The sequence below is a fragment of the Bos taurus genome, chromosome 10 (genome assembly GCF_002263795.3).
Source record: "Bos taurus isolate L1 Dominette 01449 registration number 42190680 breed Hereford chromosome 10, ARS-UCD2.0, whole genome shotgun sequence".
Classification (NCBI taxonomy): Eukaryota; Metazoa; Chordata; class Mammalia; order Artiodactyla; family Bovidae; genus Bos; species Bos taurus.
This window is the reverse complement of record NC_037337.1, coordinates 18,653,531-19,203,789: the sequence shown is the minus strand read 5'-3', so window position 1 is coordinate 19,203,789 and position 550,259 is coordinate 18,653,531. Positions and strand designations below refer to the sequence as shown.

Genomic DNA, 550,259 nt, shown 5'->3' with positions numbered 1-550,259 from the left:
AAAGGGCACTGGGTGGGTCATGGGATTGGCAAGTAGGACATGCAAGTTTGAAAAATACCTGAGAGCAATTGGAGGCCAGTCCACAAGAGCAAAAGCCGAAACAGATGCCAGACCAACCCAGTGAGAATATTGCCACTTCATCACCACTGGCACTGGATGCCATCACCACCCAAACCCACACCGCTACCACCCCCAAGCACAGGACAGAGTACGGTGGCCACTGCCACCAGGATGCATTCTCCATGGTTCTATTTCTTGGAATCATATATTGCAGAAGCGATTTTCCTGGGACCTATTTGGCCAAGCTTAGGTTACATGCCTCTGTCTTAGTTGCCAAAGATCTGGGAAAACAAAGACCCAATCTTTTCAGTGTCTGTCGTGGAAGGTGGGCTCTAGTTACCTCCAAGACTTGTAACACAGGAAGGGTAATGAGATTCTGCAAAGCCCTAGACGATCAGGGTCTGCTTCAGGTGGATGCTATTGAGGTCACTGGAAAGAGTGATGAAATGAGAAGTGGGTGTTGACTGAACTGTATTTTTTATATTATTATTTAAATGGTGAATGAGGATGAGATGGTTAGATAGCACCACCAATTCAATGGACATGAGTTTGAGCAAACTCTGGGAGATAGTGAAAGACAGGGAAGCCTGGCATACAGCAGCCCATGGAGTCACAAAGAGTCAGACATGACTTAGCAACTGAACAACAACAAGTGGTAAATGACAGAAAAGAAACCTGTTAAAGTAGTCATGAAGGAGCCATGTGAAATGTGGTAAGAAACTGGAAGAACACAGCCCATAGGAGCCAATAGAGGGAAAGGATGCAGGGACTGCTAATCATGGATGTCAGCTGACATCAGGGGTCAAATTATTGTTGAGCCTGAAATTTTCCAATGGGTTTCGAAGCTCAGAAGTCATCTGTAACTTTGGTGAATGTTTTCAGTAGAGGTTTGGGGGAGGGGAAGATGACACTAGATGGAGAGTGTAAACTACTTAGAGATTTGCTTGAAGACAAGAAAAAGGGTGGTGTAATGATCAGTAGTGTGTGGGATTAAAATTGGAAATTTTTTTAGGTTGGGCTATTTGATCAGGTTTATATGCTGAGATCAGAGAGTAGGAGAGAGGCAAAGCTGACTATCCATGAAAGAGGAATATAAATAAAGGAGCAAAGTTCCCAAAGACACAAAAGGAAGTGAAAAATTATAAGGATTTTTAAGAGAAAGGATTAGCTTGGATTTGAAGAGAGACTTCACTACTTCTGAGAAAGAGTAGAGGTGATTCAAATGTTTGGAGGGGGCTGAACATTAAGCCAGATTCCTCCATGTTGATTTAATTTTCTCTGTGAAGCAGAATGGGGGGTGGTGGAACAAGCTGATGTGTAGAAGGACTATACACTCAGGGCATAGCTGAGGAGACAGTGAATTTGTTTTAGCTCTATATTGTGTCCAGGATAAGTTTCCTTATATGATTTATTCTAGATAAAGGTGACTCATAGATTCCAAGGTCAGAGGGCCTTAGAAAGGGGTTGGGAGGACTTCTCTGGTGGTCCAGTGATTATGAATCTGCCTGCCAATACAGGAGACATGGGTACAATCCCTGGTCTGGGAAGATTCCACATGCCACGGGGCAACTAAACCTGCACACCATAACTACTGAGCCTGTGCTCTAGAGCCTGTGCTCTGCAACGAGAGAAGCTACCACAATGAGAAGCTGGCACACCATGACTAGAGAAAGCCAATGAGCAGCAACAAAGACCCAGCACAGCCAAAAAGAAAGAAAGGAAGGAAGGAAGGAAGAAAAAGGGCTTGGGACATTTTCAGGAACCAAAGAGCTGTCTCATGATTTCTGGTCTCTGCCTCTCCAGTCTTCATTATCTCTCTGAGATAGCCTTTCTCCATTCCTCATAACATTGGGTTGGCAAAAAAATTTCTTCAGGTTTTTCTGTAAGATGGTATGGCAAAACCCACACGAACATTTTGGCCAACCCAATAGTTGGGATGGTGGATGACTCATGAGTTCATATTTCTTCTGCTCAAGAAACCAGTTCAGTTGGAATCATAGTCTCTCAGCCTTAATCCAAATTTCCTAGGAGAGAACATTGGCTTAGCTCAATTTGGATTAGGAATCCACTCACAGTTTGATAAACTGCAGCTGGGATGCCAGAGGTCACAGAAGACAAGCCTGTTCTAGGGACTGCAGATCTGAAGAATCAGTATGGAAATTTTAATTCCCAAAGAATAGGGCTCATGGGCTGGATTAACACAAAACAGTGTCCACTCACAAGCTCAGTGCTGCAGAACTGGGTGATTTCCTTTATCCGGTTTTATGACAGGAGAATAGAGAAGGCAGATGGCTGCTTGTGATGTTAAAGGGCAAGCATATTAGCAAAAATGTGGTTAAAGTAACTGACCACAGGATCTAGACTGGTTGGGAAAAGAAAACAGGAAAAGACTAATCAAGTATGAGCCAGCTGAGATTCACGTGATTCATAATGAGTAGATCTAGTGGAAGGTTATGGAATACTGGATTTTGACATTTCACTCATGGGGACAGACCTTCCATGCTTACCCAAAGTGCTTCTATTCAAACACTCCCACAAATACTTGGCTCTCCAAAGCTGTTCCGGGGCCTTTGCTGGTGAGTTGTTTGAGGGAGCAGAAGTAACTCCTTCCCCAGCAACTCTGAACTTCTACACTCTGTGACTAAGGCTCCAAGTCCTGTTATTTTACATCCCTCACTTTTTTCAGTTATTATACACAATGGGTGTAACAAACTAATACGAAGACAGTGTTGGAGCACAAGCTGAGAGGCCAGGTGAGAAGAGGAGGGGCATCAAAAGGCAGAAGGAATGAGAAGGGAGATGCCAAGGATATTCAAATGTAAAAAACGTCACTGGGAACATTATGACTGAAGTCAGCTCAGGAGGGGTAGATATGTCATGTGTCCACATCACTCAGGGCCAAAGCCTTCCTTGTGTGTGCTTGCTGTTGTTCAATTGATAAGTCCTGTCCAACTCTCTGTGACCCCATGGACTGCAGCACACCAGGCTCTCCTGTCCTCCACTGTCTCCCAGAGTTTGCTCAAACTTATATCCATTGAGTCATGATGCTATTTAACCATCTCATCCTCTGTCGCCCCCTTCTCCTTTTGCCTTCAATCTTTCCCAGCATCAGGGTCTTTTCCAATGAGTTGGCTCTTCACATCAGGTGGCCAAAGTATTGGAGTTTCAGCTTCAGCATCAGTCCTTCCAATGAGTATTCAGGGTTGATTTCCTTCAGGATTGACTGATTTTATCTCCTTGCAATCCAAGGGACTCTCAAGAGTCATCTCCAGCACCACAGTTAGAAAGCATCAATTCTTTGGCACTCAGCCTTGTTGGAGAAGACTCTTGAGAGTCCCTTGGACTGCAAGGAGATCCAACCAGTCCATTCTAAAGATCAGTCCTGGGTGTTCTTTGGAAGGAACGATGCTAAAGCTGAAACTCCAGTACTTTGGCCACCTCATGTGAAGAGTTGACTCATTGGAAAAGACTCTGATGCTGGGAGGGATTGGGGGCAGGAGGAAAAGGGGGGATGACAGAGGATTAGATGGCTGGATGGCATCACTGACTTGATGGACATGAGTTTGAGTGAACTCCGGGAGTTGGTGATGGACACGGAGGCCTGGTGTGCTGTGATTCGTGGGGTCGCAAAGAGTCGGACACGACTGAGCGACTGAACTGAACTGAACAGCCTTCTTTATGGTCCAACTCTCACGTCTGTCCATGACTACAGGAAGAACCATAGCTTTGACTATACAGACCTTTGTTGGCAAAGTGATGTCTCTGCTTTTTAATACGCTCTTTGGGTTTGTTATAGCTTTGTCAAGGTTTGTCACACTTTGTCATAGTTTTGTCAAGGGCCAAAATGGCTTTTAATTTCATGGCTGCTAAAAAAGAGAATGAGGAAGGTAAGTAGATAAAAGATAAACCTTTCCCTATTAGTGCTGATGGAAAAGAGGGATATGTGGGGAGCCCCAAGACACCCAATTCTGATTAAAGAGGAAGGGAGGTATGGCCATGTCTGAGGTCAACAATCATAATAACCACATCTAACAGCTTCCATTTATGAAATACATCCTAGTTCCAGGTATTCTGCTGGTTACTTTAAATGTGTTCAGTTCAGTCGCTCAGTCATGTCGACTCTTTGCAAACTCATGGACCGTAGCACGCCAGGCCTCCCTGTCCATCACCAACTCCCAGAGTTTACTCAAATTCATGTCCATTGAGTCGGTGATGCCTTCCAAACACTTCATCCTCTGTCATGCCCTTCTCTTCCCGCCTTCAATCTTTCCCAGCATGAGGATTTTTTCTAATGAGTCAGTTCTTCGCATCAGGTGACCAAAATATTGGAGCTTCAGCTGCAGCATCAGTCCTTCCAGTGAATATTCAGGACTGATTTCCTTTAGAATGGACTGGTTGGATCTCCTTGCTATCCAAGGAGATGTAAATGTAAAAAAAGCATCAGTTCTTCTGTACTCAGCTTTCTTTATAGTCCAACTCTCACATCCATACGCGACTACTGGAAAAACCACAGCTTTGACTATATGGACCTTTGTTGGCAAAGTAATGTCTCTGCTTTTTTAACATGCTGTCAAGGTTGGTCATAACTTTTCTTCCAAGGAGCAAGTGTCTTTTAATTTCATGGCTGCAATCACCATCTGCAGTGATTTTGGAGCCCAAGAAAATAAAGTCTGTCACTGTTTCCCCATCTATTTGCTATGACGTGATGGGACCAGATGCCATGATCTTAGTTTTCTGAATGTTGAGTTTTAAGCCAACTTTTCCACTCTCCTCTTTCACTTTCATCAAGAGGCTCTTTAGTTCTTTTTCTCTTTCTTCCATAAGTATGGTGTCATCTGCATATCTGAGGTTATTGATATTTCTCCCAGCAATCTTGATTCCAGCTTGTACTTCATCCAGTCCAGCATTTCTCATGATGTACTCTGCATATAAGTTATATGTGTTAGGCTGAACCATATGAAATTTCTGTTTTGTAAGATATAATGGGTCAAATACTTTGCACATTCATATGGTTGGACACACCATCACATTTCATCCTCATCACAACATCCCCATTAAAAAGATACCATTGTCTCCACTTCACAGATGAGAAAACTAAGATTCAGAAAGTAAAAGTCTTGGTACAAGCCTGAGCAATCAGTACGTGCTGAAACCAAGCTTTGAATCCAGATTGTCTAAATCTGGATTAAAAACCAGATTTAACCTTTCATTAAAAATCGAATTGGTCTCTTATCTCCAATGGGTCTCCCTACCAATTAATTCTATACACTATGCCTGAATCATCAGTCTTTCTAAAGCGTTGACATAGCCATTAATGGCTCCCCATTTCCTCCAGTATAAGTTCTAGACTTTACACCTGGAAATCAGTTTATCAGCACCTAACTTCTAATAATCTTCCTCCAATTTTCATCTGCATCGCTCTTCCAGAGTACTTTCAGAGGGCCAGAGTACTTTCCAGTCTATCACAGCTACCAGGGGAGCAAAAGAGTTAAGCTTAAGAATGGTGTTACAAACTAGAGATTCTTGGAGTCAGCTGAGTCTCAGGGGAACCTTCTCAATCTGTATCCGCGGCGCTGGCTCCAAGGAAGAGCCGGGATTGCCTTCCTTCCTCCGTCCTCCCAACCACAGGAGGCGCCAAACACTTAAAGTCTTGTTTAGAGGACCCTCCGCGGACCCGTGGGGCGCCTCTTGTTTCTGCTGGCACCGGTCCCGACCCACAGCGCAGGCGCCATCGTCCGCTCCGCACCCCCTCCCAACCAGCGGCCATTGAGCAGGCGCACCAAGCTTGGAGTCCGGGGCGGGGGCGCGTCCAGAGGTAGGCCGCTAGGCAGTTGGTTCCGAGCGGGCCACGTGACCACAGTGCCGCCGCGCGAGCGTGCGCAAAGTGGCTCAGCGCCGCCGTGACGGAACGACGAGGCGTTGGGGCGCGCGACCTCGCCCGCCCGGCCCGGCTCCCGCCCCTTGGCCTGCCGCTCCGCCCCCGCGGGGCGTCCCGGGCCGCTCGTCTCCTCGGCGGCGGCCGCGCGCGGCCCGGGGTCGCCGTGAGTACTCGCGAGGCCGGCCTGTGGGGCGGCTGCCACCGGGACCCGGCGGGGCGGCCGGGCCGCGGAAAGGGTGCGGGGCCCGCCTCTCCTCGGCCGGGGTGGATGAAGTGAGGGGCTTGGACCGGGTGGCTCTGAGGTGCCCTCCTGGCCTTGACAGGCGTCGCTCAAGGCCGGGTCGCTAGCGACACAGATCGGGCACAAAGCTTCTTTCCCGGGAGGCAGGTGTTGGGGGTCTCCAGAGGAAAACGGAGAAGAGGTCTAACAGCTCCCCCCAAGGGAGGCCTCACGGCCTGTTCTGGAAGCGCGGGTGGCAGCCAGTGTTCGGGGGCTCACCCCGGCCCGGCCCTCCGCCGCGTACCCGGGATAGCGTTAGGTCCAGGAGTTCGCCGCCGCGCTCTTTGTTCCATGCCCTAGGCTTTCCGGGTGGAGCACTTGCTGTAGAGCGGAGTAGCCTCCTTGCCCAGGACCATAAAGGTGGGAGTCAAATCCAGAGTTTAAACGTTGAGATCGGAGGCTTCTTTGACTGGGTGTAAAGTTGTCACACCGAGAAGCGCTCGTGGACGTCGACCACGACTTTTGTGGTCCGGGCTTGAGGCTTAATTACATATGGCCAGTTCCCGTGCAAATTCCCTGTTTCTGCTGTCGTCCGAAGTACTGACCGACAGACACCGTTCTCTGGGCTCTTCACACAGTCTATATTTGGCCTTGGTTTTCTTGAAAGGTTCCCTTCTTTACCTCATTTAGATAAGTTGGATAGGTCTTTCTTGCTTAATTCATTAGCACCTCCCTTTATTACTTGTGACCATATCACAGGAAGAGTGGATGTGAGTGGAACCTATCAAATGTGCTTAAGTCCCAGTTCCACTTGCCTGAACCTAAGCAAGTTACTTGACCTCTCTACCCCTGATTTTTTTTTTTATAGGTAACGTGAAAGCTTTGAAAAAGACTATCTTTCCAGCTTATTCCTGTTTAAAATGTAATTCTGTGAATTAGATAACTTCCCACTATTCCCCTTTTGCCACTCTTCGTCATTTAAACCCTTTCTCCATCTCAGAGGAATGAGCTTTGAGAGTTGAAGGTGGGACTCCCTTTCACTGAAGCAGCCTGGGTTGAAAAAGATGGTAGTCTCTGAATTGTCTTTTCCCTGGACAGGAAAAATACCCTCTGAATTATCTTTTTCTCCTTATGATAACAGCAGAAAGCAAGCAGCAACAACCCTTGGAGAGAGACTAAGTTTTCTTGACTTCTACAGTGACAGAGAGCTTGTGAAAGTTGGTATTTCTGGCCTACGCTGCCATCATTCTACCACCCAGCCGAAGACGCCCCAGGCTGGACATTAGTGCCTCCCTCTTTATTTCTCTGTGATCATCCAGATCAGCACCTGACTGTTTATTTTCAAATCTCACAAACCCAGCCCCCAGATCTTCATGTTCTGGTTCTCAGCTACTATTGAAGGTGAATGGAGTCTTGCTCTTTAAAATTATTTTTGTATGACTTTTGTCTATGTAGTTGTGTTTAAGTTCTTGTATGTATCTCCCCTTTGGCTTAGGTCTCCAGCAGACAGTTCATTCATTCAGTAAATATGTGTTGAGGGACTGACAATATAGACAATGAAAAGAGTCAGAGCCTCTGCCACCATAGAGCTTACATTCTGGTGGGAGATAAATACAACAAACAAACATTTTGTACATCAGAGTGTGGTAAGTGCTATGGAAAAAATTAAAGCAAGGAAGGGGGATGGAGAGTGCTACTGTATTGTATGTTGGGGTTTTGCTGTTTTATATGGGATAGTCAAGGTGACCTTCAAGCAGAGATCTGAAAGAGTAAAGTAGTAAACCATGTGGATATCTGGGTGAATAGCATCCCAAGGAGGGTGACCAGCAGGGACAAAGGCTCCGAGGTGGGAATATGCTTGATATGTTTGAAGAACAGCAAAGAGGCATTTATGGAGTCTTAGTGATAATCTTCCTGTTCTTATTTAGAGTTAACTTTTTAGGGAGAGCCCTTACAAGGGTAGTCTCTGATTTTTTTTTTTTTTTTAATGAAAATCTCCAACTATACCCAAAAGTAGTATAAGAAATGCTTATGTGCTCATTCATCACTTAGCTTCATCAGTAGTCATCACTTTGCCATTTTTTTTCACCTGTTGCCCACCCCAATGCCCCTTCTGCCTTTTGTGCTTGAGTTGTATTTTAAAGCAAGTCTCAGATATCAAGCCATTTCTTCTCTAAGAACTTTAGTTGCAATTTGCTTTTACGTATTGTTTTTGATGGGTCAGGCAGCCCTGCCAGCTGAAGGACTACTGTGATCTTTTCCCTGGCATTGTGCTTTATGTCACCATACTGGGTTAGTTACAGGTTTACGTTGGTGTCTGAGGAACAGACCACAGGCCCTTGGAATGCACAAGAATTTAGAACAGTGGTTCTCAGCGTAACTCTGAGGGGTTGTTGAAACAGATTGCTAGACCTTTGGAGTTTCTAATTCAGTAGGTCTCAATGGGGGATCTTAGAATTTACATTTTAAACAAGTTCCCAGGTCATATTGATGCTGCCAGTTCACAGACCTTACTTGAGAGCCGCTGATCTAGATACTTAAGATGCAAGAGAACCATGCTGAAGATCAAGAACACCTCTGTTTAAGGTTGGAGTGGATGAAACTGATAAATACAAAGCCAGGAAGCAGTGGTTTTTAATTTTGCACAAGGGCTAGAAGTTAGTGTTTTTCTGAGCATTTCTTCAGATCATTATTACATTTTGGGGAGAGTAGGTTCCAAGAGGAGTCCAGGGCATTATTTTGGCTATGACAACTCAGACTGTCTATCAGAAAATGGTCAGAGTTGTTGAGACTTTTAAACTTAGCTATGATTGTTATAGAAAGGCTTCTAAGGATACTGGTTTAAAATAAGAGATAAACATTCAATTTGGAGAAATAACTGGGGATAAAGATTTTTTAAAAAGTGTCTGCTTCTGATTTTGGTTGACTCTATGAAGAACATTCTAAAATGAACTGACTTGACTGAGTAGCATAGCCTCTGGTCCTGGCATCATCATTTTGGCTTCAGGAGTTGATACAATGTTATGAACTAGAGCAGGGACTTTCTTCAGTCACAGCTCTCCAGCTGGAGGACAGTAGTGTCTTATGTTTATGTAGTACTTTCATGGTTCATTCTCTTTAAAGAACTGTGTGCAAGTGTGTCTACATGCATGCAAGTATGTTTCTGTGTACCAGTATCTGTACATATGTATAATAAAAGTGTACCCATAAATGTGTGCTTTTGTACATGCCACCCAGCTGTTAAGTGATGATGAGATCAATCGTCTACTTTCTGCAGGACAGTGACTTGTTACCACCACAACAGCAGATCCTGCCTTCCTCAGCTGATCTCCAGTCAGCCCCTGATATCGCCACCCCCCTCCCAACCCTTGTCTCCTCTTTTGGCCTCCTAAATGCCCATCTCGTTGGCCTGGGTTCAACTGGTGGTATGGAGGGGTGCTGCCTAGCACTGACCTAGGAGTGTGTGTTACCCACTGACCCAATGGTGAGAATTCACTGCCCACCTTTCTGATTGTCCAGGGGGTAGATGAAACAGATTGCAGACCTCACCTTCCCCCCTCTGCTCCCTTTTGGAAGATAGGGTGGCTACTTGAAGTTAAAGGAAGGAGATGGGGCATGGAAACAGTATTACTTGGTGTGTGTTTAGGGAGTTTTCTTGGGAAGGAAGGCGAGAGTTAAATACTTGAAGGGATAGAAAGGGAGTTAGGAGACAAAAGAGCGAGGTGTGCTTGAGAGCTGCCTTGGGTAATGATCCAGAAGAGGCCAGCTTGTAATGGAACGTAGATATGCCTGAGAATCAACCTTGATATTGAAGCCTTCTGCATACCTACCCCACTGGCTACTAGAGCTTCAGTCATCATACCCAATACCTAAGAAGGCTAAAATTCCCTATTGTTTTCCTCTGTGCCAGCAAGTCAGTGCTAGACCATGGATATGACCGGATTCGGGAAAAGACTGAGATGTCCCCAGAGGGTCAGGGGAAAGCAGCAAAGGGACTGGGGCCTCAGTTATTCTATCCCAAGGGACCTCTCATTTGTGAAAATCTGTTTCCTGTCTTAACCCCACTCTGTTCCATGAGATACCAGCCACCCTTATTTCTTGTTTTTCATCATCAGGACATCAAAGGCCAGTTCTGGAATGATGATGATTCGGAGGGAGACAATGAATCAGAGGAATTTCTCTATGGAGTTCAGGTGAGATTACAGCCCCTAAACCCATGTTGGATGGTCTAAATGTATACTTTCCTCTGGATACGTCAGGAGTGAAAGAGATTATTTTGGAGCAGAGATGAAGATACAGTGTCAGTGTAATCTGAGGATTATCTGGTCAGAGCTGATCTCATATTTTTGCTCTTGCCTGGAACTCTCATCTTTTCCAGTATAAACTACACCCTCTGTGCATGGAGTTTAGCCATAGGTTCTTAGTTGGAAACAGTTGTTTTCTGATTGTTCCCTCACTAGCCAGCAGGGGTCATTTCATTCATTAGGGTCAAATTTTTTAAGATTCTTCTAGCAGTGTTTGTTCAGTGCTGTCACTGCCCAGGGCATGATCCTGAGCAGAAATGTTGGACGCTGCAGACAGAACCAATCTGAGTTAAATTCTGTACTCTTCAGCCTGTTCTGAGTTCTCGTAGGAGGGATACCTAAAGAGTCCTGGTCAAGGTTGAGAGAAGCTGAAACTTAAGGATGTGAACTCCTTAAGCAGAACCTGCAGTTAGTCTACTGAAACCTCCTAGAGTGCTTATGGGGGGTGACTTGTCTGTCAGTGAAATCCCTAACTAGGGCCACCACCAAGAACTCCTTCATAAAGCAGCTTTTGCTTGTATGTGTTGCTATAGTTTGATTTCCCTGTTCCTGATGTTTCTTCATATTCTGTTTTCCTCTTTCTCTTCCCTCCTCCACCATTTTTGCTGCTGACTCAGGGAAGCTGTGCAGCTGACCTATATCGGCACCCACAGCTGGATGCAGACATTGAAGCTGTGAAGGAAATCTACAGTGAGAACTCTGTATCCATCAGGTGGGGCTCTACTTCAGGGATGGTAGGGGGCTCAGCCACTTCTTTGTGAGTTGCTAAAAGGGTAGAGGTTTTTCTTTACGGTGTGATGCTGGGGTCTGTGGACTTTCATAAGTTTTGAGCCTAATGATGGTGAGAGTTGCTCAGAATATTTAAGGTAGGCTGACAGGAGCAATTAGGAAGGTATAACTACTTTTCTTAGAAGTTCCCTCTTATCCTAGATCCTCTAGACTGAAGTTTCACCTTGGGGGTAAGAAGGGCTTGTGGCCTGGCAAAGGCTTTGATTGTAAAAGTGGCTGTAGCTAACTACAGAGCCTCCTTCCACCCTTCCCTCTCCCTTATCCCCAGGCTCACTTCTCTTTCCACTTCAATTTCTGTTCCCTTCTTTCTCCCTTAATGAGTCTCACATGTGATCACCTGTATCTCTATAGAGAATATGGAACTATCGATGACGTGGACATTGACCTCCACATCAACATCAGCTTCCTGGATGTAAGTGATGCTAGTACCTGCCAGCAGCAGGTCTAGTTGAGCTTGTGGGTTTTGCCACATAGGCCTGGAGTCTTGTTCCCAATGCTATATTTGAAGCACGTATACTTTGTGCCTATCTCTAGACCATCAGCAGATAGTACTGCGTGCATGTGTGTGTCTTGTAGTGAACACTTCAAAGGCCATTTCTCTCTGATGCTGAACTAGAAACCATTCCCCTTACTCTTGTAGGAGGAAGTTTCTACAGCCTGGAAGGTCCTCCGGACAGAACCTATTGTGTTGAGGCTGCGATTTTCTCTCTCCCAGTACCTTGATGGACCGGGTAAAGGCAGTGACTTTGTGCATCTGCGTGCTCTGACTAGTCTAATACAACATTCTAAGTTAACTGAGATAGAGAAAAACTAGGAACAAAGCCTTTTGGTGTAATCTGAAGGCCATTGATAGGAGATTTTCAGTCTTCTCTCATTGTTATCTTCATTCCCTATCACCTAATGTTACTGCTAAGTCACTTCAGTCATGTCCGACTCTGTGCGACCCCATGGACGGCAGCCCACCAGGCTCCCCTGTCCCTGGGATTCTCCAGGCAAGAACACTGGAGTGGGTTGCCATTTCCTTCTCCAATGCATGAAAGTGAAAAGTGAAAGTGAAGTCGCTCAGTCATGTCTGACTCCCAGCGACCCCATGGACTGCAGCCTACCAGGCTCCTCCGTCCATGGGATTTTCCAGGCAAGAGTATTGGAGTGGGGTGCCGTTGCCTTCTCCCTATCACCTAATAGTCATGCCTTAAAGACTTTCTTGGTTAATGAAATTGTTTTCTCTAGTTCCTTGATATTATTTATTCTTCCCCTTCTCCTCAGCTTCCTTAATAGAAGTTGAGGATGTTTGAAATTGGTCAGACAGTTCCCAGAATCTACCTTCTGCCTCAGAGGTTTTCGTTTTCCACCATTATTGTTTAGAGTATTCTTGAAATCTGAGGAAGCTAATCCACTGAACTGGGGCTTTGGACTCCCAGGAGGATAGACATGTATATGTAGTAGGAGCTTTTTCTTCTCTTTGCAGAACCATCAATTGAGGTTTTCCAGCCATCAAATAAGGAAGGATTTGGGCTGGGTCTTCAGTTGAAAAAGTAAGAACTTTGATCTTTCTGGTTATGAATGTTTGAGGGAAAGAGAGATAGGACAGGCAGACTCTTGAATGTTTCTTTCCAAAAGTGTATTTCTGACATGTGCCCAAGAAAGACTAAAATAAATTTGGGGAGTCCAGTTTATGGTTAGGTGGGGGAGCTTGTGTTTTTGGTGTATGTGCCCTTGAGGCTTCCTGGAGGTGAGAGCATTACTAGCATTTACGTAGCATTTAAAGGAAAACACAACCCTGGAATTAGAGTTATGCTCATCACACTTCCTCATAGTGGAGCCCTAGGATTTTGGACCGTTTTAGTTTACTAAATGTGTTGAGCACCTTGCTAAATAAGTATTTGGTATATAAAGAGAAGTGAACTCAGTCAAGTTCTAAATATAGTCCAGTGTATACTTGTTCTAATACAATTGAAAATGTAAAGTTTAGAAAGAACACAGAGTAAGGTGTAAGTCAGTCTGGTGGCAGTTAGATGAATGAAATATGAAAGGGAGATGATTAATGGATTTTAGGGATGGATAAGAATTGTCCATGTAGACAGACTCTGAGAATAAATAACATTTGCAAGGGCAGTCACATGAGGCAATGTGCGTAGGAACTGTAAAATCAGAAAGGATCTTCTGCTTTTATTTTGTAGGCAGTGGGAACTTTGAAAGGTTTTAGGCAAAGAAAGGGTATGGTCAGATTTAATTATTAAAAAAAACATTCTGGTAGCATTGTGCAGCATAGATAGAAGGAGTATTACAAGAGACCAGAACTATTTTAGTAAGAGCCATTTGTAGAAGTTCATACGTGAGATGATGAGCCAAAGTATGACTGTAGATATGAGTACAAACAAGAGATAGACTAGAAAGATTTGCAATGTTTAAAGTCAGACTCGAAGACTAATTTGGTTATGTTGTATATGATAAGAGCCAAGGAATAGAGGAATATTACTCTTAGGTTTCCAACCTAGATGTCTGGGTAAATTGTAATACTGCTCATTTAAATAGGAATTTAAGAAGAGGAACAAGTTTGTGGGATGAAGATAGATAGTTCCATTTTAAATATGTTATTTAAAGGTAACTTTGGGATATTCAGTGGAGCTGCTCAATAGAGATGTAGATTTGATACTTACCGGAGAGGTACAGGTTGAAGATAGATTGCAGTGTCCAGGTGAGAGTTACATCCAGTGTAGAATATGAGAATGTCAAAGGAGAGTTAGATAGAATGAGAAGAAAATGAAGTCAAGGGCAGAACACTCTTTAAGCCAGAAAAAAATGCCAAGAATAGGTAGAGAAAGAAGAAACACTGAAGGTAGGTTAGAGAGCTTGGAGGAGGATGGGAAGAGAACAGTGTGAGAGAAGGCAAGGAGGAACATTTCTACAAGGAGGGCCAAATGCCAGAAAGGATGAGTAAGAAGAGAACTAGGAGTTTCGGTTGGATTTACCATCAAGGTAAGAGCAGTTGTAGTGAAATGGTGAAGGTAGAAACCAGAATATAGTAAGTATTCTGGAGAAGTGAGTGATTGGCCACAAAGTAAAAACAGTGAAATATGGACTAAGAAATTTGGATGAGGATTAGAGGGTAGCTAGGTTGAAATAAAGAAACTTGGAACTTTTTGTAGATACGGGGAAAGGAACTGACAGGAAAAGGGAATAATTGCCAGATCAAAGTCCCTGCAGAGGGGCTGAGATCTAGAGTACAGCTAGAGCAATTGATCTTAAGATCAGGATCAGCTTGTCTCCAGAGGATGGAGGGATCAAAGTGAGGCTGGAAATGGAAATAGATATTGTAGTAAGGTTGTCAAATCATGGACGATGATATCTGAAGGCTTCAGTTTTCTCTGTTGAGAAGAAAGATTATCAGTTGTAGGTAAAGTTAGGAGCTTAAAGAAGATGATAAGGATTTAGAATAATAGAGTAATACTAGAGAGAACTGATCAAGGACAGGTGAAAGAACTGACGAGACTAGTCAAGTTGGAAACCATAAATTTGAGGTTGTAATGTTTTGCCTAACAGTATCAGTACCCTTCAGGTTCCTTGTCCTTTTCTTCACTATTCACAAGGCCAAGGGTAGTACTCACCTCTATTCCACCACTTCTGTTTCACTTTCGGTATAGCTCTTCTTGGCAGTAAATTGCCAGGTTCACAGCCTTTGAAGACTCATGTTTGAGATCTTCCTGTAAAGGCAAAGCATCTAAGAATTTTTCTGGTCCATTAGACTACGTAAGGGAGTGGGGATTTACCCACTAAGGTCAAGAGGTAGTTTAGAACAGTACATATCCATGTGTTAAGATTATATCAGAGGGATCTTGAGACACACACAGTTCCCTAAACCAACTAGCTTTGCAGTCTCCAAGCCTGAATTTTAGATTAGTTGCCTTTCATAGTCCTATTTCTTGACCTGGGATTCCCCTGCTTGAGCTTTCTAAGTCTCTTCCTCTGTGATTCTTTAGAATCCTGGGTATGTTTACATCCCAACAATGGAAACATCTCAGCAACGATTTCTTAAAGACCCAGCAGGAGAAGAGGCACAGCTGGTTCAAGACAAGCGGTACCATCAAGAAGTTCCGAGCTGGCCTCAGTATCTTCTCACCCATCCCCAAGTAAGTGTTTCTCCATGAGCTTGTTGTCTCTAATCACATTGATCTCTTCTAAGCCCCCACCCCACCTTCTTGATTATGTAAACTTTTCTGTCCTCTCCCTAGGCCCTCTGAATTCTGTACCTTTAACTACTAATACTACCCACATGATCTTGTCCCCTGTGTGTCTTTACCCTTCTACTCCTGACCCAGTAGTCATACCTTGTCCTTTATGTAAAATATAGTACATAGTGCATGGGGTCTGTTTGGAGAAATATATACTCACTTCTTCATCTTTCCTTTCTTTGACCCTCACCCTTATTCCCTATCCTAAGGAGACAGAAGCAGAGCTAATTAGGCCCCAGCCCCTTGCTCTTATGAAAGGGCACATTGATTTATTACCTGGGTTCTGGAAACAAGCATTGCTCCATTCTTTGATCCCAGACTTTTATTCCCTGCTTCCCCACTCTCTGTGCCTTCTGATCTTGCCAAAGGCAAATACAAACCCAGATTTGTAGTTTTCCAGGTACCAGTATTGATAGACAGTCAGACATTAGGCTCTTTGGGGTCCACCTGTTTCTTACCTAGTAGTTTAATCACATATATATTAATACAGACAACACACACACACACATTGAGCAAGTGAAACAGGTATCCTTTCCAAGGTATCATTCCTTAGCTGGCCTGGATGCTGTAGAGAATGACCTAGGCTTTAATGACATAAAACCTGACGTGTAGTGATCTATTTGTTTTGACAGTTTGATCCAATGAAACTTTCCTTGGATAGTTTGGGTTTTTTTTTTGACCTCGCTGTGTGGTATGGCATATGGAATGTTAATTCCCTGACCAGGGATTGAATGCAGGGCCCCCTGCAGAGTCTTAACCGGTGGACCACCAGGGAAAACCCTCCAGGCTTCTAGGGCTCATACCGAATCCTCAGTTTCATCACTTCTCTTTGCTCTCTGTTCAGGTCTCCCAGTTTCCCTATCATACAGGACTCCATGCTGAAAGGCAAACTGGGTGTACCAGACCTTCGAGTTGGACGCCTCATGAACCGTTCCATCTCCTGCACCATGAAGAACCCCAAAGTGGAGGTGTTTGGCTACCCTCCCAGCCCCCAGGCAGGTCTCCTGTGTCCCCAGCACGTGGGCCTCCCTCCCCCAACACGGACCTCTCCTTTGGTACATGGCTGAGGAGGGTTTGACTTGGTGTCAGAGGGTGGGAGGGGAAGTGAGGGAATACAGCTTCTCAAAATGGAGCGGGAGTCTGGTTGTCCAGACGTCATAAACCAAATCTGGGCATGAATCATGAATCAGTAGAATGGAACACATATTTTAATAGTTGTGAATTTATACCTACATAGTCTAGCAAGCTTCTCTGATAGTATATCAAGGAGCAGAGTCTGGGGTTGGGCATCCCAGGGAGATGTTGTGTTTAATTTTGTTAGCTTGTGGTTAGGACTTGGTAGTCAGCTACTTTACAAACGTCTTACATCTACCTTGAAAAGGGTTAAGGACAGGTGAGCCTGTTTGAAGAGCCTTTGCCAAAAATGTCTAAAGGTCTTTTCTGCAGCTTGGGGATTATTTAGACTGATCAGAGTTAGGGCTTAGCTACTTCAAGATAATTTTAGGTAATGGGCATGAATGAGGTGTTTCTAGTTACCAGCTTCCTAGGAGATTCATGAAGCCTTATTTTTTTTTTTTTTTTTACTCTCATCAGGTCAGTGGTCACTGCAAGAACATCCCCACTCTGGAATATGGATTCCTTGTCCAGGTAATCAAGTCCAAAGCTTCATTCCAAAGCCTTTCCACTATTTTCTGACCCATCTGATCCCTTAACATCTCCCAACTCTTCAGTCAATTAGCAAGCATTTCCTTAATTGCTCTGCTTCCAGAACTATACTGAGTGTTCTGTGAATAGGAGAAAAGGCCTAGTTCCCACCATTAAGAAGCCTATAGCATTACTGGGCAGAGAAGGCAATGTCACCCCACTCCAGTACTCTTGCCTGGAAAATCCCATGGACAGAGGAGCCTGGTAGGCTGCAGTCCATGGGGTCGCTAAGAGTCGGACACAACTGAGCGACTTCACTTTCACTTTTCACTTTCATGCATTGGAGAAGGAAATGGCAACCCACTCCAGTGTTCTTGCCTGGAGGATCCCAGGGACGGGGGAGCCTGGTGGGCTGCCATCTATAGGGTCGCACAGAGTCGGACACGACTGAAGCGACTTAGCAGCAGCAGCAGCAGCATTATTGGGAAGACAACGCTTATATACCACTCACGATCAAGTGCCAAATGATGCACTGCAAATTTTAAGTGCACTGATGCCAAGATAAGAGAAGAATTGACACTGATTTTCTTATAATCCTCCACATCCTTGCTCAAGTGGGCTTCACTTTTCCTCACAAACTTGCAGTGCTTAGCTGCTACTGGTCATTTGCTTCTTTTTAAAACCTCTTTATTTTCCTGACATGGTTTCACTTTTGCATCTCCAATATCTTTGTTCATGTCATTCCCTCTACTGGCATTCCTCACTGTATCTGCCTATTGTAATCAATGCCAACTTTTTCATAAAATCTTCTCTATTACTTGAAATGTATTAGATGGAAGTGTGTTGCCTCTCACTGAATTCTTTTGATACTTTTTCTTTTATATAGCACTAATGGGTCAGGTACCATATGCTCTCTTGAATTGTAATTAATGTATATACATACCACATCTCCCCTGTTGGACTATAGGGTCTGAGAGGATAGTCTTTTATGTTATTGAATAACAAAGGATACTTTTCAGTGAGCTAGGGATGTAGTAGGCATTCAACACATCTGTATTAAATGAATGAACAAAAGCCCTTGCATGTCCATTTATGATTTCAATAGTTTGTGAAATGGGAACAATTTGATTTATACAGGCAGTATATGTGATTGTGAAAGCCTTTTAAGACAGATTGTGTAAAAAATACTTCAAGATATTGCTGCTTGTGCTCTGAATTTGTGCTTTCTTCCCATCAGAGTTTTGTTTGTGGTCTTGATCATCTTACAGGCTGATTGTCCTAGGTAGTTAAACATGGCTTCTCAGCACCACCCCCACCCCACCTCCCACCCCCACCGCCATCTGATCATGGACTGAATACTCAACTCACTTGTCAGATGGGGGCAATCTAATTACTGCAAATAATATTAATAGTTTGATTAGTATTTCTTACTATTATAAAATACTCTTACAGAAATCATCTTTTTAATTTCAGTACTTCTGTAAAGTGAGTAATGTCCATTTTGTAAATGAAGAAACCAAGGCTCAAGTTAACTTGCCCCAACTTATATATGGTATTAAGTAGTAGAAGGGAGAATCTTAACCCAGTTCTTCTACCATGGCTGGTCTTTTTTCCATCATAATATATAGTCTTCCAGAGTTAGGCCATTGATTTAATCAAGTGCATGACCCAAGAATAGAGTCTACCTTAGGCACAGGGCTGGGAGGTAGGAGAGTAAGAGAAAGGAAATTCAGATTGTTTCCTATATCTGGGTCTTGACTTCCAAAAAAAGACTTAATAGAATCTCCTCTCTCCCCAGATCATGAAATATGCAGAGCAGAGAATCCCAACATTGAATGAGTACTGTGTTGTATGTGATGAGCAGCATGTCTTCCAGAATGGGTCCATGCTCAAGGTATACACCTCTATTTTGTGACCCTTTCTTACACCCTTAGCTAAGTCCCATTAGTTCCTCATCTTTCCATTTTTCCTTTCTTCTTGGATCTGTGGTAAAGGTAGAATTCTGTCCATACTCCCTGAGACTCTGGAAATAATAGTTTTTCTCCGAAAACAAGTCTCAGCAGTCCTGTTAGGAAAGATGAGGATATGTGAATATCAGTCTAGAGTTGTCCGAGGTCAGAAATGTCCCTCTTGCCCTATGACACCTTCTTATTGCACACCTCCTGCCACCACCATCTCTTTAATATGTCCATTCAGCCAGCCGTCTGTACTCGTGAACTGTGCGTTTTCTCCTTCTACACGTTGGGAGTCATGTCCGGAGCTGCAGAGGAGGTGGCCACTGGAGCAGAGGTATGGGGGATGGAAGAGCTGCTGGGGAATTGGGATCATTTATGTCTGGGAATCCCAGCAGTTTTACTGCTTGGAATTTAATCTCCAGAAATGCTTTCCTATGTAAGAATGTTCACTGTAGTGGTTTTTTTCTTTAATATTTTATTTAAGTTTTGGCCACACCACATGGCTTGTGGGATTTTAGTTCCCGACCAGGGATCAAACTCATGCCCTAAGCAGTGAAAGCTCAGAGTCCTCTAATTGCTGGACTGCCCGGGAATTCCCTAGTATTGTTTATAATAGTTGAAAAAAGAAAAAATAGATACAAGCCCATTTGTACAGGGTCCAGTTAAAGAAATGATGGTTTTATTAATTACAGTAGAAATACTGTAATTAATTAATACTGTTTTATTAATTACAGTAGAAATACTATATAGCTATTATTTATGGATAGAGAATTATAACATATATAAATAAAATATAACAGTGTGTATAATTATTTAAAATTTGCCCATATGATAAAATAACAATTTCTTTAGGAAAAATATCTGGAAAAATATACATCAAACTTTGCAGTAGTTAATGTGAAGAATGAGATTTGGGGGCAAGGGGATGGTTTTTATCTTCTTTTAATCATTCTTTTAAACATTGTTCTTGAATTTTTATGATAAGCTTGTATTTTCTAATAAAAAAACAAAACATTTGTGGTTTTTAAAATTTATTGAAATATAGTTGACTTTATAATGTGTTCATTTCTGCTACACAGCAAAGTGATTCTGTTATATATGTACATTCGTTTTCATATTCTTTTCCATTATGGTTTATCACAGGATATTGAGTATAGTTCCTTGTACTATACAGTAAGACCTAGTTATTTATTCATTTTATACATAATAGCTCACATCTGCTAATCCAAAACTCCCAGTCTGTCCCTCATATTTGCTTTTAAAAAGAGAAATACCAAGTGCTTCCAGAAGGTAGACCTATGCTGGATACTGTGCAACTCCCAGCCCCGTGAAATCATTTAGCTTTTGTCCCCTTTCTTTCCTTTCTCCTAAGGTGGTGGATCTGCTGGTGGCCATGTGTAGGGCAGCTTTGGAGTCCCCTAGAAAGAGCATCATCTTTGAGCCTTATCCCTCTGTGGTGGACCCCACTGATCCCAAGACTCTGGCCTTTAACCCTAAGGTATAGTTGCTTGGGAAGAAAGTCAGGACTAAGGAACAGAAATGGTGAAAGACAATGGGAGACTACAGGCTGTCATTCTAGTGTTCACAACAGCTGGGAATAAGGGGACAGAAGAAATGGCACACTTGTTTCTTGGCTCTTGAACCCTCAGATTTAACTCTTTAGTGAACAAGTAACTAAACATAACTAATAGTATAAGGGTAACTTCTGAGTTTCTGAGAAGACAGGGAGACAAATTAACATTAGTTATGTTGGAATAATACAGACTTCGAAGCCAGACAGACCTTGATTCCATTTGAGGTTCTGCTGCTCCCTAGCTGAATGGTGTTAGGCAGATCACTTAACCTTTCCGAACCTCAATTTCTTTATCTGTAAAAAGTGGATAATATCTATTATAAAAATGAGACATAATGTATATAAAATATTGTAATAGTTAGTGTTCTCCAGAGAAATAGAACAATAGGAGATGTATAGAGAAAGAAATGTACTGTAAGGAGTTGGCTTCTGTGATTATGAAGGCTGAGAAGTACCAGGCTGAGTAGTGGGTAAGCTGGAAACTCAGGAGAGCTGATGTTGTAAGTTCCAGTCCAAAACCCAGCAGACTCAAGATTTGAAGAGCTGATTTTTTCAGTTCTAGTCTGAATGCAGGAAAAGACCAATGTCCCAGCACTCAGGCCAGAGGAGTTCCCTCTTACTCAGCTATTTTGTTCTATTCAGGCCGTCAACTGATTAGACGAGCCACCTGAATAGGGATGGCAGTCTCTTTTACTCAGTCTGCCATTCAAAGGTTAATTTCATCTAGAAATACCTTCACATACATACCTAGAATAATGTTCAATTAAATGTCTGGCACTTCATTTCCCAAAGGACACAGTTGACAGGTGTTGAAATAACCATTACATGTACCCAGGACAGTGCTTCACAGTTGCTCATTTCTGTGTGTCAGGCACTGTATCAGATTCTTTACATGTTATTTAATCTTCAGTTTAAATAACTAACCCTATGAGGGTAGTAAGGATTTTTTATCTTTACTTATATACATGGATCCTGAGGTTCTGAGAGGTTAAGGAACTTACCCCTACTACTCTCAGCTGGTAAAAGAACTGGCACATGATTCTAGAACTTCTTGGCATTAAGTCTGTGTTCTTTGCATGACATACTATGCTGTTTCCCTGGGGCCTAGATTTCTTTTGTACATGTGGCCCTCTTTTTCATCAGATCTTACTCTCTCCCACTTTTCTTTACCTGGTTCTTCTTTCCCTGTTGATTCCCCACAGAAGAAGAATTATGAGCGACTGCAGAAAGCTCTGGATAGTGTGATGTCCATCCGGGAGATGACCCAGGTATTCTGTCCTCTGCCTGTCCCCTGCCTGCCCACTCAAGTGCCCTGTTCTGTTTGAAATTCATTGGATTGGAGTGAAGATTTAGAGATGCTATTCAAATTCCTCACAGTATTCTCTTTAGTTCTCCCTCTTTAGCTTTCCTAGTCTTTGTTCTCTGGTTTGTTAGCTCTGTTACTCCTATTTCTCACTCCTTATGTCTCTCTCAACCTTTACCTTTGCTGCTAATTCCTTCACAAGTTGTTCCTATTTAATGTTTTTTTTTTTTTTTTAATAATTCTTAGGGCACTAGAGAAGTTAGGGAAGGACTTCTGTCCAGGGTTGGGAGGGTAAGGAGGGGGGCTTGGAGGTAAGGAACTAGACCCAGGGGCCTGCATCTTCTATCCTTCTAGGGGTGGGGCAGCCACATGGAGCAGTGACCATCCTTTGACTCAAGGCTGTCCCTCACCAGACTTCCCCACCCCTCGTCTGCAATCTCTGCATGAATAGACATTCATTTGTACTCACATTTACAGGTGGGCCTCTTCTCAGCAAATCCTATATATCACAGTTCAGATGAACACATAACATACACCTAGGAGGGATGATTTACTTGTCAGAAGAACTCTGTGTTTTATGTAGTTTTACCACAGGATTCCTTAGCCTGATCTTTCTGGGACATTGATTTTATTTACTTATTTATTTTTTTTGATTTATAATCAACTTTTTAGGGCTGTAGGAATTGCATAAAATGAGGGAGACCCACCTGCATGTTGTTTTGTAAGCATCTTCAGTCATTTTCATATTTATTTATGAGTCTTCCCAGCCTGATGGGTCCTTGAGGGTGGGAACCCCATCTCCTCTTGGTTTGGTGTGGTCTTCAGTTCCTGCCTTGCCCTGGGCCCTGATAATCTGTGGAAAGTGGGAGGGCTCCCACCTCTTCTGGGAGATAACCTTACGGCCTTTGTCTTACAGGGCTCGTATCTGGAAATCAAGAAGCAGATGGACAAGCTGGATCCCCTGGCCCATCCTCTCCTGCAGTGGTATGAGTAGAATGGTTTATCCTTCAGCATTTGGGGGAATGGAACATAGTATCAGACTGGAGCCTATACCTTCTCTTAGAGGTGGTTTCAGCATCGTTCCTAAGATCATAGATATTATGGCAGCTTTTTCTTGGGGTTTTATTGATACACCTGGCTTGGCTAGGAACTGGGAGCCAACAAAGAAGCCGCAAGTTCTAAGACTATGTTTCAAGTTCTCTTTAGTGTTTCTTGTTTCCCAGTAGGTTTTTGAGTGCTGCTTGCCTATAGGAATTAACACTTCATTTCAATTAGATTTTCTATGCGTGCAGAGAGGTCCCTCTCTTTGTACTCCCTTTCTCTGTCTCAAGCCCTTCCCTATCGATGTTAACTGTCCAGAGGCTTGGAGCACTGTTACTACTCCCTTCTCTGAGCAAAGGTTCTGACCTTGTATTTCCTTTCTACTTCCCTTCACCCTCTGCTCTCCCTTCCTGACCTTGATTTCTGTTCTCTCTTCCTGGAATAGCTTTCCCTTTCTAGCCTGTTTTGCTCTGTCAGGTCAGCCTTTGATGTTAGTACTTTTTCAGTGCACCATGCTCCCTCTTAGCATGAGGAATGACCAGGCATAGACCGTTCAGAATGGCATTACAGGTACATGAGTGAAGCATACAAACAACCATAACCACTATAAGAGATAATGCCCCCTTGCTGAGTCCTCAGTGGCTTATGCCTTTGTTCTCTCCTGTCTTCTTGAGTTCAGCCTACATACAGGCCAGTATGTCCCTGAATTCTCAGGAAGTTCGTTCTAGTTTCCTCTGTTTTTTTCCTGCAGTTCAGACAATAACTGTCCATTCCCCCCATCTCTGAGAGCCTTCAGCCTTCCTCTGGGCTCAGATAGGATAGCTCCTGAGCCCCTGTGCTAAGTTTCTAAATCCCAAATGTAAGTTGTCACCATCCTAACACAGACCCACCTCTCTAATTTTCTTTGGTAGCTGACCTCTTATGCTCTTCTTTTTGTTCTTTACTTTTCTCTCCCTGGATGTAGCAGCCCACCTCCCACCCCTCTCTTTCTTTCATCTGTTGTTTACCCAGTAACTAGCTGGTCTCCGGTCAGTAACTTCTTTTACATTTTTATACACAAACGTTACCACCCACAGGAATATCCAGTAGTGTCCTGGGTTCACAGTTAAAACAACCCTGGAATCCTTGCTTATTCTCCAAGGGGCAGAGCAAGGCTGCTGCTTTGTTTAGGATGGCCTAACCACATGTTTATTCTGTCCTTTTTGTTTTTTTCTCTGTTTTATCCTAGGATCATCTCTAGCAACAGGTCGCACATTGTCAAACTACCTCTCAGCAGGGTAAGTGACCATTCTCCTTCTAAGCTCTGAATTTCTAGTGAGGGGCAAGGAGGGGCTCCAAACCAGCTAGTCACATTGGTCCTAGACCTGCCTGGTTAGACTTGTCCATCAACAGTAGTCTTTGGGCCAATGCATATTTCCTTTATTGGGGGTTGTACAAGCCTAATTTGCTCCCTATCCCTAGCCTTTCCCTCCCTGATCTCCCATTTCTGCTCTGTTTTCCTGACCCCACCCCCACCCTGGGCAGCAGCTGAAGTTCATGCACACCTCACACCAGTTCCTCCTGCTGAGCAGCCCTCCTGCCAAGGAGGCTCGGTTCCGGACCGCCAAGAAGCTCTATGGCAGCACCTTTGCCTTCCAGTGAGGAGTGGGGCAGGGCTGGGGCTGGGTGCTGGATAAGGCAAAAAAAATGGGGGGATGGCGGCAAGTTCACTTGAGGAATAGGAGTTTGTATGACCTATGTCCATCAATGTATTAAATGCTATTGTGGTAGGTGCTGTAGAGGATAAAGATATGATATGGTCTTTAATCTTAAGCTACTTAGGATGTAGTTGAGGAGAAATGACATTTACATATAAAAAGATGTGGTTGAAGGTAGATTGGCAGGGATAGATTTGAAAACTGCTTTGAAGAAAATCAGCAATTTATGCCTGATTTTGAGAGAAGAGAGGAAAAAATAGATTAAGAGTAACTTAAAAGAGATGTGAAGTCATGATTGAAAGCCATACTTGGGATCAGTGATAAACTCATTGAGTTTGAGATGAATTTGTTTAATTTGAAATATCAGGATGATAGGCAAATGAAAATATTGAACCAGCAGTTGAGGATTAGGATGGGATTGTTTGAAGCGTGGAAGAGAAGATAGGCCTAGATATTAAGATGTAAGGGTTAGCCATACACACACACATCTTGCATGCCTGTAACTATATCCGTGTGCACGTTCATCGCTAGCTTTATCTGTGTCCATCTTCATGTCCTGTGTGTGTGAGAATGGGTGGGAATGGCAGCCTTGGAATTTTCTTGGGAACTTCATTCCATGAGGAAACATGTATTCTATACTGCCTTACAGTGGGTCCCACATTGAGAACTGGCATTCGATCCTGCGCAATGGGCTGGTCAATGCATCCTACACCAAACTGCAGGTGAGCCTGTGCTCCTTTTCTCTTTCTCTCCACCTTCTCCCTGCCCCACTCATGTCGGGGAAGTCTGCTCTAAAGTACTCAACTGTGTTTGCCTCAGCATCCTCAAACCTAGCCTCCTGTGGGGCTTTCCTAGGGAGGAAGTTGAAACTATATGTATAGAATGAATATGGTGGTTGTATTTTGACCTGAGGCTTTGTTTTTAGGAATGGGAATATAGCTTTAGGCACAAATAGAAATTGCTGATTGCAATCACTGTGATCAATGAACCTGTTAGAGCTTTTCAATATATGTGACTATTCAGAGAGTTAATATAGGAGACTTATTTCTTTGTCCTGCAAGACTCCAAGGAATGATTATTATTCCTCCTCCTGCCTGCCTGTTCTGTATTCATTTCTAGAGGGCAGGGATCTGCATATTACCAAGGCCTATGGCAGGAGCATGGATTCTGAGCGATTGACTCAGTGGCTTTGCCACTCGTCACTCGCCAAGGCATCAGTATCTAGTATTTTGTAGGCAAAGGGGTTAACCTGCATCCACTTTTCAGCTAATCAGCTTTTCAAGAGTAGGTGCCTAAAGTTATCTGAATGAGTGAGAAGATTAAATGGAGGGACAGAGGGCTGGATAAGCCTTGTGGCTGCCTAATACACAGCCATGGGAGGGCCCAGGCTCATATTGCTCATCCTGGTGTTTCCCTGCAAGCTGCATGGAGCAGCCTATGGCAAAGGCATCTACCTGAGCCCCATCTCCAGTATTTCCTTTGGATACTCAGGTAAGAAATAATCTTTGGCCACATTGACTTTATTTACATTGCATCCATTTTGTGAATACATAAACCTATGCTGTCTCCTCTTCCATCATGGACACTTGGTCTGTGTCAGCTCTCTCCCCAATCATGGATACGTAATCTTTCTGTTTTTTTCTTTCGTTAGGAATTTAGATTATTTGTATGGTGAGGCCAATTATCTCCCTTTCTCGTAGGTATTCTCTTCTCCATGAATAAAACCATTCATTGTGGGACCTTAGCCCTAGAAATGGGTTAAGGAATTACTGGGGGATGACTCCAGGCTCTCTGGAGAACACATTTTTGGTGCTGACAGTAGCCTGTCAGACTGTATATGTGCACACGTGGATGCGAGTTGATAGATGAATGCACTTGAAGTCTTGAGTCCCTTCCACTGGCTTACATTTCTGGAGACATGGTTCTCCTCCCTGTCAACCACCTTTTAAAATTTAAACTGTCTGTAATTATACACTATTGTATTAGTAACATTGAATGCAAGAGGAAGCATTTTATTCCAAAGATAAGGTATGAGCAATATCCAGATTCTAGTTAGGAGATGAGTCCCACTTTGTCCAGCTCAGAAAAGAAATCTGACTTAGCTTTCTCATTGTTTCAAGTTTATATCTGAGTTCTTCTCAGTCTTTTTTAGTTCGGGTTCTGTATAGTCTTTGTATAAGAGAAAGCCACCAGATAGTCACATGTCTACCGTATGAAGGGGCCAGTGCTAGATTCTTTATAGATTTAGTATTCTCCATTAATGTAACTGTTACAAAAATAAGAACACTTAGCTCCAGAATAACAGAACTATAATAGAAAGGTCTCTAATGACACAATAAACCAAACAAAGAAGAAGAAAGGAGATAATATAAATAAGAAGCAAAATTAATGACATAAGAACAGATACAATAGACAAAAAATCAAAAGATGGTTCTTTTAAAGAACTAACAAAACAGATAGACCTGGGTAGATTGATTAAGAAGAAAAAGAGCAGCATTAAATGTGAATAAAAAAGGAACATAACTATAGATATAGCAAAGTTTTATTTATTTTTACTTTTTATTACTATTATTTTTTTGGCTGCACCACAACGGCATGTGGAATCTTAGTTCTCTGACCAGGGATCAAGCCTGCATTTCCAGCATTGGAAGCCCAGAGTCTTAACCACTGAACTGACAGGGAAGTCCCAAAATTTTAAAAGCTAATAGAATTCTGTCAACTTTATGCAAATGATTTGAAAACTTTGTCAAGATGGATAAATCCCTAGAAAAATATAACTTAACAAAACTGATTCAAGAAGATATAGAAAACCTGAACAGCTCTAACATAAAAGACATTGAAATAGTAGCTTAAAATTTTTCACAATAAAACAAAAACCTTGCCAAATCCAGGTAATTTTACAAGTGGATCTTAAGTCAAACTTTCAAATAACAAATTATCCCAATTTTAAACAGAATCATCCAGAGAATACAAAAAGATGGAATTACAAATCATAAAAGATTGGTAAGTTTGATTTTATTAAAATTATAAGCTTCTGTTCATCAGAAGACACCTTAAAATAAAAAGGCAGCTTACAAACTAGGAGAAGACATTGCAACACATATAACTACAAAAGATTAGTAATAAAAGTGCATTATAAATTCTTGCAAATAAGAAGACAACCCAATTAAAAAAATAGGCAAATAACACAGGCAGGTCACTGAAGAAATGACCAAAAATATGAGCAGCTACTCAGCCTCTATTAATCAAGGAAGTAAAGGCAAGACCAAAATGACATACCATTTAGCACCTATGTGGATTGGCAAGAATTTAAAAATCCGGTAATACCTCTGATTGTACCAGGGGTTGTAGATCAGCAGGATCTCTTTTATTGCTTGTGGAATATAAATGGGTATAACCACTTTGGAAAACATTTTGGTGTTACATTTCATAAAGCTTGAGAAATATCCCTGCAACCAAGCATTTTCATTTCTGAATATGTGCACCCAAAGGTGTATAGTATTGTTTGCAACAACAAATCTTAGAAAAAAACTCATCATCAGGAGAATGGGTAAATACATCATAATCTATTCTGAAAATAGATTATTATTCAGCAATGACAGTGAACCAACAGTGGCATTCAGCAACGTGGAAAAAATGTTAAGTAAATAATGGTTGAATTGAAAAAAGAAAAAAAAGGCAAGGCAAAGGACTGCCTTTTTTTATATTGCTCAAAAGTAAACAAAATTAAAATTATTTAGCTACGTGTGTGTGTGATAAAATTAAAGGAAAAAGAAGAAAAATAACAACCTAAATTTCAGAATAGTGGATATCTCCCAAGTGGAGGCAGATAGTGGGATAGGGTTAGGAGCACTTAGATGTAAGTCACTGATAGTATTTTAGTTCTTGGATTTAGTTCTAGTCTGTTCTTAGTTCATTGTCCTGTTAAACAAATGATAGTATGTCTATGAGTAATCCACAAAGGATGGGTGCCCAGTGAATATTTATTGAATGTGTGAATGAATCTTACTCTGTGTGCCTGGAGTCCAAAGTGGGAGTGGGATTGGGGTAGTCTTTTGGCTTTGTCTAGATACCACAATTTTTATCTTTGTGCCAGCCTAAAGCTTCTCTCAAATTAATTCCTTATTCTAAATAGTGAGTCTCCTGGCTTCTGGTGGCCACGAAATTCTTTTTTGTTGTCTGTTTTCTCCCTGTTCTCCTCTCCCACTGGTCTTTGTTTACTACTGAGTCCCTGAATACCTTTAGTTATCAGATGGAGCTAGGAATCTCTATTGACGTCTTAACTTTATTTACTGATTATGTAAAAATGTCATATGGCACCATCCTTCTCCCTCCAAAGGTTGATTTGATTATAGATACAAAATACCATGTTTTTCTATTGTGGCTATAGGTCATTTTGTTCAATCTCTTACTACTTTTCAGATAAAATAGATAGAAAGAAAAGTCAAATGACTTTCTTGGGTCACATGGATCTAACTAGCAGAGTTAGGACTGGAATCCAGTTCTCCTGACTTGTAGGCCAGTGTTCTTATCATTATTTTGGACTGACAGGGCAGGCTTTGCTCGAAGAACTGATTTTCTGAGGGCCCCATGGATATGTGAGAGTCTCTAACTCTGGATGGGATGTGGGTAAATGTCTGACTTATTTTAGTTACTCTAGCATATAACTAACTCTGTCCTCTTTGTATGTTTCCTTCTACCCTTTTCTGCTCTAGTTTTCTATATTTTTCCTCAGGGTATCCAAGTGCCTTCTGAGGGGTCATTGTAAATAGAGAGCATCCATTTGACTAGCGGAGCCTCTAAAGACTTGGCCATAGTGTGCAGGTTAAAGTGAGGGAGAGTGGGAAAGGAGATGGTAAGCTCCATCTGTTTGTTTAGTCATGTTTAGAAACTTGTCCAAGTATATACTCTGCACACCAAGCAACCAGGGAGTATTCTGGCCTCTAGGTTCTCAGTGTGTCTGGTCTCAGGGAACTGAGAGAAGATGATTGGGGTTATTACAGTCAGGACAGTGCACAACAGGATTGGGATGGAACAAGATTTGAATTCTATCATAAGGGCCATCTCTAAGACCAGCCATAGAAATCAGATTGTTCTCTCAACCTCTGAGGTAGAACCTAAATGGGAATTTTACTCAGAACCATGCACTGAAATACCCAGGCTGAGAAGATTATCAGGTTTGGATGCAGAGCTAAACCTAGTTAAAGCTAATGAAGAAGTTGGAAACAGGATGGTGGGGATTCCTGTAGGAGAAAGAAATAGGCAGTTCAAATCTTGAGGTTCTCGTTGCCTTGACTTTTATTCAAGCCATAATCTGTCATGGGGCTTCACTGTGAGTACATGATGAATTAACAGCCTTAGTAGTGAAGAATGTCATTCTAGTGGTTATCATCCCTGCTTCTAGACCATGGTTACCACAAAAGCAAGACTTGCAGCAGAGTGGAGTTAGTCGTAATAGAAAGTGCCGGGTGGACTGATGAGATAAGGGCCCCTGCTCCTGGTCTGCAGTGATAGCATCATTTCCCATCTTCATCTCCCTCTCTGGTCTCATGGTCTCATACACACATACACACTCACTCCTTCCTGGGATAAGGCTGGGCCTGTGATAAAGCCGAATACAGAGACTGGAGTCCTAATCATGGGACAGAAAGAGTTGGGAATAGGGGCCCACAAGCACTGTTTCATATCTAAATAGGAAGAGTCCAGAGTGAGTCTCTAAATGTTATAAACAGGGCTATTCAATGAGGGTTAAGGATGGTGGAGGATTTATGGATTTAGATAAGATGAAAGCAAGTAAATTGGCTCCTCTTCCTCAAGTCTGGGAAGACTTTCTGAAGGAAGCAGGACTCTTCAGGGTAGTTGCCATTTTGGTTACCTGTGGAAACTTATTCATCAGCTACCTGTTCTGTACTCCCTTTAGTCTGAATGACTCTGGTCAGAGGTTTTTATGTAGCTTTGAAACTGGAGCAGATCTGACTTGCTCTGCTTGCTTGCTTTCCACTCATTTTACTCAGCCTGGCATCGGACCTGAAATGTTGATGTCACCATCTTCCTAGGCCCCTCATTCCTTGCTCATTTCACCTCTTGCTCCCTATCTTAGAGTCCGTCAGTGATTCCCTGATGTTCTCAGGATAAACTCCGGTTGCCTTACATGGCCTACAAGGCCTGCTTGATCTTATCCTAGCTTACCTGTTCCCCATCATCTCTCATCACTTCTCTGCCATTGACTATGCTCCATACAAAGTAAGGTACACTACTGTGTCTTTCTTCCAGGCCTTTCGTATCCTCTTATCTCGGCCTAGAACACTTCCTTCCTCTTCGTTTAGCTACCTCTTCCTAATTCTATAGTTCTTAGCCTAGCTGTCACCAGGAAGCCCTCTTCAAACCTGTGAGCTAGGCTAGTTCCCCTCCTCTGGCTCACTCAGTGCTCTGTATTTTCCCCATCATAACCCCTCCCATGCTGTGTCATGACTATTTGTTCCTTTCCTGTAATCTCCATCAGGCTAAATTCTGTGAGGGCAGATACACTGTTTGCTTTATTCACTTCTGTGTCACCAAGTGTCTCTAGCTCCAGTGCCTGGCACATAGTAGGTACTTCAGTAAATATTTGATGAAGGAATGGGTGAATGAACTGGTTTGTTTTTCTGTGACAGGAATGGGAAAAGGACAGCATAGGATGCCCTCCAAAGATGAGCTCGTCCAGAGATACAACAGAATGAATACCATCCCCCAGGTATTATTAGTTGCCTTTGTTCGACTGAGGCAGGACACTTCCTCTTGGATAAGTTTAGGCTACAGAGATGGATGGGGAAACATTGGTAGTGATGGGGGTGGGTGGCTTATAGATCATTTCAAGCAATCAGATACATTCTAAGAGGAACCCATTTCCAGGGTCATTTGTGGCTTCAGTCATGAGTATGAGAACAGAAACTGAGTTTATTAAATCTAATGACATGAAAATGTAAAGATGGAAGCTTGGACTCATCCAGACTGATTATGAAAATCAGAAATTTGGGGAGGTGGCTGGAAGCCCAGGATATCCCAATCCTTACCCCCCTAACTACTACCAGTTAACTCACCTCTCTAGGGAAAGCTGTAACCATCTACCTGGCTCTCTTCTCTTCTAGACCCGATCCATTCAGTCAAGGTTCCTGCAGAGTCGGAATCTAAACTGTATAGCACTTTGTGAAGGTAGGTAGCTCACCCAGTCCCTGTTTTTGTGGGTGCCCAACCTTCATTTCTGGTGCCACTTTAGCACATGATCCAGCCAAGGGTGATGTTGAAGCATCTTACCTTCCCCTCCCTGCCTGGACTCTCTGACCCAAGCATTATACCTATAACTTCTGGCCCCTCTCTTCCCAGTGATTACATCCAAGGACCTCCAGAAGCATGGGAACATCTGGGTGTGCCCTGTGTCCGACCATGTCTGCACACGGTTCTTCTTTGTGTAAGTCTAGGAGGGTACCTTGGGAATTACTTGGAGAAGTGAGGGGGAGAGCACAATAATACGGACTGCTGGGAAAGTCTGTTTCTGTTATTGGAGACTTGTCCCTGGCTACCTGAGTAGGGCCGGAACTGGGACTTTCCCCTTGGAGGATGAGGATGGGTATAAATCAAGGGCTGTTTAGAGGAAACCAGATAAACTCTTCTACTGTAAAGAGTAGAAAGAAAGTTTTTTGATTCTGGGATGGGATGGCCACACCCCTAAATGCAGGTCCATGGGTTGACATTATTCTGGGATTGGTCTCCCTCTTATGCTCACGCTTGCATTATCTTTGGCAGATATGAGGATGGTCAGGTGGGCGATGCCAACATTAATACTCAGGACCCCAAGATACAGAAGGAAATCATGCGTGTGATCGGAACTCAGGTTTACACAAACTGAGGGGGCCCCAGCCCTCGTACCACCCCTGTTCCCCCAGGATCCATCTGCCCTCATAAAAGGGCTCAGGAGCAGCAGACAAGTCTGCCCTGAGGAATCAAGGGGCCATTACTAAGGGGCAGGAAAAAGATAGACGAGGCGGCCTTCATGGTGGAGATTGACCCAGGAACCACTCCACATTTGGATGGCCCAGACTGACTCCTTACCCCGATTTTCCCAGTTGACTTCACCCTGTTTGTAAATAAAACAATAAAATGGAAGGTGCTGTGGACTGGATATGATCACTGTGGTCTGACTAGCCTTGGCCCAGCACCTGCTGCCCCAAGCCCCCAAATGGGGGTAGGGGTGGGGAGAGTGGAACATCATGGGGGCTGGGACTGTTTATGTTGGATGGAGTCAAAGCTCAGTCCATCTAGTATAGTATCCTAAAGATCTGTCAACATTTTATTCAACGGATTAGATAAGGGAAACCTATGCATATGACACAAACTGAGAAGGATACAGAATACCACTGGTGACTCTTCCTCGAGATTTAAAAGGACCATTGAGGCCACAGTAGCTCAGATTTCCTACCTTTAGGACCTTTGTTTTCTGCACAAAACCTGTCCTCTCCTTTGCTCTATATCTTGGTGGTTGGGCCCTACTCTCTACCTCCTCCTCCTCCCAGCTATTTCTTTGGGATAAGGGAGGTGGAGGGAGAGCTGACAGCTCTCTAACTTGAAATCTGTAAAGAGATCATAAGGAAATACAGTTTCCTTTAATGAAACAAAATCCAGATTCTTCAAAGTCAGCAATGTGAGAGAAGACAGCTGTTTCTCTGAATATCTAATTGTTTCAGTGAAAGCCATCTCCTTGTTGAAATTCTCACTGCCAGCCTTCTGGCTTTCAGGCTGTGCTCCATGTACCTAAAACCCTAAAGTTCTAAGAGACAAGTTGGATATTGCCAGTTTTACAAACTGTTAATGAAGAAAAACAGGAATATAAGCACAGAGACTACAAAAAACTTTAAACAAGCCTGACTTTCAAGTATAGGCTTTTAAAAAGTTGTTAGAGCTTCTTGATTTATATGGCCTGAACTAGACAGACTACATGTTGGCTTTCATTATGTGTGTGTGCTTAGTCATTGGTTGTGTCCGACTCCTTGTGACTCCATGGACTGTAGCCCTTCAGGCTTCTCTGTCCATGGTGTTTTCCAGACAAGAATACTGGAATAGGTTGCCATTTCCTACTCCAGGGGATCTTCCTGACCCAGAAATCAAACCCACATCTTGTGTGTTAACAGGTGGAGTCTTTACCCCTGAGCCATCTGGAAATCCCCCATTAGGCAGTCCATCCTAGCTGAAATTCCAGCTTCTTGAAGGACCCTTGCAGCTCATCTGTATAGTATCAGAGATAGTTAACATTTTTCAGTTCTTATTAGGTAGGCGCTGGGCATTATGCTAAGCACTTTAATACTTTGCTAATACCTTGGCTTACTATGTTCTTGGTATTGTTGTAAGCATTGTACACATGCAGACTAAAATAATTCTGTAAACAAGCCTATGAAGTAGATGCCATTATTCCCATTTTGTAGATGAGAAAGCAGACACAAAGGATAAGCAGTATGTCCATATTCCACAGCTAGCGACAGGCAGCCTGCCTCCAGAACTGCTCTTCTGTTTCTATGCTGTGTAGCCTTTCAAACTTTATTTTTTTATTTAAACTTGACAACAAAGACGGAAGATAGGTTTTTTTTTAGGGATCTTAAATAACGTGGGTAACGTCTCCCAACTGGTTAGTGGCCATGCTGGGTTTTTAACCAGAGTTGCTCAACTCCAGGACCTGAGCTCTTAACTCTTACTTCTGCAGGGATTCTCAAACTGTTCCCACTAGTGTTCCAGCAATTGAATCTAGGTGCTAGGCTAGACAGCATTTTTGCTCAATTTTCAGAAATTGTTGATAGGTTTTTTTTCTCATTTGTAATCATTTCTTAAGAGTTGTTATCAGTGGCATCTAATAAAACAAGTACTAGCAGATGATGGAATGATACGTAATAGACAGACAGTGTGTGTTACCAGAAAAACTCAAAAAACCTGAGGTGGCCTAGGGAATCACTTTCTTAATAGTATATGCGTAATAGTCTCTTAATGCCAATAAAACTAATGAAATTAAGTATATCATTTTATAGTGTTCTACATAATAGCAACAGGACTTTTTGAATCTGAGAAGTTTGAAAGCCATATAACCTTATCTGAAAAAATTCAAAATATGTACACTGTAAAACAAGCCTGATAAAAAACCCGCAGCATTCCTTTAACAAGAATGCTTTTATTGCAGGGGAAATTGCATGGGGCCCTGAGTTTCTGGAGGGGAATCCTCCTACAGCCTGGAGTGGGAGTTGAAGGATTGCCCCTTTCTCCCACCCAGGCAGAGTGGGGATGGCGGAGCCTGTGAAAGCCAGGTCTGAGCAGGAGATCCTCTTTCACCAAAGCCAGTACAGACACTATACACAGAGGTTGATGGTTGCCTCCTACTTTCCACATAGTCCTGGACTCAAGCAGCCTTATTCGGTTAGACCTGGACATGCTGTGTTAGGGCTAGGGTTGTGTAAACAACTATTTTCCTCAATTAGTTCCAGGAGGAGAGTAGATGGCTGTGATTTCTGGATTGAAAATGTAAAACTCTTAAGAGTTTAACCTTCCTCTTCCCTCTCAGTAATTTTCCATTTTCTAGGCAGGGTGTGGCCATGACTCAGTTTGTGGTGAGAATGTGGCCATACACAGGGGAGGAGCCTTCTGGATTCTGCCTTTCATTCTGGCCAGTGGGGAGAGGAAGGGAAGAGTCTGGTGCTGAGTCATAACTGGGTTACTTACCAGCATCTCACAGAAAGGATTCTGAGATGGAGGTTTGGGTAGTGATGTCTCAGCTTCTGGGATCATTTTGGGAGTGGCGGGGAGGAAGCTTCAGGGGTCATGTAATTCCTTCAGAGCCCTTCTCCTCCAGAAGAGGGGTAGGGGAAAATAAAGCAATTCATTTGAAGGGGCAGCAGTTTTCTCTGGAATATAGAATTTTCCACAACTATTTCAGAGTCACCCTTTAAGTTAAAGCATTGCCTACAAAAATTATTTTATCTAGGAGAGAGACCGAAGTCGTCTTTGTCCTAGCTATCCTTCCAAGGATAAGTGGGTCTGGTTAGCTGGTAGCCAGCGAGCATGGAGGTGGAGACTAAAATACCATGCCAAGGAAAATGTGGATTATGATGGCACTGCAGCAGGAGGACTTCCTGGGGAGGGGGCATTTGATCTGTTGTTTGCTGATGCCTTTCTTTTTTTTGGCAAGACTTCTCTATTCTATGTTATTTTTTGGCCACAACAAGGAGCATGCAGGAGCCTTAGTTCCCCAGTCAGGAGTTGAACCCATGCTGCCTGCAGTGGAAGGGCAGACTCTTAACCACCGGACCTTCATAGAATTCCCACTGATGCCTTTCTTGGTCTTCTAAATCTTGATTACTTTGGGGGACTGGGGTCTGCTTACCGCTCCACTTGCGTCATAAGGAACCTGATCTCTGGTTACGCTTGTAGGGGAAAAAGAGAGAGCCCAGGCCTCCATGGCTTGGTGGATAGGACTAACCCACCCTAAGGAGCTTTGTCCTGTGATTAGTAACAGTTCTGGGCTAGAGAAAAACTGCTGGAGGTCCTGTTGGCTGAGGCAGTCGAATGACCTGGAATGAACAAGGACTCCTCAGGAGTCTCCCTTTTCTTAGTGCTGATAAGGCATTTCCTCAGGAGGGGGAACCTTAGATACACAGTTGCATTCAGAAAACATTTGTTTACTGTTCCTTTCCCCTGGAATGGCCTTCCCAGTGCCCATCTCTATGGTAACCAGCCCTCCCAAGTCTCCTCCTCCATGAATCTCTTCCTTTCCCCAAGAGACAACCTGTTTTCTCTTTATCCCTTAACTCCAAAAGGTCAACCTTGTCTTCCAGGATTTGTCTGGGGGAAACTCAGAAATTAAGGTTTTCTGCCACCCTGGTGGGCCTGAAGAGATCTTGGGAATTGGAAGGAAGGCACTGAAGAAATTAAAAAGTCTACTTAATCTGGCTCTGGAAAGGGTATATGAAGTCCAAAGTGGTAAGCACTTCTAAATGTGACATCCAGGCCAGTGGGCTGCCCTGGAAACCTGTGTTTGCCTGAGAGAAGTAACATTGCTGTTTTAGGCAGAGGCCAAGAGGTCACTTAATGGTAAAACCTGTAACCTTACCCTCTTCACCAGGGCCAAAGCTTGTCTTTAGGCTCCAAAGTTTTGTTCGGGGATTGTTTGCTGACACACATACCTTGCAAGGGAGTCCAAATGACCACCAAGAGTTAAATTCCAGATTCTGTGATTCTGTGGCCAAAAATCCAAACAGGTAACAAACAGCAGTCAACACCCTCACTCACACCTCAGTCCAGTGAACCTAGCAGCACCTCCTCCTGTCCTGCTAGCCCGTGGGCACAGTGGAACGGCAGGAAGCAGAGCCTAACTTAAGGGGGTGGTCTGTATCCCCCCTCAGCCTCCCCAGTTTCCTGTAGCTCTGGGGTCACTTGTTGCTGGGTCAGAGGAATAAAGGTTCATTTCAGGAGGATGGCTCAGAGAAGGGCAAACCTAGTTAATTGGATTGAGACAGATGTTCTGGCACTAGTCACAAGGAAAAACCTCCAGAACTAGTGAGTTCTCAAAGAGGACGCCTGTTGAGCCCTGTGCTATACTTTGATAGTTCACATACATCAACTATCAAACCCCACCAGATGGAGCTAGAATTGTCTGCAGTTTACTTTTAAGGAACTGGACTTACACTAAATTACAGATATGATTATAGGGCTAGTGAGTGGAATTGGAACTAAATGTGATGGAACCCATGCTTGCTTCTATACTAAGCTGCTTCTCAGCACAGTAATGACAATCACCTTAAACTGACAGATTTTCACTATGCATCTAATATGAGCAAAAATATAACCTGTTGGTTCCTGTGAAAGTTTCATTAACATATATTTTTTAACTATTAGAGTTTTAATTTTGGATTGGGGTACAGCCAGTTAACAGTGCTGTGATAGTTTTAGGTGAACAGCAAAGGGACTCAGCCATACATATACATCTGTTCATTCCCTCCCAAACTTCCCTCCCATCCAGGCTGCCACATAATATTGGGCAGAGTTCCATGTGCTATACAGTAGGTCCTTGTTGGTTATTAATGGACAGCATTTTTATAACAGTTGGAAGACCAAAATCTGTAACCGAAGTGCAATAGTTTGCCATCAGCTCTCCAGTTTAATACATGTGCTTTTCAATCACAGGACTATATCTAGATATAGATCTTTAAAATGCAACATAGTCCAGCACTGGCCACAACATTGCCCCTTTAGTGTTGTTCAACCCTGTACTTTGTTCATCTTTAGCTGATGGGCCAATATGGCCACTTAAGCCACCCTCTTTCTCTGGATAGAGAAGAATCTGATTCCCTCTGGTAAAGCATGATTTTTTTTTCCCTCTCAGCAACTTCATGAGCTCTTACCACCTCAATAACGCAGCATTCATTCCCTCTCTGCAACTGAGGGAACCAGAAACAGCTTATAGAAGAGATTAAAATATTTTATCTTAATGTTGTTACTTTTTGTCAGCTTATCTGAGCTAACAGGAAAGCATAATGAAGGCCTGTGATTCAGCTGCAGGCAGGGTGTCTGGCTGAGCGGGTCACACCCATTGGTCTCTTTTCCAGGAAAAGGAAAGAACCTAATAGTATTCACGATTTTTAACATTGTATCTGCTCTCAAAATTTGCCTGAAAGAAGGCAAGAGTTAACAGTTGCTTCGTCGGTAACTGCTGTGATCACTAGGAAATCAGAAAATGCCTTAAGGAAAAATACAAGAAAAGCTCCAACAATACTGATTAAAATACACAAGGTTGAAAACAGAAATTCTTACTTTGGCAGAGATTATGAGATCTAACGTTGTGACATTTCCTGATGTGGTTAGTTCTGCACTAATATTAATAACTTCTATTCACTTTCTACTCTCAGGCACTCGCTCCGCAGGACTCCAGTCCCTACTAAAGTCTTCACATGGCCTCTACTTGTCCTTCTTTGTTCTAAACCCTAAGAACAAAAGAGCCTCACGCTCCCGCTCCTAACACACTCCGCCCTCCCGCGTTCTCCCCGCCCTCCCGCGTTCTCTCCCCGTTCCTGTGTCGGAGCCCCTCCTATGGCGGCCAGGACCTCCAACCATCCCATGAGTCTACATCCCCCACCCCACCTCTGACTGTTCGGTTCAGTCTTCGGGGCGTGCGCTGGGGCGGGCACCCGGGCCAGGGGATTGCTGCCCGGGGACCCATAAATCTGGGCACTATCTGGGTAGGCCAGGGCCACTTAGCTGGGATGGACTGGGCCAAGGGTCAAGAGAAGACCTGGTCCAGCATTCCAAGTTGGCCGCAACAGGTGGCCCGGGCGTCCGGGGGTCTGGGAGGGAGGGCTCCAGAGCTCCGAGGGCGGGTCCTCCCGTCTCGCCGCTTCCCCATTGGGCCCTAAAGTGCCTCAATGCTGCGAGTTTTATTTTTCGTGTCCTTCCGCCACGGAATGTAGTCCTCCCTCAAAGGGCAACCTGATTCCCCCGTTCCGCCTCCGCGGCACTTCCTACTGAAGGTGACTGTGCCCGGCGAGGACGCGGAGGGGCGGGGCCCCGAGAGCCGGGAGCCAGGATTGGATGGGAGGCGGGGCGGCGGAGGGATTGCGGCGACCCACAGTCGGGATAACCTTGAGGCTAAGGCAGCGGATCCCCGCATTGGAGCGACGCGTCGCGAGCCCCAGGACCTGTGTGCAGTAGCCGCGCATCCCGAGCCGGACCACGTCGGAGGTGAGCGTGGGGAGAGACTGGGCCATCCGTCCCCACCGGGGCTCCGTCTCCCGGGGCAGTGCGGAATGCTGGCCCGCCTGCGCACTCAGGATGGCGCAGGATCCGCGGCATCGTGGGCTCACCCGGTTGGGATCAGAAAAGAGGAGAAAGGCTGCTTGTGCCTAGGGTCTCCTTCAAATCCCCCAGCTCCCGCTTCTTCCGAAGGCAGATGGGTCAGCCAGCCCCTTTCTTTCCCCAGTCCCTGATCTCCCATCCCCATTCTGGTCCCATTCTCACCTCCCTATTCCTCCCTCCTCTATCTGGTCTCGCTCTCGTCTTCCTCCCTTTATTCTCCTAATTTGATAGTTTCCTTTCATGCGTCAGTCTCCCCCATTTCCACTCTGCTCCTATGCCCGTCCCTTTCCCATCATCCTTAATACTCGCTTCTTGTTTTCAACCTGTCCATGTCCCCCTCATTCTGATGCTTTCTGTAACTTCTCCTTGAAAGTCCCCAAGCTCCGCTCCCCTGTTTCTCCTCCATTCAGCTGCTGTCCCCTTCTTGTACCTACCCTCATTCACGCCCTGGCTCCCGCCCCTCCCCCGCCTCTCTGGTCACGTCGCTCCAGCGCATCCCTCTCCTGCGCACCTTCCTTCGCGCCACCAGCCTCCTCGCCCCTCCCCTTCTGTTCTAGTCACGTCCGCCTGCACTCACGTCCCCGCCCCTCGGCCTCGCATCTCCTGCCCCCCTTCTCCATCATAGTTCCCCAGCCCTGGGCTGGAGTTCCGGGGTCAGCTCCCGAAGTGCAGCGGTCTGCGGATGGGCAGGCTGGCTCCCAGGCGACCCGGAGATGGATGCAGTGGCGGCCGGAGGAGCAGTTAGGTTACATAACCCTTGATCTAACCCAATGCAAAGGAAGAAAGGGTGGCTGCCCAGTGGCGCGTTCCTGTTTTGTGCTGCCCAGAATACGATAGTGCGACCGCTGCGCTCCGCTTGCTCCAGGGGGCCTTGGGGGCGGGGGGGGGGGGTGGAGGGCGGTGCGCGGTGTCCCGGGCTCCATCCCGCCGAGGCGGGGCTGCACGTAGCGGCGCCGGACCCGCCCTGCCGCGCCCGCTCCTCGGCATCACGAAACACTGACCTTCGGGCCCGTTACCGACCAAGCATCATCTCCGGCCCGCCAAGCCTCTGGATGCTGCTCAGAGGCCTCCTCGAGTTCGAGGCACTCACCTGGCTCCCTGCCTCTGCTTCACGTTACTTAACAGCGTTGCTTAACAGATGCGCCCGATTGTAGAGCGCGGAGGCCGCGGGTTGGAGGAGAGTAGAAATATATCAAGAGCTTGGTGCCACGTACATGCGCTCATTCAATAAAAACTCGTATAAAGAGTTGTTTGGGGGAGGGCTGTGGAGACCAGACCAGGATGACTAAAATCGTCCTAGCCTACGGAACTCAGTCTGATTAGCAAACGAATGTAAAAGTTACCACTGTAAGTGCCGTGAAAAGGTACACACGTGCTTCCACACGTGGAGGGTACGCACTTCCTGTCCGGGTTTAGGAGGCCTCACCAGGTGTCATCACACGGGGTTTGATGAAGCGGAAACGCACCTTCCAGTCTGAAGATTATTTGAAGACCCAGTAATGGGTTGGCATCCCTTGGCTTCTTATCTGTGTTCTTCAAACCCAGAACACTGATCCTTCCCCGTACAAATGAGCCTGATAACTGAGGTCCGTGACGGACAGAGGCAGTGGGAAGATGAAAACAGGCTTTCAGAATCAGGTTTAACTCATTACATACTGATATGAATAATAGAGGGAATTCAGACTCAGGACCTCAGTTTCCCATGTGAAAATTGTAACTTTTTTCATCTTGGTTGTTAAAAGGGTGGGTCGCTATATACACACTTACATAGATACATATTGAGTACTGGGTGCAGTGTTTAATCTCTGGTGAGATGCCCCCAGATGTATTCTTTTGGTCACAGTGAGCCCAATGACTTCATCCATAATTGAACTCAAGCACTCCTCTTCTTGCTGCCATCCCAAAACACAGACTCAGTTCATCTTTGGGAGTCAGGCTCTGTGTAAATACCAGAGATCTCCTAGAAACCAGTCCGCTCAGGGATCCTGCTGCAGTGTTGGCAAAGTAACTAACAATGTTACTTTGCTGCTCTCCATTTGCAACAGGGGCTCTTTGGTCCTCTAGCCAAAGGAAGGCAAGAAGAGAGATGGCTTTCAGCCTCCTGTATTATAGATTTTGGCTATTAAGATTAGAAACAAACTTGCAAACCTAAGACCAAAATCTTCAGGTTCTATTGGCACCTGCTCCAGGTAGCATTCTGGGATTTGCTCAACCAGCTGGTGTGAGATTAAGATAAGAGGCAAAGGACAGTAGCTCCTTGTTGGCTGTATGCAGGGTGTGGCCACTCCCTGGGATATAGAGAAGGCCCTAGGTCAGGACTCTAGTCATTGTTAGCAAATAATTCACCCTCAGGTTGCCTGAGGATGCTGTTGGGAATGCAGGGGGGCCTGTTCTGAGGGGAGGAGTATGTAACACCTCACCAGATCTCTGGGGGGGGTGGGGTGGGGGAGGATGTAGGGAAGATGACTCAACCTTTGAATTTTTCTGCTTTTAAGAGAACTGTCTTCGTTGGGTGAGTGGGGAAACTGCACTGTGGTCTTTGCAGGCTTAAAAATCTCCTCTCCCTTTTCAGTGAGTCAAATAATGAAGTATGCATTCTTCCCAATTAAAAGTGCCTCAGCTAGGTGACAAATGGATGGTGGAGGTCCCCAGGCTCTCTGGACAATGCTTAAATGCCACGTGGCAGAGCCTCAGGCCCCAGAGATAGTCTGCACACCTGTCCTGAGCCTTGTGCGATGGATGTGGCAACCCTTTTGGGAATAAGCATTGTAGGGAAGATGAATAATGATGACTTAAAGATTATGTCCTTGAACTCATTTCTGCATTACTAGAATGGAGCCAAAATGTAGGGACATTAGTCATATATAGGACAGCTGCTCTCATTTTAAGCACTGCATTAGAAGTAAATAATTTCAGTGTTCACAGTTTAACCAAAAGCATTATTGGGTCTTTAGGAATTGCAGCCCCAGTGACTTGGCAAGTTTGGTAGCTGTTACTCCAAACAGAGCTAACACCTAAGGGGAGGTGCTTATGTGCCCTGAGTGTTGTGACATTAATGTTGGGTCACGGGAAATGCCATTTTATTTCTTAAAACTGCTTATTTCTTAATGTTGAGGCAGTGAAAGAAATGGAGAAGTGTTTGAGAGCAGGAACGTTGAAAAACATGCAACTCTTACGTTACAGACTTGTAATGCAAGTCTACAGGAGTTTTTAAATATTTATCTTCAGGTTTTATGAAGGCAAGTAAGGGTGTGTTATTTTGGCTAAAAGCTAAGACTGAGGTGAAGGTGGGGGGAAATGACTCATTTGACATTAACTTTATTTCTGAATCATTTGGAATGTCCACAGTCAAATCCCAGTTAACTGGTGCACCACAGGAATGAGGCATCCATGGGAGCAGAGTTGTTTTGCAACACTATTGAGTGAGGGTCTTGTGAGATATGTAAGTGATTTATTTCGTGACCAGTCCTATGGGACCTTGAATCATCACTTTAAGCTTCAGTTCTGATACAGATAGAACTAAATGAAGACTACTCTTTGCGGGGGTGGGGGGGGTGTTGCTTTGTGTCACAGCTTGTGGGTCCTTAGTTTCCCCACCAGGGGTCGAACGTGGGCCCTCAGCATTGAAAGTGCAATGTCTTAACCATTGGACCACTGGGGAATTCCCAATGAAGACCATTCTTAATTCTACCATACTTTTTGAAAACTTGCTTTTTCTCTCTCTCTCTCTTTAACCACAAACTAGCCAAGGACTAGATAAACGAATAGGCTGATTATTTGGGGCTTTGTTAAAGAAGCTGTTTTGGGGGAGGTGAGCCAGGATGGGTGGTGAGTGGCAGTGTGTGCAGACTCTGCTGAACCTTTGGACCTCCTCCTATGACTGCTCCGCTTAGGAGGGGAGGTGGGCAGGGCCACCAAGTGGTGCAACCCCACCCCTGCAGCCGTTTTTCCTATATTGGTTTGTGCTGGTCCGCACGTAGGAGGGAGAGCCAGGCTTCAGTACTTCTGGTGGCCTCTGTGACTCCCCTCCCCCACTTCTCCCTATAGGCAAAACTCCTGGGGACCCGTAAGCCGCTCTTTCCTGACGCCAGCAAGCTGTTTGGAAGTCAGACAAGGGCTTTAGTCGGGGAGATACCAAGACTAGCTATGACAGGGTTGTTGTTCGTGGCATTTCAGAGTATGGACCAGCTCGGCTGATGGCAGTTTATATTAAAAAAAAAAAATTTTTTTTTCCTTATAAAAATTATCTGAAAGGAGCCCCAGCCCTTCCAAACATTTAATCAGCCAACAGGTAATATTTAACTGTAGGTGACTGGTGTCACATCACCCCTTTCTCAGGTGATGAGTGCAGTCATGGCATATGAGACCAAGCCATACAACGTTTTGGAGGAGCACTGAAGTTTTAGTCTGGTTAAGAGTCAGGAAAGTAAAGACTCAAAAGAAAACTATCCTGATATCTGATATCCCTCTTGTTATTTCGTCAAAGAGCAGATTAACACATCACCAATCAGTTGGGCAAACGTTGTAAGAGTCTGACAGTGTCAAGTGTTGGCAAAGGTGTGGGAAGGCAAGAACTCACTTGACTGGTTGGTTGTAAATTAATGTAACCACTTTGGAGAGCAATTAAGCACTATTTTGTAAAACAGAAAGCAAGCATACCCTGTGGCCCAGGAATACACCTCTGGTATAGAAGCCACACCTGCACAAAGAGACATGTACTAGGAGAAATATTATAGTATTGATTAATGAGGAAAAATTGGGTTTAGTGGGAAAATGGTCAACCAGTGAGGGAATACATAAATAGTCTAGTCACACACTGGGCTAGTATAGCAGTTCATATGAATTAACTAGAGCTGTGTGCCAACTGGATAGATCTTAAATATGCTGCGAAAGCAAGTTGTTTGATAATGCCTTTCAGTGTATTACTTAGCATATTATAGAAGCAGCAGTATCATAGTGTTGAATAGAGATACAGACACCCTTAGATGAACTATAAGGATAGAAAATTCATGACCTTGGTTGGGTATTAGGATGTGATGTGAAAGGGTTGGAGGAACCACCTGGGGATGGAGGACAAATGAATTGGATACAATGGTAATTTTAAGTCTAAAAATCTGGATTAAGAACAATTTTTTTCTGGCCATATCTCACAGCATCTTAGTTCCCCAACCAGGTTTGAACCCAGCCCTTGGTAGTGAAAGTGTGGAGTCCTAACCATTGGACTGCCAGGGAATTCCTTGGATAATATTAATGGTCAGTTCTGGGTGGCAGAAATATAGATGTTAATGTTTCTTCCTTCAGTTCAAAACAGAAGCAAACCTATGGTGGTCACTGTAGGGAGACCAGGCATACTAAGTAGGTCAGTGCTCGGGAGATCTGGCATGCCTTTCTCCTCCCATCCCCTCCTCTTCTCCCTGCAGCTATGATTGATTCAGGGCAGCTCCTCCTCTAAGTACTGAGCCAAGGCCTCCCTTTTCTGAGGCTATCCCTCCCCTGGTGTTGTACCTGACTTGGAAGGATCCTGAATCAGGGTCCCAGGTCCCTTGGTGCTTCCAGAGTGTCAGTCTTACGCCCTGAAGCACTGTCTCATAATTTTAAGTTTAGTAAGGAGCACAACTCAGCAAAAGCTTTGTCTCCACTTCCTCCTTCAGACTGAAACCAGGTCTCTTCTCTGGGCATCTGATCGAACCAGGAAATCCTCAGCTTTTGAAATGGTAGCAGTTTCTCTGACTCAGGACTTCCTGCCCTGGAGTTGAGTGGTCCTTATAGGAGTGGGCTCTTTAGCATCAGCTTTTGTGCCCTATTGCACACTCAGATTTGAAATAGGACCTTGGGCTCCTAGGTATAATATTTAAGTCACTTAGTTCTAACCCTGAATAAAAGAGCAAGGGAATTTTACTTAAACCTACAGTGGGCTCATTTTGTTTTGTGTAACATGGTAACATCAGGCTTTGCTTTCTGTTATGGGACCTGTTGAGAGAATGGACTTAATATTCCCATCTCTTAGCTAAGAACTGCTTGTCCTGGCCCCACTCCATACTTGAGAGAATGGACTTAATATTCCCATCTCTTAGCTAAGAACTGCTTGTCCTGGCCCCACTCCATACGCGTATATACTGTTATCATTACTCTAACTGTGTAGGAGGATGAAGGGCTTCTCAGGTGGCTCAGTGTAAGGGACCCATCTGCCAGTTCAGGAGACAATCCCGACTCCTTGGAGTAGGAAGTTGCAACGACTCTAGTATTCTTGCCTGGAGAATTGAATGGACAGAGGAGCCTGGTGGGCTACAGTCCATGGGGTCGCAAAAGAGTAAGATGCGACCGACCCACAACAACAAATAGGATGAACAGCTGAGATTCATTCCGGACCTTACTAGGTTTTGTGGCTGGCCTGGCACCCATTTTGATTTTGTCGCTGCCTTTGTCAGATAAGGGCCAGTCTTGGGAATTATATTTTTCTGCTCCATCGTCTACTAACAGAGCTCCTAGAAAGCAGACTGACCTGAATGCCTTGTCCAGCATTTTTTTAATATTTATTTATTTCACCGGGTCAGGTCTTAGTTACGGTACATGGGATCTAGTTCCCTGACCAAGGATCAAACCTGGGCCCTCTGCATTGGGAGCTCGGAGTCTTAGCCACTGGGCTAGCAGGAAAGTCCCTGTCCAACATACTGTGATGAAAACTTTCTAATGGTTGTTAGTGTGCCAAAGATTTGGGAATCAGACCTCCATGCTGGCTTGGAAACGTGGAGATGTAGATCGCAAATTGGTGTCACAATTGTGGGCAGCAGGTGCCATCATCATTGAGTCAGCCTGTGTAGTGAGATTGGCATCAGAGCACACATAGGTTAAAGGTTGGCTTATGCAGATGTGGGCTCACAGGCCAAGCTGGCTTTCTAGGGCAGAATGATGTGGGCTTTTGGGAAACTCGAATCGGTGGAGTGAAGCGTGAGTCCTTCAGCACACCCTGCCAGCAGTACTGGCTCTCAGTGACGTGTTGGGTAGTTTTTCTTTTATGGTTTCTACCCCCTGGTTTCTGAGGAGTGATCCAAGACTTGTGTCTGGCATGAACAGAACTGTGGCTTCAGAAGACCAGGAGCCACTTGGAAAGGAGAGGTCGGAGCTGGGGCCCGTGGAGCTGAGCTGCCACTTGTGCCTGCTCTCAGTCCTTTCAACTGCTCTCAGGCCTCTGATGGTGTCTTGTTTCTCACAGAGGAGAAATGTCTCTGAGGAGGATGCTACAACAGGGGCTCGGGCTCAAGATTCAGGTTCCCGTACCCGGGCATGGCATTTGCTGCCATCAGTGGAGATGCCCAGCTTCCACTGCTGGCTGGAGGTTGGCTCTGCATGTCTGTGCCTCCTGAGGAGGAGGATGTAGGAATGAGCCAGACTGGCATGAGCTGGACAACGTGTGCTGGCAGGCACTGTCCCAGTGGCTAGCCTGAGGGTGGGGGAGCTCTTCCCAGAAGCTGGCCCTGAGAAACCAGGGCTGAGGCTGGGGGAGAGTCCAGGGGGTGTTTTAGGTGGGGATGGGCAGCTTGTGCTCTGGAGAAGAGGCTCATGGGAGGCTTCAGGGCAAAGCTTGAGGGAATGGAAACCCAGCTGGGGACCTGGGCAGGTGACAAGGTCTCTGGTTTGCTAGTGGACTTTAAGGACATGGTGAGATCTCATAGGAATCTGGACAGATTTGCTGACAAACCAGCTTTTTTGGATTGCTGGTGGGTACACACACTCAAATAGCAAGTAAAATTTCACTTGTTATTTTTGTACTTAGTAGCCTGGGTGAGCAAAAGATCAGAGCTTGTAGACCTCAGGCTTAATCTGAGATAATGAAATAGGGCTAGTGGTTGAGCCGAGTGTATTAATTGTATCTGCTGATAGCATCTCCTGTTGTTGAGGCAGCCCTTCTGTACCAGGATATCCTTGTCACAAAGATTTTGCTCTGATGCTTGAAGGCAGACTAAACAGGAAGATAAGTTTGTTGGATTTGGGCATGTAACTCAGATTTGGGGCACAGAGTTGTCCTATGGACCATATTAGCTTTCCTCCCCACCAACTTGGAAGTTCTGGATGAATCAAGGTTTTACCTGCCCATTGCTTCTGCACCATCAGTACAAATACCAGCACATTAAAGAAGGCAAATAATGTCTTTGAAAGCTCTGCTCTCACGGACCATCCTTTGGTAACCGCTAGAGTTACTCAGTTAGAGTGACTCAGGTTTCTTTTTTCCTCACTGTGTCATGTGGCTTGTGGGATCTTAGTTTGCCAACCAGGGATTGAACCTGGGCCCAGGGAGTGAAAGCGCTGAGTCCTAAACACTGAACCACCAGAGAATTCCTAAGGTTGATCGTCTTAGTCAGTGAAACTATCCTGCTGTGAGTTTATGATCTAGGGCCCAAGATGCATTATTCTACCTCTACCATGTTTAGAATATTCCTGAGGTACATAGAGTGGCAGTTGAATAATGGTACAAGGACCTTCACTTTTGTTTTAATTCCAACATTTTTACCAGGACGCTTGTAAGTGTGTCATTTTTGAAAGAGGTACATTTAGAATTTTTCTTATGAAAGTAGTATCAGTAAACTTTTTAGTAAAGAGAAGAAAGAAATTTGCTTGTAATCCTACCACACAGATAATATGCTGATAATATTTTGGTAGGTATCCTTCCAGTCCAGTTATGTATGTTTAATTTAGTGCCTCCCCTCCCAAAGAAGGGGTGGGGGGTAATAGTGAAATATTAGTAAACGAAGGTTTAAAGAGACGTTATAGGGCAGGGGATAAAGCATTGCAAAGGAGCCACTGACAACTCTTTTACCTGAGAATTTTCTTGGGTGACTTCTGTGTATTAATTTATAACGTAGCTGAACCTCTAGGAACTACCACTGCCTGGATACCTGGTTATTAAGGTGATTTCTCCATTACCCCCAAGAGCTTTAGTTGCACTCAGCTTTTACCTTAATCCTTGTACAGCTCTGCAGGGCAAACCTTTCTCAGCTCCGAGCAGTCTTTTCAAGTGGGGCCAAGGAGCCACCCTGAGTCAAAAAAAGAGCATTATGTCACCGGAAGCCCAAGCCCAGAGAACACAAGGTACGGCACGATAATCAGTGGCCCCACTCGGGGGTCTTTGCAAGGAGACCCTAATGTCTCAGGTCTAGAGCCGATCCAACTAATGCCTCTTTTGGGGGCCACACACAGCAGTGGGATCTTACTTTCCCAGCTGAGGATCAGACTCATGGTCCTTGCAGTGGAAGTGTGGAGTCTTAACCACTGGACTGCCAGTGAGGTCCCCAACTGATGATTTTTAAGAAGAGTTACTTTAACCCACTCATTGAGGTCACACTGGATGACTCCATTTGCCTGGAGGCCTCAGTGAGACCTGTGTGTTCCCGTGGCCTTGGCGTGCCACCAAGGGAACCATCTCTTCAGTGGTGTTCCCTTTACAGCCAGACGCACCGCAGTAATAGTGGGTGCTACTGTGTAAGCCCAGCTTCCACCCTGAGTGCACGGTGGGACCTTGGCTGCCCAGGCCATCCTGTCAGTGATTCAGAAGTTCTCAGATTTGGTGGGGGAGGGGGCATAGCTATAACTGCGATTTGTCACAGAGGCATTAATAGGTGCTCTGAAACATCATTTGGCAAACACCGGACTACCTCCAAGGTCATGGTGCTAAGAGATATGAAACCACTATGTCGTGGAGGAAAGGATGTTGTTTTTTGGTGGAGAGGATGTTGTTTTCATCTCGGTACCTGGTATGTTGTGGGGAGTTAAGAGATACATATCGAAAGGAACAGTGTATATGCCACGTTGGATAGTTGGCTGGTCTTAGTTTCTTGTTTTTAAAGGTGTAGTTGGGGATCTATAGCTACTGGTTTTCAGCAGCGTGTAGGAGCCTCACTTAATACCTGGTCACAGAGCTTCTTGAAGTTCACCAGACTTTTTGAAAGTGTCAGGCGGGTTTAGATGTGTGCTATGCCCCAGCCACCTGGAGAGGCCACTCAGTCAAGGATGCAGGAGGGGAAAGAGTAAGGGTTACATGGATGGGGTGCCTTGGTTTGGAGCCCTGAGATTTTGGAGGAGGTGGGACAGGGCAAAAGAAAGGCTTGTTCTTGTGCCTCGGCTGCAGCACTTAGGCACAGGATTTGAGAAGGAGCAGCCCTTGGTCTGAAAACCTGCAAAAAGGTTTCTGATGAGGACTGCAAGTTTCTGGCTCACGTGCTTACCTGATGAGTCTTCAGACACTGCCTGGAAGCTTCTCAAGTCTCTTGTCTATAATCAGCTAACTAACTGACTGAGTTTAGTTGTAAAGTCAGCAATGAGGAAAAATAAAGGTCTGAACCATTGTGCCCTGGGTCAGGCTTGTGACCTGGGCTGATTAATTACCTGGAACAGATGGTCTTTGTTACTGTGAGTGGTGTGCTTTCCAGACTTAGATAGGGAATGGGTGGAGGGTCAGAAGATCAGCCTGGAAAGGATTTGACAAGCAGTGTTAATTTCTTCATAGTGCAATAATTTTAGAGCCAGGCTAGGACTATTGTGGTTATCCTTGGTTTGACGCAAATTGCTTTGAATGTGCCTAAGTCCTTCTGACTGAAAGTACCAGATGTAGTTAATTCCTGGGGAAAAAAATATTTTGCATTCTTGGTTCTGGTTGGACTTAACCTGTCCAGGGATGGGTTTTTTTGCCTCTCAGTGGGCTGGGGCATACTGTCCAGCTTATGGTGAATCGAGGAATGGACTTATGTGTCCCTGTGGGTTAGTGAAACCTAGGACTCCAGGACTAGGAGGCTACCTGAATAGTGGTCTCCACGACCAGGAAAGTCACTTTGGGTTTGGGTGGGGACTGTGAAGAGAGAGTATGGGTACCACACCCCATAGCAGATGTTTATAGCTTTGAGACAGCTTTTCACAAAAAGATCTAGATTGACCATGGTACTAAGCTAGGGGTGAGTTGTCTGTATCCCTGGAAGATTGGCAAGAGATTTTGACAAAACTTCCTTTTGAGGAAACTCCTGCAGTGCATGTAAATGGTGCCATTTACAGGATTAGTAGGGGAGTTGTCAAGATAGACATTATCCCAGTGTGAGGGAGGTGTGTGCTTAACATGTGCCTGGGAAGTACATTCATTGGGAATGTGGTTTTGACTTATTCTTTGGGGTCTTTCCTACTTGCTCATGATAATGTGAGCCCATGGCCCGACTTGAGCACCCACGTAGCCAGAGTGTGGCGGGGCTGCCTGTGGCTTGTGCACAGAGCATGCTTGTTGAGTTAATGTGTAAGCAGGAAGCAGCTTCTGTGCCAAGCTATATATTAGCCATTCAGGCAGATCACACTCTCTCCAGTTCCTCTGGACCCAAGACATCAGAAGCCATGTCGAAGCACCACAGCGACGCCGGGACGGCCTTCATTCAGACTCAGCAGCTGCACGCAGCCATGGCCGACACATTCCTGGAGCACATGTGCCGCCTGGACATCGACTCACCGCCCATTACGGCCCGAAACACCGGCATCATCTGTACCATCGGTGAGCGCGGGTGCCCACTCCCCCTGAAACAAGGGCTTCCTGAGACAGTGATCTTTTCTCCCCCCAAAAGACTAAATGTAGCAAACCTGGGTTCTGAGCAAGATGCTACAGAGAGATTCTCAGGGGAAATGACGTCATGGACTTGGTCGCTCAGACCTGTCCAACTCTGTGACCCATGGACTGTAGCCCATGAGGCCCCTCTGTCCATGGGATTTGTCAGACAGGAATACTGGAGTGGGTTGCCATTTCCTTCTTCAAACTGAGTTCATAGGAATTTGCAGGAAGGAATTCATATGCTTTATGTGTTCTGCTAAAGGTAAAATTTAGAGGGTGTTTTCCATGGCAGTTCTTACTGTCTCTGAGCATCTCAGAGACCTAGGAAAGATCTTGTGGACTTGCTCTGTTCAACCAAAATGCTGTAGTTGGACATCTGACTGGGCTTCAGGGCTGGCTACATTTTACTTTGGTTATTAAGAGTTCTTTAAACTGAAGCACACTTGAAGTGTTAATCCTCTTTTGGATAATGAACATTTAATGACTTTCAAACTTTTGTTTTGTTTTTTCTGAACTAGGCCCAGCTTCACGAGCAGTGGAGACATTGAAGGAGATGATTAAGTCTGGAATGAATGTGGCTCGTTTGAACTTCTCTCATGGAACCCACGAGGTGAGCCTTGATGGTGTGGCCCCTTGGGCAGCTTGTAGGAAACAGGGTGGGCATGCTGTGTTTATTTAGCCACAGTGGACCAGGCAGGAAGAAGTGGGGAATCAATGGGAAGGTTGTCTTCACCAGCCCATCCCTACCGTTCTTCCCCCCAGATCCCTGACATCTCAAGTGGCCAAGTCTCCTTAAGCAAAGATGACCTGCTTTGTCATTGGCCATGGTTCTCCCCAACACCTGTGCTCCGTTAGCCTTTGATAAGGAAAGCATGGAAGGGTTTTCCTGGAATCCCCTCTAAGCCATGGGGCTTGACACTTCTGCACCAGGGTTTCTATAACAGCTCATAATTGCAATGATGAACCAGTAAGTCACCCTGCAGGTTATTCTGCCTATTTTCATTTTAGACCCATGATAAATGGGGCAGGTCCCAGAGAAGGGTTTCCACTATTGCAAGTGAAGGACTGGGTCCTGGTTTGTAGTACCCCACTTCATCAACATTGTGTTCCCAGCCTGTCCCTTCCCAGGAGTTCTGGGACATTAAAATAAAGTCAGCACACTTGTCTAGTGATCTGGGAGGAGTATGTTAGCACTGGGGCTGTTTATGAGCTGACTTGGCCCCTGGGACCAGGTGACAGCTATTGGAAAGTGCTCCACTGTGCTGCTATTCCCAAGATCGGAACAAGCTCATTTTGAGGAGTGTGTGGGCTGCCTGAGGAACAGTGCCATGGGATTTCATACTGGCATCAATAGAAGACTAGTGGAGGAGGCAAGCTCTTGATCCTCTTGGACTCTGTATTTCCTGTTCAGAATAAAGAAAATGCTGCCCTGTAAGGTCACGGGGTTAAGGGGTTGCCCTCTGGCATTTGGAAGTTGGTGATAAGTTTAAACTAAAAATAAAGCCTCAGTAAATGCAGTCCAAGAACTGTATGCCTCCTTTCTGGAAACATGAGAGTGTTCCTCGTAGGTTCCCTACCCCATGTTCCATAAACAGCTTATAGCCTTCAAATGTCACAGGGACCTGACCAAGTTCAGAGGAACTGCGCTCAGCAGGCACCCTGGGGCAGGTTAAGAAGCCCACAGATGGCATTCTTAATTCCCCAAAGGTGAAGAGTCCTCCGCAACAGTCACTAGGCATTCCTGCAGGCCTGTGCTTAGCCCAGAGAGAGAGCTAGAGACACCAGTGAAGGTCCATTCACAATTGATCCCTCCTGCTGACTTGTGCCAGGGTCTGCTGTGTGCAGGGGAAGGAGCAGAAATAAGAAATAGCTTTTAGGAAGTTGACCTTTAACCAGGCTTTATGGCCTCTTCCATCTGGTAAAATAATACCACCCAGCTCTGAAATGGCAGGGGGAGAGGGTGGTATCTGCACCTGTTGGAGGGGGCTGGCTCAGGGGAGTTGGTGTTTTAAACTACAAGAAGCATTTGGTGATTATCTGTGCTTTGACTCTTATTCCCAGAGTTGGAATTTGTTTTCTTTTTCCACACTGTATGGCAGGATCTTAGTTCCCCAACCAGGGATCAAACAAACCCAGGGCCCCTGCCTTGGAGGCACAGAATCTTAACCACTGGACCACCTGGGAAGTCCCTTGTGGGTTTAATTTGAAGTTTTTGACCAGGATGAAGTTATGTTGCCCCTGGAATCAGTTTTGGAAACTGATCTGAAATATTAGTTATATAATGTAAACAGTTATAGTTTGACAAACTTCCACCTTTTGGCCGTTTTTAATACTCTACTAAGCAGAACATTGGGTTTGCTTTCTGTCCTTCACTCAGACAGAGGAACATCTACCATCTGATCTCTTTTTTTGGTTTTGTTTATTTGGTTTATTGCATCTGGCCTTTTGACAGCTTTGCCACAGTGTCTCCAGCCCCCGCTTTTGGCAGCTCTTGTGGGCAAGACGTGTCGTATTCTCCGGTGCCACTCACCCGGATGGTGGTGGTTGAAGGATGAGGCCTACATCCTGTGTTATCAGCAGTGTCACACTGATAGCACTAGGAACTTTTGCCATCTTGGCTCCGAGTCCCTTTTTAGTCAAACAGTAATGGCTAATGGGAAAGAGAAAGGGCTTCCAGGGTGAGACTGAAGCCGGGATTTGTTGCAAGTGAGAAATAGCAAAGGTCAGTTAGTTCAGAGAAGCGTATTCCTACCTCTCCGTGTTCCGTTTCCTTTTCTAATCAGACTGGAGGAAGTGATTGTCAGAACCAGGCCTGCATGACTTGAGCAACATATTTAACTTGGGCTGCGTCAGCTTAAGTAAATAACTGAGTTTGAATTGCGGTTGTAATCGATAGAGAAGAGCTCAGAATTGTCAGATCTGTCATTCTAACTCTGGTGGCCAGAGCATTATTATCCAGATACAAGGTCTTTTACCCCAGTTGTCTGCTTTGTTTGCTGAGAATGTTTGTTGAATCCTAGAGGCTGGAGGGGGAGGAAACAAGCCTCTTTTATGTTGACATGTGTTGCCACCAAAAACCATTAAAGATATGGGTGTAAATATTCTAAAGTTCCTAAGATTTGCCCTTAGAGTGGATGATGGCGGTGGAGAAGTGGGTGAAGAGCTGGTAGGAATCTGCTGTATAGCACAGGGAGCTCAACTTGGTGCTCGGGGATGACAAGAAGTGAGTAGAGGCGAGGAGGTTGATGTAAGCAGGTAGAGGATGCTCGGTGATGGAGGCAGTGGTCTAGAATCCTGGTGACCAGCTTCAGCGCTAATCCTAGATCCCGTTGTGTGAGATGACAGATGTGGAGCTTATCGTCTCCCCTCTTTTCCCCTAGTACCACGCAGAGACCATCAAGAATGTACGTGAAGCCACGGAGAGCTTTGCTTCAGACCCCATTCTCTATCGGCCAGTGGCAGTGGCCCTGGACACTAAAGGACCTGAGATCCGAACTGGGCTCATCAAGGGCGTGAGTATCTTGGGGAGAAGCAGGAGAGAAGGCATAGGGGACCAGAAAGCCCAGAAGCCACGTTTCTCAAAGTTTAGGTCTATAAAGGAGAGTTTTATCCATCAGTGTAGAAAGTCTTCCTTTGACCTGCTTTGCTAAGAAACAGTACCAGAAAGAAACCTCTTTTACACTCAAAATCTACTTCCAAGTCTTTTAGGGAGCAGCTTATCTCTTCCTCTTTAGTATAACTGAAACACTGCAGGTTATTCTTGGGTTATTTCCTTGAAATATACTAAGTTAGAAAAGGCTTTATTGTTCCTTCCAACTGAAATTTAATCCTGGTTCCCTAGAGGAAAAAGCTGTTCTCCTGCCAGGAAGGCCCAGCTTTGGACTTGTGGCTTACTCTCTTGTCTGCTGCAGAGCGGCACCGCTGAGGTGGAGCTGAAGAAGGGAGCCACACTGAAGATCACCCTGGACAATGCCTACATGGAAAAGTGTGACGAGAACATCCTGTGGCTGGACTACAAGAACATTTGCAAGGTGGTGGATGTGGGCAGCAAGATCTACGTGGATGATGGGCTTATTTCTCTGCTGGTGAAGCAGAAAGGTAGGGACAGAAGTCGGTCTGATTGTTTAAAACCAGCTCCCATCTCTAATTTCCTTGCCAGAAGATAGGAAGGTTGTTTGGTTGGCAGAGAGACTGAATCTATATAGTCTCAGGACTTCCTTTCTTTTTTCAAATAATCTGTTTATTTATTTATATTTATTTTGGCTGCGTTGGGTCTTAGTTGTAGCACATGGGGTCTTTAGTTGCAACACTGGACTCTGTGGCACATGGGCTCATTTTTTTATGGCTCGAGGGCTTAGTGGCTGTGCAGCCTGTGGGATCTTAGTTCCCCCACCAGGGATCAAACTCACTTCCTATGCATTGCAAAGTGGATTCTTAAACACTGGACCACCAGGGAAGTCCCAGGAGTTCCTTTTATAATGAACTCCTATCCTCAAAAACAGATTTCACTCCAGTTCAGTTGTACTCCTGGAGAGCAGGTGAGAAGCGCTTTTACCCATCCTCACTATTTAAAGATTTGCTTCCCTCCTTCATCCACTTAACATGGTGTCTATAGGACTCCAGTGTGCCTGGGAATGATGGCTAACCTTTAAGTGATCTGCAGTGTTCTAAGCTCTTTCTTTACATGTAGATTTGTTTAAATTTTGAAACAACCTAATGAGTAGATACTATCATCCCTGTGGAGCTGAGACACTGAGAGGCTGATGGACTTGCTCACAGTTGAATTGGAGTGTGAACCCTGGCATGTGGCTCCACCACCCACCACGTGCCCCTTCCCAGTTCTCTCGACTGGGGAGAGCCTGCCTCCTGGTGGGGACACCTGCACCCAGGGCTCGGCCTCCCCAACCTGTTCCATTCCATACAGGTCCTGACTTCCTGGTGACGGAGGTGGAGAACGGTGGCTCCTTGGGCAGCAAGAAGGGTGTGAACCTCCCTGGGGCTGCCGTGGACCTGCCTGCTGTGTCAGAAAAGGACATCCAGGATCTAAAGTTTGGGGTGGAGCAGAACGTGGATATGGTGTTTGCGTCTTTCATCCGCAAGGCTTCTGATGTCCATGAAGTCAGGAAGGTCCTGGGAGAGAAAGGAAAGAACATCAAGATAATCAGCAAAATCGAGAATCATGAGGGAGTTCGGAGGTAAGTCCCCTGCCTCCTTCAGCCCCAACCAAGCTTTCTGCAGAGCAATATGTAGCCTGCCACCTGCCCATTAGAAATAACGTCTCAAACTTATTTCAGACCCACTGACTCAGAATATCCTATGACATTGGTGGGCTTGCCAGATGGCCCTAGTGGTAAAGACCCCACCTGCCAGTGTAGGAGTTGTGAGTTCTGTCCTTGGACTGAGAAGATCCCCTGGTGAAGGGAATGGCAACCCACTCTAGTATTCTTGTCTGGAGTATCCCATGGACAGAGGAGCCTGGTGGGCAACCATCCATGGCGTCGCAAAAGCAGACAAAACTGAAGTGACTTAGTGCACACGCCTGATACTGGTATTGGTATTTCAGGGGGGAGAAAAAAGGCTTCACAGATGATTGGGGTGCCAGCACCTTGACATTGTTCCAGGGAGCAGCACTGGAGAGGGACAGGGTCACCACCACTCCCGGGCTCAAGAACCGTGTGTAGTGTTCCTACACTGGCTACGTTTGCTGGAATTGGGGGCCACCAAGGGGAAAGACAGCAGGCTCTCAGGAGGAGGGGGCTCCTTCTCTTGGCAAGCAGTGGGATTGTTGGTTGGGGCAGCTCTGGCGTGGCATCCACCTCCCTGGGGAAAACATGCCGTCTTCCTCTGGTTCTGCGTGGTCCCAATCCTGCTCCACTGCTTCCCCAGTGCTCACCAGGCAGAGCCACACGAGTGAGGCCAGCTGGGTGACATCTACTCCTGCTTGGCCTCCCTACTGACAGCCCAGGCTTACATGAGGGGTCAGGTGTGTGCATGGGAAGAGTGGGAGGAGCCGTGCCGCCCACTGTTGCAGCCTTGCCATCCTTAGCTTTGTGTCTGTGTCCGTTGTACGGGGAAATTCAGGGCCCTCCCTCTGCCATCCTGATGAGCCATGGGCACCTGCTGACTTTGGCTTCAGGCCAGGCAAGGCCATGTTCTTGTGCCTTCAACACACTGGGGAGGGACCTCTGAAGGAGCAGCCTTCCAGTGTCCTTGACTGGAAGAGGCCACGGACCTTTGTGTCAAGAGCAGTCAGCCACCTTGGGTTCCATTTCTGCCCCAGCGGTGATGACTGAAATGCAGATGGTAGAGACACCTCAAGAGGGACCTCATAAGATGCAGGTGGACACTGAGAATGGACTTAGGGTTACCAGAGGGGAACGATGGGAGGAAGGAATGGTCAGGGAGTTTGGGATGGACCTGTACACGCTTCTGTATTTAAAATGGATGACCCACAAGGACTACTGTAGAGCACAGGGAACTCTGCTCGGTGTTACATGGCAACCTGGGTGGGAGGAGGGTCTAGGGGAGAGTGGGTGCACATATGTGTATGGCTGAGTCGCTCTGCTGTGCATCTGAAACCATCAAGACATGGTTAATAGCTATACCTCAGTATAAAATAAAAAGTTAAGGGAAAAAAGACAGATGGAGAGGAAGTGAACCCATGGGATTTTGGAGGAGACCCCCCTGGCCCCTCCCCTTCCCCTCAGTGAAGTGTCCATCCTGGTGCTGAAGGAGTCCAGCGAGCAGAACTGTTGGCCCCTTTGGGGGACTGAGACAGCTGGAACACCCCTGTGATGATGTCATGGGTACTTGTCCTGGTGCAAGAATGGCCAAGTCAGAGAATCCCGGGAAACTTTGTGCCACCGTACGCGAGGCCCCTGTTTGTATAACCTCTGTCTCTGCAACTTGCCTGTCAGGTTTGACGAGATCCTGGAAGCCAGTGATGGGATCATGGTGGCTCGTGGTGATCTGGGCATTGAGATCCCTGCAGAGAAGGTCTTCCTTGCCCAGAAGATGATGATTGGTCGGTGCAACCGAGCTGGGAAGCCCGTCATCTGTGCCACACAGGTGTGTGCCTCTCCCTGAGCGTGCATCCTTGTACAAGGAAGCTCTGGAGGCTACCTGGTCTCTTCCCATGGACCCTGCCCCACATCATACACAAACCTATTCCCCCCACCTGCCCCCACACACCTACACAAAGCTGGATTCTGTACATACATGCTCTCCAGGGGGTCACCTTGTGTCCAAAGCCCTCCCAGGCCACATCTCACAAATACTGTGTCCCCTCCCAGATGCTGGAGAGCATGATCAAGAAGCCTCGCCCTACCCGGGCGGAGGGCAGTGACGTGGCCAATGCCGTCTTGGATGGAGCCGACTGCATCATGCTGTCCGGAGAGACGGCCAAAGGGGACTACCCCCTGGAAGCTGTCCGCATGCAGCACCTGGTAAGTTCTCCCGCTGCGGGTGGAGGCAAACTCCAGCATATGGGGGCACCTTGTAGTGTCACCCTCTGTGCCCTCGATCTTTTATTGTCCTCCAAGTCACACGCAGAGTGAGGAGGTGTGTGCTGGAGTCATGGGGGTGTCTTTTTTGATGGGTTTTTTTTTTTGCTCTTCTGCCTTCCTGCCCACACCCATCTCCTAGTCCCTTCTGTTCTGGAGGCGGCCTCCTTCATCACACGTAGCACAGTTCACTCCCATCTTCGGGGTGTGAATCCTTCCTTTGCTTGAGTCCTGGGATATCTGTACTGCTTCCCCCTGGACAGTCTAGAGGACCTGAGCCCTTCTTCCCTGTTCTGGAAAAGTCCAAGAGCTCCTGCTCCCAGCTGGCCTGTGTTTGGCTTCCATTTTGATTCCCCACCTGTCCCAGCCAGTGCCTCCCCGACGGGGTCCTCTGGGCCTGCACTGATTTGGCTGTGAGCTGGCCTTGCATGGTACCTGCAGCAGCGCCTGCTTTGCTGAGCTGTTGCACTCACCCTAGCAGTGGGGTTTAAGGGAGGGGTGACAGGCCCACAAATAGAAGCAGGTGGAAGGCTGGCTGATCCCAGCTGGCCCTGGGGTGAGAGTGTCTGGAGGAGCCCTAGTGGCCGCTCCTCATTCTCCTGTGGGAGCTAGCTTTTCCAGGGTCTTCTGCTGGACCATGTCCCACAGCCTGGCTGCCTCTGCTCTAAAGCATCCTAAAGAGGAACACAGGCCTGGGGAAACGAGCGCTACAGATGGACTTTCACAAGGGTCCTAGGTGGCTGTTGATAATGTATAGCTCAGCAAACTGTTTCTTTAACCCTCCTGTTCATTTTCCAGCCAGCAAAGGACCCCAGGCCCTTTGTGTGACATCCCTCCAATGCATCCTCCCCCAAAAAACCTCTGGACTAGATACCATCCTTTCCTTCTTCACTTTCTAAGTGATTAGGCTCAAGTGGCTTCCAAAGAAGACATGACAGTCACAGTGGATACTTTCTCAGGGGTGAAACAAGACATCTTGACTACAGATGTTTTCTGGTCTGTCCTTGGTGTTCTGGGTGGATTTGCCCCTAATGAAATCAGTAGAGACCAGTGTCTGCCCTTGGGACAGCTGTGTTTTTCTGGCTGATGGCCACCCCCTGTGTGACATGACTGCTGTCCTGATGCTCATGCACTGCAGGCTCACGGTTCTTCTCACCTGTCCCAGTGAGTACTTCCTCTCTCCTGGGAGATAGTGACCTTGAACCAGTCCCCTCTAGAGTGGTTGATGTTAGTGTTTATGGGTTTCCATATAGAATTATATACATATACTGTAACGATAACTGCTTTGCTTAGTCATGTGGCCCCACGGCCTCTGAGACCTTGACACGTTAGACTTTAGGGACTTTGTGTCTTTGGGCACATCATTGGACCTCTCAAGGCCTTATCTAAGAAGTGAATTAGATGGGATATGTTTAATTACACCCTTTGCGTTAAATTGCACTGCTGTTATAAAATGTCTGCTAAGAACCTCATGCAGGTTCTTAACCTCAGTGAGGTCAATGTCAACCCACTTCTAATGGATGAGGGCACATGATAATCGAGCTTGAGTTTGGACCCAGGTCAGCTGACTCTGAAGCCAGCATTCCCTCTTAGAACACATCTAGCAGATCAGGACAGGTGTCCTGTGGGGCCTGTCCTGGGGTCAGAGACTAAACCAGACTCCGGGCTCTGCAAGCATGTCTGTTTTTCCAAACCCAATCTTTTCTTTGAACAAACACCTTAGAACTGTGAGACTGGGATTGCATGGCCCTATTCAGGAGGTGAGTTCTCCTGGCCGTGTCACCAGTTAACACTGGCCAATAGCTTCCCCTCTTAACTGTCCACTGCTTTCTCCTGTAACTGACGCAATTGACGTTCTTAACTATGGGCTAGGTAGTACCAGCTGTGGTTCTCTTTCCTGTTCATGTGCCCTGTCCTCCTGGGCTGCATGCATTCCATTCTTGCAGGAAGAAACCCTTTAACCTAGCAAATTCAGCCACTCATTGGCTCATCCTGTCAGATTAATGAGATGGCGTTACTGATTCTTCCCTCACCCATCATTGTCTAAGACGCTCATAACTGCATTATAACCCTCTAAAGCTTAAGTTTTCTAATTCTTGGTGTTACCTGAGCAAGATGGTCTGAATAACACAGTGGCTTTCTCATGGGTGTTTTAATCATTCAATTTTAATCAAATGCCTTGGTAAGCTTACCTGTGTGCTTCCACAGGCACCTGACTCTTCACATGGCTGTTCGTTGTGCCCCTTACAAGCTTGCCAGTTTCCAGCTGCCCGCTTAGAATGTGGTCAAGCTGCGTGTCCTTGGCTTTGACCCCAGCTTTCTAGCGCTGCTCAATGTGCTTCTGCCGCAGGCCACTGGAGAGGCAGGCAGCATCTCTGTGTCTGAAGCCAAGCAAGCACTCCATGTGTGCATGGAGGAGGCCAGGCACGAAGCCCTGTGGTAACTAGGCAGCCATGTGAGGAGGGGGGCCTATTCCTTCCTGCGAGCTATGTCATGAGGCAGTGTGGTCGAGTCCTGCCAGGGAGCCGTGGAGGGGCCCCAGCCTCCGCATGTTTCTATGCTGAGGCGTTAGAGCCTGCCGTCATATTGTCTCCCTCACCCCCACCGCCAGTCATGGAGACCTACCAAAATCAAGAGATCCTTCCAGAATGGAAGAACCAGTTTCCTCTCTGATGGAGGAGGAACAGTAGCCATTGACGCTTGAACTTCCCTGAGCAGGCTTTCACCACCCTGCCTCTTTGCATCTGCCTGAAGGAGAGACTTAGCCAATTAACCTACAGTACCTTCCTCTCATTAATTCCCCGTTCTGTCTTTCCATGTTGTTGTCTCTTGTTTGTTTCCCCCCACCCTCCTTCTTCCCTCTTCCTTGCCTCCCCTCCTCTAAACCTTACAGATAGCTCGTGAGGCTGAGGCAGCCATGTTCCACCGCAAGCTGTTTGAAGAACTTGCGCGAGCCTCAAGTCACTCCACAGACCTCATGGAAGCCATGGCCATGGGCAGCGTGGAGGCTTCATATAAGTGTTTAGCAGCAGCTTTGATAGTTCTCACGGAGTCTGGCAGGTAGGGCCCCGAGGGCAGGTAACTCTGTAGGATAAACAGCCTTTTGCTCCAGCCACTCTAGACGACAGCCAGGGCCCAGCCCTGAGCCTAGGACGCTCCTCTCGTCTGCAGGAAGCCAGCCAGGGAGGTCAGGGCAGGACAGGGCCACAGGATCCTCCGGCTCAGAAGGCACAGCCATGTCACAGGCACCTGGTGAGGGGCTGGTTCCTGCAAGTCTCGATCTCACTCAGCTCAGAACCTCCAGTGATCGGGCTGTTCTTGGCCACTGTACCCAGGGACTTGCTCCTCCCCAGCTGTCTGTGCGACTCTTCCCCTCCCCGTCCCGTGTGACACGGCTCTGACAGCTCTGTCCCCCTCGTCCCTCTGGACGGATGTTGCCCCTAGATTGCCCGTGAGGCAGAGGCTGCCATCTACCATTTGCAATTGTTCGAGGAGCTCCGTCGCCTGTCACCCATTACCAGCGACCCCACCGAAGCTGCCGCTGTGGGGGCCGTGGAGGCGTCCTTCAAGTGCTGCAGTGGGGCCATAATCGTCCTCACCAAGTCTGGCAGGTAGGAGGTGGCAGCAGGTCCCTGGGAATGCCCCGCTCAGCGGCCCCTTTCCTTGGGGGTCCTGGGAGCGTGTACTGCACGGTGCTCAGATGGCATTGAGCCAAGGTAAGACCCCTCTGCCTGCACCCCGGACCCTGCAGGGAAGGAGCCCCCTCCCCCTCCCCCACCCAGCCCCCCAGGCGGCACTTAGTGGGTCCAAAGCGAGTTTTATTAACCCTCACAACGAGCTAGACTTAATCAGATAACTACAGGTAGCCTGAGGACAAGTGGTTATTTGATATTGAAAAGCTGTTCTTAAAAAGGAAAGGACCACCAGTTTTACTTCTAGCTAAGTGCTCTTTAAAAAAGTCCAGTTTGCAAAATGAGTTTGCAAAAAAAGTCCAGTTTGCTGACAGTGCTATTTGGTTGGTGTGCCTGTCCCATCTGTCTTTGAGTCCCACAGATAAGTGGGTGCTGCCTAGGAAAGGTCACTGTGCTATCTTGCTGGCACTCGGGCCAGGCAACCAGTCTGAGACCTCTACTTGGCCTCTGGCTTGAGTCCCTTCCAAATCCAGGATCTCAAGTTAATACCCCTTGCTCCCTGGGTCTGGGGGTATGCTGCTCCTCCCTGGGGCAGCTAGGGTTTCCTGGAGGAGGGAGGTGGAGAGGAGCAGACAGGCACCCCCGTACGCCAAGGAGCAGCAGCTGGGACTGCCTTTAGGACCAGGACACAAGATGTGTGCCGAGTCCCGCAGTAGAGGGCTTAGGGTAAAAAGCTCCAGCCGTTAGGGTTGACCTTTGTGAAAAGGTCCAACCTTTGCTACTTGGCTATTTTTAGTCCAGTCTTCTGGGGTTTCACTCTCAGTGAGTCCTGACTTCAGCACTTGCTTCCCTCAGAAAACCTTGTATGGAGGCCAGGCCTTAAGCAGGGCATCCTCTGCTGTGACATGGCTTAAGTTTCCCTGACAGCTGTTGCGTGTCCTCACAGCTTGCCTTCTGAGCCTCGGGTCCCCTGCCAGCAGCCCCCTCCAACTCCTGAGACACCAGCTCCTACCAGTGTACAGTGTCAGTGTTGAAGGAAGCATCCAGCCTTTGAGTTTAAAGGGGCCCAGTCCCCTCCAGGGGATCCTTCATAGGCAGAGCCTCCCCCGCTGACACTCCATCCCCTAGTACTGCCTTCTGGGTAGCACTTATATTTCTAATCCTCAGCCTCGCTTAGATACTCAGGTTTGACTCTGGGGCTCTACAGCCCAGTTGCTGGGACTATTTCAGGGGCCTGGGGGTCATGTGGAGTCAGGAGAGGGCACAGCAGTAGGCAAGGCTTGTCTTGTAGATTTCCCAGGCAGGCTGGTGGTCTCTGCTCCTGGTTTGGGTTTTTTTTTTTTTTTTTTTGCAGATGTCAAGTGTCAGGTGGTCTTCACATGCTGCTTGGCTTGTAGCTGTTGCTGGCAGCAAGAGAAAAGGATGTGGTGGGCTTGGACAGGGCTGCTTCCCTGTGCCAGAATGGGAAAGTTCAGGGAATGGTGGGGGGTCTGCCAAGTATGGGCCATGTGGAGTAAGTGGGTAAGACTGACCATGCTGGGTCAGTATGATCCTGCGGCCCTGGCCTGTAGGAGGGGTTTAGGGTAGCATAGCTCTAAAGAATATGCTATGGCAGATACAGGGTGATGGGACACCTCAGTCTTGGGAGCAAATGTTGAAATGGTCAGAGCCTCAGGCTGGCAGAGTTGGATTCCAGGGTGAGTTGTTGCTGAAGGCCCTGAGGGGACTGTTTAACCATCTTGTCTGCCTACCCCATCTCAGGTCTGCACATCAGGTGGCCAGATACCGCCCCCGGGCCCCCATCATTGCTGTGACTCGGAATCACCAGACAGCTCGCCAGGCCCACCTATACCGCGGCATCTTCCCTGTGGTGTGTAAGGACCCAGTGCAGGAGGCCTGGGCTGAGGACGTGGATCTCCGGGTGAACTTGGCCATGAATGTTGGTGCGTGTCTGGGAGAGAAAGCTCCCGGTGGAGGGCTGGGGAAGGTGCTAGAGCACTGGCTTCTCTGAGACCCTATTGAAAGAGGAACATGCCAGCCTTTGTGGGCAAGAGCTGGCCTCACTAGGAATGTTCTCTGGTTCCTTCCCAGTCCCTGGAGTCCTGGGCTACGCTCAGGGCAGGGAGAGGACCTTTGACGTGTGGGGCTGAGCAGCCCAGGTTCTCACCTCACGTTCTTTGGGAGTGGGATCCAAAGCAAAGGATCCTGGATAATCACCTTTGTCCATTCTTTGGCACTTGCTCATTATTGAGGTTTTTTTTTTCTTCCCTATAAAATTAACCAGATCTCCTACACTTGGGGCCAGTACACATTTAGATTATGTACTCAAATGGCCTTTGTCACAGTATAAAAGTAGGATGTCACAGGATGAGAGGAAACAGCGAGCTGTGACCTTGGGCTGGGCTCTCCACCTTCTTGAGTAGAAAATAAATGATGTCCAAAGGTCCCTGCTACCTCTGCCATCTGAGTGATAAGGAAATAATACCAAGGCCTCCCTCATTCCCTTTGCCTGGGCTGTGAGCCTGGCGCCACCTTGTGGTGTAAGAAAGTAAAGGCCTGTCAGCCCTTCCTCAGTTGTGGGGCACTCCAATACTTTGGCCACCTCATGTGAAGAGTTGACTCATTGGAAAAGACTCTGATGCTGGGAGGGATTGGGGGCAGGAGGAGAAGGGGATGACAGAGGATGAGATGGCTGGATGGCATCGACTCGATGGACATGAGTTTGAGTGAACTCCAGGAGTTGGTGATGGACAGGGAGGCCTGGCGTGCTGCGATTCATGAGGTCGCAAAGAGTCGGACACGACTGAGTGACTGAACTGAACTCCCAAGTGTATACCTTCTTGGCTTAATTTTTCATTTACCAGCTCTCTTCTCTTCTTCCAGGAAAGGCCCGAGGCTTCTTCAAGAAGGGAGACGTGGTCATTGTGCTGACCGGGTGGCGCCCTGGTTCCGGCTTCACCAACACCATGCGTGTAGTTCCTGTGCCATGATGGACTCCGAAGCCCCTCCTCCAGCCCCTGTCCCACCCCTCTTCCCCAAACCATCCGTTAGGCCAGCATTGCTTGTAGTGCTCACTTGGGGCTGTAATGTGGCACTGGTGGGCTGGGACACCAGGGAAGAAGATGAATACCTCTGTGAAACCTGGCTGGTTTTAAGACTTTGCTTGGGTCGGGTAGTTCAGAGCTGGGCCACTCATCACGTGGCTGCATCCAAGCAGGGGATGCAGGAGGGATGCAGGCAGGACTGGAGGCTCCAGAGCTTCACACACAGGGCAACAGCTCCTGCTTCCCTTCCTTTGTATACCCGATTCAGCTCCTGCAGAAAATGGATATCCAGAGAATTCCCAGCCCTGGCCCGTGATCAAGAGTAGGGGCCTTAGGGCATGGGGCAGTGGTTCCAGTTTAAGTAGACTCTGGCCCTGGCCCTTACTTGCTTCTCCAACCCCCTCAGCCTCCCTCCCCTTGTGCACCGTATACTTCTCTTCCTTCACTCCACCCAGCCGATGCTGCAAACACTCCACCCCCCATCTTCCATTTCCCCCACTACTGCAGCTGCCTCCAGGCTTGTTGCTATAGAGCCTACCTGTATGTCAATAAACAACAGCTGAAGCACCTGTTTCCTCTCTTTTCTGTTGGGGATGGGGGGTGATTGAACTCTGCCCTCTGAGTGGGGTGAAATGGCAAGAGCCCCATGGCTCCTGACTCAGGCCACCTGCCATCCTGTCCCCCACGGTGCAGAGGTGCTTGGAGAGCAGTCACTGACTACCTTGAATATAGACTACCCTCCTCAGTGCCCTGGGGTGTAAAAGATCCTGCAGCTGGGGAAATTTTAACAGCTTTTTTAGACCAGAGATTGGAGAAGGCAGCCACAAGGGCCCCTCCCTCCTGCTCTGGGTAAAGCAGGAGTGAAGTGACCCTTGTCCTGCTCCTTCCCCCTAGGTCATCCTACAGTAGAGGTCCAGGTGGAGGCTAGGTTCTGTTTACAGAATATTTGTGCCGCCTTCTGTTTTCCCATGCCCTCCCTCCTTGAAAAGCAGGCTCAGAAAGCAAGGAGAAGGTTGGGAGTGGAGCGGTTTACACCTTCCCTGTCTCTTGACCACTCCCAAGGACCAAGCCTTTCCTGGTGGGGATAAAAGGGAAGCGACGCACATACCAGGTTGATTGTCACACCCCCAGTGTGAGCTCTAATGCTTGTGCTTTCCCTCTCAAAGTCTGGCCATCTGCAGTCCCTTTCCAAATACCTCCAGAAGCTTTCTGCTTTGGGAGACACTGCGAAATCCCCAGCTCTGGGGAAAACATGAAATTGCAGACCCTTGTTCAAAATCCCCTCTGGTGTTCCCTACTCACTTCTCTGGTGCAGAGGTGTGGAGAGAAACTCCCTACTCACTTCTCTGGTGTGGAGAGAAACTGAAACTGCCCTGGAGCTTGGGGTTGGGAGGTGTTGGAGGAGGGCGGGAATGGGCTGCTGCAGAGGGCTAAAGGCTCCGAGACAAATGGCTAAAGAGGAAGAACTTGAAACAAGTACCCAAGGCCCTCGCTGGGAAGGGCAAAGGATGCAGACCCAGGCCCAGGACTGCGGGACTTTCCAGTCCTGTGGACTGAGCGGTAGGATCTAAGCAGAGCGTGGGGCCCCACCTGGATCTGGAGAGAGGGAGGAACAACCAATGGGCTGGGCCCGTCCCGCGGGAGCAGCCAATGAACGGTCGGGGGCGTGTCTTCCGCGGCAGTCAGAAGTGGGCACTTGGTCCCCCGCGCTGTCTGAAGGCTCCGCGATGACAGCTTTGAGTCCGGGCGCGGCCGCCGGGGCGAGCAGGTAAGGGGGTGCAACCCGCGGACCGGGCTCTGGAGCCCGAAGTCCGCCTAGAAGGAACGCTATCCGGCGGGACCCAGCGCCCGCCGCGCCTCGGAGGATTCTGCCCGTGGGGCAGGAACTTTCCACCCTGCCGGAATGCGGCTCCGCTCCAGAGCTGCGCCGCGCGGGCCCCGGCGCCTCCCGGGCTGCGAGGTGTTGCGCGGGGGCGGGATGTCAGGCTGCCGGCGCTTCCTGCTAGGGGTTCGAACATCGGGGATGATGGACGTCCGGGCGGCACCAGGGAGGTGGAGGGCACCCTCCTCGGGATACCTCCCGTGGTTCACCACCATCCTCCTCTGACGCCGTCGCTGGTCATTCATTCATTCGCTCATTCATTAATTAACTAGCCACATGGACCTCCTTTCCCAACTACCCCAACCCCAAGGGCTAGTCTTTCCCTTCTGGCCCCCGGAAGGTTCAGCCTCTCTCTTCTAACCGAGTCTGTAATTGTAGCGGCGCTCTGTTGCCTAGGAGGCAGCTTGGAGCTGTCCCAGCACGACTCGGCCGCACCCCTGCGTCGTGCCCGTCCACGTCGGGCGGGCTGGGGCCAGTCTCTCAGCCTCGAGATCTGTTCCACAGTCACTCTTGGAAGAAGGAAAGTTGTTGCAGCTGGTCAAGCGGTAGGGAGGCAGCGCAGGTGAGAGGTGGCGTTTCAGGTATGATCAAGAATTGTGGCCTCTGCCCCCTGATGTCTTGGGCCCCTGCGGGTAGGATTATTTGGGGAAGAAGGAGGAGTCAGTGGTTGAAGCCCTCAATTGCTGCCCTTGTCCAGGTCCCAAACCCTACAGCCAGAGCTCTGAAGGGCAGCCTAGCACCCCTGGCCATCCAGCCCTGGGGCAGATAATGTGGATGCAGTGTGACCCAGTGCCCAAGCAGGACAAGTACGTGGAGCTGGCAGAAGGCTTAAGGGCTCCCTCTGTCCTGTCCTCAGAGAAGCTGGTGAAGTCCTACACAGCTGGCATTTGCCCTTGTTGGCTTTGCTTGCCCCACCCACCCTTGCAGGAATCAGACTCCTAGGGAAAGAATGTCCTAACAATCCACGATGCCTTTGCTCCAATGTACATCTCTAGCTGGCTCTGAAGTCCAGTTCCTTTCACAGCAAAGACTTATGGGGCTTCAGGGAGAGAGGAGTAGAGGGTGTATATCTCCCATCCCCATCCTCATTCTGCAGTGAGAAGGAGGGTTTGCTCCTTCTGTAGTCTTCGGATCGCACAGACAGACACTCGGGTCTGAGGCTGTGGTTCTATAGGCCCAGTTACGGAGAAGGCGATGGCACCCCACTCCAGTACTCTTGCCTGGAAAATCCCATGGACGGAGGGGCCTGGTGGGCAGCAGCCCATGGGGTCGCTAGGAGTCGGACACGACTGAGCAACTTCACTTTCACTTTTCACTTTCATGCATTGGAGAAGGAAATGGCAACCCACTCCAGTGTTCTTGCCTGGAGAATTCCAGGGACCGGGGAGCCTGGTGGGCTGCCGTCTATAGGGTCGCACAGAGTCAGACACGACTGAAGCGACTTAGCAGCAGCAGAAGGCCCAGTTAAGCAGTGAATATCTCTGGGACAAATGGGCAGATATAGAGCACAAAGCTGACAGAAGCTGCTACTGAGCTTCCAGGAGCATTTCTGCAGGGGCCAAACCAAAGTTCTCATTCTTGACTTGCCTTTGGGAGAATTTTCTGAATAGCATAGTGGGGTCAATCTAGGTCCTATCCAGGCCTTGATGTTACTGATTGCTTTGATGTTTCTTAGCTTAGCTGGGTGCTTGGAGCTTTAGTGTAGACCAGGAGGATCTGTGTGCCAATCCATCCACCTAAGATCCCTGAGGTTGAGGTCACCAGTACTCAAGATGGGCTCTGCCAGCCAGACTTCCTGAAGTTTTTCCACATGCCTGTTTGGGTGGCCCCTCCTAGTCCTTAACCTGGTTAAGTTGCGGCTTTGGCCCTTGAATGCCACATACCATGCTTATCGGACCAGCATGAAGAGCCTCTCTCGTCAGAATTTCCTATTTTGCAATGACCTGGGACAAGTCAGGTCTCCTTTCTGGGCCTGCTTTGCCATTGTAAGGTAAGGAGAATGGATTGTAGGCTCCTTAAATGGCTTTTCTGTGCAGCCATTCAGTGATTCTGCTAACTAGCCTGTTTCCCCCTTGATTTTTGAAGGTATTTTATCTCTTTACATAATTACTTCGTTGCCATGACTACCTACAGTGTTGAGACCCATGAAGCATTCCACTTTGGTATCCAGGGTCTGAGTCCAGACACCAGAAAATAATTTCCTTTTTTCTTTCCTGAGAAGTGAAAATAATTCCACCCAATTCAGCAGCCCTCTTTTAAGCAAGGGTAAGTTTGGCATGAAGTCAGCCTTGGCTGCTGTGCTGCTATTCACCTGGGCTGCAGGGCATGAGTCTGTCACCACCTGTTATCACCAGCCTTTGAAGCTTTGATTAATTCCCCAGCTGTTTACTAATGTAGGAAAGGAAGGAGGATGGGGACATCAAGGAAGGGGATGGAGCTTCCTCTGTAATCAAGAAGTACCTGGGCTTCCCTGGTGGTCCAGTGGTTAAGAATTCACCTGCCAAGGCAGGCAACACAGGTTTGATCCCTAGTCCAGGAAGATTCCATATGCCATGGAGCAACTGAGCCCATGGGCCACTACTACTGAAGCCCAAATGCCCTAGAGCCCATGCTCCGCAATAGCAGAAGCCACCACAACGAGAAGCCTCTGTACCACAGCTGGAGAGTAGCCCCTGCTCACCACAACTAGAGAAAGTCTGCACACAGCAATGAAGACCTGGCTCAGCCAAACACAAGAAATAAACTAATTTAAAAAGAAAATTAAAAAAAAAAAAGTACCTGCTTCTCCACGGAGTCCCTGGTGGCCAAAGCACATATAGAAGGTGCTATTCCCAAGAAAATAAGCCACTACAGGGTAGGCTGGTGCCTCCCTTCTCCCCACCACAACCACACATTTTCATTAGTTTACAAATGCTTGGTCAGAATTTAGGACTGGGGTATTGAATAATCTATGGAGGTTGAACCAGTCTCTAAGTCTTTGTCCTAAATTAGTGTTTCCCTCAAGTGATGTTTAAAATCTACTGGGAAAGCACATTGTTAATTTTTATTTTGTTTATTTATTTTTAAATATTGATTTATTTATCTGGCTGTGTCAGGTCTTAGTTGTGGCATGCAGGATCTTTGGATGTGGCATGCGAACTCTGGGTGATGGCGTGTGGGATCTAGTTCCCTGACCAGGAATCCTGGGCCACCTGCATTGGAAGTGTGGAGTCTTAGCTACTGGACTGCCAGGGACGTCCCCCGATATATTTTAGTATGCACACTGTTCTAGATACATGTAATTTTTTTCAATGTTATATAATGCTATCCTTTGTGTTAAACTTATTTTTAATGTTTTAATAGTGAAATATTTTAATCATTACATAGCCTTTTATTGTATGAATAAACCATACTTTGTGTTCTATTTTTTTCCTTTTTTAACTACACTTCAGTGAATATTTGTATACATTTAAATTTGTGTCCAATTATTTCCTGAGAGTAAATTGTTTGAAGTGGAATTTATGGGTCTGTCGGGTATCTACATGTAAATGTATGTATCTATTCACATACTGCTCTCCTACACAGGAGTGTGAGACTGTCCATTCACCAAAATGTTGATCAACCATAGATGTTATTACACTTTTAAGCCTTTGAAATTTAATAAGTAAAAAAAATATCACTTCTACTTTTTTATTTTTAAATATCTTTATTATTTTTGTTGATTTTAAAGACATTACACCCCTGTTATAGTAATTTCAGGCAAAACAGAAACTATTGAGAGTGAATTCTTCCCTGAGATATCATCACTGTTGTTTGATACAGAATTTTTTTTATTGTTTCTTTTGTTTGTTTGTTTTACTTTTTTATACAGAATTTTTAATTTTATAAATGAGTTATATTTTTTTAACTTTTTAAATTTTATGTTGGATTAAAAATGTTGATTAAAAATGTTGTGATAGTTTTCAGGAGAGCAGCAAAGGGACTCAGCCATACATATACATGTATTCATTCTCCCCCAAACTCCCCTCCCATCCAGGCTGCCATAACATTGAGCAGAGTTCCCTATGCTATACAGTAGGTCCCTGTTGGTTATTCATTTTAAGTGTCTTTACAAATGCTATTTATTCATTTATGGCTGCTCTAGGTCTTCATTGCTGCTCCCAGGCTTTCTCTAGGTGCAGCGAGCAGCGGGAGCCACTCTTCATTGCGGTGTGCGGGCTTCTCACTGTGGTGGTTTTTCTTGGCCTCTAGGGCTACAGCATGTGGGTTCAGTAGTTGTAGCTCGTGGGCTCCAGAGCGCAGGCTTAGTAGCTGTGGTACATGAGCTTAATTGCCCTGTGACACATGGAATCTTTCTGGACCAGGGATTGAACTCGTGTCCCCTGCACTGGCAGGCAGATTCTTTACCACTGGACCACCAGGGAAGTCCTGGTTATCCATCTTAAATATAGCAGTGTGTACATGTTAATCCCAAACTCCCTAACTTTCCTTTCCCCTTGTTCCTCCCCTCTGGCAACCATAAATTCATTCTCTAAGTCTGTGAGTCTGTTCTGTAAATAAGTTCATCTATATCATTTCTTATTAGATTCTGCATATAAGGGATGCCATATGATATTTCTCCTTCTCTGTCTGACTTACTTCACTGAATATGACTATCTCTAGGTCCATCCATGTTGCTACAAATGGCATTATTTAATTCTTTTTAATGACTAAGTAATATTCCCTTGCATATATGAACACATCTTCTTTATCCATTCCTCTGGCAGTGGAAATTTAGGTTTCTTCCATGTCTTTGGCTATTGTAAACAGTGCTGCAATGAACACTGGGGTGCGTACATCCTTTCAGATGACATTTTTCTCCAGATATAGGCCCAGGAGTGGGATTGCAGGGTAGCTATATTTTTAGTTTTTTAAGGAACCTCCATACAGTTCGCCATAGTCACTGTACCAATTTACATTTCCTTCAACAGTGTAGAAGAGTTCCCTTCTTTCCACATAAATGGGGTATATCTGGGTTACTAACTTAATATACTTTTTGCTAAACAACACATTTTTTACTTTTTTTCCATATTAGCAATGCAGCTAGCTATACTCTATTCTTTTAGTCAATTGCATAGGAATCGATTATATTGGTAAAATACTATTTTGGTATTTCTATGTTTTTCCTCATAATTATTTAATTTCCTCTTAATTTATAGGAATATAAATTTTTGCCTACTTATCCACTTATTTCCTTATAACAAGTTGCATGGAATGGAGTTTTAGGGTCAAAGGATTTACATTTCTTTTTTTTTTTTTTTTGGATTTACATTTCTTAAAGCATCTGATATATGTCCGAAAGGTTAACTTAGTTTTAAGTCTCATGGAAAATAAGAATGCTTATTTTTCCACATATATCCTTGGAAATATTGAGCACTCTGATTTTTTTTTTAATGTTTATCAGTAAAGTAGGTAAGAGAGAGCTCTCTTCTTTTGTGACTTGCCCATTCATATTCTTTGCGCACTTTTCTATTAGATTGTCTGCCTTTTTCTTACTGACGTAGATGAGTTATCATTTAAAAATGCCAGTCCTTTTTCGGAGAAGGCAATGGCACCCCACTCCAGTACTCTTGCCTGGAAAATCCCATGGACGGAGGAGCCTGGTGGGCTGTAGTCCATGGGGTCGCTAAGAGTCAGACACGACTGAGCGACTTCACTTTCACTTTTCCCTTTCATGCACTGGAGAAGAAAATGGCAACCCACTCCAGTGTTCTTGCCTGGAGAATCCCAGGGATGGGGGAGCCAGGGGGCTGCCGTCTATGGGGTCGCACAGAGTCGGACACGACTGAAGCGACTTAGCAGCAGTAGCAGCAGTCCTTTTTCAGTTTAATTTTTTAATGTTGTTTCAGTCAGTTCAGTTCAGTCACTCAGTCGTGTCTGACTCTTTGCATTTGTTTACTTCACCTTTAAAATTTTTATTTATTCGTTTTGGATGCACTGCGCAGTAGGTGGGATCTTAGTTCCCCGACCAGAGATGGAACCTGTGTCCCCTGCAGTGGAAGAGCAAAGTCTTAACTACTCACCACCAGGGAAGTCCTTTGTCAGTTTAAAATTTTAATGTATAGAGGTTTTTAATTTTTATGCAATTAAGTATTTTCTTTTATGTGTTCTGGGTTTTATATCTTGCTTAGGAAGATGTTTCCTTATATAGTAATATTCTATTCTATTTTATTGATTTAGAAAATATTTGGACATTTAATCTACCTGGAATTTATTTAGTGTGTTTTTATGAATGGTATGAGGTACCCAGTTGTTCCAATATCATTTTTTGGACAATCTCTTTTTCCCTTACTTATTTGAAACAGTTTCTTTTTAAAGAAGATTTTACTTTTGATGTGGGCCATTTTAAAGTCTTTATTGAATTTGTTACAATATTGCTTCTGTTTTATGTTTTGGTTTTTGGCCCTGAGGCATATGAGATCCTAGCTCTCCCATCAGGGATGAACCCACACCCTCTGCACTGGAAGGCAAAGTCTCAAGCACTGGACAGCCAGGGAAGTCCTGTGATTCTTTCTTATATACTAAATTCTCAGATACCCATAGATCATGTTCTGGCCTCCCTCTTACAGTCTATGATCTATTAATTTTTCCTAAACTAGTAAATATTTTAATTGTTCCAGCTTTGTAGTTTGTTCTGACATCTGGTAGGGCAAAACCCTTGCATGACAGTTGGGATAAATTCGCTTCTTTAAAACTTTCAATCTTCCCACTCAGGAACAGTTTATCTTTCCACTTATTCAAGTCTTCTTCCATGTTATTTTTAAAATGCCTGTGGTTTTCTTCTAGATTTTTCTACATTTTAAAAGTTTATTCTTGGGTAACATACATGTTGTTGCCACATGAATAGAATCATTTCCCCAAATATATTTCATAACTGTTTATTGCATGAGAAACTATTGATTTTTTATGTTGATCTTGTAACCACTAGAATAACAATTAAGTCTGTGAGAGTGTATTATTATGTGTCTATCTTCATCACAGCTCTGGCTGGCCCAGTGTCCAAATATAAGAATATCTGGGCCACTTTCTTATGATTTTTCCAGTTGAATATATATTCTCTAGGTAGTTCATGTTACCATCTTTCAAAGAATAATCATCTCTTTTTAATATATGAACCTTTTGTTTCTTTTTCATGCCTTTGTGCAATGACTAGAGCTTCCGGAACAATGCTGAATAACAGTGGCGAGAGCAAGCCTTCTTAGGGGTTTTCCACTAGCTGAACAATCTGGGGCTCTCCCGGGAAGAGAAGGTCCCAGGATCCAGTAAGCTCTTTCAGTTCAGTTCAGTGAGTTCAGTCGCTCAGTCGTGTCTGACTCTTTGCAACCCCATGAATTGCAGCACACCAGGCCTTCCTGTCCCTCACCAACTCCCGGAGTTCACTCAGACTCACGTCCATCGAGTCAGTGATGCCATCCAGCCATCTCATCCTCCGTCGTCCCCTTCTCCTCCTGCCCCCAATCCCTCCCAGCATCAGAGTCTTTTCCAATGAGTCAGCTCTTCGCATGAGGTGGCCAAAGTACTGGAGTTTCAGCTTTAGCGTCATTCCTTCCAAAGAAATCCGAGGGCTGATCTCCTTCAGAATGGACTGGTTGGATCTCCTTGCAGTCCAAGGGACTCTCAAGAGTCTTCTCCAACACCACAGTTCAAAAGCATCAATTCTTTGGCGCTCAGCCTTCTTCACAGTCCAACTCTCACATCCATACATGACCACTGGAAAAACCATAGCCTTGACTAGACGGACCTTTGTTGACAAAGCAATGTCTCTGCTTTTGAATATGCTATCTAGGTTGGTCGTAACTTTCCTTTATATATATATATAACTTTCCTTTAAGAGTAGGTTGTCGCCCAGGAATCGGAACCCTTACACAAGCACGGTACGGCTTGGGGAGCCTAGTTAGCAGAAGCCTGGGCGGGGCAAGGAGCTGGATCCTGCCTGGGACACTCCAAATCCGGACCAACTACCGGGTTTGGGTGCTGGACGGGGCGCGGGCTCCGTTTCCAGGGTGCAGGAGGTGCTCTACTCCAACAGCCTCTGGTCTACGCAGGCTTTTGCTCTTCCGCCTAGGGACCCACCGGCCGCATCAAGGGGTGCGCAGGGCAGGCAGGGCGGGCTCTCTGGCACGGAGCCCTGCGTTGCTGGAATTCTGGGTGTGGCTGCGCTCTTGGCGCCGGGTGCCTGCGGGCTCCTCAGCCCTTCCCAGGGCAGACGCAGAAAATGGACTTGTGGTTCGCGGGCTGCGGCAGAGACACGCCAGGGGCAGAGGAGCGTCAGGTGAGGGTGGCTGGGGAAGGCTGGACCAGGCAGGGAGGATTCGGGCAACGGCAGCGTCCGCTTCCTCCACCCCAGCTCAGTCGGGTGAGAGAGGTACAGTCCCTTCTCCTTCCCATCCCCCAGAATCTCTGTGGCCTTTCGCAGGATCCGAGGTCGGTGTGGCGCTGAGCTGGCCGGTGACCTAGGCTTCCGGCTGTGTTCGGCAGCATCCTCACTTGTGTTCAGAGGCCTGTGCTCACTGTCAGTCCCTGGGATGCAGTCACCAGCGTGGGAGGGAGCAGGGAGGGAGCAGGGAGGAGCAGAGCTTCAGCTGTGGATTCAGACTCGCCACTGCCGCATGGATCCTCTCCTGGTTGTGGACTGCCTTTCAGCCTTCCTGCAGTTTGGCCTCCCAGCAAACTTCCTGCTTTCCCATTCCTCCTTTTTGAAGCACTCCTTTGGCTTCCACGACAACCTATGCACCTGGTTTTCTTTCTGCCTCTTGGGCCACCTTCTCTTGTCTCCTTGGGGCATTCCTCTTCCTCCTCCACACAGACTTTTTCTTTTAAAAAAGACTTAGTTTTATTTATTTGGCTGTGCTAGGTCTTGGTTGCCACGCTTGGGATCTTGATATTCATTCAACATGCGGGATGTTTAGCTGCAGCTTGGGAACTCTGAGTAGTGGCACGTGGGATAGAGTTCCCCATCCAGGGATGAAACCTAGGTCCCGTGCCCTGGGAATGTGCAGTCAGCCACTGGACCACCAGGGAAACCCCTTCCAACCCAGTCTTTAAGTGTTGTAGTTCTTGAGGTCCCCTGCTCTCCTCTCCAACCCCCATCCTTCTCATGGAGAAATAACTCACACACCATAAAATTCATCCTTTCAAAATGTGCCATTCAGTGACTTTCACTGTATCCACAGAGCTGTGTAACCATGATCACTGTCTAATTCCAGAACAGTTTAATCATCCCCCCGAATAAGCCCTGTGTGCCTTAGTCACTTCCATTTCCCCTTCCCTCCAACCCCTGGCAACTACTGATCTACTTTCTGTCTCTGTGGATCTGCCACTTCTGGACATTCCCTGTACATAGAGTCATACAATATGTGGTCTTTTGCAACTGGCCTTTCACTTAGCATAAAGTTTTAAGGTCCATCATGTTGCAATATATATCAGTACTTCATTCCTTTGTATGACTGAATTATGTTCCACTGTATGGATATACCACATTTTGCTTATCTATTCATTAGCTGGGTGTTTGGGTTTCCATTTTTGGCTATAATAGTAATGGTAATGGTAATAGTAATAATAATAGTAATGGTAATAATTATCATAATGCTATGAGCATTCCTTTTTTGAAAACTTTAAAATTGTAGTACAGTTGATTTGTGATGTTAATTTCTGCTGTACAGCAAAGTGATTCAGTTATATACATATATACATTCTTTTAATACTCTTTTCCATTATGGCTTAGTATAGGATATTGAATATAGTTCCCTGTGTTATACAGTAGGACTTTTTTGTTTATTTATCCTATATATAAGAGCTTGCATCTGCTAATCCCAAACTCCCAGTCCATCCCTCTCCCACCTGCCTTCCTTCTTAGCGATCACAGTTCTGTTTTTTTCTGTGAGTCTGTTTTGTAGATAAGTTCATTTGTGTCTTACTTGAGATTCCACATATAAATGATATCATATGGTATTTGTCTTTCTGTTCTGACTACTTCCTTTAGTGTGATAGTCTCTAGGTCCATCCATGTTGTTGCAAATGGCATTCTTTCATTCTTTTTATGGCTGAGTAGTATTCCATCGGAGAAGGCAATGGCACCCCACTCCAGTACTCTTACCTGGAAAATCCCATGGATGGAGGAGCCTGGTGGGATGCAATCCATGGGGTCGCTAAGTGTCGGACACGACTGAACAACTTCACTTTCACTTTTCACTTTCATGCATTGGAGAAGGAAATGGCAACCCACTCCAGTGTTCTTGCCTGGAGAATCCCAGGGACGGTGGAGCCTATTGAGCTGCCATCTATGGGGTCGCACAGAGGCGGACACGACTGAAGCGACTTAGCAGCAGCAGTAGCAGCAGTATTCCATTGTGTATATACCACATCTTCTTCATTCATGCACCTGTTGATGGGCATTTAGGTTGTTTTCATGCTGTGGCTATTACAAATAGCAGCCAAGTGCTGCTATGAACATAGGCTTGCATGTGTCTTTTGAATTGTAGTTTTGTCTGGATATATGCCCAGGAGGGGATTGCTGGATTATATGGGAATTCTGTTTTTAGTTTTGAGGAATCTCTGTACTGTTTTCCATAGTGGCTGCACCAAATTACATTCCTTCCAACAGAGTAGGAAGGTTTCCTTTGCTATGAGCATTCTTGTACAAGATTTTGCGTGCATATATATTTTCAGTTTTGGGGGGTATGTACCTAGAAGTAGAATTGCTGGGTCATATAGTAAATGTTTAACAATTTGAAGAATCACCAAACTGTTTTCCAAAGCAGTTGCACCATTTTACAATCCCAGAAGCAATGTATGAGGGTTCCAATTTCTCCTCCTCATCACCAACACCTGATATAAATCACAGCCTCTTGGGGATGTAAAGTGGTATCTCATTGTGGTTTTGATTTGTATTTCCTTGATGACTAATGATGTTGAGTATCTTTTTGTGTACTTATTGGTCATTTGATATCTTCTTTGGAAAAGTGTTTATGTAAACATTTGCCCATTTTTAGTTGGATTATTTGTCTTTTTATTGTTCAGTTTTAAGAATTCTTTTTAAAAATTTTAATTGTTGGATTAAAAAACACATAACATAAAATTTACCATCTTAACCATTTCTAAGTTCATTTGTACAGTTCAATAGTGTTAAATATACATATTCATATTGTTGTACAACCTGTTTCCAGAACTTTTTCACCTTGCAAAACTGAAACTCTACATCCATTAAATAACTCTCCACCCACCCCCACCCCCACCCCCAGCCTCTGGCAACCACCACTCTGCTGTTTTTATGAATCTGACTACTCTAGATCCTTCATATAAGTGGAGTCATAAAGCATTTGTATTTTTGTAATCGGCTCTTTTTCACTTAGTATAATACCTACAAGTTTGTAAGAGCTTTTAAATATATTCTAGATACTAGTCCCTCATCAGATCTCTGATTTACAACTATTTTCTCTCATTCTGTTAGTCACCTTTTCACTTTTTCAATGATATCATTAGCAGTACAAAAGTTTCTAATTTTGATGTAGTTCAACATATCTATTCTGCTGTTTCTTGTGTTTGGGTGTCACATCTTAAGAGATTGAGAGTCAGGAGCAAAGAGAACATCTGTGTTCTCACTTGTCTCCAGCTCTTTGTGAAGTTATGGATGGTTACCTGCTGTCCATGGTTTTCCAGGCAAGAATACTGGAGTGGGTTGCCATTTCCTACTCCAGGGGATCTTCCTGACCCACGTCTCTTGTGTCTTCTGAACAGCAGGCAAGTATCTTACAAGACTGTTGCCTAATCAGAGATTTACACCCATGATTTCTTCTAAGAGTTTTAGCACTGACATTTAAAAAAAATGTATTTATTTATTTGGCTGCATCGAGTCTTGGTTGTGGCACGCAAAACCTTTCTTGGTGGTGCACAGACTGTCTATTTGTGGCACACGGGCTCTGGAGCATAAGAGTTCAGTAGTCAGGACGTGCTGGCTTACCTGCTCCACAGCATGTGGAATCTTAATTCCCCAACCAGGGATTGAATCTGTGTCTCTTGCATTGCAAGGCAAAATCTTTTTTTTTAATTTAATAATTGTATTTATTTATTTAGTTTTGGCTGTGCTGGGTCTTTGTTGCTGCGTGGGCTTTTCTTTAGTCTCAGTGCGCAGGCTTTCATGGTGGTGGCTTCTCTTGTTGCAGAGCACAGGCTCTAGGGCACTCGGGCTTCAGTAGTTGCAACTCGTGGGCTCAATACTTGTGGCTCCCGAGCTCTACAGCACAGACTCAACAGGTGAGTTAGTTGCTCAATAGTTTATAGGAGTTAAACTCAATGAGTTTATAGGAGGGAGGCAGAGTGGCCGGGCTTAGTTGCTCCATGGCATGTAAGATCTTCCTGGATCCTGCATTGGCATGTGGATTCTTTACACTGAGCCACCAGGGAAGCCCCTGCAAGGCGGATTCTCAACCACTGGACCACTAGGGAAGTCCCAGCTCTGACATTTTTGAGTTAGTTTTTGTATATGCTGTGCCATAGGGATCCAACTTAATTCCTGGCCTGTGAATATCCAGTTGTTCCTGCACCATTTGCTGAAAAGTCTGCTCTCTGCCCGACTGTTCTGGTCTTAGCACCCTTATCCATAGCTTCTCTTCTTTAGGGGAGAAGAAGATTCCCTGAGGGATCTTCCTAGCTCCTGTACCCATTCATGGGCCAATAACTCAGGAATTTCTCCCTTCAGCCTGGAGTTTTCTTCTGAGCTCCTCACTCATATATAACTTGACATCTCTACTTAAATGCTTCTCACATATCTTTAAGACTGAACTCATGATTATTTCCCCTGCTTCGTCTCAGCAAAACAGACCAGTACCTACTCGCTTAAGCCAGAAATCTAAAATCATATTTGATACATTTTCCCTTACATTCCACATCCAACTGATCACCAAGTCCAGATTGGTTCACAATTGCACTCATCTCACATGCTAGTAAAGTAATGCTCAAAATTCTCCAGGCCAGGCTTCAGCAATATGTGAACTGTGAACTTCCTGATGTTCAAGCTGGTTTTAGAAAAGGCAGAGGAACCAGAGATCAAATTGCCAACATCCGCTGGATCATGGAAAAAGCAAGAGAGTTCCAGAAAAACATCTATTTCTGCTTTATTGACTATGCCAAAGCCTTTGACTGTGTGGATCACAATAAACTGTGGAAAATTCTGAAAGAGATGGGAATACCAGACCATCTGATCTGCCTCTTGAGAAATTTGTATGCAGGTCAGGAAGCAACAGTTAGAACTGGACATGGAACAACAGACTGGTTCCAAATAGGAAAAGGAGTATGTCAAGGCTGTATATTGTCACCCTGCTTATTTAACTTATATGCAGAGTACATCATGAGAAACGCTGGACTGGAAGAAACACAAGCTGGAATCAAGATTGCTGGGAGAAATATCAATAACCTCAGATATGCAGATGACACCACCCTTATGGCAGAAAGTGAAGAGGAACTCAAAAGCCTCTTGATGAAAGTGAAAGAGGAGAGTGAAAAAGTTGGCTTAAAGCTCAACATTCAGAAAATGAAGATGGCATCTGGTCCCATCACTTCATGGGAAATAGATGGGGAAACAGGGGAAACAGTGTCAGCCTTTATTTTTGGGGGCTCCAAAATCATTGCAGATGGTGACTGCAGCCGTGAAATTAAAAGACGCTTACTCCTTGGAAGGAAAGTTATGACCAACCTAGATAGCATATTCAAAAGCAGAGACATTACTTTGCCAACAAAGGTCCGGCTAGTCAAGGCTATGGTTTTTCCAGTGGTCATGTATGGATGTGAGAGTTGGACTGTGAAGAAGGCTGAGCGCCAAAGAATTGATGCTTTTGAACTGTGGTGTTGGAGAAGACTCTTGAGAGTCCCTTGGACTGCAAGGAGATCCAACCAGTCCATTCTGAAGGAGATCAGCCCTGGGATTTCTTTGGAGGGAATGATGCTGAAGCTGAAACTCCAGTACTTTGGCCACCTCATGCGAAGAGTTGACTCATTGGGAAAGACTCTGATGCTGGGAGGGATTGGGGGCAGGAGGAGAAGGGGACGACAGAGGATGAGATGGCTGGATGGCATCACTGACTCAATGGACGTGAGTCTGAGTGAACTCCAGGAGTTGGTGATGGACAGGGAGGCCTGGCGTGCTGCGATTCATGGGGTCGCAAAGAGTCAAACACGACTGAGCGACTGAACTGACAGATCTATGTATCATGAATCCCTCCTTCAACTTCCATCACCATGACTGCCACCAAGTCTGAGACATTGTTTCCCTGCTGGAATATAATCTCCTAAACTGTCTGTCTCCATGGAAAATTCTAAATATATACAAAAGAGGAGACTGGGACTTCCCTGGTGGTGCAGTGGATAGGCATCTGCCTGCCAATGCAGGGTTCAATCCAGGAAGATCTCACACGCTGCAGGGCAACTCAGCTCCTGCACCACAACTACTGAGCCCACGCTCTGGAGCCTGTGAGCCACGACTACTGAAGCCCAAGTGCCTAATGCCCGTGCCACGCAAGTAGAGAAGCCGCCACAAGGTGAAGTCCGTGTGCTGCAAGGAAGAGTAGCCCCTGCTCCCTGCAACTAGAGAAAGCCCTTGCTAAGCAACAAAGACCCAGTGCAGCCAAAAATTAAAAAAAAAAAAAAGAATGAATTAAAAAAAAAAAAAGAATCACAGCCACTCTCTGGGTATCAAAAAAAAAAAGAAGGAGAGTTGTAGGATGGGACCCCCCCTCCTCCATCCTAGGCTCCTGGCAATTTCTCCTGGGATCAGAGTTCTTCTGACCACAGAGTCAGTGACCATGTATCCATCACTACCAACTAAAATAACTACCAACATAAGGTTGTCCCCATTTCATCAACTCATCCTCTACGCCCTCCACACCATTTTGTATTTGAAACAAATCTATGTCTTAGGGTGATCTGTGATCATGCCCACATATGCCAGCTCAAACAGATGCTGCTCCATACTCTTTTAACATATCAAATTGATAGTGTCTTTTCCCTTTTAAATCCCTTCATTGGTTCCCCCTAGCTTTTAAGAGAAGGACAAAAACCCTTACTGGGGTCCACTGGGCCCTGCATGATCTACCCTGCCTACCTCTCCAGCCCCATTGCTCATTACTTCACTGCTTACCTCTACCTTCCAGACACAAAGGCTCTGTTTATGTTTCTCCTAGGTGCTATATACCTCTGGCCTCAGGGCTTTTGCACATCAGAAACCCTTTAAACAGTGGTCCCCAACCTTTTTGGCACCAGGGACCAGCTTCATGGAAGACAATTTTTCCACAGATGGGTGGGGGGAATGGGTGGTTTCAAGATGATTCAAGCACATTATAGTTATTGCGCACTTTATTTCTATTATTATTACATCAGCTCTGCCTCGGATTATCATCAGATCCCAGAGGTAGGGAACCCCTGCTCTACAATGACCCCTCCCCAGTACCCTCCAACCCTCCTCTCCCCCGCCAGCCCCTTGGTCTGACTAGCATTGCCATCAGGGCAAATGCTGCTGCTGTGTCTTCAGGGAAGTCTTCCCCTCTCTCTGCAGTTGATTCAGGGCTCCCTGATTGAGGTGCTCTCAGACACTGTGCTTTGCCTTCATAGTACACATGACACAGTTATAATTATGTATTGATCTCTATAAATATTTGTTTCACGTCTGGCTCTCCCACCAAGCATTTTGGGGATAGTAGTTTGCCTCATGCCTTTTCGTACACACAGCACTTACACAGAGCTAAGTGAGTCCAGGCATTCAATTGGAGTTTAGAGGAGGGAGGCAGAGTGGCCGGCAGCCTTTGAGGGCTATGCTGTTGCCAGCCTCTCCTGGGGTCGGCGTTCTTCTGACCACAGAGAGCCAGTGGCCAGTTTCTGCTCACCCAGTCCTGGGCTCAGCTTTGTTGTTCCCTCAGACAACATTTGCTTTCTCTCCTGGCTGGAGACTTTCTTGCCCCTTTGCTGAGGAATAACTGAGGCCCAGAAGGAGAGAGTGGCTTCCCCAAGGCTGTGAGAAGTTCTTTCAGACCTGCCTCCCTGTCCCCACACCCAGGGTCTTTCGGGACCCTGTGACCTCTCAAGACCCCCAGTGCTCTGAAAAGAGCTGAGTGGGTTCCCAAAGCTAGCGTGATTCTGAGATGGGTGTCCCAGAGTGCACCGCATGGGATCCATGGATGGACAGAGTTGACTTGTCCCGGGAGCAGCCACCCCTCCTGGCAGCCTGGAGCATCTGAGGGTGTCTGTGGGCCCTCCGCTCAGCAGGCCTAGCAGAGGGTGGCCCCCAGGAGCACAGGAGTGCTCTGTTTCTTAATGAATGCAAGTCTGTGTTTAGACCTGAATGACCAGCTTCTAGTCTGGAAACAGCCAGGCCCCAAGTGGCCTGCCAAGAAAAAGTGGTCTGTGACCAGGTCCAGGGTGCCAGCTCACCCTGATTCTGCTCCAGCAGTGGGCACAATGGGACGGGGCCAGCGACAGGCGGGTCACTCTGCAGGACCAGCTCCCTGCTCCATCGTAGCCTGGGCTTTGTAGGAAATCCTGGATGTCTCCTGGAGCGAAGATTCCAGGTTTCGGCCGTTTGTCCAGCAGTCTCCCTGGTGACTGTTCTCAGTTTGCAAGTCTTTGCGCTCTGGCCAGGAAGGGGGCCAGTTGTTGGTCTCAGACCTCTGGTAGGGGGAGAAGAGAGGACGGGATCCTGAGTATGGCTGGGTCTGAGCTCTGGGAGCACCTCTGAGCTTAAGGGGGTGGGAGACTGTTCGTGAGTGCTGCCCCAGGTGTGAAGAGGGCCTTTCCACAGCCGCTGTCACCAGGAAAAAGATTCAGTCACATAGGACACGTACGGAGCTTTGTGGGGAGAGTGGGGTGGCTGGTGGTGCCTCCATCTCTGCTTCCCATGGGGCGCTCACCTCTAGGCCTCCTTCAGGGGACAAGGTGGGACGAGGGAGGTGGGGCAGGGTGCGGGCACGGGTGGGAGGCTCAGTGGGCAAGGCTGAGAGAACCCACCCCTTGACCAAGGCTGGGCCGTGACCTCTCTCAGATCCTCACAGGAACCCTGACCATCTGCAGAGAGAGGGGATTCTCCTCTCTTTACAGAGGAGGAAGCAGACTCAGAGGAGGGGCCTGGGGGTCAGCGGGGAGGGAGCCAGAGGCAAACTTGAGCGGTTGCCCTCACTCCAGGTTCTTAGGTTTGCATCCCAAGCCCCCACTGATGCTAAAGAAACTACACAGAGGAGTTTCCTACAGGAAGCATTTGTGTATTCAGTCAACAGTTATTGAGCACTTACTGTATGCCTGGAGTTGTGCCAGGCCCTGGGGTAAGACAGGAAGAGGGGAGACAAGCCACAGCGACAGGCAAGGCGGCAAGGAGCTCTCTGAGCAGACGCAGGGAGTGGGCACAAGGAGGGAGTGGTCTGCGTTCCTGGAGGCACAGGCTGGCCAGGCTTCAGGGGGAGAGGTGCTGAGGGATCGCAGCGAGGGGGTTTCCACCTGGGGCAGGAGCAGCTTAGCTGAGTGGGGGCCCTGACAGGGCTGGGAGCGGTGGCTCATTAGCACCACTCCCAGAGGCAGAGGAGGAGTCAGCCTGAGCACTTTGCCCCCGAATTCTGTCCCCATGAGGAGCAGGGCCATCCTGGTGTGCTGAGAGAGCCCAGTCCTGGGCGGGAGGTCAGGGGCAGGGAAAAGCTGTGGGGCCCCTTAACCAGGGCTGGTCCTGTCCACCGAACAGCTTGACTAATGAAAGAAGTTGGGACCAGCCTAGCTCTCGGCCCTCCCAGCTCCCACTCAATGGGAGGACCCAGGGTTTCTGAGATCCCGGGAGGTAGGAGTTCTTGTTAGCATCAGAGCTCAAAGGGGTCCTTGTTCAGGCTGAATCCAGCCGCCCCAAGTGGGCGGGGCCAGCCCACATCTCCTGAGCAACTAGCTCTCCCAGTTTGTTTGGTTCTTGGAGTCAGGAAAATAAAATCTGGTGGACTGGTCTTATCTAAGGAACCCTACTTACGAGTGGGGCTCCTGCCTGGTCATCTCAGCTCAACAGAGTCACTCTCTGCCTCCCTGAGTCCCCCTCTACTGGCCCTATGGGGAGAGTGGGGGCCTGGCCCTGCAGCAGGAAAAACTGGAGGAAAGGACAGAATTTGGGGCCCCCAAGCCCCTCCAAGCAGTGTGTGCACTTTTCAGCCAGACTGAAGTTTGAATTCCATCTCCACTACTCTCCAGTTATGTGGTCAAGAGCAAGGAGCTTTACCTCTCTGGGTCTCAGTTTCCTTATCTGTGTAATGGGGATGATTCATCTCCATTGTGTGACTAGAGTTGGACTGATTAGGGGAAATCATGAGCCAGATTCCTTCACCTCCTTCTCCCTGAGGGCTCCCTTGTTAACAGGGCCAGACTTGATCTGAACCTTCTTCAGAGTTCTCTTCCCTCTCCTGGTCCTGAAGGCTCATTGCGAGTATGGTTCCCCCAGCTGTGAGTATCAGACCTCTATGGAGTCCAGGCCCTGCGCTGGCAGTGAGCCCAGCTGAGCTTCCCTCCTTCACCCCGTGGGTGAAGTGTAAGTTGTACCATCTGCCCCCATTGTGTCTTTTTTTTTTTTGAACTTTTTAAAATTTTATTTTATTTTTTTTGGTAAATAGTGGGGTAACACTAGGCAATTATTTCTTTTTTTTAGTTTATTTTTTTAATATAAATTTATTTATTTTAATTGGAGGCTAATTACTTTACAATATTGTATTGGTTTTGCCATATATCAACATGAATCCGCCACGGGTGTACATGTGTTCCCCATCCTGAACCCCCTGTCTTTTGTGTCTTAAAGGACATCATATATCTGTCCTCATGTGTGGTCTTTGGGCAAACCACGTGTAGGGGATTTTGGTCTTGGCTGCAAGGGCCTGGGCTCTGGAAGGAGAATTGAAAGTTAAGGAGCAGGCGAGGGGAACATACCCTCTTTGCTGTCTCCCCGATGGAGCGCTTGGCCCACGGCCCACCTGCTTCTTTCTCTCTTTTAAAAAGATATTTACTTGGCTGCACTAGGTCTTAGCATTGAACTCTTAGTTGTGGCACGTCGTGGGATTTTAGTTCCCTGACCAGGGATCGAACCCGGGTCCCCTGCATTGTAAGGGCGGAGTCTTAGCCACTGGACCACCAGGGAAGGGGTTACCAGGGACGGCTCCACCTGCTTCTCTGTCTACTCGCTTCCTCAGTCTAGACCCAGTCTCCAGTGCACCCAGTGACTCTGGCCAAGCACACGTGCCGCTCCCTCCTGCCGGCTCACTGCCTCTGGCCGCCCACCTCCACCTCCCCTATCTCCCAGTTCGGATTCATCAGAAAGAGAACCTGACGGGCCAGCTCAGTTTTTCACTCTGAAGAGGCTGCTGGTCGGCTTGCAGGTGGCTTTGCTCAGGTCTGGAGCACACCTGTGGCTCTGTTGGCCTCGGCCAGGGTCCTCTGTACAAACAGGGCAGTCTTGGGAAGCCGGGTCTTTGATCCTCCATGTCTCCCATTATTTCGAAACAGCTGAAGGCTGTAAAGGGAAACTCAGCATATTCCTGACCCAGGGGTTCTCAGAAAGCTCCTGGGAAGGAGGATTTGTGACTAGGCTTCGCGCCTGCCACACCCTTTGCCAGGGTTGCTGAGCAGGACAGATGGATTGGCACCCAGCATGTGGCCCCCAACTCAGAGCCCCATCCCTTACATTCAGTGTGGAGTTCAGTTATGGGATTCTCTCCCCCTGCCTTTAAAAAAAACCTTTTATTTACTTAGCTGCCTTGGGTCTTAGTTGTGGCATATGGAATCTAGATCCCTGACCAGGGATCAAACCCAGGCCCCCCTGTGTTGGGGGCATGGAGTCTTAGCTACTGGGCCACCAGGGAAGTCTTACCTTTTCTTGTAGGGGGGAAAGGGTGAAGCTCTTGTTGTCTTGAATATGGACATAGGAAAATTATTAGAAAATAAGTGCGGTGCAGCTTCTGGGTAAGAAATAATAGAGTGATTTTTTGCAAAGAGAGATTGCCTTTCGTCTTCCGGTTTCAGTGTTTTGATTGAACTTGACTCTGAGTTCAGTTGATGAGCCTGACTCTGTCCACATGATTCCAGTTTCCCTTGGAGAGAGGTCTTGTTAACCAGTTTTGGGGAGGTATGTGGGGACAGTGGCCCCAAGAGAAAGTTAGGGAGGCTCTTGGGAAGGGCACAGTGTAGTTTAGGCTGGCCCTGACACATGGGAAGGCAGGTCTTACTTCCTTGGCACAACTCAGTAAATGAACTCTGCGACTTTCACAGATGAAAGAAATCTCTATTAACAGTGTGATTCCCTGTCTTGCCAAGGATGTTCCTGGAACTCTGGAGGGCCAGGTGGAGGCACAGGAGGGTCAGGGCCCCAGGTCCAGAGCCCAGGCAGGAGGATCAGCCATGGAGACCAGGAAGTCCACGTCTCCCTCTGAACCACAAAGAAAGGAGGGGTTTAAAATCACCTGAGAGCTTTTAAAAGTCTGAAGTTGAAACTCATGACCCGGCAATTCCAATCCTAAGTGTTTATCTGTAGGAATGAATACTTGTGTCTGCCAGACAGGTGCTGGAATGTTTGTAACAAGGGTTTTGTAATAGGCAAAACTGAAAACTCAACAGCAACATGCCCTTCAATGGTAAAATTAATCAATCAATTGCAATCTGTCCATATACTGGAATTCTAAAGATTGGTGAAAATGCACAGTTTGCAACCACACGCAGCACTGTGGATGAATCTCACAAGTGTGTTGCCAAGCAGAAGAAGAACATGTACCATATGATTCCATCCATAGAAAGTCCCTGAAGAGGCAGAGACAATCCATGCTGCTGGAATCAGGCTGGTGTTTATCACTGACCCAAGGCGGGGGTAGGGGCGATAGGACTGGAAGAAGCAGGAGGGGCTTTGTGGGGGCAGGTTTCCAGGTTTGGTCCATTGGCAAAATACATTGCACTGTACACTTATTTTATGTACACTCTTTAATATGTAAATGAAATATCAGTAACAAGTTAAAAATGTGTAGTTACCTAAATGCTATCCCCAGAGATTCTGATTTAATTGGTCTGAGAACAGGGCTCAGGCATCACTTTTGTTTGGATGGTTTTTTAAAAAGCTCTAGAGGTAATTCTAGTGTGTCCCCAACAGAGTTAACAGAATGGTCTCTTTTCTCTGTGAAGTAAGTGGTGAGCTGTGTGTTGAGAGGTAGAGCTGGGGGAGTTTGGAGGTGCCCTAATGTCTAGGCCATGGAGCCCCAGTGGCTGATGTTCCTTCCAGGATGTGTCTGTCCCTCAGTGGCTTTATCCGTGGTCTGTGGCTTTGCATTCTCAGGGGCTGCTGCCGTGTTTTCCGTTTGGAAGAGGTCTCTCCTTGGACCAACTGGGGCCCAGCATCCTGGCTGCTTGCAGGAGGGAGTGGAGCTGTGCTTGGCCTTGAGAAGAGCTGACAGGACCCACAGGATGCTCTAGCATCTCAGATGGCCACTAGCAGACAACTCGGGAGAGTGTGTGAACACCCACCCTGGGGGAGGAGACGCCCAAGGGGACCCTCCTGTGACCACAAAGTCCTAGCTGGTTCACACTGTCAGGCCTGGCCAAGTTTTCCACTTCAGCATCAGCCACGGGCACTGCTGCTGCCTGAGGCTTGAGGAGCCTTGGGGGGAGGTTTGCCCAGTGGTCAGGGAAGGTTGTGGGCGGGGGGCTGGGTAAGCCAAGGGAGTGTTGCCAGTGAGCACTACTGTGAGGGCAGGAGTGGCCCAGCCTGTGCTTCCCCCCACATACCGCGTCCCATGCTGTCTGAGCCACTTTATCCTCTTCTGTATGGCTTCTGCCTCCCACCTGAGCTCCTCTTTGATTATTCAGCCAGCACGGATTGAGTGCCCGGTGCTGCTGGGCTGGGCTGTCTGCCTGCTCCACAGGCTGGGGCTCCTGGAAGGGCCCATCTGTGGGTGACCCCCATCTGCTCCTGTCCACCACCCCTCCCCTTACTGCTGGGTACCCATCATTCTCTGGACCTCCTTCACTCTTTTTATAAAAAATCATTTATTTATTTGGCTGCACGGGGTCTTAGTTGAGGCATGCAGGATCTAGTTCCCCGACCAGGGATCAAACTTGGGCCCCCTGCATTGTTAGCTCAGAATTAGCCACTGGATCACAGGGGAAGTCCCTCCTTCACACTTACTGTCTGCCTTTTTTTTCTCCCCTTCTCCATCTTCAAGTGTCAACATGTCTCTTTTTCGGTCTCTCCTTCATACTCATTCCTTTAGCAAACATTGGGTGCCTACTGTGTGCTGGGGGTACAGAGATGTAGAAGACACACGCCTGGCGGAGCTCAGATGTCTAAACAGACAAGCACTGGGGTGGTAAGTGCAGGAGCAGCAGCGTGAAAAAAGGGGCAAGGGACCACAGAGGAAGGATGCCCGGCTCTGCTGGGGGAAAGCTGGGAAGGCTTCACAGAGGAGGTGGTAGCTGAGCTGAACCTAGAAGGATGATTGGGGAATTCTCCAGGTAGATAAGCATGGCAAGGAATCCCAGGAAGAGCCAACATGCAGGGTGAAGGGGCTCCACTGAGTTGCATGGGTGAAGCTGGAAAGGAAGCAGGAAGGCCAGCTGAGGAGGCAAGCAGGAACTCCAGGAGGAAAGTCAGGAGGCGGGGTGGGGGATGGTTGGCAGGCTCAGATCTGGGCTGCAGATGGCTCTGTTGGCAGTGTGGATGTGGGAGAGGGCCAGGTGTGCAGGGCAGGGCGGGGGGCAGGTGTCGTTAGGAAGCTGATGCCAGCATCCAGGAGAGGGATGATGGTGGCCTTGGCTTGCCTGGTGCAGCAGGAGTGGGGACAGTGTATGGCATCGTGGCTCTCGGGGTTCTGGGGGTTGATGGGGTGTGGGGTGAGTTGAATACTCTGGCTTGGGGAATGTGGAGGATGAGGCCTTTCAAGGGGAAGCAGATTTGGGGACATGATACTGAATTCACTTTGATGGATCCGTCTAGTTGGTAGGCTCTGCCGCTCAGGAGAGATGAGGTGTCACCGTTAGGGATTTGGATTGGAGAGTGTCTGCCTGGTGCAGGTATTTTGAGTCTGGGGGAGCAGAGAGAGAGAGAGAGAAAATGCGTGTGTGTGTGTGTGTGTGTGTGTGTGTGTGTGTGTGTGTGTGTGGTGTCCCTTGAGACTTTGTCCCTGGGACCTATGGGAAGCGGCGAGGCTCTGCATCTCCGGCTCCCCTTTGCACTGCCTCTCTCTCCCTCTCTTAACCTCCTCTCTGTGTCTCCCCTTTCCTAAGGGGCCTGGCTCCTCTCCCGACATCTCTGAGTGCTAGCTGCCTGTACCCTCCCTCTCAGAAGCTCTCTTGGGCTGGGCAGGTTCATACCAGGCTCATGGGGTGATAAGCTCAGCAAGTATTTGTGGAAGGGATGGGCAGGTAGCCTGAGTTTTTCGGGCGTGAGGCCCAAGGGTGGGGCAAGCACAGCTGTATCCCCCAGATCAGCATCTTGCTTTCCCATCGGGCTCAGCAGGGTGAGAGGGCCTCATCTGAGGAATTTCCAAGCCTTTGCAACTCCCTCTGCTTTTTGTGTGTGTTTGTGTGTGTTTTTTTGGTTTGTTTTATTCTCAAACTATTCTCTAGCTGTTTCACTCAGATGTCTGGTAATTTTTTTTTTTTTTAGCTGCGTGGCATATGGGCTCTTAGTTCCCTGACCAAGGGTCCAACCCACGTCCCCTGCATTGGAAGGTGATTCTTAACTACTGGACAAGTCCCTATAACCCGCTTTAATGTCCAAAATACTGAGCCTTCCCCGCTCCACCCTCCTCATGACAGTAATGATGTATTTTGTAGCTCTGATTGAAAAAATAGATATGGATTTGAAGACCCCTGATATTAACTCCACAGTCTGCCTGTGGAGGTGGGATGGGGTTGCCCGGGCAGGAGGTGTCGTTCATAGCCCAGAGAGCAAGAGCAACTTGGTGGAGTAATTCTCTATGGGAACAGAGGCTGCCAGCAGGGTCGGGGGACTCAGGCTGGCCCCCTACTCTCCAGCTTCCTGCTCTTGCCGTCTCTTTCCTCTGGATCAGAGCCCTGTTGCTCCTTGCATGGACCCTGCCTGACTGGTCCTGTTGGTGAATTCTTTTTTCTTTTTAGATTCTTTTCTTTTTTCTTGTCCTTTTTCTCTCTCTATATATATTTATTTTCTTTTTCTTTTTTTTTTTTTTATGTTGGTGAATTCTTGATGACCATTGCTCCAGACCTAGCTTTTCACTGGACTTTGCTCCCATCTCTTTATTTCTACTCATCTAAACAAATACTATGGGAAAGAAGATGAATTAGTAGAGAGTCTGATTTGAAGATGATTTTGAAACCAGTGCAATTCTGCCATATCCAGGGTCTCTGAATCAACAGCATTATCAGGATGACCAGTAGGAGCTGGTTTTAATCGATGGATATGAAGGATTGGCTTTTGACCACCATGGTCATCACATGAAAAGAGGTTGCTACTGCTAAGTCACTTCAGTCGTGTCCAACTCTGTGCGACCCCATAGACGGAAGCCCACCAGGCTCCCCAGTCCCTGGGATTCTCCAGGCAAGAACACTGGAGTGGGTTGCCATTTCCTTCTCCAATGCATGAAAGTGAAAAGTGAAAGTGAAGTCGCTTAGTCGTGTCCGACCCTCAGCGACCCCATGGAATGCAGCCTACCAGGCTCCTCCATCCATGGGATTTTCCAGGCAAAAGTACTGGAGTGGGGTGCCATTGCCTTCTCCGTGAAAAGAGGTTACTTTTAGTTTAAACATATTTGAGATGTTTTCCCCTGTTTTCTTTCTGTTCTTTTAAAAAAAGTTTTGGCAGCACTATAGTAAATGTTGGTCCACTGTAAGCACGTGGCATCTTAGTTCCCTGACCAGGGATGGAGTCCACACGTCCTGCATCGGGAGCGTGGTCTTAACCCGTGAACCACTGGGGACGTCCCTCTTTCCATTCCCGTTTTCTTCATGGAGATGCTGTGGGAATCACAGCAGCCTTCTTTTGTTATTCTCATGGCCCTTCTATCTTCCAGCTTCTGTTTTTGATCTCGCTTACACTGTCTACACATGTCACAAATGTGAGCTGCACACTGGTGTTGCCCTAGGCTCAGAGACTGCGGTGACGGCGGAAGTGTCCTGGAGCGCCTGGATGATGGCGGAAGTGTCCTGGAGCGCCTGGAGATGGGCAGTTAGAGCTCACCCACCGGTGTCTGAGAGGAGCCTGAGGTTCGGGGCAGTGAGAGCCCGCAGCAGGGCTCATCATTAGGCTGGGGAAGGGCCCAAGGCAGGCGCCCCTTCCTGAGGTCTTTGAACCTAAGGATGAGTTAGGTTTACAACCCATGCAAAGGATTGAGTATCCATGCAGGGTTAGGTGAGGAAGCCAAGCAGGATCGCAGTCCCACCCAGTTGGTGAGGCTCAGCTTCCTTTTCTCTGGGAATCTGGCTGTAACTTTGACTCTGTGTGTCATCTGAGCTCCTGCAGCCCTGGCAACTTGAATCACACTTTCTAGTACCTGAGCGACAGGCTTCCTGCCTCTGAAACCAAGACCCAGCTCCTCCTCCTTCCTCTTGGGGTCCTGTTTTACCTTTGGTTGTCTGGGCCGGAATGTGTTCCTTAGAGTGGAGCCCACATCTTTCTTCTCTTCCCTGGAGGCCCAGAGGGTTTCTGGGCTGCGGGGTTCAAGCTCATGAAGGCTTTTTCGACTTGTGCACACTTGCCTGGCGGGCCTTTCCTATTGAAGTACTCAAAGCAAGAAAGGAAAAGAGATGAAAGACAGGGCTGGAATCTGCCACACAAAAATTAAACACAAATATAGGAGCAATACCACAGACAGAACTAAAAGGCAAATAGGGGAAATATTTGCAAAAATGATAAACTAAGGATGAATCTTCTCAACAAAGAAGGTAGACAAATCAATAAGAAAGACATGAAGACACTTATAGATACTTCACAGATGAAATCCCAGTGGTCAAAATGTATTTGGCAAAAAATGTTGAACCTATCAGTAAGCAGAAATAGAAATGAAAACAATATATGTTCATTTATCAATTTTGCAAGGTGAGAAAAAGATCACAGCCAGTGTAGGGCCTGGATGTAGGGCAGTGGGCACCCTCATATAGTGCTGAAGGCCGTGCTCACCACCCCGTATAGCATCTGGAAGGCATTTTGGAACTGGGTCTAAAAGATCCTAAGAGATGCTCATTCTCCATCCACTAATTTTACTTCTGAGAATCTATCCAAGGAATAAATAGTGACATGGGGAATGTCTCATGAAATCATGTTAAGCCACAAAACCAGGGCATACAAGTTATGTGATATATAATCCCACTTACACAAATTATATATTTATGAATAAATATTTTCTTTGTGTGACTTGGGGGAGAACTTTTTTTTACTTTTGGCCCTGCCCTTTAGTATGTAGGATCTTAGTTCCCCCTCCAAAGTGAAAGTGCAGAGTCCTAACCACTGGACCACCAGGGAATTCCTGGGAATTTCTTTCTTATGGGTGATTTTTAAGAACTGTTTTTATTTATGTATTTTTGGCTGTGTCAGGTCTCAGTTATGGCATTTGGGGTCTTTCATTGTGGCACGCAGGCTTAGTTTCCCTTCTGCATGTGGGATCTTAGTTCCCTGACCAGAGATCCAACTGGTATCCCTTGCATTGGAAGGCAGATTCTTAATCACTGGACCACCAGGGAAGTCCCTTATGGGTGATTATTGATCATCATACTTTATATATTTTATATTTTTTGTATTTTCTATAATAAGCTTTAAAAGCTGAAGGTTTTGGGGGGAGTCTCTGTGAAATGTGTAGTGATGGACCCAAATAAATCCAGAAGTTAGCTCTAGGAGCACACATGCACGCTCAGTCATGTCCGACTCTTTGCAACCCCATGGGCTGTAGCCCACGAGGATCCTCTGTCCATGGGATTTTCCAGACAAGAATACTGGAATGGGTCGCCGTTTCCTCTTCCAGGGGGTCTTCCCAGTCCAGGGATGAACCTATGTCTCCTGAGTCTCCTGCACTGTGGGCAGATTCTTTACTGCCGAGCCTCCTAGGAAGCCCTAGCTTTAGAAGTCAAGGGGTCAAATCAGTGGCACAACCTGTCACTTTGCAAGATTAGGAAATACATGATATGTGCACCAAAATTCTCCATAAGGTTGAGGACAGAGGTCACCAGCCCACGTGGTTGGGCCCATTTGGTGGGTGAGATCGTCTTGTTCCTTGCCGTGTGACACCGGTACAGCCTGCCCCTTGGCGGGTTTCTCAGTTTCCTATCTCTACAATGGTAGGGTGGGAGGGAGTCAGGTTAATAACCTTGAAGGGTCTTGGCAGATCTCGGCTGAGGCGATAACTCTGTTCTTTTTTTAAATTTAATTTAATTTAATTTTATTTTTTTAACTGTACAATATTGTATTGGTTTTTTGCCATATATCAACACGAATCCGCCACAGGTATACACGTGTTTCCCATCCTGAGATAACTCTGTTCTTGAAGAAAACTTTGACATTATCTGGTTACACAGCTGAGAGGGATGGAGTGCTGGGATCTGCAGGTTCCAGCTCCTTTCCTGCTGAGAGACCAGTGCACAAGACCCCGTTACCTATTCACGGCCACCTCGTTGCCCTGCCTGGGCCACCCTCTCTTCCCATCAACCCTGGGCTCACTCAGCTGGTTTGCCTACTCAGGCTTTATTGATTCCTAGTATTTCTGCTCTGGAGGAGCAGGAAAGGGTGAACTCTAGGCTTTGGAGCTGTTTATTGGAGGCGTGAACTGCAAAGTCTTTGGGGACCTCCACCTGCCTGGGGAGAGGTGTCTCCCCCCTGCCGGGCCCTCTCTGTGGGACATTTTTGAGATGGTTTGGCTCTCAGGGCTGAGCTACCCTGACGGTGTGAAGGTGTCAAGGCCACTTCCTGGTGTGGGGCAGCCCCGCCCCCCCAGCCCACACTCACCTTTGGGCTAACGTTCACACACACATCTGTGCCGCATCACCTGCTCAGCCTTGATAAGGCATCCAGTGCTCAGAGTCCTTTCCCAGAAGCTGGGATGTTTATGGTAATACTGTCTGGGCGCTCTGAAACTTTTGCTTTCAGGCGTGAGCAAGTCTCAGGGTCCTCCCTCCCAGCTGCCTTCTTAAGAGTGGGGCTGGCAGCTCCATGGGAGGCTGATTCTCCTTCCGACCCAGGCATAAACTGGACTTCAGGCTTCCAGGAAGTCCAGTGAGTGAGGCTCCTCTCTCAGCTGCCCCGAACCCCTGCCTGGGGAGCTGCCTCCAGACTGTGACATCTCCAGCCTCCCCTGGAATAGCAGGGCTGGCATTGGATGGGGAGCAGAGGCTTCCTGCCTGGACATGGTGGAGCTGGCCAGGAAGGGTATCCCCAGAGACCCTGCCTTCCTGATGAAGGCCCGTTTCTCCTCAGCAACCAACAGATGCACGGGAAGACGGCTTCTCTGAAGAAGAGCACCGAGAAGCTAGGCGGGGTCCAGAGAGCCCAAGACACCAGGTGAGGCCCATTTCCCAGTCAGACATACGTCCGATTGGAGGTGGGCAGCCCTTGGGAGGTGACCTGTAAGAAAGGGGGCCTTAAGCCTGCGTCATGGGGTCAGTTTGGGCAAAGGCTGCCCGGGGCCTCTTCCTCCCACTCCCAGGCCTAGCCCAGGGCGCTGGGACCTAGCAGAGTCTAGGCTTCTCGGGTTCACATCCTCCTCTCTGCCCACCTGTCCTCAGGCCAACCTGGACAGGGCAAAGGTTTGCATTTCAGCAAACCACCCCCCACTCCACCTCTGCCAGCTTTGGTAGCCTCCGTCAGGTCAGGCTAGTCTGCCCAGCTCCCCACTGCAGAGCTGCAGGCCCAGGGAGGCGGCTGAGAGGAGGGCAGTCCTGCCTCCTCCATCATGGCCCATGGCCAGGCCCCAGAGCTGTGAGTCTGACACCTCCACCCCACCCACTCCCCATACTGAGCTCCATCCCTGGCCTCCTGCTCATTCATCCTGGGCCTGCTCCTCAGCTTGTCCCTTGGGCAGAGAAACAGGAGGGGGTTTTGACCCCAGGGGTGGTCGGCTCTAAGCATCTCTGGGAGGTGAGGCTCAGGTTGCCTATACCTTCTGGGGCTGCGGGGTGGCTGCGCACAGCTGACCCCTCCCTGTAGCAGGAGTGTCCCTGCCCAGGGCAAGCTCTGTGCTTGCTGTGCTCACCACTTTGCTGTGGCCCCTGGCGACGAGCCCCGGTCTCCAATCTCTGCCCCAAGCTGGTGGCTTGAGGCCAGGGCAGCACTGGCACCAAGGATGCGTGTGGGGGAGGGAGGATTCGAGGTTCCTTGCCCCTGCAATGGTCTGTCTCCTTTGCAGCCTGTACTGGCCAGAAGGCTTGAAGGGTGAAGATGTGAAGAAGTGCAGACAAGAAGGGGTAAGTGGGTGGAGGCCAACTTCTTACTACCTGCCGGGGGAGGGGGTCCTAGGCTGCCTGACTTTGGTGGCTGTTGACTCTGTGGCCACAGGAAACCTGGTGGATGTCCCCTCCTGGGTGGGTGTTGTGTCCCCTTCCCATCATGGGCTGCCTGTTAAGACCCCGTGTCACCAGGAAACAAGCTGTGCTCAGAACTCAGCCCTCCTCACCCACTGGCTGCTCACCTGCTGCTTCACGGCTAAGACCCCGTAGGCCCCCCAAGCCCTGTGGCCTTATTTCCTGGTGGCTGGAGCAGGGTCCTCTGGTGGTATGATCTCCTGGGACTTCTCAGACCCAGCTCCTGTGTTTTCCAGATGCTACTGAGTAAATACAACCAGCAGTACCACAAGCTATTTAAGGACATTCCCTTGGAGGAGGTGGTTCTCAAAGGTGAGCTGCCTCCCTGGGTTGGCAGGACAGGCCATCCTGCAGTGCCCGAAGCCCAGGGCCTCTCCCCCCAGAACCTCCAGGCACAAGTTCAGCCATGGGAACTGGCTGCCCTTTGAAGTGGTTGGTCTTTTTTTCTTCAGAAGTGTGAGAAGATTGGGCTGATTTGAGACATGGAGTTGGAAAGTTTTCTTGAATGTCAGGGCTTCCAAATCTCATTTCTGTTCTGCTCTTATCAGTGACTATTCTTTCCTGCTCAGACCTCTCAGGGAGTGTGTCGGAGCATTTGCGCAAACAAGGCCCTCTCTCCAGGGAAGAGCAGGGCAAGAGGTTCTGCCTATGAGGGTGAACATCCAGGTTGAGGGACAGTGCAGAAACCTGGCAGATCTTCTGGGGCATGGGTGGAGGAAGAGGAAGGATCTAGCAGTCTGGAGGGGCAGGTAGAGTAGTTCAGTTCAGTCACTCAGTCATGTCCGACTCTTTGCGACCCCATGAACCACAGCACGCCATGCCTCCCTGTCCATCACCAACTCCCCCAAACCCATGTTCATTGAGTTGGTGATGCCATCCAACCATCTCGTCCTCCGTTGTCCCCTTCTCCTCCTGCCCCCAATCCTTCCCAGCATTAGGGTCTTTTCAAATGAGTCAGCTCTTTGCATCAGGTGGCCAAAGTATTGGAGTTTCAGCATCAACATCAGTCCCTCCAATGAACACCCAGGACTTGTCTCCTTTAGGATGGACTGGTTGGATCTCCTTGCAGTCCAAGGGACTCTCAGGAGTTTTCTCGCACACCACAGTTCAAAAGCATTAATTCTTTGGTGCTCAGCTTTCTTCACAGTCCAACTCTCACATCCATACATGACCACTAGGGGTGGTCAGGATTCTCAGGAAAGGATGAGAGGGTGCTGAGGGAATGGATGGTTGGGGCCTGGGATTGGGGAGGGGACTGAGGAGTTCAGTCCCCGAGGCTGGACTCTGGACTCCTCTGGGTGGGAGGACCCAGGCCCTGGGGCTCCCAGCCGGGCCTTGTTCACGGCAGTCTCATTCGTGTGACTTCCCAGTGTGCTCCTGTGCCCTCCAGAGGGACCTGCTTCTCCAGGGCCGGCTCTACATCTCCTCCAACTGGCTCTGCTTCCATGCCAGCCTCTTTGGCAAGGATATCAAGGTAGTAATAAGTGGTAAGGCCTCAGCCCAGGGAAGAGAAGCCCCCGCCCTGTGGGCACACCTCAAGTCAGACCTGTCCCTCTGCACTCTGGCACTTGGTGAGGCCTCTCACTGCGAGGCATTCTACCCGGTGTCAGGGCAGTAGCCCCACCCCTTCCAAACAGGGCCCCGATTGAGACTCCACATCTGGCCTGAGCAGCCTGAAGAGTTCACTGCCGAGTTACTCTGCTTATGGGGTACCTCCTAAATGCCTTCACAAACCAAGTGGGATGTCACACTTTTGGGGCCATTAAGTGGCCAGGTGGTGGCTCAGGGAACTCTTACTGGATTATGGGATTCACCAGGGCAACCATCTTTGCCTCCTAGATGATGGAGTAAGAGCCTAGAGTGGAGTGTGCTGCCTTTGGGGTGGGAGATAACTGGAAGGGAGTCTGCATGAGGTGGTGGGAGGTTCAGATACTCTCCTCCATGGGCCAGACTTGTCCATGGTGTTCGTGCTTGGCTCACTGCCAGGTGTGGCTGGGGCCCTAAGCAGGAGGCAGAGGGACCGTGTCCTTGGGGGTGAGTCCTGAGAGAAGCCTGCCTCTTCCCCCATCAGGTGGTCATTCCCGTCGTGTCTGTGCAGATGATCAAGAAACACAAGATGGCACGGCTCCTTCCCAATGGCCTGGCCATCACCACCAACACCAGCCAGAAGGTCAGTACGTTTCTGGGCCAGCGCGCCCTTGTGTGTCTCCTCTTCCCAGCCCCAGGAGTCCCCAGTCTGACCCTGGCACTCTCCCGTCTTTACATACCTCGCGCCTTTCTGTTTTCTATATTCCAGTATGTCTTTGTGTCGCTGCTCTCCCGGGACAGTGTATACGACATGCTGAGAAGGGTCTGCACCCACCTACAGGTATGGAGCCTGGGGCAGGGCTGGGGCCCGGGAGATTGCTTAGGCCTGGACTGAGGTCTTGGGACATGGGTGTTGGGGGAGGTCGGCCCATCCTTTGGGCACAGGGAACCGAGGCAGAGAGAGGGGAGTAACAGGCTCAGGCTCAGTGAACCAGAGGCAGTCCCTGGACGGGGCGTCTGTGCTGGTGCGCGTGTCTCTCTGAGGCCATCGGGCCCCTGCGTTCCCACGTGCAGCCCTCACTTTTGCTTCCTGGGTGCAGACGGACGGGAGCATGAGGCCGCTTCAGCTCTCTCTGGCCTGTGCTGAGGAAGGGGGAGGGCAGCAGTGTGGGGGAGTACATCCCCTTGGATTTGCCCTCTGCTTCAGGATTAACTAGGGATCCTCCCTGCAAACACTTTAGACTCCATCTGGCCCAAAGGGCTCATTTGGAGGTGAAGCTCTCTTGGAGTGTTAGTACTTCCCCACGTCTGACTTTGGCTGTTCCATGATAGACAGGTAACCCCTGTTCCCTTCTGTCCCCAGCCTTCAAGCAAGAAGAGTCTGTGTGTAAGAGAATTTCCAGAGGAACCTGAGTGCGAGTCTCTGGTGAGAACTAAGGCTGGGAGCAGAAGATGCTGGCCTGAGATTGCCCGTGGCTTTGAGACTTCAGGGCCTCCTGGTGGGGGGCCCACAGTGCAGAACTGGGGCACCAGGCTCAAGAGCCAGTGGCATGCTGTGTCAGGGTGTCCCCAAGACCCACCATGCTCCATGCCGTGCAGAGTCCTGGGCAGATTATGTTGACATTCTGAGGAGAACACATGGCCAGCCCCTGGAACATGGCCCAGGTTGGACCCCCACACCTTCGTAGGTACAGAGCCAGCAACCCATCCTCTTCCCTTTAGTGGAGTCAGAAGGGCCTTCAAGGGGCTGGAGGTGTCCCTGAAATAGAGCTCTGAAGGCTATCATTCTAGAACACAGGCAGGCTCATTGTCGATTTGCCGAGGTCCTGGCCCTTTCTTTCGCTCCCAGGATCCTGGATAAGTAAAGTTTGTAGGGTAGGAGTGGGGGTGAGGGGCTAGCAATGACTCCAGGGTGTTCTGAAGTCTCTGTCTGTAACTATTAAGTGTTTAGCCAAGCATGTGATATGCACAATGCCATGCAGGGGATGGAAGGCTATGTTCCCATTTTTATTGATGGGGACCTTAAGTGCCCCTGCCAAGGGCAGTGATGTACTCAGAGCCCAGATTAGCAGGAAGCACGACTTATTCCATCTAAGATAGAGAGTGCGAGCTCTCCTGGACTCAGCTGATCTGAGCGCACACCTGGGTTGCCTCATGTCCTGGTTCTACACTAGCAGTCTTCAAAGAGGCCGTCCCCTGGAAGAGTGGCTGGTCACAGCAAGGGAGCAGATGAGAAATGTGATTGCTGTGACTGTGGTTTCCCTGCTTCTGGGTATCTGCTTTCATGCTTGCTAGGCATCCATACTGATAACATGTGGAAAGGCTTTGATAAACCTAGTATGGATCCTTAGGGCAACTGAGATCTCAAAGGCCAAGGTGAGACAGTGTCTCCTGCCTTCTCCACAGGAAGCCCTCATCCCCGAGATGAAGTGGAGGAAAGTGTGCCCCGCCTCCAGGTCCGTGTCTCTCCCAGATAGCATCCCTTGTATCTCTCGGGCATCCATGGAATCCACGGACAGCTTCTTCCCCTCCAGGGAGCCTCTGGGGTCTGGTGAGTTCAGCGTGCTTGTCCATGGCACCTGCTTGCAAAAACAAGCTTTTCTGTCCTCCCACTTCTGTGCAAAGAGATCATCACAGCTAGGAGGGTTTCTGAGGGCAGTTTCTTTCTTTCTGCAAATCCATGACGGAAAGCCAAGAGCTCAAGTGGCTTCAGAGAACAGGGGTTGGCAGTGGGCTGGGGACTTGTCTTCTGCCCCAGGAAGATGCCGAATGCTGTCCTTTTGCAGAGATCTCCGACTGTGAGGAGGAGAAGCTGGAGGAGGGGCCCATGAGCAACCGGGAGCTCAAGCTCTGGGATTACCCGCTCCTGAAGGTCTTCTTTGTGCTGTAGGTGACTGGAGAGTGGGGGGTGGGGGGGCAGACCTGACTCAATCTGCCTGGTGTATGGGTGTTTAAAGCCGGTGCCTTGGTGTGTGGGGAAGTCAGTGTCCAGAGTGAGGGAGAAGGTTCTGAGTCAGCTGTAAGCTCCTGGGTGGTGGGGGTGGCCATGCAACAGCCCCTTCTGGAGCAAGATAAAGTATCTCCGGTTTTCATTCCTTCAAACTTGTAATTTAGGGTTAAGGCTGTAGGGAAGGGGAAATATTTGAAACTATTGAAGAAAGAAAAAGTTGTAGAGGATTGGGGAGGGAGGGGTCTGCAAAGTCTGAGAGGCCCATCAGCTAGACCAGGGGAGGGCCATGGCCTTCCCACCGCCTACCACTGGGGTGTTTTCTGGGACACCAGGCTTGTCTGTCATTCAACCTAAGAGCTAGTAGAGCAGTGAGCTTGGTGGGATGTTTTATGAACAGCTAGCGAGCCTCTGATTCCCTTGCCTTACCTCGGCACCTTCCTCTGGGTCTGCTGGCAGGGTTTTGACTGTCAACCTCAGCATTTGCCTGGGGGAAGGGCTACCACCTGGGGGGGTAATCTTAGTGGCCTCACAGGGCGGGTGTGGGACCAAGGTGGCTGGTTAGAGGGAAAGTGGGCTCTGCTGAAGGACCCAAAACTCCTGTGGGGCTTCAGGGACACTTTCCTGGGGACGAGTCTCAGGACCCCCTTGTGGCCTCTGGGAAGAAAGAGGCCCAGGTCCGAACGAAGCTGTACGCAAAGGGTTCTTCAACTCCTCCAGTTGAAGGAACTAGCTTAGTCCCACTCCTATGTTTGGTGATCCTGTAGAAATGCCCCCTTTCTAGAAGAGAGACTCACCTCCTCCCTACCCCTTTTTCTCCAGGATCTGCTTCTTGGTCATGTCTTCATCCTACCTGGCGTTCCGCATCTCCCAGCTAGAACAGCAGTTATGTTCCCTGAATTGGGGCGGCTCGGTCCCTAGGCACAGGTGATGCCCCTTCTCTTTCTCATGCTTCTGGGATTGAGGGTGAAGGACAGGAGCTAACACCCATGGCCAGGCTCCTTGCTAGTCTGGCTGGCCTTGGCCTTGCCCTTGAGCTGGTTTGTTGGCCCTCAGCGAGGTTGGGCAGGGTATGCAGGGTACACAGACCCCACCTTGACCTGCCCTCATGGGTGGACCCACTAACTTGTCTGTCTGTCTTCTAGGCCCTTTGTCTGACCTGTGTGCCATCTCTTCTGTGTGCAGGTAACAGCCACTTGGCCTTTGACCCCAATCCTCCAAGAGGAATGCTCTGGGTGCTAAGGTGCCACCATCGAAGCCCTTGGTTTGTGCTGCCGCTGTGTTGAGACCGAGTCAGAAAGAAAATATTGCAGAATCCTTCTCCTCCCCGGAACTCTTCTCCCTCCTTATTTAAATGAGTGGTCTGAAGTACCTGTTTACAAAACTCCTGCAATTTTGGGACTGAGATGGAAAGCCAAGTTTCTGGAAATAGACAAGGAGTTCTGTACACTAAGCTTTAGCAGCCACTTATGTGAAAAAAAATTTTTTTAACTTGCTCCTTGGAAACAGTTCTGACACACAGGTAGAGCATCTGGGACCACTGCAAGGGACAAAGGCCATGCTTTGATACCAAGCACATGGCCCACGCCAGTGGTGGGACAGCGGCCAGAGCCCAACTTGGCAGTGTGGGCTCCACTCTCTTCCAGCATATTGTGCTTTCACTTGGACCCCCGAGAGTTCCTGTTCTGGGGCCCAAAGCATTTCTCTGCAGGTGGCCAGGGGCCCATGCAGGGCAAACTGGAGGCAGTGAGGTGAGCTCTGAGTGAGGAGAGGAGGTCTGTGGCCAGGATTCTAGCTAGGGGCGTGTTCATGGTCTGTGCAGAGGCTCCGTTCTGGCCCCTCTTGAGGAGGTGGGCTCAATCTGGGACCTCACGACTTGCAGCAGGGGAGAATGGCAGTGGCTGTGCAGAGAACAGAGGGCCAGCCTTCTGTGTCCTCAGTTGCTGTTTCCTGGTGAGACAGGGGGAGCGGAGCTTTTTTGATCACTGTGGTCACAGACCAGGTACTCGATCTTCCCCTGGTGTGCTCAAACATTTCCAAGGTGCCCCATGTGGGAAGTGGGGGATGGGAAGGGTAGTGCTGTGATTGGAGGTCTACCCTTGTACTCCCTGCTTCACTGCCTGGATTTTGGAAGTGGCCAATGGCAGCCTGATGGGCTTGATGGTGTTGGGCCACCACAGGGCAGAGCTCACTATGTCAGCTGCAGGCTATGCAGGAGGGTCCTCCACACCTTGGGCTCTGTTCTCCATGAGTAAAATGGAGGTGTCCAAGCTGGGCCGGTGACTGCAGGGACCAGGCCAGGGGCGTCTGTCTGATATCTTTGGAAGCAAGAGAGGTAGAAGACAGGAAGAAGGGACATGGTGGCTTTGCCTTAGAGACTCCTCCTCCTCTGACAATGTCTCCTCAATGCTACAAAACTTCTGTGCTTTAAAACTCTCCTGGGACTCCGATCTGCCAAGACAGTGTCTTTGGAGGTGCTGGAAAGGCCTTAGTGAGGAGGCCAGACATATCAGGGAAAGTCACTGGTGATGGGTGGGTGGGGTCAGAAATAGCCACTTTTTCCCTCTTCAGACACCTGAGAAGTTAACTGGTGGGGGTGGGGGTGGGGGTGCGGGTATCCTGGTGGAAATTATTTACTGTGGAGTGTGACTGTCCTGTTTATGACAAACCCAGATGAAGTCTGGAGGGACTGACAGGAGGTGATAACTTCCTAAACTCAGGCTGTAGGTCTCTCCATCCCAGGCTCTAGGATTGGGCTCAGAGCCTGGCCTTGAGGGATACTTTCACTCAAGATGTATGTCTCAGGTACAACTCACGGCTCCATTCTCCCTGCAGCACCACGCTGGATGCATGCCTGTCCTATTTTAGGAACCAGATCCTTGTTTTCAGGGAAATAATCCTACTTGCCCCAATGCCTCCCCTCCCTGGTCCTTGCTGAAGGGCAGGGAGAACAGGTCCATTCTCTGAACCTTGCTGGGTTGAGCCAGAGGTCATAAGAGGTGCCAAGTCATGGGTGGCTATGCCAACATGATGGTGAACCTAGCCTCCAGTCTCCATGCCCCGGGCTCAGAGAGGGCAAGAAGCGTGCAGAAGGGTAGGTGGCTGTGGAGGCCCTCTTGGGGCCCAGAGCTTTGAGTGACTGCAGTGTGCCTGTCCCTCTGGAGGGCCCTCTGTTTCTTCCTTCTGTTCCCCAGCCTGTTCCTTTGGCCAGGGTGCCTTCTGTTGTGCTCAGTTATAAACCATGTGTATTTATGCAGACCTGCTTGCATTGGCAGATGCTTCTCTAATTCCTTGAGAATTTGGTTCAATTGTCTTTCAGTTGTTCCACTATGGCATTAAACGTTGAAAATGTTTTAAAATAAAAATCTGATTTTTCTAATCCTGTGGTATGGAAAGTTCATTTTTAGGTTTTGATTACTCACTAAAGGTACTCTTACTGAAGTATTTGGCACCAAGGAGACTGACGGGGCCCAGGTCATTCCCAGAATCCCAAGCACTCTGCAGATCTCATGGGACTTTAGCTGAGCTGACTCACACGGCAGGCATAAGGGATGGTTCGGATGGCCACAGCACACAGCACAGCGTCCTGCCTTGGCTGGGTGGACACTGAGAATGCTTCCCCATTTCTGCTGGGCACTCCAAAGCAAGGTCTGTGGGTCAAACAGTACTGTGCTCCTGACTCAGGAATTAAACTCAGAGCGAGGAAACTCCTGTGTCCTTTTCTATGATATCAAGCCCAGATTTCGGGGGTTAAAGTCCAATTTGGGAGACTTCCCCCATCTCCAGTGGTTAAGAATCTGCTTGCCAATGAAGAAGACACCAGTTTGATCTGTGGTCCAGGAAGATCCTACATGCCGCAGAGCTACTAAGCCTATGCATCATAACTTCTGAAGCCCAGGTGTGCTTAGGGCCTGTGCTTTGCAGCAAGAGATGACACTGCAATGAGAAGCCCGCACATGGCAAGGAAGAGCGGCCCCCGCGCGCAGCAACTAGAGAAAGCCCGTGTGCAGCAGTGAAGACCCAGCAGGGCCCCAAATAAATATTTAAAAAAATCCAATTTGGGCCACCTCACCTTTCTTTCTCCTTGGGAGGCACCCCTCCAGTAGTGATCTGTTCCTTCAGTAAATACTGAGCCCAGATCCTGAGCTAGTGCCAAGGACAGACCAGTGGTCAGTCAGGCAGTATCGCCGCGTCCCCTGTGGCTCTTGCATTCCACATAAACGTAAGTTCCAGGTAAATCATGGACAAACAAGGTAATTGCAGATTCTGATTATGTTCCATGAAGGAAAGAGACTGATACGAGATACAGGGAAAAGGGGGATGGCTTTAGATGAGTGGTCAAGAAATGTTCTCTGAGGTGAGATTTAAGTTGCTGCTTTGCTTCAGGGATGCGGAGCCAGTCATGAAAAGAGCTGGGGAAAGAATGTTCCTGGCAAAGGGTTGGTAACTGTGAAAGGTAGGAAAGAAGGCATGTGTCTCTGAGGAATGGAGACCATCTGCATGAATCTGGAATACGAGTCAATGGGAGACTGACATGAAAAGAGGTTGGAGAGGTCAACTCAGTGACAACAAAACAACCTATTTAAAAGTCGATAAAGGACCTGAATAGACATTTCAACATCACTGTCACTAGGGAAAAGCAAATCAAAACCACAATTAGATACCACTTCATATCCATTAGGATGGCTACTAGCAAAGAAAACAAGAGTCCCTAAAAGCATTAGTGAGGATGAGGAGAAACTGGAGCCCTTATGCACTGTTGATAGGAGGGCAAAAGGGTGCAGCCACCGTGGCACACAGTATAGCAGTTCTTCAAAAAACTAAAAGCAGAATCACCCTCTGATCCAGAAATCCCATTTCTGCGTGTATACCCACGAGAATTGAAAACAAGAGCTTGAAGAGCTATCTGTACACCCATGTTCATAGCAGTGTTCTTCACAATAAGCCAAAAGGTGGAAGCAGCCCAAGTAGCTATTGACAGGTGAATGGATAAACAAAATGTGGGACAGACATGTATTATTCAGCCTTCCAAAGGAAGAAAGTCTTGACATGCACTACAACATGGATGAACCTTGAGGACACTATGCTTAGTGAAGTCAATCACAGAAAGACAAGTACTGTATGATTCTACTTGTATGAGCTACGTGTGGCAGTCCAGTTCACAGAAACAGGAAGCTGAATGGTGGTTGCCAGGATCTACGGGGAAGGGAAATGGGAGTTACTGTTTAATGTGTATAGAGTTTCAGTTATGCAAGATAAACAGAATTCTCGAGATGGTGATGACTGTTACACAACAATGTGAGTGTGAAACTTAAAAATGATTAAGATGATAAATTTTACGTGTATTTTACCACCATAAAAAAAAAAAAAAAATTGGAGGTTGGAGAGGTAGGCAGAAGGGAATTGCGATCTTATACATTCATGGGTATGGCAGCTCAGGTCTGAAAATGTGGAGCTGGTAGAGTCAGTGGCTACTGAAACCAAGGGCTTTCTTTTGCTAGAGGAAGTAAACCTGTGGATGCAATGTGCAGAAAAATATGGCTGAATCTCTGTATGTGATCATACACCTCCTTTTCACTATTTCCGGGGAGGAGTTCATAGCATCATCACAGTCGGGGGCATATAATCTTATATTTTTGGAGTTGGGCTAGCTTTATAAGGGAGAAACAACTGCCTTAAACTTGGACAAATGGAGGGAGATATATGTATATATATTATGTGGGAACCTCAGTTTGCATCATGGGCTTTAGTCAGATCAGAGAGAATCGTGGGAGTAGGCAGGAGTTCTTGTGAACAAGGCATTCAGGAGCGAGGAGGGCTCTGGGACAACTGCATCCCACCAGAGATATCCTGGAACTAAGAAAGTGCCCTCACTCCCACTCCTAAGTGCCCATCCAGCCAGTCCTGGCTGTCTCATCTGGTGGCCGTGACGTCAGGACTCCTATCGAGCTAGGTGAGGTCGTAACCCTGTGCTGCTCCTCTCTCCTAGGAGCTGGACCACAGACTCAGGGCATCCTAGAGTACCGAAGCTCGCGTGTCAGCCACAGGCTGGGCCAGGTCAGTTTCCTAGGTGGATCTCGCCCTGAGGGTGCTGAGAGGCCACTGGGCCACTAGGTGGCAGCAAAGTCCACCAGGAACTGGAACCAAAGTGCGAGGGACAGACTTCGCTCTTCTCTCTCAAAGGACCCCTGCTGTCCCCAGGCCCTGACAGTGGCAGGAGGGAAGCTGGGCAGGCTCCTGTGGCCGTGTTTCCCTGCCCGCTCTGGTCCTTTCTTTCCTCTCTCCTCTTCTTTCATACCTGGGCAAAGGCCTGAGGTGATTGAGAGGAAAGCATTCCTGAGGGCTCTGCGGATCAGAGGTCAGGTCAGTTCGAAGGCAGAAGTGGCCGGGGTGAAGAACAAGTGTAGGGTGTGTGTGTATGTGTGTGTGTGTGTAGGGTGTGTGTGTGTGTGTGTGTAGGGTGTGTGTGTGTGTGTGTGTGTGTGTGTGTGTGTGTGTGTGTGGTGGGGCGCCCGGGGGGCAAGTGGGGAACTCAGTGTCCCACAAGGGCCCAGAACCCCCCGGCTTTCCTCCTCTCTTCCCTTGCTGTCAGTGGTGTCTTCTCTTACTCAGGGTGTAGAATTATAGAAACCTTGTGCAATTTCCCTCTTTCTCCTCCTGCCTTCATTTAGAGATAAGGGGCTGGACCCCAGAGCAGCGAGGATTCAAATTTAATGGTTACGTGGCTCCACAGGCTTTGCCCTCTGAAAGTGAGGGGGAGGGAGGCACTTAAGCCTCTGAAATGATAATCAGAGAAACCCGAGTCCATCCTCCATGAGCCTGACCTCCACAGAGCCGAGGAGCACCTGGCGCCCGGCAGGCCCTGCTGGCCGGCCCGCCTTCGCTTGGCAGGGCTCCTTGCCTTCCCGGAATGTGTGTTCCTTCTTGTTTGCCACTCGGTGCTTGGCCTCGAGCCAAACCTGGGCTGCTCAGAATACTGTGCCCCACTCACTTCTCTCGCAGGATCTGAGACAAGGCCCTTTTCCGCTTGGGGAAAGGCCAGGCCCTGGCTGCAGCCTCATCCTCCCGGTGCTGCCCTCTCGGGACATCAGCCTCTCCAACGGTCGAGGGCAGAAGGCAGCTGGCACCCCGGCAGAGCAGAGAGTGGCATATTGGTATTTTAGCCTTTTGGCAGCCTTCTAAATTGGGCCAGAGTGGGCAAAGTGTTACAAACAAGCTGTTCATTAACTTGTTAAATGCAGAAAGGTTGGCTTAGGCTCCACTTTGGGAGAACGTGACACCCACTGCTCCTGGATTCACTCTGGCGTGAAGGCGTGTTAATTGGTATAGGATTTCTGATGGAAGTTTTTCTTTGCTGTTAGTAATAAATGCCAGGCTCATCTGAATGCGTGCTCTTTCCAGGCTGTAGTTAGGTTTAAAAGATGTGTTAAGCACATTCTATGGACCCCTGGATGTATGCTTCTATAGATACTATGATTTTATAGTTTTCTGAACAACAAAATGGGTACCAGGCCCCACACCAGGTGCTTGTTTATGCTCATTTGACTCTCACAAGAAGCTCTCAATACAACAATATAGTTTTCACAACTCACGCTGTAGAAACGGAGCTCAATAGGACAGAAATACACATGGACCCCTTCAAAGAGTTTACTGAGGATAGCTATGTGAGTGTGAGACGTGTGAGCCCTGATAAGTACAAAAGGGAGTGGTACTGACTGACTCAGTGGCAAGGGGTGTGCTGCCTGTGTGGGATTCAGAGGATGAGCAAGATTTGATCAGGGAGCTGTGGGGAGAATCCTCACAGGCTGTGTGTTTGGGGGCGGGGGCGTGGTAACAGCAGTACAAGGATGGTGGTGTGGAGGGTGGTGCCAATGACAGCTTAGGAGGAGAGTTCTGCTGGGGAGTGGATACCTAAGTGTGCAAAACCTGTCAGGATCTAAGTGCCAAGATGAGAAGGAAGGACCTGATTTTTTAGGCAATGAAGAGCTTACTGGGGCTACAGGAGTTTAGGAGTGATGGATAAATATGATGGTTTGGGAATGCTGGTTGGGAAATGGAGCACAAGGTCAGAATAGTGAAAAGTCTGTCAGAATAGTGCAGACCACGGTTTCTCAACCTCAGCACTGCTGCCTTTTCGGGCCACACAGTCCTTTGATGGTGGTGGTGGTGGGGGTAATCCTGTGCCCATTGTAGGGTGTTTGGCCACATCCTTGGCCCATCTGATGCCGGTAGCACTTCCCACTTCCCGTCCCTAGTTGTGACAACCAAAAACATCTCTAGACATTGCCAAATGTCCCTTAGAGGGCAAAGTGGCCCCCGATTGACAGTCATTAGTCTAGAAGGCACGAGGTAAGGGCCTGAACCTCAGAATGTTGGCAGGTATTTTCATAGCCAACTGCATCAATCTACTGACATTTAGAATAGCTGACAAAAATGATTTCCTTGCCACAGGAAACTCATCGTCAGTGCCAAAGAACTTAATGGCCTAAGGAAGCTTCAGAAGTAGATCATTCTGCATCTTAGAAACCTCTAGAGGATATACCAAAACTACACATAATGTGCTCTAGACTCATTAGCAAGAAAGTGGCTGATCTCAGGATTTCTCTCTCTACCCCTCACCCTCAAGTCACATCTTACTCAACTCCACTTTGAATAAGGAATGCCCACTCTACAGGAGAAGCAAGAGATGTGGGTTTGATCCCTGGGTTGGGAAGATTCCCTGGAGTAAGAAATGGCAACCCACTCCAGTATTCCTGACTGGAAAATTCCACGAACCGAGGAGCATGACGGGCTACAGTCCATGGGGTCACAAAGAGTCGGACGTGACTGAGTGCACAATCTGTCCATAGGCAGAGAAGCTACTGATCTATCTTTTGCTAGGCTTGCATTCACCTTTTTAACATTTTTCACTTTGCCAATTGGTAGAGTGGATGGATAGAGCCTGGCCTGCAATGAACAGCTATGATTTACTAAGATGTAAATACAGGAAAACAACAGAATGGGAAAGACTAGAGATCTCTTCAAGAAAATTAGAGATACCAAGGGGACATTTCAAGCAAAGATGGGCTCGCTAAAGGACAGAAATGGTATGGACCTAACAGAAGCAGAAGATATTCAGAAGAGGTGGCAAGAATACACAGAACTGTACAAAAAAGATCTTCATGACCCAGATAATCACGATGGTGTGATCACTCATCTAGAGCCAGACATCCTGGAATGTGAAGTCAGGTGGGCCTTAGAAAGCATCACGACAAACAAAGCTAGTGGAGGTGATGGAATTCCAGTTGAGCTCTTTCAAATCCTGAAAGATGATGCTGTGAAAGTGCTGCACTCAATATGCCAGCAAATTTGGAAAACTCAGCAGTGGCCACAGGACTGGAAAAGGTCAGTTTTCATTCCAATCTCAAAGAAAGGCAATGCCAAAGAATGCTCAAACTACCGCACAGTTGCACTCATCTCACATGCTAGTAAAGTAATGCTCAAAATTCTCCAAGCCAGGCTTCAACAATATGTGAACCGTGAACTTCCTGATGTTCAAGCTGGTTTTAGAAAAGGCAGAGGAACCAGAGATCAAATTGCCAACATCTGCTAGATCATGGAAAAAGCAAGAGAGTTCCAGAAAAACATCTATTTCTGCTTTATTGACTATGCCAAAGCCTTTGACTGTGTGGATCACAATAAACTGTGGAAAATTCTGAAAGAGATGGGACTACCAGACCACCTGACCTGCCTCTTGAGAAATCTGTATGCAGGTCAGGAAGCAACAGTTAGAACTGGACATGGAACAACAGACTGGTTCCAAATAGGAAAAGGAGTACGTCAAGGCTGTATATTGTCACCTTGTTTATTTAACTTATATGCAGAGTACATCATGAGAAACGCTGGACTGGAAGAAACACAAGCTGGAATCAAGATTGCCGGGAAAAATATCAATAATCTCAGATATGCAGATGACACCACCCTTATGGCAGAAAGTGAAGAGGAACTAAAAAGCCTCTTGATGAAAGTGGAGAGTGAAAAAGTTGGCTTAAAGCTCAACATTCAGAAAACGAAGATCATAGCATCTGGTCCCATCACTTCATGGGAAATAGTTAGGGAAACAGTGGAAACAGTGTCAGACTTTATTTTTGGGGGCTCCAAAATCACTGCAGATGGTGACTGCAGCCATGAAATCAAAAGACGCTTACTCCTTGGAAGGAAAGTTATGACCAACCTAGATAGCATATTCAAAAGCAGAGACATTACTTTGCCAACAAAGGTCCGTCTAGTCAAGGCTATGGTTTTTCCAGTGGTCATGTATGGATGTGAGGTGAAGAAGGCTGAGCGCTGAAGAATTGATGCTTTTGAACTTCGGTGTTGGAGAAGACTCTTGAGAGTCCCTTGGACTGCAAGGAGATCCAACCAGTCCATTCTGAAGGAGATCAGCCCTGGGATTTCTTTGGAGGGAATGATGCTGAAGCTGAAACTCCAGTACTTTGGCCACCTGATGCAAAGAGTTGGCTCACTGGAAAAGACTCTGATGCTGGGAGGGATTGGGGGCAGGAGGAGAAGGGGACGACAGAGGATGAGATGGCTGGATGGCATCACTGACTCGATGGACGTGAGTCTGGGTGAACTCCGGGAGTTGGTGATGGACAGGGAGGCCTGGCGTGCTGCGATTCATGGGGTTGCGAAGAGTTGGACACGACTGAGTGACTGAACTGAACTGAACTGATCTCTGTCTAAAGAAGGAATTGGCAAAGATCAACTAAGACCACTGTAAGAACTTTGGCTTTTACTCTGAATGAAATAAGAGGCAAAGGAGTGAATAATAAGCTTTTATTATAGCGGCCTTAAAAGGATCACCACTGGCTGTGAGGGAGGGAAAGGTGAGAGCAGGGAGGTCAGTTAGGAGACTTTGGGCCATCCCGTTAAGAGATGAGAGTGGCACTGACTCAGGTGGTAGAAGTAGAGAAGGTGGAAACAGGCAGATTCTAGATGTATTCTGATGGTAAAAACAATAGTTTTTACTGACAAATTAGAGATGGAGAATAACAGAAAAAGTCATGTTTTATGGCTTGAGAGGATGGACAGAATTGCCATCAACTGAGACAGAGAAAGCCATTAGTGGTGCAGTTTTGGAAGATCAGAAATGTAGTATTTAACATGTAAAGTTTGAGATGAGTTTTAGACAGCGAAGTAGGGAGGTCAGGTGGGTAATAGATACATGGGCCTGGAGTTCGGGAGAGAGGTCTGGGAGATATAAGTTTGGGAACTGTCACCATATGGATGGTATTTAACTGCAGGAGACTGGATGAGATCATCAGGGGACTGTGTCTGTGTATAGAGGAAAGTAGTGATGACTGAGCCCTGTGGCACGCGGTCATCGAGAGATCAGGAAGAAGAGGAGGAACTGGTAAAGGAAACTGATGAGTGCCTGATAAAGCAGGAGGAAACCCAGAAGAGTTTGTTGTTCTGGAAGCTAATTACCATATGGCAAGCAGGGGACTGACAAATGCTGTTAATAAACCAAAATTTTCTTTTCCCGTGGCTCAGTGAAAGTTCTTTTTCACTGGAATGTAGCCCAGAAATTTCCAACCTGGACAACGCCAAGCAATTTAATGCTTAGGGGTTATTCTTTCGGTACAAAAATGGCCTGAGCCCCATTTCCAACCATTGTGGTCAGTCCTGACGCTGTTTCTGCAAGAGCTTCCATGATGCAGTCTGGTTGACTGATGTCTCCTGTTCTTTTAGCTTTTGCCCTTTTGCCCATGATGTGACTCTCCTCATCCTTCACTCCAGCCACCAAGCAAATCCAATGTACCCAACCTGCACGAAAGATTTAGAGTTAATGGAAGGCTATGGCACAAAGCCAAAAACAACTTCAAATTCAGCACACATGTGACTGCTTATAAAATGTGACAGCCATGCTCTATCTCAGGAAACTCCTCACCGGCCATGTCCTCCAGTAGGCCCCTGCCTCCTGCCATGTTTCTGGCATGTATCCCATCTCAGTTCTTTTCATCAACCTCCCTCCACTTCTTTCCTAGGCCTCATTCTTTTTCTAGGGCATCCAGTGAAAATTCAGATTTCTTTCCTCTTATTATTTGTAGTAACTGATCTCCCTTTGTATCCTCCTGGCCCATTTAGACTAAACCCAGGGAGCTGACCTTTCTCAATCAAAGAGGTCCATCTAGGCACTTACCTCAAACGAAACAACACATACTCTCTAGCAATAAATTAGGTGTCACTCCTGAAGTCAGAGAGGCTGTATTCAGTTTTTGTTTTTAATAGCAGTTTTCCCATTTGAGTAAATAAAACAGAAAAAAAACACATTACCACTAACAAACCACACAGCAGTGTACCACGATGGTTAAGAGCAGAGGTTCTGGAATCAGTGCATCCACATTTAAACCTCATTAAGTTCACCTGGGCAACTGTTAGGCTTTAGCCCTCTCATCTCTAAGAGGAGGATAACAGTAGTATCTACCTTAGAGCTGTTTGTGTGTTAGTTGCTCAGTTGTGTCTGACTCTTTGCGACCCCATGGATTTAGCCCCAAGGCTCCTCTGTCCATGGAATTCTCCAGGCAAGAATACTGGAGTGTGTTGCCACTTCCTCCTCCAGGGGATCTTCCCAACCCAGGGATCGAACCCAGGTCTGCTGCATTGCAGGCAGATTCTTTCCTGTCTGAGCCACCAGGGAAGCCCTTTAGAGCTTTATGGTTCTTACTGATGTAAATATTCCATTTTAATAATAACCAAACTTTATGGTTATTAAAAGCCTCTTGATGAAAGTGAAAGTGGAGAGTGAAAAAGTTGGCTTAAAGCTCAACATTCAGAAAACGAAGATCATAGCATCTGGTCCCATCACTTCATGGGAAATAGATGGGGAAACTGTGGAAACAGTGTCAGACTTTATTTTTTTGGGCTCCAAAATCATTGCAGATGGTAACTGCAGTCATGAAATTAAAAGACGCTTACTCCTTGGGAGGAAAGTTATGACCAAGCTACATACCATATTCAAAAGCAGAGACATTACTTTGCCAACAAAGGTCCATCTAGTCAAGGCTATGGTTTTTCCAGTGGTCATGTATGGATGTGAGAGTTGGACTGTGAAGAAGGCTGAGCACCGAAGAATTGATGCTTTTGAACTGTGGTGTTGGAGAAGACTCTTGAGAGTCCCTTGGACACTGCAAGGAGATCCAACCAGTCCATTCTGAAGGAGATCAGCCCTGGGATTTCTTTGGAGGGAATGATGATGAAGCTGAAACTCTAGTCCTTTGGCCACCTCATGCGAAGAGTTGACTCATTGGAAAAGACTGATGCTGGGAGGGATTGGGGGCAGGAGGAGAAGGGGACGACGGAGGATGAGATGGCTGGATGGCATCACTGACTTGATGGATGTGAGTCTGAGTGAACTCCGGGAGTTGGTGAGGGACAGGGAGGCCTGGCGTGCTGCGATTCATGGGGTTGCAAAGAGTCAGACACGACTGAGCAACTGAACTGGTTATTATTAAAATGGAATATTTACACCAAACCCTTTTAAGTCCTTGACACATACAAAGAGTTTAATCAATCTCAGTTATTATCTATTAAACTTCAAGAAGTTAAACAAGTATAAAACCCAATGTTGGTACAGCTACACAGAATTAGATATAGGTTTTTCTGATACATTTTTAATGGTACCGCACACAGATTCTCCTTTGAGAACTCTTTGGATATCACCATGAAGGGATTATAAATAGCTCATATGCTTTGATGTCTCATTCCACTTTTGTATTCCTCAAAGAGGTAGTTTGCAATGAAAAAGTTACTTGTGAAGAGTGCAGCCCTATTATTCATAACAACATTGGAACTAACCAAAAAACTTAACAGTGAGGAAATGGTTAAGAAAATTAAGATCTACTAACTTGATGTTAACTCCAGGTTACCATTAAACATGAGTAGACACTGATTAAGGGAGGAAATTTGTAAAAAGCAGAATTAAAATACTGCTTATGCATGAATTACAACTATGTAAAATGTGAATCTTTCTAAAAAAAAAATCAGCAGATGCATCAGAGAGTTAGATTTACATGCTGAGTTCCTTGTTTTCTGTCAAGTTGCTTAAGTTTGTCAAACTGTCCCCCTACAATAGCTTGGCCTTATGCAAGCATGAAAAGCTATGTTGATTAACAAGGTATTTTGATTTCTGCTGCAATACCATGGAAGGATAATGTGTTTTCTGATAAATTGCCTCTATTCAATATATTTGTACTTACTTATTCAACAAATAACAACCACTGTCCATGTGCCAGGCACTACACTAAGCAGCAGATATTCAATGGCGAGTAGACACGGTCCCTGGCCTCCAGGACTTCCAGTTTAGTGGCAAGAGATATACTGCCAAAAATTACATGTGATTTGAGCACACTAAAGGGTTCATGATTCCAGGGTATTGTTAAATAAGGGAAGCAAACTAGTCTGGCACACCAGGGAAGATATCCCTGATGAAGAGATTACATAGGCGTTTTCCTGCTGAAGAGTATGGGAGAGTTAAGAGGGGGAGAGAACAGCAAGTAGAAAGGCTTTAAGGGGCGAAAAGAACATCTTAAGCTGGAGGAACAAAAAGATCTGCAGAGTTGGGGCACAGTACACGGGCGGGCTACAGTCCACGGCGTTGCAAAGTCTGCCATGGCTGAGCAACTAACACACACACACGGTCCACGGCGTTGCAAAGAGTCTGCCATGACTGAGTGACTAACACACACGCACACAGTCCACAGTGTTGCAGAGTCTGCCATGGCTGAGCGACTCACACACACACACACGCAAACACACACAGAGTCCACGGCGTTGCAGTCTGCCATGGCCGGGCGACACACACACACACACACATAGTCCACGGCGTTGCAAAGAGTCTGCCATGACTGAGTGACTAACACACACGCACACAGTCCATGGCGTTGCAGAGTCTGCCATGGCTGAGGGACTCACACACACACACACACACACACACACACACACACAAGGGGAAAAGGGTCTAGGAAGGGGTCAGACTGTGTGGAGCTTTAGTAAAGATATTGCCAGCATATGAAATGGACTGGGGGATGAACACGGGGATGTGTGAATACCAGAAGACTACTTAACAAACTATTGTGGCAGTCCAGATGAGACAGATAATGGCTGTCTGGATGAGAGCGGTGGCACTGTGAAATGCATGGATTTAAAGCATATTTAAGATGCAGAATAGACACAACAGGAAGTTGGGGCACAGTACACGGGTGGGCAGTAATAGGCAAGGGTTACCATTATTCAGGTACAAATTAACCTTGGATCTTCCTGCAGTTTGGGTTAAAAGACAAAAGAAGAATTACTGCCTGCCTCTTTTTCCTCCATGCACCAAAACAGAGCAGCCTGTATTTAGAAGAAAACCTTTCCCACACAATGCAGGCTGGGACATGTTTCTCTGCACTAGGCCATGCTTTCCTCACCAGCTCACACTCTAGCTAGCTAGAGTGTGTGAGGGATGGACAAGTCAAGGGTGACACCTAGACTTCTGGCTAGAATTGGGTGGTGCACTGGTACCATTTCCTGAAGTAGGAAATACTGATGGAGCAGGTTTGATGGAGAAAGAGGAGTTGAGCTTTGGGATTTGGTGGGTTTGAGTTGCCTGTGAAATATGCAAGGGAGAATGTCTAGTTGGCTCTAAGTGGATATTCAGGTAGAGGTTTGAGAGAGTTCAGGAGAGGTTAGAGAAGAGATGTGCCCAAATCTATCACGGGCCTGGGGAAAAGATGGGAGAGCCTAGGAAGTATGTACAGAATGAGAAAAAGGATTTGGGAATCAAAACCTGATAATCTACAGCAAGTAGACAAGAAACTGGCAATTAAGAAAGAGTGGTCAAAGAAGTGCTAGAAAAACTAGATAGCACATTAATTAAAGGAAGAGTTGTTTGAAAAGGAGGGTTTAACGGTGCCAGGAGGACTAGTAAAATGAGAACCATTAGTAGTCCTACTGAGAATTTTTGTAGTGATGGGAACAGTCTAGATTAAAATGGGTTGAGAGGTGGGCAGGAGGTGAGAAACCTTTTGACACTTTTAGATCTGGCTGTAAAGAGGAAGAAAGTAAAAGGTCAGTATTTACAGGGGGACATGAGGTCATGCTTTATTTAAAGACAGAAGATTTAATACATCTAAATGCTGATGCAAAGGAGCCAGTAGAGCGACTGCTGCCTCTGGGTGTGAAGGAGCTCTCTGCACACAACCCCTGAGCACAGGTGAAGGCATTATCCACAGCTTGGGGGTCACTGCAATAGGAATGAGGAAGGCTCAGAGGTGGGGATAGAAAGACTCGTAGGTTTGGTGTCAGGAAAGCTGTAGTTCATGACCGTGCCTATTTTCTCTCTGAAGCTGGAGAGTGTGGGAGGAGGTGAGGACTTTGCAGGTCTGAGGAATGAAGACTGAGGTAGCAGCTGTGGAGAGCTAGCTAGAGTGTGAGCTGGTGAGGAAAGCATGGCCTAGTGCAGAGAAACATGTCCCAGCCTGCATTGTGTGGGAAAGGTTTTCTTCTAAATACAGGCTGCTCTGTTTTGGTACAGGGAGGAAAAAGAGGCAGGCAGTAATTCTTTTGTCTTTTAACCCAAACTGCAGGAAGATCCAAGGTTACTTTGTACCTGAATAATGGTAACTCTTGCCTATTACTGACACTTTAGCTGGCTACCACTTCCTTTGACACTCTGACATGTTAGTTTTTCTTACACAAGAAAACTTCGATTGCCTAGGCTGCCGCTCTTGTTCTACTTCCCATCTTTCAGATTCATGACATCTGAAAGTACAATGTACGGCTTTTAAAAGTTTTAGATCAGTATGTCGATGTCAGCAGCTGATCCAAACACGACCTAATATATAAAACAAAGCCAATTATATAGGTTCTGTCATGTAGCAGTTAATTGAGAAAGACAGTTTCTCATTATTGGTTTCTATAATTTACCTGCTGAATTTAGGAAATTCATAAAGTGACACAAAATTATATTTAAAATGTTCAAGCAAGGAGATGTGCTATCATTTTCTGGGAGAGGGAGAAGGTACGGGTGGATCCAGTGTAAGGAGATGGAGACCCCGCACTAGAATCGTGGCCCTGTCACCAGCAACCACGTGACTGAGCTCCGCTAAGTTTGCTTCTTTTCTATAAAATCAGAATAATGAGAGCGACCAAGGTGGCGGAGTAGAAAGACCCTGAGCTCACCTCCTCTCACGAGCACACCCAAATCACAACTATGTGCACAACCACCACGGCTGAAAAAAATAATGGAAACTACCAGCAAAAATCTTCTACAACTAAAGCCATAAGGAAGGAACCATAACGAGTTGGGTAGGAGGAGTGGACTCATGACACAGTTAAATCCCATATGCCCCAGGTAGGTGACCCACAGACTGGAGAATAATATTGCAGAGGTTCTTCTACAGGAGTGAGAGTTCCGAGCCCCACGTCAGGCTCCCCAGCCTGGGAGTCTGGCACTGGAAAACGAGCCCCCATAGCATTTGGCTTTGAGGGCCAGTGGGGCTTAATTATGGAAGCCCTACAGGACTAGGGGAAATATCGACTTCAATCCTAAAGGAAGCACACAAAATCTCATGCTTACTGGGACCCAAGGCAAAAGCAAAAATTTGATAGGAGCCTAAGCCAGACCTACTGCTGATCTTGGAGAATCTCCTGGAGAGGTGTGAGGGTGGCTGTGGCTCACCCAAGGGGTACAGATACCGGTGGCAGTAATACTGGGGAACATTCAACCACAAGAACGCTCCTGGCAGCTGCCATATTGGCTCATTAGTGCCAAGACCTGGCCCCACCCAACAGCCTATAGGCTCTAGTGCTGGGATGACTCAGGCCAAACAACTGGGTGGGGACACAGTCCCACCCACCAGACAGGCAGCTTAAAAACTAAAGAGCTCACAGCCACCTAAATGTGGCCCTAGACACGGCTCAGCCTACCGGAGGGCCAAGACCCAGCTCCACAAACTGGCGGACAGGAAAGCTGCACAAGCCCTAGACTGGCTTCATCCACCAGGGGGTGAAGCAAGAGAATTACGATACTGCAACGCAGGCCAGACTCTACCCTGGGACCAGGTGGGCTGTGCCCCTGCCCACGAGCAGGGCAACACAACCTTCAGGACACTCGACTCCATACCCAACTGTGTCAGGAACTGGCGCTTTCCTACCAATGATCTGAAAGGAGCTCTGGGAACTTTGGGCCCTGAAGCCAGACTTCAGGAACCAGTTCTGCTTGCCAGTAGTCTGGCACCAACCCCAGGATCTGGGTTCACCTGCCAGTAGGTGGGCAACAGTCCCCGAGTCTTCAGGACCCAGACTCTGCCCCAGGTCACCTTAGGATTCCGTAACTGGCCACCTGGGGACAGGCCTGTGACACAGCAGGCAGCAGAATTTGCACAAGGCAAGGCCTGGCAACCAAACAGACTAGGGGCTTACCAAGCTTAGCGGACAACCCGTATAGTCGGCCTGCCACGACAGAAGGGCCCATGCAGACCTCTCAGGAGGAACCTCTAGAGCATATAATTTGGGTTATGAGAGGGGAATGCATGACTGGAATACACAGGATGCCTCCTACAGAGGGCTACTTCTCCAAGGTCAGGAAAAGTAAGTAACCTACCACATATGCAAAAACATACGTATGGCTGAGTTCCTTCACTGTTCACCTGAAACTACCATGCCATTGTTAATCGGCTACACCCCAATACAAAATAAAGTTTAAACACACACACAAATACAAACAGCAGCTTGGTCAGACAAAAAGAGGCAGCAGAAGAAAATAGTCCAGGTGAAGGAACAAGACAAAAATACAGAACTAATAAGTGAAGTGGGGACAGGCACACAAAGAGTTCAGAGTAATAATCGTAAAGATGATCAAAGAACTACGGAGGAGAAGAGATGCACAGAAAAGTTAGAAGTTTTTAACAAAGAGTTAGAAAATATATAAAAGAACAACCAAAGATGAACAATACAATAATTGAGATGAAAAATACACTAGAAGGAATCAATAGTAGATGAAAAGATTCAGAAGAACAGACTGCTGAGCTGGAAAAGACAGTAGTGGAAATCACTGTTGTTAAATAGGAAAACAAAAAAAGAATGAAAAGGAATGAGGACAGTTTGAGAGACCTCTGGACAACATCAGGCATACTAATACTTGCACTATAAGGGTCCCAGGAGAAGGAGAGAGAAGTGGCCTGAGAAAATATTTGAAGAGATAATAGCAGAAAACCTCCCTAACCTAGGAAAGGAAAGAGTCACCCAAGTTCAGGAAGCAGAGTCCCACAAAGGATTAATCCAAAGACAGTGCATACCAAGATGCACTGTTATCAAAATGACAAAAATGAAACATGCACAGAGAATACTAAAAGCATCAAGGGAAAAGCAACAAGCAACATACCAAGGAACTCCCGTAAGGCTATACGCTAATTTTTATCAGCAATTCTGCAGGCAAGAAAGCAGTGGCATGACATATTTAAGTGCTGAGAGGGAAAACCTACAACCAAAAATACCCAGAAAGGCTCTTATTCAGATTTGCTGGAGAAATTTAAAAGCATTACAGATAAGCAAAAGCTAAAAGAAGTCAGCACCAACAAACCAGCTTTATAACATATGTTAAAAGACTTTCTCTAGGCAAAAAAGCCTACATCTGTAAAGGCAAACACACAGGAAAGGTAAGAAATCACCCACACACAAAGCTAGTGGGGAGGCTGAAAGATAAGAGTAATAAAATCATCTCTATCCACAATAAGCATTTAAGGGATAAACAAAACAATTAGATGTAAAGTATGATATCAAAAATAGTAATCGTAAGAGGAGAAGAGTACAAATGCAGGGTATGTTAAACGTATTTTAAATTAAGAGATCAGCAACTTAATCACATATGTAACAGACTGCTAGACAAAAACCTGATGGTAAGAACAAACCAAAAATCTATACTAGATATACACAAAAGATGAAAAAGGAATCCAAATATAACACTAACGATCGTCACCAAGTCACAAGAGACAAGAACAAAAGAAGGGGGAGGGGAAAGACCTACAAAAACAAATCCAAAACAATGAACAAGACGGCAATAAGAACATACAGACCTATAATTGTCTTAAATATAAGCAGACTAAACGCTCCAACCAAAAAACACAGACTGACCAAATGGATACAAAAACAAGACCTGTATATATGCTGCCTACAAAAGACTCCCAGATCTAGAAACACATACGGACTGAAACTGAGGGGATGGAAAAGGGTATTTCACACAAATAGAAATCAAAGGAAAGCCAGAGTAGCAATACTTCTATCAGACAAAATAGACTTTAAAAGACTGTTACGAGAGACAAAGGATACTACATATGATCAGGGATCAATCCAAGGAGATACAACACTTGCAAATATATATGCACCCAACAGAGAAGCACCTCAATATATATGGCAAATATTAACAGAAATAAATGGTGAAATCAACAGTAATCCCGTACTTATATCAACAGATCATCCAGACAGAAAAAGAAACATAAACCTTAAGTAACACATTAGACCAGACAGACTTAATTATAGAAAAGATCAATGAAATGAAAAGCTGGTGCTTTGAAAAGATAAGCAAAACTGATGAATCTTTAGCCAGACTTATCAAGAAAAAAAAGGGAGAGGACCCAAATTGGTAAAATCAAATACAATTTCATTTTGCAGATGAGGCTACTGAATCTCAAACCTGCCCCAGACTATAAGTTTATAACTGATACTGCTTGGACTGATCGGAACATTCATGCTCTTTCCCACACAATGGGATGTAAATTTCTTTAAACATTTTCTTTTCTAAGTGCTGGCAGAAAAAGTTTAGTATCAGTAAATAGTCACATGACTGAGAAATTCTACTTTGCCACTTCAATGGAATACTTATTAAACCATATAGTCAATATGGATACAGCAAAAACTAAAGATAAAAATAAAAGGGTATCTGAAAGCAGGATGGTTCAGTGTGGTAACAGCTCAATCCTATTTTGAATAACCTGCTTAAAACTGAATATTTTGAAGCTGAACTTTGCAAACTGGATCTTTCTGACTCTAAAACAAGGGAACACAATACCAACAAAAGATCTTTTCCCTATTACGTACCATGTAACATCAATGGTGTATGGTCATGCAGGTGTATAACTTACAGGCTGCTATCGAGTAAAACATTACAAGTAGACTCTTAAGTTCTCCTGTCATTTACAATGCTAACACAAATGACACATTCAAACTTTTACATAGACCAGCTTGTGGTACAATTCAATCATGCTATGTATCTGGAAAGGAGACCTTTGGTTTCAATTTTTAAGACAGTACTAGTTTAGGTCAAAAAATTTCTTTCTGGGATCAATCTTAGGGAGACAGGAAAGATTGCTCCCATAGGTACTGTTTTAAGATGGAGACAATCTGACATCTAGATATACATTATCATTATCAGAAAGACAACAACTTTTCCCAGAGAAGAATCTGAGCTTTTCAGTCTAGACTATATGCCTAATCCAATAGTTATTGAAACAATATTGCCTTATCATTATCTACACTCCTGGCTTCAGCAATGGTGCCCTTTTGCTCTTCCTCCCTCCCTATCCCACCTCTATGCCTGACTGCCTGTTCCTCATTTTTTTTCCCCTGCTCCCAGCTTCCATTAGATATCCTTAATTATTTCAAATATACTGACTTGAAATGAAAACTTTTTTGGTAGCTTTCTCTTTGACTTTTAGTTTCAACTTATGCCTGCTATGTGACCTGTACTTATTTACACTTACTGGGTTTTCCCTTCCTGACTAAAAGGAACTGGGCTATTGCCTCTGTGGTCACTGAGTGGTGAGGTTATTTTGAGCCATGAGGGCTGGGGGCAGGGTTAGGCTAGGAAGGTAGCTGAAATTATAAGTTTCACAGTTGAAGCTAATCTTTAGCTTTCAAGTCTCATATACATTGCAATCTAATCCTCATTAAGAATAGAATATGTGTATATAACATATCATTTAAATTGTTATTTGAAATAACTGTAAAAACACATCCATAATTTGGAAGGAACAGCATTTCATTTTACTCTTGGTTCCACATTTCAAAAATTACACTGTCTGCATTTTGAATTAAGTGAAAGAGTTAAGAAAGGTCACTTTTTCTCCTTTGTATCTCAAAAATAAATGAACTTTGACTAAGTTTCAGATGCAAAACAAGAGGTCCACCACAGGCATTAATTTTAACAAAGTTATTTAAGATTCCCCCTTTCTTAAAGTGCTCCAGGAATTAGATGGGTGACTATGGGCTAACACCATCTTTATCAAGTATTGGCAAAGGTTATAGCTGGGAAAGCCTTTGCTTATTGAATGGAAGAGGAGGTATCACAGAATTGAGTAACTGATAAAACTTCAATCTTGAATTAGGTTAGGTCTTGATCTGCTTCCAGCTAGTTGATCTCTTGAAATATGTGGGCTGTGCAGTAAGTTTTTGGTTGCTGTATGATTTTCTTCTTGCTTCTAAATTTCACATATTCTCAATTTGTTTTACAGGTCAACCTTTTTTCTTTGGACTAAACCAATGTGGATAAGGGAGCCCAAAAGGGAATTAATCAGTTTTGGTGCATATTTTGAAGACATCGTCACAGAACATATTGCTCTGAAGTTAGGGTTAAAGTGATAATTTGCATTAGGATAATGTGGAGGACAACGTTCTCTCAGGAGAAAGTAAGCATTCTAAGCTTTCCTCTCCTAGGCATCTTCCCTCAGGCACTGAGACTGCAGCCATCCAATTCATGGGGACAGGCAGAAAGAGACTTCAAAAGTCAAATATATTTCCACAGCTAATTTTTAGCAAGTCTGGCAATGAGATCTTTCCATTCTTCTCTCTTCTTTGTGATGTATGTAGGAGTGAGTAGCTGCAGTAGTGATTGTGGCTGTTGTCTAAAGAAGTTCTGACACAAGGCCTCAGTGTTACAGATCACATACATCCCACAGTCATAGCTGTTTTGTTGAGCAGGGGCTTTCTCTTCCACAAAGGCCAGTTTGTTTCCTTTTCTGCCTAAGAAAGCCTCTAGTTTCTCTGCTACCTGTTTTGCATGGAATGAGTTACTACTACCGTAAGAATCATAATGAAAAAAGCCATTTTTATCTTGCAGATATACCAACAAGCTCCAGTGGGTCCCCCCAGCTGTGTGGTTGGAATTATCATTGATGGCTAAAAATATGACTCTCTTATTGGGGAGGTCCAAGGGTTCAAGGAACATGGCGATTTCTGCTGGGTTGCCAGTGCACTTGATGAACTGAGTAACTTCGGGGCTGATGAAACAGACGTGGTCAGAGCAGTCATGAAATTGGCTGTTGGCAAAGTACTCAAAGGCAAACCCAATAACATGGTCATTGAGCCAGCTTGGAGGATCCAGTAGTGAGACGTCTGATTGCCGCAGTAGACTGTCCATGTAACTCAAGACTACTGGGTCCATCTTGTACTGACCAGGGCTGCTCAGAAATTCCAGAAGCTGAAGGAGAGGCAGAAGACAATATTTACTGTTGAACAAGATACTTGACTGTAAAATGGGGATCATAAATAGCAGTTGCTCTTACAAGGTTTGGGGTAAAGATTAAATATAATTGTAAAGTGTTTAGCAACCATGCATGGTTAAGGATAAACATTAAAAAAAAAAAACAAAAACCCTCTAGTTTAACAACCAGAATGAAAATTTTGGAAATTCTCCATATGAAATTAAAAATCTCTTTAAATGCTGAGATTAGTTAAAATTATACCTAATTGTTCTATCAAACTCTGTATCATTAACCATATATTCACCCCTTTAATGAATATGCATTAAAAGAATGGCAAATTATATTAAAGATGAATTTTCAGAGTCCAATTTAAATGCTACTAATTACTAAGGGAAATAGTTTCCATTTCAACATTAATTTTCAAGAGATAAGATAAAATATTGCTTCCTCATTGCATGATGGAAAGTGACAGTGATTAGAGTTGTAGTTAAAAGGAACTGTAATTTCAAGAACAGAAAACAATGGGAGAAATACAAATGAAATTCATTCCTGATTCTTCCCTGTTAGTAACATGAATGACAGTCTTTCCCGTCTTTAACCTCAAGGGGTAAGATAAAGACTATACAGTGTTTATAATGTAACTTAGAAATTCTTTTGGCAGTGAAGTGTGGCAAAGGAAATCAGGCGATCTGGGTCTAGCCCTAGTTCTACCACTGATTCGCCGGTATCATCCGATTTTTGTCCTTGTTTCTAGTTATCTGTAGAAAGGCCTCAGAGAGTTGTAGAAAAGGCCAAATAATTTTACTTGAAGGTATTAAAAAGAGTATAAAATAAAATGTTGTTCAAATAGTATTTATGTTATTAAACAATCAAAGCAAATACGGTTTGGAAACAAATATCCATTTATACATCTTGTTCAAATGAAGGCATGACTAAATTAAGAGTGGGAGCAAGACAAGTCATATAGTAAGATTTATATGCTCATGATCCTCTTAAGCAAGGTGTTGACAGAGACAAGAAGTCTGATAAGTGTGGTAATGTTGATATGACATTTAAACTCAGAGTTCACTGCTTATGCACTCACTTGGCAACATAACAATATTTCTAGAAATCACAAAGCAATAAATTGCCCCATGAAGGTTGAGAGTACAAAGCAAAGTGTATTATATATATATATATAAGAAAATAATACTGCTATGAAAGACTGGGCTAGAATAGTGACATCAATTTAATCAATTCTGGCCATTAGATCAGTTATTTTACCACTTGGTTAGAGTATTAAAACAATAACATTTTTTGACACAATCGTTTTCATATAATCAAAACCCTGCAAAAACTCACAGAGCGAAATAAATGTACTCCTGAAGAAAAGAAAGCTAAAGTAATGATGTAATTAGGAAGCACCAAAGATGGTTTTTCTGTGCATACAGAATATCATAATATGAACTATTTCAAAACGGATACAAGGCTGTTGATGAGTGTATATATCTATATAAAATAAGATGGCATGAATCAAGATTTTTCTTAAGAAGAAAGAATAACTTGAGCAGAGGCCTAAACTGGAGCCAGGAAGAAAATTAACGAGGCATAGAGCACGTTTGTTATGGGTGGGCCACAAATTTGGCTCTTAGCTTTTGGCAGCTAACTACAGAGTGTTAAGTTAAACATTCACAATGTCCATAAGGGAAAAACAAAGCAACTGCTCAGGAGAGGTAAAAGCATTCTTTGTATTAAGGTCAGACAGATTTCTCTCAAAAAATTTTCATAAAAAACATGGAGTAAAAAAAAAAAACCAAAAAACACGGAGTATCATAATGAATGCCCATAACATCTTTATATTATGGGACATTAATATATATAACATGTATGGGGTATATCAGAGAAGGCAATGGCACCCCACTCCAGTACTCTTGCCTGGAAAATCCCATGGACAGCGGAGCCTGGTAGCCTGCAGTCCATGGGGTCACGAAGAGTCAGACACGACTGAGCGACTTCACTTTCACTTTTCACTTTCATGCATTGGAGAAGGAAATGGCAACCCACTCCAGTGTTCTTGCCCGGAGAACCCCAGGGACGGGGCAGCCTGGTGGGCTGCCGTCTATGGGGGTCACACAGAGTTGGACACGACTGAAGTGACTTAGCAGCAGCATATGGGGTATATAATATTGTTGTAAAAGACGAAATAATTTCACAGTACTATTTCTAATAATGATCTTTAATATTCAGTCTGATGGGAAAAGAGCAAACAGCAATCTAGTAAAAGCAGCTGTGGAGAGGCTAGGTGCTCAGCTGGTTGCTGATGGGACTGCATTTAAGAATATATGAGTATGAAAAAGGAATGACTGCATGTGCCTTGAGCAAGGCTTCTTGACTCTCTCCCTCATGTCTTCAGTGACTACTAGGAGTGGTAACGGCCAGATTGCAATGCTTGCTAAACACCTGGAGACCTGCTCTCTAAGCTGCCAGCTGAAATCAGTCTTGTACATCAAGAGCAAATCCAACTAGGGATAGCAGTTCACAAGAAGGGTGTCTGAATAGACATGCATCTCACTGTGGAGAGTGTGTCCACAAGCAGGGTCAAGATTTTCTTTAGAAAATAGTTTTTGTGCTTTGTTTGATTTTGAAAGCATCCGACCTATAGGTAATGTGGCAATCAAGGACTTAATTCTGTTCCATACAGCATGATTGCAATAGGTTAGCTGTAACAATTCTAAAGCAAATGAAACCAAACTGGTCAAACCACCTTGGCCAAGAAAATGGATGCCAAAGTTCACATCTTAAGACTTGAATTTTAGACTCCATTCTGTTGCTCAGTGGCTATGTCATCATAAAAAACTACTTCATTTCTTTAAGCCAGTTTCCTTTTCTGTAAAGTGAGAATATTAATACATGACTTTTACCATAGGGTATGTGTCAATATTAAATGAAGAAATATAGGTAACTAACATTTAAAAAAATATAAGGTAGCATTTCTGGATATCTACTGGGTCATCAGGAAATTTACATCCCAGCAACTGATAACTGTAGTGTATCACACTGAACAAATGTTTACTGAACGTTGCCTATGTGCTAGGGGGTAGAAAATCAAAATGGGAATATAAGTCATAGTTTCTACCCTCATTGAGCTTAACCCTATTATGTTATAATGAACCCATAATGAATATATACATCTCTTTTACTCAATAAATACCTATCAAGTACCTAATGCAGATGGAGAAGGAAATGGCAACCCACTCCAGTATTCCTGCCTGGAGAATTTCATGGACAGAGGAGCCTGGTGGGCTACAGTCCATGGGGTAACAAACAGTTGGACATGACTGAGTGACTAACACACACACATCTAATGCAGTTGTCATGGAAAATATAAAGATGTGTAAGGTGGCTTATACTCAAAAGAAAAAAACTGGTAAACCACAAATAAAATGAATTCAAAAGGGAAATGGATGCAGAGCTCAAATCAGGAAAGTCTTCAAGGAGAAAGTGGCATAAAAGTGGGCTCTTGAAAAGCAGAGAGGTGGATGCATGGAGAAGGGCATTAAGAAGGAAGAGGCAAGGAAAGTGCCTTTAAGTTTAATCCACTCTGGCTGGAATGAAGTGGGAACAGTGATGCAGATGAAGGCTGGAGGAAGATTATTAGAAGTTAGGTGCTGATAAACTGATTTCCAGGTGTAAAGTCTAGAACTTATACCGGAGGAAATGGGGAGCCATTAATGGCTATGTCAATGCTTTACAAAGACTGATGATTCAGGCATAGTATATAGGATTAATTGGTAGGGAGACCCACTGGAGATAAGAGACCAATTCGATTTTTAATGAAAGGTAGGAGGGGGATGTGACCTAAACCAGGGGAAATGGTAGTAGGAGAGAGGCGAGGAGGAAAAGATATTATAGACAGAATCAGTAAGGGATCAGAGAAGGGTAGATAAGAGAGAAGAGTTAAGAAACAGTTTGGAGGATTTTGTTGGAGTGACCAGAGGGCAATGATCCTATCATTAATGGGGTAAGGGGGAAAAAAGAGATGGGAGCAGACCTAGCACAAGAACCAGGAGCCATTTAGAACCATCTTAGGGATATTTCCTTTCTATACAGCGAGTACTGTACTTAGCATATCTGAGGTACAATTAATGTTTGTCAGATGAATGAAATACTTTTAAAGGGAGTCAGGAAATACAAATTAAGGGAAATAAGGCATACACAATTTTTATACCGTAATATCCGTTTTTGCTTTAGCTTTGTGTTTTGTCTGTTTTCTTCTGTTGATTAGTAGTAAATGCCTTTAACAATTAAAAGATCTATGTTTTTGGTCTTGGTGAATGGTATAGGAATACTGGGGAGACAATGACTTCCTCATAGTTCTGTGTAAAACTCAACAAAATACAGTACAGTTCTATGTTTTTGAGCCAGGAGGCGTTGAGTTTGGGCTGACTTGCACTTGCTAACTGTGCGACTGGCTCGGCAAGCTATTCATCCTCTTTCTGGGCCTCATTTTCCTCATGAGTAAAATGAGGTAATAATAAAACCTGTCTCTCAGAGCTGCTTTATGAATTAAAAACATGACTGAAAAGACTTAGCACGTTCTCTGGTAGACAGCAAACTCTCAAGGAAAACTTGTTTCCTTCCCCATTCCCTACATATTTTGGGTGGTAATAATGGACCTTAAAGATTTCTTGAAACTAAAGCGTCTGTTTGTCTCTTTATATAAAGCTACACAGATAGATCCAGCCAGGGCAGGACTGTGCATTTGAACACTAGCTTTGACATAAGCAGAGGTGAATGCTAATACCACAGAGAAGTAGTCTCTCAACCTGAGGGAAGCAATGCTGTTAGTGTGTCATCAGCATACTCAAACCTTGTGGTTATGGGGTTTACTTTATTATATCTTCCAACTTCTGTAGCTAAGTGAACACTGCATTCAAAGTATAGGACACTTCCCCAAATATTTAATTTTAACGAGAGACTATTTTTTAATATTCATCTTAAAATCCTTAAAGTGCGTATGACTTGAATATTTGTTATAAAAACCAGGCAATTAAATAAAAATTAAAGGGAAAATTATAACTCAACAAGAACCATTCTGATTTCCTGCTGATGTAAGTAAGGCAAGAAGCTGCTGGTTCAGTAGGAAAAACACTAGGTTGGGAATCAGCAGACTTGGGATTCAATTCAGATCTGCAATCAACCAGTTGTTTGACTCTGGAGAAGACATTTAAAACCCTTGGGTCTCAGTTTTCTCATCTGTAAAGTGAGGTTTGGACCAGATAAATACTGGTTCTACCCAGGGAGGCATGTCAGAATCATCAATGGAGATTTTAAACACACGATCTATCTCTGGGGGGAGGGTCTGGGCACCTGTATTTTTAAGATGTTTCCAAGTGATTCTATGATTTCTACAAGATTCTTCTAGCTATGGACTTCCCCAGTGGCTCAGTGGTAAAGAATCTGCCTGCAATACAGGAGACTCTAGAAAAGTGGGTTCAATCCCTGGGTCAGGAAGATTCCCTGGAGAAGGAAATGGCAACCCACTCCATTTTTTTTGCCTGGAGAACCCCATGGACAGAGGTGCCTGGGGTTACAACGAGTCAGACGTGACTGAAGCCATGACCACCACCACCACCTCTAGCTATAGGGTTCTACAATTCTAAGCTCTCATCTTTAAAATCTTCCCTTCCACTCTAAAGTTTTACTGGAACAAAATCATGCTCATTTGTTCACATATTCTTTATGGCTACTTTAAAAAATGTTTATTTATTTATTTGGTTGTGACAGGTCTTATAGGTGGTGGCAAACTCTTCCTTGCAGCAGGCAGGATCTAGTTCGCCGACCAGGGACCAAACCTGAGCCCTCTGCAATGGGAGCGAGGAGTCTTAGCCCTGCACCACCAGGGAAGTCTTTCATGGCTGCTTTTCCGCTTTCAGAGCTCAGTAGCCTGTGAAGGCTAACGTATTTACTGTTTGGCCTCTTAGACAAAAACTTTGCCAGTCTCTATTCTAGACCACTATAATGTAATCTGTTGTAAATGCATAGGTTAAATTAATTTTAAGAGCTTTTAGGGGTCTAATAAAGCATTGAGGCTATTTGTTAAAATATCTTAGAGATTAACCTTTAACTAGAGGTATTACTGCTGATTCAACGGGAATTTTTAATGAGGAAATGCTTAATTAGTAGATATAAGAACTGTCTATAGATGCGTGAGTAAATATTCATTTTATAAGATCAAAAATATACATCAAGATTTTAATTAATAAGCATTTTAAAGTATGTAGCAATTCTCGTAACTTTTGGGATAATATGCCTGTTGTGGTTAAAATAACAGTAGTGATACAGATAAGCTTTACTGTAAAGCCCCAAAGAAAACCTACTATCTCAGAATTGTGACCTTTATTCATCCCCCCCCCCCCCAAATTATTCAGTAAGAGTTCCTTAAAAAAAAAGGAACAGCTTCATTCAGTTATGTTTTTAAACACTGTAAAGTGCAAAGTGCAGCTGTTAACTCATTTTAAGTGAAGATTCTAACAGTCAGTAGTTTCTAAATGTAATTTCCTTTCCTCCTCCTCACTCCCTTCAGTTTTTGTTTTAAATTGTATCAAACTGCAACTGCTCACAAATGCCGTCAGTGCTCCTATACATACATGGCTAGCTGCTAGCAAGATTCAACACACACACACACACCCCAAAAATCAAACACAGGCTAACTCCAACGTATCTTCTTAGAGCTTCAATTTCACAAGCATTGGGGGAAAAGAGCTAAGCAATTTAAATACTTTTTAATATCTTAAATACTAAATATATTAAATATATTTTAATCAGTGACTTACAATACCTTAATTATTAACATAAACATGGATATAACAGCATAAAATGCAACATCAGCACAGATTTTTAAAATAAGAGATTAGCAGAGCACTTTTGCACCAGAGGAAGGCAATTATCTCTGCTTCATTCACCCTACTCTGCTGGCTTGGACACTTCAGTGGAACAGTTTAGTCAGTTTCCATACTTGATAGCTAGAGGTGGTGGTCAGTGGTTCAGTCATGTCTGACTCTTTGTAACCCCAGGCACCTCTGTCCATGGGATTCTCCAGGCAAGAATACTGGAGTGGGTTGCCATTTTCTTCTACAGGGAATCTTCCTGATGCAGGGATTGAACCCACGTCTCCAGAGTCTCCTGCATTGCAGGCAGATTCTTTACCAACTGCCTGCAATGCAGGAGACCTGGGTTCGATCCCTGGGTCGGGAAGATCCCCTGGAGAAGGGAATGGCAACCCATTCCAGTATTCTTGCCTGGAGAATCCCATGGACTTAAATATAGCCCAGGGGGTCACAAAGAATCAGACATGATTGAGTGACTAACACTTTCATACTTGATAGGCCTGTAACATAAATCACTAATTCTTAGGAACCAGATTCCCTAATATACCAATTGATAAGTCTTGTTGATTCTACAGCCGAAATGTTCTGGACCTGTCCCAACACTTTCCATCTTCACTACCACCACCTCAGTCAAGTCCATCATTAGTTCTTATCTTGATATAGCCTAACACGACTCCTTATTTCTACTATTGACCCCTCCAGTAAATTCACCATACAGCTGTCAAGAGTAATTGTTCAAACATTTAAGTGAGCTCACATCTGTCCTGTCCTCTGGCAGTACACTATCACATTCAGGAAAAAATGTGAACTTCCCACCCTAGCTGCTTACAACTCCTCCTCCCACCCCACCCTCCAATGGTTACATGGCCCTAGGCACCTCTCCAACCTCATTTCCATTACTCTTCCCCCCTTGCCCACTAAGCTCCAGCCACACCAACTTTCCTCAAACATGCCATGTTTTTTTCCTCCTGAGGGCTGGGCTACTAGCTGTGCCTGAACCTTCTAGTGGTTGGCACCATTTGCTGGGTAATTTCAGTTTGCTGCTGCTGCTAAGTCACTTCACTCGTGTCTGACTCTGTGTGACCCCATAGACGGCAGCCCACCAGGCTCCCCCGTCCCTGGGATTCTCCAGGCAAGAACACTGGAGTGGGTTGCCATTTCCTTCTCCAATGCATGAAAGTGAAAACTGAAAGTGAAGTCGCTCAGTCGTGTCCGACCCTCAGTGACCCCATGGACTGCAGCCTACCAGGCTCCTCCGTCCATGGGATTTTCCAGGCAGGAGTACTGGAGTGGGTGCCATTGCCTTCTCCGAATTTCAGTTTAAATGCCACTTATTCAGAGAGCTCTGTCATGTTCATCCAAAACAAGAGGCCACCACTCTCTTGTCCTCTAATTTCAATTCCTTGTGGAACCGAAATAGACAGCACTTGTGGTTATCTGACAGTTCCTTTTTCACTGTTTCTTCATTAATATTTCCCCCCTCTCCCCGAGGCCAAAAACATAAGCTCCATAATCATAAGAGAATAAAGAACCTTCTCTCCCTAAACTTGCTTACCATTCTGGTCCCCTGGACCTTCAACAAAACTTGTTGGGCATATGCTCAGTAAATAGTAATTGTAGAATAAATGGATAAATGGATACTCACCTGATATAAATCATGTTCTGCAAAGAAATTTGTACCTTTGAGTCTCAGAAGTGTAAGTGAAAGTCGCTCAGTAGTATCCGACTCTTTGCGACCCCATGGAATAGTCCATGGAATTCTCCAGGCCGGAATACTGGAGTGGGTAACTGCTTCCTTCTCCAGGGAATCTTCCCAACCCAGGAATCAAACCCAGGTCTCCTGCACTGCAGGTGGATTCTTTACCAGCTGAGCCACCAGGGAAGCCCCTTAGATAATATAAAGGACTTTAATTCCTTTTAGTCTAACTTCCTACCCCATGAAGGAATTTTTCATTTCTACTCTCAGGGAAAAACATGCAGGAGTCTGACTTACAACTAGCTGTGTAATATTAGAGCAGAAATAGCTAAGTCAATACAACTGTAAAAAAACAAATCCACGAAGTTAGACATTTTAAATATGATGATGAAGATGGTACAAATCAGTGGGAGAAATTTAGGGATTATTCCACGTTTTCAATGATCACTATGTCTTACAGCAGTGCGGTCCAGTAGGACTTTCAATAACAATGGAAATGCTCTTCATCTGCAATGTCCAATATAGTAGCCACTGGCCACACTAGCTATTGAGCACTTGCAAAGGGCTAGTGAGACTGAAGGACTGATTTTATTTAATTTTAACTCAAATATAAATAGCCACATGTGGGCAGTGGTTACTATTTTGTTTTTTTCAGCTGCACCTCGTGGCATATGGGATCTTAGTTCTCCAACCAGGGATTGAGTGCCCTGAAAGCTTGGAATCTTAACCACTTGACTACCTGGGAAGTCCCATGGCTACTATTTTGGACAGCACAGTTTCACAGAATTTTATAGGCATTTCAGGAAAGAAAAAGATTACATGGTTAAGTAAGTTAGGGAAATTCTACATCCCCAAACTCCTTATTGTTGACTCACAATGCACACAAGCATATTAGAGGCTAGGAGAGGTTCTGCAATACAGAAACTTAACTTTTCTCAGTCTGATTCTTTCCCAGCTCCTTTGACCAATGAAACACTTTTTGTTTTCTGTTTTGGTATAATACCTATTAACACTTCACTAACTGTGCAGTGACGTTTGGGATATGCTAACTGGGAAATTTAATAAATGACACTGGGACAATTTGTTAATCATTTGATTAGCAAAAAAATGAAGCTAGATCCCTACTTCAGACTTCATATTGAATTCTATTTCAGATCGAGTGAAATTTAAATGCTAAAAAGTGAAACAAAAATATTAAAAGAAAATAGAGCTTAAAAACACTTTATACAGCTGGCCAATACACAGCTGTATGAAAAGATACCCAACATCTTACTCGTAATCAAGGGAATGTACGTTGAAATAAGATTTCATTGTTCACCTGTTAAATTAGCAAAGATGGGAAAACTGATAATAACGGGCATTGCTGAGTAACTACAGGAAAATGCAGTCTTACTGTAAACAGGAGTGTAAACTAATGTGAGTTTTTTGAAGGATAATTTGTCATTATATTTTAGTATTTTGGAAATATGTAGGTATTACACTTTCAGAAATTCATCTTAAACGAAACTTTAGGATACATGCAAAAATTTAACAAGGATGTTTACCACAGTAATATTTGTAAAAGAAAAACTGGAAATAATCCCAAAGTTTAAAAGAGGACTGGTAAAATAACAGGGTTTCCATTTAATGGATACTTTTCAGCCATTAAAAAATAATTTTTTGACATAGAAAGATGCTCATAATATGCTATGAAAAGAAAGGTTATATAAAAATTTGTACAAAATTAGTCAAGGATGATAGCTATCTATAATAATACAGTTTTAAGAATAGGATTTTAATACTTTTAAACTTTTTTCTTCTAACTTTTGATATTGCTTTATTTTCCCCCTTTTTCTAATGAGTATATAACCAGAAAATACAGCTACTTTCATTCATTCAAGAAAGAAATGTAGCACCTCTCACTTTTACAGTCACTTAAAATCTATCTAGTCATTGGAAAAGACTCTGATGCTGGGAGGGATTGGGGACAGGAGGAGAAAAGGACAACAGAGGATGAGATGGCTGGATGGCATCACTGACTCGATGGACGTGAGTCTGAGTGAACTCCAGGAGTTGGTGATGGACAGGGAAGCCTGGCGTGCTGCGATTCATGGGGTCTCGAAGAGTTGGACACAACTGAGCAACTGAATGAACTGAAAATCTATCTGGAGCTTCCTTGGTAGCTCAGACGGTAAAGAACCTGCCTGCAATGCGGGAGACCTGGGTCTGATCCCTGGGTCAGGAAGATCCCCTGGGGAAGCAAATGGCAACTCACTCCAGTATTCCTGCCTGGAGAATTTCATGGACAGAGGAGCCTGGCAGGCTACAGTCCACACGACTAAGTGACTAACACACACACACACACACGCGCAAAATATGTTTCTTTGACTCGCTGGTCTCACTTATGTCCTCTAGTAAAAAAACAGTAAGTCTAATTTCTCTTGCACAAAGTTTCAAACACAAATATTTAAACATAATCTGATGTTCATTAAAATTAGATTACATCCAACTTTCCATGTAAAATTTCATTTGTAATTTCACAAAATGAATCACATTCAAGAACAAATGTGCTTTTCATGTCAGCATAAGCAGAAAAATTTTCAGGAAGGAAGCTGAAGTCTTATTTTTTGGTTTCAATTTCCCCTAATTAAACATTTCCTTTTAATGCTAGCCTAACCCATCCAGAGATTTGTATCAAGTGGCATGTAAAAATTACCATCAAGATTTTATATCTTTCTTAAAGACAGAGATTAGTTTTCATTCATGCCTGCTATCTTCAGTGCCTGAAAACACAAGACTGTTAAAAACATAAGATTTTTCAATTTTATAAGTTATTTATGTATGTGTGCTAAGTCGCTTCAGTTGGGGTCCGACTCTGCGACCCCATGGACTATAGCCCGCCAGGATCCTCTGTACACAGGATTATCCAGGCAAGAACACTGGAGCTGGTTGCCCTGCCTTCCTCCAGGGGATCTTCCCAACCCAGGGATTGAACCCCCAGGTATCTCACATCTCTTGCACTGGCAGGTAGGTTCTTTACCACTAGCACAACATGGGAAGCCCCAAATTATTTATAAATTTGAACAATATACCTCTCACATGAATCTTTTACCAACAGAGGAATTCAGCTTTCAAAGCAGAAAAACTATTTGGTATGATGATGATGCCTGGTAACTGATTAGCCATAAATTCCATTTGGCCCTCCCTTGGGCCAGGGAGATAGACTAAGTAACCTTTTAGGATTTCTTCCAGCACTGAGGCTCTCTATTTATGGTTCTGTCACTTATTAGGCATGGTTAAGGGGTCACGGATCAGAAAAAAAAAAACTTTATTCTTAGTCTACCATTACACTTCAAAGGTTCCATCTATAATTGTGTCACAATTTTTCTTTCCTTTTCCTATATACTTGGTGTAAATACCAGCCTTTTCTAGAAATGATTTTGTTTAAATTTTCTGAGAAATGACTTAATTGCAAAATTTGAAATGACTGGGACTGTAAATATAGTGGATGGGGAGAACACTTTTAATGAGAGGTTTGAGTAAGTAAGATATATTTTACAAAGGAGTAGACAGAATTTTATTTAGTATATAGCTAATATTATACCTTAGGTGATAAGATGTGGTCAAGCTAAAGTTATAATCTACCTGGTTTCATAAATAATCACTGCACACACAGTAGCTGTATGCAGACATCTGGTTTAAAAGAGAATGAAAAAGGCATCATTTTTAAATTATCTGTCTTGTAGATTTCAAAGTCTGGTAAATTATTTTTTTCCATAGTTAAAAGGTAAACTGTTAGTACAAACTCCTCTTTAATGAGTCTCAAAAATGTGCTTGGCGAATAGCAGGTGCTCAATAAATATTTAATGAACAAATAAAACAATGAATTTGTTTTATTGTGCTGATAGGAAAACAGGGTCTGATGGGACCCAATTGTGACATACAGAATTTATCTTTAAATGTTAATTAACACAAATACTAGCTGAGTTATCTGATGAGGTCTGAATTACATATTATTAAATAGGACTAAACATTTCCAGCATCTACATATTTTAGCTGTTGAAGTGCGAAGTTGCTACAATAAACAGTAATGGGAAAATCCACACGTTACTGTTTTGAAGGAATTTAACCTATCACACTACTCTGAGACAGCATTTACTTATTTTTTTGGCCATGAGGGAAGGCAGGCCTAAGATTTTTTAAATCTACAATGTAGATGCTCAAAAATAGTAACTGTGACCAGACAATTGTTTCAGTATCACAACTGTGTTCTAGTGCTTTTATAACGGATGAATGTTCAAAGGTGTAGTCATCTAATTGGAAGCCAGAGAAAGGAACTTTCAGAGATTTTCTGTAAGTAATGAAAATCCCTCAGAAATTTCAAGAATTCTGCTTTAAAATAGACCTGTTCCCCCATTCCCTAAGAAAAGGAAACTTGAACCATACCAATAGGTAGATAGACTAGTGAATATAAACTAGTCATGCTGAAGAAAATAGAATCTGGTTCAGAAAACTAACTTTACATTACTTACTTGCTTTAGTAACACCTGGGCCTCAAATTTAATGTTTTTAATAATATGGTTAAAAAGTCACACCATTTGGGGAGTAACTGGGGTTTGAGCAGTAAGTTTTCTATAGTCTGGCAATGGTCAATTTCCAAAAAGATGGGTTCCCTAGGCCTTGAGGACTTCCTTTTTGTTTACTAATGCATTTACCCAGCAAAGAAGGTTTAAGGAATTGGCAAGGAGATGAGTCTTGACCTTAAAAAAGTCACAACTGTAGGACTCACAGGTGTAGACGGAAATATAACTAAGAAAGGCCTTGGCAACATCTAGGAACCTAGATACATGGTAAAGTGAAGTTGCTCAGTCATGTCTGACTCTTTGCAACCCCACGGACTGTAGCCTACCGGGCTCCGCAGTCCATGGAATTTTCCAGGCAAGAGTACTGGAGTCGGTTGGCATTTCCTTCTCCAGGGGATCTTCCCAACCCAGGGATTGAACCCGAGTCTCCCACACTGCAGCTTTACCATCTGAGCCACCAGGAAAGCCCAGATACATGGTAAAGTCACTGCTTATTAGACGTTCTAACATTATCATTATAATACAAAAGAAAGGGCTAGCCTCTTGACCTGGAAAAATGCTAACAGATCTCTCCACAGGTGTGCACCTCTTTGTTGAAAGGCATGTAATTTAGTCCAATCTTTTCCTTTAGGTTGGTCACACTGGGGAAATAAAGGAATTTAGTGGCACCCCATTCCAGTATTCTTGCCTGGAAAATCCCATGGACGGAGGAGCCTGTTGGGCTGCAGCCCATGGGGTCGCACAGAGTCGGACACGACTGAAGCGACTTAGCAGCAGCAGCAGTAGACTCTTTAGAGATTGCTTTATGATAAAATTTAGCTTTTTAAAAAATTTAATTAATTGCTGGTCTGGCCTCTTCATTTCTATCTTCTCTTTTGATAAATGTAATCTGTACATTACTGCTGATTATTTTTCAAATAGAACTCTAGTTTCATTATCCTGCTCCAAGTTTTTAAACATTTCTCCATTGTCTACCAAAATAAAGTACAAACTACAGCATAGCATTAAATAATTTCAACAAAAATAGCCCTATCAAAAAAAAAATAGCCCTATCTTTCCCAATTTACCTCCTTGTACTTATCCTATATAGACAGCCACAAGCTGAGTTCTCAAATTATTAGGCAACAGTAGGTCAGTAGCAGTTACTGCAACTAAATTATAGGAAAAAATAAATTGCCAGTTCCCTATGCTGATTCCAACAGAAAGGTTGAGAAGTGAACACTGCTCAAGTACCTTTCCAAAACACTTACTTGATCTGTTGTGATCTTGTTTAAAACCATTACAGTGAGCTATTTATAAATCTAGGATCCCTGGACCAGAAGGTGGCTAGAATTAACGGTTCCATGAACTTGGATTAGGGGAAAAAATTGCATCTTTTCAATAACCTCTGCTGCTGCTGCTAAGTCGCTTCAGTCGTGTCCGACTCTGTGCGAGCCCAGAGATGGAAGCCCACCAGGCTCCCCAGTCCTTGGGATTCTCCAGGCAAGAACACTGGAGTGGGTTGCCATTTCCTTCTCCAATGAATGAAAGTGAAAAGTGAAAGGGAAGTCGCTCAGTTGTGTCCGACTCTTAGCAACCCCATGGACTACAGCCTACCAGGCTCCTCCATCCATGGGATTTTCCAGGCAAGAGTGATGGAGTGGGGTGCCATTGCAATAACCTCTAGCTGAAATTTAACATATTCAATAAGCGTAGTCAATAATCCTCATATTACTGGTGTCTTTGTCACCAATAGGAAAATACTTTCAAATCACATTAAAGTTGTTACAGGTGTCTCAAAATTTATACTCATCACTATTTTGAAATTACATAATTAGACCTGGTACCATAGAAGGCTGAGCACCAAAGAATTGATGCTTTTGAACTGTGGTGTTGGAGATTTCTCCTGAGAGTCCCTTGGGCAGCAAGGGACAGCAAGGAGATCCAACCATTTTCCTAAAGGAAAATCAATCCTGAATATTCATTGGAAGGATTGATGCTGAAGCTCCAATATTTTGGACACCTGATGGGAAGAGCTGACTCATGAGCAAAGACCCTGATGCTGGGAAAGATTGAAAGCAAGAGAAGGGGACGACAGAGGATGAGAGGTTGGATGGCATCACCGACTTAATGGACATGAGTCTGAGTAAACTCCGGGAATTGGTGATGGACAGGGAGGCCTGGCGTGCTGCTGTCCATGGGGTCGCAAAGAGTGGGACATGACTGAGTGACTGAACAACAGACCTGCTGCCTGATGTTATTTAATGTGTAAGGAATCGCATATGTAACTCCATCACACGTTTTTATATTTTTACAACTTTCAATAAAACTAACTTCATTTGTTTCTATGTATTTTATTTTATACATCTTTATTATACATATTAATTGCTTGTAGAATATAACCTAAACACTTTAGCATGGAACTCAAGGTTCTTCACTATCTGTTCACACCCACTTTTTCATCTTCATCTCTGTCCCGCCCCTACTTTTCATACTAAACTCTAGTCACACCAGACAATGGTGACTCACTCTTATCTGGTGGCTGATAAGTTTTCGAATTAACCCTAGTTAAACCATTCAATGGCTTGGGCTTTGCCTTACACAGACTTTCTCTGCCTGCCAAAAGAATTCTTTTAAAGGTTTGTTTTTCCTAATACTACAGGTCTGAATAGGGCTGGTCTTAAATCTTTCTCATTCCCTACTTAAATGATTGATGAATTATAAAAGACAGGTTCTAAACTGGCAAGGCACTGTGTATTGTACTCATCTCTAGGGGTCTGAAGTTTGCTCTTGGATCTCATACATTAGCCTAGCTTTCATCTTTTGGGGGAAAGAAATGAGGATGGCTTGGAGCTGGAAGCCTGGATCCCCAGCTGATCGACCCTGGATGGAAGGGAAAAGAAAAGAGAGCAGTAACTGAGGTGGACCTGATTAAGTCTGAAGGATGGAACTGTGCCAGAGGGAAAGGCAGGAGTGACTCCTTCCCCCATTTTCCAGAGCCATTATTCAAAACTTCATCACTCTGACCAAGCTCCCATTCCACCTCCAACTCTTTCTCATCAGATGACTCCCATCTTAATGTTACAGTGCCACTTTTATCAACCTTGGCCCTCCCCTACTTCTTATTGCTTTCCTTTGTTCTAGTTGAATGGTTTTTAGCCCACAGCCTTACTCATCAATTTAAAAAAAATATCGATACCTGGGTTTAATTGGCCTCAGGTGCAGCAACTGCATTGGTTTTATATTTAAAAGGCTTCCCAGGTGACTCTAACGTGCATACAAGATTGAAAGCCACGAGTATTCTTGGTTTTCTAACTCGTACCAATAAATTGTCTTCTCGGTTCCATGGTATTTTTATGCCCAAAAGACTCCCATCTTGAAAACAGTCTTGTGGCCCACACGCTTGCCCCTAACCACTTTACAACTATGTTTTTTAAAGGGTAGCCTACACTTGCATGGTTTTCACCAGCTATATTCTTTGATTAACTTTTTACTCTTTCGGCCAGTACTAGCACATGCTTTTGTACTTTCTGCTTCTATCTATTTCTTTGACCACCTACTGCTCACTAGCCTTTTAACAAAAATTAAGAGTGACTCAAAGGTCACCTTGGAAGGGGTTCCTCAAGTCTTTCTACACATTCATGCTCAAGAGTATCCTGTAGGTTTTTTTCTCCCTACTTTAATTTTACTTTACTACCACTGCGAGTTATCTCCTCGTCTCTGACAGAGCGCTTCAGAAAGCTGAGACTATTTCATTTGCTTCTGACTTTCTGGAGTCCAACGCACAGAAACCATTCAGTGAATAGTCTGAGTGATGAATGAAAAGTAGAACTAGGAAACGGAGGTCGGGGGCGGGGAAATACAGGGCGTGTGTGTGTGGCAACCAGGAGAGGGGGCTAACAGGAGTGTCGCTGAGAATTCTTGCCAGAATTGGAAATGGGGCACAGATACGCTAGATCTCCGTGGACCGCAAAGAGGTCCCCTGCCCGGACCCACATACCAACAAACCAAAGTAGGGAGCAGGCTTCTTACCTGCTTCGGGCCTCACCACCCCTACCAGCCTCCAAGCAGCTCTGTACTGGCCGGAAAAGCAGCGCTACAGTCGCAAATCCAGAGTTTTCTACCCCCAACATTGCGACATTCCTCTCTAGTCCTCTAAGGCAGAGGCTCCCAGCTGTGCCGTAAAGTGAGGAAGAAAAGTTTGGGCGGGGCCGCCTGAGGCCAATGAGACGGGGCGTGTCCGCCAGAGGCAATTGAGATGGGGCGTGTCCGCGCAAGCGCACATTGTATTCGCTGGCGCCGTCACGTGCGGGGGCGGGGCGGGCAGGATCCCGCAGGCGGTAGGGGGCGTGGGAGGTAAGCGCGCGCGCGCCTGCTCGTCTGCAGCCTAGGAGTCGCGCGGGGCGGGGCCGCGTGCGCGGGGTCGGGGGCGCGCGGGCTGGAGCTGACTGGGACGCGGCGGCGGTTGGTTGTGGCTGCTGAGAGTCCAGCCAGGACGCTGAGACGCGACTGCGAAGGCACCCTCTGGCACCAGCAGAGGCGGCGACACCGGTGGAGGCGGCGGTGCAACGCGTGCTGGGCGGGTGCGGCGGGGGATGTGCCTGCCCAGGCCGGGCGGAGTCTCTCTGACAGGGCGGGGGATGCGCGGCGGCCGCTCGCCTGGACCCTAAAGCAACTGGGCCCACCGTCCCGGAACCGTCCGACCCTCGGTGGTCTCGGCCTCTGCTGTCTCCTCCGGCCTGACCCTGGGGCCGAGGCTGGGAGACGGCTTCCGCCGAAGAGGAGGGGGCTGCGGTGGCCACCGCGGCGGAGCCCGAGGTAAGACCCGCCCAAGCCGCCCAGCGGCCCTGCCGCCCGGCCCGGCCCACGTCTGAGTCTCTCTCTTTGGCTCCTGCGGGGCCGCTCCGCCCCGCCCCAGCGGAGACGCCCCGCGTGCGGGTCTGCCCCGCAGCCTCCCAGATACCCGATCGCTGCCCAGGATCCCCAGTAGACCCCACCCATGGTATCTTCCATTGGCCAGACACCCTTCTGGCCCTCCAGCCTCTCCTGGGGTTCTATCATGCCCCCCCCCCCCCCCACACACACACACCAGTACACCCTATTGGAACCCCCTTCGAACTCTTAGACGCTTAATGGGGCCTCGAGACTCTGTTACATCCTCCCGTGAGCTGACCGGATCACAGTTTCTCAGACCCAGTTAGGGCTAACCCCCTAACCCATTGCGACCCCCTGGTCCAGGGCAGATCCGTCGTGGCCACCCTTCTCAGCAGACCTCCTAACCCCCACCCCCGGCTCGCTTACCGCCCAGCCGACCAGCCCTTCGCCTACCCAACTCGGCTTTCCCATAGTCTATTTTGTGATGCTCTTACCTCCCAAGAGATCCGGTATCAGCCCCTCTATAGCCACCATCAACTGCCGCTTCTTCCCCCGACTCCTGCTGTAGCCTCTCCCTCAGACCTCTTCTCCTTAGGCAGACCTTAGTATCTTTCTCCCCGCTCGTGATCCTTTCTTTGATTGGAAAGACTTTGCCATGAAATCCTGAAGGGGTGTTACCCTAGTATATTCCCTCCGTGGGGATTAAGGGACCCAACTGATACCGAGGTTTGGAGGGTTTAGTCTGGTGGCTATAGAGAGTGAGAGGGAAGAGCATGGAAAGCCAGGGCAGGGGGTGTGTGCTATTGTAAGATCACACAGCTTGCTTCTCATCTTGTCTCTTTTCTAGAACGTGTGAGGTAATCCAGATCCTGACAGTTTGGGGACTTTTGTAAGGATTAAATCACATATCACTAATGAATAAAACTGTGTCTCCATGTGTTATTATTTGCTTCACGTTTTTGTAGATTTTAATATACCTTTGGCACTGTTTTTGAAGGATACTAGGGTGTTTTTTAAAATTATTATTTTATTGTTTTTCAGTTTTCTGGGAAAGTAAGGTTTGTAGTTTTCCTTAATCCCTGAAGGTTTTAATGCCAGTTCGATAATAAAATTCTGCTACTTGGTGCTGCGGTCTTGCTTTTCCAAGGAACAAGTACAGTTACCATGCAGTGTTCACCGGTGTCATTACCAGCAGCCTTCTCAGCAGTAATAAAATATTGAATAAAATAGTTTATTGAACTCCTGAGCTGTCAAGAAGGAAATGTAATCTTACACCGAATGATCAGTGCATAATTTTAACGTTGGTAGAGGGATGAAGTATAGAGGGGCTTTTGTAGTCAGTACTTTAAAATTTTTTATTTTGTGTGTGTGGAACTAAGGAGGGAGAAAATCATATGAAAATTATAGGTCATAACTATAAACATAGTATAAAAGTCAAAAGGTTCAAAAGATTATGCAGTAAAAAGTTTCTCTTCCCCATTTATTCGCCAGCCACCCATTTTCCCTCCTTAGACGCAACCATTATTTCCATCTTTGTGTGTGTCCTTGTGATATTTCTAGCGTACAAGTCTATATATTTATATTTTTAAAACACTCCACAGACAAATGCTTGCATACTGTATATTATGGCTACAGCTCCCCTCTCCCTTTAATAACAGATCCTAGAGATCATTCAACAATAGTACATTTGGAATTGCCTCATTTACTGGCTAGATAGTATTCCATTCTGGTGATCTTGAGGTTATTTTCAGTCTTTGTTTTTACAGACAATGCTATGTGCTTTTCTCTTAAATATATCAGCTGTTATATGTATGTTTTAAGTAATTTTCAGGATTCAAAAAATTTCCTGATGGGTCTTTTATGAACATGCAAAAAAGGATATAGTTAATTTCTCATTGAACCACTCGCTGGGCTTTCATGGAGTTTCACTAGCTTTGATAGAGTTTATATTTATTTGGATTTTTAATAATGTTTTATTGGTCTTCCCTGGTGGCTCAGTGGTAAAAGAATCTGCCTTGCAAATGCAGGAGCCACAGAAGATGCAGGTTCAGTCCTTGGGTCAGGAAGATCTGGAGGAGGGCATGGCAACCCACTCCAGTCTTCTTGCCTGGAGAATTCCATGGACAAAGGGGCCTGGCAGGCCGTAGTCCATGGAGTCTACTTAGCATACATGTACATAAATGTTTATTTATAACTTAGTTGATAGTTATTGAAGGATTTAAAGGAGGGGACTGAAATGATTTGCATTTTTAAAAGATCACTCAATCTACTTTGAGGAGGGTGGATTGAAAGGCAGGCTAAAGGTGTTGGGGGGTGGTAAACAGTAATGGTGCAGCTTCTTCATTTGGGTTTTGAGAATAGATAGGATTTGGTGATTTCACTGGATTTGGTATTAGACTGAGGGTTCATAGAGGATAAGATCTAGGTTTCTAGCTTGTGCCTTTCACTGAGGTGGGGATCTGTATGAGGAAGGAGTGGAATTTTTGTTTTTATCAAGAAAGAGGAATTCAATTTGTGGTATTTTGAGTTTGGGTTACTGGTGATTATACATCTAGCAGATGTAGATGGCCAGTAGGCAACTGGATTTGTGGCTTAAGCTTGTTATTAAGTTCTGGGTTGATAGTAGGTTTAGGTGAGAGAAGAAAAGATTGTAGGATAGAAATTCAGCATTTACAGTACACATAGAATTGAATGTCTAAGCTATTAATAGTAAATTATGTGGTTCAGTTCTGTAAAGAATCTTGTTATGGTTAAACATCAATAAGTTCACTATCTGACAAGACTTTTCAACAGTGTTTTCCCTTGAGTGATATATAGTTCTGAGGGAAATGGAAGTAAACTTAGGTTTTTAGAAAGGCAAAACCTCAGTAGAAGTTAGCACTATAACCTTATTCTTTCTAAGTGTTTAGATTATAGTATTGTAAAAGTTGTTCAGTCTTCATTGTTTACAGAGAAGTATAGGAGCTTGGAAAATGTTGTCTGCCAAAAATATTAAGTGTTTTAGTTTGTATGATTTCTAGCTATATTGGTAACAGAGTTTAGTCAAAGATTTTTCGGTCGTGTTTTTAAACCATGTGATTAAATGTGTGCTCAGTCGCGTTCAACTCTTTTCGACCCTAGGACTGTAGACTGCCAGGCTCCTCTGTCCATGGAATTTTCCATGCAAGAATACGTAAGTGGGTTGTCATTTCCTCCTCCAGGGGATCTTCCCAACCTAGGGCCTGAACCTGCATCCTTGTATCTCCTGCATTGACAGGCAGCTTCTTTACCACTGTGACATAACATTGCCTTAATGTGTTTATAAGTCTCAAGCTGCCTTGTAGAGCTCTGGCCTTTACTTGGACCCGTGTAAATCACTGCTAATGGACATTTAATCTTGAATTCACATTTCAACAAGCACTTCACATATGTACAAAATAAAACTCGTCTCTGTATCCCTTCCCTCCAAAAAGCTGTGGGGGTAGAAAGAGACAAAGGCAACAAAATCATTTCTTTCGATTTCCGGTCTTGATGAATGGTACCACTCTCTCCTCTTGAAGCTTTCAGGAAGCTGGAAATCATCCTCCACTCCATTCTGTACCATACTACCAACATCACTAAGTCCGGCACATTCTCCCTCATGATATTTCAAATCACTGTTATTGCTATTTTTGTTGTCTCTATTTTAACCCCAAATGTCTGTTGGTCTTCTCTCATCTGCCTCTTGTTTTGCCATACCCTCTAGTTCATTCTCTGCGCTGCTGCCAGAGTAAGTGTTCTAAACTGCTCTTTTAGTTAGGCTCTTTCGTATGCAAGGAAGAGACTCAAGTTACCTTAAATAGAGGAGTGCTTCCTGAAAGAAAACATGCATGTGGGAACGCAGGAAAAGTTAAACAGCTTGGTCTTAGAAAGAACGTGAGCTTAAAAATAAAACTGGAAGCCGGAAAAGACAGATTTCACTCTGAGCGAGTGGGTGAAAGTCGCTCAATTGTGTCCGACTCTTTGTGACTCCATGGACTGAATTCTCCAGGCCAGAATACTGGAGTGGGTAGCCTTTCCTTTCTCCAGGGGATCTTCTGAATCCAGGTATTTCACTCTAGTGCTCTGCTGTTAACTTGTCTTAGCTATTTTTTCTGTTTCATTTTGTATTATTTTTTTCTCTCTAATCACCCCCCTCCACCACCACCCCCCTCCCCCGTCTCACAGCTTTCATTTATTCTTAACTTTTGCCTCCTTTTAACTGCCGTCACTCCCATGCCAGTATCTTGCCTCCTGGCTACTGTCTCTTTAGCTTAAGCTCCTGTTGCTAACTTCTTCCTAGGATTTTATGGTTTGAATTCCCAAGAAACAATCTTTGGATTGTTTAATTTTTAATCATGGGCTGCTAGCAGGTCTGTGTACTGGGTCATGTGACCACTCCTAGCCATTTAGTGTTGACTGTGTGTTTATTTGTGCATGTGGATGTGAGGCAGGAGCATAATGGTGAAAAACATGGGGCAGCGTGCAGGGTAACTTCTCACAAAATGGGGTTGTAAACATGACAGGCACCGTGATTGACATGGTACAAATAAACGTCTAATCATGTCCTTTTCTGTTGAAAGATCTTCAGTGCGTTATTGAAGTTGCTCAGTTGTGTCCGACTCTTTGCAGCCCCATGGACTGTAGCCTCCTAGGCTCCTCTGTCCATGGAATTTTCCAGGCAAGAGTACTGGAGTGTTGCCATTTTGTTCTCCAGGGGATCTTCCCGACCCAGGGATCAAACCCCGGTCTTCTGCATTGCAGGCAGATGCTGTACCATCTGAGCCACCGGGGAAGCACTTTCAGGTTAAAGCTTAAACTGTAGCATCGAATATATGTGAGATCCTTCGTGCTCTGACTCTTACTTCTTTAGGCTTTCCTTCTTTGCTGTCTTCCTTAAATTCTTTGATCCACTCATTGAACTTAGGTCTTTGCATGCTCTGTTCCCTTTCCTGTATTTCCCTTCCATCTTTCTTTGCTTGGCAATCTGCTCTCTGATCTTCAAGTCTCAGTTCAGGTATATCTTCAGGAAGCTTTACTTCCAGGTTAAGTTAGGTATTGCTCCTGTGTGCTCCCAGTATCTAGTGCTTGCTTCTTTCTCAGCTCTCTAATGAAATTCCTAATAGCTTGTCTGTTTTCTTCACTGGGCTGTAGCTTCTTGGGTATCGGTGCAATATGGTTAGGTTTTTAGATTGAGGATTTGTAAAAAAGAATATTCTTATTATAAATTACAATGTATACAGAAAAGTACACAGATCATAGATGTACAGCTCAGTAAATTTTCACGGAGTGAACACACAAATGTAACCAACACCCATATCTAGGATAATACAGGATAATACTACAGCCTACAAGACACCTTATGCCCTCTTCTGGTCACTAGTCCAGTTCAAAGAAGATTTAATTTTAAATAGGAAAACTCTTTTTACATAGATTTCTCTACATATTTTGTGTGTTTCTTTAGATGTACAAGAGACATAGACATTAGAATTTTGATCCTATAGAAAGGGCATACATAGAGTTTATATTACGCAATGTAATTTTGGCTTATTTTTGTGCAGTAGATAAATTCAAAGTCACATAACATTTTAAGATTCAGTTATGGGGTGTTTGTATTTAGGTAGATTTTCTTGTTTGTAAGTTTAATATCTTAGAGCGGCAGAAAAGAATTGATAGACCAAAGAATATTTGCTTAAAATAGCCTGTTTTGAGTGAGGAGCGTGCTTGAGATGGGTATAGTAAACATGTAAAGCACTTTCCAAATGGTGTTTGGCCTCTGGGTTTTAATGTGAATTATGTTGCTAGCATATTTTGGCAGTGGGGTCATCCAACGGGCAACTGGAGTATAATTTTACATGTACAGTGAGGAAAGGACTAGCTGTCCTGTGTCATAGACAGCTGGCCTGCTAAGAATTGGGTTTTGTGTGTGTGTGTGCAACTAACAATAATTTTAGAGAGTACTTTTTCTCTGTTTTGATTTTTCTTCAACTTTATGTGACTCTTTGAATATGAAGGAATTCTTTTAAACAGTCCTTTTCCATAGGTGGACTTTTCTGTCAGTAAATACTAAATTTGTTAAGACCAGTTAAGTAGAAAGAATACAGTAAGTACTCTATATATGAACCTTGAAGTTGTGAACTTGGAAAGATGCGAACATGCCTTCCATTAGCGTCAGGCATGAGGGAAATTGCAGCTTGTTCTCTGTCTCCTATTGCTGGTGGTCCTTCAGTTTTACCATATCCCATAGTCAGTAACGATAGTTACTGACTCCTCTCCCTCCTGTAGTCAGTAGCTCTTCTTGTCTGTTCACTCAGTGCCAGCCCATGTATGCCAGCCGTTATACTATTGTACTCTTCAAGGTACTGTACTGTAAGATTAAAATTTTTGTTTTTTGTTTTTTAGAAATTATTTGTGTGAAAAGTATTATAAACCTATTACAGTACAGTAGTATATAGCCGATTGTGTTAGTTGGGTACATAGGCTAACTTTTTTGTGCTAATGAACAAATTGGACTTACAAAGGCACTCTTGGAACAGAAATCCTTCATATGTAGAGGACTTACTGTATAGACTTTTAAACCTGGATTTCCAGCTTTTTTGATAGTTTCTAGCCTTATCACTTATGAGCTGTTATCTGTAGACAAATCACTTAACATTTCTGAGCTTCAAGAATGTTCATCTCATAAGATTGTCATGAGAGTTAAACAGTTATGTAAAGTACCAAGCACATGGTTGATACTCAACAAGTCTACTTTTTCCTTCTTGAATATGTCTATTTCTTGTTATGTTTAAATATGAGATCAAGAATTTAAAGTGTTGTGTAAATGTCATCAAAGTTTGTTGCTAGTAGAAGTAAATCTTTGGATAGTCTGCTGGCTGTCTTTGAAGTGTGACCATATTTTTCAATTCAAAAAAATCTCTGAAGAGAAGCTTTTCTTAATATCTTAGTATATCAGATTAATGGATGTTAGAATGTCTTTTGAGTCAGTGTGAAGTATCATAACAAATGTTCTGTTTGCCAATGACAAACATTCCTTAAATCATTGACAGATTGTAGTACTATTGCTGTGTGTAGTATGTTTGAAATCTGTTTACTTATATTGATTAGATGATAGTGGGCTGAGTAGTCTCTGAATTTTTTTTTTTTTTTAAGGATAGTAACTTCAGTTTATTTAGTTTATTCTCTGGGTTGCTGGATCGTAGTTCCCCAACCAGGGATTGAATCTGCGCCCCCAGTAGTAGAAGCATGGGGTCCTAACCACTGGACTGCCAGGGAATTCCTGAGGGGTGTGTGTTTTGTCTAAGGGAGAAAGTTCTTCAGATAACTGTGTGAATATGAGTTTATAAATGATCTTGAGATTATGTGTTTTCCTTACCTTTTTTAGCAACTCTACCTTACTATAGTTTTCCTCCTGCTTTCTCCCTACTTTTGTTTTTTTTTTTAATAATAAAAGTACTTAGGAAATGTTGAGGGACTTCCCTGGTGGTCTAGCAGTAAAGACTTTACCCTCCCACAGGTTTGATACCTGGTTGGGGAACTAAAAACCTGCATGCTGTATGGTGTGGCAAAAAAAAAAAAAAAAATTGAGAAGTTGAAAGAGTAGAACAAAGAACATTGTAAGTCCACCACCTAGATTCAAAAATTAACAATATGCCATCCATATTTGCTTTATTGTTTTTTGTGTGTAGGTGTCTGTATATACTTTAACTGAACCTTTTGAAAGTTATTATTTTGATTTCTGCCTCAAAATACTTGAGTATGTATCTCCTAAGAAAATATTCTCCGTAAAAAAAAAAAAGAAAGAAAATATTCTCCGTGTCACCATAGTGCCACACGTAAGAAAAATAAGAGTAATTTCCTGATAACATTTAGTATTCAGACTACATTTAACTCTTCCCAGTTTTTCAAACTAGAATTCAGTCAAGATTTTTGCATTGCATTTGTTTTATCTTTTTAGTCGTTTTTTAATGTAGAAAAGTTTCTTATCCCATTCCTTTTTCTTTTATGATACTGAAATTTCTTTGACAAGATTAGATCATTATCTTATAGAATGGCCTGTTTTCTAGTTATCTAATTATTTCTTTGTGCTTTTGCTTAACTGATTCTCTGTCCCCTGTATGTCTTGTACACTGGAAGTTACAGTTTAAAGGCTTGGTTATGCATGTTAAAATGTTTTGGCAAGAGTACATCATAGGCAACATGGGAGGTGGTGGTGTTTCAGGCGCTCAGTCGTGTCCAGCTCTTTGCGACCCCACGGACTGTAGCCCGTCAGGCTCCTCTATATCGGGGATTTCTCAGGCAAGAGTACTGGAGTGGGTTGCTATTTTCTCTTCCAGGGTATCTTCCTAACCCAGGTATCAAACTGACGTCTCCTGCCTTGACAGATGAGTTCTTTACCACTGAGCCACCAGGGAAGCTATATAATGTCACTATTAGTGATCTAAGTTTTATGAAGTTTAAAGTGATGTTTGCTATATCTTTCCATTGTAAAAGTGTATTTTTTTCTTTTATGATCATCAAGTACAATAGTCTGTGGGGGTGAGGCTTTGATATCTTACAAATATTCCATTCTTCATAATATTCTTTACCTGGTGATTTTAGAATCTTTTGTGAGCCTTGGGCAAATAAGTTTTTAACTTAAAGTTTAAAATGTTGATTTTTCTGATTCGGTAATTTTTTACGTTTATTAGCTGTCATTTTTCTGTAAACAAATGATTTATAACTTTTATCACCTAGGAGTGAACTGCAGTTCTTCCTAAAAGGGCAGAGTAAGTAAATGCTTAAGTCTTTCTTGTCAAATTTTCAGAGTGAGGAGTTGGTCTAATAGTCATCTACAGTGTGACAAATGAGTTTGTTAATCATCTCTTTGTTTTTTATTTGTTGTATTACAATTACTTACAACTGTTCTTTTATTTTTAGATTTTATTGAAGTTTAGTAGATTTACAGAGTTGTGTTAATTTCTTCTGTACAGCAAAGTGACTCAGTTATATGTATTATTTTCCATTATGGTTTGTCATGGGATATTGAATATAGTTCCCTGTGCTACACAATAGGACCTTGTTGTTTATCCATCCTGTATATAATAGTTCACCTTTGTTAATCCCAAATTCCCATTCCTTCCCTCCCTTTGTTCTTTTTCGATGTTTAGATTGTCTCAAATAAGGCTGTTGGGAGTTCCTTCAAGCAGGCACCTGAATTCTTTTTGCATAAACCTATTATTAGTCTTTGAGTGATTCCTTACTTTTGGATATAAGATATCTTGGCTCATCAAGGATTTCTCCTACTTTAGACTGGAATCATCAGTTTCTCCAAAGAGAAACTGCTCTTTCTCCAAAGAGATCTGTCTCTTTATAGAAGAGGATGATGTTTAGAAAACATCTGGATGCTAAATATGCTCCTTTTTATGGAACTGTCATCACTTCTAGGCCTTGTCAGGAGGAAAAAAAAACGAGGTCATATTGATAATTCCAATTCAAATTTAACATTGCACACTTCTTTCTTCATCTTTTTTAAAAAAACTTTAGTTTTAATCTCTTTTATATTGAAAATCTTAATTTTTATTAACATTGAATTTTTTCCTAAGTATAGCTAAAATAATTTAAAAATAAAATTACTCAGTGAACTTTAAGATTTCTTTGCATCTCATTTTGTCCTTAGAATGTATCCCACCAAGGTTATGCTTACTGTTAGTACTGTGTTTAAAAGTCACTTGAAATCATTATTTTCTCAGTGTGATTGTTAAGAGTTTGGTATGTATTTAGGTCCATTTGTTTATCATTTTAGAGTTTGCTTCCTCCTTTTTTTTTAATATATACTCTTACCCTTTGAATATGTAAGATACATAGCTCAAAAGGAGAAGCCAAATGTGACGAATATGTAGAAATCTTATTTTCATCTCATCCCTTCTATTTCCTCCTTGCTTCCCTATAGATAACCGTTTTTGTAGGTTTCTGATGAATCATTCCAGTTTTTGTTTTCTTTCAAAGTTAGGTGTATGTGTGTATTCTCCTTTCATACACCAAAGGTAACATACCATATTTACTGTTTTGTATCTCTTCTTATTCTTTTTTGTCCCCCATTTCACAATATATTTGGGAGACTACAACATATTGGTATATACAGATCTTATTTTTTTTTTTAATGGAGGCACAATATTCTGTTGTGTTGTATATCATAATTTTATTAATGAGTTGATATCTGATTAGATATTTGTGTTTAGTCTTTTAAACTATGAATAAATATTGCATATTGAATAGATTAATTGAACAATAAAGTTTCTTCCTCAATTAAGAAGGAGTTGATTTGTTTCAGAGGGACTTATAGTCCAAGGTGGGGTGGGGCGGGGGGCTTTGTTACTGTGTTTTGTTATTGTTAAGATTTCTGGAAAAGTAGATATTTTGGGACGTAAGTACACTTCCTTGCACCTAAATGTTAGGTGATTGATATCACTAATGTTAGTCTGCTTTGTTTTATGGCACCTGGGTTAGAAGGGACAAGGGATGATTTACCTACTTCTTTCTCCCTTTGCTTCCTGGCTCCTTGAAGCATTGAAATAAAAATCTGTTGTCCTGGGTGTTTTCATGTAAGCATAAGTCAAGTTCTTTCCTTCCTGTTTTTTCCCACAACTTCCCCGCTCCTTAACTTCACCTTTTTTTCTCTTTTTGCCTTAACTCTTTCAGATTATCTCCAAGCATTCAATGGGCAGATACTTAGAGTCTAGTAAGGCAGATAAAATGTATAGTTTGAGTGTAAAGAATAAAAGATAGGAATACTAAAGAGAGGGAAGGGACCTGCTAGGATGCAAGGAATTCAATCTCTGGGGCTTATGTAAATTGCTTTATCATATTAAGTTACTCTAACAGGAATTTTCCTGCTGTAAAGGGTCCAGTGGTTAAGACTCCACACTTCCACTGCAGGGGGCACAGGTTCCATCCCTGGTCAGGGAACTAAGATCTTGCATGCTGTGTGACTCGCCCCCCCTGCCCCCCCCAAAAAAGAGATTACTATAGCAGTCATATACAGTTGTTAACTTTTCCTTTTTATGCACATATACAGGAGAGTGAATAAGACGTATGCAGTTTTAAGAAAATTATGAAGTAAACATTTGTGTTGTCATTGCCCAGGCCAACAAACAAGAGCTGCCTCCCCATTACCTCACCCTCAGCTCACCCTGTCAACATAGGCCAATCTGTGGAAGTGGCTATTATCCTGACCTTTTGTGACTGCTATTTTCCTGCTTTGCTTCATAATTTTAAATCCCAGGTCATATATCCTTAAACAATGTAGTTTATTTTTCCTTGTTTTTGAACTTCATATTGAGTATTTTATGTGATTTAAAAAATTTAGTTCAGAATTTGTCAATTTAATGCCAAGTTGTTAGCTGTCATTTGTAAGATTTCATCGTGGTAATGTATTCCAATGTATGGTCACAAGGTACTACAATTTTTTTCATTCTAGTTGTGATGGACATTTGAGTAGATTTCAGTTTCTTGCTGTTATGCAAATAATTAGGTGGTGAGTGCTCTTGTACCTGTTTCATATTTTCAAGTGCACAAATATTTCTAAGAATTCCTAAGAATGGAATTGCTGGGTTGCGAGGTATGCACACAGTCAACTTTGATAATGGCAAATTGTTTTTCAAAATTATTTTAATTTGTAATTCCAACACAATGTGTGAGAGTTCCCTTTGTTTACATTCTAAACACTTAGTATTTTTAAACTCTAATATTTTACCAATTTGAAAAACATATTGGTGTCTCATGGGTTTAATTTGCATTTTCATAATTACTAATGAAGTTGAGCATCTTTTCACAGTCATTTGAATTTTCTTCTTATGTACCTAAGTTGTTTGCTCAGTTTTTTTCTGTTAGGTGATCTGTGGTTTTATTACAGATTTTTAGGAATTCTATATGTGTGTGTGTGTGTGTTTAGGCTGCACTGCGTGGCTTGCAGGATCTTAGATCCCCTACCAGGAATTGAACCCAGGCCCATAACAGTGAAAGTATGGAGTCTTAACCACCAGACCTCCAGGGACTTCCCTATATGTGTTTCGGATACTTGTCATTCAGTTATAACTGTTGTAGTATACCTGTATCTTCTGTTTTGAATGTGTTCTTTCGCTTTTTGTGGTGCCTGTTGATCAACAGAATTTCTCAGTTTTAATGTAGTTACATTTATCAACTTTGGCTAGTGCTGTTGGACTCCTTTTAAATTAAGAAACCTTTTCGTAGCCTGAGGTAAAGAAGATATTCTCCTGTATTATCTTCTGAGAGCTTTTAAGTTTTAAACTTTCACAAATTTAATCTTTACCTGGAATAGATTTTATAGGTAGTATAACGTCCAGTCTTATTCTTTCCCACTCAAACAGATACTCAGTTGTTCCACCATGGATTTTGAAAGGTTCCTCTTTACTGATCTGCAGCGCCACATTTGACATATGTCCAGTATCCATATTTGCATACTTCTGTTTCTGGATTTGCTTCTCTGTTCTATTGGTCTGTTTGACTATTCCTGTGTTAGTAACACACCGTCTTAACTACTTATCACTTTAGAAGTTTCGATACCTGGTAAGGCAAAATCACTGTGGATGGTGACTGCAGCCATGAAATTAAAAGATGCTTGTTCCTTGGAAGAAAAGCAATGACAAACCTAGATGGCGTATTAAAAAGCAGAGACAGTACTTTGCCTACAAAGGATCGTATAGTCAGAATTATGGTTTTCCTAGTAATCATGTACAGATGTGAGAGCTGGACAATAAAAAAGGCTGAGCGCCGAAAATTTGATGCCTTTGAACTGTGGTATTGGAGAAGACTTTCTAGAATCCCTTGGACAGCAAGGAGATCAAACCAGTCAATCCTAAAGGAAATCAGTCCTGAGTATTCATTGGAAGGACTGATGCTAAAGCTCCAATACTTTGGCTATCTGATACGAAGAGCCAAGTCATTGGAAAAGACCTTGATGCTGGGAAACATTGAAGGCAGGAGGGAGACGGGGGACAACAGAGGATGAGATGGTTGGATGGCATCACTGACTCGATGGAAATGAGTTTGAGTAATGGGAGATGGTGAAGGACAGGGAAGCCTGGTGTGCTGCAGTCCATGGAGCCGCAAAGAGTGGGACAAGACTAAGGGGCTGAGTGACGAAGGCAAGTCTTCACGCTTTGCTATTGTTCTTCAGGAAAGTCTTGGCTGTTTTTAGCCCATTACACTTTCATATTTATTTTATTTTTTAATTAAATTAAAAATAATCTTTTTGGCCATGTGGCATGTGGGGTCTTAGTTCCCTGACCAGGGGTCAAACCAGTGCCTGCTACATTGGAATCTGAGTCTTAACCACTGGACCGCCAGGAAAGTCTCGACTTTTATATTTATGTTAGAATCACTGTGTCACATCCCCCCCTCCACCCCACACACACATACGCAAGCCCGACAAAATAATTCAACGTAAAGACAGCATGCAAGATTTTTAATTAAAAACGAAACTGATTCTGTAGCTTAATTTGGGGAAAACTGACATTTTTCCAACATTGAGTTTTCCAGACTATGAAAGTGGATATCCTTCCATTTATGTAATGATTCATGATAAAATCTTTTCAGTGGAGGTCTTGTACATTATTTATTAGATTTGTTCCTGAGTACTTCATATTGTCTGATGTAATTATAAATAGTGATATCTTTAAAAGATTATTTTCTCTGTACATGATCTGACACACTGCTGTATTCAAAATGGATAACCAACAAGGACCTACTGTATAGCACACGTAACTCTACTCAGTGTTATATGCCAGTCTGGATGGGAAGGGAGTTTGTGGGAGAATGGATACATATGTATGTATGGCTAAGTCCTTTCCCTGTTCACCTGAAACTACCACAACATCGCTAACTGGCCATCTGAGGTTATTGATCTGCATATCTGAGGTTATTGATATTTCTCCTGGCAGTCTGGATTCCAGCTTGTGCTTCACCCAACCCGGCATTTCACATGATGCACTCTGCATATAAGTTAAATAAGCAGGGTGACAATACACAGCCTTGATGTACTCCTTTCCCGATTTGGAACCAGTTTGTTGTTCCCTGTCCAGTTCTAACTGTTGCTTCTTGACCTGCATGCAGATTTCTCAAGAGGCAGGTCAGGTGGTCTGGTATTCCCATCTCTTTCTAAGAATTTTCCATAGTTTGTTGTGATCCACACAGTCAAAGGCTTTGGTGTAGTCAATAAAGCAAATACCTATAGATTCTTTCAAATTTTCTCTCTCTATATATATACAATTATGTCATGTGCAAATAATAGTTTGTTTCTTGTTTCTTCTAGTCCGTATACCTGTTTATAACAGTAATTTATTTTTTGTTTTTGGTTGCGTGGGGTCTTCATTGCTGCACGCAGGCTTTCTCTAGCTGTGGAGTGGGGGCTAATGTCTGCTTGTGGTGCACACGCTTCTCGCTGCAGTGGCTTTTCTTGTGGAGCGCAGGCTCCGGGTGCATGGGCTTCAGTAGTTGCAGCTTGGGGGCTCTAGGGCTGAGTTCAGTGGTTGTGCCACGTGTGCTTAGATGCTCCGCGTGGCATGTGGAATCTTCCTGGACCAGAGATTGAAGCCTTGTCCTCTGCATTGGTGGGCAAATTCTTATCCACTCTACCACCAGGAAGTCCCTTATACTTTTTGTTTTATTTTTTTCTGGCTTTCCTATGCCACCTAGAGTATACAACTATCTCCAGTATAATGTTGATAGAAGTAGATGGGGGTCATTGTTTTCTTGTTTCTGATCTCAAAGGAAAAATGTTCAGCAGCCTTTCCTTATTAAGTATGTTGTAGGCTTTTGTAGTTACCTTTTATCAACTGAAGAAATTTTGTTCTATTCCTAGTTTGCTAAGACTCCCTTTGCTGCCGCTGCTGCTAAGTCACTTCAGTCGTGTCCGACTCTGTGCAACCCCACAGACAGCAGCCCACCAGGCTCCCCCATCCCTGGGATTCTCCAGGCAAAAACACTGGAGTGGGTTGCCATTTCCTTCTCCAGTGCATGAAAGTGAAAAGTCAAGGTGAAGTCTTAGTGAAGTCGTGTCCGACTCTTAGCGACCCCGTGGACTGCAGCCTTCCAGGCTCCTCCGTCCATGGGATTTTCCAGGCAGGAATACTGGAGTGGGTTGCCATTGCCTTCTCTGAAGACTCCCTTTGAGATGTAAATAAATAATTGGATTCTTATGGATCTTAAAATCTGGTTGATTATATTAATTGGCTTTCTGATGTAAATATAAGATTTATCTTTGCTTCCCAGGGATATGTAACTTGATCATAGTATACTGTACTTACATTACTGGATGTTGTTTGCTAATTGGGATTTTTGTGTGCAAGTTCTGGAGTACAGTTGGCTTATGATTTTGTTGTCTTGTCTGGTCTTTGTCAGAATTTTTTGGTTTTGATGTTATATTAGCCTCATTAAAAGAATCTGAAAGAATTTATTTAAGATTGTATTATTTACTCCTTGAGTTTTTGGGAGAATTTGCTGGTAAAGTGGTGTGGCTCTGGAGATTTCTTTGGAGTTTTCTTTGTTGGGAAAAGTTTTTATTAGGGTCATTAAGATTTTTTTTTTTTTAATGGGACCAGTCTGTTTTTCTGCGTTAAGTTGTGCTAAGATATATATGTGTGTGTGTGTGTGTGCGCGTATATATAAAATTTCCTAATATAGGATTTCATCTAAGTTTCATTCAATTTCATCTAAATTAAAACATTACCATTGTAACATTTACAACATTGATAGTTTTGCCCTTTTTTCCATTTCTGATCCCTTTCTCTTTTGTTGCCTCATTACTCTTGGCTCGAGGTTTGCCAATTTATAGTTTTTTCAAAGACCTACTGCTGGCTTTGTTGGCCCTTTAATTTTATATATTTTTTTATTTTCTTTTTTTGTTGTTTCTTTTTACTTGTCCTAGTTTTACTTTCCTTTTTTTTCTGTCATCTTGAAAAGACAGTTCCCTAAGTTTTGCTTTTTTCTGTTATACCCATTTAGAATTATAATTTCCCTATAAAATATTGCTTTAGCTGCATCTTATAAGTTTTGAAATATAATATTTATGTTACAGTTTATTCAAAATACTTTCTGTTTACTTAATGGTCACATGGATTATTTAGGATTATATTTTTAAGTTTGCAACTATGTTAGGATTTCCTACTATATTAGCTGTCTATTGCAGTATAACAAGCCCAAAACTTAGTGACTTATTATTGTTTATAGTATTTGTGGGTCAGAACTTCAGGAGTGTTTCAGCTTGGCAGTTTTGCCTGAGTTCCTTTCCATGTGGATTTTTCCATGGAGCTTTTTGAGTGTTGTTAAGGTATGACCGCTAGAATTCCTGAGGGAGAAAGCACCAGGTAGAAGCATGTTGCTGTTTGTGACCTCGTCTCAGAAGTCACTGAGCCTCACTTCATTGCATTCTGCTGGGCAGGACAGTTACAAAGGGCCATCCAAGTTCATGGGGTAGAAAACACAGGGAAGTGTGAACATCACGTTTTAGAAGGGTGTGTAGGATGGGATAGATATTTGTATGGAAGATACTATTGATATTTGTTCCTTGTCATTTTTTTGTTACTGATTTCTCTTTGTTTTAAAGAACATGGTATGATCTGAGTGCTGTTTCTTTTTTTTTTCTGGATCTCAAATTTACATATATTGGGTTTTCTTTCTTTCTCACATGTTTCTTAATTTACTCTGTTTTTCTTTCACTGTGCGCAGTTTCTTCAGATGTGTCTTCTAGTTCACTCACTTCAACTATTCCGTTTTACATTTCAGTTGTTGTGTTTTATAATTTTAGAAGTCCTTTTTAGTTCTTTCTAAAATCGTCAAAGTCATTTTTTATGGTTCTTTTCCCTTTCAGATATTTTTCAGTCTTCTTTATCACTTGATACATTAGTAAGCAGTTTTTTTTTTTCTGTGTGATCATTTTCAATATCTGAAATTTTTATAGATTCTACTAAAATCTACATTTTATGGTGCTTTGTTTCTTGCTTGCTTGGTCTAAATAATGCCTTTTCTTGGGACATTATTTGTGATATTTGCACATGGCATCTTCTGGATGCCTATAACCTGTTTTGTGTGTGTGTGTGTGTGTATCAATAAGGTAATAGAATTAAGGTGACAAAAATGTGTGTCTGAGTGTTTTGTGTATACGTGTATTAGGGTGGTAATAAGCTGAGGTGGTGGTGTGTCTTTTGGTTATAATTCAAAACATCCTGTGGCCTATGTCACCTGATTTTTTAAGGTCAAAAGCAAGGTAAGAATGGTTTTTACATTTTCAAATGTATGAAGAAAAATAATATTTTGTAACATGTGAAAATTATATGAAACTCAGATCTCAGTGTCCATAACTCAAGTTTTACTGGAGCACAGCTGTGCTCATTTGTTTCTGTATTGTCTGTGGCTGTTTGCATGCCACAGCCACCAAATCGAGTGGTTGCCACAGAGGTCAATATGGCCTCCAAAGCCTAAAGTATTTATATCTGGCCTTTTACAGAAAAAATTACAACTTGTCAGGAACTCTCCGTTACAACTCAGTGCCAGCACAACTTTTCTTCGCAGTTCTTGGGGGATAGGCTAGAGTGGGACAGGTTTACTTTGGTTTATTTTATGAGTTTTAGTTGTATAGGGTCTCCTATCAGACTTACTTCCTAGGATGGGCCCTGGGTTTGGCTTCTGTCATTGTAAGACTGAAAACCAAAGCCCAGCCTTGGCTTCAATCAGGGGCTAGTTTGGCTTCATCCTTCTGCTTACCTCTCTAATAAATGTTTTGGTCTTATAATTCTACTTTTTAAATTATGTATTTTCTATTTTATTAATTTAAAAAGTTTCAGAGGGGTGTTTTGTTCTGAATAATTGGCCATATTATTGGAGATTGTTTGTTTTTGAATATGAAAAAAGTTTAAGACTCAGAGAAATAGAGTAGTTAGCTCAAAAGTTGTACTAATGGTAGATAGCCAACAGAGACTTTGACTTTAGGAAGCTTACTTACCATCTAGGAGTGAGAAGTTAGGATTGTACATTGCTTTCCATGTTCCCAATACAATCTGTAGGATTTCTGCTACTTGGGCCACGTAGGAGAGGACAAGAAAGGCATAAATTACTCATAAGGTCTTTGGTAGGGAAAACAAATACCATATATAGAAATTGGAGAAATAAAAAGATGTTGAGAAGGAAATGAAAAAAAAAAGTGACATTATGAAAGACAGTGAAATTTAGTAAATCTGCCAGGTTCACTATATGAATTAAAGATGAAAATAGGCTATTTAATTTTGTACTTACTTTGTAGCAGTCATTGTTTTTTATATACAGTATCATATTTAACTTCATAGCAACTGTGAGTTAGGTGATAATGTTGATTTAACAAGTATGCAAACATTTAGGGAAGTTGGTTTATTATTTATTTACCAAGGCTCATACATTCAGTTCAGTCACTCAGTCGTGGCTGACTCTTTGCGACCCCATGAATCGCAGCACGTCACACCTCCCTATCCATCACCAACTCCTGGAGTTCACTCAGACTCATGTCCGTTGAGTCGGTGATGCCATCCAGCCATCTCATCCTCTGTCGTCCCCTTTTCCTCCTGCCCCCAATCCCTCCCAGCATCAGTCTTTTCCAATGAGTCAGCTCTTCGCATGAGGTGGCCAAAGTACTGGAGTTTCAGCTTTAGCATCATTCCTTCCAAAGAAATCCCAGGGCTGATCTCCTTTAGAATGGACTGGTTGGATCTCCTTGCAGTCCAAGGGACTCTCAAGAGTCTTCTCCAACACCACAGTTCAAAAGCATCAATTCTTTGGCGCTCAGCCTTCTTCACAGTCCAACTCTCACATCCGTACATGACCACTGGAAAAACCATAGCCTTGACTAGATGGACCTTTGTTGCAAAGTAATGTCTCTGCTATCTAGGTTGGTCATAACTTTTCTTCCAAGGAGTAAGCGTCTTTTAATTTCATGGCTGCAGTCACCATCTGCAGTGATTTTGGAGCCCAAAAAACTAAAGGCTGACACTGTTTCCACTGTTTCCCCATCTATTTCCCATGAAGTGATGGGATCAGATGCCATGATCTTCGTTTTCTGAATGTTGAGCTTTAAGCCAACTTTTTCACTCTCCACTTTTACTTTCATCAAGAGGCTTATTAGTTCCTCTTCACTTTCTGCCATAGGGTGGTGTCATCTGCATATCTGAGATTATTGATATTTCTCCCGGCAATCTTGATTCCAGCTTGTGCTTCTTCCAGCCCAGCGTTTCTCATGATGTACTCTACATGTAAGTTAAATAAGCAGGGTGACAATATACAGCCTTGATGTACTCCTTTTCCTATTTGGAACCAGTCCAAGTACAGTTCTATCTGTTGCTTCCTGACCTGCATATAGGTTTCTCAAGCGGCAGGTCAGGTGGTCTGGTATTCCCATCTCTTTCAGAATTTTCCACAGTTCATTGTGATCCACACAGTCAAAGGCTTTGGCATAGTCAATAAAGCAGAAACAGATGTTTTTCTGGAACTCTCTTGCTTTTTCAACAATCCAGCGGATGTTGGCAATTTGATCTCTGGTTCCTCTGCCTTTTCTAAAACCAGCTTGAACATCTGGAAGTTCATGCATTAGTAAGTATTAAAAGTAGGATCTGAACCCTTCTGTGACTATAAAAGCTCATGTTTTTTCCACAGAGTTATATTGTGAAAAAAAATCTCTAAATGGTTAATGGATGTTTTATGAAAATATATGGTTAACATTGCTATACTTATATGAGAATCCTTCAGGCATTCATTTAGAGGTTAGTCTTATTTTAGACAATTCAAATAAGTAGTATTTGGTTTCTAAGGTCACATGAATTAGAAGCAGCAATGAGAATAGAGGAGCATTTGTAGGTTTTTATGCTGGCAGGATAAAATTTTTTCTGTAAATTGGAAGTACATCAGTCTGGTGATGCTAAGCATAGGGACAGGCAACCTTACTTTTATGTATCAGTCGTTTCCATGAGTATCACTATCGTAAAAATGGACATTTATTGCAGGAGTCCAAATTCTTAAGAAACACATAAATTATATTCATTATACAGTTGTCCCTTGGTGTCCATGGGGGATTGGTTCCAGAACACTCGATCGTGGATACCAAAATCTGGAGGATGCTAGAGTTCCTTACAGTTGGCCTTCTGTATCTGTGGGTTGTGCATGTGTGGATACTGAGGGCTGACTGTCCTCTGCTTTTTAAAAGGATAATAAAGTTAGAAATAATGGTGTCGAAACAATTTTTTCCAGAGAATTTGCAAGCAGTAGCTTCTAACACTTAAAGAGCTGAAATTCCAGTTTGTTGGGTAACTTGGATTTCTAGAATGACTTCTCTAAAAGTTCAGAATAGTTGAAAATTATCTGGTGTGCTGGAAGGTAATTTGTATTTGCTATCTGATTCTAATACTATACAGTAAAATAATGATTAACTTGTACTTTTTCATGAAACTAGTAAACTTCTTTTCATAAATAACTCAGTTTTCATAAGTTTGTAATTTAGCATTGGTATCTCCTAGCTTCACAGAAGAGAGATAAGCTTGTTTAGAATCCCACTTGAAGTCATTCACATAATATAGTTTTTGACACATGGTGAATGATGGCATCTTTTTAAAAGGATCAAAACCTAAGACAACTTTCAAGATTGAAGTTTTTTTGTAAATGGTCTGGCAGCATTGCTGTTGATAATTTCAAGGTCTTGAAGGAATAAAAATGATCAATTTTTCAATATTTTTATTCTTAAGGCAATATTTGATTAATACTTTGAAGTGTTAACTTAGTTGTTCAGTGTACCATTTTAATGAATACAAAATTTTAGGTTTTATTGAGTAAGTTTATTGAGTAAAGGGATACTCTGTTCTCTGATCATACTGCTACCTTTGGAAGACTACTTTTGCAAAAATGAACATCATTGATCAGAGAAGGGAGCCTGGATGACTGTGGATAAGTGAGCACAGACATATCAGTGTAAGTAGAAAAAACTCTTAGCACGTGTTAATTGGAACCAACAAAGCTGGACTCTATTTAAATAGTATGTGAAGAGCAGTAATTTTCACTATGATAAGCGACATAGAGTTAACATTAGAATTTTCTCAACTCAAGGATAGTTGCAGTGATCAGAAAAAAATAACCTACTGGTGTGGGCAATAAGATAAATAATTGACAGAAACCAGCATGTTACTGTTTTATTCAGTGATTAGAAGTACTCTCGTTGGTTGGTGATGCTTCTACATGTCTTATGTCCATAGTACCAAGGCTGAGAAGTATACACGAAGGTAAAGGATTGAGTTGGGGGTAGGAGGGAAGGTGTCAAGAGTGGCAGGTGGCAAATATGTTAGGTACAAATTTGATAGTGTTCGCAAATAGACCTCTGGCAATGGCAGTTACTCCTTGGAAGGAAAGTTATTACCAACCTACATAGCATATTGAAAAGCAGATATTACTTTGCCAACAAAGGTCCGTCTGGTCAAGGCTATGGTTTTTCCAGTGGTCATGTATGGATGTGAGAGTTGGACTGTGAAGAAAGCTGAATGCCAAAGAATTGATGCTTTTCAACTGTGGTATTGGAGAAGACTCCTGAGAGTCCCTTGGACTGCAAGGAGATCCAACCAGTCCATTCTAAAGGAGATCAGCCCTGGGTTTTCTTTGGAAGGAATGATGCTGAAGCTGAAACTCCAGTACTTTGGCCACCTCATGCAAAGAGTTGACTCATTGGAAAAGACTCTGATGCTGGGAGGGATTGGAGGCAGGAAGAGAAGGGGACGACGGAGGATGAGATGGCCGGATGGCATCACCGACTCGATGGATGTGAGTCTGAGTAAACTCTGGGAGTTGGTGATGGATAGGGAGGCCTGGCGTGCTGCAATTCATGGGGTCGCAAAGAGTCGGACACGACTGAGCGACTGAACTGAACTGAACTGAATGGTAGATACTAAGAGTAGAGATCAGAGGTCAGAGAGATCATAATTGAGGGGATGGAACTGAAAGGGCCTTGAGTATAATATTTGAAGCTCTTTTGGAAAAAGAAAGCCATACATATGTGACACAAGGCACAGAGGACATTGTACTTACTAGGCAATGGAAAAAAAAAAAACTCTTGAGTTTAGTATCTTGTAGAATTCATTATAATACTGTGTCAAGATTTATTAGTATGCTATATAGTTGTATTATTTTGTTAGGGCTGCCATAACAAAATAACACAAATGAAATACCACAAACAATATTTCTTTGATTTTTTTTTTCCAGCAAAAGTTTATTTTCTAGGCTCTGTAGCTTGAAAATCCAAGATCAAGGTTTTGCTATGTTTGGTTTCTCCTGAGGGCTCTCCTTCATTTATAGATGGCCATCTTTTTCCTGTGTCCTCACATGCCCTGTTCTCTGTATGTGCATCCCTGCTGTCTTTCCTCTTTTTATAAGGACACTAGTCCTATTGGCGGAGAAGGCAATGGCACCCCACTCCAGTACTCTTGCCTGGAAAATCCCATGGATGGAGGAGCCTGGTAGGCTGCAGTCCATGGGGTCGCTAAGAGTGGGACATGACTGAGCAACTTGAGTTTCACTTTTCACTTTCATGCATTGGAGAAGGAAATGGCAACCCACTCCAGTGTTCTTGCCTGGAGAATCCCAGGGACAGGGGAGCCTCGTGGGCTGCCGTCTCTGGGGTCGCACAGAGTCGGACATGACTGAACCGACTTAGCAGCAGCAGCAACATCCCACTCTGATGACCTAATTTAACCATAATTACCTCTTTCAAGGTTTTATCTTCACATATAGTCACATTGGGGATTAGGGTTTCAACATATGAATTTTGGGGGAACACAGTTTAGTCCCTAACAGCAGTAGTACCCAGAAAACAGAACAGAATAGAACTAAATTTTGTGTAGAGAAGGGTACAGTGGAAAAAAATAAAGGCAAGCATGGGGTAGTTTTGAGGGATTGATACATTGTTTATCAGTGCTATAAAACCATATCTCAAATCAGCCCTTTACATTCTGAAATAATGGATGCTATTGAATGTTGTGTTAGAATTTTACTAATATCCTTCAGGGTGTCAAATAGTACATTAGGCTTTTTGTGTTTATTTAGGGCGAGAAGAAGAAGGGATCTAGGAGTCAGAAGTAGTGAAAGAGGAGGGTGCAATGGAAATACCGTAATTGTTGTGGGGGTGGAATTATTGATAAACTAGGAATCAGCAAGTAGTACTTGTTCCTAGCATGATCAGTCATAATTGAAGGAATTCCCTAAAGTTGTGGAAATATTTACAAATAAAGATCTGTATCTAATGCTAATTTACTCCAAGGCTATTTCAGATTTAGAAAACATTTTGAAACTTTCTTCAAATTCTGAAGCCTGAATTTAAATCCTAGAAAAAGACAATTTGAAGAATTAATGTGGACTTTGCTAACAGAGATTAAGACACACAGATTAGGTGCACCCCGCCGCCACCATCTTTCCACCCTGTTCCCTTCACAGAAGTGCTGTTTTCCCATACTATGAGCTCTTTCCAGTTTGATACATTTTTTTTCAGCTATTTATCTCTGCGTTTACTAATATGTCTATATGCACCTGTAGAACATATATTATTGTAAAGAACATAAATGCATCATATATCCTTTATTTTATATCCATTTTCTTTTTTTTTCTTTATATATATTTTGTTGAAGTATAGTTGACTTACAATGTTTCAGGTACATAGCATGGTGATTCAGTTATACATATACAACATATATTATTTTTGAGATTTTTCCATTATAGGTTATTACAAGATACTGACCGTAGTTCTGTGTGCTCTACAGTAAACCTTTGTTGCTTTGTTGCATATCTATTTTTTTAAATTAGAAATCTAGCATTCTTTTCATGCTGAGGCAAACAAGTAGAATCAAAATGTCTTAAATTTTTTAGTTAGACAAAAATTTGTTTTCTAAAATATATATTATACCTATTTATATATGTTTACAAAAGCTTTTCTACTATGGTTGATAAAGGCTTGAGAAAGAACATAAATGTCCTTTGTTCTATATCCATTTTCAAATAAAATTTCTAAAAGAACCATTTATTTCATTTTTGAAAATTAAGGTATAATTTACCTGGATTAAAATGACTAAATCTTAGAGTGTACAGGTTGAGGACTTCATAAAAACTTGTTGCAACTTTATGTTTAATTAATAGACTTTAAAAAGCAGTTTTTAGGTTTATAGAAAAATTAAGCATAAAGAATTCTCATACACCTTTTCACCCGATCCCTCCTGTTTCCTCTATTATTATCATCTTGCATTAATGTGGTCTGTTTGTTAGAAATGATAAACCAGTATTGGCATATTATTACTAATTGGAGTCCATAGTTTTCATTAAATTTCACTTTTTGTAGTACACTCTGTGGGTTTTCTCCACCATTATATCATACTGAGTTGTTTCACTGTCCTAAAATCTCCTGCACTTCATTCATCTATTCGTTCTCCTGATCCCTCTTCTCGGAACCACTGATATTTTTGCCATCTTTATATTTTTGCCTTTTCTAGAATGTCATATAATTGAAATCATACAGTAGGAAGTTTTCTCAGATTGGATTCTTTCACTTAGTAATGTGTATTTAAGGTTCCTCTCTGTAATTTCATGGCTTGATAACTCATTTCATTTCTCACTAGTAGCATGTTGTGTAGGTACCATAGTTTCTTTTCCCATTCACTTTTTGAAGAACATCTTGATTGCTTGCAAGTTTTGGCAGTTTTGAATAAAGCTGCCTTGCACATTGGTATACAGTTTTTTGTGTGGTCATAAGTTTTCAACTCATTTGGGTAAAGACAAAGGTGTATGATTGCCAGATTGTATGGTAAGAGTATGTTTAGTTTGTTAGAAACTGCCAAATTGTCTTTGGAAGCAGCTGTGAAGTTTTGCATCCCCGCCAGCAGTGAATGAGAATTCTTGTTGCTCTATATCCTCCCTAGCATTTGACTTTTTTTTCCATTCTAATAGATGTGTAGTACTATTCATTGTTTTGATTTTCAATTCTCTAACAACATGATGTTGAGCATCTTTTTAAATGCCTGTTTGTCATCTGTATGTCTTCTTTGGTGAATGGTTCTTTTGCCTGTTTTGCTATCTTAATTGGATTGTTTCCATGTTTTAGGTTTTAAAGAGTTTTTTATGCAGTTTGAATACCAGTCCTTTAATCAGATATGTGTTTTGCAAAAATTTTCCCAGTTTGTGGCTTGTCTTTTCATTTTCTTAACAGTGTCTTTTGATTTTAATGAAGTACGGCTGTCCTTTTTTTTTTTTCTCCTTCTTTTCATGACTTGATTCTGTATTTAAAAAGTCATTACCAAACTCAACTTTATTTAGGTTTCTCTGATGTTGTCTTCTAGGAATTTTATAGTTTTTGTTTTACAGTTACGTCTGTGATCCATTTTGGGTTAATTTTTTTTTTTTTGCATGTAGTTGTCCACTTATTCCAGCACCATTTTTAAAAAATTAGTTTTTATTACAGTATAGTTAATTTGCAATGTTGTGTCAGTTTCTACTATACAGCAAAGTGAATCAGTTATATATATGAACCATTTATCCACTCTTAGATTCTTTTCCCACATAAGTCATTACAGAGTACTGAGTAGACTTCCGTGAGCTATACAGTACATTCTTATTAGTTACCAATTTTATAAATAATAGTGTGTATATATCAATTCCCAGTCTCTCAATTTATCCCTCTCTGCCTTTTGTTCCTTGGTAATCATAAGTTTGTTTTCTACATCTGTGATTCTATTTCTGTTTTGTAAATAAGTTGTACCACTTTTTTTTTAGGATTTCATGTGTAAGTGCTGTCATATGATATTTGTCTTTCTCTCTTTGACTCCACTCAGTAGGACAATCTCTGGGTCCATCCATGTTGCTGCAGATGGCATTATTTCATTCTTTTTTATGGCTGAGCAGTGTGCCGTTATATATATGTACCACATCTTTTTTATGCATTCATCTTCTGATGGACATTTAGGTTGCTTCCATGTCCTGGCTATTGTAAATAGTATATTCCAGCACCATTTGTTGAAAAGAGTATCCTTTTTGCATTGAATTGCCTGTGTTTCTTTATCAAAGATCTGTTGACGATGTTTGTCTGTTTTTGTGCTTTCTTTTGTGTTCCATTGATCTCTTTGTCTATTCTTTTAGCAATTCCAACTGTCTTGGTTACTGTAACTTTATAAGAAGTCTTGAAGTTCTGTAGTTTGAGTATCCAACCTTGTTTTTCTCTTTCAGTATTACGTTGGCTTTTCTCGGTCTTTTACTTTCCATTTAAACTTTATCAGTGTGTTAGTGTTCACAGAATAACTTTCTGGGATTTTGGATATAGCTCTGTGTTTTTGAGATTGTCTTTATTTCAGTAGAGTTTCATAGTTTTCATTTTAGAGATCTTTCACATATTTTTACTAGCTTCATTGCTAAGTGTTTGTTATTTTTAATTCTGTTACAAATAGTATTTTTAATTTAGATTTTCCAATTACGTTGTGTCAAACTACTAATGGTTTGAATTTACTTGATTTATATATATTGACTTTGTGTCATTTAGACTTGGTAAATTGAATTCTTTGTGTATAGTCATGTTATCTGAGAATAAAGATAGTTTTACTTCCTTTTCAGTCTTTATTCCTTCAGTTCTTTTTCTTGCTTCATGGCGCTGGCTACTACCTCCAGTATGAAGTGGTGAGGGTGGACATAGCTTTCTTATTCCCAATATTTTCTGGTACTCTTCATTTTTTCCTGCAGGTTCAGACTTCCATTTGAGATTATTTTTTTTCAGTTAAGTTCAGTCGCTCAGTTGTGTCTGACTCTTTGTGACCCCATGGACTGCAGCATGCCAGGCTTCCCTGTCCATCACCAACTCCCAGAGCTTACTCAAGCTCGTGTCCCTTGAGTCAGTGATGCCATCCAACCATCTCATCCTCTGTCGTCCCCTTCTCCTTCCACCTTGAACCTTTCCCAGTTTCAGAATCTTTTCCAGTGAGTTAGTTCTTCACATCAGGTGTCCAAAGTATTGGAGGTTCAGCTTCAGCATCAGTCCTTCCAATGAATATTCAGGACTTATTTCCTTTAGGATGGACTGGTTGGATCTCCTTGCAGTCCAAGGGACTCTCAAGAGTCTTCTCCAACACCACAATTCAAAAGCATCAGTTCTTAGGTGCTCAGCTTTCTTTTTAGTCCAACTCTCAAATCCATACATGACTACTGGAAAAACCATAGCTTTGACTAGACAGACCTTTGTTGGCAAAGTAATGTCTCTGCTTTTTAATACACTGTCTAGGTTTATCATAGCTTTTCTTCCAAGGAGCAAGTGTTTTTTAATTTCATGGCTGTAGTCACCATCTGCAGTGATTTTGGAGCCCCCCCAAATAAAGTCTGTCAGTATTTCTATTTTTTCCCCATCTATTTGCTATGAAGTGATGGGACCAGATGCCACGATCCTAGTTTTCTGAATGTTGAGTTTTAAGCCAACTCTTTCACTCTCCTCTTTCACTTTCATCAAGAGGCTCTTTAGTTTCTCTTCGCTTTCTGCCATAAGGGTGGTATCATCTGCATATCTGAGGTTATTGATATTTCTCCTGACAATCTTGATTCCAGCTTGTGCTTCATCCAGCCCAGCATTTCACATGATGTACTCTGCATAGAAGTTAAATAAGCAGGGTGACAATATATAGCCTTGACGTACTCCTTTCCCGATTTGAAACCAGTCTGTTGTTCCATGTCCAGTTCTAACTGTTTCCTTTAGTATTTCTTACATGGCTGCTAGTGATAAGTTCTTTCAGCTTTTGTTTGAAAAAAATTTTATTTTAACCTTCACGTTTGAAGGGTATTTCTTGTAAGGGTTAATTATCAGTTATCTTATAGTTTTTAGTGTTTTTGATGAAAAGTCATTCGTTATTGTTAACCTGAATGTAACTTGCCCTTTTTCTTTTGATACTTTAAGATTTTCTCTTTAGTTTTCGTTTTAAGCAGTTTTACTGTGTTGCACTTATGTGTAGCTTTCTTTGTATTTATTTTGTTTGTGGTTTGCTGGGTTTTTGGACCTGTAGACTTACTTTTGTATCAATTTTGAAAAAATTCTGCCGTTCTTTTCAAATATTTCTTCTATTCTGTTCTCTTTTTCATCTCTTTCCAGACTATTCCATATATTTCCATATATGGACTATATGGAACTCTTTCCAGACTATTCTCATATATTCACAGATATGAGTCTAATCTTGAACTTTCCTTAATTCTTTTTTCTCTGTGCTTTAGTTTGGATAATTTCTATTGAGTCTTGGATTCAGTGATTTTTTCCTATATCTTGTTTATAGTTTGGCCTATTCAGTGAACTTTTTGTTTGAGATATTGTAGTTTTTTAGTTTGAGAATTTCTATATGGCTCTTTTTTCTCCCCAGCATTTTCATTTCTCTGCCAAAATATATTAAATCCATATTTTTCTCAAGCATATATTTATAGAATTTATTTTAAAGTCTTTTCTAACTCCCACATCTGGGTTGTGTGTGGGTTTGTTATAAATTTCTTCTCTTGCCTGTGGGTCACATTTTCATGATTCTTTGAATAACCTATAATTTTTATTGCATGTGAATATTATATATGAATAGAACAGTTAGAATGAAGTTTATTACTGCTTCTTCCTGCAAAAAAAACATGTTAACTCCTCAGACAGAGCAAAAGCTTTAGGGGCTAATGTCTTCATCCTGACATAGAATTGAATTATAACTGGGCTGGGCTATAGCTATAGTTAATTTTGGTTTCCAGTATTTTGAGGATGGATTCTGTCTCCACCCTACAACAGAGCTTGGAATTTAAGTACAGCTAGATTCTAGATATCTTTTTATAGCCCTGCACTTGGCTTACTACTCTCCAGAAGATCTCACTCTGACCTCCTGTTTTACCCCTAGGTTTATGCCTGCTGCTCCCTACTCTCTGATAGGTCCTGGGGAAGAATTTTTGGGTTGTATTGATTAACTCTGCTTACAGGCCTTCTCTGGATTTCAGTCCATCATATTGGTCGATAGGGTCCCCTTTGCTCACCATGGTATTAGAGTTGAAACTGCTCACTTGTCTCTCTACCTAATAATGGCTTGTCCCTCCCTCTATGGATTTGAGTTTATTTAGATTTCTTTGTGGTCTAAGCTCTCTGATGGGTTTTAAAAAATTACTTTTTTGCAACTTTTAATAGTTCATCCATACTTTCTTCTTTTATTTATGGTCAAGGTGACTCTCTCTTGTGACCTTATATATTTTAACTAGAGGAAGAAGCCTCAGCATGACATTACATTATTAGTTGAATTAAAAATTGTTTAGACATTATATTAATTTTTTCATTTGCACAGTTTAATAAGTGAAATGTAAGTTGCTCAGTTGTGTCTGACACTTTGTGACCCCATGGACTATAGCCTGCCAGATTCCTCTGTCCATGGAATTCTCCAGGCCAGAATACTGGATTAGGTAGCTGTTCCCTTCTCCAGAGGATCTTCCCAACCCCAGGATTGAACCCAGGTCTCCCTCATTGCCGGCAGATTCTTTACCAGCTGAGCCACCAGGGAAGCCCGTTTGATAAAGTGGTATTCTATTAATTCCTTAATTAATCAACAAATTTGTTGGAATGTCCAGGTGATTTATTTAAGCCTTTCTGTTTCCGTTGAAGATGATATATGGAGCGTGTTTAATTTTTTATTATCATATGACTGGAATGCCAAATAAAATCTTAACTTTCCATCAGTTAATTTTATTTTTTCTTTGGATTTCAGCTTTCATGAGTAAAAGGCAGGTAATGTGAGGATAAATGTTTGTTTATTGGTGGTGTTGTGCTACAAGGGCAGAGTTGAGTGTTTGGGAAAGAGACATTATGACCTGCCAAATTTAACATGTTTACTATCTATACCTTTATGGAAAAAGTTTGTGAGCCCCTTCCTGAAATCATGATTAAATGGCAGTGAATAATACTGCACATTACAACAGGGAGGGAACACAGTCCTGCCCATCTACAAAAAACTGGATTAAAGTTTTCCTGAGCATGGCCCCACCCATCAGAATATGACCCAGTTTTCCCCACAGTCAGTCTCTCCCATCAGGAAGCTTCCATAAGCCTGTTATCCTTATTCATCAGAGGGCAGATAGAATGAAAGCCACAATCACAGGAAACTAACCAAACTAATTACATGGACCACAGCCTTGTCTAACTCAGTGAAACTATGAACCATGCTGTGTAGGGCCACCCAGACAGACAGGTCATGATGGAGAGTTCTGACAAAACATGGTCCACTGGAGAAGGGAATGGTGAACCACTTCAGTATTCTTACCTTGAGAACCCCATGAACAGCATGAACAGGCAGAAAGATAGGACACTGAAAGATGAACTCCCTAGGTTGGTAGGTGCCCAGTATGCTACTGGAGATCAGTGGAAAAATAATTCCAGAAAGAATGAAGAGACAGAGCCAAAGCAAAAATACCCAGTTGTGGATGTGACTGGTGATGGAAGTCAAGTCCGATGCTGTAAAGAGCAATATTGCATAGGAACCTGGAATGTTAGGTCCATGAGTCAAGGCAAATTCAGTTCAGTTCAGTCGCTCAGTCATATCTGACTCTTTGCAACCCCAAGGACTGCAGCACACCAGGCCTCCCTGTCCATCACCAACAACCGGAACTTACTCAAACTCATGTCCATCGAGTCGGTGATGCCATCCACCCATCATCCTCTATCGTCCCCTTCTCCTCCTGCCTTGAACCTTTCCCAGCTTCAGGGTCTTTTCCACTGAGTCAGTTCTTCACATCAGGTGGCCGAAGTATTGGAGGTTCAGCCTTCAGCATCAGTCCTTCCAGTGAATATTCAGGACTTATCTCCTTTAGAATGGACTGGTTGGATCTCCTTGAAGTCCAAGGGACTCTCAAGAGTGTTCTCCAACACCACAATTCAAAAGCATCAGTTCTTTGGTGCTCAGCTTTCTTTTTAGTCCACCTTTCACGTCCATACATGACTACTGGAAAAACCATAGCTTTACTAGACAGACTTTGTTGGCAAAGTAATGTCTCTGCTTTTTAATATGCTGTCTAGATTGGTCATAACTTTTCTTCTAAGGAGCAAATGTCTTTTAATTTCATGGCTGTAGTCACCATCTGCAGTGATTTTGGAGCCCAAGAAAATAAAGTCTGTCACTGTTTCCATTGTTTCTCCATTTATTTGCCATAAAGTGATGGGACCAGATGCCATGCTCTTCCTTTTATGAATGTTGAGTTTTAAGCCAACTTTTTCACTCTTTTCTTTCAGTTTCTTCAAGAGGCTTTTTAGTTCTTTGCTTTCTGCCATAAGGGTGGTGTCATCTGCATATCTGAGGTTATTGATATTTATCCTGGCAATCTGGATTCCAGGTTCTGCTTCATCCAGCCCAGTGTTTCTCATGATATATACTGCATATAAGTTAAATAAGCATGGTGACAATATACAGCCTTGATGTATTCCTTTCCTGATTTGAAAGTCAGTTGTGCAATGTCCAGTTCCAACTGTTGCTTCCTGACCTGCATACAGATTTCTCAGGAGGCAGGTCAGGTGGTCTGGTATGCTCATCTCATTAAGAATTTTCCACAGTTCATTGTGATCCAAGCAGTCAAAGGCTTTGGCATAGTCAATAAAACAGAAGTAGATGTTTTTCTGGCACTCTCTTGCTTTTGGAAATTGGCAAATTGGAAGTGGTCAAATAGGAGATGCAAAAGTGAACATTGACATTTTAGGAATCAGTGAACTAAAATGGATGTGAATGGGTGAATTTAATTCAGATGACCATTATATATACTACTGTGGGCAAGAATCCTTTAGAAGAGATGTATTAGCCCTCATAGTCAATAAGAGAGTTTGAAATGCAGTATTTGGGTGAAGTCTCAAAAATGACAGAATGGTCTCTGTTCGTGTTCAAGGCAAACCATTCAGTATCACAGTAATCCAAGTCTATGCCCCAGCCACTAATGTTGAAGCAGCTGAAGTTGAACAATTCTGTGAAGACATAGAAGACCTTCTAGAGCTAGCACCAAAAAAGATGTACTTTTCATCATAGGGGACTGTAATGCAAAAGCAGGAAGTCAGGAGATACCTGGAGTAACAGGCAAGTTTGGCCTTGGAGTACAAAATGAAGCAGGGTGAAGGCTAACAGAGTTTTGCCAAGAGAACACACCAGTCATAGCAAACACCCTCTTCCAACAACACAAGAAAAGACTCTACACATGGATCTTACCAGATGGTCAATACTGAAATCAGATTGATTATATTCTTTGCAGCTGAAGATGGAGAAGCTCTGTACAGTCAGAAAAAACAAGACCAGAAGCTGACTGTGGCTCAGATCATGAAATCCTGATTGCAAAATTCAGGCTTAAATTGAAGAAAAGTAGGGAAAACCACTGGATCATTCATGTTTGACCTAACTCAAATCCCCTATGATTACACAGTGGAAGCGACAAATAGATTCAAGGGATTAGATCTGATAGAGTGCCTGAAGAACTATGGACAAAGATTCGTGACATGGCACAGGAGGCCGTGATCAAGACCACCATCCCCATGACAAATGCGAAAAGGCAAAATGGTTGAGGAGGCCTTACAAATAGCTGAGAAAAGAAGAGACACTAAAGGCAAAGGAGAAAAGGAAAGCTATAACCATTTGAATACAGAGTTCCATAGATTAGCAAGGAGAGATGATAAGAAAGCCTTCCTCAGTGATCAATGAAATACAGGAAAACAACAGAATGGGAAAGACTAGAAATCTCTTCAAGAAAATTAGAGATACCAAGGGAACATTTCATGCAAAGATGAGCACAGTAAAGGACAGTAACGGTATGGACCTAACAGAAGCAGAAGATATTAAGAAAAAGTGACAGGAATACACAGAAGAACTGTACAAAAAAGCTCTTACTGACCCAGGTAACCACAATGGTGTGATCACTCACCTAGAGCCAGACAGCCTGGAGCGTGAAGTCAAGTGGGCCTTAGGAAGCATCACTGTGAACTGAGTTAGTGGAGATGATGGAATTTCAGCTGAGCTATTTCAACTCCTAAAAGATGATACTGTGAAAGTGCTGCACTCAATATGCCAGCAAATTTGGAAAATGCAGCAGTGGCCACAAGACTTGAAAAGGTCAGTTTTCATTCCAGTCCCAAAGAAAGGCAGTGCCAAAGAATGTTCAAACTACTGCACAATTGCACTCATCTCACACGCTAGCAAAGTAATGCTCAAAATTCTTGAAGCTAGGCTTCCGCAGTCCATTAACAGAGAACTCCCAGAAGTTCAATCTGGATTTAGAAAAGGCAGAGGAACCAGAGATCAAATTGCCAAATCCATTTGATGATCAAAAAAGCAAGAGAGTTCCAGAAAAACATCTATTTCTGCTTTATTGACTATGTCAAAACCTTTGACTGTGTGGATTACAACAAACTGTGGAAAATTCTTAAACAGATGGGCATACCAGGCCACCTTACCTGTCTCCTGAGAAATCTGTATGCAGGTCAAGAAGCAACAGTTAAAACTGGACATAGAACAACAGACTGGTTCCAAATTGGGAAAGGAGTACGTCAAGGCTGTATATTGTCCCCCTGCTTATTTAACTTATATGCATAGTACATCATGCAAAAAGCCAGGCTGGATGAAGCAGAAGCTGGAATCAAAATTGCTGGGAGAAATATCAGCAATCTTGGATATGCAGATGAAGCACCCTTATGGTAGAAAGTGAAGAGGAACTAAAGAGCCTCTTGATGAAAGTGAAAGAGGAAGAGTGAAAAAGCTTGCTTAAATCTCAACATTCATAAAAGGAAGAGCATGGCATCTGGTCCCATCACTTTATGGCAAACAGATAGGGAAACAATGGAACCAGTTTGAGACTTTATTTTCTTGGGCTCCAGAATCACTGCAGATGATAACTGCAGCCTTGAAATTAAAAGATACTTGCTCCTTGGAAGAAAAGCTATGACAAACCTAGACAGCATATTAAAAAGCAGAGACATTAATTTGCCAGCAAAGATCTGTCTAGTCAAAACTGGTTTTTCCAGTAGTCATGTATGGATGTTAGAGTTGGACTATAAGGAAAGCTGAGCACTGAAGAGTTGATGCTTTTGAACTGTGGTGTTGAAGAAGACTCTTGAGAGTCCCGTGGACTGCAAGGAGATCCAACCAGTCCATCCTAAAGGAAATCAGTCCTGAATATTCATTGAAAGGACTGATGCTGAAGCTGAACCTCCAATACTTTGGCCACCTGATATGAAGAACTGACTGATTGGAAAAGACCCAGATGCTGCGAAAGATTGAGGGCAGGAGAAGGAGACGACAGAGAATGAGATGGTCGGATGGCATCACCGACTCAATGGACATGAGTTTGAGTGAGCTCTGGGCATTGGTGATGGACAGAGGGGCCTGGCGTGCTGCAGTCCATGGGGTCACAAAGAGTCGGACACGAGTGAGGGACTGAACTGAATACCGCACATTAAATAGCTTGTTCCGGTTCACACAGCTGCTTTGTGTTAGCTGCCCTTAACTCTCCAGGGGGCTTTTCTTATAAAATCATTGCCATGATGAACCATTGCTAGTCAGTTAATTCCAGCTACAGTTTATGTATTTGTCTGTTTTTTGCAAAATATGACTTCCTTATCTACATTTTTCTTTCAGTTCTTTCAAGATTGTCATTGATGTTTTAATTTAGATTCCTTTCAGGTATGTATATCAAACCACTATGTTGGCTCTATGGAATAAATTTACTAGAGAAAGGGGTATGCTTAGATCTAATGGCTGTTGCCATCTGCATGGTTATGATTTTTTGGTGTTCCATCAGCCTGATCATTGTAGTGGTTGAGTAAGGTACACTTTCTGATTTATGCTAGTTACAGGAGCCACTTAAATGACTTTAAAGTTTCTGAGAGAAATGTTGCAAGTTACTAATCTATAGTATGTCTGTGGTCTTTAGAGGTAAATGCTAATGTAATGGAAGGTCACAGTTGACAAGTGGTTAGCAGTGGATATCTTTAACTTCTGGTGGTTTCTTGTATATCTACAAGGTCTTAAATATTCATATTATTAGAGGATGATACTATAAAATATATAAAAAATAAGATGCCTGCTTTAGGTACATAGTGGAATACTCAATAATAATACTTGTGAAAGCTTATATATTGTTATTATGTGGCAGATATTGTTTTATATTGTTTCCATATAATAACTTTTATGTATCTGTCACTAACTCTATGAGGATTTGACGTACATTCCCATACTAAACCAACTGGAATCACGAATCAAACACAGAAATGGTCACAAATGATTTCCATGGTTTCAGATCCATAGATCATTTTCTCTGTCTTAATCTGACTTCATTTGCTGCTTCTTGAAATATTTCTTTTTCAGTGACCCTTCATTTGTCTGGTGGTTTTCCTCTACTTAGATGCGTCATCTGGAGTAGGCTGTTTATCCTCTGTTCTTCAGTTCCCTCATTTGACAGTGGAGATAATAGTGCTTACCTCCACAAAGTTGTTCTGAGATGTAATGACTCAGATGGATAGTTTGACACATAATAAGTATCCTAAGGGTTAACCATTATTACTGTTATTACTCTACTGTCACTGCTGTGTGTTTTTAAGTCATTAGCTGCTCTATTTTTGACTCTCATTTTTTCTCTGCTGGACCACTAAACATTCGTGACCGAAAGGCTTGGTCATAGTTCTTTCTGTCTATCTGCAGCCAGTGTGTGCGAGTTCATTTAGTCTGATTGTTTCAGATGCCATCCAGATGGCATACCAGATGAGTACCAGATCTCTAGTTCTCTTCTCATTCCTTTTACAGACATATATATCCAGTTGCTTACTTGATATTTCACTTCCCTATCCTCTAGGTGTTTTATTTTATTATTATTTAAAAATATTTATTTATTTGGCTGTGCTGGTTCTTAGTTGTGGCATGTGGAATCTAGTTCCCTGACCAGGGATCGAACCTGGGCCCCTGCTTTGGGAGCTTGGACTCAGCCACTGGACCAGGAAAGTGATTGGGATTAGAGAAGTCCTAATCTTCTAAGTATTTTAGATTTAATATGGCCAAAGATGATCTAAGCTGTATTTTCCCCTTCCTCCCAAACAACAACAAAAACAACACCAACAAAAAAATACAAACAAACCTCTTCTCCTTTTTCCTCATTTTAGTAGATAGAAACACTGTTTACTTGGTTGTTTTCAGTTAGGTAAACCAGTGTGTTGTGTTTGTTCTCCCATCTCATCTTTCAGTGAGTCCAGAGTACATACCTGGTCTCTCCACATCTTTCTATCTCCATTGTTACTACTTCTACCATCAACCATTATTTTTTTTTTTTTTTATGCATGTTTGTGGAATTTAGAAAGATGGTAACGATGACCCTATATGTGAGATAGCAAAAGAGACACAGATACAAAGAACAGACTTTCAGACTCTGTGGGAGAAGGCGAGGGTGGAATGATTTGAGAGAATAGCGTTGAAACATACATATTACCGTATGTGAAATAGATCACCAGTCCAAGTTCAATGTATGAAACAGGACACTCAAAGCCGGTGCACTGGGACACCCTGAGGAATGGGATGGGGAGGGAGGTGGGGGGGGGCGGTTCAGGATGGGGGACACATGTACACCTGTGGCTGATTCATATCAATGTATGGCAGAAACCACTACAATATTGTAAAGTAATTAACCATTATCTTTTGTATGGACTACAGCGACAACCTCCTAACTGGGCTCCCTGCTTCTGGCCCCTTCCTCCCTGTCTCCTCTAATGCATTTTATTTCAAGCAAGTGGAATAGTCTTTTAAAAAAATAAATCAGGATGTATCATTTCCTGTATATGAAGACAAAAGAGAATGATGTAGTACCTTAGACTTTCTGTTCATTAAAATCCCAGACTGCAAGGTACTACACAGTCCACTCCCTTCTTATCTCTGACCTTATTGCTCATCATTTTGCTCTTTGAATACTGTGCTTCAGCCACACTAAGCTCTTTTGTGTTCCTCAACTGTGCCAAGTTTGTTTCTGATTTTGCACTATTTCTTTTTGCTTGGGGTATTTCTCCCATGTTATTAGCATAGTTGATTCCTTCATTGTCCTGTAGGCTTCTTAGCACTTGCAGAATCTCCCTGAGTGCTACAGATAACTAAAATAGCACACCCAAGCCCTCTAGTGTAATGATAGACAAACTACTGCCCACAGGCCAAATCCGGCAGGTAGCCTGTTTTTGTATTGTCTGAAAGCTAAAAATGGTTTTTACATTTTTGAACCTTTTTAAGAGAGTAAAAGGAAACCCACAAAAAACCCTAAATATGTGACAGTGGCTATATGTGATCTACAAAGCATAAAATACTTACTATCTGTCCCTTCACAGAAAAAGAATTTATAGCTATTAAAAATTACTATGTTCCTTGGTAATTTTTTTGTTCTTAGCATGCTTAATTGTTGAGTTTTGGAACGTTGGTTATGTTGTCTAGAATGAAGGAATGGAGCAGCAGTAATTAACAAAAGGAACATTAGAATCATTGTTAAAAGGATAGGAAAGCAGGACAGATAAAAAGTGTAGTAGGAACAAAGTCTAAAGAGACTAGGTCTTCTTTCAAAGTGGACAAGAAGAGAGTGTCTATTCAAAGTATCTTCTGCTTCTGAAAGCTCCTCAGAATATGGAGAACTCAAATCTGAGTTTAGAAATATACATGTAAACTATTCAAGTGCTTGAGAGTGTGCACATCTGAAAGGCCACAAAGTGCCTGGAAGATGCATTCCATAGATGAGGTAGAGTTGAAAGATTCCAAGGCCAAAATAAGTGCTGAATTCTAGCTGCACAAGCTTAAGCATATGGAAAGTAATGCTGAGTTTTAGTATTTTAATGTGCATTTTATAGTAATTGAGTATATCTTGTCAAGAAGATCTCTAAAATGTGCAGGCTTATATGGGCCTTCTAGATCAATTTCTGTAGTATCTATTTCTTGTTGAAAGTCAGAGGGAGAGGTGCTTAAATGAAGGATATCTTGAAAAAAGGGAGAATAAAAATTTATGAATATCTAAGAAATATAAGACTGCCTTTGTTTTGCTTATTCCCATATTTACTATGGGAATTTACTACACGGTGGCTGTGACAGACTGTGCAGAAGCAGGGCGGACAGTAGCTCCCCCATACCCGAGGTCAGGGGCGGTGGCTGAGAGGAACAAAGCCACGTCCAAGGAGCGGCGGCTGCGCAAGGGCTGAGAGGAGCTATTCCAGGTTCAGGGTCAGGAGGGATGACCTTGTCCAAGGTAAGGAAGGAGCAGCGGCTACGCTTTGCTGGAGCAGCTATGAAGAGATACCCCATGTCCAAGGTAAGGGAAACCCAAGTAAGATGGTAGGTGCTGTGAGAGGGCATCAGAGGCCAGACACACTGAAACCATAATCACAGAAAACTAGCCAATCCAATCACATGGACCACAGCCTTGTCTAGCTCAGTGAAACTAAGCCAGGCTGTGTGGGGCCACCCAAGATGGACAGGTCATGGTGGAGAATATGGTCCACTGGAGAAGGGAATCATGGTGATCCAGCCTATGCCCCAACCAGTAATGCTGAAGAAGCTGAAGTCAAACAGTTCTATGAGGCCCTACAAGACCTTTTAGAACTAACAAACACCCAAAAAAGATGTCCTTTTCATTGCAGGGGACTGGAATGCAAAAGTAGGTAGTCAAGAAACATCTGGAGTAACAGGCAAATTTGGCCTTCGGAGTACAGAATGAAGCAGGGCAAAGGCTAATAGAGTTTTGCCAAGAGAACGCACTGGTCATAGCAAACACCCTCTTGCAACAACACACGAGAAGACTCTACACATGGACATCACCAGATGGTCAACACTGAAATCAGATTGACTATATTCTTTGCAGCCAAAGATGGAGAAGCTCTATACAGTCAGCAAAAACAAGACAAGGAGCTCACTGTGGCTCAGATCATGAGCTCCTTATTGCCAAATTCAGACTTAAATTGAAGAAAGTAGGGAAAACTACTAGACCATTCAGGTATGACCTCAATCAAATCCCTTATGATTATACAGTGGAAGTGAGAAATAGATTTAAGGGACTAGATCTGATAGAGTGCCTGATGAACTATGAATGGAGGTTTGTGACATTGTACAGGAGACAGGGATGAAGACCATCCCCATGGAAAAGAAATGCAAAAAAGCAAAATGGCTGGCTGGGGAGGCCTTACAAATAGCTGTGATAAGAAGAGAAATGAAAAGCAAAGGAGAAAAGGAAAGATATAAGCATCTGAATGCAGAGTTCCAAAGAATAGCAAGGAGAGATTCAAAAGCCTTCCTCAGTGATCAATGCAAAGAAGTAGAGGAAAACACCAGAATGGGAAAGACTAGAGATCTCTTCAAGAAAATTAGACATACCAAGGGAACATTTCATGCAAAGATGGGCTCAATAAAGGACAGAAATGATATGGACCTAACAGAAGCAGAAGATATTAAGAAGAGGTGGCAAGAATACACAGAAGAACTGTACAAAAAAGATCTTCACGACCCAGATAATCACGATGGTGTGATCACTGACCTAGAGCCAGACATCCTGGAATGTGAAGTCAAGTGGGCCTTAGAAAGCATCACAACGAGCAAAGCTAGTGGAGGTGATGGAATTCCAGTTGAGCTATTTCAAATCCTGAAAGATGAAGCTGTGAAAGTGCTGCACTCAATATGCCAGCAAATTTGGAAAACTCAGCAGTGGCCACAGGACTGGAAAAGGTCAGTTTTCATTTCAATTGCAAAGAAAGGCAATGCCAAGGAATGCTCAAACTACCACACAATTGCACTCACATCATACTCTAGTAAAGTAATGCTCAAAATTCTCCAAACCAGGCTTCAGCAATACATCAACTGTGAACTTCCAGATATTCAAGCTGGACTTAGAAAAGGCAGAGGAACCAGAGATCAAATTGCCAACATCCACTGTATCATGGAAAAAGCAAGAGAGTTCCAGAAAAACATCTGTTTCTGCTTTATTGACTATGTCAAAGCCTTTGACTGTGTGGATCACAATAAACTGTGGAAAATTCTGAAAGAGATGGGACTACCAGACCACCTGACCTGCCTCTTGAGAAACCTGTATGCAGGTCAGGAAGCAACAGTTAGAACTGGATATGGAACAGCAGACTGGTTCCAAATAGGAAAAGGAGTACGTCAAGGCTGTATATTGTCATCCTGCTTATTTAACTTATATGCAGAGTACATCTTCAGAGACACTGGGCTGGAAGAAGCACAAGCTGGAATCAAGATTGCTGGGAGAAATATCAATAAACCTCAGATATGCAGATGACACCACCCTTATGGCAGAAAGTGAAGAGGAACTAAAAAGCCTCTTGATGAAAGTGAAAGTAGAGAGTGAAAAAGTTGGCTTAAAGCTCAACATTCATAAAACTAAGATCATGGCATCTGGTCCTATCACTTCATGGGAAATAGATGGGGAAACAGTGGAAACAGTGTCAGACTTTATTTTTATTTTGGGCTCCAAAATCATTGCAGATGGTGATTGCAGCCATGAATTTAAAAGACGCCTACTCCTTGAAAATTATGACCAACCTAGATAGCATATTCAAAAGCAGAGACATTACTTTGCCAACAAAGGTCCGTCTAGTCAAGGCTGTGGTTTTTCCAGTGGTCATGTATGGATGTGAGAGTTGGACTGTGAAGAAAGCTGAGCACCAAAGAATTGATACTTTTGAACTGTGGTGCTGGAGAAGACTCTTGAGAGTCCCTTGGACTGCAAGGAGATCCAACTAGTCCATCCTAAAGGAGATCAGTCCTGGGTGTTCATTGGAAGGACTGATGCTGAAACTCCAGTACTTTGGCCACCTCATGCGAAGAGTTGACTCATTGGAAAAGACTCTGATGCTGGGAGGGATTGGCGGCAGGAGGAGAAGGGGACGACAGAGGATGAGATGGCTGGATGGCATCACTGACTTGATGCATGTGAGTTTGGTGATGGACAGGGAGGCCTGGCGTGCTGCAAGTTATGGGGTTGCAAAGAGTTGGACACGACTGAGCGACTAAACTGAATTGAACTGATGACTGGCAAAGTATCATAATAGTTAAGAACCTGAATTCTAGGGCTAGACCCCTGAGGTCTAAATCTTGGCTCTGCCATTTAGTAGCCTGTGCAGCCATGAAATTAAAAGGCGCTTGCTCCTTGGAAGAAAAGCCATGACAAACCTAGACAGTGTATTAAAAAGCAGAGATGTTACTTTACCAACAAAGGTCAGTAAAGTCAAAGCTATGGTTTTTCCTGTAGTCATGTATGGATGTGAGAGTTGGACCATAAAGAAGGCTGAGCACTGAAGAATTGATCCTTTTGAACTGTGATGTTGAAGAAGACTCTTAAAGAGTCCCTTGAACTGCAAGGAGATCAAACCAGTCAATTCTAAAGGAAATCAGTCCTGAATATTCTTTGAAATGACTGATGCTGAAGCTCCAGTACTTTAGCCACCTGATGTGATGAGCCAACTCATTAGAAAAGACCGTAATGCTGGGAAGGATAGAGGGCCCGAGGAGAAGGGGATGACAGAGGATGAGATGGTTGGATGGCATCACCCACTCAATGGACGTGAGCTATGGGAAATGGTGAAGGGCGGTGAAGCCTGGTGTGCTGCAGTCCGTGGGGATGCAAAAAATTGGGCACGATTGAGTAACTGAAGAACAACAAAACCTTAGACAAGTGGCAACCTCTATGTGCTTCAATTTCTTGATTTGTAAAACGGATAATGATAGCATACATTTAATTAGGATCGTTATGAGGATTATGTGATTTAAGCACATAGTAAATGCTTAAATAGTGTTTATTGGTATTATTATTAATTACCATGTTTCTTATTTCTGCTAAGTGTAGCAAATTGAGAAATTTGAATGTGGATTCTTACTCCAAATCATTCTTGTACTGGTTATATTATCTTGGGAACATTGCATAACCTTTCTGGAATTGGTTTTTCATCTGTAAATGAGGATAATAGCATACATTTCTTATGAAATAAGACAATACATGGAAAACACACAGCATAGTGTGTAACTATATATTGTCAGTGAAGAGATATTTTTCTTGAAGCTGTGAAGGAAGGAAATGTTACAGAATTCTACTTTAGAGCAGTGAAGTACTGCTGACATATATGCTACATTCCTGAGCTCTTGAAGTGAAGTTGCTCCATCGTTTCCAACTCTTTGTAACCTCATGGACTGTAGCCTACCATGCTCCTCTGTCTATGGAATTTTCCAGGCAAGAGTACTGGAGTGGGTTGCCATTTCCTTCTCCAGGGGATCTTCCCATCCCAGGGATTGAACCCGGGTCTTGCACATTGCAGGCAGACGCTTTACCAGCTGAGCCACCAGGGAGTCCTGAGCTCTTAGGATTCACTAAATGTATGTTCACTTAATGTTTTTACTTAGAGAATGGGAACCTGGGGAGAAAGCTGTTTAAAATACAATTTTCTTTCCATGAGGACCATGGAAAGATGATATAATAATCTTGTAGATGAGTTTCATTGACCAGTAGAAGAAAACATGAGCATAAATGACCTAGAAAAAGTCACTTACAATAATCTTTTCTATATGTGAATTGGATTTTTATAGTTTCACTAGGAATTTTAAAGAATTGTAGTATTCTTTGTTATTCTGTCAAACTAGGCACTGTTTTGTGACTATGAGTAAATTTGAGGGAGTTTCTACAGAGTAGAAAATTTGCTGAGTAAAATATATACTTTTTTTCCAACCTTAATAAAAGATTTTTGTTGGAATGAATAAACATTTAGAAATTTCTGAAATTTAAAAAATTAAAGCTAAGAAGCTTCATAAGTACTCCATCCATATTATGCTTGTGTACTAAGAAAAAGTGTAACTATAGAAAGAATGGAAATTTATCTTGTAGAAGGAGAAGTTTTAAGTTAAGATTTGTATTTTGATTATAGTCTAGTCTTCATGTGGTATCCCTGTGAAATGGCAAAAAGTCCATTTATTTTGAAACTCTTGGAATACAGTTGACCCTTGAACAACATGGGGCTTGGGGGTTGCTGACTTGTGTCTTAAGATATAGTTCACACTCTATATCTGTGGTTCCTTCATATCCGTGGTTCCACTTCTGTGGATTCAACCAACTGTGGGTCATATAGTACTGTGGTATTCACTGTTGGGGAAAAAAAAAATCTACGTATAAGTGGATCTGCACTATTCAAACCCATGTTGTTGAGCATCAACTGTAATGTAATGCTTAAAAAATAAATCTTTGGTAACCACAAAAGACCCCCCAATTGCTGAAAACAATCTTGAGAAAAAAAAGAAATCTGGAGGTACGCTTCCAGACTTCAGACTATATTACAAAGCTACAGTAATGAAAGCAGCATGGCACTGGTATCAAAACAGACGTATAGATCAATGGGACAGCACAGAGAGTGCAGAAGTAAACCTACTCACTTATGGCCAATTAATCTACCACAAAGGAGACTAGAATATACAGTGGAGAAAAGACAAGTCTCTTCAATAAGTGGTGTTTGGAAGTCAGGGCAGCTACATATAAAAGAATGAAATTAGAACATTTGCTTATACCATATATAAAAATGAATTCAAAATGGTTTAAAGATCCAAATATAAGTCCGGAAAGCATAAAAATCTTAGAACATAAGCAGAACACTCTTTGACATGAATCATAGCAGTATTGTTTTGAATTGTTGCCTAAGGCAAAAAGAAACAAAAGCCAAAACAGATAAATGAGACCTAATTAAACTTAAAAGCTTTTGCATAGCAAAGGAAACCATTGATAAAATGAAAAGACAACCTACTGAATGGGACAAAATGTTTGTAAATAATATGACTGATCAGGGATTAATAACCAAAATATATAAACAGCAATACAACTCATACCAAAAAACCAACTGGGTTAAAAAATGTGCAGAAGACATGGATAGACATTTTTCCAAAGGAGATATGCAGATGGCCAAGAGGCATGTGATATTCAACATGCTAATCAGTATAGAAATGCACATCAAAACTACAGTTAGATACATATAACTGATTCACTTTGCTGTATAGCAGAAACTAACTCAACATTGTACAGCCATAGACTCAAAAATTAATTTTAAAAATCACAATGAGATACCAACTCCTGTCTGTCAAAATGACTGTCTTCAAAACGTCTATAAATAAAAAAATGTTGGCAAGGATGTGGAGAAAAGGGGACCCTAGTGCACTGTGGTGGGATTGTAAATTGGTATAGCCACTATGAAAAACAGTATGAAGGATCCTCAAAAAACTAAAAACTACCATATGGTCCAGCAATTCCACTCCTGGTATATATCCAGAGAAAATGAAAACGAATGGAATATTACTCATGATTTAGCCATAAAACGAATGAAATCTTATCATTAGCAACAGTGTGGATGGACATAGAGGGTGTTATGCTTAGTGAAAAAAGTCAGAGAAAGACACTCTTATGTTATCACTTATATGTGGGATATAAGAAATAAATTGATGTATATAACAAAATAAACAGGCTGACAGATACAGAGAACAAACGTGATTACCATTGGGTATTTGGGAGAAGACGGGTATGAGATTTAGATATACAAATGACTATATATAAAATAAGCAACAGGATTTATTATACAGCACAGGGAAATATAGCCATTATTTTATTTTTCTGGGCTCCAAAATCACTACAGATGGTGACTGCAGCCATGAAATTAAAAGACGCTTACTCCTTAGAAGGAAAGTTATGACCAACCTACATACCATATTCAAAAGCAGAGACATTACTTTGCCAACAAAGGTCCGTCTAGTCAAGGCTATGGTTTTTCCTGTGGTCATGTATGGATGTGAGAGTTGGACTGTGAAGAAGGCTGAGCACCGAAGAATTGATGCTTTTGAACTGTGGTGTTGGAGAAGACTCTTGAGAGTCCCTTGGACTGCAAGGAGATCCAACCAGTCCATTCTGAAGGAGATCAGCCCTGGGATTTCTTTGGAAGGAATGATGCTAAAGCTGAAACTCCAGTACTTTGGCCACCTCATGCAAAGAGTTGACTCATTGGAAAAGACTCTGATGCTGGGAGGGATTGGGGGCAGGAGGAGAAGGGGACGACGGAGGATGAGATGGCTGGATGGCATCACTGACTCGATGGACGTGAGTCTGGGTGAACTCTGGGAGTTGGTGATGGACAGGGAGGCCTGGCGTGCTGCGATTCATGGGGTTGCAGAGTCGGACACGACTGAGCGACTGATCTGATCTGATCTGATGTAGTAACTTAAAGTATATTTCATCTATAAAACTACTGAATCACTATGTTATATACCCAACACTAATATAATGTTTTAAATCAACTATGCTTCAATAAAATAAATCTTTGGAACAATATTTAATTTAAATGCTGATTTTTGTACTTCCTCAAGGTGTTTAAAGATTCTGGTAAGTGTAGTTTTGAAACATTCTTATCAGTAACAGTTTAATATCAGACTGATATTTATCACATCAAATATCATTTTAACTTCAGATAACTAATCTCATTAGTTATTCTAAAGTTCTTCCTCATTTTTGTTGAGGTGTAACATATAGTGAGTGTGGTATTCACAGGTTAAAATACTCAGTGTTCACAGTTTAAAAATTATATGTATATAGCTGCTTATGTATTAGATCTAAGTCAAGATATAGAATGTTTATAAAATGCCATAAGGCTTCTTTTTGTGCCTTGCCTCCAAAACTTCTCCCCTAAAGGGAATCATACTTCTGAAGTTTATAACCATAGACTGACTTTCTCTATTTGTGAACTTTATATAAATGGGATAATTTAGAGTGTATCATTTTGTATCTGGCTTTTTTTCCCCACTCAGTATTATCTGTGAGTTCATGTTATATCAGTAATTTGTTCTTTTTTTAATGCTGTCCTGTATTCCATTTATTACTTTTATTGTTGATGAACATTTTGATTATTTTCATTTTGGGACTTTTTTATGAATGAAGTGACAATGAACATTCTTGTACAAATCTTTTCGTGGACATATTTGGCATATCCCATTGTGATTTTGATTTGCATATCTCTGATGACTGATGATATCGTGTTAGTCAACTATGACTCGCCTGGGTTGCCTGATGAGACAATAATAGTGGGCTTTGAAGTAAGTGATACAGATAGAAATAGTGAAGACTGGTTAGATTCAGGATATATTTTAAAGGCAGACCAATGTAATTATTGATGGATTGAATCTAAGGAGTTTGCTTACAGAATTCCTTAGAAGGGAGGGATTGGAAAAATGTAACTATAATGCATTAGGGTAAATTGCCTACTATAACTGAAAAACCTCCAAATATCAGTGGCTCTACTCAATAAAATTTTATTTACTTCACGATCCAATAAAAGTGGATTGGGTTGGGGCGATAGTGGGTAGTCTTCTCCTCGTGGTCACGGGGGACTCAGGGTCCTCCATTTATTGGCTTTGTGTCCCTTAGGATCTTAGAGCTTTTCTCTGGATCCTCTGGAGAAGGCAATGGCAACCCACTCCAGTACTCTTGCCTGGAAAATCCCATGGATGGAGGAGCCTGGTGGGCTGCAGTCCATGGGGTCGCTAAGAGTCGGACGTGACTGAACATCTTCACTTTCACTTTTTACTTTGATGCATTGGAGAAGGAAATGGCAACCCACTCCAGTGTTCTTGCCTGGAGAATTCGAGGGACGGGGGAGCCTTGTGGGCTGCCATCTATGGGGTAGCGCAGAATTGGACATGACTGAAGCGACTTAGCAGCAGCAGCAGCAGCTGGATCCTCTTCATTCTTCCAGCAAATACGGTAAGGCAGATACTTTTCTTTAGGGGCTTTTAATGGCTCAGCCTGCCCACATGTCACTGGTGTGGGACTTAATCGCAGTGTAACTAACTGCAGAAAAGGTTGGGGAATAAAGTCTAACTTTGCGCCCAGAAGAGGAAGAATGGTTGTTCAGTCACTCAGTCATGTCCAACCTCATAGACTGCAGCACTTCAGGCTTCCCTGTACATCACCATCTCTTGAAGTTTGCTGAAACTCCTGTCTATTGAGTCAGTGATCCCATCCAACCACCTCATTCTCTGTTGTCTGGTTCTCCTCATGCCTTCAATCTTTTCCAGCATCAAGGCCTTTTCCAATGAGTTGGCTTTTTACATCGGGTGGCCACAGTATTGGAGCTTCAGCATCAGTCCTTCCAATGCATATTCAGTACTGATTTCCTTTAGGATTGACTGGTTTGATCTCCATGCAGTCCAAGGGACTCTCAGGTGTCTTCTCTAACACCACAGTTCAAAAGCATTAATTCTTTAGCACTCAGCCTTCTGGTCCAACTCACATCCATATATGACTTCTGGAAAAACCATAGCTTTGACTACACAGTCCTTTGTTGGCAAAGTAATGTCTCTGCTGTCTAGGTTTGTCATAGCTTTTCTTTCAAGGAGCAAGCTTCTTTTAATTTCATGGCTGCAGTCACCATCTACAGTGATTCTGGAGCCCAAGAAAATAAAGTCTGTCACTGTTTGCATTGTTTCCCCATTTGTTTGCCATGAAGTGATGGGACCAGATGCCATGATCTTTGTTTCTTTAATGTTGGGTTTTAAGCCAGGTTTTTCACTCTCCTCTTTTGCCTTGATTAAGAGGCTCTTTAGTTCCTATTTGTTTTCTGCCATAAGGGTGAAAGCAATCTGCATATCTGAATTTATTGATATTTCTCCTGGCAATCTTGATTCCAGCTCGTGTTTCATCCAGCCGATTTTACGTGATGTACTCTGCATATAAGTTAGCAAGATGACAGTATACAGCCTTGACGTACCCCTTTCCAAATTTTGACCCAGTCCATTGTTCCATGTCTGGTTGTTTCTACAGTTTTCTCAGGAGGCAGGTAATACTAGTGGACTGGTATTCCCATCTCTTTAAGAATTTTCCACAGTTTGTTGTGATCCACACAATCAAGAGCTTTAGCATAGTCAGTTAATCAGAAGTAGATGTTTTTCTGGAATTCTCTTGCTTTTTCTATGGTCCAGTGGATGTTGGCAATTTGATCTCTGGTTCCTCTGCCTTTTCTAAATCCAGCTTGAACACCTGGAAGTTCAGGTTCATGTACTATTGAAGCCTGGCTTGGAGAATTTTGAGCATTACCTTGCTAGCGTGTGAGATGAGTGCAATTGTGCAGTAATTTGAACATTCTTTGGCATTGCTTTTCTTTGGGATTGGAATGAAAACTGACCTTTTCCAGTCCTGTGACCACTGCTGAATTTTGCAATTTTGCTGGCATATTGAGTGCAGCACTTGCACAGCGTCATCTTTTAGGACTTGAAATACCTCAGCTAGAATTCCATCACATCCACTAACTTTATTTGTAGTGATGCTTCCTAAGGCCCACTTGACTTCATACTCCAGGATGTCTGGCTCTACGTGAGTGATCACACCATCATGGTTATCTGGGTCCTTAAGATCTTTTCTGTCTAGTTCTTCTGTGTATTCCTGCCACCTCTTATTAGTATCTTCTGCATCTGTTAGGTCCATACCATTTCTGTCCTTTATTCTGCCCATCTTTGCATGAAATGTTTCCCTGGTATCTCTAATTTTCTTGAAGAGATTTCTAGTCTTTCTGTTCTGTTGTTTTCCTCTATTTCTTTACATTGATCACTGAGGAAGGCTTTCTTATCTCTCCTTCCTATTTGGAATTCTGCATTCAGATGTGTGTATCTTTCCTTTTCTCCTTTCACTTTCACTTCTCTTCTCAGCTATTTGTAAGGCCTCTTCAGACAACCATTCTGCCTTTTTGCATTTCTTTTCTTGGGGATGGTTTTGATCACCACCTCCATCCAGTGTTATAACAGCATAGGCTCACTTCATGTCTCTGAGTCACATTTTGGTAATTCTCTCAATATTTCAAACTTTCTCATTATTATTATATTTATTATGATTATCAGTGATCTTTGATGTTGCTATTGTAATTGTTCTGAGGTGCCACAAACCACACCCATATAAGACAATGAGTTTGATCAGTACATGTTGTATGTGTTCTGGCTGCTCCAGGGATTGGACACTCCCCTATCTCTTTCCCTCTTCTCAGCCCTCCCTATTCCCTTAGATATGAAGTATTGAAATCATGCCAATTAATAGTTCCACAGTAGCTGGTCAGCGGTCAAGTGAAAGAAAGAGTTGCATGTCTCTCACTTTAAATCAAGAGTTAGAAATGATTCAGCTTAGCAAGCATGGCATGTCAAAAGCTGAGACAGGTTGAAAACTAAGCCTCTTGTGTCAGTTCGATGCCATTGCAAAGGAAAACTTGAAGGAAATTAAAAGTGGTACTACAGTAAACAATGTATAAAAGAAAGTAAAATAACCTTATTGCTGACATGGAGAACATTTTAGTGGTATGGACAGAAGATCAAACCAGTTACAATATTCCTTTATTTCAAAGACCAATTCAGAGCAAGGAAGGCCCCAACTCTCTTCAATTTTATATAGGCTGAAAGAGGTGAGGAAGCCACAGAAGGAAAGTTTGAAGCTAGCAGAGATTGGTTCATGAGGCTTAAGGAAAGAATCTGTCTCCGTAACATATAAGTGCAAGGTGAAGCAGCAAGTGCTGATGTTGAATTTGCACCAAGTTATTCAGAAGATCTAAGATAATTAAGGAAGATTGCTTAAACAACAGATTTTCAATGTAGATGAAACAACCTTCGACTGGAAGAAGATGCCGTCTAGAACTTTAATAGCTAGAGAGGAGAAGTCAGTGGTTGTTTGCAAAGGTCAGGCTGTCTCTTGTTAGGGGTTAATGCAGCTGGTGACTTGAATCCTAGTGCTTATTTATTCAAAAATCGTAGGGTCCCTAAGAGTTATGGTAGATCTACTCTGCTTGTGGTCTGAAATGGAACAAACCAAGCCTGGATGCTGGTGTATTTATTTACAAGATGGTTTACTGACTATTTTAAGCCCACTGTTGAGACCTACTGCTCAGGAAAAAAAAGATTGCTTTCAGAATATTACTGCTCATTGACAATACACCTGGTTATCCAAGAGCTCTGATAGGGATGTATGATGTTATTGTTTTTATGCTCCCTACCAAACATCCTTTCTGAAGGTCATGGATCAAGGTGTAATTGTTACTTTCAGGTCATCTTATTTAAGAAAAACTTTTCATAAGCCTATAGTTGTCATAGAGAGTGATTCTTCTGATGGTTCTAGGAAAAGTCATTTGAAAAGCTTCTGGAAAGGACTCATCATTTTAGATGCCATTGAGAACATTTGTGATTCATGAGAAGATATCAAAAATTCACAGGAGTTTGGAAAAAGCAGATTACAACCCTCCTGGCTAACTTTGAGGAATTCAGTATTTCAGTAGAGGAAGTGAATGCAGATGTGATGGAAATAGCAAGAGGATTAGAGTTGGAATCCAAAAATGCGACTGAGTTGCTGCAATTTCATGTTAAAACCTGTAGATGAGCAGGTGCTTCTTATGGATGAGCAAAGAAAATGGTTTCCTGAGGTGGAATCTACTCCTGGTGAAGATGCTGTGAAGATTACTGAAATGACAATAGAGGATTTAGATTATTACATAAATGTAGTTGATAAAGCAGCAGCAGGGTTTGAGTGCATTGACTACCAATTTTGAAAGAAGTTCTGTGGGTAAAATGCTATCAAACAGCATTGCATGCTACAGAGAAATCATTTATGAAAGGAAGAGAGTTGATGCAGCAAACTTCATTGTTGTCTTATTTTAAGAAGTTGCTGTTGTCACCCCAGCCTTCAGTCACTGCCACCCTGATGATCAGCAGCAATCTGCATTTAGGGAAGAGCCTCCACCAGCAAAAAGATTACAACTCACTGAAAGCTTTTCAGATAGCTTTTTTTTTTAAGCAATAAAGTGTTTTTTAATTCAGGTATATACATTTTTTAGACATAATGCTATTGCACACTTAGTAGACTATATAGTGTAAATGTAACTTTTATATATAATGGGAAAGCAAAAAATCTTTGTGACTTTCTTTATTGTAATATTTCCTTTATTCTGGTGGTCTGAAACCAAAAACTGTAATGTCTCCAAGGTATGTCTGCATGTGATTATACATTAGTATGGTAATGAGTATATTTGTTTATAGAACATTTCAATTTTAAGTACTAAGAAATGAAAAAACCTGAGTACTAGCTCTTGAATACCACTTTTCCAGAGTCATTTTTCTAACATAACTTCAAAATGTTTAATAACTCTCTCCCCATGAGTAGCATGGGGAGAGTAGCAGTACACAAGTCAGTAATGTTTTCTCAAAGGACCCTACCTTGATAGTAGAATGTTCTTTCAAAATGTACTGATGAGTCTTTTGCTTTGAAGCTGTAGCAAAGCTAGGTTTTCATTTTTAAGTTGTACATTTTCCTGATTCTGTCCTTTGAGTTCTCTTGTTACTGAGTAATAAGTTATGATCTTGCTTGCTAAACTGCATAAACAGATCCCTGTGATAAAGTACATATAAAGAGAAAGGCCACTTCTTTTTTCTTGTTGAAAAATAACTTGGGAGAACTTGATAAAAAGTAAAAGCAACAATGCTTTTTTGCAAATTAAGTTTTATTAGCATATAGCTGCAAAACACTTCATTAAAAATATTTAGTTATTCCTTTTGATCTTTTTTTTTTTTTTAACCAAACTTCTCACTTAAAGGAAACTGTATTCCTGAACTCTGTTTCCTTCACCATAGTTTTTCCTCTGTAATTAGTCTCTTCTAACTCCGTCCAGTGAATAACATCATAAGCTTGCCTATCCTGAACCACACCCTCCTGACCACAGCAACCGTCTCACCACATTGTTTTTCTCTGTTAGCGTATACTTTTGAAGTAACTGCTTTGGGATAGGGCATAAAAAATATTAAATAATTTTCTTTATGAAAAATATAGCAATGTCTAATTGGTATTAAGTGCCAGTAATTCTTAATATGTATAGTTTTATTTTCACAATTTGTTATTTATCCCGACATCATTATTAATCCTTTCTCTGCTGATTTGAAATATCAATCGTAAATTATATATGTATATATTTTGCTCTTTTAGCCTTAATCTCTGTTTTACAAGATAATAGTTTTATTTCCTATCTCATAGAATTTCTGTTCAATTAGAATGAAGTAATGCATATCAAATTTATTTTTGGTGAAAACTATAAAAGGAAAATTTGAAGATTTTTTTCAAAAGCGAATATTTTGGTCCATTATATATATGTATACCTTTATATACAATTTTATATTTTATATGTTTTTACTTGACATTGTATTGTTCATCCCTTGCCATGTTTCTGCATGGTTGGTATTACAAGTATTCTTCACCATCCATATCTGTTTAATTCTTCAGTTTTGATAGTGAATTTGGATGTCTCGGTGGTACTGCCTTATTTGAATTTATTTGATTACCCAAGTGGATAGCAAATAGTATGATAGTGAAGGAAGTATCCAAAAATATATTCAAATATATTTGGCTCCTGAATTTAGATTGTGAGATTTTTTTGGATATGAGAAATTTGTATAATAAGGGATACCTATATATATATTTTTTTTGGGGGGATACCTATATTATCAAAGGATATTGTACTGAACCTACTGTAGTGGGTTCTTTTGGTCACAGAGAGTAGAAACCCAACTCGAAGTGGCTCAGGGAATAAAAAGGAATTGATTGGCACGCTTAAAAAGGCAATTCAGTGGTTGAGTTTATCAGAGACACAGCTAGATTCAGTGGCTCAGTGTTGTAAGGCCTTGCTGTGTGTTGAGTTAGTTCATTTCTTTAACTGCAGAGAGGCTTCTTCTGTGCATTCAGAGAAGATGCCTGCCAACAGCTCTAGATTTATATCTTAGGTTAGCAGTCCTAGTAGGAACAATAAATGCTTCTTTCCTAATAGTTACAGCAAATTTTCAGTAGATTGTCCCAATAAGCAGCCACTGTCGCTAAGGAGAATGGAATAAACTGGTTGGCCAGGCCTGTGTCTCGGCTAACTGGAGGATGAGGTCAGTCCATTCAAACTATGTCAAATGGCAAGGCAGGAGGTCTTCTGAGGAAAATCATAGTACTTTGACCAGAAGAAGCTACAGAGTACTTACTGATAAACCAATAGATGTCCACACACCTATGCTGTGGTGTGTCATACGATAACTCATTTCTTCCATCACCCTTTCTTAAGTTGAAATACTACAAGGTTTTTTTTCTTTTAGTACCAAATTTGGCTTTTAGTTGCTGTTGATCTACCAAAGGTTAAAATGGGGCTCTAACAGCCTGTCTAGTGATGAAGATCAGCTAATATGCACTCTTAACATATGTTAACCTGAAGAGCTATTTCATAACCCACCCTTTTACTCTTGTTTTTAAATTCTTCCAGAAAAAGTGTCATTTTTTTCTTTCCATAAGAGTTACCTGTCTGCCTTTGACTTAAATCTTAGTCTTGTTTACCAAAGAACCTTGGCTTATTAGACCTTCTTTTTTTTTTTAAGTTTTTGGTGTCTGCTTCTCTGTTTGATTCTATTTATAATCATAAAGGTGTGTTCTCAAGCCCTCTAACAAACATTTCACTCATATGTCTTCTCCTTTCTCCTATAGCAGATATGAGAACACCTGCCAGTCTACTTACTTGCCAGTCTGTCACTTCCTGTTTAACTTATTATAGTTCTTTTCTGTTTTCTGCTTTTCAGGGTCACCACTGATATCCAGGGACTTTTGTCTCAGGTGAAAACCTAGTATTACAGTATGTAAAAGCTAAAATGGGCTTAAGAGATATTTAACTCAACTTTCTTTTTCCATTTTGCTTGAAGTTATTTTGATTATACCAACTTTCTTTTGGCTAGAATTTACATGTATAGCTTCTTTTTTTTTTTTTAACTTTAGGTTCTGTATTCTCATATTATACACTTGTGTGTATTGAAATCAGCACATAGGTGGATTTTAAAAACCTGCTTTGACAATCTTTTGTTTTCATTGGCGCATTCACACTTAATAATTTAGTTACTTATATTTAGTTTGCTTTCTGTTTGTTCTGTCTGTTCTAAATGCCTCTGTTGCCCTCTTTTGAATAGATTATTTTTTATCATCCCATATTTTCATTCTATTAGTTGTGAAGTTATGTTTTTATCCTTTTTTTTTTTAGTTGTTATCCTAGAATAGGGGTCGGCATCTTTTTCTAGAATAGGGGTCGGCATCTTTTTCTTTTAAGGGACACATAATAAACATTTTCAGTTTTATGGACTATATTGGTCTCTGTCATAATTGTTCAGTTCTGCCAGTACAGTACAAAAGCATTCATAGGTAATAGGTAACAGTGTAAATTGTAGAGGACTAGATGTAATCAACCAGACAAATGAGCACTGGTTTGAGATCAAAAATTGGGAGAATATTTTTGTCTTTAAAGTGAGATAGTGGAAGAGGAACTGTAAGAGTGATTCATAAAAAAAATAATGAACCTATCAGGAAGATTATAAGAAAAATATTTGTAATGTGAGGGCTGTTTTTAGAATGAGAGGATGGCCACCTTAGTCAAATGCTGCAGTGTGGTGTGTTAAGATGAGGTTTGAGAAAAAACCCTTGGATTTGACAGCTTTGTGGTCATTGGTGACATCTTTCAAAAACATTGGCAGTAGCTTGCTATGTGGAAAGAGTGGTCAGGGAGTGGAAAGTGGAAATATAGACCGTCGATTCCCAAATGCTATTCTCTGGACCAGCAACAAAAGAATCGCTTTGTTTTCCCAACCTCAGAACCATTTTGAGGCTTAGAAATGTATATTTTTAAAATGTTTCCCAGATGATTCTGATAAACACTCATGGCTTGCTGTCAAGATGTATTTATGAGTGATTTTTTAAAAAACATTTTGGGGGGGAGTGTGCTGCACAGCTTGTGGGATCTTAGTTCTCCATCCAGGTATTGAACTTGGGCCCTCTGCAGTGAAAGCATGGAGTCCTAACTTCTGGACCACCAGGAAATTTATGAGTGACATTTTGAGAGAACCCCTTTTTTCTAACACAAAGAAGTGACTGTGTAACAAAAAGAGATAACTGAATTGACATAAATGGGGCTCAAAATAAGGCAAACATTTCTATCTTGGAAAGAGAATGGAACACAGAGCAATGAGTAGGGCTTATGGCTGGGAGCTTTCAGGGAATGCAGCTGAGGTTTTGGCCTTTTTGAGATAATGCAGAAATGTCACTGGAATTGGACTAATCGTTGGTAACCACGAGTCCAGGGTAGGTGGGGCTCCTCTATTGAAAACAGTATTTCTGAGTTTGGTTCTGGGGCTGCCATACTATTCATCTTTATAGGTGAGTTATGCAGTATCCTTGGAGAAGGCAATGGCACCCACTCCAGTACTCTTCCCTGGAAAATCCCATGGACGGAGGAGCCTGGTAGGCTACAGTCCATGAGGTCGTTAAGAGTCGGACACGACTGAGCGACTTGACTTTCACTTTTCACTTTCATGCATTGGAAAAGGAAATGGCAACCCACCACAGTATTCTTGCCTGGAGAATCCCAGGGACGGGGGAGCCTGGTGGGCTGCCGTCTGTGGGGTCGCACAGAGTCGGACACGACTGAAGAGACTTAGCAGCAGCAGCATGCAGTATCCTGGAATAGTACAGGGAACAGCCTGTGTGACCATAAGGAGTAGCTTTGCTGCTTTCTGTTGCCAGAGGCCATAGTTTATATGAGGCTTTATTCCTAGGAATTCAGGAGAACACAAACATAGCTTTCCAACTAAAAACCTCCTGGCTTAAAACATAACTGTGCTGTTACTGTAGGTCAGATCTCCTTGTTTGAATAGACCAAATGTAAGAAAAATATTTATGAGATAACTGGGAAAATTAAATGTCAGTCGTATTAAAAATATTAATTTAAAGGTAATAGTATTGTAATAGTATTAATAGTATTGTGGTGGTGTTAAAAAAAAGTAGTAAATAATGGGTTCTTAGTAAATGTTGGTATGAAAAACAAGTCTTCCATCAAAAAGTGTACCTATAAAGCTAAATTCTCAAACTAATTAAGTCATCTAATGCTGAGAAAAATAAAATCAACAATCATAAGAGCAATTCACTCTGATCACATTAAAATATTATTCTGAAAAATATCCAGTTATGTAGAATGTTTAAGGAGGTAAGTAAACAAGTATTATCTCTTAATTGCAAAATTTAAATTGAAAAAAGATTGGATGAATATGAAAATAAGATAATCCTTAGCAGTGAAACAATGTGATTACAAAAAACAACAACATGGTGTTTATGAATGGGAAGTCAGTAGGATGTCAGTTTTTTTCAATATTGATCTATAAAATCCATCAAAATGCCGAAAAGTTTTTTCATTGTAGTTGATAAACTGATATTTAAATTTTTTATGGTGGTACATAGTTAAACTAACATTAAAGAGGAACAAATTGAGGTGATATGCCCTCCAGATATAAAGCTATACTAATTAAGATAGGCTTACTGTTGGTAAATAGACTAGTGAGAAAGATTACAGAGCCCAGAACAGATTGATACTTATATGGAATTAGCCACATGGCAGAGGTAGCATTATGAGTCAGTGAGGAAAGATTAGAATCTTCATTGTGGTGCTGGTTCAGTGGCTAATCTGAATTTGATTTGAAAATAATTATGAGCCCTGTCTTACAACATACATGAAAATAAGTTATGTATGCATTAAAGACTTAAATAAGGAAAGCAAAATTTTGGTCTTTTAGGAGAAAATATAGGATAATAACTTTATATCCTTAGGATAAAGGAAGATTTAGAAAAACTATACCAGGAGATAATAGTATATAGGTTTTAGAGCCAGACTGCCTGCTTCAAATCTCAACTTTATCACATTTGGTCAAGTTATGTAAAATGTATGTGTTTTCTCTTTTGTAAAAATGATGATAAAAACAATCCTCAGGGATGACTTGGGAGTTTTAAATTAAATAATTCATGTGCAATGCTTTGAAAAATGACTAGTACAAATAAACACATAATGAAAGTTAACTGCAATTGCTAATGTTGCTTATTAAAAAAGAAATAGTAACCTGTAAAGGGTTGATAAATTTATCAAAAATATAACTTCTGTACAACAGAAGGCAACATGAACAAAATAGAAGGATAAGCTACTGATTGGTAGCAGATATTTGTCACTCATTCAACTAAAAATTGAATATATGGGATATATAAAAAACTCATTCAAATTAATAATGAGAAAACAAATCAAAAAGGGGAAATTGAATAAACAATCATAGCCCCAATGGCAAATGATAGGATGTGTTACTACCCCTTCTCAGTGGTCATCAGGGAAATTCAATTTGAAGTACCGAAACAGCTTTTTACATTTCTTACATTGGCAGAAACTCCAGTCTGACAGTACTGACTTTTGGTTAGGAGGCAGAGAAACACAAGCTCTTCCTAGGTGACTGCAGTAGTCAGTTGATACAACTACTATGGAGAGCATTTTGTTAGTATCTAGTATAGTTGGAGAAGGCAATGGCACCCCACTCCAGTACTCTTGCCTGGAAAATCCCATGGTCGGAGGAGCCTGGTAGGCTGCAGTCCATGGGGCCGCTAAGAGTTGGAAACGACTGAGCGACTTCACTTTCACTTTTCACTTTCATGCATTGGAGAAGGAAATGGCAACCCACTCCAGTGTTCTTGCCTGGAGAATCCCAGGGACGGGGCAGCCTGGTGGCTGCCTTCTATGGGGTCACACAGAGTCGGACACGACTGAGGTGACTTAGCAGCAGCAGCAGTATAGTTGAAGGATTCTCTTGTTGTTTTCTTGGTTATAACTCCATCTAGTTTAATTTGTTTATCTGATCTCATCTTTTTACTGTTTTTACTTTCACTAATTTTTGCTTTGTTGGTAACACTCTTTCTTGATTTTGCTTTATCCATAAGAGCTTTTGGATATATGATGATTAGATTTATGTGATTGTTTTGTCCATCTCAATTCAGTGTTCAGTGAGGCTCTTTTTCATATGTAAAGAAAGAAGTTGGTTCTGATCCCAGGTACCTACCTCAGAAACATATGAGATAGTAGAGGACAAATTAATTATTATTTTTACTTTTGGGGTTTTGAATTACTAATATAACAAAACATTGAAAAAATTTTGGCTGCTTTAGAAGCGTCCAGGTTTGGACAATATATGAAATACTGGGATCTCAGTTAGACTGTTTTTAAGAACTGTTCCTATTCTAAGAGAAGAGTTGGGATTTTTTGTTCTAAAAGATATAATCAACATAATTGTTAAGCCTCTTTTTTGTGTAATATGACTTCTTAGTGTTTGACATCTTTTATGTTGCAGTTCTTTTGCCATGAAAATGATTTGTGCAATCCTGAACACATACCATCCATGCTGATGGGACAGGATCCAATATGAATATAAATGATGGAGGAAGACGACGCTTTGAGGATAATGAGCATACATTACGTATATATCCTGGGACAATTTCAGAAGAGACGATCTACTGCCCGATTCCTGCCAGAAAAAACTCCACGGCTGCTGAGGTGATTGACTCACTTATAAACAAGCTTCATCTTGACAAAACAAAATGTTACGTTCTAGCCGAGGTAAAAGAATTTGGTGGAGAAGAATGGATACTCAATCCAACAGACTGCCCAGTTCAGCGAATGATGTTATGGCCCCGAATGGCTCTGGAAAATCGCCTGAGTGGAGAGGACTACCGTTTTCTTCTGAGAGAAAAAAACCTCGATGGATCAATTCATTATGGTAGTCTTCAGTCATGGCTACGGGTAACAGAAGAACGTCGCAGGATGATGGAACGGGGTTTCCTTCCACAGCCTCAGCAGAAGGACTTTGACGATTTATGTAGCTTACCTGATTTGAATGAGAAAACTCTCTTAGAAAACCTACGAAATCGCTTTAAGCATGAAAAAATTTATACCTATGTTGGCAGTATTCTAATAGCTATTAACCCATTCAAGTTTCTTCCTATTTATAACCCCAAGTATGTCAAAATGTATGATAACCATCAATTGGGAAAACTTGAGCCTCACATATATGCTGTGGCTGATGTAGCTTACCATGCCATGCTTCAGCGCAAAAAGAATCAGTGCATCGTTATTTCAGGAGAGAGCGGTTCTGGAAAGACTCAAAGCACGAACTTTCTTATTCATCACCTCACTGCCCTCAGTCAGAAAGGATTTGCCAGTGGAGTGGAACAAATTATTCTTGGCGCTGGACCAGTACTTGAGGTAAGTGTATAGAAATAATTTTTCTTACTCTTAAACATATCTTAAAAAAAATTAAAATTTGTTAGATGTGAGAAAATGAAATAAAACTAAATAGAAGTATAGATATCATTTTTTAGTTACCAAGGAAAACTGGAAGATAGGAGACAGTGTGGAAGATCGAAAGATGTAACAGAGGCAGTATTTTTTCAAAGAGGAACTTTGGGCCATAGTGATGCAAAGGAAAGAGATAACTGGAATCAGATATATCCCCCTGTAAAGGGAGATAGCAGGGGCAGGACTCCTGTGTGTAACTGACTATGGTAACGGGTAGTTGGGGAAAATATTCTTTTCAATATATTTTTGTCTTTGCAGCTTTAAAATCTGTGCCTAGGATTGAAATTCTAAGGGTTCATCTTGGAAAATATAGAGACTATGGGAAAAATTTTTTAGTTATATTTTATAAGTAATATCATCAAGGGTAGAGAGGAAACAGAATACACTTTTTGTTTTAGAGCTTAAAAGAGAGTTAATATTACTTGTTTTGAAAGAGTTTTTGTGAGGTGTAATTGCACAGATTTAAAGTGTACAATTTGATAAATTTGTCGTATGTGTATACTCATTAAACCACCAACACAGTCAAGATACTAAACATATCCATTATCCCTAAAATTTTCTCGTATCCTTCTGCCATGCCTCTTTCTCACTTCTCCTTCTCCTCTTATCTACTAGAGACCTCTTACGTGCTTTCTGTCATTGTAGGTTAGTTTGTACATTTTACAGTTATATATAAATGGAATTGTGTAGTACATGCTATTTTATGTTTGACTTCTCTCACATGGTATAGTTACTTTGTGTGTGTGTCAACAATCCCTTTTGCTAAGACAGTATTCCATATTGCATTGTATGGGTTTACCACACTTGGTTTATTCATTCATATTTTGATGAACATGTAGGTTGTTTCCAGTTTTTGGTTATTATATGTAAAATAGTATGTTTTTGTGTGGACATAACCTGTTTTTTTTCTTGGGTAAATAGCTAGGAGTGGAATGACTGGATCATATCATGTATGTTTTTGTATTTTAGTTGCTAAGTCATGTCTGACTGTTTTGCCACCCCATGGACTGTGTAGCCCACCGGGCTCCTCAGTCCATAAATTTCCCAGGTAAGAATACTGGAACAAGTTGCCATTTCCTTCTCCAGGGAATGGTCCTGACCCAGGGATCGAACTGGCATCTCTTGCATTGGGAGGCAAATTCTTTACCACTGAGCCACCTGGCTAGCCTGGGTCCTATCATAGGTATATGTTTAACTTTTAAAGAAACTGCCAAACTTATGTATAAATTGTACATACTGTTTTACATTCCCACCAAGCAGTGTATACAGTTCGTGTTATTCCATATCCTTGCTAACCTTTGATACAGTCATCCTTTCTAATTTTAGCCTTCAAATAGGTATACAGTGGTATCTCATGATTTTAATGTGTATTCTATAATACATTCATGATGTGAACACCTTTTCATGTGTTTATTTGCCACTTATATTTCTTCTTTGGTCAAGTGTCTGTCAAAATCTATTGCCCAACTTGTTATTGTTGTGTTTAGAGAGTTCTTTGTGTATGCTGCTAAGTCGATTCAGTCGTGTCCGACTCTGTGCGACCCCATAGATGGCAGCCCACCAGGCTCCCCTGTCCCTGGGATTCTCCAGGCAAGAACACTGGAGTGGGTTGCCATTTCCTTCTCCAATGCATGAAAGTGAGAAGTGAAAGTGAAGTCGCTCAGTCGTGTCCGACTCTTAGCGACCCCATGGACTGCAGCCTACCAGGCTCCTCCGTCCATGGGATTTTCCAGGCAAGAGTACTGGAGTGGGGTGCCGTTGCCTTCTCCATTCTTTGTGTATACTGGGTGCAAATCTGTTATCAGACATGTGTTCTGAAAATATATACATATCTTCTCCCAGATTTAACCCTCTCTTTTATAGAATTTAAATTTTAAAGTTTTCATAATGAAGTAGGTTGATTTACAGTGTTGTATTAGTTTCTGGTATACTGGAAAGTGATTCAGTTATATATATCCCTGGTGGCTCAGATGGTAAAGAATCCACCTGTGATGCAGGAGACCTGGGTTCAATCCCTGGGTTAGGAAGATCCCCTAGAGGAGGCATGACAACCCACTCCAGTATTCTTGCCTGGAGAATCACATGGACAGAGGAGCCTGGTGGGTTCCATGGGGTCGCACAGAGTCAGACACAACTGAGCAACTGAGCATGCACGCACACACACTCTTTTTCGAATTCTTTTCCATTATGGTTTTTTATAGGATATTGAATATGATTCTTTATATATAATTATAAATCAGATAATCATATACATATTATAACCATATAATATGATTATACAGTCGGACCTTGTTGTTTATCTGTTTTATATGTAGTACTGTGTTTCTGCTAACCCCAAAGTCCTAATTTGTCCCTCTTTCACCCCCTTTTCCCTTGGGTAACCATAAGTTTGTTTTCTAGGTCTGTGAGTCTGTTTCTTAGCAATGAAAAGCTTAAGAAAGAAATCATGCCTAGGACCAGATGGATTCACTGATGTATTCTACCAAACATTTAAAGAAGAATTAACACAAATCCTTCAAAATTCTTCCAAGAAATAGAACAGGAGGGAGGAAAAGTTTCTAATTTTACAAGGTCCAAAATATTTCACTGATACTAAAGTTAGACAAAGACACCACAACATAAGAAAACTACAGACCAGTATCCCTTGAAACAGAGAAATTCTTAAGGAAATACTAGCAAACAATTCAGCAAAATATAAAAGAAGTATTATGGTAAAGTAGGATTTATATTAAGGAATGAAAGATTGGTTAAACAATATAAAAATAAATGCAGTGTTAAACATTAGTAGACTAAAGGACAAAAGCTACACCATTATCTGAATAGATAGCAGTAAAAGCATTTGACAAAAACACCACCTTTTCATGATTAAAACAAGCAAACAAAAAAAAGACACTCTCAACAAACAGAATAAGAAGGAACTTTCTCAGTCTGATTAAGAACACCTATTTATAAAAATATAGGTTAAAAACATACTTAATAGTAATGCTTTGGTCAGAAAGAAGATACAGATGTCTGCTCTCACCATTTCTTTTTTCTTCTCTTTCTTTTATTGAAGTATAGTTGATTTGCAATGTTGTTTTAGTTTCTGGTTTACAACACAAAGTGATTCAGTTACATATATATACACACACACACACACATATGTACACATACTCTTTTTCATATTCTTTTCCATTATAGGTCATTACAAGATACTGAATATAGTTAATTCCCTTTGCTATACAGTAGGACCTTGTTGTTTATCTGTTTACATATAATAGTGTGTATCTGCTAAGCTCAAATTCGAATTAATCCCTCTCCAACCCCTTTCCCCTTTGGAAACCAAATATTTTCTATGTCTATGTCTGTGAGCCTGTTTGTTTCATAAATAAGTTTATTTGTGTCATATTTTAGATTCTACATATGAAATCTATGGAATTTTCTTTCTCTTTCTGATTTCACTTAGTATAAAACCTCTAGGTCCATCTATGTTGTTGCAGAAGGCATTATTTTATTCTTTTTTATGGCCGAGTATTGTTCCATTGTTTATGTATCAGTTCAGTTCAGTCTCTCAGTCGTGTCCAACTCTTTGCAACACCATGGACTGTGGCACGCAAGGCTTCCCTGTCCATCACCAACTCCTGGAGCTTGCTTAAACTCATGTCCATCGAGTCGGTGATGCCATCCAGCCATCTCATCCTCTGTTGTCCCCTTCTCCTACTGCTTTCAATCTTTCCCAGCATCAGGGTCTTTTCCAGTGAGTCAGTTCTTCGCATCAGGTGGCCAGACTGTTGGAGTTTCAGCTTCAGCATCAGTCCGTCCAATGAATATTCAGGACTGATTTCCTTTATGATTGACTGGTTTGATCTCTTTGCAGTCTGAGGGACTCTAAAGTCTTCTCTAGTACCACAGTTCAAAAGCATCAATTCTTTGGCACTCAACTTTCTTTTTGGTCCAACTCTCACATCCATACATGACCATAGCCTTGACTAGATGGACCTTTGTCATCTAAGTAATGTCTCTGCTTTTCAATACACTGTCTAGGTTTGTCATGGCTTTTCTTCCAAGGGTCAAGCATCTTTTAATTTCATGGCTGCAGTCACCATCTGTAGTGATTTTGGAGCCCAAGAAAATGAAGTCTGTCACTGTTTCCATTGTTTCCCCATCTATTTGTCATGAAGTGATAGGACCGGATGCCATGATCTTTGTTTTTTGAATGTTGAGTTTTAAGCCAGCTTTTTCACTCTCCTCTTTCACTTTCATTAAGAGGCTCTTTAGTTCTTCTTTGCTTTTTGCCATAAGTGTGATATTTTCTGCATAGCTGTGATTACTGATATTTCTCCCAGCAATCTTGATTCCAGCCTGTGCTTTATCCAGCCCTGCATTTCGCATGATGTACTCTGCATATAAGTTAAATAAGGAGGGTGACAATATACAGCTTTGACATGTTCCTTTCCCAATTTGGAACCAGTCCGTTGTTCCATGTCTGATTCTAACCATTTCTTCTTGATTTGCATACAGATGCCACATCTATATCCATTCATCTGTCCGTGGACATTTAGGTTGTTTCCATGTCTTGGCTCTTGTAAATAGTGCGACTGTGAATATAGGGGTGCATGTATCTTTTCAAAATAGATTTTTCTCCTGATATATGCTGAACAGTGGGATTGGTGAATCATATGGCAGTCTACTTTTGATGGGAAAAAGGCTGCTCTCAGTGAGTGATGACTTCTTGTTAGGTCAAATAAAGATAGCCCTTTGAATGAGGTTTTCTAGGAAAATGCCAAATAGGTCAAATTGTGACGATTATCTGTGGGACAAGGCTTTGACTTTAACTCTAGTCTGATCTTTCCAGTGGTTTCTATGTGAGACTGCTTTTTGAAAACTGTAATTGTAGGGCGTTGGTTTTCTTTTCAATGTGGAGCTAGGGAGAGGGAATTGGTAATCAGGTAAGTTAAAATGCCATCATCGCTTGCTTTTCTTACTGAAATCCAGCTGTTTTCCTTGATTAAATATTATTCTTATAAGGGATTACTCTAAGCCTTTCATTAACTTCCAGAATCATCAAAAAGTTGATTTTGACAATTTTTGTTAGTCTTATTTCTTTTATGAAGGGGAGAGGGATTTCAGAGACCTTTACCATTTTCTCTGATCTCATCCTTAGTAATCTTTTCAAGAGACCTAAGTAATAAAATGTATTTTATATATTTACTCCTTTAGTTACTATTTCTGCTGTTTTCATTCCTTACATTGATCTGTATTTGAACATGGTATCATTTTCCTTCTGCACGAAGGATTTCCTTTGTTTCTTTTAGTGTGGGTTCACTGTGATGAATATTTTCACATTTGTATATCTGAAATTGTCTTTTATTTGCTTTGTTTTTTAATGTTTACTTTTAAAAGTAGAGATTAAAATTTAAAAATACCGTTATAGTAGAATTGTATAAATGATAAAACACACTAATTTGTGTAGTCATCTGTATGCAGTAAGGATGCAGAGTAGTTCCACTATCCTTGTAAAACTCCCTGATGCTTTTCCTTATTTTCATGCCCTCTGCCCTTCCATACTCCCATTAACTTGTGGAGACAATTTGTTTGTTCTTCCTTCTTTTTTTTTTTAATGTCATATTAATGAAAACATACAGTATGTAATGTTTTAAGACTGCCTTCTTTCATTCAGCAGTATGTATTGAAGATTTCGTTTAAGTTATTGAATATGTGAGTTCAACCATGGGTTCTTAAATTTCAATTTTATTGAGATATAACTTGAAATAGTATATAGCCACTTAAAATGTATGATTTAGTCATTTTTGATAAATGCATATGCCAGGTAACCACCATCATAGAATCAAGTTATAGAATATTTTCATTACCCCTTGTGTCCCTTTTCTAGATATTTCCCACTCCTACCCCATTCCCAGATAATCTGCTTCTTGTTACTCTTGCTTTGCCTTTTCTAGAATTTTATATTATAATATGTACTCTTGTGTGTTCTTTCATAGCATAACGTTTAATATTTATCAATGTTGACATCTGTATCAGTAGTTTCATCTTTATTGCTAGGTAACATTTCATTGCATGGTACATACTTAGTGTATATACTTACATGGTATATACTTAAGTATAATCCATTGCATGGATTGTAACTTAGGAAGCTTATATTTTTTTTTATTCTTTCTAAAATAGTATTGTAGTTGTTTTAAATTTAAATTTATTTATTTTAATTGGAGGCTAATTACTTTACAATATTATATTGGTTTTGCCATACTTCAACATGAATCCGCCACAGGTGTACACGTGTTCCCCATCCTGAACCCCCCTCCCACCTCCCTCCCCGTTCCATCCCTCTGGGTCATCCCAGTGCATCGGCCCCAAGCATCCTGTATCCTGCATTGAACGTGGACTGGTGATTCATTTCTTACATGATATTATACATGTTTCAATGCCATTCTCCCAAATCATCCCACTCTCTCCCTTTCCCACAGAGTCCAAAAGACTGTTCTATACATCTGTGTCTCTTTTGCTGTCTCACATACAGGGTTATCATTACCATCTTTCTAAATTCCATATATATGCGTTAGTATACTGTATTGGTGTTTTTCTTTCTGGCTTACTTCACTCTGTATAATAGGCTCCAGTTTCATCCACCTCATTAGAACTGATTCAAATGTATTCTTTTTAATGGCTGAGTGTATATACTCCATTGTGTATATGTACCACAGTTTTGTTTTAAATAGGCAAAATACAGTATAGTATATTGCATGATGAAACTTTATTTCATCTATACTATTCTAAATTATAATTGTTTTGATGTAATTATTCTTTTCCTAGCCTGTTATTTCAGTTTAGCAAGATTTTAAAATGTATATATGTATTAAATATATATTATAATAAATGTATTAAGAAAATTTGCTGGCACAGGAATGTGAAAGTGAAATCTGATTTGTAATGAGCAATAAGTTTTTATAATTAAGACTTATTTTACTCAGTAGCATAAAATGCAATCTACTTGACTTTATTACAAATATTAGTTACTTTACCTGAAGTATGAGAGCCTGAAGCTATAAGTGAATTGCTTTTCTAGTATCTCTTTAGCACTTTTTTCTTGTTGAGATGATCTAAGGATATTCCATTTTAAAAAATAGAATTATTTATTTTGACAGGCCTTTGGAAATGCAAAGACAGCTCATAATAACAATTCAAGTCGTTTTGGCAAGTTTATTCAAGTAAATTACCAAGAAACAGGCACTGTACTTGGGTAAGTAGCAGTATCAGGCTTTGGAGATGTTTAAATGTTTGCCGTTGCCCCTTTATAAACCATAGGTTTTTCGTTTGCTCTTTAATGAAAATAGTGACATTAGTATTTACATTAAATTTTTTTTCTCAATTTTTTTTTCTTTTGGAAAAGTTCAAACCTGAGGAAAGTTCTAAGAATAGCGTACCATCCATCCACCCGTACTTAGATTTATAAATTGTTAACAACTATATGCATTTGCTTTATCTTTCTTTGTTATGCATATATTCATTTTAAAAAAATTGTCTTTGAGTAAATTGGGTACATAACTTGACCCCTTGAAATAATTACTGTATTTCCTAAAGCAGCCACAATGACATTTTCCTGTATACTATTTTATACTCAGGGTATTTAATTTTGTCATAGTTACAGTTTTTGCTATTACAGTCTGTGATCAGAGTCCTCTGATTGTGCCAGCAGTATTCTTTTAATAGACTACTTTTAGAACAGTTCTAGATTAATGACAAAAATGAACAGAATAAGGAGTGTTCCCTTATGCCTCTTCACGCTATCCCCTAGTTTCGTCTGTTGATAATATCTTGAATTAGTGTGTTCCATTTGTTGTTCATTGAATGGGCTTTGATAAATGTATAAAGGTATAGTTTCACTGCCCTAAAAATCCTCTGTGCCCACGTGTTCATCCCTTTCTACCCACTAACCTTTGGCAGCCGCCGATCTTTTCACTGTTGTAATAGGTTTGCCTTTTCTAGAATGCCACATAATTGGAAATTATATAGCATATAGTCTTTACGGATTGCATTCTTTCTTCTTTAGCAATATATATTGAAGAATCTTCCATGTCTTTCATGGCTTGGTTTTATTGGATTAATAAATTTTGGAGTAATTAACATCTTTATTGTTTTTAGACATGTTTTTTAGCTTTTTATATTTCTTATTGAGTTTATTCCTAAATATTATGTTATTTTTAATGTTTTATTTTTATTAAAAGTGTGATTTTTCTCTTACATTATATCTTCTAAAACTGTACATTACTTGTATGTGTTAGTTGCTCAGTTGTGTCCGAATCTTTGTGACCCCATCAACTGTAACCTCCCATGCTCCTCTGTCCATCGAATTCTCCAGGCAAGAATACTGGAGTGGGTAGCCATTCCCTTCTCCAGAGGATCTTTCTGACCCAGAAATTGAACCCAGATCTCCTGCACTGCAGGCAGATTCTTTACCATCTGAGCCACCAGGGAAGCCCCAATTACTTCTATTGATTTGTATATTAATTTTATATCTTACTATCTTGCTGAATTATTATTTGTATTAGTTTTACTGTTGATTGTTTCTCTTACCATTTCTAGGTTTATTATATTATCTACTAAAATAGTTTAACTTTATTTTCTGTTCCTATATCTCTGATTATTTTCTATCTTGTTTGATTACATACCTGCTAAACTATGATAATATTTTTCTAGATACTTGTGTGAATGCCTTTACTTTTCTTCACTAAGTAGAATATTGGCTTTTCAGGACATATTATCATGTTAATGAATTCAGCATTGATTTTAATTTTCTTTGAGTATTTTTGTCAGTAATGGCTACTGAATTTTATTAAAGGCCTTTTTGGCATCCATGGAAATTAGTCTGATCTTCACCCTTGAATTTATTAGTATTATCATTATTTTCCCAACATTGGATCATTTTGCATTCCTGAGAAAAGATTCTCATTTGATCAATACAAAGACACAAACACCCACAGATGTACACATACAGACATATTTTTATACGTACATATGTAAACTGGTTGTTGTGTTGTGTGCTAGTTTTTATTTATGATTTTTATATCCATATTAGTAAGTACTGTGTACTCACTCTCTATGGGAGTTCTTCCTTACATCCTGTTTCCTTCTTGAATTGAATCATATGTGTCTCTCTTTTTACATTTATAATATTCTGGTCATTGCTCTATAATAAATCCTGTCAGCTCAGTATCAGCCCCTTGAAAACAGGTAGTATATCACTTGAAAACAGGTAGTGTATCACTTATTTCTGTATCTGAACAGTGCTTACACAGTGCCCAATTAATGAGTGCTTACTGAGGAAATTGGCAAGCTATAAACACATTTATTCCAGGATGTGGCAACAGCATGGGTATGTAAAGAAAGTATATCTTTGAGCCTTATTTAGTAGGCTAGCCAAAGTATAATATTTGAAAGAATGTACTCAGAGGTTAAAGTGTCTGCCTCCACTGCGGGAGACCCGGGTTCAATCCCTGGGTTGGGAAGATCCGCTGGAGAAGGAAATGGCAACCCACTCCAGTATTCTTGCCTGGAGAATCCCATGGACGGAGGAGCCTGGTAGGCTACAGTCCGCGGGGTCGCAAAGAGTCGGACACGACTGAGCGACTTCACTTTCACTTTCACTGTGGTATTGAGCCTGGAAATAAAGTAAAGTCTGTGTCATTGTAGGGTCTTGAGTGCCATGTTTTGAACTCCTGACTTTATTTTACTTTATGGAAAGTTAAAAAAAAATAAGAGTTTATGAATTTAACATGGATAACACTAACAATGTCCATAACACAATTATAATGGTAAATATACTCTGGAAGGCAGCTATGCTCACCACTGTACCATCAATGATAGTGGAAAATGTACTCTGAATAGTATTCTTTAGACTTTTGCATCTTTTCTAATAAAATATTTGTCTACCTTATATTAGGCTTTTATTATTTATATCAACCAATTCTATTTTTATTCTAGTGCCTATGTTGAAAAGTATCTACTGGAGAAGTCTAGACTCGTTTATCAAGAGCATAATGAACGGTACATATTTTAATTTGTGTAATTGAGATTGTAATTAAATTGAGTGTAACACTTGTATCATACAGATTTGACTTCTCAGATCTTTGTGTATTATGAGTTTTAATTCAGTTTATACCATGCATAGCTTTACATATAATTGCTATTTCTGTCATGGGAAGACTACTGTACTTTTTGAAGATGCTGTGAGATATTTTTAACGACTATATAGAATTGCTGTCTTTTCTAAATTCTAGGAAGACTAACAGAACAGGAAAATAGTGGTGTCTTAAGTGGTATCTCTTGATTTGTTTTTGGATCTTTTGCCATGTCTTAGTGTTCTTTCTCTAATTTGAGAAAAGTTTTTAATGAAGCTCTTAGCTTTATTATAATCTTTGAGGTATATGGAATTTCAGAGATGATATATATGTAACTTCCTTTAGATGAGGAAGCCAAATATCAGAGAGATAAATGATTTGCTTCATGTTACAGTGAGACAAAATGAAGAGCCAGACTTTGAAGTTAAGCAAGCCTACATTTCAAGTATTGGATATGCCTTTGGCATCTCACCTAACTTCTCTGCTTCTTAGATACTTTTTCCTATTTTGTAAATGGAAAACTATCCTTTAGTTGTTTAGAAGATTAAATGAAATAATGTTTATGAGAGGCTTAGTGTAGTCCTTTTATATAATAAAGGTTCATTAAGCATTATCCTATGTTACTTTCTCTATACTTTGTGTTGTTAGTGTTGTACAAATGTTTATAATAGTAGACTCATCAGTATGGATTTATAGTTGTTGCTTTTTGCCAATGTCTAGTTGGAGGGGAAAAAGCCTTACAAACAACACAGACATTTATACTACCTTTTACAATATTTACCTATGTAGTTACTGTTACTGATACTATTTATTTCTTCATGCTTAATTGAATCTTATCTTCTTTAATTTCAGCCATAAAAGCTCCTTTTAGCATTTTTTATGGGGTCCATCTGTTAGCTGTGAAGTATTTAGTTTTGATTTATCTGGGAATATCCTAATTTCTTCTTTTTTTTTTGAGGATAGTTTTGCTGGATATATAATTCTTGATTTTTTTTTTTTTCTTTTAGTACTTTGAATCTGTTTTCCTTTCCATGGCTCTTGATGAGAAATCAGGTGGTAATCTTACATTAGGATCCCTTGATGAGGCATTTCTCTCATGGTGCTTTGAAAATTTTGTCTTTGTCTTTTAATAGTTTTAATTTGTCCAGATGTGGATCTCTGAGTTTTTCTCTCCTGGAGTTCATTAAGTTTCTTAGATGTAGAGCTTAGTGTTTATCATCAAATTTGGGGGGACTTTGGTCATTATTTTTTTCAAATATTCTTTCTCTTCTTTTCTTCTGCTTTTGGCACTCCCATTGTGCATATACTGGTGTTCCATATTGTGCATTTGTTGGTGTCTGTTTAATGGTGTCCCACAAAGCCTTGAGACTGATAATTTTTCTTTCTCTTCCTCAGACTAGCTAGCTTTAACTGACCTTTTTTCAAGTTCACTGATTCTTTCTTCTGCCTACAAATCTTCTGTTGAGCTCCTCTAGATAGGTTTTCATTTTATTATATTTTTCAACCCTAGAATTACTTTCTGATTATTTTTTATAATTTGTCTATTCATCTATAGCTTCTATTTGACGAGACATCATTCTCATGCTTTAGTTCTTTAAACATGGTTTTCTTTAGTTTTTTGAATGTATTTAAAACAGCTAATTAAAAGTCCTATCTAGTAAGTTAGTCTCCAGACTGCCTCAGGAACAGTTATTATTGATTGTTTTTCTCCTTTGTATGTGTTACAGTTTCTGGTTTCCTTGTATGATTTAAATTTTTGTTGAAAATTGGACATTTAGAATAATAATTGGACTTTAAAAATAATCATTTGGGAGCTGTAGATACGAGTTCCTCCCCCTCCTAGGATTTGTGGTTGTTAATTTTGTTCCTGCTGTTTGTGAATTTTCTGAGCTAATTTGAAGTCTAACTTTTTTTCGAGTTTAGCCATTTAAATACCTGCTTGGTTAACTTGTTTTTTAGTCACTAAGTTGTGTCTGCCTCTTCTGCTACTCCATGGACTGTAACCTGCCAGATTCCTCTGTCCATGGGATTTCCCAGGCAAGAATACTGGAGTGGGTGGCCATTTCCTTCTCCAGGGGATCTTCCCTACCCAGGAATCAAATTCACGTCTCTTGCATTGGCAGGAGGATTCTTTACCACTGAGCCACCAGGGAAGCCCTTGGTTAGCTTCTCAGTGGTAGTTGGTCAGCCGTGTCCAAATCTTTGTGATCCCATGGGCTGTAGCCTGCCAGGCTTCTCTGTCCATGGAATTCTCCAGGCAAGAATACTGGAGTGCTTAGCCATTTCCTTCTCCAGGAGACCTTCCTGACCCAGGGATTGAACCTGGGTCTTATGCTTTGCAGGCAAATTCTTTACCGTCTGAGCCACCAGGGAGTGATTGAACAGAGAGTTCCATAAATGGTTGGTAACAGTAAGTCTTCTAGTGTTTGTTTCAGGGACCATGACTTTTAACTCCTAGGCAGGCATTTTATAATTCTGCCTTAGTCTTTACTTCCTGCTTGTGGAGATCTTCAGAGTTAGTGATAGGTGAGAGCTTAGTATTTCCTCTTGTCTTTGCTGAGTAGACATGCAGCCCTGGGCATGGGCACAACTTTATGCATGCCTATGGCCTTCTAGATTCCCAGGAACTCATTGGAGCTTTTTAAAGCCTCTGTGGATGTCTCATTTCCCAGCATTTCTCTTTAAGTTGTTTGGTTAGCTTACAGTTTGCCCTAATATTTATTCATCGGTTCAGGCAGCTGATACATTCAAAAAAATTGCCACTAATTGTTTCTTACAAATGTCTCTGAAACAAAGATTTTCATACTGGGGTAGTAACTCCGAATCGTATCAAATAAAGACATCAATAGTAATGAAAGTGACTTCATCCATGGAACTACCAGACAGTTCAAATAATGATATTTTTCAGGGAATGAGGTTCTAAAAGAACTTCACCCCTGTTCTGCCCTCTTCTGGAAGCTGCCAGACTTCTGGTGTCCACCTCAGTTGTAAGCTGTGGGTATTGAAAGCTATATGTATCTGGTAAGCAGGAGATGGAATAGGGCAAGTTAAAAGGCCACCAAGGTTCTGTTTATACTGAAATTCAGCTCTTTTTCTTGTATAAACACTCTCTAGATTGCTTTACATTTTTGGTTGATTTCTAGAGTTGATTCTGACAAATTTGTTAGTTTTCTAATTGGTCTTGTGGAGGGAATTTTTAGAGGTCTTTAGTGTATTGCTGCCTTCACCTTTGTCTTTTGATTCAGCATACAAAACATTATCTTATTTTGTAGTACTTATTATTTGGCCATCCCTTGTGGCTTGTGTAATCTTAGTTCACCTACGAGGGACTGAACCTGTGTCATGGCAGTGAAAGCACTGAGTCTTAACTACTAAACTGCCAGAGAATTCCCTTGTAGTATTTCAGTAGAGTTTATCACCTTTGTATTAAAAAGATGAAGCAAAGCTGAAACCGTTTATAAATTAATTTCTTTTTCTTGTTAAATGATAACCATAGACCATGTTCATTATAAAACCATACTTCTTTGTTTCCAACAGGAACTATCATGTATTTTATTACCTTCTGGCAGGAGCAAGTGAAGAAGAGAGATTAGCATTCCATCTTAAACAACCAGAAGAATATCATTATCTCAATCAGGTGAGAGTTCATGAATATCATTTTGAAATGTAAGGCATTATTAAATTTTAGCTCTTGAGAAAAGTTTTTTCCCTAGTACTCTGTTTTTGCAACCTGGTTGGTCGTGGCTGTTAACTAGCATTTTCATGTATACTATCTAAAAATTTATGTGATGTACTTCTCAAATGTAAAAATTATTTTTATTCTTATATGAATCATAAAAGATAGTTATGTAGTTATGTGCCTTTTGCTTTTTGTGAGACTCTTTGGGAGAATAATAAACTGTTTATAGATACCTCTAATTTAGAAAAATGGTTGACACTTTTCAATAAGTAAAGTGATTTACCTTTTACAGACCAGAGCATGTTAAATGTTACTAATGATTAATGCTTGCCCTAACAAAGGATTACTGAAACTTGTATTTGCATGTTTTGAAGCCTAATATATATACCTCTTTGCATGATATTATATAGTGACTTAGAGTATGATTATTTTTATAATTTAGTGATTATCCTATTAAATACTCAGTGTGAAAATTCATTAAAGGAAATGACTTAGAGAATTTGTGTTTTACCTTGAAACTTAAAAAATTCTCCCCTAAACTTCCATAATAAGGAGTAATTCTCACAACTTTTCATTGCATTGGTTTGTTCGATTTTATTTCTTATATTAACAAAAATTCTAGAATCAGTAATAATGAAATTGATCTGACAGTACATCATTTAGGTAACAGATTGTCTCCCCTCATTTTTAATTGTTTGAGGCAAGATGTAATGTCTGTGAAAAGAAATTCCTTTATGGTAATTTTAAAAGTTCTTCTGAGGGATATTAAATTGACACTTGGATGGTGGCTCAAAGATTGTAGTATGTATTTAGGGCTTTGAAAATAACATCTCACACTTTGTAAGATATAGAGCAGGCTGTATAACTGATATTTCATAATTTTGAAACTACATATTTATATAAGCCAACAATTCTGTTACTATAATGAGGATTTAAAAATTATTTAAAATATAACTTCTTGGTACAATATGAGGCATTTTTACTGTATTGAATTAAGTATATTAAAAAAAACATTGATTTAGCTTTCGAGTTTTTCCCCTTCCCTGTTTAAACTATTTGCCTTATATTGGGATGATAAAATATTTTCCTTCTGAAAAAATAGCAACTGCTGATAAAATAAACTGATGTGCATTTGTGTAGCACGTCTGAATCTTTGCTGTCCCACAGACTGTAGCCCACCAGGCTCCTCTGTCCATGGGATTTCCCAGGCAACAATACTGGAGTGAGTTGCCATTTCCTTCTTCAGGGGATCCTCCCAAATCAGGAATCTTACATCTCCTGCATTGGTAGGCAAATTCTTTAGTGCTGTCCCACCTGGGAAAGCCCCTAAAATTAATACTAGAGAAATCTGGAGTTTATTGCTCCTCTTCCAGATCTTTTTGTAATTACTGGCCATATTATACATATTCTTATCTTAGGGTCAGTATTTGCAGACTATAGGACTCAACAGTTATTACAAATTTTAGAGTAACTGAACAATAGCAAATATGGATTGGTTATAATAATATATGACTCCCAGAATCTGAATGTTTATCTAGTTGTTTTCTGCTGCTATACAAAATAACTTTTCTTTGGATAATGGCGGTACTACCCGAACACTACATCTAAGAGATCATTAGAAGAGTGTAAAAATCATTACTTCTACCTAACTAATCTGCCTTACTTTCAGATAACAAAGAAACCCCTCAGACAGAGCTGGGATGATTATTGCTTTGACTCTGAGCCGGTCAGTACAAGTGCCTAAGTATCCTGTGTTCCTGCTAAAGGACCCTTTTTGTGACTTAGTTAGGAAGAAAGTCAGCTGAAATACAAACAAAGAATCTAGCAAAGAAGATAAATCAGTGTTTATTTTATTAGAATTGACTTTTTTGTGTATGTGTGGTTTATTGATTAAAAACAATTTACCTTATTTGGATTTTGGGGGGCTATATTTGGACTATATTCAGTATTTATTTTGAAAAATAATACATTGATTGCATTCCTAATTTCAGCATTGTTATGGATCATTATAACCCATAGGGTTTTTTTCCCTTGACATTTATTTATTTATTTCAATTCTTATGTGGTAGTTTAGTTATCTTCCTATTATGGGTAGTATTTATTGTTTATTTTAAAAAGTTGCATCCTTCCTGTTTTATGTGTCTGTTAACAGTCTTCACATAATGAATGCATGCATTTTTTTAATAGCAAGAGAGGCTATAGCCTCTATGTAATTTTCTAAAAAATTAAGAATTGAAATTCCTTTAAATAAGATTATTTTATGTTTCAAATTAAGTATGATTTAAAGGCATATATGATGTAATATAAAATGAGTAGGTAAATTTAGCATTATTTGTTATAATTTATAAAAACAACTTTATAATTGTAAATAGAACATAAAAAAATCTTTTTCCTTTACTTCAGTTTGCAACTAGGTCAGATGTGAAAGGCTGAAAACACACACTCATCTATATATTCATTAACTAATGAACTAATGTATTAACTACTCCTCCTGGAAACGTAATATGTCTTAATCATGCTTTAAATAACTATCACTTTAATTCTCACTGCATGTGATTACAAACTCCGCTAATTGCAAGACTATCAGATTTTGAGTAGATTTAGTAATTTTTCCTTCAGTTTAATTGCAGTACCGTTTCATAATCAAGTAGTTTGTAATTTCAGATTTGATGTTTTAGAAAATAAATTTTAGACAGTAAATTTATAGATACTGATAATTTTTAGTAGAAGAATTTTATGCTGTTTTTTCTCTTGAGAAGCTTTAATCTTTTGCTTAGTGTGCCAGTTGATTGTGTGCACCTCATTGGGAAGTAGGTAGGAGACTGGGAAACTCATATAGTGAATATAAGACTTGATTGCCTGTACAGAGCTTACAGTGAGATTGTCAGCTGGTCTGCTATTTAGACAGTCTAAGTAATGCTTAAGAATTTTTAGGTTCTGAAGTAGGTAGACCTGATTAGAAAACTGGCTCATCTACTTGTTAGTTTTGAGAACCCAAGCAGGTGACTTGTCTTTTTGTTTTCATCCCCTCTTTAAGGGGAAAATAATGGTCTTTAACTTTTGTGAGTATTAAATTAGTGCATCTACAGAGCTTAATGTATTGCTTAATGCTTAATACTGTTACTGCTGCTAAGTCGCTTCAGTCGTGTCCGACTCTGTGCGACCCCATAGACGGCAGCCCACCAGGCTCCCCTGTCCCTGGGATTCTCCAGGCAAGAACACTGGAGTGGGTTGCCATTTCCTTCTCCAACACGTGAAAGTGAAAAGTGAAAGCAAAGTCATTCATTTGTGTCCGACTCTTCGCGACCCCATGGACTGCAGCCTATCAGGCTCCTCCATCCATGGGATTTTCCAGGCAAGAGTACTGGAGTGGGGTGCCATTGCCTTCTATATAAAGCACACTGTAAATGTTTCCACTATTGCTGCCACCATTGAAAGCATTATCATCCATCTTTTCCTTTTAGAAGAAATTTGTAGCCATACTCTCCTACTCCCTTAATATTAGTTTCATTACTATCCTCTTATTTATTATATTTTCAAATCTATTATCATTGGAACTTTAATTTTTCTGCTTTTTCTTGCAAGGTAATTTTAATGGAAGCAAGTAGTCTATCTGAGGATTTTTTGGTTAATTTTTTCCTCTTCGCACCTCCTTATGTCATATTTGGGGGCAAAGTAAACTTGTTTTACTCTGAGTTTTTAGAACTTATGTGACTAGCTTTATGGGAAGAGAGGATTAAGGAGGATTCTGCCGTTTGTGCTATATTACTTAATATACATTGTATGAAATTGTATAAGTGATCCCAAGGGGAACTTAAGTAAGAAAACTGCTTTTAACAAGAGACCTGTTGTTGCCCATTGTATTAATTCCTTAAAAGGGATTAAATCACCTATTAATAAAACAAGCTCAAGCAACTAGTGTTTCATGAAAGATAGCAGAGGACTTAGAACAGATTTTGGTGTAACCTCCTCTGTTATTTGGGTGACTTATTTAACTGCTGAGTCTATTTTCTTTCCTATAAATATAGGTATAATAAAATGTACATATGCATAATTAACTTCTTGTATTTTGAGAATTTAAAGATTATATATGGCAAGTGACTCTGATATTGACTGGTATGTAGAAGATAAATGGTAAATGCTAATTTCCCTTCTTTAAATGATAATTATCTATTCTAATCATTTTACCTTAAAGCTGGTTCTGAATAACTTCAATGTAAACAGTTTCACCTAATTTAAAATTTTTCTGAATTAAACTTTGAATAGTTGGGTCCAACTATCAGGCGAGTTTAGTGAGAATTGCCAGAATGGGTCTCAGGATACTGAACACCATGCTGCAAAGGGATTAAAACATCATATTCTCAGTGAGGCCAAGCTTTCCTGGTCATTACTGCCTTTATAGGAACCCAACCATTTGTATTGTACCTGACCTCCCATTTTCCCATGAAGTAGACCTGCTGCAGGAATCCTATGCAACTGGACAGGAACCTTTGAATCCATAATATTTACATCCTCCATATCTTAAGCATTTCTACAGCATAACACTTTTACTGCTATTCACTGTCCAACAGTTTATACATTTGGGGTCATTCCCTCAAATTCTGCCTTTTTGGCTTTATGCCAGTCCAGTACGAAGGTCTCTGCATGCTGCACAACTTCCTTTGCAAATGCTTTTCCATTTAAAAACCATTACCATCCATATTATATTTGATCATTATAAAACCGCTGGTTGTAGTTAGTATGATTACCTTTCACACAAGAAACAACAGTGGCTCAGAATTTAAGTGACTTCCCCCGTGGTGATGAAGCAATTTAATAATGTAATTGGGATTCAAATCAGGCTATGTTTTTTTATATTCTTTTTTCTTAAATGATCTTCAGCATCTTTCAGTTCAGTTCAGTTCAGTCACTCAGTTGTATCTCTCTCTTTTTATGTTAAGAAAGAGAGTATGACCAACATGCTAGAAAGTCCCCCTTGCATAAACTTTAAAAGTTTCCCTTTTTATCTGGAAAAAAAAGACAGTTCATTTGTATTTTGAGACAGTCACTGAGTGAGCAGGTTTGTTACAGAGAATAATTGTATTACTGTATATTAGTGTCAGTGCCAAAATTCAGCATTTTTCCTCCCTCTGTACCATTTACCACCTGCTTTTTTCTGGTGAGTTTAGAATATTATAAAATTAGAACATTGTAGTATTTCGCAATAGAAACTAACAAAATAACTGAAAATAGACTAAGTAGTAGATTCAGAACTTTCATAATCACCATGAGTAGTATGCAGATATATTAAAGTGAAACAGGAATTGGAGATTATTTAAACAGAAGTAGAACGTGTGAAAGGCAGAAGATAACCAAGTTCAGATTTTGAATTAGAGTAAGATGTCAAAAATATTATTTCTAATGAAGAAAGAAAATGTAGAATACAGAGTGCAATATATTTTCACTTCCATTGAGAGTATCTTTTAAAGGAAATAAATATCAGTGGACTTTTAGCTAATTGTCAAGAAATACCTTGTTGCTGAACCAAAAAAAAAAAAAATCCTTGATTTTCTTAAGGAATTTTCTAACATTCTTCTTCATCAAGCAAACTGAGCACAAATGAGAATATCAAATTTAAATCTTCTTTTGACTGTTATTTTTTCTTTTTTTTTTTATAGATTTCTATATTAGAGAACACAATGCCATTTTAAGACCTTTAAATAAAAAAAAATTAATTCAATTAATTGTTCGAAAAATACATTTGTTATAGTTGTGTGTTACAGCTGTGGCAGTTTATTAGGAAACCGTAAAATACCCTTAGTAGAGTCATGTAAACAGGCAATTTGAATGAGGTACCATGTTGGCCCTGCTAGGAGGTAAAATTAGAAATGGTAATGACTTTTCTGGTCAACAGTGAGGTCCGGAAGAACAGCTACTCCAGTGGTGTCATCCATCTTGCCTCTGATTTGCTCTTCTGAATAAGAAAGAGCCTGGGCTGGAGAGTACAGGGAAGTTATACAGTGGGTTGCTGTGAGTGCAGTGATGCTTATTTGTTTCTTTTGGAGTTACATAAAAATATAGCCAAAGGGGAATTTTAATCCATCTAAAAAGATGAGGGAGAGACAGGAAATTCAGCTGTGGCACTGGCATAAGAGGCAAGAATGAGAATTTAAAGTGTCATTCAGTGTCTACATCTACAGGGAGAAAATCTGAAGCCATTCATATAGTGTCTGTAGGTAGAGAGCGTTAATGGTTCCCACATAACCTGTTCCTCTTCACCATCCCACGCAGTGGGCTGCATAACTCTAATGTACTCCCATTTGTTTTTGCAAGTGGGAGAAGGATTCCAGTGACGATCCTTTTCCAGCAATAACCAGGTACTAAAACTAATTTAGATATCACCTAAATAGGGTTGGACATGACGTGGCAACTAAACAACAACAACAAACAGGAGCTAGGATTTCTCCTGCATTGGCAGCTGGGTTTTTTACCACTAGTGCCACCTGGTAAGCCCTGGGTCTAGGGTTTCTATGCAGTAGTCTATCTGCAATTCTACCCAGTACTTAAGACAATTAAATGCATTTTTCTTAACAACAAAACCCTGAACATTACTGATAAATTCATTCTGTGTTAGGCTCTATGGTGTGGTGATTAAGAGTAAGGGTTTTAGATTGAATGTCAATTCAGCAGTGGAGACAGGACTTCTAAAAATGCATCTCTTCCATAAAAGCAACAGGAACACTTGCAAAAATTGTCAGAATAACTTTGTTGGAGCTCAAGAAATTCATCAAAGGTCTGCAGTAATTTGGAAAGTGTACATACAAGAAAAAAGACTGCATGTTATTATTGTCAGTGCATTTTATAGCGTTTAAGCTTGCACTACTGACCACCCTCCCTCTTGAGCTCTACAGTGGCCTTGAAAACCTATAGCCTAGATGTGCAGTGAAAATGAGAAGTGGGACAACCACTGGAGGGAGTAGAAGGGGACTGGCACTCCTTCAGAGCTCCGTTCCCAGAGAATTTTCATTATTTAACCTATTTGGTCGTTTCATGGAAGACCCCACTTACAAGGCTATCTTTTAACCTGACTTGGAGCTTTCCCAGTATGAATAACCTTTGATCTAGGGGTTTTGTCCAAAACAGTCAGAAGCAGTTGCTGAACATTGCCACTCTCTGATGCAATAGATAACAGTTGGGGCAAAACTAACCAAAACATTTATTTATTTATTTTAACCAAAACATTTAAAAGGAACACCTGGGGAATGAGGTTTCCATAATGGCTATGAAAAGTTTTTGTGTATTCATGGGAATTTAGGTGGCTAAGCACATGCATAGGACTGTGTACGTGCCTAGGGCTATGCTCAGTAAAGACCTGAAGAGATCCTGATTTCTTATCTCAGGATAACATTCAGGTTTCCTGTGAGCAGGGTAAGGCAGAGTTCTAAACTGCCTAGCTGAATGTTGTAGGTATGCTTCAACGTAAGCACTCAATGACCCTTGACAAAGACTGGGAGAATTACTGGTCTCAGGCATGTAAAGACATGTGAAAGTGAAGTCGCTCAGTCGTGTTCGACTCCTTGCGACCCCATGGACTGCAGCCTACGAGACTCCTCCGTCCATGGGATTTTTCAGGCCAGAGAACTGGAGTGGGTTGCCATTTTCTTCTCCAAGGGATCTTCCCAACCCAGGGATCGAACCCGTGTCTCCTGCATTGCAAGCAGACGCTTTTATCACCTGAGCCACCAGGGAAGCTGCCTCCAATCAATGGCTGTTTATTAAGCTAAGTGAGCAGAGGTTTCCATGGTCACTTGTGACAAAGAATACAAACTTTCAGAATTAGTTCAGTAATGTCCTAAACAAATAGCAACTATAAGAATCAGCAGCAACAGTAACTCCTAGGGAGAGAGAGAAAATCTGATTTTCAGAGTTGCCATGTTATATTATTTAAAATGTCTGGTGTTCTATATAAGACTTTGAGACATGCAAAGAAATACGAAAATATGACCCATACATGGGGAAAGAAGGAATCTGTAAAAACCTCTCTCTGAAAAAATCCAGGCATTGATATTGCTAGACAGAATTTTTAAACTATTTTAAATATGTTTAAAGACATAAAGGCAACCATGTCTGAAGAACAAAAGGAGAGTATGAGAACAATGTCCCACTAGATGGAGAATATAAAATTTTAGATACACACAAATCAGTTTTGAAGTGGGAAAAAGTGTATAGTAACTGAAATGAGAAATTCAGAAGAAGGGTTCAATAGCAGATTTGAATAAGCAGAAGCCAGAATCAGTAAACATGAAGATAGATCAGTTGAGTTGAAGAATAGGAAGAACAAAGAATGAAGAAAATAAGTAGAGCTTCTAGACCTATGGGATACCATGAGGCATATAAACTTCTGAGAGTCCAGAAGGAAAGGAGGGAAAGGGATAGAAAGAATATGTCAAGAAATAATGGCCCCAGTCTTCTCTAATTTGATGAGAAAATTAATCTATACATTTCAGAAGCTCAACAGATTATAAGATGAGTGAATCACAGAGATTGAAACTTAGATGTATCATAATTAAACTATCTAGAGGTAAAGAGAGACTGTTGAAAGCAGCACATCATGCACAAACTGGGCTTTCCAGGTGGTGCTAGTGGTAAAGAACTGGCGTGCCAGTGCAGAAAACATGAAATGTGGGATTGATCCCTGGGTCAGGGAAGTCCCCACACCCACTCCAGTATTCTTGTCTGCAGAATTCCATGGATAGAGGAGCCTGGTGGACTATGGTCCATAGAGTCTCAAAGAGGCGGAACTGATTGAGGCAACTTAGCATGCACGCATGCACAAAGTATCCTCTGTATGAATGACAGTTGATTAATCATTAGAAACCATTGAGGCTAGAGAACAATGGCATGGCATATCCAAAGTGCTGGAAGAAAAGTCTGTCAATCAAGAATTCTATATTCACTAAAACTATCCTTTAGGACTTCCCTGGTGGTCCAGTTGTTGTTAAGAATCTGCCTGCCAATGCAAGGGACATGGGTTTGATACCTGGTCAGGGAAGATCACATATGCCACAGAGCAGCTGACCCCATGTGTCACAACTGCTGAGTCCACATGCCTAGAGCCTGTGTTCCACAACACAGAAAGCCTCTATGCAGCCGTGAAGACCTAGTGCAGCCAAAAAAAGAAAAAAATCCCTAAACACACATACACAGACACAAGAAGAACTATCCTTCAAAATGATGGTGAAATTAAGACATTCCCAGGCAAACAAATCCTGAATGACTGCTACTAGCTGTCTCACAGGAAATGTTAAAGGGAATTCTGGCTGAAATGAAAGGACACTAGACAGTGATTTGAAAGCATATGACATAATAAAGAGTACCATTAAAGGCAACTATAAAGTTATACTTTGTACTATGTAAAAGATAGTATAAATGTATCTTTTACATTTTGTAACTTTTAAAAACTAATTTTGTAAACTTTTTTCCTCCAATCTAAAAGACAACTATACAAAACAATAATTACATATCTCTGTTGGAGGCCATGCCATTTTAAAAGCTGTAATTTGCATGACAATAACAGCATAAAGAAAGAGGATGGGAATGAAGTTATATAGGAGAAAAGTTTTTATATACTATTGAAATTAAGTAGTTTTTAATCCAGGCTAGATTGTTATAAGGCAAAATGCTAATTTTAATTCCCTGTTAAGGAAATAGCTAAAAAATAATATAGTAATAAAATAAATGACCAAAATGTTTAAACAGTATACTAGATAACATGTATTTAGTACAAAAGAAGATTGTATTGAAAGAATAGAGGAACAAAAATAATATGTCTCTAAACATATGTGGAGTCTAAGTAACAAAGTTCTTAATAACCAGTGAGACAAAGGAAATCACAAGGGAAATTAGAAAATAGTTTGAAATTAATGCAAGAAAATATACACCCAAATCTTATGGGATACAGCTAAAACAGTGTTAGGAAGAAAATTTATAGGTTCAAATACTTCTATTAAAAAAGAAAGAATATCTCAAATCAATAACCTAATGCCTCACCTTATGATTCTAGGGAAAAAGGGCAAGCTAAACCTAAAGGAAGAAATAGGAAGGACATTATAAAGAGGAGATCTGAAATAAATAAAATAGAAGAAAACAAAAGCAAAAGCTACTTCTTTAAAAAGGTAAACAAAATTGACAAACCTCAAGGTAGACAGACCAAGAAAAAGAGAAAGGAGACTCAAATGACTAATTTGGGGAAATAAAGGAGGGTGTTGCTACTGAACTGATGAAAATGAAAAGGATTATAATACTATGAACAATTGTATGGCAGCAAATTAAAATCTAGTGGAAATAGAAAAATTCTTGGAAAGATGCTAACAGCCTATACTGACTTCAGAAGAAAAAGAAAGTCTGAAAAGGCCTGTCACAGGAAAAGAGATTGGATTAGTTATGAAAAAAATCTTCCCACAGAGCAAAGCCAAGAACAGTGAATTCATTGATAAATTTTACCCAGTACTTAATGAAATGAAAAATTACCATCAATTCTTTATAAACTCTTCCCAAGAAATAGAAGATAGGGGAATACTTTTGTTCTCATTTGGTAAAGACAGTATTACCAGGATACCAGATAAGACATCACAGAAATGAAAACCACAAACCAATATCCCTCAACAAAAATTGTCAACAGAATCCTTATAAGCTGAGTTCAGCAATATGTAAACAATATTTTATACCATTATCTACTGAAATTTACTCAGAAATGCAAGGTTGGTTCAGCTTAGAAAAATCAAGTCAGAGTAATATACCACATTGATAGAATAAAGGACAAAATCACATCATCACCTCAACATACACAAAAAAGGCCTCACAGAAGTGAATACCTTTTCATGTTTTTCATTATAAAAATGCTGAACAAATTAGGAATAGAAAGAAGACTTCCTCAGCCTGATAAGGGGACCTGTGAAAAATCCATATTTTATGGTGAATAAATGAATACTTTTCCCTTAAGATCAGAAATAAGACAGGATATCTGCTTTCACATCTTCTATATAACATTGCCCTGGAGATACTGGTAAGAGTAAACAGGAAAGAAAAAGAAAGAAAAGACATCCAAATCGGAAAGGAAGAAACCATTTTGTTTATAGATGGCATATTGTGTATAAAATTTCCTAAGGAATCTACCAAAAAAATCTGCTGGAGATAATAAATGACCTCATCAAGTTGCAAGACTCCAAATCAATATGCAAAATCGGTTGTATTTCTATACACTAAAAATGAAAAACCTGAAAACAAAATTAAGTTGGTGCTCCAATTACAAGAGCACCAACAAGTATAAAATTCTTATTAGTGAATTTAACAAGAGAATTGCAAGACTTGTTCACCAAAACTGCAAAATATTGTTGAAAAAATTTAAGGAATACCTCAGTTATTGGAAAAATATTCTGCGTTCATGCATTGAAAGGGTTAATGTAGTTAGCTGGCAATAATGGATCTACAGATTCGGCATAGTCCTGTCAAAACCCCAGCTATTGACAAGACTGATCCCAAAATTGATATGTAAAGGAATCTAGAAATGCGTAAAGAGCAAAAGTTGGAGGATTCACAGTTCTGTTTGGATTAGGCAGTGGTTTCTTAGGTGTGACACCTAACACATAAGCAACCAAATACAAAAAGGGATAAATTAGACTTCACCCAAATAGAAAACTTTTGTGCCTCAGAGGACACTATTAAGAACTGACAACTTGTAGAATGATAGAAATTATTTATAAAACATGTATCTGATAAGGAACTGGTATCTAGATTGTAAGCATTTCTTACAGTTCAATAGTAAAAAAAACTAGTAACCTGATTTTAAAAAGGGCAAAGGATCTGAAAAGACATTTCTCTAAAGAAGATATGCAAATAGTCAATAAAACACATGAAAAGATGCTCAATATAATATGTCATCAGGGAAATGCATATTGAAACCACAGTGAGAATACCACTTCACTTCACAGCTGTAATAAAGTAGACAGGAAATAATGTTGGTAAGGATGTGGAGAAATTGGAAGCCTCATATGCTGCTGTTGAAAATGTAAAATGATGTAGCCACTTTGCCTAAAACACCCTGCTAGCTACATTTTACCTAGTAATGCCTCTCTTAGGTGGAGAAGGCAATGGCACCCCACTCCAGTACTCTTGTCTGGAAAATCCCATGGATGGAGGAGCCTGGGAGGTTGCAGTCCATGGGGTCGCTAAGAGTTGGACACGACTGAGCGACTTCCCTTTCACTTTTCACTTTCATGCTTTGGAGAAGGAAATGGCAACCCACTTCAGTGTTCTTGCCTGGAGAATCCCAGGGACGGGGGAGCCTGATGGGCTGCCATCTATGGGGTCGCACAGAGTCGGACACAACTGAAGCGACTTAGCAGCAGCAGCCTCTCTTAGGTAGATACCTTAAAGAATTGAAAACAGGTGTTCAAACAAAACTTGTACCAGATATTCTTAGCAACATACTAATAGTAGCCGAAAGATATTGATAGGAACAATTCAAATATTCATCAGCAATTGAATGGATAAACTGCTGTATCCATACAATGGAGTACTATTCTGTCATGTAATGAATGAGGTACTAGTACATGCTACAACGTGGATGAAGCTTGAAAACATTTTGTTAAGTGAAAGAGTAAGGCACAAAAGGTCACATACTGTATGATTCCATTTATATCAATTTTCTAGAATAGGCAAATCTGTATATAGAATATAGATTAGTGTTTGCCTAGGACTGGAGTGGGAAGACTGGGAAATGAGAAGGGAAGTGATGGTTTAAAAATACAGGGTTTCTCTTTGATATGATGAAGGTATTCTAAAATTGGTTGTGATGATGGTTAAACAGCTTTCGGAATTTTACTAAAAAACCTCTGAATTGTACACTTTAGATAAGTGAATTGTGTGCTATGTGAATTGTATTTCTATGAAGCTATTATATACAAACGCACACAGAATGAATGTCTATAGTGGCTTTATTTATAATAACCCCCACATGGAAACATCCAGATATCCATCAGTGAAAGAAACGAATACCAAGTTGTGATATTATTCCTACCCTTGTACATTATTTAGCAATTAAATAACTAAACTAATTGATAGGCTGAATGAGTCCATAAAAATAATTTAGTCAGAAAGCCAGACATGAGAAGGAATATGTACTGTATGATTTCACTTAGTTTAAGAACAGGTTAAATAATACATAGATCTTTACTTGGTTGACTCTGGGAGGGGTAGGAATGATATTTACCAGAAGGGAATACAAGAACTGGTTGAGGTGATGAAAATGTTCTGTATCTTGATTGAGGATACATGATGTAACTGTTTAAGCTTATCAAACTATGTACTTGAGATTAGTGAATTTTATGGTATGTGAAATTTATCTTTAAAAAATGGCCATTAAAAATATACCTTTAAAAAAGGCCTGGGAACTGGCATTATAGAAACTGTTACAGGATCAGAGACATGGTTTCAGATTTGAATGCTACGAGGAAGCTGGAATTAAGCCCCTGTTATGTGGTATAAGGAGCTTCAAAGAGCTTGAACTTTTCTGTCACTGAAAAGATAATTGAAAAAATTCTGTTTATTGGCCCTGCTAGGAGGAACAAGAATAATCTTATCAATATGTGTAAGGCCTTGGATAAAGTTTGAGAACAAAGCTTGCCTAAAAAAATTAGTGTTCTGTATCTTCACCATGCATGGGTTATGGCTGTTAACCATGCATGGGAATTTATGCAGTTTGATGCATAATCTCAGACTGAGAAGTTATCCAGACTAGACTAGAAACTAGCACAAGCAAACACTAAATAAACCTTTTAAGAGTCTGAGACTCCACTGCAAATGTACTTATAAAACCATCCTAGGAAACCAAATTATCTTGACAGGGAGCTGCTGAACACAACAAAGAGAGGAATATCAATTTAAGGTTTAGAAATAGTATTAGAGTGTGTAAAGCAATCTTTTAAAATTGGTAAAGAGTTAAAAGAAGGCATAGAAAGCAAAATGAAAGAATTTCATTCATACCTGAATTGTAGGTATGCCGGTAAGACACAAAATGATCACAGATAGAAATTACCCATTATCCAGTTGAAATTGTGCTTAGTGGGGCTTTCCTTGGTGGCTCAGATGGTAAAGAATCCACCTGCAATACGAGTGACCTGGGTTCGATCCCTGGGTTGGGAAGATCCCCTGGAGGAGTGCATAGCAACCCACTGCAGTATTCTTGCCTGAAGAATCCCCATGGACAGAGGAGCCTGGCGGCCTACAGTCCATGGGTTGCAAAGAGTTGGACACGACTGAGAGACTAATATGAGTACAATGGCTATATCAATTTTGAGTGAGTTTTAACTTAAGATTACATGATAATTTAGTATATTTAATATTCTGAACTTTTATACAAAACACTTTAATACCATAATTTTCTTAAATTATTTCTGACTGCTGTATATCATTAGTTATTGAAGGGCCTGAAAGTCTGGTGATAACTTTAGAAAATTACAATTTGGATAGAGTATGAGTAGAACTCACGAGGTGTTTTTTTCCTCAAATGGTCCCCCTCCACTGATAGCCTCCCAACTGTACCCCACCGTGTTACTAGCCAAATGTAGGCTCATCTGAGCCTAAGCATTCCTTCTCTAAGCACCCAATCAAGGTGGGAGATTATTGAGAATAGAATATTTTTATTGAGGTATCTCTTGATTAAGAAATGGTGGTAACTTGGTAAAACTTGTCTCTTTTGAACAGTTTGCAACTATGGACTTCTCCATACTAAATAAATGAGATAATGTTTTTTAGCTTATTTTAAATGAACTAGTATGAATTCTTAAAATATTGTACAAAAACCTGACTATATATCAGATATACAAATATGTATACCTGTGTCTGTCTATTGTAATCTATTGTTATGGCATCATGAGTTTCTATCTCCTTAGCTGAGAAGTTGATGCCTATTCTCTGGGTGTTGGTATCCAGTTTAAGGAATTATAGTTTGATTAAACCATGCTTTGCAAACCTCTTTGAATTACTCTGCCTCTGTTTAACTTTTAAAATGATCTTCCTCTAGAACTATTCATAGATAGTATCTTGTTCCTAATTATACAGTACGTGCATACTAGTGGAACTTTAGTACATAATTATGTGTTGCTTAGTTTGCCTCTGTCTGTTTTAAACTATTCACTTTTGTGTTTTAAAGGCAAAGTTACTTATATTTGAACTTAATGTCCTAACTCTAGAGATGTTCTCCGTATAAATGATTCTCAACACCTTCCAAGCCTGGAAAACCCGAATTCTCTTTAAATCCATTTATTCCTAATGTTTACGGTACAATCTTCCTTCTCTCTTTACTTGCTCGAGTGACCCACTGTTTCAGTAACACTAATCTGGGGCTTTGGTCCTTGCTTGAATGTGCTCTCTTCCCTTTCTTCCCAATAGTTAATTTTGACAGATTCTCCAGCTTTGTTTTAGATTTATAAATACAGAAGTGCTGCTGGGTTTTCCTGTTCTGTGGTGCTTTTCTTTCTACTTTTTCAACATTGACACACTTGGATTTCCTACAAGTGTGGTTAATTGCGAGATTTGTGAAAGTTTAACTTTTGGTAAATTATTTTGGTTTGTTTCTCTTTGGGATTCCATCAGTGTTTCTTACATTGTTGCCAACTGTATTCTAATTATATTTCAGACCTGATAAAAATGAGTCCATTTAAAAAGGCACCATACAAATTGTTTTTGTAATTTCCCTAGTATTTTAAATTAGAGATTTTTAGTGTGGTGTTAACACAACATGTTGAGTACTGAAAAAGAATACTTTGAATACCTAAACAGGACCTTTGTTTTTTTCTTTTTGTGTAATTTCTTCAAATTAATTGGAAAAATTATTCACATTTAACCACAATTACTTGATACATTTTTATAATAGTTGGCAGCATTGTCCTTGATTCTCTGTTGGTGTGGGCTTATATAATGTCTTTTTCTTTTCTCCATTTTTTGTTTTTCTTTGCTTCCTAAGGACATGATGACACAGCGCCATGTGCAGTTTTGAAAAGTATGGATAGTATTAAGCTTTCTCCAACACCCAGTCCACCAGAGGAGCTTAGAGATTCTGCAGAGGTGCAAGAAGAGAAGTACAGTAAGGCTGCAAATGCTGATTAATAAACTCTGTGTTATCACATCCATTTGGAAATGGAAACCAGGAGCATTCTACACCTAAGTGGAACCTAAATGGAATAGACAATGTGACCTCTATCGTCCTTTGACCAGAGAGTCTCAGGATACCACCATTGAGACTTTCATTCTTTTTCTTGATATAAAGAAAGAATTGATATATACATAAAGATAATATACATGTTCTTTTAATTTGGATGACTATTTATCTATGATTCTTGAGTTGTTATTTATACTTCGTTAACAAACTTTTAATTGATTTCCATTTTTGTCTTTAAAGTATCCAAGTGATGAGTAAAAATGAGTGTTGATTTTTTTCTGAACTTTATTGAAATCTAGTTGAGGTAGAATAAACTGCAGGCCAAAGCATACAGTTTTGACATATATGTGAACTCATCACAATCAAGATAATTAACATACTTAACAGTGCCAATAATTTCCTCTCTTTTGAATTCCTGCTGATTTTATGCTTATTTATACTTGAACTTCAACATCAGCAGTGTTGTTTTCATGTATCATTGGCAAATCCACTTAGTTTGACTATACTTCTCCTATCAGACTTTGCCATGTCTGGTTTGGAGCAAAACCACCAGTTAATGTTTTGGCTTAAGGAAGAATGATAGAGTCATAATGGGTGTTCTTCTTCTTTTTTTTTTAATATAAAATTGGTGTGAAAAGATGCCCTTGGTCTTCATTTTCTCCTTTTCTATTTGTTCTACTCATTCTGCATGAAAATGGATTCTTTGGTTGTGGAATTATTGTTGTTTGGCTGTTGCTATTGCTGTAGTGAGAATAAAGGGATCCTTAAGAATACTAAGAATACTTAAGAATACTAACTCAGCAGTTTGCATATAATATAATGGACCTAAATTAGTTAGTCTTGTATTTTGAGCTTTTTACTGATCACAGATTTACTTTGTTAACTTCACAATTCTGTGATTGAAATTCCATGGAATATTAGTGTTTAATTATCAGTAAAAGGAGAATATAAGTAGAATTCCTAAAGGCAAATGTTGTGGATTCTTTCTTCAGTTCTTCTTACTATGCTGTTTTGGTATAAGAAAATGTGTAATACATTTTGAAAAATATTATTAAAATATTTTCTCATTCTAGAAAAGCAAAGGTAAGTATTTAATTAAAAAATACATCTTAAATGTTACTGTTAATTATTGCTCTTGTTTTTAAAAGGTATACAAGTCTTTATTCCAAATACACATCTTCCTTTTCTAAATCTTTTAATCCAGGAGATAATATTGAAAACAGTCTACAAATCTCTTGAGGGGGCACTTAAATGAGTTCTTTTTAACTTTTAAATAATTCCAAGTAGTTTATTTGCTTTGTCAATTTTCATGACTCACAGACCTGATTGTTTCCAGGTAGGTATGTATGGGTGTAGAATAGGAAGGCACCAATTTCATCATGAGCTGCAGGAGGATATTGTACATTGTACTCTTGCAAGTTTATTTCTACATTTGTAGAAGTGGACTTTTCCATTACTTTAGGTAGTTTGTGCTATTTTCCATTATAGTACTACCAATAATTAAAATTTTATAATATATAAAATTATAAATTCAAGTTTGGGAGGTTGTTTTAAAAAAAACTGGGGACTAATTTAAGGTAACAGTTTATTAAAAACACTGGAAAAGAGACCAAAAATACTAACAGACCAAAAAGAAGCAGAAACTAGTGGGAAGTTTATTCTTTAAAGTAAGTAAAGTAGTGGGTAGAAAGAAAGAAAGTGAAGTCTCTCAGCCGTGTCTGACTCTTTGTGACCTCATGGACTGTAGCCTACCAGGCTCCTCCATCGATGGGGTTTTCCAGGCAAGAATACTGGAGTGGGTTGCCATTTCCTTCTCCAGGAGATCTTCCTGACCCAGGGATTGAACCCCGGTCTCTCGCATTGTAGGCAGATGCTTTACTGTCTGAGCCACTGGGGAAGTCCATGCGTAAGAATTGGAAATTTGTGGCTTTTTACACAATGTACTCCCCAACTCCCATAGCTCGAGGGACAGAAAACCACACTAAACTGGTTTGAAGTGTCAGAGGACTAAGTTGAGGACTGGTAAAGAAGCTTGAAGTTTAGGAGGAAAATCCTGGAATGGAGAGAGCTGCCAAAAGGCTAACATCCAAACTTAGAGCCATCCATACCTAGCTGACTGCTCTGAGTATTTGGGGGAGACTGTAGGAGCTCTGTCGAAGGGTAGTATAAACCACTTCCCTGACGGCCCAGTGGTTAAGACTCTGTGCTCTCAATGCAGAGCATACGGGTTCAATCCCTGGTCAGGGATTAAGATCCTGCAAGCCACACAATATGGCCAAAAAGATAAATAAGTAAATAGAATTGCAAACCAAATAGATAATTTTTGAAAAACACAAGTGCAATTTACTGATTTTTTAAAACTGAAGGCCTTTTGTTGTTTCTTCATAGCTCCTCTTGGGGGATAGCTGAATTCTCTCTGTCTTTAGTTAGAATCCCAGAAGTAGAGGTGAGAGAGAAGAGGCAAAAAACTATCGTGGCTGAAATGGTAGATTAAAAACTACTCATGTTTGAGAAAAACTAACTTGGAGATTCAAGACAATCAGTGACCTCCAGCTAGAACCAATACAAAAGAAAACCACTACTAGACACATTGTAGGCAAGTTGCTAAATGCCAGAAATAAAAAGGAAATCTTGAAAGGAGCCCAGAGGAAATTACATTAAATATAGGAGAATGCAGGCATACCTCTGAGCAGTTTCAGGGCCGATTCTAGATCACTGTAATAAAGCAAATATCACAATGAAGGGAGTGACATGAATTTTTTGGTTTCCCAGTACACATAAAAATTATATTTATGCTATACTGTAATCTACCAATTGTTCAATAGTTTTATATTGGAAAAAAATGATATACCTTAATTAAAGATACTTTATTGCTAAAAAGTGGTAACTATAATCCAAGCCTTCAGGGACTAGTAGTTACATCAGAGATCACTGATCACAGATCACTGTAATAAATTTTGTAATAATGGAAAACTTTGAAATATTGCAAGCATTATCAAAATGTGACACAGAGACACTGTGTGAGCAAATGCTGTTGGAAAAACGGTGCTGATAGACATGCTCAACACAGGGTTGCCACACATCTCCTTGTAAAAAATGCAGTATCTCCAAAGCATGATAAAGTGAAGTGCAATAAAATGAGACTTGCTTATAATGATATGATTAACACCTGTCTGCTCATTGAAAGTAATGGAGGCTTAAATTTAAAATCCAATAGAACAAGACCCAGAAAACAAAAACAGCTGTAAAAGCTATGAGATCAGACGAGTTAATTGTCTATTAGAAGAAAAATCAAGTCTGCAGAAAAACGTAACGGAATTCATTGTTATTACAGTGCATCATCCACAATGTCCAATCATCAGTTAAGGAAAGTATCTTTCAAAAGTGAAGCTGAAATAGAGACTTCCCTGATGGTGATCCAGTGGCTGAGACTGTGCCCTCACAGTGCAAGGGGCTCGGTTTGATCCCTGGTCAGGAAACTTGATCCCACATGCCACAACTAAGAGTTTGTATGCCACAACTGAAAGATCCTACATACTGCAATGAAGATCAAAGTTCAAAGATCCCCCGTGCTGCAACTAAGACCTGGGGCAGCCAAATAAATAAAAATATTAAAAACATACTTTAAAAAGAAGCTGTGATGAAGACATTTTCAGTTAAATAGATAATCTGAGGGACTTTATCCATGATATGTGTTCCAAGAGGAGAAATAATGGAAATTCTTTAGGTTAAAAGGAAATGACAATCAGATGGTAACTTGGATGTATAGTAGAGGTTGGTAAATGTTTTCTGAGAAGAGTCAGATGATAAATATTTTAGGCTTTGTGGGTCATATGTTGTGTTGAAACAACTCAGTTCTGAAAGAGTTATAGACAATACATAAATAAATGAGCATGGCTACATTCCAATACAATTTTTTTATAGACACTGGTATTTAAATTCCATATAATTTCCACATGTCACAAAAATACTCTTTCATTGATTTTTTTTCCTTCAGTCATTTAAAAGTTAAAAATCTCTTTTAGCTTACAGGCCATGCAAAAATAGGCAGTGGGTTTGATCTGTACTTTAGTTTACTGATCCATGAATTATTATAAGGAATAAAGAAACCAGAAGTAATACATAGGTATAAAATATGACTATACATATTTTCTTTCCTTATCTAGTTCTTTTAAAAAGATTTATGGTTTTTTTAGGGTAAAAATTATGATATTGTTCTGGGGGTTTAAAATGTGTCCATCAATTTTTTGATACTCCTCCCTTCAAAAGGCACATAGAGTACTTATTGATTTCCTTCTAACAAATCCAATGTGGCAGAAGTGACAGTGTGTGACCTTTGAGGTTTAGACATAAAAGGTATTGTGGCTTTTCCTCCTCCATTTCATTTCTGGTCTCCCACCTTCTCTCTACATTGATTAGTCTCTGAGATTTGCAGGGAGGAAATTAGAAGAGAGGGAAGAAATTAGGGTTCTTAGGAGCATGAGCTGCAACTCCCACAAAGATCAGGAGCCCTGGAAAGGGAAGAAATAAGATGCTGGGAAAAGAAAGAGTGAAGGAGGGTGTGATAGAATGTTCCTTCAATTTAAACCCATACTTCTGACCTTCTTGGGATATAAGATACTGTAATGTTCATGAACAAGATGAGGGACCAGCAATTTATAACTTGTGTAATGCAGCTACGGGGAAGGCAATGGCACCCCACCCCAGTACTCTTTTCTGGAAAATCCTATGGACGGAGGAGCCTGGTAGGCTCCAGTTCATGGGGTCTCTAAGAGTTGGACACAACTGAGCGACTTCACTTTCACTTTTCACTTTCATGCATTGGAGAAGGAAATGGCAACCCACTCCAGTATTCTTGCCTGGAGAATCCCAGGGACAGAGGAGCCTAGTGGGCTGCTGTCTATGGGATCGCACAGAGTCGGACACGACTGAAGTGACTTAGCAGCAGCAGCAGCAGCAGCAATGCAGCTAAAGTGCTTTGAAGAAAACCAATAGCTTTAAATTCTTATCTAAGAAAAGAAATAAGGTTAAAAATCAGTGATCTAAGCTTTTACTTTATGAATCTACAACAAGAAGAGCATATTAAACCCAAAATAAGTAGAAGGAAGTAAAGAATAAGGAACTAAAACCACTGAATAGAAAGCTGACAGCATTAGAGAAAATCAGTAGAAACCAAAAGAGCAATTTTTGAAATTAATAAAGCTTGAGTCCAGTACTGATCAGTAGAACTTTCTTTGAGGATGAAAATGTTCTCCAGCTATACTCTTCAAAACTGTAGCGATTAGCTACATATTGTTATTAAACACCTGAAGTTTTTTTAAAAATTTTAAACTGGAATTTAATTAAAGCAGCTTAAATTTGAATGGCCACATATATCTGGTGGCTGCTGTACCTGGATAGTGTAGTTCTAGCCATTCTGATCAAGAAATATGAGAGAAGACAAAAATACTGTTATTTGAAATGAATAAGACATTTACGTATGGTATAGACATCAAAAGATTGAGGAGAGAGAATGAATATAATGAATATAACCAAGATTAGACAATGTTACAAGAAAAGCTGGGCTGGATGAAGCACAAGCTGGAATCAAGATTGCTGGGAGAAATATCAATAACCTCAGATATGCAGATGACACCACCCTTATGGCAGAAAGCGAAGAAGAACTAAAGAGCTTCTTGATGAAAGTGAAAGAGGAGAGTGAAAAGGCTGGCTTAAAACTCAACAGTCAAAAAACTAAGATCTTGGTATCCAAACCCATCACCTCATGGCAAATAGAATGTTCAAGAGAACTTTGATCCTTACCTTATATTATACATAAACATTAACTTGAAATGGGTCATGCAGCTCTTTGCAAAGAATAAAATGTTAAATTTACACAAGAAAACCTGAGAGAAGATCTTTGCAGTCTTGGGACAAAATTTATTAGATGGAACGTAAGAGCATGAAGTGTAAAAGAAAAAAAACTGATATTAATCATTGAAGTTCATCAAAATCGAAAACTTTCAAGATATTGTTAAAAGAAAAAGCATCTCATAGCCTGAGAAACAATATTCATAATAACTTATAATACATAACTGATAATGGACTCGAAGACAAAATATGAAAAACTGCAATAAGAGAAACATCAAAATTGAAAACTTTCAAGATATTGTTAAAAGAAAAAGCATCTCATAGCCTGAGAAGCAATGTTCATAATAACTTATAATACATAACTGATAATGGACTCGAAGACAAAATATGAAAAAACTGCAATAAGAAAAAACTGTTTTTTAATTTTTTAAAAAAACTTCAGGTGTTTAATAACAATATGTAGCTAATCGCTACAGTTTTGAAGAGTATAGCTGGAGAACATTTTCATCCTCAAAGAAAGTTCTACTGATCAGTACTGGACTCAAGCTTTATCAATTTCAAAAATTACTCTTTTGGTTTCTACTGAAACTTGACCTCTACGGGTCAAGAGGTTTAAGCATACGCTTAGAAAAGAAGATACATGAATGATCCCTAGGCTCTTTAAAGATTGCCAGCTTTATTAGTCACTCAGTATATCTTCTTCAGTGGCAGTTTTTCCCTATACTTGACCAACTATATGCTTACAATGAATATGTTTTGCAATGTGTAAATTTTGCCATAATTTAAAAAATTAATTGCTTAATCATGAAGCCTGACATAAATTATAGATATGTAAAAAAGACTATTTTTCATGGAATTAAGAATATTAAAAAAAAAATATAGAAACCCCAGGAAATGTCTGCACCTTATTCATAAGGGCTTCCTCCAGATCAGAGTGGGAACCAGCAGCCTGCTTGCCTAATATTGAGGAAGGCTCCAGTTCTTGGAAGACCTGAGGTTTGTGGCGGGGCACTTAGATTATGACATAGGGACCTTCACATTACTCTCAGAGATGAGAAACAGCCTGGCATTTGGAGTCAGGCAGGACTAGGCCCAAATTCTGGCTCTGCCACTTAGCCCTTGTGTTACTGTGTGTGGAAGGTGTTTCTCAGAGCTTCAGTTTCCTTCTCTGAAAGGCAGTCCCTCTGCACAGGGGCAGTGCGAGACTCAAATGTGATAATGAATGCCAAAGCCCTTTGGCTATTGCCATATACAGAGACTTGCACTAACATAATTTAAAATATTCTAAAAATGTTACATGACTAGAATTCCTGTTTGAAAATGGTCGACAGAAACACGTACAAGGTATGCCAGTATATATTTTGATGAAGCCTGGAGGTATGTCAGGGAGCTGTTTTTATTGAGTTGGTAAAATATGGCTATTTATCAAATTTTGGAAATCAATATGGGTAAACAAACATGAAGGTCTACCTTATAGACAAACACAGTAATAACAAAAATTGAATATTTGTGGGGGAGTGGGGCACTCTGCCGGAGAAGGCAATGGCACCCCACTCCAGCACTCTTGCCTGGAAAATCCCATGGACGGAGGAGCCTGGTGGGCTGCAGTCCACGGGGTCGCTAAGAGTCGGACACGACTGAGCAACTTCAGTTTCACTTTTCACTTTCATGCATTGGAGAAGGAAATGGCAACCCACTCCAGTATTTTTGCCTAGAGAATCCCAGGGATGGGGGAGCCTGGTGGGCTGCCGTCCATGGGGTCGCACAGAGTCGGACACGACTGAAGTGACTTAGCAGCAGCCGGGGCACTCTCCACTGTTCTTGGAACCTTAGTTTCCTGATCAGGGGTTGAATCCTTGCCTTCCACAGCAAAAACGCAGGGTCCTAACTACTGGACCATCACAGATTTCCCAGAATCTTTATCTTTTAAAGTAGCATAAGAAACCTTCATGTATCGGGAAAAAAATAAGTTTGAAGAGTGAAATAAATATGAAATAAAATATGAGAAATAAGTACTATGATTTTAAATTAATAAAAGTATGAATAGATTTACATCACCAATTAGAGTCTCACAATGGGTTTTTCAAAAAGTTTAAATGATATCATAAAAGAAACGTGCATAAAAGAAATACCCTATTGCGTTTACAAGGAAGATACTCCAAAAAAAGGGAAGAAATTCCCTGTGAGCAGTTGACAGTTTAAGAAGAATTTAAGAACATGAATCCAGTAAAGCAGTAGCACAAATTTAAGACTATGAAATAATCAGAATGATACTGAAACAGGTTTTGAGCTAAAAGCAGAGGTATAAATCAACAACTATGTGATCTCAATAAGTAGAGGAAACATAATTGAAAATTGCATTAATAGTATTAAGGAAAGACCTGAGATGATTATGTGTCAATATGCAGGAGAAAAGAATGGTATGGAGAATAGAAAATGATAATTTGTCATAAGGATAATTTATATCCATGACTTAGGAATTGGATAAGTGAAATGAAATCAATGCATTCAGATATGTAAGAAAATAAAGTTGTTCAAAGTTCTATCTGAATTTGTTGATCCCAAGACATATGTTTTCCGTAACAGTTTTTATATGGGTATAGATGTTATGTCTTCAGTTCTCCTGGGTATATACTTAGTAGTGAAATTTCTGGGTCAAATGGCAACTTTTTAATTTTTTCTTGAACTGCTAGCTGTTTTCCAAAGTAACTGTGTCATTTCACATTCAGCAGTGTATTCATGAAGGACTTCCCAGGTGGTACAGTGGTAGAGTCCACCTAGCAGTGCAGGACACACAGGAGATGTGGGTTCGATCCCAGAGTGGGGAAGATCCCCTGGAGGAGGAAATGGCAACCCACTGCAGTTATCTTGCCTGGAGAATCCTGTGGACAGAGGAGCCTGGTGGGCTACAGTCCATGGGGTCACAGAGTCAGATGATTGAGCATGCAGCACATGCATATGAGTATATACAAGGTTCCAGTTTTTACGTGTCCTTGCCAACATTTATCTGTAATTTTTATTATAGTCATGCTAGGGTGTGTGATGGAGAGGAAATTGCAACCCACTCTAGTATTCTTGTCTAGAAAATCCTATGGATAGAGGAGCCTGGTGGGCTCCATGGGGTTGGAAAGAGTCGGACATGTCTGAAGTGACTTAGCACGCATGCACAGGGGGTGTGAAGTACAATCTCATGATTTTAATTTCATTTCTCTGGTGACTAATCATATTGAACATCTTTTTATGTACTTATTAGCCATTTGCTTGTCATCTTTGGATAAATGCCTATTCATATCCTTTGTTCTTTTTAAACTTGGGTTGTCTTAATATTATTCAGTTGCGAAAGTTCTTTTAATATTCTAGATTCAAGTTTCTCATCAGATATTTGATTTGGCATTTTCTACCATTCTGTGGATTGCCTTTTCACTTGCTTGATATAGAATCCTTTGAAACCCCGAAGTTTTAGATTTTGATAATTTCTTGTTGATCAGTTTGCTCTCTGGTTGCTTATTCTTTTGATGTCATAGCTATAGAACTATTGCTTAATCCAAGGTCGGAAATATTTACTCCCACGTTTTAAGAGTTTTGTACTTTTACCATTTATATTTTGGTCTTTGATCCAAGTTCATTCTTGTTTTTTTTTTTTTTTTTGATGTGGACTGTTTTAGAAGTCTTTGTTACAGTATTGCTTCTGTTTATGTTTTGAATTTTTGGCCATGAGGCATGTGGGGATCTTAGCTTCCCCACAAGGGATCAAACCCCTGCCTTCTGCATTGGCAGGCAAAGTTAACCACTGGATCACCAACTTCATTCTTTTCCGTGTGGTTATCTAGTTTTCTCAGTTTATGTTGAAAGATTATTCTTTTCTCACTGAATTGTCTTGGCACCTTTGTCAAATTTCTTTTGATCATACATGTAAAGGTTTATTTCTGTAGTCTCTGTTCCTTTCCATTGATCTATTTGTCTATCTTTATACTGTCTCAGTTACTATATGTTTATAGTAAGTTTTTCATTCAGAAAGTATGTCCAACTGTGTTCTCTTTTTCAACATTAGTTTTGCTATTCTGGGCCATTTGTATTGCCATATCAGTTTTAGGGTCAGCTTATTCATTTTAGTAAAAAAAACACAAACAGCTGGAATTTTAAGAGAGATTGCATTGATCTATAAATGAATTTGGGAACATTGCAATCTTAAAACAGTATTAAGTTTTCCAGTCCATGAGCAGAGATGGCTTTCCATTTATTTAGGTTTCCTTTTTAAATTATTTTTTAAGATACTTTGTAGTTTTTCAGTATATATTTTGTATTTTTTTGTTCAACTCATTCCTTTTATATTATTTTAATGCTATTATTAATGGGATTGTTTTCTTAATTTCATTTCCAATTGTTAGTTGCTATTGTATAGAAACAAAGTGGATTTTTAAATAGTGATCTTATATCTTGTAATTTTGCTTAACTTATTTAATAATAGTCCTAATATTGTTTTGTGAATTTCTTAGTATTTTCCACATACAAGATTTTTATCTCAAGTAGAAATACTTTTACTATTTATATATAGTAATCTCTGTCTCTTAATCCTATATCCCTATTGTGTCCCTTCCATCTTCCCTCTCCTCTTTGGTAACTACAAGTTTGTTTTCTGTATCTGTGAGTCTGTTGCTGTTTTACATATACACTCATTGGTATTTTTTTTTTAGATTCCACATATAAGTTATATATAGTATTTGTCTTTCTCTGTCTGACTTATTTCACTAAGCATAATATTTTCTAGGTCTCTCCACTGCTGCAGATGGCCGTATTTTATTTTTTTTAGTATCTGAGTAATATGCCTCTGTGTGTGTGTGTGTGTGTGTGTGTGTGTGTACCTACACATACACCACATCTTCTTATGCCAGTTGTTGGCTGATGGGCACATGGGTTGCTTCCATTACTTAGCTGTTATAAACAGGACTGCTATGATCATTGAGTGCATGTGTCTTTTCAAATTAGCATTTTCATTTTTTCCAGATGTGTATCCAGGAGTGGAATTGCTCGATCATGTAGTAGTTCCATTTTAGTTTTTGAGAAACCTCCATACTGTTTTCACAGTGGCTGCACCAATTTATATCCCCATCAGTAGTGTATGAGCACTGCCTTTCTCCACATCCTTGCCAGCACTTATTGTTTGTGTTTTTTAATGATAGCCTTTCTGACTGGTGTGAAGTGATGTCTCATTTTGGTTTTGATTTGCATTTCCCTGGTGATTAATGAAGTTGAGCATCTTTTTATGTGCTTGTGAGCCATCTGTGCATCTTCTTTGGGAAAAATGTCTATTCAAATCTCCTGCTTATTTTTTAAATTAGAGTTTTAGTTTAAAAAATATTGTTATTTCTAAAAAAATAAAATAAAAAATATTGTTATTTCTGAGGAAGCAATTCATCGTCTTTGATTATCAGTGTCTTTATAAGATTAATTGATTTCTAAAATCTATAATTCATGTCAGCAATATACTGTTGCTGAAAAGTGATGCAAATAAATTAAGAATTTTTTGGACACTAAATGATTAAATATTTAATATTAAAATAATAAAAGAACTTGTATACTTCTAGGCCTTCAGCCCAGTTACCCTTGGATTTCCTAAATATATTTAAATGAGAGAAGAATGTAAAGAATTTATTATTAAATTCCCTAATTGGTTTCATTGTTGACTAAGATTTATAAGTAACAGTCATGGGACTTGGTTCATATTTTTATTTAGATGTTTCTGATATCGCTTCTCAGCCTTTGGCTAAGATCAAGTGTAGATGTTTCTGATATGTTTAGCAATATTTGCTATTTAAGTATATTAATTTCATTTGATCTTAGAAAAACTGTTTTGTGTTTAGTTTCTGGTAGCATTGATTGAAAATTTTTGCTTTCTATACACTAGATATAACTCGGAAAAATCCCAGAACACCTCTTTCTGATCTCCAGGGCATGAATACTCTAAATGAAAAAAACCAACAGTAAGTATGTTTGGTTTATGTTTTCAAGGAAGTACAGAAGAAATAGCTCGAATTCTTAGTAATAATACTTCTGGGGCTTTAAAATATGAAGAAAATCAGGCCTTTAAAAAAACCTTCTTAAAACTTTTATAAAACGTATAATAAGGTTAGAGTTAACAATAGAGTATATTGTCTAAGATTGCTTCTGGTAAAATGGTTGTGCAATTACAAAAAGTTTCCCTAGAATGATTAAAAATGAGTTCATATGTTTTCATTTCTGAGACTTTTCTGGCATTTTATATCTTTTGCAAAAGTAATGGGTTTTTTCTTCTTTCCATGGAGAAATCTTACTGGTAAGTAATAACTGAGTAATTTGATTTATATCAAACCATCTGAAACCTTTTCTTTAAACTTTTGCCACATTTAAACACTCCAGTATCTTTTATTGATGAATGTGGTAATCGCAGCTTACCTTTACCATATTCAGTGAAGAATTCTTGAGTAAAATTTGAAAGTAACAAGTACAAGTAATTTTCTGAGTTTGTAATTAAAACTCCTGTTTCCTTTGCATATACTGTTTTATAAAGATTGTATTTTAAATGAGCAAAAGAACATTGTTTAGTATCTAAAGTTTTCTGGGTACATTTTGAACATCGAGAGAATTGAGCTTCTTAGTGCCCTGGTAAGACACTAAAATTAGGACGATCTATTTAGTATTTAGAATTATGGTTTAACTTCATTGATCAGGTTTTCCATTTTGAGTTACTATGTCTTTCTGATGTATATTGTCACTTCTCTGCTCCACAACTTTTTTACAACTCTTTATTGCGTATAATAAGAAGTCTTGGTTCACTGTTTTAACCTACAAGAACTTTCACAGCCCAGGTATCTGACCTCAACTCTACTTATCTTTAATGTCAGCAAATTGAATGATTGAATGACTTACTATCTTTGTAGTGTATGTATGGCAGTTGGCTGCTGACAAAAATCACCATTATATGTGCATGTTAGATTTTACTCAAGAACAAATGAAATCATTAATCTGGTGATCCTATGTACCTTTATTTCAATATACTGGCAGTGTTCTTACCCTGGTCATTAAAGATCCCTAACCTAAGGATCTCACTTTCTTGATTTGTGTGAAAAAAAAAAAAAGGAACTGTGACTTGTTGCATTTCCCAAAGCAATTTAATGCTTATAAATTTCCTAATTCCTAATTTATGGACTTTCTTTCTTTCTTTTTTAAATTTTATTTTATTTTTAAACTTTACAATATTGTATTAGTTTTGCCAAATATCGAAATGAATCCGCCACAGGAACACATGGACTTTCTTTCTTTCCTTTTTTTTTTTTGACTGCTGTGAGTGGCTTGTGGGACCTTAATTCCCCGACTAGGGACTGAACCTGGGCCACCACAGTGAAAGTGCCATATCCTAACCACTGGACCACCAGGGAATTCCCAAGTTTGTGTTTCTTTGTACTGCTTTCAATTTTGGATGTCTGAGGTGATCTGTATGGGCTTCTGTTTTTATACATTAGTTGAAATAGTCTGATATTTTGGTTTAAGATTAATCATTCTGGGTTCAAGCAGCTAACTGAATTTAGGGATTCATGGAAAGACAGTCTAATTTCGTAAAGATGTGTGTATAAGCTCATTTATGAGACCCTTCTTCACAGAGCAATTGATCACACTAGCTTGATTCTTTTCCTTTGCATACAATAAAGAAAGATATTTGGCACTGAAGTAATGTTATCAGGATAAATCCAGCTAGTAGCCTTAACAGGAGATCCTTCCAGTTCATATTTGTTGTATTGGTGAGTTTATTTTAGACATATTTTAGAGAAAATTGGTGAGAAGATGGAGAAGATAGAAAAACAGATAATTAGAAAATCAAATGAGTCATGAAATTATTAGCTTGTATATACTGAGTAGAGGTTTTTGGACCTTACCTATGGAATATTCCTAATTAGTGAGTCATAAATATAAGAGTGGAACAACCAATTTGGTGGTGATCTAGGACGAAGAATTGAGGTAGTCTTTGGCTCAGACGGTAAAGCGTCTGTCTGCAATGCAGGAGACCTGGGTTTGATCCCTGGGTTGGGAAGATCCCCTGGAGAAGGAAATGGCAGCCCACTCCAGTATTTTGCCTGGAAAATCCCATGGACGGCGGAGCCTCATAGTCTACTACTGTCATGGGGTCGCAAAGAGTCAGATACGACTGAGTGACTTCACTTGTGAAACAAGGAAATGCAAATATAAATCTGTTTTTAGCTGTGTACATTTTCCTTGAGTGAGAGATAAAGGCTTCATTACCTTCCCACTAGTAATGGATAAAGGTTCCAATTTCTCCACATCCTTGTTGTTTTGTTATTGCCTGTCTTAATGGGATTAAAGTAGTATCTCCTGTAGCGTTGGTTTGTATTTCCCTAATAATCATGTTCAGCATCTTTTTATGTGCTCATTGGTGATTTGTGTATCTTTTTTGATGATACATATATCTTTTTTCAGCAAATGTCTACTTTGCCCATAAAATTTTTCTTATATATATTCTTCTTTCCTTATGTATAAATATAATTGTCTTAAACAAAACCATACCATGCAGCAGTACTTTTAGATTTGATAATATATGCAGACAGTTTTTTATGCCATTAAATAACTATTCTTTGACATGATTTTTAATGACCTTATAGACTCCCATTGGTGTGGTTATGACATGATTTCTTCATTTATTTCCAATTGTTGGCTATTTAGGTTGTTTCTAATTTTTTGGTATTCATGAAAATTTTTATAGATAAAGTTTTTCATGTTTGATTATTTTCTGTCGTTCTTCATTAGAAACTTGACCGGGAGGATAGAACAAAGCTATTAAAAGATGTTGAAGATATTGTCCTGGCTATCTAAAAAGTGGTATAATTTAAGTAAAGAACTAATGGGAAAATAAATATTTTAAGGTTATACCCCATTTTTAAATAGTTTCAAAAAGAGTACAAAGGAAATATAGTTTTTAGAGTTCTATGTACTCTTCATTCAGTTTTCCTTAAAAGAATCTTATATAGTAGTAGTACATTATCAAAACCAGGAAAATTACATTGTTTCATTAATATTAACTAGACTATAGTTTTCACCATTTAAAATAAATCTTTGTTTGTATATATGTAGTTTCTTTGCAATTTTATCTCCTTGGTGGCTCAGTGATAAAGAATCCACCTGCCAACGCAGAAAACACGGGTTCAATCCCTGGGTCGGGAAGATGCCCTAGAGAAGGAAATAGCAACCCACTCCAGTATTCTTGCCTGGCAAATCCCATGACAGAGGAGCCTGGTGGGCTACAGTCCATGGGGTCCCAATAGAGTCAGACACCACTTAGTGACTAAACAACAGCAACATAGATTTGTGTAACCAGCACCACAGTCAGCATGCAGAACTCTTTCATCATCATAAAAGAATTAATTCATACTGCTTATTTGTATTCTTCTTTTTCTTCATGTCCCTTTCCTGTCTCTGGCAACCACTAACCTGTTCTTTTCTATAGTTTTATTGTTTTGATAATGTTATATACATCAAATTTTATGGTATGAAACTGTCCTCTGCCTTCTTAGGTTCAGTGGCTATAGGCCTGTAAATTAAACTAATGAAAGATAGTTAACAGGGAAAAAAGCAAACAGTTTTTATTTCTATTTTACGTACATTGAATATTCTCAGAAAAGAAGTGAAACTCAAAGAAGTGGTTACACTTGGGCTAATATATACTTTTTTTTTTCTTTTTTCTTTTTCTCTTTTTTTTTTTTTGCTTGGGTGAGGCTCCCCTGAGGGGGTTTTTCTGCAAGGAGCAGGCTCTGTATAGTATATTGTATATTCTTTAAAAGCTCCTTTGTTTAAAAGAAAACTTTTTTATCTTTTTCAACCTTAGGCAATGTTCTGAGAGGCTTTGGATGTAAACTGGAGAATTCCTAGGCCCTGGGAGGTGCAAGCGGAGGTGGGGTAGTCGCCTTAAATCAGAAATTGTTGGATAAATTTGTAAGGTTTGTGTAGAGGGAGAGGGGGCTCGCCAGGGCACCCGGCCGCAGCGTCCTGTAAGCCCTCTCAGTCCTCTGGAGGTAGAGCACAGTCTCCCTCCTTTTCTTCGTCAATGGCAGAAAATATGATCTGTGCAGAAGGTGGAGACCTACTACCATCTACCGCTATAGCCTCTCTCATAGGCTATCCAACAGCCTCATGATGGGGGTCCAGAACATTTTTAATCATATTTATAGGATAAGTTTTTAGTTGTTTTTTACCTTCACCCAGGTATCTAAATTAACAGTACCCTCTTTAACAGTTTCAAGATTACTTATTTTTTTTTTAAACTTTACAATATTGTATTGGTTTTGCCAAATATCGAAATGAATCCGCCACAGGTATACATGTGTTCCCCATCCTGAACCCTCCTCCCTCCTCCCTCCCCATACCATCCCTCTGGGTCGTCCCAGTGCACCAGCCCCAAAGCATCCAGTATCGTGCATCGAACCTGGACTGGCGACTCGTTCCATATATGATATTATACGTATTTCAGTGCCATTCTCCCAAATCATCCCCCCCTCTCCCTCTCCCACAGAGTCCAAAAGACTGTTCTATACATCAGTGTCTCTTTTGCTGTGGGATTTTGGACCTGAAACAAAGACAGAAGACATGACAGTATCTTATAATATGTTATATTATTTACTGATTGTTGAATGGTACGGTTAGCTATATGGTGTGCTCATCATGTACTTTTGAATGTGAATGTGGTAGAATCCTAGAAATATTTGGTTCTGGGAGACTAAAAGATTAGCCCAAATTGATCAGTAATCTCTTTGATAAAACCATTTTCTGCTGGTTTAGTATTTTTTCTAAATTTTAACTTTCATGTTTAAAGCTTTGTTTTACTTTTAAAAGAAATTTCTGGAATGTTAGGGATGTCTCAATTAAGGAAACTGTACTATATTTAATTTTTACAGTGAAACATTTGATTTTGCCTGGAATGGCAGAACTGGGATTCGCCAGAGTAAACTATCAAGTAACACCTCCTTGCTTGATAAAGATGGGATATTCGCTAATTCAGCTAGCAGCAAACTCTTGGAGAGAGCCCATGGGATTCTCACGTTAGTATTGATCAACAATATCGCTTGCCTTTTTTTATAACTGATTTAAATTTTCTGGCTAAAAAAGAAGAGAGGTAATTGTGAAGCATTATTTTCATGAGTGGAATTTTAAGTGAAACAAGATTGAAAAGTAGTCAGAATTTAGAACTGTGACAGTCTCATATATTATAAAGCTGGTATTTGTTTATTTGTTTTCATCTTACTAGGAGGTCATGACTGAATATACTTACGGAGATGATTCTTTATTGCTGTTTTACAGACTCTACATCCAGAGAGAGCAAATACTGTTAGCTTTTTTTTAGGATTCCTAGTTTTTAACTGCAATTGCCCTTTATTCTGGCAGTCTTAACAAGTTGGGCAGGTAAATCTCTTACAAAATGGTGAATGGGACCACATAACGGTTGACCGTTCAACACTGCATGGGTTAGAGGTGCCAACCTTCTACACAATGGAAAATTTGTGTGTTTCTTATAGTCAGCCCTCCATATCCACTGCTCCTCAGTATCTGTGATTCCACATCCACAGATTCAGCCAATGTCAGATCAAGTAGTACTGTTGTAGTTCATGTTGAAAGAATTCCATGTGTAACTGGACCCTTACAGTCTAAACTTGTGTTGTTCAAGGGGCACCTGTATGGTGATACATAATACTTGCCAAAACCTGCTGTTTCTCCTTACCTGATGTAGAACTGGTTTCAGGATATAGATATTAACCGTGCGTGGTGGACCAGTAAAAAGTTCTTACCTACCCATATCAATATATTTAAAACACTTCCAAAGCATTTTTTTGACCGTTAGCTAGAAGTGTGACTGGATTATATTTCTTAATCCCTAAGTCATCTCTTAACAGTGTTAATAGGCTCAGTTTATATGTCATGCTACATTCCAGAATTTTGAATAAACGCATTTAATCCTCACAGCAACTCTGTGAGGTTGATAGTATTATCATTCTTACTTTGTCTTACATTATCATTTTTACACTGTTACATAATGAAACCAAATTTTAAAGAGATTAAAATCATACCTTGGTAGGTGATAGAGCTCAGATTCAACAAGCCCAGGTCTTCCTGATTCCCCAGCCCATGTTCATAAGCACTGGGTTTTATTCCTTTTTTGTAGCCATTAAAGAAAAAAAAAAGGTTTGATCGAAGTGTGATATTGAATTATGAATAAGGAATAAAAGAGCAGAGCAGAATTTATAGTTTCTGAAAATGGAAGATCATAAGTCTTAGTGAAAAGTACATTTTAATAATTCATGAAATTAGGCATCTTTTTAAGTTTAAAATGACAGAAACAAAGCCTCTGTAGGTTAAGAATGCAGAGCCCTGTTAGGGTCCAAAAGAAAATGAAACTTGAGCTTTGAATCTACATTATGTTACTGATCGTCAAGCTCAGTCTGTTTGTACCTGTATTACGGAGCAGGCATGTCTTTACTTTGCTTATCCTTCCTTCCCAAAGGTGCCTGCTTAGTTGAATTAGACATTGTTTTCATTTAAAGGACCTATAACTTGGAAGTGGGTATATAATGTTCTTTTTGTAGAGAACTTGAAATTCATCTTTCCGATGTTGTTGTTTTTTTTTTCCTTCTAATGTAAGATTTGTCTCTATAGGAGAAACAAAAATTTCAAATCCAAACCGGGGCTTCCAAAGGTGAGTATTATGAAAATATTTTTTCCTCTGTGCCTCACTTCATGATTTTTTTTTAATTATTCATGCAAACAATCTTTAGAAATCATAAACAAGAAATATCTTATTTGTACCCAAAATACAGATTGTGTATGTTCAGTTAAAACCATTTTAGAAATAATGCTGGATGTTACTATGAAATGGCAAAGCTTAATGCTGGTGAATATTTGTAATGTATCTCACTTTCTAGTGTTTGAAAAGCTTCTGAATATAGATGTAAATTTTTGTTGAGTAATTGCCTCTGCATAGATTTTTTTCATTTCTTCTTAAATCAGGTTAAGGAGACATTCTGAATTTTATCTAATTAAAAATTTTTAAATTTTATCTGATTTAAAAATAATTTCTGTCATCATCATTAACATTAGTTAGCCTGGTTTTTCTGTAAAGGTCCAGTTAGACTTGGCAGGCTCATCTGGTCTGGGTTATAACTACTTGGCTCTGCTGTCATAGCACAAATGCAGGTGTAGACAGTATGTAACTGAATGATTGTGACTGTATTCCAATAAAACTTTATTTATGGATACTGAAACTTGAATTTCATGTAAGTTTTTTCAACCATAGAAATCTTATAAAAACAATGGGCATAATTTGACCCAGGACTTGTAATTTGCTTACTCTAATCTGCTTGCCAAAATGTTTATTAGATTTACTAAAGAACAGTCTTAGAGTTTTTCTGTCTCTTGTGCCCTTCCAAAGAGTCCTGTCATTAACTTTGTTAATGAACATAATTCAAAAATTTTAAAAGAACTGAAAAAGGGCTGTTTATTCTCAAAATTCTCTAGTTTAAGAAACAAGAAAATGAAACTGTAGTTTTTCCTTCTACTTGAGTCGCCTTATATTTCCTAATAAAATTGAATGCATTGCTGATGTGGTTTGTGGTAGTGGAAAATGTGTTTTAAACCACAAAGAAAATTTACTGAGTGGTTTGTGATTATGTTCTTATCATGAAAAATTTTATGTAGAGAGGAGAGGAGACCATACCTGTTCTTTGTCAAATATTTGTTATTGTTCATTTGTCTTTCTTTTTTTTCCTTCACTGTCTCATTAGCCTTTTAGTATTTTGAATGCCACCTGTGGATCTAGTGTTTGCCCTGTTCTTTTCATTCTCTTCAGATGGATAACTTATTTTTTAAATTGAACTATTGATTTAAAATGTATTAATTTCTGCTGTACAGCAGAGTGACTCCTTGTATCTATATATACACTGTTTTGTAACTTCTTAAACTTCATATGATAGTCAACAAGAATATGTTAGATACATCTGAAGTCAATAATACCATTCAGTTATCAATCACAGGAATCCCATCTGTTTCTCAATTTTTAAAAATTAAATATATATAGCTAATTTTTTGTTTATTTTAGTGTCTTGTGTATTCTTTTTTTAAATATAAATTTATTTATTTTAATTGGAGGCTAATTACTTGACAATATTGTATTGGTTTTGCTATACATTGACATGAATCCACCACAGGTATACATGTCTTGTGTATTCAAGTACATATATTTAATATTAGAGAGGCAACATAGTCTATGAGAGTATAGACCTTGGAGTAAAACTGACTTACATTCAAATGATGGATCTGTTGTTACTTGCTCTCTGATCTTTGGAGTAAATTCTCTAACTTGTCTTAACTTCTGTCTCTTCATTTGTGATGTGGGGGATAATATACGTTAGGATGAAATATATATATTTGGTATGTGCATGATTATTGTTGTTGTTGCTAAGTCGTGTCCAACTCTTTTGTGACCCCATGAACTGTAGTGTACCAGGCTCCTCTGTCCATGGGTTTTCCCAGGCAAGAATCCTGGAGTGGAAAAAAAAAAAAAAAGAATCCTGGAGTAGGTTGCCATTTCCTACTCCAGAGGATCTTCCTGGCCCAGGGATCAAACCTCTGTCTCCTGCATTGGCAGCATGTGTTCACCACTGAGCCACCAGGGCAGCCCATGTGCATGATTAGTATTCAGTAAATAATTACTTTCTTCATATTTTCTACCAAAATGTTAGAGTTGAATTTGTGGCTTATATGTGTACATACATGTATGTATAATGTGTAGTTTGATTAGTAACCTCACTCTTCATCTTAGATTCCTACCCTTATTTAAATATACCTTATTTTTTCTAATTATGCTTAGTGAATGTTTTGCTTGTTTCTTGCAGTCCAGTTCAAACCAAGACAAAATAAATTTTTATATTTATAAAATTAAATTAGCAGATCCTAGATCCTCATTGACCATGGTCATTTCTGACTAAGTTCTTTCTGTTGCATTAAGTTAGTTTTATATGTGGTGTGGAAGGAAGCAGCAGCAATGCAAATAACCTAAACTTTTTTTCCTTTTTGCTCTTTTGTGAAATCTGAAACTGCTTTCTTACCTTGAGTGTGAATCATTGATGTACATATTCCTACAACTTTTATTGCTACTGGAAATAAGATTCAGTTACTTGTATTAAGGGCACCTCTAGCATCTCATTTTATTGATAAAGGCAGGATGTAGAATGCTTTTTTTTTTTTTTTTTTACCATTCTGAATAAACACAGGCAAATATTAAACACATGTTACCTCCAACAGCCCTTAGCCCTCTGTTAATATAGTTCTGTTTGGATAGTACTTTTTTCTTCTAGAGAGTACTTTCCCTCTCATACCTTGAAACCTTCAATCACTTCTATTAAATATATCTATAATTTGATCTGCCTTTAAATTTCCAGTCTTTTACCCGCAGTTCCACTGTTGTACATTTCTACTGTGACATCCTGCTCATATCTCAGACTTATGCCCTAAGAGATTTTGCTGTGTTCCTGCCCTACTGAATTTTGTAGTCACTCAGGCTCAAACCTTGAAGATAAGTTTATTATCCATTTTAGTTCTCTTTAACAGCATGAGCAATATCTTCTTAATATTTGTATCTACAGCACCTTGCACAGATAAGATCAGATCAGTCGCTTAGTCGTGTCCGACTCTTTGCGACCCCAGGAATCGCAGCACGCCGGGCCTCCCTGTCCATCACCAACTCCTGGAGTTCACTGAGACTCACGTCCATCGAGTCAGTGATGCCATCCAGCCATCTCACCCTCCGTCGTCCCCTTTTCCTCTTGCCCGCAATCCCTCCCAGCATCAGAATCTTTTCCAATGAGTCAACTCTTCTCATGAGGTGGCCAAAGTACTGGAGTTTCAGCTTTAGCATCATTCCTTCCAAAGAAATCCCAGGGCTGATCTCCTTCAGAATGGACAGGTTGGATCTCCTTGCAGTCCAGGGGACTCTCAAGAGTCTTCTCCAACACCACAGTTCAAAAGCATCAATTCTTCGGCGCTCAGCCTTCTTCACAGTCCAACTCTCATATCCATACATGACCACAGGGAAAACCATAGCCTTGACTAGACTAACCTTTGTTGGCAAAGTAATGTCTCTGCTTTTGAATATGCTGTCTAGGTTGGTCATAACTTTCCTTCCAAGGAGTAGGCGTCTTTTAATTTCACGGCTGCAGTCACCATCTGCAGTGATTTTGGAGCCCAGAAAAATAAAGTCTGACACTGTTTCCACTCTTTCCCCATCTATTTCCCATGAAGTGATGGGACCGGATGCCATGATCTTCGTTTTCTGAATGTTGAGCTTTAAGCCAACTTTTTCACTCTCCACTTTCACTTTCATCAAGAGGCTTTTTAGTTCCTCTTCACTTTCTGCCGTAAGAGTGGTATCATCTGCATATCTGAGGTTATTGATATTTCTCCTTGCAATCTTGATTCCAGCTTGTGTTTCTTCCAGTCCAGCGTTTCTCATGATGTACTCTGCATATAAGTTAATAAACAGGGTGACAATATACAGCCTTGATGTACTCCTTTTCCTATTTGGAACCAGTCTGTTGTTCCATGTCCAGTTCTGACTTGCTTCCTCACCTGCATACAGATTTCTCAAGAGGCAGGTCAGGTGGTCTGGTATTCCCATCTCTTTTAGAATTTTCCACAGTTCATTGTGATCCACACAGTCAAAGGCTTTGGCATAGTCAATAAAGCAGAAATAGATGTTTTTCTGGAACTCTCTTGCTTTTTCCATGATCCAGCGGATGTTGGCAATTTGATCTCTGGTTCCTCTGCCTTTTCTAAAACCAGCTTGAACATCAGGAAGTTCACGGTTCATATATTGCTGAAGCCTGGCTTGGAGAATTTTGAGCATTACTTTACTAGCATGTGAGATGAGTGCAATTGTGTGGTAGTTTGAGCATTCTTTGGCATTGCCTTTCTTTGGGATTGGAATGAAAACTACCCTTTTCCAGTCCTGTGGCCACTGCTGAGTTTTCCAAATGTGCTGGCATATTGAGTGCAGCACTTTCACAGCATCATCTTTTAGGATTTGAAATAGCTCAACTGGAATTCCATCACCTCCACTAGCTTTGTTTGTAGTGATGCTTTCTAAGGCCCACTTGACTTCACATTCCAGGATGTCTGGCTCTAGGTCAGTGATCACACCATCGTGATTATCTGGGTCATGAAGATCTTTTCTGTACAGTTCTTCTGTGTATTCTTGCCATCTCTTCTTAATATCTTCTGCTTCTGTTAGGTCCATACCATGCACAGCAGGCAGTAAATAATTGTTTAAAAAAGAATGAATTGACTAATCTGAATAAACTAAACAATGAAGATGGAGTTAAGAAAGGAATAAAGTAGATAATGAACAGAAGACCTAAGAAAGGAATTAAATCCGTTATCTGTTTTCTGCTAGATCTTGGACCTGCATTTCAGTCCTTGTCACATCATGCTGGGCTATTGAAACTGTCCCTTAACTGGTTTTATCTCTTTCTTGGCTTCTTTCCTCCTGTCCACTGCCTTGTTCTGCTCTGCCTTATATCTCCATTCTTCCTTGCACTGTTTTATCTTCATAAATCGGAGTAACCCTGAGATTATCATTTATTTTTTTTAATGTCCTTATAGTCCGTTTCCTTGTACTTAAATGCGATGTATTCTGCCCAGTTAGAACAGAACCAGATCTGTAGTAATCATTGAATATTTCTTGATAGATCTAATCATGATGAGTTTCATGGGCATAAGTCTGAGGAAACACTGTTGAAAAATCATTACTTGTTAACCATTCTTTCGTTCATCCAGCTAATATTAAGTTTGCAGAACCAGGGGCTTCCCTGGTAGCTCAGACGGTAAAGAATCTGCCTGCAATGCGGGAGATTGACCCAACCCTGGGTTCAGTCCCTGGGTTGGGAAGATCCCCTGGAGGAGGGCATGGCAACCCACTCCAGTATGCTTGCCTGGAGCATCTCTATGGACAGCAGAGCCTAGTGGGCTACAATCTGTGGGGTTGCAAAGAGTCAGACACGACTGAGCAACTGAGCACGGCACATGCAGAACCAGACACTTTTTAGATGTTGTTCGTGCAGGGATAGACAGTCTAGTCCAAGAACTCTTGCTCTCTTGTAGTGATTCTTTCAGAGAAAGAGAAAAACAATAAAAGATGTAGATGATATTATATGCAAAGAGGAAGATGAAATGACATACTATTAGCATACAGGTGGGCTGCTTTTGGGGTATGCAACTAATAACTTTATGAAAAAGTTTGGGTATTTAAGCTATAAGTTGAATACTAAGAAAAATCAACCCGTGTAAAGGTCTAATATTCCAAATGAAAAAATTGGGAAAGATCTGCAGATAAGAATGAATGTGGATTTTTTGTTTTGGGTTTTTTTGTTTGTTCGGCTTTTCAATTAAGTTCCATGAAGGGAAGCATTTCAACTTAAGTAAAAGCTTTGAAAATTCAACACACACATACCATTATATATTTATGTAAATATTATTATTGTTTTGTGTGACTTTTTTTGGTCAAGAGTATTTGCAGATATTTCTCCATGTCAGAATATAGGTTTATAGTATTTTTAGGTCTGTACACTGTTCAGTTGTGTGGATGAACTTCATGAAAAAGGTTTCGTGTAATTCGTTATCTCTAGTCAGAATTTTTCACTATATTTTTGAAGTACATTGTCAGAAGTTATATTCGATCTCTCCTTAGATAAATACCTTGACAAGAAATTGCTTAATATCAGGAAGGTTATAAGGATTTTCACTCCTAAGAACAATACATAAATGTGCCTGTTTTATGTATACTGAATTTTATCAGTCTTTTTAGGTTTGTCAATTGAACGTGCAGTAAATCTCCTTAAAGAAAAGGTGTGTTTTTTGATTAAAGCGACATTGGTTGTCGTCATGTTACTTGTCATGTATATTTTGAGAACTGTCTTTTGAAGTCTTCTGCTTGTTTATGATTACAGGACATGTTCTTTTAAGCTTTTTTTTTTTTTTTTACTGTTCTTATATATAGATGATAAGTGTTTGTTGGAAATTTTTTTTCCCTTAGGTAGAATCATTTAAATGTGTATTATACTTAAATTACCACTTGGAAGTTTTTATTTTTTGATGTTTATATTGTCAAAATTAATACTGTTTAGTCTTCTATATTTATTATGCTTTTAATTCAAATCTCTGCTTCTCATACAATGAAACTTTTTCTGCTTTATAAATAACATATTGTTGTGCATCTGTATAGATAGGTTCTTTCCATTGACAAACTCACTGCCGTAAATTAGTAGGATTTTCAAAATTGATTAGTGATTGGCTAAAAGAAGCTCCAAAATCCTTTATTAATACCCTGTTTTGTATTCTTTAGTTGCTTTATGTGTAACTCCTATCTTATTAAGATTAATAATTAGGATTTAAGGATGCAGGTTGATAAGGCACTGTATTTTTGTTTTCCTGTTTATGTGTTCCTGGCTTACTGAATAGTCTAGGGATTGAATTTAATTTATTGTCTCTATGAGTCAGGATTCAACTGCAAGTTACTAATCACCGTGGATATGTTTAAATAGTAAAAGAAGAAAATACTGCTCCTTGGTGCCCAGCTCTTTGCAACCCCATGAATTGTAGCCCACCGGGCTCCTCTGTGCATGAAATTCTCTAGGCAAGAATACCGGAGTGGGTACCCCTTCCCTTCTCCAGGGGATCTTCCTAACCCAGGGAGTGAATCCGGATCTTTTGCATTGAGGGTAGATTCTTTACCATCTGACCCACCAGGGAAGCCCCCTTTTTAAGTATTGCTACTGCTAAGTCTGCTAAGTCGCTTCAGTCGTGTCCGACTCTGCGACCCCATAGATGGCAGCCCACCAGGCTCCCCTGTCCCTGGGATTCTCCAGGCAAGAATACTGGAGTGGGTTGCCATTTCCTTTTCCAATGCGTGAAAGTGAAAAGTGAAAGTGAAGTCGCTCAGTCCTGTCCGACTCTTCGCGACGCCATGGACTACAGCCCACCAGGCTCCTCCGTCTATGGGATTTTCCAGGCAAGAGTACTGGAGTGGGGTGCCATTGCCTTCTCCGTTTTAAGTATAAAGGGTATTAATTCAAAGAGGTGCTTACAGAAATCATCAGAAGTTACAGAGCAGAACTGACCTCAGCTGTACTCCAAAAGCTAGAAAATGAGGACGCTGCGATCATTGCACCTGCTTCCAGGCTCATGGAGAAGCTGCTATTATTAATGGCTTCCTTACTAAGGTGCTTTTACTCGAGTTGCACTGACAACACAGATGCCCTGCATGCTGTCTCTCAGCACTCTCAAAAGTAGTGCCTGGACACTGGGGCCACAGAAAGCTGAACCACTTTTGTATATGTGTTTGGTGGCAGAAACAAGCTAGTAGCCAAACCCTCTGCCTTGATTCAATCAGTTCAGTTCAGTAGCTCAGCAGTGTCTGACTCTTTGCAACCCCATGGACTGCAACACCCCAGGCCTCTCTGTCCATCACCAACTCCCAGAGTTTACTCAAACTCATGTCCATTGAGTTGGTAATGCCGTCCAGCCATCCCATCCTCTGTCGTCCCCTTCTCCTTCTGCCTTCAGTCTTTCCCAGCATCAGGGTCTTTTCCAGTGAGTCAGATCTTTGCATCAGGTGACCAAAGTATTGGAGTTTCAGCTTCAACATCAGTCCCTCCAAAGAATATTGAGGACTGATTTTCTTTAGGATAGACTGGTTCGATCTTGCCATCCAAGGGACTCTCAAGAGTCTTCTCCAACACCACAGTTCAAAGGCATCAATTCTTCGGGGCTCAGCTTTCTTTATAGTCCAACTCTCATATACATACATGACTTCTGGAAAAACCATAGATCTGACTAGATGGACGTTCATTGGCAAAGTAATGTCTCTGCTTTTTAACATGCTGTCCAGGTTGGTCATAACTTTTCTTCCAAGGAGCAAGTGTCTTTTAATTTCATGGCTGCAGTCACCATCTGCAGTGATTTTGGAGCCCAAAAAAATAAAGTCTGTCACTATTTCCACTGTTTCCCCATCTATTTGCCATGATGTGATGGGACTAGATGCCATGGTCTTAGTTTTCTGAATGTTGAGTTCTAAGCTAACTTTTTCACTCTCCTCTTTCACTTTCATCAAGAGGCTCTTTAGTTTTCTTCACTTTCTGCCATAAGGGTGGTGTCATCTGCATATCTGAGGTTATTGATATTTTTCCCGGCCATCTTGATTCCAGCTTGTGCTTCTTCCATCCCAACGTTTCTCATGATGTACTCTGCATATAGTTAAATAAGCGGGGTGACGATATACAGCCTTGACGTACTCCTTTTCCTATTTGGAACCAGTCTGTTGTTCCATGTCCAGTCTAACTGTTGCTTCCTGACCTGCGTACAGATTTCTCAAGAGGCAGGTCAAGTGGTCTGGTATTCCCATCTCTTTCAGAATTTTCCATAGTTTGTTGTGGTCCACACAGTCAAAGGCTTTGGCATAGTCAGTAAAGCAGAAATAGATGTTTTTCTGGAACTCTCTTGCTTTTTTGATGCTCCAACGGACGTTGGCAATTTGATCTCTGGTTCCTCTGCCTTTTCTAAATCCAGCTTGATCATCTGAAAGTTCACAGTTCAGGTCCTGATGAAGCCCGGTTTGGAGAATTTTGAGCATTACTTTACTAGCATATAAGATGAATGCAAAACTGCGGTAGTTTGAGCATTCTTTGGCATTGCCTTTCTTTGGGATTGCAATGAAAACTGACCTTTTCCAGTCCTGTGGCCACTGCTGAGTTTTCCAAATTTGCTGGCATATTGAATACAGCACTTTCACAGCATCATCTTTTAGGATTTGAAATAGATTAACTGAAATTCCATCACCTCCACTACCTTTGTTCATAGTGATGCTTCCTAAGGCCCATTTGACTTCACATTCCAGGATATCTGGCTCTAGGTTGGCGATCACACCATCGTGATTATCTGGGTCATGAAGATCTTTTTTGTATAGTTCTTCTGTGTATTCTTGCCCCCTCTTCTTAATATCTTCTGCTTCTGTTAGGTCCATACCATTTCTGTCCTTTATCAAGCCCATCTTTGCATGAAATGTTCCACTGGTAGCTCTAATTTTCTTGAAGAAATCTCTAGACTTTCCCATTTTATTATTTTCCTCTATTTCTTTGCTTAGATCACTGCGGAAGGCTTTCTTATCTCTCCTTGCTATCCTTTGGAACTCTGCATTCAAATGGGTGTATCTTTCCTTTTCTCCCTTGCCTTTTGCTTCTCTTCTTCTCACAGCTATTTGTAAGTCCTCCTCAGACAGCCATTTTGTCTTTTTGCATTTCTTTTCCTTGGGGATGGTATTGATCCCTGCCTCCTATGTAATGTCACGAACCTCTGTCCATAATTCTTCAGGCACTCTGTCTTATCAGATCTAATCCCTTGAATCTGCCTTGGTTAGACCTTCCCAGTTTAATTTGGGAATTGTGGAACTTAATCACATCCAGAACCTGAGATGTGAGAGTCTGAGAAATGCAGTTTCTTTTTAGCTGATCAACTTCTGCAAGAAAGCAGAAGATGGGTAGAGTGGATAATGAATATTAATTTCCCATATTCACCACAGTCATACATAGGAATAATAAATACTGGCCTACAACTTTGTTTTTCCTATTTTTAGATCAATTTATGTGAAGAATTTGATTTTTCCTCCTGTTTTTCAGCATTTGCTAGAAGTAAAGTCTTTAAAGCATCTGACAAGTTTGACCATACAGGATCGCATTACCAAGTCTCTTCTTCATTTGCACAAGAAGAAGAAACCTCCCAGCATCAGTGCTCAGTTTCAGGTTGTTTCCTATTTACTTTTTTTCCCTTTTATTTTTAACAAAGAGGAATCTGTTTTGTTCAGATTGAAATCATAAGGTCAAAGTGATCTGCAAGATTCATGTGACTAAAAAGTTATAGTAGAATGGTACTTTTGGTTGGAAGTACCAAAGATGGGAGAAAAATCAGGTGCTTTTGTTCATCTCTGGGTAGTACGTATCCCGAAGAGGAATTCGTTATATTCAACTTGAAGAGAAAAGCACCAGAAAGTTGACTGCCCAGATGTGGCACTGTTAACACAATGATGTATGTTTTTTTCTCTGTGTATTTAAACCTAATGCTACTGCCATCATTATTTAACTAAATGGAATTGTAAGATTTTTCTTGACTTTTTATTTTAGTTTTGTATATATAGGAATCTAGATCATCTTATTATGACTGTGCATTTAGGGATAAATATCATAATAAATTAACCAAATCACTTCCAGAATTAATTTCAAAATACTCTTCATTTTTCCTGTTCTTATCAGATCATCTCTAATATTCTGTTCATTTGCTAGATATTTATGAAAATGAGCTGAAAATCTGAAGGGTAATGGTATTTTAGATAATTTTATTCTACCTTGTGCTTTATCACTCACAGAAGCAGTACTAACTAAAGCATTGTTAACTAAAAATTTCTTTATCTACTGATAGCTATATTTCTATTTTTTAGCACTTTTTCAGTGCTCCTTTTTAATCCAGGATATCTAAATGTAAATTATCTACTAACATGTCACTGGATATGATCTTGTTTGATTTATATAAGTATAGTCCTTAAACCTATAAGCTATAAATGTCATTTTATTTTAGACAATTTTCACCATAGGCCGAGAGAAAATTTTGATTCTATAAAAGCTACTTGGTCAAATGTTTTTTCTTCAAAAAAAAACACACAAAAAAACAAGATTTAAGAGCCAAATAACTTACTAGGTCCTAATAAAGTTAAAGGAAAGACAATTGAATATATGTTGGAAGCTCTGCCATGAATTTTACACAAACCTTAAATCACAATCCTATGGGTTAATGGTATTTGATTATTTAAAAAGAGAGAGGTGTTGCTTGGCCCTATTTATCTAAGGAAGCATTAGTCCCCTTTGCATGATAAGGAAGAGTAGAACCATTAAGCTACTGTGTCCTTTGTTTCATCACAGGACTTTTACAGGAGCCTCTTTATCAAACTCAGTCTTTAATCTGAAGAATACTCGTTACAGCTACTACAATAAAAGCTTAATTATAGTCCTATAATGTGCCTTAAAATCCCCCACACTCAGGAATTATGGATATTTTCAAATTATATTCATGTATTGTATTTAACATTTACAAAGAGTCATCTGTAATGTTTCTAATATGTTGTTAAATATTATAAGAGTAATGAATTAATTTTTCTAAACTTCTTATTATTTAGAAAATACAGTGAACAAAAACAAATGAAAGTCATTTACCATCCAGAAACAATGATAAATGTACTACATTTTCCATATTCCTTATTAAATATTTATACATATGCATTATCTATTTTTCCTGCAATTCTGTGAGATGAATACCATCATTCTTATTGTACAGATGAGGAAATTAGAAGTGATGGAGATAGATGGCAGCCAGATGTCTATGACTTCACACCCTTCTTGTGAATGAATGTTTATTTTCATCAAAGTGAAAATGTAGAACTCATGAAAGATTAACTGATATAGGAATTGCCCTTCTATTATGAGCATCTAGAAAACTAGGCAAAAGGTAAACATAGAGTGTTTTTAGTTATCAGACAATAAGCATTACAGGATTATGATCCCTGAGAAAAGGGAAATAAATGAGGCAAGTCCCAGGTTACTGCACAAAGATAGTTTGCTGTAGCCCAGGGAGAGGGAGCCCAAACAGATGCAAAAGGTTTTGCTCTGAACCTACCCTCACAAAGCTTAATAAAAGTAAGTCTTGAAAGAATCAAAATGATCCAGTGTAACTCAACCCCAGGGGCAACTGTCTGTTGCTCTTTAAAGAAATACAGCAAAATCAAAGAATATAAAATCACTCCAGTGTCCAATCTGAAATTATTAGGCATGTGAAGAATCAGGGAAAGAACCACCCATAAGATAGAAAAATTAATCATTAGAAACAGATTGTAAAAATAACAGAGATGATGGAAATAGTAGATGAGGATCTCAAATAGTTATTATAAACCATATAAGTATGTCCAGAGATGTAAGAAAAACGAGAAAAATGAGAAAAAATAGAAGACAGGAAAAAGACTCAAATGATTAATCATTTCAGAGATTAAAATTGTAATATTTGGAAATGAGATAAATTAGTTGGGATTAGTGCTGGGATTGGAACTAAGCCCTGTAATTAGTGATTTAGAGTTTACATTTACTTTAAAATGCAGAGAGATGTAATAAACAATGATGGGGAAAAAAATGAAAAAAAGCATTAGTAGCTTGTGGGAAAATATCAAGTCATTGAACATAGATGTAATTGACATCTAAGAAGGAAAGGCAAAAGAGGGGGATACAGAAAAAATTTTGAAGAAATAGCGACAAAAATATTTTCTGATTTTTATGAATAATATAAGCTCAAATATCAAAGAATCTCAACAAGTCCTAAGCAAAACACCCCCCTGCCAAGCATATCAAGACACATCACATCAAATTGGTAAAGCCAGTTAAAAAAAGAAAATTTTAAATACAACCAAAGGGAAAAAGATGATATTTATGTTCTATGAAATGAAAATAAGAATAACAATATGTTTCTCATCATAAACTATGAAAACCAGAATTCAAGAGTAGTATTTTTAAAAGCCTGAAAGAAAAAAAAAAAATTGTCACTCTAAAATTCTCTGCACAAGTGAGTAATGAAGGTTAGAGACTTTTTTAGACAAACAAAAGTTGAGAGATTTCAGTTCCAGGAAATCTACAATATAAGAATGTTAAATTTGGGATAAAAATTATGAGAAAACCACAGAATTTGGATCTATACAAAACATTAAGATTGCCAGAATGACAGAATGTAACTATAAAAAGTTTTTTCTTCTTTGAACCTTTAAAAAAAGATAATTGCTTGTAGAAGACAAAAATAATAGTATGTTGTAAGGTACAAATAAGACATACGACAAAGTAGCACAAAAGAAAGGAGGGGCTAACTGTAAGTTTATACTGTTGTAACTTTTTACTCTAGATAGTCAAAGGGGAAGGAAAAATTTTTAAGTATTTTAAAAATAAATGAGAATAAAGCATCAAAATTTGTGCAGTGCAGCTAAAGTAGTATTCCAAGGTTAATTTATAACAATAAATTCTCTTATTAGAAAAAGTAAAAGCCTCACATCAGTAATCTATGGTTCTACCCTAGAAAACTGGAAAAACAAGAACATTAAACCCAAAGCAAACAGGAGTGAAATTATAAAGTAGAATCATCAATGAAATGAAAAACAGAAAAATAATAAGAGAAAACCCAATGAAATAAAAAAGCTGGTTCTTTGAAAATATCAGAAAATTTATATACCTCCAGTTAGACTAACCTGGAAAAAACAGGCAAAGCACAAATAATCAGCATCAGGAATGGAAGAGGGAACATCGTTACATACTTAAAGGTTAAAATTGAAAACAGGAGACTACTACCTTCCTGGATATTCTACTGCAGGAGTCCCCAACCTCTGAGATCTAATGCTTGATAATCTGAGGTGGAGCTGATGTCATGATAATAGAAATAAAGTGCACAATCAGTGTAATGCACTTGAATCATCCTGAAACTATCCCCCTCCCACCCGGCTCCAGTTCATGGAAAAACTGTCTTCCATGAACCTGGTCCTTTGTATCAGAAAGGTTGGGGACTGCTGCCCTACTGAATGGTTTTCCCAAAGTTGCTTTCTAATACTGCATGCATTTGAATAAAATTGTTTCATGAATTCTGAAGAAAAGTAAAAAATGTATTGTAGACTTGTGTAGTTGCTAAGTCATGTCCAACTCTTTGGGACCCCAAGGACTATAACCTGTGAGGCTCCTCTATCCATAGGATTTCCCAGGCAAGAATACTGGAGTAGATTGCCATTTCCTTTTCCAGGGGATCTTCCCAAACCGGGGATTGAAACATTGCCTGCTTGGCAGGTGGATTCTTTACCATATAGCCACCTGCGAAGCTCCCATTATATATTTAGATGACTCTAAAATTATTTGCAGTATTTACCATTGCTAGTCTCTCAGCTGTAAGGTTAAACTGCCATCCTTGTCCTTAACTGGCCTCAGTTTAATCAGTATGGCATTGTACACAATTTGCTTTTCAGAAACAAACCTAGTTCTGTGTTTATCACTTGTTTTTGCATATTTTACCAACATCATAAATCATTTGTTTCCAGTTTGGAATGAGAGACAGTGCTAACTATATTGCTTTGTATTGCAGGTGTCATTAAGCAAGCTGATGGAAACACTTGGTCAAGCAGAACCGTATTTTGTAAAATGCATTCGCTCTAATGCTGAAAAGGTAAGAATGTCTCTTAAATGAGAGCTTCTAGCTCAGCTTACTTCACACCAAACTTTAAATTCGTTCTAAGGAGGATATGTGGAAGTGAAGAGCTGTTTATAATCTTTATAAGGAAAACAGTATTCTGAATTTTCTATGGATATCCTTCTAATTTCCTCACTTACCTGCCTATGAACTATTTATATGAGCTCAATTTAGCATTTTCTAAAATTTAGCATCTGCTACATGTAGAAGCAAAAATCTCTTGAAATTCCATTATACAAAATAATTTTTTGCAACTTTTGTTACCCTAAATTAATCTCTTGTTCAGACATAAGGTATTAATCAATCACTCACAAGTTCTTTAACTTGCCCGGCATTTTTCATGTTTAGATTCTTGTCTCTTTAAAATAGGTTACTGTGGACATTTTTTATTTCCTTCTTTTATGTGACAGTTCCCCTAATTAGAGCTTTGCAAAATATGTCTATTAAGTGTAAACATTTGTCATCTTTATGTCCATCATAGGAAAAAATAGTTCCAGCCCAAACTTCTGAAATGTAGTAGGAAATTAGGTTCAGCTTTCTTAATTCTTAAGAAGCAGTCTCCAGCTTTGCCAGTTACAAGTTTTGTGGTCTTAAATGAGTTGCATGACTTCTCTGTGCCTTAAATAGTTTCATGTGTAATTATATACTGTAAGAATATACTGTAATTGTAGGACAACTCATAAGTATTTCATGAGTACGTGAGAAAAAACCTATGTAGTACTTAGAATGTTCCTGGTCCCTACTAAGTGCTTGGTAAATGTTAGCTATTCCGTAATGATTGGTTCTTTTATGGTGACAAAAAGGGAAACTGTTTTATTTACAGTTAAAGAGAAATTTGAGTCCCTGTTATTGAGACCTTGTTCTACAAAGAGTTCAATTAATAAGGTATTTAAGGACACAGAATAAGTGCTAAATAAATGTTAACTGCTATTATTATTTAACATAAGCTGCCCACTTGACTTTCTCTTGACAGTTGGTATACCCTATCTTTCTGCAGGAAAATATTTGGGATTTCCTTAGTGGAAAATTGAAGATGGTATTTAGAAAATAAGGAGAAATACCAGAAATTTCAAATACATCTTCTTTTGAATGTCTAAAAACACACCTAAGAGATACCTAGGAGTGACTAGTGATGAGGGACTATAGGAATTTTTTATTTTCCAGGGTGTCTTACAGGATTCTGAAGAGATGGGCATACCAGACTACCTGACCTGCCTCTTGAGAAACCTGTATGCAGGTCAGGAAGCAACAGTTAGAACTGGACATGAACAACAGACTGGTTCCAAATAGGAAAAGGAGTACGTCATGGCTGTATATTGTCACCCTGCTCATTTAACTTCTATGCAGAGTACATCATGAGAAAGGCTGGGCTGGAAGAAGCACAAGCTGGAATCAAGATTGCCGGGAGAAATATCAATAACCTCAAATATGCAGATGACACTACCCTTATGGCAGAAGTGAAGAGGAACTAAAAAAAGCCTCTTGATGAAAGTGAAAGAGGAGAGTGAAGAAGTTGGCTTAAAGCTCAACATTCATAAAACTAAGATCATGGCATCTGGTCCCATCACTTCATGGCAAATAGAATGGGGAAACAGTGGAAACAGTGGCTGACTTTATTTTTCTGGGCTCCAGAATCACTGCAGATTGTGATTTCAGGCATGAAATTAAAAGACGCTTACTTCTTGGAAGGAAAGTTATGACCAACCTAGACAGCATATTCAAAAGCAGAGACATTACTTTGCCAACAAAGGTCTGTCTAGTCAAGGCTATGGTTTTTCCAGTAGTCATGTGTGGATGTGAGAGTTGGATTATAAAGAAAGCAGAGCACCAAAGAATTGATGCTTTTGAACTGTGGTGTTGGAGAAGACTCTTGAGAGTCCCTTGGACTGCAAGGAGATCCAACACCAGTCCATCCTAAAGGAGATCAGTCCTGGGTGTTCATTGGAAGGACTGAATGTTGAAGCTGAAACCCAATGCTTTGGCCACCTGATGTGAAGAGTTGACTCATTTTGAAAAGACCCTGATGCTGGGAAAGATTGAGGGCAGGAGGAGAAGGGGACGACAGAGGATGAGATGGTTGGAAGGCATCATCGACTCGCATGGACATGGATTTGGGTGGACTCTGGGAGTTGGTGATGGACAGGGAGGCCTGACGTGCTGCAGTTCATGGGGTTGCAGAGTTGGACACGACTGAGTGACTGAAACTTGAACTGAATCTTAAAGGATCATCAGCAAGAACTATTTAGGGAGAATAAACTGCTCTCATCTTGTACTAGTCATAGAGATGAATCTGTCAGATCTCAAGTTAAGGCAACTGGAAGCTTGTAGAGTGGGTGGTTTCTGGAGTGAGATGGTGGGTAAAAATCTTAACAAAAATATACTTTTAACTATGTATTTAATCTTGTTACAAATTTTATAGTGACTAACTCTGTGGCCTGTGGCAGCAACATTTCCTTTTGAGTTTTGAGGGCACTTTTCTTCTGCAAGTTGTGAAGCTGGAAGCTTGGTGTTTCTTTTTTTTCCCTTTAGTCAGGCCAGTCAGAACTTTTCTGAAGCTACCAGTTGTGGAGGTAAGATTGTCTCATTGCCCTCTGCTGTATCTTAACCAGACAACCTCCGGTCAGTTCTACGATATTTCAGAATTTAACTATACTTAGAAAACAAACATAAATTTGGAGATCTGTTCTTCTGGTTTAACCGTTTTTCTGTTTGCTTTGTTTTAGTTACCGTTAAGGTTCAATGATGCCTTGGTGCTTAGACAGCTTCGGTACACTGGGATGCTGGAGACAGTTCGAATTCGCCAATCAGGATACAGCTGCAAATATTCTTTCCAGGTTATGCTTTTATAATGATATTTAATATATATGTACATCAAGTAAATTAGTCCTGTGTCTTGCTTATTTTTCATTGGACTCATTTGTTTATTTCTCTTATTCTCCTCCCCATTCTATCTTTCATATACAGATTGAAAGGGATAGAGAATACTCATTTCCATTGACTGACAGCAATATCATTAAGCTTGTGTTGTAGTAGATTCCACTTCTTGGCTATTCTCATTTGATCTGAATGTTTGCTTATATAAGTTTACTCATAACATGGCAGTTCTTCACAGTGATTACTCCAGTAACTGAAATACTCTAATCAGAGCAATTTAGTTCAAAAGAAAGATCCCTTTTGATTTCCCTAAAGCTTTCTCAGCAGAATTTCTTTCGTAGTATGCTGCCAACAAGGCTTTCAGCTGTTCTCATGGCTGCTGCTGATGTGGGTATAGAAATTATTTTGAAGCTTTTCAGAAGCTGAAGCACATCTTTACTGTTGAGGGAATGCTTTATTTTCAGTTATAACCTGAAATAGCTGCCATCTTTCCTTATTTTTCTGCTAAAATTTCAGAACCTTATTAAGTAACTTTTTCCTTTGGTCTTTAGTATAGCTTTTTCAAAGGGAGAATTAGTTTCTGTCCTTCTTTTCTTCCGCTTTGATAACAAAATATGTAGAAATCTCTACTCCCCATTTTGCTAATTAATTAACTTCTTGTAATATTTTAAATTAACAAGTAATTTCTTGGTTTCACCCTGTTTAAAATATGAGACAGAAATCAATAAAAGGACAATTAACTTGTTTGGGATCTTGTTTACATGTAATTCTCTTGTGATTTTACAATATTTTCTTTTTGTTTTTCAGGATTTTTGTGACGCCATTTCCATGTGCTTCTTCCCCGAAATATTATTCCATCCAAATTTAACATTCAGGATTTCTTCAGGAAAATAAATCTTAATCCAGATAATTATCAAGTTGGAAATCCATGGTAAATATAATATATACAGCCCTTGTCCAAATTGAGTATGTTTTTGTAGCAGCAGTGGAGACACAAACAGGGAGCACAGACTTGTGGACATGGTGGGGGAAGGAGAGGGTGGACGAATTGAGAGAGCAGCACTGAGACACATACGTTATCATATTAATGTAAGATTAGAATATTAATACAGATTAAAATTACCAATTAATCTAAAATTAGATAGCTGATAGAAATTTGCCATATGACACAGGGAGCTCACAATCTGGTGCTCTGTGATAACCTAGAGGGGTGGGATTAGGGTGGAAGGTGGGAGGGAGGTTAAGAAGGAGGGACATATGTGTACCTATGGTTGATTCATGTTGATATATGGCTGAAACCAATGCAAATTGTATAGCAATTAATCCTCCAATTAAAAGTAAATAATTTAAAAAAATAATAATTATCCAATACAAATATTATTAAAGTGATACTTTATGTTCTTTCTTTAAAAAAAAATAATGGCAGTCTTGGCCTAGGAGAATGTTGATAAGAAGATAATGTACAAGATATTATAAGGAAATTGATTAGACCAAGATTTTTAGTTAATGAGATGGTCAGTATTAATCAAAGAGCTTATGACCAGTGTTTTAGTGCTGCCTATAATATTTAACTGCTTAAAAAGCATCTCTTTCTAGGTATTCTACTATAATTTTCAACTCAGTTTGCCCAAATGACGTAGCCAGATTCCCTTACTGTCTTGAACTAACCAAACTGCTCTTTTTCTCTGTCACCTTTCTTGTAGTTTCTAGGGTAGAAACCATAATCATATATGGCTTACCCTTCACTTTAACCTTTTTACAAAAAAGTTGTTCCATTGTTTTTCCTTACAAATGATTCTTACATCTCTGCCTTTCCCTACATTCCTACTGTTTCCATTTTAGTTCTGTTTCTTGCTCTCACACTTTCTTTTATAGTAAACAGACCATCATCGATATCAAGTCTGTTATTCCATGTAACTCACTCTGCCTTAGTATCAAAATCATCATCTTCATATACTTCTTCTTTATGTCAGTTTCCTGCTCAGTAACCTCCTGATAAACATCTTCTCTTTTTCAAGAACCTCCATGTTGTGACTTCATACTCTTTAATTGTTCCGTGGTCCTCTGTATGTACATTTATCTTATTTCCAGTTCCTTGTTTTGCTCAGGTAGGGTCCTCTGTCTCTTGCCTTGATAGCTTACTGTTTTGACTCTATGGGTTTCTGATACCTATCTGTGCTTTTAAAATCTTTTTTAAATTTTTGACAAAATGGGAGATGGTGGGACGTGTTTCTTAGTTGAGATTGTGAGTAATCATTCACAGTGTTTATATATGCATAAAACATCACATTGTACATCTTAAACATATACAGTTTTATATCTTCTGCTCTTAAGTGAGGTGTAAATCCTGTTCCAGAGGGACTGTGTCTAATTTATCTTTCTATCCCCCTAAATTCCTAAAAGATCTTTTAATTTGAATGGAAAAGAGTGAAATAAACAAACTGACTGAATTATCCTTGGGCAAGCAAGAGAAGCCCTTTGATGCATACTGGATTGTTAAAAAGGATCACTTGTTATTTTATGCACTATGTAATACTATCATTGGCTCCCTGACAGCCAGTGAAGATTTTCCCCAGGGAATTAATATATCCAATCTCTGCACTGGATTTTTATACCTATGCTCACCTTTCCAGTATTCCCCTTCTAAATTCTAATACCTCCTTCCAATTTGAGAATGATTGCTTTGGCTAAATCATAGAAATATCAGGACTACTTGTACATGCCTGCCGCTGTACCCGTTCTTTAAAAATCTTACCATGGGAATCATCACAGGAATGACGATGCATTAAATAAATTTCTCGTTTCTTCTTAAGCTGTATTCTTCATCTCTTTCCCTTTTGGTAGGTGTTCCTAAAGGAGCAGGAACGACAACACCTACAGGATCTGCTTCACCAAGAGGTGCTCCGCAGAATCGTACTGCTTGCAGCGATGGTTCAGGGTCTTGCTATGTAGGCAGCATTTCCTCCATCTGAGACAGGCATCTATTGTCATCCAGGTGGGAAGTAAAGATTCTTTGCATGAGATTGCCAGTTTATTTAGCATGTGTTTTAGGAACTAGAAATGTTTTATTGTGAAGCATTTTAAGTAAGAATGTAATTTCTTCAGAAGATGCGAATGTGTCATACTCATTTTTTAAATGTTCATAGCAACCAACAGATTGACCTGGCAACAATAATATAGACTACTAGTAAATATATTAATGTACAGTGAAATTAAATTGAATTTATTAGTCATAATGTCTTTGAGGTATAATTAGGAGCAAAGGAGTTATGTGCCTTAATTTCTGTTGACAGTTATTTTTAGTTTTCTTAGTGATATTTGAGAATGGTACATATTATTGTTATAATTATTCAAAGTCGTATTTTACATTTATCTTTTTATTTTTTCCCTCATTGATTTCTCCCTCATTGACAACTGTTTTCCATAGAAACCTTTTTTATTTGTGCAAAAAAGTCTTAAATCTTAATCTTTGAAATGTATGCACATTGACCCCATTAGTATGGCAAATTGTAGGTGAGAATATAATGTAATTTATTAAAATTAATTTGTAGGGCATGAAATAATCAAAAACTTAAATTATTTTAAGTTGTATAATTAACTTCATCAAGGTTATATTGTCTTAAAATTGTTATTTTCACTAAGCATATCTGGAAAACATTTTTTTACTTTAACCCACCCACAAATTTAGCCTGTTTAGCTACTTAATCTCTAGTTATGACAATAAGAGATTTCTTTTTTCTTTTTTCTGTGAAATTTGTGTTATATGATACAGTTTTATTATTTTGTCTTCCCCACAGCAATTCTGGAGGAATTATGTACATCAGAAGCAAGTCAGAGATGCAGCTGTGCAGAAGATGCTTTACTTATGGCAAGTGCGGCCACTCTTCTGCAAGCCTCCTGCGTGCTCACGTACAGAGGCAGCGGTATTTGGAGCTGCGGACTGCCACCCGTTTGTCATCCAGCGAGATGGGAGGGAGCACTGGCGCGAGGCACTTGGCCGCTGTCTGTATACAGGCACGATGGAAAGGCTACAGGGAAAGTAAGAGGTATCAAGAACAAAGGAACAAAATTATCTTTGCAGTCACTGTGTAGAGGATTCAGAGCAAGACAAAGGTAATCTTCATTGCTATAATAATTAACTCCTCTTGTTCTCAAGTACTTTTGCTTATATGTCTGCTCTAACAGTTGCCTAACTTGAATTAGAACTGGTTGTGTACAGTTTGTCTTCTCTTCTAGACTGTGGATCCCCCCATGCAGTTTTAAACCACATTGTGTGGCTTTATAATATTGAATTAAATTGGATTGAAAACCTACATGGTCTGTGGTTAGACTGCTAAGAATTAACTTTACATTGGGTTGAATCCTTAAAAATTGGCAACATTCCAACTGTTTTTTACTTCAGAAACTTTAAATTTCATTTTTAAAGTTTAATCTTAAAATAAGATGTTATTAAAATGAGAGCTTTGCTTCTGAGTTAACTTATGCTTTGATTAAGAGTGCCCAATTTGGAATAATATAGTTAATAAAACATCATCTCACTCATAAGAAACAGAATTCTGAAATATGCATCCATGTTAAGAAATATTTTAAAATTATAAAAAAAAATTTTTGAGACTTTTTTTCACTTTTTTAAAAAATTCTGAATAAACTTATTCTCTCCATTGATAACCAAGAGATATCTCTTAACCATTTTTTCCCCCTGTTTTGATATAGATTTAAATCTCTGAAAGAACAAAAAGTAAAAGAAGCAAAACTAGAACTTGGATTGGCAAGTATCAAGCCATATGGGACTCTGGAAATTCACTGGTTCAGGACCCTTCAAAATGGGAGGATTGTTCATTTGACAGCAGAGTAAAAGCCATAGAGGAATGTAAAATCTGTGATAGAGAGTAATCGAATTAGTCATGAAAGTTCAATGGACTGCTTGAATGAGTCCCCAAACAAGCGACAGGAGAGAGCCAGAAGTCAAAGTGGTGTGGACTTGCAGGAAAATGTGATTGTAAGAGAGAGACCCAAGTCCTTGGAAGATCTCCACCAGAAAAAAGTGAGTCGGGCCAAAAGAGAAAGTCGGAGAATGAGAGAACTAGAGCAAGCTATATTTAGCTTAGAATTGCTGAAAGTCCGTTCTCTTGGTGGTGTGTCTCCTTCAGAAGAACGTAGATGGTCTACGGAACTGATGCCTGAGGGCCTTCAGTCTTTACAGGGCACCCCTGATAGTGAAAGCTCGCAAGGAAGCTTGGAACTCCTGAGCTGTGAGGAGAGCCAAAAGAGCAAACCCGAGCCCGTAATTCTAGATGAAAGAGACTTGCCATTTGTACCACCTGAGGTATCTCACAGTCCAGATTTTGATCCACAGGACTATTCTCTCAGTGCCGCAAGTGAGACTAACTATACATTGACTCAAAGGGGGGCACCCTCTGACTCAGTGCATTTAAAGAATGGGGCTATGAAGGAAAATGGTTTGTAGTTCTGAATCTATTACCTGTAAACCACAGCTGAGAGACCCCTTTGTTTCAAATAGTTTGCCTACATTTTTTTATATTCCCCATCAAGACCCATTGAAAATGAGCTCCCAACTAGACACAAGTGTCAAGAGAAGCAAACGACTGGAAAGTGAAGAACGCTTCCATCTCTTACTTTGGATATCAGCAGGGAAGCTGGAAAGTACCACCTCCCAGGAGAAAATCAGGTTGTTGCTTCTTTGAATATAGATTCCTTCAAATACTGTGCTGAAGAAGTTAGAAAAGTTGAACACTGAGAAGGAAGAAAGGCAAAAGCAATTGCAGCAGCAGAATGAAAAAGAGATGATGAAACAGATTCGCCGACAAAAAGATATTTTAGAAAAGGAACGTAAAGCCTTCAAGACAATTGAAAAAACCAAGAACTTGGGGAGAGTTTTTCTGATACCATCTTTCCATCAGTCAAAGCAGAGAATAGAGAGACCATCTCTCTACTCATCCTGAAAACCCCAAATAAGGATGAAGAACCCAGTATGGTTGGGACTCCGTCAGTAACTATAAAAGATTCTGTTCTTGCCCAAAAGACAGTCCCTCTGCTCACTTACCCTTGAAGGATCGACCTGTCACTCTGTTCTTTGAAAGAAAAGGAGGCCCAGGCCAATCTCATACTGTCAAGGAATTATCCAAGACAGACGGAATGTCCACCCAACTGAATGTTGCCTGTAAACACTCTCATAGTCGAATCTCAAAGAAGAGAACACTTAGGCCTGCTCATCCTTGTAGCCACAAATCTGATGACCCTTTCAGAGATGGAGCTACTAAGGCCATTTTTTTCACGCCAAAGGAAAATATGAGTAGTTCCCTGTAAGTGAAGTGTTTATTTTTATGTATAAATGAGAAAACTTTTTGGAAAATTTTCATTAAGGTGCCTTGGTCTACCTCAGTTAATTTGTATGGGTGCTACTCAAATTAGCCATTTTCTGTGTAAAAAATTTCCTGATTGTTGACTATACCAGCCACTGAAAATTGGATATAATTATTACCCTGGAGTCTCTGACTAAGCACAGGCAGCAGGATTTTTAGTGCCCCCCCCATTTAAGGGAGAAAGCATTTGTGGAAAGCCATAGAGTGGCTGGAAATGCTGTAGACATTCGGCAAATGCGGGTTGCCCCACAGTTCATTAGGTGTAGCAGTCCAAGCTTGTTTGTATCAGGCTTTAAAATTAATGGGATTTGTGATAGCTGTTGGCCTATTTATGGTCTTCATTAAGATCTTTTTACTTTTTTGAGGGGAGTGGAATAAAAGCTATAATATTTACCATCTTAACCAATTTAAAGTGTACAGTTCAGTAGTTGTTAACCATATGCCATGTTGTTGAGCAACAATCTAGAACTTTATCTTGCAAAATAAATTCAGTTACCCTTGAAAGCAGCTCTCCTTTTCCCTTTCACCCAGCCCCTGGCAACCGCCATTCTACCTTCTGTTTTATAAGAATGGCTACTTTATTTTATTTTTTATTTTTGGCTGCACTGCGACCAGGGATTGAACCTAGGCCCTCAGCAGTGAAAGCTTGAAGTCCTGACTGGATAGCTGGAGAATTCCCTGTGACTACTTTAGATAGCTTGTATAACTGGAAGTTCCTTTTAAGATTGTCTTAACTAGTGGTAGCTGGAGAAAGCATTTAAGTAGGTACATAAAACAAATTTTATAAAATTAAAATATTTGTATTAAGCCCAGTTACACGGTGGATTCTTTCAGTTCTTGTGGAAGAATATCACTGTTAAATGAAAGGAGAGCTATATCTTAGGGCTAAAAAAGTTAAAATTTCATATTAACTTGAAAATAACTTCTCATCAAATCCTGAGCTTTTTAAAAAATATTTCAGTCTTAAAAACTGCATACAGATTTTACAGAAAATGGGGCAGGAGATCATTGATAATTTTATTTTTCCACTAAGAATTTTTTATATCATATTATAAATGCAGTTTGGACTACATGACAGCTTGAGAATCCTAGTCCTGCCCATTAACCTGTAGATTGTCCGTAGCATATAAGCTCATCAAAAATGTTAAGAACATACTATTTTCTGCTTTCTGATTTAGTTATGTGAGGGATGTTTGGTGTGTGTGTGTATAGTTGTTAGAACCCATGAATCTGTTTATAGAAGACTCAAGTTCAGTCAGTCACTTAGTCCGTGTCTGACTCTTTGTGACCCATTGACTGTAGCACACAGGCCTCCCTGTCCCATCACACAACTTCCCGAGTTACTCAAACTCATGTCCATGAGTCGGTGATGCCATCCAACCATCTTCGCCTCTGTTGTCCTCTTCTCCTCCTGCCTTCAATCTTTCCCCCAGCAATCAGAGTCTTTCCAAATGAGTCCAGTTTTCTTTGCATCAGGTGGCCAAAGTATTAGAGTTCAGCTTTAGCATTAGTCCTTCCAATGAAATATTGAGGACTGATAACCTTTAGATGGACTGGTTGGATCTCCTTGCAGTCCAAGGGACTCTCAAGAGTCAAAAGCATCAATTCTTGGCACTCAGCTTTCTTTATAGTCCAACTCTCACATACATACATGACTACTGAAAAAACCATACCCTTGACTAGATGGATCTTTGTTGGCAAAGTAATGTTTCTGCTTTCTTAATACGCTGTCTAGATTGGTCGTAACTTTTCTTCCAAGGAGCAAGTGTCTTTTAATTTCATGGCTGCAGTCACCATCCTGCAGGTGATTTTGGAGCCCGCAAAAATAAAGTCTGTCACTGGTTCCCATATTTCTCCATCTATTTGCCATGAAGTGATGGGACCAGATGCCACGATCTTAGTTTTCTGAATATTGAGCTTTAAGCCAACTTTTCACTCTCCTCTTTCACTTTCATCAAGAGGCTCTTTAGTTTTCTTCATTTTCTGCCATAAGGGTGGTGTCATCTGCATATCTGAGGTTATTGATGTTTCTCCCGGCAGTCTTGATTCCAGCTTGTGCTTCTTCCAGCCCAGCGTTTCTCATGATGTACTCTGCATATAAGTTAAATAAGCAGGGGGGACAATTAACAGCTTGACGTATCCTTTCCCAATTTGGAACCAGTCTGTTGTTCCCATGTCAGTTTTCTAACTGTTGATTCTGACCTGCATATAGGTTTTCAAGAGGCAGATTTCAAAACATTAATCATACTTTGAATTACTCCTTTTATCATTTTGCCAAGATACAGTCTTAACAGCTACTTAACTAGTTTACTTATCTTGTTAACAACTATTTATCTTCAAAATGATAATGTATTAGATTGTTTGCATGAAGCTTAAGGAAAATCCGTACTTCACATCTTCTCTTATTCTGTAAGTAATATAAGAAACATTAGCATTTTATAGAATTGTAAAATTGTTAGTGTTTCTAAGTTATTCTATTCAGTTACCACATGTTATAGATGAGGTCACTGGTGCTGTAGACATGAAATGACCTGGAATAAGGTCACATAGTTAGAAATACCTGAGCCAGAATTTGAGTTTCCTGATTAGAAATCAGCATTGGTGTCTGATTAGGAAGTAACATTAGATTAGTGTTCTTTCTATGCCATAGGGTGGTAGGTGCATTGTAGTCTTCATCTGGTTAGTAAGGGAGAACAAAAAAGAAATCATGGAGAAACTTAAGAGAAAATGTTGTGAGTTTAAAGTTAATCAGAGTAGCTAGGTGCTATCAAAGGTCCTGTTAATAGTCCTCTCTTTTGGAGAACAAATCAAAGATAAATGACTCAGCTGTGGCAAGAGAGATTTGAATAATCAAAAGGGAATCTTTTTAGGACAACCTAGGAATTGCTGGACTTGATTTTATAGTGGTCAGAAAGGGAGGTCTCTAAGATTTTAGCTGTAAGAAAGGTGTATTTAGGGATTATTGGACAGGATAACCTAGGCCTTCATGGAAGATTCTGAATGCAAGGGCAATTAGTCTGCCAAATGATATTATAAGTTAGTGTCTACTTTAAATTCAGCAGTATGCTAGAAGGTAAAATATGATTTTCAGTGAGTTTACAGTCTTGCTAAGAAGAGATGAACAATATGTTACTGATAAATTTTAAGATTGATGGTCCTGAGTTAATACAGATAATTGGGTTCATAAAAGTATAGGAAAAGTATAGGTTTCTCTTTAGATTTTCATCAGACACAAACATTCATTTCTGCATAGAATTTAATGATAAAGTAGTCATGTCATGTGGTTATTCAAGCAAAAATTAAATTCTCACAAACTAACTCTATAGAGTCTCTATGGTTTGGAGCATACTTCTTTTAGTTGGTAACAATTTCCTACTCTGTCAGTGTTGATTTTATTCTGTACAGCCTCAAGTTTTAAAACTAAGCCAGCTGATAAAAGTTGCAGAGAGATTTCAGAAAGAAAACTTGTTTTGTCAATAGAACCATCTCCCTATAAAGCAAGTGATGAGATCCTCATCACTCGGTAGCTACTTATCAGGTGTTCTATAATGATGAGCGTGTAAAGACCCCTTCTAAGACTAATTCTTAAGATTTGTGGACTTAGTATTTTCCCTTTCTCATCATCAAATCCATTTCTTTGACCTGGCTTGTTAGACTATATGTTATGCTGTCCTTTTAAGACTGCTGCCATGAAGTATCTGCTAGGAATCAAAATGTAATCCTGTTGTTTCATCCAAAGTGTCACCACGGAAGCCTTGAACAGTGGAAATCCTCAACTCCAGAAACAAGATGAACCAACTTGGAAACCTGTAAAGTTAACTGGGCCGGGCCAAGGAGAGGTAAGTGTTGAATTTTGTTTTTATTTTATCTTTTATGCAAAATAGGTGCATACTGTTTTGGAAATTACTGTTCTTGTAGTTAGAACACTCCATCTACTCATTTACTCCCATGTGTTTATAGAAAAAGAAGCCATGAGTTAAGTCTGTTATACTCAGAGAGGAATACTTCAGGTAGGGAAGGATGCCTACAAATCCAGATTATATTTACAAAAAAAGGAATTCTAAAGAAAAGAAGGCACTTTATGCAGGTGACTTTGGTGACTTACAGTGGCAGTGAAAAGTGACTTCCTTGGCTGTGGAGAAGAACAGTGTGGATTTAGCTTCCATTCTTATTCTTTGTCCAGAGTAATGAATATGGATTGCTTTTTTATGGCTGTCACTTGTAGTGGAAAAGGCATGGGGCGGGAGGGGACTGTTCAAGAGATTCGTGAGCTCTTTGATGTCTTTCATTGGCATCGTCTCCCAAAAAGCCAAAACAAACATTGTGTTGTTATTTGTTTTAGTCAGTTTGGTCAAGCAGGTTGCCAGACCGGCCCATAAAAAGAAAGCTCGAATGGCGCGGACGCGCTCCGATTTCTTGACTAGAGGTACTTTTGCCGATGGGGAGGGGGATACAGAGGAAGATGATTACGATGACATTATTGAGCCCCTTCTCTCCTTGACCAAGCTTCTCACTCTGAGCTAGGGCCTGCACCCAGCCTGGGTCAGGCCTCTCACAGTGACTCCGAAATGGTAATTTTATAGCAATATAAGAAAAATAGGCAACAAGCAAATCTGATGGAAATAGTCTTGCCTAATCTAAAGCTAACCTTCACAGCTTCTTCTCCATATAATGGTTTGTACGTGGGAAACCTCAGTGAACACAGCAACTAAAGCTAAACCTTAATTTAACAGGACTTGGATAAGGGCACTCTAGCAAGTATATGTCAGTTAAATCATAAATTAGGCAAAAAATATTAGAATTATTAACTTAGCACTAACGTAGAAGTTTTCTGTTTTATCTTAAAAGTTTTCTAGAACAAGAGCCTCAAACTTTTTTGTAAAGGGCCAGATATTAAATATTTCAGATTCCTATGGGTCATACAGTCTCTGTTGGAACTAGTTAACTCTACTATTGTAGAATGGAAATCGCCGTAGGCAAGTGAACAAAGGTGCATGGCTGTGTTCCAATAAAACTATTTACGAAAACAGGCAATGGGCTTTATTTGACCTGCTAGCCCTAGCTTCCGTGATCTCTCTGTGTTCTAGTGAATAGAGTCTATGTTAAACAATCCAGTAGCTTTTAACTGAAATAGTATTCTCTCCTTCTCTCTTTTTTTTTTTTTTTGCATTTAAACCTGCTTCCCCTCTGCCATTTTTTAGTAATAAAAAATAAACATGAATTTTTTTTTTAAATTTAATGAGAAATGCCAAAAATATCTTCCTGGACCAACCCAGCCAACTAAAAAAGGCTGTAGATAATGTGAATTTATATTAATCACAAAGTATAACATTAACATTATGTTTAAATAAAGCTGGCAAAGATAAATAGCTTTATTATCATATCTCAACCCAAATTAGGTTACATATAGCTTGATAAGTTTGAGTGTATTTATGGATATTAAAGTGTTTGATTTAGAATTGGCCTGGAAAATACAATAGGAGTACCTTGTATGCCTGCTGTGTACTAAATGTTATCACTGAGGAAGTAGAGTGATAGCATTTTATTTACATGCATATTCTTAATTAAGTTTAGTCTCTAATGTTCTTCTGTAGTATCTGTTCATTACGGGAGGAACATTTTAGGATGGTCTTGCTTTTGACTCATTAAATATTTTATCAATATTCAAAGAATGATTTTAAGCTGTTTGGGGCTTCTCTGGTGACTCAGATGGTAAAGAATCGGCCTGCAATGTGGGAGACACAGGTTTGTTCCCCTGGGGTGGGAAGATCCCCTGAAGAAAAGAATGTCTACCCGCTCCAGTATTCTTGCCTGGAGAGTTCTTATGGACAGAGGAGCCTGGCGGGCTCATGGGGTCGCAGAGTCAGACACAACTGAGCGACTGACACTTTCACTTTTTTTTTTAACTTTCAGGCTATTTGTGCCAAAGACCTAGTTAATTAAAAATTATCGTTACGTTCCAGAATATTCTCATTGTCTTTATCTTTTGTTGGAGATAGACCCAGTTTTTAAATGATAATATGGATATTCTACAGGAAGAAAAAATAAAATAACCAACAAAAATAGAAAAATGCACAGCCAGTTATCTAATTAGACTAATGAATCATTACCCTGAACCAAATGGTAAAAGTTGCTCAGTCTGTATGTTCATTAATATATCTATTAGAACAAAGACTTCTCTTTCAGTGTAGAGGTTAAATAACTCCACTTTGGAGATGGCCCTATTTTTAAGTTATAATTATGAACGTATTCTATCATATGCTTTAGTTGGTTGAAGATGAAATTAATGTAATGGAGCAAACTAATTTTAATGAAAAAACACTGCTATAATATTTTCTAGTATAAATAGGGACATACTTAAATTATTCTCCCAGTTTTTATTAGTCGAAGAATTTGGCATTTGTAATTGCTATTTTGTTCCTGAGAGTTTCCTCTGATACAAACCTCCATCCTTTGGTGGTAGAATTCTTTCTGAGAACTCTTATTGAGAGGAACCAAGAAGCTGGGCTTTCTGCTTGGAGCATTCAGCCCCTCTGAGGGTTCTGTCTGGCGGTCTTTGCCTGTGAGTCTGTTCACCTGCTTGACGGTCACTGCATGCCAGTAGTTGTAGAGCGCCCTCCTGCACAGTTGTGGTAGTCACCTCGTCCAGCTTTCTCCCTGTCCTTGTGTTTCATCACTAGCTATTTTAGGAATACGGTTGTGGTGTTTTGTTTCTTGGTGGACACTTGCATGAAGAAGCTTTGCTTTCTCTAGACTATGCTGACAGATACTTATTGGGGTTGGGGGGTAGGGAAGGGTAGGGACAGTTTTAAAGTACGTTTCTGTTTATCTGAAAAATACGCCATGTTCTAATGTTATCTGATATTGTGAAAATTGAAGACTAATTATTTCTAACTGGAATCCTACTGAATTATCAAATTCTGAATATCTTCAGGGTTGTAAATGGTATGATTTTTTAAAAAGCTGGATAGTTTTTTTTTTTTTCTGGACAGAGTGACTTAGTAACTCTGATATTTGCTAAGAAGTGTGTCATTCCTCAAGGAAGCATCCAACTGAACCTTTCCATTGTGAAATACCTGATCCTAATGAGATAGAAACAGTTAGATATGAATTTCTTCAAGGGGATTTGATAAGCATTACTCTGGAGTTGACAAATGGATAATAGTTGTTTACTGCAATGAAGGCGTGGAAGTGAGAGTGGTAGTTTCTATCTTTAAGACTTGTTTTTTTTTTTTTCCTACTTGTAATCTCTGCCATTTGAATAACTGTTTTCACTTAGTTTTATACACACCATGTTGTTTTTACCCAAGAACAACAACATGTTCTGCTAAACAGCATTTAAAGATAGCTTTCATATAGCTTTTTATTTAGTCTCTGAATCTTGTGGATTGGTGAGTTAATAACAATCATTTCTACCCCTTATTTGTAGGATTGATATAGGTTAACAGAGTTTTTCTCTATATAGTTCTTCTGCCATTCCCACACTTACAGCCAGTCAGACTCCGTTGGGTCGGACTTTATACTCCTGTATGATAAAACTGAGTTTCCATTTTCATTCTTCAATACAGAAGACTTACTGTACTTCTTACTTCCCTATTTCTGTTGTATTTCTCTGAGATACTCTTCACTTCTTATCTGTGTTGAATTTTCCTTCTTTACTCTGCAGAAAACTGCCAAAAAAAAACCCATTGGTCAAGCACGGCTAAGTCTGTTAGCTTTTTTTACAGTAAGGGGAAATGCCACCTCGACTAGGTCTTAGAAATTTTTCAGAAAGGGGAAGTCAGGAAAGGATATTTTATAATATTTTAGGACCTAGGCTAGTGATTTTGAGGTGAGTGTTGCAAGTTGGGGGCTTCCCAGGTGGCTTCAGATGGTAAAGTATCTGTCTGCAATGCAGGAGACTTGGGTTCGATCCTGTTGGGAAGATCCCCTGGAGAAGGAAATGGCAAGTTGGAAAACTGGTAAATTGAACAGTTTATGGCATGAAAAGTTTAGATTGGTGGCCCCAGGACAGCAGCATTGCATACACTTAGTATTTACTTATTTTTTAGCATACTGTTTTCTATTTTATTTTGTTTAATTTCTTCAAGTCTTGTTAGGGCTCTCTGGTTTTCAGTTTTGTTATTCAGATTTTCATTAAATTTTTTTTTTGCCCCCCTTTGGCTGTACGTCTCAGCTTACAGTCTTAAGTTCCCTGAACAGAACTTGAACCCCTGAACATGGAGTGAGATCCTAACCACTAGGTCACCAGGGAACTCCCTACACTCAGTATTTATATATGTATTTTATTCCCCCCAAAAAGTCAGAGGACAAGTCATAGCATTGCCATTTTCTGCTGTTTGATTTGGTAGAATTTTCCTATGAAACTATCTGGGATTGGTACTTTTTTGTAGCATAAGTTCCTCTATTTCTTCTAGGAGAAATTAGACTTTAAAGCTTTCTGTCTAATAAGGCCAATTTTGGCAACTAGTTTTTTCCATTTCATCGTTCAGATTTACTTGCATAGAGGTATATAAAGTAGTCTCATGATTTAAAAAGTCCTGTTTCAGTGGTTATTTTCCTTTTGTCAGTTCTTAATTTCATAGGTTTTTTTTTTTTTTTTACCTGGTTATTTGTCTATTTGTTAATTTTTTCCAGGGTAACAGGATCTGGTTTTATTTATTATATTCCCTTTTTTTTTCATTCTCCCACTGATTTCTGTTTTTACCTTATGTTTATTATTTATTATATTTTCTTTTGGTTTACTTTCTTATTTTTCTCATCTTTGAGTGAATAATTTAATTCATTTATTTTTATTGATACAGGTTTTTAAGGCTGTAAATTCTCCTCTGATCACACTTCAGATGTATCTCATTTATTTTAATGTGTAAAGGATTTATTGTTTTTAAGAAAATCTGTAATTTTAGTTTATATTTCCTTTTTTACCTGAAACTTGTTTAATAAAATTTTTTTTAGTTTTCAGATGAAGGGCCTTTTTGTTTTTAAATCTTTGTTAGTTTCTAGTTTTATTGTATTCTGATGAAAGACTATTTATAATGCTTCTGTTTGATCAAATTTATTGATATTTTCTTTGTTACTTAGAATATGATCAGTTTTTATGAATGTTCCATGTACATTTTTTAAATTGAAATATATATGATTGCAATATTATGTTAACTTTCAGATATACTATGTAATGATTTAGCACTTGCCTACATTTTGAAATGATCACCATAATAAGTTTAGAGTCATCAGTCCCCATACAAGGTTATTATAATGTTGCTGACCATATTCCTTATGCTCTATACACATACCCATGACTTGTTTATTATTGAACTGGAGGTTTGTACCTCTTAATCTCAAAATCTACACCTCTTCTGCCCACCCCTCCTTCCCCCTACTCCCTTCTGGCAACCACCCATTTGTTCTTTGTATGTATGAGTCCTTTTTCATTTTGTTTTTGTTTTTTAGAATCCACATGTGAGAACATGCACTTTTTGTCTTTGTCTTTGACTTACTTCACTTAGTAGAATTCCCTCTAGATCCATACATGTTGGCTCAAATGACAAGAATTCATTTTTATGGCTTAGAAATATTCCACACATATGTGTGTGTTTATATATATACCACATCTTTTTTATCCAGTCTTCTATTGGTGAGCACTTTGCTACTTCTATAATTTGGTTATCATAAATAATGCTGCAATGGACATTGGAGTGCATATATCTTATATTAGTGGTTTTTTTCCTTAGGATAAATACCCAGAATGGAATTTCTGGATCATATCATAATTCCATTTTTAATTTTCTGTGGAACTTCCATACTGTTTTCCATGGTGGCCATACCAATTTACATTCCCACTAATAGTGAACGAGGGTTCTCTTCTATCCATGTCCTTGCCAGCACTTGTTACTTGTTGAATGTGTGTTTGATAAGTTGTATTCTCTATTCAGAGTGTAAAATTTCAGTATACATCCATAATCTCTACTTTACTGATAATGTTATTTGTCTTCTATATCCTTATTATTTTTTATCTGTCTTATATCAGATGAATGTTAATATCATTCCTGTTACTCATTGTGAATTGTACCTTTTAGTATTAAAAAGTGTCCTTTGTCAGCTTCCATGTTTTTTTACTTGAATTCTACAGTAGTAGTATCACAGCTTCCGTTTTCTTATTATTTCCATTTGCCTAGAATACTGTTGTTTGTCCTTTTAACTTTAGCCTGTCTGGATCCTTTGTTTAGAGGTGTGTTTTTTATACAGTATAGTTGGCCCCTGCTTTGTGAGCCAAAGTAAAAAATCTTTCCCTTACTAGGTGAGTTAAATCTATTCATGTTTATTGATGAAAGTGAGAGATTAATTCTCAACTTGCAATTAATTTTGTTACGATCATGTTATGTTAAATTTGCTGTGTTCATTTTTTTTCTCTTTTATTTTTTTAAATTTCTTTTGATGTTTAGCAAACATTGTGGTCTTGTTCTGTTGATTGTTTACTTTTATGTGTAACTTTAAAAAATGCCTTTAATATTTTAAAATTTAATCAATAATACTCTAATTAGTCATTTTTAAATGAGTAATATTCTTACCTATTGTGACACAACTATTGGTGAATTATTCTAGTCTCTATTCCCTTCTACTCCTGTTTTTTTAAGCTTTTATTCCTATTTTGTCAGAAAATGTAATTTTGTATACAATTCTTTCACCATTAGTCCCCACCTTTGTTTTTGTCTTAGATCTACTATTAAATGTGTTAAATTATCACTTCAAATATTTTGCAGAAGTTTCCCTGTTTATCTCTTGGTTGGACGAAGCTCTTCCCTTAGGTTACTCAAAGGGCCAACAATATGGAATTCCCTGAGATCTTCCTATGGCCTTGATATTTGAAGGGACACCTTGGCTACATATGAAGTCCTTGATTCATATTTTCTTTTTCTGAGTTATTTGAAAATGCTATATTGTTGTTGTCTTACTTTGTCTGTTGTTGTTGGTAAGTCTGTTGCCAGTCTAAACCTCTTGCCCTTATAAGTTATTTGATCTTTTTACTTGCAGACCTTGAGAATTTTTTCTTTAAAGTTTGGGCTGTGTCTTTAAGTTGATAACTACTGATTAATTATCCTGTATATCTAGATTTATCAGGTCCTAGATCTTTTGTCTCTGTCTTTAGATGGTTTTGATTTTTTTCTTACTTTTCATTTGATACTCTTTTTTTTTTTTCCATTCACCCTACTTGATATTGTTTGTTAAATTGTCAGAAAACATGAGCTGATATTTCCCATTTAGCATTTTTATTGACCCAAGTGCCCTTTACTTTGGATTACTGTTTGAACTTAATGGAATTTTTAGTAGGTTCTTTTATTTTAATGAATCTCTGAGTAATATGAATGTATTTTGTATGTTTTTAATAGGTGTAATTCTCAAATAATTCTGTAATCTGAGTTTTAATTACAGTGCTATGATAATAATTACTTGGCTTTAAAGTCTTTACATATGTAATTATTACAGACATCACAGCGGTTTTCTTCAGTTGATGAAGAAGCAAAGCTTCATAAGACCATGTCTCAAGGAGAAATTACGAAGTTGGCAGTGAGACAGAAGGCTTCAGATTCAGATATAAGGTATAAAGCATACATACACTGAAAGTTAATAGGGGTAATATAATTTTATTTACTAATAGACTATAGCCAAATACTGAGCATCTTTATGAAAGCGTAATTCAAAAAGCAGCTATTGATTTAGAAAGTTCTGAAATTCATTTTTCAGCAAATACTAAGCACCTACTCTGACAGAAACAAACAGTTCAGATATATATAATAAACTTTGTCTTTTTATATGTTAGCACTGTGATTTGGGCAGAATCTTTTTTTTTTTTTTTGGCCACACTGTTTGGCCTGTGAAATCTTAGTTCTCTGACCAGAGATCAAACCCACACCCCCATGCAGTAGAAGTGCAGTCTTAACCACTAGAGCACCAGGGAAGCCCCAGGGCAAAGTCTTAACATCATTAATAATGACTTAGGATTTTGGTTGTAAAGAAAATACATTAGATGAGATGAGAGTATTTCATCTGAAATATAAATAAACTGAAAATATTTCCCAGTTTTGGACTTGAATTCTGCTCTGACTTAAGTGTTTTACAAATAGAACTGGAAAAAGCTTTCAGGAAATAACTGTTCTTTTTAGGAAAGTATATGAAGTTTTTATTTATCAAGAATATGACTTTGTGTCCCTTATTGTATTATGTAAGGCAGTTGGTTCCTCACTGATAAGAGGTCTTCACTGATATTGAATATCACATTGAATATCTATCTGGTTCATAACCCTATTAAAGATCACTTTCTCAATGACTGTAGAGGTATAATCCAAGGTAACCCAAATCTAGAGCAGATTATGCTGGAGATGAAAGTTTGAGAAACAATATATAACACAGTAGAAAAATATATAAGTGGAGATAGCAGATTAAATATATAAATTTAATTTCCATATCCTCCTAAAATAGCCTATATAGGACAAAAGCAACAAAAGCAAAAAAGCAACAGGAGACAGAAATAATAAAAATGTGGAATCCAAAAGGTAAATAGACAAACTTTAAATGTCTTAATAGATAGGAGAAAGCTGAATCTTAAGCCAACTGAGAAAGAAGAATCTGACTGGCTGATCTTGCCCAACCCTAGCAGAAAATAGGAGATATATTTTCTGGAAAGGACAAAACAAAAGATTTCTGCACTTAGAGGTAACCAGATATACTTGAGGATTGAGGTGCATATTTGGAACCAGGGGGATTTTATGAATGTTTACATACTGAATGTTAAGATCCCCCAGATTTTATTCTGTATTCAGCTCCCATGTTTCACATAACCTCTAAGCAGATGATTCAAAGAGTCTTTGGGACTTTGGTCCAACCCTCAAGAAAAGACCTAAAGATATTGGCATCAGCCAGATAACCCTGCAAGGGCAACCATGGTTTGGAGGCCCCACCAATGCACACTAGAACTTTCAGGCATGTGAAAGTGAAAGTCGCTCAGTTGTGTCCAGCTGTTTGCGACCCCATGGACTACAGACCATGGAATTCTCCAGGCTAGAATACTGGAGTGGGTAGCCTTTCCCTTCTCCAGGGGACCTTTCCAACCCGGGGATCAAACCCAGGTCTCCCACATTGCAGGCGGATTCTTCACCAGCTGAGCCACAAGGGAAGCGGTTCCAAGCATGATCACCACACATTTGAGGAGCCATCTTAAATGAAAGAAACTAAAATTAATGGATAAAATATAACTTGGAAGAAATAAACTATACAGGGGAAATAAAACTTCAAGACAGATACATAAAACTACCAATAGATCTTCTGCATAAAGGAATACAACTATATTCATGAAATTAGAATAGTCGAAAGGGAAACATCCATAATAAAAAAAGAGCATTTGAAAATTGAAACTACAATAGCATAAAGAAGTCCAAAGCATGAGAAAGAAAGTTGATATCTCTTAGAAATTTGAACAAAAAGACAAAGGGAGAGAAGAGGCAAGAAAAGAGAAGAAAATTAGAGAAGCAGTTTAGGACATCCAGTGACCCACTTGTAAGAACTCTGGAAAGATAGGACAAAGAATACGGACAGGAGCAAATCATTAATAAATTCAGGTAAATGTCACAGAATTGAAGGACTTGAGCCTCTAGATTGACAAGGCTCAACATAATGAATGAAAATAGACCCATACCAAAAGACATGTCATCATAAAATAGTGGAGACAAAAGAAATCTCCATTATGATCCTGAAAGTAGCTTTACAAATGATGGTTGTACAGCAATCACAGAGGGAACCATGCCATATTAGAGCAGGTTAGAAGGCTCTGGGAAAGATTTAAGAACATGGAACTGATGGCATACCTAACTGTGTTTCAACATGTTGAGAGGAGATATTCACAAATGGGGAAACACTTGGAGGTGAATTGAATGTAGAAAAATGAGCAAATATAAAATAAAATATTAACTCTAAAAAATATGAGTTATATAGGGTATATGCCTCAGTTGTGAATATTACTTACATAGTAAAAAAAGGTGAATACTACTAAAAAAAACTGTATATTGACCTAACTAAAATTACAATATTCTGTTGGAGGGGGATGTCTGTGTTTGTGTAGGGTATAGAACTGGAGTGTTGGAATGTGCTTACTTTATTACCTGTGGTCACAAGTATGATAGCAATATAAGTTTGGTGAATATTAAAAGAACCATTTAAGTAAATTCTAAAGGGTTGTTTAGGGATCAGAAAAGGGATAAGAATAGCAGGGAAAAAGCTCTATCATTTGTAATAAGCTTTGTGGAACAATTTCTTTTCATACCATATAGATGTACAAGTTTAGTAATATGCTATTAAAAAAAAAAGAGGGCACCATGAATAAAAGAAAATTGACTTCCAAAGCAGATAGACCTGATTTTAACTTCTGTCTCTATCAGCACTCTGAGCCTCAGGTTGTTCATGTGTGGTTAGGATAAAAATACTCATTTATCATGGCAGTTGTGAAAAGTAGTCATTGTAAGTAAGGCCTGGTGCCTGGCTTCTAGAAGATGCTCAAAAATTTTTTCTTTTTTGGTAGACAAACATACAAAGGAACCAACACTAAATGTACAAGTAAGCCTCCTAGTACAGAGTTAGGATACATGGGTTATCCTAACTCTTGTTAGGAAACAAGGGGAGAAGAAAACCACCAGAGTGAAACCTGATACTCACTCAGAGGTTTCAAGCTGTTATTGTCTCAGGATGTTTCTTTGATGCATGTGAAGGGAGAGAGTATGTAAGTGCTAGAATGAGGCAATGTTGCATAGTAGGTATGATCCTCCACTTTGTCACTCACTGGCTGTGTAACCTTGGGAAAGTCACCTAATATTTAAACCACCAGTTTTTCACCTGAAAACTGTTTATGGTTTGAATGTAAATTTGTTGTTATAGGTATTTAAGGTAACTCTATACAAGTACTTATGCCTGGAGCATAAGTACCTATATGATGATAACTAATATGATTATATGATAATAACTCATATAAATGGTGGTTTTAGTTAACATCTCTGGCTCTCATTTCTGTTTTCAAGATGAGGAGATTATCATTTACTTTCCAGATGAAGTTTAACTGTACAGTTGAAGATTAAATATGACTTAAGCTTAACTGTGAAGGTTAAATGAATTAATTCATATGAAAGTTGTTTATATAACTTAAAGTGATATACAAATAATGTCAATAGGACATGCTGATTGCCATTTTTGCTTTTTTTTTCTTTTTGCTAAACAGACCTCAGAGAGCTAAGATGAGATTCTGGGCCAAAGGGAAACAAGGAGAGAAGAAGACTTCCAGAGTGAAACCTGATACTCACTCAGAGGTTTCAGCACTCTTTGCTGGCTCAGATATGATTCCAGCTCATCGGTTTCCAGATGGTAAAAATGGACAAAGGGTGGAGATTGTCTTCATAATTTGTTTACTCATTCTGAAAGTTTTCTATCCCTCTAGTATTTGTAACAGTAATCCTCTTGGCAAGATATTCTATTGAGGTAGGACCAAGATTGTTAAATCCTTCCTTAACTAAGAGATAATTATAGAATTACATTTTACCTGTAAGAGTAGTTTCAAGGAAATATAGCACCAAAACAATGAAGTAACAACTTCAAGAATAATTGCGAATCTTTGATTAGCCTCAGTTTTCTAAAGTGTAAAAATTTAGCCACCATTCATTCACCTAACAAGTATATATTCCTCCTGCTGCTGCTGCTGCTAAGTCAGGTCTGTCGTGTCCGACTCTGTGCGACCCCACAGACGGCAGCCCACCAGGCTCCCCCATCCCTGGGATTCTCCAAGCAAGAAGACTGGAGTGGGTTGCCATTTCCTTCTCCAATGCATGAAAGTGAAAAGTGAAAGTGAAGTTGCTCATTCGTGTCCGACTCTTAGCGACCCCATGGACTGCAGCCTACCAGGCTCCTCCGTCCATGGGATTTTCCAGGCGAAGTACTGGAGTGGGGTGCCATTGCCTTTTCCATATATATATTCCTAGTAAAAATTAATAAGATAGCAGCAGCTAATATTTGATTGTTTACTATGAAAAAGGCACTGTGCTAAGCATTTTGGATGTATTGACTCAATCCTCACAGCCATTTTTTGAGGTTGGTATGATTATTTTTCCCACTTTACAAATGAGAAAGCTGAGGCATGGAGAAATTATTTGCTTATACACGTATAGCAGTTGTTAGAGCTGAGATCTGAATTCAGGCGAACTGGCTCCAGAGTCCGTATTCTTAACTGTTGTGCTAAAAGATCTACTGTATGTCAGTTGCTAGGACTTTATAATGGTAGCTGTTATTTTAATTTGGGGGCATCAATCATAGCACATAACAAGTACCCAACAGTTAGTTCATCTGTTGATATGGTTTCTCTAAATGCTAGAATTACTGACTCTCCAAGGATTGCAGTAATCCCAACATTTGAAGATTAGCCCTTTCTCTCTAAGCCCTTTGCTTAAGTATGTATGTGCGTTTTTAATTACTATGTAAAGATGCCAGCTATCTTCAATAGGGGGGATATACATCAGAAGTGGCTATGTGATAATGAGTGGGTAAAATACCAATGAGTGGGTGAAATGTCAGTATTGAATAAAATAGAAATAGGCCCTAGGAAGAAAATTATTATCTCTAAGTAGAAATAGAACAGACCAAGTTAAAATAAGTAAACAAAACTTGTCACATCTAGGCTAAGATAAAAATAAAGGGACAGAGGATAAGATAAGATAAAGGGAGGAAAGATGATCAAGTTTCACAAAGGCATGGATCAACCAGAGCAGAAGTACCTGTGTGTCAGAGGGAAAACTGGTAGAAATTTAATTAGAATCCTGTTTTTCTGTCTTCTGACTCTGCTCCTATCAGTTTGCAAACTGATATGGATAAAACCAGTAGTAAATTAAGTGAATTCTACAAGTTCAGTTTGAAAAATTTGGAATTCCTATGAGGATCCATTTCTTATGTTTTATCTGTTTTATAGTAGTCATTCTAAATTTTTCATTTTTCACAGTTATATTCTCTACTGCTTATTTCCAAGAAGGAATTAGGAAATTCTTTGAGTGTTTGCTTAATAAGGATACATGTATAAAAATTAAAATTGTACCTTTTTATTTATCTTTGAGTAAAAATTTATTAAGGTAGCCCTTGTTTTTAAGGCTAAACTAGGATTATAGTTTCTTTAGTAACCATTATTTCTTTTAGTATAAAGAAAGATATTGTTTGTTAAATGAAATAATTAGATACTTGTATATCTAGGTTATATAATGGAATTAATATCAGTTAACACCAGTTTGAATATACTTGTATCCTCTCTATATCTTCATATTTTTTATTCTCGTGGCATATCTGAAATTTAGTTTGTCTCATTTCCTGCCTATTGTGGCATTTAGCATATGGAAGGTTACTTGTTTCCCTTTATTATCAGAATTAAGCTTTTAGATGGAATGAGGATATATCATTGGCCAGAAGATAAGGTAAATATGTGTGAGAAAAACAGGTATGTGAAATGGGACCAACGTTCTCATCAAGCCCCAGGTAGGCACTGGCAAATCCAGTGTAGTTCTAGATTCCAGTGGACTACATGGAACCAAATTTCTCTGGTATAAACAGTTGCAGAAAAATTTTGTTGTGTTTTCCAATATTATATACAAAACTGGTTCAGTCCAGGAGATGTCTGAGAAATTAATACAATTTTGAGGAAAGTATGCATATGAAAGAAAATCTTAAATAGTAAAGAGATCTAAGCAGAAGTGAACCAACTGAGTTACCTTGCTCCCTAAATAGAGGTTGCCAGGCTAACACCAGATATTGTCACTGAAACATTTATGGCTTTAGACCCTAGTAAAGAAATAATACTAATTATCAAGCGTCACTGATTTATTGGGTTTATATAAGCTGGTCTTTCAAACAGATGTGGTAAAGCTCGGACTGGGTTAGCAGTCAACACTGAACATCCTAGTGTGATTGTGTACGCCTCTCTTCTTTGGGACTGAGATCTTTGGAATCCAGGCTTCAGTTGTATACAGCACTTCCATCCAGGTTTTCAGTATCAGACCTCATCTCTTTGGGACACCTGATAGCATTTCCCATTGGAAAGTGATAATTCTTAAACAAATATCAGTACAAACATACAATCTGGATTTATTGCCTAACTGTCTGACCCCAAACATTAATGTTACTTTTCAGATGTTTACTTATTTCCTTTAGTGACTTACTAAAGGAACTTGAAAAGAAGGTGTGGAGGTTTCAATATTTTTACTAAAAAAAATTTCTTTTGGATACTCTATCTTGGTTTACAGAATTATCTCATAATCACCCAACACCTCCTTTGAGTCCAGAATTGCCTGGGAGTTGCCGAAAGGAATTCAAAGAGAACAAAGAGCCTTCTCCAAAGGCAAGGCGCAAGCGAAGTGTGAAGATCAGCAGTGTGGCTTTGGAGTCTGTGCACTGGCAAAATGACTCTGTCCAGATTATAGCAAGTGCCAGTGATTTAAAAAGCATGGATGAATTTCTTCTGAAAAAGGTATTCAGGCCCCTAAGCAGCTTTGACTGTGGAATGCTTGTATATCAGGATATGCCCCCTAAAGTATGTATGCTTCAGTAAGTTAGAGGGTCTGTTTCTTTATCGGAAATGTGCAAATCATAGGATATGCATGAGTCAGACTGGGTAGACAGAGTTTAAGGTTTTAGGCTTTACTTCTGACTTCACTTTCACTGTAACTGTCATGTTGCACTCCATATGTTAAGGTGAGGTTTGTCATTATACACTTTGAGTTGTTTTCCTGGTAGCAAAACAATTGAATTATATGATATTAGAAGAGACCTTAGAAATTATCTCATAGTAAGAAAACTTTGGCTGTCTAGTCATGTTTTTATCTGGGTCCCATGATAATTTGCCCTTTCAGGATGGTCATTGTTGAAGAAACAATATGTGTCCAATGTGGCATTCACTTCTTTTCAATTTAGTTGATTGTGTACAAAAACTCTTTCTGTGGTCCCCAGATGAATGACCTAGATAATGAAGACAGCAAGAAAGACACACTAGTGGATGTTGTATTCAAGAAAGCCCTGAAAGAATTTCGGCAGAATATCTTCAGCTTTTATTCATCTGCATTGGCGGTAAGTTGGACTGTGTCAGGAGACATTCAGAAGTTCAACATATGAAAAATTTGACAACGCCATAAAAATAATACAGGGCCATGTTCAATTAGAGATTTCTCCAGTGTCTTCTTTTAGTTTTAGGGATAGATATGGAAAAGCATACTGATTGACCTCTGATTAATAATACCCTTTAATTTCCTTGAGCAGCCTTTCCCCCCTCTTAGGGGTATATTTTCATCTTCTTAGGATATTAAATTCAAATACTCTAGCTATGATTATTTTTCACTCAGCGGCACTCTATTTTTGACCTCTTGTGATCCTTTTAGCTCTGGCTCCAGCTTCTAATTCTCATTTATGTTGGAATTATTATACTTTTTTATCCCGGGGAATTAGAGCAGTTTCAGATGTTTCATAATCTCTATGTGTGAGTTTTTTTCACTTTTACTTTACCTTGAAATGACAAACCCACTCCAGTACTCTTGCCTAGAAAATCCCATGGATGGAGGAGCCTGGTGGGCTGCAGTCCATGGGGTTGCAAAGAGTCAGACACGACTGAGCAACTTCACTTTCACTTTCATACTTTCATATTATGTTCATGTTTTAGAAAATTTATTCTTGGTACTAAAGTATATGGAGATCAGTCCTGGGTGTTCTTTGGAAGGACTGATGCTAAAGCTGAAACTCCAGTACTTTGGCCTCCTTATGTGAAGAGTTGACTCATTGGAAAAGACTCTGATGCTGGGAGGGATTGGGGACAGGAGGAGAAGGGGACGACAGAGGATGAGATGGCAGGATGGCATCACCTACTCGATGGACATGAGTTTGGGTGAACTCCAGGAGTTGGTGATGCACAGGGAGGTCTGGCGTGCTGTAATTCATGGGGTCGCAAAGAGTCGGACACGACTGAGCGACTGAACTGAACTGAACTGAAAGTATATAGTAACTAATGCTTTTGATCTATAGAATATTAGTATTTCTTGAATTGTCATGTTTATTCTATAAAAAATAATTTGTATTTAATTGATTTTTCTTTGTTCAACCTATAATTTTATGTGAAAAGTGAGAGAACTTTTCTGTGTTATCTTCCACTCAGTATATGGGTTTTTGGCCTTTTGCAAGTAGAAACCAGACAGTCTTAGAGAGCAGTAATTTCTTGACCATAATAAAGTAGTAATTAGACTATGGCAAATAAAGGTTTGGGTAGGGACAATATTGGCCATATTTTTCCAATCCTGCCAACTACTTATGCTTCACACCTATATTTTCTAGATTAGGGATCAGTGTACTTTTGAATCACATAGGAAGGACCAGCATTATAAACTGGAGCTTGATAGTGGTTTTATAATCTTGGATTAAAGAGATTCAACCTCTAATTCTGAGGAAGTGAAAGAGAAATAAATTTTAAATGTATATAGCATGTTTTAGTCACTTAAATGCTATTTTTCTTTCTCACGGAGAGTCTACACCTCATTTAAATTTAAAAGGAATTCCATGTAGATCCCATTGCAAGAAATATAGTGTTTTTTAAGGCATGTCATTCTTCCTTGGAAAAATGAAAAAGTAAAGTTAGCTAAGTAAAGTTAGTAAAATTTACCTAATGTTTCACCAGCAAGAATTCAGGTATTCACTTTTAAGGCAGAACTATCTAAATAAGGTTCATTTCTGGAGAGATAGGTAATTAAGGTATGCAAATAATCTTCATACCTTAGGACTTCCCTGGTGGCTCAGACGGTAAAGTGTCAGCCTACAATGTGGGAGACCTGGGGTTAATCCCTGGGTCAGGAAGATCCTCTGGAGAAGGAAATGGCAACCCACTCCAGTACTCTTGGCTGGAAAATCCCGTGGACTGAGAAGCCTGGTAGGCTCTAGTCCCTGGGATCACAAAGAGTTGGACACGACTGAGCGACTAAACTTTCAAATACAGTTAAAAAGCCAGGTTTATGGGAGAAATTCCCAAGACTTTCTCCAATTATTACATTGTTTAAACTATTAGGTATTTTATTAAAATGTAGCAGGTTTTATTCTGCAAATATTCCATAGCAGAGTGGGAGTTTACAAATACCACATGACCTCATGGGCATGCCCATTAGAAAGTACAATCTTTATTCAAAATACTACCCAATGAAATTTTAATCAGTCTTCTCTATATAAAGAATTTCTTCTTAAAACCTTATTTTTCTTATTGTTTATTAGGTAGATGATGGGAAAAGCATACGATATAAAGACCTCTACGCACTATTTGAACAGATTTTGGAAAAGACCATGAGGCTTGAGCAGCGAGATTGGAGTGAGTCTCCAGTCAGAGTTTGGGTTAACACTTTTAAAGTGTTTTTAGATGAATATATGAATGAATTCAAGACTTTGGAATACATACCCACAAAGGTAAAATATATTTTGATTTCTAAAAGAATTCAATTATGAATTCCTCTTAAGAGTCTAGGACATCTAGTATTTGAGAAAAGCACCGCAGTGAACATGTCAACTTTGCACTACTTCAGATCCAGCAAACTCCATTCTCTCTTACAAGTTGATCAGACTATATTATCTAAGCCTTCTTCAATTAATACATTTTTCACTGAATTAAAATATAATGTTGTTAAAAATGCTGTTGCTGTAAGATTATACCCTCAGCTTTGCTAGAGGTCAGTACATGAATTTCATTTTGGAAAACAGTGGTTTTCATCATTTCATTGTATCATCTCGAGACTTTTATGTAAGGACCCACAAATTTCTCCTTGAATTAGGTTTTAGAAAAGAAGTAAGAAAGTATATTAGTCTTTGTTATATCACAGTTTCTGTATTTCTTTCCCACCAGGTGCCAAAAACAGAGAGAAAGAAAAGAAGGAAAAAAGAATCTGATTTAGTAAGTTGTAATCTGTTTTTTTGCCCTGTGTTGTAAAGTAATTTTTGGACTAGCAGTCTGAAGTAAATCATACAGTATTTCTCTGGGTGTATTTAAGGAATAAGTTTATCAGATGTCTAGGGGGTAATCTTTTATGCCTTTACAAAAATTTAGAATGACAAGTATGTCTTGAATTCCTTGACTTGACTTGTTATTAATGATGGCTTCCTAAAATGGCAGAAAACTGAAATGTTTACTCATGAAAGTTACAAACAAATATGACCCTTTTGCAGAAGTAGGGACTGGGAAGGCGCTTTTTTAGGAGCTCTCTCTCTCTGTTGTAAAGAATATGAGGACTATTTAGGATTTTACAAAGATAAGTCCTTCTAACTCAAAAGACATTCCCAAAGGCATTTGAGTATATTTTATCATTGTTCATGTTCTTATCTTTTGTATCATCTCTATTACATACTTTATCATAATCTCTGTAATTAAAAGGATGTGTTAAGCCCCAGAGGAGCCCAGAATCTGCTAGTGAAGGCAGGCATTTAAAAAATTACTAGTTTCAGATGCGATAAATATTATGGTAGAAATAGTACAAAGTGCTGTTGAAATACAAAGAGAATGAAGGAATACTTTACAGAAGAAAAGATATTTTTGCAGGTTCTTAACACATGAGTAGTAGTTTAGACAAGCCGTGTCTAGCCAAAGGGAAAGAGTATGTTCAAAGACATGTGAATAAAAACCTGGCATGTTGAGCCAGTAGCTTTAACAGGTTCGAGTATTGCGTGTTTATAGGGGAGCTGGAAAAGAAGGTAGAACTCTGGTAGGTATTCTGCCTTCAGAATATATCTAATATCTGACCATTTCACATTGCCTCCACTGCTATTACGGAGAAGGCAATGGCACCCCATTCCAGAGTTCTTGCCTGGAGAATCCCAGGGACGGGGGAGCCTGGTGGGCTTCCGTCTATGGGGTCACACAGAGTCGGACATGACTGAAGCGATTTAGCAGCAGCAGCAGCAGCAGCCACTGCTATTAACAATAGTCTGATACACTTTGTGAAAGTGAAAATGGTAGTCGCTCAGTCGTGTTCAACTCTTTGCAATCCTATGGACTGTAATCTGCCAGGCTCTTCTGTCCATGGAATTCTCCAGGCAAGAATACTGAAATGGATTGCCATTCCCTTCTCCAGGGAATCTTTCCATTCCAGGGGATAGAAGCCAGGTCTCCAACGTTGCAGGCAGATTCTTTACCATCTGAGCGACAGGGAAGTCCAATACACTATGTGTTGTGTTCTGATTGGTCTGCCTTCTTATATTATTCTCCCCTCACAGTTTTCTAAATAATAGCCATAATGACCATTTAAAAACAGAAATCAGATCATGTTCCTCCTCTACTCAGATCTCACAAGTTTAGCTCACAGTGTTACTCAGAATAAAACCCAGAGTTCTTACTGTCTATAAGACTTGACATCCTCTTGATCGTGACTTCTCTGAGCTTAATTTCCTCCCACTCCTCCCCCATTCCCTCTGCTTCAGCTGCATTTGCCGCCACTATCTTCTCTTCCTTCTTCTCTGGTTGTTTCCCTTCCTCCTCCTGTCTTTTTCGCTTTCCCCGGAAAATGTTAAGCTTTAGGACCTACAGAACCTGGATTCACCCCTCCCAGTGGCAGATTCTAATCCTAGAATAGTTATTGTTAACCTTAAACTTAATAAATCAGGATTATAAATCATTCCGTATCACTTGTAAACCAAATTCTGAGGTTCTTTAGATCGTTGCTTGTCACTTTTCCACTTTGTGTTTTAGAAGCATGATCTGATTCTGTTTTTAGCATGATCTTACTTCTTGAGAACTGAATCCTGAAAGTAGGGTATCTAAACCCTTTAGCCTGGCTTATTCTTATTCACCGATGGAGGGTTTTCCAATTGAGAAACCTTAGACAACTTAATCCTTTTGAGACTCAATGTCCTCATGTATATAATAGGAGTATATATTATATAAAACAGGAGTAATGCCACCTACCACTGAGAATTTTTGAGATTGTATATGAAGGAAAGGGTAGGCAATGCAGAGGAATAGTAGGAAGGTGCCTGTTATTAACAGGTAGTGTTTAGGCCTTTTATGCATTTTAAGCCTTGTAAGAGTAGTCTTTCATGTCTATATGGGAGAGAACAGTACCTGAAGATAGAAATGAGTAAAAGTGTATGACATTTTTTAAAAAAGAAAATTCATTAATTCAACAGCTGTTATATTTCAGGGCCTGTGATAAGTGCAGGTAATAGAAGGAAATATTAATAAATATATAAATAAGTATTTATACTTAAGAGCATTCAAATTAAAATAAACAACAGTGATTTTCTACTTTGTCCATCTATGAGCAAAACTAAAAATAAATTAATTTCCTGGAAAGATAAATAAATATATAGATATTTTCCCAATACTGCAGATAGGGGGTTTATTTGCATAACTTTCTTGGAGAAGGTACTTTAATGATGATATATTAAAAGCCTTAAAAATATTAAAAACAAAACCAAAAAAACTTTGACTCAGCAGTTCTGCATCTAGGAATTTATCCAGTGGATATATCAACTTTTTCATACTGACATGTACCGACTCTTTATTGAAGAGGAATTTGTGATAAATAAACAGAAAAGTGTGAAAGGTTCTTGAGGTTAAATTTTTAAAACCCACTGCTTTTAATTTAACATGCTGATTCAGAGTTGTATAAGACAGCTCTTATATGTTTATAGCATTGTTTTCTGATTTTCATATAAGTTGGTCTTGTCTCTCTACTAGATTGTTAGCTTTTTGAAAGCAGGGATCAGATAGTTTACCTTTATTTTATTTCTCAGAAGATCATAATTCTCCTCCTGGAATATGTGCCCAATGAAGACAACAAGGAATTGAAGGATTTCCTATTGCCTGACATGTTAGGGCAGCATTTACTGTGTTGGCTTTGACATAAATAGCTGTATTTTTTCATTCAGGTAGAAGAGCACAATGGTCACATCTTTAAGGCCACCCAGTATAGCATCCCTACCTACTGTGAATACTGTTCTTCTTTGATATGGATCATGGACCGAGCCTCTGTTTGCAAATGTAAGTATGAAAGATCTTTGAGGAATGTTTTTAACCACTTGATATTTCCGTTTCCATGAGTTTAACATTAAGGAATAATTCACACTCCCTAATTCTTTAAACTCATCTCTCTTTATACTCCTTTTCATCTGCTCTTTGTAGGCAAATAAGATATTTTGGTGTTCTTTGGTCACTGTATTTGCAGCTCATTGTCTGAAATGTTCTTCTCCTAGATGTTAGTATGACTTACTACTTCAGTTAATTCATGTCTCCACTAGTATATTAGAGAGCTTTTTCTTTACTCTCCTGTCTAAAACACTGCCTCTGTCCACCAGTTCTCCATCCCTTTACTCAGCTTTTTCTAGTCTTTATACATGGAGCTTCCTTGGTGGCTCAGATGGTAAAGAATCCCTCTGCAATGCAGGAGACCTACTTATCACCACCCAAAATGATACTAAGTATTCATTTCCTTGTTTCTCTGTCCCACTAGAATGTGTTCTGTATAAGATCAAGAAACTGTCTCATACAGAAGTCTCTTCTGAATCACCAGGGCCTAGAACAGTTTTTGGCACATTATCAGTTCAGTTCAGTTCAGTCGCTCAGTCATGTCCAACTCTTTGTGACCCCATGAATCGCAGCACACCAGGCCTCTTTGTCCCTCACCAACTCCCGGAGTTCACTCAGACTCACGTCCATCGAGTCAGTGATGCCATCCAGCCATCTCATCCTCTGTCGTCCCCTTCTCCTCTTGCCCCCAATCCCTCCCAGCATCAGGGTCTTTTCCAATGAGTCAACTCTTTGCATGAGGTGGCCAAAGTACTGGAGTTTCAGCTTCAGCATCATTCCTTCCAAAGAAATCCCAGGGCTGATCTCCTTCAGAATGGACTGGTTGGATCTCCTTGCAGTCCAAGGGACTCTCAAGAGTCTTCTCCAACACCACAGTTCAAAAGCATCAATTCTTCGGCGCTCAGCCTTCTTTACAGTCCAACTCTCACATCCATACATGACCACAAGAAAAACCATAGCCTTGACTAGACGAACCTTTGTTGGCAAAGTAATGTCTCTGCTTTTGAATATGCTATGTAGGTTGGTCATAACTTTCCTTCCAAGGAGTAAGCGTCTTTTAATTTCATGGCTGCAGTCACCATCTGCAGTGAAGTTTTAGTAAATATTTACCGGGTAGTTGGACCTATATAGATGGATGGGTGAATTATTGAAATTCTTAGATTATAACTGGAAAGATACTTTATTTGACTATAATCCTTTCATCAGAACCTTTAAATCCTAGAATGTGAGTGGAGGTTTTTTTGAGGGTCCACTTGGTTCTGGCTTACAGAGCCTGTCATTCCATATACATCTGCTCTGGTGCTTTTAATAATTCTGTGAAGCTTTGTTTACTAGTGGGCCAGAATCAAATGAAAGGGCTGGGTCCAGGATGACAGTAAGGATGAAAATCATGTTCATCATAGCAAAATCAGCACTTGGATATTGCTAGATATGTTCACTTGTTCAATGATTCAATAGTGGTTTTCCTTTAAAAAAAACTATAGTGAGAGTAAAAAATAGGGTGTAGTTTGCCATGTACTTGAATGTTTAATGTTAGCCTGATTCCTATAGGTTTCGTATACTTTTCTCTGTGATCTGAAACTGAAAATAGAAAGAATCTGCTTCTTCTTTTATGACTTGGGTGGGCTTGCTTTGATTTCTTAATAGAATTAACTTTTTGTGTGGTTATGCTGGTGATTTTACCACTACAATTACATGGCCTCCCCTACTTGACCTTGGCTTTGAAAATCCCTCAAATCATGCTTTTGAAGCTCAAGAAGAATATTGAGGTGTTGATTTGCAAGAGCCAGAAGCTGGTCATACCAAAAATAACACAGGCCAAGTATTTTCTCAGGATTCTCTTCTCAGTGAGCCCATACTGCTGCCTAGCCACCCTGTTATCTCCTGGTCCAAGAACTGATTTCTGCTCTGAACCTTTCATCTCATCTTCTCAATCACTACTGATGTTCTTTATGTTCTGGTTCCTCAGAGCTCTATTCTAGACTTTCTAGGAGAATGAATAAGGCCTTTTTTATAGCCTAATATGTTACCCGATTTGTTTTTATTTAGTATAGGTCTTTGATATTAATGCTTTTTAATCCACTGGAATGATTCTTAATAGGTATTTCTTGCATTTTATCAGATCATAGAGCAAGTATAAGAGGGGAACATGGGCAATGGTTTGTGAATCAAACCAGGAAGATAGATAAATATTTTGCTGGGATATGGTGGGGACAAGGAGGAGGGCAAGCAGTCTTGAAAGAATAAAAAACTTTTTCCCAGACAGTGGTTAGGATTTTTAGGTATGTTTTTCAGCTTCATTTTTCTGAATTGAATGAGTTAAGACCATTTTTTATTCTATTATGATACAAAGTATATGATGCTATAGGAGTCTCAGATTTAAAAAAGTATCTTCAAAATAAAACAGTAAACTTGTTAAGTTTTGCCACTAATATATAGACTTCTGAAAATGTTACATTTTAAACCTGTTTTTCAGTGTGCAAGTATGCTTGTCATAAGAAGTGCTGTCTGAAAACCACAGCCAAGTGTTCTAAAAAGGTAAGAAAGTTATTACCTATGAGTAATAAATAACAAGTCTGTTGGAGAATGGTGCAAGAGAAGGAAAGGACAAAAAAGGTCTTTTTTTGCCTTGTGGAAAGAAATCAAAGCCTCTTTGATGATCTTACAGAGTAGTGGTTTTCAAACTTTTGGCCACAAAATACTGTAAGAAATAAGTTTTATATCATAATCCTGCTTACACATATAGAGGTATGTGTGTATGTATAACTGAATTGATTTTCCAGAACTGTATTTACCTTTACTACATGGGAGCTGCTAACCTGATTTCACAACCAACAACTTATTAAAGCACTCTTTTTAAAGGTTTCCTGCTTTTTTTTTCTTTTTAAATTTTTTGGCCACGTTATGCAGTATGTGGGATATTAGTTCCCTGACCAGGGACTGAACCCACTCTCCTGCATTGGAAGTGTTTAGTTTTAACCCCTGGACTGCCAGGGAAGTTCTAAGGTTTCCTACTTTAAACACTCTTAAGTGTTCCTATAAACTGTCTTGAAAGTGGTAGGCTACAGTTAAAGATTTTAACATACACAGTAAAATTCATCAGCATAGTTGGTGTGTTTACAAACTTCTACTTGGATTTGATACTGAACTTGTACTCTGATAATTTTATGCTTCAAAAAGGAACCATTTTGGAAATATTTCAGGCTTGTACTGACATGTGATCACATTTGCTTATTTGTCATATACAATTTTAACAATACTGTGCAGATCTGAACTATAATAAAAATATGTGTGCATGTTTACAGCCCATGTATATAGTTTTCATCTGTTCCAAATTAGTAGACAAATCATGGCAAAGTACAAAGATAAATTTGACTCAGGGCTTAAAATATACAATGAAGGTAAGACATCTGCTGGCTAAGATGGAGTAGCTTGTGGTAGACTAATACTTGTGCTGAGAACAACTGAAAAAAGTCTGTTGCCTAGCATTAGATAGCTGCCCAGGAAAATTGGAATTTAGGGGCCTAGAACCTACAGAGAAAAGAATTACAGATTGGTGAATCTATATGTGTGAGATGTTTTCCTCTAAGTGGGAATTTGTCAGTTTTTGTTGTAGGACAAGAAATCAAGATTCTGGGCAGAGGGCCACACTTAAGAGTCAGAAAAGCCAGAAAAGCTTTTAGAAATCTTATAGAGTTATAGAGACAAAAGTTGGAGTTTGGGATTGCCAAGACTTGAAGGACCATGATCCAAACATATAGAGAAGGGAGCCTAAAACTCGGGTTTTCCCTTTAAGGTGTTTTCTGAATTCTTAAGCTGCACAGGTCAAGAGGCTAAGAAGCTAACAGAAAAGCAGATTATTTTGCAGTCTCACAGTGTCAAAGAAAGAAAAATTAGAGTTGTATGAAAAGAAAGGGTGTACTAATAGACTAAAAGAACTCAGCACTGACTGCATGCAGGATGAAGGAGAGACTGGGGTATGCAGTGTTGGGCTAGGCAAGGAGCATGGGGCAGGAGAAGGAAAGGACAAAAAGGAGATTTACATAAAAAGTTTCAGTCTCAGAGATAATAGCTGGCATTCTTCTTTTATTTAAAGTACTTCAAATAAACTTAAGGATAAGCCTTTTTTTTCCCTATCACATAAAATAATAATGAAATACAATATCAGAATACACTATTGAATTAAATGAAAGAGGTCACTAATCTTGGGCCTCTGGGTGCCCCTGCCTTTAGCTGTGACATCAGTAGTCAGTTTAACTTCTCTAAAGTTTACGTAAACACCAGAGCATCCTTATGCTTCAGAAATTAGTGACAACTCTAATTCATATCAAATCAATAGGTTTTCTAGTGGTACATGGTAAATGTTTAGTATACAGAGTCTCTCCCCTTTCTCCTTTGCCCACAGCCCATCTTTACATGAAGAGATTTTTTAAGGAAAGGAAAGCAGTAACCTGTAGCCACTGCCTGCATTCTTCCCCATTATTTGGTGGGTTGGGGGGTGGAGAGGGGGGAGTGCAGTGAGAGGGGGGGATTCCAAGTGGAAGAGGATTGAAACGAACTTCTCACTTCTTTATATTCTCAGCATTAACAAGAATTCCCTTTCCTCCCAACTCTCGTAACTATGCTTTTAAAACTTGAGGAAAAGAAAAAATTGTTACTTTTAAAGAATTGGATAAATATATTTAAAGGTGTTTGAATGTATTTGGAATCAAAAATTATCTTCCATGTAGTATGATCCAGAGCTGTCCTCTCGACAATTTGGGGTTGAACTGTCCCGTTTGACCAGTGAAGACCGAACTGTTCCTTTGGTGGTGGAAAAGCTCATAAACTACATTGAAATGCATGGACTGTACACAGAAGGTATTTACCGAAAGTCTGGTTCAACTAATAAAATCAAGGAGCTTCGACAAGGTCTAGATACAGGTAAGATAGTGCCCTCTAAATCAAGACCAAATACTCTTATTTAAGCAGGTCATCTCATGCTGTTAGTTTTTATTACATGTTGATCCTTTGCTGAAGCCAGAAGAATGCAGTCTTTTCTGTGGTGCCTTTTTTTATTTTTTTAATCATTTGTAGCTTTCTTTTATATGGTCCACTCAGCAAACATACATTGAGTATCATTTGTACAAGGGATTATTAGATATTTCAGACAGATCTCACTTAATCTTTTTAGCAGTCTGGTAAGATCATATCTTTAATTTACAAAGAAGAAAACTTGGGTTCAGGAAAATTAACTAATGAGCTATTGATAAGATGCAGGGGCAATGTGCTGATGTTTTTCTATTAATCTTCACAACAAATGTTTGTACTGATGTTCACAGACAGTGATTATTATCCCTGTTTACAGATGAAGGAACTGAGGCTTATCGAGGATCTTGCCGAATGACTTACCACCAATAAGTGATAAAGCTGGCATTTAACCCATAATCTAAACTGTTGCCTGTTAATCTGTTTACTCTGACTCCAAGTGATGTTCTTTCTGGTGTATATTATTGCCTTCCAACACTGAGGACATAGTTATTTAAATTGATAATTAGTGATTTGAATATGTATCTGTGTAGAGCTGTAGCCTCAGTTCTGGAATGTATGCAGAGCTTTGACTTTGGTTTTATGTTCAACTTCTACTCTTTACCATTATTGAAAAGGGATAGATTTTTTTTTTTGGCTGCACTGCACAGCTTGTGGGATCTTAATTCCCCGAGCAGGGATTGAACCTGAGCCTTGGCAGAAAGCATGGAGTCCTAACCACTGACTGCCAGAGAATTCCCAGGAATAGATCTTTTTGAATCACATGTAGGTGCATACTTGTCTCTGTATAACCAAGAGTCTACCCATAGGCACCATTCATCCATATCACCCCAGTCATCTCATGTATAACCCTAGAGGGTTTTTAAGTGAAGCATAGTAAAGATTTTCTTCACATTTCATAAGCTCAGTTATCACTGTCCTTTTATCTCTAAGAATCACTTAAAATCAGTCTGACTTGTAGAAGATGTCTTTTAGGCCTTTCTTCTATTGGCCGTCTCAAACATCACTACTAAAAGTGTGGTTCACAGGCCAAGCTGCCGCAAGAGAAGTACAGAACTGGGAGCAAGCATTTAGAAACTTTGATAGCAGTTTATAGTGCTTTGACATGAAAACATTGATCTTTTACTTTACACATCTATCAGTCCACAACAGTTCAAAAACAGACAAAAACTGTACCTTTACCATAAGAGGAACACTGTTCCGAAGCATGGAATAGGATTGCAGAAGATATTGATAAAGGTATCTTTTGGTCATGATAGTTTCTAAAGTGCATTATTATTTGACCCTCTGCATATTTTGGCTTTCTTATCTAATTCTTTATCTCTGAATAGATGCTGAGAATGTAAACCTTGATGACTATAACATACATGTCATTGCAAGTGTATTCAAACAATGGCTTCGTGATTTACCCAATCCACTCCATGACCTTTGAACTCTATGAGGAATTTCTTCGAGCTATGGGTAAGCACAGGTTTCCTGGGTTCAGGAAAGGGCCTACACTTGGAAAGAATGCTATCTTCATATTAGACTGTTTAGCCATTCTCAGTTGGTTTAAGTTCATATAGATTCAAAAGTAATACAGTAGATATAAAACTGCCACTGAATTCGCACCTATTCAAATGTTGCCTTTCTTAGAGACTCATTAAAATGTCAATGTCCTAAAAACTTTCTGAGCAAGTCACTTAGTTGCTTCTCACCAAAGAGGTTGAAAGACTAAGATTATAAATAATTGTGAATCTAAGCAAGGACTCAGTGTAACGTTGGCTATCTATTCTGTGCCATACCTAACATGCTAGTTTAATTTTTCAGTGCTATAGATATGTAGGATTTTGATGAAGGCCTATGTAGAAGTATTCATTTAGGCCCCAAGGCATAGATCCTCAAATTCCCTTCAGACTTATTTACAGCTTTAGGTTTGAAAGCAAAAGGAGAAGGGGTGGCAGAGGATGAGATGGTTGGATAGCATCACCAACTCAATGGACATGAGTTTGAATAAACTTTAAGAAGATAGTGAATGACAGGGAAGCCTGGCATGGTGCAGTCCATGGGATTGCAAAGAGTTGGACACACTTAATGACTAAAGGACAACAACAGATAACTTGTATAGCAGTTGATTAATTTCATGGGGAATTGGTTTGCCACAAAATGAAAACTGGGGTATCTCTTGCCCCTTACTGTAATCAAGGAATTACTGGGATCTAAATTAAAACTCAGGAGCCTGCTTAGTGAGTATAGAACTCAAGCAGGGGGAGATTAGTGGTAACTAGTGAGTTTCTTCTGCTATACAGGTATGGCTAAAACTCTTAAAAGTCAGCTGTACCCAGTGAATGTCCAGAAGGAAGGTGTAGTGTATAAGAGAAGATATTCAGTCTTTAATTGCTGCTCTTCCTGTTTTCAGGCCTTCAGGAGAGGAAAGAGACAATCCGCGGTGTATACTCTGTCATTGACAGCTCTCCCGAACTCATCTCAATACACTGGAACGCCTCATCTTTCATCTGGTCAGGTAACTTCAAGAAAACAAAGATTTGCTTAACATTTCTCTTGGATTGTTTTAAGTAAATGAAGAGTTCCTTCATATGGAAACTGATATTTTTTTTTCTTATTAATAAAGTCAATGCCTTGAACAGGTGGTTTATGATTCCCTGGAGCAGAAATTCTCCATGGAGTTGGACTGTGTGGCAGGTGCTTCCCCACCCTAATGAAGCCATGTAATCATTTCAGTCTTATGGTGGCACTGTGTAGCCTAGCTAGATGTCTTAACTCTTGAACTAGAGAAGATGTGTTGTTTATTGACATAGCCTAATTCATAGGAGGTGGTGGGGTCATATGGAGCTCAGGAATCGACTGACTAAAGAGACTTCAGGGGCAGTTCTGTGTTCTCCTGAGAGTTGATGTTGGGGAAGAAAGGCCATCTTTCTCTTTGGGTAAATATCCTTTTATCACTGTCTGAAAATGCCTTAAGGTCTCTGCATTCTTTAGACATGTTCAATCTATGAATGGTGACCTGGGACAGTGAGTCAATAAATTTCCCTTGGTCAGCTATCTGCTGACCTCAGTTGCGTCAGGGAAGGAACAGAGTGAAAGAGTGCTTCCCAGAGGCAAAGGAAACCGCTTTTGGGGAAATTCTACAGTGTCTCAACTGGTAGGGATATCTTCCAGTACTATGCAGCTGATGTCATTTGCCTTTCTCTCATCTCTTCTATCTCCCTGCAGTTTTCCTTTTTTATCCCAGTTTCACTTGGGTTTTTTGTTCCTTAGGATTGCTCTACAGGAAGACACTAATCGAATGTCTGCTAATGCTTTGGCCATTGTGTTTGCACCCTGCATTCTCCGCTGCCCTGACACCATCGACCCACTGCAAAGTGTGCAGGACATCAGTAAGACTACCACGTAAGGCCAGTCACTATCACGCTCTGCATACCCACGGGCTTCTGCGTCAGTGTAGTCACTTTATCCAGCTATCAGAGTGAATGATTTATCCTTTTTTTACTTTGGCTGTGCCATTCAACTTGCAAGAATCTTAGTTGCCTGACCAGGAATTGAACATGGCCACACTGCAGTGGAAGTGCAGAGTCCTAACTACTGGACCACCAGGGAATTCCCCTAGTGAACGATTTCTTAGGTTCATATGTTTTTAATAAGATTGCTAGGCACCACTGGTCTTTTTTATGCTGAATATGAAAAATTCCTTTAGATTCTATGTATGAAGCATCTTTTGTTTTGAAAGGTCTTATTTTTTAAATTTGGCTTTTCTTTACATTGTTTATAGTTTCCAGATGTATTTTAAAATCTCATTTTACCAAATTACATATACTTTGTATTTTCCTATAATCCAGTCTAACTGTAGTCTTGTGGCTCTGTATCTCTTTGGTCTTAATACTTCAATATTCCTGTATTTCACCTTGGCCTTTTTTCACGGATCTCTGATTTCCTTCTAGAGTGCTGATTTTTAACCTTTCCTGCAAAAGGAGCTTCCCCCAGAAAGGCCTGGTATTTGTGTCCCATTCCCAGAGAGTCTGATTTACTTGGTCTGGGGTAGGACCTAGGCATCGGGACTTACACCTGTTCCTCAGGTGGATACTAAAGTGTGGCTGAAGTTGTGAACCACCATTATAAACCCTGTCTCTGAGCTCATAAAATAAGGGATGTTGATTTTTCTCTTATCCTCCAGTTCTACCACACTTAGCTGAAAAGTAGTCTGTGACTGATATAATGTATTTGATTTACTTCAGCTCTTAACAGTTTTCTCTCTTTCCTTTTGTTTCAGCTGTGTGGAGCTGATTGTTGTGGAACAAATGAATAAATATAAGGCTCGTCTCAAAGACATTAGTAGCCTGGAATTTGCTGAAAATAAAGCAAAGACCAGGCTATCACTGATTCGTAGATCAATGGTAAGATGCAGGACATAGAATCACAGGGGAAAGTGGGCGACTTCCTTGGAGTTTCAGTGCACATTATGATGTGTGGAGAGAGATTATTCTCCAAATCTTTTTCACACAGAGCAAGTGAAAAAAAAAATCACCTGTCTCAGGGTATAATGTTATGCCTCATGTTTGATCTTTTAACTATTTTTAGTTTATATACAATAAAATGTATATTCAATTAAATGTGAAGAATTTTATAAATCAAGTATTTGGATAAAATGTTGGTGGTTTAATAAGTTGCCCTGTTTTCTTTTCCTGTTCTTTCTATGAAAACTTGACCCACCCTAACTTTTGGTTCTACTTCCTTCTACCATCTGTTCCCATCCTTAACCATGTCACTTTTGCTTATCCTGCCAGTACCTTCGGGGCCGCAGACAACTTAATCACTTACAAGGCTATGGTTCAATATGTTTACAGATTTCCATTATGGATCTGCTATTATCAAATAAAGATTTGCTAGATTTTGAAGAAAAGCCGTACAAAAATGATAATTAATTTCTTCCATTTGGCCACTTTTCTGTTTAATATCTTCCTTTGTAACCAGTGACCTATATGTAAATAACTCCATTTCACACTGATCCATAATCAATAGGGTCTAGGTAACTGGAAACTTACTACTGCATTTAAGTTTAATTATTGCCCATTTAATACCCTTTCCCTGAATTGTAAAACAAAACTGTATTAGTGAACACCCATTCAGATCCCCAGTAAATCTCTAAAGAGAAGCAAGCTTCCCCACCATCAAGCCCATGCTTTTGCAGGGGCCCAGCAATACTTCCGCTATACTTCATAGTTTATCCTTAGATTAGCATAAAGTAACTCTGTTTCTTCCTTTACTGTTAAACTGCCTGGCACAGGACAAGTGCCCAACAAATGTCTGTTGATTAAGTTAGTGAAGGGTGTTCTCTAAACAAACATAAACACAATTTTTCCAGCCAGTAAAGGTATTCAATAAAGCTCATCGCAAAACACATTCTAAATTTTCTCCCCAGCAGATGAAAACAGAAACCCCATTTAAAAGTGAAACCCTTTTTGTAGTATGAATTTTTAAGAACTCAGTTCTGAGAGATCCAAGTTAGCAGTTACCCATCCAGGGAAGAAAGGAAGAGACTTGTTTACTATAAATCTAACTTTTCACAGCAGGTAGACAAGCCGTGCTTTTTTGCTGATGCTGGCAGAAGACGGATATATTCATTCCATTGAGAGATTAAACCTCTTTAATGGGGCGATGACATGTACATTCTAACCATTCTGCTTTCCTTTTTCATGTCCTTCCTAATCCAGAAACCTGTACTAATTGCAGTTAGATTTATGAGCATTACCCGCAATTCAGTCTCGGTATGTATTAATATTGTAATGTGTCACAGCCACTTTACATTATCATCTCTCATGCATCCAGCAGGTTCTGCTCTGTCTGTCATCCATGCCTGTCCACCCTCCATGTGCAGCCCCAGTTCAGGTCCCCACTTCCTGTTCAGCCTTCACGTGCTTTTCTCTTACTCTCTTTAGAATCTTTATTTTCTTTCCTCTGTATCATGCTTTTGTCCATTTATAATATTCTGGTTTTTCCTCTTTGTCAGATAAGCCCTCTTTGTAGATTTCTTTGGTGTGATTATTGAAAGGTGAACATTGAAGCAATGAGGTGTCAAAATTTCTGCTCTATAAAGCTGTGTTCTCATCAGTCTCCTCCCTTACTACTTGAAAAACCTTTTACTGTTATTATCATCCCTCGATCATTAGAAATGCTTATTTACCCACTCTTATCTGTGACTTTGTTGTCCTTCCTAGAGGTAGAAGTATGGACTTCTTATCTACTTAGTATTTTTTAGACAGAGCTGCAAGTAGTAGTGAGCCTGTCGATCGACTGGTTCTAGACTTAAATAGTAATAGTAGAGTAGAGCTCATACCAAAATTTCACACATGCAACAAAAGAATGAAGAGATGGAACACCAGTATATATGGAAACTAATTTCAGAGACTGTCCATCTTTGTGTAACCAGTTTGTTGAAGATCTCGATTTGCTGGGATATAATATAAATCAGTTTTGCTTTTTATCTAGTAATTGGCCTTCCAACTCTGCTGTATTAAAATCCCCTTTCCTACTGGATATATTCAAGTACCTTAACACATCTTGTCATTTTTTCCATAATTTTTAAATGTTCTAGTCTCAATCTATTTTTTAAGACTAGTGAAGTCACTCAGTCATGTCTGATTCTTGGCGACCCCATGGACTGGTAAACCTACCAGGCTCCTCGTCCATGGGATTTTCCAGGCAAGAGTACAGGAGTGGGTTGCCCCCATTAAGCCTAAGTTCTCTTCATATTATAGCATCAGTCACAGGCTTGATCCAGTACTCTTATCACTTTTCCCAGATTAGAATAGACCTTAATCTGGGGCTGAAACTTTAGGTCACAACACTTCTGCCTTCCCTCTTTCCTGTGCTGTTTTATCCTCTGGTGTTGAAACTGGGAGGAGTGATAGGGGAAGCAGAATTCTACATGATGTGCCAAGTATTGAGTCTTCTTGGTTATTCCAACACTACTATTCAGGTTCATTGTAGACAGGCTAATGAAGATGTGCTGACTGTGCTGACAGTGAGCTGAAGTCTGTCCTGTTTCCATAGGCATTGGCAATCTCCTTGCAAGATTTGGTTACATCTTCTGATTGATGGCATTCATACCATGTGTCTCTGATATGTGTGTCTTTTTTTTTTTGCCTCAAGACCTTACCCAATCAGATCTACCTCCCATGGCCAGTTCTAGGGCCTGCAGGCACACTGGGGAAAAGGTTGTATTTTTCATACCTCTTGGTCCCTAAGAAACTTAAGGTGGGTGATAGTCTTGCCTACCTTCCTATGTGACACTTGCCACACAGTCTCTCCCCACTCTCTTTTCCCGTAAGCATATTATAGAGTTGTAAATCGAGTAAGTCCTTTTGCCTATACAGACACCCAAACAGGGAATGAAATACCAGTCTGCCTTTCTTTCAGATGACTTCAAACTTGGATTCTTACCTTTTCAATTCGTTTATGACACTGCTTTTTTGCTATAAGAGGAGAGACAATATCCTCCTTTCATAAACATTATGTTCCTCTCAAAGTCCAATAACCCCTCTTTTTTTAAAAAGCCTCTTTAGATATAATATATTGAAGGAAAGGTGCTAGAATATTGATGACAGTGTTGGTTTAAAGAAAATGGAACTCTCAGTAAGCCCTAAGAGGAGAAGCCAGTTATTGTTGGGCTCCTTGAAACTATAAGAGGGGGTATTTAATTATCCTCAGCTTTTGACCTTAGGGTACAATTTGGGAACATGAGGAAAACTCCCACTTGCATATGCATCCTATTGCATATGCATCTAGCTGTAGAACAGGTGTTGGGTCCAGACTTAAGATCAGACTATGTCTCGTACGTATTTGGTATTCAATTAAGCAACTAAGGGATTTGAATCTGAGAACTGAATCTAGGAGAAAGAGTGATTTTTAGAAATATTCCACTACAAATAAACTAATCAAAGTCAGTAGTAATTCATGTCTTCATAGGTGGAAAAGTTGCTATCTGTAATTAAATACAGTAGTGACTTTTCTTAAGTGGAATGAAGTGAATTTGGTATGTTATTGCTAATGTGAAAAGTCATTTGGGTTGGGTATTAAAAGAGGAGAAATAATTTACAAATGGAGAGAAGAAAGGGGAATGACAATTCCAGAGGCAGAGAAGCACGAAACAGATATGACTACCTTGTATAGCTAGAGCTGGGCAGGTTGTGTGGATGTGGAGAAGAATTTGGAAAGTTGGAACTGAAACCAGACTTGCAGCATTAAAATTTTTGAATTCTCTGATTTTGAAGCCTGGGAGCTATGGAAAGGTTTTGAAGTAGGAGAACGTTACCATCAATTCTTTTTGAAAAACAACTGGTAGCATTTTAAAGAAGAAAGGATTAGAGATGGGCAAAACTAGCAGCCTTTATCAGTTAGGAGACTCTTGACTTATAGATAATCAATATGTGCCCCTTCACTAAAAATAGGTTGAATCCTGATCATTCCATTTTGAAATGTTTCTACTACCATGTACTTTCATGTAATTAGATTTGTGTAGTATAAGCTAGGCTGTTCCCATACTAGGATTTCAGAATATGATGTACTCACAGTCTATCCAGTTATGTCTCTTAATATAACAAATTAGGTGTTTTTGTAACTTATTTATATTATAATCTAAACATAAGTATTGATTTAATATTATTTAAACTAATTAATATGAAGAATAGAATTTGAAATAACGTTTACTAATCTGTCAAACCACCTCACAAATTATCCTGTTGAAAGATGCTACAGAAGTTTTCACAGCCAAACAAGTTTGGGATATAATATGTATCACTTCTAAAACTTTAACTGTAGAGTACTTTCTTCATAATGGGTCTAGTTTAATAAGAGTTCTAAAAAAGGCATTTTAAAAACAACATTCTAGTTTTTAAAAATAGTATCAGTTGCTATTTATGTACTTATTTGGAATTTTGAAATTGCTCTTAATCTTCAGGGTTTCTTGCTGCACTCATAGCAGTTGGCAGTGCGTGTGAATCTTGCATCATCTAGGGCTTTCTGAAGAGCTTGCCTGCATGTCTCTGTTAGAAATGGGCATACCTGCAATTCTGTATATCAGTGTGGTCTACAGGATAAACTTGGCAATTGACTACAACCAAAGAAGCAAGAATGCCCTTCCAAAAGTGAAGTGTTACTAATTGAAAAGTTAAGAATCAGTTGAAATGTGGCAGCTTTGAAGAGCTCCAAAGGAAAAAGATACTCAGGTGTGGACTTGACTCTGGGCAAGTGTTCCTATCATTTCCTTATGTTAGTGCACAGTGTCTGAGTCTACTCTTCACATTCAGGTGACCTGACGTACAAAGAATTAGATCCACAGAATGAAGATTTTCTGAGAATATAGAACTGTTCTTACTGTTTCTGGTACTGACCAGAAGGTAGTTTTGTAGTGTTAATCTTTTTTTTTTTTTTTTAAGATATAGTTGCTATATAACATTGGTAATTAGTTGTAGATGTAGCACATAATGATTTGATATATGTTATTAATATATATTGTGAAGTGATTATCACAATAAGTTTAGCTAAGCTTTGTCACTACATATAGTTAACAATTTTTTCTTGTGATAAGACCGTTTAGGATCATGGTTAGATAACACCACCACTGGAAGACCCTGGCTCTTTCTATTCCTCCAGAACCCTCTTTCAGAGATCACGATGGTATAGGCAAGAGGCAGGACTTGAAGATCCGCATACAGGAAGCGTGTAGCACCCATGCTGAGGAAAATTCGGCCAAGGACCTCTTCGGCATAGTAGGCAAGAGGAGAACAGTGTTTGTGCTTTTTGTGTGTATTGTGAAAGCAGCATCTCTTTTGAAGCCTTGAAATTGTCTTATTCTCTCAGATGTGGACAAACAGGAAAAAGATTATGTAGGGAATTCTTTTAGGAATAGGAGTGGAAGAACCACAGTAATATCTGGCAAGGGTGTTTTTTCAAGAAACTTGAAAATTAGGTTTGTGGAATAAAAGGCAGAAGTTATGGAGTAAGGAAATATAAGAATTGCATGATCTTGGCATGGTAGGATTATATGTGAGAGAAGAGAAGATGAAGATTTACAAAACAGTAGAGTGAGTGATCCAGGGGTGTTGAGTGTTTAGAGAATAGAAAGTAAGGAATATTAGACAAGAAAGGGTGATGGTGGCTCCCTCTGCATTTTATTTGCTGCAAGAGCTACCATTTGCATTCTAAAAATTGATTGTTAAATAGTCTCATTTCATTCTTGTATCTCCTTTTTTTAAAAATTCATATTTAAAGCTTAAAAACTAGCTCTTTTGTATAATTCAGTTCGTTGCTCTGTCGTGTCCAGCTCTTCACAATCCCATGGACTGCAGCATGCCAGGCTTCCCTGTCCATTCCCAACTCCCAGAGCTTGCTCAAACTCATGTCCATTGAGTTGGTGATTGCCATCCAACCATCTCATTCTCTATCGTCCCCTTCTTCTCCCACCTTCAATCTTTCCCAGCATCAGGGTCTCTTCCAATGAGTCGGTTCTTCGCATCAGGTGGCCAAAATATTGGAGTTTCAGCTTCAGCATCAGTCCTTCCGATGAATATTCAGGACTGATTTTCCTTTAGGATTTACTGGTTTGATTTCCTTTCAGTCCAAGGGACTCTCAAAAGTCTTCTCCAACACCACAGTTCAAAAGCATCAATTCTTTGGCCCTCAGCTTTCTTTATAGTCCAACTTCACATCCATACATGACTGCTGGAAAAACCACAGCTTTGACTAGGACAGACCTTTGTCAGCAAAGTATGTCTCTGCTTTTTAATACGTTGTCTAGGTGGGTCATTGCTTTCTTCCAAGGAGAAGCACCTTTTAATTTTATGGCTGCAGTCACATCTGCAGCAATTTTGGCCAGGAAAATAAAGTCTCTCACTGTTTCCATTGTTTCCCCATGTATTTGCCATGAGGTGATGGGACTGGATGCCATGATCTTCGTTTTTTTAATGTTGAGTTTTAAGCCAACTTTTTCACTCACCTCTTTGACTTTCATCAAAAGGCTCTTTAGTTCCCTCTTCACTTTCTGCCATAAGGGTAGTGTCATCTGCATATCTGAGATTATTGATATTTCACCCAGCAATCTTGATTCCAGCTTATGCTTCATCCAGCCCGGCATTCCACATGATAAGTTAAATAAGCATGGTGTCAATTTACAGCCTTGATACACTCCTTTCCCAATTGGAACCAGTCAGTTGTTCCATGTCCTATTCTAACTGTTGTTTCTTGACCTGCATACAGATTTCTCAGGAGGCAGGTGAGGTGGTCTGGTATTCCCATCTCTTTTAAGAAATTTTCCACATTTTGTTGTGATCCACAGTCAAAGGCTTTCACGTAGTCAATAAAGCAGAAGTAAATGTTTTTCTGGAACTCTCTTGCTTTTTCTATGATCCAACGGGTGTTGGCATTTGATCTCTGGTTCCTCTGCCTTTTCCAAATCCAGCTTGAACATCTGGAAGTTCACAGTTCACATACTGTTGAAGCCTGGCTTGGAGAATTTTGAGCATTACATAATATAATAAAAGTATTATACTTTTGTATAATAGTTAATGCTTTTAAAGAAACAGTTTTCTAATTTCTCACCAAACTTGAAAAATAAACTACTTTGTATTTAGCATTTTTAAGTCACTAAAATTGTTTTTTCTCTTATATGATATCTTAAAATTAGGCATTTGATAAACCTAAGATCTTATGTTTCTACATAGAAGACACTTTGACATACATGTTTCATATAGTTTGCGGAAAAATTTGAACAGTAGGGTAAAGTGCAAAAAGCAAGAAGAAAATCACAATTTTATGTTAATATTTTAGAATACTTGTATCTCCCTTGGACTTTTCCTTATGTATATTTAGTGAAGTTATGACAATCCTAAGGTATTCACAGTTTAATATTTCGTTTATTATTTAGGAAGATTTTTATAGAGCTAAAACATGATTCACTTCAGTATTGTAAACCCATTTAATATTTTAAACTTTACTAAGTAAAAATGAGATTACCTTCAGTATGTTCTTCAGAGATACTTCTCTTTTTAGACAACACTTTAGACACTTACTTCTTATCCTTTTCTGCAAGATGAGATCTGTCCCCCTACTCTTTGATTCAATTTCATTTATTCTCATTCTTTTTTTTTTTTTTTTTTAAACTAAGTATAACACAGTTCACCTATGTTTTAGGCACTTGTGCTAGGTGCTGGTGGTATAGAGAAATTAGTATTCTAGTAAACAAAGATACAAATAATTGCAGTTCAGTTTGCTAAATCTCACCTTGTCTGTTCAAAAAGCTGTAGGAAAGCAGAGAGCTGGATAACTTAATGCCTGAGAAAAACTGAACAAACTTCAATGGCTGGAATATAAGATTTCTTGGTAAGAATGAAGGAAGGGGAGCATGATAAGATGTAATGAATTAGCAAGTAAGTTTTTGGGTTCTTAAACTCCAGGACTAGTAATTTGGATCTGTTCCTTTTAGGTCAGGAGAGGCCATCAGGTTCTAAGAGTTTCCTCTTTTAAAAACACCAGACATAAAGTTTCAAAGAGGAATTTTACCAACCCTTTAAAAATATAATATAGTTTAAGGTATTCCAGTGCTGACAGGAAGGGTATAACATTATGAAAAGAGTGTAACATTGGAACTTATTAACATCCCCCCCAAAGAAAAAGAAAAAAACTAATACAAATTTTATGTACAAGTTTTTAAAAGCAGAACAGTATAGAGTGGGCTCTTGAGTAAACTTTTGTGTTTAAATCTCAGCAGCATTTTACTAGCTATTGTAACATGGTCAAGTCATTTAATCTCCAAGCCTCAGTTTTATCATATATAAATTGGGGTTAATAGTACCAAACTCAAAGATTAAATGAGTTTGTATTTGTAAGCCATAGAACAGCACTTGATACATATATATATGTATACTTCTACATATATGTCTTTATATATGCACATATATGCATATGTACAAATACATATTGATATGTATGTATAGCAGTAAAACATTTGATATATAATTTCAGAACTGCTACATCTGTGAATATTAATCCAAAAATCCCAAGTTAAAATACTATCAAGCGTAACTCAGTGGCCCATAAACCTAAACTTTGACTAAGTGTGATTTAACCGAGGAATGCAAGAATGACTTTAATAGCATAATTCACCATGTTACTCAGCAGGGAAGGGCACAGGAGATACAGGAGATGCAGGTTCAATCCCTGGGTTGGCAAGATCCCCTAGAGGAGAAATGGCAACCTACACCAGTATTCTTGCCTGGGAAATCCCATGGACAGAGGAACCTGGTGGGCTGCATTGGGGTCACGGGGTCACAAAGAGTTAGACAAGACTGAGCGACTAAACACAACACACACACACAATTGATCTGTAGGGAAAAAAATCAAATTATATTATCCTTATAGATATTTAAGAAGCATTTGATATAATTATATAGATATTATTTTTCAAATCTTATTAAAATATGGTGATATAGCTGTAGTTTCATAGCATGATAAATATATCTGTTCCCCTCCCACCCCCCAACAAGTATCTTGCTTACTGGAGAAACATTGGAAGCTTTCTAATTAAAATTAGGAAAAGCCAGTTACCCTCATTGTCTGTTAGCCTCACTATTATTTGACCTTGTTTTGGAGGAACTAGCTAGTGCAATTAGATAATAAAAGGAATCAAAGATATAAATGTAGAAGAAAAGGTAAAATTATCACCATTTCATTATTATTATATACATGCAGAACTCAAAAAATCAGCTCAAAAGCAGTTACAAATGATAGAGTATCTGGGTACAATGAATGATTTTGTAGTACCAGTTGGATGATATAAGGGAAGAAGAATACTCACACATACATTGTATTAGCATGCACATACATTCAAAACAGCAACATAAAATACCAAGGAATATCTTGAACAAAGAAATCTAGAATAAGAAATGTTGAAGATTCATATAGAGAAAGTCTTAGGCCCCAAGAATTACAAAAGATTTAAACAAATAAATGATTTGAAAATGAAGACTGAATTTATAAAGGTTGTCAGTTCTTCCCAATTCATCTATTCATTTATTGTTGTAACACCCAACATGATGGAGAGAGGATCTGTTGCTGCTGCTGCTGCTGCTGCTAAGTCATTTCAGTCATGTCCGACTCTGTGCGACCCCAGAGATGGCAGCCCACCCGGCTCCCCCGTCCCTGGGATTCTCCAGGCAAGAACACTGGAGTGGGTTGCCATTTCCTTCTCCAATGCATGAAAGTGAAAAGTGAAAGTGAAGTCGCTCAGTCGTGTCCGACCCTCAGCAACCCCTGGACTGCAGCCCACCAGGCTCCTCCATCCATGGGATTTTCCAGGCAAGAGTACTGGAGTGGGGTGCCATCGCCTTCTCCAATCTACTTTATAAATAGTAGTGTATATATATATCAATTCCAATCTCCCAGTTCATCCCACCCACCCTTCTTCCCTGGTATCTATAAGTTTGTTCTCTATGTCTGTTTCTGTGTTTGCTTTGCAAATAAGTTGGTGTGTACTATTTTCCTAAATTCTACTTACAAATGACACTGTATGATGTTTTTCTCTTTCTGCCTTACTTTACTCTGTATAACTATCTCTCAGTCTATCCATGTCTCTGCAAATGGCACAATTCCATTCTTTTTTATGGCTTAATAATACTCCATTGTATGTAAGTTTCACATCTTGTATATCCATTTCTCTGTTGATGGACATTTAGGTTGCTTGCCTGTCCTGGCTATTATAAATAATGCTGCAGTGTACATAGTGATTTGATATTTTTATACATTACAAAATGACCACCATTATTAGTCTAACCTGTCGCTGTACAGAGTTTTTAATATTACAGTATAATTGACTATAGTCCCCATTACATCCTTGTGACTTATTTATTTTATAAGTTTGTACCGCTTAATCTCCCTCACCTGTTTAACTCATCCCTCTCCTCTTTGGCAACCACCAGTTTGTTCTCTGTATCTATTAATCTGTTTGTTTCATTGTGACTGTTTTTATATTTCACATATAAGTGAAGTCATGCATTACTTGTCTTTTTCTGTTTGACTTATTTCAGTTAGTATAGCCTAGGGCCATCCATGTTGTTGCTAATGACAAGATTTCATTCTTTTCTATGACTGAGTAATATTCCTGTGTGTGTGTGTGTGTACGTGTATGTGTACCACATCTTCTTCATTCTTCTGTCAGTAGGTACTTAAGTTGCTTTTTATATGTGGACTATTGTAAATAATGCTGCAGTGAACATAGGGGTGTATAGATCTTTTTGAATTAGTGTTTTTGTTTTCCTATGATAAATACTAGGAGTGGAATTGTAAGATAATATGGTAGTATTTTTAATTTTTTGAGGCACCTTCATAGTATTTTCCTAGCAGCTGTACCAATTTACCTTCCTACCAATAGTGCACAAGGGTTTTCTCCATATCCTCACCAACACTTACATGCTATCTTTTGGATAATAACCATTCTGACAGGTGTGAAGTGATAGCTCATTGTAGTTTTGATTTGCATTTCTCTGATGATAGTGATGTCCAGCATCTTTTCATGAGTCTTTGGGCCATTTATATGTTGTCTTTGGAAAAAACGTATATGCGGGTGCTCTGCTCATTTTTTAATTAGGTTGTTTTTGTTTGAAGTTGAGTTGTATGGGTTCTTTGAGTATTTTGGATATTAACTCCTTGTTAGATATATCATTTGCAAATATCTTCTCACGTTCAGTAGGCTACCTTTTAATTTTGTTGATAACTTCCTTTGCTATACAAAAGCTTTTTATTTTCATGTAGTCCCATTTGTTTATTTTTGCTTTTGTTTCCCTTGCCTGAGGAGACATATCCAAAAAATATTACCACCACTGTCAAAGAGTGTACTGCCTGTGTTTTCTTCTAGGAGTTCAGGTCTTACATTTAAGTCTTTAATGCATTTGTATTATTTTTGTATATGGTTTGAGAAAGTTTTATTCTTTTGCGTGTAGCTGTCCAGTTGTCCAACAATTTGTTGAAGAAGCTGTCTCTTCCTCTTGTTTCTCCTTGCCTTCTTTGTTGTAGATAATTAACTATAAGCATGAGTTTATTTCTGCATACTCTGTATCTGTTCTATTGATCTATATGTCTGTTTTCCAGTACCAAAACTGTTTTCGTCAGTGTAGCTTTGCAGTAAATTTTGAAAATTAGGAAATGTGATACTTCCAGTTTTGTTTTTCTTTCTCGAGATTGGTTATTTGGAATGTTCTATGTTTTCATACAGATTTTAGAATTATTTGTTCTAGTTCTGTGAAAAATTTCTTAGGTGTTTTGATAGGGATTATATTGAATCTGTAGATTGCTTTGGATAGTGTGGTGATATTAACAATACTAATTTTTACAGTCCATGAACATGGTATTTGGTTGGCCAAAAAGTTCTTTGGTTTTTTAAATAAAAATAAAAGGCACATCTCTAATTTTCACCAAAAAACTTTATTGAACAACACATTTACCATTTTGTTCCACTACTTTCTGCCATTTTACAGGCAACTTCATAATTCCATCTTGCCAAAACTTATCTTCTTGAGCAAAGATTCCAGATGTTTTTCATGAAGTGCTGCCTTCAGTTGGTCTAATTGGGAGCAGTATTGTTGGAATTAATGGTTTTCTAGAAGGAGTTCAATATAGAGCACTCCCTTCCAGTCCCACTATATACACTACATCACTTTCTTTGGATGAAGACCAGCATTTGGTATGGTAGTGGTGGTTCATTTCACTTGTCCCACAAACTCTCCATCCTGTATTATTGTACAGTATACACATCATCATCCATCACAGTCTGCTTTAAAAACTGCATATTTTCTTTATGTTTCAGGAGAGAATTGCATGCAGAAATACAGTCAAAAGGGGTTTTTGTTTGTTTGTTTGTTTGCTTAACTTACGTGGAACCCAAACATCAAATTGATTTGCCAAGCTGTGCAAATGATTCCAGTGTTTGATTTAGATATTTGAGTATGTCAGCTATCTCCTGCATGGTATAACTTGATTATTCTCAATTAATGTGTCTGTTCACTGTCAACTTCAACTGATCTACCTGACTATGAGCTTAATTGCCCTTTCAGATGAAAAAGGTTATCAGCTCCACCTTTTCTATAAAATGGAAACAAATACATAATGGGAAGTGTAAAAGGATACATCTTTAGGGGAAAAAATAGGAACAAATGAAAAAGGGGAGCAAAAGGAAAACAGGCTGAAGTGGCTACCCAAGAAACTAAAAACACTCACGTTAGGGTAACACAGACACTGAAACCAAATGTGATCGAATTAATATAATTTATCAAGTCAGTGGGCCCTATATTGTACATCTTGTACAATCCAGAATTATTTTTTAGATCAGTTTTTTTAGACTTTTTATTTTATATTGGAATATAGCTGATTAACAATGCTGTGATAGTTTCAAGTGAACAGCAGAGGGACTCAGCCATGCATATACATGTATCTATTTTCCCCCAAACTCCCTCCCATCCAGGCTGCCACATAACATTGAGCAGAGTTCTCTTGTGCTTATAGGTAAGACTTTGTTGGCTATCCATGTAAAATTCAGCAGTGTATATATGTTGCATTTTTTAAAAATGCGCTCTTTTAGAGCTCTAAATACATGTGTGTTGGTTTTTTCTTTCTTTCCCAGTGTGTTATGTGCTTAATTGCTCAATCATGCCCAACTCTTTGCAACCCCATGGACTATAGTCCACCAGGCTCCTCTGTCCATTGGGATTCTTCAGGCAAGAATACTGAGTGTGTTGCCATGCTCTCCTCCAGGGAACTTCCCAAGCCAGGGATTGAACCCAGGTCTCCCCCTATGCAGGTGTATTCTTTACCATCTGAGCCACCAGGGAAGCCCCCCAGTGTATATAGTGAGATTTAATTGACATACAACATTGTGTAAATTTAAGGTGTACAGCATGATGATTTGATATATGTATATATTATGAAATGATTGTCATAATGAGATAAGTTAACACATTCATTACTTCATATAGTTGCTTCTTTCTTTTTTTATTTTTGCTGTTGACAACATTTAAGATTTACTCTGTTTAGCAGCATTTAAATATGCAGTACAGTATTGTTAAACTGTAGTCAGCATGCTGTACCTTATATCTCCAGAACTTATTATCATATAACTGGAAATTTGTACCCTTTGACCACTGTCACCCGTTTTCCCTGGAAACCACCAATCTACTCTGTTTCCATGAGTTCAATTACAAATATGTATTTTAAGAAGAAGGGATTCCACCTCCTCCGATCTTGAAAGGGTGAAATCAGTGCTAGTTTATTTTTCTTTACAAACTGAAAATAGTTAACTCTCCATAAGCATGGTAACATCTTACACCAGATCCTTGATCTTGGCTTTCTGTCATAATTGCTTTTCCTAGTAACTGTTGATAAGAGGTTGGAAATCTGAATATTGTGTATGATATTATATCATGGATTAGTGAGACTTTAGACTTAATACTCATCAACACTTAAAAGTATAGTTAAAAATCTTAATTTTAGAAAGTTTTTCTTTAAAGTTTAAGCTGAAAGTCACTGGGATAACTGTTCAGAAAAGGATTTACAATATGTTTTTATAGATCTTTCAGTAAGTGTAGTAAAGTATACATTGTTCCATGACTATGTGATCAATCAAAACCAATAAAATCCCTATTATGATAGAAAATATACTCTGATCTTGGAGTAGAGGAGGTTTTTCTATTATATAAAACTATTAAAAGTTGATAGGTTCATTGGCATAGTTATCAAGTTATGCATGACAAAATGACCATAGCAAAGCAAAAGGGAAATAATATACCTTAGGAATATTTACAAATCATATCACAAAGTCTAATTTTCCTTAGTTAATGAGCAAAAACCCCTATAAATAGATAGGAGAAAGACCAGCTATCTAGTGGAAATGAAAAGAGGTTACTATAAACCACTTCTTAGAGTGTTAACTGCTTTTTCCAGGGAGTCCACGAGGTCAAATGTGTTTTTATCATAATGCAGAGAAAATATTTGCCTTTTTCAGTCTATTGAATGTAAAAGAGCAATTATGAGTAAAACACTTGAAAAGAATATATATTAAATGTTGCTATAAAAAAACTCATTAAAAAAACTTTGTGCTTATTATGGAAAAGTTGGGAGGTACAGAAAAGTATGGAGAATAAAGGATATTATTCCACTTGGGAAATACCTTGATGTATTTGCAGATTTTAAGAGAACCTATGATATACTTATTTATGGCCTAGTTCTTAGGCCATAAAATAATTAATATATTTATTATTATATAAATATATAAATATATGTATATATTATATAAATAATATAAATATAAATATAATAAAATGTTAATAACACAGTATTAACATTTTCCCATGTTTCTAAAAGCTCTATGTAATTAACTTTAAGATTTACTTTCTCTGACCTTATAAGAGAACTCTGGGCTGTAGGAGTTCTTTCTTAATTTTTATTTAATCCTATCTTAAGAGAGAGAGCATACCTAGAAAGATTGATTTTCTTCAGCTCTGTTAGTGATTCTTAACTAACCCATTGTGAGGTACTTAGGTGGCCAGGTGATGGTATGAACTCAGAACACAGGCAGCTGTTTTATTGATACTGGGAAGTGAATACTAGGGATAAGCTCAGATTTTTTCCAGCTCCCTGAGGCTTTTATATCACATTAAGTTTTAGTTGTTCATTTGGCTTCATTAAAATAGTCAAAATCGTATGTAATGAAAAGATGTCTTGGAGTTTATAATGTGATCCTGACCAGTCATAATGGACTTTAACACTCAAAACCCCATTCTCTGCCTCCATTCCACAATGCTGTCTTATCTGGGGTCATCCTTCATTAAATTGGCAGACTGATTTTTTTTTTTTTATTTGGAAGCTGATTACTTTACAATACTGTGGTGGTTTTTGCCATATATAGACATGAGTCAGCCACAAGTGCATATGTGTCCCCTCATCCTGAACACCCCCTCCCACCTCCTTCCCCACCCTATCCCTTTGGGTTGTCCCAGTGCACTGGCTTTGAGTGCCCAGCTTCATGCATTGAACTTGCACTGGTCATCTATTTTACATATGGTAATATACATGTTTCAATGCTATTTTCTCAAATCATCCCACCCTCGCTTTCTCCCACATAGTCCAAAAGTCTGTTCTTTACATCTGTGTCTCTTTTGCCATCTTGTATATATGGTCATTGTTACCATCTCTAAATTCCATATGTATGCATTAATATACTGTATTGGTGTTTCTCTTTCTGTATACTTCTGTATACTTCACTGTGTATAACAGGCTCCAGTTTCATCCACCTCATTAGAACTGACTCAAATGCGTTCTTTTTTATAGCTAAGTAATATTCCATTTTGTATATGTACCACAACTTCCTTATCCATTCGTCTGCCGATGGACATCTAGGTTGCTTCCACATCCTAGCTATTGTAAACAGTACTGCAGTGAACATTGGAATACAGTGTTCTTTCAGTTCTGGTTTCCTCAGTACGTATGCGAGCAGCGGGATTGCTGGGTCGTAGGGCAGTTCTGTTTCCAGTTTTTTTAAAGAATCTCCACACTGTTCTCCTTAGTGGCTGTACTAGTTTGCAGTCCCACCAACGGTGTAAGAGGGTTCCCTTTTCTCCACCACTCTCTCTAGCATTTACTGTTTGTAGACTTTTTGATGGCAGCCATTCTGACTGGCGTGAGTTGGTACCTACTTGTGGTTTTGATTTGCATTTATCTGTTGATGAGTGATGTTGAGCATCTTTTCATGTGTTTATTAGCCATCTCCAGTGAACTCCATGGCAGCCCACACTAGTATACTTGCCTGGAGAAACCCTGTGGACAGAGGAGCCTACTGGACTACAGTCCTTGGGGTCACAAAGAGTCGGACACGACTGAGCAACAAAGCACATTAGCCATCATATGTCTTCTTTGGAGAAATGTCTGTTCAGTTCTTTGGCCCACTTTTTGATTGGATCATTCATTTATCTGGTATTGATCTGCATGAGCTGCTTGTATATTTTGGAGATTAATTCTTTATCAGTTGTTTCATTTGCTATTATTTTCTCCCATTCTGAAGGCTGCCTTTTTTTACCTTGCTTATAGTTTCCTTCGTTGTACAAAAACTTTCAAGTTTAATTAGGTCCCATTTGTTTATTTTTGTTTTCATTTCCATTACTCTGGGAGGTGGGTCATAGAGGATCTTGCTGTGATTTATGTCAAAGAGTGTTCTGCTTATGTTTTCTTCTAAGAGCTTTATAGTTTTCTGGTCTTACATTTAGATCTTTAATCCATTTGGAGTTTATTTTTGTGTATGGTGATAGAAAGTATCCTGGTTTCATTCTTTTACAGGTGGTTGACCAGTTTTCCTAGTACCACTTGTTAAAGAGATTGTCTTTTCTCCATTGTGTATTTTTGTTGCCTTTGTCAAAGATAAGGTTTGTGGATTTATCTCTGGGTTGTCTGTTTTGTTCTACTGGTCTATATTTCTGTCTTTGTGCCAGTACCATACTGTCTTGATGTCTAGCTTTGTAGTATAGTCTGAAGTCAGGAAGGTTGATTTCTCCAGTTCCATTTTTCTTCTTCAAGATTGCTTTCTCTATTCGAGGTTTTTTGTGTTTCCATATATATGGTGAAATTTGATCCTTTGTGTTGAGGGCTTTCATAAACATATTCCTCACCTCTTGATCCCAGAACTAAAAGTGGAATAGCAATCTTGTCATCCTCCTGATTTTCATCCTGTTGCATGTTTTAGAGGGCATACGTTTGGAAGAATGAGCCTGAACGTCTTTAGAACTACCCTCCACTTTCACCTTGTCATTTGGGCTAGCTCAGCAGTTTCTGAGACAGATCTTCTCAAAAGATAGTAGTATTTTGCACACATAACTAGCTTTGAAGAGGAACTGGCTTTATTGAGAAATATGACACATATAGAAAAGGACGGAGACATATATACATGTCTTGATGAATTATGAGCATCCATGTACCACCCTTAGATCAAGATATAGAACCCCCAGAAGCTCTTATCTTTTTCTTTCCAATCATAATCCTTTCCCTCCCCCCAAAGTAAGCAATAATCTGAGTATTGTGTTAATCACTTACTCTGTTTCTTTGTTGTTTTCCCATTTAAGTGTGTATCCCTGAGCACTATAGTTCTGTTTTTAAGCTTTAATATAAATGGACTCATATAATAGGTATTTATATCCGATTTATTTCACTCAACCTTATATGTGTAAGACTTGTCCATATTATTGTGTTTCATTATAGCACATACTTGTTACTGTAATAGTATTTTAGTGTATGCTTATACCACAGTTAATCTATTCTAGTGTTGATGGACATTGGGCTTGTATTTTGGGGAATTATGAGTATGCTTCTATGAACATTCTGATACATTTAATTTTGATGGTGACATGGATGTATTTTTGTGGGGGTTATACAGGAGTGCAATACTATATCCTGGGTCACAGGATATATATATATATGTGTGTGTGTAAAAATTTGTTTTTCATCCTGAGTCCATAATGACAAACTTTTTTTCCAAAAGAGTTGTATTGTACTAGCAGTGCATGAGAGTTCCCAATTGCTTCACTTCCTTCCCAGCTCTTATATTGTCAGATTCTTTAATTTTAGCCATTTTAATGGGTGTATCATTAGTTCAGTTCAGTTCATTCGGTCACTCAGTCGTGTCCGACTCTTTGCAACCCATGAATCGCAGCATGCCAGGCCTCCCTGTCCATCACCAACTCGCAGAGTCCACCCAAACCCATGTCCCATTGAGTTGGTGATGCCATCCAACCATCTCATCCTCTGTCATCCCCTTTTCCTCCTACCCTCAATCTTTCCCAGCATCAAGAGTCTTTTCAAATGAGTCAGCTCTTCACATCAGGTGGCCAAAGTATTGAAATTTCAGCTTCAACATCGGTCCTTCCAATGAACACCCAGGACTGATCTTTAGGATGGACTGGTTGGATCTCTTTGCAGTCCCAAGGGACTCTCAAGAGTCTTCTCCAACACCACTGTTCAAAAGCATCAGTTCTTCAGTGCTCAGCTTTCTTTATAGTCCAACTCTCACATCCATACATGACCACTGGAAAAACCACAGCCTTGACTAGACGAACCTTTGTCGGCAAAGTAATGTCCTCTGCCTTTTTAATATGCTGTCTAGGTTGGTCATAACTTTCCTTCCAAGGAGTAAGTGTCTTTTAATTTCATTGCTGCAATCACCATCTGCAGTGATTTTGTGTCATTAGGGTTTTCATTTTAAATTTCTGTATTGTGACTCTAATGTGCTTAAGCACTTTTTCGTAAGTATGTTGGCAGTTTGGATATCCTCTTTTGATGGAGGACCTGTTCACAACTCTTGGTCATTTTTCTGATGGGGTTGTCTGCCCTTTTTCTGATTTGAAAGAGTTCTTAATGGATTCTGGATATAAGCCCTTTATTGATTACTTCCGTTGTGTAATTTCTTCTTCCACTATTAAAGGTGTCTTTCATTGAACAGGATGTTCTTAATTTTAATGTAGCCTAACTTACCAATCTTTTTCTTTAGACTAGTATTTTTAGGGTCATGTTTAAGAATTTTTTTTACAATCTTAAGTTATGAAGATAATCTTTATTATTGTGTACAAGCTTTATTGTTTCACCTTTCACATTTAAGTGTATAATCCACCTGAAAATATTTTTGTATATGATATAATGTAGGGAGTGGTCTTTATATTCATGGATCTCTTTCTTGTCTATTTTTACTGTCTTTTTATCAACACCACTATTTCAATTAGTATAGCTTTCTAAAAATACCTGCTAGAACAAGTCATTCTACCTTGTTCAATAGTGTTTTGACTATTCTTGGCTCTGTATATATTGCCATATAAATTATAGAATCAGCTTCACAAAATTGTCTTGGGATTTTTATTGATATTGATTATAGTATGTTTAGAATTTTTGCACCTTTGTTTGAGTAAAATTGTCCCTTAATAAACTTTCCTTTTAATGTCCTATGTTTTAATATCTAGTTTATGCTAGCCTCTAAAAATGAGTTGGAGAGTAGTCCTTTTTTATAATTTTTATTTATTTATGGATGTGCTGGGTCTTCATTGCTGTGTGGGCTTTTCTTTCTCTAGTTGTGGCGAGCAGGAGAGTAGTCCTTGTCTTTATTCTGTGGAAGAATTTGTGTTTATTTCTTCTTGTTTACTGGTGAAATCATCTAAGCTTCCAGTTTTCTGTCTATAAAGATGTTATTTATAGATTAAGTTTATAAACTTAATCACATTTTTTTTTTTCCTTGACAGTATTAGTTATTTGGACTTTTGGTAGAAATTTCTCCACTTTGTATAAAATTTCAGATTTATAACATAGAGTTGTTCATAGTAGCCTCTTATCTTTTTCATGTCTACTAGATTTGGATAGTGCCCCCTTTTTCATTCCTTGGTTATTTGTGATTTCTTTCTCTCTTATCAATTTTGCCAGCATTTAAAATTCTTTATTAGTTGTTTCAAAGAGCTGCGTTTGCCTTTGGTCCTCTTTTTTCTAGTGTTTATTTACTCTTTATTTCCTTTTTCTCTCATTGGGTTTATTTTGTTGTTCTTTCCCTAGTTTTCTAAAATAGATACCTTTTTTCTAAAGTTTTCTAAAGTACTTACCTTTTTAATTTTTAACCTTTTTTTTTCTAATGTATGCATATAAAGCTTATAACTTTTAAGATCAACAGGGTTAAACTGTATCCCACAGATTTTTATATTGTTTAGTTCAAAGACTTTTTAAATTCCTGTTGTGATTTCTTCTTTGGCTATGGGTATTTTAGAAGTCTATTTCTTTTTCTTTTTTTAAATTTTATTCAAGTATAGTTGATTTACAGTGTTGTGTTAATTTCTGCCATACAGCAGAATGACTCACTTATACACATATATCATTCTCATATTCTTTTCCATTATTGTTTTATCACAGAATATTGAATATAGTTCCCTGAGCTGTACAGTAGGGCTTTGTTATTTATCCTTCTTTATATAATAGTTTATATCTGCTAATCCCAAACTCCTAATCCATCTCTCCCTCACTGTCCCCCTTGGCAACCACAAGTCTGTGCTATGTGTCTGGGAATCTGTTTCTGTTTCATAGATAAGTTCATTCGTGTCATATTTTAGATTCCATGTATAAGTGATGTCATATGACATTTGCTTTTCTCTTTCTGACTTATTTCATTTAGTATAATAGTCTCTAGGTCCATCCATGTTGCTGCAAATTGCATTATTCATATATGTATCACATCTTCTTGATGCATAGATATGTGTTTCTTAAATTCTGCATACATAGGGATTTTTAGTTTTCTCTTTGTAATTGTACTATCAGAAAACTTACTTTAAATTACTTTTAAAGGTCAGATAAACTGTTTCAGAGAAAAATCTATTACTCTCTTTGCTGTGTGTGCTTTAAAATATCCTGTAGTTGTTAGGTCATGAATTCTATATGTCTATTAGATAACTTGTGTTTATTAAGTTGGTTAGGTATATTACTTTACTGATTTGTGTGTATACACTTGTTTTCTCTGTGCTGACATGGTATGTCTTTTACTCCTGCCTTTTTGCTTTCAGCCTTCCTGAATTTTGAATATTTTATATCCATGCCTTGTAAACTTACTATAATTGAATTTTCTTTTTTTAAATAAAGTCTGATAATCTTCAGGTTTTAACTAATGCATTTAATCACTTAATTTAATGTAATCACTGATGTATTTGGATTTAAATCTACTGTTTTATTTTGTGCTTTTAATTTTTCCTACCTGATATATGTTTTGTTTCTTTCTTACTGTTTTGTTCTTTTTTCCTTTTTCTTTTGACTACATATTGTATTCAATTTTTTCCTTAGTTTTAAAGTTTTATACTTTTTTACTCTTCTTTTAGTTTTCAGCTAAAGATTACAACAGGCATCTCTGATTTATCAAAGTCAGTTGGTGCTTTTATTTTTTCCTAGATAGGACAAGGTCTTTAATATGCTTTAGCTATTGTTTGATATATTGCTGTTGTTGTTATGCAGATGTTTTAAATTATCTATTTTAAATGCAATATATTATTCTTATGTTTTATGAAAATTCATTTAGACTTACATCTTTACTGTTTTAACTGCTTCATTTCTTTCTCCTTGACTTTTCTCTTTGGGTCATTTTCTGTCTGCCCTTCCTTTAGTGCAGATGTGCTGGTGACAGATTTCCTATCTTAGTATGTCTGAAAATGTCTTTATTTAAACTTCATTCTTGAAGGCTGCTTTTGCAATGTATAGAATTCTAGACAGGCAGTTACTTTTTCCTTTCATCTTTTGAAAATACTATTTGTTGTTTTTCTGACTTCCATTGTTTCCGTTGAAAAGTAAGCCTTGAATCAAATACTTGCTTCTTTGTTGCAGATACATTTTTTTTTTCTGACTTCTTTTTAGATTTTTTTTGCCTTTATTTTTTAGCAGCTGTCTCTAGGTATGGTATGGACTTCTTTTCATTGGACTGGCCAAAAAGTTCGCTTGGGCTTTTCCTATAACATCAGATGGAAGGACCCAAATGAACTTTTTGGCCAACCCAATGTTTATCTTTTCTAGAGGTTGAAGATTTTCTGCAGTCAGTAGGTTGATATCTTTAATTGGTTTTGAAAGATGTTCTGCTATCATTTCTTTCGTATTTCTCCTATAGGATCTCTCTTTCTCCTAGTAATCTTTTTGCATATGGTAGATCTTTTTATTGTGTCCTCTTTATCTTCTTTATTGAATTTTTATAGAAAAAAATGTGTTTTGTTTTCTCTGCTTGATTCTTATATTTTCTTCCGACCTATTCCAGTCCACTAGTTAAGCTATGTCTTTCTGTGTCTTTCAGCATGGTTACTTTGAGTCTGTTCTGAAAGTCACAATATCTGGTGTCATTGAGGGTTTCTGTTGTTTTTACTGGTTTCCATTTACATTGTCTTGTCTCCTTTTGTGCTTGCTTACTTTTTATTGTATGTGAGCAAAGTATTTTTAAAAATTATTTGTAAAAATATTTTGAAACCTAAGATGGTGTTATTTCCTCCAGTGTTTTCATTGTTTTCATGCCACGTTCTAGAACACTAGCAATCTGAGATTACTTGAATCCAATTTTAGGGATTACAGTTTTTTTGAACCATTCAGACAACTTGAAGCTAGCCTGCAGTATCTGCAATGACTATAATAATCTTCAATTTACAAAACCTTAGGGGTCCCAGCGTCAGGCATGCATGGAGTCCACACTCAACACCTGACTACAGCTCACACCCTTGCCTGGGTCTGGACTATTATTCTTACCCCAGGGCTTGGCAAATTTCTCTAAAGGACCATAGCCTAAATACTTGAGGCTTTGTGGAACATGGAAGCTGTCTGCAACTATCAGTGCTACCATTATTCTGCAGAAGAGCCATAGACAATGCATGAATTAATGAGCAGAAAGTATTTCAGTAAGCTTTATTTACAAAATCATGCAATTAGGACACATTTGGCCCAAAGGCCATGTTTTGCTGACTCCTGCTGTAGTCTGTCAGAAGCTCTGTTCAGACTCTCATCTGCCTCTTAAATATAAATTAGCCCTGAATACTGGGCCAACCTCTCTTTGGTCTGCCTTGTTAACTCTATAGCGCCTTTAAGAATCTGTTAGGTTTTTATGTTTGGTCCAGTTGTTCTCAGCAGGAGGTTTAATTGTCATTATCAGAGGCTAAAGTTACATACAAGTAACCAATTAAAACAATGAGATTATTCCCCCTCTGATCTCAAGAAGGAAGTTTCTTGAGTTGTTCTTAGAGAATATCTCTCACTAACACCCTATAATATATAAATGGTATTTAAAAAAAATAAAACTGAGTTTTAGGACCTGTTTGTATAGTCTTCCTGTAGAGCAGTGTTCCCTTCAGAACTTTGTTTGATGATAGAGATGCTCTATTTCTGCACTTTCCTTGTGGTAGTCACTACCACCTGTGGCTGTTGAACTTTTGAAATTTGGCTAGGGTGATTGCAGAGCTAAATTTTTACTTCTATTTAATTAAAAAAAGTTTTATTGGAGTTACTTGATTTACAATGTGTGTAGTTTCAGGTGTACAGTGAAGTGAATCACTTATACATATATCCACTCTTTTAAAGATGTTTTTCCCATATAGGCCATCACAGAGTATTGAGTAGAGTTCCCTGTGCTGTACAATAGGTCCTTATGAGTTATCTGTTTTATATATAGTAGTACACACATATGTCATATACACATATGTCAATTCCAATCTCCCAATTTATCCCTCCCCCACATCCCATTTAACTTTAATTTAATTAAAATTTAAATAGCCATGTGTGGATATTTAATTTGCAGGATATTTAGTTTTGCAGGAGATAGCTTAGATTAATAGAAGAATCTCATATCATTATAAAGATTAGGATTGATACATATATACTACCATGTGTAAAATAGCTAGTGGGGAAGTTGCTTTATAGCACAGGGAGCTTAGTTTGGAGCTCTGTGATAACTTAGAGGGGCAGAAGAGGGGAGGAGGGAGGGAGGTTCAAGAGGAACGGGAATATGTGTATACATATAGCTGATTCACTTCATTGTACAGCAGAAGAAACTAATACAACATTGTAAAACAACTATACCTTAGTTAAAAAAGAGAACCTCATCCCAGTACACGATGTGTTCTTACACTCCCACCCCCCTACATACCCATTTTCCAGTGCTCTGGCAAGAAATACTTAGCCTATAAATATTTTAGGTCTCATAGAATGTTTCCACTTATTCCCACCATTCACCAGGTGTGATGGAAATATTACACTTGTTATCCTAACTGGGCCAAGTAAAACTGATGGAGTCACTCAATTTACCTTTAACATGTATTTTTCTTTGCAGGGCAAGGGGCGTCTTCGTCGAGGAAACTATCCATGTCCATCCTCTCCTGCTGTGGTTCGGCTGCCTTCCATGTCTGATGTTACGGAAGAGACCTTGACTAGTGAGGTGGCCCTGGAGACTGACATCACAGAGCAGCAGCAGGCAGCTATGCAGCAGGAGGAGAGAGTCCTGACCGAGCAGATTGAGAATCTGCAGAAAGAGAAGTGAGTCGCTGGAAGGAAAGCGAGCAACCGTTACCTGTTTCCATTTTCTTCCTCCTGTCCTCTGTTTATTCTTCCTTATTGTGAGTCAGACTCTACGTCAGGGTACAGGGGATGTGGAGATGACAAGGACATGCTGTCTGTACTCACGTAGCAATGTGAAAGTTGTCACCTCAAGGAAGGATGCTGAAGAGCTAGGAGATCTGAAGCTGCTACAGTGGAGATTCTCAAAAGGCTGACTGGACAGGGTGTGTCGGTCTTAGCCCAGATTCTTAACAGGTCACCAGTCTTGGTGACAAATTTTTCTTTTAAAGGAGAAATAAAGATTCCCAGGCTAAGATGATTCAGAACTCCATGCTACTGCTGCTGCTGAGTCACTTCAGTCGTGTCCGACTCTGTGTGACCCCATAGATGGCAGCCCACCAGGCTCCCCTGTCCCTGGGATTCTCCAGGCTAGGAACGCTGGAGTGGGTTGCCATTTCCTTCTCCCAATGCATGAAATGTGAATAAGTGAAAGTGAAGTTGCTCAGTCGTGTCTGACCCTCAGCAACCCCTTGGACTGCAGCCTACCAGGCTCCTCCGTCCATGGGATTTTCCAGGCAAGAGTACTGGAGTGGGTTGCCATTGCCTTCTCCGTCAGAACTCCATAAAGGAACATTATTATCTGAAGATCAATATAACCATGGGGTCAGCAACTGGATGGTCAGGGTAAGGCAGCAACTCTTGGAGGTGCTGGGACACCAAGTAGGGAAATTGGTTGCAGTTGGGAGAGAGACAGATAAACCACTCTGTGACCTCTGCCATCCCTGGAGCAAGGATGGTAACACTACTTCTTGGGTATAATGTGACCATCCTGTGGTTCTCTCTGAAGGTACTGTGTACTGGTTGTCAGTGATGACTCAAGTTTTAAGAGGATTTTTGTTCATGAGTTCCAGGATCCCAGGTCTGAGAGCTTGATTCATGAGAGATTATGAGTCTTTTAAAGTACTTTTTGCTTGTCAGGATTGCTTCTAGAATTTGGACAAGCTGAAAAAGCAGCTAGGGCTCAGCTGTGCTGAACATGATAAGGTAAAAATGGTCTACTTTGATGAGCAGCTAGCTATTTGATACAAAAATGATCTGAAAAGAGGAGCTAATTCAGCTTTGATGAAAATTGCATGGGAACTATTGAAGGATGAATAGGAATTTGCCAGGAAGGTGAAAGTCCCAGAGAAAGGGAAATGTATGAACATAGTCTCAGAGGTGTGAATGTGCATTGCTTATGACAGTTGTCATTGCAGCAGTGAGTTGTTGGCGAGACTATCCTTGCAAAAATTGTCCATGAATCTCAAGCCAGGTATTGGAGGTATTAAAGGATGAACAGTTTAAAGCTGGGTAGAGTGGAAGAGAAGCTAAGAGGGCTCTGCAAAGGAGGAGAATCGATGAAAATGGAGTTACACTTGGAAGGATAACGAGGCAGTGGACAGAGTGGAGGAGTGGATCGACAAACTCCAGGGTCTGCCCACTGGGGAAAATTGCCTACACAGAGTGGAGAAAAGGTTATTTGGAATTGCAGATGTAAAGGAACTTTGATGTTAGGGTATTGACATGAGCTTTTAACAAAGATATTGATTAAAATGAATCACAGTGGTGTCAGGCAGTAGTGAGAAAGTAAGATTAGAAGCCAGGTACCAAAGACTTCAGGGAATGAGGAGGCATGGCTGAGAGGAGGTGAGTGATTGATAAGAAGGAATCGAGAATAGTAGTCTGAAGTGGAGATGGCAAAGGTTTAAAAGGACAGAAGAGGTCAGTCTGTTTTATTTCATTTAGGAGATCTAGAGGTCTCTCCTTGGCCAAAGAAGGTAGAGGATATAGTGTGTAGCAGCTAATAAAATTTTTTTTAATTTATTTATTTTAATTGGAGGCTAATTATTTTACAATATTGTAGTGGTTTTGCCATACATTGACATGAATCAGCCATGGGTGTACATGTGTTCCCCATCCTGAACCCTCCTCCCACCTCCCTCCCCATCCCATCCCTCTGGGTCATCCCGTTGTACCCCTGAGTGCCCTGTCTCATGCATTGAACGTGGATGGTGATTCATTTCTTACATGATATTTATACATGGTTCAATGCCATTCTCCCAAATCATCTCCACTCTCTCCCTTTCCCACAGAGTCCAAAAGACTGTTCTATACATCTGTGTCTCTTTGCTGTCTCACATACAGGGTTATCATTACCATCTTTCTAAATTCCATATATATGCGTTAGTATACTGTATTGGTGTTTTTCTTTCTGGCTTCTCTCACTCTGTATAATAGGCTCCAGTTTCATCCACCTCATTAGAACTGATTCAAATGTATTCTTTTTAATGGCTGAGTGTATATACTCCATTGTGTATATGTACCACAGTTTTGTTTAAATAGGCAAAACAGTATAGTATTGCATGATGAAACTTTATTTCATCTATACTATTCTAAATTATAATTGTTTTGATGTAATTATTCTTTTCCTAGCCTGTTATTTCAGTTTAGCAAGATTTTAAAAGTATATATGTATTAAAATATATATTATAATAAATGTATTAAGAAAATTTGCTGGCACAGGGAATGTGAAAGTGAAATCTGATTTGTAATGAGCAATAAGTTTTTAAATAGACTTATTTTACTCAGTAGCATAAAATGCAATCTACTTGACTTTATTACAAATATTAGTTACTTTACCTGAAGTATGAGAGCCTGAAGCTATAAGTGAATTGCTTTTCTAGTATCTCTTTAGCACTTTTTTCTTGTGAGATGATCTAAGGATTTCCATTTTAAAAAAATAGAATTATTTATTTTGACAGGCCTTTGGAAATGCAAAGACAGCTCATAATAACAATTCAAGCTCGTTTTGGCAAGTTTATTCAAGTAATTACCAAGAAACAGGCACTGTACTTGGGTAAGTAGCAAGTATCAGGCTTTGGAGATGTTTAAATGTTTGCCGTTGCCCCTTTATAAACCATAGGTTTTTCGTTTGCTCTTTAATGAAAATAGTGACATTAGTATTTACATTAAATTTTTTTTCTCAATTTTTTTTCTTTTGGAAAAGTTCAAACCTGAGGAAAGTTCTAAGAATAGCGTACCATCCATCCACCCGTACTTAGATTTATAAATTGTTAACAACTATATGCATTTGCTTTATCTTTCTTTGTTATGCATATATTCATTTTAAAAAAATTGTCTTTGAGTAAATTGGTACATAACTTGACCCCTTGAAATAATTACTGTATTTCCTAAAGCAGCCACAATGACATTTTCCTGTATACTATTTTATACTCAGGGTATTTAATTTTGTCATAGTTACAGTTTTTGCTATTACAGTCTGTGATCAGAGTCCTCTTTGTGCCAGCAGTATTCTTTTAATAGACTACTTTTTAGAACAGTTCTAGATTAATGACAAAAATGAACAGAATAGAGGATGTGTTCCCTTATGCCTCTTCACGCTATCCCCTAGTTTCGTCTCGTTGTGATAATATCTTGAATTAGTGTGGTTCCATTTGTTGTTCATTGAGATGGGCTTTGATAAATGTATAAAGGTATAGTTTCACTGCCCTAAAAATCCTCTGTGCCCACGTTCATCCTTTCTACCCACTAACCTTTGGCAGCCGCCGATCCTTTCACTGTTGTAATAGGTTGCCTTTTCTAGAATGCCACATAATTGGAAATTATATAGCATATAGTCTTTACGGATTGCATTCTTTCTTCTTTAGCATATATATTGAAGAATCTTCCATGTCTTTCATGGCTTGGTTTTATTGGATTAATAAATTTTGGAGTATAACATCTTTATTGTTTTTAGACATGTTTTTTAGCTTTTTATATTTCTTATTGAGTTATCCTAAATATTATGTTATTTTTAATGTTTATTTTTATTAAATGTGTATTTTTCTCTTACATTATATCTTCTAAAACTGTACATTACTTGTATGTGTTAGTTGCTCAGTTGTGTCCGAATCTTTGTGACCCCATCAACTGTAACCTCCCATGCTCCTCTGTCCATCGAATTCTCCAGGCAAGAATACTGGAGTGGGTAGCCATTCCCTTCTCCAGAGGATCTTTCTGACCCAGAAATTGAACCCAGATCTCCTCACTGCAGGCAGATTCTTTACCATCTGAGCCACCAGGGAAGCCCCAATTACTTCTATTGATTTGTATATTAATTTTATATCTTACTATCTTGCTGAATTTATTATTTGTATTAGTTTTACTGTTGATTGTTTCTCTTTACCATTTCTAGTTTATTATATTATCTACTATAAATAGTTTAACTTTTTTTTCTGTTCCTATATCTCTGAATTATTCTATCTTGTTTGATTCATACCTGCGTAAACTATGATAATATTTTTCTAATACTTGTGTGAATGCCTTTACTTTTCTTCACTAAGTAGAATATTGGCTTTCAGGACATATTATCATGTTAATGAATTCAGCATTGATTTTAATTTTCTTTGAGTATTTTTGTCAGTAATGGCTACTGAATTTTATTAAAGGCCTTTTGGCATCCATGGAAATTAGTCTGATCTTCACCCTTGAATTTATTAGTATTATCATTATTTTCCCAACATTGGATCATTTTGCATTCCTGAGAAAAGTTCTCATTTTGATCAATACCAAGACACAAACCCCACAAGATGTACACATACAACATATTTTTTATACGTACATATGTAAACTGGTTGTTGTGTTGTGTGCTAGTTTTTATTTATGATTTTTATATCCTATTTAGTAAGATCTGTGTACTCACTCTCTATGGGAGTTCTTCCTTACATCCTGTTTCCTTCTTGAATTGAATCATATGTGTCTCTCTTTTTACATTTATAATATTCTGGTCCTTGCTCTATAATAAATCCTGTCAGCTCAGTATCAGCCCTTGAAAACAGGTAGTATATCACTTGAAAACAGGTAGTGTATCACTTATTTCTGTATCTGAACAGTGCTTACACAGTGCCCAATTAATGAGTGCTTACTGAGGAAATTGGCAAGCTATAAACACATTTATTCCAGGATGTGGCAACAGCATGGGTATGTAAAGAAAGTATATCTTTGAGCCTTATTTAGTAGGCTAGCCAAAGTATAAATTTTGAAAGAATGTACTCAGAGGTTAAAGTGTCTGCCTCCACTGCGGGAGACCCGGGTTCAATCCCTGGGTTGGGAAGATCCGCTGGAGAAGGAAATGGCAACCCACTCCAGTTTCTTGCTGGAGAATCCCATGGACGGAGGAGCCTGGTAGGCTACAGTCCGCCGCGGTCGCAAGAGTCGGACACTCGACTGAGCGACTTCACTTTCACTTTCACATGTGGTATTGAGCCTGGAAATAAAGTAAAGTCTGTGTCATTGTAGGGTCTTGAGCTGCCCATTGTTTGACATCTTCCTCCGAATCTTGTAGAGTTTTCTAACCATTTCTCCGGAAATAGCTAAAACATAGCAAAACAAACTATAAAGAGGCATTTAATGAAATTTAACTATGAGGCATTTAATCAGAGGACTAAAACAAATGTACACCCAATGACCCATACAAAAAATTTCTTTTCATATCTATACTTCTGGAAAAATGCATATTCCCTTAAGTGCTCTAATCCTACACTCTGATACCTATTTCAACCTGTGACTAAGTAGGAAATGTACTCTGAAATAGTATTCTTTAGTGACCATATTTGACACATCCTCAATTATCTCTTAAGTAAAAATTTTAAGTTCCGTCATAGACACCTATCTTTTGATTTATGATTTAAAGGCTTTCTCATGGTTAATCTTGTCTAATTTTCAAACCAATGTTAACTAGATTTTATTCTAGTGCTCTATGTTTAGAAAATCAGTCCATTCACATTAAACTCTGAGTGGAGATGTTCTTGAGCATCGTGGCCGGGTAGTTTTTGTATTCACCAAGAGTCTGATAAGATAGAATTCAATACATTAGTATAATTAGTTGTATATTTTGTATGATTAGTAAAGTTAAATTGCACGCGTGTAAATCACTAATCGTATACATTAACATGAACTCTTTGCCTTACTGCAGAATCGTGTTGTAGTTTATATACATTATGAGTTTTCTAATTCAGTTCAGAATTAGTTCATTTATTTATGAATTTTACTCAATGCAATTAGCAGTTGGTGTTCATTTCTAGAGCCCTATGTCTAGTCCTATCTGTCCTGAATGCCTAGTGTGCAAGAACCCTGGATAACTACGGTGTTTACATTTAGTGTGGAAAAAGAGATTTTTGTTACTTTTGCATATGATTTAACATATATTAATTGGTTATGACGTTTATTCTATTATAATACCATAGAATTGACTGTACTATATCGTCTAAATTACATAGTGTAACCAGTTTCATAAACTGTAACAGGATTAATATATAACGTTCGATAGTTGCCCCTTATAAATAGTGCCGTAATCTCTTATTATTTTTGTTTTTGATAACCTTATGAGATAAACTTTATTTGCCATTGTCTTAAGTATTATACGTGGTCCTCTAATTTGTATCCGATAGTTTTCCTATATGAATAGTCTCTTTTAGTTTAGTTTAATTAATTTACATAAGTACGGTGCCGGTATTTAATGTGGAAATGCCCGATCTTCGTTGCATATTATTATGATAAACATATAACTTAATGAGTGGCGAGGAGGCCTTACAATATAATTGTGAAGATAAAGAACTTGCATATATCATGGCTGACATCATAGTTACAGTGCAGCAGGCAGAGAAATGGCAAAGTAGTCTTTGAAGAATATAAGAGCCTAAGCACACTCCAATTTCTTAAAAGTGACTTTAGGATCATCGCACTCAATAGTGTGGCGCAATCCTTAACAAATACCTCAAATAAAGATTCTTTCTGCTTCATTAGTAAATACTCTTTATTTTCACTATTTTGTATATGGAAAAATATCCAAAGGTAGGTCCTTAAATAGTTGTTTAGACCAGATAACACTAGATAGGAGTATTGTTTATTGAGTTAATGCGTTTACGTCGTAGTAACCTTCTCCTAATATTAGGCATAAGAGAATTTTCAGTGTGAAGTTGCCAATCAATTGTTTTCCTCATTTGATATATTTTTTCTCAATAATTACTTTGTGTTGTTAGTATAGTTGTATGTAAATACAAGTCAATGTTCTCATAAAAATACAATAGTAAGCGTCCACCTCAGTACCTAGAGAATATTCCAAATTAATAGTTGTTGGCTGTTTATTTGCGAATTAGATTTGGAAGTGGAACAACAACAAAGCTCACTCTACCACAACTCAAAAACACAAGATCCAATTCTCAATATTAAATATCTAAACCTCTATCTACATTTATTATACTCTATCTTATAGCTCTTACTGTATGTGTATACTTTGACTGATACTATTTCTATGCTCATTGACCTTTTTATTATATCTTGATCTCTTTAATACTTCTCTATATGAATATTTCAAGCCCTACCCAAAGCTCCTAATATGGTAGCTTTCCTTTTCTTTATAGCTGGGGCTCCATCTGGGGGTATAGCTGTAGACAAGGGATAAGCTTTATGTACCTTATGTTTTTATATTTTGACTCTGGGAGTACTCCTCCATGAATTCTTGTCTCCAATATTGCTCTCTATATTGAGTTGATAGTTTACTTCGCATCAATGATTACCTTCTGCATTTTGTGTATTTGTTTCTTCTAGTACTCTTATGATCATTCTGTGATTTCACTTTCGCTATTTTAATCAGGTTGGTAAGTGCTTAACATTAAGATGCATCCGCTTTGAAATTGTAGGCATTCTTCCTTTCTTCGCCCATAGGCTCGCTTATGGATTACAATTTTGTTCTTTATGTGCTGTGTTATTAGTATGAGTTAGGGTTCTGTCCGAGTATATGCTTGCGCAGTCTCTGAGTTATCTTCTTACTCCTGACTGCATTCAATATAAAGTTGATCATAAATTATGATGTAGAGTTCCTTTTAGTGGTTATTATCACTACGAAACTCTAGGGGGACAATTGGATCCTAATACTATAAGTTATTTATCAAAAATAATCTCTATCTCAGGTCTTTCTCCTTGCGTGCTCTTTGTAGCTCATAATTTCACTAACCATTGTTCCCCATATTATGCTTATATTGTTACACTGTGTTACTTCTCACAATAATGTGTAGCATTATGTGTCTCTGGCTTCCTAGTTATATATGGTCTGGCATCCCACATAAAGCCCTTGTAGCCAGTCATAGAAGTGATAAAGTTAATTTATTCGTGTTCTTCTTCCAATTTATGGCCCTTCAGTAGCTAAGCTATGTATTTACAAAAACTGATCTTCAGAGAGAGGGTCTCCAACTAAATTCTCACTATATCTTCTTCTTCTGCTACTCTTAGTCTTTCTGTTGAGTGCTCTTTTCTTAAGATAGGTGTTCTTCCTCTATGGTATGGACAGCACTTTTACAGACCCATAATTATATAGCTTCCTCTCACTTATCTATTTTATAAATATGGATGTGCTTATATGTCATTCTTCACTATTCTTGTATCTGACGATGTGCAGTGAGATGTCTCAATAGCTTTCGTATACTAATGATAAAATGGTGTCTATCTTCATTCGTGCTCTTATGGTTAGTTTGATGTATGGTAAAACAGCATATACCCTTATGAAGTACCATAGTCTAGCTTTAGGTGTGTGATGTCTCTAGGACTGGCGTTCCTGTGTAGAGCACAGTCATTATTTAATCTGAGTGTTACTTGTGTCTCGTGTCACTACATGTTATGTGTGTTACCATGTTTGCTACTTTTGTTATATCCTTTGTTATTATGTCCATGTGTTCGTATGTGGACTGGAGCATTATTAAGAAGATGAATATTATTGGTACTATGTTACATCCAATATTAAAGAATTACAAATTCAATGATTTTTTATGAGAGCCTGAGCTGAGGTGATGAGGCTGGAAGATATACCAATTCCGCACTCTGCCTAAAGTGCAATATGTTTTGGCTTTGTTTTTACAAGGGTTTTTGTTGGCCTACTGTTATTGTGAAGTTGTTGCTGCAGGCTATATGTTATGAAGTCTTAACTTTTTTTCGAGTTTAGCCATTTATAGTACTATTCTTTCATTGCGCTTAAGCATCTGATCCTGAGTTATTATTATGCTTCACTAATTGTACATGGTGTACTATGTCCTACTATTTTTTCTAGAACATAACCTACCTATGGACATGTATTATATCTGCTCTCACGATTAACTCTCCGTTCACATGTGGATTTCCCTAGGCTCAATGGTACCTATCTGGTAATTGGGTTCTTCTTCCTCTTCGTCTTTCACAGTGTTGTATCTTTCTCTATCGCTCAGGTATATTCAGTGGATATATCAAGACGTCTTCTCAGCTTATTGGAGATCGATATGGGGGAATTATGTAATTTTCGTATGTCATTGTTATCTTCATCTGTATTATTGGCCGCAGGGAGTTCTGCCTTTTGTCTTAGATGCTTGGGTCATGCTGGTGAGTACCTTAGGTCAAGCCGTGTTTGATGATTTACTTATTATCCCAAGATTCCTCTTGATATTTATCATCTATGTATGACGAATCCCTTTTTGTATGCCGACATCTTGCCCACTTAGAGTCTATGTCTCCTGATACACATGAATTTCTCATGTCACTTATACCCAGCTCTCAGAAGATAAGATACTTGTAAAAGTGTTCATCCTAAAGCGAATTTCTCTTTTCTCTCAACGAAACCTCTCCTGTGACCGCTCGGGTACAATACTTGTAAGCCCTCAGAGATCCCTAATTATTCATAATTGACAGGCGAATTGTTGTCATGTATACCAGTCTGATGCCACCAGGTGGTTGATGCCCTTTAATAAGTAGGTTATCTGATTTCTTTTCCATTTCTTTATTAACTGATTTCTTGTGAGTTAATTGTATGTGATAGTTTGAACTAGAAAGGATTTCTAATAAAATGTGTTGTAAATCAAGTAAGTTCTCTTGCATCGTAGTTCGTCTCCAAAGGGTAGCTCGTATATTGGAAGCTTTATGAAACTCCTAGGCAGGGCATTTTGTTTTATCTCTTCTCATAATTTACTTGCTCTGTGGTCTTTAACTTTGGCTCTTGCGCTTGTGAGTTTGCTTCAGAGTTTTGTTTTATGGTATAGGTCTATTAGATATTTGTCGTGCTAATGGTCACTTTGCTTGTAGATATGACATTCGCCATGAGCTTACTGCTGCTCGATTTGATTACCAGCAGTTATCTCCATTTATCCTCATGTGTCTATTAGATCACTATGGCCTTCATTGAGCATTCTCCCGATCTAAACTCATTGCGAAGCTGTTTTACATAGGCTGCTGTTGTGATGTCATGCATATGTGTTGCTGGTCCTTGCGTGCTCTTCCTATATATTCGTGTTGTATATGTGACTTTACAGTTTTGCACCTATGATAATTCAAATTCTAAGTCTTGTAAACGTTATGTCCATCTATGTCTGTTTCTAGGTCCTAGGAACTAATATTCTTAGTTTTCAATATAATTATTTATTTTGACCACTAATTAGTGTTATTGCTGTTACGACATTCTGTACTGAACAAGAGATTTTTCAAGAGGCATGTGGATCCATGGGATTATGTAGCATCTTATACGCTTCTAGTCATGGGTTCGTCAAATAGTAAGATGCATCAAATTCACGTTTATAATTAGTTGTCATCTTATGTCGTGTAGATTTCGTCGATAAATTGTTAATACACTATCCTTCGCTAGACAATACATGTATTACAATCTAATAATGTATATTTCCTAGGCCATAGTTCTCCTCTAGAGATATCGACAACCTCTCTGGTTCTCGTGGTCCTATCTATCTAGTGAAATATCGCATAATCTCTATACTGGTTGTCCACTCTCATGTTGATAGCTAGGTGTGTATTATGATAAGTCTAATTTCCGTTATTTATGTGTAAGGTCATGTAAGTTTGATAGTTGTAGGTCATAGTATATATATATCACACACGCATTTCATGTGGTTTTTTATAGTTTGATTTCAGCCTCGTTCTTGTTACTAATAGTAATGTGATCATCAGTGCCTATATCATTTGCTTTACATGTTTTATATGGTAGAGTTAGCAATTTCTTTAAGTATCTGATATACTGAATACATATTTCGTTTTAGTTTTATCTACTATTTAGTTCTGTTCAGTGGATGAGTTAGTTAATTAAGAAATAGGTTCTTTATTTAGTTTATTATTCTATATTCGCTTCATTACCTTTGTACTTTTGAACTTCATATGTTCGATTATACATAAATATTACATTAGTTGGCTTTATATTCCTATTGAGATAATTTCTATTTGATAAGATGTCGATCTCTACCTTAAATCTTCCGTAGTTTTTTATTTCTGTGAGCCATTATGCTATCTACGTGAGTTCCACTTGGTATCCTAGTTGTGTCTTAGGCTTTGTGGGTTAAGTTCTAGGCTTGTATCGTTCTTACGCCTCGGTATCTAGATATTCTGCTCTCCCATGAAGTAGGATCTCTCAATTGATAAGTTATTTCTGTAGTAGATATTATTCACTCTGATGCTATGTATATAATAATTAGTCGTTATCGTGATAGTCAAGACTGTTTCAACTCAGTTTTATTATAGATTGAATTCCTTATATTTCTCTGATTGTGATAGTAAACCTGGATTATACCATCCAGGAACCCTGGGCTATTATAGAACCATACTTCTTTGTAGTCTCTAACTTAGGAGAGATACTAATCATGAGTGTATTCTTTTACGCTTCCGTCTAGGGAGCAGAGTGATAGTAAGTGATAGTGTGTATTTGAGTGCTCATCTCTTATAATCTCTACACTCCTAGCAACTTGTAGACAGATTCATCTATTGTATCATCAAGATCAAGGGTGAGGTAGAATTCTATGAATTATTCATTATCTTTGGAATATGGTTTAGTGCATATCTATTGTAATAGTTTTTGGCTGACGATACGAGAAAGATGAAAGTTGTTTTCATTTTGGTATGTTCTTCTAGTATTATTTTGCAACCCCTGTGGTACGTGGCTGTTAATACTATTTGCGACTCGTGTTAGTATTTAGTACTATGCGTATTATTCAATATATATGTGAAAAATAGAATACATACATATCATACAATATATATGTATAAAAGATTATATTTTTTATTTCTTATATGACGATTCTATAAAATGTATTAGTTATGTAGTTTGTATTTTTGTGTGCTCGTTGTGCTGTTTTGTTGACTTCTTTGGGTGGATGATATAATTTACTGGTTATAGAGATACCGTTCTAATTGCAGCCTAATAATGGTGACAACTTTTCGAATAGTAGTTATTTGTTTGTATGGTTTGTATATGGCCTTTGTGACTGGACCATGTATGGCGATGTTTAAATGTTACTCTGATGCGTTTACTGCTTGCGGCTCTATGAGGGTTATTACTGTAGAGCTGTGTATTTCATTGTTTGAGAGGGGCGTCGTGTGTATGGTGTAGTATATTGACCTCTGTGTGCATGTATCATTATAGCTGCTAGAGATAGAGGTTGATTACTTTGTTTAGTATGAAGTTTTTGAGGTAATTTATCCTTTTAGTTATCTATTCTCTATGTGAAGTTCATTAATTAGGAATATTGATCTTAGTAATTATCTGTGTTGTTTACCTGTGCGGAATGCTTTAAAGATATTTCGTCCCCTAAACTTGCCATTAATATTGTTGGATGTTTATTGAGTTAATCGCTGCACCAACTGTTCATTGCATGTGTGTTTGTTGATCGATTTATTTAATTTTCTTATTATTTAATCCCATGAATTCAAGATCTTGGTGATGAATATTGAAATTTAGGTTTGAATCTGGACAGTCTACGGATACTGGTTTAGAGTATACATGATCTGTCTCCTCTGTCATTTTTTGTTTTGATTGCAAAGATTGAATGGTGCTGTGAAAAGAATGAGTTGCCCGTACTGGTAATTTAATGCTTCTGAGGGGATATTAAATGACACATGGGATGGTGGCTCAAGTGGTTAGTATTATTTTAGTGGCTGTGTGATATAATAACATTCTCAGCACTTTGGTGGAAGGATATAGAGAGCAGTTGATGATGCTGGTGAACTTATCATAGTTTATATAAGTCCAACTAGATCTGCTTTACCTATGAATATTGCGAGGATTGAATAATTGATTTAAGAATATCAACTTTCTTCGGGGGTACAATTATGATGCGAGTTTTTACTGTAGAGATTAGGTGATGGTATTAAAAACTAGGTTAGTATTTAGTCGAGTTGTCCCTTCCTTCTGTTTAAACTGGGATTGGTGCCATATATGTGGGATGATTATAAGGTATTTTCCTTCTGAAAATTAGCTAACTTGCCTGATCAAAATAACTGATGTGCACTGGTTGGTGTGTAGTCACGTCTGATGCTTATGCTGCCCTACTAGCTGTAGGCCCACCAGCTCCTCTGTCCCATGGGGGATTTACCCAGGGCAATACACTACTGGAGTGATGTTGCATTTCCTTATCTGTCAGGGGTTCGATAATAGTCCTCTTTAAATCAGGAATGGCTACATCTCCGTGCATTGGTAGGCACATTCTTTAGTGCTGTTCCCACCTGGAAGCCCTTACAAATTAATACCTAGAAGAAATCTGGAGTTTATTTGCCTTTCCCTTCTTCCCAGAATCTTTAATGTCAATGAACTGCACGGATTTATGGTATTTTACGGTGGGTTCTGACTTAGGCGTTCGTTTATAGTAGTGTGTGCGACTATAGACTTCAACAGTTATTACAAATCTTTAGATGTAATAGCTTTTACGAATAAGGCAAATATGGTATTGGTGTATAAATAATTATTGACTCCGCCTGAATTGTTTTACTTCTAGTGTTGTCTTTCTGCGCGTTTATCAATTAAATAACCTTTTCTTTGTGCGGTGTATGTTGGATGGCATGTTTGGGTGGTGTGGGGTGGGTTTTTTTTGGTAGCTACCCGAACCACTGTTACAAGTCCTTAAGAGATCATTAGTGATAGTAGTGTAAAGATCTTATGTATCTTCTACCTTGAGATACTTAATCTGCGCTCTGTTTCAGGACTACAATGGATACCCACTCAGACAGAGCTGGCGGCTTGTTGAACTGTAGTTATTTGCTTTTTACTGCTGTAGGTTGTTGTTTTGGATGGGGGGTTCTTCCTGTATTTCGGGATTGCTTAATTTTTTTTATGATTGTGTTTGCTTGTGTGGTTTGTGTTGGGTTCTGTGGTTGACTGTCGTTGTGATGTGGGTGTTTTGGTGTGGACTCGTGTTCTGTATCGTTTTTTGATTGATCCTCACGCGAATGGGCCGCGTCGAGTACGACAAGTGCTAAGTATCCTGTGTTCCTGCTAAAGGACCCTTTTTGTGACTTAGTTAGGAAGAAAGTCAGCTGAAATACAAACAAAGAATCTAGCAAAGAAGATAAATCAGTGTTTATTTTATTTAGAATTGACTTTTTTGTGTATGTGTGGTTTATTGATTAAAAACAATTTACCTTATTTGGATTTTGGGGGGCTATATTTGGACTATATTCAGTATTTATTTTGAAAAATAATACATTGATTGCATTCCTAATTTCAGCATTGTTATGGATCATTATAACCCATAGGGTTTTTTTCCCTTGACATTTATTTATTTATTTCATTCTTATGTGGTAGTTTAGTTATCTTCCTATTATGGGTAGTATTTATTGTTTATTTTAAAAAGTTGCATCCTTCCTGTTTTATGTGTCTGTTAACAGTCTTCACATAATGAATGCATGCATTTTTTAATAGCAAGAGAGGCTATAGCCTCTATGTAATTTTCTAAAAAATTAAGAATTGAAATTCCTTTAAATAAGATTATTTTATGTTTCAAATTAAGTATGATTTAAAGGCATATATGATGTAATATAAAATGAGTAGGTAAATTTAGCATTATTTGTTATAATTTATAAAACAACTTTATAATTGTAAATAGAACATAAAAAAATCTTTTTCCTTTACTTCAGTTTGCAACTAGGTCAGATGTGAAAGGCTGAAAACACACACTCATCTATATATTCATTAACTAATGAACTAATGTATTAACTACTCCTCCTGGAAACGTAATATGTCTTAATCATGCTTTAAATAACTATCACTTTAATTCTCACTGCATGTGATTACAAACTCCGCTAATTGCAAGACTATCAGATTTTGAGTAGATTTAGTAATTTTTCCTTCAGTTTAATTGCAGTACCGTTTCATAATCAAGTAGTTTGTAATTTCAGATTTGATGTTTTAGAAAATAAATTTTAGACAGTAAATTTATAGATACTGATAATTTTTAGTAGAAGAATTTTATGCTGTTTTTTCTCTTGAGAAGCTTTAATCTTTTGCTTAGTGTGCCAGTTGATTGTGTGCACCTCATTGGGAAGTAGGTAGGAGACTGGGAAACTCATATAGTGAATATAAGACTTGATTGCCTGTACAGAGCTTACAGTGAGATTGTCAGCTGGTCTGCTATTTAGACAGTCTAAGTAATGCTTAAGAATTTTTAGGTTCTGAAGTAGGTAGACCTGATTAGAAAACTGGCTCATCTACTTGTTAGTTTTGAGAACCCAAGCAGGTGACTTGTCTTTTTGTTTTCATCCCCTCTTTAAGGGGAAAATAATGGTCTTTAACTTTTGTGAGTATTAAATTAGTGCATCTACAGAGCTTAATGTATTGCTTAATGCTTAATACTGTTACTGCTGCTAAGTCGCTTCAGTCGTGTCCGACTCTGTGCGACCCCATAGACGGCAGCCCACCAGGCTCCCCTGTCCCTGGGATTCTCCAGGCAAGAACACTGGAGTGGGTTGCCATTTCCTTCTCCAACACGTGAAAGTGAAAAGTGAAAGCAAAGTCATTCATTTGTGTCCGACTCTTCGCGACCCCATGGACTGCAGCCTATCAGGCTCCTCCATCCATGGGATTTTCCAGGCAAGAGTACTGGAGTGGGGTGCCATTGCCTTCTATATAAAGCACACTGTAAATGTTTCCACTATTGCTGCCACCATTGAAAGCATTATCATCCATCTTTTCCTTTTAGAAGAAATTTGTAGCCATACTCTCCTACTCCCTTAATATTAGTTTCATTACTATCCTCTTATTTATTATATTTTCAAATCTATTATCATTGGAACTTTAATTTTTCTGCTTTTTCTTGCAAGGTAATTTTAATGGAAGCAAGTAGTCTATCTGAGGATTTTTTGGTTAATTTTTTCCTCTTCGCACCTCCTTATGTCATATTTGGGGGCAAAGTAAACTTGTTTTACTCTGAGTTTTTAGAACTTATGTGACTAGCTTTATGGGAAGAGAGGATTAAGGGAGGATTCTGCCGTTTGTGCTATATTACTTAATATACATTGTATGAAATTGTATAAGTGATCCCAAGGGGAACTTAAGTAAGAAAACTGCTTTTAACAAGAGACCTGTTGTTGCCCATTGTATTAATTCCTTAAAAGGGATTAAATCACCTATTAATAAAACAAGCTCAAGCAACTAGTGTTTCATGAAAGATAGCAGAGGACTTAGAACAGATTTTGGTGTAACCTCCTCTGTTATTTGGGTGACTTATTTAACTGCTGAGTCTATTTTCTTTCCTATAAATATAGGTATAATAAAATGTACATATGCATAATTAACTTCTTGTATTTTGAGAATTTAAAGATTATATATGGCAAGTGACTCTGATATTGACTGGTATGTAGAAGATAAATGGTAAATGCTAATTTCCCTTCTTTAAATGATAATTATCTATTCTAATCATTTTACCTTAAAGCTGGTTCTGAATAACTTCAATGTAAACAGTTTCACCTAATTTAAAATTTTTCTGAATTAAACTTTGAATAGTTGGGTCCAACTATCAGGCGAGTTTAGTGAGAATTGCCAGAATGGGTCTCAGGATACTGAACACCATGCTGCAAAGGGATTAAAACATCATATTCTCAGTGAGGCCAAGCTTTCCTGGTCATTACTGCCTTTATAGGAACCCAACCATTTGTATTGTACCTGACCTCCCATTTTCCCATGAAGTAGACCTGCTGCAGGAATCCTATGCAACTGGACAGGAACCTTTGAATCCATAATATTTACATCCTCCATATCTTAAGCATTTCTACAGCATAACACTTTTACTGCTATTCACTGTCCAACAGTTTATACATTTGGGGTCATTCCCTCAAATTCTGCCTTTTTGGCTTTATGCCAGTCCAGTACGAAGGTCTCTGCATGCTGCACAACTTCCTTTGCAAATGCTTTTCCATTTAAAAACCATTACCATCCATATTATATTTGATCATTATAAAACCGCTGGTTGTAGTTAGTATGATTACCTTTCACACAAGAAACAACAGTGGCTCAGAATTTAAGTGACTTCCCCCGTGGTGATGAAGCAATTTAATAATGTAATTGGGATTCAAATCAGGCTATGTTTTTTTATATTCTTTTTTCTTAAATGATCTTCAGCATCTTTCAGTTCAGTTCAGTTCAGTCACTCAGTTGTGTCCGACTCTTCGAGACCCCATGAATCACAGCACACCAGGCCTCCCTGTCCATCACCAACTCCTGGAGTTCACTCAGACTCACGTCCATTGACTAGTGATGCCATCCAGCCATCTCATCCTCTGTTGTCCCCTTCTCCTCCTGCCCCCAATCCCTCCCAGCATCAGAGTTTTTCCAATGAGTCAACTCTTCGCATGAGGTGGCCAAAGTACTGGAGTTTCAGCTTTAGCATCATTTCTGCCAAAGAAATCCCAGGGCTGATCTCCTTCAGAATGGACTGGTTGGATCTCCTTGGAGTCCAAGGGACTCTCAGGAGTCTTCTCCAACACCATAGTTCAAAAGCATCAATTCTTCGGCGCTCAGCCTTCTTCACAGTCCAACTCTCACATCCATACATGACCACAGGAAAAACCATAGCCTTGACTAGACGGACCTTTGTTGGCAAAGTAATGTCTCTGCTTTTGAATATGGTATGTAGGTTGGTCATAACTTTCCTTCCAAGGAGTAAGCGTCTTTTAATTTCATGGCTGCAGTCACCATCTGCAATGATTTTGGAGCCCAAAAAAGTAAAGTCTGACACTGTTTCCACTGTTTCCCCATCTATTTCCCATGAAGTGATGGGACCGGATGCCATGATCTTTGTTTTCTGAATGTTGAGCTTTAAGCCAACTTTTTCACTCTCCACTTTCACTTTCATCAAGAGGCTTATTAGTTCTTCTTCACTTTCTGCCATAAGGGTGGTGTCATCTGCATATCTGATGTTATTGATATTTCTCCCAGCAATCTTGATTCCAGCTTGTGTTTCTTCCAGTCCAGCGTTTCTCATGATGTACTCTGCATATAAGTTAAATAAGCAGGATGACAATATACAGCCTTGACGTACTCCTTTTCCTATTTGGAACCAGTCTGTTGTTCCATGTCCTGTTCTAACTGTTGCTTCATGACCTGCATACAGATTTCTCAAGAGGCAGGTCAGGTGGTCTGGTATTCCCATCTCTTTCAGAATTTTCCACAGTTTATTGTGATCCATATAGTCAAAGGCTTTGGCACAGTCAGTAAAACAGAAATAGATGTTTTTCTGGAACTGTCTTGCTTTTTCCATGATCCAGCGGATGTTGGCAATTTGATCTCTGGTTCCTCTGCCTTTTCTAAAACCAGCTTGAACATCTGGAAGTTCATGATTCACGTATTGCTGAAGCCTGGCTTGGAGAATTTTGAGCATTACTTTACTAGCATGTGAGATGAGTGCAGTTGTGCGGTAGTTTGAGCATTCTTTGGCATTGCCTTTCTTTGGGATTGGAATGAAAACTGCCCTTTTCCAGTCCTGTGGCCACTGCTGAGTTTTCCAAATGTGCTGGCATATTGAGTGCAGCACTTTCACAGCATCATCGTTCAGGATTTGAAATAGCTCCACTGGAATTCCATCACCTCCACTAGCTTTGTTCATAGTGATGCTTTCTAAGGCCCACTTGACTTCACATTCCAGGATGTCTGGCTCTAGATGAGTGATCATATCATCGTGATTATCTGGGTCGTGAAGATCTTTTTTGTACAGTTCTTCTGTGTATTCTTGCCACTTCTTAATATCTTCTGCTTCTGTTAGATCCATACCATTTCTGTCCTTTATCAAGCCCATCTTTGCATGAAATGTCCCCTTGGTATCTCTAGTTTTCTTGAAGAGATCTCTAGTCTTTCCCATTCTGTTGTTTTCCTCTATTTCTTTGTGTTGATTGCTGAGGAAGGCTTTCTTATCTCTTCTTGCTATTGTTTGGAACTCTGCATTCAGATGCTTATATCTTTCCTTTTCTCCTTTGCTTTTCACTTCTCTTCTTTTCACAGCTATTTGTAAGGCCTCTCCAGACAGCCATTATGCTTTTTTGCATTTCTTTTCCATGGGGATGGTCTTCATCCCTGTCTCCTGTACAATGTCACGAACCTCATTCCATAGTTCATCAGGCACTCTTATCTATCAGATCTAGGCCCTTAAATCTATTTCTCACTTCCACTGTATAATCATAAGGGATTTGATTTAGGTCATACCTGAATGGTCTAGTGGTTTTCCCTACTTTCTTCAGTTTAAGTCTGAGTTTGGCAATAATGAGTTCATGATCTGAGCCACAGTCAGCTCCTGGTCTTGTTTTTGTTGACTGTTTAGAGTTTCTCCATCTTTGGCTGCAAAGAATAAAATCAGTCTGATTTCGGTGTTTATCATGTGGTGAGGTCCATGTGTAGAGTCTTCTCTTGTGTTGTTGGAAGAGGGTGTTTGCTATGACCAGTGCATTTTCTTGGCAAAACTCTATTAGTCTTTGCCCTGCTTCATTCCATATTCCAAGGCCAAATTTGCCTGTTACTCCAGGTGTTTCTTGACTTCCTACTTTTGCATTCCAGTCCCCTATAATGAAAAGGACATCTTTTTTGGGTGTTAGTTCTAAAAGGTCTTGTAGGTCTTCATAGAACCGTTCAACTTCAGCTTCTTCAGCGTTACTGGTTGGGGCATAGACTTGGATTACTGTGATATGAATGGTTTGCCTTGGAAATGAACAGAAATCATTCTGTTGTTTTTGAGATTGCATCCAAGTACTGCATTTTGGACTCTTTTGTTGACCATGATGGCTACTCCATTTCTTCTGAGGGATTCCTGCCCGCAGTGTCATCTGAGTTAAATTCACCCATTCCAGTCCATTTTAGTTCATTGATTCCTAGAATGTCTACATTCACTCTCGCCATCTCTTGTTTGACCACTTCCAGTTTGCCTTGATTCATGGACCTGACATTCCAGGTTCCTATGCAGTATTGCTCTTTACAGCATCGGGCCTTGCTTCTATCACCAGTCACATCCACAGCTGAGTATTCTTTTTGCTTTGGCTCCATCCCTTCATTCTTTCTGGAGTTATTTCTCCACTGATCTCCAGTAGCATATTGGGAACCTACTGACCTGGGGAGTTCCTCTTTCAGTATCCTATCATTTTGCCTTTTCATACTGTTCATGGGGTTCTCAAAGCAAGAATACTGCAGTGGTTTGCCATTCCCTTCTCCAGTGGACCACATTCTGTCAGATCTCTCCACCATGACACGCCTGTCTTGGGTTGCCCCACGGGCATGGCTTAGTCTCATCGAGTTAGACAAGGCTGTGGTCCTAGTGTGATTAGATTGACTAGTTTTCTGTGAGTATGGTTTCAGTGTGTCTGCCCTCTGATGCCGTCTTGCAACACCTACCATCTTACTTGGGTTTCTCTTACCTTGGGCGTGGGCTATCTCTTCACGGCTGCTCCAGCAAAGCGCAGCCACTGCTCCTTACCTTGGACAAGGGATATCCCCTCACCGCCGCCCTTCCTGACCTTCAACGTGGGATAGCTACTCTAGGCCCTTCTGTGCCTGCTGCAGCCACCGCTCCTTGGACGTGGGGTTGGTCCTCCCTGCCGCGGCCTCTGGCCTCCGGAGTGGGGTTGGTCCTCCAGGCCACCGCCCCTGGCCTCCGGCGTAGGGTAGCTCCTCCCGGCTGCCGCCCCTGGCCTCGGGCGTTGGGGCGTGGGGTAGCTCCTCCCTGCCGGCCGCTGCCCCTGACCTCGTTCGCGGGTATCTCTTCTCGGCCGCCGCCCCGGACTTCGGACGCAGGGTAGCTCCTCTGGGCTGCCACCCCTGACCTCGGATGTGGGGTAGCTCCTCCCGGCCGCCGTCCCTGACCTCGGACTTGGGTAGCTCCTCTCGGCTGTTCCCGCGCCGTCGCAGCCTGGCACTCTCGGCCGCTGCCCCTGACCTCGGACGTGGGGTAACTCCTCCTGGCCACCGCCCTTTGGGCATGGGGTCCTCCCGGCTTCTCCCCCTGACCTCGGACGTGGGGTAGCTCCTCTCCGCTGCCGCCGGTTGCGGCCGCCGCCGTGCTTAGTGCGCAGCAGCTGCCATCCTTACTAACTCTCAGTCAATTATTCAGATTTATATCCTATATTATCAACTAGTAGCTATAAAAATATAATTTTTATAAATAGCATTCTAAGAAATACAGACAGCATATGAGAAACGTGTGTAATTTGATTTTGCTTTTCACTTTCTCTCCCTCAAAATACTTCCTACATGCCAGGCTTGTTGTAGGTACTTATAAGAAAGGGTTGTCATCATCTCATACAAAGGGGAAAAGTGCTGATAGCTTGAAAGAATATTTTGGTGTATTTGTGGGGAGTGTGCGGTGGCATGTTATCACATAAGACTAGAGCCTGAGCTGAGTTTGACATTAGGAATCAACTGTCTTCTTTCAGTGGAAAGGGTTTTAACAGTTTTTGGTTAGTTCCCTACCTCATTCTTTGACCTTTACTGTTTTGTTGTTTTCTGAATGACCTCCAACAGCCAGTATTTGTATCTGGTGCTTAAAAGCTTTTCTTAGAATCCTGGAAGGCCTTGGCTCTTGCCTGGTCCTGTAAAAGTACCTAGGAATTAACAGCTTATCTCCAGAACTGATGAGAGGTGATATATAAGTGTTAGGGCTCCTTCACCTTTCTATTTTTTATACTGTTTCCCAGAGGTTACTTTGGAATTAAAGTCCAGTTACCCACCTTGGTAGTTAGTTTAATATTGTACTCTATTTAGGCAACGTTGCCTTCCCTACGTTCCAATGCTACTTGTACTGAATCTTGGTCTCAAGGTTTGCATCCGTATGAACCCAGATTAAGATAATGGTATTTCTGGTCTGGTAGATTAATCTGTCCTTAGTTTTTCTAATACCATTGTCATCAAGGAAGTTCATGTTAAATACAAGTATTTAAAAGTTCATTACGATTTTGGTCTTATATTTCTGAAGAACATTTGATTATAGATAACAGCAGGTATAAATGTATTTATATTTTAGTTATTTTTTCAATTTATGCTCTCAAAATTTTATCCACACTGTTTTATTCATTCTTGAGGTAGATAAGAGCAGCTGTCATTTATGAGAATCATTACTGTATTACTGAGTTTACACAAGTTGAAGCATAGGTTGTTTTCCCTCCACTTATTTGTTACAGAAAAATTTTTACTAAATTATAAAATGACTGAGCTGTTTGTGGTTTTAGGGGGAAGAAAAGAAAGAGCTTTTAAAAAGCTTTAGGAAAGAGAAAAATGTGTTAACTTAAAATTTTTTAGTGGGTTAGGATGTTGTCATGTCTGTAGAAATATGTCTTAAAATTACTTACCAAAAATTTTATAGTCAGAACTTTCCTTAAAGTGAATTTAAAATCCATGTGTACCTTTCTATAGAGAATAGAATTATTTTTAATAGCATTTTAAGACAGTGTTTAAAATTTTATTATTTATATATATTCATTTTTATAGTCCCTAAAGCAGGTTGTACATGGTAGATACTTAATAAGTACTTTTTAAAAAATAGATGAGCACTTTGTTTATTTCTTTAAAAGTAATGTCTCATTCAGTTAAATAATTCATTGATTGTATATTTACTCCAGTAATTTCCTACTTTCTTCTTAGCACTGACTTGATATTGGAAATCTGCAGTAAATGAGACAAATAATTGTTCATGTGTTCATTGACTATTTGATAACAACATTTCATAGGAAGATAGGCATTAAAAAATAAATACATGTGAGGAGGTTTTTGAAAATATAAGTGTAAAGGGACTATGAGAACACATAGTGAAGGCAGGTAAAGCCTTTTTTTTTTTTTAATTGTTTTAAAGATTTATAGTATTACCAAATGGTACAGTATTACCTTTTGACTTTTGGGGGAACTGAAATGCAAGAGTTGCTCTAGAAGAGTAATATTTTTTAGTCTGGTAGTCCATAACTGTTTTTACTGGCTTATATTATGAGGGTTCTTTTGAAAGTTTTTGTACTTTCACATATATATCTTTATTTTGCTGATTGCCATGTTATTTATATTATTTGTTAGGAACTATTTATGTGATAGCTAATGTTGGTGTAATATAAACATCTTTATATTAAGTCTAGGCTCCTCTTCTCAACTAAATTAATGTCTCTTCTAAAATATATTTTTGTGTCCCAGGATCTAGTTCAGCATCTTGCATATAGGTAGGCATCTATTAAATATTTGTTGAATAAATAACATTTGTATGTGCAATTGATCTCTTAAATGCTTCGCATCTCCAAGACTCTTCAGAACCACTCAAAATCAAACTTGGTATCAGAACATTTTATGACTCTTGCTAGCTCTTTATTGTAAGTTACTTTTGAGATCCTTGCTTGGGTGGTTGTGAAGAAGAGGGAAAAGTTAACATACTGGTATTTAGGTAGGTATATGTTTGGTTTGCATGCTTGTAGTAGGATAAGAGTCTAATGAATTTGATGATATCTAAATATGCATAGGTATGCTTATCTAAAATTACTATATTTCTGAGTGGCTTAGGTTGCTTTTCAATAGGTAATTTTGATTTTTCTTTTCCATTTTTCTTAAAAAAGCAGGATTGCTTCACCGTGGAGGGGGAAGATTTGAGGCATGACTTTGAACGCTTACAACTAGCCATGGAAATGGTAGGATTTCTTCCCAAGACACGAAGACAGTGAGTTTATTTATTGTATTCCTTTACCCCCAGTAGAGATCCTTTGAAACAATTTTCTAATATTCCTGATCTAGTGCCTTTTCCATCTTAAGCATTACTTAGAATTAGGAAATTTATTTTTGTAAAAGACTTGTTTTGAATTGCTTTCTTTTGTCATGAATTCTTTGAGAATCTATTGAAAATTAGAGCTCTTCCTCCTAAAAATGTAATCCATAAACATTTGCATATTATTACAGGACTTCATGGTGCCCCCCAAACCTCTCCATGTACCTTCCTTAACTGTTGCTTTATGACGCTTGTTGTGAAGGGAAGGAAACAATGTGGGGTGTAAGGGTGGGTTGCTTAAAGTAAAAGACAGGTGAGCTTACTTTCATAGAAAGTTCTTGTCAAGTTTAGGTGAGAGACAGAAAATAGGTATAATAACATCCCTGAGTAAACTGAGTTCATGAGATGTAGAGCCCAAGTATAGGGATTATCTACTGGCTGGAAGAGAGGCATGTGTTCTTCTGAGACAGGAGGGAAGGACAATTGAGATGTAGATGTTTCACAGTAAGGGCCTAATATTAGATCATATAGTCCAGTGGTCTCCATTACTGTTTTTAAAAAAAGGCATTATAATATGATGATCAGTATAATATGATGTGGGAAAGCATTTAAAAAATGTAATAATAAAGAAATCACCTTGGTTACTTTGTTTAGAAAAATACAAATTCTAAGACCTTTCTTTTAAGGATTCTAATTCAGTTCAGTTCAGTTCAGTCGCTCAGTCGTGTCCGACTCTCTGCGACCCCATGAATCGCAGCACGCCAGGCCTCCCTGTCCATCACCAACTCCTGGAGTTCACTCAGACTCACGTCCATCGACTCAGTGATGCCATCCAGCCGTCTCATCCTCTGTCGTCCCCTTCTCCTCCTGCCCCCAATCCCTCCCAGCATCAGAGTCTTTTCCAATGAGTCAACTCTTCGCATGAGGTGGCCAAAGTACTGGAGTTTCAGCTTTAGCATCATTCCTTCCAAAGAAATCCCAGGGCTGATCTCCTTCAGAATGGACTGGTTGGATCTCCTTGCAGTCCAAGGGACTCTCAAGAGTCTTCTCCAGCACCATAGTTAAAAGTATCAATTCTTTGGCATTCAGCCTTCTTCACAGTCCAACTCTCACATCCATACATGACCACAGGAAAAACCATAGCCTTGACTAGACGGACCTTTGTTGGCAAAGTAATGTCTCTGCTTTTGAATATGGTATGTAGGTTGGTCATAACTTTCCTTCCAAGGAGTAAGCGTCTTTTAATTTCATGGCTGCAGTCACCATCTGCAATGATTTTGGAGCCCAAAAAAGTAAAGTCTGACACTGTTTCCACTGTTTCCCCATCTATTTCCCATGAAGTGATGGGATCAGATGCCATGATCTTAGTTTTATGAATGTTGAGCTTTAAGCCAACTTTTTCACTCTTCACTTTCACTTTCATCAAGAGGCTTATTGGTTCCTCTTCACTTTCTGCCATAAGGGTGGTATCATCTGCATATCTGAGGTTATTGATATTTCTCCCAGCAATCTTGATTCCAGCTTGTGTTTCTTCCAGTCCAGCGTTTCTCATGATGTACTCTGCATATAAGTTAAATAAGCAGGGTGATAATAGACAGCCTTGACGTACTCCTTTTCCTATTTGGAACCAGTCTGTTGTTCCATGTCCAGTTCTAACTGTTGCTTCATGATCTGCATGCAGATTTCTCAAGAGGCAGGTCAGGTGGTCTGGTAGTCCCATCTCTTTCAGAATTTTCCACAGTTTATTGTGATCCACACAGTCAAAGCCTTTGGCATAGTCAGATGTTTTTCTGGAATTCTCTTGCTTTTTCCATGATCCAGCGGATGTTGGCAATTTGATCTCTGGTTCCTCTGCCTGTTCTAAAACCAGCTTGAACATCAGGAAGTTCATGGTTCACGTATTGCTGAAGCCTGGCTTGGAGAATTTTGAGCATTACTTTACTAGCATGTGAGATGAGTGCAATTGTGCGGTAGTTTGAGCATTCTTTGGCGTTGCCTTTCTTTGGGATTGGAATGAAAACTGCCCTTTTCCAGTCCTGTGGCCACTGCTGAGTTTTCCAAATTTGCTGGCATATTGAGTGCAGCACTTTCACAGCATCATCGTTCAGGATTTGAAATAGCTCCACTGGAATTCCATCACCTCCACTAGCTTTGTTCATAGTGATGCTTTCTAAGGCCCACTTGACTTCACATTCCAGGATGTCTGGCTCTAGGTCAGTGATAACACCATCGTGATTATCTGGGTCGTGAAGATCTTTTTTGTATTCTTCTGTGTATTCTTGCCACCCCTTCTTAATATCTTCTGCTTCTGTCAGGTCCATACCATTTCTGTCCTTTGTCGAGCCCATCTTTGCATGAAATGTTCCCTTGATATCTCTAATTCAGTAGATCTGAAATAGACAGTTTAGGGAAAGGACATTTCAGGTAGGATAAAAAGCACTTAGAAAGTCATGGACTTTTGAAACACCACAGAAGATTCAGACAATATTAAGTCCCCTTTAGGGCTTCCCTGGTGGCTCAGTGGTAAAGAATATGCCTGCCAAGGCAAGAAACATGGGTTCAGTCCCTTATCTGAGAAGATCCCACATGCCATGGAGTGACTAAGCCTGTGCGCCACAACTACTGAGCCTGTGCTCTAGAGCCGGCAGCCACGACTGCTGAGTCCATGTGCCGCAGCTACTGAAGCCTGCAGTCTCTAGAGCCCGAGCTCTGTGACAGGAGAAGACAGCACAATGAGAAGCTTGCATACCACTACTAGAGAAAAGCCTGTGCAGCAATGAAGACCCTGTACAGTCAAAAATAAATAAACAAAATTTAAAACAAAAAGAAAAAAGTCCCCTTCAAACAACTGTATCTGTATATCTGATGTAGATACAGTTCTTAAAGTGGATTTATATAAAGCACTTTGCACAGTGCCCGACATGGTAAACACTCAAGAAATTGTAGTTATGATTATTATCCTCATATTTCTTATTTATCTGAAGACTGAATACTCTGTATTTGTACTGGTTAATTTGCTTCATTAGAATTTTAGAGTGAAATAAGCTTAAGAGAAGTCACATAAGCAAGCTGTAATTTATGGTTTTATTTTCACAGGATTTTCTCCCTTCTCTCAGCAATACTACATTTGGGTAATATCTGTTATAAAAAGAAGACATACCGGGATGACTCCATAGATATCTGTAATCCTGAAGTTCTGCCTGTTGTCTCAGAGTTATTAGAAGTGAGTGATTACATTCTCAGTTTTCATTTCAAATACTGGTAACTTTTCAGTTTTTATTTTGTGTAACTATTTTGTATGTATTAATGGGTTAATACTTTTAATTAATAGTGTTACTCCGGAAATTGGAATTATTTCTCTTATGTGTGCCAGACTGTTTAGAAGATTTGGGTTTTCTCCCCTGCTTCCCTTTGTCCCAGATATCTGTAACTCCTAAATTTACTGAATAGGATGAATATTTCACTCTCTACTATATCATGTTCTAGGTCTTCGTAAATTTTCTCCTACATAGTAGGATGTTGGTCACATTATTTTGTTGGAAGATGGGGTGTCCAGATGGGTGGAGAAAAGAGTACTACTTTTTCTTTCTTCATAGCTAAATAGGAGTCAAATGTCTTCATGTCCTATGACGTTTCTTCCCACATTAAGTTCCCCATTACCTTACTCTTTCTTCCTGGACTTATGATTCCTCATGTCTTCTCACCTAACTGCTCATCTTAAAACGGGTATAGTTTTTAATGGGTCCTCTCCTCTGATAGAACAGGAAATATGTATGTATAAACTCACCTTGAGTATATTCACATATCTCCAAATATTTTTATGTGACTGTCTATATAAACATGATCTACACAACAAAGGAAACTATAAACAAATGGAAAGACAACCTACGGAATAGGAGAAAATATTTCCAAACTATGCAACTGATGGAGGGATAGTATATGGTATCACTTATATGTGAAATATAAAAATATGATGTTGTTGTTCAGTCGTTCAGATGTCCAACTCTTTTTGACCTCTTGGCCAGCACCCCAGGCCTCTCTGTCCTTCACCATCTCCTGAAGTGTGCCCAATTCATGCCTTTTGAAGTGATGCCATCCAGCCATCATCTCATCTTCTGACACCCTCTTCTCTTGCTCTCAATCTTTCCCAGCATCAGGGACTTTTGCAATGAGTCAGCTGTTTGCAACAGATGACCAGAGTACTGGAATTTCAGCTTCAACATCAGTCCTTCCAACAAGTATTCAGGGTTGATTTCCCTTAAGATTGACTGGTTTGATTTCCCCTAAGATTGACTGGTTTAATCTCCTTGCTATCAAAGGGACTCTCATATGATACAAATGAATTTAGTTACAAAATAGGAATACTCTCATAGACGTAGAAAACAAATTTATGGTTACCTATAAAGGAAAATGGGAGGGAGGGATGAATTAGGAATTTGGGATTACCTGATACATACTACTATATGTAAAATAGATAAACAATAAGGACCTACTGCATAGCACAGGGAACTGTATTCAGTATTTTATAATAACCTATAATGGAAAGGAATTTGAAAAAGGATATGTATTTATATATATAAATAAAACTGAATCACTTTGCTGTATACCTGAAACATTGTAAGTCAACTGTGTGTGTGTGTTAGTTGCTTAGTCATGTCCGACTCTTTGCAACCTCATGGACTGTGGCTTGCCAGGCTCCTCTGTCCGTGGGAGTCTCCAGAAAAGAATAATAGATTGGGTAACCGTTCCTTTCCAAGATTATTTAGGTCAGTACGTTTTCCTTCTTCCCTCTTCACTGAGGTTGTTCCATATATTTGTCAAATAGTTTCCGTGTCGTGGCCTGCATTCTTTCCTGAGATTCCTCCAGCATCGTAAATGATTTGCTAAAAATTTATGTACCGTAAGATTCATGGATTAGGTATGTGTATATGCATGGATTGTGCCAAGTGCATAATGTTGTGTATCCTCCACTACAGTGTCTTACAAAAGAGTTTAGTTTCACAGCCCTGAAACTTCCATGTGTGTCACCTATTCAACCCCTCCCTACAAAATACTGATGTTTTTACTAGCTTTGTAGGTTTGCTTTTTTCACAATGTAACATAGATTCATATAGTATTAATATATCATGTTTTCAGACTTAATTGTTTCACTTAGCAGTATACATTTAAGATTCATCCAGTGTCTTTTCCTAGCTTGATAGCTCATTTCTCTTTATTGCTGAATATTATTCCATAATGTGCATGTGTCACAGTTTGCCTGTCCATTCACCTATTGAAAGTGAAAGTGAAAGTCGCTCAGTCGTGTCTGACTCTTTGCGACCCCATAGACTTTACAGTCCATGAAATTCTCCAGGCCAGAATACTGGAGTGAGTAGCCTTTCCCTTCTCCAGGTGAGCTTCCCAACCCAGGGATCGAACTCAGGTCTCCTGCATTGCAGGCAGATTCTTTACCAGCTGAGCCACAAGGGAAGCCCAAGAACACTGGAGTGGGTAGCCTATCCCTTCTCCAGCAGATCTTCCCCACCCAGGAATCGAACAGGGGTCTCCTGCATTGCAGGCGGATTCTTTACCAGCAGAGCTATTAGGGAAGCCCACCTATTGAAGACCATGTTAATTATTTCCAATTTTTTTTTTTTTTTTAATAATCAGTTCAGTTCAGTTCAGTCGCTCAGTTGTGTCCGACTCTTTGCGACCCCATGAATCGCAGCACGCCAGGCCTCCCTGTCCATCACCAACTCCCGGAGTTCACCCAGACTCAATGTCCGTCGAGTCAGTGATGCCATCCAGCCATCTCATCCTCTGTCGTCCCCTTCTCCTCCTGCCCCCAATCCCTCCCAGCATCAGAGTCTTTTCCAATGAGTCAACTCTTCGCATGAGGTGGCCAAAGTACTGGAGTTTCAGCTTCAGCATCATTCCCTCCAAAGAAATCCCAGGGCTGATCTCCTTTAGAATGGACTGGTTGGATCTCCTTGCAGTCCAAGGGACTCTCAGGAGTCTTCTCCAACACCACAGTTGAAAAGCATCAATTCTTTGGCATTCAGCCTTCTTCACAGTCCAACTCTTACATCCATACATATTAGTAACCTTTTGTTTTTCCTGTTAAAATATCACTTATTTTTCAAATCTTGATTCATATACTGCTTCATCTGTTTTAACTGTATTAAATGGTTTAAACAGATTGCATCAGCATAGAACAATTTGCTTCTCCTTAGCATAATTCACTATTGGCTTTGTAACATAGTTAATTGTTTACCAGTTTGTGTCCATTATAAGGTAGTGGCAGTGTTCTTTGAGATCTGTGGATGTGCTTATTTATCTAAGCTTACAATGTTTTATTATTTTGTACATACCTTGCTGTTTGTTTATTAACTTTGATGGAATGAGTTAGCCTGGTAGAAGAGGCAGGAGGGAGTACTTTGAATTGGAACTAGACTCACTCATTAGAAAGGAGTTCCAGAATGTGGAGTGTGGTATCTGAAAGCTGTAATTTTGAAGGTCATGAGGGTCAGAAAATAGATCTTTCAGACAGGACTTCCAGGCGATATTTTAGTCGTTCATTTCATATTGTGGTGATACAGAGCACTGTGGCTCGTAATCTTTCTTAGAAGTTTAGGCATTCAGCAAGTACCAAGGCTTCTGGTCCGAGTGAAATATTTCTTTTTTGGTGAGAGACTAATGAGAGCAATTTAGGAAATTTAAAGAGGAACTCAGGTGTTTGTAAAAAAAAGGAGTGGGGGGCGGGAATCCAATTCTGAAAACTGGGCTTACCAGTGTTAAAGTTAGACTAACAACTAAGTGTGATTTGATAGCAAATCTCACCTTTTGAATTCAAGCTTCTTAAATTCCTTCTTATTTGGAGTGGTTCCTCTTTATAATTTGGAGTGGTTTGAGGAATGAAGTTTTAATAATAAGTAGAAAGAAGATATATCTTCAAAGTTAAGGAGCTAGACAAGATCTGACAACACCTACCAGAGTGTCCTGCCTATAGTTAGACCTTATTTTTATTTATCATTATTTTGTTTAAAAAGTTTTTTTGTCCCTAAGGCTTGTGGGATTTTAGCTTCCCAACTAGGGATTGAACCTTGGCCCTTGGCAGTGAAACCACTGGGTCCAGACCACTGGACTGCCAGGGAATTCCCCCATGAAGTTTATTTATTCTGCACTGGGTCTTCATTGCTGCATTTGGGTTTTCTCTAGTTGTGGTGAGAGGGGGCTTCTCTCTTCATTGTAGTGCACTGGCTTCTCATTGCGATGGCTTCTCTTGTGGAGCTTGGGCTCTAGCAGGCTTCAGTAGTTGCAGCTCTCAGGCTCTAGAGCACAGACAGGCTCAGTAGTTGTAGCACGTGGGCTTAGCTGCTTCATGGCATGTGGGGTCTTCCCAGACTAGAGGTCGAACCCATGTCCCCTGCATTGACAGGCAGATTCTTAACCACTGCCACCAGGGAAGTCCAATAAAATTTAAAGACTATTTGGAAAATTATAAAGGTAGCTGATTAAAATTTGAATTCAGTAATATTTTCTTAGGTTGCTTATTAATTCCAAATAAGATAAGTGTATTTTATGTGATTATGTTATGTGTGTAGACTTGTGTATGATCATTGTCAAGTTTTAGTGCCAGCATTAAATCAGCTCCTTAAAATGAATTGGGTAGTTTTTCATTCTTTAAAATCTTTTTTCTGCATTTAATAGAAGAATCATTAGCAAGAATAATATGTTTGTTAAAGATATGAATAATATCAACCCTATGACCAATGGTATTTAATGTTCCTCCAATTAGTTTTATGTTGACTGATTTTTCAGGATTTTAAAATCTGGTTTGAGTTAATTTTGATGATTTGTGTTTTTCTGAGAAATAATTTGTTGATTAAATGTTTAAAGCTTACTACTTTTGTATTCATTGTGAATACTTTGTTAATGTTTAAATTATTTTTCTCTATGATGTTAGCTTTCTATTCATGTTTCTTAATGTTCTTTCTACTCATGTTTTCTTCTGATACATAATTTGTCTTTCATTTCTTATATACCTGTTATGTATTGATTTATATTTTTATCATATTTTCTCTTTTCTGTTAAATTATGAAATATTTTTTAGAATATATATGAAAAAGTTAAAATAAATACCTGTAGACTCAAAATATTATCCAAATAATAAAATATTACATGTAATTGAAGTCTACTGTGTACTTTGCCCAGCAGAAGTATAAATACTACTATGAATTTAGTTTTTTTCCAAGTTTTTATTAATTGAAATTTTAAATGCGGTCAAAAGTGGAGAGATCCCCAAGTACCCATTGTTAAGCTTCACCACTTATTAATGTGGCCTGTCTCTTTTCATCTGTATCTTCACCTCTGTTCCTTCCCAATTCTTTTAAAACAAATTCTAAAATAAAATCCCAGTTATCTAAAAGCTAAGGGCTATGTTTGTAAAAATATTCATAATAATTAGGAAATTACTGTATAGCACAGGGAACCCTACTCAGTACTCTGTGATGGCCTGTATGGGAAAAGAATCTTTAAAAAAAAGGTGAATATATATATAAAAATATGGCTTTGCATGTGGCACAGTGGTAAAGAATCTGTCTGCCAGTGCAGAAGACGCGGTTTTGATCACCCAGTTGGGAAGATCCCTTAGAGTCAGAAATGGCAACCCACTCCAGTATTCTTGCCTGAAAAATTCCATGGACAGAGGAACTGATGGGCTGCAGTCCATGGAGTTGCAAAGTGTCAGACACAACTGAGCAGGCATGCACGTATATTTACAATGGATTCACCTTTCCGCACACTCGAAACTGACACAACACTACAAATCATCTATACTCCCAAAATTTTTTTTAAAAATTCACAATGTTATTAAAACATCTAAAAATAAATAAGTTGGTTTTTAGTCTCAGCTATATAGTCAGTGTTGAGATTTTCTTTTTTTTTTAATGATTTCCCTACAATTTCTTGTTTTTCATTGAGTTATAATTGAGATACAACAGTAGTTCCAGCTGTTAAACATAATACAATATATTTCAAATATACAAAATACAATATATTTCAAAATGATCATAGTAAGTCTAATCAACATCTTTCAGGATACATAGTTACAAAAAGTTTGTTTTCTTGTGATTTGGATTTCTAAGACCTTTTTTAGCAACTTTTAAATATGGAATACAATTTTTATTAACTGTTGTTACCATGTTGTGCGTTCCATTCCCATGACGTGTGACCTTTATATTGTATCTTGAAGTTTGTACCTTCTGCCTTGAATTTGTTGTTGTTGTTCAGTTGCTCAGTCATGTCCAACTCTGCCACCCCATGGACTACAGCACGCCAGGCCTCCCTATCCTTCTCTATCTCCCAGAGTTTGCTCAAACTCATGTCCATTGAGTGGGTGATGCCATCCAACCATTTCATCCTCTGTCGTCCCCTTCTCCTCCTGCCCTCAATGTTTCCCAGCATCAGGGTCTTTTCCAGTGAGTCGGCTCTGCTCATCAGGTAGCTAAAGTATTGGAGTTTCAGCTTCAGCATCAGTCCTTCCAATGAATCAGTTCAGTTCAGTCACTCAGTCATGCCTGACTATTTGCGACCCCATGAACTGCAGCACTCCAGGCTTTCCTGTCCATCACCAACTTCCAGAGTCCACCCAAACCTATGTCCATTGTGTTGGCAATGCCATCTAACTATCTCATCCTCTGTCATCCCCTTCTCCTCCCACCCTCCATCTTTCCCAGCATCAGGGTCTTTTCAAATGAGTCAGTTCTCTGCATCAGGTGGCCAAAATATTGGAGTTTCAGCATCAACATCAGTCCCTCCAATGAACACCCAGGACTGGTCTCCTTTAGGATGGACTGGTTGTATCTCCTTGCAGTCCAAGGGACTCTCAAGAGTCTTCTCCAACATCACAGTTCAAAAGCATCAATTCTTCTGAATATTCAGGGTTGATTTCCTTTAGGATTGACTGATTTGATCTCCTTGCTGTCCAAGGGACTTACAAGCATCTTCTCCAGCACCACGGTTTGAAAGCATCGACTCTTTGGTGCTCGGCCTTCTTTATAGTCTAACTCTCATGTCCGTACATGACTAATGGAAAAACCATAGCTTTGGCTATACAGACCTTTGTCAGCAAAGTGATGTCCCTGCTTTTTAATACGCTATCTAAGTTCATCAAAACTTTCTCCCAAGGAGCAAGATCTTGTAATTTCATGACCGCAGTCACTGTTGCAGTGATTTCGAAGCCCAAGAAAATAAAATCTGTCACTGTTTCAATTTTTTCCCTATCTATTTACCATGAAGTGGTTGGACCAAATGTCATGATCTTATTTTTTTGAATGTTGAGTTTTAAGCCAGCTCTTTCACTCTCCTCTTTTACTTTCATAAAGAGGCTCTTTAGTTCCTCTTCGCTTTCTGCCCTTAGGGTAGTATCATCTGCATATCTGAGGTTATTGACATTTCTCCTGGCAATCTTGATTCTAGCTTGTGCTTCATCCAGCTTGGCATTTTGCATGATGTACTGTCTATATAAGTTAAATAAACAGGGTGACCCTATACAGCCTTGACGTACTCCTTTCCTAATTTTGAGCCAGTCCATTGTTCTGTGTCCAGTTCTAACGGTTTCTTCTTGACCTGCACACAGAAGGCAGGTATTTCCATCTCTTTAAGGTCTTAATTTTCCAGTTTGTTGTAATCAGTGTAGTCAAAGGCTTTAGTGTAGTCAATGAAGTAGATGTTTTTTCTGTAATTTCTTGCTTTTTCTATGATCCAGTAGATGTTGGCAATTTGCTCTCTGGTTCCTCTGTGTTTTCTAAATCCAGCTTGTACAGCTGGAATTTCTTGGTTCACATACTGTTGAAACCTAGCTTGAAGGATTTTGAGCATTACCTTGCTAGCATGTGAAATGAGCACAACTGTATCATAGTTTGAACATTTTTTGGCTTTGCCTTTCTTTGGGATTGGAATGAAAACTGACCTTTTCCAGTCCTGTGGCCACTGCTGAGTTTTCCAAATTTGCCGGCACATTGAGTGTTGCACTTTAACAGCATCATCTTTTAGGACTTGAAATAGCTCAGCTGAAATTCCATCACCTCCACTAGTTGAATTTAGTTTTTATCATTCCCATTCTTATTTTTATATTTTCAAAATAGGTAGATGTGTCCATGAAGAATATATAGTTTTGTTCTGAATGTTTTCACACTTTATATGTGTTATACTGTATGTATCATTCTAAAACTTGACTTTTTGACTTAATTTTTTTTTTTTAAGATTTTTCAGTGTTGGCTTATATATTGTAGATTCTTCTTTGAGCTGTTGTATAAAATTCTCTTATATGAATAAAACATAATTTTTCTTTTTTAGTGGGGAGTGAGGTTATTTGTAATTTTCCATTTATAGATAGTAGTATGATAGGCCTTGTACATGTATCCTTGTTAACATGTGTGAGAATTATTCTAGGATATAATTCAAGGGGAAAAATCTTGTCTATGGTATATACACATATTGAGCTTTATTGTTACTGACATATTACTGTCGATAGTGATTATACCAATTTATATAAGGTTATGGAAGTCACCTTTGCCCATGTTGTTGGCAATTTACATTTGTTTGTTCCTTTAAAAACATCTTACATCTGTTGCATAGGTCATTCATTTTCCGATGTTCAGTTTTAATAATAATTGCTTGCATGAAGAAATACTCCTCAGAATATTACAGTTTTTTTTTTTATATGTTTTTTCTTAGTTTTGTCATTTTGTGTAATCTGCATTGATAATTTGATTCTTGAAATATTTTAAATATATCTGAAAGGTTGAGGTTTTTATATTTAAACTTTGGCTATTCAGCTTATGTAATCTGCATTATTGATAATTTGATTCTTGAAATATTTAAAATATATCTGAAAGGTTGAGGTTTTTATATTTAAACTTTGGCTATTCATCTTTGAAGTTAATTTGCCTCAATATGTTTCTGTTGTTTGGAATTTGAAGATTCAGCAATGGATGCTCCAAAAGAAGGTTTATTTTCTTTATGGTGTAATCTTATTTTAAAACATGATTGACTTGTCATGAGTTTGCTGGTGGCAGGGTAATGACTCACTATTGTTTTATAAGTATAAAAACATGAACTGAAGTGATACATGAGAAATTCATGATTATTTTGGCTTCGGTAGAGAGAGTAAGAATAAAGGAAGCATCAGCTTTATTTTGAAGTTTAACATCTGTAAGTGAGAATAAACATCTGAAACATCAGTAACTATCCATTGCAATGTTCTTGGAATTCAAGAAGTATTGTTGTGCTGTCCCTGGTGGTCCAGTGGCTAAGACTCCACGCTCCCAAAGCAGGTGACCTGGCTTTGATTACTGGTCAGGGAGCTCAGATCCCATATGCCACAACTTAGACTTGGTGCAGCCAGATAAATTTAGTTAATAAATAAGAATTAAGAAAAAAAAGTATTGTCGTTTTTTAGTCCTTGTATCTGGGTTGTGGGATTATGACTGACTGTCTTAAAATATTTTTTGTGCTAATGTATATTTTTCATACTCTGCACAGTGAAACATGTTTCTATTATGATCAGAAAGAAAACTTTAAAAAGACTAAACTGTCTTATTTACCCTTTGTGTCTTTTCTGTGGGGAAGAAGGGTGAGTGGGACACTTAAATTCCACTTTGACCAGAAATTAAATTGCCCAGTGTATTGTCTTTTTGTTTTTTCTCTATTGCATATTTGCTTTTCTCATTATTTTTTTCTGTTTGACATTTCAATAAGTAATTCAACCATTGTTATAAATCTTATATTGAATTTACTTTTCTGCTTTATAGGTTAAAGAAGAGATGCTATTCGAAGCATTAGTTACAAGGAAGACTGTGACAGTGGGAGAAAAGCTTATTTTACCATACAAATTGGCAGAGGTATGAATAGATTTTCTTTGAAATCAGGGAGCTCTAAGTGCTTTTTGAAGTTTAGGTTTATATTCTTGCTCTTAATAGAATGAAAATGACAGTAGTGTTGATTGAAATATTTTCTGGGCTCTTGAAACTTGATTATGAATTTTCTATCAACTTGGAAACTTTTAAAGTTGAATGTGACTTAAAACAGTATGCTTACATTTTTCTCTAATGATCTTAATCTCATCACCATTTTTAATTTTCAATTGATTTATATAGGTAGGTAGCAGTATTTGACACAAATGGTTTTTCCTTCTTGAGCGCATCATATCTCCTGGCACATCATACTCTTGGGTTACTTTTTCATTGTTGCCCACTCCTTTGCAGTTCTTTTTGTTTGTTTTTTTTTTCTTCTTCCTGATTCTGTTGATAAAGGATGGGGTTCCATAGGACAGTCTTTGTCTTTCCTTCTGTATACTTTTTATCTCAGTTGTCTCACTCAGTCCCATGGCTTTAAATATCATCTGTATAGTAAGGCTTCCATTAAAGTTTTATTGCTACAGGGAGCCAATATTACTGTTTTACCACTCAAGTATATGAAAGTGAAGTGAAGTGAAAGTCGCTCAGTTGTGTCCGACTCTTTGTGACCCCATGGACTATGCAGTCCATGGAATTCTCCAGGCCAGAATACTGAAGTGGGTAGCCTTTCCCTCCTCCAGGGGATCTTCCCTTCCCAGGGATCATACCCAGGTCTCCCACATTGCAGGTGGATTCTTTACCAACTCAGCCACAAGGGAAGCCCAAGAATATTGGTAGTATATAGGAGTAGGAAAATTATTGAAAGGTCTACTACTTTATGGTGAAATTTTACAAAAATGATGAGAAATCATAGTGATGATTATTATAAAGATAGGATAAGAATATGAGACTAGAAGACACAGAGGTGGGAAAATAGTAATTTAAGTGTAGAGAATGCTTTCTAGGCAGACGTTGATCCATTTATCCCATATTTTTTGGGTCTCTCCTGATTGTACCTGTAAGTCCATGTTTCTTCATTATTCAGGTATCTTATGTCATATTTTATAGTTGCCAACTTTGAGAGCACCTTTGTAGACCACAGAAAAAGTCAAACCATTTAAGAGTTTTGCTCTTCTTTTACATAAATCAATGCTTTTATATTTTCTTTCTCAACTTTTTTGATGATTAAATATTTGTTATGTTATTTGATCTTTTAACTTTAAATTCAGCTTTCTGAGATTATTTTTGTTGCCCCTGTTTTATTTTGGTTTATGTTTGTTTGGTCTGGAAGATCCACTGGAGTAGGAAATGGTACCTCAGTCCAGTATTCTTGCCTGGAAGAATCCATGGGCAGAGGAGCCTGTGGGCTGCATCCCTTGGGGCTGCAAAGAGTCAGACACGATTGAGGGACTGAGCATGTTTGTTTGGTATATTTATTTATTTAGTAAATATTTGAAAAAGCTTTTTGTGCCTAGAATTGTACTAGGCATTATGGGTAAAATGAAGAGCAGTCCTTAAGGATTTTAGTATTGTATCTGAAGAGCAATGGAAAGAAGTGTTTTAAGCAAAAAAGTTGCCTTAGAGGTTTTTTTTTTTTTTTTTTTTAGGACAATCTGACAGCAATGTGAACAATCAGTTGGAGGAGAGTGTGTTAGTTTCCTGTAGCTGTGTAACAAGCTTTAGTGACTTAATACAACACAAAGTTATTATCAGAAAGTTTCTGTGGATCTGGGGCTGGGTTAGCTGGGTCCTCTGCTCAGGGTTTTACCAGGCTGAAGTCAAGATATTCTTGGTGGCTCTTCTTTAATCTGACTCAACATCCTCTTTCAGGTTCACAATTTGTTGGCAGGATTCACTTTCTTGTAGGACTGAGGTCCATAATTTCTTGTTTGCTGTCAGGGGCCATTCTCAGCAGCTGGAGTGTACTTGGCATTTCCTATCATGTGGTCCTGTACACAACACAGCAGTTTACTTCTTCAGGTCCAACATGAGAACCTCTGATGCACGCGCTCACTCCCTAGTAAGCCACCTCTACCTGGGACAGTATCTCTTGGGTTGACTAAAAATTTCAGCTGATTTGGGGCCATAATTATATATTTAAAATCCCTTCACCATTGTCATATAACATAAGATAGTTATAGGAGTGAAATCCATCATCTTTACAGTCTTTTTGTCACTAATTGTGAGGGGATTTAGAGAGGGAGGGGATTTAGAGAGCATGTATACTCAGTGATGGGAGTCTTGGGAACCATCTTAGGATTCTAACACAGAGGGCAAGAGTAAATGTGCAAAGATGAGTTTGGAGGCTGTAGTAGTTACTACTCCTGAGAAGAAAGATGCTTGCTGCTGTATCTAGAAAGGTGACATTCTGATAGGGAGAAATGGGTGTATTTAAAAATTTAGAAGATTAAGTCAACAAGATTTGGCAATGAGTTCTTAGTGGGAATCAGGGAGGAAGAAGGAGACATCAGGCATGAATCCTGATTTTGTGGTACCTACAACTATAAGAATATTGGTAACATTCAGTGAGACAGGAAACACTAAACAAGATCTTGTTTGAGTGGGAAAATAATTAATTGGTATTTGGGCTAAGAGTCGTACACGACTGAGCGACTTCACTTTCACTTTTCACTTTCATGCATTGGAGAAGGAAATGGCAACCCACTCCAGTGTTCTTGCCTGGAGAATCCCAGGGACTGGGGAGCCTGATGGGCTGCTGTCTCTAGGGTCGCACAGAGTTGGACACAACTGAAGCGACTTGGCAGCAGCAGCAGAGAGCTGTTTGAGGTCAAGCTATGACAAGACTGCATTTCAGAGAAAAGAGGCTAAAAGTATAATATTGGGAATTATGGTGCAAAAAAGCATATTCATATATTTGAATTTTCTCTGAATCTTTTAATTTGATATGAAAAGTTGTCCTTTAATGAAAAATTCAGCTCATTTATATTGATTATGGCAACTAGCATGTTTTCTTATTCTATGTTTTAAAATATTTTGCTTTTGCTGAATTTAATCAGATTTTCTTAATCCCATATTCCCCCCAACCACCCCTTAGAAGCATAGAATGATTATTCTCTCTGTATATTCTGCTATTGATTTTCTTGATATTTTAAAGATACTTGGTTCATCACTTGCCTAAGAATAGAATTTTAGGTCCACATTATTTTTTCTCTCAGAACTTCTAAACATTTTCCAATTATTTTCAAGTTTTAATTGTTGGACAGAGAATTTGATACCTGTTTTCTCTTTTTCTATGTAGGTTATAGTGTGTTCTAGCAACTTGAAGCTTTTTTTTTCACTTAAATTCAGAAATTCATTCATCATTTATATGTAGTCAGTTGTAGTATTGTCTCCATTTTACAGTTGTAAGAAAAGATTGTAGCCTAAGAGTTTCAGCAAGTTGACAAATCTCAAATTGTTAGAATAAGTAAGAAACTGAAATTGGAATATAGTCCAGCTCTTAATCAATGCTCTGTGCTTACTCTAATATATAAACATCAAAATAAGTCCCTAAATAATAAATATGTAAATTATTAGGATCTGTTTTTTTAAGTGATAGTATTCAATTGTCTAAGACATGTGCTTCCCCAACCCTCTTTTTAGGTTGTAGTGCCTTCCAAAAGTTGAATTTTCTTTAATATTCTTCATTTTTTAGATCAGTTTTGGGTTTTCACAAAAACTGAGTATAGATACAGAGTTTCCATAAACTGGGGAAAGCTTGAGGTGAGGGGAAAAAACAAATCACAATAACTCCATAATGAAAGAATTGTTAGTGTTTGGGGAGGAAGAAGTTCTAGATGTTACTGTGGATGACAGGCTGAAGACAACTAGGAATGTAATTGTGGTGATATTACTATTGTTTCAAGTGTCTGACTAGGATTCCACAGATAACTGAAGCTGTTTGCTAACAGGTTTATTCCTATGCCTGGAATATTCTTCCTCACTTTAACTGGCAAAGTTCATTTGTTAATAAACTTCTTATTCTACTTTCTTTACTAGATGAAATATATACCCCAATTTTTAGTAAAACTATTATGAATTGAGTGACCTACATTCTGCTTTTTTAATCTTTCATGGCAGTTTTACCCTGGATTTCCTGAGTTTGATTAAATTAATGAGTATATATAGAAAACTTCAATTATAAATTATTTATATTGAGATAAAAATTAATTTCTATTTCAAGATAATAAGCTTTTTTTTTTTTTTTTTCCAGATTGTTGCCAATTTCACTTGGATTCCTAACTTTTTTTTTCCCCCTAGGCTGTGACAGTGAGGAACTCTATGGCTAAGTCTTTATATAGTGCCCTGTTTGACTGGATCGTTTTTCGGATTAATCATGCACTTATGAATAGTAAAGATTTGGAGCAAAATACCAAGGTAGACATATGTTGGACTCTAATATAGTTTTCCTGAAAAGCTGTTTTAATAAAATGGTTAATACATGACATTTAAAAACACAGAATTATATATAGCAATAAGTATCACCTTATAGTATTTCCTGCTATTTTTCTCCTTACTACTGTTTCTGTGACCCTATTCAGGGAAACCGTTCTTTCTGTGTGTCAGAGCTTTTACTCTATGTCCTTACGTTCCTGTAGATGTACCTGTACAGAATTGCTTTTAAATGTAAAAATAGGATCATGCTGCCTGCATTGTTTCTAATTTGTGTTTTTTTAACCTAGCTATGTCTTGATATATATCTGGACCTCATTATTTTTAATATTGTAACTATATAATATGCATATGTAGCATAAATTACCCCATTCAAATACATTTTTTATTGTTATAAATGATTATGTAACAGATATTCTTTGTGCCAATTTCTCTAGGATAAAATCCTCAAATTGTTGGACTTAAGGATACATATATATTTAAAAAGTTTGGTTGCTACTGCTAAGTGGCTTTTCAAAAAAGACAACACCTTGTTAGTGATGAATGAAAGTGCCTGTTTCCCTGTAACTTAACTCATTTGAATATTATCAGTATTTTCATCTTGCTAATCTGATAAGGGGGATTACGAATCGTTTCAGTGTTAGATGAAAGTCAAGTATCTTCTCATGTTTTCTCTATTTCTTTTCTTTATTATTTCTTTATATATTTTTGCTATTTTTATCTTATTTGTCATTTTATTACAAGTCATTTTGGATATTGCAGAGACAAAGTTTCTGATATATAGTGCAAATATTTTCTCTTAACTTTTAAGATTTGTTTGTATTATGTTTTTAAGCCTATATATTTTAAAGGTTTGTCCCCAGTTAAATCTGTCATTATTTTACTTTATTGCCCTAGGTTTTATTTGTTGATTTTTCTTATATAGGAAGGGCTCGTCTAGGCCAAGTTTATAAAATATGAATGTTTATTCTCATCCTTTCAGAATTTAATTTTCGATGTTCATGTTTGTGTTCACAATTATGTTTATGTTTTTTCCCCTGTTGGAATTTATAAACATGGTAGATTTTAGATATTTACCTTTAATCTTTTCAAATCCATTTTTATTTTCCAACAACTTTTATGAAATAGTCTACCTTTTCAGGCCAAATAGCAATGTCATCTTTGTCTACTTAATGTCTACTTAATCCTACCATCTTAAATTTATTAATACAATTGCTCTTATATGATCATGTCATGCCTTAAGTCCACTAGTAGGAAATTGATTTCAATTTTAATCTAATTTACCAAATTGATTTCTTTTGAAGATCATTATTTTCACTGCTTTTTGTAAGGGCTTAGAATTAGTCAATCGGAGAAGGCAATGGCACCCCACTCCAGTACTCTTGCCTGGAAAATACCATGGGCGGAGGAGCCTGGTAGGCTGCAGTCCTTGGGGTCGCTAAGAGTCAGACACGACTGAGCGACTTCACTTTCTCTTTTCACTTTCATGCATTGGAGAAGGAAATGGCAACCCATTCCAGTGTTCTTGCCTGGAGAATCCCAGGGACGGGGAAGCCTGGTGGGCTGCCATCTATGGGGTCACACAGAGTCGGACACGACTGAAGTGTCTTAGCATAGCATAGCATAGAATTAGTCAGCAGAAGTAATCAAACAAAATACTCTTAATGGAGACTTTTAACAGTCTCTTGCTATTTATCGCTCATTATATCAGTCTGCCCAGTATCTTTCAGCACCAGTGGAGAAAAATTGTTTCATTTAATCACAACTGTCATACAACTCTATTTTAAGCATGAGATGGGGTGTGGGAAGAATAATGGTTTGGGGTGTTAGAACTGAATATTCATCATCCTTAGCAAGAAGTTAGAAGATTGTTTCTGGAAGTGAAATATCAAGAAATAGAAGAATAAACACTTTTTACTATATTATACTATTGTGTACCAAGCAACTGAAAAGATTTGAGTGTTTTTGACTTTAGGGAGCAGAAATTGAGGATGATGAAGTGGTTTGCTGTCATCTTTTTAGAACTGTTTAATGTCATAAATTTTTTTTTAAGTTACTGTCATAAATCTTGTATGACTTCTTTTGATAAAAAAATTTTCAATGTTTGATATCCAGTTTCATTTCTAGCCTGTGTAAGACAAGAAATATGCTTGTTAGCTTATCTTAAAGCAGAATTTTATTGGGATAGAGAAGTCAAACTAGGAAAATTTGCATGATCCTTTGGTAGAACCAGGCATACCCAGGATTAACCTAGCTTTACTTTACTAACCTTCTGACTTTCCAATAGCCTTTTCCCCGCCCCCCCCTTCCCTTGTCTCTGGGGTTTTAGAGATTTGTGGTATTGAGGTAACAAGTCTTTAACTCTGCTTTGTACATTTCTGTGAAGTAATCTATGAATTACATGTGTTAAAACTTTGGATATATTTTTATAACTAAGATAAAATGATGAAGATAAAGAGAACTAAAATTTTTTTATTTGTAGTATATTTTGGTTGACCACTGGGTCCCCTCAAGTTTTCATCTACTGCTATTGAAGAACTTTGAACATTTTGTTACTTATATAGTGAAATATAAGTTCATGAAATAAATTTAAGCATCATTTTTTAACCATAATTTCTTTCTTGTTTTTCACAGACTTTGTCCATTGGTGTTCTTGATATTTTTGGGTTTGAAGATTATGAAAATAATAGCTTTGAACAGTTCTGTATTAATTTTGCTAATGAACGTTTACAACACTACTTTAATCAGCATATCTTTAAATTGGAGCAAGTGAGTACCTAAATGGGCTTCCCAGGTGGCTTGGTGGTAAAGCATCCGCCTGCCAATGCAGGAGATGTGGGTTCAATACCTGGGTTGGGAAGATCCCCGGGAGGAGGAAATGGCAATCCACTCTAGTATTCCTGCCTTGAAAATCCCAAGGACAGAGGAGCCTGACGGGTTACAGTCCATGACTTCACAAAGAGTCGGACACAACTGAGTGACTGAGCACACACATGTGTGAGGATGTGAATGTGTGTTCACTTACCCCTTCCCCATTCCCTGAACCCCAACCTGTACCTTCATATACACCACATAAATTTTTTGAGTCATAGTCATGATAAGTATTTTAAATGTTGATTTCAATAAAGATATTATTGTCTTCATATTAGTGTAAGCAAATGACAGATGAGAGCATAGTTTTTTGGGCCTTATCACACAGGGTTTTCTGTTTTAATTAAAAGGCCTTAAGTAGAATCAGTAATATGTGTTTATTTGATGGAACCTTTGAATGAAAAGATCTATGGGTTTGTTTTGATTTTTGTTGATGTTTTTGATTTTTAATTGCTTTTGTGGCCTTGGTCACAGTGTGTCATATTAAGTATGCTTGTTTGATTCCTTTGATCTCTTAGTTCAAGGATGGGATAGAGGAGCTTATTAATAGAATCTTAAATCAGCTTAGAATGTGGATACAAAGAGATAGGACAGTATAGAGAGACCAAATTGAGTAACTACATATCTTTTATGAGATGGTCAAATTGATTGAATTAGGATAGAAAGAGTAAGCCATCAGTTTACATGAGAATTCTTAGGGTAACTGCAGGGTTGAAAGTGTGGATTCTTTTTCTAAGCCAGATTTAAATTTAGTAACAAGTTGAGTTTATGGCCCAGAAGTTAAGTTTGAAGACATAAATAGAAGCTGGGTTCACACTCAACTGAAAGGAAATAATGAAGAAAAGAAATGAACAGAAAATCACAACAGTTTCCTGTCATTGGGGCTTGCTCTATCTTGGCTTTAAGCACAACTGTTTAAGCACCACTGTTAAAAGATAGTATTATTTTTTATAATATCACCTAACATGTAGTGCTTACCATTAAGTGATAGAAATAAAAATATACCAAAGATGCTTTGGGAGGAAACATTTTGATAATTTTAATTACTGAAGTTCACTTCTAATTATTGCCCAAAATTAATACATTTGCATTTAAGATGGGAGAAATATGTAATAAATGCCATGCAGGATGATAGGTACTAAAATCAAATATAAGGTAAAGTAGTGATAGAAAGGATGAAATTTATTAGAATTTGTTGAAAGTCTGCAGAGATTTCCTAGGAATAGAGTGATTCTGAAATAGAGTTTTGAATAGAAAGTTGAGCTCACCAGACTGTCAATGGGGAAAAGATATTTTAAACAAAGATAACAATATCTTTAAAACTGTGAGGCATAAAATAGCAGAGCACTTTTGATGAACTGGAAATGATTCAGTGTAGCAAAAATACAGGATATAAGGATGTGGGCAGGAAAGGAGATAAGTTTGATGAGATAGTCTCAATCAGATAGTTGTTCAGAGAAGATTAGAATTTTTCTGTTAGAGAATGGGGAGCTATTTGAAGTATGTGTAGCAAACATTTCAGAGAAGGCAATGGCACCCCACTCCAGTACTCTTGCCTGGAAAATCCCATGGACGGAGGAGCCTGGTGGGCTGCAGTCCGTGGGGTTGCTAGAGTCGGACATGACTGAACAACTTCATTTTCACTTTTCACTTTCATGCATTGGAGAAGGAAATGGCAACCCACTCCAGTGTTCTTGCCTGGAGAATCCCAGGGACGGGGAAGCCTGGTGGGCTGCCGACCATGGGGTCGCACAGAGTCGGACACGACTGAAGCGACTTAGCAGCAGCAGTAGCAGCAAACATTTGAATTGGCACTGTGGAAGATGTATTGAAGGGAGTCAGTTATATTTCAGGCACTGTTAGGCATTGAAGATAAACAGTTTAGAATTGAAGAATCTTATTATTGAGTTCATAATCTAGTGAGTTGTTCTTTTGTCTGTTCCTCTTCTGGGGATATCAGACTAGGAAATTTTGACCAAACTTGCCTTACAGAACATCTAAAAAGTAAAACAACTGAACAAAACATAATTGAAAGCATTGGAGTACCTTCAAATAAGTGAAGCTTTACAGGGCTCAGATACGCAAGCATGAAATCTAGGGAGATGAACTCAGCATTCAGGAAATGCTTTGTTGCTATAGACATTTCTCTTCTGGTAGAAGGCTTCCAAAAAGGATTTTGTCCAGATTAAAGAACAAAAGAGGAGCTCCTCGGCAAGTCCCAGGGGCTTGAAGACCTTAAAGGGTTATATCTTATAATAAAGGTAATGCAGAAATAGGGCTTTTCCAGTGGCTTAGTCAGTAAAGAATCCACCTGCCATACAGGAGACCCAGGCTCAATCCCTGGGTCAGGAAGATCTCCTGGAGAAGGAAATGGCAGCCCACTCCAGTATTCTTGTCTGGGAAATCCCATGGACAGAGGAGCCTGTCAGGCTACAGTCTGTGGGGTCACAAGAGTCAGACATGACTCAGCGACTAAGCCAACCACCAAAGCAGAAATAGAGCAGGCAGGCATTATAGGGGCTAAAGCTCAGTTTAAAATAATTTCAGTTCCTGATTGGGTTAAAACAGTGTAGAATTTCCAGTGTTCTTAGCCACCTGCTAAGAGCAAATTCAGTCTCTGATGGAGAAAGAGATCATCTCATTACTAAAGTTATCTCTGCACTTTTTCACGTGCGAGCATTCAGGTTTTTAACTGAGATGTTTAAGACATACAAGGAAGGAAACCAACAAGAGAAAAAACCAAGAGAAGTGAGACAGTAGACTACCATAGGGGATTCAGATAATGATCTTATCAAACATGAACTTTAACAATGGCTTCAAGAAATTTTTTAAAGTGATAATTCTATTAAAGAACAGCAAACTTAAAAAAAAATCCTAAATTTAGGAAAATCTAGGACTAAAAAGTAGGTGAAATGAAGAACATAATATTAATTTTTCACAATTAGATATAACTTAAGAGAAAATTAGTGCTTTGGAAGATAGATCAGAAGAAGTACCAGCTTGATGAATAAAGGCGGAAAATACAAATATTGTAAGAGGCATATGGGACATAGTGAAAAGATCTAACATGTGTAACAGGAATTCTGGAAAAACATATGTGAAAGTGAGAGAATAGGATTGAAGCTATGTTTGAAGAAACAATGGCTGATAATTTTCCAAAATTAAAACAAAAAACAAAAAAATCCAATATACACATGTTGAGAAGCCCTAAGAATGCAAATGCTGGATGAGTTACAAGCTGGAATCAAGACTGGCAGGAGAAACATCAACAACCTCAGATTTTATGCAGATGATACCACTCTAACTGCAGAAAGTGAAGAGGAACCAAAGAGCCTCTTGATGAGGGTGAAAGAGGAGAGTGAAAAAGCCAACTTAAGACTAAATATTAATAAAAAACTAAAATCATGGCATCTGGCCCCAATACTGTAGGACAGATAGAAGGGAAAAGGTGGAAGTAGTGACAGATTTCCTCTTCTTGGGCTCTAAAATCACTGTGAATGGTGACTGCATCCATGAAATCAGAAGATGTTGCTTCTTGGCAGGAAAGCAATGACAAACCTAAGCAGTGTGTTGAAAAGCAGAGACATTACTCTGCTGACAAAGGTCTGTATAGTCAACACTGTGATCTTCCCAGTGGTCACGTACGGTTTTGAGAGCTGGACCATAAAGAATGCAAAACACCAAAGAATTGACACCTTTGAACTGCGATGATAGAGAAGACTCCTGAAAGTGCCTTGGAAATTTCACAGTATTGAAATCACACAGATCTCAAAACCATAGTAAAGTTATATCAGAAACCAACAACAAAAAGATAACTAGAAAATACTTTATGATTAAAAGTTAAGAAATTTCTAAATAGCTTAGAAATTGAAAAAATTAGAGAACATATTGAACCTAATATGTTAAATATTAAAACTTGTGTCTAAAGATGTACTTTAGTCACTGAAGAAATTTGACTAATGATTTAACTAGAGGAAAATTTTATAGCTGTCAGAACATTTTAGGATTGAAGAGCAATGATTTAACACATTTGAAAATGCTCAGAAACTTAAGCAAAAGGAAATAATAGAATGAATAAAAATGAAAACAAATATATTATGGGAAGGGATCAACAAAAATCATAAGCTGTGAAACGTAAGTAATACTTTGAAATGACCAATAACATTTATAAAAGCCTCAAGAAATTACTGGGAAAGAGACAGAGACATATAAAGACAGGGATATAAATAGCCAGAATTCCAATGATAAAGACTATATCATTGTATATCCTATACATATTAAAAAGTTACAGAATACACTAAACAACTTTATGTCCATAAGTAGACTTATCAAATAATATGAGAAAAAACTTTTCAAAACTGTGTTGACACAGATAAAACCAAAGTTCAAATCCTTTAACTATTGGAACTTCCCTTGCCATCCTTTGGTTGAGAAGCCACCTGCCAATGCAGGGGACATAGGTTCCATCCCTGGTCCAGGAAGATCCTGCATGTCATGGAGCAACTAAGCCCGTGTGCCACAACTAGTGAACCTGGGCACTTGGAGCCCACGGTCTGCAGTAAGAGAAGCCACCTCAATGAGAAGCCTACACGCGGCAACTAGAGAGTAGCTCCCACTTGCTGCAACTAGAGAAAGCCTGTGTGCAGCAATGAAGACCCAGCTCAACCCCCCAAAAAAATTACGTAACTGTTAAAGAAATTGAATATGTAATTAAATTCTTTCCGTAAAGGACATTGTAAGCCAAAATGGCACCATTGATGAATTCTGCCAATGGTGAGAGAAGTATTTTCAGTTTGACATAAATGGTGAAAGTATTTTCAGTTTAACATAAATTTTTATGTGGAATAGATAAAAGGGGACAATTCTAAACATATTTTGGGGAGCCAAGATAACCTAGATCTGTGAAGAAAATTATTAGAAGTGGGAATTTTCAGTTTTCTAATATTTGTTTAGAAAATTTTCAGTTTGCTAATATTTAAACAAATATTAGCAAACTAAGTCCAGCGAGATATGCAAAAGGATAATATATCAGAACCAAGTGGAGTTTTTTCTGGTGTGTATTACATCTGACCACCAATCAGTTTAATTCATCTGTTAACAAAGCAGAAGAAGAAAAAAATTCATGGTGTTCTCAATAAAAATATAAAAATGCGTTTGATAAAATTACATACTCAGTCTTATTCAAAACAAAACCTTTAGCAAACTCGGTATAGAAGGGAACTTCCTGATAAAGGCCATTTACAAAAAACCAACAGTTAATATCATACTTAATGGAAACAGACTAAATGATTTCCCCCTAAGATTGAGAACAAGGCAAGGATGTTTTCTAAGAATTTTTATCATGAATGTAGGCATGTGAGGACATCCAAATGGAAAGTAAACATAGGAAAAGATATTTCATTTATTAGTCTTTGCTGCTGCTAAGTCACTTCAGTCGTGTCCGACTCTGTGTGACCCCATAGACGGCAGCCCACCAGGCTCCCCCATCCCTGGGATTCTCTAGGCAAGAACATGGGAGTGGGTTGCCATTTCCTTCTCCAATGCATAAAAGTGAAAAGTGAAAGTGAAGTCGCTCAGTCGTGTCCGACCCTCTGCGACCCCATGGACTTCAGCCTTCCAGGCTCCTCCATCCATGGGATTTTCCAGGCAAGAGTACTGGAGTGGGGTGCCATCACCTTCTCCATATTAGTCTTTAGGGAAAATAAAATTAAACCCATACTTAAATATTTCTAGGCATTCACCAGAGTGACTAAAATGAAAAAAACTGACAATGCAGGTATTAGAGAAATACTGTGCACTGGGAAGTCTCATACACTGGTGGTGGGTGCATAGATTGGTACAGCCACTTTAGAAAATTGTTTGGCAGTGTCTTCTGAGTTTATGTTTGTACTTTATAAGCCGGCGGTTTCACTCTCCAAATCTATATAAATGCTTACAAAAAGTTTTGTACAGAAATGTACATAATGCCCTTATTTTTAATAGCCAAAATTGGAAATGAGTGTAATGCCCATCAATAGTCCAGTAGATGAATGTATTGTATATAAATATATCATTGGTTCTTGAGGAGTTAGTTATTCTTCTCCTATCCCTACTGGTACAATCAGTATCACCTAGGCACTCCTTCCAAGTGCACTACCCCAAACTTTCTTATTCACACATTCTGAGTTTGTGGCTTCTTTTTTTAACAAGCTCTTCATGTGATTCTGTTGTATATTAAAATTTGAGAGTTAATGTTCTGTAGCAGATTTTGTCATGCCTTTTCTATAAAAAAGTATAAGTAAATCAGTCTTCTGGGTTTTGGAGGCCATGTGCTCTCAGTTCTGCTATTACTTTGAGAAAGCAGCCTAGACAATGCATAAATGAGTAAATGTACTCCACTACCCGTCTTACAGCAATTAAAATGCATGTACTTTAGATGCGTTTGACAACATAGATGTTTCTCTGAAACATAATGTTGAGTAACAGAAGAAACGCCAGATCAAAAGAATATGTATTGCATGGTTCTATATATATATAATTTTTATAAAGAGGTGGATTTTGTCAGAGGTATAGAAGTTAGGATAATAGTTAACTTTGAGCAGGAGGATCTGAATCACCGTTGGGAAACTGGAATGGGAAGGGATTTTGAAATACTAGTAAAGAATATAAAAATCCATGTGCTTACACTATCTAGTATGCTGTTTATCCATGCTGTGAAAAGGAAGAGGGAAAAAGCTTTACCACTGCTTGGGGGTGACCTTATATAGCATTACTTGCTTGTGAAACTGTTGAGGGGGAAGGACTAAGTTAGCACTTACTTTTTACAATTAGAGTAACTAGTTTATACGAGGGTCCACTTTTCCTTACAGGATAATGATAATACAGAAAGAATGATTCAATTATTAACATCACTGTTTCACAAAATCACTGTATTTGCTGAGAGGTATGCAAATATAATCAGTGAATACTAAAACCATCAGATGAACAGGATATTAATTTGATGCCTAAATATCATTCAGTGTAGAACCTTCTTTATTTTCAGAATCATCTTTCTGACACTTTAAAAAGTAAAAGTAAAAGCATCACAGAGATGAATAAAAGAATATTTATTTCCCAGTGTAGATGTTAAAGAAGGAACAGTAGGGGCTTCATAAGAGAGTTTTGAATGGTTACTCAGTGTGTGAGCTTTGAGTTTAGTCTTGGAATTGGGGAAACTCCTCTGCCCCCGCCTTTTGAAAGTTATTCTGTTTATTTTGTCAAAGTTCACTGTGTACGAATTCTATATGATTTTTATCAGTGATCACTGGAGGTGATAGTTTTCCATTTTTCTCAGACATTGTTTCATTATATTCACTGTTGATGATCCAATAGTTCTTTTTGATGGCTTCAAGTTGTGTGGGAGAAATTAGTCTTTTTCGTTTTACATTTTTCCATAGTGTAGTCATCAGATAGTGTAGCTAAAACAAATCACACTTAGTTTTCCATCTGAATGGAATCACAAATAGGATTCTAATCAGAAAATTTGGTTGCATGTACTATTAAAAGAAAATAGACATATACTATATCACGATTTTATGAAACTGAAATATACATTTCTTTCATTGTGTAGATTAATGATTTTTCAAAGTTTAGTCTATTCTTTTAATCCTGGTAAAAACTTTTTAGTCCTTATTCTCACATACCTTTTATTTTCTGCAAGATGAATAAATTGTTAATTTGTATTTCCTAGGAGGAATATAGAACTGAAGGTATCAGCTGGCACAATATAGACTACATTGATAATACCTGTTGCATAAATCTTATTAGCAAGAAACCAACAGGTCTGCTCCATCTTTTGGATGAAGAAAGCAAGTGAGTATGATTCGTTTCAGTTTTGTTATTGGCCATGTGAGTTTTTCATGTCTTCTTAAGCCCTAAACTTTCTTCTTAATGTTATTAAGAGCAAAAGTTTCCCTGGTATGCATTTTTTTGTGTGTTTATAAGAAAATTGGATGGACTTCACTACTGAACTCATTTTTTCCTTGACTTTTTCCAAATTTCTTCTGCAAAGTCACTTTGATGTTCAATTGTTGGTATATATTTTTTTGTTTTGTGTTTCTTATTGAATTAAGTTTTACATATGAGATGTGTTTGCAGTTTTCTTGCTTAGTGGTAAAGAATATAATAATAGATTTGTGATATCTGCCATGGCTGTGCAAGTTTTTAGTGACCACATATGTTAGATATTTGCCATCCCTTGGTAACACTGTTCAGTATAAGTTAGGTAAGCTAAGTGTAGTCGCTCAGTTGTGTCAGACTCTTTGCGACCCCATGAAGTGTAGCCCCTCAGTCTCCTCTGTCCATGGGATTCTCCAGGCAAGAATACTGGAGTGGGTTGCTATTTCCTTCTCCAGGGGATCTTCCCGACCCAGGGATTGAACTTGCGTCTTCCGTATTACAGGCAGATGTTTTACCCTCTGAGCCACCAGGGAAGCCTGACCAAACTTAAATATATATGTTGCAGAAATAAAGCTTCATGGAGCATCCTCCACCATGTTCTCAGTGCTCTGGAAAGTATTATTATAGTTTAATTATTCTAAGAGATGGCAAATCTAGAACTGGAGAAACCAAAGTGGTGGAGAGTGTGTTGGTTTTCCATGACTCTTTAGTAAAATATTTAGAAATTGAATTAGGTCACTTGATTCCTTGTTTAATACTATACCCATTAAACTAAGATATAAAATATTAAGTAGTAACTTTCATAGGTAGGATGACTGTATACCAGGTTTGTGTAGGACAATCTAAAGTTTATACTGATTGTTCATTTTAGTTATTAAAGGCACCTACTTTAAGAATATCCTGATATGTATGGTAAGTTGTATGTTATTGCCATTTAATATTCCATAAACTCACAGAATTGCTGCATAGAATTATAAAGTAATATGGCAGAGCTGCAAAATATATTGGAAATGATATTGCCAACAATTATATCTGCCCTTCCATCATTAGTCTATTTCCATTAATCTAAATGAATTAAAATTCAGCAAAAAGCATTTTAATTTTATGTGCAAAGTTGTAAATGTTTCTTGTATTGCTCTATATTTCCCAAAACATACATTATCTCTTATAAAATTTTGAAGTTAGTGGTTCTTAACTCTGCTTGCATGCCTTAATTCTGATGTATTTTATTTTAGAAAGTGTCATAGGTGATTTTGATATTTAGTATGGAGAACCATTGTAGATATTGAAATGATAAGCAGTTATTTTGAGATGTCTTATGAACAAGAAAATTTAAGCAATTTGAGAAAAAGATCATATGTATAGTAAATGATGGACTTGAGATTCAAACCCACCAGGTATTTCTGAATAAGAAGCTTTAGTTTTGTCTTTTACTTGAACTTTTGTTTTCCTTTTTTATTGTAGTAACATTGGTTTATAACATTATATAAGATTCATATGTACATTATATTTCTACTTCTGTATACCCTACAGTATGTGCTGACTACCAAAAGTATATTTTTTATCTGTCACCATACAGTTGATCCCTTTTACCAATTTCACCTTCCCCCTGCCCCATCTTCTCTGGTATATAAAAAACTAGTATACAAGCAAAATCAAAATACAAGAATAAACCAAACAAAACAAACATGAGCTACGGAGAACAGAGTAATGAGCTTGTGCTTTGAAGTATTGTCCTTATTTGCTTTACCATAATGCTTAGACTGTGATGTCAGAAGTTCAGGGTTGTATTCCAGCTCTATTAACTACCCTCAGCAAATCTCTTAATATCCTTAGTCCTCAGTTTTCTTGCATGCAAAAAGGAAATAATGATGATTAATTATAATGCTGTCTACTCTATATCTTACAGTGGTTGTGAGCAGGAAATAAGCTATGGATATATAATTAAAACATGAATAGAGCAAAGGGGCCTTGTCTGTTATTCTTTAAGCAAAGTTTCATTGAGTGTACATCTTACTATGTTATACAAAGACCATCTTTACTTGGTCAGTTGCTACCTCACAGAAATGTAGATATTTCCCAGTGAAAAGAATGTCACCTTTTTGCTGTTACCCAGAAGCTTGTGGAGTTAAGCCACAGGTCCAGAAATTACAGGAAGACAGATGTTGGCTCAATATAAGAAAGAGCTTTTTAATCATTAGAACTGATTAGCAGCTGCTTCATAAAGTAGTAGAATTTTCCATTATAGTAATTATTTTGCATCATCTATCAAGGTACTTTTGCAGGTAGGAGATTGGACTGAATAACCTCTTGATTGCCACTTCAATTGTGCTTCTATATCAACTCCATAAAATTTTTTAATAAACCGTAGTATTATTTCCCTTGCTTTAAGTTAATCCTGTTATCTTTCCTTATAAATTAGCCAGCTTTGTGTCTCTGTTTTAACTTCCCAGAAGATGCAAAGACATGAAATGTTTTCCCTCTTTCATGTACCAGTGAAGAGGACTTGACAATAAATTAGTGTCATTTGGAAAGAGCTGTTTTTGAAATCACTTTGAGTATTTTTCCTCTGAAAATATTTTGTTCTGTAGAGGATATATTACATGAAATATCCTTCCTGGTATTCCTGCTTCAGTCAGTGTGTTTGTAGTGCTTTGGAGCACATGTTGGAAGTTAGAATTCTTGTTTAGTCTTGTCTGCTAGCTGTTCAAATTTTATACATTAGATTCTAAAGGATTCAGTGTGGAGTTTAGAAAGGAGGAATGGTGTAAGCAAAGTTAAGAGTGTTACTAGTCTTTCCCATAGTACTCAGTGTGACCTGCTGACAGCAGCACTGGCGTCATCGTAAAGGTTGTTACAAGTACAGAGTCTCACACTTCTGTCCCAGACTTCTTGACCAGACTCTGCGTTTTATTTAACAAACTGAAGTTAAAAATCAGAGCATTCATTTAGGCCAACATTTTATCAATCTTGCATGTTCGTAAGAATTACCTGGGGAACTTATAAATAGTACTTTGTCACTGGCCTAGCATCAATTCAGTAGAATCACAGGAGATGGGGTCCAGGCATTAGTATTTTTAAAAACTCCTTAGTTGGGGTAGCCTTAGATTAGTGCAAAGAAACACTGATCTAAGGCTACCCTTGCAGGTAGTCTTTGGGGAAACATTAGATGAAGAGTTTTGAAATTCATGATAATGTCTACTTGGTCTCTGTTCCAGGCTCTTTTGCTTAATTATGTAGTATGTATCCACAATTGTTTATTGACTGCAGGACTGGTGGAAAGGTTTTTTTTCCCCCATCTTTCCTTATTTGGAATAGAAACTGCCCTCATATTTGTTCTCATTAATTATCTTCCAATCAAAAAAAAAAAGAAATAATGTATCAATTAAAATGGGCAAAAAATGTAAATAAACAATATAAATGTCCCATAAACATGAAAATTAGCATTGGTTTTAATAAAGGAAGTTTAAATGGAAACATTTAATTTTTTCCATGATTTATCCAAGAAAAAGGAAACAAATCACAAGCTTTTTAATGACTCAGAGGATTAGAAGGCAAGTAGACCTTAGGTAGAAATAATGAGATGAACATCCTTCCTGAAAAGAAGCATGCTGCTGTAGAGTAGTGACAGATGTGTTTGCAGAAGTTGGGTTGGTCTGGGCTTAGGAGCTTGGATTTCAATTTTCGAAAGTAGGGGAGGCACACCATTAAAAGCACATTGTAGGAAAATTTATTTTGATAGTTGTGTTTGGTGACATGAAACATGGTAAAATTAGAATCACTAAGGCTACTATAAAGGCTGTTGCTGTATTCTCTGAAATTGTTCAAGAGTTGTAACCTGTTCTGGAATGGCTTTAGAGTTCTGGGAAGGAGGGAAAAGCCTAGAGGAAGGGATAGTGTTTGATGCAAAAGCAGGCCTCAGTTGACTAGGAAAATGGCGGTGTTGCTAACATGAAAAAGTAGGTTAATTTGTATCATCCCTATAGGATGTCAACTAATGTTAGGTATTTTTGCTAGTGTTATTTAATTCTTCTAGCACTATCATTCATTCTACTCATTTATGGATTAACAAGCCAGTTCCTAAAGAAGGTTGTACCTAGCTTGCCCGAGGTCACAGACAGAATTTGTAATGTAGGCAATGACTATCTGACATCAAAGACCTTTCTCCTTCCTGGTTCCAATAGGTACTATGTAATTAACCATTTTTCTTGTAGTATTGGAATCATTGTAGTGCATTAGATATTGTATTCAACATCTTTATATCTCACATCACATTATTTTTTATTATTCAAGTACTATTAAATGAAACTATTCTCTGAAATATACTTGACCTCTCCTTTTTTTTTTTGCTCAGTGATTATTTTCTCTGTTTGAAACTCCTACCAAACTTTTGAAATATAGCTTGTAATTGCCTCTTGTATCCTCTGAATCTTTACATTATTCCCAACCACTAATGATTTTTTTTTTTTCTGTTCTAAAGTTTTATATGTCTGTACTACTATTATTGCTAGTATTATACTGTATTCCCTTGTGGCTCAGTGGTAAAGAATCCACCTGGCCAATGCAGGAGTTTGATTCCTGGGTCAGGAATATCCCTGGAGAAGGAAATTGCAACCCACTCCAGTATTCTTGTCTGGGAAATTCCATGGACAGAGGAACCTGGTGGGCTCTAGTCCATAGGGGTCGCAAAGAGTTGGATACAACTTATCCACTAAATAGCTACTACTATTATGTGGTTACTTCTTAATAAATATTATTTGAATGATTCCCAGATATGAAATGTTCATCAGTGAGTATAAATCTATTGATGTGTATTTGAAAGAATAATAGGTATAATATAAAAACATTCAGTAACTGATGTAGGTAAGAAAATTACTACTTAATTTATAATGAAAAAAATTAACCTGGATTTAAAGGACCTGTCCAACCTGAGAGATCATTCCCTTTTTGCAAGTTCTTGAACCCAAGCAACATGTGATTTGGTTTTTATTATCCTTTGAGTCTTACGGTGCAGCACGCTGTGACCCAAGATAAACATCTAAAAACCTGAGTTAATTTTCTTATTTCTGATACTTGCATAGTATGTGTTAGGCAAATCACAACTTTTGAGCTCTCATATACAAAATAGGAATACTAAATCTTTTTTCACTCATCTTTCAGATTGTTTTGTTGTTGTTCAATCATTAAGTCATGTCTGATTCTTTGCAACACCATAGAATGTAGCACACCAGGCCTCCCTGTCCCTCACTATCTCCTGGAGTTTGCCCAAGTTCATGTTCATTGAATCAGTGATGCCATCCAGCCATCTCATCCTCTTCACCCTCTTCTCCTCCTGCCCTCAGTCTTTCCCAGCATCAGGGTCTTTTCCAATGAGTCAGCTCTTCACATCAGGTGGCCAGAGTATTGGAGCTTCAGCTTCAGCATCAGTCCTTCCAATGAGTATTCAGGGTTGATTTCCTTAGGACTGATTAGTTTGATCTTGTTGCTGTCCAAGGGACACAGTACCAGAGTTCAAAAGCATCAGTTCTTCGGTGCTCAGCCTTTATGTCCAACTCTCACATCCATGCATACTACTGGAAAAATGATATCTTTGACTAGACAAACCTTTGTCAGCAAAGTAATATCTCTGCTTTTTAATACATTGTCTAGGCTTGTCATAGCTTTTCTTCCAAGAAGCAAGCATCTTCTAATTTCATGGCTGCAGTCACCATCTGCAGTGATTTTTGAGCCCAAGAAGAGAAAATCTGTCACCGTTTCTACTTTTTCACCTTCTATTTGCCATAAAATGATGGGACTGGATGCCCTGATCTTAGTTTTTTCAGTATTGAGTTTTAAGAGGGGCTTTTTCACTCTCCTCTTTCACTTTCATCAAGAGGCTCTTTAGTTCTTCTTTTTCTGCCATTAGGACAGCGTCATCTGCATATTTGAGGTTTCTCCCAGCAGTCTTGATTCCACCTTGTTATTCATCTAGCCTGGCATTTCCCATGATGTACCGTGCATAGAAGTTAAATAAACAGAGTGACAATATACAGCCTTGTTGTACTCCTTTCCCAATTTTGAACCAGTCCTTTGTTCCATGTCCGGTTCTAATTATTGCTTCTTGCCTCACAAACAAAAAACTCTTGTTTGTTTCAAGAGACAGGTAAGATGGTCTCGTATTTCCATCTCTTGTTTTCCACAGTTTGTTGTGATCCACACAGTCAAAGGCTTTAGTGTAGTCAATGAAGCAGAAGTTGATATTTTTCTGAAATTCCCTTGCTTTTCCAGTGATCCAGCAAATGTTGGCAACTTGATGTCCATTTCCTCTGAGCTTGTTATGAGAATTTATTTAAGTGAAAACTCTCTAATTTGCTAAATCTGTTAGATGAAATTATAATTATTAAAAAAATACTTTATTAACTGCTGCATCTTTCTTTAGTGTTTTTGTTTTTATTTTTAATTTAGTTTTCCACAGGCTACAAATCAAACACTGCTGGACAAGTTTAAACACCAACATGAAGAGAATTCTTACATTGAATTTCCAGCTGTGATGGAGCCTGCTTTCATCATAAAGCATTATGCCGGGAAAGTAAAGTATGGGGTAAAGGTCAGTAAATTTCTCATTGAATAAGCCTTTAGGACAGAGGAGTGTTCTTAACTGTTATCACCATCCCTATTATACTGTTTTCTTTGTAGTTGGTCAGTAACAATGGGAGAAATTTTATAAGGATGATATCAAAATTCATACTGTTCTTTGCAGTATTCTTCTGTCATTAGCTGATGGTTTTATTGGTTTTTTCCTGCAGCTAAAATTGATGTCAATCCATTCTAAATGTAATAGCTTTTTTATCTTGTTTATTTTTAATTCTTTCAATTTGACTTTTATGTTGGGGTTTAGTTGATTTATAATGTTGTGTTTCAGCTGTACAGCAGGTGTGCAGGTGTACAACAAAGCACTTCAGCTATATGTATACATGTATCCATTCTTTCTCAGATTCCTTCTTCATATAGGTTATTACGGAAGTGTAATAGCCTTTTTAGATCTGCAAGAATAGATACCATTGGTATGTCTGAAACCCACTAGTTCATCTATGTATGGCTGGTTGAGTTTTTCTCTTCTCTACATCCATGAGGCCTCATGTCCTCATGTATCTTTGGATATTTGTGAGCTTGAGCTCCTAATGAATATGTTGAGACTTAACTCCTGCAGAAAGGAATCTTCATAATTTTGCCCATCCCTTGTTTGTAATTGAGGAACCCTTCAACCATTTGATATTTAAGCCTGATACTGATGGCAATTTCTAGGCGAGGTAGTGATGCTGTGGAATATTGTGGAGCAATATGTTTTTTCTGGATCTTGAGGTGAGAGTCAGAATTAAGACCACTCATTCACTCATCACTGATTCATTTATTCAAGAAGTACTTATTAAAACATGAAGCACATGTCAAACTCTGTGCTGCTAATTTATCACTAGATCATTCTAAACACAAAGCACAGAGTCTGACATTTGTGTTTAGAATGATCTAGTGATTAATTAGCTGACATGATCTTGGTGTATAAATTAATGAATAGGTTCTATGAGAGAAAGTAGTGAATTAGTCGATTTTTAATTTGTAGGTAATGAACACCTCCTTCAAAACTCAAATTTTGAGAGATGGTCTGAAGTAAATGTGACCTTGGTGAGGGGTTGGGATGGTGAATCTTATAGGCCATGAGATAGAAAAGAATTTAGTATGTTAAAATAATTGAAAACAGGTCAGCATTACTAGATTATAGTGATCAAGGAAGATAGCGGCATGAAATCAATGTAGAGAATGGACAGTAACTTAGTTCTTTGGGACTTCCTGACCAAGTTAAAGGAGTTTGGTTTTTGCTGAAATTCTGATGAGGAGCCATGAAAAAATTTTAAGCAGAGAATATGTTATGTGTTTTTAAAAATTGATTTCTCAGAGGAGAAAAACTAGCAGAGGGAGAGATTGGGAGCTGGGAGATCAATGAAACATTAAGGTAAACTGGACCCCTGAGGTGGCAGTAGAGATGGAGGAGATCTAAATGATTATAAGAGATTTTTGGAGCTGCAATGAGTAAATCTTGTTGATGGATTATAGTTAACTGACTTCTGGGTATAGCTAATGGGTGAATTTTAGGTGCTATTTTCTGAGATGGAAAAGACAAGAAGGAACAGATTTTAGGTACACATTTAGAAAAGCAGAGTAGAACGGTGCTTATTAGTGGGTGGGGGAGTTGAGGAGAGGCTGGCTAAGGATAAAAACCTGCAGTTAATTTCTGGAGTTCTGATGTACAGCATTATAATTATAGTAAACATTGTGTTTATAGTTAGCATTGTGATTATACCACTGTCTTCAAAGTTTCTAAGATAGACTAGATCTTAAATGTTCTTACCACAAAAAAATGATGATTGTATGACATAATGGAGGTATTTGTTAACTTTAAAATGGTAATCATATTACAGTTTACAAATGTATCAAATCAGTATTAATATTTTATATACTTTAATGTTGTGTGTCAGTTACATCTCAATATATAAAAATAAAGTCTAAAACAAAAAAATCTTGACCTATAAAATCATATAGCAAGGTATATAAAATGCAGAAATCTCAAGTGTCCAGATTTCTCTCATACCCCTTCCAGGCTCATTCTCCCCCACCCAGAGGTAAATGTGACTGTAATTTTTTATCCTTAGTGTTTTTTTTTAACTTACTAAATTTCAGATAAATAGAATCATACAATATATGCATTTATGTCTGTGATTCATTCATTCTTATTATCAGATAGGTTGAAAGTAAAAGGATGGGAAAAAGACAACACTAGGCAGACCCTAACAAAAACAAAGTTCCTGTAATTACACTGTTACTGGACAAGGTAGGCTTTAAGACAAGTATCATTAGAGACAAAGAAGCACACTTCTTATAAAAGGGGCTTGTTTCAGTGAAGACATAATCAAAAGTTATATGTACCTGATGACTTCACTTCAGGCTAAAAGGGGAGCTAGACAAGTTTATCCTTAAAGTTGTAGATTTTCATACATATCTTTCAGTAATAACAAAATATAGAGACATGAAATCAATAAAAACAGAAAAATTGAGCAGCACTGCTAAATAACTGACCTAATTGGCACATCATAAAGATAATTAGATACTCTTTGGTGTTTATAAATTAAGTGAACTTCTATGTAATCCCTGAGTTAAAAAAGAAATCACAAGTGATAATATTTTAAACTGAACATTAATGATATAATGTATCAAAATTTGTAAGATACATTTATTTATTTATTTATTTATTTTTATAAAAAACCTTTATTTCTCATGTGTTCCCCATCCTGGACCCTCCTTGTAAGATGCATTTAAAGCAGTGATTTATAACTTTAATAAAAGTATATGTTAGAAAGGAAGACTGGTTGGCAAAACAGTAAGTAAGGAAAATCAGCAAATTAAACTAGAAGAAGGAAATAATAAAGCAAAGACTAGAAGTCAGTGCAATAAAAAGCAGACATATAGTAAAAGAAATGAGCAAAACTAAAAGTTAGTTCCTTTAAAAATAACTGAAAATAATACAGATGATCCTTGAACAGCATAGTTTTCAGTTGTGGGGGTCCACTTTTACACAGTTGGAGATGTGTCCAGTGGTGAAAGTGAAGTCTGATGCTATAAAGAACAATACTGCATATACTACTGGAATGTTAGGTCCATGAATGAAGGTAAATTGGATGTGGTCAAACAGGAGATTCCATGTTTTAGGAATCAGTGAACTAAAATGGACTTGAACGGGTGAATTTAATTCAGATCACCATTATATCTACTCAAATGGGCATGAAACCGTACAAGAAATGGAGTAACCCTCATAGTCAACAGAAGAGTCCAAAATGCAGTACTTGGATGCAGTCTCAAAAACGACAGAATGATCTCTGTTCTAGGGCAAACCATTCAGCATCACAGTAATACAAGTCTGTGTCTCAATCACTAATGCCAAAAAAGTTGAAGCTGAATGGTTCAGTGAAGACCTATAAGACCTGATAGAATGAACAACAACAACAAAAAAAGATGTTCTTTTCATCATAGGGGACTGGAATGCAAAAATAGGAAATCAAGAGATATCTGGATTAACAGGCAAGTTTGGCCTTGGAGTACAAAATGAAGCAGGGGAAAGCTAACAGTTTTGCCAAGAGAATGTACCAGTCGTAGCAAACACCCTCCTGCAACAACACAAGAGAAGACTCTACACATGGACATCACCAGATGGTCAATACGAAAATGAGATTGGTTATCTTCTTTACAGCCAAAGATAGAGAAGCTACATACGATCAGCAAAAAAAATACCAGGAGCTGACTGTGGCTCAGATCATGAACTCCTGATTGCAAACTTCAGACTTTAAATTGAAGAAAGTAGGGAAAACCACTAGATCATTCAGGTATGACCTAAATCAAATCCCTTACAATTATACAGTGGAAGTGACAAGTAGATTCAAGGGATTAGATCTGATAGACAGAGTGCCTGAAGAACTATGGACAAAGATTTGTGACATGGTATAGGAGGCCGTGATCAAGACCACCATCCCCAAGGGGGAAAAAAATGCTAAAAGGCAAAATGGTTGAGGACGCCTTACAAATAGCTGAGAAAAGAAGAGAAGCGAAAAGCAAATGAGAAAGGGAAAGATCTAGCCATCTCAATGCAGAGTTCCAAAGAATAGGAAGGAGAGATTAAAAAAAGCCTTAAGTGCACAATGCAAAGAAATTAGAGGAAAACAATAGAATGGGAAAGACTAGAGATCTCTTCAAGAAAATCAGAGATACCAAGGGAACATTTCATGCAAAGATGGGCACAATAAAGGACAGAAAATATATAAACCTACCAGAAGCAGAAGATATTAAAAAGAGGTGGCAAGAATACACCGAACTGTACAGGAAAGGTCTTAATGACCCATACAACTACAATGGTGTGGTCAGTCACCTAGAGCTAGACATCCTGGATGTGAAGTCAAGTGGGCCTTAGAAAGCATCACTACGAACAAAGCTAACAGAGGTGATAGAATTTCAGCTGAGCTATTTCAAATCCTGAAAGATGATGCTGTTAAAGTGCAGCACTTAAAATGCCAGCAAATTTGGAATACTCTGCAGTGGCCATAGGACTGGAAAAGGTCACTTTTCATTCCAATCCCAAAGAAGGGCAATGCCAGGGAATGCTCAAACTACCACACGGTTGTATTCATGTCACATGCTAGCAAGGTAATGCTCAAAATCCTTCAAGCTAGTACTTTAATCAAGATGGTATTTAAATCAATAGTACTTGAATTGAGAACTTCCAGATGTTCAAGCTGGATTTAGAAAAGGCAGAGGAACCAGAGATCAAATTGCCAACATCTGTTGGATCATATAAAAAGCAAGAGAATTCCAGGAAAACATCTGCTTCATTGACTACGCTAAAGCCTTTGACTATGTGGATCATAACAAACTGGAAAATTTGTACATCAAGGCTGTATATTGTCATCCTGCTTATTTAACTTCTGTGCAGTGTACATCATGGGAAATGCCGGGCTGGATGAATCATAAGCTGAAATCAAGACTGCTGGGAGAAATATCAACAACTTCACATATGCAGATGATACCCCTCTAATGGCCTGAAGAGAAGAGGAACTTAAGAGCCTCTTGATGAAGGTGAAAGAGGAGAGTGAAAAAGCTGACTTAATACTAAACATTCAAAAAACTACAATCATGGCTTCTGGTCCCATCACTTCATGGCAAATACCTGGGGGGAAAATGGAAACAGTGATAGACTATATCCTTGGACTCCAAAATCACCGCAGATGGTGACTGCAGCCATGACATTAAAAAACTCTTGTTCCTTGGAACAAAAACTATGACAAACCTAGACAGTCACTTAGCCAGCAAAGGTTCGCCTAATCAAAGCTATGGTTTTTCCAGTAGTCTCATATGGATGTGAGATTTGGACCATAAAGAAGGCTGAGCACCGAAGAATTGATGCTTTTGAACTGTGGTGCTGGAGAGTACTCTTGAGAGTCCCTTGGACAGCAAGGATATCAAACCAGTCAATCCCAAAGAAAATTAACCCTGAATATTCATTGCAAGGACTGATGCTGAATTGAAGCTCCAGTACTTTGACCACCTGACACAAAGAGCTGACTTATTGGAAAAGACCCTGATGCTGGGAAAGACTGAGGGCTGGGGGAGAAGAGGGTGCCAGAGGATGAGATTGTTGCATGGCATCATCGACTCAATGGACATGAGTTTGAGCAAACTCCAGGAGATAGTGAGGGACAGGGAAGCCTGGCGTGCTGCAGTCCATGGGATGCAAAGAGTCAGAAACTATTGAACGACTGAATAACAATTTATGCTAGATATCTTTCAGTAAATAGATGCTGCAGTACTGTGTGATCCATGATCAACTGAATCCTCAAATGCAGCACTGTAGATGCTATGAAGATCTGACTGTAAAGTTATATGGGGATTTTCAGCTGTGGTTTTGGGCAGCATTCCTAACCCCCATGTTGTTCAAGGGAAAACTGTGTTAGTAAAAGATAACAGAAAATAACTAATGAAAGGAGAAAGCTTCACAGATTGCTGGTAGCAGAAACAAATAAGGGGATTTTACTACACACTCTAAGATATGAACATATTTTGCCAATAAATTTGACAGTGTAAAGTAGAAAATTCCATGAAAAAATATCGCCAAAACTGACACCAGAAAATATAGGAAAACTTAAAAATCCTATGTTTGTTAAGTAATTTGAATCAGTAATTTAAAATTTTCTACAAAGGGAATTCTAGGTCCACATGGTTTCACTGGTGACTGCTTTAAAGCATATAAGCAGTACTGGTCTTACACATTTTCTTTCAAGTTTGAGATACCTTTAAAATGTATAAATGCATCTTCACACTTAACAAGAAATATCTGAGCTGGAAATACAGATTTGGGTTTCATCATTTAGATAGAGTTTAAGCCACAATTATGGTTGAGATAAACTGATGTAAGATGATCAGAAAATATGAGTACACAGGATGAAACCCTTAAGAATTTTCAATACAGAACCAACAGTGGGGACTGAGAAGAAGGGATAGCACAAGATGTAAGTAGTAAGTCACAAGCTGTGTTGTTATAGAAGGCAACAGAAGACAGTTTCAATGATGATGTGATTAGTTTATGATGTGATTTAGTTGATTAGTACTTAGGAATGTAGGAATATGAAGACAGAGAGACAGGACCATTACATTGGGAAATGTTGATGACTGTCAACATGGAAAAGAGATATAGAATTTTAGATTTTATATTGTACTTGTTAATAGGACAGAATAATCTTTGGAGTAGGGCAGACTGATGTTTTAGTTCCTGTAGCAGTGCTTATTATGTTTGACTTCTGATGAACTTCTTTATCTCTCTGATTACTTAGCAGTGAAGTTTGATTTATAATTGAATCTACTTTATTGAGTAATTGTTAGAATTAAATTAGTTATGTATAGTGCTTAACTTAGTGCCTGACATTTGTCTGTCTGCCCTCAGTATTTGTTGCTGCTGGCATTTTGATTTGAAAATTCTTCCTCAGTTTTGCTAACTTTTATCATATATACTTTTGCTCAAAGGGTACTTAGGGACACACTGAGCACCAAGACTTCAGACTTGTTTCCCCCTTCCCCCTGTTTTCAGGAGAACCAAGAATTATTAGGAAAGGAAAGTCCCAAAGGTAGCAGAATGAGTCCAAGCTGCCTTGTGGACATGAGGGTTGATGACATTATACTAGGCATGACCCTCCAGGAGTTCTGAGTTAGAGCTATTCTGTGAAGCTGCACTGACATGAAGTGATTTACTCACCAGTCCTTCCATCTGGGTGTGGCTATAGTCAAATGCCTAGATTGTGTGTGTCAGTCTGGGACCTTCTTCCAGGAGTGTAAGTTTCTTGCCCTCCTTATTTTTTTGTGAGGTATTTAAACTCATTTTCTTCTGTTCTGTCATCTCTCACTTCCATTGGCAAGTGGTTTTAACTGGCTATTTACATTCCTTTGGTAATCTTATCCAACTTTAAAAATGTATATGCTGATGATATCCAAATGTGTTTTCTGAAATCTGTTAGAGTCTAGGCAGGTATGTCCATCTGCCTACTTGATGTCTGTATGCAGACAGTATAGTGGTTATGAGTGGCTATGTTTGAACCTCTATTCTTCTCATTACTGTGTGATAGGGGCCAAGATAGTTAACCTTTCTGTGACTCAATTTCCTCATCTATAAAATAATAATAATATCATCCATCTCAAGGACTTGTTAAGGTGATGAAATGAACTTCAATGAGACAGCATGTGTAAAATGCTTAGAAGTGTGCCATTTACTTAGTAACTTCTCAATAAATGTTGCTTGTTATTGTCATTATTTTCACCATCTCTAACTTCACTTGGACAAAACTTATCTCCTGATCATCATTTTCTGTCCTCATATCTTCTCTTTTCTCAAGTCTTCTCCATGTTAGTATATATAGTACCTCTACCTACCTTGTTGCTCAAACACAAAATATAGGTGTTCACCTAATTCTCTTGTTCACTCACAATGCTCTAATCCACCAGCAAGTCCTTCACCCTTACCTCTAAAAAATGTCCCAAATAAGTAACCATTTTCCCTTTCCTATAGTACCATCCTTATAGTGCAAGTCACTGTCAGCTCTTATTTGGAATACCTTTCTCCATTCTTTGTACAATTAACTCCCTCAGTAGCAATCAGTGATGTTTATAAAACATCAGTTAGTTCATGTCATTATCTTTCCAGTGGCTTTCCTTGACACTTGAATAAAGTCCAAACTCCTAACTCAGTCTTGCATAGCTTACATAGCCTATTTATCTCCCTTGCACCTCTCTCACCCTTGCCGAGAATGCTCTAGGCCTCAGTCTTACTAACATTCTCCTAACTTCTGCAACTTGGCACCACCTATAGGTAGTAGGTGTTCCCTTTGAGTGAAATGTTGTTCCTGGTCTTCTCATTTCTGGCTTCTTTTTATTACTCAACTCTTTTGTTGTTTTATGTGATAGTCCCTTAGAGAATCTCTCCCAGACCAATGTTTAACAAGCTGCAATAAGTTGGGGGAATGTTCATTCTAATTTAAATGAATTATAGAATTAAATAGTTTTAGGCCTAGATGGGACTTTATAGAGGATATCTATCTGGTCCATCTATCTGGCTAACACAGAAATCACTTCTATACCCTTATTCAGCCACTGTTCAAATATGTCACCCATTTTCTTCTTGGCTTAATACGTTTTTTCAAAAATAACACTGGTATTTTTTTCATGTAGGATTTCCGGGAAAAAAACACAGATCATATGCGCCCTGACATTGTAGCTCTTCTGAGAAGTAGCAAGAATGCATTTATCTCTGGGATGATTGGAATTGATCCTGTAGCTATTTTCCGATGGTCAGTTCTCCGAGCGTTTTTTAGAGCCATGGTTGCTTTCAGGGAAGCTGGGAAAAGACACATTCAGAGAAAAACTGGTAAGCAATAGACATCAGTATTCTGCCATGCTTCTGTTTGTTTTTTTTTTTTTTAAATCATGCCCTAACATTGTGTTTCAGATTTAATGAGTGCTGGTGAACTTTATGTGTGTGTGTATATATATTATTAATAAATACTGATAGGAATAATGAGTGTAAAGCACCTGTTATTTCTTAGGCATACTGACATTGGTAAGATTCTTAAGCAAAAAGTGAAATTATTATGTAATTATATAGAACTTAATATTGATACTGTTCTCTGTTTTCTTCTAACGTCATAGTTTTTACTACCAATGAAACATAATATGGAAGCATAAATCAGGAGACAGAAAAATTAGGCTGGAGGTGGTATAATATGGTGGATAACCCAGCTTCACTTGTCGTCTCTGTTGTCATCAGTTGGATCAGTTGTCATCTCTTCTCTTGACTGATTTTGTGACTGTTAGCTGTCTTACTTGGAGTATTAATAGTACCTTCAATATTATGAGGGTAAAATTAGATAATACTTGTAAAGTGTCTGCTTATGAAGTGTAATTTTCATTTCCTTATGCTTAATTTAGTTAGCTGAATTTTACTTTAAAAGTTAGAAATGGATAAAGCTGGATACTTTTTTGTGTGCCTCCTCTGCTGTAGCTCTAACCTTAGATAGACCGTTGCTGCATAGTGAGTATTTTCTAATACATATGTAATCATTTAAAATAATATTCTTCTGCCAAGAAGCCTCAGCAGAAGTGGGAGAGGATACACTTTGTACTTTCAGGGCTCCTAGGCTTACTTATGTGGCTTTTTGCAGTGAAAATTTAAATTTGGCTATTATATTTTTTAAATGAATAAAATATTAGAAAGATTGTATTTCTAAAATGAGAGGCCAAAGTAATTGAATTTCATTTCTGTATTTCAGATTATAATGTGTACGAACTGACCTTTGTGAATAGAACTATATATAATTTTTTTAAATAGAAGGAAAATCTTAAAACTGCTTTGCCTTTGCCAAAATTATTTCTAAGAGGCCATCTTTGCAAAAAAAAACTTGAAACAAATTTAAATTGAGGTATAATGGACATATGACATACTAGTTTCAATTATATAACATAATGATTCAGTATTTATATATACTGTGAAATTATTTCATCCATCACTATTCCAACCATTACAGAGTTACAAAACGTTTTTTGTATGTGATGAGAACTTTCACAAGTTAATTTCTTGGCCACTTTCCAATATATACTGCATTATTGACTACAGTTGGAGAAGGCAATGGCACCCCACTCCAGTACTCCTGCCTGGAAAATCCCATGGGCGGAGGAGCCTGGTAGGCTGCAGTCCATGGGGTCGCTAAGAGTCAGACACGACTGAGCGATTTCACTTTCACTTTTCACTTTCATGCATTGGAGAAGGAAATGGCAACCCACTCCAGTGTTCTTGCCTGGAGAATCCCAGGGACAGGGGAGCCTTGTGGGCTGCCCTCTATGGGGTCGCACAGAGTCAGACATGACTGAAGTGACTTAGCAGGAGCAGCAGCAACCAGCAAAAAATTAAAAAGAAAAGTTTTTTTTAAAGATGTAGTCTTAATTATTATAGTGGACATCAATTTATGTATCAATATTGAAAAATGTATCAATTCTGGAAATTGATATATATTCTACTAAGATTTAACTATAAACTTTTCTTATATTTACTATTAAATACTTTGCTTTCTGTAAAAGTTACATTGTATGTTCTTTTGGCATTTAAACTATTATTTGTGGAAGCTGGTTCTGTGTATGTTAGTATTAGTACAAAGACATGCAGTGTTACTAATGCTTCTAATTATCTCTACTTTGATAATTTTTAGATTCTTCTTGTTTTCTAATCTAATTTCTCTTTCTGGCCAGCATAGAGCTTCTGTGTAATAAACTCTTTTATACTGGGATATGACATGTATGCATAAAAGTGCACAGAACAAAAATACAGTTCAGTGAATTATCACAAAGTGAAAACACTTGTGAAACAATCTTCTATGTTAAGAAAGAGAGTATGACCAACATGCTAGAAAGTCCCCCTTGCATAAACTTTAAAAGTTTCCCTTTTTATCTGGAAAAAAAAGACAGTTCATTTGTATTTTGAGACAGTCACTGAGTGAGCAGGTTTGTTACAGAGAATAATTGTATTACTGTATATTAGTGTCAGTGCCAAAATTCAGCATTTTTCCTCCCTCTGTACCATTTACCACCTGCTTTTTTCTGGTGAGTTTAGAATATTATAAAATTAGAACATTGTAGTATTTCGCAATAGAAACTAACAAAATAACTGAAAATAGACTAAGTAGTAGATTCAGAACTTTCATAATCACCATGAGTAGTATGCAGATATATTAAAGTGAAACAGGAATTGGAGATTATTTAAACAGAAGTAGAACGTGTGAAAGGCAGAAGATAACCAAGTTCAGATTTTGAATTAGAGTAAGATGTCAAAAATATTATTTCTAATGAAGAAAGAAAATGTAGAATACAGAGTGCAATATATTTTCACTTCCATTGAGAGTATCTTTTAAAGGAAATAAATATCAGTGGACTTTTAGCTAATTGTCAAGAAATACCTTGTTGCTGAACCAAAAAAAAAAAAAATCCTTGATTTTCTTAAGGAATTTTCTAACATTCTTCTTCATCAAGCAAACTGAGCACAAATGAGAATATCAAATTTAAATCTTCTTTTGACTGTTATTTTTTCTTTTTTTTTTTATAGATTTCTATATTAGAGAACACAATGCCATTTTAAGACCTTTAAATAAAAAAAAATTAATTCAATTAATTGTTCGAAAAATACATTTGTTATAGTTGTGTGTTACAGCTGTGGCAGTTTATTAGGAAACCGTAAAATACCCTTAGTAGAGTCATGTAAACAGGCAATTTGAATGAGGTACCATGTTGGCCCTGCTAGGAGGTAAAATTAGAAATGGTAATGACTTTTCTGGTCAACAGTGAGGTCCGGAAGAACAGCTACTCCAGTGGTGTCATCCATCTTGCCTCTGATTTGCTCTTCTGAATAAGAAAGAGCCTGGGCTGGAGAGTACAGGGAAGTTATACAGTGGGTTGCTGTGAGTGCAGTGATGCTTATTTGTTTCTTTTGGAGTTACATAAAAATATAGCCAAAGGGGAATTTTAATCCATCTAAAAAGATGAGGGAGAGACAGGAAATTCAGCTGTGGCACTGGCATAAGAGGCAAGAATGAGAATTTAAAGTGTCATTCAGTGTCTACATCTACAGGGAGAAAATCTGAAGCCATTCATATAGTGTCTGTAGGTAGAGAGCGTTAATGGTTCCCACATAACCTGTTCCTCTTCACCATCCCACGCAGTGGGCTGCATAACTCTAATGTACTCCCATTTGTTTTTGCAAGTGGGAGAAGGATTCCAGTGACGATCCTTTTCCAGCAATAACCAGGTACTAAAACTAATTTAGATATCACCTAAATAGGGTTGGACATGACGTGGCAACTAAACAACAACAACAAACAGGAGCTAGGATTTCTCCTGCATTGGCAGCTGGGTTTTTTACCACTAGTGCCACCTGGTAAGCCCTGGGTCTAGGGTTTCTATGCAGTAGTCTATCTGCAATTCTACCCAGTACTTAAGACAATTAAATGCATTTTTCTTAACAACAAAACCCTGAACATTACTGATAAATTCATTCTGTGTTAGGCTCTATGGTGTGGTGATTAAGAGTAAGGGTTTTAGATTGAATGTCAATTCAGCAGTGGAGACAGGACTTCTAAAAATGCATCTCTTCCATAAAAGCAACAGGAACACTTGCAAAAATTGTCAGAATAACTTTGTTGGAGCTCAAGAAATTCATCAAAGGTCTGCAGTAATTTGGAAAGTGTACATACAAGAAAAAAGACTGCATGTTATTATTGTCAGTGCATTTTATAGCGTTTAAGCTTGCACTACTGACCACCCTCCCTCTTGAGCTCTACAGTGGCCTTGAAAACCTATAGCCTAGATGTGCAGTGAAAATGAGAAGTGGGACAACCACTGGAGGGAGTAGAAGGGGACTGGCACTCCTTCAGAGCTCCGTTCCCAGAGAATTTTCATTATTTAACCTATTTGGTCGTTTCATGGAAGACCCCACTTACAAGGCTATCTTTTAACCTGACTTGGAGCTTTCCCAGTATGAATAACCTTTGATCTAGGGGTTTTGTCCAAAACAGTCAGAAGCAGTTGCTGAACATTGCCACTCTCTGATGCAATAGATAACAGTTGGGGCAAAACTAACCAAAACATTTATTTATTTATTTTAACCAAAACATTTAAAAGGAACACCTGGGGAATGAGGTTTCCATAATGGCTATGAAAAGTTTTTGTGTATTCATGGGAATTTAGGTGGCTAAGCACATGCATAGGACTGTGTACGTGCCTAGGGCTATGCTCAGTAAAGACCTGAAGAGATCCTGATTTCTTATCTCAGGATAACATTCAGGTTTCCTGTGAGCAGGGTAAGGCAGAGTTCTAAACTGCCTAGCTGAATGTTGTAGGTATGCTTCAACGTAAGCACTCAATGACCCTTGACAAAGACTGGGAGAATTACTGGTCTCAGGCATGTAAAGACATGTGAAAGTGAAGTCGCTCAGTCGTGTTCGACTCCTTGCGACCCCATGGACTGCAGCCTACGAGACTCCTCCGTCCATGGGATTTTTCAGGCCAGAGAACTGGAGTGGGTTGCCATTTTCTTCTCCAAGGGATCTTCCCAACCCAGGGATCGAACCCGTGTCTCCTGCATTGCAAGCAGACGCTTTTATCACCTGAGCCACCAGGGAAGCTGCCTCCAATCAATGGCTGTTTATTAAGCTAAGTGAGCAGAGGTTTCCATGGTCACTTGTGACAAAGAATACAAACTTTCAGAATTAGTTCAGTAATGTCCTAAACAAATAGCAACTATAAGAATCAGCAGCAACAGTAACTCCTAGGGAGAGAGAGAAAATCTGATTTTCAGAGTTGCCATGTTATATTATTTAAAATGTCTGGTGTTCTATATAAGACTTTGAGACATGCAAAGAAATACGAAAATATGACCCATACATGGGGAAAGAAGGAATCTGTAAAAACCTCTCTCTGAAAAAATCCAGGCATTGATATTGCTAGACAGAATTTTTAAACTATTTTAAATATGTTTAAAGACATAAAGGCAACCATGTCTGAAGAACAAAAGGAGAGTATGAGAACAATGTCCCACTAGATGGAGAATATAAAATTTTAGATACACACAAATCAGTTTTGAAGTGGGAAAAAGTGTATAGTAACTGAAATGAGAAATTCAGAAGAAGGGTTCAATAGCAGATTTGAATAAGCAGAAGCCAGAATCAGTAAACATGAAGATAGATCAGTTGAGTTGAAGAATAGGAAGAACAAAGAATGAAGAAAATAAGTAGAGCTTCTAGACCTATGGGATACCATGAGGCATATAAACTTCTGAGAGTCCAGAAGGAAAGGAGGGAAAGGGATAGAAAGAATATGTCAAGAAATAATGGCCCCAGTCTTCTCTAATTTGATGAGAAAATTAATCTATACATTTCAGAAGCTCAACAGATTATAAGATGAGTGAATCACAGAGATTGAAACTTAGATGTATCATAATTAAACTATCTAGAGGTAAAGAGAGACTGTTGAAAGCAGCACATCATGCACAAACTGGGCTTTCCAGGTGGTGCTAGTGGTAAAGAACTGGCGTGCCAGTGCAGAAAACATGAAATGTGGGATTGATCCCTGGGTCAGGGAAGTCCCCACACCCACTCCAGTATTCTTGTCTGCAGAATTCCATGGATAGAGGAGCCTGGTGGACTATGGTCCATAGAGTCTCAAAGAGGCGGAACTGATTGAGGCAACTTAGCATGCACGCATGCACAAAGTATCCTCTGTATGAATGACAGTTGATTAATCATTAGAAACCATTGAGGCTAGAGAACAATGGCATGGCATATCCAAAGTGCTGGAAGAAAAGTCTGTCAATCAAGAATTCTATATTCACTAAAACTATCCTTTAGGACTTCCCTGGTGGTCCAGTTGTTGTTAAGAATCTGCCTGCCAATGCAAGGGACATGGGTTTGATACCTGGTCAGGGAAGATCACATATGCCACAGAGCAGCTGACCCCATGTGTCACAACTGCTGAGTCCACATGCCTAGAGCCTGTGTTCCACAACACAGAAAGCCTCTATGCAGCCGTGAAGACCTAGTGCAGCCAAAAAAAGAAAAAAATCCCTAAACACACATACACAGACACAAGAAGAACTATCCTTCAAAATGATGGTGAAATTAAGACATTCCCAGGCAAACAAATCCTGAATGACTGCTACTAGCTGTCTCACAGGAAATGTTAAAGGGAATTCTGGCTGAAATGAAAGGACACTAGACAGTGATTTGAAAGCATATGACATAATAAAGAGTACCATTAAAGGCAACTATAAAGTTATACTTTGTACTATGTAAAAGATAGTATAAATGTATCTTTTACATTTTGTAACTTTTAAAAACTAATTTTGTAAACTTTTTTCCTCCAATCTAAAAGACAACTATACAAAACAATAATTACATATCTCTGTTGGAGGCCATGCCATTTTAAAAGCTGTAATTTGCATGACAATAACAGCATAAAGAAAGAGGATGGGAATGAAGTTATATAGGAGAAAAGTTTTTATATACTATTGAAATTAAGTAGTTTTTAATCCAGGCTAGATTGTTATAAGGCAAAATGCTAATTTTAATTCCCTGTTAAGGAAATAGCTAAAAAATAATATAGTAATAAAATAAATGACCAAAATGTTTAAACAGTATACTAGATAACATGTATTTAGTACAAAAGAAGATTGTATTGAAAGAATAGAGGAACAAAAATAATATGTCTCTAAACATATGTGGAGTCTAAGTAACAAAGTTCTTAATAACCAGTGAGACAAAGGAAATCACAAGGGAAATTAGAAAATAGTTTGAAATTAATGCAAGAAAATATACACCCAAATCTTATGGGATACAGCTAAAACAGTGTTAGGAAGAAAATTTATAGGTTCAAATACTTCTATTAAAAAAGAAAGAATATCTCAAATCAATAACCTAATGCCTCACCTTATGATTCTAGGGAAAAAGGGCAAGCTAAACCTAAAGGAAGAAATAGGAAGGACATTATAAAGAGGAGATCTGAAATAAATAAAATAGAAGAAAACAAAAGCAAAAGCTACTTCTTTAAAAAGGTAAACAAAATTGACAAACCTCAAGGTAGACAGACCAAGAAAAAGAGAAAGGAGACTCAAATGACTAATTTGGGGAAATAAAGGAGGGTGTTGCTACTGAACTGATGAAAATGAAAAGGATTATAATACTATGAACAATTGTATGGCAGCAAATTAAAATCTAGTGGAAATAGAAAAATTCTTGGAAAGATGCTAACAGCCTATACTGACTTCAGAAGAAAAAGAAAGTCTGAAAAGGCCTGTCACAGGAAAAGAGATTGGATTAGTTATGAAAAAAATCTTCCCACAGAGCAAAGCCAAGAACAGTGAATTCATTGATAAATTTTACCCAGTACTTAATGAAATGAAAAATTACCATCAATTCTTTATAAACTCTTCCCAAGAAATAGAAGATAGGGGAATACTTTTGTTCTCATTTGGTAAAGACAGTATTACCAGGATACCAGATAAGACATCACAGAAATGAAAACCACAAACCAATATCCCTCAACAAAAATTGTCAACAGAATCCTTATAAGCTGAGTTCAGCAATATGTAAACAATATTTTATACCATTATCTACTGAAATTTACTCAGAAATGCAAGGTTGGTTCAGCTTAGAAAAATCAAGTCAGAGTAATATACCACATTGATAGAATAAAGGACAAAATCACATCATCACCTCAACATACACAAAAAAGGCCTCACAGAAGTGAATACCTTTTCATGTTTTTCATTATAAAAATGCTGAACAAATTAGGAATAGAAAGAAGACTTCCTCAGCCTGATAAGGGGACCTGTGAAAAATCCATATTTTATGGTGAATAAATGAATACTTTTCCCTTAAGATCAGAAATAAGACAGGATATCTGCTTTCACATCTTCTATATAACATTGCCCTGGAGATACTGGTAAGAGTAAACAGGAAAGAAAAAGAAAGAAAAGACATCCAAATCGGAAAGGAAGAAACCATTTTGTTTATAGATGGCATATTGTGTATAAAATTTCCTAAGGAATCTACCAAAAAAATCTGCTGGAGATAATAAATGACCTCATCAAGTTGCAAGACTCCAAATCAATATGCAAAATCGGTTGTATTTCTATACACTAAAAATGAAAAACCTGAAAACAAAATTAAGTTGGTGCTCCAATTACAAGAGCACCAACAAGTATAAAATTCTTATTAGTGAATTTAACAAGAGAATTGCAAGACTTGTTCACCAAAACTGCAAAATATTGTTGAAAAAATTTAAGGAATACCTCAGTTATTGGAAAAATATTCTGCGTTCATGCATTGAAAGGGTTAATGTAGTTAGCTGGCAATAATGGATCTACAGATTCGGCATAGTCCTGTCAAAACCCCAGCTATTGACAAGACTGATCCCAAAATTGATATGTAAAGGAATCTAGAAATGCGTAAAGAGCAAAAGTTGGAGGATTCACAGTTCTGTTTGGATTAGGCAGTGGTTTCTTAGGTGTGACACCTAACACATAAGCAACCAAATACAAAAAGGGATAAATTAGACTTCACCCAAATAGAAAACTTTTGTGCCTCAGAGGACACTATTAAGAACTGACAACTTGTAGAATGATAGAAATTATTTATAAAACATGTATCTGATAAGGAACTGGTATCTAGATTGTAAGCATTTCTTACAGTTCAATAGTAAAAAAAACTAGTAACCTGATTTTAAAAAGGGCAAAGGATCTGAAAAGACATTTCTCTAAAGAAGATATGCAAATAGTCAATAAAACACATGAAAAGATGCTCAATATAATATGTCATCAGGGAAATGCATATTGAAACCACAGTGAGAATACCACTTCACTTCACAGCTGTAATAAAGTAGACAGGAAATAATGTTGGTAAGGATGTGGAGAAATTGGAAGCCTCATATGCTGCTGTTGAAAATGTAAAATGATGTAGCCACTTTGCCTAAAACACCCTGCTAGCTACATTTTACCTAGTAATGCCTCTCTTAGGTGGAGAAGGCAATGGCACCCCACTCCAGTACTCTTGTCTGGAAAATCCCATGGATGGAGGAGCCTGGGAGGTTGCAGTCCATGGGGTCGCTAAGAGTTGGACACGACTGAGCGACTTCCCTTTCACTTTTCACTTTCATGCTTTGGAGAAGGAAATGGCAACCCACTTCAGTGTTCTTGCCTGGAGAATCCCAGGGACGGGGGAGCCTGATGGGCTGCCATCTATGGGGTCGCACAGAGTCGGACACAACTGAAGCGACTTAGCAGCAGCAGCCTCTCTTAGGTAGATACCTTAAAGAATTGAAAACAGGTGTTCAAACAAAACTTGTACCAGATATTCTTAGCAACATACTAATAGTAGCCGAAAGATATTGATAGGAACAATTCAAATATTCATCAGCAATTGAATGGATAAACTGCTGTATCCATACAATGGAGTACTATTCTGTCATGTAATGAATGAGGTACTAGTACATGCTACAACGTGGATGAAGCTTGAAAACATTTTGTTAAGTGAAAGAGTAAGGCACAAAAGGTCACATACTGTATGATTCCATTTATATCAATTTTCTAGAATAGGCAAATCTGTATATAGAATATAGATTAGTGTTTGCCTAGGACTGGAGTGGGAAGACTGGGAAATGAGAAGGGAAGTGATGGTTTAAAAATACAGGGTTTCTCTTTGATATGATGAAGGTATTCTAAAATTGGTTGTGATGATGGTTAAACAGCTTTCGGAATTTTACTAAAAAACCTCTGAATTGTACACTTTAGATAAGTGAATTGTGTGCTATGTGAATTGTATTTCTATGAAGCTATTATATACAAACGCACACAGAATGAATGTCTATAGTGGCTTTATTTATAATAACCCCCACATGGAAACATCCAGATATCCATCAGTGAAAGAAACGATAACCAAGTTGTGATATATTCCTACCTTGTTACATTATTTAGCAATTAAAATACTAAACTATTGATAGGATGAATGAGTCATAAAAATAATTTATCAGAAAGCCAGACATGAAAGAATATGTACTGTATGATTTCACTTAGTTTAAGAACAGGTTAAATAATACATAGATCTTTACTTGGTTGACTCTGGGAGGGGTAGGAATGATATTTACCAGAAGGGAATACAAGAACTGGTTGAGGTGATGAAAATGTTCTGTATCTTGATTGAGGATTACATGATGTAACTGTTTAAGCTTATCAAACTATGTACTTGAGATTAGTGAATTTTATGGTATGTGAAATTTATCTTTAAAAAATGGCCATTAAAAATATACCTTTAAAAAAGGCCTGGGAACTGGCATTATAGAAACTGTTACAGGATCAGAGACATGGTTTCAGATTTGAATGCTACGAGGAAGCTGGAATTAAGCCCCTGTTATGTGGTATAAGGAGCTTCAAAGAGCTTGAACTTTTCTGTCACTGAAAAGATAATTGAAAAATTCTGTTTATTGGCCCTGCCTAGGAGGAACAAGAATAATCTTATCAATATGTGTAAGGCCTTGGATAAAGTTTGAGAACAAAGCTTGCCTAAAAAAATTAGTGTTCTGTATCTTCACCATGCATGGGTTATGGCTGTTAACCATGCATGGGAATTTATGCAGTTTGATGCATAATCTCAGACTGAGAAGTTATCCAGACTAGACTAGAAACTAGCACAAGCAAACACTAAATAAACCTTTTAAGAGTCTGAGACTCCACTGCAAATGTACTTATAAAACCATCCTAGGAAACCAAATTATCTTGACAGGGAGCTGCTGAACACAACAAAGAGAGGAATATCAATTTAAGGTTTAGAAATAGTATTAGAGTGTGTAAAGCAATCTTTAAAATTGGTAAAGAGTTAAAAGAAGGCATAGAAAGCAAAATGAAAGAATTTTCATTCATACCTGAATTGTAGGTATGCCGGTAAGACACAAAATGATCACAGATAGAAAATTACCCATTATCCAGTTGAAATTGTGCTTAGTGGGGCTTCCTTGGTGGCTCAGATGGTAAAGAATCCACCTGCAATACGAGTGACCTGGGTTCGATCCCTGGGTTGGGAAGATCCCCTGGAGGAGTGCATAGCAACCCACTGCAGTATTCTTGCCTGAAGAATCCCCATGGACAGAGGAGCCTGGCGGGCTACAGTCCATGGGTTGCAAAGAGTTGGACACGACTGAGAGACTAATATGAGTACAATGGCTATATCAATTTTGAGTGAGTTTTAACTTAAGATTACATGATAATTTAGTATATTTAATATTCTGAACTTTTATACAAAACACTTTAATACCATAATTTTCTTAAATTATTTCTGACTGCTGTATATCATTAGTTATTGAAGGGCCTGAAAGTCTGGTGATAACTTTAGAAAATTACAATTTGGATAGAGTATGAGTAGAACTCACGAGGTGTTTTTTTCCTCAAATGGTCCCCCTCCACTGATAGCCTCCCAACTGTACCCCACCGTGTTACTAGCCAAATGTAGGCTCATCTGAGCCTAAGCATTCCTTCTCTAAGCACCCAATCAAGGTGGGAGATTATTGAGAATAGAATATTTTTATTGAGGTATCTCTTGATTAAGAAATGGTGGTAACTTGGTAAAACTTGTCTCTTTTGAACAGTTGCAACTATGGACTCTCCATACTAAATAAATGAGATAATGTTTTATTAGCTTATTTTTAAATGAACTAGTATGAATTCTTAAAATATTGTACAAAAACCTGACTATATATCAGATATACAAATATGTATACCTGTGTCTGTCTATTGTAATCTATTGTTATGGCATCATGAGTTTCTATCTCCTTAGCTGAGAAGTTGATGCCTATTCTCTGGGTGTTGGTATCCAGTTTAAGGAATTATAGTTTGATTAAACCATGCTTTGCAAACCTCTTTGAATTACTCTGCCTCTGTTTAACTTTTAAAATGATTCTTCCTCTAGAACTATTCATAGATAGTATCTTGTTCCTAATTATACAGTACGTGCATACTAGTGGAACTTTAGTACATAATTATGTGTTGCTTAGTTTGCCTCTGTCTGTTTTTAAACTATTCACTTTTGTGTTTTAAAGGCAAAGTTACTTATATTTGAACTTAATGTCCTAACTCTAGAGATGTTCTCCGTATAAATGATTCTCAACACCTTCCAAGCCTGGAAAACCCGAATTCTCTTTAAATCCATTTATTCCTAATGTTTACGGTACAATCTTCCTTCTCTCTTTACTGCTCGAGTGACCCACTGTTTCAGTAACACTAATCTGGGGCTTTGGTCCTTGCTTGAATGTGCTCTCTTCCCTTTCTTCCCAATAGTTAATTTTGACAGATTCTCCAGCTTTGTTTTTAGATTTATAAATACAGAAGTGCTGCTGGGTTTTCCTGTTCTGTGGTGCTTTTCTTTCTACTTTTTCAACATTGACACACTTGGATTTCCTACAAGTGTGGTTAATTGCGAGATTTGTGAAAGTTTAACTTTTGGTAAATTATTTTGGGTTTGTTTCTCTTTGGGATTCCATCAGTGTTTCTTACATTGTTGCCAACTGTATTCTAATTATATTTCAGACCTGATAAAAATGAGTCCATTTAAAAAGGCACCATACAAATTGTTTTTGTAATTTCCCTAGTATTTTAAATTAGAGATTTTTAGTGTGGTGTTAACACAACATGTTGAGTACTGAAAAAGAATACTTTGAATACCTAAACAGGACCTTTGTTTTTTTCTTTTTGTGTAATTTCTTCAAATTAATTGGAAAAATTATTCACATTTAACCACAATTACTTGATACATTTTTATAATAGTTGGCAGCATTGTCCTTGATTCTCTGTTGGTGTGGGCTTATATAATGTCTTTTTCTTTTCTCCATTTTTTGTTTTTCTTTTGCTTCCTAAGGACATGATGACACAGCGCCATGTGCAGTTTTGAAAAGTATGGATAGTATTAGCTTTCTCCAACACCCAGTCCACCAGAGGAGCTTAGAGATTCTGCAGAGGTGCAAGGAAGAGAAGTACAGTAAGGCTGCAAATGCTGATTAATAAACTCTGTGTTATCACATCCATTTGGAAATGGAAACCAGGAGCATTCTACACCTAAGTGGAACCTAAATGGAATAGACAATGTGACCTCTATCGTCCTTTGACCAGAGAGTCTCAGGATACCACCATTGAGACTTTCATTCTTTTTCTTGATATAAAGAAAGAATTGATATATACATAAAGATAATATACATGTTCTTTTAATTTGGATGACTATTTATCTATGATTCTTGAGTTGTTATTTATACTTCGTTACAAACTTTTAATTGATTTCCATTTTTGTCTTTAAAGTATCCAAGTGATGAGTAAAAATGAGTGTTGATTTTTTTCTGAACTTTATTGAAATCTAGTTGAGGTAGAATAAACTGCAGGCCAAAGCATACAGTTTTGACATATATGTGAACTCATCACAATCAAGATAATTAACATACTTAACAGTGCCAATAATTTCCTCTCTTTTGAATTCCTGCTGATTTTTATGCTTATTTATACTTGAACTTCAACATCAGCAGTGTTGTTTTCATGTATCATTGGCAAATCCACTTAGTTTGACTATACTTCTCCTATCAGACTTTGCCATGTCTGGTTTGGAGCAAAACCACCAGTTAATGTTTTGGCTTAAGGAAGAATGATAGAGTCATAATGGGTGTTCTTCTTCTTTTTTTTTTAATATAAAATTGGTGTGAAAAGATGCCCTTGGTCTTCATTTTCTCCTTTTCTATTTGTTCTACTCATTCTGCATGAAAATGGATTCTTTTGGTTGTGGAATTATTGTTGTTTGGCTGTTGCTATTGCTGTAGTGAGAATAAAGGGATCCTTAAGAATACTAAGAATACTTAAGAATACTAACTCAGCAGTTTGCATATAATATAATGGACCTAAATTAGTTAGTCTTGTATTTTGAGCTTTTTACTGATCACAGATTTACTTTGTTAACTTCACAATTCTGTGATTGAAATTCCATGGAATATTAGTGTTTAATTATCAGTAAAAGGAGAATATAAGTAGAATTCCTAAAGGCAAATGTTGTGGATTCTTTCTTCAGTTCTTCTTACTATGCTGTTTTGGTATAAGAAAATGTGTAATACATTTTGAAAAATATTATTAAAATATTTTCTCATTCTAGAAAAGCAAAGGTAAGTATTTAATTAAAAAATACATCTTAAATGTTACTGTTAATTATTGCTCTTGTTTTTAAAAGGTATACAAGTCTTTATTCCAAATACACATCTTCCTTTTCTAAATCTTTTAATCCAGGAGATAATATTGAAAACAGTCTACAAATCTCTTGAGGGGGCACTTAAATGAGTTCTTTTTAACTTTTAAATAATTCCAAGTAGTTTATTTGCTTTGTCAATTTTCATGACTCACAGACCTGATTGTTTCCAGGTAGGTATGTATGGGTGTAGAATAGGAAGGCACCAATTTCATCATGAGCTGCAGGAGGATATTGTACATTGTACTCTTGCAAGTTTATTTCTACATTTGTAGAAGTGGACTTTTCCATTACTTTAGGTAGTTTGTGCTATTTTCCATTATAGTACTACCAATAATTAAAATTTTATAATATATAAAATTATAAATTCAAGTTTGGGAGGTTGTTTTAAAAAAAACTGGGGACTAATTTTAAGGTAACAGTTTATTAAAAACACTGGAAAAGAGACCAAAAATACTAACAGACCAAAAAGAAGCAGAAACTAGTGGGAAGTTTATTCTTTAAAGTAAGTAAAGTAGTGGGTAGAAAGAAAGAAAGTGAAGTCTCTCAGCCGTGTCTGACTCTTTGTGACCTCATGGACTGTAGCCTACCAGGCTCCTCCATCGATGGGGTTTTCCAGGCAAGAATACTGGAGTGGGTTGCCATTTCCTTCTCCAGGAGATCTTCCTGACCCAGGGATTGAACCCCGGTCTCTCGCATTGTAGGCAGATGCTTTACTGTCTGAGCCACTGGGGAAGTCCATGCGTAAGAATTGGAAATTTGTGGCTTTTTACACAATGTACTCCCCAACTCCCATAGCTCGAGGGACAGAAAACCACACTAAACTGGTTTGAAGTGTCAGAGGACTAAGTTGAGGACTGGTAAAGAAGCTTGAAGTTTAGGAGGAAAATCCTGGAATGGAGAGAGCTGCCAAAAGGCTAACATCCAAACTTAGAGCCATCCATACCTAGCTGACTGCTCTGAGTATTTGGGGGAGACTGTAGGAGCTCTGTCGAAGGGTAGTATAAACCACTTCCCTGACGGCCCAGTGGTTAAGACTCTGTGCTCTCAATGCAGAGCATACGGGTTCAATCCCTGGTCAGGGATTAAGATCCTGCAAGCCACACAATATGGCCAAAAAGATAAATAAGTAAATAGAATTGCAAACCAAATAGATAATTTTTGAAAAACACAAGTGCAATTTACTGATTTTTTAAACTGAAGGCCTTTTGTTGTTTCTTCATAGCTCCTCTTGGGGGATAGCTGAATTCTCTCTGTCTTTAGTTAGAATCCCAGAAGTAGAGGTGAGAGAGAAAGAGGCAAAAAACTATCGTGGCTGAAATGGTAGATTAAAAACTACTCATGTTTGAGAAAAACTAACTTGGAGATTCAAGACAATCAGTGACCTCCAGCTAGAACCAATACAAAAGAAAACCACTACTAGACACATTGTAGGCAAGTTGCTAAATGCCAGAAATAAAAAGGAAATCTTGAAAGGAGCCCAGAGGAAATTACATTAAATATAGGAGAATGCAGGCATACCTCTGAGCAGTTTCAGGGCCGATTCTAGATCACTGTAATAAAGCAAATATCACAATGAAGGGAGTGACATGAATTTTTTGGTTTCCCAGTACACATAAAAATTATATTTATGCTATACTGTAATCTACCAATTGTTCAATAGTTTTATATTGGAAAAAAATGATATACCTTAATTAAAGATACTTTATTGCTAAAAAGTGGTAACTATAATCCAAGCCTTCAGGGACTAGTAGTTACATCAGAGATCACTGATCACAGATCACTGTAATAAATTTTGTAATAATGGAAAACTTTGAAATATTGCAAGCATTATCAAAATGTGACACAGAGACACTGTGTGAGCAAATGCTGTTGGAAAAACGGTGCTGATAGACATGCTCAACACAGGGTTGCCACACATCTCCTTGTAAAAAATGCAGTATCTCCAAAGCATGATAAAGTGAAGTGCAATAAAATGAGACTTGCTTATAATGATATGATTAACACCTGTCTGCTCATTGAAAGTAATGGAGGCTTAAATTTAAAATCCAATAGAACAAGACCCAGAAAACAAAAACAGCTGTAAAAGCTATGAGATCAGACGAGTTAATTGTCTATTAGAAGAAAAATCAAGTCTGCAGAAAAACGTAACGGAATTCATTGTTATTACAGTGCATCATCCACAATGTCCAATCATCAGTTAAGGAAAGTATCTTTCAAAAGTGAAGCTGAAATAGAGACTTCCCTGATGGTGATCCAGTGGCTGAGACTGTGCCCTCACAGTGCAAGGGGCTCGGTTTGATCCCTGGTCAGGAAACTTGATCCCACATGCCACAACTAAGAGTTTGTATGCCACAACTGAAAGATCCTACATACTGCAATGAAGATCAAAGTTCAAAGATCCCCCGTGCTGCAACTAAGACCTGGGGCAGCCAAATAAATAAAAATATTAAAAAACATACTTTAAAAAAGAAGCTGTGATGAAGACATTTTCAGTTAAATAGATAATCTGAGGGACTTTATCCATGATATGTGTTCCAAGAGGAGAAATAATGGAAATTCTTTAGGTTAAAAGGAAATGACATCAGATGGTAACTTGGATGTATAGTAGAGGTTGGTAAATGTTTTCTGAGAAGAGTCAGATGATAAATATTTTAGGCTTTGTGGGTCATATGTTGTGTTGAAACAACTCAGTTCTGAAAGAGTTATAGACAATACATAAATAAATGAGCATGGCTACATTCCAATACAATTTTTTTATAGACACTGGTATTTAAATTCCATATAATTTCCACATGTCACAAAAATACTCTTTCATTGATTTTTTTTCCTTCAGTCATTTAAAAGTTAAAAATCTCTTTTAGCTTACAGGCCATGCAAAAATAGGCAGTGGGTTTGATCTGTACTTTAGTTTACTGATCCATGAATTATTATAAGGAATAAAGAAACCAGAAGTAATACATAGGTATAAAAATATGACTATACATATTTTCTTTCCTTATCTAGTTCTTTTAAAAAGATTTATGGTTTTTTTAGGGTAAAAATTATGATATTGTTCTGGGGGTTTAAAATGTGTCCATCAATTTTTTGATACTCCTCCCTTCAAAAGGCACATAGAGTACTTATTGATTTCCTTCTAACAAATCCAATGTGGCAGAAGTGACAGTGTGTGACCTTTGAGGTTTAGACATAAAAGGTATTGTGGCTTTTCCTCCTCCATTTCATTTCTGGTCTCCCACCTTCTCTCTACATTGATTAGTCTCTGAGATTTGCAGGGAGGAAATTAGAAGAGAGGGAAGAAATTAGGGTTCTTAGGAGCATGAGCTGCAACTCCCACAAAGATCAGGAGCCCTGGAAAGGGAAGAAATAAGATGCTGGGAAAAGAAAGAGTGAAGGAGGGTGTGATAGAATGTTCCTTCAATTTAAACCCATACTTCTGACCTTCTTGGGATATAAGATACTGTAATGTTCATGAACAAGATGAGGGACCAGCAATTTATAACTTGTGTAATGCAGCTACGGGGAAGGCAATGGCACCCCACCCCAGTACTCTTTTCTGGAAAATCCTATGGACGGAGGAGCCTGGTAGGCTCCAGTTCATGGGGTCTCTAAGAGTTGGACACAACTGAGCGACTTCACTTTCACTTTTCACTTTCATGCATTGGAGAAGGAAATGGCAACCCACTCCAGTATTCTTGCCTGGAGAATCCCAGGGACAGAGGAGCCTAGTGGGCTGCTGTCTATGGGATCGCACAGAGTCGGACACGACTGAAGTGACTTAGCAGCAGCAGCAGCAGCAGCAATGCAGCTAAAGTGCTTTGAAGAAAACCAATAGCTTTAAATTCTTATCTAAGAAAAGAAATAAGGTTAAAAATCAGTGATCTAAGCTTTTACTTTATGAATCTACAACAAGAAGAGCATATTAAACCCAAAATAAGTAGAAGGAAGTAAAGAATAAGGAACTAAAACCACTGAATAGAAAGCTGACAGCATTAGAGAAAATCAGTAGAAACCAAAAGAGCAATTTTTGAAATTAATAAAGCTTGAGTCCAGTACTGATCAGTAGAACTTTCTTTGAGGATGAAAATGTTCTCCAGCTATACTCTTCAAAACTGTAGCGATTAGCTACATATTGTTATTAAACACCTGAAGTTTTTTTAAAAAATTTTAAACTGGAATTTAATTAAAGCAGCTTAAATTTGAATGGCCACATATATCTGGTGGCTGCTGTACCTGGATAGTGTAGTTCTAGCCATTCTGATCAAGAAATATGAGAGAAGACAAAAATACTGTTATTTGAAATGAATAAGACATTTACGTATGGTATAGACATCAAAAGATTGAGGAGAGAGAATGAATATAATGAATATAACCAAGATTAGACAATGTTACAAGAAAAGCTGGGCTGGATGAAGCACAAGCTGGAATCAAGATTGCTGGGAGAAATATCAATAACCTCAGATATGCAGATGACACCACCCTTATGGCAGAAAGCGAAGAAGAACTAAAGAGCTTCTTGATGAAAGTGAAAGAGGAGAGTGAAAAGGCTGGCTTAAAACTCAACAGTCAAAAAACTAAGATCTTGGTATCCAAACCCATCACCTCATGGCAAATAGAATGTTCAAGAGAACTTTGATCCTTACCTTATATTATACATAAACATTAACTTGAAATGGGTCATGCAGCTCTTTGCAAAGAATAAAATGTTAAATTTACACAAGAAAACCTGAGAGAAGATCTTTGCAGTCTTGGGACAAAATTTATTAGATGGAACGTAAGAGCATGAAGTGTAAAAGAAAAAAAACTGATATTAATCATTGAAGTTCATCAAAATCGAAAACTTTCAAGATATTGTTAAAAGAAAAAGCATCTCATAGCCTGAGAAACAATATTCATAATAACTTATAATACATAACTGATAATGGACTCGAAGACAAAATATGAAAAAACTGCAATAAGAGAAACATCAAAATTGAAAACTTTCAAGATATTGTTAAAAGAAAAAGCATCTCATAGCCTGAGAAGCAATGTTCATAATAACTTATAATACATAACTGATAATGGACTCGAAGACAAAATATGAAAAAACTGCAATAAGAAAAAACTGTTTTTTAATTTTTTAAAAAAACTTCAGGTGTTTAATAACAATATGTAGCTAATCGCTACAGTTTTGAAGAGTATAGCTGGAGAACATTTTCATCCTCAAAGAAAGTTCTACTGATCAGTACTGGACTCAAGCTTTATCAATTTCAAAAATTACTCTTTTGGTTTCTACTGAAACTTGACCTCTACGGGTCAAGAGGTTTAAGCATACGCTTAGAAAAGAAGATACATGAATGATCCCTAGGCTCTTTAAAGATTGCCAGCTTTATTAGTCACTCAGTATATCTTCTTCAGTGGCAGTTTTTCCCTATACTTGACCAACTATATGCTTACAATGAATATGTTTTGCAATGTGTAAATTTTGCCATAATTTAAAAAATTAATTGCTTAATCATGAAGCCTGACATAAATTATAGATATGTAAAAAAGACTATTTTTCATGGAATTAAGAATATTAAAAAAAAAATATAGAAACCCCAGGAAATGTCTGCACCTTATTCATAAGGGCTTCCTCCAGATCAGAGTGGGAACCAGCAGCCTGCTTGCCTAATATTGAGGAAGGCTCCAGTTCTTGGAAGACCTGAGGTTTGTGGCGGGGCACTTAGATTATGACATAGGGACCTTCACATTACTCTCAGAGATGAGAAACAGCCTGGCATTTGGAGTCAGGCAGGACTAGGCCCAAATTCTGGCTCTGCCACTTAGCCCTTGTGTTACTGTGTGTGGAAGGTGTTTCTCAGAGCTTCAGTTTCCTTCTCTGAAAGGCAGTCCCTCTGCACAGGGGCAGTGCGAGACTCAAATGTGATAATGAATGCCAAAGCCCTTTGGCTATTGCCATATACAGAGACTTGCACTAACATAATTTAAAATATTCTAAAAATGTTACATGACTAGAATTCCTGTTTGAAAATGGTCGACAGAAACACGTACAAGGTATGCCAGTATATATTTTGATGAAGCCTGGAGGTATGTCAGGGAGCTGTTTTTATTGAGTTGGTAAAATATGGCTATTTATCAAATTTTGGAAATCAATATGGGTAAACAAACATGAAGGTCTACCTTATAGACAAACACAGTAATAACAAAAATTGAATATTTGTGGGGGAGTGGGGCACTCTGCCGGAGAAGGCAATGGCACCCCACTCCAGCACTCTTGCCTGGAAAATCCCATGGACGGAGGAGCCTGGTGGGCTGCAGTCCACGGGGTCGCTAAGAGTCGGACACGACTGAGCAACTTCAGTTTCACTTTTCACTTTCATGCATTGGAGAAGGAAATGGCAACCCACTCCAGTATTTTTGCCTAGAGAATCCCAGGGATGGGGGAGCCTGGTGGGCTGCCGTCCATGGGGTCGCACAGAGTCGGACACGACTGAAGTGACTTAGCAGCAGCCGGGGCACTCTCCACTGTTCTTGGAACCTTAGTTTCCTGATCAGGGGTTGAATCCTTGCCTTCCACAGCAAAAACGCAGGGTCCTAACTACTGGACCATCACAGATTTCCCAGAATCTTTATCTTTTAAAGTAGCATAAGAAACCTTCATGTATCGGGAAAAAAATAAGTTTGAAGAGTGAAATAAATATGAAATAAAATATGAGAAATAAGTACTATGATTTTAAATTAATAAAAGTATGAATAGATTTACATCACCAATTAGAGTCTCACAATGGGTTTTTCAAAAAGTTTAAATGATATCATAAAAGAAACGTGCATAAAAGAAATACCCTATTGCGTTTACAAGGAAGATACTCCAAAAAAAGGGAAGAAAATTCCCTGTGAGCAGTTGACAGTTTAAGAAGAATTTAAGAACATGAATCCAGTAAAGCAGTAGCACAAATTTAAGACTATGAAATAATCAGAATGATACTGAAACAGGTTTTGAGCTAAAAGCAGAGGTATAAATCAACAACTATGTGATCTCAATAAGTAGAGGAAACATAATTGAAAATTGCATTAATAGTATTAAGGAAAGACCTGAGATGATTATGTGTCAATATGCAGGAGAAAAGAATGGTATGGAGAATAGAAAATGATAATTTGTCATAAGGATAATTTATATCCATGACTTAGGAATTGGATAAGTGAAATGAAATCAATGCATTCAGATATGTAAGAAAATAAAGTTGTTCAAAGTTCTATCTGAATTTGTTGATCCCAAGACATATGTTTTCCGTAACAGTTTTTATATGGGTATAGATGTTATGTCTTCAGTTCTCCTGGGTATATACTTAGTAGTGAAATTTCTGGGTCAAATGGCAACTTTTTAATTTTTTCTTGAACTGCTAGCTGTTTTCCAAAGTAACTGTGTCATTTCACATTCAGCAGTGTATTCATGAAGGACTTCCCAGGTGGTACAGTGGTAGAGTCCACCTAGCAGTGCAGGACACACAGGAGATGTGGGTTCGATCCCAGAGTGGGGAAGATCCCCTGGAGGAGGAAATGGCAACCCACTGCAGTTATCTTGCCTGGAGAATCCTGTGGACAGAGGAGCCTGGTGGGCTACAGTCCATGGGGTCACAGAGTCAGATGATTGAGCATGCAGCACATGCATATGAGTATATACAAGGTTCCAGTTTTTACGTGTCCTTGCCAACATTTATCTGTAATTTTTATTATAGTCATGCTAGGGTGTGTGATGGAGAGGAAATTGCAACCCACTCTAGTATTCTTGTCTAGAAAATCCTATGGATAGAGGAGCCTGGTGGGCTCCATGGGGTTGGAAAGAGTCGGACATGTCTGAAGTGACTTAGCACGCATGCACAGGGGGTGTGAAGTACAATCTCATGATTTTAATTTCATTTCTCTGGTGACTAATCATATTGAACATCTTTTTATGTACTTATTAGCCATTTGCTTGTCATCTTTGGATAAATGCCTATTCATATCCTTTGTTCTTTTTAAACTTGGGTTGTCTTAATATTATTCAGTTGCGAAAGTTCTTTTAATATTCTAGATTCAAGTTTCTCATCAGATATTTGATTTGGCATTTTCTACCATTCTGTGGATTGCCTTTTCACTTGCTTGATATAGAATCCTTTGAAACCCCGAAGTTTTAGATTTTGATAATTTCTTGTTGATCAGTTTTGCTCTCTGGTTGCTTATTCTTTTGATGTCATAGCTATAGAACTATTGCTTAATCCAAGGTCGGAAATATTTACTCCCACGTTTTAAGAGTTTTGTACTTTTACCATTTATATTTTGGTCTTTGATCCAAGTTCATTCTTGTTTTTTTTTTTTTTTTGATGTGGACTGTTTTAGAAGTCTTTGTTACAGTATTGCTTCTGTTTATGTTTTGAATTTTTGGCCATGAGGCATGTGGGATCTTAGCTTCCCCACAAGGGATCAAACCCCTGCCTTCTGCATTGGCAGGCAAAGTTAACCACTGGATCACCAACTTCATTCTTTTCCGTGTGGTTATCTAGTTTTCTCAGTTTATGTTGAAAGATTATTCTTTTCTCACTGAATTGTCTTGGCACCTTTGTCAAATTTCTTTTGATCATACATGTAAAGGTTTATTTCTGTAGTCTCTGTTCCTTTCCATTGATCTATTTGTCTATCTTTATACTGTCTCAGTTACTATATGTTTATAGTAAGTTTTTCATTCAGAAAGTATGTCCAACTGTGTTCTCTTTTTTCAACATTAGTTTTGCTATTCTGGGCCATTTGTATTGCCATATCAGTTTTAGGGTCAGCTTATTCATTTTAGTAAAAAAAAACACAAACAGCTGGAATTTTAAGAGAGATTGCATTGATCTATAAATGAATTTGGGAACATTGCAATCTTAAAACAGTATTAAGTTTTCCAGTCCATGAGCAGAGATGGCTTTCCATTTATTTAGGTTTCCTTTTTAAATTATTTTTTAAGATACTTTGTAGTTTTTCAGTATATATTTTGTATTTTTTTGTTCAACTCATTCCTTTTATATTATTTTAATGCTATTATTAATGGGATTGTTTTCTTAATTTCATTTCCAATTGTTAGTTGCTATTGTATAGAAACAAAGTGGATTTTTAAATAGTGATCTTATATCTTGTAATTTTGCTTAACTTATTTAATAATAGTCCTAATATTGTTTTGTGAATTTCTTAGTATTTTCCACATACAAGATTTTTATCTCAAGTAGAAATACTTTTACTATTTTATATATAGTAATCTCTGTCTCTTAATCCTATATCCCTATTGTGTCCCTTCCATCTTCCCTCTCCTCTTTGGTAACTACAAGTTTGTTTTCTGTATCTGTGAGTCTGTTGCTGTTTTACATATACACTCATTGGTATTTTTTTTTTAGATTCCACATATAAGTTATATATAGTATTTGTCTTTCTCTGTCTGACTTATTTCACTAAGCATAATATTTTCTAGGTCTCTCCACTGCTGCAGATGGCCGTATTTTATTTTTTTTAGTATCTGAGTAATATGCCTCTGTGTGTGTGTGTGTGTGTGTGTGTGTGTGTACCTACACATACACCACATCTTCTTATGCCAGTTGTTGGCTGATGGGCACATGGGTTGCTTCCATTACTTAGCTGTTATAAACAGGACTGCTATGATCATTGAGTGCATGTGTCTTTTCAAATTAGCATTTTCATTTTTTCCAGATGTGTATCCAGGAGTGGAATTGCTCGATCATGTAGTAGTTCCATTTTAGTTTTTTGAGAAACCTCCATACTGTTTTCACAGTGGCTGCACCAATTTATATCCCCATCAGTAGTGTATGAGCACTGCCTTTCTCCACATCCTTGCCAGCACTTATTGTTTGTGTTTTTTAATGATAGCCTTTCTGACTGGTGTGAAGTGATGTCTCATTTTGGTTTTGATTTGCATTTCCCTGGTGATTAATGAAGTTGAGCATCTTTTTATGTGCTTGTGAGCCATCTGTGCATCTTCTTTGGGAAAAATGTCTATTCAAATCTCCTGCTTATTTTTTAAATTAGAGTTTTAGTTTAAAAAATATTGTTATTTCTAAAAAATAAAATAAAAAATATTGTTATTTCTGAGGAAGCAATTCATCGTCTTTGATTATCAGTGTCTTTATAAGATTAATTGATTTCTAAAATCTATAATTCATGTCAGCAATATACTGTTGCTGAAAAGTGATGCAAATAAATTAAGAATTTTTTGGACACTAAATGATTAAATATTTAATATTAAAATAATAAAAGAACTTGTATACTTCTAGGCCTTCAGCCCAGTTACCCTTGGATTTCCTAAATATATTTAAATGAGAGAAGAATGTAAAGAATTTATTATTAAATTCCCTAATTGGTTTCATTGTTGACTAAGATTTATAAGTAACAGTCATGGGACTTGGTTCATATTTTTATTTAGATGTTTCTGATATCGCTTCTCAGCCTTTGGCTAAGATCAAGTGTAGATGTTTCTGATATGTTTAGCAATATTTGCTATTTAAGTATATTAATTTCATTTGATCTTAGAAAAACTGTTTTGTGTTTAGTTTCTGGTAGCATTGATTGAAAATTTTTGCTTTCTATACACTAGATATAACTCGGAAAAATCCCAGAACACCTCTTTCTGATCTCCAGGGCATGAATACTCTAAATGAAAAAAACCAACAGTAAGTATGTTTGGTTTATGTTTTCAAGGAAGTACAGAAGAAATAGCTCGAATTCTTAGTAATAATACTTCTGGGGCTTTAAAAATATGAAGAAAATCAGGCCTTTAAAAAAACCTTCTTAAAACTTTTATAAAACGTATAATAAGGTTAGAGTTAACAATAGAGTATATTGTCTAAGATTGCTTCTGGTAAAATGGTTGTGCAATTACAAAAAGTTTCCCTAGAATGATTAAAAATGAGTTCATATGTTTTCATTTCTGAGACTTTTCTGGCATTTTATATCTTTTGCAAAAGTAATGGGTTTTTTCTTCTTTCCATGGAGAAATCTTACTGGTAAGTAATAACTGAGTAATTTGATTTATATCAAACCATCTGAAACCTTTTCTTTAAACTTTTGCCACATTTAAACACTCCAGTATCTTTTATTGATGAATGTGGTAATCGCAGCTTACCTTTACCATATTCAGTGAAGAATTCTTGAGTAAAATTTGAAAGTAACAAGTACAAGTAATTTTCTGAGTTTGTAATTAAAACTCCTGTTTCCTTTGCATATACTGTTTTATAAAGATTGTATTTTAAATGAGCAAAAGAACATTGTTTAGTATCTAAAGTTTTCTGGGTACATTTTGAACATCGAGAGAATTGAGCTTCTTAGTGCCCTGGTAAGACACTAAAATTAGGACGATCTATTTAGTATTTAGAATTATGGTTTAACTTCATTGATCAGGTTTTCCATTTTGAGTTACTATGTCTTTCTGATGTATATTGTCACTTCTCTGCTCCACAACTTTTTTACAACTCTTTATTGCGTATAATAAGAAGTCTTGGTTCACTGTTTTAACCTACAAGAACTTTCACAGCCCAGGTATCTGACCTCAACTCTACTTATCTTTAATGTCAGCAAATTGAATGATTGAATGACTTACTATCTTTGTAGTGTATGTATGGCAGTTGGCTGCTGACAAAAATCACCATTATATGTGCATGTTAGATTTTACTCAAGAACAAATGAAATCATTAATCTGGTGATCCTATGTACCTTTATTTCAATATACTGGCAGTGTTCTTACCCTGGTCATTAAAGATCCCTAACCTAAGGATCTCACTTTCTTGATTTGTGTGAAAAAAAAAAAAAGGAACTGTGACTTGTTGCATTTCCCAAAGCAATTTAATGCTTATAAATTTCCTAATTCCTAATTTATGGACTTTCTTTCTTTCTTTTTTAAATTTTATTTTATTTTTAAACTTTACAATATTGTATTAGTTTTGCCAAATATCGAAATGAATCCGCCACAGGAACACATGGACTTTCTTTCTTTCCTTTTTTTTTTTGACTGCTGTGAGTGGCTTGTGGGACCTTAATTCCCCGACTAGGGACTGAACCTGGGCCACCACAGTGAAAGTGCCATATCCTAACCACTGGACCACCAGGGAATTCCCAAGTTTGTGTTTCTTTGTACTGCTTTCAATTTTGGATGTCTGAGGTGATCTGTATGGGCTTCTGTTTTTATACATTAGTTGAAATAGTCTGATATTTTGGTTTAAGATTAATCATTCTGGGTTCAAGCAGCTAACTGAATTTAGGGATTCATGGAAAGACAGTCTAATTTCGTAAAGATGTGTGTATAAGCTCATTTATGAGACCCTTCTTCACAGAGCAATTGATCACACTAGCTTGATTCTTTTCCTTTGCATACAATAAAGAAAGATATTTGGCACTGAAGTAATGTTATCAGGATAAATCCAGCTAGTAGCCTTAACAGGAGATCCTTCCAGTTCATATTTGTTGTATTGGTGAGTTTATTTTAGACATATTTTAGAGAAAATTGGTGAGAAGATGGAGAAGATAGAAAAACAGATAATTAGAAAATCAAATGAGTCATGAAATTATTAGCTTGTATATACTGAGTAGAGGTTTTTGGACCTTACCTATGGAATATTCCTAATTAGTGAGTCATAAATATAAGAGTGGAACAACCAATTTGGTGGTGATCTAGGACGAAGAATTGAGGTAGTCTTTGGCTCAGACGGTAAAGCGTCTGTCTGCAATGCAGGAGACCTGGGTTTGATCCCTGGGTTGGGAAGATCCCCTGGAGAAGGAAATGGCAGCCCACTCCAGTATTTTGCCTGGAAAATCCCATGGACGGCGGAGCCTCATAGTCTACTACTGTCATGGGGTCGCAAAGAGTCAGATACGACTGAGTGACTTCACTTGTGAAACAAGGAAATGCAAATATAAATCTGTTTTTAGCTGTGTACATTTTCCTTGAGTGAGAGATAAAGGCTTCATTACCTTCCCACTAGTAATGGATAAAGGTTCCAATTTCTCCACATCCTTGTTGTTTTGTTATTGCCTGTCTTAATGGGATTAAAGTAGTATCTCCTGTAGCGTTGGTTTGTATTTCCCTAATAATCATGTTCAGCATCTTTTTATGTGCTCATTGGTGATTTGTGTATCTTTTTTGATGATACATATATCTTTTTTCAGCAAATGTCTACTTTGCCCATAAAATTTTTCTTATATATATTCTTCTTTCCTTATGTATAAATATAATTGTCTTAAACAAAACCATACCATGCAGCAGTACTTTTAGATTTGATAATATATGCAGACAGTTTTTTATGCCATTAAATAACTATTCTTTGACATGATTTTTAATGACCTTATAGACTCCCATTGGTGTGGTTATGACATGATTTCTTCATTTATTTCCAATTGTTGGCTATTTAGGTTGTTTCTAATTTTTTGGTATTCATGAAAATTTTTATAGATAAAGTTTTTCATGTTTGATTATTTTCTGTCGTTCTTCATTAGAAACTTGACCGGGAGGATAGAACAAAGCTATTAAAAGATGTTGAAGATATTGTCCTGGCTATCTAAAAAGTGGTATAATTTAAGTAAAGAACTAATGGGAAAATAAATATTTTAAGGTTATACCCCATTTTTAAATAGTTTCAAAAAGAGTACAAAGGAAATATAGTTTTTAGAGTTCTATGTACTCTTCATTCAGTTTTCCTTAAAAGAATCTTATATAGTAGTAGTACATTATCAAAACCAGGAAAATTACATTGTTTCATTAATATTAACTAGACTATAGTTTTCACCATTTAAAATAAATCTTTGTTTGTATATATGTAGTTTCTTTGCAATTTTATCTCCTTGGTGGCTCAGTGATAAAGAATCCACCTGCCAACGCAGAAAACACGGGTTCAATCCCTGGGTCGGGAAGATGCCCTAGAGAAGGAAATAGCAACCCACTCCAGTATTCTTGCCTGGCAAATCCCATGACAGAGGAGCCTGGTGGGCTACAGTCCATGGGGTCCCAATAGAGTCAGACACCACTTAGTGACTAAACAACAGCAACATAGATTTGTGTAACCAGCACCACAGTCAGCATGCAGAACTCTTTCATCATCATAAAAGAATTAATTCATACTGCTTATTTGTATTCTTCTTTTTCTTCATGTCCCTTTCCTGTCTCTGGCAACCACTAACCTGTTCTTTTCTATAGTTTTATTGTTTTGATAATGTTATATACATCAAATTTTATGGTATGAAACTGTCCTCTGCCTTCTTAGGTTCAGTGGCTATAGGCCTGTAAATTAAACTAATGAAAGATAGTTAACAGGGAAAAAAGCAAACAGTTTTTATTTCTATTTTACGTACATTGAATATTCTCAGAAAAGAAGTGAAACTCAAAGAAGTGGTTACACTTGGGCTAATATATACTTTTTTTTTTCTTTTTTCTTTTTCTCTTTTTTTTTTTTTGCTTGGGTGAGGCTCCCCTGAGGGGGTTTTTCTGCAAGGAGCAGGCTCTGTATAGTATATTGTATATTCTTTAAAAGCTCCTTTGTTTAAAAGAAAACTTTTTTATCTTTTTCAACCTTAGGCAATGTTCTGAGAGGCTTTGGATGTAAACTGGAGAATTCCTAGGCCCTGGGAGGTGCAAGCGGAGGTGGGGTAGTCGCCTTAAATCAGAAATTGTTGGATAAATTTGTAAGGTTTGTGTAGAGGGAGAGGGGGCTCGCCAGGGCACCCGGCCGCAGCGTCCTGTAAGCCCTCTCAGTCCTCTGGAGGTAGAGCACAGTCTCCCTCCTTTTCTTCGTCAATGGCAGAAAATATGATCTGTGCAGAAGGTGGAGACCTACTACCATCTACCGCTATAGCCTCTCTCATAGGCTATCCAACAGCCTCATGATGGGGGTCCAGAACATTTTTAATCATATTTATAGGATAAGTTTTTAGTTGTTTTTTACCTTCACCCAGGTATCTAAATTAACAGTACCCTCTTTAACAGTTTCAAGATTACTTATTTTTTTTTTTAAACTTTACAATATTGTATTGGTTTTGCCAAATATCGAAATGAATCCGCCACAGGTATACATGTGTTCCCCATCCTGAACCCTCCTCCCTCCTCCCTCCCCATACCATCCCTCTGGGTCGTCCCAGTGCACCAGCCCCAAAGCATCCAGTATCGTGCATCGAACCTGGACTGGCGACTCGTTCCATATATGATATTATACGTATTTCAGTGCCATTCTCCCAAATCATCCCCCCCTCTCCCTCTCCCACAGAGTCCAAAAGACTGTTCTATACATCAGTGTCTCTTTTGCTGTGGGATTTTGGACCTGAAACAAAGACAGAAGACATGACAGTATCTTATAATATGTTATATTATTTACTGATTGTTGAATGGTACGGTTAGCTATATGGTGTGCTCATCATGTACTTTTGAATGTGAATGTGGTAGAATCCTAGAAATATTTGGTTCTGGGAGACTAAAAGATTAGCCCAAATTGATCAGTAATCTCTTTGATAAAACCATTTTCTGCTGGTTTAGTATTTTTTCTAAATTTTAACTTTCATGTTTAAAGCTTTGTTTTACTTTTAAAAGAAATTTCTGGAATGTTAGGGATGTCTCAATTAAGGAAACTGTACTATATTTAATTTTTACAGTGAAACATTTGATTTTGCCTGGAATGGCAGAACTGGGATTCGCCAGAGTAAACTATCAAGTAACACCTCCTTGCTTGATAAAGATGGGATATTCGCTAATTCAGCTAGCAGCAAACTCTTGGAGAGAGCCCATGGGATTCTCACGTTAGTATTGATCAACAATATCGCTTGCCTTTTTTTATAACTGATTTAAATTTTCTGGCTAAAAAAGAAGAGAGGTAATTGTGAAGCATTATTTTCATGAGTGGAATTTTAAGTGAAACAAGATTGAAAAGTAGTCAGAATTTAGAACTGTGACAGTCTCATATATTATAAAGCTGGTATTTGTTTATTTGTTTTCATCTTACTAGGAGGTCATGACTGAATATACTTACGGAGATGATTCTTTATTGCTGTTTTACAGACTCTACATCCAGAGAGAGCAAATACTGTTAGCTTTTTTTTAGGATTCCTAGTTTTTAACTGCAATTGCCCTTTATTCTGGCAGTCTTAACAAGTTGGGCAGGTAAATCTCTTACAAAATGGTGAATGGGACCACATAACGGTTGACCGTTCAACACTGCATGGGTTAGAGGTGCCAACCTTCTACACAATGGAAAATTTGTGTGTTTCTTATAGTCAGCCCTCCATATCCACTGCTCCTCAGTATCTGTGATTCCACATCCACAGATTCAGCCAATGTCAGATCAAGTAGTACTGTTGTAGTTCATGTTGAAAGAATTCCATGTGTAACTGGACCCTTACAGTCTAAACTTGTGTTGTTCAAGGGGCACCTGTATGGTGATACATAATACTTGCCAAAACCTGCTGTTTCTCCTTACCTGATGTAGAACTGGTTTCAGGATATAGATATTAACCGTGCGTGGTGGACCAGTAAAAAGTTCTTACCTACCCATATCAATATATTTAAAACACTTCCAAAGCATTTTTTGACCGTTAGCTAGAAGTGTGACTGGATTATATTTCTTAATCCCTAAGTCATCTCTTAACAGTGTTAATAGGCTCAGTTTATATGTCATGCTACATTCCAGAATTTTGAATAAACGCATTTAATCCTCACAGCAACTCTGTGAGGTTGATAGTATTATCATTCTTACTTTGTCTTACATTATCATTTTTACACTGTTACATAATGAAACCAAATTTTAAAGAGATTAAAATCATACCTTGGTAGGTGATAGAGCTCAGATTCAACAAGCCCAGGTCTTCCTGATTCCCCAGCCCATGTTCATAAGCACTGGGTTTTATTCCTTTTTTGTAGCCATTAAAGAAAAAAAAAGGTTTGATCGAAGTGTGATATTGAATTATGAATAAGGAATAAAAGAGCAGAGCAGAATTTATAGTTTCTGAAAATGGAAGATCATAAGTCTTAGTGAAAAGTACATTTTAATAATTCATGAAATTAGGCATCTTTTTAAGTTTAAAATGACAGAAACAAAGCCTCTGTAGGTTAAGAATGCAGAGCCCTGTTAGGGTCCAAAAGAAAATGAAACTTGAGCTTTGAATCTACATTATGTTACTGATCGTCAAGCTCAGTCTGTTTGTACCTGTATTACGGAGCAGGCATGTCTTTACTTTGCTTATCCTTCCTTCCCAAAGGTGCCTGCTTAGTTGAATTAGACATTGTTTTCATTTAAAGGACCTATAACTTGGAAGTGGGTATATAATGTTCTTTTTGTAGAGAACTTGAAATTCATCTTTCCGATGTTGTTGTTTTTTTTTCCTTCTAATGTAAGATTTGTCTCTATAGGAGAAACAAAAATTTCAAATCCAAACCGGGGCTTCCAAAGGTGAGTATTATGAAAATATTTTTTCCTCTGTGCCTCACTTCATGATTTTTTTTAATTATTCATGCAAACAATCTTTAGAAATCATAAACAAGAAATATCTTATTTGTACCCAAATACAGATTGTGTATGTTCAGTTAAAACCATTTTAGAAATAATGCTGGATGTTACTATGAAATGGCAAAGCTTAATGCTGGTGAATATTTGTAATGTATCTCACTTTCTAGTGTTTGAAAAGCTTCTGAATATAGATGTAAATTTTTGTTGAGTAATTGCCTCTGCATAGATTTTTTTCATTTCTTCTTAAATCAGGTTAAGGAGACATTCTGAATTTTATCTAATTAAAAATTTTTAAATTTTATCTGATTTAAAAATAATTTCTGTCATCATCATTAACATTAGTTAGCCTGGTTTTTCTGTAAAGGTCCAGTTAGACTTGGCAGGCTCATCTGGTCTGGGTTATAACTACTTGGCTCTGCTGTCATAGCACAAATGCAGGTGTAGACAGTATGTAACTGAATGATTGTGACTGTATTCCAATAAAACTTTATTTATGGATACTGAAACTTGAATTTCATGTAAGTTTTTTCAACCATAGAAATCTTATAAAAACAATGGGCATAATTTGACCCAGGACTTGTAATTTGCTTACTCTAATCTGCTTGCCAAAATGTTTATTAGATTTACTAAAGAACAGTCTTAGAGTTTTTCTGTCTCTTGTGCCCTTCCAAAGAGTCCTGTCATTAACTTTGTTAATGAACATAATTCAAAAATTTTAAAAGAACTGAAAAAGGGCTGTTTATTCTCAAAATTCTCTAGTTTAAGAAACAAGAAAATGAAACTGTAGTTTTTCCTTCTACTTGAGTCGCCTTATATTTCCTAATAAAATTGAATGCATTGCTGATGTGGTTTGTGGTAGTGGAAAATGTGTTTTAAACCACAAAGAAAATTTACTGAGTGGTTTGTGATTATGTTCTTATCATGAAAAATTTTATGTAGAGAGGAGAGGAGACCATACCTGTTCTTTGTCAAATATTTGTTATTGTTCATTTGTCTTTCTTTTTTTCCTTCACTGTCTCATTAGCCTTTTAGTATTTTGAATGCCACCTGTGGATCTAGTGTTTGCCCTGTTCTTTTCATTCTCTTCAGATGGATAACTTATTTTTTAAATTGAACTATTGATTTAAAATGTATTAATTTCTGCTGTACAGCAGAGTGACTCCTTGTATCTATATATACACTGTTTTGTAACTTCTTAAACTTCATATGATAGTCAACAAGAATATGTTAGATACATCTGAAGTCAATAATACCATTCAGTTATCAATCACAGGAATCCCATCTGTTTCTCAATTTTTAAAAATTAAATATATATAGCTAATTTTTTGTTTATTTTAGTGTCTTGTGTATTCTTTTTTTAAATATAAATTTATTTATTTTTAATTGGAGGCTAATTACTTGACAATATTGTATTGGTTTTGCTATACATTGACATGAATCCACCACAGGTATACATGTCTTGTGTATTCAAGTACATATATTTAATATTAGAGAGGCAACATAGTCTATGAGAGTATAGACCTTGGAGTAAAACTGACTTACATTCAAATGATGGATCTGTTGTTACTTGCTCTCTGATCTTTGGAGTAAATTCTCTAACTTGTCTTAACTTCTGTCTCTTCATTTGTGATGTGGGGGATAATATACGTTAGGATGAAATATATATATTTGGTATGTGCATGATTATTGTTGTTGTTGCTAAGTCGTGTCCAACTCTTTTGTGACCCCATGAACTGTAGTGTACCAGGCTCCTCTGTCCATGGGTTTTCCCAGGCAAGAATCCTGGAGTGGAAAAAAAAAAAAAAAGAATCCTGGAGTAGGTTGCCATTTCCTACTCCAGAGGATCTTCCTGGCCCAGGGATCAAACCTCTGTCTCCTGCATTGGCAGCATGTGTTCACCACTGAGCCACCAGGGCAGCCCATGTGCATGATTAGTATTCAGTAAATAATTACTTTCTTCATATTTTCTACCAAAATGTTAGAGTTGAATTTGTGGCTTATATGTGTACATACATGTATGTATAATGTGTAGTTTGATTAGTAACCTCACTCTTCATCTTAGATTCCTACCCTTATTTAAATATACCTTATTTTTTCTAATTATGCTTAGTGAATGTTTTGCTTGTTTCTTGCAGTCCAGTTCAAACCAAGACAAAATAAATTTTATATTTATAAAATTAAATTAGCAGATCCTAGATCCTCATTGACCATGGTCATTTCTGACTAAGTTCTTTCTGTTGCATTAAGTTAGTTTTATATGTGGTGTGGAAGGAAGCAGCAGCAATGCAAATAACCTAAACTTTTTTTCCTTTTTGCTCTTTTGTGAAATCTGAAACTGCTTTCTTACCTTGAGTGTGAATCATTGATGTACATATTCCTACAACTTTTATTGCTACTGGAAATAAGATTCAGTTACTTGTATTAAGGGCACCTCTAGCATCTCATTTTATTGATAAAGGCAGGATGTAGAATGCTTTTTTTTTTTTTTTTTTACCATTCTGAATAAACACAGGCAAATATTAAACACATGTTACCTCCAACAGCCCTTAGCCCTCTGTTAATATAGTTCTGTTTGGATAGTACTTTTTTCTTCTAGAGAGTACTTTCCCTCTCATACCTTGAAACCTTCAATCACTTCTATTAAATATATCTATAATTTGATCTGCCTTTAAATTTCCAGTCTTTTACCCGCAGTTCCACTGTTGTACATTTCTACTGTGACATCCTGCTCATATCTCAGACTTATGCCCTAAGAGATTTTGCTGTGTTCCTGCCCTACTGAATTTTGTAGTCACTCAGGCTCAAACCTTGAAGATAAGTTTATTATCCATTTTAGTTCTCTTTAACAGCATGAGCAATATCTTCTTAATATTTGTATCTACAGCACCTTGCACAGATAAGATCAGATCAGTCGCTTAGTCGTGTCCGACTCTTTTGCGACCCCAGGAATCGCAGCACGCCGGGCCTCCCTGTCCATCACCAACTCCTGGAGTTCACTGAGACTCACGTCCATCGAGTCAGTGATGCCATCCAGCCATCTCACCCTCCGTCGTCCCCTTTTCCTCTTGCCCGCAATCCCTCCCAGCATCAGAATCTTTTCCAATGAGTCAACTCTTCTCATGAGGTGGCCAAAGTACTGGAGTTTCAGCTTTAGCATCATTCCTTCCAAAGAAATCCCAGGGCTGATCTCCTTCAGAATGGACAGGTTGGATCTCCTTGCAGTCCAGGGGACTCTCAAGAGTCTTCTCCAACACCACAGTTCAAAAGCATCAATTCTTCGGCGCTCAGCCTTCTTCACAGTCCAACTCTCATATCCATACATGACCACAGGGAAAACCATAGCCTTGACTAGACTAACCTTTGTTGGCAAAGTAATGTCTCTGCTTTTGAATATGCTGTCTAGGTTGGTCATAACTTTCCTTCCAAGGAGTAGGCGTCTTTAATTTCACGGCTGCAGTCACCATCTGCAGTGATTTTGGAAGCCCAGAAAAATAAAGTCTGACACTGTTTCCACTCTTTCCCCATCTATTTCCCATGAAGTGATGGGACCGGATGCCATGATCTTCGTTTTCTGAATGTTGAGCTTTAAGCCAACTTTTTCACTCTCCACTTTCACTTTCATCAAGAGGCTTTTTAGTTCCTCTTCACTTTCTGCCGTAAGAGTGGTATCATCTGCATATCTGAGGTTATTGATATTTCTCCTTGCAATCTTGATTCCAGCTTGTGTTTCTTCCAGTCCAGCGTTTCTCATGATGTACTCTGCATATAAGTTAATAAACAGGGTGACAATATACAGCCTTGATGTACTCCTTTTCCTATTTGGAACCAGTCTGTTGTTCCATGTCCAGTTCTGACTTGCTTCCTCACCTGCATACAGATTTCTCAAGAGGCAGGTCAGGTGGTCTGGTATTCCCATCTCTTTTAGAATTTTCCACAGTTCATTGTGATCCACACAGTCAAAGGCTTTGGCATAGTCAATAAAGCAGAAATAGATGTTTTTCTGGAACTCTCTTGCTTTTTCCATGATCCAGCGGATGTTGGCAATTTGATCTCTGGTTCCTCTGCCTTTTCTAAAACCAGCTTGAACATCAGGAAGTTCACGGTTCATATATTGCTGAAGCCTGGCTTGGAGAATTTTGAGCATTACTTTACTAGCATGTGAGATGAGTGCAATTGTGTGGTAGTTTGAGCATTCTTTGGCATTGCCTTTCTTTGGGATTGGAATGAAAACTACCCTTTTCCAGTCCTGTGGCCACTGCTGAGTTTTCCAAATGTGCTGGCATATTGAGTGCAGCACTTTCACAGCATCATCTTTTAGGATTTGAAATAGCTCAACTGGAATTCCATCACCTCCACTAGCTTTGTTTGTAGTGATGCTTTCTAAGGCCCACTTGACTTCACATTCCAGGATGTCTGGCTCTAGGTCAGTGATCACACCATCGTGATTATCTGGGTCATGAAGATCTTTCTGTACAGTTCTTCTGTGTATTCTTGCCATCTCTTCTTAATATCTTCTGCTTCTGTTAGGTCCATACCATGCACAGCAGGCAGTAAATAATTGTTTAAAAAAGAATGAATTGACTAATCTGAATAAACTAAACAATGAAGATGGAGTTAAGAAAGGAATAAAGTAGATAATGAACAGAAGACCTAAGAAAGGAATTAAATCCGTTATCTGTTTTCTGCTAGATCTTGGACCTGCATTTCAGTCCTTGTCACATCATGCTGGGCTATTGAAACTGTCCCTTAACTGGTTTTATCTCTTTCTTGGCTTCTTTCCTCCTGTCCACTGCCTTGTTCTGCTCTGCCTTATATCTCCATTCTTCCTTGCACTGTTTTATCTTCATAAATCGGAGTAACCCTGAGATTATCATTTATTTTTTTTAATGTCCTTATAGTCCGTTTCCTTGTACTTAAATGCGATGTATTCTGCCCAGTTAGAACAGAACCAGATCTGTAGTAATCATTGAATATTTCTTGATAGATCTAATCATGATGAGTTTCATGGGCATAAGTCTGAGGAAACACTGTTGAAAAATCATTACTTGTTAACCATTCTTTCGTTCATCCAGCTAATATTAAGTTTGCAGAACCAGGGGCTTCCCTGGTAGCTCAGACGGTAAAGAATCTGCCTGCAATGCGGGAGATTGACCCAACCCTGGGTTCAGTCCCTGGGTTGGGAAGATCCCCTGGAGGAGGGCATGGCAACCCACTCCAGTATGCTTGCCTGGAGCATCTCTATGGACAGCAGAGCCTAGTGGGCTACAATCTGTGGGTTGCAAAGAGTCAGACACGACTGAGCAACTGAGCACGGCACATGCAGAACCAGACACTTTTTAGATGTTGTTCGTGCAGGGATAGACAGTCTAGTCCAAGAACTCTTGCTCTCTTGTAGTGATTCTTTCAGAGAAAGAGAAAAACAATAAAAGATGTAGATGATATTATATGCAAAGAGGAAGATGAAATGACATACTATTAGCATACAGGTGGGCTGCTTTTGGGGTATGCAACTAATAACTTTATGAAAAAGTTTGGGTATTTAAGCTATAAGTTGAATACTAAGAAAAATCAACCCGTGTAAAGGTCTAATATTCCAAATGAAAAAATTGGGAAAGATCTGCAGATAAGAATGAATGTGGATTTTTTGTTTTGGGTTTTTTTGTTTGTTCGGCTTTTCAATTAAGTTCCATGAAGGGAAGCATTTCAACTTAAGTAAAAGCTTTGAAAATTCAACACACACATACCATTATATATTTATGTAAATATTATTATTGTTTTGTGTGACTTTTTTTGGTCAAGAGTATTTGCAGATATTTCTCCATGTCAGAATATAGGTTTATAGTATTTTTAGGTCTGTACACTGTTCAGTTGTGTGGATGAACTTCATGAAAAAGGTTTCGTGTAATTCGTTATCTCTAGTCAGAATTTTTCACTATATTTTTGAAGTACATTGTCAGAAGTTATATTCGATCTCTCCTTAGATAAATACCTTGACAAGAAATTGCTTAATATCAGGAAGGTTATAAGGATTTTCACTCCTAAGAACAATACATAAATGTGCCTGTTTTATGTATACTGAATTTTATCAGTCTTTTTAGGTTTGTCAATTGAACGTGCAGTAAATCTCCTTAAAGAAAAGGTGTGTTTTTGATTAAAGCGACATTGGTTGTCGTCATGTTACTTGTCATGTATATTTTGAGAACTGTCTTTTGAAGTCTTCTGCTTGTTTATGATTACAGGACATGTTCTTTTAAGCTTTTTTTTTTTTTTTACTGTTCTTATATATAGATGATAAGTGTTTGTTGGAAATTTTTTTTCCCTTAGGTAGAATCATTTAAATGTGTATTATACTTAAATTACCACTTGGAAGTTTTTATTTTTTGATGTTTATATTGTCAAAATTAATACTGTTTAGTCTTCTATATTTATTATGCTTTTAATTCAAATCTCTGCTTCTCATACAATGAAACTTTTTCTGCTTTATAAATAACATATTGTTGTGCATCTGTATAGATAGGTTCTTTCCATTGACAAACTCACTGCGTAAATTAGTAGGATTTTCAAAATTGATTAGTGATTGGCTAAAAGAAGCTCCAAAATCCTTTATTAATACCCTGTTTTGTATTCTTTAGTTGCTTTATGTGTAACTCCTATCTTATTAAGATTAATAATTAGGATTAAGGATGCAGGTTGATAGGCACTGTATTTTTGTTTTTCCTGTTTATGTGTTCCTGGCTTACTGAATAGTCTAGGGATTGAATTTAATTTATTGTCTCTATGAGTCAGGATTCAACTGCAAGTTACTAATCACCGTGGATATGTTTAATAGTAAAGAAGAAAATACTGCTCCTTGGTGCCCAGCTCTTTGCAACCCCATGAATTGTAGCCCACCGGGCTCCTCTGTGCATGAAATTCTCTAGGCAAGAATACCGGAGTGGGTACCCCTTCCCTCTCCAGGGGATCTCCTAACCCAGGGAGTGAATCCGGATCTTTTGCATTGAGGGTAGTTCTTTACCATCTGACCCACCAGGGAAGCCCCCTTTTTAAGTATTGCTACTGCTAAGTCTGCTAAGTCGCTTCAGTCGTGTCCGATCTGCGACCCCATAGATGGCAGCCCACCAGGCTCCCCTGTCCCTGGGATTCTCCAGGCAAGAATACTGGAGTGGGTTGCCATTTCCTTTTCCAATGCGTGAAAGTGAAAAGTGAAAGTGAAGTCGCTCAGTCCTGTCCGACTCTTCGCGACGCCATGGACTACAGCCCACCAGGCTCCTCCGTCTATGGGATTTTCCAGGCAAGAGTACTGGAGTGGGTGCCATTGCCTTCTCCGTTTTAAGTATAAAGGGTATTAATTCCAAAGAGGTGCTTACAGAAATCATCAGAAGTTACAGAGCAGAACTGACCTCAGCTGTACTCCAAAAGCTAGAAAATGAGGACGCTGCGATCATTGCACCTGCTTCCAGGCTCATGGGAGAAGCTGCTATTATTAATGGCTTCCTTACTAAGGTGCTTTTACTCGAGTTGCACTGACAACACAGATGCCCTGCATGCTGTCTCTCAGCACTCTCAAAAGTAGTGCCTGGACACTGGGGCCACAGAAAGCTGAACCACTTTTGTATATGTGTTTGGTGGCAGAAACAAGCTAGTAGCCAAACCCTCTGCCTTGATTCAATCAGTTCAGTTCCAGTAGCTCAGCAGTGTTCTGACTCTTTGCAACCCCATGGACTGCAACACCCAGGCCTCTCTGTCCATCACCAACTCCCAGAGTTTACTCAAACTCATGTCCATTGAGTTGGTAATTGCCGTCCAGCCATCCCATCCTCTGTCGTCCCCTTCTCCTTCTGCCTTCAGTCTTTCCAGCATCAGGGTCTTTTCCAGTGAGTCAGATCTTTGCATCAGGTGACCAAAGTATTGGAGTTTCAGCTTCAACATCAGTCCCTCCAAAGAATATTGAGGACTGATTTTCTTTAGGTAGACTGGTTCGATCTTGCCCATCCAAGGACTCTCAAGAGTCTTCTCCAACACCACAGTTCAAAGGCAATCAATTCTTCGGGGCTCAGCTTTCTTTATAGTCCAACTCTCATATACATACATGACTTCTGGAAAAACCATAGATCTGACTAGATGGACGTTCATTGGCAAAGTAATGTCTCTGCTTTTTTAACATGCTGTCCAGGTTGGTCATAACTTTCTTCCAAGGAGCAAGTGTCTTTTAATTTCATGGCTGCAGTCACCATCTGCAGTGATTTTGGAGCCCAAAAAAATTAAAGTCTGTCACTATTTCCACTGTTTCCCCATCTTATTTGCCATGATGTGATGGGACTAGATGCCATGGTCTTAGTTTTCTGAATGTTGAGTTCTAAGCTAACTTTCACTCTCCTCTTTCACTTTCATCAAGAGGCTCTTTAGTTTCTTCACTTTCTGCCATAAAGGGTGGTGTCATCTGCATATCTGAGGTTATTGATATTTTCCCGGCATCTTGATTCCAGCTTGTGCTTCTTCCATCCCAACGTTTCTCATGATGTACTCTGCATAAGTTAAATAAGGCGGGGTGACGATATACAGCCTTGACCGTACTCCTTTTCCTATTTGGAACCAGTCTGTTGTTCCATGTCCAGTCTAACTTTGCTTCCTGACCTGCGTACAGATTTCTCAAGAGGCAGGTCAAGTGGTCTGGTATTCCCCATCTCTTTCAGAATTTTCCATAGTTTGTTGTGTCACACAGTCAAGGCTTTGGCATAGTCAGTAAAGCAGAAATAGATGTTTTTCTGGAACTCTCTTGCTTTTTTGATGCTCCAACGGACTTGGCAATTTGATCTCTGGTTCCTCTGCCTTTTCTAAATCCAGCTTGATCATCTGAAAGTTCACAGTTCAGGTCCTGATGAAGCCCGGTTTGGAGAATTTTGAGCATTACTTTACTAGCATATAAGATGAATGCAAAACTGCGGTAGTTTGAGCATTCTTTGGCATTGCCTTTCTTTGGATTGCAATGAAAACTGACCTTTTCCAGTCCTGTGGCCACTGCTGAGTTTTCCAAATTTGCTGGCATATTGAATACAGCACTTTCACAGCATCATCTTTTAGGATTTGAAATAGATTAACTGAAATTCCATCACCTCCACTACCTTTGTTCATAGTGATGCTTCCTAAGGCCCATTTGACTTCACATTCCAGGATATCTGGCTCTAGGTTGGCGATCACACCATCGTGATTATCTGGGTCATGAAGATCTTTTTTGTATAGTTCTTCTGTGTATTCTTGCCCCCTCTTCTTAATATCTTCTGCTTCTGTTAGGTCCATACCATTTCTGTCCTTTATCAAGCCCATCTTTGCATGAAATGTTCCACTGGTAGCTCTAATTTTCTTGAAGAAATCTCTAGACTTTCCCATTTTATTATTTTCCTCTATTTCTTTGCTTAGATCACTGCGGAAGGCTTTCTTATCTCTCCTTGCTATCCTTTGGAACTCTGCATTCAAATGGGTGTATCTTTCCTTTTCTCCCTTGCCTTTTGCTTCTCTTCTTCTCACAGCTATTTGTAAGTCCTCCTCAGACAGCCATTTTGTCTTTTTGCATTTCTTTTCCTTGGGGATGGTATTGATCCCTGCCTCCTATGTAATGTCACGAACCTCTGTCCATAATTCTTCAGGCACTCTGTCTTATCAGATCTAATCCCTTGAATCTGCCTTGGTTAGACCTTCCCAGTTTAATTTGGGAATTGTGGAACTTAATCACATCCAGAACCTGAGATGTGAGAGTCTGAGAAATGCAGTTTCTTTTTAGCTGATCAACTTCTGCAAGAAAGCAGAAGATGGGTAGAGTGGATAATGAATATTAATTTCCCATATTCACCACAGTCATACATAGGAATAATAAATACTGGCCTACAACTTTGTTTTTCCTATTTTTAGATCAATTTATGTGAAGAATTTGATTTTTCCTCCTGTTTTTCAGCATTTGCTAGAAGTAAAGTCTTTAAAGCATCTGACAAGTTTGACCATACAGGATCGCATTACCAAGTCTCTTCTTCATTTGCACAAGAAGAAGAAACCTCCCAGCATCAGTGCTCAGTTTCAGGTTGTTTCCTATTTACTTTTTTTCCCTTTTATTTTTAACAAAGAGGAATCTGTTTTGTTCAGATTGAAATCATAAGGTCAAAGTGATCTGCAAGATTCATGTGACTAAAAAGTTATAGTAGAATGGTACTTTTGGTTGGAAGTACCAAAGATGGGAGAAAAATCAGGTGCTTTTGTTCATCTCTGGGTAGTACGTATCCCGAAGAGGAATTCGTTATATTCAACTTGAAGAGAAAAGCACCAGAAAGTTGACTGCCCAGATGTGGCACTGTTAACACAATGATGTATGTTTTTTCTCTGTGTATTTAAACCTAATGCTACTGCCATCATTATTTAACTAAATGGAATTGTAAGATTTTCTTGACTTTTTATTTAGTTTTGTATATATAGGAATCTAGATCATCTTATTATGACTGTGCATTTAGGGATAAATATCATAATAAATTAACCAAATCACTTCCAGAATTAATTTCAAAATTACTCTTCATTTTTCCTGTTCTTATCAGATCATCTCTAATATTCTGTTCATTTGCTAGATATTTATGAAAATGAGCTGAAAATCTGAAGGGTAATGGTATTTTAGATAATTTTATTCTACCTTGTGCTTTATCACTCACAGAAGCAGTACTAACTAAAGCATTGTTAACTAAAAATTTCTTTATCTACTGATAGCTATATTTCTATTTTTTAGCACTTTTCAGTGCTCCTTTTAATCCAGGATATCTAAATGTAAATTATCTACTAACATGTCACTGGATATGATCTTGTTTGATTTTATATAGTATAGTCCTTAAACCTATAAGCTATAAATGTCATTTATTTTAGACATTTTCACCATAGGCCGAGAGAAAATTTTGATTCTATAAAGCTACTTGGTCAAATGTTTTTCTTCAAAAAAAAACACACAAAAAAACAAGATTTAAGAGCCAAATACTTACTAGGTCCTAATAAGTTAAAGGAAAGACAATTGAATATATGTGGAAGCTTGCCATGAATTTTACACAAACCTTAAATCACAATCCTATGGGTTAATGGTATTTGATTATTTAAAAGAGAGAGGTGTTGCTTGGCCCTATTTATCTAAGGAAGCATTAGTCCCCTTTGCATGTAAGGAAGAGTAGAACCATTAGCTACTGTGTCTTTGTTTCATCACAGGATTTACAGAGCCTCTTTATCAAACTCAGTCTTTAATCTGAAGAATACTCGTTACAGCTACTACAATAAAAGCTTATTATAGTCCTATAATGTGCCTTAAAATCCCCCACACTCAGGAATTATGGATATTTTCAAATTATATTCATGTATTGTATTTAACATTTACAAAGAGTCATCTGTAATGTTTCTAATATGTTGTTAAATATTATAAGAGTAATGAATTAATTTTTCTAACTTCTTATTATTTAGAAAATACAGTGAACAAAAACAAATGAAAGTCATTTACCATCCAGAAACAATGATAAATTACTACATTTTCCATATTCCTTATTAAATATTTATACATATGCATTATCTATTTTTCCTGCAATTCTGTGAGATGAATACCATCATTCTTATTGTACAGATGAGGAAATTAGAAGTGATGGAGATAGATGGCAGCCAGATGTCTATGACTTCACACCCTTCTTGTGAATGAATGTTTATTTTCATCAAAGTGAAAATGTAGAACTCATGAAAGATTAACTGATATAGGAATTGCCCTTCTATTATGAGCATCTAGAAAACTAGGCAAAGGTAAACATAGAGTGTTTTTAGTTATCAGACAATAAGCATTACAGGATTATGATCCTGAGAAAAGGGAAATAAATGAGGCAAGTCCCAGGTTACTGCACAAGATAGTTTGCTGTAGCCCAGGGAGAGGGAGCCCAAACAGATGCAAAAGGTTTTGCTCTGAACCTACCCTCACAAAGCTTAATAAAAGTAAGTCTTGAAAGAATCAAAATGATCCAGTGTAACTCAACCCCAGGGGCAACTGTCTGTTGCTCTTTAAAGAAATACAGCAAAATCAAAGAATATAAAATCACTCCAGTGTCCAATCTGAAATTATTAGGCATGTGAAGAATCAGGGAAAGAACCACCCATAAGATAGAAAAATTAATCATTAGAAACAGATTGTAAAAATAACAGAGATGATGGAAATAGTAGATGAGGATCTCAAATAGTTATTATAAACCATATAAGTATGTCCAGAGATGTAAGAAAACGAGAAAAATGAGAAAAAATAGAAGACAGGAAAAGACTCAAATGATTAATCATTTCAGAGATTAAAATTGTAATATTTGGAAATGAGATAAATTAGTTGGGATTAGTGCTGGGATTGGAACTAAGCCCTGTAATTAGTGATTTAGAGTTTACATTTACTTTAAAATGCAGAGAGATGTAATAAACAATGATGGGGAAAAAAATGAAAAAAAGCATTAGTAGCTTGTGGGAAAATATCAAGTCATTGAACATAGATGTAATTGACATCTAAGAAGGAAAGGCAAAAGAGGGGGATACAGAAAAAATTTTGAAGAAATAGCGACAAAAATATTTTCTGATTTTTATGAATAATATAAGCTCAAATATCAAAGAATCTCAACAAGTCCTAAGCAAAACACCCCCCTGCCAAGCATATCAAGACACATCACATCAAATTGGTAAAGCCAGTTAAAAAAAGAAAATTTTAAATACAACCAAAGGGAAAAAGATGATATTTATGTTCTATGAAATGAAAATAAGAATAACAATATGTTTCTCATCATAAACTATGAAAACCAGAATTCAAGAGTAGTATTTTTAAAAGCCTGAAAGAAAAAAAAAAAATTGTCACTCTAAAATTCTCTGCACAAGTGAGTAATGAAGGTTAGAGACTTTTTTAGACAAACAAAAGTTGAGAGATTTCAGTTCCAGGAAATCTACAATATAAGAATGTTAAATTTGGGATAAAAATTATGAGAAAACCACAGAATTTGGATCTATACAAAACATTAAGATTGCCAGAATGACAGAATGTAACTATAAAAAGTTTTTTCTTCTTTGAACCTTTAAAAAAAGATAATTGCTTGTAGAAGACAAAAATAATAGTATGTTGTAAGGTACAAATAAGACATACGACAAAGTAGCACAAAAGAAAGGAGGGGCTAACTGTAAGTTTATACTGTTGTAACTTTTTACTCTAGATAGTCAAAGGGGAAGGAAAAATTTTTAAGTATTTTAAAAATAAATGAGAATAAAGCATCAAAATTTGTGCAGTGCAGCTAAAGTAGTATTCCAAGGTTAATTTATAACAATAAATTCTCTTATTAGAAAAAGTAAAAGCCTCACATCAGTAATCTATGGTTCTACCCTAGAAAACTGGAAAAACAAGAACATTAAACCCAAAGCAAACAGGAGTGAAATTATAAAGTAGAATCATCAATGAAATGAAAAACAGAAAAATAATAAGAGAAAACCCAATGAAATAAAAAAGCTGGTTCTTTGAAAATATCAGAAAATTTATATACCTCCAGTTAGACTAACCTGGAAAAAACAGGCAAAGCACAAATAATCAGCATCAGGAATGGAAGAGGGAACATCGTTACATACTTAAAGGTTAAAATTGAAACAGGAGACTACTACCTTCCTGGATATTCTACTGCAGGAGTCCCCAACCTCTGAGATCTAATGCTTGATAATCTGAGGTGGAGCTGATGTCATGATAATAGAAATAAAGTGCACAATCAGTGTAATGCACTTGAATCATCCTGAAACTATCCCCCTCCCACCCGGCTCCAGTTCATGGAAAAACTGTCTTCCATGAACCTGGTCCTTTGTATCAGAAAGGTTGGGGACTGCTGCCCTACTGAATGGTTTTCCCAAAGTTGCTTTCTAATACTGCATGCATTTGAATAAAATTGTTTCATGAATTCTGAAGAAAAGTAAAAAATGTATTGTAGACTTGTGTAGTTGCTAAGTCATGTCCAACTCTTTGGGACCCCAAGGACTATAACCTGTGAGGCTCCTCTATCCATAGGATTTCCCAGGCAAGAATACTGGAGTAGATTGCCATTTCCTTTTCCAGGGGATCTTCCCAAACCGGGGATTGAAACATTGCCTGCTTGGCAGGTGGATTCTTTACCATATAGCCACCTGCGAAGCTCCCATTATATATTTAGATGACTCTAAAATTATTTGCAGTATTTACCATTGCTAGTCTCTCAGCTGTAAGGTTAAACTGCCATCCTTGTCCTTAACTGGCCTCAGTTTAATCAGTATGGCATTGTACACAATTTGCTTTTCAGAAACAAACCTAGTTCTGTGTTTATCACTTGTTTTTGCATATTTTACCAACATCATAAATCATTTGTTTCCAGTTTGGAATGAGAGACAGTGCTAACTATATTGCTTTGTATTGCAGGTGTCATTAAGCAAGCTGATGGAAACACTTGGTCAAGCAGAACCGTATTTTGTAAAATGCATTCGCTCTAATGCTGAAAAGGTAAGAATGTCTCTTAAATGAGAGCTTCTAGCTCAGCTTACTTCACACCAAACTTTAAATTCGTTCTAAGGAGGATATGTGGAAGTGAAGAGCTGTTTATAATCTTTATAAGGAAAACAGTATTCTGAATTTTCTATGGATATCCTTCTAATTTCCTCACTTACCTGCCTATGAACTATTTATATGAGCTCAATTTAGCATTTTCTAAAATTTAGCATCTGCTACATGTAGAAGCAAAAATCTCTTGAAATTCCATTATACAAAATAATTTTTTGCAACTTTTGTTACCCTAAATTAATCTCTTGTTCAGACATAAGGTATTAATCAATCACTCACAAGTTCTTTAACTTGCCCGGCATTTTTCATGTTTAGATTCTTGTCTCTTTAAAATAGGTTACTGTGGACATTTTTTATTTCCTTCTTTTATGTGACAGTTCCCCTAATTAGAGCTTTGCAAAATATGTCTATTAAGTGTAAACATTTGTCATCTTTATGTCCATCATAGGAAAAAATAGTTCCAGCCCAAACTTCTGAAATGTAGTAGGAAATTAGGTTCAGCTTTCTTAATTCTTAAGAAGCAGTCTCCAGCTTTGCCAGTTACAAGTTTTGTGGTCTTAAATGAGTTGCATGACTTCTCTGTGCCTTAAATAGTTTCATGTGTAATTATATACTGTAAGAATATACTGTAATTGTAGGACAACTCATAAGTATTTCATGAGTACGTGAGAAAAAACCTATGTAGTACTTAGAATGTTCCTGGTCCCTACTAAGTGCTTGGTAAATGTTAGCTATTCCGTAATGATTGGTTCTTTTATGGTGACAAAAAGGGAAACTGTTTTATTTACAGTTAAAGAGAAATTTGAGTCCCTGTTATTGAGACCTTGTTCTACAAAGAGTTCAATTAATAAGGTATTTAAGGACACAGAATAAGTGCTAAATAAATGTTAACTGCTATTATTATTTAACATAAGCTGCCCACTTGACTTTTCTCTTGACAGTTGGTATACCCTATCTTTCTGCAGGAAAATATTTGGGATTTCCTTAGTGGAAAATTGAAGATGGTATTTAGAAAATAAGGAGAAATACCAGAAATTTCAAATACATCTTCTTTTGAATGTCTAAAAACACACCTAAGAGATACCTAGGAGTGACTAGTGATGAGGGACTATAGGAATTTTTTATTTTCCAGGGTGTCTTACAGGATTCTGAAAGAGATGGGCATACCAGACTACCTGACCTGCCTCTTGAGAAACCTGTATGCAGGTCAGGAAGCAACAGTTAGAACTGGACATGGAACAACAGACTGGTTCCAAATAGGAAAAGGAGTACGTCATGGCTGTATATTGTCACCCTGCTCATTTAACTTCTATGCAGAGTACATCATGAGAAAGGCTGGGCTGGAAGAAGCACAAGCTGGAATCAAGATTGCCGGGAGAAATATCAATAACCTCAAATATGCAGATGACACTACCCTTATGGCAGAAAGTGAAGAGGAACTAAAAAAAGCCTCTTGATGAAAGTGAAAGAGGAGAGTGAAGAAGTTGGCTTAAAGCTCAACATTCATAAAACTAAGATCATGGCATCTGGTCCCATCACTTCATGGCAAATAGATGGGGAAACAGTGGAAACAGTGGCTGACTTTATTTTTCTGGGCTCCAGAATCACTGCAGATTGTGATTTCAGGCATGAAATTAAAAGACGCTTACTTCTTGGAAGGAAAGTTATGACCAACCTAGACAGCATATTCAAAAGCAGAGACATTACTTTGCCAACAAAGGTCTGTCTAGTCAAGGCTATGGTTTTTCCAGTAGTCATGTGTGGATGTGAGAGTTGGATTATAAAGAAAGCAGAGCACCAAAGAATTGATGCTTTTGAACTGTGGTGTTGGAGAAGACTCTTGAGAGTCCCTTGGACTGCAAGGAGATCCAACCAGTCCATCCTAAAGGAGATCAGTCCTGGGTGTTCATTGGAAGGACTGATGTTGAAGCTGAAACTCCAATGCTTTGGCCACCTGATGTGAAGAGTTGACTCATTTGAAAAGACCCTGATGCTGGGAAAGATTGAGGGCAGGAGGAGAAGGGGACGACAGAGGATGAGATGGTTGGAAGGCATCATCGACTCGATGGACATGGATTTGGGTGGACTCTGGGAGTTGGTGATGGACAGGGAGGCCTGACGTGCTGCAGTTCATGGGGTTGCAGAGTTGGACACGACTGAGTGACTGAACTGAACTGAACTTAAAGGATCATCAGCAAGAACTATTTAGGGAGATAAACTGCTCTTCATCTTGTACTAGTCATAGAAGATGAATCTGTCAGATCTCAAGTTAAGGCAACTGGAAGCTTGTAGAGTGGGTGGTTTCTGAGTGAGATGGTGGGTAAAATCTTAACAAAAATATACTTTTAACTATGTATGTTAATCTTGTTACAAATTTTATAGTGACTAAACTCTGTGGCCTGTGGGCAGCAACATTTCCTTTTGAGTTTTGAGGGCACTTTTCTTCTGCAAGTTGTGAAGCCTGGAAGCTTGGTGTTTCTTTTTTTTCCCTTTAGTCAGGCAGTCAGAACTTTTCTGAAGCTACCAGTTGTGGAGGTAAGATTGTCTCATTGCCTCTGCTGTATCTTAACCAGACAACCTCCGGTCAGTTCCTAGATATTCAGAATTTAACTATACTTAGAAAACAAACATAAATTTGGAGATCTGTTCTTCTGGTTTAACCGTTTTTCTGTTTGCTTTGTTTTAGTTACCGTTAAGGTTCAATGATGCCTTGGTGCTTAGACAGCTTCGGTACACTGGGATGCTGGAGACAGTTCGAATTCGCCAATCAGGATACAGCTGCAAATATTCTTTCCAGGTTATGCTTTTATAATGATATTTAAATATATATGTACATCAAGTAAATTAGTCCTGTGTCTTGCTTATTTTTCATTTGGGACTCATTTGTTTATTTCTCTTAATTCTCCTCCCCATTCTATCTTTCATATACAGAATTGAAAAGGGATAGAGAATACTCATTTCCATTGACTGACAGCAATATCATTAAGCTTGTGTTGTAGTAGATTCCACTTCTTGGCTATTCTCATTTGATCTGAATGTTTGCTTATATAAGTTTACTCATAACATGGCAGTTCTTCACAGTGATTACTCCAGTAACTGAAATACTCTAATCAGAGCAATTTAGTTCAAAAGAAAAGATCCCTTTTGATTTTCCCTAAAGCTTTCTCAGCAGAATTTTCTTTCGTAGTATGCTGCCAACAAGGCTTTCAGCTGTTCTCATGGGCTGCTGCTGATGTGGGTATAGAAATTATTTTGAAGCTTTTCAGAAGCTGAGCACATCTTTACTGTTGAGGGAATGCTTTATTTTCAGTTATAACCTGAAATAGCTGCCATCTTTCCTTATTTTTCTGCTAAAAATTTCAGAACCTTATTAAGTAACTTTTTCTTTGGTCTTTAGTATAGCTTTTTCAAAGGGAGAATTAGTTTCTGTCCTTCTTTTCTTCCGCTTTGATAACAAAATATGTAGAAATCTCTACTCCCCATTTTGCTAATTAATTAACTTCTTGTAATATTTTAAATTAACAAGTAATTTCTTGGTTTCACCCTGTTTAAAATAATGAGACAGAAATCAATAAAAGGACAATTAACTTGTTTGGGATCTTGTTTACATGTAATTCTCTTGTGATTTTACAATATTTTCTTTTTGTTTTTCAGGATTTTGTGAGCCATTTCCATGTGCTTCTTCCCCGAAATATTATTCCATCCAAATTTAACATTCAGGATTTCTTCAGGAAAATAAATCTTAATCCAGATAATTATCAAGTTGGAAAATCCATGGTAAATATAATATATACAGCCCTTGTCCAAATTGAGTATGTTTTTGTAGGCAGCAGTGGAGACACAAACAGGGAGCACAGACTTGTGGACATGGTGGGGGAAGGAGAGGGTGGGACGAATTGAGAGAGCAGCACTGAGACACATACGTTATCATATTAATGTAAGATTAGAATATTAATACAGATTAAAATTACCAATTAATCTAAAATTAGATAGCTGATAGAAATTTGCCATATGACACAGGGAGCTCACATCTGGTGCTCTGTGATAACCTAGAGGGGTGGGATAGGGTGGAAGGTGGGAGGGAGGTTTAAGAAGGAGGGGACATATGTGTACCTATGGTTGATTCATGTTGATATATGGCTGAAACCAATGCAATATTGTATAGCAATTATCCTCCAATTAAAAGTAAATAAATTTAAAAAAATAATAATTATCCAATACAAAATATTATTAAAGTGATACTTTATGTTCTTTCTTTAAAAAAAAATAATGGCAGTCTTGGCCTAGGAGAATGTTGATAAGAAAGATAATGTACAAGATATTATAAGGAAATTGATTAGACCAAGATTTTTAGTTAATGAGATGGTCAGTATTAATCAAAGAGCTTATGACCAGTGTTTTAGTGCTGCCTATAATTTTAACTGCTTAAAAAGCATCTCTTTCTAGGTATTCTACTATAATTTTCAACTCAGTTTGCCCAAAGTGACGTTAGCCAGATTCCCTTACTGTCTTGAACTAACCAACTGCTCTTTTTCTCTGTCACCTTTCTTGTAGTTTCTAGGGTAGAAACCATAATCATATATGGCTTACCCTTCACTTTAACCTTTTTACAAAAAAGTTGTTCCATTGTTTTTCCTTACAAATGATTCTTACATCTCTGCCTTTCCCTACATTCCTACTGTTTCCATTTTAGTTCTGTTTCTTGCTCTCACACGTTTCTTTTATAGTAAACAGACCCATCATCGATATCAGTCTGTTATTCCATGTAACTCACTCTGCCCTTAGTATCAAAATCATCATCTTCATATACTTCTTTCTTTATGTCAGTTTCCTGCTCAGTAACCTCCTGATTAAACATCTTTCTCTTTTTCAAGAACCTCCATGTTGTGACTTCATACTCTTTAATTGTTCCGTGGTCCTCTGTATGTACATTTATTCTTATTTCCAGTTCCTTGTTTTGCTCAGGTAGGGTCCTCTGTCTCTTGCCCTTGATAGCTTACTGTTTGACTCTATGGGTTTCTGATACCTATCTGTGCTTTTTAAAAATCTTTTTTAAATTTTTGACAAAAATGGGAGATGGTGGACGTGTTTCTTAGTTTGATTGTGATAATCATTTCACAGTGTTTATATATGCATCAAAACATCACATTGTACATCTTAAACATATACAGTTTTTAATATCTATCTGCTCTTAAAGTTGAGGTGTAAATCCTGTTTCCAGAGGGACTGTGTCTAATTTATCTTTCTATCCCCCTAAATTCCTAAAGATTTTTAATTGAATGAAAGAGTGAATAAACAAACTGATGAATATCTTTGGGCAGCAAAGAAGCCTTTGATGCATACTGGATTTTAAAAGATCATTGTTATTTATCACTATTATAATCATTGGCTCCTGACAGCAGTGAATTTCCCCAGGGAATAATATATCACAATCTCTGGCACTGGGATTTTTATACCTATGCTCACCTTTCCAGTTTCCCTTCTAAATTCTAATACCTCCTTTCCAATTTGAGAATGATTGCTTTGGCTAAATCATAGAAATATCAGGACTACTTGTACATGCCTGCTGCTGTACCCGTTCTTTAAAAAATCTTACCATGGGAATCATCACAGGAATGACGATGCATTAAATAAATTTCTCGTTTCTTCTTAAGCTGTATTCTTCATCTCTTTCCCTTTTGGTAGGTGTTCCTAAAGGAGCAGGAACGACAACACCTACAGGATCTGCTTCACCAAGAGGTGCTCCGCAGAATCGTACTGCTGCAGCGATGGTTCAGGGTCTTGCTATGTAGGCAGCATTTCCTCCATCTGAGACAGGCATCTATTGTCATCCAGGTGGGAAGTAAAGGATTCTTTGCATGAGATTGGCCAGTTTATTTAGCATGTGTTTTAGGAACTAGAAATGTTTTATTGTGAAGCATTTAAGTAAGAATGTAAATTTCTTCAGAGATGCGAATGTGTCATACTCATTTTTTAAATGTTCATAGCAACCAACAGATTGACCTGGCAATACAATAATAGACTACTAGTAAATATATTAATGTACAGTTGAAATTAAATTGAATTTATAGTCATAATGTCTTTGAGGTATAATTAGGAGCAAAGGAGTTATGTGCCTTAATTTCTGTTGACAGTTATTTTTAGTTTTCTTAGTGATATTTGAGAATGGTACATATTATTGTTATAATTATTCAAAGTCGTATTTTACATTTATCTTTTTATTTTTTCCCTCATTGATTTCTCCCTCATTGACAACTGTTTTCCATAGAACCTTTTTTATTTGTGCAAAAAAGTCTTTAATATCTTAATCTTTGAAATGTATGCACATTGACCCATTAGTACTGGCAAATTGTAGGTGAGAATATAATGTAATTTATTAAAATTAATTTGTAGGGCATGAAATAATCAAAAACTTAAATTATTTTAAGTTGTATAATTAACTTCATCAAGGTTATATTGTCTAAAATTGTTATTTTCACTAAGCATATCTGGAAAACATTTTTTTTACTTTAACCACCCACAATTTAGCTGTTTAGCTACTTAATCTCTAGTTATGACATAAGAGATTTCTTTTTTCTTTTTTCTGTGAAAATTTGTTATATGATACCAGTTTTATTATTTTGTCTTCCCCACAGCAATTCTGGAGGAATTATGTACATCAGAAGCAAGTCAGAGATGCAGCTGTGCAGAAAGATGCTTTACTTATGGCAAGTGCGGCCACTCTTCTGCAAGCCTCCTGGCGTGCTCACGTACAGAGGCAGCGGTATTTGGAGCTGCGGACTGCCACCGTTGTCATCCAGCGGAGATGGAGGGAGCACTGTCGGCGGAGGCACTTGGCCGCTGTCTGTATACAGGCACGATGGAAAGGCTACAGGGAAAGTAAGAGGTATCAAGAACAAAGGAACAAAATTATCCTTTTGCAGTCACTGTGTAGAGGATTCAGAGCAAGACAAAGGTAATCTTCATTGCTATAATAATTAACTCCTCTTTTCTCAAGTACTTTGCTTATATGTCTGCTCTAACAGTTGCCTAAACTTGAATTAGAACTGGTTGTGTACAGTTTGTCTTCTCTTCTAGACTGTGATCCCCCCAGCAGTTTTAAACCACATTGTGTGGTTTATAATATTGAATTAAATTGGATTGAAAACCTACATGGTCTGTGGTTATAACTGCTAAGAATTAACTTTACATTGGGTTGAATCCTTAAAAATTGGCAACATTCCAACTGTTTTTACTTCAGAAACTTTAATTTCATTTTTAAAGTTTATCTTAAAATAAGATGTTATTAAAATGAGAGCTTTGCTTCTGAGTTAACTTATGCTTTGATTAGAGTGCCCAATTTGGAATAATATAGTTAATAAAACATCATCTCACTCATAGAAACAGAATTCTGAAATATGCATCCATGTTAAAGAAATATTTAAAATTATAAAAAAAAAATTTTTGAGACTTTTTTTCACTTTTTAAAAAATTCTGAATAAACTTATTCTCTCCATTGATAACCAAGAGATATCTCTAACCATTTTTTTTCCCCCTGTTTTGATATAGATTTAAATCTCTGAAAGAACAAAAAGTAAAAGAAGCAAAACTAGAACTTGGATTGGCAAGTATCAAGCCATATGGGACTCTGGAAATTCACGGTTCAGACCCTTCAAAATGGGAGGATTGTTCATTTGACAGCAGAGTAAAAGCCATAGAGGAATGTAAATCTGTGATAGAGAGTAATCGAATTAGTCATGAAAGTTCAATGGACTGCTTGAATGAGTCCCCAAACAAGCGACAGGAGAGAGCCAGAAGTCAAAGTGGTGTGGACTTGCAGGAAAATGTGATTGTAAGAGAGAGACCCAAGTCCTTGGAAGATCTCCACCAGAAAAAAGTGAGTCGGGCCAAAAGAGAAAGTCGGAGAATGAGAGAACTAGAGCAAGCTATATTTAGCTTAGAATTGCTGAAAGTCCGTTCTCTTGGTGGTGTGTCTCCTTCAGAAGAACGTAGATGGTCTACGGAACTGATGCCTGAGGGCCTTCAGTCTTTACAGGGCACCCCTGATAGTGAAAGCTCGCAAGGAAGCTTGGAACTCCTGAGCTGTGAGGAGAGCCAAAAGAGCAAACCCGAGCCCGTAATTCTAGATGAAAGAGACTTGCCATTTGTACCACCTGAGGTATCTCACAGTCCAGATTTTGATCCACAGGACTATTCTCTCAGTGCCGCAAGTGAGACTAACTATACATTGACTCAAAGGGGGGCACCCTCTGACTCAGTGCATTTAAAGAATGGGGCTATGAAGGAAAAACTGGTTTGTAGTTCTGAATCTATTACCTGTAAACCACAGCTGAGAGACCCCTTTGTTTCAAATAGTTTGCCTACATTTTTTTATATTCCCCATCAAGACCCATTGAAAATGAGCTCCCAACTAGACACAAGTGTCAAGAGAAGCAAACGACTGGAAAGTGAAGAAACGCTTCCATCTCTTACTTTGGATATCAGCAGGGAAGCTGGAAAGTACCACCTCCCAGGAGAAAATCAGGTTGTTGCTTCTTTGAATATAGATTCTTCAAATACTGTGCTGAAGAAGTTAGAAAAGTTGAACACTGAGAAGGAAGAAAGGCAAAAGCAATTGCAGCAGCAGAATGAAAAAGAGATGATGAAACAGATTCGCCGACAAAAAGATATTTTAGAAAAGGAACGTAAAGCCTTCAAGACAATTGAAAAACCAAGAACTGGGGAGAGTTTTCTGATACCATCTTTCCATCAGTCAAAGCAGAGAATAGAGAGACCATCCTCTCTACTCATCCTGAAAACCCCAAATAAGGATGAAGAACCCAGTATGGTTGGGACTCCGTCAGTAACTATAAAAGATTCTGTTCTTGCCCCAAAAGACAGTCCCTCTGCTCACTTACCCTTGAAGGATCGACCTGTCACTCTGTTCTTTGAAAGAAAAGGAGGCCCAGGCCAATCTCATACTGTCAAGGAATTATCCAAGACAGACGGAATGTCCACCCAACTGAATGTTGCCTGTAAACACTCTCATAGTCGAATCTCAAAGAGAGAACACCTTAGGCCTGCTCATCCTTGTAGCCACAAATCTGATGACCCTTTCAGAGATGGAGCTACTAAGGCCATTTTTTTCACGCCAAAGGAAAATATGAGTAGTTCCCTGTAAGTGAAGTGTTTATTTTTATGTATAAATGAGAAACTTTTTGGAAATTTTCATTAAGGTGCCTTGGTCTACCTCAGTTATTTGTATGGGTGCTACTCAAATTAGCCATTTTCTGTGTAAAAAATTTCCTGATTGTTGACTATACCAGCCACCTGAAAATTGGATATAATTATACCCTGGGAGTCTCTGACTAAGCACAGGCAGCAGGATTTTTAGTGCCCCCCCATTAAGGGAGAAAGCATTTGTGGAAAGCCATAGAGTGGCTGGAAATGCTGTAGACATTCGGCAAATGCGGGTTGCCCCACAGTTATTAGGTGTAGCAGTCCAAGCTTGTTTGTATCAGGCTTTAAAATTAATGGGATTTGTGATAGCTGTTGGCCTATTTATGGTCTTCATTAAGATCTTTTTACTTTTTTGAGGGGAGTGGATAAAAGCTATAATATTTACCATCTTAACCAATTTAAAGTGTACAGTTCAGTAGTGTTAACCATATGCATGTTGTTGAGCAACAAATCTAGAACTTTATCTTGCAAAATAAATTCAGTTACCCTTGAAAGCAGCTCTCCTTTTCCCTTTCCCCCAGCCCCTGGCAACCGCCATTCTACCTTCTGTTTATAAGAATGGCTACTTTATTTTATTTTTATTTTTGGCTGCACTGCGACCAGGGATTGAACCTAGGCCCTCAGCAGTGAAAGCTTGAAGTCCTGACTGGATAGCTGGAGAATTCCCTGTGACTACTTTAGATAGCTTGTATAACTGGAAGTTCCTTTTAAGTTGTCTTAACTAGTGGTAGCTGTGAGAAAGCATTTAAGTGGTACATAAAACAAATTTTATAAAATTTAAAATATTTGTATTAAGCCCAGTTACACGGTGGATTCTTTCAGTTCTTGTGGAAGAATATCACTGTTTAAATGAAAGGAGAGCTATATCTTAGGGCTAAAAAAGTTAAATTTCATATTAACTGTGAAAATAACTTTCTCATCAAATCCTGAGCTTTTTAAAAAATATTTCAGTCTTTAAAAAACTGCATACAGATTTTACAGAAAATGGGCAGGAGATCATTGATATTTTATTTTTCCACTAAGAATTTTTATATCATATTATAAAATGCAGTTGGACTACATGACAGCTTGAGATCCTAGTCCTGCCCATTAACCTGTAGATTGTCCGTAGCATATAAGCTCATCAAAAAATGTTAAGAACATACTATTTTCTGCTTTCTGATTTAGTTATGTGAGGGATGTTTGTGTGTGTGTGTATAGTTGTTAGACCCATGAATCTGTTTTATAGAAGACTTCAGTTCAGTTCAGTCACTTAGTCGTGTCTGACTCTTTGTGACCCCATTGACTGTAGCACACCAGGCCTCCCTGTCCATCACCAACTTCCCGAGTTTACTCAAACTCATGTCCATTGAGTCGGTGATGCCATCCAACCATCTCGTCCTCTGTTGTCCTCTTCTCCTCCTGCCTTCAATCTTTCCCAGCATCAGAGTCTTTCCAAATGAGTCAGTTCTTTGCATCAGGTGGCCAAAGTATTAGAGTTTCAGCTTTAGCATTAGTCCTTCCAATGAATATTGAGGACTGATAACCTTTAGGATGGACTGGTTGGATCTCCTTGCAGTCCAAGGGACTCTCAAGAGTCAAAAGCATCAATTCTTTGGCACTCAGCTTTCTTTATAGTCCAACTCTCACATACATACATGACTACTGAAAAAACCATACCCTTGACTAGATGGATCTTTGTTGGCAAAGTAATGTTTCTGCTTTTTAATACGCTGTCTAGATTGGTCGTAACTTTTCTTCCAAGGAGCAAGTGTCTTTTAATTTCATGGCTGCAGTCACCATCTGCAGTGATTTTGGAGCCCCCAAAAATAAAGTCTGTCACTGTTTCCACTATTTCTCCATCTATTTGCCATGAAGTGATGGGACCAGATGCCACGATCTTAGTTTTCTGAATATTGAGCTTTAAGCCAACTTTTTCACTCTCCTCTTTCACTTTCATCAAGAGGCTCTTTAGTTTTCTTCACTTTCTGCCATAAGGGTGGTGTCATCTGCATATCTGAGGTTATTGATGTTTCTCCCGGCAGTCTTGATTCCAGCTTGTGCTTCTTCCAGCCCAGCGTTTCTCATGATGTACTCTGCATATAAGTTAAATAAGCAGGGGGACAATATACAGCCTTGACGTACTCCTTTCCCAATTTGGAACCAGTCTGTTGTTCCATGTCCAGTTCTAACTGTTGATTCCTGACCTGCATATAGGTTTCTCAAGAGGCAGATTTCAAAAACATTAATCATACTTGTGAATTACTCCTTTTATCATTTTGCCAAGATACAGTCTTAACAGCTACTTAACCTAGTTTACTTTATCTTGTTAACAACTATTTATCTTCAAAATGATAATGTATTAGATTGTTTGCATGAAAGCTTAAGGAAAATCCGTACTTCACATCTTCTCTTATTCTGTAAGTAATATAAGAAACATTAGCATTTTATAGAATTGTAAATGTTAGTGTTTCTAAGTTATCTATTCAGTTACCACATGTTATAGATGAGGTCACTGGTGCCTGTAGACATGAAATGACCTGGATAAGGTCACATAGTTAGAAATACCTGAGCCCAGAATTTGAGTTTCCTGATTAGAAATCAGCATTGGGTGTCCTGATTAGGAAGTAACATTAGATTAGTGTTCTTTCTATGCCATAGGGTGGTAGGTGCATTGTAGTCTTCATCTGGTTAGTAAGGGAGAACAAAAAAGAAATCATGGAGAAACTTAAGAGAAAATGTTGTGAGTTTAAAAGTTAATCAGAGTAGCTAGGTGCTATCAAAGGTCCTGTTAATAGTCTCTCTTTTGGAGAACAAATCAAAGATAAATGACTCAGCTGTGGCAAGAGAGATTTGAATAATCAAAAGGGAATCTTTTAGGACAACCTAGGATTGCTGGACTTGATTTTATAGTGGTCAGAAAGGGAGGTCTCTAAGATTTTAGCTGTAAGAAAGGTGTATTTAGGGATTATTGGACAGGATAACCTAGGCCTTCATGGAAGATTCTGAATGCAAGGGCAATTAGTCTGCCAAATGATATTATAAGTTAGTGTCTACTTTAAATTCAGCAGTATGCTAGAAGGTAAAATATGATTTTCAGTGAGTTTACAGTCTTGCTAAGAAGAGATGAACAATATGTTACTGATAAATTTTAAGATTGATGGTCCTGAGTTAATACAGATAATTGGGTTCATAAAAGTATAGGAAAAGTATAGGTTCTCTTTAGATTTTCATCAGACACAAACATTCATTTCTGCATAGAATTTAATGATAAAGTAGTCATGTCATGTGGTTATTCAAGCAAAAATTAAATTCTCACAAACTAACTCTATAGAGTCTCTATGGTTTGGAGCATACTTCTTTTAGTTTGGTAACAATTTCCTACTCTGTCAGTGTTGATTTTATTCTGTACAGCCTCAAGTTTTAAAACTAAGCCAGCTGATAAAAGTTGCAGAGAGATTTCAGAAAGAAAACTTGTTTGTCAATAGAACCATCTCCCTATAAAGCAAAGTGATGAGATCCTCATCACTCGGTAGCTACTTATCAGGTGTTCTATAATGATGAGCGTGTAAAGACCCCTTCTAAGACTAATTCTTAAGATTTGTGGACTTAGTATTTTCCCTTTCTCATCATCAAATCCATTTCTTTGACCTGGCTTGTTAGACTATATGTTATGCTGTCCTTTTAAGACTGCTGCCATGAAGTATCTGCTAGGAATCAAAATGTAATCCTGTTGTTTCATCCAAAGTGTCACCACGGAAGCCTTGAACAGTGGAAATCCTCAACTCCAGAAACAAGATGAACCAACTTGGAAACCTGTAAAGTTAACTGGGCCGGGCCAAGGAGAGGTAAGTGTTGAATTTTGTTTTATTTATCTTTTATGCAAAATAGGTGCATACTGTTTTGGAAATTACTGTTCTTGTAGTTAGAACACTTCCATCTACTCATTTACTCCCATGTGTTTATAGAAAAAGAAGCCATGAGTTAAGTCTGTTATACTCAGAGAGGAATACTTCAGGTAGGGAAGGATGCCTACAAATCCAGATTATATTTACAAAAAAGGAATTCTAAAAGAAAAGAAGGCACTTTATGCAGGTGACTTTGGTGACTTACAGTGGCAGTGAAAAGTGACTTCCTTGGCTGTGGAGAAGAACAGTGTGGATTTAGCTTCCATTCTTATTCTTTGTCCAGAGTAATGAATATGGATTGCTTTTTTATGGCTGTCACTTGTAGTGGAAAAGGCATGGGGCGGGAGGGGATGTTTCAAGAGATTCGTGAGCTCTTTGATGTCTTTCATTGGCATCGTCTCCCAAAAAGCCAAAACAAAACATTGTTGTGTTATTTGTTTTATCATTTGGTCAAGCAGGTTGCCAGACCGGCCCATAAAAAGAAAGCTCGAATGGCGCGGACGCGCTCCGATTTCTTGACTAGAGGTACTTTTGCCGATGGGGAGGGGGATACAGAGGAAGATGATTACGATGACATTATTGAGCCCCTTCTCTCCCTTGACCAAGCTTCTCACTCTGAGCTAGGGCCTGCACCCAGCCTGGGTCAGGCCTCTCACAGTGACTCCGAAATGGTAATTTTATAGCAATATAAGAAAAATAGGCAACAAGCAAATCTGATGGAAATAGTCTTTGCTAATCTAAAGCTAACCTTCACAGCTTCTTCTCCATATAATGGTTTGTACGTGGGAAACCTCAGTGAACACAGCAACTAAAGCTAAACCTTAATTTAACAGGACTTGGATTAAGGGCACTCTAGCAGTATATGTCAGTTAAATCATAAATTAGGCAAAAAATATTAGAATTATTTAACTTAGCACTAACGTAGAAGTTTTCTGTTTTATCTTAAAAGTTTCTAGAACAAGAGCCTCAAACTTTTTTTGTAAAGGGCCAGATATTAAATATTTCAGATTCTATGGGTCATACAGTCTCTGTTGGAACTAGTTAACTCTACTATTGTAGAATGGAAATCGCCGTAGGCAAGTGAACAAAGGTGCATGGCTGTGTTCCAATAAAACTATTTACGAAAACAGGCAATGGGCTTTATTTGACCTGCTAGCCCTAGCTTCCTGATCTCTCTGTGTTCTAGTGAATAGAGTCTATGTTAAACAATCCAGTAGCTTTTAACTGAAATAGTATTCTCTCCTTCTCTCTTTTTTTTTTTTTTGCATTTAAACCTGCTTCCCCTCTGCATTTTTTAGTAATAAAAAATAAACATGAATTTTTTTTTAAATTTAATGAGAAATGCCAAAAATATCTTCCTGGACCAACCCAGCCAACTAAAAAAGGCTGTAGATAATGTGAATTTATATTAATCACAAAGTATAACATTAACATTATGTTTAAATAAAGCTGCAAAGATAAAATAGCTTTATTATCATATCTCAACCCAAATTAGGTACATATAGCTTGATAAGTTTGAGTGTATTTATGGATATAAAGTGTTTGATTTTAGAATTGGCCTGGAAAATACAATAGGAGTACCTTGTATGCCTGCTGTGTACTAAATGTTATCACTGAGGAAGTAGAGTGATAGCATTTTATTTACATGCATATTCTTAATTAAGTTTAGTCTCTAATGTTCTTCTGTAGTATCTGTTCATTACGGGAGGAACATTTTAGGATGGTCTTCTTTTGACTCATTAAATATTTTATCAATATTCAAAGAATGATTTTAAGCTGTTTGGGGGCTTCTCTGGTGACTCAGATGGTAAAGAATCGGCCTGCAATGTGGGAGACACAGGTTTGTTCCCTGGGGTGGGAAGATCCCCTGAAGAAAAGAATGTCTACCCGCTCCAGTATTCTTGCCTGGAGAGTTCTATGGACAGAGGAGCCTGGCGGGCTCATGGGGTCGCAGAGTCAGACACAACTGAGCGACTGACACTTTCACTTTTTTTTTTAACTTTCAGGCTATTTGTGCCAAAGACCTAGTTAATTAAAATTATCGTTACGTTCCAGAATATTCTCATTGTCTTTATCTTTTGTTGGAGATAGACCCAGTTTTTAAATGATAATATGGATATTCTAAGGAAGAAAAAATAAAATAACCAACAAAAATAGAAAAATGCACAGCCAGTTATCTAATTAGACTAATGAATCATTACCCTGAACCAAATGGTAAAAGTTGCTCAGTCTGTATGTTCATTAATATATCTAGTTAGAACCAAAGACTTCTCTTCAGTGTAGAGTTAAATAACTCCACTTTGGAGATGGCCCTATTTTTAAGTTATAATTATTGAAACGTATTCTATCATATGCTTAGTTGGTTGAAGATGAAATTATGTAATGGAGCAAACTAATTTTAATGAAAAAACACTGCTATATATTTCTAGTATAAATAGGGAACATACTTAAATTATTCTCCAGTTTTTATTAGTCGAAGAATTTGGCATTTGTAATTGCTATTTTGTTCCTGAGAGTTTCCTCTGATACAAACCTCAATCCTTTTGGTGGTAGAATTCTTTCTGAGAACTCTTATTGAGAGGAACCAAGAAGCTGGGCTTTCTGCTTGGAGCATTCAGCCCCTCTGAGGGTTCTGTCTGGCGGTCTTTGCCTGTGAGTCTGTTCACCTGCTTGACGGTCACTGCATGCCAGTAGTTGTAGAGCGCCCTCCTGCACAGTGTGGTAGTCACCTCTCCAGCTTTCTCCCTGTCCTTGTGTTTCATCACTAGCTATTTTAGGAATAGGTTGTGGTGTTTGTTTCTGGTGGACACTTGCATGAAGAAGCTTTGCTTTCTCTAGACTATGCTGACAGATACTTATTGGGGTTGGGGGTGGGAAGGGTAGGGACAGTTTTAAAGTACGTTTCTGTTTATCTGAAAATACGCCATGTTCTAATGTTATCTGATATTGTGAAAATGAAGACTAATTATTTCTAACTGGAATCTACTGAATTATCAAATTCTGAATATCTTCAGGGTTGTAAATGGTATGATTTTTTAAAAAGCTGGATAGTTTTTTTTTTTTTCCTGGACAGAGTGACTTAGTAACTCTGATATTTGCTAAGAAGTGTGTCATTCCTCAAGGAAGCCATCAACTGACCTTTCCATTGTGAAATACCTGATCCTAATGAGATAGAAACAGTTAGATATGAATTTCTTCAAGGGGATTTGATAAGCATTACCTCTGGAGTTGACAAATGGATAATTAGTTGTTACCTGCAATGAAGGCGTGGAAGTGAGAGTGGTAGTTTCTATCTTTAAGACCTTGTTTTTTTTTTTCCTACTTGTAACTCTGCCATTTGAATAACTGTTTTCACTTAGTTTTTATACACACCATGTTGGTTTTTACCCAAGAACAACAACATGTTCTGCTAAACAGCATTTTAAAGATAGCTTTCATATAGCTTTTTATTTAGTCTCTGAATCTTGTGGATGGTGAGTTAATAAAATCATTTCTACCCCTTATTTGTAGGATTGATATAGGTAACAGAGTTTTCTCTATATAGTTTCTTCTGCCATTCCCCACACTTACAGCAGTCAGCTCCGTGGGTCTGACTTTATCTCCTGTATGATAAAACTGAGTTTCCATTTTCATTCTTCAATACAGAAGACTTACTGTACTTCTTACTTCCTATTTCTGTTTGTATTTCTCTGAGATACTCTTCACTTCTTATCTGTGTTGAATTTTCCTTCTTTTACTCTGCAGAAAACTGCCAGAAAAAAAACCCATTGGTCAAGCACGGCTAAGTCTGTTAGCTTATTTTACAGTAAGGGGAAAGCCACCTCGACTAGGTCTTAGAAATTTTTCAGAAAGGGGAAGTCAGGAAAGGATATTTATAATATTTTAGGACCTAGGCTAGTGATTTTGAGGTGAGTGTTGCAAGTTGGGGGCTTCCCAGGTGGCTCAGATGGTAAAGTATCTGTCTGCAATGCAGGAGACTTGGGTTCGATCCCTGTTGGGAAGATCCCCTGGAGAAGGAAATGGCAAGTTGGAAAACTGGTAAATTGAACAGTTTATGGCATGAAAAGTTTAGATTGGTGGCCCCAGGACAGCAGCATTGCATACACTTAGTATTTACTTATTTTTTAGCATACTGTTTTCTATTTTATTTTGTTTAATTTCTTCAAGTCTTGTTAGGGCTCTCTGGTTTTCAGTTTTGTTATTCAGATTTTCATTAAATTTTTTTTTTGCCCCCCTTTGGCTGTACGTCTCAGCTTACAGTCTTAGTTCCCTGAACAGAACTTGAACCCCTGAACATGGAGTGAGATCCTAACCACTAGGTCACCAGGGAACTCCCTACACTCAGTATTTATATATGTATTTTATTCCCCCCAAAAAGTCAGAGGACAAGTCATAGCATTGCCATTTTCTGCTGTTTGATTTGGTAGAATTTTCCTATGAAACTATCTGGGATTGGTACTTTTTTGTAGCATAAGTTCCTCTATTTCTTCTAGGAGAATTAGACTTTAAAGCTTTCTGTCTAATAAGGCCAATTTTGGCAACTAGTTTTTTCCATTTCATCGTTCAGATTTACTTGCATAGAGGTATATAAAGTAGTCTCATGATTTAAAAAAGTCCTGTTTCAGTGGTTATTTTCCTTTTGTCAGTTCTTATTTCATAGGTTTTTTTTTTTTTTTTTACCTGGTTATTTGTCTATTTTGTTAATTTTTTCCAGGGTAACAGGATCTGGTTTTATTTATTATATTCCCTTTTTTTTTTCATTCTCCACTGATTTCTGTTTTTACCTTATGTTTATTATTTATTATATTTTCTTTTGGTTTACTTTCTTATTTTTCTCATCTTTGAGTGAATAATTTAATTCATTTATTTTTATTGATACAGGTTTTTAAGGCTGTAAATTCTCCTCTGATCACACTTCAGATGTATCTCATTTATTTTAATGTGTAAAGGATTTATTGTTTTTAAGAAAATCTGTAATTTTAGTTTATATTTCCTTTTTTACCTGAAACTTGTTTAATAAAATTTTTTTTAGTTTTCAGATGAAGGGCCTTTTTGTTTTTAAATCTTTGTTAGTTTCTAGTTTTATTGTATTCTGATGAAAGACTATTTATAATGCTTCTGTTTGATCAAATTTATTGATATTTTCTTTGTTACTTAGAATATGATCAGTTTTTATGAATGTTCCATGTACATTTTTTAAATTGAAATATATATGATTGCAATATTATGTTAACTTTCAGATATACTATGTAATGATTTAGCACTTGCCTACATTTTGAAATGATCACCATAATAAGTTTAGAGTCATCAGTCCCCATACAAGGTTATTATAATGTTGCTGACCATATTCCTTATGCTCTATACACATACCCATGACTTGTTTATTATTGAACTGGAGGTTTGTACCTCTTAATCTCAAAATCTACACCTCTTCTGCCCACCCCTCCTTCCCCCTACTCCCTTCTGGCAACCACCCATTTGTTCTTTGTATGTATGAGTCCTTTTTCATTTTGTTTTTGTTTTTTAGAATCCACATGTGAGAACATGCACTTTTTGTCTTTGTCTTTGACTTACTTCACTTAGTAGAATTCCCTCTAGATCCATACATGTTGGCTCAAATGACAAGAATTCATTTTTATGGCTTAGAAATATTCCACACATATGTGTGTGTTTATATATATACCACATCTTTTTTATCCAGTCTTCTATTGGTGAGCACTTTGCTACTTCTATAATTTGGTTATCATAAATAATGCTGCAATGGACATTGGAGTGCATATATCTTATATTAGTGGTTTTTTTCCTTAGGATAAATACCCAGAATGGAATTTCTGGATCATATCATAATTCCATTTTTAATTTTCTGTGGAACTTCCATACTGTTTTCCATGGTGGCCATACCAATTTACATTCCCACTAATAGTGAACGAGGGTTCTCTTCTATCCATGTCCTTGCCAGCACTTGTTACTTGTTGAATGTGTGTTTGATAAGTTGTATTCTCTATTCAGAGTGTAAAATTTCAGTATACATCCATAATCTCTACTTTACTGATAATGTTATTTGTCTTCTATATCCTTATTATTTTTTATCTGTCTTATATCAGATGAATGTTAATATCATTCCTGTTACTCATTGTGAATTGTACCTTTTAGTATTAAAAAGTGTCCTTTGTCAGCTTCCATGTTTTTTTACTTGAATTCTACAGTAGTAGTATCACAGCTTCCGTTTTCTTATTATTTCCATTTGCCTAGAATACTGTTGTTTGTCCTTTTAACTTTAGCCTGTCTGGATCCTTTTGTTTAGAGGTGTGTTTTTTATACAGTATAGTTGGCCCCTGCTTTGTGAGCCAAAGTAAAAAATCTTTCCCTTACTAGGTGAGTTAAATCTATTCATGTTTATTGATGAAAGTGAGAGATTAATTCTCAACTTGCAATTAATTTTGTTACGATCATGTTATGTTAAATTTGCTGTGTTCATTTTTTTTCTCTTTTATTTTTTTAAATTTCTTTTGATGTTTAGCAAACATTGTGGTCTTGTTCTGTTGATTGTTTACTTTTATGTGTAACTTTAAAAAATGCCTTTAATATTTTAAAATTTAATCAATAATACTCTAATTAGTCATTTTTAAATGAGTAATATTCTTACCTATTGTGACACAACTATTGGTGAATTATTCTAGTCTCTATTCCCTTCTACTCCTGTTTTTTTAAGCTTTTATTCCTATTTTGTCAGAAAATGTAATTTTGTATACAATTCTTTCACCATTAGTCCCCACCTTTGTTTTTGTCTTAGATCTACTATTAAATGTGTTAAATTATCACTTCAAATATTTTGCAGAAGTTTCCCTGTTTATCTCTTGGTTGGACGAAGCTCTTCCCTTAGGTTACTCAAAGGGCCAACAATATGGAATTCCCTGAGATCTTCCTATGGCCTTGATATTTGAAGGGACACCTTGGCTACATATGAAGTCCTTGATTCATATTTTCTTTTTCTGAGTTATTTGAAAATGCTATATTGTTGTTGTCTTACTTTGTCTGTTGTTGTTGGTAAGTCTGTTGCCAGTCTAAACCTCTTGCCCTTATAAGTTATTTGATCTTTTTACTTGCAGACCTTGAGAATTTTTTCTTTAAAGTTTGGGCTGTGTCTTTAAGTTGATAACTACTGATTAATTATCCTGTATATCTAGATTTATCAGGTCCTAGATCTTTTGTCTCTGTCTTTAGATGGTTTTGATTTTTTTCTTACTTTTCATTTGATACTCTTTTTTTTTTTCCATTCACCCTACTTGATATTGTTTGTTAAATTGTCAGAAAACATGAGCTGATATTTCCCATTTAGCATTTTTATTGACCCAAGTGCCCTTTACTTTGGATTACTGTTTGAACTTAATGGAATTTTTAGTAGGTTCTTTTATTTTAATGAATCTCTGAGTAATATGAATGTATTTTGTATGTTTTTAATAGGTGTAATTCTCAAATAATTCTGTAATCTGAGTTTTAATTACAGTGCTATGATAATAATTACTTGGCTTTAAAGTCTTTACATATGTAATTATTACAGACATCACAGCGGTTTTCTTCAGTTGATGAAGAAGCAAAGCTTCATAAGACCATGTCTCAAGGAGAAATTACGAAGTTGGCAGTGAGACAGAAGGCTTCAGATTCAGATATAAGGTATAAAGCATACATACACTGAAAGTTAATAGGGGTAATATAATTTTATTTACTAATAGACTATAGCCAAATACTGAGCATCTTTATGAAAGCGTAATTCAAAAAGCAGCTATTGATTTAGAAAGTTCTGAAATTCATTTTTCAGCAAATACTAAGCACCTACTCTGACAGAAACAAACAGTTCAGATATATATAATAAACTTTGTCTTTTTATATGTTAGCACTGTGATTTGGGCAGAATCTTTTTTTTTTTTTTTGGCCACACTGTTTGGCCTGTGAAATCTTAGTTCTCTGACCAGAGATCAAACCCACACCCCCATGCAGTAGAAGTGCAGTCTTAACCACTAGAGCACCAGGGAAGCCCCAGGGCAAAGTCTTAACATCATTAATAATGACTTAGGATTTTGGTTGTAAAGAAAATACATTAGATGAGATGAGAGTATTTCATCTGAAATATAAATAAACTGAAAATATTTCCCAGTTTTGGACTTGAATTCTGCTCTGACTTAAGTGTTTTACAAATAGAACTGGAAAAAGCTTTCAGGAAATAACTGTTCTTTTTAGGAAAGTATATGAAGTTTTTATTTATCAAGAATATGACTTTGTGTCCCTTATTGTATTATGTAAGGCAGTTGGTTCCTCACTGATAAGAGGTCTTCACTGATATTGAATATCACATTGAATATCTATCTGGTTCATAACCCTATTAAAGATCACTTTCTCAATGACTGTAGAGGTATAATCCAAGGTAACCCAAATCTAGAGCAGATTATGCTGGAGATGAAAGTTTGAGAAACAATATATAACACAGTAGAAAAATATATAAGTGGAGATAGCAGATTAAATATATAAATTTAATTTCCATATCCTCCTAAAATAGCCTATATAGGACAAAAGCAACAAAAGCAAAAAAGCAACAGGAGACAGAAATAATAAAAATGTGGAATCCAAAAGGTAAATAGACAAACTTTAAATGTCTTAATAGATAGGAGAAAGCTGAATCTTAAGCCAACTGAGAAAGAAGAATCTGACTGGCTGATCTTGCCCAACCCTAGCAGAAAATAGGAGATATATTTTCTGGAAAGGACAAAACAAAAGATTTCTGCACTTAGAGGTAACCAGATATACTTGAGGATTGAGGTGCATATTTGGAACCAGGGGGATTTTATGAATGTTTACATACTGAATGTTAAGATCCCCCAGATTTTATTCTGTATTCAGCTCCCATGTTTCACATAACCTCTAAGCAGATGATTCAAAGAGTCTTTGGGACTTTGGTCCAACCCTCAAGAAAAGACCTAAAGATATTGGCATCAGCCAGATAACCCTGCAAGGGCAACCATGGTTTGGAGGCCCCACCAATGCACACTAGAACTTTCAGGCATGTGAAAGTGAAAGTCGCTCAGTTGTGTCCAGCTGTTTGCGACCCCATGGACTACAGACCATGGAATTCTCCAGGCTAGAATACTGGAGTGGGTAGCCTTTCCCTTCTCCAGGGGACCTTTCCAACCCGGGGATCAAACCCAGGTCTCCCACATTGCAGGCGGATTCTTCACCAGCTGAGCCACAAGGGAAGCGGTTCCAAGCATGATCACCACACATTTGAGGAGCCATCTTAAATGAAAGAAACTAAAATTAATGGATAAAATATAACTTGGAAGAAATAAACTATACAGGGGAAATAAAACTTCAAGACAGATACATAAAACTACCAATAGATCTTCTGCATAAAGGAATACAACTATATTCATGAAATTAGAATAGTCGAAAGGGAAACATCCATAATAAAAAAAGAGCATTTGAAAATTGAAACTACAATAGCATAAAGAAGTCCAAAGCATGAGAAAGAAAGTTGATATCTCTTAGAAATTTGAACAAAAAGACAAAGGGAGAGAAGAGGCAAGAAAAGAGAAGAAAATTAGAGAAGCAGTTTAGGACATCCAGTGACCACTTGTAAGAACTCTGGAAAGATAGGACAAAGAATACGGACAGGAGCAAATCATTAATAAATTCAGGTAAATGTCACAGAATTGAAGGACTTGAGCCTCTAGATTGACAAGGCTCAACATAATGAATGAAAATAGACCCATACCAAAAGACATGTCATCATAAAATAGTGGAGACAAAAGAAATCTCCATTATGATCCTGAAAGTAGCTTTACAAATGATGGTTGTACAGCAATCACAGAGGGAACCATGCCATATTAGAGCAGGTTAGAAGGCTCTGGGAAAGATTTAAGAACATGGAACTGATGGCATACCTAACTGTGTTTCAACATGTTGAGAGGAGATATTCACAAATGGGGAAACACTTGGAGGTGAATTGAATGTAGAAAAATGAGCAAATATAAAATAAAATATTAACTCTAAAAAATATGAGTTATATAGGGTATATGCCTCAGTTGTGAATATTACTTACATAGTAAAAAAAGGTGAATACTACTAAAAAAAACTGTATATTGACCTAACTAAAATTACAATATTCTGTTGGAGGGGGATGTCTGTGTTTGTGTAGGGTATAGAACTGGAGTGTTGGAATGTGCTTACTTTATTACCTGTGGTCACAAGTATGATAGCAATATAAGTTTGGTGAATATTAAAAGAACCATTTAAGTAAATTCTAAAGGGTTGTTTAGGGATCAGAAAAGGGATAAGAATAGCAGGGAAAAAGCTCTATCATTTGTAATAAGCTTTGTGGAACAATTTCTTTTCATACCATATAGATGTACAAGTTTAGTAATATGCTATTAAAAAAAAAGAGGGCACCATGAATAAAAGAAAATTGACTTCCAAAGCAGATAGACCTGATTTTAACTTCTGTCTCTATCAGCACTCTGAGCCTCAGGTTGTTCATGTGTGGTTAGGATAAAAATACTCATTTATCATGGCAGTTGTGAAAAGTAGTCATTGTAAGTAAGGCCTGGTGCCTGGCTTCTAGAAGATGCTCAAAAATTTTTTCTTTTTTGGTAGACAAACATACAAAGGAACCAACACTAAATGTACAAGTAAGCCTCCTAGTACAGAGTTAGGATACATGGGTTATCCTAACTCTTGTTAGGAAACAAGGGGAGAAGAAAACCACCAGAGTGAAACCTGATACTCACTCAGAGGTTTCAAGCTGTTATTGTCTCAGGATGTTTCTTTGATGCATGTGAAGGGAGAGAGTATGTAAGTGCTAGAATGAGGCAATGTTGCATAGTAGGTATGATCCTCCACTTTGTCACTCACTGGCTGTGTAACCTTGGGAAAGTCACCTAATATTTAAACCACCAGTTTTTCACCTGAAAACTGTTTATGGTTTGAATGTAAATTTGTTGTTATAGGTATTTAAGGTAACTCTATACAAGTACTTATGCCTGGAGCATAAGTACCTATATGATGATAACTAATATGATTATATGATAATAACTCATATAAATGGTGGTTTTAGTTAACATCTCTGGCTCTCATTTCTGTTTTCAAGATGAGGAGATTATCATTTACTTTCCAGATGAAGTTTAACTGTACAGTTGAAGATTAAATATGACTTAAGCTTAACTGTGAAGGTTAAATGAATTAATTCATATGAAAGTTGTTTATATAACTTAAAGTGATATACAAATAATGTCAATAGGACATGCTGATTGCCATTTTTGCTTTTTTTTTTTCTTTTTGCTAAAACAGACCTCAGAGAGCTAAGATGAGATTCTGGGCCAAAGGGAAACAAGGAGAGAAGAAGACTTCCAGAGTGAAACCTGATACTCACTCAGAGGTTTCAGCACTCTTTGCTGGCTCAGATATGATTCCAGCTCATCGGTTTCCAGATGGTAAAAATGGACAAAGGGTGGAGATTGTCTTCATAATTTGTTTACTCATTCTGAAAGTTTTCTATCCCTCTAGTATTTGTAACAGTAATCCTCTTGGCAAGATATTCTATTGAGGTAGGACCAAGATTGTTAAATCCTTCCTTAACTAAGAGATAATTATAGAATTACATTTTACCTGTAAGAGTAGTTTTCAAGGAAATATAGCACCAAAACAATGAAGTAACAACTTCAAGAATAATTGCGAATCTTTGATTAGCCTCAGTTTTCTAAAGTGTAAAAATTTAGCCACCATTCATTCACCTAACAAGTATATATTCCTCCTGCTGCTGCTGCTGCTAAGTCAGGTCTGTCGTGTCCCGACTCTGTGCGACCCCACAGACGGCAGCCCCACCAGGCTCCCCCATCCCTGGGATTCTCCAAGCAAGAAGACTGGAGTGGGTTGCCATTTCCTTCTCCAATGCATGAAAGTGAAAAGTGAAAGTGAAGTTGCTCATTCGTGTCCGACTCTTAGCGACCCCCATGGACTGCAGCCTACCAGGCTCCTCCGTCCATGGGATTTTCCAGGCGAAGTACTGGAGTGGGGTGCCATTGCCTTTTCCATATATATATTCCTAGTAAAAATTATAAGATAGCAGCAGCTAATATTTGATTGTTTACTATGAAAAAGGCACTGTGCTAAGCATTTTGGATGTATTGACTCAATCCTCACAGCCATTTTTTGAGGTTGGTATGATTATTTTTCCCACTTTACAAATGAGAAAGCTGAGGCATGGAGAAATTATTTGCTTATACACGTATAGCAGTTGTTAGAGCTGAGATCTGAATTCAGGCGAACTGGCTCCAGAGTCCGTATTCTTAACTGTTGTGCTAAAAGATCTACTGTATGTCAGTTGCTAGGACTTATAATGGTAGCTGTTATTTTAATTTGGGGGCATCATCATAGCACATAACAAGTACCCAACAGTTAGTTCATCTGTTGATATGGTTTCTCTAAATGCTAGAATTACTGACTCTCCAAGGATTGCAGTAATCCCCAACATTTGAAGATTAGCCCTTTCTCTCTAAGCCCTTTGCTTAAGTATGTATGTGCGTTTTTAATTACTATGTAAAGATGCCAGCTATCTTCAATAGGGGGGATATACATCAGAAGTGGCTATGTGATAATGAGTGGGTAAAATACCAATGAGTGGGTGAAATGTCAGTATTGAATAAAATAGAAATAGGCCCTAGGAAGAAAATTATTATCTCTAAGTAGAAATAGAACAGACCAAGTTAAAATAAGTAAACAAAACTTGTCACATCTAGGCTAAGATAAAATAAAGGGACAGAGGATAAGATAAGATAAAGGGAGGAAAGATGATCAAGTTTCACAAAGGCATGGATCAAACCAGAGCAGAAAGTACCTGTGTGTCAGAGGGAAACTGGTAGAAATTTAATTAGAATCCTGTTTTTCTGTCTTCTGACTCTGCTCCTATCAGTTTGCAAACTGATATGGATAAAACCAGTAGTAAATTAAGTGAATTCTACAAGTTCAGTTTGAAAAATTTGGAATTCCTATGAGGATCCATTTCTTATGTTTTATCTGTTTTATAGTAGTCATTCTAAATTTTTCATTTTTCACAGTTATATTCTCTACTGCTTATTTCCAAGAAGGAATTAGGAAATTCTTGAGTGTTTGCTTAATAAGGATACATGTATAAAAATTAAAATTGTACCTTTTTATTTATCTTTGAGTAAAATTTATTAAGGTAGCCCTTGTTTTTAAGGCTAAACTAGGATTATAGTTTCTTTAGTAACCATTATTTCTTTTAGTATAAGAAAGATATTGTTTGTTAAATGAAATAATTAGATACTTGTATATCTAGGTTATATAATGGAATTAATATCAGTTAACACCAGTTTGAATATACTTGTATCCTCTCTATATCTTCATATTTTTTATTCTCGTGGCATATCTGAAATTTAGTTTGTCTCATTTCCTGCCTATTGTGGCATTTAGCATATGGAAGGTTACTTGTTTCCCTTTATTATCAGAATTAAGCTTTTAGATGGAATGAGGATATATCATTGGCCAGAAGATAAGGTAAATATGTGTGAGAAAAACAGGTATGTGAAATGGGACCAACGTTCTCATCAAGCCCCAGGTAGGCACTGGCAAATCCAGTGTAGTTCTAGATTCCAGTGGACTACATGGAACCAAATTTCTCTGGTATAACAGTTGCAGAAAAATTTTGTTGTGTTTTCCAATATTATATACAAAACTGGTTCAGTCCAGGAGATGTCTGAGAAATTAATACAATTTTGAGGAAAGTATGCATATGAAAAGAAAATCTTAAATAGTAAAGAGATCTAAGCAGAAGTGAACCAACTGAGTTACCTTGCTCCCTAAATAGAGGTTGCCAGGCTAACACCAGATATTGTCACTGAAACATTTATGGCTTTAGACCCTAGTAAAGAAATAATACTAATTATCAAGCGTCACTGATTTATTGGGTTTATATAAGCTGGTCTTTCAAACAGATGTGGTAAAGCTCGGACTGGGTTAGCAGTCAACACTGAACATCCTAGTGTGATTGTGTACGCCTCTCTTCTTTGGGACTGAGATCTTTGGAATCCAGGCTTCAGTTGTATACAGCACTTCCATCCAGGTTTTCAGTATCAGACCTCATCCTTTGGGACACCTGATAGCATTTCCCATTGGAAAGTGATAATTCTTAAACAAATATCAGTACAAACATACAATCTGGATTTATTGCCTAACTGTCTGACCCCAAACATTAATGTTACTTTTCAAGATGTTTACTTATTTCCTTTAGTGACTTACTAAAGGAACTTGAAAAGAAGGTGTGGAGGTTTCAATATTTTACTAAAAAAATTTCTTTTGGATACTCTATCTTGGTTTACAGAATTATCTCATAATCACCCAACACCTCCTTTGAGTCCAGAATTGCCTGGGAGTTGCCGAAAGGAATTCAAAGAGAACAAAGAGCCTTCTCCAAAGGGCAAGGCGCAAGCGAAGTGTGAAGATCAGCAGTGTGGCTTTGGAGTCTGTGCACTGGCAAAATGACTCTGTCCAGATTATAGCAAGTGCCAGTGATTTAAAAAGCATGGATGAATTTCTTCTGAAAAAGGTATTCAGGCCCCTAAGCAGCTTTGACTGTGGAATGCTTGTATATAGGATATGCCCCTAAAGTATGTATGCTTCAGTAAGTTAGAGGGTCTGTTTCTTTATCGGAAATGTGCAAATCATAGGATATGCATGAGTCAGACTGGGTAGACAGAGTTTAAGGTTTTAGGCTTTACTTCTGACTTCACTTTCACTGTAACTGTCATGTTGCACTCCATATGTTAAGGTGAGGTTTGTCATTATACACTTTGAGTTGTTTCCTGGTAGCAAAACAATTGAATTATATGATATTAGAAGAGACCTTAGAAATTATCTCATAGTAAGAAAACTTTGGCTGTCTAGTCATGTTTTATCTGGGTCCCATGATAATTTGCCCTTTCAGGATGGTCATTGTTGAAGAAACAATATGTGTCCAATGTGGCATTCACTTCTTTTCAATTTAGTTGATTGTGTACAAAAACTCTTTCTGTGGTCCCCAGATGAATGACCTAGATAATGAAGACAGCAAGAAAGACACACTAGTGGATGTTGTATTCAAGAAAGCCCTGAAAGAATTTCGGCAGAATATCTTCAGCTTTTATTCATCTGCATTGGCGGTAAGTTGGACTGTGTCAGGAGACATTCAGAAGTTCAACATATGAAAAATTTGACAACGCCATAAAAATAATACAGGGCCATGTTCAATTAGAGATTTCTCCAGTGTCTTCTTTTAGTTTTAGGGATAGATATGGAAAAGCATACTGATTGACCTCTGATTAATAATACCCTTTAATTTCCTTGAGCAGCCTTTCCCCCTCTTAGGGGTATATTTTCATCTTCTTAGGATATTAAATTCAAATACTCTAGCTATGATTATTTTTCACTCAGCGGCACTCTATTTTTGACCTCTTGTGATCCTTTTAGCTCTGGCTCCAGCTTCTAATTCTCATTTATGTTGGAATTATTATACTTTTTTATCCCGGGGAATTAGAGCAGTTTTCAGATGTTTCATAATCTCTATGTGTGAGTTTTTTTCACTTTTACTTTACCTTGAAATGACAAACCCACTCCAGTACTCTTGCCTAGAAAATCCCATGGATGGAGGAGCCTGGTGGGCTGCAGTCCATGGGGTTGCAAAGAGTCAGACACGACTGAGCAACTTCACTTTTCACTTTCATACTTTCATATTATGTTCATGTTTTAGAAAATTTATTCTTGGTACTAAAGTATATGGAGATCAGTCCTGGGTGTTCTTTGGAAGGACTGATGCTAAAGCTGAAACTCCAGTACTTTGGCCTCCTTATGTGAAGAGTTGACTCATTGGAAAAGACTCTGATGCTGGGAGGGATTGGGGACAGGAGGAGAAGGGGACGACAGAGGATGAGATGGCAGGATGGCATCACCTACTCGATGGACATGAGTTTGGGTGAACTCCAGGAGTTGGTGATGCACAGGGAGGTCTGGCGTGCTGTAATTCATGGGGTCGCAAAGAGTCGGACACGACTGAGCGACTGAACTGAACTGAACTGAAAGTATATAGTAACTAATGCTTTTGATCTATAGAATATTAGTATTTCTTGAATTGTCATGTTTATTCTATAAAAAATAATTTGTATTTAATTGATTTTTCTTTGTTCAACCTATAATTTTATGTGAAAAGTGAGAGAACTTTTCTGTGTTATCTTCCACTCAGTATATGGGTTTTTGGCCTTTTGCAAGTAGAAACCAGACAGTCTTAGAGAGCAGTAATTTCTTGACCATAATAAAGTAGTAATTAGACTATGGCAAATAAAGGTTTGGGTAGGGACAATATTGGCCATATTTTTCCAATCCTGCCAACTACTTATGCTTCACACCTATATTTTCTAGATTAGGGATCAGTGTACTTTTGAATCACATAGGAAGGACCAGCATTATAAACTGGAGCTTGATAGTGGTTTTATAATCTTGGATTAAAGAGATTCAACCTCTAATTCTGAGGAAGTGAAAGAGAAATAAATTTTAAATGTATATAGCATGTTTTAGTCACTTAAATGCTATTTTTCTTTCTCACGGAGAGTCTACACCTCATTTAAATTTAAAAGGAATTCCATGTAGATCCCATTGCAAGAATATAGTGTTTTTTAAGGCATGTCATTCTTCCTTGGAAAAATGAAAAAGTAAAGTTAGCTAAGTAAAGTTAGTAAAATTTACCTAATGTTTCACCAGCAAGAATTCAGGTATTCACTTTTAAGGCAGAACTATCTAAATAAGGTTCATTTCTGGAGAGATAGGTAATTAAGGTATGCAAATAATCTTCATACCTTAGGACTTCCCTGGTGGCTCAGACGGTAAAGTGTCAGCCTACAATGTGGGAGACCTGGGGTTAATCCCTGGGTCAGGAAGATCCTCTGGAGAAGGAAATGGCAACCCACTCCAGTACTCTTGGCTGGAAAATCCCGTGGACTGAGAAGCCTGGTAGGCTCTAGTCCCTGGGATCACAAAGAGTTGGACACGACTGAGCGACTAAACTTTCAAATACAGTTAAAAAGCCAGGTTTATGGGAGAAATTCCCAAGACTTTCTCCAATTATTACATTGTTTAAACTATTAGGTATTTTATTAAAATGTAGCAGGTTTTATTCTGCAAATATTCCATAGCAGAGTGGGAGTTTACAAATACCACATGACCTCATGGGCATGCCCATTAGAAAGTACAATCTTTATTCAAAATACTACCCAATGAAATTTTAATCAGTCTTCTCTATATAAAGAATTTCTTCTTAAAACCTTATTTTTCTTATTGTTTATTAGGTAGATGATGGGAAAAGCATACGATATAAAGACCTCTACGCACTATTTGAACAGATTTTGGAAAAGACCATGAGGCTTGAGCAGCGAGATTGGAGTGAGTCTCCAGTCAGAGTTTGGGTTAACACTTTTAAAGTGTTTTTAGATGAATATATGAATGAATTCAAGACTTTGGAATACATACCCACAAAGGTAAAATATATTTTGATTTCTAAAAGAATTCAATTATGAATTCCTCTTAAGAGTCTAGGACATCTAGTATTTGAGAAAAGCACCGCAGTGAACATGTCAACTTTGCACTACTTCAGATCCAGCAAACTCCATTCTCTCTTACAAGTTGATCAGACTATATTATCTAAGCCTTCTTCAATTAATACATTTTTCACTGAATTAAAATATAATGTTGTTAAAAATGCTGTTGCTGTAAGATTATACCCTCAGCTTTGCTAGAGGTCAGTACATGAATTTCATTTTGGAAAACAGTGGTTTTCATCATTTCATTGTATCATCTCGAGACTTTTATGTAAGGACCCACAAATTTCTCCTTGAATTAGGTTTTAGAAAAGAAGTAAGAAAGTATATTAGTCTTTGTTATATCACAGTTTCTGTATTTCTTTCCCACCAGGTGCCAAAAACAGAGAGAAAGAAAAGAAGGAAAAAAGAATCTGATTTAGTAAGTTGTAATCTGTTTTTTTGCCCTGTGTTGTAAAGTAATTTTTGGACTAGCAGTCTGAAGTAAATCATACAGTATTTCTCTGGGTGTATTTAAGGAATAAGTTTATCAGATGTCTAGGGGGTAATCTTTTATGCCTTTACAAAAATTTAGAATGACAAGTATGTCTTGAATTCCTTGACTTGACTTGTTATTAATGATGGCTTCCTAAAATGGCAGAAAACTGAAATGTTTACTCATGAAAGTTACAAACAAATATGACCCTTTTGCAGAAGTAGGGACTGGGAAGGCGCTTTTTTAGGAGCTCTCTCTCTCTGTTGTAAAGAATATGAGGACTATTTAGGATTTTACAAAGATAAGTCCTTCTAACTCAAAAGACATTCCCAAAGGCATTTGAGTATATTTTATCATTGTTCATGTTCTTATCTTTTGTATCATCTCTATTACATACTTTATCATAATCTCTGTAATTAAAAGGATGTGTTAAGCCCCAGAGGAGCCCAGAATCTGCTAGTGAAGGCAGGCATTTAAAAAATTACTAGTTTCAGATGCGATAAATATTATGGTAGAAATAGTACAAAGTGCTGTTGAAATACAAAGAGAATGAAGGAATACTTTACAGAAGAAAAGATATTTTTGCAGGTTCTTAACACATGAGTAGTAGTTTAGACAAGCCGTGTCTAGCCAAAGGGAAAGAGTATGTTCAAAGACATGTGAATAAAAACCTGGCATGTTGAGCCAGTAGCTTTAACAGGTTCGAGTATTGCGTGTTTATAGGGGAGCTGGAAAAGAAGGTAGAACTCTGGTAGGTATTCTGCCTTCAGAATATATCTAATATCTGACCATTTCACATTGCCTCCACTGCTATTACGGAGAAGGCAATGGCACCCCATTCCAGAGTTCTTGCCTGGAGAATCCCAGGGACGGGGGAGCCTGGTGGGCTTCCGTCTATGGGGTCACACAGAGTCGGACATGACTGAAGCGATTTAGCAGCAGCAGCAGCAGCAGCCACTGCTATTAACAATAGTCTGATACACTTTGTGAAAGTGAAAATGGTAGTCGCTCAGTCGTGTTCAACTCTTTGCAATCCTATGGACTGTAATCTGCCAGGCTCTTCTGTCCATGGAATTCTCCAGGCAAGAATACTGAAATGGATTGCCATTCCCTTCTCCAGGGAATCTTTCCATTCCAGGGGATAGAAGCCAGGTCTCCAACGTTGCAGGCAGATTCTTTACCATCTGAGCGACAGGGAAGTCCAATACACTATGTGTTGTGTTCTGATTGGTCTGCCTTCTTATATTATTCTCCCCTCACAGTTTTCTAAATAATAGCCATAATGACCATTTAAAAACAGAAATCAGATCATGTTCCTCCTCTACTCAGATCTCACAAGTTTAGCTCACAGTGTTACTCAGAATAAAACCCAGAGTTCTTACTGTCTATAAGACTTGACATCCTCTTGATCGTGACTTCTCTGAGCTTAATTTCCTCCCACTCCTCCCCCATTCCCTCTGCTTCAGCTGCATTTGCCGCCACTATCTTCTCTTCCTTCTTCTCTGGTTGTTTCCCTTCCTCCTCCTGTCTTTTTCGCTTTCCCCGGAAAATGTTAAGCTTTAGGACCTACAGAACCTGGATTCACCCCTCCCAGTGGCAGATTCTAATCCTAGAATAGTTATTGTTAACCTTAAACTTAATAAATCAGGATTATAAATCATTCCGTATCACTTGTAAACCAAATTCTGAGGTTCTTTAGATCGTTGCTTGTCACTTTTCCACTTTGTGTTTTAGAAGCATGATCTGATTCTGTTTTTAGCATGATCTTACTTCTTGAGAACTGAATCCTGAAAGTAGGGTATCTAAACCCTTTAGCCTGGCTTATTCTTATTCACCGATGGAGGGTTTTCCAATTGAGAAACCTTAGACAACTTAATCCTTTTGAGACTCAATGTCCTCATGTATATAATAGGAGTATATATTATATAAAACAGGAGTAATGCCACCTACCACTGAGAATTTTTGAGATTGTATATGAAGGAAAGGGTAGGCAATGCAGAGGAATAGTAGGAAGGTGCCTGTTATTAACAGGTAGTGTTTAGGCCTTTTATGCATTTTAAGCCTTGTAAGAGTAGTCTTTCATGTCTATATGGGAGAGAACAGTACCTGAAGATAGAAATGAGTAAAAGTGTATGACATTTTTTAAAAAAGAAAATTCATTAATTCAACAGCTGTTATATTTCAGGGCCTGTGATAAGTGCAGGTAATAGAAGGAAATATTAATAAATATATAAATAAGTATTTATACTTAAGAGCATTCAAATTAAAATAAACAACAGTGATTTTCTACTTTGTCCATCTATGAGCAAAACTAAAAATAAATTAATTTCCTGGAAAGATAAATAAATATATAGATATTTTCCCAATACTGCAGATAGGGGGTTTATTTGCATAACTTTCTTGGAGAAGGTACTTTAATGATGATATATTAAAAGCCTTAAAAATATTAAAAACAAAACCAAAAAAACTTTGACTCAGCAGTTCTGCATCTAGGAATTTATCCAGTGGATATATCAACTTTTTCATACTGACATGTACCGACTCTTTATTGAAGAGGAATTTGTGATAAATAAACAGAAAAGTGTGAAAGGTTCTTGAGGTTAAATTTTTAAAACCCACTGCTTTTAATTTAACATGCTGATTCAGAGTTGTATAAGACAGCTCTTATATGTTTATAGCATTGTTTTCTGATTTTCATATAAGTTGGTCTTGTCTCTCTACTAGATTGTTAGCTTTTTGAAAGCAGGGATCAGATAGTTTACCTTTATTTTATTTCTCAGAAGATCATAATTCTCCTCCTGGAATATGTGCCCAATGAAGACAACAAGGAATTGAAGGATTTCCTATTGCCTGACATGTTAGGGCAGCATTTACTGTGTTGGCTTTGACATAAATAGCTGTATTTTTTCATTCAGGTAGAAGAGCACAATGGTCACATCTTTAAGGCCACCCAGTATAGCATCCCTACCTACTGTGAATACTGTTCTTCTTTGATATGGATCATGGACCGAGCCTCTGTTTGCAAATGTAAGTATGAAAGATCTTTGAGGAATGTTTTTAACCACTTGATATTTCCGTTTCCATGAGTTTAACATTAAGGAATAATTCACACTCCCTAATTCTTTAAACTCATCTCTCTTTATACTCCTTTTCATCTGCTCTTTGTAGGCAAATAAGATATTTTGGTGTTCTTTGGTCACTGTATTTGCAGCTCATTGTCTGAAATGTTCTTCTCCTAGATGTTAGTATGACTTACTACTTCAGTTAATTCATGTCTCCACTAGTATATTAGAGAGCTTTTTCTTTACTCTCCTGTCTAAAACACTGCTCTGTCCACCAGTTCTCCATCCCTTTACTCAGCTTTTCTAGTCTTTATACATGGAGCTTCCTTGGTGGCTCAGATGGTAAAGAATCCCTCTGCAATGCAGGAGACCTACTTATCACCACCCAAAATGATACTAAGTATTCATTTCCTTGTTTCTCTGTCCCACTAGAATGTGTTCTGTATAAGATCAAGAAACTGTCTCATACAGAAGTCTCTTCTGAATCACCAGGGCCTAGAACAGTTTTGGCACATTATCAGTTCAGTTCAGTTCAGTCGCTCAGTCATGTCCAACTCTTTGTGACCCCATGAATCGCAGCACACCAGGCCTCTTTGTCCCTCACCAACTCCCGGAGTTCACTCAGACTCACGTCCATCGAGTCAGTGATGCCATCCAGCCATCTCATCCTCTGTCGTCCCCTTCTCCTCTTGCCCCCAATCCCTCCCAGCATCAGGGTCTTTTCCAATGAGTCAACTCTTTGCATGAGGTGGCCAAAGTACTGGAGTTTCAGCTTCAGCATCATTCCTTCCAAAGAAATCCCAGGGCTGATCTCCTTCAGAATGGACTGGTTGGATCTCCTTGCAGTCCAAGGGACTCTCAAGAGTCTTCTCCAACACCACAGTTCAAAAGCATCAATTCTTCGGCGCTCAGCCTTCTTTACAGTCCAACTCTCACATCCATACATGACCACAAGAAAAACCATAGCCTTGACTAGACGAACCTTTGTTGGCAAAGTAATGTCTCTGCTTTTGAATATGCTATGTAGGTTGGTCATAACTTTCCTTCCAAGGAGTAAGCGTCTTTTAATTTCATGGCTGCAGTCACCATCTGCAGTGAAGTTTTAGTAAATATTTACCGGGTAGTTGGACCTATATAGATGGATGGGTGAATTATTGAAATTCTTAGATTATAACTGGAAAGATACTTTATTTGACTATAATCCTTTCATCAGAACCTTTAAATCCTAGAATGTGAGTGGAGGTTTTTTTGAGGGTCCACTTGGTTCTGGCTTACAGAGCCTGTCATTCCATATACATCTGCTCTGGTGCTTTTAATAATTCTGTGAAGCTTTGTTTACTAGTGGGCCAGAATCAAATGAAAGGGCTGGGTCCAGGATGACAGTAAGGATGAAAATCATGTTCATCATAGCAAAATCAGCACTTGGATATTGCTAGATATGTTCACTTGTTCAATGATTCAATAGTGGTTTTCCTTTAAAAAAAAACTATAGTGAGAGTAAAAAATAGGGTGTAGTTTGCCATGTACTTGAATGTTTAATGTTAGCCTGATTCCTATAGGTTTCGTATACTTTTCTCTGTGATCTGAAACTGAAAAATAGAAAGAATCTGCTTCTTCTTTTATGACTTGGGTGGGCTTGCTTTGATTTCTTAATAGAATTAACTTTTTGTGTGGTTATGCTGGTGATTTTACCACTACAATTACATGGCCTCCCCTACTTGACCTTGGCTTTGAAAATCCCTCAAATCATGCTTTTGAAGCTCAAGAAGAATATTGAGGTGTTGATTTGCAAGAGCCAGAGCTGGTCATACCAAAATAACACAGGCCAAGTATTTTCTCAGGATTCTCTTCTCAGTGAGCCCATACTGCTGCCTAGCCACCCTGTTATCTCCTGGTCCAAGAACTGATTTCTGCTCTGAACCTTTCATCTCATCTTCTCAATCACTACTGATGTTCTTTATGTTCTGGTTCCTCAGAGCTCTATTCTAGACTTTCTAGGAGAATGAATAAGGCCTTTTTTATAGCCTAATATGTTACCCGATTTGTTTTTATTTTAGTATAGGTCTTTGATATTAATGCTTTTTTAATCCACTGGAATGATTCTTAATAGGTATTTCTTGCATTTTATCAGATCATAGAGCAAGTATAAGAGGGGAACATGGGCAATGGTTTGTGAATCAAACCAGGAAGATAGATAAATATTTTGCTGGGATATGGTGGGGACAAGGAGGAGGGGCAAGCAGTCTTGAAAGAATAAAAAACTTTTTCCCAGACAGTGGTTAGGATTTTTAGGTATGTTTTTCAGCTTCATTTTTCTGAATTGAATGAGTTAAGACCATTTTTTATTCTATTATGATACAAAGTATATGATGCTATAGGAGTCTCAGATTTAAAAAAAGTATCTTCAAAATAAAACAGTAAACTTGTTAAGTTTTGCCACTAATATATAGACTTCTGAAAATGTTACATTTTAAACCTGTTTTTCAGTGTGCAAGTATGCTTGTCATAAGAAGTGCTGTCTGAAAACCACAGCCAAGTGTTCTAAAAAGGTAAGAAGTTATTACCTATGAGTAATAAATAACAAGTCTGTTGGAGAATGGTGCAAGAGAAGGAAAGGACAAAAAAGGTCTTTTTTGCCTTGTGGAAAGAAATCAAAGCCTCTTTGATGATCTTACAGAGTAGTGGTTTTCAAACTTTTTGGCCACAAAATACTGTAAGAAATAAGTTTTATATCATAATCCTGCTTACACATATAGAGGTATGTGTGTATGTATAACTGAATTGATTTTTCCAGAACTGTATTTACCTTTACTACATGGGAGCTGCTAACCTGATTTCACAACCAACAACTTATTAAAGCACTCTTTTTAAAGGTTTCCTGCTTTTTTTTTCTTTTTAAATTTTTTGGCCACGTTATGCAGTATGTGGGATATTAGTTCCCTGACCAGGGACTGAACCCACTCTCCTGCATTGGAAGTGTTTAGTTTTAACCCCTGGACTGCCAGGGAAGTTCTAAGGTTTCCTACTTTAAACACTCTTAAGTGTTCCTATAAACTGTCTTGAAAGTGGTAGGCTACAGTTAAAGATTTTAACATACACAGTAAAATTCATCAGCATAGTTGGTGTGTTTACAAACTTCTACTTGGATTTGATACTGAACTTGTACTCTGATAATTTTATGCTTCAAAAAGGAACCATTTTGGAAATATTTCAGGCTTGTACTGACATGTGATCACATTTGCTTATTTGTCATATACAATTTTAACAATACTGTGCAGATCTGAACTATAATAAAATATGTGTGCATGTTTACAGCCCATGTATATAGTTTTCATCTGTTCCAAATTAGTAGACAAATCATGGCAAAGTACAAAGATAAATTTGACTCAGGGCTTAAAATATACAATGAAGGTAAGACATCTGCTGGCTAAGATGGAGTAGCTTGTGGTAGACTAATACTTGTGCTGAGAACAACTGAAAAAAGTCTGTTGCCTAGCATTAGATAGCTGCCCAGGAAAATTGGAATTTAGGGGCCTAGAACCTACAGAGAAAAGAATTACAGATTGGTGAATCTATATGTGTGAGATGTTTTCCTCTAAGTGGGAATTTGTCAGTTTTTGTTGTAGGACAAGAAATCAAGATTCTGGGCAGAGGGCCACACTTAAGAGTCAGAAAAGCCAGAAAAGCTTTTAGAAATCTTATAGAGTTATAGAGACAAAAGTTGGAGTTTGGGATTGCCAAGACTTGAAGGACCATGATCCAAACATATAGAGAAGGGAGCCTAAAACTCGGGTTTTCCCTTTAAGGTGTTTTCTGAATTCTTAAGCTGCACAGGTCAAGAGGCTAAGAAGCTAACAGAAAAGCAGATTATTTTGCAGTCTCACAGTGTCAAAGAAAGAAAAATTAGAGTTGTATGAAAAGAAAGGGTGTACTAATAGACTAAAAGAACTCAGCACTGACTGCATGCAGGATGAAGGAGAGACTGGGGTATGCAGTGTTGGGCTAGGCAAGGAGCATGGGGCAGGAGAAGGAAAGGACAAAAAGGAGATTTACATAAAAAGTTTCAGTCTCAGAGATAATAGCTGGCATTCTTCTTTTATTTAAAGTACTTCAAATAAACTTAAGGATAAGCCTTTTTTTCCCTATCACATAAAATAATAATGAAATACAATATCAGAATACACTATTGAATTAAATGAAAGAGGTCACTAATCTTGGGCCTCTGGGTGCCCCTGCCTTTAGCTGTGACATCAGTAGTCAGTTTAACTTCTCTAAAGTTTACGTAAACACCAGAGCATCCTTATGCTTCAGAAATTAGTGACAACTCTAATTCATATCAAATCAATAGGTTTTCTAGTGGTACATGGTAAATGTTTAGTATACAGAGTCTCTCCCCTTTCTCCTTTGCCCACAGCCCATCTTTACATGAAGAGATTTTTTTAAGGAAAGGAAAGCAGTAACCTGTAGCCACTGCCTGCATTCTTCCCCATTATTTGGTGGGTTGGGGGGTGGAGAGGGGGGAGTGCAGTGAGAGGGGGGATTCCAAGTGGAAGAGGATTGAAACGAACTTCTCACTTCTTTATATTCTCAGCATTAACAAGAATTCCCTTTCCTCCCAACTCTCGTAACTATGCTTTTAAAACTTGAGGAAAAGAAAAAATTGTTACTTTTAAAGAATTGGATAAATATATTTAAAGGTGTTTGAATGTATTTGGAATCAAAAATTATCTTCCATGTAGTATGATCCAGAGCTGTCCTCTCGACAATTTGGGGTTGAACTGTCCCGTTTGACCAGTGAAGACCGAACTGTTCCTTTGGTGGTGGAAAAGCTCATAAACTACATTGAAATGCATGGACTGTACACAGAAGGTATTTACCGAAAGTCTGGTTCAACTAATAAAATCAAGGAGCTTCGACAAGGTCTAGATACAGGTAAGATAGTGCCCTCTAAATCAAGACCAAATACTCTTATTTAAGCAGGTCATCTCATGCTGTTAGTTTTTATTACATGTTGATCCTTTGCTTGAAGCCAGAAGAATGCAGTCTTTTCTGTGGTGCCTTTTTTTATTTTTTTTAATCATTTGTAGCTTTCTTTTATATGGTCCACTCAGCAAACATACATTGAGTATCATTTGTACAAGGGATTATTAGATATTTCAGACAGATCTCACTTAATCTTTTTAGCAGTCTGGTAAGATCATATCTTTAATTTACAAAGAAGAAAACTTGGGTTCAGGAAAATTAACTAATGAGCTATTGATAAGATGCAGGGCAATGTGCTGATGTTTTTCTATTAATCTTCACAACAAATGTTTGTACTGATGTTCACAGACAGTGATTATTATCCCTGTTTACAGATGAAGGAACTGAGGCTTATCGAGGATCTTGCCGAATGACTTACCACCAATAAGTGATAAAGCTGGCATTTAACCCATAATCTAAACTGTTGCCTGTTAATCTGTTACTCTGACTCCAAGTGATGTTCTTTCTGGTGTATATTATTGCCTTCCAACACTGAGGACATAGTTATTTAAATTGATAATTAGTGATTTGAATATGTATCTGTGTAGAGCTGTAGCCTCAGTTCTGGAATGTATGCAGAGCTTTGACTTTGGTTTTATGTTCAACTTCTACTCTTTACCATTATTGAAAAGGGATAGATTTTTTTTTGGCTGCACTGCACAGCTTGTGGGATCTTAATTCCCCGAGCAGGGATTGAACCTGAGCCCTTGGCAGAAAGCATGGAGTCCTAACCACTGGACTGCCAGAGAATTCCCAGGAATAGATCTTTTTGAATCACATGTAGGTGCAATACTTGTCTCTGTATAACCAAGAGTCTACCCATAGGCACCATTCATCCTATATCACCCCAGTCATCTCATGTATAACCCTAGAGGGTTTTTAAGTGAAGCATAGTAAAGATTTTCTTCACATTTCATAAGCTCAGTTATCACTGTCCTTTTATCTCTAAGAATCACTTAAAATCAGTCTGACTTGTAGAAGATGTCTTTTAGGCCTTTCTTCTATTGGCCGTCTCAAACATCACTACTAAAAGTGTGGTTCACAGGCCAAGCTGCCGCAAGAGAAGTACAGAAACTGGGAGCAAGCATTTAGAAACTTTGATAGCAGTTTAATAGTGCTTTGACATGAAAACATGTGATCTTTTACTTTACACATCTATCAGTCCACAACAGTTCAAAAAACAGACAAAAACTGTACCTTTACCATAAGAGGAACACTGTTCCGAAGCATGGAATAGGATTGCAGAAGATATTGATAAAGGTATCTTTTGGTCATGATAGTTTCTAAAGTGCATTATTATTTGACCCTCTGCATATTTTGGCTTTCTTATCTAATTCTTTATCTCTGAATAGATGCTGAGAATGTAAACCTTGATGACTATAACATACATGTCATTGCAAGTGTATTCAAACAATGGCTTCGTGATTTACCCAATCCACTCATGACCTTTGAACTCTATGAGGAATTTCTTCGAGCTATGGGTAAGCACAGGTTTCCTGGGTTCAGGAAAGGGCTACACTTGGGAAAGAAATGCTATCTTCATATTAGACTGTTTAGCCATTCTCAGTTGGTTTAAGTTCATATAGATTCAAAAGTAATACAGTAGATATAAAACTGCCACTGAATTCGCACCTATTCAAATGTTGCCTTTCTTAGAGACTCATTAAAATGTCAATGTCCTAAAAACTTTCTGAGCAAGTCACTTAGTTGCTTCTCACAAAGAGGTTGAAAGACTAAGATTATAAATAAATTGTGAATCTAAGCAAGGACTCAGTGTAACGTTGGCTATCTATTCTGTGCCATACCTAACATGCTAGTTTAATTTTTCAGTGCTATAGATATGTAGGATTTTGATGAAGGCCTATGTAGAAGTATTCATTTAGGCCCCAAGGCATAGATCCTCAAATTCCCTTCAGACTTATTTACAGCTTAGGTTGAAAGCAAAAGGAGAAGGGGGTGGCAGAGGATGAGATGGTTGGATAGCATCACCAACTCAATGGACATGAGTTTGAATAAACTTTAGAAGATAGTGAATGACAGGGAAGCCTGGCATGGTGCAGTCCATGGGATTGCAAAGAGTTGGACACAACTTAATGACTAAAGGACAACAACAGATAACTTGTATAGCAGTTGATTAATTTTCATGGGGAATTGGTTTGCCACAAAATGAAAAACTGGGGTATCTCTTGCCCCTTACTGTAATCAAGAATTACTGGGATCTAAATTAAAACTCAGGAGCCTGCTTAGTGAGTATAGAACTCAAGCAGGGGGAGATTAGTGGTAACTAGTGAGTTTTCTTCTGCTATACAGGTATGGCTAAAACTCTTAAAAGTCAGCTGTACCCAGTGAATGTCCAGAAGGAAGGTGTAGTGTATAAGAGAAGATATTCAGTCTTAATTGCTGCTCTTCCTGTTTTCAGGCCTTCAGGAGAGGAAAGAGACAATCCGCGGTGTATACTCTGTCATTGACCAGCTCTCCCGAACTCATCTCAATACACTGGAACGCCTCATCTTTCATCTGGTCAGGTAACTTCAAGAAACAAAGATTTGCTTAACATTTTCTCTTGGATTGTTTTAAGTAAATGAAGAGTTCCTTCATATGGAAAACTGATATTTTTTTTCTTATTAATAAAGTCAATGCCTTGAACAGGTGGTTATGATTCCCTGGAGCAGAAATTCTCCATGGAGTTGGACTGTGTGGCAGGTGCTTCCCCACCCTAATGAGCCATGTAATCATTCAGTCTTATGGTGGCACTGTGTAGCCTAGCTAGATGTCTTAACTCTTGAACTAGAGAAGATGTGTGTTTATTGACATAGCCTAATTCATAGGAGGTGGTGGGGTCATATGGAGCTCAGGAATCGACTGACTAAAGAGACTTCAGGGGCAGTCTGTGTTCTCCTGAGAGTTGATGTTGGGGAAGAAAGCCATCTTTCTCTTTGGGTAAATATCTTTTATCACTGTCTGAAAATGCCTTAAGGTCTCTGCATTCTTTAGACATGTTCATCTATGAATGGTGACCTGGGACAGTGAGTCATAAATTTCCCTTGGTCAGCTATCTGCTGACCTCAGTTGCGTCAGGGAAGGAACAGAGTGAAAGAGTGCTTCCCAGAGGCAAGGAAACCGCTTTGGGGAAATTCTACAGTGTCTCAACTGGTAGGGATATCCTTCCAGTACTATGCAGCTGATGTCATTTGCCTTTCTCTCATCTCTTCTATCTCCCTGCAGTTTTCCTTTTTTATCCCAGTTTCACTTGGGTTTTTTGTTCCTTAGGATTGCTCTACAGGAAGACACTAATCGAATGTCTGCTAATGCTTTGGCCATTGTGTTTGCACCCTGCATTCTCCGCTGCCCTGACACCATCGACCCACTGCAAAGTGTGCAGGACATCAGTAAGACTACCACGTAAGGCCAGTCACTATCACCTCTGCAATACCCCACGGGCTTCTGCGTCAGTGTAGTCACTTTATCCAGCTATCAGAGTGAATGATTTATCCTTTTTTTACTTTGGCTGTGCCATTCAACTTGCAAGAATCTTAGTTGCCTGACCAGGAATTGAACATGGCCACACTGCAGTGGAAGTGCAGAGTCCTAACTACTGGACCACCAGGGAATTCCCCTAGTGAACGATTTCTTAGGTTCATATGTTTTTAATAAGATTGCTAGGCACCACTGGTCTTTTTTATGCTGAATATGAAAAATTCCTTTAGATTCTATGTATGAAGCATCTTTTGTTTTGAAAGGTCTTATTTTTTAAATTTGGCTTTTCTTTACATTTGTTTATAGTTTCCAGATGTATTTTAAAATCTCATTTTACCAAATTACATATACTTTGTATTTTCCTATAATCCAGTCTAACTGTAGTCTTGTGGCTCTGTATCTCTTTGGTCTTAATACTTCAATATTCCTGTATTTCACCTTGGCCTTTTTTCACGGATCTCTGATTTCCTTCTAGAGTGCTGATTTTTAACCTTTCCTGCAAAAGGAGCTTTCCCCCAGAAAGGCCTGGTATTTGTGTCCCATTCCCAGAGAGTCTGATTTACTTGGTCTGGGGTATGACCTAGGCATCGGGACTTACACCTGTTCCTCAGGTGGATACTAAAGTGTGGCTGAAGTTGTGAACCACCATTATAAACCCTGTCTCTGAGCTCATAAAATAAGGGATGTTGATTTTTCTCTTATCCTCCAGTTCTACCACACTTAGCTGAAAAGTAGTCTGTGACTGATATAATGTATTTGATTTACTTCAGCTCTTAACAGTTTTCTCTCTTTCCTTTTGTTTCAGCTGTGTGGAGCTGATTGTTGTGGAACAAATGAATAAATATAAGGCTCGTCTCAAAGACATTAGTAGCCTGGAATTTGCTGAAAATAAAGCAAAGACCAGGCTATCACTGATTCGTAGATCAATGGTAAGATGCAGGACATAGAATCACAGGGGAAAGTGGGCGACTTCCTTGGAGTTTCAGTGCACATTATGATGTGTGGAGAGAGATTATTCTCCAAATCTTTTTCACACAGAGCAAGTGAAAAAAAAATCACCTGTCTCAGGGTATAATGTTATGCCTCATGTTTGATCTTTTAACTATTTTTAGTTTTATATACAATAAAATGTATATTCAATTAAATGTGAAGAATTTTATAAATCAAGTATTTGGATAAAATGTTGGTGGTTTAATAAGTTGCCCTGTTTTCTTTTCCTGTTCTTTCTATGAAAACTTGACCCACCCTAACTTTTGGTTCTACTTCCTTCTACCATCTGTTCCCATCCTTAACCATGTCACTTTTGCTTATCCTGCCAGTACTTCGGGGCGCAGACAACTTAATCACTTACAAGGCTATGGTTCATATGTTACAGATTTCCATTATGGATCTGCTATTATCAAATAAAGATTTGCTAGATTTTGAAGAAAAGCCGTACAAAAATGATAATTAATTTCTTCCATTTGGCCACTTTTCTGTTTAATATCTTCCTTTGTAACCAGTGACCTATATGTAAATAACTCCATTTCACACTGATCCATAATCAATAGGGTCTAGGTAACTGGAAACTTACTACTGCATTTAAGTTTAATTATTGCCCATTTAATACCCTTTCCCTGAATTGTAAAACAAAACTGTATTAGTGAACACCCATTCAGATCCCCAGTAAATCTCTAAAGAGAAGCAAGCTTCCCCACCATCAAGCCCATGCTTTTGCAGGGGCCCAGCAATACTTCCGCTATACTTCATAGTTTATCCTTAGATTAGCATTAAAGTAACTCTGTTTCTTCCTTTACTGTTAAACTGCCTGGCACAGGACAAGTGCCCAACAAATGTCTGTTGATTAAGTTAGTGAAGGGTGTTCTCTAAAAACAAACATAAACACAATTTTTCCAGCCAGTAAAGGTATTCAATAAAGCTCATCGCAAAACACATTCTAAATTTTCTCCCCAGCAGATGAAAACAGAAACCCCATTTAAAAGTGAAACCCTTTTTGTAGTATGAATTTTTAAGAACTCAGTTCTGAGAGATCCAAGTTAGCAGTACCCATCCAGGGAAGAAAGGAAGAGACTTTTTACTATAAATCTACTTTTCACAGCAGGTAGACAAGCCGTGCTTTTTTGCTGATGCTGCAGAAGACGGATATATTCATTCCATTGAGAGATTAAACCTCTTTAATGGGGCGATGACATGTACATTCTAACCATCTGCTTTCCTTTTCATGTCCTTCCTAATCCAGAAACCTGTACTAATTGCAGTTAGATTTATGAGCATTACCCGCAATTCAGTCTCGGTATGTATTAATATTGTAATGTGTCACAGCCACTTTACATTATCATCTCTCATGCATCCAGCAGTTCTGCTCTGTCTGTCATCCATGCCTGTCCACCCTCCATGTGCAGCCCCAGTTCAGGTCCCACTTCCTGTTCAGCCTTCACGTGCTTTTCTCTTACTCTCTTTAGAATCTTTATTTTCTTTCCTCTGTATCATGCTTTTGTCCATTTATAATATTCTGGTTTTTCCTCTTTGTCAGATAAGCCTCTTTGTAGATTTCTTTGGTGTGATTATTGAAAGGTGAACATTGAAAGCAATGAGGTGTCAAATTTCTGCTCTATAAGCTGTGTTCTCATCAGTCTCCTCCCTTACTACTTGAAAAACCTTTTACTGTTATTATCATCCTCGATCATTAGAAATGCTTATTTACCCACTCTTATCTGTGACTTTGTTGTCTTCCTAGAGGTAGAAGTATGACTTCTTATCTACTTAGTATTTTTTAGACAGAGCTGCAAGTAGTAGTGAGCCTGTCGATCGACTGGTTCTAGACTTAAATAGTAATAGTAGAGTAGAGCTCATACCAAAATTTCACACATGCAACAAAAGAATGAAGAGATGGAACACCAGTATATATGGAAACTAATTTCAGAGACTGTCCATCTTTGTGTAACCAGTTTGTTGAAGATCTCGATTTGCTGGGATATAAATATAAATCAGTTTTGCTTTTTATCTAGTAATTGCCTTCCAACTCTGCTGTATTAAAATCCCCTTTCCTACTGGATATATCAAGTACCTTAACACATCTTGTCATTTTTTTCCATAATTTTTAAATGTTCTAGTCTCAATCTATTTTTTAAGACTAGTGAAGTCACTCAGTCATGTCTGATTCTTGGCGACCCCATGGACTGTAACCTACCAGGCTCCTCCGTCCATGGGATTTTCCAGGCAAGAGTACAGGAGTGGGTTGCCCCCCATTTAAGCCTAAGTTCTCTTCATATTATAGCATCAGTCACAGGCTTGATCCAGTACTCTTATCACTTTTTCCCAGATTAGAATAGACCTTAATCTGGGGCTGAAAACTTTAGGTCACACACTTCTGCCTTCCCTCTTTCCTGTGCTGTTTTTATCCTCTGGTGTTGAAACTGGGAGGAGTGATAGGGGAAGCAGAATTCTACATGATGTGCCAAGTATTGAGTCTTCTTGGTTATTCAACACTACTATTCAGGTTCATTGTAGACAGGCTAAATGAAGATGTGCTGACTGTGCTGACAGTGAGCTGAAGTCTGTCCTGTTTCCATAGGCATTGGCAATCCCTTGCAAGATTTGGTTACATCTTCTGATTGATGGCATTCATACCATGTGTCTCTGATATGTGTGTCTTTTTTTTTTTTTGCCTCAAGACCTTACCCAATCAGATCTACCTCCCATGGCCAGTTCTAGGGCCTGCAGGCACACTGGGGAAAAGGTTGTATTTTTCATACCTCTTGGTTCCTAAGAACTTAAGGTGGGTGATAGTCTTGCCTACCTTCCTATGTGACACTTGCCACACAGTCTCTCCCCACTTCTCTTTTCCCGTAAGCATATTATAGAGTTGTAAATCAGTAAGTCTTTTGCCTATACAGACACCCAAACAGGGAATGAAATACCAGTCTGCCTTTCTTTCAGATGACTTCAAACTTGGATTCTTACCTTTTCAATTCGTTATGACACTGCTTTTTTGCTATAAGAGGAGAGACAATATCCTCCTTTCATAAACATTATGTTCCTCTCAAAGTCCAATAACCCCTCTTTTTTTAAAAAGCCTCTTTAGATATATATATTGAAGGAAAGGTGCTAGAATATTGATGACAGTGTTGGTTTAAAGAAAATGGAACTCTCAGTAAGCCCTAAGAGGAGAAGCCAGTTATTGTTGGCTCCTTGAAACTATAAGAGGGGGTATTTAATTATCCTCAGCTTTTGACCTTAGGTACAATTTGGGAACATGAGGAAAACTCCCACTTGCATATGCATCCTATTGCATATGCATCTAGCTGTAGAACAGGTGTTGGGTCCAGACTTAAGATCAAGACTATGTCTCGTACGTATTTGGTATTCATTAAGCAACTAAGGGATTGAATCTGAGAACTGAATCTAGGAGAAAGAGTGATTTTTAGAATATTCACTACAAATAAACTAATCAAAGTCAGTAGTATTCATGTCTTCATAGGTGGAAAAGTTGCTATTCTGTAATTAAATACAGTAGTGACTTTTCTTAAGTGGAATGAAGTGAATTTGTATGTTATTGCTAATGTGAAAAGTCATTTGGGTTGGGTATTAAAAGAGGAGAAATAATTTAACAAATGGAGAGAAGAAAGGGGAATGACAATTCCAGAGGCAGAGAAGCACGAAACAGATATGACTACCTTGTATAGCTAGAGCTGGGCAGGTTGTGTGGATGTGGAGAAGAATTTGGAAAGTTGGACTGAAACCAGACTTGCAGCATTAAAATTTTTGAATTCTCTGATTTTGAAGCTCTGGGAGCTATGGAAAGGTTTTGAAGTAGGAGAACGTTACCATCAATTCTTTTTGAAAAACAACTGGTAGCATTTTAAAGAAGAAAGGATTAGAGATGGGCAAAACTAGCAGCCTTTATCAGTTAGGAGACTCTTGACTTATAGATAATCATATGTGCCTTCACTAAAATAGGTTGAATCCTGATCATTCCATTTTGAAATGTTTTCTACTACCATGTACTTTCCATGTAATTAGATTTGTGTAGTATAAGCTAGGCTGTTCCCATACTAGGATTTCAGAATATGATGTACTCACAGTCTATCCAGTTATGTCTCTTATATAACAAATTAGGTGTTTTTGTAACTTATTTATATTATAATTCTAAACATAAGTATTGATTTAATATTATTTAAACTAATTAATATGAAGAATAGAATTTGAAATAACGTTTACTAATCTGTCAAACCACCTCACAAATTATCCTGTTGAAAGATGCTACAGAAGTTTTCACAGCCAAACAAAGTTTGGGATATAATATGTATCACTTCTAAAACTTTTAACTGTAGAGTACTTTCTTCATAATGGGTCTAGTTTAATAAGAGTTCTAAAAAAGGCATTTTAAAAACAACATTCTAGTTTTTAAAAATAGTATCAGTTGCTATTTTATGTACTTATTTTGGAATTTTGAAATTGCTCTTAAATCTTCAGGGTTTCTTGCTGCACTCATAGCAGTTGGCAGTGCGTGTGAATCTTGCATCATCTAGGCTTTCTGAAGAGCTTGCCTGCATGTCTCTGTTAGAAATGGGCATACCTGCAATTCTGTATATCAGTGTGGGTCTACAGGGATAAACTTGGCAATTGACTACACCAAAGAAGCAAGAAATGCCCTTCCAAAAGTGAAGTGTTACTAATTGAAAAGTTAAGAATCAGTTGAAATGTGGCAGCTTTGAAGAGCTCCAAAGGAAAAAGATACTCAGGTGTGGACTTGACTCTGGCAAGTGTTCCTATCATTTCCTTATGTTAGTGCACAGTGTCTGAGTCTACTCTTCACATTCAGGTGACCTGACGTACAAAGAATTAGATCCACAGAATGAAGATTTTCTGAGAATATAGAACTGTTCTTACTGTTTCTGGTACTGACCAGAAGGTAGTTTTGTAGTGTTAATCTTTTTTTTTTTTTTTAAGATATAGTTGCTATATAACATTGTATTAGTTGTAGATGTAGCACATAATGATTTGATATATGTATTAATATATATTGTGAAGTGATTATCACAATAAGTTTAGCTAAGCTTTGTCACTACATATAGTTAACAATTTTTTTCTTGTGATAAGACCGTTTAGGATCATGGTTAGATAACACCACCACTGGAAGACCCTGGCTCTTTCTATTCCTCCAGAACCCTCTTTCAGAGATCACGATGGTATAGGCAAGAGGCAGGACTTGAAGATCCGCATACAGGAAGCGTGTAGCACCCATGCTGAGGAAAATTCGGCCAAGGACCTCTTCGGCATAGTAGGCAAGAGGAGAACAGTGTTTGTGCTTTTTTGTGTGTATTGTGAAAGCAGCATCTCTTTTGAAGCCTTGAAATTGTCTTATTCTCTCAGATGTGGACAAACAGGAAAAAAGATTATGTAGGGAATTCTTTTAGGAATAGGAGTGGAAGAACCACAGTAATATCTGGCAAGGGTGTTTTTCAAGAAACTTGAAAATTAGGTTTGTGGAATAAAAGGCAGAAGTTATGGAGTAAGGAAATATAAGAATTGCATGATCTTGGCATGGTAGGATTATATGTGAGAGAAGAGAAGATGAAGATTTACAAACAGTAGAGTGAGTGATCCAGGGGTGTTGAGTGTTTAGAGAATAGAAAGTAAGGAATATTAGACAAGAAAGGGTGATGGTGGCTCCCTCTGCATTTTATTTGCTGCAAGAGCTACCATTTGCATTCTAAAAATTGATTGTTAAATAGTCTCATTTCATTCTTGTATCTCCTTTTTTTAAAAATTCATATTTAAAGCTTAAAACTAGCTCTTTTGTATAATTCAGTTCAGTTGCTCTGTCGTGTCCAGCTCTTCACAATCCCATGGACTGCAGCATGCCAGGCTTCCCTGTCCATCCCAACTCCCAGAGCTTGCTCAAACTCATGTCCATTGAGTTGGTGATGCCATCCAACCATCTCATTCTCTATCGTCCCCTTCTTCTCCCACCTTCAATCTTTCCCAGCATCAGGGTCTCTTCCAATGAGTCGGTTCTTCGCATCAGGTGGCCAAAATATTGGAGTTTCAGCTTCAGCATCAGTCCTTCCGATGAATATTCAGGACTGATTTCCTTTAGGATTTACTGGTTTGATTTCCTTTCAGTCCAAGGGACTCTCAAAAGTCTTCTCCAACACCACAGTTCAAAAGCATCAATTCTTTGGCCCTCAGCTTTCTTTATAGTCCAACTTTCACATCCATACATGACTGCTGGAAAAACCACAGCTTTGACTAGGACAGACCTTTGTCAGCAAAGTAATGTCTCTGCTTTTTAATACGTTGTCTAGGTGGGTCATTGCTTTTCTTCCAAGGAGAAAGCACCTTTTAATTTTATGGCTGCAGTCACCATCTGCAGCAATTTTGGCCCAGGAAAATAAAGTCTCTCACTGTTTCCATTGTTTCCCCATGTATTTGCCATGAGGTGATGGGACTGGATGCCATGATCTTCGTTTTTTTAATGTTGAGTTTTAAGCCAACTTTTTCACTCACCTCTTTGACTTTCATCAAAAGGCTCTTTAGTTCCTCTTCACTTTCTGCCATAAGGGTAGTGTCATCTGCATATCTGAGATTATTGATATTTCACCCAGCAATCTTGATTCCAGCTTATGCTTCATCCAGCCCGGCATTCCACATGATAAGTTAAATAAGCATGGTGTCAATTTACAGCCTTGATACACTCCTTTCCCAATTTGGAACCAGTCAGTTGTTCCATGTCCTATTCTAACTGTTGTTTCTTGACCTGCATACAGATTTCTCAGGAGGCAGGTGAGGTGGTCTGGTATTCCCATCTCTTTTAAGAAATTTTCCACATTTTGTTGTGATCCACAGTCAAAGGCTTTCACGTAGTCAATAAAGCAGAAGTAAATGTTTTTCTGGAACTCTCTTGCTTTTTCTATGATCCAACGGGTGTTGGCAATTTGATCTCTGGTTCCTCTGCCTTTTCCAAATCCAGCTTGAACATCTGGAAGTTCACAGTTCACATACTGTTGAAGCCTGGCTTGGAGAATTTTGAGCATTACATAATATAATAAAAGTATTATACTTTTGTATAATAGTTAATGCTTTTAAAGAAACAGTTTTCTAATTTCTCACCAAACTTGAAAAATAAACTACTTTGTATTTAGCATTTTTAAGTCACTAAAATTGTTTTTTCTCTTATATGATATCTTAAAATTAGGCATTTGATAAACCTAAGATCTTATGTTTCTACATAGAAGACACTTTGACATACATGTTTCATATAGTTTGCGGAAAAATTTGAACAGTAGGGTAAAGTGCAAAAAGCAAGAAGAAAATCACAATTTTATGTTAATATTTTAGAATACTTGTATCTCCCTTGGACTTTTTCCTTATGTATATTTAGTGAAGTTATGACAATCCTAAGGTATTCACAGTTTAATATTTCGTTTATTATTTTAGGAAGATTTTTATAGAGCTAAAACATGATTCACTTCAGTATTGTAAACCCATTTAATATTTTTAAACTTTACTAAGTAAAAATGAGATTACCTTCAGTATGTTTCTTCAGAGATACTTCTCTTTTTAGACAACACTTTAGACACTTACTTCTTATCCTTTTCTGCAAGATGAGATCTGTCCCCCTACTCTTTGATTCAATTTCATTTATTCTCATTCTTTTTTTTTTTTTTTTTAAACTAAAGTATAACACAGTTCACCTATGTTTTAGGCACTTGTGCTAGGTGCTGGTGGTATAGAGAAATTAGTATTCTAGTAAACAAAGATACAAATAATTGCAGTTCAGTTTGCTAAATCTCACCTTGTCTGTTCAAAAAGCTGTAGGAAAGCAGAGAGCTGGATAACTTAATGCCTGAGAAAACTGAACAAACTTCAATGGCTGGAATATAAGATTTCTTGGTAAGAATGAAGGAAGGGGAGCATGATAAGATGTAATGAATTAGCAAGTAAGTTTTTGGGTTCTTAAACTCCAGGACTAGTAATTTGGATCTGTTCCTTTTAGGTCAGGAGAGGCCATCAGGTTTCTAAGAGTTTCCTCTTTTAAAAACACCAGACATAAAGTTTCAAAGAGGAATTTTACCAACCCTTTAAAAATATAATATAGTTTAAGGTATTCCAGTGCTGACAGGAAGGGTATAACATTATGAAAAGAGTGTAACATTGGAACTTATTAACATCCCCCCCAAAGAAAAAGAAAAAAACTAATACAAATTTTATGTACAAGTTTTAAAAGCAGAACAGTATAGAGTGGGCTCTTGAGTAAACTTTTGTGTTTAAATCTCAGCAGCATTTTACTAGCTATTGTAACATGGTCAAGTCATTTAATCTCCAAGCCTCAGTTTTATCATATATAAATTGGGGTTAATAGTACCAAACTCAAAGATTAAATGAGTTTGTATTTGTAAGCCATAGAACAGCACTTGATACATATATATATGTATACTTCTACATATATGTCTTTATATATGCACATATATGCATATGTACAAATACATATTGATATGTATGTATAGCAGTAAAACATTTGATATATAATTTCAGAACTGCTACATCTGTGAATATTAATCCAAAAATCCCAAGTTAAAATACTATCAAGCGTAACTCAGTGGCCCATAAACCTAAACTTTGACTAAGTGTGATTTAACCGAGGAATGCAAGAATGACTTTAATAGCATAATTCACCATGTTACTCAGCAGGGAAGGGCACAGGAGATACAGGAGATGCAGGTTCAATCCCTGGGTTGGCAAGATCCCCTAGAGGAGAAATGGCAACCTACACCAGTATTCTTGCCTGGGAAATCCCATGGACAGAGGAACCTGGTGGGCTGCATTGGGGTCACGGGGTCACAAAGAGTTAGACAAGACTGAGCGACTAAACACAACACACACACACAATTGATCTGTAGGGAAAAAAATCAAATTATATTATCCTTATAGATATTTAAGAAGCATTTGATATAATTATATAGATATTATTTTTCAAATCTTATTAAAATATGGTGATATAGCTGTAGTTTCATAGCATGATAAAATATATCTGTTCCCCTCCCCACCCCCCAACAAGTATCTTGCTTACTGGAGAAACATTGGAAGCTTTCTAATTAAAATTAGGAAAAGCCAGTTACCCTCATTGTCTGTTAGCCTCACTATTATTTGACCTTGTTTTGGAGGAACTAGCTAGTGCAATTAGATAATAAAAGGAATCAAAGATATAAATGTAGAAGAAAAGGTAAAATTATCACCATTTTCATTATTATTATATACATGCAGAACTCAAAAAAATCAGCTCAAAAGCAGTTACAAATGATAGAGTATCTGGGTACAATGAATGATTTTGTAGTACCAGTTGGATGATATAAGGGAAGAAGAATACTCACACATACATTGTATTAGCATGCACATACATTCAAAACAGCAACATAAAATACCAAGGAATATCTTGAACAAAGAAATCTAGAATAAGAAATGTTGAAGATTCATATAGAGAAAGTCTTAGGCCCCAAGAATTACAAAAGATTTAAACAAATAAATGATTTGAAAATGAAGACTGAATTTATAAAGGTTGTCAGTTCTTCCCAAATTCATCTATTCATTTATTGTTGTAACACCCAACATGATGGAGAGAGGATCTGTTGCTGCTGCTGCTGCTGCTGCTAAGTCATTTCAGTCATGTCCGACTCTGTGCGACCCCAGAGATGGCAGCCCACCCGGCTCCCCCGTCCCTGGGATTCTCCAGGCAAGAACACTGGAGTGGGTTGCCATTTCCTTCTCCAATGCATGAAAGTGAAAAGTGAAAGTGAAGTCGCTCAGTCGTGTCCGACCCTCAGCAACCCCTGGACTGCAGCCCACCAGGCTCCTCCATCCATGGGATTTTCCAGGCAAGAGTACTGGAGTGGGGTGCCATCGCCTTCTCCAATCTACTTTATAAATAGTAGTGTATATATATATCAATTCCAATCTCCCAGTTCATCCCACCCACCCTTCTTCCCTGGTATCTATAAGTTTGTTCTCTATGTCTGTTTCTGTGTTTGCTTTGCAAATAAGTTGGTGTGTACTATTTTCCTAAATTCTACTTACAAATGACACTGTATGATGTTTTTCTCTTTCTGCCTTACTTTACTCTGTATAACTATCTCTCAGTCTATCCATGTCTCTGCAAATGGCACAATTCCATTCTTTTTTATGGCTTAATAATACTCCATTGTATGTAAGTTTCACATCTTGTATATCCATTTCTCTGTTGATGGACATTTAGGTTGCTTGCCTGTCCTGGCTATTATAAATAATGCTGCAGTGTACATAGTGATTTGATATTTTTATACATTACAAAATGACCACCATTATTAGTCTAACCTGTCGCTGTACAGAGTTTTTAATATTACAGTATAATTGACTATAGTCCCCATTACATCCTTGTGACTTATTTATTTTATAAGTTTGTACCGCTTAATCTCCCTCACCTGTTTAACTCATCCCTCTCCTCTTTGGCAACCACCAGTTTGTTCTCTGTATCTATTAATCTGTTTGTTTCATTGTGACTGTTTTTATATTTCACATATAAGTGAAGTCATGCATTACTTGTCTTTTTCTGTTTGACTTATTTCAGTTAGTATAGCCTAGGGCCATCCATGTTGTTGCTAATGACAAGATTTCATTCTTTTCTATGACTGAGTAATATTCCTGTGTGTGTGTGTGTGTACGTGTATGTGTACCACATCTTCTTCATTCTTCTGTCAGTAGGTACTTAAGTTGCTTTTATATGTGGACTATTGTAAATAATGCTGCAGTGAACATAGGGGTGTATAGATCTTTTTGAATTAGTGTTTTTGTTTTCCTATGATAAATACCTAGGAGTGGAATTGTAAGATAATATGGTAGTATTTTTAATTTTTTGAGGCACCTTCATAGTATTTTCCTAGCAGCTGTACCAATTTACCTTCCTACCAATAGTGCACAAGGGTTTTCTCCATATCCTCACCAACACTTACATGCTATCTTTTGGATAATAACCATTCTGACAGGTGTGAAGTGATAGCTCATTGTAGTTTTGATTTGCATTTCTCTGATGATAGTGATGTCCAGCATCTTTTCATGAGTCTTTGGGCCATTTATATGTTGTCTTTGGAAAAAACGTATATGCGGGTGCTCTGCTCATTTTTTAATTAGGTTGTTTTTTGTTTGAAGTTGAGTTGTATGGGTTCTTTGAGTATTTTGGATATTAACTCCTTGTTAGATATATCATTTGCAAATATCTTCTCACGTTCAGTAGGCTACCTTTTAATTTTGTTGATAACTTCCTTTGCTATACAAAAGCTTTTTATTTTCATGTAGTCCCATTTGTTTATTTTTGCTTTTGTTTCCCTTGCCTGAGGAGACATATCCAAAAAAATATTACCACCACTGTCAAAGAGTGTACTGCCTGTGTTTTCTTCTAGGAGTTTCAGGTCTTACATTTAAGTCTTTAATGCATTTTGTATTTATTTTTGTATATGGTTTGAGAAAGTTTTATTCTTTTGCGTGTAGCTGTCCAGTTGTCCCAACAATTTGTTGAAGAAGCTGTCTCTTCCTCTTGTTTCTCCTTGCCTTCTTTGTTGTAGATAATTAACTATAAGCATGAGTTTATTTCTGCATACTCTGTATCTGTTCTATTGATCTATATGTCTGTTTTCCAGTACCAAACTGTTTTCGTCAGTGTAGCTTTGCAGTAAATTTTGAAATTAGGAAATGTGATACTTCCAGTTTTGTTTTTCTTTCTCGAGATTGGTTATTTGGAATGTTCTATGTTTTCATACAGATTTTAGAATTATTTGTTCTAGTTCTGTGAAAAATTTCTTAGGTGTTTTGATAGGGATTATATTGAATCTGTAGATTGCTTTGGATAGTGTGGTGATATTAACAATACTAATTTTTACAGTCCATGAACATGGTATTTGGTTGGCCAAAAAGTTCTTTGGTTTTTTAAATAAAAATAAAAGGCACATCTCTAATTTTCACCAAAAACTTTATTGAACAACACATTTACCATTTTGTTCCACTACTTTCTGCCATTTTACAGGCAACTTCATAATTCCATCTTGCCAAAACTTATCTTCTTGAGCAAAGATTCCAGATGTTTTTCATGAAGTGCTGCCTTCAGTTGGTCTAATTGGGAGCAGTACTTGTTGGAATTAATGGTTTTCTAGAAGGAGTTCAATATAGAGCACTCCCTTCCAGTCCCACTATATACACTACATCACTTTCTTTGGATGAAGACCAGCATTTGGTATGGTAGTGGTGGTTCATTTCACTTGTCCCACAAACTCTCCCATCCTGTATTATTGTACAGTATACACATCATCATCCATCACAGTCTGCTTTAAAAACTGCATATTTTCTTTATGTTTCAGGAGAGAATTGCATGCAGAAATACAGTCAAAAGGGGTTTTTGTTTGTTTGTTTGTTTGCTTAACTTACGTGGAACCCAAACATCAAATTGATTTGCCAAGCTGGTGCAAATGATTTCCAGTGTTTGATTTAGATATTTGAGTATGTCAGCTATCTCCTGCATGGTATAACTTGATTATTCTCAATTAATGTGTCTGTTCACTGTCAACTTCAACTGATCTACCTGACTATGGAGCTTAATTGCCCTTTCAGATGAAAAAGGTTATCAGCTCCACCTTTTCTATAAAAATGGAAACAAATACATAATGGGAAGTGTAAAAGGATACATCTTTAGGGGAAAAAAATAGGAACAAATGAAAAAGGGGAGCAAAAGGAAAACAGGCTGAAGTGGCTACCCAAGAAACTAAAAACACTCACGTTAGGGTAACACAGACACTGAAACCAAATGTGATCGAATTAATATAATTTATCAAGTCAGTGGGCCCTATATTGTACATCTTGTACAATCCAGAATTATTTTTAGATCAGTTTTTTAGACTTTTTATTTTATATTGGAATATAGCTGATTAACAATGCTGTGATAGTTTCAAGTGAACAGCAGAGGGACTCAGCCATGCATATACATGTATCTATTTTCCCCCAAACTCCCCTCCCATCCAGGCTGCCACATAACATTGAGCAGAGTTCTCTTGTGCTATAGAGTAAGACTTTGTTGGCTATCCATGTAAAATTCAGCAGTGTATATATGTTGCATTTTTAAAAATGCGCTCTTTTAGAGCTCTAAATACATGTGTGTTGGTTTTTTCTTTCTTTTCCCAGTGTGTTATGTGCTTAATTGCTCAATCATGCCCAACTCTTTGCAACCCCATGGACTATAGTCCACCAGGCTCCTCTGTCCATTGGGATTCTTCAGGCAAGAATACTGGAGTGTGTTGCCATGCTCTCCTCCAGGGGAACTTCCCAAGCCAGGGATTGAACCCAGGTCTCCCCCTATGCAGGTGTATTCTTTACCATCTGAGCCACCAGGGAAGCCCCCCAGTGTATATAGTGAGATTTAATTGACATACAACATTGTGTAAATTTAAGGTGTACAGCATGATGATTTGATATATGTATATATTATGAAATGATTGTCATAATGAGATAAGTTAACACATTCATTACTTCATATAGTTGCTTCTTTCTTTTTTTATTTTTGCTGTTGACAACATTTAAGATTTACTCTGTTAGCAGCATTTAAATATGCAGTACAGTATTGTTAACTGTAGTCAGCATGCTGTACCTTATATCTCCAGAACTTATTATCATATAACTGGAAATTTGTACCCTTTGACCACTGTCACCCGTTTTCCCCTGGAAACCACCAATCTACTCTGTTTCCATGAGTTCAATTACAAATATGTATTTTAAGAAGAAGGGAATTCCACCTCCTCCGATCTTGAAAGGGTGAAATCAAGTGCTAGTTTATTTTTCTTTACAAACTGAAAATAGTTAACTCTCCATAAGCATGGTAACATCTTACACCAGATCCTTGATCTTGGCTTTCTGTCATAATTGCTTTTCCTAGTAACTGTTGATAAGAGGTTGGAAATCTGAATATTGTGTATGATATTATATCATGGATTAGTGAGACTTTAGACTTAATACTCATCAACACTTAAAAGTATAGTTAAAAATCTTAATTTTAGAAAGTTTTTCTTTAAAGTTTAAGCTGAAAAGTCACTGGGATAACTGTTCAGAAAAGGATTTACAATATGTTTTTATAGATCTTTCAGTAAGTGTAGTAAAGTATACATTGTTCATGAACTATGTGATCAATCAAAACCAATAAAATCCCTATTATGATAGAAAAATATACTCTGATCTTGGAGTAGAGGAGGTTTTTCTATTATATAAAACTATTAAAAGTTGATAGGTTCATTGGCATAGTTATCAAGTTATGCATGACAAAATGACCATAGCAAAGCAAAAGGGAAATAATATACCTTAGGAAATATTTACAAATCATATCACAAAGTCTAATTTTCCTTAGTTAATGAGCAAAAACCCCTATAAATAGATAGGAGAAAGACCAGCTATCTAGTGGAAAATGAAAAGAGGTTACTATAAACCACTTCTTAGAGTGTTAACTGCTTTTTCCAGGGAGTCCACGAGGTCAAATGTGTTTTTATCATAATGCAGAGAAAATATTTGCCTTTTTCAGTCTATTGAATGTAAAAGAGCAATTATGAGTAAAAACACTTGAAAAGAATATATATTAAATGTTGCTATAAAAAAACTCATTAAAAAAAACTTTGTGCTTATTATGGAAAAGTTGGGAGGTACAGAAAAGTATGGAGAATAAAGGATATTATTCCACTTGGGAAATACCTTGATGTATTTGCAGATTTTAAGAGAACCTATGATATACTTATTTATGGCCTAGTTCTTAGGCCATAAAATAATTAATATATTTATTATTATATAAATATATAAATATATGTATATATTATATAAATAATATAAATATAAATATAATAAAATGTTAATAACACAGTATTAACATTTTCCCATGTTTCTAAAAGCTCTATGTAATTAACTTTAAGATTTACTTTCTCTGACCTTATAAGAGAACTCTGGGCTGTAGGAGTTCTTTCTTAATTTTTATTTAATCCTATCTTAAGAGAGAGAGCATACCTAGAAAGATTGATTTTCTTCAGCTCTGTTAAGTGATTCTTAACTAACCCATTGTGAGGTACTTAGGTGGCCAGGTGATGGTATGAACTCAGAACACAGGCAGCTGTTTTATTGATACTGGGAAGTGAATACTAGGGATAAGCTCAGATTTTTTTCCAGCTCCCTGAGGCTTTTATATCACATTAAGTTTTAGTTGTTCATTTGGCTTCATTAAAATAGTCAAAATCGTATGTAATGAAAAGATGTCTTGGAGTTTATAATGTGATCCTGACCAGTCATAATGGACTTTAACACTCAAAACCCCATTCTCTGCCTCCATTCCACAATGCTGTCTTATCTGGGGTCATCCTTCATTAAATTGGCAGACTGATTTTTTTTTTTTTATTTGGAAGCTGATTACTTTACAATACTGTGGTGGTTTTTGCCATATATAGACATGAGTCAGCCACAAGTGCATATGTGTCCCCTCATCCTGAACACCCCCTCCCACCTCCTTCCCCACCCTATCCCTTTGGGTTGTCCCAGTGCACTGGCTTTGAGTGCCCAGCTTCATGCATTGAACTTGCACTGGTCATCTATTTTACATATGGTAATATACATGTTTCAATGCTATTTTCTCAAATCATCCCACCCTCGCTTTCTCCCACATAGTCCAAAAGTCTGTTCTTTACATCTGTGTCTCTTTTGCCATCTTGTATATATGGTCATTGTTACCATCTCTAAATTCCATATGTATGCATTAATATACTGTATTGGTGTTTCTCTTTCTGTATACTTCTGTATACTTCACTGTGTATAACAGGCTCCAGTTTCATCCACCTCATTAGAACTGACTCAAATGCGTTCTTTTTTATAGCTAAGTAATATTCCATTTTGTATATGTACCACAACTTCCTTATCCATTCGTCTGCCGATGGACATCTAGGTTGCTTCCACATCCTAGCTATTGTAAACAGTACTGCAGTGAACATTGGAATACAGTGTTCTTTCAGTTCTGGTTTCCTCAGTACGTATGCCGAGCAGCGGGATTGCTGGGTCGTAGGGCAGTTCTGTTTCCAGTTTTTTAAAGAATCTCCACACTGTTCTCCTTAGTGGCTGTACTAGTTTGCAGTCCCACCAACGGTGTAAGAGGGTTCCCTTTTCTCCACACTCTCTCTAGCATTTACTGTTTGTAGACTTTTTGATGGCAGCCATTCTGACTGGCGTGAGTTGGTACCTACTTGTGGTTTTGATTTGCATTTATCTGTTGATGAGTGATGTTGAGCATCTTTTCATGTGTTTATTAGCCATCTCCAGTGAACTCCATGGCAGCCCACACTAGTATACTTGCCTGGAGAAACCCTGTGGACAGAGGAGCCTACTGGACTACAGTCCTTGGGGTCACAAAGAGTCGGACACGACTGAGCAACAAAGCACATTAGCCATCATATGTCTTCTTTGGAGAAATGTCTGTTCAGTTCTTTGGCCCACTTTTTGATTGGATCATTCATTTATCTGGTATTGATCTGCATGAGCTGCTTGTATATTTTGGAGATTAATTCTTTATCAGTTGTTTCATTTGCTATTATTTTCTCCCATTCTGAAGGCTGCCTTTTTTTACCTTGCTTATAGTTTCCTTCGTTGTACAAAAACTTTCAAGTTTAATTAGGTCCCATTTGTTTATTTTTGTTTTCATTTCCATTACTCTGGGAGGTGGGTCATAGAGGATCTTGCTGTGATTTATGTCAAAGAGTGTTCTGCTTATGTTTTCTTCTAAGAGCTTTATAGTTTTCTGGTCTTACATTTAGATCTTTAATCCATTTGGAGTTTATTTTTGTGTATGGTGATAGAAAGTATCCTGGTTTCATTCTTTTACAGGTGGTTGACCAGTTTTCCTAGTACCACTTGTTAAAGAGATTGTCTTTTCTCCATTGTGTATTTTTGTTGCCTTTGTCAAAGATAAGGTTTGTGGATTTATCTCTGGGTTGTCTGTTTTGTTCTACTGGTCTATATTTCTGTCTTTGTGCCAGTACCATACTGTCTTGATGTCTAGCTTTGTAGTATAGTCTGAAGTCAGGAAGGTTGATTTCTCCAGTTCCATTTTTCTTCTTCAAGATTGCTTTCTCTATTCGAGGTTTTTTGTGTTTCCATATATATGGTGAAATTTGATCCTTTGTGTTGAGGGCTTTCATAACATATTCCTCACCTCTTGATCCCAGAACTAAAAGTGGAATAGCAATCTTGTCATCCTCCTGATTTTCATCCTGTTGCATGTTTTAGAGGGCATACGTTTGGAAGAATGAGCCTGAACGTCTTTAGAACTACCCTCCACTTTCACCTTGTCATTTGGGCTAGCTCAGCAGTTTCTGAGACAGATCTTCTCAAAAGATAGTAGTATTTTGCACACATAACTAGCTTTGAAGAGGAACTGGCTTTATTGAGAAATATGACACATATAGAAAAGGACGGAGACATATATACATGTCTTGATGAATTATGAGCATCCATGTACCACCCTTAGATCAAGATATAGAACCCCCAGAAGCTCTTATCTTTTTCTTTCCAATCATAATCCTTTCCCTCCCCCCAAAGTAAGCAATAATCTGAGTATTGTGTTAATCACTTACTCTGTTTCTTTGTTGTTTTCCCATTTAAGTGTGTATCCCTGAGCACTATAGTTCTGTTTTTAAGCTTTATATAAATGGACTCATATAATAGGTATTTTATATCCGATTTATTTCACTCAACCTTATATGTGTAAGACTTGTCCATATTATTGTGTTTCATTATAGCACATACTTGTTACTGTAATAGTATTTTAGTGTATGCTTATACCACAGTTAATCTATTCTAGTGTTGATGGACATTGGGCTTGTATTTTGGGGAATTATGAGTAATGCTTCTATGAACATTCTGATACATTTAATTTTGATGGTGACATGGATGTATTTTTGTGGGGGTTATACAGGAGTGCAATACTATATCCTGGGTCACAGGATATATATATATATGTGTGTGTGTAAAATTTGTTTTCATCCTGAGTCCATAATGACAAACTTTTTTTCCAAAAGAGTTGTATTGTACTAGCAGTGCATGAGAGTTCCCAATTGCTTCACTTCCTTCCCAGCTCTTATATTGTCAGATTCTTTAATTTTAGCCATTTTAATGGGTGTATCATTAGTTCAGTTCAGTTCAATTCGGTCACTCAGTCGTGTCCGACTCTTTGCAACCCCATGAATCGCAGCATGCCAGGCCTCCCTGTCCATCACCAACTCGCAGAGTCCACCCAAACCCATGTCCATTGAGTTGGTGATGCCATCCAACCATCTCATCCTCTGTCATCCCCTTTTCCTCCTACCCTCAATCTTTCCCAGCATCAGAGTCTTTTCAAATGAGTCAGCTCTTCACATCAGGTGGCCAAAGTATTGAAATTTCAGCTTCAACATCGGTCCTTCCAATGAACACCCAGGACTGATCTTTAGGATGGACTGGTTGGATCTCTTTGCAGTCCAAGGGACTCTCAAGAGTCTTCTCCAACACCACTGTTCAAAAGCATCAGTTCTTCAGTGCTCAGCTTTCTTTATAGTCCAACTCTCACATCCATACATGACCACTGGAAAAACCACAGCCTTGACTAGACGAACCTTTGTCGGCAAAGTAATGTCTCTGCTTTTTAATATGCTGTCTAGGTTGGTCATAACTTTCCTTCCAAGGAGTAAGTGTCTTTTAATTTCATTGCTGCAATCACCATCTGCAGTGATTTTGTGTCATTAGGGTTTCATTTTAAATTTCTGTATTGTGACTCTAATGTGCTTAAGCACTTTTTCGTAAGTATGTTGGCAGTTTGGATATCCTCTTTGATGGAGGACCTGTTCACAACTCTTGGTCATTTTTCTGATGGGGTTGTCTGCCTTTTTCTGATTTGAAAGAGTTCTTAATGGATTCTGGATATAAGCCCTTTATTGATTACTTCCGTTGTGTAATTTCTTCTTCCACTATTAAAGGTGTCTTTCATTGAACAGGATGTTCTTAATTTTAATGTAGCCTAACTTACCAATCTTTTTCTTTAGACTAGTATTTTTAGGGTCATGTTTAAGAATTTTTTTTACAATCTTAAGTTATGAAGATAATCTTTATTATTGTGTACAAGCTTTATTGTTTCACCTTTCACATTTAAGTGTATAATCCACCTGAAAATATTTTTGTATATGATATAATGTAGGGAGTGGTCTTTATATTCATGGATCTCTTTCTTGTCTATTTTTACTGTCTTTTTATCAACACCACTATTTCAATTAGTATAGCTTTCTAAAAATACCTGCTAGAACAAGTCATTCTACCTTGTTCAATAGTGTTTTGACTATTCTTGGCTCTGTATATATTGCCATATAAATTATAGAATCAGCTTCACAAAAATTGTCTTGGGATTTTTATTGATATTGATTTATAGTATGTTTAGAATTTTTGCACCTTTGTTTGAGTAAAATTGTCCCTTAATAAACTTTCCTTTTAATGTCCTATGTTTTAATATCTAGTTTATGCTAGCCTCTAAAAATGAGTTGGAGAGTAGTCCTTTTTTATAATTTTTATTTATTTATGGATGTGCTGGGTCTTCATTGCTGTGTGGGCTTTTCTTTCTCTAGTTGTGGCGAGCAGGAGAGTAGTCCTTGTCTTTAATTCTGTGGAAGAATTTGTGTTTTATTTCTTCTTGTTTACTGGTGAAATCATCTAAGCTTCCAGTTTTCTGTCTATAAAGATGTTATTTATAGATTAAGTTTATAAACTTAATCACATTTTTTTTTTTTCCTTGACAGTATTAGTTATTTGGACTTTTGTAGAAATTTCTCCACTTTGTATAAAATTTCAGATTTATTAACATAGAGTTGTTCATAGTAGCCTCTTATCTTTTTCATGTCTACTAGATTTGGATAGTGCCCCCTTTTTCATTCCTTTGGTTATTTGTGATTTCTTTCTCTCTTATCAATTTTGCCAGCATTTAAAATTCTTTATTAGTTGTTTCAAAGAGCTGCGTTTGCCTTTGGTCCTCTTTTTTCTAGTGTTTATTTACTCTTTATTTCCTTTTTCTCTCATTGGGTTTATTTTGTTGTTCTTTCCCTAGTTTTCTAAAATAGATACCTTTTTTCTAAAGTTTTCTAAAGTACTTACCTTTTTAATTTTTAACCTTTTTTTTTCTAATGTATGCATATAAAGCTTATAACTTTTAAGATCAACAGGGTTAAACTGTATCCCACAGATTTTTATATTGTTTAGTTCAAAGACTTTTTAAATTCCTGTTGTGATTTCTTCTTTGGCTATGGGTATTTTAGAAGTCTATTTCTTTTTCTTTTTTTAAATTTTATTCAAGTATAGTTGATTTACAGTGTTGTGTTAATTTCTGCCATACAGCAGAATGACTCACTTATACACATATATCATTCTCATATTCTTTTCCATTATTGTTTTATCACAGAATATTGAATATAGTTCCCTGAGCTGTACAGTAGGGCTTTGTTATTTATCCTTCTTTATATAATAGTTTATATCTGCTAATCCCAAACTCCTAATCCATCTCTCCCTCACTGTCCCCCTTGGCAACCACAAGTCTGTGCTATGTGTCTGGGAATCTGTTTCTGTTTCATAGATAAGTTCATTCGTGTCATATTTTAGATTCCATGTATAAGTGATGTCATATGACATTTGCTTTTCTCTTTCTGACTTATTTCATTTAGTATAATAGTCTCTAGGTCCATCCATGTTGCTGCAAATTGCATTATTTCATATATGTATCACATCTTCTTGATGCATAGATATGTGTTTCTTAAATTCTGCATACATAGGGATTTTTAGTTTTCTCTTTGTAATTGTACTATCAGAAAACTTACTTTAAATTACTTTAAAGGTCAGATAAACTGTTTCAGAGAAAAATCTATTACTCTCTTTGCTGTGTGTGCTTTAAAATATCCTGTAGTTGTTAGGTCATGAATTCTATATGTCTATTAGATAACTTGTGTTTATTAAGTTGGTTAGGTATATTACTTTACTGATTTGTGTGTATACACTTGTTTTCTCTGTGCTGACATGGTATGTCTTTTACTCCTGCCTTTTTGCTTTCAGCCTTCCTGAATTTTGAATATTTTATATCCATGCCTTGTAAACTTACTATAATTGAATTTTCTTTTTTTAAATAAAGTCTGATAATCTTCAGGTTTTAACTAATGCATTTAATCACTTAATTTAATGTAATCACTGATGTATTTGGATTTAAATCTACTGTTTTATTTTGTGCTTTTAATTTTTCCTACCTGATATATGTTTTGTTTCTTTCTTACTGTTTTGTTCTTTTTTCCTTTTTCTTTTGACTACATATTGTATTCAATTTTTTCCTTAGTTTTAAAGTTTTATACTTTTTTACTCTTCTTTTAGTTTTCAGCTAAAGATTACAACAGGCATCTCTGATTTATCAAAGTCAGTTGGTGCTTTTATTTTTTTCCTAGATAGGACAAGGTCTTTAATATGCTTTAGCTATTGTTTGATATATTGCTGTTGTTGTTATGCAGATGTTTTAAATTATCTATTTTAAATGCAATATATTATTCTTATGTTTTATGAAAATTCATTTAGACTTACATCTTTACTGTTTTAACTGCTTCATTTCTTTCTCCTTGACTTTTCTCTTTGGGTCATTTTCTGTCTGCCCTTCCTTTAGTGCAGATGTGCTGGTGACAGATTTCCTATCTTAGTATGTCTGAAAATGTCTTTATTTAAACTTCATTCTTGAAGGCTGCTTTTGCAATGTATAGAATTCTAGACAGGCAGTTACTTTTTCCTTTCATCTTTTGAAAATACTATTTGTTGTTTTCTGACTTCCATTGTTTCCGTTGAAAAGTAAGCCTTGAATCAAATACTTGCTTCTTTGTTGCAGATACATTTTTTTTTTCTGACTTCTTTTTAGATTTTTTTTGCCTTTATTTTTTAGCAGCTGTCTCTAGGTATGGTATGGACTTCTTTTCATTGGACTGGCCAAAAAGTTCGCTTGGGCTTTTCCTATAACATCAGATGGAAGGACCCAAATGAACTTTTTGGCCAACCCAATGTTTATCTTTTCTAGAGGTTGAAGATTTTCTGCAGTCAGTAGGTTGATATCTTTAATTGGTTTTGAAAGATGTTCTGCTATCATTTCTTTCGTATTTCTCCTATAGGATCTCTCTTTTCTCCTAGTAATCTTTTTGCATATGGTAGATCTTTTTATTGTGTCCTCTTTATCTTCTTTATTGAATTTTTATAGAAAAAAATGTGTTTTGTTTTCTCTGCTTGATTCTTTATATTTTCTTCCGACCTATTCCAGTCCACTAGTTAAGCTATGTCTTTCTGTGTCTTTCAGCATGGTTACTTTGAGTCTGTTCTGAAAGTCACAATATCTGGTGTCATTGAGGGTTTCTGTTGTTTTTACTGGTTTCCATTTACATTGTCTTGTCTCCTTTTGTGCTTGCTTACTTTTTATTGTATGTGAGCAAAGTATTTTTAAAAATTATTTGTAAAAATATTTTGAAACCTAAGATGGTGTTACTTTCCTCCAGTGTTTTCATTGTTTTCTGCCACGTTCTAGAACACTAGCAATCTGAGATTACTTGAATCCAATTTTAGGGATTACAGTTTTTTTGAACCATTCAGACAACTTGAAGCTAGCCTGCAGTATCTGCAATGACTATAATAATTTCAATTTACAAACCTTAGGGGTCCCAGCGTCAGGCATGCATGGAGTCCACACTCAACACCTGACTACAGCTCACACCCTTGCCTGGGTCTGGACTATTATTCTTACCCCAGGGCTTGGCAAATTTTCTCTAAAGGACCATAGCCTAAATACTTGAGGCTTTGTGGAACATGGAAGCTGTTGCAACTATCAGTGCTACCATTATTCTGCAGAAGAGCCATAGACAATGCATGAATTAATGAGCAGAAAAGTATTTCAGTAAAGCTTTATTTACAAAATCTGCAATTAGGACACATTTGGCCCAAAGGCCATGTTTTGCTGACTCCTGCTGTAGTCTGTCAGAAGCTCTGTTCAGACTCTCATCTGCCTCTTAAATATAAATTAGCCCTGAATACTGGGCCAACCTCTCTTTGGTCTGCCTTGTTAACTCTATAGCGCCTTTAAGAATCTGTTAGGTTTTTATGTTTGGTCCAGTTGTTCTCAGCAGGAGGTTTAATTGTCATTATCAGAGGCTAAAGTTACATACAAGTAACCAATTAAAACAATGAGATTATTCCCCCTCTGATCTCAAGAAGGAAGTTTCTTGAGTTGTTCTTAGAGAATATCTCTCACTAACACCCTATAATATATAAATGGTATTTAAAAAAAATAAAACTGAGTTTTAGGACCTGTTTTGTATAGTCTTCCTGTAGAGCAGTGTTGTCCCTCAGAACTTTGTTTGATGATAGAGATGCTCTATTTCTGCACTTTTCCTTGTGGTAGTCACTAACCACCTGTGGCTGTTGAACTTTTGAAATTTGGCTAGGGTGATTGCAGAGCTAAATTTTTACTTCTATTTAATTAAAAAAAGTTTTATTGGAGTATACTTGATTTACAATGTTGTGTTAGTTTCAGGTGTACAGTGAAGTGAATCACTTATACATATATCCACTCTTTTTAAAGATGTTTTTTCCCATATAGGCCATCACAGAGTATTGAGTAGAGTTCCCTGTGCTGTACAATAGGTCCTTATGAGTTATCTGTTTTATATATAGTAGTACACACATATGTCATATACACATATGTCAATTCCAATCTCCCAATTTATCCCTCCCCCACATCCCATTTAACTTTAATTTAATTAAAATTTAAATAGCCATGTGTGGATATTTAATTTGCAGGATATTTAGTTTTGCAGGAGATAGCTTAGATTAATAGAAGAATCTCATATCATTATAAAGATTAGGATTGATACATATATACTACCATGTGTAAAATAGCTAGTGGGGAAGTTGCTTTATAGCACAGGGAGCTTAGTTTGGAGCTCTGTGATAACTTAGAGGGGCAGAAGAGGGGAGGAGGGAGGGAGGTTCAAGAGGAACGGGAATATGTGTATACATATAGCTGATTCACTTCATTGTACAGCAGAAGAAACTAATACAACATTGTAAAACAACTATACCTTAGTTAAAAAAGAGAACCTCATCCCAGTACACGATGTGTTCTTACACTCCCACCCCCCTACATACCCATTTTCCAGTGCTCTGGCAAGAAATACTTAGCCTATAAATATTTTAGGTCTCATAGAATGTTTCCACTTATTCCCACCATTCACCAGGTGTGATGGAAATATTACACTTGTTATCCTAACTGGGCCAAGTAAAACTGATGGAGTCACTCAATTTACCTTTAACATGTATTTTTCTTTGCAGGGCAAGGGGCGTCTTCGTCGAGGAAACTATCCATGTCCATCCTCTCCTGCTGTGGTTCGGCTGCCTTCCATGTCTGATGTTACGGAAGAGACCTTGACTAGTGAGGTGGCCCTGGAGACTGACATCACAGAGCAGCAGCAGGCAGCTATGCAGCAGGAGGAGAGAGTCCTGACCGAGCAGATTGAGAATCTGCAGAAAGAGAAGTGAGTCGCTGGAAGGAAAGCGAGCAACCGTTACCTGTTTCCATTTTCTTCCTCCTGTCCTCTGTTTATTCTTCCTTATTGTGAGTCAGACTCTACGTCAGGGTACAGGGGATGTGGAGATGACAAGGACATGCTGTCTGTACTCACGTAGCAATGTGAAAGTTGTCACCTCAAGGAAGGATGCTGAAGAGCTAGGAGATCTGAAGCTGCTACAGTGGAGATTCTCAAAAGGCTGACTGGACAGGGTGTGTCGGTCTTAGCCCAGATTCTTAACAGGTCACCAGTCTTGGTGACAAATTTTTCTTTTAAAGGAGAAATAAAGATTCCCAGGCTAAGATGATTCAGAACTCCATGCTACTGCTGCTGCTGAGTCACTTCAGTCGTGTCCGACTCTGTGTGACCCCATAGATGGCAGCCCACCAGGCTCCCCTGTCCCTGGGATTCTCCAGGCAGGAACACTGGAGTGGGTTGCCATTTCCTTCTCCAATGCATGAAAGTGAAAAGTGAAAGTGAAGTTGCTCAGTCGTGTCTGACCCTCAGCAACCCCTTGGACTGCAGCCTACCAGGCTCCTCCGTCCATGGGATTTTCCAGGCAAGAGTACTGGAGTGGGTTGCCATTGCCTTCTCCGTCAGAACTCCATAAAGGAACATTATTATCTGAAGATCAATATAACCATGGGGTCAGCAACTGGATGGTCAGGGTAAGGCAGCAACTCTTGGAGGTGCTGGGACACCAAGTAGGGAAATTGGTTGCAGTTGGGAGAGAGACAGATAAACCACTCTGTGACCTCTGCCATCCCTGGAGCAAGGATGGTAACACTACTTCTTGGGTATAATGTGACCATCCTGTGGTTCTCTCTGAAGGTACTGTGTACTGGTTGTCAGTGATGACTCAAGTTTTAAGAGGATTTTTGTTCATGAGTTCCAGGATCCCAGGTCTGAGAGCTTGATTCATGAGAGATTATGAGTCTTTTAAAGTACTTTTTGCTTGTCAGGATTGCTTCTAGAATTTGGACAAGCTGAAAAAGCAGCTAGGGCTCAGCTGTGCTGAACATGATAAGGTAAAAATGGTCTACTTTGATGAGCAGCTAGCTATTTGATACAAAAATGATCTGAAAAGAGGAGCTAATTCAGCTTTGATGAAAATTGCATGGGAACTATTGAAGGATGAATAGGAATTTGCCAGGAAGGTGAAAGTCCCAGAGAAAGGGAAATGTATGAACATAGTCTCAGAGGTGTGAATGTGCATTGCTTATGACAGTTGTCATTGCAGCAGTGAGTTGTTGGCGAGACTATCCTTGCAAAAATTGTCCATGAATCTCAAGCCAGGTATTGGAGGTATTAAAGGATGAACAGTTTAAAGCTGGGTAGAGTGGAAGAGAAGCTAAGAGGGCTCTGCAAAGGAGGAGAATCGATGAAAATGGAGTTACACTTGGAAGGATAACGAGGCAGTGGACAGAGTGGAGGAGTGGATCGACAAACTCCAGGGTCTGCCCACTGGGGAAAATTGCCTACACAGAGTGGAGAAAAGGTTATTTGGAATTGCAGATGTAAAGGAACTTTGATGTTAGGGTATTGACATGAGCTTTTAACAAAGATATTGATTAAAATGAATCACAGTGGTGTCAGGCAGTAGTGAGAAAGTAAGATTAGAAGCCAGGTACCAAAGACTTCAGGGAATGAGGAGGCATGGCTGAGAGGAGGTGAGTGATTGATAAGAAGGAATCGAGAATAGTAGTCTGAAGTGGAGATGGCAAAGGTTTAAAAGGACAGAAGAGGTCAGTCTGTTTTATTTCATTTAGGAGATCTAGAGGTCTCTCCTTGGCCAAAGAAGGTAGAGGATATAGTGTGTAGCAGCTAATAAAATTTTTTTTAATTTATTTATTTTAATTGGAGGCTAATTATTTTACAATATTGTAGTGGTTTTGCCATACATTGACATGAATCAGCCATGGGTGTACATGTGTTCCCCATCCTGAACCCTCCTCCCACCTCCCTCCCCATCCCATCCCTCTGGGTCATCCCGTTGTACCCCTGAGTGCCCTGTCTCATGCATTGAACCCAGACTGGCGATCTGTTTCACATATACATGTTTCAATGCTATTGTCTCAAATCATCCCACCCTCGCCTTCTACCACAGAGTCCAAAAGACTGTTCTATACATCTGTGTCTCTTTTGCTGTCTTGCATATAGGGTTATCGTTACCATCTTTCTAAATTCCATATATATGTGTCAGTATACTGTATTGGTGTTTTTCTTTCTGGTTTACTTAAACACAGTATTTTTTTATATTTTCAGAATTGGATTAAAAGTTTCAAACCTCATTCAAGATTTTTTTTTAAATCACTAAAAAATAAGATTGCTAGACTTTTAGCAGTAATACTTTGTTGTTCAGTTGCTCAGTCATGTCCGACTCTGTGATCCCATGGACTGCCGCATACCAGGCCTCCCTGTCCTTTATCATCTCCCAGAGCTTGCTCAAGCACATGTCCATTGGGTTGGTGATGCCATCCAAGCATCTCATCCTCTGTCGTCCCCTTCTCCTCCTCTGTCGTCCCCTTCTCCTCCTCTGTCGTCCCCTTCTCCTCCTGCCTTCAATCTTTCCCAGCATCAGGGTCTTTTCCAGTGAGTCAGTTCTTCACATCAGGTGGCCGAAGTATTGGAGTTTCAGCTTCAGCATCAGTCCTTCCAATGAATATGCAGAACGGATTTCCTTCAGAATGGACTGATTGGATCTCCTTGCAGTCCAAGGGACTCTCAAGAGTCTTCTCCAACACCACAGTTCAAAAACATCAGTTCTTTGTCACTCAGCTTTCTTTATGGTCCAACTCTCACATCCATACATGACTACTGGAAAAACCATAGCTTCGACTATATGGACCTTTGTCCACAGAGTAATGTCTCTACTTTTTTAATACATTGTCATAGCTTTTCTTCCAAGGAACAAGCATCTTTTAATTCCATGGCTGCACTCAACATCCACAGTGACTTTGGAGCCCAAGAAAATAAAGTCTGTCACTGTCTAGATGCCAGAATAAATGGAACTATATCAAAACTTTGAGTGAATATAAATTAGAAATCTAGCATTCTATTCATACTTAGTCAAACAAGTGGGATGAAAATGTCATAATTTTTTTTTAATTTAATTTTATTTTTTAACTTTATAATATTGTATTGGTTTTGCCATGTATCAAAATGAATCCATCACAGGTATACATGTGTTCCCCATCCTGAACCCTCCTCCCTCCTCCTTCCCCATACCATCCCTCTGGGTCGTCCCAGTGCACCAGCCCCAAGCATCCAGTATCGTGCATCGAACCTGGACTGGTGACTCGTTTCATATATGATACTATACATGTTTCAGTGCCATTCTCCCAAATCATCCCACCCTATCCCTCTCCCACAGAGTCCAAAAGACTGTTCTATACATCAGTGTTTCTTTTGCTGTCTCGTATACAGCAAAAGGGTTATTGTTACCATCTTTGTAAATTACATATATATGCGTTAGTATACTGTATTGGTGTTTTTCTTTCTGGCTTACTTCACTCTGTATAATAGGCTCCAATTTCATCCACCTCATTAGCACTGATTCAAATGTATTCTTTTTAATGGCTGAGTAATACTCCATTGTGTGTATGTACCACTGCTTTCTTATCCATTCATCTGCTGATGGACATCTAGGTTGCTTCCGTGTCCTGGCTATTATAAACAGTGCTGCGATGAACATTGGGGTACACGTGTCTCTTTCAATTCTGGTTTCCTCAGTGTGTATGCCCAGCAGTGGAATTGCTGGGTCATAAGACAGTTCTGTTTCCAGTTTTTTAAGGAATCTCCACACTCTTCTCCATAGTGGCTGTACTAGTTTGCATTCCCACCAACAGTGTAAGAGGGTTCCCTTTTCTCCACATGCTCTCCAGCATTTATTGCTTGTAGACTTTTGGATCGCAGCCATTCTGACTGGCGTGAAATGGTACCTCATAGTGGCTTTGATTTGCATTTCTCTGATAATGAGTGATGTTGAGCATCTTTTCATGTGTGTGTTAGCCATCTGTATGTCTTCTTTGGAGAAATGTCTGTTTAGTTCTTTGGCCCATTTTTTGATTGGGTCATTTATTTTTCTGGAATTGAGCTGTAGGAGTTGCTTGTATATTTTTGAGATTAGTTGTTTGTCAGTTGCTTCATTTGCTATTATTTTCTCCCATTCTGAAGGCTGTCTTTTCACCTTGCTTATAACTTCCTTTGTTGTACAGAAGCTTTTAAGTTTAATTAGATCCCATTTGTTTATTTTTGCTTTTATTTCCAATATTCTGGGAGGTGGGTCATAGAGGATCCTGCTGTGATGTATGTTGGAGAGTGTTTTGCCTGTGTTCTCCTCTAGGAGTTTTATAGTTTCTGGTCTTACATTTAGATCTTTAATCCATTTTGAGTTTATTTTTGTGTATGGTGTTAGAAAGTGTTCTAGTTTCCTTCTTTTACAAGTGGTTGGCCAGTTTTCCCAGCACCACTTGTTAAAGAGATTGTCTTTAATCCATTGTATATTCTTGCCTCCTTTGTCAAAGATAAGGTGTCCATAGGTGTGTGGACTTATCTCTGGGCTTTCGATTTTGTTCCATTGATCTATATTTCTGTCTTTGTGCCAGTACCATACTGTCTTGATGACTGTTGCTTTGTAGTATAGCCTGAAGTCAGGCAGGTTGATTCCTCCAGTTCCATTCTTCTTTCTCAAGATTGCTTTGGCTATTCGAGGTTTTTTGTAATTCCATACAAATTGTGAAACTATTTGTTCTAGCTCTGTGAAGAATACCGTTGGTAGCTTGACAGGGATTGCATTGAATCTATAAATTGCTTTGGGTAGTATACTCATTTTCACTATATTGATTCTTCCAATCCATGAACATGGTATATTTCTCCATCTATTAGTGTCCTCTTTGATTCCTTTCACCAGTGTTTTATAGTTTTCTATATATAGGTCTTTAGTTTCTTTAGGTAGATATATTCCTAAGTATTTTATTCTTTTCGTTGCAATGGTGAATGGAATTGTTTCCTTAATTTCTCTTTCTATTTTCTCATTATTAGTGTATAGGAATGCAAGGGATTTCTCTGTGTTGATTTTATATCTTGCAACTTTACTATATTCATTGATTAGCTCTAGTAATTTTCTGGTGGAGTCTTTAGGGTTTTCTGTGTAGAGGATCATGTCATCTGCAAACAGAGTTTTACTTCTTCTTTTCCAATTTGGATTCCTTTTATTTCTTTTTCTGCTCTTGATTGCTGTGGCCAAAACTTCCAAAACTATGTTGAATAGTAATGGTGAAAGTGGGCACCCTTGTTTTGTTCCTGACTTTAGAGGAAATGCTTTCAATTTTTCACCATTAAAGATAATGTTTGCTGTGGGTTTGTCATATATAGCTTTTATTATGTTGAGGTATGTTCCTTCTATTCCTGCTTTCTGGAGAGTTTTTATCATAAATGGATGTTGAATTTTGTCAAAGGCTTTCTCTGCATCTATTGAGATAATCATATGGTTTTTATTTTTTAATTTGTTAATGTGGTGTATTACATTGATTGATTTGCGGATATTGAAGAATCCTTGCATCCCTGGGATGAAGCCCACTTGGTCATGGTGTATGATCTTTTAATGTGTTGTTGGATTCTGATTGCTAGAATTTTGTTAAGGATTTTTGCATCTATGTTCATCAGTGATATTGGCCTGTACTTTTTATTTTGTGGCATCTTTGTCAGGTTTTGGTATTAGGGTGATGGTGGCCTCATAGAATGAGTTTGGAAGTTTACCTTCCTCTGCAATTTTCTGGAAGAGTTTGAGTAGGATAGGTGTTAGCTCTTCTGTAAATTTTTGGTAGAATTCAGCTGTGAAGCCGTCTGGACCTGGGCTTTTGTTTGCTGGAAGATTTCTGATTACAGTTTCCATTTCCGTGCTTGTGATGGGTCTGTTAATATTTTCTATTTCTTCCTGGTCCAGTTTTGGAAAGTTGTACTTTTCTAAGAATTTGTCCATTTCTTCCACGTTGTCCATTTTATTGGCATTATAATTGCTGATAGTAGTCTCTTATGATCCTTTGTATTTCTGTGTTGTCTGTTGTGATCTCTCCTTTTTCATTTCTAATTTTATTGATTTGATTTTTCTCCCTTTGTTTCTTGATGAGTCTGGCTAATGGTTTGTCAATTTTATTTATCCTTTCAAAGAACCAGCTTTTGGCTTTGTTGATTTTTGCTATGATCTCTTTTGTTTCTTTTGCATTTATTTCTGCCCTAATTTTTAAGATTTCTTTCCTTCTACTAACCCTGGGGTTCTTCATTTCTTCCTTTTCTAGTTGCTTTAGGTGTAGAGTTAGGTTATTTATTTGACTTTTTTCTTGTTTATTGAGGTATGCCTGTATTGCTATGAACTTTCCACTTAGGACTGCTTTTACAGTGTCCCACAGGTTTTGAGTTTTTGTGTTTTTATTTTCATTCGTTTCTATGCAAATTTTGATTTCTTTTTTGATTTCTTCTGTGATTTGTTGGTTATTCAGCAGCGTGTTGTTCAGCCTCCATATGTTGGATTTTTTTTTTTTTTTGCTTTTTATTTTATTTTATTTTTTTTTTAATTTTATTTTATTTTTAAACTTTACATAATTGTATTAGTTTTGCCAAATATCAAAATGAATCCGCCACAGGCATACATGTGTTCCCCATCCTGAACCCTCCTCCCTCCTCCCTCCCCACACCATCCCTCTGGGTCGTCCCAGTGCACCAGCCCCAAGCATCCAGTATTGCGCATTGAACCTGGACTGGCAACTCGTTTCTTACATGATATTCTACATGTTTCAATGTCACTCTCCCAAATCTTCCCACCCTCTCCCTCTCCCACAGAGTCCATAAGACTGTTCTATACATCAGTGTCTCTTTTGCTGTCCCGTACACCAGGTTATTGTTACCATCTTTCTAAATTCCATATATATGCGTTAGTATACTGTATTTATGTTTTTCCTTCTGGCTTACTTCACTCTGTATAATAGGCTCCAGTTTCATCCACCTCATTAGAACTGATTCAAATGTATTCTTTTTAATGGCTGAGTAATACTCCATTGTGTATATGTACCATAGCTTTCTTATCCATTCCTCTGCTGATGGACATCTAGGTTGTTTCCATGTCCTGGCTATTATAAACAGTGCTGCGATGAACATTGGGGTACACGTGTCTCTTTCCCTTCTGGTTTCCTCAGTGTGTATGCCCAGCAGTGGGATTGCTGGATCATAAGGCAGTTCTATTTCCAGTTTTTTAAGGAATCTCCACACTCTTCTCCATAGTGGCTGTACTAGTTTGCATTCCCACCAACAGTGTAAGAGGGTTCCCTTTTCTCCACACCCTCTCCAGCATTTATTATTTGTAGACTTTTGGATCGCAGCCATTCTGACTGGTGTGAAATGGTACCTCATAGTGGTTTTGATTTGCATTTCTCTGATAATGAGTGATGTTGAGCATCTTTTCATGTGTTTGTTAGCCATCTGTATGTCTAGTTTTTCTCCTGTAATTGAGATCTAATCTTACTGCATTGTGGTCAGAAAAGATGCTTGGAATGATTTCAGTTTTTTTGAATTTACCAAGGCTAGACTTATGGCCCAGGATGTGATCTGTCCTGGAGAAGGTTCCGTGTGTGCTTGAGAAAAAGGTCAAATTCGTTGTTTTGGGATGAAATGTCCTATAGATATCAATTAGGTCTAACTGGTCTATTGTATCGTTTAAAGTTTGTGTTTCCTTGTTAATTTTCTGTTTAGTTGATCTATCCATAGGTGTAAGTGGGGTATTAAAGTCTCCCACTATTATTGTGTTATTGTTAATTTCTCCTTTCATACTTGTTAGCATTTGTCTTACATATTGCGGTGCTCCTATGTTGGGTGCATATATATTTATAATTGTTATATCTTCTTCTTGGATTGATCCTTTGATCATTATGTAGTGACCTTCTTTGTCTCTTTTCACAGCCTTTGTTTTAAAGTCTATTTTATCTGATATGAATATTGCTACTTCTGCTTTCTTTTGGTCCCTATTTGCATGGAAAATCTTTTTCCAGCCCTTCACTTTCAGTTTGTATGTGTCCCCTGTTTTGAGCTGGGTCTCTTGTAGACAACATATGTAGGGGTCTTGTTTTTGTATCCATTCAGTCATTCTTTGTCTTTTGGTTGGGGCATTCAACCCATATACGTTTAAGGTAATTATTGATAAGTATGATCCCGTTGCCATTTACTTTATTGTTTTGGGTCGAATGTATACACCCTTTTTGTGTTTCCTGTCTAGAGAATATCCTTTAGTATTTGTTGGAGAGCTGGTTTGGTGGTGCTGAATTCTCTCAGCTTTTTTAAGAAAATAGTTTAAGAGCTGGAAGGAATCCTAGAGACTATCTAGTTTAGTCTCTTTGTTTTTGTGGATGAGAAAGTTAAGGTCCATAAAGAGGAAAGTACTTTCCTGATGTATTATGAGTGAGTTTAGAATCCCAGTCTCCTGCTTAGCAGCCCAGAGTTCATTTCATCAAAGGATCTTACAGCTTTAGCATAAGCCCTGCCTCAGCCTTAGCCCCATTGTAGGTCCCAGTCTTTGCTGTCTTTAACCTTCACTGTGACTGTGACTTGTTCAGTTGCTAAGTCATGTTCAGCTGTTTGCGATCCCGTGGACTGCAGCAAGCCAGGCTTCCCTATCCTTCACTATCCCTCTTAGTTTGCTCAAACATATGTCCATTGAGTCAGTGATGCCATCCAACCATCCCATCCTCTGTCATCCCCTTCTCCTTCTGCCTTCAATCTTTCCCAGCATCTTTTCCAATGAGTTGGCTCTTCACATCAGGCATACAGGTCCTTATCACCACCCTGGAAGGGAACAGTAAGAAATGTGACTGTTTTTGCTACCTAAATTCCTGACATTCACAGAAGGTCTGCTTTCCTGTTGGCTTATCAAATGTTAATGATTCCTTGATTGTATCTTACAGGGAAGAACTAACATTTGAGATGCTTGTCCTGGAACCACGTGCCTCTGATGATGAAACCCTTGAGTCTGAGGCCTCCATAGGGACTGCTGATAGCTCAGAAAATTTGAATATTGAGTCTGAAGGTGCCATCTCTGAGAAATCAGGTAAATGAACATGTTAAACCAAAGACTCCAGATTTGTTTTGCAGAGGAGGAATAAGGGTTCCCAAGCAAAGACAGTCTCTTTGAAGAAGGCCTTTGACCTTACATGAAAAGATGACAAAGTCCTAAGGAGCTGAAATATACCCGTCCTCCTGAAGCTTCTGTATAAATTGTTGATCAGACCAAACCTTCAGTGTAACATAATTCTTTTGTAATGTAATGTTTCCTTGTATTTACCATAGAGGAAAGCCAGCAGTCATAGCTCATGTTGTCTTACTGACTCATGAACCATTTTCTAAGAGTAGGTAGTGGGAGCTGTGCCCTACTATGAGATGGGACTGGACCCAAGGAAGTCTTTAACTGCCTGCCATGTCTCCGCAAGATGTGGTATTTACTACATATTGTGGCAGTGTTTTAAATGATGGGGATGGCTGTGGGCCTCTTCTAATGGCATGATCCCACTCCAGCTTCCTCAGGGTTGATTCTGAAATGATATGGATGGTATAGAAATGGGTGGTTAGGTCTTCTTGAGTTGTGACTGTGCCCGAAGCAGGTCACCCTGGACCCTCCAGATCTTAGCCCACCCACTTTCACGTGTGAGCAGTGACACCTCTTCATCACACAATGATTTGCTTCAGAGAGAACTGTCATTTACAGCTTTGGTCTCTTTCTTGCATTAGAGAGAAGCTTAGCCCTCATCTCTATGAAGGCAGCTGGCAAGTCTGAACCTTCAAGCAAGTTGCGGAAGCAGCTCAAAAAGCAGCAAGACTCACTGGATTCAGTGGACTCTTCAGTCTCTTCTTTATGTTCATCTGGCACTGCATCTTCTCATGGGACCAGAAGACGATTTCAGATTTATTCCAAATCTCCTTTCTACCGAGCTTCCTCAGCTGGTGAGGCCCTCGGGATGGAAGGGCCATCGGGCCAGACCAAATCCCTAGAAGACAAGCCTCAGTTCATCAGCAGAGGAACCTTCAACCCTGAAAAGGGCAAACAAAAATTAAAGAATGTGAAAAACTCACCTCAGAAAACCAAAGAGACCCCAGAGGGGATAGTTGTGTCTAGCCGCAGGAAAACTGTGGACCCAGACTGCAGCTCGGCCCAACAGCTAGCTCTCTTTGGGAATAATGAGTTTATGGTCTGAACTGGCAGATGTGTGTCCCTTATGGCTACATCTCATCTTGGGGCTTCATCACCTGGTCCACAGTATCCATCCTGATTGTGGTCCTGCCTCTTGCCCGAGCATACAACCAAGACCTTGTGTGCTGAGTCCCGGGTGGGCCTCCTGCCGAAGCGGAAAGTCTTCTTTGAAGCCTGCCAGGGATGGTACCAGCTGTGCCTTGGCTGCTGTATCCAGCTAGAGACTTTGCTGAACAGAGCGCGCAGGGCCTTGGGATTTGGGTCAGTTATAGAGGTCTTTGTAGTTGCCTCTCCTCCCTCCCTTTTTCCCTTCCCAGAGGTGAGTGTGGAACTGGGGGGACATTGTGGGCTAGAGGGACCCACTGATTTCTAACATTTGAAGAAAACATATAAACCTTTCTTAACCATGAAAGCAAAATTCTTTGGGTTTATTTTGGGATAGTTAGGAGCTGGTATAGAATATAATTTTCTTCCAAGGATTTATAAGCAAAAAGCCTAAGCCCTCTATTTTAAGATTTTTGAGAAATACTCCATGTTATATTCTGGGGAAAGTAAAAAAAAAGCAGTTGTCTCCATCAAGCCATCAGAGCATGTTTGAGACCTCTGTGGTTATCCAACGAAGAAGAGAAGACCTCTTTTGTTTTTCAGCGATGTTTGATGTCATAATAATCAGTGCTGGTTTAACCCCTGGTTAGTTCCTGCCAAATGTATTGCATGGGCCGAAGTTTCAATAGCCATACTGTTCTTATATCCCCTGATCCTAGAATCAGGTTCCTCTAATATTTTTTAAATGTCCCAGAGACATGGTGATCCCTGAACAGGAGGGTTTCATTCTAATTTATCCAGGCCTTTCTCTTTGTATAGATTAAACTGAAGACCATATATGAACCTGTTTATCTGCTGGTGGGTTTCCACCACGAGCTCACACAAATGATGTGACCACTTAATCACTTCTCCCCAAGCATTCACACATAGCACTGCATGAATAAACGTTACAGAAAGCTGCCAAAAAAGAAAAAAAGATAAGTTTTTAATATTGACCCATCTAGCTTTTATCTTTTTTTCCTCAGACCATCAGTATTAAATAGATTTAAAAAAATCAAGGACTACTTGAAGCTATTTTTGTTAATATTCTGGTTACTGAAGTTTACTGTAAATATATATATGTATAGTGTGCATATTTCTTTTAACTTTATGCTTCCTTCCTCCCCATAGAATTTCTTCCCACAGATTAAGGGCCATTGGATGTGGTGGTGAGAGCCAGACATCCCTGGGTTGAGGGAAAAGTCAAACCATTTTTCTCACCACTGGGTGTCTCCATGTACCTGAGTTATAAAAGCATTTTAAGCTTCTTAGTGTCTGTGGGATTAGAAGTCTGTTTTTGCTATTTATAATATATGGGAAATGAAACATGATACCCTTTCTTGAGATAAGTATGTGAAAATGTTTCTTTTTTAAAGTTACTAAATGCATCTTGTCTAACTACCACATGCACTGTTCTAAAAAAGAGCCTTTACCATCTGTAACCTGAATTTTGGTTATTCTTCCTTTTCATACTTCTTTGAGATGAAGTTATAGAAACCTGAGGACTTTCATTAATAAGGCAGAGTCTCTCCTGTTACACAACAGTGAACCTCATGCCACTGCCTCTGTGGCTACTGTCGAGCCCCAGAGGCCAGACACAAATATCATCCCGAGTGGCAGCTCCAGGTAGCAGGCAGCTTTTCTCTCCCTGGTGGGGTTCAGAAATGACCTCGGGAAAAGGAATCTTTGTCAATTTCCAGAATGATGATGGTTAGTAACTAAACATGTTTGATTTTATAGCCTGCAAACATCTGTCACCTTGTTCATGCTGCCTTGAGGAGTAATAAAGGTAAATAAGGTCTTTAAAAATCTGAATTTCAGATAATCTCCTAGAGCAGAACCCAGCCCCTCAGCATGGTTGTGTCTGCATGGGTGCCCCAGTCCCTGTGCCAGGCGCAGTCTCTCCCATTATTCTTGGGAAGGAGGTTTTCAGCCCGTGTTGAGTACTCCTTTCCACTTGTTCCAGGACATTGGTTAAATACCATACAAAATAAAGCGAGTACCCCTGTTGAGTAGTTTTCTTTGGCCTAGAGGAATGGCCTGGGAAACACATCTTGGCATATGGTCTCCCTTCTAAATCTTTGTGGAGTTTTTGTTTTGTTGCTGTTGTTTTGCAAAACAAGTTTTTGGCAGTTAAAAAAAAATTAAAAATTAAAATCTACTCATATAGGTCACTTTATAGGAACCAGGTGACGGATGTTAAGAGACTTTATAATTTTTTCTCAGGGACCTAAAACCTGAATTTGGATAACATTAAATAAATATTTGTTTTTCAGTTGCTAGATTTGTGGATTTCTAGTCATTTAACAAGCTGTCAGAATGGAGGGGTGGGGAAAGGGAGCTGCATGGAATGCTAAGAATGGAGAGCAAAGGCGGGACCCTCCCTTTGAAGGAAAGCATGCTGCTGTTCTCTAGAATAATGGGCATTGTTGGCCTGAAAAAGATGAAGCCATAACACTTAACAACTGTTAGAACCGAGTGCTGTCTGTCCTCTCCTCTGATCTTAACTGGTCATCTCTGTGGTTCATGTTACGTTACCACAGCTGATGCTGCATTACAATCACTTATAATTAAGATATTTAACATCTGTATGTGTCAAATGTGTGTTTTCTATTTGCTTCTCCTTTGTTCATTTTCTTTGATCTCAAATGCCTCAAAGGAAACCCATATGTGGCAGCCTAGAGGCAGCCCCTCATTTGGAGCCCATACTCTAAAATGCAGAGCATTCTCTTCTTACCACACATTCCCAGCCCCAGATAGAGCCTAGAGTTTTAATTCTCCCCATTAAAGCCAACGTATCCCTTATCATGGAAAATGTAATGGAAGCAGAGAAGTTTAATTGTAGGGTCAAAGTGTGTATACACAAAATGAAGTAAATACAGAAAGGATTCAGGAAGGTGACTTGCTTCATTTGTAATGCACTGTGTACTTCCAGCCATTTAAATTATTTTGCCACTCTGGGTTTCTGCGAATACAAAGGAGGTAACAGCCCAATATGAGCCTTGTGGAGGCAGAGGGACCTGAATTCAGGGGGTGGGATATAAGAGCCCTCCCTTCTCATGGGAGTTAGTGGAGACTTTTGTCTTCCATCACAGTAGGGTTGTTTTCACTGTCAAAGATGCAGGGTCCCAGAAGCATGCAGAAAACAGGAGCTCCAGCAAGGTTCTGCAGGCCTGCTTCAGTGCCTGTGGGCCACATTTTTCTTTTTTAAACTGTAACTAAGGAATGTGTACCTTTCACAAGCACTTTGGTGAACAAGAGAGAAGAAAATATTCTCAGGATGTGTTCAAAGCTCAGCGAGTTTTAATTTTAAAAAGAAACACTCCAGCTGGCTTTCCTCATTCTCCTCTCTCTCATTTTCCCCCCTCTTGGTCATTCTGTGTTGACCAACACAGCTTCATTCTGTGCTGACAGATATGTTTGTCTACCCATAATTGTGAGACAGCTCCCCATAATTCTGTGACAGTTGGCACTGTCCCCCAATACCATGCTAGCCTTGGTAGTAAAGTTCCTTGGTGTTTGTGGGAGTCTTTCTTGGGGCTTCCCTGATGGATCACATGGTAAAGAATCTGCCTGCAATGTGGGAAACCTGGGTTCGATCCCTGGGTTGGGACGATACCCTGGAGAAGGGAATGACAACTCACCCCAGTATTCTTGCCTGGAGAATTCTACGGACAGAGGTTACAGTCCATGAAGTCTCAAAGAGTCAGACACAACTGAGTGACTAACACTAAGCCATTACTCTTGCCTGAAAAATCCCATGGATGGAGGAGCCTAGTAGGCTGCAGTCCATGGGGTCGCTAGGAGTTGGACGCAACTGAGCGGCTTCCCTTTCACTTTTCACTTCCATGCATTGGAGAAGGAAATGGCAACCCAGTCCAGTGTTCTTGCCTGGAGAATCCCAGGGACGGGGGAGCCTGGTGGGCTGCTGTCTCTGGGGTCGCACAGAGTCGGACACGACTGAAGCGACTTAGCAGCAGCAGCAGCATACCCCTAAAATACTGTCACTCACTTTTCTCTGGAGCTGCTCCCACGTCTTATCTGGTGGTAAAGGGCAAAATAGTGACTATGGAGGTGGATCTATTAGGTCTTGTTGGTCTCTTGGTTGAAACTGTTGTCAAAAAAGCCCCACCAAGGGGTCCATCACCTTGATTTCCATCCATGTTGAATGCCTGCTTATCATCCCTCTTAGGTCATGTAAAAGTTGCACCTTTGGAACCAAGTAATTGTATTTACTAAGGGAAAGGTGTGGACTACAGATAAGTATTATATGAATGGATTTAAAGTAATTTATATAAATACACTGAGTGTAAATTTATAAAAGACTATCTATTGTAAAAGGACATAGCCTGTGAAATATAATATCATTTTACTGTTTAACAGAATAATTCTATACAAAGAATGATGTGTCTCACCCACAGAACTGATTACATTCCTGATGCAATCAACAGGCACTTTGTGATTTCCTTGTTTTTTTGGCAGGGGGTGGGGCTGGGGCCATCAGTTGTATAAAGTGCAGTTTGTGCCACCCAAAATATGCACTGTATGGCTACACAAGAGCAGTTTAATGGACAGATCACGCCATGGCTCATTAAAGAACAAAGCTTCCAGAAGCAGCAATATGTGTGGTTTGTTTTCTGACCATCTTGGCTCCCACCCCAACTCAGGCCAGCCTGAACCCAAGGAACAGCAATGATTTTTGATAAAGTGCTCATTTTTTTTTTTTAAGCAAAGGGCTGAGCCCCAAATTGATAAAGTACAGAGATGGTAATTATTGGGAACTTAATATAGCTCAAGTGAAGGTGAGATTTCAAGTTGTGAGGTTTCCATAAGGGATGCTAAGCTGGGAAGAAAATAAATTACGTTGAAGATCCTCACCAAAAAGGCATAGCTGCTAGTAGAGGGCCCTGGTGTGTCCTTTTTTTGTTCTGCCCCTGCACTTGCATGACTTTGGCAAGGTCATTTGCCTTCAGTCTGGAATGTGTTCCCTCCCCCAGGTTTTCTCTGGGTAACTCCTACTGACTCTGAGGTCATAGTATAAAAGGCATTTCTACTTGGAAATTTCCTCTTCCCCGTTGAACTGGCTTAGATGTCTTGTGTTCTCAACAGCTCCCAGTGTTTGTGACATCAAAAAACTGACATTAGCTTCCCAAGGCAAGAAAGGAACCTATCTTCCTGACTTAGATCCTCTCGGCACCTAACAAAAGGTGCCCACGCTTACATTTTGGATGAGAGAGTTGAATGTGATCAGGGGTTCTCAAATACCAAACCAAATCTAAAGTGGAATTAGAAAAAAAAAAATTGTGGTCAGTTTTTCCCTAATGTGAAATTTATTCCATTTTAAAATTCTGAGATCATCCTTTCCATTTTTTACATTGTTTACATCTACAGTTTGCATTGTCTACATGACAACATAATAAGAAGAGTGGATTGTTTAAGGTTTCCTCAATTGGCTAAATTGGAGAAGGCAATGGCAACCCACTGCACTACTCTTGCCTGGAAAATCCCATGGACGGAGGAGCCTGGTAGGCTGCAGTCCATGGGGTCGCGAAGAGTCGGACACGACTGAGCGACTTCACTTTCACTTTCATGCATTGGAGAAGGAAATGGCAACCCACTCCAGTGTTCTTGCCTGGAGAATCCCAGGGACGGAGGAGCCTGGTGGGCTGCCGTCTACAGGGTCGCACAGAGTTGGACACGACTGAAGTGACTTAGCAGCAGCGGCAGCAATTGGCTAAATAAAACCTAGTAATGCCTAGGAACTTTTTTGAAAGTTCCCCATGTGATAACTAAATCTATAACAAACCTTTCTGATTATGAAGAAAGAGCAGAAAGTTATAAGGAGACACAGATCAGAGCTTTTGCTTGTTAAAATGTTCTTTCTCCTAAATTGGATAACAGTACAGCATCTTAGAGCCAGGGACATAACCATGAACATTGATGAGACACCTATAATATCTATTGGATCTTGTGAGACATCTCAGACTCTAACAGGCATGTCACTTCCCTGTTCTGTGGGGCCATTTATCCCTCATTTGACAAGTGTTGACTGAGCACTCTAGTTGGTTGGGGTACACTGGTGACCAAAGCCCTTGCGCCCTATGGAGCTTGCATCCTAGTGAGGAAAACCAGTGGTGTCCACCAGATGGAGACTAGTCAACCACAATACCTGGGTCCCACTTCAGGTTTTATTAATCTGAATGGTTGCTTCTTGGCAACTTGTGAGTCTTTCTCTGCTCTCCCTACATCTAAATACTCCCTTAAGGGTAGAGGTAGAGTGTTTCACCAGAGACGGCAATGGCAACCCACTCCTGTACTCTTGCCTGGAAAATCCCATCGACAGAGGAGCATGGTTGGCTGCAGTCCATGGGGTCGTGAAGAGTCGGACACGACTGAGCGACTTCACCTTCACTTTTCACTTTCATACATTGAAGAAGGAAATGGCAACCCACTCCAGTATTTGTGCCTGGAGAATCCCAGGGACAGGGGAGCCTGGTGGGCTGCTGTCTATGGGGTCACACAGAGTCAGACACGACTGAAGCGACTTAGCAGCAGCAGCAGCAGCAGAGTGTCTCACAAATCTGAAAACTGCAGTTGAAAAGAAAGGCCCAGATAGGCCCACAGAGTCTATCTCTGTGTGCTTCATAACCGAAGACGTTTCTGGCGCCGAGGGCAGAAAAGAGTTTTCATAGTACCCCCTCCCCTAGCACTGGCCCTAAATCCGTTAGGGTAGAGCTATTACCCATCTGAGTTTCAGCAGGGCCAATTTACAGCAAAAGGTTGAGTAAATCCTAGGATCAACTGGGAGCTGTATTGTATTAGGATTACAGAAGCCACTCAGTGTATTTCAGATGCGAAGGACTTGAGATAGGAATTAGGTGCTTAATGTAAACATTGGAAGAAGTGGGGAAGCAGGTCAGAGAAAGCCCCCACTGAAGGTCAAGAAAACCAGCAGATCTGAACCAAAAGTTCTCAAGAGTTTGCCTAGAAGCTCCTGCAACTCTAAAGAAGGTTGCTATGAAATTGTCTTCCCACACATTTGGCTGTGACTGTGTCCAGAGATTAATGGCTTCTCATTTACTTTACACATCTCACGTGAGTGCCTGTCTTCTACTAGCAAACCATAGGGGAAGGGGATCCTGAAAAATGTACTTACTGGCATCTCTGTGATGAAGACAAGACCTTAAGAAGGGCCATGGGGCAGGGTGAGGGGGTGGATGCTGGGTTGGCTGCAGATAACTAAGTTTATGTACAACACCACAGTTATGGCAGAAAGCAAAGAAGAACCAAAGAGCCTCTTGATGAAAGTGAAAGAGGAGAGTGAAAAAGGTGGCTTAAAACTCAACATTCAGAAAACTAAGATTGGGGGCGGTCCTAAGATGGCGGAGGAATAGGACAGGGAGACCACTTTCTCCCCCACAAATTCATTGAAAGATCATTTGAACGCTGAGCAAATACCACAAAATAACTTCTAAACGCTGGCAGAGGACATCAGGCACCCAGAAAGGCAGCCCATTGTCTTAGAAAGGAGGTAGGACAAAATATAAAAGATAAAAAGAGAGACAAAAGAGTTAGAAATGGAGACCCATCCTGGGGAGGGAGTCATAAAAGAGAAGTTTCCAAACACCAGGAAACCCTCTTACCAGGTGGGTCTGTGGGGAGTTTTGGAATCTCAGAGGGCAACATAACTGGGAGGAAAAAACAAATAAAGCCCACAGATTACACGCCTAACTGCAGCTCCCAGTGGAGAAGTAGCCCAAATGCTCATGTCCACCACCAGCAAGCCAGGGCTGAACAGGGAAGTGTGGACTGCATTGCTTAGGGTAAGCACCAGGCCTGAATGCCCTGAGGGCAATCTGAGGGAGCTAACGTGAGATAGCAACCCAAACCATGGGATAGAGAGAAAAAAGAGAGAACTTTCCCGTTAAAAGCTCTAATCTAAGCCACTGCCAGCCACTCACAGAACAAAGGACTGAGCCAATACCAGAGGAGAGCTAGCTGACAGCGGACTGGCCCATCCCTCACTGGAGGCAGGGAGGCAGGCAGGTGACAGCCAGAGCCGAAGGCAAGGGGCAAACTCGGCCCCAGAGACAGCATCCTCTACCAAACTTCGAGCAGGCTCCCAGTTGCTAACCAAGTCTTCCTGGGATCCTTCCTGGGACAGTTGCCATCCACCAGGAGGGTTGCAACCAGAGATCAGCTCCCCAGAGGAGACACACAGCACACCTGAGACAGGCTCCTGCTGCACACCCAGGAAACCAAGTGGCTGGGACAGGGGAGGTGATAAGATGCACCGCCCACCTGGGGAGTGTGCACTCGCCAAGCATCTGGTCGCCTGAGCTGCTCGGAAGCTCAGGAAGGGCACAAAGCATAGGCCCAACCGAGTCTGTGCCTTTGTGGAGTACCTGGGAACCCGAACCTGAGCGGCTTAGACGTGGAAAGTGCATGCAACCCAGGGCCCACCTTAGACAGTTCCCCTGCAGAGCAACCTGGAAGCCTGAGCAGTGTAGACCGGGAAAGAACACATGCCTTGAGTGGGGGCAAACCCAGTGTGGCTCAGACACTGAGTGCTCCCCACACATGCCAGTGATATTTGTTGGCAATGTTCCTCCCTCCCCACAGCACAATTGAACAAGTGAGCCTAAATAAATGACCACCTTCGCTGCCTTGTGTCAGGGTGGAAGTTAGATACTGAAGAGACTTGCAAACAGAGGAAGCCAAAATAAACAAGAGGGAACCGCTTTGGAAGTGACAGGTGCAACAGATTAAAACCCTGTAGTTAGCATTGGCTACATTGAAAGGGACCTATAGTATATAGACCTATAGACCTTGAGAAGTATAAGCTGGATCAAGGAACTATGTGAAACTGAGGTGACCCCACACTGCCCTCAATAGCTCCAGATAAATTCCTAGATATATTTTACTATTATCATTTTGTAATTAAAAAAATTTTAAGTTTTTTATTACCCCTTTAATTTTCATTTTAAAAATCTACTATTACCTTGCAAAAAAAAGACCCTATTTTTAAAGCAAACTTCATATTTTGTAAATAACTTTTGCAATTTTTTTAATATTGTATTTTTGAGAGCCTATGGCAACCCACTCCAGTATTCTTGCCTGGAGAATCCCAGGGATGGGGGAGCCTGGTGGGCTGCCGTCTATGGGGTCACACAGAGTCAGACACGACTGAAGCGACTTAGCAGCAGCAGCAGCAGAAGCAACCTCTATTCTAGATTTTTAATCTTTGCTTTTTGGTATTTGTTATCAATTCTGTACCTTTAAGAATCCAATCTTTAGTACCCATTTTTACTTAGGAGTGTGATTACTGGCTTGATTGCTCTCTTCCCCTTTTGACTCTCCTTTTTCTCCCCCAGGTCACCTCTATCTCCTCCCTCCCCCTTCTCTTCTGTACTTAACTCTGTGAATCTCTTTGTGTATTCTGGGCTGTGGAGAACACTTAGGGAACTGATCACAGGCTAGATTGGTCTCTTTCCTTTTGACTCCCCCTCCTCTCCTCCTGGTCACCTCTATCTCCTTCCTCCCTCTTCTCTTCTCTATGGAACTCTGTGAACCTCTCTGAGTGTTCTAGACTGTGGAGAGCAAATAGGTAATTGATTACTCTCCCCTTTTGATTCCCCCTCTTCTCCTCCTGGTCACCTCTATCTCTCTCCTCCCTCTTCTCTTCTCCATGTAACTCTGTGAACCTCTCTGGGTGTCCCCCACTGTGGAGAATCTTTTCACCATTAACCTAGATGTTTTATCATCAGTGTTGTATGGATGGAGAAGTCTTGAGGCTACTGTAAGAATAAGACTGGAAGCCAGAGGCAGGAGGCTTAAATCCAAAACTTGAGAACAGCAGAAAACTGACTCCAGGGAACATTAATAGACAAGAGCTAATCCAAAAGCCTCTGTACCTACACTGAAACCAAGCTCCACCCAAGAGCCAACAAGTTCCAGAGCAAGACATACCAAGCTAATTCTCCAACAATGCAGGAACATAACCCTGAGCACAAAAATACAGGTGGCCAAAAGTCACACCAAACCCATAGACCCCTTCAAAATTCACTGCAGACATTTCATTGCACTCCAGAAAGGAGATCCAGCTCCACCAACCAGAACACCGATGCAAGCTTCCCTAACCAGGAAACCTTGACAAGCCACTCATCCAACTCCACCCACAGGGAGGAACCTCCACAATAAAGAGGAACCACAAACTTCCAGCATACAGAAAGGCCACCCCAAACAGCAACCTAAACAAGATGAAAAGGCAGAGAAATATTCAGCAGGTAAAGGAACAGGATAAAAGCCCACCAAACCAAACCAAAGAGGAGGGAATAGGGAGTCTACCTGAAAAAGAATTCAGAATAATGATAGTAAAAATGATCCAAAATCTTGAAAACAAAATGGAGTTACAGATAAATAGTCTGGAGACAAGGATTGAGAAAATGCAAGAAAAGTTTAACAAGGAGCAAAAAGAAATTAAAAAAGTCAATAATGAATAATGCAATAACTGAGATCAAAAGCACCCTGGAGGGAACCGACAGTAGAATAACTGAGGCAGAAGATAGGATAAGTGAGGTGGAAGATAGAATATGGAAAAATAAATGAAGCACAGAGGAAAAAAGAAAAAAGAATTAAATGAGGACAACCTCAGAGACCTCTGGGACAAAGTTAAACACCCCAACATTCGAATCATAGGAGTCCCAGAAGAAGAATACAAAAAGGCCATGAGAAAATACTTGAGAAGATAATAGTTGAAAACTTCCCTAAAATGGGGAAAGAAATAGCCACCCAAGTCCAAGAAACCCAGAGAGTCACAAACAGGATAAACCCAAGGTGAAACACCCCAAGACACATTTTAATCAAATTAATGAAGATCAAACACAACAAATATTAAAAGCAGCAAGGGAAAAACAACAAATAACTCACAAGGGGATCCCCATAAGGATAACAGCTGATCTTTCAATAGAAACTCTTCAAGCCAGAAGGGAATGGCAGGACATACTTAAAGTGATGAAAGAGAAAAACCTACAACCCAGATTATTGTACCCAGAAAGGATCTCATTCAAATATGAAGGAAAAATCAAAAGCTTTACAGACAAGCAAAAGCTCAGAGAATTCAGCACCACCAAATCAGCTCTTCAACAAATGCTAAAGGATCTTCTCTAGACAGGAAAGAGAAAAGATTTATAAACTCGAACCCAAAACAACAAAGTAAATGGCAATGGGATCATACTTACCAATAATTACCTTAAATGTAAATGGGTTGAATGCCCCAACCAAAAGACTGTGGCTGAATGGATAAAAAGACAAACAAACAAACAAACACACACACACACAAAAATGACCCCTATATATGCTGTCTACAAGAGACCCACCTCAAACCTAGGGACACATACAGACTGAAAGTGAAGGGCTGGGAAAAGAGATTTCATGCAAATGGAGACCAAAAGAAAGCATGAGTGGCAATAATCATATCAGATAAAATAGACTTTGAAATAAAGACTGTGGAAAGGGACAAAGAAGGACACTACATAAGATCAAAGGATCAATCCAAGAAGAAGATATAACAATTAGAAATATATACGCAGCCAACATAGGAGCACAACAATATATAAGGCAAATGCTAACAAGTATGAAAGGGGAAATTAACAGTAACACAATAATAGTGGGAGACTTTAATACCCCACTTACACCTATGGATAGATCAACTAAACAGAAAATTAGCAAAGAAACACAAACTTTAAATGATACAATGGACCAGTTAGACTTAATTGATATCTATAGGACATTTCACCCTAAAACAATGAATTTCACCTTTTTCTCAAGCGCACACGGAACCTTCTCCAGGATAGATCACATCCTAGGCCATAAATCTAGCCTTGGTAAATTCAGAAAAAATTGAAACCATCTCAAGCATCTTTTCTGATCACAGTGCAGTAAGATTAGATGTCGACTACAGGGAAAAAAAAAAAAAAACTATTAAAAATACAAACATATGGAGGTTAAGCCACACACTTCTGAATAACCAACAAATCACAGAAGAAATGAAAAAAAGAAATCAAAATATGCATAGAAACGAATGAAAATGAAAACACAACAACCCCAAACCTACGGGATTCAGTAAAAGTAGTGCTAAGGGGAAGGTTCATAGCAATACAAGCCTACCTCAAGAAACAGGAGAGAAATCAAATAAATAACCTAACCCTACACCTAAAGCAACTAGAAAAGGAAGAAATAAAGAACCCCAGGGTTAGTAGAAGGAGAGAAATCACAAAAATTAGAGCAGAAATAAATGCAAAAGAAACAAAGAGACCATAGCAAAAATCAACAAAGCTAAAAGCTGGTTGGTTCTTCAAGAAGATAAATAAAATAGACAAACCATTAGCCAGACTCATCAAAAAACAAAGGGAGAAGAATCAAACCAACAAAATTAGAAATGAAAATGGAGAAATCACAACAGACAACACAGAAATACAAAGGATCATAAGAGACTACTATCAGCAACTATATGCCAATAAAATGGACAACTTGGAAGAAATGGACAAATTCTTAGAAAAGTATAACTTTTCAAAACTGAACCAGGAAGAAATAGAAAATCTTAACAGATCCATCACAAGCACAGAAATCGAAACTGTAATCAGAAATCTTCCAGCAAACAAAAGCCCAGGACTAGATGGCTTCACAGCTGAATTCTACCAAAAATTTAGAGAAGAGCTAATACCTATCCTACTCAAACTCTTCCAGAAAATTGCAGAGGAAGGTAAACTTCCAAACTCATTCTATGAGGCCACCATCACCCTAATACCAAACCAGACAAAGATGCCACCAAAAAAAGAAATTACAGGCCAATATCACTGATGAACATAGATGCAAAAATCCTTAACAAAATTCTATCAAACAGAATCCAACAACATAGTAAAAAGATCATACATCATGACCAAATGGGCTTTATCCCAGGGATGCAAGAATTCTTCAATATTTGCAAATCAATCAATGTGATACACCTCATTAACAAATTGGAAGATAAAAACCATATGATTATCTCAATAGATGCACAGAAAGCCTTTGACAAAATTCCACATCCATTTATGATAAAAACCCTCCAGAAAGCAGGCATAGAAGGAACATACCTCAACATAATAAAAGCCATATATGATAAACCCACAGCAAACATTATCCTCAATGGTGAAAAATTGAAAGTATTTCCCCTAAGTCAGGAACAAGACAAGGATGCCCACTCTTACCACTAATGTTCAACATAGTTTTAGAAGTTTTGGCCACAGCAATCAGAGCAGAAAAAGAAATAAAAGGAATCCAAATTGGAAAAGAAGAAGTAAAACTCTCACTGTTTGCAGATGACATGATCCTCTACATAGAAAACCCTAAAGACTCCACCAGGAAATTACTAGAGCTAATCAATGAATACAGTAAAGTTGCAGGATATAAAATTAACACAGAGAAATCCCTTGCATTTCTATACACTAACAATGAGAAAAAGAAAGAGAAATTAAGGAAACAATTCCATTCACCATTGCAACAAAAAGAATAAAATACTTAGGAATAAATCTACCTAAAGAAACAAAAGACCTATATATATAAAACTATAGAACACTGGTGAAAGAAATCAAAGATGACACAAATAGATGGAGAAATATACCATGTTCATGGATCGAAAGAATCAATATAGTGAAAATGAGTATACTACCCAAAGCAATCTATAGATTCAATGCAATCCCTATCAAGCTACCAATGGTATTTTTCAGAGAATTAGAACAAATAATTTTGCAATTTGTATGGAATTACAAAAAACCTCAAATAGCCAAAGCAATCTTGAGAAAGAAGAATGGAACTGGAGGAATCAACCTGCCTGACTTCAGACTATACTATAAAGCAACAGTCATCAAGAGAGTTTGGTACTGGCACAAAGACAGAAACATAGATCAATGGAACAAAATTGAAAGCCCAGAGATAAATCCATACACCTATGGACACCTTATCTTTGACAAAGGAGGCAAGAATATACAATGAATTAAAGACAATCTCTTTAACAAGTGGTGCTGGGAAAACTGGTCAACCACTTGTAAAAGAAGGAAACTAGAACACTTTCTAACACCATACACAAAAATAAACTCAAAATGGATTAAAGATCTAAACGTAAGACCAGAAACTATAAAACTTCTAGACGAAAACATAGGCAAAACACTCTCTGATATAAATCACAGCAGGATCCTCTATGACCCACCTCCCAGAGTAATGGAAATAAAAGCAAAAGTAAACAAATGGGACCTATAAACTTAAAAGCTTTTGCACAATGAAGGAAACTATAAGCAAGGTGAAAAGACACCCTTCAGAATGGGAGAAAATAATAGCAAATGAAGCAACTGACAAAGAATTAATCTCAAAAATATACAAGCAACTCCTGCAGCTCAATTCCAGAAAAATAAGTGACCCAATCAAAAAAATGGGCCAAAGAACTAAACAGACATTTCTCCAAAGAAGACATATAGATGGCTAACAAACACATGAAAAGATGCTCAACATCACTCATTATCAGAGAAATGCAAATCAAAACCACAATGAGGTACCATGTCACGCCAGTCAGAATGGCTGCTATCTAAAAGTCTACAAAGAATAAATGCTGAAGAGGGTGCAGAGAAAAGGGAACCCTCTTACACTGTTGGTGGGAATGCAAACTAGTATAGTCACTATGGAGAACAGTGTGGAGATTCCTTAAAAAACTGGAAATAGAACTGCCTTATGACCCAGCAATTCCACTGCTGGGCATACACACTGAGGAAACCAGAATTGAGAAACACATGTACCCCAATGTTCCTTGCAGCACTGTTTATAATAGCCAGGACATGGAAGCAACCTAGATGTCCATCAGCAGATGAATAGATAAGAAAGCAGTGGTACATATACACAATGGAATATTACTCAGCTATGAAAAAGATTGCATTTGAATCCGTTCTAATGAGGTGGATGAAACTGGAGCCTATTATACAGAATAAAGTAAGTCAGAAAGAAAAACACCAATATAGTAATATTAATGCATATATATGGAATTTAGAAAGACAGTAATGATGACCCTATATGTGAGACAGCAAAAGAGACGCAGATGTAAAGAACAGGTTGTTGGACTCTGGCAGAAGACGAGGGTGGGATGATTTGAGAGAATAGCATTGAAACATGTATATTATCATATGTGAAATAGATCGCCAGTCCAGGTTCAATGCATGGAGCAGGGTGCTCAGGGCTGGTGCACTGGGATGACTCTGAGGTATGGGATGGGTAGGTAGGTGGGAGGGAGGGTCAGGATGGGGAATACATGTACACACATGGCTGATTCATGTGAATGTATGGCAAAAAACAAAAAAAATGAATATATGAATTGGTAATCTGAAAATATTATAATAAAACATACCCACCTGAAAAAAAATGAAAACTAAGATCATGGCATCTGGTTCTACCACTCTATGGCAAATAGATTGGGTAACAATGGAAACAGTGACAGACTTTATTTTGGGGGGCTCCAAAATCACTGCAGATGGTGACTGCAGTTATGAAATTAAAAGCTGCTTGCTCCTTGAAAGAAAAGTTATGACCAACCTAGATGGCATATTAAAAAGCAGAGACATTACTTTGCCAACAAAGGTCCGTCTAGTCAAAGCCATGGTTTTTCTAGTAGTCATGTATGGATGTGAGAGTTGGACTATAAAGAAAGCTGAGCACCAAAGAATTGATGCTTTTGAACTGTGGTATTGGAGAAGACTCTTGAGAGTCACTTGGACAGCAAGGAGATCCAATCAGTCCATCCTAAAAGAAATCAGTCCTGAATATTCATCAGCAGGGCTGATGCTGAAGCTGAAACTCAAATACTTTGGTCACCTGATGTGAAGAACTAACTCATTAGAAAAGACCCTGATGCTGGGAAAGATTGAAGGTGGGAGGAGAAGGAGATGACAGAGGATGAAACGGTTGGGAGGTATCACCGACTTGATGGATATGAGTTTGAGTAAGCCCCGGGAGTTGGTGATGGACAGGGAAGCCTGGCGTGCTACAGTCCACGGGGTTGCAAAGAGTCGGACACGACTGAGTGAGTGAACTGAACTCAACTGACCTCCTCTAATTCTCCAAGACTTCTTCCTGGAGGTCCCAGTCTCTATCCCAGTGTAGAATTGGTGTGCTCACACATCCCAGATACTAGCATGTGAACTTCAGCTGGCTGCCTTTGCAGTTTTGTATTCCCAAAAGCAAGACTGCAGCATAATGTTCTGGGCCTGTTTGGTCATACTTCACCCATGCTTCTTGCTAATATGCCTTTACTCAGACTTTCTATATGTGGGGCCTTTAAACCTTATGGATAAAACTTTGGATAGGGAGTTGGCTAGTATCATGGCATTATCGACATTAAATGACCCAAATAACTGAGGCAAGTCAGATGCTTCTGGAAGTTCAAGAGTCTCGAGTAGTGCTTAAGTGGGAAGGGATTAAGCTGGGCAGTATTTGCCCTACTGTGTCCTCTCTGGGCAGCAGTCTAGCCATCATTTCCAGAGCAGAGTGTTCTGAACCACCCTTCCTGCATCAAGACAACAGATCTCTGAAAAACGAGGAGAATGCATACACAGGCCAAAGGGCAAGGAAACACCAGGATTTCTCACAAGGCCTTTTTTTCTTCTGGGCTTTAAACATTTATTCTTTGGAGATAGAAAATGAACAGAATTGTTCAGCTGGTTCCAGGAGCAGAGGGGCATGGGGAGAAGGCAGTGCCAGAGTTAAGTAGAGTCACACCAAGTTTTGGGTCCTCTCTTAATTTTCACTTATAAATGGGGATAGTTGATCCCTCTGCCAGATTAATCTGAGAGTTAAATAACAATACACATTCAGTGCTTATTTCACTGTCTTGGTGTATCTAGTGCCTCATACGTATTAACATTTTAAAAAGTACTTTTTCCTAGGTCTTCTGGATCTGCCTTTGAAAAGGAAGAGGTTTGTCTGAACTTCATCTTTCCATAAGGAATTAAAAAGTGATGGAGATTCCCCTCCACAAAGAGTGCCTGTGGCTGCTATGTTGAGTTGCATGGTGCTCACCTTTATTTTCAGGGAAGTGATGAAGGATGGGGAAGAACAATGGGGAGAAGCTTTGGGGTACTGGGATGCCATCTGGAGAGAAGCTGGGTTGCTGAATCCTCTGGGAGATTTTTCACTGGATTTGAATTCATGGCACCTGGACTCTGACTCAGAGTGGCAACCAGATGGAACTCAACCCTGTGCTCACACCATCAGTGTCCTCAAAGGGAGAACCTTGGCCACATTTATTTTCCTGTTTTTGTTTTTTCACTTTTTTTTTTTTAGGTCCAACAATAAAGTGCACAAATCTTAAGCGCATGGTGCAATTAATTTTTAATGAGTGAATAAGTTTGCAAAACCACCCCCCTGATCAAAATGAAGAACATTTTTAGCATACCTTGGGACCCTTCCCAGTCAACCCCACCCCCCCACCCAGAGGTATTCTATTCTAACTTCTACAACCATTGCTTAGTCTTGCCTGTTCTTAAACTTTATATAATCAGAACTGGTGCCTGGATGGTTTTGTTTGTGTCTGAAATAGATCCATGTTGTCACACAATATTGATGGTTCATTCCTTTTTATTGCTGTTTTATAAGATTTCCCTGGTGGCACAGATGGTAAAGAATTTGCCTGCAATGCAGGAGATGCGGGATCAATCCCTGGGTTGGGAAGATCCCCTGGAGAAGGGGATGGCTACCCATTCCAGTATTCTTGCCTGGAGAATTCCATGGACAGATGAGCCTGGTGGGCTACAGTTCATGAGGCTGCAAACAGTCAGACACGACTGAATACGTATAGACCCAGTTTATTAGTCCACCCTACTGTCACTGTACAGTTTGGGGCTGTTATGAAAAAAGCTGCTTCAAACATTCTTTTGGTAGACATTTCTGACAGGTACACATATCCATGAGTGCAACTGCCAAATCAAAGGGTAGCCCAGATTTTTAGCTTCAGTAGATTGCTTCACAGAGTGGTTGCACTCATTTTATTTCTACTTCCACTAGTTTTTGAACATGTCACAAAGGAGCTTCTCCATTGGAGTATTCCCTATGGTCTTGCGGAAAAAGAGGAGCTCAACACGTTCAGAACTGATAAATCTCAAAGACGGGAGGAGCAGGAGCAATTTCCCAAACCTGGACAGGAGACAGGACACCAACAGTGTGATTATCAGCTTCAGAGCCTGAGTCCTGGGCACAGCGCCATTCCAGGAGAGGCAGAGGGGATGGAGAGGAGAGATGAGAGGTGCCCAGGGCAAGTAAGGAGGAATTTCAAGGAAAGGCCCCATTCACCTACCCCGGACCCACTGTGGCCTTCCTCCAGTGTTTAGTTAAGGAGTGTGATGAAAATAGTGAATAAATATTGTTTATTATGTGTAAAGATTATAAAGTAAGAAGTTACTTACATTAATACTATGTTAATGTTATTAATAATCATATAATTATTATAATTACATGATCATTAATACCACATATATTGAATAAGAAAATAAATTCCTGGGAATTCCCTGGTGGTCCAGTGATTAGGACTCAGTGCTTTCACTCATGGGGCCTGGGTTTGATCCATGGTTGGGGAACTAATATCCCCACAAGCCACATAGTGTGGGGAGAAAGAAAGGATATAAATTCTCTGTAAGCCACCTAGGATGATAAGATGGCTTGATATACTCATCCATAAAAATAGTCATTGTAGTTTTTAAATGAGAACCATTTGCCAAGGCAAGGGTTTCCAGCTCAGAGAAGCTAGATGGTGAAGTCCCGAGAGGCAGATGGGGGCGCATTATGCTGACCTTCCTTGGGTGGGAGATCTAACAGCTGGGGTCATTGCCCACGGTCAGGAGGCCACATCCAAGTGGGACAGCTCCAGGTTCAGAACCTCCGTTCTACCACGGAGGTCTATGGGAAGCCTCCCCCACCTCCCAATGACCTACTGAAATTGCTTTGCAGTACCAAGGTCTTTGTTTCTCTTGTGAGAGCCAAGTGGGTGGCACTGAGCCATCATACACCCCCCATCATGCTTCTGCTGGTGCTGGGGCAAGCTGGACAGCCCCAGAGCACTGTCTCTTGCCCCACCATCCCCGCAGCCCCAGTCTCAGCCAGTAACCATTGTCCTCCATACACAGCCAGGCCCCGGGCTAGGGTCCATGCCTATGGCTTATGCCAGATTTTGTCATGTTCCCTGAAAACTCTTCCTCCCGACTTTCCTTTTTCTGTCATCTACCTCTTTCCCCAAAGAGCTCCTCTATCTCATTCTTTATCCACTCAAATACCAGGTCTGAGCCATCCCAACACCTGGAGGCTCCTGCATCTGTCACTGCCTTTCCATTCCCACAAACAGACCTTCAAGGACTCCCTGGATGATGGCAGGGTCTGCCTTCCTCCCTGTTGGAGGCTCTGCACTCACCACCACGCCTCTGCATGAAGCCAGCTCTGTGGAAAGCATTCTCCTGCTCAATGATCTGCAGTGGCTCCTCTCTGCCTGCCAAACCAGATTTGGCCTCTGGCTGCCCTTCAAAGTCCTGAGCAGGCTGGTTCCAGAGAGCCGTTCTGGTTTAGACCCCTACCTTCTCACTGGCGGCAATCAGTTTTGCCTTCCCAACTGGTCTCTTGACCTAAGAATATATGTATATTTGCTTCTCTCCCTCACTTTGTGGGCTTCCCTGGTGGCTTAGATGGTAAAGAGTCTGTCTGCAATGCAGGAGGCTAAGGTTTGATCCCTGGGTTAAGAAGATCCTGGAGAAGGGATTAGGTACCCACTTCAGTCATGGGCAGAGAAGCCTGGTGGGCTACAGTCTATGGGGTCACAAAGAGTCAGACATGACTGAGTAACTAACACTTAATACGCTCCCTTTGTAAATGATAGTTTCTCTCCTTGTATACCCTCTCCTTCCTCAACACCAGCCGTGCCTCCACAAATCCCTCTCAGCAGTGCTTTGCACCCTGCCTCCCAGTGGGTCTCTGTCTCCTTCATATGCATGCAGCCCTCAGTACCCGATAGGCTGGTCCTCAACTTCAGCATGGCCACTGGGCCGGGCATCCCCTAGAAGCAGTGAGCTTGCTTTATGCTTTTTTTGGTCCCTATTCCTGGGCCTGGTGCTCTGCCTGGCACACAGTAGGTGTCAGCCATGTGCTGGTTGCACTGAGATCCCTGTCCCATCTAATGAGTGCAGCCCTAAGACAGTGTCAAAAAGGTGGGCAGAGTGGTAGAGAGCTGAAGGGACAGATGGGCAGGTAGGCAGGTGCTCAGGTCACCTCACAGGCTGGCTGGGGTGATGGGCCTTGCTGTGCTGGCTGAGCATCACCTGAGACTGGTCCTGCAAGGCCTCCACGTGCTCAGGATCCTTCAGGCCGCGTGTTTCTGGAGAGAAGCAGCAGCTGTGAGCTTCCCTCCCAGGCCCCGCTCCCGCCTCACCATCAGCCAGGGCCTCAGGAGTGGGGAGCCCAGCAGCCCAGGAGCCATGCAGCCCTCCCCTCCTGCTCGCAGGGAAGAAGTCTACACACATTCAGGTCTATGAAGGGTGATGGAGGGAAAGTGAGAGGCAGAAGGAAGTCACCAAAATTCCCTGCCTTCATCCCCGCCCACTCTCCTCTAAGACTCGGACAAAGACCTGGTTTGAAGAGGACCAGGGCCTTCATGCAGGCGAACTCCGTGGGGTCCACTGCCAGTGCCCGGAACCGTGAGATGGTTTCCTGCAGGATTCGAGTCTCCGCACTGGCCAGCACCAGTCGGCCCTGAGAGCTGCCGCCAGCAGAGGCCTCGGGCAGGGCCAGCAGTGGGCAATTGTCCAGAGGCAGAGACCACTGGATGGCTCCAAGGAGGAAGAGTTCACTCCACGCCTCTTCCAGCAGGATCACCTGTGCCCAGAGAGGGGGGTGAGGGCAAGTGTGATGGCTGATCACAGCTCCTCTGGCCCAGCCTGGAATCTCTGCCACGTTCTCAGCTGTCTTAGGAGAGGACGGGCTGGATCCAGGTACCCAGAACATTCTGACCTCTGCTTGACATCAGCCAGGGGCTCGGAGCTCTGGGTCTTGGCACCATCCAGCCCAGATGCCTCAGTTCTAAGACATTCTCTGGGCTCCATCGAAAGGTAGAGGTGGAGCACAGGCAAATCCTGGAGCCATGAGAAGCTGGGCAGCTCAGGGACACTCCCCACCAGCATCCCAAGTCGGCCATACTCAGCAGACTCAGTCGCTTCTGAGCTGCTTCATCCAAACCACTGGCTAAGGACTGCTGCGCTCAGCGTGCCTCTCCTCCTGGATGCTGACAGGTCGCCTTGCTCATGAGAAGCCCAGAGGCATGAAGAGGCTGGGCTGAAACTCAAACCCAGAAGTCAGGGGGGCATTTGTGTTCCAAGGGAGCCCAGATTTGCCCATTGATGCTGTTCACAGTGTGCAGACCACCCTGTGACACAAAGACAGAGCATCTCTATCTAAGGCCGGAGGGTTTGTCTAGGAGGAAAGAAGACCCAGAGGGGCATAGACACTGCCTTCTAATGTCTGGTCCCCATGCATACCTGGCCATCAGGGTCCCCTACGTGATGACCCCAACTGCCATATCCCAGAGATATGTGCCCATGACCATCGCTGACTCTGAGACACGCGTGTCTCCAGCCTTTACCATCCCCAAGCTGTGTGCCCCTCCAATCATCACCTGCACAGGGAGGTGTGCGCCCCCAGCCCAGCTGACTCGTGAGCCCCCCTGACGAGTATACCTGATCCCGGAAGGGCAGGTTGGAGAACACTGGCAGGTTCTTGGCCCACTTGACGGCCATGAAGAGCAGGCGAGCAGACGTCTCATGGATGCTGTCCAGGGCACAGGGAGAGGAGGAGGAGTATGGGGACGAGGGGAACTCGGGATCATTGCTGGTGACATCGATATTCTCGTCGGCTGTCGGGACAGATGTTGTGCCTCAGCCCCTGTTCCGAGGCAGGCAGAAGTGGCTTTTCAGGGACCTAGGTGTGGGACCTGGAGCTCAGCCATCGGCCCACTTACCATCCTCGGGCTCCAGCTTAGTGCAGGTTTCAGCTGTTATCAGGCTGGCCATGAAGTGGTGGTGCCCCGGAGGCATGAGGGCCTGGGGTCCCAGGGCTCTGGCTGCAGAGACAGGTGTGGGCCCCCGAGAGCTGGGCCCTGCGAGGGCCGGCGGGGTCGCCAGGGGCTGCAGCCGGGGCTCCGTTTCTGACTCCACGCTGTCCATTCGGACCTGGGCGGTGCTCCGTGGCTGGCGCTCATTCTGCACGGCTGGGGAGGTGGGAAGGGTCAGGACACCCCACGGATCATGCACCCCCATATCTTCTGCCATGCCTCTCCGGGATGGGGTTCTTGACTCACCATCCTGGTTCATGCCCGCCTGCAAGCACTTCTTCAGCCGGCAGGCCTGGCACTGGTTGCGGTGGGCCTTGTCCACCGGGCACATCCCTGCCCCCACCTGGCACCTGCGGGTGGAGGGGAGCCCCAGGGAGTCAGGGTCCTGCCCGGGCCCTGGGCCGTGGGTTTCAGACACTTTGGCTGCAGCCCCTTCTCCCCTGAGCATCCTCCACTCCCTCCCTCCCAGAACACTCAGTGGCCGGCGGGGCTCTTCTAGATGAGGGGGGACTCCTCTGGGGTGGGGGGCCCCCTCTCTCACCTGTAGATGAGCCTTCGCCTCACGCTCCTCTTGAAGAAGCCGCTGCAGCCGTTGCAGGCGTAGATGCCATAGTGCTTCCCGCTGCTGCTGTCCCCACACACGCGGCACTGGAGCGAGGGGCCCACGCCTAAGGGCAAGCCTGGGCTGGGTGGGGGCTGCGCCGGGCCAGTGACACGCCATTCCCACCTCCTCAGGGACCCCTCCACCCTCCTTCCCTCACCGTCCTCACGTTCCTATCCACCCATATTCAGACACACCCGTGTCTCTCCCAGCTGGAAAACGTGTCCCTTGTCACACCCCCTCCCCACTTCTCCATGGCCAGTTCTCAACAAGTGACACTCTCTGCTCCACTTCCCCGTCCCTCTCTCTGCAGGTGGGCTCAGGCTCCATCATGCACAAGAGCCTTCTGGACACCGCCACTAGGGATCTCTGCTCCTGACCTTTGAGGGCCCTCTTCTCTCCTTTCTTCTCCCATCTGATCAGCTATCCTCTCTGACCCCCATGTTTCTAGGATTCTGGGTTTCCTGGCAGGTTTCCTTACACTTGCCTATAGCCCTGGGGGCTTGGCCTGAGTTGCTCTGGCTCCTATCATGGTCCCTGCAAACCTGTGACCCACGCTCCACTCCCCAAGGGTCTATATATGCCTCGAGATTAACCATACCTGTCGGCTCCTCCCCCAGGCCCCACCTGCCTGGAGACTCCTTCCTGGAGGCGGACACGGCAGCCGGCACCGCTGCAGCCACGTTGGAGCTCATGGGCGCTGTCGGCCTGTCCTGGCAGGTCCCAGGGCAGCCAGTGCCTGCCTAAGGGAAGCCTCAGGATTTCTGAGCTGGACCCAGCCCTGCCTCCCTCTCTGAAACTCTGTTTCTCTTCTATCTCTCCTTCTGCCTCTGTCTCTCTCTCCCCCTTGCCTCTCCTCTCTGTGCTCCTGCCTCCTGCCCCCTCTGTCTAAACTCAGGAGCTGCCCCAACTTGCCCTCACAGCAGCAGCTCTGGCTCGGGGAGATTTCTCCCAGGGCAGTGCTGGACGCAGCTTATGATCCT

General features: G+C 39.4%; 7 protein-coding genes and 1 pseudogene across 28 annotated transcripts; 5 read left to right on the top strand and 3 right to left on the bottom strand.

The window, feature by feature from the left end:
- Positions 1-5,941: 5,941 nt before the first annotated feature.
- Positions 5,942-38,659, top strand: PARP6 (poly(ADP-ribose) polymerase family member 6). Of its 16 annotated transcripts, XM_059890334.1 has the most exons (25): positions 5,942-6,101; positions 7,300-7,559; positions 7,654-7,804; positions 9,436-9,642; positions 10,274-10,351; positions 11,080-11,174; positions 11,603-11,663; positions 11,892-11,982; positions 12,720-12,786; positions 15,232-15,381; positions 16,328-16,538; positions 17,077-17,130; positions 18,926-19,021; positions 19,324-19,416; positions 20,455-20,580; positions 21,858-21,923; positions 22,875-22,942; positions 24,228-24,276; positions 24,524-24,636; positions 25,346-25,418; positions 26,118-26,187; positions 31,350-31,429; positions 31,824-31,887; positions 32,059-32,143; positions 32,479-32,838. In XM_059890334.1, the coding sequence occupies exons 4-25, from the start codon at positions 9,640-9,642 to the stop codon at positions 32,579-32,581; spliced, it is 1,896 nt and encodes a 631-aa protein (XP_059746317.1). In that variant the 5' UTR covers positions 5,942-6,101; positions 7,300-7,559; positions 7,654-7,804; positions 9,436-9,639; the 3' UTR covers positions 32,582-32,838. The 16 variants fall into 16 exon arrangements, 12 of the variants coding, with proteins under 12 accessions (XP_059746317.1, XP_024853201.1, XP_024853198.1 ...); XM_024997433.2 differs by lacking the exon at positions 7,654-7,804 and having other exon boundaries at positions 7,303-7,559; XM_024997430.2 differs by lacking the exon at positions 7,654-7,804.
- Positions 38,660-39,213: 554 nt separating this feature from the next.
- On the top strand, positions 39,214-65,877 carry PKM (pyruvate kinase M1/2). Of its 5 annotated transcripts, none has more exons than XM_059890338.1 (12): positions 39,367-42,067; positions 48,526-48,642; positions 50,895-51,076; positions 51,649-51,740; positions 54,511-54,642; positions 55,042-55,228; positions 56,055-56,325; positions 58,048-58,198; positions 58,423-58,575; positions 62,077-62,243; positions 64,026-64,207; positions 65,148-65,877. In XM_059890338.1, the coding sequence occupies exons 1-12, from the start codon at positions 42,018-42,020 to the stop codon at positions 65,252-65,254; spliced, it is 1,791 nt and encodes a 596-aa protein (XP_059746321.1). In that variant the 5' UTR covers positions 39,367-42,017; the 3' UTR covers positions 65,255-65,877. The 5 variants fall into 5 exon arrangements, with proteins under 5 accessions (NP_001192656.1, XP_059746321.1, XP_059746322.1 ...); XM_059890339.1 differs by lacking the exon at positions 62,077-62,243 and adding an exon at positions 61,526-61,692; NM_001205727.1 differs by lacking the exon at positions 48,526-48,642 and having other exon boundaries at positions 39,214-39,441.
- Positions 65,878-66,694: 817 nt separating this feature from the next.
- Positions 66,695-104,575, top strand: GRAMD2A (GRAM domain containing 2A). 2 transcript variants are annotated; one of them, XM_003586517.6, is made up of 12 exons: positions 66,695-67,076; positions 95,620-95,703; positions 96,548-96,605; positions 96,959-97,034; positions 98,093-98,196; positions 98,794-98,892; positions 99,019-99,090; positions 99,613-99,675; positions 100,656-100,800; positions 101,036-101,135; positions 102,019-102,123; positions 102,382-104,575. In XM_003586517.6, exons 1-12 carry the CDS (start codon positions 66,928-66,930, stop codon positions 102,383-102,385), a joined length of 1,059 nt encoding a protein of 352 aa, XP_003586565.4. In that variant the 5' UTR covers positions 66,695-66,927; the 3' UTR covers positions 102,386-104,575. The 2 variants fall into 2 exon arrangements, with proteins under 2 accessions (XP_003586565.4, XP_010807328.1); XM_010809026.4 differs by having other exon boundaries at positions 67,020-67,771.
- Positions 104,576-111,953: 7,378 nt separating this feature from the next.
- On the bottom strand, positions 111,954-143,149 carry LOC132346317 (collagen alpha-2(I) chain-like). Its single transcript, XM_059890728.1, has 3 exons — positions 143,105-143,149; positions 141,836-142,857; positions 111,954-113,004 (listed from the first exon to the last, which is right to left on the bottom strand). Exons 1-3 carry the CDS (start codon positions 143,147-143,149, stop codon positions 112,962-112,964), a joined length of 1,110 nt encoding a protein of 369 aa, XP_059746711.1. The 3' UTR covers positions 111,954-112,961.
- On the bottom strand, positions 113,442-143,489 carry SENP8 (SUMO peptidase family member, NEDD8 specific). 2 transcript variants are annotated; one of them, XM_010809023.4, is made up of 2 exons: positions 143,173-143,489; positions 113,442-124,693 (listed from the first exon to the last, which is right to left on the bottom strand). In XM_010809023.4, exon 2 carries the CDS (start codon positions 124,655-124,657, stop codon positions 124,019-124,021), a length of 639 nt encoding a protein of 212 aa, XP_010807325.1. In that variant the 5' UTR covers positions 124,658-124,693; positions 143,173-143,489; the 3' UTR covers positions 113,442-124,018. The 2 variants fall into 2 exon arrangements, with proteins under 2 accessions (XP_010807325.1, XP_024853696.1); XM_024997928.2 differs by lacking the exon at positions 143,173-143,489 and adding an exon at positions 133,212-133,360.
- Positions 142,244-531,132, top strand: MYO9A (myosin IXA). The gene is given in 43 exon segments (XM_024997927.2): positions 142,244-142,621; positions 200,971-201,881; positions 209,117-209,211; positions 211,953-212,015; positions 215,627-215,726; positions 217,438-217,494; positions 357,577-357,677; positions 360,819-360,945; positions 370,517-370,606; positions 374,861-374,977; positions 377,627-377,761; positions 385,572-385,693; positions 392,225-392,366; positions 401,069-401,264; positions 414,334-414,453; positions 426,293-426,368; positions 431,326-431,469; positions 433,076-433,115; positions 443,122-443,244; positions 447,619-447,699; positions 450,443-450,553; positions 451,411-451,533; positions 453,442-453,591; positions 454,392-454,711; positions 455,305-456,912; positions 460,703-460,802; positions 468,424-468,536; positions 472,200-472,342; positions 475,249-475,343; positions 475,345-475,473; positions 475,949-476,065; positions 478,241-478,429; positions 478,863-478,910; positions 481,880-481,991; positions 484,514-484,575; positions 486,766-486,958; positions 488,401-488,529; positions 489,468-489,573; positions 490,319-490,450; positions 491,331-491,454; positions 515,969-516,171; positions 525,156-525,298; positions 525,976-531,132. Coding segments are annotated over 42 exon segments (7,683 nt in total). The 5' UTR covers positions 142,244-142,621; positions 200,971-201,041; the 3' UTR covers positions 526,440-531,132.
- LOC100847876 (unconventional myosin-IXa-like) lies at positions 229,804-334,084 on the top strand (annotated as a pseudogene).
- Positions 531,133-544,384: 13,252 nt separating the features above from the next.
- Positions 544,385-550,019, bottom strand: NR2E3 (nuclear receptor subfamily 2 group E member 3). The gene is made up of 8 exons (NM_001167900.1): positions 549,878-550,019; positions 549,217-549,343; positions 548,922-549,025; positions 548,583-548,831; positions 548,302-548,477; positions 547,198-547,444; positions 546,842-546,947; positions 544,385-544,726 (listed from the first exon to the last, which is right to left on the bottom strand). The coding sequence occupies exons 1-8, from the start codon at positions 549,969-549,971 to the stop codon at positions 544,594-544,596; spliced, it is 1,236 nt and encodes a 411-aa protein (NP_001161372.1). The 5' UTR covers positions 549,972-550,019; the 3' UTR covers positions 544,385-544,593.
- Positions 550,020-550,259: the final 240 nt, after the last annotated feature.

Excerpts from the sequence above, each read along its gene's own strand:
- PKM (XM_059890338.1), top strand. The coding sequence starts at position 42,018 with ATGACTCAACCTTTGAATTTTTCTGCTTTTAAGAGAACTGTCTTCGTT. Across the intron at positions 48,643-50,894 it reads CCAAGCCCAGAGAACACAAG|TTCCTCTGGACCCAAGACAT; the intron begins GTACGGCACGAT and ends CACTCTCTCCAG. Across the intron at positions 58,199-58,422 it reads CCGTCATCTGTGCCACACAG|ATGCTGGAGAGCATGATCAA; the intron begins GTGTGTGCCTCT and ends GTCCCCTCCCAG.
- NR2E3 (NM_001167900.1), bottom strand. The coding sequence starts at position 549,971 with ATGAGCTCCAACGTGGCTGCAGCGGTGCCGGCTGCCGTGTCCGCCTCC. Across the intron at positions 548,832-548,921 it reads GGCGGGCATGAACCAGGATG|CCGTGCAGAATGAGCGCCAG; the intron begins GTGAGTCAAGAA and ends CCACCTCCCCAG. Across the intron at positions 546,948-547,197 it reads CCTGGTCCTCTTCAAACCAG|AAACACGCGGCCTGAAGGAT; the intron begins GTCTTTGTCCGA and ends GCTTCTCTCCAG.
- LOC132346317 (XM_059890728.1), bottom strand. The coding sequence starts at position 143,149 with ATGGGAAAGCCGAGTTGGGTAGGCGAAGGGCTGGTCGGCTGGGCG. Across the intron at positions 142,858-143,104 it reads AAGGGCTGGTCGGCTGGGCG|AACCCCAGGAGAGGCTGGAG; the intron begins GTAAGCGAGCCG and ends GGGGCATGATAG. Across the intron at positions 113,005-141,835 it reads GGTGGTGAGGCCCGAAGCAG|GTTGGGTACATTGGATTTGC; the intron begins GTAAGAAGCCTG and ends TCTTTCGTGCAG.
- PARP6 (XM_024997433.2), top strand. Across the intron at positions 16,539-17,076 it reads CAACACGGACCTCTCCTTTG|GTCAGTGGTCACTGCAAGAA; the intron begins GTACATGGCTGA and ends TACTCTCATCAG. Across the intron at positions 31,888-32,058 it reads CTGTATAGCACTTTGTGAAG|TGATTACATCCAAGGACCTC; the intron begins GTAGGTAGCTCA and ends CTCTCTTCCCAG.
- SENP8 (XM_010809023.4), bottom strand. The coding sequence starts at position 124,657 with ATGGACCCAGTAGTCTTGAGTTACATGGACAGTCTACTGCGGCAATCA.
- GRAMD2A (XM_003586517.6), top strand. The coding sequence starts at position 66,928 with ATGGGCTGGGCCCGTCCCGCGGGAGCAGCCAATGAACGGTCGGGGGCG. Across the intron at positions 97,035-98,092 it reads GGAGGAGGTGGTTCTCAAAG|TGTGCTCCTGTGCCCTCCAG; the intron begins GTGAGCTGCCTC and ends GTGACTTCCCAG. Across the intron at positions 99,676-100,655 it reads AACCTGAGTGCGAGTCTCTG|GAAGCCCTCATCCCCGAGAT; the intron begins GTGAGAACTAAG and ends CCTTCTCCACAG.